General features: G+C 35.7%; 6 protein-coding genes across 11 annotated transcripts; 3 read left to right on the forward strand and 3 right to left on the reverse strand.

Moving 5' to 3' along the window:
* Positions 1-6,874: 6,874 nt before the first annotated feature.
* On the reverse strand, positions 6,875-23,364 carry LOC149801843 (uncharacterized). The gene is made up of 8 exons (XM_089956212.1): positions 23,214-23,364; positions 17,931-18,024; positions 17,455-17,593; positions 17,029-17,120; positions 15,049-15,117; positions 13,629-13,831; positions 9,595-9,673; positions 6,875-8,958 (listed from the first exon to the last, which is right to left on the reverse strand). Exons 1-8 carry the CDS (start codon positions 23,288-23,290, stop codon positions 8,911-8,913), a joined length of 801 nt encoding a protein of 266 aa, XP_089812338.1. The 5' UTR covers positions 23,291-23,364; the 3' UTR covers positions 6,875-8,910.
* A 51,528-nt stretch (positions 23,365-74,892) lies between these two features.
* Positions 74,893-190,645, reverse strand: LOC149801844 (uncharacterized). 3 transcript variants are annotated; one of them, XM_089956214.1, is made up of 42 exons: positions 190,579-190,645; positions 189,554-189,660; positions 183,997-184,079; positions 180,727-181,045; positions 179,033-179,065; positions 177,676-177,845; positions 176,963-177,094; positions 171,631-171,723; positions 169,173-169,200; positions 167,559-167,602; positions 166,769-166,910; positions 163,426-163,640; positions 159,174-159,326; positions 157,712-157,842; positions 150,847-151,021; positions 147,242-147,496; positions 145,706-145,811; positions 144,006-144,130; positions 141,029-141,112; positions 139,471-139,617; positions 137,264-137,442; positions 135,674-135,816; positions 133,605-133,726; positions 132,928-133,008; positions 130,015-130,239; positions 125,787-125,891; positions 124,933-125,070; positions 121,056-121,220; positions 120,065-120,076; positions 118,722-118,880; positions 114,161-114,292; positions 113,169-113,342; positions 111,929-112,027; positions 108,659-108,793; positions 104,916-105,079; positions 102,668-102,761; positions 100,217-100,352; positions 96,593-96,684; positions 92,922-92,990; positions 89,793-89,995; positions 85,138-85,216; positions 74,893-79,643 (listed from the first exon to the last, which is right to left on the reverse strand). In XM_089956214.1, the coding sequence occupies exons 2-42, from the start codon at positions 189,615-189,617 to the stop codon at positions 79,593-79,595; spliced, it is 5,256 nt and encodes a 1,751-aa protein (XP_089812340.1). In that variant the 5' UTR covers positions 189,618-189,660; positions 190,579-190,645; the 3' UTR covers positions 74,893-79,592. The 3 variants fall into 3 exon arrangements, with proteins under 3 accessions (XP_089812340.1, XP_089812341.1, XP_089812339.1); XM_089956215.1 differs by having other exon boundaries at positions 163,426-163,637; positions 167,559-167,605; XM_089956213.1 differs by having other exon boundaries at positions 167,559-167,605.
* A 91-nt stretch (positions 190,646-190,736) lies between these two features.
* Positions 190,737-221,565, forward strand: LOC149801845 (uncharacterized). 2 transcript variants are annotated; one of them, XM_089956218.1, is made up of 7 exons: positions 190,737-190,821; positions 208,077-208,223; positions 208,715-208,757; positions 213,082-213,197; positions 214,899-214,991; positions 216,633-216,711; positions 217,451-221,565. In XM_089956218.1, the coding sequence occupies exons 1-7, from the start codon at positions 190,754-190,756 to the stop codon at positions 217,628-217,630; spliced, it is 726 nt and encodes a 241-aa protein (XP_089812344.1). In that variant the 5' UTR covers positions 190,737-190,753; the 3' UTR covers positions 217,631-221,565. The 2 variants fall into 2 exon arrangements, with proteins under 2 accessions (XP_089812344.1, XP_089812345.1); XM_089956219.1 differs by lacking the exon at positions 208,077-208,223 and having other exon boundaries at positions 190,744-190,821.
* Positions 221,566-225,769: 4,204 nt separating this feature from the next.
* LOC149801846 (small ribosomal subunit protein mS29-like) lies at positions 225,770-291,915 on the reverse strand. Its single transcript, XM_089956216.1, has 13 exons — positions 291,756-291,915; positions 283,770-283,993; positions 281,737-281,838; positions 278,520-278,628; positions 274,471-274,563; positions 265,416-265,552; positions 255,569-255,643; positions 247,850-247,929; positions 241,389-241,467; positions 239,868-239,927; positions 233,086-233,178; positions 230,607-230,721; positions 225,770-226,224 (listed from the first exon to the last, which is right to left on the reverse strand). Exons 1-13 carry the CDS (start codon positions 291,781-291,783, stop codon positions 226,139-226,141), a joined length of 1,281 nt encoding a protein of 426 aa, XP_089812342.1. The 5' UTR covers positions 291,784-291,915; the 3' UTR covers positions 225,770-226,138.
* A 220-nt stretch (positions 291,916-292,135) lies between these two features.
* LOC149801847 (uncharacterized) lies at positions 292,136-465,545 on the forward strand. 3 transcript variants are annotated; one of them, XM_089956221.1, is made up of 25 exons: positions 292,136-292,153; positions 297,626-298,171; positions 306,784-312,628; positions 344,289-345,015; positions 355,965-356,078; positions 394,795-394,939; positions 397,062-397,107; positions 401,807-401,912; positions 405,153-405,307; positions 416,691-416,889; positions 421,464-421,572; positions 424,481-424,633; positions 427,188-427,473; positions 434,293-434,347; positions 438,330-438,427; positions 440,259-440,446; positions 441,231-441,402; positions 444,522-444,619; positions 446,204-446,290; positions 446,757-446,962; positions 451,971-452,055; positions 454,026-454,210; positions 454,563-454,635; positions 455,606-455,734; positions 456,628-465,545. In XM_089956221.1, exons 2-25 carry the CDS (start codon positions 297,680-297,682, stop codon positions 456,769-456,771), a joined length of 9,897 nt encoding a protein of 3,298 aa, XP_089812347.1. In that variant the 5' UTR covers positions 292,136-292,153; positions 297,626-297,679; the 3' UTR covers positions 456,772-465,545. The 3 variants fall into 3 exon arrangements, with proteins under 3 accessions (XP_089812347.1, XP_089812346.1, XP_089812349.1); XM_089956220.1 differs by lacking the exon at positions 292,136-292,153 and adding an exon at positions 292,353-292,468; XM_089956223.1 differs by lacking the exon at positions 292,136-292,153 and adding an exon at positions 292,353-292,468 and having other exon boundaries at positions 427,311-427,473.
* A 48,261-nt stretch (positions 465,546-513,806) lies between these two features.
* LOC149801848 (uncharacterized) lies at positions 513,807-545,138 on the forward strand. The gene is made up of 5 exons (XM_089956855.1): positions 513,807-514,218; positions 530,034-530,126; positions 540,820-540,933; positions 541,907-541,963; positions 544,839-545,138. Exons 1-5 carry the CDS (start codon positions 514,099-514,101, stop codon positions 545,136-545,138), a joined length of 684 nt encoding a protein of 227 aa, XP_089812981.1. The 5' UTR covers positions 513,807-514,098.
* The last annotated feature ends 7,034 nt before the right edge of the window (positions 545,139-552,172 follow it).

Genomic DNA, 552,172 nt, shown 5'->3' on the forward strand with positions numbered 1-552,172 from the left:
TCCCTAAATGTTAAGGACTTTATAATTTGATCGTGTTTTTTGCAAACACTGAAAACCTAATTGCAATCTTAATTACAGCAGTGGAATTTTGCTTGTACATGCATACAGAGGGATGTCAGCATCTTCACTGATTCTGATCTGTACATTTATGCAGCGAAAAACTTACTAATCAATTCAGTATGGATTAAGCTTATCTGCTTGAGAATGCAAGGAAGTGATTGTACATGTATTATTTTTATTAAGATTAGTATTTCATTCTTTTTTTAAGTAATGAATCCAATCACAAATTAAGAACCCACTAATATATATTTATATTTTGAAATAAACCACGAAATTTGATACTCCTGAACCTCATTTGATTCACAGTATTTGAGATCAGTTGACATAAAATATTAATCTTTCCACATTTTCAAGACCTATTTAATACATGTATAAATAGCCATGGTGAAATGCACTCTACTAATTAGATGGACAAAATTTTGGCATGGTAACACTTTACCTTTAAAAATGTTTGGGGAGAATACTGCTTGGACAAGCTTCTTTTCAGCTTTATGTCATGATTTTTCATACAGCTTTGTTGTCAAGCCATCCTTTATGGTATTTGGATATAACGATTGCTTTACTGTCTGTGTCCATCCACACCCATCCATTAAGCTCCATATTCAAGCATTTTACTCTCTAGCAAAATAAACTCGTGGACTTGACAGAAAGGGATGGGTTTTATGTTACATTGATATACAGAACTTAAATTTTTTGTTTTATGTCCCCATTAGCTCACCTGGCCATAAAACCAAATGATTTTATCATAATTATGATTGTATAGTATGGCCATGCATTCATCATATGTTGTGTGTTTGTCAACAGTCGCTTCTTACCCCCTCTGGAAGCTATTTCTGATCAGATTTGTTACTTAGAATTGGAACTTGTATCATCAAGATCTCAGACAAGTTCAGTAATGTTTGAGAACCATACTAAGCCTGTTACCACTCTGGAGATGATATTGCTGATCTAATTTGGATCAAATTGAGAATAGAGGTTAATAATATTAAGAGCATATGGACTTCAAAAATGACATGCGGTCGATATTTGTTGAGAAATTCATCCTAAAATCTTAATTTTGTATCATTTTTCTAAATAAAAATTGGGTTACTTAAATTTTGTGGATAAAAATTGAGCTACTGGTGCTTGCATGAAATCATACTTGGTGAGAAATGTTTTTAGTTGTCTGGGCTAGTTGGACCTCGGAATTGTCATCCCTGAAAGAGCGAGATTCATGCATATTAATGAGGCAGTCTTGCATCTGATTGACTGAGCTTGTTATTCCTGTTGCAACTCTGGATGTCATATTTATAATCATGTTTTGAATATGGGATTAAGTAAAAAAATCTTGGACAAGTTTGATGATAAACGAGATACATGCTTACAAATGAGATGATCTTGCATCTGATTGACAAAATTTGTTACCACATTGGATACCATGCTCTAATCTGACATTGATCAAATTGGAATATGGACTTATATTGTCAGCATCTTGATGAGTTTAGTAATGAGCAAAATTTATACATACTGTTGAGGTGATATTGTACTTGATTGTCTAAGCTTGTTATTGTTTTTGGAAGCCCTATTTCATGATTCAACTTTTATTAAACCTGGAATATGGGCTTATATCATTGAGATCTGTGATCTTCAATAATGAGCAAAATTCGAACTTATTAATGAGGTGATCTAACATCTGATTTGTTGAGCTTGATGTTCCTCTGAAGACGATATTTCTGGTTCTGTTTTGCACAGACTTGGCATTTAGCTTTAAATGATCAAGATCTCACATGAGCTCAATAATGAGCAAGATCCATGGATGTTAATGGGGTGGTCTTGCATCTGGTTGGTTTTCTACCACTGTAGAGACTCTGATCTGATTCTTGAAAAATGTATGTAGACTTAAATGACTGTTTCTTTCCTTTTTTTAAAAATTAATCTAAGTAAATAGACTTATATCGTCAGGATATCCAGCAAACTCTTTTGTGAGATTTGCACAATTTTTTGAGGTGGTCAAATTGGATGAACTTCTTACAAATCAAAAGATGGTATTTCTGACCCAGATATGCTAGATGTTGGATGATTAAGACATTATCTAGAACAAAATATTATCAATATTGAATATTACTCCCTTTTTTATACTTCTTTGTACTACTCTCTTCTGATGGCCACTTCAGTATCATTCAAATCTTTGATTATATCTTTAAGTTAATCTTCTTCAAGAGACCTGCAGATTTTCATACATATAAATACTGATACCATCCTTTGTGTTGTACTTGACAAAGGCATCGCACTTGACAAAGAGATGCAGTTTCTGTGGTTTCATTAGTCAAAAGGAAATGCAATTTCCGTGATTTCATTAGTCAATGGGAAATGCATATTCCATGATTTCATTAGTCAAAAGGAGATACAGTTTCTTGGACTTTATTAGACAGTGGGAATTGCCATTTCTGACTACTTTAGTTGAAGGGAATGTAATTTCTATGACTTCATTAGTCAAATGGAAATGAAGTTTGTGATTTCATTAATAAAAAGGAATTGCCATTTCAGTGATTTCGTTAGTAAAAAGGAAATGCATGATTTTGATAGATGCATGTTTACATGGGTAGATTGGTATGCATGATTTTGATAGATGCATGTTTACATGGGTAGATTGGTATGCATAATTTTGATAGATGTGTGTTTACATGGGTAAATTGGTATGCATGATTTTTGACAGATATGTGCTTACAGAGGTCAATATGTTATGTATCATTTTGACATATGCCAGCTTACAGTTAAATATGGTATGCATGATTTTGATCAATGCATGCCAAGACAGGTAAATGTGGTATGCAAGATTTTGATCAATGCATGCCAAGACAGGTAAATGTGGTATGCAAGATTTTGACAGTTAAGTGTATGTTTACATAGGTAAATATGGTATGCATGGTTTTGATCAATGCATGCCAAAACAGGTAAATGTGGTATGCAAGATTTTGACAGTTGGGTGAAGGAATGTTTGCACAGGTACAGGTAAATATGGTATGCATGACTTTGACAGTTTGGATACCTGTTTATACAGGTAAATATATACATTATTTTGCCATACAGGGTAAAACTCAATGCCTGATTGGAGAATATTTTTTTTAGACCTTATTACATCTTGCATATTTAATGTCTAAGATGCTGCAATCATTTAATTTTTAAAAAGTAATGTTTGAATAATGTTTTGGAATCTGCGATAATTTGTTTTTTTTATGATATACATATCTTTACACAAACTTATGAAAACATACGAATATAACATATTCTTGTGTTAAAACTGTACTCAGCATCAAAGTGAAGGACCACAAAAAATGAATATGAGGAAATTCACATATTTGAATGAACAGGTAAATCAAAATAATGGACTAGGGTTGACTTCAGATTGGGATGTGGTGATGAAATGATTGGTGCATGGCATATTTCACCATTACAAATACATTGAATGATTCATATGTAACCCATATTGTTACCCATTTGTAAGTACCACTGTATACATGTAAATGTTAGGAACTGTTTGTAGTGTATTATAACACTTGTGTGGTTTCTACACATTTCTCAAGTGGACATGCCTTTAAATGTTTTAATTTCTTCAGTCAAATATTACAATTTATAAAACATACTTTTTCAATTTTTCTTTTCTTATAATTGCATCTGCTGTATGAATTCTTTGGTTAAGATGAATTATGTGATTTATAATGTGGTTTATTTTTTTGCCATTAACCTTCTCCACAGTTGCGTCTGCTGTATGAGGGTAGCCCCATGGCATTCATTGTAGAGCAGGCGGGAGGCTTGGCTACTACAGGAACCATGCCCATCCTTGACGTTACTCCTGAGAGTGTCCATCAGCGAATTCCTGTCTTCCTTGGATCAAAGGACGATGTGCAGGATGTTATTGACCTTTATGCAAAGCACAAGAAGTAGAGCACTACCATAAAGATTCAGTGTGCCATTTTTTGCACAGTTAATATAATGGTGTCAGATACATATATATAACCAGAAGTTATCCCCAACTGCAAATTCCATTGACAATACTAGTCTGCAGTTTCAGTCAATCATTGGTCACGATTAAAACGATTGATCAACAGTTCGTTTCTATATATTACCAGTTGTATATGTGGGAGATGCATTACTTTGACTGGAATACCATTTTTAGGAAGTGCATTTAAGTATTAGTGGTTGTGAGTGTATGCAACATGAAGGTAGATGATTTTACTGATTACAAAAGATACCAAAGATCATATGAAATGTTATTTCTGTATGAAAATGATTTGTCAGTGATTTGTCTGTCCATTATAAACAGATTCATGCTTAATCTGCATGCCATTTATTTAAAGGCTTTCTGATCATTCTTGATAAATTGACTAAAAAAGAAAATGAGATAGTTCTGATCAAACAGAATTAACTTCTTAAGAAAAAATAATTAGAACCAAAATGGACAAAGTGAAACAATTGACAAACCTTACTGCAGTGTTCACTGTTTATAATAGTCTTATTCACTCAGACTCATCAATTTTTTTCACTATGGTAAGTGGATACCAAGATATGGTTTCTGTCTATAAAGTCGGGTTGTCATGAATCCTTTTATGTCTTCAGTGCTATCTCTATTTATTCAGAATTCTAAATACTGTTCTCTCAGCAATCTCTAGGCTCCAGAGTAATTTATATATACATCTCAACCAGCTGTCAGGATGTAAATTTTATTTGGATACTGTCTACAGTAATTTTTAATCCATTATAGTGTATGCTGAAAAACATAAAAGGGACTGTTTCATTGCATTTCCCCAGAAATGTCACAAAATAACAGGATTTATTTTTGTGACTTCAGCCTCATATTGCCAGATTTCTAAAACTTGGTGAACCCTCTGTTCAGCATTTTGTTGAACAGCTTTCATATGTATGGACAGACAAATGGACAGTCGGGACAAAAGTTAGTTTTCTTCTCATACTGTTGCAGTTAAACAAAATTTATTACCTTTCTCAGTTGAAATTAATGCTCCTTGCAGTTAGGGATTAACATAAAGTATTTTTTTTTTATCACAGGTTGTACACAAAACATTGTGTTTTGTTTAGAGACTTATTTATGAGTTGACAATCAACATGTAATTTTGTATAAAAAAAAGAAAAAAAACATTGCTTACAGTTTGACAATTGTTTTTAAGATTAAACCTGATCTTGATGATATTTGTTTTTCATTAATGTGTGAATTTGCCGTGTGACCTTGCTTAAGTCAAGTCCAACTGCAGATTGCATAGATGCAGATCTGCAATAACATAATGCACCTGCAGATCTGGGTCTGTGCCACTTTTTAGGAGTAATCAGTTACAGTCAGCATAGATCACAGATGTTAGATCAGGGTATATATGATTTGCCATTGGACTCTACTTACAAAAACTTACAAGTTGGACTTGATGATAGCATGTATACAAAATTATCTTCTTTTGTTTGATTCATTCTTACATTATGATATTTGATAAACATGTCATCTTTATGCTTTTGGAGTATTGCTTTCGTCAATATTCAGTACCCATGCACTCTTGTTTTACTTTACACTGTAATTTTATTAAATTTTAACATCTAAAATTAGTGGCTGTCTTTAAAAAAATGTAGTTCATAGCTTTATTTACAAGAGGTTTTTCTTCTTTTGATTTGTATATAATTGGGAAAGTATGCTGGTGCATGTTTGACATTAAATGTCATCTGTGAGAATAATAATGTCCTAGTTTTTGTGAGGGTGATACAGTTAGTACAACAACTGTTTTTCATTGTTACCCACTTTAGAAGGAGTTGGACAGTCATCTACACTGAAAACACATTTATTATTAATTCCTTTCTCATCAGAGTAATTAAACATTGTAATCAAAACATTTTTGGCTTTATTATTTTGTATATTTATGTTAGTATTTCATTTTAATCAGCCAGTGTGGGTATGTGAGAAAGCTTTCCAGTAGCTTCCCGTGGGTCAGTCGTTCTTCCTCAGGTTTTCTGGTGTTCTTCCTTCATTAGTTATACTGGCCACCATATATAGCCTATCGTTTGCTGAAAAATGGCATTAAACCCAAAACAACAACAATATATTTAATCCATTTTGTTTATATCCTTATTTGTACTAATTTGATTGCTGATGTATTTACATGTGCATGCTCACCTATCTGTTCACTCATTGATTGGAACCTGATCAAGTAAATGGATTTATGCAAGCTGAAGTTGAAATAACCTTACTATGCTCTACTTTTTTCCAGTGGTTCATAATAACACTTGACAGACATTGAAAAATGTTCGCACCTATATTGTTTTAAGATAAACTGTGGATCTAGAGCACTGAATAATTAAGTTAGAAACTAAGAGCCAAGTTTGAGAGTCCATATGAAAACTGTTCAGTTCATCCACTTAATTTTATTTAGAGTCAAAAGAGATTTATTTCCAGGGTGTACATCATCCTTTAAATGATGGAATGTGTGGGGCAGCTGCATTTGTGTTTGCAAGATTGGATTCTGTTGTGAACATTGAAATGAAATACCTTATATTCTTGCATAAAAGTCCAACTGCAAACTGCACAGATCCAGATCTGTCATTACTTAAGGCACCAGCAGATCTGGGACAATGCAGTTTGTTAGGAATACAAAGTAAAACAAACACAGACCCTGATCTACCAGCACATTGTGCGATGGTAGATCAGGGCTAATGTTTGAAGTTTGACCTATTATTGGCTGTACATGGTAGTATTTGTAACTTTTTTTGAATAGAAAGGAAATTTTTCTAGATGCTAAAATATTTAATAACATTGATGTATAATTTGAAGAAAAAAAGGCAATTGTCAATCATAAACCTTTTTATTCAGCCACAGATAACTCTGTTGAAACAAACATGAAATAGTCACATCTTGTATGTTGGACTTGTTAACATAAGAAAAACATACACTGAAAATACATCTCAACAGAAATCAACTTTAAAAAAGAGTCTCAGCACAAAACTAGCAAATTTTAAAAATGATCCTCGCTTCAGTGTCAAACAGAATAAGGGAGACCAAGGTTGTGTATTTTAAGTTTACTAAATTAAAGTAAACAGAATGTAATTGTAAACAAGTTTAGTTGAGATATGAGCAAAATGACCCAAAATATATTCAACTATTTTAATATATTCAATAAATACAGCAGAACAAAATAAACCTTAAAGGCAAAAATATTAGATTTCTTAATGATTTCAACTGTTTGGTATAATATATCCTTTATTCTGCTATATTTAAAAATCGGACATCAACATATTCAAATTTTTCAAATATATAAATATGTTAAATGTGATAAAATTACAAAATCCATGGATACAAATGCCCATCTACATTGCAAAATATCAACAGGTAGTAACATTTATGACAGATTACAAATGCATTGTAGCATTCACTTCCAAGACTCTCATCGGACAACAAAGAACTACAACTCTTATGAAAAAAGAGACTGGAGTTGCTCATAAATTCTATTGCTATCTCAGAACCATGTATGGATAAATCATACTTTTCAATAATAAATAAATAAATAAATAAATAAATAAATAATAAAACCATATAAAACAATTTCTGGGAGTACTACTATTTTGTACTTTTACAATACAGTAAATCATACTTTTTAATAATTCATCCATCAAGTACTAGACAGTTATAAACAATCAATGGCAGAAAGAAAAAATACCAGGAGATTCCTTTGTAATAATGAAAATAACAATCACAAATTATTTTACAGCCAAGCCTTATGTAATGATCACCTTTCTTCTGTCACTATCAGTCATATCCAGTTGGTATTAGATTTTCCCAGCCATTATTTTCCACTTAAGTTTCACCCAAAAGGCATCTACTTTGGACAGCCCAATTTTGTTTTTACTTCCACTTGGTAGCTGCTTACGATATATAACTTGCACTATGCTTCATAGGGTAATCATATTTTCTCTAATGCTATGCAAATATTCCTATACTTGAGAAGGATTTGTTTTTACAAGCACTCCAGTATATATATATAAAATTTTGTGCAAGACAAAGACAGAGTGCCAGGTTTTCAACCATATTCATGTCTTTTGAAGAAAGATGGCGATAACATAGTCATTAGTTGTTTACAAATTGAAATTGAGTCACGTTCAACTGACAAATTTCCAGTCTGACAGTTATCAACAGGTATTGTATATTTGAAATTTGAAGAGGCCATTTATAAGGTTTCGTTGTGGGGTGCATGTCCATAGGGTGAAGACAAGCAGACACTTTCCATCAACTTTTCATGTATTTTGTAACGTTATATCTAAACATTTAAATTTTTCAAGCTTTTATTTTAGAAAAAAAAAGTTTAACTGTATATAAAACTGAATGAGCAAGGACCAAAGTTTTTTATTTTCATGCCACATTAGCTATTTCCTAAACTTTGAGAACTGCAAGGATTATACAGTCAGTATTTGTTGCAACAGTATCTTTTCCAAAAAAATTAATCATTTTAAAATAAAGATGGTAATGTTGCACAAGCATCAAAGCTCATGAAAACAAAATGAGATGAAAACCATATAAAACAATTTCTGGGAGTACTACTATTTTGTACTATTACAATACAATTGAGATATCATTGTTTTTTATAGCAACACAATATTTTCTAACAATGGTCGGTTAATGTACAGACATCTATGAATGTTTACGTATAACAAAAACTAGTTTTACTGTTATTATTTCTAGACATCTCTGATCACATCTCTAATCTAGATAAATACTATTTGTGAATATCACAGACCAAATTTCTGACCAGGACAGAAATGCAACATTTTGGGGTTGTTTTTTTTTTTTATTGTTTAAACTACTGGCAGTTTCTTTGTCCAGTGACATTAGTCCTCTTCATCAATCTGCTCTCCCTTCTTGAGCTTCGCTATAATCTGGAAAATAATGCAGATGTAAACAAATTTCTTGACTCATGTTAACATATATACAGCTGCAAAAAGCACAGACCAAGATCTACTTTATGTTTTATGACCAATGGGACAAGTCTGCTTGCACATTATGTGATAGGTGCACAGTAGACAAAATTCAAAAAGTAATCTCATGATTTTAAAGGTTTCTTGCAAAGACCTGATTACCCTATATACTCAGTTATAAGTCTAGTCCAACTGTGAGCTATACAGACCCAGATCTGCCATTGCATAATGTGCTGGCAGATCTGGGACTATTCAGTTTGTTAGGAGTAATCAGTATAACAAACAACATGGACCCAGATCTGATGGCACATTATGTAATGGCAGATCAAGGTGTATGATGTTTGCAGTTTGATATGACATGTAAGCAAGTACAGATGGTACTGTTGTGATGAAAGCTCTCATTCTGCACTTCAAGAATACCTTTTCTAAAGGAAATGTGTAAAATTTGAAATAATAGAGTCCAAGTATACAAGTTGTATTTATAAGCTTATCAGCAGGTCAATCCAACAGTAAAAATAAAATAAACTTTCATGCAATTTCGTTAGACAACATTGTTCAGTTTGATATTTGAAAAAATTGATGCAGTACTGTACATACATTTTTAAGCTTCTGAACTTCTTTGGAGTCTGTTATTTTCGTCGCCTCATTGGCAATTTGCCTCACCCTTGATGCGTGTCTTAAAACAAAAAAAGAAAATTGTGTAAGTCAAAGAATAGCTTGAGATTTATGAGCAATGTTGTTGTATGGCCAGTAACAGTGGTGGAGGAAGAACCTGGGGAAAACCCCAGAAAGAACCACTGACCCATGAGAAGCTACTGGCAAGCTTTCTCACATACCCACAATGAGCAATGAAAACATTTCAACCAAAATCTTACTGAGACTCACATACCAGGGGACAAGTGCTCTCAGAGGTTGCAGAATTGCCATTTCACCTGACCTCAACCCCTAAGAGGCCTCAAAAAGTGTTTTTTTTAAATAAACAATTTTGAAAATAATAACATACTTCATTGTATACTTTGGTGTCTTTTAAATCTTTATATAGTAAATTATATGGGCTTGTTTTGGCATTCAAAAGGTCAACATAAGCAGGGCCTAGGGGCTTCAAACTCAGGAAGTGACTTGTATCTCTCTGCCTCAGAAGGTAACTGCAAGGGAATTGAAAATTCTCTTTCTGGCTCACCTACTATTACCCATTCTCATTTACCATACAGTGAGGTTCCCAGTGCAGTACTAGATCATAAAGTGGATTTGTTAATGAGGACAGAGAATACTATTAACTGTACAACTTTTTGTTCACCAGGCTGCATATATATTCATTAACAAAAGAAAGAACTGCACACAGAAGAATGGCTGATCTCAACAACCGACCATAGCTACAAAATTTTGCAATTTCATGTCAAGTGACCATGACCATTGATGGCAGACTCAGTATGGAGCTGCCTTCCTCAAATGTACAGAAACTGTGATGGTCATAAAAACTGAGTACAGGCAAACTTGAAGAAAGTATACATCATGTGGAACCCAAAGTGATAACTTTAGTTCCTGTTGCCATGACCTTTGACCTATGGGCTCAAGAATCAATAAGGAAGTGTCTCTGCCCAAGTGCATGCTATCTGCAAAGTTTTATGAAAATTGGGTCAGGCAACTTTATACATAGAACCATAGAATGAATATTATAATGTTGGCTCCTGTTACATTGATCTTTCACCTGTTGGCGTCAGAATTAATGGGAAGCTACCAAGGTCCAAGTGTAGTCTTCCACTGAAGTCTAGTGCAAAATAAGGCAAGGAAATATGACTTCTTATGCATAAATAAAACTAGCATTTTCAGCTTCAATGACCTTGATCTTGGCCACAGCAGTACAAAAGTTGACAAACTTATGACAAGACCTATGGTTGAGTTACATATGTGGTTTGAAGGAAAAATGACAACAATTCAAGTTGTGTTTAAAAAACCACTGTCTCCAGATTGCTATAGTTACCCATATCTTTGGTCAGGCAGGGTCCTTTTACTTCTCAAAGAAATGAGAGTGCACAGATGTAAATTATTTGCACAATTTAGACCCCACCTTCTCCACAAAAATGTTGTTGTTGTTGTTGTAGGGTTTAATGCCATTTTTCAGCACACGATAGGCCATACGTGGCGGCCAGTATTAATGGTGGAGGAAGAACCCGGGGAAAATCCCGGAAAGAACCACCGACCCACAAGAAGCTATTGGCAAGCTTTCTCACATACCCACATTGGCTGAATCCGAGACTAGAACCCACGCAGACAGAGGTGAGATGGCAGTGATCCGTAACGGAGAGCGCTTTCGGCCACTTGGGGCCCCTCCACAAAAATGAAGGAAAAATTAGAGGTAACAAAACTGCTATGTATAATTCACATCATAATATTTTTCTTGAATCACGTTTTTAAATTTTTTTATTTTGAATGCTCTTTGTACATTGAAAAAGACATTTGTACTAACGTTGACTATTTCATTTACCCTTTTTAATTCTTATAAGTACTAACTTAAGAGTAGCAAGGATCTTCTAGGACATTTTTAGATCAATATGTATCATAAATTACCTGCAATATATGTCAGAATGGATGCAAAAATGTTTGCTACTGATACTAACAGATATATAATCCTAAATTTAGGGTAGAAAATGCAGTAGATACTGTATGTTGCCTTCCATCAGAACACTGCTGCAGCTAACTTCAGCCTGTCAACTATGTAAGAGTAGCTAGGTTTCTAATCATCTAACTTCAACCTGTCAACTTTGTAAGAGTAGCTAGGTTTCTAGTCAACTAGCTTCATCCTTGTAAGGATAGCTACATTTCTAGTCAGATAACTTCAGCCTGTCAACTATGTAAGGGTAGTTAGGGTCTAGTCAGCTAACTTAACAACCTGTCAACTATGTAAGGGTAGCTAGGTTTCTAGTCAGCTAACTTCAGCCTGTCAACTATGTAAGGGTAGCTAGGTTTCTAGTCAGCTAACTTCATCCTGTCGACTATGTAAGGGTAGTTAGGTTTCTAGTCAGCTAACTTCAACCTGTCAACTATGTAAGGGTAGTTAGGTTTCTAGTCAACTAATTTCAACGTATCAACTATGTCTTTGTAGCTAGGTTTCTAGTCTGAGGAAGAATGTATGTCTTGCCGTATGACAGTCAACCCTGACATGTACCAACAACTACTGACCACCGACCAATACTAAAGCAAACAAAGGAGTGAGGGATCATGTGATTTGCAGAAGCTTGTCAGATATTCGCAAATAATTTCCATCACCTACCCAACTGACACCATATATTATACAAACTGAAATCGTTATAACTTTAAAATTTGTGAATAATTTTTTTATTCAATTTAGAGCAAACACTAAAATATTTGCACTATATCATGCTGCATATGTGTAAGGATAACAAACTCTAATTTTGTTAATAAGAAGACACAGTTATCTCTGCACTCGATGTTATGCCAATTCACACCCACTCCCTTTGATCTTCTCAACCAACCACATTAAACCTCATTGTCCAAACGGAATGTGTGAGCTCTCTCTTGAGTTCTGATCTCTGTATTATATAATTTCCCTGCTATTAGTATTCTGTCTGTGTGTGTGTGTGTGTGTGTATATATATATATATATATATATATATATATATATATATATATATATATATATATATATATATATATATAGTTACATCTCTGGTTTTAAAGTAAGTAACAGTAAAGAGAGCGAAAACCAACAAGTTTTGTAAAATTAAAGAAAAAGATTATTTCTCTAGAATGCAAAGTGAAAACATAAAAAGAACATACAGTATTGTGAATTGAATCCAAAATAGTCATAAAAGTTCTATCACAAGTTCAAATGTATGAAGTTCCAATTGAATTTCAGTGGTATTCCGAATAAGTTCCAATACTGAAAGTGCTTATATGCCTGTCTCTAATGTACTAATGTGCGAGTGTCTGGATTATGGTGATGTGTTAACAGACTCTGGATGTATCACAATAATATAATATAAAATGTTCTTGTCCGAATTCACTAAAATTCCAAATTAATGTTTTTGTCCAAGAATATTATTGAGCACTTTGTAATTCCAGTGGATAATAGTTTCAATAAATAAATCCACCGATATGAAAAACTGAACACAACAATAAGGCTGATTCGGCTTCAGATGTTAATGCAGGAATAAGTAATTTTTCAAGAAACATATTAGCTGTCAACTATGTTGTTTACAAGATAATGTTGCAGGTCAGGTACACTATGAACTTGAAGTTGGACAGGGTCAGGTACAAAATGGAGATGTACATTATATAAAATCATCAAGAAACCCAATAAACAATACAAATTATATATATATATATATATATATATATATATATATATATATATATATATATATATATATATATATATATATATAACACGTAGTCGTGAACGATCGTAGAAAATATACAACAATTCGGCAATCATTCTGATGTTCGCTGATGTGATTTTCTGCAGGTGTTATTTTTAAAAATAAGGAATTAATAAAGTATCTTTTAAGTGTGATGACTTACATTTTAAAATTTTGTTTTGCTCTTTATAGGCTATAATGCAACAGCACATATAAAGCGAACAGTCTTGGAAAGTAGATGCATGCACTTACGAAAGGGAAACTAACGCCTCCTCAACTGCAGTATCTGTTGGACTGACGCTGACCAACATGGCCGTTTTACAGTTCCCGCCCAAAATGTCCTGCATCAACATTGTAAGTTTATTGTTTCGATATGGTGCAAAAGACTGTCCGCTTGCCAACGCTGCCACCACGCTGCCGAAATCGGAGATAGACTTGTTAATGGCTAACGATTCCTGCAAAATCAAAATTACAGTTCTGTTGAAATGCATACCCTATGATATATTTTTCCAGTTAAATGTGGCTCATCCCCTGCAAAAACGTTCACACCCTTGAAGCTTCACCCCTTAGGAATAATAGAAAATAAAAATTCTTAAACTATTTTGCACATATACAGACAACAATATTTATATGTATCCCAGTCGCTTGAAGTCTCTCTGTTCGAGCAGTGTGGGAGAAATTGCACACACACGACATTACGTACACACGCCCTGATGTATGGTATCGTATATTCACACTTTGTTCTTTGACTAGCGTGGGGATTTTAAAAAAAAGAATCTTATTACGCCAGACATGGACATTAAATACCATGAAATCTGTCCCATTTTAGAACCTCTGATGCTTGCTTGGAAAACAGACAGTTAATTATGTCAGTCACAGAAACTGAAGAATATATATATGGAGAGAGATAGAATAATAAAATTGTATGGAGAGAGAGAGAGAGTACATTAACAAATTGTGATATATGAATAATACCATTCTAAAATTCATCTATATACCTTTAAATTTAAAGCAAGAATAACGCACACTATAGGTGTCACAATATCATTCAGTAATTGTGTGCATTTGTATTGACCTTCATTTATTTAAAAATAAAGAGCTAAAAAAATATATTTCATCATTCATGTTTTTTTTAAAATACAAACAGTTAACTAAACAAAGGAAAAGCACCTCATACAACTGTAGTGTGAAAAAGAACAAATATCTTTGTGTCATTTTATCATTCTCATTCTTTAAGTGGCCAAATAGTACAGACCTTAAATTAAAGAAGTCGTCAGAGTGCTTGTTTTACGGTAAGTCTGGTAGAATCATTCATATCGGTTTGGTAAGTTGTTTGACTTTATTAAATCTATGTAATTTATGGGTCTGGAAGCAAATCTGATTAGCTGGTGGCACAGTGTTTTATTTATCAAACTAGAAGCAGAAAGAAAAATTATCACTATGGGTCACTTTTCCATGCATGATTTCTTCTCAGCTGCAATGTATGAAAATAGGATTGTTTATGTCTTGGTCCTGAGATGAATTTTCACTTATCGATGTGCCAGCGATAATAAAATAAAGAAAAGATAATTAAACAAATAAAAAAAAGTACATTTAACTGTGCATTGCATACCCTGGCCCAGAGCAGGTGCCAGCGTGCTCCTACCCTGAATGTGTGCACGATGATACTCACTTTCACTTGCTCTGAGCCACCTTTAGTTTTCGGAACCCGCCTACCTCCAGCTAGATCCACTAAAGTCAACTAGAGAGAGAATGGTTGAAAGCTCTGTCATATATATATATATATATATATATATATATATATATATATATATATATATATATATATATATATATATATATATATACCCCCAAACAAAATAAAACAATAACAAAATTTAGTTTGTTTTAAATAAAATGGCCTGGAGAAGTTATCAATCGCTAGGTATCCACATATTTGCTAAAAAAGTAACTTGTAAAAGACTTTGGGTAAATGGGTAAATGTTTTCACGACTGACAGCAAATAGTGTAATTATCAGAGGCGCACGGTATTACCTGTATACTGGATTACCGCGATATTTTTTCCCCCGGTGGCAAAGCACTTTTGTCACTGTACCCGTACTTGGATAGTTTTCAGCAATAAGGGATGCATGGAAATTCCAGAGTAATCTTGTTAACAAATTGTCATTATTCATGACCAGTTAATTCAAACAAAATATCTTAATTTACGAATCAGTTGTACCTTCACAGATTAGTGGTGAATATTATAAATATGTTGTTGTTTCGGGGGTTTAACGCCATTTCTGAGCGCAAGATTGTTAGTACTTGGAGGCCAGTACAACTGGTGGAGGAGGAACTCAGAAAGCCTAGGTGAGAATCACCGACAAACGGGAAGCTACTAGCAAGCTTTCTCACATATCCACATTGGCCGAGCCCCAAGACTCGAACCCACACGGACAGAGGTGAAATGACACTGATCAGTAAAGACGAGCGCTTTAGTCCACTCGGCCACCCAGTGCCACATATTACAGATATAATTATGTTTATGAACCTTTAATCACATGTTTGACATGTATCACGTATGCCAACGCTGTGGTCAACTGGAATGATGTAAAAAATATTCGGGCCAAATCTAACTTTTGGAAAATTTTCGGATTTAGAAAAAAAAAAAAAAAAACACTTAAAGTCTTAGCTATTTACTAGCGCATGGGAATGTGCTATGTACACGTATTCCTTTGTAAGACTGCGAATCATCCACCGATATTTAGGAGCTCACTTGTTGACGTAATTAAGTCACCTCAATATTTTCCCTTTTGTTGAGTGTGTTTTATATTTACTGGCTCAGTTTGATACATATATTGACAGGTTGTTTCTCAAAGTTTCCCTGCCTGTTCCATCAATAGTGCTGCTAGTAAATTGTAGGCTTCACTATCAACACTTCCTATTTGTATCAATTGGCTCTTTAATGTTAAGCACGATGTCTTTCACAGTGTTAGTCCTACATGTCAGACTTCGACGCTGATATTTATATTTTGGTATAGCACTAAAACAAAATTAACATGTTCTATGCCTTACATTGTAGGACTATCACAGTGTTAGCGATGGTATAAGCTTAATCATCCCACTTTAGTTGAAGTTTTTAGATTCCAACTTATACAACATATAACATACACATAACAAATTCATCTTCTATAAGGTAGTGACTTTTGGGGGGTGGGGTGTTGTGTCTGTGAGTTTCTGTTGAGCTGAAATTTTTTCTTTTCTTTTATCTCGAGATAATTAATATTTTTCCCCAAATAATATCATGACTATATTATGGTGTTATTTTGCTATAAATCAGAGCAAAATATTTTTCCAGCTATTGACAGGTGGGTATTAAACCAAAAAGTGTCAGGTCCCTGCCCCATAATGAAATGTTGGTCCCTAAAATAATTGCGGTATACCGTGGTACATGTACGTATCGCTTGGTACGTTAAGGGATACCGCGGTACAAAATTTTTCGTGGTACCCAGCTCTTGTAATTATCATGTTTGACACAATGCTTTGGAGGGCATTGGTCAGCTGTCAACTTGAACTTCAAATATTCAGTCAGTGATTGAGGAAATAATAAATTATTTCCAAGAAATGAAAATGGTTTCAAATTTATTTATTTAAAAAAAAATTATAATCATACCTTTCCGAAGCACACTTTGTCATTCGTAATGTTTCGGCTCTTTATTTTGAGTCCGACAAACAAGTGAGACATGGATGAATCCTCAAAACCCTCTAAAAAGCAAAAAGATGCATATACTCTTGATGAATGAAAATAAACGAGTTTCAGTCTCCATACGATTAAACGACGAACTAAACAAAAGTACAATCCGCTGGGCATATTTAAGTACACAGAGTAAACGAGAACAGCGTGTCAGGAATATTATAAGAGAAATGTATATATTTAAATATAATTCTGAGAGAATATATATCTACTGTAGATCGAGTATGAGCATAATTAATTTATATAATTATATAAGTTGTAATAGACAATTAGTAGCAGAGTGTCCACTTCTTCTGCACACACACACACACACACACACACACACACACACACACACTACTTTACCTGCGGATATGGTGTGCCTAAGTTTTAGGCCGTCTTCAAATAGTTGTGCCAGTTTCTTCTGATTGGGTGCTTCCTTCTCTGTTATCCCACTTATGTTAACCACGCCCTTTCTATCCTTCCTTATATCCATTTTCACCTCCTATAAGCATAATACCAAATAGTCCAACTGACAAATTCTTTTTCTGTTAATATAGCCTGCACATTTTTCGTTCGATAATTTATCAAGTATATTTTAAAACAGTAACTGAGTAGAGTATATTTTGTGATATGATAGATAAATCTTTCATCTAAAGGGTTATAATGACTTGTTATCAGCAACTCCATTATCTCTGTCAATCTCTCTCCTGCTGTTCTGAAAACCGCGGAAATGTGTATTTTCCGCAAAATATTTCAGGGAATGTTCAACATTTCTAGATACATAAGAGGAAGAATAATACGGATGCGAAAAATGTATGAATTTGTTAAAGACGACTTACATCATCTGAAACTCCTTTTGTAGAAAATAAGTCGATCATCTTGTCGTTATACAACTCAAGCATATAGGCCGTCACCGTGCATTCAAGCTTACTCCTAAAAGAAAACGTTGTCCTTTTATCATTTCTTTTTTAATTACAAAGAAAAACAGAAACAGGTGCATGGTTCAGAATTTTAATCTCAACTATCCAACTACGTGGGCTATCAGAGCGGTATATTTAACAGACCAACCTGGACTGTCCAAGCGGTATGTTTAGCAGACCAACCTGGGCTGTCCAAGCGGTATGTTTAGCAGACCAACCTGGGCTGTCCAAGCGGTATGTTTAGCAGACCAACCTGGGCTATCCAAGCGGTATCTTTAACAGACCAACCTGGGCTGTCCAAGCGGTGTGTTTAACAGACCAACCTGGGCTATCCAAGCGGTATGTTTAGCAGGCCAACTTGGGCTGTCCAAGCGGTATGTTTAACAGACCAACCTGGGCTGTCCAAGCGGTATGTTTAGCAGAACCAACAAGTTCTCCTGCACTAATAATTGAACAGTCACCAGAATGGAGATAACCACGCCTCATCTGGGTGATCAATTTAATCCAAATCAAGCAATTATTTTTCTTTCTTCTTTCATTTCCTATGTTAATATTATCACAAAGTCAGAATAGAGATCAAGGGTATACGGTGAACATAAACTTTTCATGATAAACAGTTAGTTTATGGTAACGATAATTTGAATTTGTATATTTTACTTTGCAAAAACTGTCTACGCGTCATAAACTCGGCCAAACTTGACTGTCCCGGTGGGATTACGTCCTGATTCACACAAATCCCATGATAATATTTGTTATACATCAGTTAACATTTCGAACGTGTAATTTTAGCAGTTGATCAATTAGCGCACATAAAATACGTACCTTTGCAATTATTCAGTTTGCGTATACCAAACCAATTTACATCACAGGCATTTCTGAATTAGCTTTACATCTCTCCTGATTTAAACAATTGGTCGATATGTATGAAAAAAAGCAGAGCCTTCCAGACTAGAAAACCAGCTTACATAGATATCTGCTACATTAATGTCTTGATGCGCATTACTGCTTACAGCAAAATCAGAAGCAAAACACTTGAATAGTATTTTTCAAGTTGGACTAGGCTGATAAATCAGCCCTTCACCCGTGATGATATATCAGTACCAACACAGATTTATGGGGTTGATCTATCGGACTAGTTGGCGACGTTCAATTTCAAACAAGTTGTTGTCCGTAATTATACTATAATTAAGATCTCCCAGAAACGGTGTAATGCACAAAGACACAAAAGTAGCTATTACTTATCTCGGCTGGTCTTCTTCTTGTTGTTTAACGTTATTTCGCAGCGCAAAATACCTGGCGGTTATAGTCTGCCTATAAATTCCCGTTTGTTTGTACCCCCTATCGATTTCAATAACGAAAACGTTTAATGTGATAAAAAGTACAAAAAACAAAGTCCATTGAATCAATGATTTATAATTTCTCAAATGACTGTGGCCAGAATGGCACTAATACGGCATTCCCTGCACCTTTCATGCTTAACGGACTTTCCATACTAACACGGCGCCATATTGCGTACACTATGGGCTAGTAGCCAAGGGTTTTCATGCGGCCCGCCAAGGGTTTTCATGCAGCCTAGGAACAAGTCATCATTCGCACTGACTCTGTTTATGTTACTCTGTTTATCAAATAAATGTGCTTCCGTTGAAGTTTAAGTTTTCAAATATTAACAACATATTAACAACTGAAAATTAATTATGATGTTATTTAGAAAAACCTTTTGTTTCTGCTATTTTAAATATTAATTATTTTACTTAATGAACTATGCGGCCCGCGACAAGGTGTAAATTTGTGTATGCGGCACTTGCACTGGAAAGTTTGCCCACCTCTGGGCTAGTTTATTTCTATCAGATAACATAATGACGTAGTTCATCCTATTCGGTAACTGACGGATAATTCCGTAAATTACCATAACGTTGAGAGTTTGGAATCATATCCGTTTGCTCGCATGAGCATAGAAATTAATCCACTTGTTTAATCCACGTGAAAGGCAAATTTGTTTTTGTCATTCTTTTCCTTTGCTTGATTCGACGTTGTAAATATCGGAAGCAGACGACTTATATTATTAGACTTATTAGAGATAAGCTTGACACCACAGTTTCAATTGACTCGTCGTCACCATACAGTTGGGATACAGAATTTGAGCGGCAACCATTAGCAGCATTTGAACCTGTCTCTATGGATTTCGTACGTACAATCCTGATGAAGAGTGCACCAAAGTCATGTGAACTTGATCCAATTCCAACGTCACTGCTGCTTGAGTACTTAGATCCAGTATTGCCTTCACTAACTGGTGTTATGTTATTAATACCTCTCTCTCATCAGGGGAATTCCCATCATTTTTCAAAACTGCGATTGTAAAGCCTCTGCTGAAGAAACCAACACTAGACCATAACGATTTAAAGAACTACCGCCCAGTTTCTAATGTCCCATTCATATCAAAAATCTTAGAAAATGTTGTTCTATCCCAGCTTGTATCTCATCTGAATTCAAAGTCTTTTTAGCAATGTACAATCTGCATATTGCCCTAGCCACAGTACTGAAACTACTCTTCTAAAGTAGTTAATGACATTCTCTCTGCGTTGGATAGCGGAAAGATTACAGTCCTCACCCTCTTTGATTTGTCTGCAGCATTTGACACAATAGACCATGATATATTACTTCACCGTCTCCAGCATGTATTTGGCATTTATGATACAGCCTTACTGTGGTTCAAGTCCTACTTGGTCAGCAGGACAAAAAGTGTATCTGCAAATAGAATACACCCCAGCCCAGTTGATCTATGTTGGGGTGTTCCACAGGGGTCTGTTCTTGGATATGTTATCTTCATTGTATACACTCAGTCGCTCTCAAGTGTCATAGATCATCATCCAGTGTCTCACCAACTGTACGCTGATGACACCCAAATATACAAATCTAGCCACCCAAATGAAGTTGATGCTACCGTCCAAGGTGTAGAGAGGCGCATTTCTGATGTGAAATCATGGATGACATGTAACAAGCTGCAGATGAATGATGATAAAACTGAGGCCATTCTGATCACAATACAAAGACTTTCTCATTCACATCCTTTACCTCAAACAATAAATATCAGCAACACCAACATTAAATTCACACAATCAGTACAAAATCTAAGTGTTACTCTGGACAGTACTCTCACATTGCACCAACATGTCATGAACATATGCAAGGCTGCATATCTTGAGCTGAAACGCATCAGCTCCAGTCGCAAATATCTTTCAGTTGATGCCACTAAAACACTTGTGTGTTCATTAGTACTTTCAAAACTGGACTATTGTAACTCAATTCTGTCTGGTTCATCTCAATATCTGCTCCAGAAACTTCAAAAAGTTCAAAACACAGCTGCTCGGATCATACTTAGAGTACCAAGATCAGAGCACACCTCCCCGCTGCTCTGTACCCTACACTAGCTATCCATTCGATCCAGAATCAAACACAAAATTTGTTCTCTGTGCTACGTTTCACTGTCGGACTCCAGTCCAACATACCTATCCGACCTCACCAATGTGTAGACACCAGCAAGATACTTAACGCTCCTCTTCTGAAAATCGTATACTCATTATTCCCACTATGAAAACAAAGTCATATTGACAGCGTTCTTTTGCATACCAGGGCCCAGCAACGTGGAGTGAATTGCCCACTGAACTTAGACACAAAGATACAGTGATCCCATTCAAGACTGCTCTCAAAACTCACTTATTTCGGCTGCAAGAACAAACTTAAAGACCTAATAATATTTCCTACCTGAAATATTCTCAGCATGTTTTTTTTTTAATATTTTCTAATTTCATGGTGTTTGTTTTTGTAATCATATCATTATACGTTTTTTTATCTTATAGGTGTTGTATAATGTTGTAAAGCGCTTAGAGCTTCTAAAGATTAGGCTCTATACAAAGTCCTCATTATTATTATTATTATTATTATTTGCATCTGTAATCGTGCACTCTCCCCTCTGCTGAAAATGGACTTGTCCAGGAACTGGAAATGGATCTCGAGCATGTCCGTCTATTATATTGAAAACTGTCGTTAAGCATGAAACGCGCAGTTGACCACGGGTTAGGGCCTCTCTACTAAAGTCAGGTTCGAAATTATAAATCAGTGAATGAACTGACTAAGTTCCTGGCACTTTTTTTTAATCACATTAATGATTTCCATTATTGAAATTGGTAGGAGGGTTCAAACAAACGGGGAAGTATAGTCAGACTATAGTGTAACTGGTGGAGAAAAAACCCCGACTAGACACCACCAACCTAGGGTAAAGCTACTGGCAGATTTCTTACATACCCATATCTCATCGACTTTGATTTCTTCTACTGGGTTACTCATAAAGCCTTTACACAAAAACTAGATGTATTCCTCTTGCTCGCGACGTAGGATAGTGGGAGCGGTATAAAAACATTTCCTACAAAATCGTCTCAGATTATTCTAAAGATGGTCATATATCTTAATGAATCTGGAAAATAATATTCCACTGTATTTCTTTAACTATATATTAGATTCAAATAAAATGACACAGAGGTAGCGCAGCACATCTGCGGTGCTGGGTTCAATCCCTGACACTTTAAAGAGATGCAGTTTTTGTTCAGACCCACCCCCACCTCTTTAACTAAGCCGAGGCGTTTATTTGCCTAAATATTTTGTGCAACGTATTTATGTACTTTTGCAATTTTACCTTGGTACCATGTAGTAAAATGGTACTACATACATGAATATTTAGCTAAGTTAAATAACTTTAACATTGAGATACGACATTGTGATCACAGTGACTAGCTCTTGCTAATGCAGGCTCGATAAAAAGTAAATACAATTTCTTTATATATATAATCAACCAGTTGAATTATTTGATCGACGATGTCCTATATATATGATTACAACACAACTGACATCAGAATATTTAATTACATACAAACTTCAGTGTATCACTCAACATGATAATAATCAAATAGCATCATCCTAACTGGTAATACTTTTTCTCCATTGGTTGCAAACAACTCTCATATATATTCAGTCCTCTGTTACATTATTGATCCTGATAAAAGAAAATCGAATGCCTTATTGTGTCTTAGGTAAAACCTATATAAAACACACACACAAAAAAAAAACAAAGGAAGATAACATTTGTAGTTTCAGTTGTGAAGAGCATTCAACTTCATGGTTAATTTTTAAAATGCAATCAACACTCACTTATGCTCCGTAGTGTAGGCAAACACTTTTTTGAAAGCTTGTGGAATTAAACCGGGACCTTTCGCGTCCCCGATCATTGTGTAGGTCTTGCCAGCGCCTGCCTGACCGAACGAGAATATGCACGTGTTGTAACCTTCCACTGCCAGTGTCACATAATCCTGCAAATAAAGACTGACAAGGTAATAAAGGAAGTTCAGAGGATTCATTGATTTTAACGGCACATCAGTTATACAAGACTATTTGGTATCGAGCGATGGGAGTAAAAAGAAAGCTTTGCTCAATGCAACAAAGGTTGGTCTGATTAAGTTTCGATTTCGCAACACATTAATTAAAAGAGTCCGGCGCGCAAAACTACTAAGCCGTCACAGGTAGCAGCATGAAAGAGCCAACGTAGTCTGCTGGTTCGGCACGGTGGTCTCGGGATCCTAAGTTAGTGATTTTGAATTTTGAAGTTGCATTGCTAATTGGAAGATTACAGATTCGAATCATTGTTGATTAGAAGGTCGTCGGTTCGAATTCCACTCTAGTCATTGTTGTTCAGAAAGAAATTTGTTCGAATTATAGCATGGTCGGTACTACTAGAACTATCGTCGATTAGAATTCCAACGTGGTAATTGCTGATCGGCAGGCTGCAAGTTCTAACTCCAGTGTGGTCATTGTTGATTGAAGGTCGCGGGTTCGAATTCCAGTGTGGTTCATTTCTAATTGGAAGGCCATGTGTTCCAATTCCAAAAGAGTCATTTCTGGAAGGAAGACCATTAGTTCAAGTTCCAACGTGGTAATTGCCGGAAAGGTTGTGGATTCAGATCCTACTAGACCGTGTAACGGAAGGTATATAAAATATTGACTAATTTGGGCACGTAACAAAACATACATTAATACACACTAATTCACAAGTTTTAATTATGGTGTTGAAAATGTCGAAGAGAGAGAAAGAGTTGTTGTTGTTGTTGTTGTGGGGTTTAACGCCATTTTTCAGCACACGATAGGCTATACATGGCGGCCAGTATTAATGGTGGAGGAAGAACCCGGGAAAACCCCGGAAAGAACCACCAACCCACGAGAAGCTACTGGCAAGCTTTCTCACATACCCACATTGGCTGAATCCGAGACTCGAACCCACGCAGACAGAGGTGAGATGGCAGTGATCCGTAACGGAGAGCGCTTTAGACCACTCGGCCACTCGGGGCCCCGAGAGAGAGAGAGAGGGAGAGAGAGAGAGAGAACAATACCTAATAGATCATGTTTTGTTATTATCATTATATAACCATTGTTTTTCGTGTCTACTGCTTTGTAAACATACTTGAAATTCATCGAATACTTCGTTTTGAGAAGCGTTCTGTGGGAAAACACAGTAATACTGGAAGTCTCGAACACCACGGTCCGTTTCTAAGGTGATACTAAATCTATCCACCGTCTTTACGACTACTCTGTTGCCCTGCAAAAATAAAAGCAAATTAAATCCGTGATACCTACTCAGATACATACATATATACATAAGTTAACATTAAGTATTTCCAATAACACCTACAATCACACCAATTATCAGTACGCAATGCGCGCATAAATGCTTCCAAATAAACACGACTGAGTGAGTGAGCACAATTCCCACTCATCCCATCAAGTGATACAGATTATTATTTCTAAGACATGAGAGTGTGTTGGGTCCATTCCCACTCATGTCAGCCCTCATTCAGGCCGTTAGGGACCTAAATGGACCCACCGCCTGAGGCTAAATTAACAGTGCTCATTGGGCACATAAATGCCAGGGGATGAGGCACGGATTCCTTCCCCCGGGAACAATTAACAGGCCGCAGTGCGGTCATAAATCCGAGGTACATGCACTTAACGTGCGAACACCTCGTTAATTCAATAATAGATAGACCTACAATCTCATTGATATCAACATTGGGGAAGTATACATAAACAAGCAGTCCACGGACGATTTTTTATTGTTGTTGTTGTTATTGTTGCTTCATTTCAGTTTCCCTAGTATTCTATGCTTTTAAAAGGTAGAATATAATTTAATAATAATACTGCTGCTGATAATAATAATAATAATAATAATGTTGATGATAAATAATGTCGATGACGATGATGATAATGGCGAATAACAATAAGAAATGTACATGTTTGCCAAGTCCTGTGTGTCGATTGTTAGGAAGGTATTCAGTGGGATGATTGAAGTCATACGGACAACGTTCTTTTGCTTACCAAGGCCCACCTACGTGCAATGAATTGCCCGTCGACACAAGGACACTGTAATCTCATTAAAGAGTGATCTTAAAACTCACCTATTTCGACTACAAGAACAGACTTAAAGACTTAATAATGATTATTTAATTATTGTCAGCATGTTTTTGTTGTGTAATTTCATGTTGTTGTTTTTTTTTGTTTGTAATCTTGTCGTTGTATATGTTCTTATGTGTTAGCTAATATTGTAAAACTCTTAGGCGCTGTACTAAATCCATATTATTATTATTATTATTATTATTGCAAACACGATAATATAAAAATGTATAGATAGAACCGACCAACTTCAGGTAGAAGGATGCTGATGAAAGTAAAGAGGGATAAAATAAGTATGCAAGGCGGGAAAAAGGACGTGGTTAGAGTACAACTCAATTAAGTATCAGAAGGCTAGTTAAAACAACATCCCACTGTGGATCATGTAATATCTAGATCCGGTTGACAAAAGAAACACAACAAAAATATATTGTAATGGTGTCTTCCATGATGCAATTCATGTTTCAAAGTAAAGTGCAGTAAATGTCACGATCAGCTGTGGTATCTGCCCAAAAGATCAGCTGTCGTCATTGCTTCACGGTCGCGCTAACCAAAGAATAAAACAACCGTGGATGGTAAAGCCTGTAAACATCTAAGAATTCTTGAAGTAGACTGCGAGAAAGACGACGAGATTATGGGTAAGATCAGGAGAGAGCATATACAAGATACTGATGAAAAGTTAAAACCTAGACATTCTTAACTATTAGTGCACAGGCAGCAACAGACCAAACGAGTACGTGGACGAAACAACTAGAAAGTTATTGTCAATGTATGTTACATTTCAATCAAAGATTGCTTTAAAAAGATTTACTTTTCCAGGCATGTTGGAGTAAACGGCTTGATGGGCGTGGATGACTGCTTTGAGACAGAAAAAAATGATCCTGGGAAACTAAATTAGGGAGAGAGATGAAGAATTTAAGAAGGTCTTCTTAAAGAAGAGGAAGGAAGGCATGAGTGCCAGAAGAAAATGTTTAAGAGGGAGAGGAACAGTGGGTTTGCAGTTTATATGAGAAGAGGAAGAACGAGTCGGTAAGAGAACTTCTGGAAATGGCTTCAACTCGATGAGTGAATAAAAATAGATGAGTTAATGATGGAGCCTCAACATCAAGATCATGCACTCATGTTAAACAACAACAATATAAAAAAAAAATCACAGTCAAAATCAATAGTACAAAAGCTTGAATATCTTGTTTAAAGAAATATGCAAAAGTAAAGACGAGTTCAAGGGCCTGACCAGCGAGAGCAACAAGCTAGGCAAACGTATATAGAATAAATCAGCGTTACAAATTAAGTATAGCAATGCACTGTTCGATGCCACTTAAATATGAAATGAATTGCAAAGACGTTTAGTACATTCATAAAGCAGGGAAAGTCGCTGAGAACGGAAAGTAAAAAATCATGTGTGAGACTTCAACATCGTGACCAATAACATCATAGATCATAGTACTGTTAGATCAGGAGATGAACGTGACGTATATCATAGATATGTTGGTATCCAAAGACTGTAGCGTCTAAGCGGGAAAATAGAGAAAGTAACAAAGTACAATGACCTGACGAGATAACGTGGAAAGGTATGCAAAATACATAGACCGTAGGGGTGCAAGACAAAGCTCTAAAAAAACAAGACATCGAAACATTGTTTTACCTACTAAGCGAAGTCCATGAGATATATGGGACACAAACATTCCCCACACCGTTTTTAAACAATCGGCCTAATGGCATCAAATGGTCTGCACAATAATAATAGTAATGATAATACCAAATCTGTTTCAAATTTAGTCAGCGGACGAGGTCGACAATACACCCGAATCTTTCCTTGTAGTTCCTCTGTCTGGTTGAAATACTTTTGCCTCAGTTCCTGCAAAATATTCAAGATTTATTTCACTTCAGATCTGATAAAACATTTATATTACGATATGATGCATATACTGATTTGAACTGAATATACTTGTATATTTTCCTTTATAGTCTCATTTATGTCTTTCTCTCTGTCTTTCCCACGAATCCATCCGATTAGATGACAAGGATTCATGCGTACACATCCTTAAATTTGCTCTTTGGATCTTCGCCGTGAGCAAATGCAAGGAAATAATTTAAAACAACATAAAAGTGTAAAGCAACCAGGAAAGACAACAAGGAGAGCAGTCAAAAATATATATACCTTGAGTTGACGAAATAGATATATATAAAATTGCTTACTTTTGTTTCGGTGAATATAAAGTTGTATGAACTAGTAAACTTTCTATTGACCGACTCGAAGCAGAGGTCAATATAGTAGGTTTACTGATTCATACAACTTCATATTTACCGAAACAAAAGTCTATTATTGTTTATTGTATAATTTATTGCACAATTTGTCAATTGAACTTATTTGGTACGGATATATGACCTTTAATCTCTATGACGCAAAAAATAAAAAAAATAAAAAAAAAAAAATGCCATCGTGGCTTAGAATATGATAGGATTAAATAAAAATCAATGGGTATTTATCGTAGTGTACATTTTACGCGATTACTAAGAAAGAATTTTGTTACTTCTTGAGTCATTTTGTAAAATGTATACTTAAAAACCCTCAGCTGTGATCATTTAATCCTTATAATTCCAATTTTCATAATTTTTGTCGTCAAATCAGCGGATTCCATCAAGAAAAACATTTGATTTGGGGTTGTATATAGTTCCATCACCCTTCACATGAATGCCACCATATATATGTATGTATGTATATATGTATGTATGTATGTATGTATGTATGTATGTATGTATGTATGTATGTATGTGTGTGTGTGTGTGTGTGTGTGTGTGTGTATATGCATGCATGTATGTATGTATGTATAGTATAGTATAGTATAGTATGTACGCTGTATGAATGATATACCACGAGATGTACACATTTTTCATTAAAAGGAAACGATGCTTCCCGAGTTTCCTTTTAATAAAAAATTTATACAACGAGTGGTATATCATTGATATAGGGTACATACTCTACATATATTTTATTTATATCAGATACAAATACATATATTTGCCCTTTGAATGGAGTGAAAATGTACAAAAGGCAGCTGTGCATTGATCGACTGAATGAACTCCTCACATCACCCGAGTGTGTCCACTACAAAATGTAGTTCTATGCCTTTTGTGGCTATTCACAATCACCTTTGCATATTGCTAAGTTGATTGTTTTCTTTTTTAGTTTCTATTTTTCTTGACATTGTTTAAATCAATATAATTTATGATCTAAACATGAAAGATGGTTTTAATGATGAAAGTAGAACACTGCAAACACTTGGTTAGCTACGCCATTCGCATGAACGCTTAGCCATCACGTACCGGCGCATGGAAATTAATGTGGAATAGACACTAAGCGAAATGACGAACCAAGAAAAGGTAATAAAAATATTTTAATATATTTACAGTTGATCTAAGTCATTATTCTGAATTAGTAACAGTACCACTGACCATACCTCTCCCCCCCCCATCGATTTTAATTTAAAACTCTCTCTCTCTCTCTCTCTCTCTCTCTCTCTCTCTCTCTCTCTCATTCTTTGGTTGGTTTAACTTAACTTTTATCAACATTCATATGTCCAGAGACATCATGAAAGACAAACGAAAATCCTCTACGCCCGTCATTTATTTCATAGATTTTTTCCGGTATCTTGCTACGATGGTCCCGAGAGAGAGAGAGAGAGAGAGAGAGAGAGAGAGAGAGGGAGGGGCAGGGCAGGCTTTTGGACATTTTCATATTAAATTAATAATAATCGATTTTTAGAACATTATAATATGTTTAAGAAATAACAACAATAACAAAACATTAAATACATCACAGTATATGTACCACGTAACCGAGAAATTTACCGTATAAAGTCGACATGATTTGTATCTTTGTATCGTTGATAAACACTGTTGATAAATCCCAAGGAAAGTACACACATATCATTACGACGAACCATATTCTTGTAGGTTACCTGGTGTAATTTCTGTTTCAAGGTTTTAATCCAGTCCAAATTCATTTTCTCTCTCACTCCACATTTCTGCGTATTTGTCCGTTATGCATGCGAGGGGAGAGGGAACAGAATGCAGAAAGGATTGCGAAGTAAATGTGTAGTATATTAAATTCATTTAGAAAACGGGGATTATTAATACTTGTTATCGTTATTTTCATACGTGACTAATGATTAATGTGATTAATGTGTGGAAATTCATCACTGATCTAGAGCCAATCATCTAGAGTCAACTGCAGACGGTCGCGAGAATGTTTATATATGCGTATTATTACGCCATAGGCGGATCAGTTTGATATACCAATAGTGTGTGTGTGTGTGTGTGATTTGGATTTTTAACGTAGCTTTAAAAAAATTTCAGCCATATCGTTACGATGTCTGCAGTGTGACAGTTTATAGGATGTCTAGCACTGGGGCATCATGCCGCAGACATGTAGTATGATGTCCCACCCAGTCACATTATCCTGACACCAGGCCGACCAGTCCTAACACTAACATCTTAATGCTGAGCGCAAAGCGAGGTAGCTGTTAGTACCATTTTTGTAAGTCTTTGGCATGACTGGGCCGGGGATCGAACCCACGAACTCCCGCATCCGAGGCGGACGCTCTAACCACTAGGCCACCGAAGCGGTCGATATACCAATAGTATTGCTATATCAAATTTGCTTTATACCAACGCTTTAAAAGCTATGTATATATATATATATATATATATATATATATATATATATATATATATATATATATATATATATATATATATATATATATATATATATATATATATTTTATAACCTTCTCTGTATTATAATTCTTCTGAAGCGTTCTGTTTTCATCCGTTAATTTTCGTTTCTCCCTCTCAAGGGCACTGATTTGTACACTTGCTTGTCCCTCTCCTTCTTTGGCCGCAGTCTTTATACTTTTTAAGTGTTCTTCCGCTTTATTCAGCGCAAGGTGTTTATCCTCGAATTCCTACAATTAAAATAATTCATCAATAGGAAATAAGTAAATTACAAATATGTTTTGATCTTTGTAAAGAACAAAGAGCTGATATCTAAGTTCCCTGCTCCAAGTAAAGCATATATAATTTTTAATCAGGAAATTTCAATATGAGAGAGAGAGAGAGAGAGAGAGAGTAAGAGAGAGTAAGAGAGAGAGAGAGAGGTAACCATTTAAGATTGTTGAGGTCAAGTCGAATAACGGTAGCTCGATATTCGATTTACGTAGTAGATTTGACATTTTCTTGGTGATATGTTTGAGTTTTTGTATACTGAGCATTCATATTCATGGTAATATTCGGTAACATGTATAACAAAAGCTCAAAACAGAAGCATCAATGGATTAAATATCATAAAATGTTTTTCCTAATTGATCTGAAATGTATATTTCGGACAATGTTTGCGCTAAAAATTGTAAAAGCCATATCAAATTATTATTATATAGGATGAAAACCATATTAATTTAATTTCTACATATTGATTTTGTTATCTTTCTTGAAAATTTACTAATTTTCTCTTACTATCATTCACTTATGTTTCCTTTTTTAATTATGTCTATTTGTCTGTATTTAAAATTAGTTTCGTCGTCAAAGAGAAGAGAACCTTTCGAAATTAATGACTTTTCTAAGAGTTTTGTCCCTTGTTTTTCACTTTGGCGAGTCACAATTATTTTCCAACGTGTTTTTTTTTTATATAAAAAAAATCAATTTAATTTTGTTATTGCCAAACTATTTTGATCTAATGAGCATGTGCAATAAATCTTTAGTCCTGGTAGCATAAAAGACCACTTAACGAAATAAATTAATAAGCAAATGATATGTTTAGAATTTAAAATCACTCTAAAGTTAGGTATAAAAATCACCAAATGCCTTTGACATCATCTTGAGTGAAAATGGTCTTTGTACATCCATGTATGAATGAACGGTATATGATAACCAAAGAACACAATTTTAAATTATAATACCTTCTGTAATTTCCTAAGCTCATCTTTTGTCTGTCTCAAACCCTCCATTCCAACTGGTATTGGGATGACTTTCAGCTTTTTCCCTGGCTTGTTTTCACTTTGTGCAGCTTCAAGCTCTTTCACTTTCTCTCGCTCTGCCATTAGCAGTTTAATAAGCTCTTTCTTGTCCAATTTTTCTAGGTCTTTTGTTTGCTGGGCCTAGGTATAGAATCGTAAAGTATGTGTATGTCTTCTGTTCCTAGGATGAGTAGAATTAATTAGTAAATGGAACAGTTCCATGTGTATGCCCTGCCACAAAAATATTAGGGACCTACATGCCCATACATTTATCAGTTAAGGTTTCAATTAGGACATTTCAGGCAATGTGGTTGAGCGTCCTTGTTCCATTAACACAGCTATTGTTTAATGGACATACTCGATTGTCTCCACCCTTCCCAGGATATGGCATTAGTCTATCGCAGGTCTCTGGGATTTATCAACACATGCATTTGTTTGGATTTGGTATGTAATAAGACTGCAGTAGATGCATGATATGCGACAGCCGTTCCGAATGCGCGTTTTATTTTTTGATTGTTGATGTTACTGTTTTATGGATATTATGCATCTTTATAGTGACATCGATTCATAAAACATTCTTAGAATAATCTTTCATGTTTACTTCAGACATACAATATACATACAATATTTCTAAGTCGATCCATCCCACACCACGTTGTTTTTTTTTCTTCTTCTCTTTCAGAGTATTTATCTTCATTACACATAAACACAGCTTCACCTGCTGTTGCTTATTTGTTTTTCTTTTTAGCAGAACATCAACACATATTAAAGGTTATATCATGCGGAGGTTCCTGAGTAGGTTGCCTTACCTAGAGACACACATCCATGGCTTGCCCAACAAGGCCTGGGCAGGATTCAAACATGCACCTTTCTGGACGCGAATCTGTTGGATATATCTATTTACATCTGTGCATACTAATATAGTATAATCTAATATGAAATCATTAATCAATTTCTCCACAAAGATGCATTTTGATCCTCTTTATCCACGGAGATATTTCGAGTCTTTTACTGTATTAGAGTCTAATAGTTTCCGATATTGTCGTATCTATCAAAAGTGTATGAATGTATTTCTTTAACAAAACAGAACAAAACAATTGTTAAAAGATGATCCTGCGGCGATGAGGGCATACATTTTAAACCTATTGATTATTACTGTTGCACATTCATGGAATATGTACCTGTTTTCAGCTCTCTAAAAACTGGTAGGTAAAACATTATAAACCAAACTTGCGCTCTAAAAAATATATCGATATATTCTAGGTCGCAATCCAAATCATGGTCGCAAAGACGCTCTGAATGAGTGCCATGCCTTTTTTGAGGGTGGAAAAACTTAACAAAATGTAGAAACGGGAGGCTCAGAAAAAAATATTTGTTAGGGTCGCGGCCAGAATAGGTTGGGAACCACTGGCTTATTCATTTTACATATTTATTTTTATGGCTATTTCCCAGAATCACAATTTTCCAGTGGTACAGAGTCAATAGACAAAACGAAAATAAGCACTAAATGGGACAGTGAAAACTCTAAAATTTGAACACTCACCTCTAATTCATTCTTGCCAGAAGGTTTATTTACAAGGGGTTTTGTTTCTGACGTGGTCTTTGGCTTTACCACAAGTATGTTTCCTCCGTTAGCCGCATTTTCTTCTCCGGGCTTGCCCGATTTTTCTGCTGGCTTGCTACCTGTCATGGCACCAAGTGAGCTTATATTGTTGGCACTGACTGTTTTTCTCAAGCCATTAGATCCAGTGCCATTCTGAAGATTTTGCACGTTGCTTGTGCTTGTGGATTTTTTGATCGTTCCTTTGATACCCGACGAAGAATGTGTGCTATCAGTGTTTGATGTAACAGCCGCCTTTTTAGTCGTGTTTTCGCCACTTTTACCGTTTGTGGTTTTCAGACTTGCTTTCCTCGCTGCATCATTAAGCTTACCATTACTGGGCGATTCAGTTAATTTGGGGTTCCCTTTATTCGCTCTTTGTTCATTGGTAGATGCCTTAACTGGTACTTTTACAGGAACTTTCACAGGACCTTTACCAGGCTCGGGGTCCTTAATGTTCCCATTTACGGCCTTGCCACCCTTTCCAGGTGTCGTTGATGGAGTTTCCTTGTTGTTCGACTGTTTTTTATTGGCAGCCTGTTGGTCTTTTGCCCCGCCTACACTGCCATTCATTTTCAGAGACCCATTTACCGACGCCTGTTGTGAGCTGGGTTTCTGTGGTGCCTTTCTGGCTATGCCGTCGTTGCTCCTTTGCATTTCTTTTGCAGCCGGATTCCCAGTATCGCTGCTTCGTTTGGACCCTTTTCCATTCCCAGTTGGTGTTCCATTTTCTTTTTCTTTTGCGTCTTTGAGTTTCGCTTTTTCTGCGTCTTTATCTTTCATTTTGGTACTTATCATATTTAAAGGCCGACTCTTGGATGTTGTTTACATTGCCTGATATAAAAATACATGATTTTAACATTTTAGATACGATCGTTGTTGTCATTAATAATTCTGCATTATTATTACTTGTAAAATATTTGTGAAAAATACTTTTTGTCATTGATTTTGATAATTAATGTGATATGCTATTGTTGATGGCAAGTCAGTATCATACATAAAACGCATAAATTATTTGCTCTTAAAGAATTTGTAAAAAAGTAAATGAAATACACAAAACTCGTAATTATCTATCTTTTATTGTGGTTTTCCTAAATTATTTTGTTTCGGTGGTACATTGCAAGTGAGATAATTGAATACAAACTGAAATTTGCCATCTTCAGACTACACTGGACAACAAATTTTTACAAAAGTCATGTTACTGAAATAAAATTAGTGAATTCTTATCAATTTTTATGTGCTGAACACGAATATGACAGTCAAATTGCAAAATTGGCTCTAGTTTTTTTGTAATCTGCAAGAAATTAATGTTTACATAACGAAATGCATTCCAATAGTAAAAGGTCAACTGTAATAGCCTACCTATAAAAAATCAAGTCATTGACTACATCTTAGATTTCTTCGCCTGTCTCTTGTACAGCTGTTCGGGAGCATCTCTGAGGAGTGTCCAGCAGTAGTCAGCCAGCATTGTAGTGGACCATTTTCCCTGGTATCTTTGTTCCATTGTTGCGATATCTTGATGAAAACGTTCGCCGTGTTCATCACTAACAATACCACAGTTGCTAGGAAAGAAATCCAAATGGGAATGAAGGAAGTGAATCTTTAGAGACATATTGCAGCCAAGTTTCTTATACTTCATCAACATGTCTTCTACTAGTTCCTTATAGTTTTCTGCCCTAACATTTCCGAGGAAGTTTGTAGAAACTAGGCGAAAAGCATTCCATGCTTGTTTCGCGTCACCTTCCAGCAAGTTGTTGAACCGGTCATCTTTGAAAAGCTCTCGAATCTGAGGACCCACAAAAACTCCCTCTTTAATCTTTGCTTCGCTGAGTCGAGGGAATTTTTCATGCAGGTATCGGAATGCTGGCAAAGTCCGGTCAATGGCTTTCACGAAGTTCTTCATCAAACCTAGTTTGATGTGAAGGGGTGGTAGCAAGATTTTCTGAGCCTCAACCAGAGCTGGGTGTTGGATATTCTTCTCTCCAATGGCTACATTCTGCCTGTGAGTCCATTCCTTCCTCATGTAGTGCATTTCCCTTGCTCGGCTATCCCACTCGCATAAGAAACACATGTATTTTGTATATCCTTGCTGCAGTCCCATTAAAAGGGCAACTACCTTCAAATCACCACAGAGGTGCCAGCTGTACTTGTTATACTCAATGGAATTCAGTAGCTGCCTTAAGTTATCGTATGTCTCTTTCATGTGGACAGCATACGCTACTGGAATAGATGGAAGAATGTTTCCATTGTGCAAAAGCACAGCCTTGAGACTCAGTTTCGAAGAGTCCACAAATAGTCTCCATTCTTGTGGGTCATGAGTGATTTTTAAAGCATTCATGAGGCCCTCAATATCGGAACAGAATATCAGATTACTTTCCTTTCTGAAGAAAGGCTCCAATTGCTGGTGGCGCTTTCGATATGCAGTAATTGTGACATCTTCTTCTAGAAGATTCCATTGTTGGAGTCTTGATCCTAGCAATTCTGCCTTGTTCTTTGATAAGTCCAAATCACGAATCAGGTCATTTAGTTCTTCCTGTGTTATTCTGTGTGGGGTTGATGATGCACCACAGTGAAAATCTGGATCACTGCATGCTGATGGACCAGGAGAAGAACAGGTCGACTCACCTTTGTCTTCGTCAGATGAATCAAGAGAATATTCTGCTGGAGGTTCTGGAATAGGAAGTCCCTCACCATGTGGAACTGGTCTCAATGCAGACGGAATGTTTGGGTAGACTATTCTCGACTTCTTTTGCTTCGTTATTCTGCCGGAAAGAGGAGGAACCAAGCAGAAGTAACAGTCATTTAGGTGGTTGCTTGGCTCTCTCCACACCATTGGGACTGCAAACGGCATTGATGACCTTTTGCAATTCAACCACTGTGAAAGCTGTGTTGTACATGTAGCACAGCATATATGCGGAGCCCAAGGCTTGTCTTGGTCACCAACCTTGCATCCGAAGTAAAGATGATATGCCTTCTTCACTTGAGAATTGATACTTTTCTTCTGGTTGGCAAATGTCACTTCCCCACAAATATAGCAAAAATTGTCCGCGGTATTAACACACTTTCGAGGCATTACTGTTCTTTATTGTACGTAAATGGATAAAATAATAAGTTTTATGTAACAGTAGCTTGAACTGTCTCGCACAACGTCTAAAATATTTTAAATGCTGAACCTATCTGATTGGGCTTTATATAGTACACTGCTTACGTCAGCTTCAGCAGCCGCCTGGCATTAGTATAATAGGCCTACACATGTATAGTACACTGCTGACGTCAACTTACTTCAGCAGCCGCATGGCATTAGTATTGCATTGCATCAGAAAATGATGCAATCAACTGTGGATGATGTGAGCATGATGGTATTATGCAATGTTACATCATTATTCCGGATGTTGCTGCAGTCCTACTGGAGAAATTTACACAGTGAAACATAGAAAATGAGGTATATGAATATCTTCAAAACGAGAGCCAATACAAATTTTTCACGGTTATATTCGTGTTCGGCACACCAAAATACTACAGATTAGGGCCTTTTCAAGTCAGTAATGATTTCACTGTTGACCAGTGCTATCTATAGCACACTGTATAAAATTGATGAGAAGAAAGCAACGGTCGAAATGTCCCGCAGGAGTTGTGCAATCCTTCACTATGCGCTTAAACATTTTTTCCACATATTTATCACATTTATTAAACTAATCATTACGTAACGTGGCTCAACTCAAACGTCACATTCTGAATTAACAAACACCAACATCACAGAGTAACGCAAACACCTGGTGATTATGTGATAAATAGAAAACAAAAATTGTTTTAATTAGTTCTTAGCATTACCAATATTCGTGTTTTCCATCACCTTTGGAAAACAAACAAAACAAAACGAACCACGAAATCGTGTTACAGTTTTAAAAAAAGGGGAAGGGGGAAATTACGTTTAGATTTAATTTCTCATCCACATGCAAATTTTCTGAACACAAAAAAGGTAAAATCTTCGAGATGATGATAACGAGAAATATTGTAGTCATGTATATAAGACCTATATCTTTAATTCCTCTATCCATGGGCCTTGACCTCTGTAAAAAGGAGAATAATCTACATGCTGATAGTAGAACTATATCTTTAAACTTGTCTGGATTTTTGTTTCTGTTCTTAAATAGTGCTGAGAACTGTTAAGTATGCGGTGAAAATTTTATTCAAAATGGAGAAGAAAGTTTTAAGTGTGTGAGAGAGAGAGAGAGAGAGAGAGAGAGAGAGAGATTTGGATTTTTAACGTAGCTTTAACACTTTTTCAGTCATATCGCCACGATGTCTGCAGTATGGCAGTTTATAGTGATGTCTAGCACTGGGGCATCATGCCGCAGACATGTAGCATGATGTCCCACCCAGTTACATTATCCTGATACCAGGCCGACCAGTCCTAACACTAACCTCTTAATGCTGAGCGCCAAGCGAGGCAGCTGTTAGTACCATTTTTGTAAGTCTTTGGTATGACTCGGCCGGGGATCGAACCCACGAACTCCCGCATCCGAGGCGGACGCTCTAACCACAAAGCCACCGGAGCGGTATAAAGTTTGAAGTAAAAACTATATGAAATTTACATGTTATGAAGTAAAAGCAATATATTCTATCCGGTAAATAATCGCAGGGAACTGGCATGCCATCAGAATGTCTTTTTCTAATAGCTGATCTATGAGGCGCCGTAGCGGACAAAAGCTGGTCCAATGAGAAAGTTGCAGATGAAATTTCGATATCGTATGTCGATAAATCAAATATCACGTGCTCGATCAAATTACACGTCCTTGAAGTTCCATTTTCTAGATCGAGACTTTAGATTATTTATGTTTAATAATAATAATACTGTGATGGTTTAAAGTTCTGTTTGCTATGTCGACGTTTTACAGTGTATATTCTGAATTACACAGCGGCGGTTGAAATTTCAGTATATGTCGAGAAGCCGTCATTCACACGATGTATGTAACTGTTTGTGATGAAAGTTCGATTTCATATGGCAAGTAGTTAGATTTCACAGCAACGAGAAGCAGCCTCCTTGTTTAAAATATCGCTGTCCATTCACGAGAGCGACCTTTAGCGAGCTGTGAATGTTAACTTTCAAACTGTACATGCATGAAAGGTAATGGCGCCTGATAACTGAATACACGAATGATGTATCTTAATACTCGATATTATTTTGAATTTTTAAAGTGGACATTGTGTAATGTTACTTTTAACACCAACACATCATTTCACCATATAAAAATGAAAATTCTGACAAGCACAATAAAATATCCAACCAACGCTGTGTGATTCAACAGATACAATCTAACACCTCAACATATGTAATGGAACTTTCAACATAAACTCTTTGAACTAATGCGTAAATTAGGAAATCGCGACGTATGACAGTGAAATTTCAACCACCGCTGTGTAATTCAAAACGATACAGCTTTTGTCTGCTACCGTGCCTCATACTTATCGACAACTGCCACTCTCGGCTGATTGGTGAGTTCGGGCTAAATGTAGGCTGCGATCGTACTCGATAACTCTCCCCTCCCCTCTCACGACTAATTACATCATTGCTATGTCATGGGAGGGGGGAGGTTTGGCGTTCTAATCACAACATTCTCTTACCTGAGTGCCAAGGTGAGTCATACAAAAAATTGTAAAGTGCTTATTTGCAGCGCTACTTATGCTATGAAAATGCGCAATACTTTGTGCATATATTCTCGAACTCAATGGAAATAAATGTAATAACACTGTGCAAATATATACAATAGTATTGCAAAACTTTTGCGAATATTATTGCTTTTACGAATTTTCACAAAAGTATCGGAAATATTCTCAAACGTACTACGAATATTCGCAATATGTCTGCTAATATTTTCTATAGTTTTATGTTCACATATCTTTTGGGTGGAGTTTTAAGTTGGTAGCCGAGTAGATAGGTAGTCATATTAGAATGCATTTATTTATGCATTTCTGTAGCGATTTGTCTGTTGTGTGTGTGTATGTGTGTGTGTGTGTGTGTGCTTATATGTTTATATTGGCGATTAAAGCCAAACTATGCATCTGTTCACACGCGCCGACAACACAGCCCGTGCATTTGTAATGAAATCAATAGACTTAATCCACTGAACTGTAATGAAAAATTAAATTATTCGTATCAAAATAAGGGATTTGAACCCGCGCATTTCAATAGAAAGGGTCATCTGAAATTGATACATACGGTGCATTGTATTCATTAAAACAATACCATGTAATATTATATCAATTCTTTCGGCTCGCAGACCGCCGTTCTGTTATTTTCATGTCAGTTAAATGGCAATGTTCAGGGCGTACCTATCGAATTCGAAAACACGTCATTAGGACATACGTACATTTCATAGCAAACATGGAAGCAGCTGTAGTTTTCATCAACTGTATTAGATGTAGCAAAATTTAGCAGGTAAGAGAAAAGATAAATCACTGTGCCATTTTTGTTCATATGATAAATAATATGGATAGTCAATAGCCTAAAGTTAATAATTTAGCAGGAAGAATCACTACAATTCAACCGTTATGAACTCGGGGTAGTTATCAACATAACTAATAATCTGACAAGTGTTCGAGAGAGTTTAGTTATGTTTGGTTCCATTTTGTTATGCATATATCTGCCCTTTTCAATAAGTCTATGAAGAACGATTTCGCCAATGTGCGTGTGATTACCCTTTAAATGAAAGTATATGCTATTATAAATTTGTCTTTGCCTATGCACTTTCTGTACGAAGACTGGATGTCAGTGCAAATGTGTAGCATATCAACATGATGTCCATCAATATGTATTTGACAATACGGTCTTTACCAGCGCATAACCTATTCCATAATGCAATGAGCGTAGAGGACTCACGGTACTAATTCAGTTCCCACAGTAAACCTATGCAAACACCATGATATTAAAAATTCAATAACTTAAAATTTTTGAGTGCTCATGATCAAACCTATATTTATAAGTATATATGAAACCTGTATGTCAGCTTATGTTTAGAGGAAATTATATGAGCCGCGGCATTTTCTGGACCTGCATGTGTTTGAAACATGCGCTTTCAATTCCACACCAAAGAGTTAGGTGCTAAATTAAGTAATGAGTGTTCCAAACTCAAGACTGTTAAAGGACTGAAATTCCATCAATAAACAATGTCTCTATTTTTTTAACTTACAACTAGGATAAGCTCTCAATAGATTCTTTTTCATGCAACATAATTTACATTATTAACAAATCCTGGTCAGCTAAACCCATATATACTCTATTTTCACCCATTTCCAGGCTGGTTCTTATTTTTCCATACCATTAGTACCGTGTATCCTAGACCCAGATATCTCGTCGCATCATGCATTGGTAGAAAATAAGAGTCTACGGCCTTATTTCTGATTTCAATTAGATGCACAGAGCCAGATCTGCCAGAAGATTATACACCTGTAGATTTAGGTCATCGTGTTGGCATTTGGACATACCCAATCACACACAGTATTGTCTTCTTTTCTTATTCAATTTGCCAATATGGAAAAGAATATTCTTACTGATTTTGTTAAGATTCACACTTATCTTACCCCTCTTCGGGTGATTTGGGTTTCCGCATGTAGACAATCGTTGTAGTCATGTATGGCAGCACAGTGATATAAGTACTTGTTCAAAACGTTGTTTGTTTTTTTTCTTTGAAAAAAATATCAGGGATTGAAACAAGACTAGTAATTAGTTGTACAAAAATTATAAAAATTGGTTGAAAAATGTTCAGGTGTGAAGAGCTGAATTTATGCGTATATGGTTAATTCTTCGTGTATAAGATATTCAGCTGGAAAACCTAACCAAACTGCGTACAGACTCACACCTAGCTGGTTAGAGGTCCGCTGGAATCTCTATTAAGCTAAACAAAGAAGTGTTTCCGGTCGGCCGATCGTCCCTGTTTGTCGTGGCCGACCCAATCACTTCCCTTAGGTAATTTGAAAACATTGCATCAGGAAACACTTATTTTATTGCCTTTTTTGTCAATATCTCTGTAGAATGAAGAATGCCGTCCGCAGAGGTCTAAAAGGCCACATCGACTATCAGGCACAACCAGATTTAGAAGAATACTGGAATGGTTCTAGGTCGAGGTCAATGTAATTATGTGTGCCTGTACGTATGTCTGTCTGTGTGTGACTTTTAAATCAGGATTAAGTAAAACCTGAACATAGTTGCGGAAGGGATAATGTAGGCAGTTGTATTTCTTAAAGGGGCTTTCGTGCATAACTTTTCACAAAATTAACTTTGTTTTCATTTTCTCTGTTTGATTCGAAATGTAATTTTTTATTTAAAAAATTGAGGTCATTCTCAGTCTAATACAACTGAAGATCGCATTTGAAGACGGCCAAACTTCGACACACGTACGGGCATCCTCATCTAAAAATGGAGTTTGACAGTGACACTTCAAAATAGTAATCTACGGCGTGAGAGTGGCTGTTGATGCTTTCACATTCATTTGTGTGATAATGAAAGACCATGTACTGGTATCATGGATGAGATGTACTAGTTTTGTTGCATAGTAATGTGCTGTCCTTTAAGAATAACACTTTTAATACACAATTTTAGAGTAGTGGATACAACAAGTAGTTGTGTAATGGGATAATGGGGGTCATCTCAAAGTGTTACGGATTAAAAGTGTACGTTATAAAACAAATCTCTCTCTCTCTCTCAAATAATAACAGAACGAGCCCTCTATCTGTTTATTTATATGGCACACCAACATACTCATCCCAAATTCACTCACTGAGCAAGTTTAATGTTAGTAAGTGAAGTTTTAGAGGAGTTTTATAATGAATAAATAAGACAGACGGATCCACAGACATATATGGACAAAGTAAATCCCATATACTGCCAACATAATAGAATGATAGTATAAACAGAACTATTTTTAAGTCATAACTATTTGACTCGTTTCCAGAAAATAAAGAGAACTATCACGGAGTAAACGAAATATATTTTATACGAACTATGTATGACTGACTGGACTTAGCTTGAAATCATAGTAAAGGCATACAATTGTATATGAATATAATGATAAAACTAAAATCCACACACATTACTATAGGATCAAGACCGTTTTAAATTTTTTTTAAAATACTAAGTTTACTTAAATAAAAAAAATATAAATAATAGAAGTTCTAAGCAAAACTTTTTTTGAACTTGTACCCTCTTAATATGGTGCGCGAAGTTTCTTTCAAGTTTTCATAAAATATACATTTTCCATTCATTTGTCATGACTGTAGAAGGAATGACTTTGGGGGTACATACTAGAAGTGAATGGAAAAAGGTAAACGACAAATAACAACCCAAGCACATTGCAGTTTATTATTATTATTATTATTATTATTATTATTTCCTAAAGTTGTGTTACTGGACAAAAAAGAATGCTTTTAATGTTTGTGGTTTTTGTATGAAACTGTCTGTGTGTGACTTTTTCATGGTGCTTTCGATATTTGAGTTCCTTGGATTACTAGGTATTTTAAATATACAAGTGTTGGTCAACAATAACATTTGATTTCTTTCCTTCAAATGATAATTTTAAGATACTGAATTATAATATGTTTTATGGTACTGGACATAACACTGTTGTACATGCAAATATTCAAAGTAAACACCACTTTCCTCATTCCAAGAACACAAATTTAAATGTATTTTGTAAACAGAAACTTAACCTGTTCATTGAAAACATTATAGGTAAAGTATATATCTGATAATGGTAAAATATACAAAGAATCCTTCCCCATAACAGTTGCACTTCTAACAGTGTAATCTATGCTCCCAATGGGTCTAAACAGATAAAATGGTTTTGGATTCTAATATATGAGAACCACTGATAGGCCTCTGCTAATCTGGCTTAAGTTATTCTATTCAACAATGGTTTTAAAGGTCTGTTATTTGATGTGATGCCTGAAAAAAAGATAACGAATAAGGAATATAACTTAAAACAAATTCATAAAATATGATTATACCCTGTGAAAGCATCTGCTGTCCAAACAATGCACAGTAATGAAACGTCGAGTAAGGCAACTGAATTGTCCTTTAACAATAACAGTTCTTTGTAACGTCGAGTAAGGCAACTGAATTGTCCTTTAACAATAACAGTTCTTTGTAACGTCGAGTAAGGCAACTGAATTTTCCTTTAACAATAACAGTTCTTTGTAACGTCGAGTAAGGCAACTGAATTGTCCTTTAACAATAACAGTTCTTTGAAACGTCGAGTAAGGCAACTGAATTTTCCTTTAACAATAACAGTTCTTTGAAACGTCGAGTAAGGCAACTGAATTTTCCTTTAACAATAACAGTTCTTTGTAACGTCGAGTAAGGCAACTGAATTGTCCTTTAACAATAACAGTTCTTTGTAACGTCGAGTAAGGCAACTGAATTTTCCTTTAACAATAACAGTTCTTTGTAACGTCGAGTAAGGCAACTGAATTGTCCTTTAACAATAACAGTTCTTTGAGACATTGAGTAGGGCAACTGAATTGTCCTTTCACAATAACAGTTCTTTGAATTAAGAGGGGTCGAGAGCGTCGACAGTTTGGCAAATATTGGACATTTCTGACTATGTCACCTAAAAGCTTCCAACTGCAAATGATTCCTTGAACAAAGTGGAGTAGCAACTGCTGCAACTGCCGGAGGTTTTAATGAGTGTTCCAGCTACACAGAAGAGACGGGCACTCCCCCTTTACCCTCAGTGCCTTTCTAGTCCTTCTCATCTCTTTCCACATTTCTAAAACACCTGCTTTAAACAGTGTCGTTCTCTATTGATTCCTCTCAGTTCTAGTGTTTATCTGACGTAAGAAAAAGACATGAAAGTGCTTCTATCTGTTTGCATTTCAAAAAGATTAAATTTAAAACTGAATCACCATTTTTCAGTTCCTTTCATAGCAAAACGTGTATATTTGTTTTCAAAATAGTTCCCCCCTCCTTCAACAAAAGTATTCTCCTTTGTAAAAATTCATTACCGAACAATGATTAATCTTTGTCAAAATCTCAGTGTCATGTGGAACGATATATAAATATCAATGCAAAATTGATTTTTCAAAAGAAAACGATTGCAATTGAAACTTTTAGTTTATGCAGCCTCAAACCTCAACAATATCCTCCCCCAACAGCAATCATATAAGAAAAATGGTATTTTGGTCTTAATCTTAGGCAAATTAAGGCTGTCATCTATCAACTTACGTCAGTTTCCACGTAAAATATACCAATATACACTTTTGTTTTACATGACGCAGTCGGAGTGTGCAACATTTGACAAAAGTTGTCTCACTCACCCCCACGTGGAAGAGATGTAAATTTATCATCTCATATCAATTTCAACGTAATATGTATAAAGGAACCGACTGGAGAAATAATGTATGAGATGACACAGTGGTTCGTAGTGTATCACTAACAAACATAAAATTAAAGGAATAAATTGACACGATTTGGATAACCGAATCATGTCCATAAGCGGACATTTTGTTTTGATTACATGATACTATGGTGTCATCGTTCACCAGATTTCGTACAGCGGAGTGCAACGTAGGGAACCAGACTATTACATACGTCGCAAATGCAGTATCCTAATGACGCAGATAAACAAGTCACGTCAAGCAGCTATTTGCATCGAAATGTTTCGCCTTTTATCGAGATAAGACTTCCCTTTCTAGACATGCGGCTATTTCTTCTATTTATCTTTTCCTTTAGTCTAAGCCTCACAAATGAATTAAAATGTAAATATTTTTTGTTTAACGAGTGCTAACCTTTGTGTGCGTGTCGTGGTGTATGTTCTTCATTCTTCTCTAAAGAAGACATTGGTTTAGATAGAAACGTGAGGAACTTTATTTTTTCAGTACTGTGCTCCAACTTAGGTAAGATTAGGACATTCTCGTGTGTGGGAACTAATTTTATCTGAATAGAATTTTGACAGAAGTGAAGTCATAAGTTTGTTTTAAGAGAAATATCGTCCCCAAATCTTCAGATTTAGCCAGTTTTGTTTTCAGTTGCGAAATAAAACTTATTATAAGGTTGAACCATATTTTTAAATGTCAAAAATGCGATGCGTATAAACAGAAATCTTAATTGTCACACACACACACACACACTTTTTGCGACGTTTTGTTGCATTCCTGTGTTTAGAATATTGTTCATGTATATGTTTCTCAGTATAGTCACACATATTCATTCATGTTAATTGAGGACCACATGACAGATAGGTCAGTCATGATCAAATGTGTTATCCTCGTTAAAGAAAGTTTATTATTATTATTATTATTATTATTATTATTATTATTATACCTTGTAATATGGCTAGAGCGCTCTGAATACAATGAAAAATAGACCCCCCCCCCCCAACAAAAAAAAAAGCACCAAAAAAACCCCAAGATATTCTCATGGAATTTTAAATCATAAAAGTCTGAATTAACCTGGCTCGGTATCAGACTAATTCTATATCAAATTTGGCACAGATGTTGTAATATTGATGATGGAAACCTTTTTTTTTAATCGATCTTACTCGAGCCTACACTGAACTTAGCACCGTTAATTACAACAGAATGTCTCTTATTGTAAGTGAAACCGTTATGGTCGAAACAATGCACGTCGTCGTAAAGCGAAGAAAGAAAGAAAGAATTGATAAACAACCCTCACCTTGACTTGTTCGTACCAGAATTCGATTCCAAACCTGTAATCCTCAAGAATAATTAACATAAATTCCAAATTATCGTACACTGAATATTATAACCATTTCTATTATCACATAAAAAACTCTTATTTTTCATTCAGCTCTGAAAAATGTTTAACAAGGTGGATTCTGTCAGTTTCATTATTCATACTCGTATATGAATATGTAATTCGAAGTGGGAAATATCCAGTTCCTCGATAATGTACAAAGAACAAACTCATCATGTGACAACACTGTTGAGCATATTACCAACGAGATTAAAAAGTTCAAGTCACAGTTTAGAATTCATTTGCTCGTGTTTCTAATCAAGTCAAACCAGTCAAATTCGCTTGGATACCCAAACTAAAATGCCATGCATTACAAGCTTTCATTGCTTTTGTTTTGAGGCTCATGTATGACAACTTCATTGTTTTCTTACGTAGATTATGTTTCACTGGTTTTCTGCTTAAGAAAGAACCTAATAATGTTGGGTCACTACGTATAGCACAACAGTAACAATCAGATATTTTTACAACCTTTTCGAGAAGCTAGCGGAATATATGGTTCACTTAGACCGTGGGTAGCGGAATATATAGTTCACTTAGCCCGTGTGTGCGTCCCTCCGTTTAACTTATATTTCCATACAAATATCAGAACTAAACCACAAGAACTTGTGGAGTGGATAGTATTATTGTAACATATAATAATAAAAACTGCAGAAATTAAATACCATATAAGGTAGACCAATTCCCTAATTATTTTCCCCAAACTCTGCTACTATGTAAAGAAGCTCAAAGTGATTATCTCGTTATCTTATTATGAGGTAATCAAGTGACAGGTATAGATGCATTAATCTTTAATCAGTTATTACTATATAGCACAACAATATATTCCTCATCAAATGTTCATATCATACAAAACCTGGTCTATTTGTGTCTGGCGACGAAGGCACGTCGCACAATTACAACAGGTCACTTTCCAGAATGCATTAAAAACTACTGCGCCAAAGTTGCGATGTGGGTGTATCTTTAAATGAAAATGTGTCGCACACCAAAACTGGATTATAGTGACCTAATATAGGTATTGTCTTTAACATAAGAAAAAAATACTCACGTGCCACAGATGCGGTATGTATGTATGTATGTATGCATGACAATAAAATATAGTTTTCCTTTGACAAAACAGGTTCAACAAAGTGCACATTGTGTGTATTTATTAAACATCTTCCATACTAATATGTTAGAGCTTTAAAATACAGTAAACCTTCAAAAGCTCGATATGTTCTGAGACCGATAATAGTGTTCGAGTTTGAGGTTCTTTCGAGTTTTCGAGCTGATAGTAAGAAAAAGATTTTTGTGATGTACAAGTAATTCAAATGATAACGAGAGTTCAGGTAAGTGTCTTATCCATAACTACACCCACAAAGACCAAGCGGACCAATAAAGTAGGTCCATGTGCACTCAGCCTGACAATCAGCTTACAATTACAAGCCTGACATGTCAACACAGATCGCGATGCTGTTACTAGTATAACTATCATCAAGAGCATATACTTGAATGTGAATTATGTTGTGTTATAAGAATAAAAACAAATTAGTAAATGTTAGGGGCATGCACTATGAAAATTATTTGAAACTTCGCTCACTCATGATGACCAATAGGCTGTACAGTAATACAAATAAGATACAAGGATTATTATGTGGTATTTTTCCCCACATTCTTTTCACGAAGCTACTTTTTAAACTAAATAGAAAAAAAAAAATGATACTACAAAAGAAAGTGACGGTTTAATCATTCGGCTACTTTTACACTACTACTACTACTACTACTGCTACTACTACTACTACTACTAATAATAATAATAATAACAAGAAGGAATGTATAATTGTGAATTTTCTACCTTGCCTAAAATTTGTTCATTCAAGTTTTTCAAACAATCCTTAGAGCAATGATAAGATTAGTTTTCACTTAGTTGGTTGAAAGCAGAAGCCTGTAGAAAATTTGAACTCATTTCTTATCAATCACTGATTGCTTGGACGACGACTTGTGAAGATGTTTGAAAAAATTATCCTGCCGTAATTAAAGTATTATATTACACCGCCTTATTGGTATGTTATTGTGTTTCTTGGTGACAATCTTCTTTCATTGATGGATAGATGAATGGATGGACGGATTTGGTAAAAACAGGCAATAGAAAGAAGTAACCCATCCAGCCTCACGCTTAAAAGTGCATATAATAGGTTCCTTATTTTATACAAGTTTTCGTGTGGAGATTGTTTGGATGAACTGACATGCCGTGTCTAATTTCTCGGAAGGTTTACTTGCTATTTTTTGTTTAACTGAAAGTAAAGAGATAACGATGTCATAGATTTAATCATCGCCGTAATTTAAGTGCACGTTTAACTATGTGTTGAATGGGTAAAGGAGCATAGAAAAGTTGTAGCAAGATTTATATACTGTCGAACGTAAACCAAAATCGGCTTAATTTGCACATTTTGTGTCAAACGCTGATTAAATGAGAAGTCTTCGAATAAAAATCTGCAAAAAGGAACATACCTTCTCGTGGACAACAAAACGTATATTATATTATAACTGTTTATATACCAACTTGCTTGTCACTGTGGCTACGGTAGTTAAGTACCTAATACCTATGGGTATAACCGCTAAGTCTATGGCAAGGTATTTGGGCCATAACTTGGAAATTAATCCTGATCTCGAGGCTCGTGCACACAAACGTGAGACTGCCTGTCACAAGGTAGTTTTCAATCACGTGATCTCAGTAACTCGTGTAACTGAGCTCCCCATTACGCGGAATTTACTTCTACACTGCCTGCATGGCGCGATCTCGAGACAGCAAATCGAAAAGTTGGCTTTAATAATATGATCTTTCTCTTGATAGAGACTTTAAAACGTCAACCACTTCTTGAAAACGCGATCGGGACAGAAATCATGTCATAAAAATACATTTAATTGTCTTTTCTAACGTCGCGCATTTGATCTTGAACGCTGAGAACACGCATTAATATTGTTTCGACTGCGTGATCGTGTGAATGCAATGACTTTTTCGATTTAATCTTTCGAAACCGCTCATTCGAGCTTCTAATTTGCGCATAAAACAAATATGTGCAAAAAAGCTTTAAAAAATGCAAATCTTTACTCGTTATGACCCTGTTGTATTAAGGTTACGCTGAAACCACGTGTATAGAAAGCCCAAATATAGCGAAAATGCAGAGCAGGGCTCGTGGAATATGGAAACCTCAATCACAATTTCTCGCAAGGCAGGAAACCCTAGTTACTAAAACCCCGAGTACCTATTGCAAGGCACCAAAACCCCAGGTATGAAAACCCCTTATACACGTCGCAAGCCATGAAGCCGCGAGTATGGAATCCGACTGACGTCGATATCAAGAAATGCCCATGTTGACAGCGACTCTAGGCGCCAACTTGAACAAATCATTAATTTTCTATTAGTTTATATCAACAAGCTACCAGTTTTAGTTGTAACGTTCTTTTTTTTTTATTCAGAGCTTATTGGGATCGACAGACCACTCTGGTGGCCTAGTGGTTAGAGCGTCTCCCTCGGATGTGGAAGGTCACGGGTTCGAATACTGGCTGAGTCCTACCAAGACTTATAAAAATGGTACTAACAGCTGCCTGGCTAAACGCTCAGCATTAAGAGGTTAGTGTTAGGATTGGTCGGCCTGGTGTCAGGATAATATGACTGAGTGGGATATCATGCTACATATCTGCGGCATGATGCCCCAGTGCTAGACATTACTATAAACTGCCACGCTGCAGACATCGAAGCGATATGACTGACAAAATGTTAAAACATCGTTAAAAATCCAAATCACATGTACACGCTCAGGCACGACAAGGGACTCCAATAATGAACGCACCCTTGCCACATTAACAAAGACAATAATCTGAGCACACTTTGGTTTACTCGCTTTCCTCTACTTAGAGCTTCATCGACAATTACTGACGACCAGAGAAATCTACGTTGCGGGACGCGATTCCAATCGAAAGAACACACCAGAATGGATTTCCAGTGCGCCGGTAGCCATTGCGCGGACGGCGTTGCTGCAGATCTATTGAACCAGGACGACTCGGAAACCGACCTCTGCAGTGTTGACGACAGAGAGGTCGAGAGTGTCCACGACGACGAATCGGCTTCAGAAAGGAGGTTGAGGTTATCAGCGTTCATCTATGACGTTTGTCTGATTAATTTTCAAGATGACGTACCTTTATGTCCTGTAGCCATCCCCGCTTTTGTAGACATTGTGTGAACACACTGCTGGAACAGAATCTCAACTGTTCACCGTGTCTCATCGTTGCGATGTTTCAGCTATTCTCATAGGCTTTATACCTTTAGCAACACTACATATACAAACATTATAATCAACTCTTAGTAACAATTAATGGCTTACTACGATAACTATTTGAAATTGTTGACACTAAATCTGTTTTAGATCTATCTTGCTTTTTCCCCCTGATATAGTGACATGTATCTTGCTTTGCACTGTGTACTCAGGGTTTCTGTACTCACGGATTCCTGCCTTGCGAGGTATACTTGGACTTCTGTGCTCGTGGATTCATGCAATGCAATGGGAACTCAGCATTTCCGTACTCGCAGATTCCTTCCTTGCCAAAAGTTCCGATTAGTATTCGTGGTTCCTGTACTCACGGTTTCAGTCCACTAGCAAAAGTTAGATTGCGCGAAGTAGGAGTTTCGTTTTGGCGAAGTACAGGGCTCAGCTGGGCATAATGAAGGGGTAAGATAAACAATTCACAAAATATCATGTTCTGGAAAATTATTTTTGATTGGCTCCCGAAAGTTGATGTAAACGAGCCACGTGATCGCAAAGCGTTTGTATATTATGGCACTCATGGCTTCACATATAGGTCATTGATAGTGTCGGTAAAGAATGATTTACTGTATTGAAATGTCCATAAGCATAACCTGTTCTGTAAGTTTCGCAGCTTTGTGCAAAAACCAGCTGGACAAAGAGTAATTGCTGTTGTTATAGGGTTTAACGCCATTTGTCAGCACTAGATAGACTATACATGGCGGCCAGTATAAATGGTGGAGGAAGAACCCGGGAAAGAACCACCGACCTACGAGAAGCTACCAGCAAGTTTTTTCACGTATACACATTGGCCGAGCCTGAGACTCGAACCCACGCAGACAGGTGAGATGGCAATGATCCGTAACGGTGAGCACTTTAGACTACTCCCCCCCCCCCGACAAAGGGCAATGGAAAATCGAGTCTTTATCCCAAAACCAGCCGGACAAAGGGTAATGGAAATCATCCACACTATTTTATTATTTTGTTAGCCATCGCCCCGTTTCTGCTCTAAATAATTAGCATTAGTTGAAATATCGTGTAATGATCGTTAATTTTTTTTTTGTTCTTTTTTTGTGCAGAAACTAAAAAACAAGAAAAATAAACTCTTCCATGCCCAAGAAAAGATTGTCTTTTATGAACAGTCATATTTCTGACTAATTCTTGGCACTCTTCGATGGCGCTGCTTGTTGAACAGAGTGATTCCCCATACTGTACATAAACAATGTATTGTGTAGTCCAGTGGCTCCAAACATTTTGCCCCCCCCCCCCCGCCCCCCGGCTTGGTTATCCTCAGCGCTCCCCAACTTAACCCCGTAAAATGCATTATTCAGCTTCAGCCCCCCCCCCTTTCGGCAATCTCACCGCTTCCCAGGTGGCAGTAGCGCCCACTTTGGGAACCACTGGTGTAGTACATATTGTACCAAACATTCCAGCGTTGAATCACTGTTCCTACGACTCAGTTTGTTCTTATGAGTATAAGGTAAAGATTTTTAGGTGTAATATAAATCTAATAAACTTTTTTTTTACTGGGAGCAACCGATGGACAATTTTTTTTGTTCCTTTTTTTTTTGGGGGGGGGGGCCAGTCTGATCTTTGCAGACCATACGAGTCGTATCCCTATGTTATGGTTACCCGAAGGCTTATGTGTGTGATAAAAATGGTATAATTTTCCAGTTAGTATTTTTAAAAATATTCTTTCTAATAATAACTATTTTTAGGCATTTTTCATCATTTGCATTTAACCGCCAGTGCACGGGCCAAGTTTATTGCATATTTTTTTCCATGGTTTGTATGAGTAAGGTATAAAGTATATTTGTCCCTTTGGATCTTTTTTTTTTTGTTGTTGAACGATTTCAAAAATGAATGTCTTTTAGTTCGTATTCTGTTTCTTCGTGTCTTTTAGTTCGTATTCTGTTTCTTCGAGCTCCTCATCATATGTCAGTTTATATGCATCTCTGATTTTCCTTTTCCTTTCACTCTCTTCAGACGTTGTTTGTGATTGGTCCATCTGAAAATCATTATTTAAAGATCTTCGTAGTTTCTTCTTTCTCTTTTTCTTTTTGGTTGTCTCTCTTTTTCTTTTTGGTTGTCTGCTCTCTCTGTTGTGAATTATCTGTTTCTATCCGTGCAGCACGTTCAGTTTTTTGTTCTACAGAATGTTCTCCTTTCTCCTCTCGTTTCCTTTTCTGTCTATCTGTTTGTTGTTTTTCTTGTTCATTTACTTTTGTTCTCTGAATTTTGGGTTAGTTCCTCAGTTTTTGTATTTCTTTGTTTTGCTCACTTTGCTGTAGTTGTTGTTTCCTATTTCGTGGTTTTTGGTACTGGTACCTTCTCTTCTTCTTGTGTTTCTTGTGTGGCTTTCTGTTTGGAGTTTGTGATGGTTCCACTACTATGGGCTGTTTTCCCTGTGTTTTGTTTTTGTTGCCGGGCATTTCTGGGGTGTGTGTCCTACACTTCCACACTTCTTACATTCTCGATGAAATATGCAACCCTTATACCATGCTCTCACTAGGAATCCATGGAGAAAGAACACTTTCTTCATTGTCCTGATTTTTTCCTTTTCCATTTCTAGGATTTTAACTCCATTTTTAATGGGGAATCCAGGGTGCGTATCCATTCTTGCTTTTATAACTTTGAGTTTGAACTTTTTTCTTCAAATTTTTGCACTGTAACGTCTAATGGTATTTCTAAGGGGATGTCAGATAAGTGTAATTCAGCTATTCTTTTCTTTATTTTCCGTAGAAAGGGTGCTGGTTTCTTTATGTCAAGATTTAGCTCTCCAAAATCCAGTTTTCCATATGGAAGTATTGCTGTGTTCCCTTTAGGTCTTAAGATAAATGCGTCGTCTTCTTTCCTATTCAACGAATCCGCGAGGCCAATAAAGTTCTTGTTGAATAATCCCAAAGTTATCAGTACTTTTGACATGCTAGGTCTTTTCTCTACCTCTATCTCACTCATATTTATTTCTTGCGTTCCTGACTTATACGTACATTCTAAAAAAGAGCCCTCCTCTGTCTCTGTTCGCTTTGTATCGAAGTATTTTTCCAAGTTCGGTTACTTCTCTATGTCGTGACATTCTTGTTTGTGCACGTGTAGTCCGTGAGTACAGTTCACTCGTTATGAGTTCAGAATTTTGTATTTTCTATTGAATATTGTTATACTTTTACGTATAATATTCCATGATTCTAATCACTCTTGTCGTAGTAATCGTCCATTTCACATCACAGTGGTAGTGTTTGGTCTGATTTAATTTTATGCGGTTTGCTTTGCACGTGCCATTGCTGATTGATTAAGAAACACATCGCTTCTCAAGACAGTGTTGTATCACTGTTTCTATGACTTACCGTTTGTTTTCATGAGTATACGGTAAATTGTCTGAGCATAAAGACTTTTAGGTGTAATATAGAATCTAAGATTATTTTTTTTACTCGGAGCAACCGATTGACATTTTTTTCTTCTTTTGTTTTTTGTTCTTTAAATGTCTAAAACGTGGCAAAATTCGCTGGAGTAGAAATATTATGGTGCCTGATACGTTACAGGATCTTGTCCAACCTACTGAAAATACAGAATGTTCGCCGATTCGGACCAAAGTACAGGTTAATTATTTTAATTATCTTTGAAAACATTTTTAAACAAGGCTAATATGTCCGACATTCAGCACTATTCAACTATGATTTATATAAAATGACCCATGTGTTTTACAAAGTTTGATTGATTTCTTATGCATATCGTGTTTTCTTCTCAATATTATCAAACTAATATTTTATAAAGAGTCATTGATAATAACACAATTTCAAAACTTACATTACTTTTATTCTTTAATGCTTATCTTGAGAGTAAACTTCAAGCCAGTAAACCAACTTATTTCATTTTGATTCCAACCTTTGAGAATTTTACAAATATTCATGAACCTAAAGCATATATTAAATCCATTTGAAGCTTGATTTCTGAATTTTATTTTATTAACACAAAACTTGAATGTAACCAAAGATAACAAAATTATTTAAAAATCAGCCTTATATTCTGTAAATTGGAAAATGACAACAAATTGCTTTCATTTGAGCATCATTTGCATTTTAAAATAATCACATGATCTCATTATTACTGTTTGCAATTAAAACTAAATTAAGAGCATACTCGTGAAACAAAGTATTAAATCGACAAAGATAAAGTGACAAAAAAAGTATAGCGTATTGATGAAAAAGTAATGCATTTAAACACGGGGAAGACACATTTTCATCATCATTCTCAAAATCTGTCAACATTTCACTACCATATTCATTACATAATCGTTTTTCTTTATTATAATTAATTTGAGGTCCACAAGATCAGCACAATGTTGATGTATGAAACTGTATTGAAATAAATCATATATCTGACAGGCGCCATTTCATTTTTTAGTATTAGATTTGTATCATATGCATATTGCACAATATACACAATAAAGATAAATTCTGCATAAATTTAACACAAGCATTAACATACTCAGACCATTATATATTCATCAATATATATATATATATATATATATATATATATATATATATATATATATATATATATATATATATATATATATATATATATATATATATATATATATATATATATATATATATATATAGATGAATATAATGTTACATCAACACTTTTTTCACGAGTTTTTCCGGTGTTCGTAATTGTATAATTTCTCAATAAAATGCTGGATTCACATTTCCAGTACGAACTATATGTTCCTGGTTTTCTTTTTTAAAAAAGTGGTTTGTCCAAACATCCAAGTTGACCAGCAAGTTCTTATCTGTAACTTTTCGTACATTTTCTGCAATTTCTGGTCTCCAAACCAGAGTTGTAAATGGGGTCACTTTAGTGTCAAGGGGAATTAGCATTAAAAAACACCCTGGGTCACTTTGGCGTCAATGGGAAATTTAACATTACGAAAACCCCTGGGTCACTTTGGCGTCAAGGGAAATTTAACATGGGAATAGAGTTTGGGTCTGTTGAGCGACAAGGGAAATTAACATGGGGAATAAATCGTGGGTATGTTGAGCGACAAAATGGAACAGGGTCGGGACCCTATTTTAATAAGGTCCCGACCTGAGGGGTCTATGGAAAGGGAACAGGGGAGAGGGATAGAACACACACACACACACACCCACACATATATATATTAAATAAAAAAAGGGGTAGGCAATTGAAAGTCGATCTCTTTTCGAGAAATGTGGGTGGCCCTGAAAAGGGTCTTTGGGTTTATATATGCCCTTAACATGAAGGGCATCTGTGACTTCTTCTTGTCCTTAGGCTTCGTCTCACTGTAGGACCGTAAATCAGGACTCTTTTGAGGCATCCTTGCCTCTCCACGTAAATCCTACGTATCCATAGGTTGCTGGCGGTCCTATGGACAACTGTCCATTCGGATCGGACATACATCGGTATGTCCGTCCTGAACATCATTGTTGACACAAGGGTGGAAGATTCAACGTCAGTCCACATGCTGAGGCGACGAGAACAGGTAAATCAATGCAGTGAACTGCGCTTATTTATAGGTAGAGGAAGGATTGAAACGGATTGAGTTCATTGACCAATCCAAACACGTGTTACAAAATTCAGTCAGCTCGCATCCAATCCGAAGAGAACAGTCTGTGACGTCACGTGGTCTATATAGATTCGCTACCGCCTGTGTGCAGTCAGTCGATGCGAGACAGTGATTCAACATGACGGAAACTCAGAAAACGATCCATTGGGGTGCACCAGCAGTGGAGACTACACAAGGGAACCCGGACTTACTTTCAGAAGAGATACATTGGGATTTTGTGGATTTTCTTACCTCGCAAGAATTTGTTCCGGAACCTTCGTCACCTTCATTACCACGCGTGGAGAATTTTAGACAGAGACAGAATGAAGAATTGGAGAAATTTATACAACGACAAAAAGAAGCGGAACAAACGTTTCTTTTACAGCAACAACAGCAAGAAGAGGTAAGAAAAAAAAAACAACAACAACAAGAAGCAGCAGAAACAAGAGGGTGAAAATCAAACGGTCACGGTACTGTTAGACATTTTAGCGGAGTTAAGAAGTCTGAAACAAATGTATCAGACTTCTTTATCACGACCGAAGAGAATACGACCTTCCCGAGCTAAACACGTCAACCCTGTGACTAAGCCTACCGTACCATCCTTAGTGATTTCAACCCAATCATCATCATCAGAAGTAGGCCTCGGCCGTGGCAAAGGCTTAAGGCAGTTAAAGTTGATTGCTTAAACTCACCCCTACACCAAAAACCAAAGGCCCTTTTCAGGGCCACCCACTTCTCTCAAAAAGAGATCGACTTTCAATTGCCAATAACTCAAAAAAAACCCCAAAAAACCCATTTTACCCCTATAGTACGTTCATATGAGTGCGTGAGTGTAGCTTCTTATTTAAAATCAAAACTCAAAGACACTTACCTTTTTATAAATAGTTACAATCCAATTCACAATTCACAACAGAGCACTTTAAAAAGTACATTCACTTCTTCTGTCTCACTGTTTAGTCTCTCTGTTTTTTCAATTTCTTCACCGTCATAGTCTTTTCCTCCTCTTCCTCCTCACTTTCTTCCCTTCTTCTTTTCTTCTCCTGTTTCTTTTTCTTCACCTGTCTGCTATCTTCCTCCTCTTCTTCCTCTGAAGAATCCCTCTTTTCTTCTGACTCCTCTTGTTTCTTTTTTGGGCAATCTGGAGACCAATGTCCTTTTTCTTGACAATAATAACAGGTATCTTGACTTTTGTCTCTTTTAACCCCTGTTTTTCTTTTTTGACGGTCTGGACACTCTGAAGACCAATGCCCTTTCTTCTGACAGATATAGCAAGTATCTTCACTTTTATCTCGAAAGGAAGGAGAGTAGTCCGTCGGATGGTCTGAAGAAAATTTTCTAATGACCCCTCGCAACGCTCTGATGAAACGTTCCATCTGGGTAGTCTCTTCCATCGTTGTGCTCGGTTTGAGAGTGAAATGAATAGTGAAAGGACAAGACACATACCCTTTATACACGCTGGTCTGCTAGGACTATAAATTAGTCCATGGTGTTTAAACTTGAGTCATTTGACGTTTTGCACTCAAGATGAAACGATCCAATTCATTTGAGAAGAAAGAAGAAGAAAGTAAGAGGCAGAAACGTGATCTATCGCCTCGTACCAGAGCTGAAGTCTTGGCACAAATTCATGCCAGTGATTTTGAAGAGGACATGAGTGAACCAGAATCTGAACCCTCTAAACAAAGTTCACCACCCTTAGTTAACCCTGAAAAGTACTATTCCATTCGAGAGACAGAAAAGCGCTCCCCTAGAAAATTTAGAACCACGGCTTACAAATACACGGTGAAGTTTAAAGATTTCAAGTCCGAAGTACCGTTAGAGAAAGCAGAAGGGTTCATCACCGGGGTGTGGGATTCTTTGCTCACCACACTCAAGCGACAATGTCAACCCAAAGAAGACGATCGCTTGAGACTTTCCATACAACACGACGGTTTGAAATCCCCTGCTTGGATCGAGTTTAGCAGCCCTGCAGAATTGACTGCTTCCAAAGTCATGGACAAGATTCAACACGTACAACAATCCAATGACCAGTTTGACATCACCGATGGAAAAGCCACACTGTCAATGTTCACGTCTCTCCTCCTCAAGGGACTGGCCGCAAAAAAGTCTTATTGGTGAACGACCTTCGCAGCACCAAAAAGAGTCTCGTCCGAATTCACAACCCTCAAGACCAGATGTGTTTAGCCAGGGTCATCGTGGTGGGACGAACCTATGCGAACAAGAATGACACGGTAGAATGGAAAAGATTCTGGAAAACTATTCAACAATCCGACCGAGCCAAACAACGAAATGAAGCAGAACTACTGTTACAACAAGCCGGACTGTCCAAAGACAAACCCTGTGGCATTCTTGAGATGCAAAAATTGCAAGATGCCCTGCTCCACGATACACCTTGAAAGTGTACCCTCAAGAAGTGCGCGGACCTCTGTTGTTTCGAGGGAAAGACTTTAAGGACGGAAAATACATTCATGTCTATTATCACGATGACCATTTCGATACCATTACCAGTATCACCGGATTCATGGGATATGTTTATTACTGTGAGAAATGTGACCATGGTTATAACAATCGAGAGCAACACAAGCATTGCGAATTGAAATGCTCAGGATGTTTGGCCTCTCCATCCTGTCTGAGCGAAGGACCAGTGCATTGTTCAACTTGTCTGCGCACGTTTGTCAGCCCTACCTGTTACCAACAACATTTGAAGACGCAAGGTTCACAGCAGAAATGTGCTTGTCAACTCCTGAGATTGTGCCCTACGTGTGGACAAGGCATACGTACCAACAGTGCCAAGGCACACGTATGTTCAGGAAAGAAAAAATGTCACATTTGTCATCACATCGTGGACTTGGAACATCAATGCTACGTGCAAAAATACCACCCCCCACCAGAGAAAGAGGATGGTCACAAGAAGAAAGGCAATTTCATCTTTTTAGATTTCGAATGCATGCAAGAGACTGGCATTCACGTTCCTAATTTCTGCGTGGCTCATCGAGCGTGCGAGAAGTGCATTCAAGAACCTATCTTCAGTCATTGCCTTCACTGCAGCAAGATTCCTGGAGGACGCGAAAAAATCTTTCGGGGACCGAACACGTTAGCCGATTTTGCCCAATGGGTCTTAGACCCCATCGACAAGACGTGGAGCCAAGAGGACATCGAACGTTACGGAGATTGTCATCGTCATGCCACGGTGATGGCTCACAATTTCTCCGGATACGATGGACAGTTTCTTCTCAGATACTATACGGAACAAGGCACCGAGCGTCCTAAAGTGAATTTGAACGGAGCCAAAATCATTTTCATGCAAGTGGGACAAGTACAGTTTAAAGATTCGATGAGTTACTTGGCCATGCCATTGAGCCGAATGCCTAAAACGTTTGGAATGACAGAAATGGCTAAAGGGTACTTTCCACACTTTTTCAATACGGAAGCCAATCAACACGCCGTTCTACCCCATTTACCTGAGGCTCACTATTACGACCCCGACAACATGCGTACCGAACAACGAGAAGATTTCTACGCTTGGTACCAGGCTCACGCCTCCGACCCTTTCGACTTTCAGGAAGAAATGTTAAAGTATTGTCGTTCCGACGTGGACATTTTACGACGTTGCTGTGGAAAATTTCGAGAACTGTTCATGGAACACGGAGGGGTCGATCCTTTGAAAGAAGCTTGCACCATTGCCAAAGCGTGTTCCTTAGTGTACCGGCAACGATTCATGCCTGAAAACACCGTGGCTGTCACCAGTCCTCAAACGACCAACTATGTCAAACGTCAATACTCGGTCAAAGCCCTACGCTGGTTACGTTACTTGTGCGACAAGGAAGACAAATGGATTCAGCATGCCCGCAACGGAGGGGGCGAAAAGACCATCGGAACGCATTCGGTCGATGGCTGGGACTTAGAAAACCCCAAGATCGTGTACGAGTTTAACGGTTGCTTATTTCACGGATGTCCCGTCTGTTACCCTGACCGTGGCACTAAAATTCAGTTTTTACAACGAACCATGGAAGACTTGTACCAGGCCACTTGTCAGCGACGCCTAAAGTTAGAACAGGAAGGATACCAAGTGGTGGAAATGTGGGAACACGAGTACGATCACCGTTTGAAAACCGATCCCGAATTTAAACGCCTCGTGGAAAGTTACCAGTTCATGGACCCCCTGAACCCGAGGGATAGTTTGTACGGAGGAAGGACCAATGCCACCTGTTTGCTGTACCAAGCCGACGAAGAGAAAGGAGAAGAAATCAAATACTTGGACGTGTGTTCGCTGTATCCCTACGTGTGCAAATATTGTCGCTTTCCTGCAGAGCACCCGCAATTGTTCACGGAACACATCGACCTGAAAAACATTCGACAATACGAAGGCTTGATCAAGTGCAAAGTTTTGCCTCCTACGGACTTGTACCATCCCGTTTTACCTCACCATTGTCAAGGCAAAGTGATGTTTCCTTTGTGCCGTACTTGTGCCGAAACGTGCAACCAAGATCAACCTTGCCAGTACACCCAGGAAGAACGCGCCTTGACGGGGGCGTGGGTCAGCGTAGAATTGTTCAAAGCTCTGGACATGGGATATCAACTGTTAGAAGTGTACGAAATTTGTCACTTTCCCAAGACACAACAATACCACAACGGTGACCCCACGCAGAAAGGCATTTTCGCCGACTACGTGGATGCCTTTTTGAAACTGAAACAAGAAGCCAGTGGCTATCCTTCCTGGTGTCACACTCCCGAAGACCAAAAGACATTCAAAGAGAAATACTGGGCACAGGAAGGCATTACTTTAGATCACATCGAGAAAAACGAAGGCAGGCGATCGTTTGCCAAAGTGATGTTAAATTGCTTGTGGGGTAAAATGGCACAACGTCCGTGTTTACCCAAGACGGAGTATTTGACAGAACCTTTCCGCTACTTTCAGATGATTCACGACAAAACCAAATTCATGAAACACGTGGACGTCGTTCGCGAGGATTTGATCTTGGTCAATTACAAAGAAGATCTGGACTTTGTACAAGACGACCCTTTTGGAAATGTCATCATTGCGACTTACGTGACAGCTCATGCTCGCTTAAAATTGTACGAAGCTTTAGAACTGTTAGGGGAACGCGTCCTGTACTTTGACACGGACAGTTGTATTTACATCCATCACCCGAGTCAACAGCACCCTGACATCGAAGGAGACCGTTTAGGAACCTGGACAGACGAGCATCCCGACGACAAGATTCTAAGTTTCGTCAGTGGTGGTCCAAAAAATTACGGCTACGAATACCGGGACCCACAAGGAGAAGTGCACACGAAGTGTAAAGTGAAAGGATTGACTTTTAATTATCGTACCAGTCGTGTGGTCAACTTTGGGGTATTGAAAGAAGCCTTGCAATCTGGAGAGGATGAACACTTTAAAGTGACCACCTATCAACCGAACAAGATTGTACGTTTACCCACTCACAACATCGTCAGTCGACCCTTGGAAAAAGTCTATCAAATCGTGTACCAGAAGCGAGTGCGACTTCCCAATCATTTCACCTTACCGTATGGACACGTCGGTATTGGTCTGTATATAAAAAGGAACCCTAGGCAAGATCGATAGTTCATTGTGACTACCAAGACCAAGCGAACAAGATGAATACTTTCAGAGAAACACAAAACAAGTTTAGAAAGGCACAATTCAAGTTTGGGGCTTCTGAAGTGGAATGCGATTGTGAGCCTTGCGACTTTTCAACCTGTGTTAGTGACAGTACCAGAAGAACCCGTCACCCAGGACAGGACTGTCGTGGACATCCCCGAAAGACCCTTTCGGGAGGACACTTGTGTGACCTTACCCCCTATAGAACTGGTCAGAACATTACCCAAAACATGTTGTACAGACACTTGTGTTTATTCCACGTTGATGGTTATCATATGCCTTTTATCGTTGTACTTAAGCCTTTGGCTTTTATGTATTTTTGTCTTTCGTATTCATATTTAAAACATTCAATAAACGTGTCCTGAAAAAAGTATATAAACTCTCGTCTTGTTTGTTTTCGTGTCACAAGTGACATTCCTCACACTATGGCTACCCTGCTGTCTCTGCTCCCTCTTCCTCCACTGTCAAAGTCATCGACGAACACTTAGATCGTGCCAGTTGGGAGGCTTTGTATCTTCGCCATCCCTTTAACATGCTCATTGCTGGACCTAGCGGTTCAGGCAAAACCGAATTCGTCAAACGTTTGATCGAACATAAAAATCATTTGATTGATCGTCCACCTCAACGCATCGTGTGGTGTTACAAAGAGTGGCAATCGGCGTAGAGCCTCTTGCGAGAAAGTCAAGGCGATTCCATCGTGTTTGTGGAAGGCATTCCTAAAGAAGACGACGGCATCGTCTCTGACTCCCGTCAAACCCATTTGGTCATTTTTGTCGACATGTTAGGAGAAGACGAAGAAGAAATTAAACTGTGGTTCACGCGCAAAGGGCATCACCGTAATGCCAGTGTCGTTTACATCACCCAAAATTTGTTTCAACAAAGTAAAGCCCATCGCACCATCAGTCTCAATGCGCATTACGTGTTCTTGTTTAAAAGCCCTCGAGATAAATCTCAAGTGCAAGTCTTAGCCAAACAGTTAGGAACGCCTTGGCTGACTCAGGCGTACGACGATGCCACTCAAACTCCACGCGCCTATTTACTCGTCGATTTGAAACCTACGACCACCGATGATTTGCGATTTCGTACCCACTTGTTTCACCGCTGGTGCCAAGACGGAGGGCCTGTCCTGTACACGTCTCCGTCCTCGACTTAACTTCATTCTACAAAAAAAATCTATAAAAACCTCAGACCCTTTTCGTCTGTCTCACACACATTTTGAACATGACGTCCCTTCAGTCGCATCTTCCCGTCAAATTGATTCGTGCCTTGTATGGCATCAGTCTAGAAAAAAATCCACAAACACGAGCTCGTGTCTTAGAAGCTAGTCTCAAAGAAGTCTTACGATGGTTCACGGTGACGGCACGTCAATTACTACAAGGGATCATTCAGATTCCTCATCAAACCAAACACTTTTTTGATCGAAACAAAGTCGCTTTGACCCAACTGGCCGATCCCCGCATCGACACTCAAACCAAAAAACAAATCATTTTGAAACCTGGAGGGAGCGGTACTCTAGGAGGGGTCATCATTCGCTCTCTCTTAAGATGCGATCCTAATGCCCCCAAAGTTCTCCCCAAGAAAAAAGTCAAACGAAGCTCCAAGAAGAAGAAGAAAAAGACCAGGTCCCCAAGGAGAACTTCTCCAGTGGCGGGACCCTCCTCTTACCAGACACCACCCCGGAAAAAGAAAAGAAGCCCCCATTAAAAGAAACAGAGAAAAAGTCCCCAGGAAAAGAAAAGTCCACAGAAGAAAACTAGTCGCAAGAGAGGCATTTCGGCCAGGACGTAACCTTACACTCGCAAACCACGACCTTCCACGGCGGTGACCGTGTCTCCGGCAGCCTCAAGTTCATCCACGTCTCCGTTGATGACACCAAGAACTGAAGAGCACTTGGAGACGTTGATGACACCAAGAACTTCTCCGTTGATGACCCCAAGAACTTCCCCTGTGGCAGGACCCTCCAATTTAGCGGCAGTGGCTGCTGCTCACAAAGTACCTTCTCCCAAAATCAAAGTCCAAGAAAGATCGGGCATGTTACAAAGTTTACTGGATTTGTCCAAGCAAGAACTGGCTCGATTTAGTCCGTTACGTACCCCTGCACGACGTGTCATGCCTGTCCTGAAGTTGATACGACGTAAAGACAATCAGTGGCGACGCGTTCCAGTATAAAAAAGGTCTGTGACCGAGTAAGGGTATCAGTGTTTTGGTGCTCCTGAAGATGTCACCCTCCAGAAAACATCCCTCTTCTAAACAAAACCCCAAGGAAAGAAAAGAAAAGGACTGCCTCCTCGTTTAGTCAAACATGGGGACATGTTATCTGTCCTGTCCAAAGCTTCTCCACCCCTACGAAAAAAACTCATTCAATCAGCTTCCAAAGAGGTCATCGATACTGTGTGCGAATGTTGTTTGAACGTCTTGAAAGGCACGATCCCTTTGTCCAAACACCAGAAACAATGCTTAGGCAAACATCGTCACGTTCTTCGCCAAATGGTTCCAAAAAAAATTTCCCTTCGTCAAAAGAAGAAGATGTTGGTCCAACGTGGAGGCATTTTACCCCTCTTGTTAGGCCCATTGCTGAAAGGAGTCTTGGGAACCATGTTGGGAGGACTGATGTGAGCAAGATAAAAAGGCCCTCGGAAGTCCCAAGATCTCAGAATCGACCCTTGACAACCCCATGGAAGGACGAAAACTAGCTTTAGTGCCTTACAAACGATGGATGGAATACCATCGTTGGCAAGACCAACGCACCCCGCATTTACTTCCTAATCCCCATTTGAGCGAAATGTCCCAGTTACAACACGAATTGCAGTCCTTGATGGATCGCCAAGATTTGTCCGAAACAGAAAAATCGCAAAAGTACGGTCAACTCTTGCAACGACTACAACTCTTTCACCAGAAAGCTTTAGACAAAACAGCTCTACCCACTCTGAAAGATTTTAAGACCTTGATGAAAAGTCCAGCACCATCACCAGTACCACCACCACCACTACCAGTGACAAAGACAGAAAAAGAAGAAGAAGAAGAAGGGTTTCAAACTCCACCAGAAAAAGTACGCAAGTTAACAACACCACCTACCTCCAGAATTGGATGAATTAAAAAGATGATGACCACCCCTTCTTCATCACAAGAGAAAAAGAAAGTGAAGACAGAAGTGAAAACAGAAGTGAAACAAGAACCGATATCCCCTGTTCCGACATCCTCCTCTGCGACACCTATTGTTGGTCGCACACGCAAAGCATTGGAATCCAAGAAAGTACCCCAAGAGAAAAAGAGCAGCATCTTCCACGAGTGGGTGTCTTATTAACACACAAACACAAAATGGAAAAAGTCTAAGCCAGCATTTACTACGATCCCTCGCATCCTGCAGGTTACGCAGGAGTTCAAAAATTGTATCGTGCTGACAAAATGCGACTGAAAGGTCTCCGTTTACCTCAAGTGCAACGATGGTTACAAGAACAAGCTACCTACACTTTACACAAACGCATTCGACGCAAGTTTGCCAGAAGTCGCACCTGAGTGGAAGGCATCGATCATCAATGGCAAGCCGATTTAGCCGATGTCTCTCATTTGGCCAGCTACAATCGTGGCTACAAATATTTGTTTTGTGTCATCGACGTCTTTTCCAAATTTGCCTGGGTCGTGCCCTTGACTTCCAAATCGAGCAGCGAGTTAGTGCGAGCCCTGCAACGAGTGTTGAAACAAAGCGGTCGTCACCTTCTTCGATGGCAAACGGACAATGGCACCGAATTTCTGAACCAAGCTTTCCAAAAAGAATTAAAGAAACGTGACATTCATTTTTTTACCACCGAGAATCCCGAAACCAAAGCCAGCATCGTGGAACGTTTTCAACGCACTTTGAAAGAACGTATGTGGAAATATTTTACACATCACCACACTCTGAAGTACATCGACATCTTACCGCACCTGGTGCAAGCGTACAACCAATCTTACCATGAAAGCATCGGACGTGCCCCGCAAGAAGTGACTCCCGAGAACGAAGTGTTGGTGTTTGAGCGCCTGTTTGGTACGTCCCCGACGAGGGCTGCCCCCAAGAAAAGTGGAGTGTTTACCGTAGGAGATTGGGTACGCATTGGCAAATCCAAACGCACTTTCGACAAAGGTTACTTACCTAACTGGACGACCGAATTGTTTCGTGTCACTGAACGAGTGCATGGCCGTCATCCTGCCGTCTATAAATTGGAAGACATGAACGGAGAAGTTACTTACCCGAGTTACAACGTGTCACCAAAAGAGAAGACGACGTGTACGACATCGAAAGCATTCTCGAACGCAGAACCCGTAAAGTGGGCAAACGACATGTCAAAGAAGTCAAAGTACGTTGGAAAGGATATCCACCCAGTTTTGATTCTTGGATCGACGCTTCGCAAGTCATCGACTATAAAAAGAAGTGACCATCATGCCCTTTCACACAGACGCAGCTACGTCGACCACTCCTTCACCTAGTTCTTCTCTGCAAGATTTACAAAAACAACCCTTGTGGGTGTGGTGTGGAGAACGTGTACCTAAAACGCAAATCGTCTTTTTCTGCCAAATCTTCGTGGTGTATTGTGTCATCGGGGCAGCCATCGCCAATTTGAGTTTGCAACAAGGAGACAAACAATTGTGGACCATTTTATTGAGCAGTTGCATCGGTTACCTGCTTCCTAATCCCTCCCTGAAATTCTCTTCCAACGGGAACCAGGGGAACCTTGTGTCCAGTGCCAGTGTCAGTCACCACTCCAATAACAACAACAACCCTATTTTGGGCGGAGACACGCCTCTGACGTCCAGTAACCCCTCGGACAGCCACAGAACTCTGGAATTATGAGTCACCAAAACCAATTTTACTTAACCTTACCCAGTGACAGTTCCATGGAGGTATTTCCCAAGAACATGTTGTGCTGTTACACGGCCAAATTACCTCAGACCATCCCATTAGATCACGAAGCTCATTGGGAAGTGGCTTTAGTAGAAATCATTCACCCGACCCAAGTCCTCAATGTCCTTCCCAATCAAAACTTTTTTGATGTAGAAGTTTATGACGAACAATTGCAACAGTACTTGGATACCCATGGCAAATATGACAAGAAAACCCCTGGCACAAAAAATCAAAAGTACACCACCTATCACTTGTTCGTTCCCCCAGGCTATTATTTTAGTGGTCAACATTTGGTGAGCACCATAACCTCCAGGTTTAATGTCGTGTTTCTGAAAGCTTTGGAAAGTGTCAAAAAAAGTGTCACCATGGAATACCACAAAGCAGCTCGTTGCTTCTTGATGAAATTTGACGGGAGTAAAATCGTGTCCATTTTATTTTGTCCTGAATTGTTTGACATGTTGGGCGGAGACATGGACATGAGAAAGGCCATGCTCAAGAAAAACGAATTACCAATCATTTACGACAACGAGTCTTTTAGCAAGTTATTTCGTGCCCCGGTAGAACTGAACCAAGGACTGAATTTGATGTTTGTGTACTCCGATGTGGTGGAGTACAACGTGGTGGTACACACCTCTGTGCCGTTACTGCGTGTCATTCCTTTCAAAGTGGATTCTGCCACGGTCACTGACGAGGAAGGTGGAAACACTTACCACGTTCACCGTGAATTTGTACATCCTCACTATTTGTCTGTCAGCAAGTCGTATTTGGACACAGTCAACATTGCTATAAAAGGAGATCTGGGACAAAATATTCCATTCACCAAAGGAAAAGTCACGGTGAAACTCCATTTTCGAAAACGATTCTCTCACGATTCGTAAGTCATGTATCCAGTGTACTGAGGGGTTGCTCGACAGCGAGGACACGGTTTAGGAGATATGTTAAAATTGGCCTTTTGTTCGGTGGCCCCGGTGTTGAAACCGATGGTGACACGCGGATTGCACGCCTTGAAAGATGCGGCACTGACACAAGGCAAAGAATTTCTCCAAAATGTCATCATCGACAAACAAAATCCTAAAGAAGCCTTCATGAGGGCAGGCAAAAATGTCTTGCTGCAAACGGGCAAAGACCTTTTGGGCCGACGAGACACACCTATAAATGCCCTGCACGCTACCGAGTCAAGCATTCAGCAAGGACAAGGCAGAAAGAGACGACGAAGAAAACACCCTTTCACCAGACTTCACACGTCTAAAGCTGGAAAGGCAAAGAAAAGAAGAACCGTTCGAGACTTAGACGTTTTCGATTATTGAGAAAGAGAAAAAAATGATGCACCGAGGGTCTTGCGCCTGTTCCAAGTCGGAACTGGATCTGTTTGCCATGCCCCCCACCATGATGACCATGCAAGAATCCCAGTGGGTGGAATTTCATCCCGTCTCCTCTTTGACAGATTCCGCTCCCATCGAGTTTGAAATCAAAGGACAACCCGAAGATTACATCGATCTGAATAGCAGTTACCTGTATTTGAAGGTGAAAGTGATCAAAACGGACAACACCAATCCAGGAGGCGATGCTAGAGTAGCTCCTGTCAACAATTTCATGCATTCCTTGTTCAGCGAAGTGGACTTGTACTTGAATAACAAACTGGTCAGCAGCAGCATGGATACTTACCCATATCATGCCTACCTGGAAAATCTCTTGACGTACGGAAAAGAAGCCAAGAATACTCATCTGGATGCTTGCGTGGTATGGAAACCTGACATGGCAGGTGTAGGCACGTTTAGCGACACAGTCCTGACAGAAGATGACAATCCTCACAATGTGGGGTTTAACGACCGTCGTAAGAAAATTCTGCAAGGGCGAAGTTTAGAACTGATGGATCGTTTGCATTTGGACATGTGGTTACAAGAAAAGTATTTGCTAAACTGGGTGGATATCCGTCTGAGACTGAATCGTAGCAGTGCCACTTTCCATTTGATGGCCCATGCCAATATATACAAAACTATCATTCAAGAAGCCCGACTTTACGTGCGTCGTGTGGAAGTGTTACCTAAAGTGGGAAACGACGTCAGTCAGACGTTGAGCAGAAGGACCGCCAAGTATCCGATACGACGCGTAGAAGTGAAAACGTTCACCATTCCCGCTGGACAGCGATCCATGATCGAAGATCATCTGTTCCAAGGACAGTTACCCAAACGTTTGATTGTTGGTATCGTCAGGAATTCAGCCTTCAACGGAACTCACGATCAAAATCCTTTTGAGTTTCAACATTACAATGTGTCCAAGATCGAAGTCAGTCGCGACGGCAATACCTTGTGTACCCGACCCTTTGAGCCCAACTTTGGTGTCGCGAAGAATTATTTGAGATCGTACTTGTCCCTGTACGAAGCCACTGGACAGTTAGGAACCAACACCAGTCACGGTATTTCGTACGACGATTATGAAGGAGGCTATGCTTTGTGGGGTTTTGATTTCACTCCAGACCAAGGCAGCGACGAGGGACATTTCCACCCTATAAAATCGGGTCAGATTCGTGTGGAACTTCAGTTTGCAAATCCACCTCCAGATCACACAGTGAACGTCCTCCTGTATGCAGAATTTGACAATACCATAGAAATCAACAGTTTGAGAGAAGTCATTCTAGACTATTAGAAGCCATGGAAGACTGTTATCCCTCTTTGCCTAGTGGAGAAACTTTGAAGATGGAATGTGAGGAGACCGGGAAAGAAGAATCTCAAGACAAAGACGAAGAAGTTATCATGATGAAGTCAAGATGGCCAGAACAAGAAGCCCATTTAGTCTCCTGTTTTGCCAAACACTTGGTCGAAAAAATGACGGAATTGATCAAGAAAGATTGCTATCGATGTCAAAACAATCATCCCAGTCAAATTCAACATGATAAATGCCTAATGCTGAGTCAAGAAGAAAAATTGAACGAGTATCTGGACGAAGCTTGGAGTCTCATCTCAGACAAAGTCGTGTTGCATCAGTGGTATAAAGACTTGCGTGAACATTCTTGTCCACCATTAACCACTCAAGAGATCCATCGTATCGAAGCTCTCCTGAATCAGAGTGGGGAGATGAAGCGAAGAAACGGTTATTTGTCAGACATTTTCAAGCAAAAAGTCAGGATAGAATTGATGACTTATTATTACCTGTGAAGAAGAAAAAAAAAACACACAAAACATAGATACCTGGAAACTTTATTACCTTTTGAACCACAGTTCATACACGGCTTCTTGGAATCCTGTCGTCTGTGCTAAAGATGAACTCCCTCATCGCAAACCTCAAGACCATCTAGCTTATGTCATCAACACGGACGAAAGTCATCTCCCAGGAACCCACTGGATAGCCGTCTACTTTCCTCAAGAAGGATGTGTGGAATATTTTGATTCGTATGGATTGCCCCCTTTGGAAGACGATATCATTGACTGTATGATAAGAAATGCTCAGACCACCCGATTCAATAATGTGAAATTACAAGGCACAGATTCCTTGGTGTGTGGACAATATTGTGTGTATTTTCTGCATCATCGCAGCCTGGGCTATTCCTTAGAACATTTAGTGACTCATTTTGATCCTCGTCCTTCTTCTAGAAACGATGTGAAAGTAGATCAATGGTTTTGTGACCATTATGCTTATCTTTTGTCTCAAGCTAGGAAACGTAGTGTCCATCAATGGCCTAATGACTTCCAACAGTGGAAATCACAATTTCATTCACAACATTGTCAGCCTTGTCCAAAATAATGTGTGAGTTGGAAAAAAAAATGTTTGTCATTTGAAACAAAATGTTTGATGTTATATTGTTGGATTATTGTTAAAAATGTTAGAGTTGTTTGTTAGTGTTAAGTGATTTGGATAAAAAATGTTGTGTTTTGAAAAAAAATGCCTTTGTGGTTTGTTTGACTATAGAAATCTTGATTCATGCTCTTTGACTTCTTACTATCCCTCTCATGGCACTCATTGAACGTTCCGGCTCGAAAACTGTGGAGGGATATTTTCCTTCACGTCCGCGCTTTGACTTTAAAGCCGGAGTAGCCTCCAGTCTAACCATCCATTGTCGACTCATCCTCCTACGAAGATGTGCTCCAAACTAGCTAAGCTAAACGAAGCCTACGTGAATTTGCATAGGGTCAGACACAGTCTGATACCGAAGCCAGAAGAGATAGAGAATGTGAGAATGCTAAAAGTCACTGAAGACCTGATAGAAAAGCTCTTCAGAGAAGAAGTGAACAGGGAGAAAGAAGAATGGACAGAGAAGTACAGACTTCAGAAACAGTAGAGAGAGCAGCAACAGCAGCAACAGCAGCAGCAGCAACCTGAACCTGACAGAGGCTTTGTCGATTGTCGTATCGACACCAAAGAGTTCTTCTTCTCTTTCCGAAGAAGCAGACCTATCGTCAGAAAGTCTATCGTCAGAGGACATCGCATTCTTAGAAACTAAAAGATTGCCATAGCAAACAAAAAACCAGCCCTTTTCAGGGCTACCCAATACTCTAGAAAAGAAATAGTAATCCATTTGCCAATGTGTGTAGGTAGAGTAGTATGAATATAAACACTGACTCTTTTTTTATAGTGTGAGTGTATGTGTTTGTGTATATGATTGTGTGTTTGTAAGTGCTCACGTATGTTTGTGTGGATAGTAGATTATGATGATGTTTTTTTTGCTGTTTCACATGTGGGGAGAGTAGATTTGGGGTTTGATTGGATTGCTTTGCGTATGTGGATAGTATATTATTTGTTTAATAAAATATTTTAGAATAGTGATGGGTAGTATAAAAAGGTAGTGAGTGTTTCTTTTAGGTCTGCGCGTTGTTTGGTTATGATCTAGGTAAGATCAATTTTGTTTTAGGGGGATGTTTTCCATCACGTCCGCGCTTCCAGTATAAATTAAAAATCGTTCGGCAGTCTAGCTACCCTTCTTGATTCATCACCACCACCAGAATGAACACCAGACTAGCTAAACTGCTTGAACTTCATGTACACCTGGAATATACCAAGCGTATAGTGAATGAGCTGGCTGCAGAGGCCATCGTAGAAGAGGGAAGGATGAAAGAGGAGGAGAGAAGAAACGAAGAGGAGGAGAGAATAAACAAAGAAGAGGAGGAGAGAAGAAACAAAGAGGAAGAAAAGGAGAGAGGAAATTTCAGAATCCCAGAGACAGAAGATTGGGGTTCTGAAGCCACTTATCCCGCCTCTGCTCTCCCCCCAAAAAAGAGTGAAAAGAGACTGGGGAAGAAGATGTGTGTGTGGTGCCAGGCCTGGAAGGTGCCATCATTAACCAGGTGCCATGGAGTTCAAAAACAAACAGCCCTTTTCAGGGCTACCCAATACTCTAGAAAAGAAATAGTAATCGATTTGCCAATGTGTGTATGTAGAGTAGTGTGAATATAAACACCGACTCTTTTTTTTCTTGTGTGTGTGTGTGTGTGTGTTTGTTTGTAAGCGCTCATGTACGTTTGTGTGGATAGTAGATTTGGGTTTAATTTTAATGCTTTGCGTGTGTGAATAGTAGATTAGGGTTTTTTTTATTGATGCTTCACGTATGTGGATAGTAGATCATATGAAATGATAAAAGTAGGGGATGTTTTCCTTCACGTCCACGCTTTAACTATAAAACTAACAGTGTTTGCCATTGGAGCCCATTCCACTGAATAAGCAAACAAGAAGATGCCAGCAGCTTCAGCTTTGTATAACAACCTTATGGGAAGTTGGTACTGGATGGTGGATGGATTGAATGTAGCAGAAAGGCTTGAACAGGAATGGAGGCATGCAGTGACAAAAGACTTCGTCTCAAGACAAGTAACCAGCCTCCACTTTGCAATTGATATTGTGAAAGAAATGATAGAGGATGAGGAGAAGAGAATCAGAGGTTTCATTAACCCACCATATGTGAAAGTGGGCAAGTTGAAAGAAGCCATAGTTTATGTGACGAGTGTAAGGTGTTTTTTAGACGACATTGTAGAATGGACAGATTGGTCTTTTGTGAAGTGGGGCTTAGACAAGCTTAAGAAAGCGGAAGAAGTAATAAGGAAAGTGCTGACCGAAGAGGTCAAGAACATCAAAGAAAAGTGGTCAAAGGAAAGAAAAGAAGAAGAAAATAGAAAGAAAAAGGAAGAACAAGAGAAACTAGACGCTAACTGGATGAAAATCCAACAGAAGTTCCGAGCCATGGGTCACCCGGACTGGATACCGGAAACAGAAAAGAAGAAGAAGAAAGAAATGATGGAAAAAATAAGGGGATGGATAAAGAAGTTAAGGAGTTAGAAGAAAAAGAAGAAACCCAAAGGCCCTTTTCAGGGCCACTCCAATTTCTCGAAAAGAGATCGACTTTTAATTGCCTACCCCTTTTTTTTATATTTTTTATTTTTTAAAAAAAAAAAATAAAAAAATCCCATGTTCAATTCCCCTTGTCCCTAGAATTGCTTTTTTTCTCCCATGTTAAATTTCCCTTGTCGCTCAACAGACCCACGATTTATTCCCCATGTTAATTTCCCTTGTCGCTCAACAGACCCAAACTCTATTCCCATGTTAAATTTCCCTTGACGCCAAAGTGACCCAGGGGTTTTCGTAATGTTAAATTTCCCATTGACGCCAAAGTGACCCAGGGTGTTTTTTAATGCTAATTCCCCTTGATGCTAAAGTGACCCCATTTACTACTAACCAGTGATGACAGAAAATAATTTTAAAAAATGTGGCATTGAAGATGGACTGGATTTGATTTTATTTATCATAGCTTTAAACAATCCGAGTCTTATAGCTACGATGTCTGCAGTGTGGCAGTTTATAGTGATGTCTTGCACTGGGGCATCATGCCACAAACATATGGCATCATGTCTCACCCAGTCACATTTATCCTGACACCAGGCTGACCAGTCCTAAGACTAACCTCCTAATGTTGAGTGCCAAGCGAGGCAGCTGCTAGTACCATTTTTTATATTCTTTAGTATGACTCAACCGGGGTTCAAACCTGTGACCTCCTGCATCCAAGGAGGACACCCTAACCATTTAGTCCACCGGAGCAGCTTGTTTTGTTGGTCTAACAATATCTTAATCATTAATCATCAAGGTAAGGTATCTTTTTTAAATTGTGACAATGTGACATGTAATGGCAGCAATCCCCCCCGCCCCCCGCCATTTTCACTCAACACTATTTGTTTCCTTCTCATCTTACTATCTATCTGTTGGTAGCATAGATGTCTTTGGCATGTGATGCAAAGAAACATATACTATTGGTTATAGCCCCAGGCTTTAATTGCAATACCAGGAATCAATCCTGGCATCAACAGCCAATTTCCCTTTTTATGCCAAGTAAGTGTACCTAGTGGTTTTGTATTGTTTTTAAGTTGCAAATCTTCCTGTCCCCAGTAGGACAGGGAGAGACCCAGGGACAAATATTGGCTACATAAGTGACTGGGCCTTAATTGTATATATGGTTACTGGGTGGGTATCTCATTGGCGACCAAACAGGGATTCAAAGGCAAGGTCCCACGGTATAAGTGCAGACCAAGCACAAAATGCTGCCACACACACACACACACACACAATTTGCCCCCTTTAGTGCAAGGTTATTAACAGTCTCTCTCTAGGTTATAACCCTGAGAGTATGGAAACTCCCAGGGGCAATTTTGATTCAAACAAAGAAAATTAAATGGCGCTTGTACAACATTCTGAACATGAAAGCATTCTCAATTTTGCAAGAAGTTGTCCCACCTGTAAAAAATCATCTGCTACCCAACCGGACAACTCGCCACTAGCACAGGATTCTCAAGAAATTCTCTGGTGTATAGTCTGTTTCTAAATTCTTTAGTACTGTTTCCCCTAAACAAGATGTAAACACATTACATCCTGTTCATTATTGTTCCTCTTCTGCATAATAGCTTATTTTTCTATAAAATGTTGAATTTTACAAAAACATTTACAAGATCGGTTTAGTTTGCTTATTATCTCTTGCCATTTATTGTCATGTTGATTTTTGTAAAACTAGCTATAAACCTGACCTAATTTCTTGACTAAACTGCTGACAGAAACAGTCCAAAGTAATGCATTTCATTTCCATAGGGGGATGGATAAACATTACATTTTTTCAAATCTGTGCACAGAATAGGCCAACATATCGTGAGTCATGAAAACAACACAGGGTTGGTATCCGGTGTGTCCAAAATTAATATTATTTTGAACAGAATATTCTGGTGACAATTGCCTCTTTGCAAATGGTAAGCATTATGGTATTTTACTGTCATCAATCCGTCGAATTCGGTATGCATTTTGCTTCAGTATTGGAGACTGAAACCTTAGGTGCGCAGAAATGCCCAACAGCATTGTGTATGTATATACATGTATATATGTGTGTGTGTATGTATGCGTGTGTTTCAGTGGGCACGAGATCTACGCTGTCCATTAATTTCCTGTTGGAGCAATACTGGATCCACCACCGATTACATACTATTATGCTGTTATACTACTGCATAACAAGTGCTTATCTTATGTTACTGTGATTACAGCCAAATAATGCACTAACACTGGATTATCTTCAGGATGTACTGTAGAGCATAAAACAATGTAAACTGTGATAAAGTCTACACAACAACCCTAAAGATGTTACAGATGATCTGCCATTATTTCTTGAAAAAGATAATAATGCTGAAGTACACTAAATTCTTAACAAAAAAACCCACTCTACTGAGAGTTAATTGCACTTTATTTAACAGAGAAATGTTAGAATGTATTTGCTAAGTAGAAAGTGGTTTAAATTATTTTTCCACTGTCCCAGCAGTGGTAGTCTTATATCTGTATAACACAGGCAAGATCTTAACAAAATCTTAAAATATTTGTAACAAACTGTTATCAAACTGTTTACATGTACCAAATATTGAAGAATAAAAGAGAATGCATGTACTAAACAAAAAAGATGCAACCCAAAAGAGAGAATTAAGTGAAAGAAATTGTCTCAAGCTCATAATTTAAGTTCAAGCTACCAGGTTTATTATCAGTCAAGTTTTATAAATTCCAGGTAGGTTGCTACAAGATGAAGAAATCATTGTTGGTAAATCGTCACATACTGATTTTCAAATTATTGCTTCATTTAATCATTAATTAATATACTTTTTTTAAACTGACAACTGAACAATCTTGTCATCTTTAATGACTCTAATTGAAACCCAAAAACATTAAAAAATTCCTTTATACAAGTATATATACTTTAAAAAAATCCACACAACCATTTAAGAGACCTGCAGTTTGATATATTACTTTTTTAAAGCTTTTCTTCTCGGTGAAAGTAGTCCATCATTTTTGCATCATGGAGATCTAGCCATTTACACTGCAATTTGCACCATGGAGATCTAGCCATTCACACTGCAATTTGCACCATGGAGATCCAGCCATTCACACTGCAATTTGCACCATGGAGATCTAGCCAGTCACACTGCAATTTGCACCATAGAGATCTAGCCATTCACACTGCAATTTGCATCATGGAGATCTAGCCATTCACGCTGCAATTTGCACCATAGAGACCTAGCCATTCACATTGCAATTTGCACCATGGAGATCTAGCCATTCACACTGCAATTTGCACCATAGAGATCTAGCCATTCACACTGCAATTTGCACCATGGAGATCTAGCCATTCACACTGCAATTTGCATCATGGAGATCTAGCCATTCACACTGCAATTTGCACCATAGAGATCTAGCCATTCACACTGCAATTTGCAAGTATATACTGATGTAAATTTTTGGTGTTGGAAATAAAACTAGGCCTTAAGTCAACTTTTGATTCTAATTGTTAAAAATTTAATTTTCATAGTACATCATCAATCTATTATTTGTTTGTACTTTTTAACTGTTAATATTTCAAATTTGGTTTTTTACTCAATCTCTGCTATTGTTTTTACTTAAGAATAATCAGAAATTCATAATACACCAAAAAGAATTAAAAAGTTTTTGAAAAATTACAGATATTTTATACTGAATATGTCTTGTGAAAATATTGTTTCAAGAAGAAACAAGAGTCCTTCAAAGGGACTGATGCCGGGTGAAAATAAATTCCTGGAATTGAAGATATCTGATGAGTGTTGAAACTATCTCTGATATTCTTCACAGATTAAAAGGATTTTTAAATTAGCTGATGCAGTGGACATACTGGATTTTAGATTGCTACCAATTTACTTCAGAACATTAGCAGACATGCAAACCCTAAGACTTCCTCAGGAAGGCAATAAATATTTTTTGTAAGTTAGACAAATTTTCAGTAAGGTAAAACACAATATAATCTACTGCTCTTGCTGACTTGGAAAACATGCATTTAAACAGTTCAGAATTGTCATCTGAGGTTGATCAGTGCAGGCCAACATTATGTTCAACAAAAAAGTTAATAAAGTACACTTAGAACTTAATTACCTTCAGTACAATTTCAATAACAGCAGTTATGAAACATACAGAGCTCAAAGGTTTCTAACCTTGCTGTTTGTCTTGAATTTCACATATCACCAGCTATCCTGCCATGAGATGTACTCAAATCAATACAAAATGTCCAAGCAATTTAATTATTGACTTTCCTGCTATTTTGCCCTGAGAATCTTAATGTTCTTTTTTCTGTGCTGAGTCTTTAAACTTTTTAAGAGGCTTATCATCTTTTTCATATGCAACGTGTTTATGCCATTTTTAAAAATCCTATATCAGCTACACTTAGATAATGCAGGATTTTTTGTTTGAAAAATATAAGCAGTTTAAAGTGTCTGAGGTACTCCATTAGGATTAGACTGGTTCCCTAAAGAACTCCACAGAATCTAATATTATACCCATAGCCAGATCAAAAACATGGACAAGTAAGTAATCAGATTTGATCATGAAGACCATAATGTCATAATTATTGCTATGTTCTGGCAAGTCAATAACTTAAGGGTCATTTCAGTAAGGCTTAGGTTAAAATGAAAGGGTTGGAATGTCTGCAGTAGAAGTCTTTTGATGAAAACCCTAGGTCATAATGATCATCCATCCTGGGGGAGTAGTGACAACAAGATTTTCAAGACAGCCCTTGTGGCAGCCTTATTTGATGTATGTCTGGCACCATGTAACAAGATTTTGAAGATGGCCATTATACTGGATGTTAGATAACCATTTTAATTTATATCAACCAATTATTACATACAATAAATCTTTTAGTGATAACACTACTCTGATATGGCCATTCAATCAGGAGAATTAGTGATAACAATATTTCAAGCTGGCCACTGTGGAAGCCATATTAGACATCAGACTGACACCATTTTCATTTAGAAAGTCTTTGGTGAAAACACCATGTTAACATGACTTTCCGTTCAGAAGGATACTGATAACCATATTTTCAGGATGGGTGCCATGGTGGCCATAGTAGACATCAGATTGGCACCATTTTTACTTATGACCAACTACACATCACAAGATATGACCATCAATTCAGGACAGATAGAAGTAACAAGGTTTTCAAGATGATTGCCATGGCTGCCATATTGGAAATCAGATTGGCACCATTTTCATTTAGGACCAACTTGACCATGTGATAAGGTGTTTCATGGTAATCTTCAAGTAGTTTATGAGCAGTTATAACAAACTTGTACTAATGGATGGACAGACAATGGATGGCAGATGACGGACAATGGATGAAAGACCATTTCATAAGTTCTTCCTGTCCATGACCAGTAGAGCTAAAACTCTTGCCTATGTAAATATAGTACATACAGTAATTAGTAAAATCATTTATATGAAAATCTGGAAAAATCATTGCAAAATTATTTTTTTAAACACTGGAATGGCATATAAAGTAATTCAACTATGTACTGTATAAACTCACTTATAAGTTGAGTGTCTCTGCAAACATCATAGATCATCATCTGCAGTCACATAATATGCTCACTGATCAGTCTGTTTAAATGATTACTTCTGACAAATTGCATAGACTCAGATGTGCTGGAGCATTATGGAATAGCAGATGTGGGTCTGTGCAATTTAGTTATAAGTGATTATATACAGTAATAATGTATGTATAAAGATGGGAAAATAATCTGTCACACTATATGTTTATGGTATAATTTGTAATAAGTATTCTCACAATGAAATTACATCAAATATAAAACCATTCTTCTGTATATATTTGTGTATTTGAAACAATAACATGCACAAGCTAAAAAGGGCATATAGGCATAAAAATAAAAGAATTAAAAAATAAAAAATATTCACAGACATGTGTATGAAAACTCTCAGCAGAAATTTTTAAAAGTTCAAAAATATTAAAGGACCTGCCTTTTGGACGGAATTAGTTGTATATTAATATATCCCTGTGGACTTCTAAAACCCCAATGCCCATAAACTAACAGTTAGGGAAAACATTTCTGATTGCAAAGTTTGATTTTTCCTTTCTCTACTCTCCCTCGACTTGTACAGTTTCCACAAGATGCGGTTTTGTCATGTTGTTTTTCTAAGCATTAAAATATAAAACTGTGCCATCATTTGGAAATATTCACCTTGAAAATGAAACAAAATATTACCTTTCATCCTTATTCTAATAAAATCTCAACAGTGGACCTACTACGTTGATAACTGGTGCCAATTACTTATATTTCAGACAACTTTTCAAACACTGGAGTCTATTACTTGTATTTCAGATAAGTTTTCATACAACTGGTGTCAGATGTTATTTCAGACAAGTTTTCCAACAACTGGTGTCAATTACTTGTATTTCAGACAAGTTTTTCAGCGTGTTAGTAATATCTATATGATGTAAACACTTTTGTTGGGATAAATATATTAAATCCATCATAATAAAAGAAAACAAAGAGTGACAATAACAAGAATATACAACACTGAAGATAATATGTATAGAAAACCTGAACCACCTTACTCTTAGATATATTTGAAACAGAAGATGCTGAAAGGATAAAGTTGACAAGAAATCATTGGGTTATAACCTCGATTATATTGAAACATTTAGTAAAAACAATGAGTCTTTATCAACATGTTAAAATAAACAAAAGTTTCATTTTCAGTGCTATCGATGCATTTTGATAATGTTATATTAGTAAAAAAGGTTTATTTGATAAATTTTCCTTCCTCAAACAGTCTCTAAATTCTGATGATCTAACGTTCAATAAAAGATGTATTGGTACATTTATCACCTTCATTGCCCTCATTCCCTTAAAGTAAAATCTGGTGACTTGAGATGAAATGATCCTTAAAGTAACAACACAGAACCAAAAAGCAAAATATTCTATTTAGGATCTACATATATCACTAAATAAACATTATTGCAAAGCAATATGAAGAATATCTGATATTATATCTGTTGTCACGGTGATGATGTGAAAATTTTCCAGTATTTCACTTTGCCAAATATAATGATTTCTATATTTCTTCATCAGCGACATGTTCTCCTTGCTTTAGCTTGGCAATAATCTGAAAAATATAAATACGATCAGTCTAAATGAGTAAAATCATTTTAGATGTCAGTAAACTAACTGAACCAAGCAGCTGTCACTGCATCCAACTGATATCACGAAGAAAATCATTCTGTTTTCTCTGCCTTTATCTTGAGATATGCTGACCGATGGAGAATGTTATTTGTATTAAAACAGAAAGCATCATTAAAAACTAACAGAAAATAATTTTGTTTTTAGTTTGTGCTTCTGGCTTTTGTGTATATTGGCAAAGCAAGTAAGTGTGATTTAGTTGCAAATGCAACAAAACCTATACTGATCTTTTTATGCACACAGTAAAGCCCAACATAACTAAGATCATCTTGGTGCTTTTGAACTAATAAATAATGCACAGGATTTCATAAAAAATGAAGAAAAATGAAGAAATATACAAAGAACTTAATTAGTGTAGTGATATCTTCAATAATTTTTTTTATTTCTATCACAAAAAATTCAAATTATTACAACAAAGAAATAAAAATACATAAATCCATTCAGATTTAATACCAGGAACTAATTTATTTTTGTTGTTGTTGTTGTTGTTGTTGTAGGGTTTAACGCCATTTTTTAGCACACGATAGGCTATACATGGCGGCCAGTATTAATGGTGGAGGAAGAACACAGGAAAACCCTGGAAAGAACCACCGACCCACAATAAGTTACTGGCAAGCTTTCTCACATACCCACATTAGCCGAATCCTAGACTCGAACCCATGCAGACAGAGGTGAGATGGCAGTGATCCGTAACGGAGAGCGCTTTAGACCACTCGGCCACTCGGGGCCCCAATTTATTTTTGTGGGTATTACGTTTTAAGATTTGGGGAAAAAGTCATTTTTTATGTGTACATGTACTTAAATTTGTGTAATTTGGAAGGTGTCCTGTTGTTTCTACCAAAGAATCCTAGTTTGCATATAAATTTGTGGATTTGGGAAGGGGTCCTGTTGTTTTCACTAAAGAATCCTAGTTTGTATATTAATTTGTGGGTTAGGGAAGGGGTCCTGTTGTTTCCATGGAAGAATCCCAGTTTATGCATAAATTTGTGGATTAGGGAAGGGATCCTTTTTTCCACTGAAGAATCACAGTTCTATGTAAATTTGTAGATTAGAAATGGGGTACTGTTGTTTCCAAAGAAGAATCAATGCTTGTATATAAATTTGTGGATTAGGGAATGGGTCCTGTTGTTTCCACATAAGAATCAACGCTTGTATATAAATTCGTGAATTAGGGAAGGGGTCCTGTTGTTTCCATAGAAGTATCATAGTTTGTATTTAAATATGTCGATTAGGGAAGAAGTCCTGTTGTTTCCACAAAATAATCATAGTATTTAAATTTGTGGAATTTTAGTTTGCATGTATATAAATTTGTGGATTCGAGAAGGGGTCCTGTTGTTTCCACAGAAGAATCATAGTTTTTTGGACCTTTAAATTTGAGGTTTGTAGCAACCATGCAATAAATAAAAACTAGCATTGCACAAAAACCTAACTTACAGTATTTATTTTGTTTTAATGCTCCAGTCTTAATGCTCCAGTCTTATACATTTTCAGATATTAAGTCAGAGAAGGTATTATGGATACAGTACTGGAATTCTAGTGATGTGTATGAAAGATACAACTATAATGACACTAAGTACCATTAGACATATTCATTATAAACAAGGACTTCTCAACATTAGACACAGCATAAACAAGGACTTCTCAACAATAGACACATACAGCATAAACAAGGACTTCTCACCATTAGACACAAACAATATAAACAAGGACTTCTCACCATTAGGCACAGACAGTATAAACAAGGACTTCTCACTATTAAATATATACAGTATAAACAAGTACTTCTCACCATCAGACATATACAGTATAAACAAGGACTTCTCACCTTCAGACATGTACAGTATAAACAAGGACTTCTCACCATTAGACATATATGATATATAAAGTATAAAATAAGGACTTCTCAACCAAAGATCTGCTGCACCTCCTTTTCTTAAACATATTTAATGGATACACCAACTGTTGTCCCACTTCATAAAACTGATGTGCTCCAAGCATGAACCTCTCCAGTTTTTGGGACTTTGATCCTGAGTTTGAGTTTCTTGCTCAGAAGGCTTATATAATATAGGGTATGTAAACCATACAATTCAAAACCTGAGTTTGAGATATGTGTCACTCTCAACCAATCAAAAGTTGTGTGACAAAAGTAATATCCTTTCTGATTTACCGAGATAAAATCTCAAGCTCAAACTCAGCCTCAGATATGTAATTTTTTGGTGTGTCTGGGTTTATGCTGTTTACAACTAGGTGAGTCTGCATTTATGCTGTTTACAACTAGGTGTGCTTTACACAGGGATTTCTATCCCAATAGGAAGGGTGTAAGTGAATAACTGACTCAATCTAATTAAAAAATCTGCAGTCTCCACAAGCACCATCTGCCTGGAAATGATCTCGCTTTTGATGCACATGGTAAGCAACTATAACTACAAAACTCATTCCCCTGCCCCAGTGGCATGCCAGTCTATCAGTTTTCTACCCCTAGCAGAAGCTGGTACCTATTTACTTCTGGTCAACTAGAACAAGTAAGGATAAGTGCCTGGCAGATGGGAACAACAGACATGGCCAGGGCTCAACCCACAAACTTGCTCTTCTTAGTCCACAGTGCCAGGTTGTCTTGTATTCCTACACTTTAGACAACATTTATCTTTGTATCCTGTTTATATAGTAAAGATTGTTTATAACATTACACATGGGAATGTTTATACAGTAAAGATTGTTTATAACATTTCACATAGGACTGTTTTTATTTAATAATGTGATACCCAAGAAATATGATATCTAAAATTCATAGTTTAGTTTTAAAAATGTTTACGTACATGTTCATGTTGATTTTCATTCTGATGATATTGGACATACTTATAGCAAATAATGTATACTGGTGTTAGAAAAAGAAACCTATATGTACTTAACTAAATTTTCAAACAGGCCTGTATTTGTAAAACTAACATATTCAGTAATGTATTCAATAATAGTATATTTGTCCTTACTTATTTGGATGGAAAATAATTGTTAATAATCACATGTTAAACATTTTTCAATGATAAGCAAATGTTTATAAAGAATATCAGGTGTGTCACTCTGTGATGTATTCAATTATTAAACATATAGGAACAAAATGTTTTACCCAAGAATATAATAAGCAATCTTTACTGTATATGTTTAATAGGTAGAAGCATCAGTCTGATACAGAGGTTCCATTAAAGGCAAGTTTCAAAGTAAAGAAATTACAAAATTAGATAAATTCTTATATTCAGAACTCATTAAAATGCTGTTTTTGGAAGCAAAGAAGCTCATCTGGAAGTTAACTGAGACCTTGAAACCGCATTATTCAACAAGTAATTTAAAAGCTGATATCTCTACACTGCTGATTTCTTATGTTCTTTTCCCCATCACTTATCCAGATTACTGATCCATAAAAATAGCAATAAAATTATGATGACATGGTAATGTTTTCCCGATAAGGTGAAGAAGTTAAATTCAGGCTGATGGAAATGCATCAAATTATTAAAATCTTGCATAAAACAAACTGTATATTTCATTGTATTGTAGAAGATAAAGTGGTGTGAATACACAAAAGCTCCTCCTGTTCCTGTTTACTTTTCAATCTAAATTATTCCCTTTCATGTGTTAATATGTAGTGTTTTGACAGGGTATTTAAATAACACTCAATTCGTCAAGTAAAAGCTGAAATTAACAACAACTGTAATCCATGGTGTAGTGATGCTTCTGCACTACTTGCATCTAGTGACCATATCCATACATGATTCTGTTGGTGGTAGGACAGAAATAGCATTTTAGAGGCTGTCTATTGCACATACTATTTTATAGCTTAAGTCTACTTTCAAAAGTTAAAAGAAAAAAAGAAAAAAAACCTTCTACAAAGAAATGTTCTATCCACACATTACAGAAACAAGCCAGGACCAGTCTACTGAGTATTGGAATTGTTCCAATAGTGCAATGTAGCTAGATTAAGAATTGTGAAATAACAGCTAACATGTGTACACAACAAGCTATAAACTGATTACTTTACTGTTGTAATTTGGATAGTTTAAAATAAAGGCAATCTATTTTTTGAGGTGTTATGAGTAATAAAGTCTTTGATTAAAAATCAGTCAACCTTTGCTGCAGGTGAGATAAAAAGGAGAGACTACCCAAAGAATGATTTCAGCAGAAACATCTCGGTATGTAGTTAGATTATTTTAAACAGAAATATTTAAGGGCAGCTCTTATCTTTTTTTAGTTTAATTCATGTCAAAATGTGCATGTTCTTCCGATGATAAAATAAATTACAGTTAAGGTGTGTGCAGGTGAGTAACAAGGTCCTGAGTGGATTATAAAACTGTATTTTGAAGAAGAAATGACTTCACAAGGTATATGCAGACACTACTTCATAGGAGAAATAATTCTTCTCTAACAAACACAACCACATTGAAGGTACTTATCTGAGACTGATTGAAAGTGGATAAAGTGGTACTTGCTCACACTTTGCAAATTTTGTGGCAGAGCACTATTTATCATTCCTCACTGCAGATCATTTTACTAAACTGGTCAACATTATGTTTCCAGATTCTGTGATTGCACAGAAATTTTTATGCAAGATAATACAAATTGATATTTAGGTCCTATTCTCCCCACTAGGACTGAAAAGTTGAAAATGTGTAGAAGTCCAACATTTAGTGTCATCCTTGAGAATATATGCCATATATACTTATTTTGTTTTCAATTCCCTTAAAACACATACAATTTATGACAAGACAAACTTCTAATGGTTTAGAAGCCAACCTACTGATTAAAATTTTGAAATGTACTGATTTGATGTCCTGTTTCTGTCACATGTATGCATTATCTATGTCAATATAATGATCAATGAGGGAGCCATAGTTAATTTGGGCATTATTACTGAAGTCAAGGCTAAATTATTGTGACTGCATTTGCTGACTTTGATCACTTAATACTGATGTCATTTGCTTGATTAAAGTTGTGTCATAATCAGTGAAATCATTCAGCAGAACTGTTAAATAACCAAAAGAGCAGATGCCAAGCATGTTATGTGTATTCACTTTCATGGACATCAATTTTGAATACCTGTTTACATACCATATAATATAGGTGGTATAAAGAAGGTTAGAGGATAATGGGCAAAGGAACATGTCAAACTTGAACAGAGAAAAATGCTACCGTTTACCAAACACAGTGTCCATTTCAAATAACTTAAGCAAATTTTGAAAGTCATGTGTAGATGGCCTTATAATAAACATGCTTATATTGGATACAGGCTTATATTGGATACAGTGTTATATTGGATACAGTGTTATACTGGATACAGTGTTATAATGGACACCAAGTTTCAAAGAATCCTGAGCGTACTTATTTATAATTTCTAATGAAAGAATTTTTTTAATGTCAAATACAGTACTTACTGCTTTGAGTGTGGCAATTTCCTTGTTGTCTGCATTCTTGCTGGCATCATTTGTGATGAGTTTCACTCTTGAGGCATACCTGTGTGAGGTAAATAAGTATTCACAATAAGATCTACTTTGTTTTCACATTTATTAACATTATAATGTCTTTGACATAACAATATACAAATAAAGTAACACTGTAATGTAACGCAGTACCACAAAGTCTGTGTTGTCACAAAACATGCCAATCCTGTGTTCATCTGACAAGAAATATTTCCAGGCATATAAAAAAAAAGATAAAAAGGTAACAGAGGACCTATTCTCTCCTTATAATGCAGAAACAATGAGTATAATCAATTTTTTTGATAATACTATGCCAAATCATAGTAAATTAGAAGTACATCAACCACCACTGCTCTTCCAGGTATGAAACTGCAGGGAGGGCTTTAGAGTGCTCCTGTATTGTATGTGTTTGTGTGTGTGATTTGGATTTTTAATGTAGCTTTAAAAATTTCCAATCATATCACTATGATGTCTGCAGTGTGTCAGTTTATAGCGATGTCTAGCACTGGGGCATCATGCAGCAGACATGTAGCATGATGTCCCACCCAGTCACATTATCCTGACATCAGGCCGACCAAGTCCTAACACTAACCCCTTAATGCTGAGTGCCAAGCAAGGCAGCTGCTAGTATCATTTGAAAAAGTCTTTGGTATGACTTGGCTGGGGTTTGAACCCATCATATCCCACATTTAAGGCAGGCACTCTAACCACTTAGGCCACTGGAACAGTTGCCTGGATTATGATCAAACAAATATTATCAAAGAAATGGAGGGGGATCATTAGCAATGGTCTCATGAACAGGAGTCCTAGGCTTAGATCTGCTTCTGCACTAAGAAGACCCATGAGACAAAGAAACCCCATGGGTGAAAATCGATACTCTGAGACAATGGTTGACACTACTGAGATGGTTTTTACTACATGTTCCTGAGGAAGACAGACTTCATAATTAGGCAGTGACTGAGATTAGGTTTGTCCTGCTGTGCAGGAATCCATGACAAATCAAGAGCAAAACGAGGGATTTCAAGTCTTGATATAAAAGGTTGATTTTGTTGAAAGTTGTCCAAGTAATTTATGTAACTGGTTGAAGTGAGACACAACTCTGTCCATGATTCTGTTAATACCCAGGAATTGAAATTCAGTCTGAATGGAAGAAATGGGAATGGGAATATAAGGGTGTGAATCATGTAGGTTAAGGCTAGCTGCAAAATCTCCCTCCTGTCAATAGCTGATTTTGGCATCTTCATTCTGAAGAATGGTTCCAGAATGCATTGCTTGAGAGAACATCGATCTATGGCCCTCGGAAGCAGGTAAAGTCTGGAGTAAATCCATGTGAGTTGAATTTATTATTTAACTCTACTGCATGTTTCATAATGAGCATCTTTATTTCTTTCCACAGAATGTTTACGTTGTACAGATTTCAAAATGGATGGATGCAGTGAAGGAAGCCCTTGCTAATGGGGAGGGTGGCAGGCACTGAACATGATCCAGAGCCCATTTAGTATGATACACATAACTGATGGGTTGTCAAGACATAGTGTTTTCCATTTTGTGGTAAGGTGTAGTAGTCTACTACCCACCCACCCCACAATGGATGTCAGAATACACTATCAGTTGGCAGGGAGAGAACCTAGTTCAAACGTTTTTTCATCTTCCTGAGTTTGTTACTGGTGGCTCTTGATAACTGCATCCTTGATAAGGGAACTAGGCCAGAGGAGGGTTTACCTAGGGGTACTTCCTGTTTTCTGATCTCTCTTGGGTACCAATGCTGGGTTATTGACATGTTTGCATCTTTGGCTGGCTGTTTCCTCAATATAGCTGTATAAAATAAGGAGGTTCGAATATTGTGGTTTTGTTCTGAGAATAGCCTCTGAGTGTGAATGTTTGTAGGACCTGATCTGTTAATACAAGAGTCATGCAAGTGACTGACTCTAAAGGTCTGTTTGCAGGGTTCTCAATGGATGGTTCAAGGCTGTGTGTAGACTGCCAAAACATGGCCATCACGACAAATTCGAGCATGGATCCAATCACGAGGACATGTCAATCCTGTTAATGCTTATTAAAAAAGTATTTATAATTCATATGCCCTGAGGAAAGTTTCGACATTTCCAGGCCCACAATGTCATAAAGAAAGGTCTGTTGACATTTAGGTCAAGGAAATAGCTTTCAAAATAATGTGGATGTCAGTGACTTGACAAGACTGTAAAAGTTGTTTGAAAAGGTGCTGGTTTTTCTTAATTAAGAAATCAAGGAATTCCCTAAGGGTCCTTTCTGTAAGAGATGATTGGCAGAGGATGACAGAACTCTGAAGACAGAAGCTGGAAGACTTCATCTATCAATTCATCGAAAGCTGAGTCTTTCTGGTTATTGTCAGAGTGAGGAAGGATGATGGCACTTGAGAATGTGTCGTCTGACTTCAAACTTTGAATAATCAGGTGATAGCAAAGCCTACGGCAAATTTTGTGTTGAATGAGCTGGTTAGCATGTTGTCAGGGACTGTAAATGAAGCAAGCAGTCTATCTATGATGTGATATGGTCATCTCCAGGCAATCACTGTGTCACTGAATGTCCAAGACTGGAATCAGCATCTAGGAATATGGAGTCATCATACTAGACTGCAACAGAGCTGGAAATGGTGATGAGACTAACTCATGCATGGTACTGAATCAAATGGGATGGTTCACTGAATGAAGTGACAGTTATGCTGGTCATCCAGGGCAGGAATTGGCTTGACTGGGAGCCAGATGCTATTTGTATCTTGGTGTCTGGACTTGGTATACAAGGGTATTCCCAGCTACCTTGAACTGTTGCATCCAAACACATTTGAATCTCTGTGCACCGTCTGCACAGAAGCACACTATAATGCCTTGAGTAAACAATGGCTATTTTCAGCTGGTTTTCATGGAGCCACATTTGGGGAAGACCCACTATTAGAAACTATAGGCAATGAGGAAAAATGTCCTTGACACTAGATCACATGGTTGCTGTTTAAAATATAGTCATAATCTGGTACTTAACATGTAGGCACCAATGATTTTGATAATTTATCAAATCCGGATGATTGATTGATTGATACAGATGCAGACAAAAAACCAGTAGATTCAAAGGATGAGAAAGGTCAGATATGGTTGGTCACAGAACTTTACTGATTTGATGGTGAATGCATTCTCTTAGGATTTCAAAGTGCATACAAATTATATGGTGAAATATAATTATACAGTCATAATGGTCAGATTTTACTCTTAAACCTATCTACAGATAACAATATATGTAAAAAAAGTAAAGTAGTTAACATTTGTGTTGAACTTAATATATACTGCACTGCTACAAATTCTACAGGCAGGCCTATTCACATAAGGTCATTTAGGTAATATGTGTTCTGTTTAGAGCACACTGCATTCTGTGTTTCTGGCACATGTATACTGACGGCCATACATAGTAACAAACACCAAACACTATGAGGAAACATTTTTAAGATGGTACTGATTCACCTATCATATGATGAAGTTAGATGACTTAATCACAAAACATTCACTGACAATGAAGACAGAGTGAGATTGAGATGGTGATGATTTCATTACAAAACATTCACTAACAATGAAGACAGAGTGAGATTGAGATGATGATGACTTAATTAAAAAACATTCACTGACAATGAAGACAGAGTGAGATTGAGATGGTGATGACAATTACAAAACATTCACTGACAATAAAGACAGAGTGAGATTGAGATGGTGATGACAATTACAAAACATTCACTGACAATGAAGACAGTGAGATTGAGATGGTGATGACATAATTACAAAACATTCACTAACAATGAAGACAGTGAGATTGAGATGGTGATGACTTAATTACAAAACATTCACTGACAATGAAGACAGAGTGAGATTGAGATGGTGATGACTTTATCACAAAACATTCACTGACAATGAAGGCAGAGTGAGATTGAGATGGTGATGACTTAATTACAAAACATTCACTGACAATGAAGACAGAGTGAGATTGAGATGGTGATGACTTAATTACAAAACATTCACTGACAATGAAGACAGAGTGAGATTGAGATGGTGATGACAATTTCAAAACATTCACTGACAATGAAGACAGAGTGAGATTGAGATGGTGATGACAATTACAGAACATTCTTTGACAATGAAGACAGAGTGAGATTGAGATGGTAAAACTCATGAGGTACATACACTGAGGTAAGAAAAATTTTAAGAGTTGCTCAACGAATGAAAAAGCATAAAGTGCATTGGTATTTGCGAGGCTGTGATAAAAGCAGGCTAATCAGGCATGAGCAGAAGTAGTACTGTCTATTGATGGGATTTGGTGCCAATATCTCTATCCAAGAGGAGACCACCCTAGTCTTACTTCTGCCATTGCAAGCAGATGACCCTTTAACACTTTTGTTGCTAAAACACACCAAAAGATGTGATAAATGTCTTTTAGCTTGGGAAGTCAGCTTGTGAGGTTGTGCATGTATACTGAACTTTGAATGATTGGGTACAAACATCGTATGTTTGGGTGGAAAAATTTTATTGTTGGGTAGAAAAATTGTTGATTAAATAGAAACATCACATAAATAAGTATCTGCTAACTTGACTTACGTGAGGGATATAACTGTCTCGTCCATGTTGTAATCAGCAGGGGAAATATTCACAAACATAAGTGTCTTGGCATTGCCTCCAAGAGAGTCCTGCATCAGCATGGTTAGTTTGTTGTTTCTGTATGGGATAAATTGCTGCTCACTGCTCAGAGCTGAGATTACATCTCCCAGGGCTGACAGGGACTTGTTGATTGACATGGCTTCCTGAAATAATAATAATAATAATAATAATAATAATAATAACAAGGACTTTGTATAGCACCTAATCTTTAGAAGCTCTAAGCACTTTACAACATTAGACAACACCTATAACATAAAAAACCCATATATAATGATATGATTACAAAAACAAACACCATGAAATTAGAAAACATAAAAACATGCTGAAAATATTTAAGGTAGGAAACATTAGGTCTTTGTTTGTTCTTGCAGTTGAAATAGGGAAGTTTAAAGAGCACTCTTGAATGGGATCACTGTCTTTGTGCCTAAGTTCAGTGGGCAATTTTTTCCACATTACTGGGCCCTGGTATGCAAAAGAATGTTGTCCATATGACTTTGTTTTCATAGTGGGAATAATGAGTATGCGATTGTCAGAAGAGGAACGTAAGTATAATGCTGGTGTGTACACATGGGTGAGGTTGGATAGGTATGTTGGACTGGAGTCTGTCAGTGAAACGTAGCACAGAGAACAAATTTTGTGTTTGATTCTGGATTGAATGGATAGCCAGTGTAGGGTATAGAGCAGTGAGGAGGTGTGCTCTGATCATGGTACTCTAAGGATGGGAATATGAGAATTATGTGAAGATATCAAATAATGTGTTCTTGAAAGACCTCTATGTAAAATAATTTGTGACATGTTTAATTTATATATAGAGTAGCCATATTTGCTAGTCTATAAGGCATGCCCAAATCTAGACATTGAATAACTGTCACATACTGTGTTTTGCCTGATCCAAGTGTAGGCTGTTTGTTTCACTTATTGTTTAAAACAATCCTCGTTCATTTTGTGTTACTAAAACTATGCAATATCTTACTTTATTGTATACTTCATAAATAGTCCCATTAATTTAACATTGTTGCTACTGGTCAATATACAGCAGTACTGAATGTACTTAAATAAAAATATTCACCATTTCCTTATATGGTAAAAACATGCCTGTGTTCAATGAACTGCTTCTAGATACAGTTAAATAAGAATGGTAATGGAATCATGGAATGCTGACCATGTCATAAATCTGATGGTCACAATATGCCACCAAAGACTGTAACCCTTTCCACCTGACACCATTGCTACAGAAAGGTAGATCTAATTCTCATCCAATATAAATATATCTATTGTTCAAAATAAAGAAATCTATCATTCAAAATTAAATTCAGAAAATCTGAATACAACAAAGACTTAAATTGCAAGAAGAAAAAAAAATGAAAACAGCTGCTCTTAGTACATGAGAGAAAGAGTGTGTTATTCAAACTGACCTTTGATACAATGTATCAGTTAATCAACAAAACAACTTCCCTTTTCATATAAACAGTACACTTTTATTCACTCTGAATGGCATTTTTTAAAAATCCTTTACATGGAATTTAAAGAAACAATACCCCAGTGTAATAGCCAATTATTTTACCCTGCTGAAAGCTTCCTTGGCAACACTCATGATGCCCACTATACTTCTGAATTACCCACCACCATGCCAGAAGCATTGAGACAGTTGCAGTGACTAATGTAATCCAAGCCTGAATTTTTTTGGTTCCTTTTTTCATAATGGTATCTTCAATTTTCATTGATGTATTGCATCATTTTTTCCTAATTATCAGTATTTCATTGTGTTTCTTTGGCTACATGACATTCTTTTTGTCTTTAACATACACAACATTCTATCACCTTTAATATACTTTATCTTGTTCGGTTTTTAAAAAGGATCATCCCATGTACAACTGTACCTCCATTGCAGTAAAAGTAGCATGTATTACTGCATGGTGTTCAGGTTTCATTCATTAAATGAACAACATGTAATATGTACAATAAAATGTTGAAATATTTTATCTGTTTCATTTGTGTTATTCCTATAACATAACATAATGATTAATATGCTTGTTTTTAATTACATAATAAGAAGGAAACTGAATAAGAAATGAAAAATATTGGGCCCTTGATCATGTAGTATATAAAGCCTTCGCAACCTCACGCATCTTCTGCCACATGACCCCTGGGTCCAATATTTTTTAATAACCTATATGTATTTAATGTAGATAAGGTGCGGTTGTAGCCAAACTTTTGCACATACTTTTGCAAACCATGTGATGTGGGACTCCCTTTTTTGTACAAAAACATGACATCCACAGACTTATGGCAAGGTAATAGATTTTGTACAAAATGGAAGCCATATGAGACCACAGATCTGGGTCTACGCTGTTTGCATTATACCTGCATGGAAGCCATATGAGACCAAAAATCTGGGTCTATTCTTTTTGCATTACCTGCATGGAAGCCATATGAGACCAGAGATCTGGGTCTATTCTTTCTGCATTACTTGCATGGAAGCAATATGAGACCAAAAATCTGGGTCTATTCTTTTTGCATTACCTGCATGGAAGCCATATGAGACCAGAGATCTGGGTCTATTCTTTTTGCATTACTTGCATGGAAGCCATATGAGACCAAAAATCTGGGTCTGTTCTGTTTGCAGTATAACTGTATGGAAGCCTTGTGAGACCATATATCTCAGCATATGCTGTCTACAGTATACCTGTATGGAAGCCAGGGGAGTTCCACTGATTGATTTTATGATAATAATTCTTACAGAATGAGACCATTATCCATGTTGAAATAACCCCAATTTATAAGTTCAAGTTTTGAGTCCAGTTTAAAATATTTTGCATTTCATTTTCAGGTACTTTTGAGATACTTAAGTCTATTCCAGCTGACCTGACATGGGGATTTTATGAAGTGAGCAGCTTGGAAATATTAAAATTACTCAACACATTGAATAAATAGTTTTATGTTGTGTTCTGCTTTTAATTTTTGTGTTCTCACTCAAAATATGCAAACCCCAAACTTGGTTGGTGCCCACCTCAATGATCAACACTAGTGTAATGAAAACTGCAGTAACCTAATGTACTCCATACTGACCTTGAGCTGTTGGGCGGCAGCTCCAGTCTTCCCCACTCTCTCACTGCCTGCCAGATCCACCAAACTCAACTGAAGGAAAACAAATACAAACTGCATGAATTTTTTGTCATACATATTCCAAGTAAGCTGGTTTGAGCCATGCAATGTTATGACATCAGCCCATTCAAAAATTAGAATTTAATATACTGATGACTGCATAGTTCCTTATTTGAAATAAAGAAAAGAAGGTACTTTTGCATGTGATCTGTGAGTGTTGGAATCATTTGGTGACTTTTTTCTTCTTCAGAAAAACAATCAATGTATAAAGCTACCAAAAATATTTAAACTAAAATATGGCCATAAACTTTCTAAAGTTACAACTGAATGGTAAGAAATAAAATTTCTGAAATCTTCACTGTGCTATTATTTTATTACTAATGTCTTGATAAATTTTAAAGTATCAATCAACAGATTTCATGAAAGCATGTAATTTAACAACTTGCTAACACAGGTGCTATACAATACCCCCCCCCCCCCCATAAGTTTACTTCTTTTCACTTTCTTGCTACTTCATATTAAACACAAATCAGGTTTTAACAAATTTGATATGCACCCATACCCTGCTGACATGTTCAAGACCATACCTGTGTAAAAGGGCCTGTACTGACAAGGATAAAAGGTATTTATGGAGTAGCAAATTTGAAAAATGAATTTGAAATGGTTAGAAAGTAAAGAATACAGTTACCAATATTAGCTACCAAGACAGGAATGATTTATTTCTTGCATGGATTTAAACAGTGAACATTGTTGGGGTTGGGGTACTGTAGAAACATCCTACAGCTTTTAGAGCAGACCATTTTTAAACAAAACATTTTAATGATTGTGAGTTTACTTGTAGAGATTTGGTTCCTTATTTTTTTTAATATGAAGGTTTGGCCCTGGCAAGCTTGCAGTCAGGTTCAGTAACAGGTGCTGCACCCAAATTTTGATTGTCCCTAAATTGTCACTTTATTTTGGTTCTGCAACTCACCAATGCCAGATTTCTGCATCATTTTCAAGCAAGATTGTGGCAAGAGTTTAAATCATTTAATGTTATTCCTAACATCATTTTTAGATTCTTATTTATTCCCTTTATCTTAACTTTAATAGGGTTATATAGTGCTGCAGAACAAGATCCTGCAGGGCTAAATTGTTTTGAGAAAGGAAATAAAAATTGCATTCTTCTTTTTAATTGTCCTTGTTTAAATTAAATTTGTTATTATGCCTTTTCAACATTTAATTTCATAATACTCTTGTAAGGGAGGTTGGGCTGACCAGCATGCCATCTGTTTTAGTCCATCCAGCATGTATACAGATTCATATTAACACTACTTTCAGGTTCAAAATTACACACTGGTATCTCCATTAACACTTTGCAGCTCCTATAATCTAATATACTTCATACTAAAAGAAAAAGAATTGTCATCATAACTATCATCAGCCAGTATTTGCCACATGAAACTGTCATCTAAAGATAAACCACACTGAGAATCAGCCATTTTGGGTTTTCCAGGTGGCCCGTATTTAAACTTCCATGATGCAAGGTTCAAATGACAACATAATGCTTGTTACCAAATTAAATTTACTTTGATAACCATTCATGTAAAGCAAAGAACCAAGATGTCTAAACAGTTGCTTTCCTGAAAAGGAACAGATGTAGCAACAAGTGCTATGATACCTCTAACAGCAGCATGACTTGTGTTGCAAGAAGAACTTTAAGGGTGAATGGCTGAATAAAAATTGTATAAAGCACTAAGTACGTTTTCATATGTGTGCCTTTGAACTAATCTGCAGGAGTTCTTGTGCATCTCTGCTCACAGAGTACAATATTTGTAAAAAACCTTTTATAAATTCATACAATCACATGCCCAGACAGCATATCTGCAACATGACCATCCATTGGGGAGAAACAACAATAACAAGATTTCAAGACAGCCACCACAGCAACCATACTGGATGTTATATTTACACCATTTTCATTTAAGACCAACCAGACATGATAGGAAATCTTCTATGAAAATGCAATGTCACTGTCAACATGCTTCAAAGAAGTAGTCATATCAAGATTTTGTGGCCATGATGGAGGTCAGATCATCATTCTGTTTAGTACCAACAAGGCATACAAAAATCTGTAAGTCAATCTGTTCAGTAAGAGTAGCAGTAACAAGATTTTCAAAATGGCTGCCATTGTGGTGGCTATAGCTGATGTTTTATCAGCATTATTTTCATTTAGGACCACCTGAATATTATAATTAGTCTTTTAATGAAAAACCTCATGTTGGTATTACCACTGTGGCATCCAAAGTGAAAAAGTACATGTTAATATGACCATATGTTCAGCAGAAGAAGGAATAACAAAGTTTTCAGGATGGCCACTGTGGCATCCAAACCAAATGTCTGATTGGCATGATCTTCATCTTACAACTAGACATTCAGTGGCACCCCATTTTCTTTTAGGACCAACTAGACATTCAGTGGCACCCCATTTTCTTTTATGACTAACTAGACACTGTTGAAGGTCTTTATTTGAAAACCCCTTCATTACATGATCATCCATTCAGAAGAAGAAGCAATAACAAGATTTTCAAGAACATCACCATAGTGGTGGCCAGGCTGAAAGCTGCATTGGCACCATTATCATTTAGGAACAACCAGACATCATAAAAAGTATTTTAGTGAAAACTCCATGTTGATATGACCATCCATTCAGGAGGATTTGTGACAAGATTCTCAAGATAAATATCACGGTGTCAAGGTCATGGAAGTCCAGTCAGAACCATTTTTTGTCTAGGACCAAGAAGATATCAACCGAAGTCTTTTCCTGAAAACCCAAATGAAAATATCATTCAGGAGGAGCAGCAAACAGAATTTTCAGAATGGATGCTATGGTGACCAATTGAATATCAATGGGAATGTCTGATTGGCACCATTTAAATCTAGGACCAAAGAAAGTAATAAGACTTTGTGTGAAAATGCCATGTAAGTATGATCAGCTATTCAGATTTAGTAGCAATAATAAGACTGTCAACATGGCTGCTGTAGTGGCTACACTGGATGTTGGAGAGGCACCATTTAGGACCAATCAAACATCATAACAGGTTCTTGAGTGAAAACCCCATATCAATATGATCATCCATTCAGGAGCTGCAATATCAAGAATATCAAAATGGCTGCCATGGTGTCCATGTTTGATGTTAAATGGGCTCCATGTTCACTTAAGACCAACTAAATATCATTAGAAGTCTTTTTGTGACCCCCATGTCAATATGACCATCAATTGATGAGGAGTACTCACCGTAAGAATTTCAATGGTGGCCATAATGGCTGTCTGAGTGACAATATTTTTATTTAGGCCCAGCAAGATCTTGGAATGAAGGTATGTGTAAAGTTTCATTGTATTAGAGTAGCAATAGTAAACTTGTGCTAATGGATGGCAAGCCATTGTTTATGACAAGAAGAGTTAAACTCAATAAAAAATAATTAGAAATTCTCAACATTGCTGATTTGAGCATCATTCTGCAAATACATTAAAGTTTTAACTGTTTGTGGAAAAATCTGCCGATATGGTCAACTGAATAGCTAACAAACAAAAATACAATTCAGATATTGACAGAAATTAAATCACAGTTGGTTACCTATATGACAAAACTCACCTTGCCAGTAAGGACTTGCCCTGTGGTGTTGTTGGTACTCTCAATTAGAATCCCAATTATAAGATGTGATCGGGAGCTTTCAGCATTCATTTCTGAAGAGAAAAAAAATGGTGCTGAATATTTGCTTGCCAAACCTTCTATTCATGCTTGTAACAACTTTGTTATACAATATGAACACTGCAGATTAGCAACTGGGACATTTTCTTTATGGCAAATGCATTCTGAATTTACTGATTATGCAGAAACATACCTTTAAGAAAAATTGATGTATCTAAGTTAGCATAAAAGTCAACAGGGTTCAGGTTATTTTCAATTTTACTTGTCTCTAATTACATTTTTTTAATTCTATTTGTCACAGAAAACATTTATCTGATTAACCATTTTTAAGAACTAACAGCTCTAGACTTGAGCTTATGTTTGGTCTAAAGCTGTGGGGGATTTTACCCAGCTTTGTAAATGGTTTTAAAGCTATTCCAAATAGCAAAGTTTTCAGTAAATTATGAGATGACTCTGTTCTAGTGATATGAACCATGATGAGAGGGCTTGAGGGGTTATGTCCTTATTCCTATGTTTAACTGGGAGTAAGAAGCATCATTAAGTTCCACAAACTGGTTCAGTCTGGTTTAGATAAAGCCTGAGCTCATAAACCAGGTTACATCTGAAAGCCTCTTGGATTGTGTTGATACAGGAGAGACGACATATGATGACTTTTTGATTGTCCACTGATGGCAGCCAATTCCTGGAGATGAAATTGGACTGCCAAGCCATCTGATTGACACTTAAGATAGGCTCGGTCAACAGAAAGGGCATATAATTCACTGACTCTGCATGCCAAAGCAAATACTATCAGGAAACTGGTATTGTATGAAAGGAGCTTTAATGAGGTCCAAACTAAAGGCTCAAATTTGTTTGAATTCAGCCAAGTCAGAACCCAGGAAAAATTAAACTAAGGAAAGAATGTGAATGACTGAGGCCTATGCATGTCAAACCTAGACAACAGAACAGATGGGTCTATGTTATTACCAAGATCTTCCCTGCCTATTATGATGATGGAACAGGTCCAATGTCATAGAATGGTAGCCCTTAACAGTAATTGGAGCCAACCTTTTCTCCTCAAATAGGCAAATAAAAAGTCAGCTACTTGTGGGACAGAGTCACTCTGAGGGATGATGGTTTTGACTTTGCACCAGTCCTTGAAAATGTGCCACTTTCCTTCATAAACCTTGAAAGTATAGGGCCTTCTAGCTTGTGCAGTTCATTCCATGAAGGGTTGAATTGTTTCTGCTGCAATGTAAGCATGAAGAAGGAGGAGAAGACAGTCTGGGCAAGGATGGAACACATGGGTCCAAAGCTGATTGAGATGATTTGACCCGGCCGAGATCTTCCTGGGTAGACCTATCACTGCATATCATTAATCAAGGATTTGTCCCAGTTGAGAGTGGCAATCTGAATCATTTTACACTTCTGTTGCTCAATTTTGTATAAACTTTGGAACTAAGATTGTTCGGGAGTAGGCAAAGGCCTATAGACCCTTCCAACAGAGAGAAAGAGTAGCCTCAGGAAACAAAGGTGGACAGTTTGTGATTATACCTGATTGCAAAAGACTGATCATCAGGCATCCCCACAGCTAGCAAATCTAAAGAAGGACTGATGGATGGTGGGACTATTCTGCATGGAGAATCTGTCGCCCTCCTTGACAGAAAATCAGTCAATACACTGAATCTGCTTGGAATACATCTAAATGTGGAGTTGGGTTGGTTTGGTACTTCTCTGTTTGAGAAAAGTATGTCACTACTACCAAGTTGTCTGACATGATGAGCATGACCTTGATCTGAAGATGGTAATTCCAAAAACGGAAAGGTTTTTATGATGGCTTTCATCTCCAAGAGATGGATGTGGAGACCTGTATCCTCTGGACCTCACTGGGCACTGGCACTGTCAATGTCTAGTAACAGATGGACTACCACAGGTGCTAGCATGTGTAAAAAAAGGTCATATCCATTTAGAGATATTCCTATCATGAGCCAACCTTGTCTGCACCACTGGTTAAGGAATGATGCTATCTCGCTTTTGCTTTTCTGATCCTGTAATCAAGTGGCATGGAAGATTGGTGCCCTTGAGATAGCAAAGTCATCTGCAAAAGATGAGTATAGAGGAAACCCTGCCACCATAAAACAATCTAAGGAGTTCAAGAAACTTCCTAGCTGTGATACATTTTGTGTTGGAACTGGATTTTCCAAGGATGATGATTCAGACCACCTGAAGGTGGGGTAGACATACCAGGTTGAGGTGGGTGAGAAAATTCATACCCAGATGGATGGGATGGACAAAGACTGGACTTCCTAATCAATCAGAAAACTTAGATGATGTAATCATCAAATCAGAATGGATGGCTTGTTGAAATAAAACAATGCCCTTACCAGTGTGAGGCATATGTAGACGACTGTACTGCAAGAGTAATGGTAATGTTATCAATAAGATCCCTGATTATATTAATGTTCCATGACTCAACTTGATGAATCATAGGATGATATATAAAGGAAGTCATATGGCCACTGAATGGTATGGATTGAGAGACAGACAGCTAGATGCTATGAATGGCAGCTGATCTGGCACCAAAACTGGAGGTGTGGCTAGACAGTATTGATTGAGAGTTAAACACAGCAAGCAGACAGTACATGTCAATGCAGTAGTCAGGTGATACCAACAAAAATATGACTGAGATGTGCTCTTTGCTTCCGTCTTTCTCTAGGCTGCTGTGAGATCAACAGATTTCTGGTACATGTTCTCAGAGAAAATATGGTGAGAATTATATTTCCTTTCCTTTTGTTTGCAAGTATTACATGACTTTAATTTCATATTTTTATTATTATTTGTACAACAACATTGGAAAGGAGGTTTGGTTTTGTTGGTATCATGTGACTATTGGTCCTCTGATGTCATGGACAGGTAGGTAGCAAGACTTGGATTGTCACATGACTAGGAATGCAAATGGCAAGTAACAGGTCAAATTTCGTAAATGCTGCGGTTTTGTCTTGGCTGTCAGCAGGTTAACATGTAACAAATGCCATATTAACAATTTCTGAGAAAATAAATCATCTTCCATTCAATCTGATGCAGGTATGGATCAATGTAAGTCATATAAGTTTGCTAGGCCCAGTAGTAAGGAGCTACCCTATGCTGACACATTCCATTCACACATTCTAACTTTTCAATACACAATGCACTGTTCCCACCCCAAAATAAATGTCAAAATATCTAAACTTGGAGGCTCATACAAATTTGCTAGACTCAGGGAGTAAACAAACACTATATAATGAACATTTAATTTTAACAAATTCAAGTAAACAAGCCATCTTAGAGGCTACCATTTAATATGCATTCATGCTAGGATGAATTTCAAAAAAATATTTCATGCATGGTGGTGCTAGAAGAAATATACATTTCAATCAATGTGGGGGGTGATATTATATTTTATGCCTGGTGTTTGAAAACAAAAAGTGTCTTCCAACCCACCCCAACCAATAGCATGATTTATGGAATAACATTCAGCTAACTAAAGGTAATTTTATGATCAAACATCAGCAAATATAATTTTATTGAAGAATTTTTTTTTCTTCATACTTGTTGAAGCAGTATGTCTGTTCTTGCTTCCTTCATCAAACAGGGCATACAATTCCTTGGAATTCGATGCATCCTTGATCACAGATCCTTGGACATACACCATGCCTTTCTTGTCTTTCTTGATTTCCAACTTCTCCTAGAAAAGGAAATAATTCAACATTCAGCAGTGAAGTAAGGGCAACGAGTGGTGTTTCCATAATTCCTTATGGAATATTTCAGAACTGTATAGGATTATCATCTTTGAAATTCTGAACTTCCCATAATAAAGTATTGGCAGCCATAAAATGGAAGATGGTACAACAGCATTACTTTTGTAGGAGATCATCACATTGTAGAACCAATATTTAAATGAATAAAACACTAATGGATCAACAAAGAATACTAAAACCCAGGTCTCTTTATTCTCAAAACTTGAGATTAAAATATCAAAATCATATTTAATACTTACTGCACATAAAGTTTTAGGTCATTAAAATTTGGCATGCTAATAGAGGAACTAAAGAAAAGATGATTAGGAAATTTTGCAGGGGTGGGAAAATCCATTGCTAGAAGTATGGCACAACCAAACATTTGCTTAGGGCAACCAGTGTTTAAAAATCACAGCCCAGTCAGGCAACTATATTTTGATGACTATACCCTGTCAGGCAATTAGATTTTGATGACTATGGCCTGTCAGGCAATTAGATTATTATGACTATACCCTGTCAGGCAATTAGATTTTGATGGCTATGGCCTGTCAGGCAATTAGATTATTATGACTATACCCTGTCAGGCAATTAGATTTTGATGGCTATAGTTTATGATAAACCTGATTACTTTGATGTAAAATTAACTAAAGAAGCTGCCCACATGTCTGTTGCCAGGTGCTAATGTTTATAAATGATCTGATACCTACTTGGCAAGTCAACTATACATAATAATCTCCATTCCTGGTATAAACCTACCAGCAGTGGTTGATGACTGGCTAATGCCAGATGTTAGGCTCACTGCACAAGGCATGACACTAATTAGAGCAGGGGTCTCAAAAACGGCCAAGCTGTACCCTGTGGCCAGCAAAATGATTGGCATCACAAGGTGTCAAGCGATAACAAAGGTGGTGTGGCCCTTGGAACAATGAATATGGTCTCATGAGGCCCTTAAGGTGGTTTGAGTTTGAGACCCCAAGATTAGAGTATAGTAAATCAACAAGATCATATCTTTACTCACAAGAACCATGTTTTCTTTAGACATTATTGTTAGACCAAAACATCTTATGATTGTAGTTGTTTTCAAATCCATCCATATCATGCAGAGCACCTTAAAATTTTCTTCAAAAGGCCATTACTTTTTCACAATTATATGAAAATACATTATTATAATAAATGCATAGTTTGTGCTAATACTTCTTTTGCTGACTTATTTTAAAAATTTGCCAAAGTATGAGAGATAATACTGCAGATAATTTTGCTGATAACTTCCATGAGACATTCATAGTCAGCATGAAGAAAAACAAACTCAAAGAATAATTTTTGTAAAATAAAAAATGGGTTTTATTCAAAGCAAAACATTATGGAATGTGCTTAACATTTATATTAGAAAAAAATTTGAAGCTTAAAGTACTTCTGAACTTTATGTATAATATTAAATGTGTAAAATAAACAGAACTAGATTTTGATGTAATACTTAAGAAATGCAGCATAAACATCAGGCAATCAGAACCAACAGACATCCAGAATAATATTTACTTTATAACTCTGAAAAAGGTTCTTTTATATCAATGTTAGAATTTCTTTGTGCTTTAAAGCATATAAAGGAACTGAAAAATCATAAAGTTAAAAATTCTGGCGTTGATTAAGTCAACATTTATAAATATAATTTACTGCTGAAGAAATGAATAATTTGATTTGGCATATTGAACAACCTGACTATTTTGTTGGGCAACCAGATTTTTCAGTCTGGTTGTCTAGTAGGCATAAATAATAATAATAATAATGAGGACTTTGCATAGTGCCTAATTTTTAGAAGCTCTAAGCACTTTACAACATTAAAGTCCATGTTTTCTAAAAATATTTTCCACCCCAAATGTGTGAGACAAAATTTATTCTAACTCATGTTGCGGAATGACAAAATTTAAACTTTGAGTTTGAGCTCCAAAAGTTGCAAGAATATGAGACCTGGTCATGAAACATGCTTTTGTAGATTTTATGTTTGGCCTCAGTCTTTCTTTCATAACATTATCTTTCTTTTGGGGTTCCCAGATAGCTTAGCTCTGGATTATAAATTTGATATAAATATCCAAAGAATATCACAAAGATCTGCAGAGTTTAACTGTTCATAAAATTCCTTGCATTCCATTCATGTGTTTAATTCATCAGGACATGAATAAACTGACCTACAATGGGATGATCATTTCAAAAAGCAGTTTTCTTCCAAGTCTGAAGATCATCTGTAAACTCAAGAATAATAACTTACATCATCATAGTTTCCTGGCTGGGCAAACAAGTCTATCAGCTTCTCATTGTACAATTCCATCATATAGGCTGATACCTTGATCTGAAACTTTGACCTGAAAGGAGGATCATGGGAAAATATTGACTGTAACCTCAGTATTATATAATACAAGTACTATCCCTATCTATAGTGACAATTATCTCTTTAAAAGATCTTTCTAACTGAAGATGTACAGAAAACATTGACAAATCAAGTATTATTAACTTGTGGGAACACTAAAAGAACTAGCTGAGTCCTGATTAAAAAAACAACTTTGTGATCTGAAAAATACCCTAAACAACTAAAATCTTTAACCAAAATTTGGACCCAAAGCACTCTGAGTTTTCAAAGTTCTATTGAATATATTCTGGGGTAAATATAGCTCTCATTTGTTATGCATCCTTCATTATTATGTGATTCTAGATATATGCAGTCACTCAATGGACCCTGAGTAAAAAAAATAAAGAGAAAGAAACAAATATATATTTTTCAAAATTCACTGAATTGGTAAATTCGTGAAATGATTTTACTGAAGTATAGTACAGTCAAAGTGCATTAAGACAAGTCTGCATTTGTCTATAATTCACCACTATTTAACTGAGCTGCTGTAAGCTACTGTATTCTGTAAGCTATAGGAAATCTGATATCACTGTCAGACCAAATGTTATGTGCCAGACCAGCTTACTAAGCTGTGCATCCATACCATGCCAATCACATATCATTATTTCTAAGCATGCAATAATTAATCATGTAGCAAAAAACCTCTTGCTTTATGGATAAACAAATATTATACTTCATATTTGTACAATATCAAATCCATAAGTAAATCTAAAACAACAGGAACCATGCAGACCCGTAGATGTTCTATTTATAGTAACAATGCCTCTGCCTAGCTAGAACAATGCTGTTGCCACTGGGGCAAAACAGCGTGTGCAGAGTGTCTGCTGAGTTTAGTACCTCAGTAGGTGTGCAGAGTGTCTGCTTAGTTTAGTACCTCAGTAGGTGTGCAGAGTGCTTAGTTTAGTACCTCAGTAGGGTGCGCAGAGTGTCTGCTTAGTTTAGTACCTCAGTAGGGTGTGCAGAGTGTCTGCTTAGTTTAGTACCTCAGTAGGGTGTGCAGAGTGTCTGCTTAGTTTAGTACCTCAGCAGGTGTGCAGAGTGTCTGCTTAGTTTAGTACCTCAGTAGGATGTGCAGAGTGTCTGCTTAGTTTAGTACCTCAGTAGGGTGTGCAGAGTGTCTGCTTAGTTTAGTACCTCAGTAGGGTGTGCAGAGTGTCTGCTTAGTTTAGTACCTCAGCAGAACAAGGTTGCATTTCATGAATGTAATTTTTCACAAAGGTGATATTGGAAAAATCCAAGTTACTCATCCGGACTTTATAAGATGTAAACATTATATCTGGCTTGTGTCCTCCATAGAGTTAACATGATTTCTTGTTGCACAGGAACAGATAGAAACAGTGATGTTTTTAAGAGTGAATTTTGATCAAAAGTGGTAATCACTAACCAATGTCAGGATTAGATTAGAAATGAACAATGATCAAGGTATTTAAGAAGAAAGGTCCTCTATTTCATCATTATCTTCAGATCTGGACCAAATACATATTTATATATTTAAGAAATCCTAAGTTTTCAATATGATAATTTAATTTTTATAATTGTGATTGTCAATGTGATTGTCCATTCTGTTGCATAATTACCATTATGCAAGAATTAGGTATTTAATATACACTAATACAGGGATAGCTTTCCTTCAAATTTCAATCTTTGAAACTGACCTTACAGACAACTTTTTTCCCCTCTGAAATTTCATAGTCTTTTGATTATTCTTTTCAACATGTATGGATAATGAATTGAATATGCAGTATATGTGGAAAGAACAGAAATGATCAAAGCTGATCAAGATATTATTAAATACTTTCTGTCTTTTTGGAGAAGGTACATTTCAATTAAAGGCATCAAACTGGTACATAAAAACAAGAGATTTTTCAAAACAAAAAATATTTTAATAGGAGTACAATTTGTCAACTATTTCCGTTTTTTTTAAACAAAAAAATTAATTTTTAAATCAGCAATAATTGTAATGCCATAATGAGCAGGCAAACATTTGATTTGGATCTGTAATTTATTCCTGATAACAGTTTCAATCTGACAACTAATAACCATTCACAACTGAGGAAACAAAGAGTCCCAAGAAATATTGTTTGTCCAATCACAATTACAATTAACTTACCTGAGCTCATCTGCAAGCTCAAAGATCCTGTTGAAAGCTCTGGGAGCAATTCCTGGGTACTTCAGTTCCCTGTCTCCAATCATGGTGAATGTTTTACCAGAACCAGTCTGACCATAGGCAAATATACACACATTGTATCCATCAATTGCAGACTGGATCAAATTCTGAAAGACAAAATGTGCAAATCAACAGGTCATTCAACAGTATCCAACATATGGGTTATGGTGTTTCAGAGATGTCACCTGATGAGCATGTGTATCCGAATTTCTGGTCCGAATTAAGGCAGCCCATCTTGAATAGATAACAGGGTCATTAAAAGTAAAAAGCTTCTAAACAATCCTACTAATACTACTACAGTACATGCTAATAATACTACAGTACATGCTAATACTGCTACAGTACATGCTAATAATATTAGTACATAATACTACTACAGTACATGCTAATAATACTACAGTACATGCTAATAATATTAGTATATAATACTACTACAGCACATGCTAATAATATTAGTACATAATACTACTACAGTACATGCTAATAATACTACAGTACATGCTAATAATACTACAGTACATGCTAATAATATTAGTATATAATACTACTACAGCACATGCTAATAATATTAGTACATAATACTACTACAGTACATGCTAATAATACTACAGTACATGCTAATAATATTAGTATATAATACTACTACAGCACATGCTAATAATATTAGTACATACTACTACTACAGTACATGCTAATACTACTACTACAGTACATGCTAATAATATTAGTACATAATACTACTACAGTACATGCTAATAATACTACAGTACATGCTAATAATATTAGTACATAATACTACTACAGTACATGCTAATACTACTACTACAGTACATGCTAATAATAGTAGTACATAATACTACTACAGTACATGCTAATACTATTACTACAGTACATGCTAATAATATTAGTATATAATACTACTACAGTACATGCTAATAATATTAGTACAAAATACTACTACAGTACATGCTAATACTACTACTACAGTACATGCTAATAATATTAGTTCATAATACTACTACAGTACATGCTAATACTATTAGTACCTAATACTACTACAGTACATGCTAATACTACTACTACAGTACATGCTAATAATATTAGTACATAATACTACTAGAGTACATGCTAATACTATTAGTACCTAATACTACTAGAGTACATGCTAATAATATTAGTACATAATACTACTACAGTACATGCTAATAATATTAGTACATAGAGACACAGGTTTATATAACTTTATTAAGAGATTATAGTTATGTGATAAACAATAAATAGTTATCTATTGTTTATCACATAACTACTGTCCCCCAACCCACCAATGTAGATAAGAAATGGTTGTACAAAAAGAAATTTGGTGGCTATGGCAATGAATTTAAACACCTCATATTAATAATTATATCAAATATTTCTCAGCTTTTTAGAACTGCAATAAAGTTACTTTGGCATAAAGATGCAATATCTGTTGCAAGGATTTTGTGTTTATAAACTCAGTGACATTCAGCTTCCAAAGAGTGTTACCCTTGAATGAGGGTTCTAACTCGTTCAGTTACAACTGCATTCTCTTTTTCCCTCTCTCCACCAATTTATAAAGTTTATGATGATATTAGGGATAAACCTAACTCAACTCTTGATCATTTTTAGAAATCTTTGGTCCAGTGGTATCGATAGTCATTACTGATATAGCTAAACTCTTTTACATGACACATACATATGAGCTAAAAGTAACCAAGTCTACTAGCTGCATCTCTGGGGAAGAAATTGAATGAGAAAATGTGTGAGTTAGCCAAAAAGATAGTGTTTCTTTCAGTAGCTATGAAATTGGTGAAAAGAACAATGTTGATCATCCACTTGGAAAGATTGATTCATAGGTAAATCACTATCAGAACCGAGTAGTTTTAGAAAATTCAAGTACGATGCAATGATTCTAGGAACATCTATGGAATGTTCAAACCATTATTGTCATGAATCAACCTTTGACAAAAAGTCACATCTTTTAAATCAAAGCACTTCCTTTTCCATGCCAAGCATTCATTCACTTTCTTGATATAAAAATCTGATGCACAATGAAGTAAGCAAAATCAAAGTGGAAATAAGCCTTAAAAATGAAAACCTTTATTGAGCAATTTCCCATAAAGTTCAAACCATGTACTTTTTCTGGATCTAACTGATCATATGCCTGATGTAGTCAAATAGAATGGAACCACATGCCCTTGAGTTATGTACACGCCATGGACAACACGAACTCAACCTGGTTGCTGATGCAGTTCCCATATGTACCTGAGCATATCATCTTGGTGTGACTAATTTATATGTCCCCATTATTATGGCATTCAAAACACTACCTTAATTATTAAAGACAGACACTGACTGCTGCACTTACTAGTATATAGCTTGGATATTAGTTAAAAAAAGCAAACAAATGCAGAGCTCTGCCATACTACTGGAGAAAAAAGATGAAAGGTACTTCTAATAAATAAATAATTTAATAAACAAAAGTAAATGAGGCGATTATTATTTTAAAGTGTCTCTCTCTGTCTCTTTCATATTTCTGATCCAATGCTGTACTTGCTACAAACATAAAAATAAATGAACTTGCTTTTTTGCATCAATACAATTTAGATGCTGATTAGAAAATTGGAATTTGTAATGCTTTATTCACTGGCAAAGTGAAATGTGACACGTACCTGGTCTAAAACTAACCTGAGCCTACACAGACTTAGTGTAATGCTAGCTGGGGACAACCTGTCTGGGAAACTCACCAGGTTTTTTTCTAAAGGCAGTATAGGTTCTAGATTGGACTTTGCAAGATCAGGAAGTTAGCCTGACAACATGTGTCATTATTTCATGACTTTCATTATACTGGCAGTAAATGATCCATCATTATTTGTTTTAAATCAATGATAAATGATATTATGTTCCTAACATACACTGAACAGAACATAACAGAATCAACTTTATATATTCTCAGTGCATTTAACAAGTACAACTGAAAATTAAACCCCACACCAGCTCATTATAGTTATTACAACTGAGAAAGTATCCAAACTAAAACAGGTGACTAAGATTAGCATTATATAAATGAAAGGACATCACATCAATTTACATGATACATAGCATGGAAATGTGCATTTAATCGTACTTTTGTACAAAAATGTTGTGATTACAAAATTGAGCTGAAGAAAAATGTACGAAAAGAGGTAAATAATTTATGGAGCAATGCTATTAACATGACATGCTTGCAGTGGAGTTTGCTTTGTGTTTATCATTTCTCAGTGAAACAACTTAGCATACAATACAAATATTATTTTATACATATAATGTAATTTGTTAGCTTCTAAGTTGTATTAATCACCTCCTATTGTGTCAAAAAACTCCTAAATTTCTGTCATAGTGTTCCTGTGCTTTATATCTATGGAGATCTCTCAAAATGGTAACTACAAATTCTTTTTTCAGAAAATTATAAAGAAAATCTATACACAGAAATTTAAGTGAAAAGATGATCAAAGTGAAATTGGTTATAATACAAGCATACCATGTTAGAAAGGCAAAATGAAAATGTAGTTTTAGTTAAAATGGTACTTCATAAAAATAATTAAGTTTTGCAGGGTTCAATATTACATGACTTGAATGAAAGCATATTGGAAGTGAATGTAGACAAATGGATGTGAATGGTAACTTGCATTTGTATCTTCAAATATTTTCTCCTGTGATGAATCCTCCATGAAAACTTGGTCAAACTGGAAGTCCTTAGGTCCCCTTTCTGTCTCAACACAGATGCTGTATTCATCTGCTGATCTTACAACTGAGTGGTTTTTCTAAAATACAGTAATAAAACTGACATTATTATAATTCTCTTTCCGCTAAACATTCAATAAATCTTGTATTAATATAGAGAAAGACTGATGGACAGGGAAGGAGCAAACAAACAAGAGTGAATAAACCTATATATTACAACAGAGATTGGACCCATGATACAGAGGGTGATAGAGTGGAGAATACAAGTATACTATCATCCATTACCTGCAACATAGCCATTAAACACTCCTTCTAGTAATTAATTATATTATTTCAACAGTTGTTCTGTAAACTTCAGTGTTAACATGTCAGATTCAGCACATGCACATACTCAGTACATTCACATAGCAGACACATAAACACATGTACATATTCAGTACATTTACATAGCAGACACATATGCACATGCATATACTCAGTACATTCACATCGCAGACACATACACACATGCACATACTCAGTACATTCACACAGCAGACACATACACACATGCACATACTCAGTACATTCACATAGCAGACACATATGCACATAGTACATTCAGCTAGCAGACACATATGCACATGCACATACTCAGTACATTCACATCGCAGACACATACACACATGCACATACTCAGTACATTCACATCGCAGACACATACACACATGCACATACTCAGTACATTCACATAGCAGACACATACACACATGCACATACTCAGTACATTCAACTAGCAGACATACATGCATATACTCAGTACATTCACATACTCAGTACATTCACACAGCAGACACATACACACATTCACATACTCAGTACATTCACACAGCAGACACATACACACATTCACATACTCAGTACATTCAACTAGCAGACACATACACACATGCACATACTCAGTACATTCACACAGCAGACACATACACACATGCACATACTCAGTACATTCACACAGCAGACACATACACACATGCACATACTCAGTACATTCACATAGCAGACACACATGCACATACTCAGTACATTCACACAGCAGACACATACACACATGCACATACTCAGTACATTCACATAGCAGACACATACACACATGCACATACTCAGTACATTTACATAGCAGACACATACACACATGCACATACTCAGTACATTTACATAGCAGACACATACACACATGCACATACTCAGTACATTTACATAGCAGACACATACACACATGCACATACTCAGTACATTTACATAGCAGACACATACACACATGCACATACTCAGTACATTCACACAGCAGACACATACACACATTCACATACTCAGTACATTCACATAGCAGACACATATGCACATAGTACATTCAACTAGCAGACACATACACACATGCACATACTCAGTACATTCACATAGCAGACACATACACACATGCACATACTCAGTACATTTACATAGCAGACACATACACACATGCACATACTCAGTACATTCACACAGCAGACACATACACACATGCACATACTCAGTACATTCACACAGCAGACACATACACACATGCACATACTCAGTACATTCACACAGCAGACACATACACACATGCACATACTCAGTACATTCACACAGCAGACACATACACACATGCACATACCCAGTACATTCACATAGCAGACACATACACACATGCACATACTCAGTACATTCACATAGCAGACACATACACACATGCACATACTCAGTACATTCACATAGCAGACACATACACACATGCACATACTCAGCACATACACACACTCAGCACAGTGGCCTAGTGGTAAGAGCATTCACCTTGGATGCAGGAGGTCATGGGTTTGAACCCTGGCAGCGTCATTCCAAAGACTTATAAAAATAGTACTAACAGCTGCCTTGCTAGGCATTCAGTATTAAAAGGTTAGTGTTAGGACTGGATGGCCTGGTGTCAGGAAAAATGGACTGGGTGGGATATCATGCTACATGCCTGCGGCATGATGCCCCAGTGTTAGACATCACTATAAACTGCAACACTGCAGACATCAAAGTGATATGACTAAAAAATTGTTATAGCTATCTTAAAAATCCAAATCACATACACAAACTCAGCACATGCACATCCTCAGCACATACATATATTCAGCATACACATACATAGTACATACACATACTCAGCACATAAACATACTCAAGCATATAAACATGAACAGGACATACTCAGCACATACATATACTTGAGTACATGCACATTCTCAACACATACATATACTCAGCACATGCACATCCTCAACACATACATATATTCAGCATACACATACTCAGTACATGCACATACTCAGCACATAAACATACTCAAGCATATAAACATAAACAGGACATACTCAGCACATACACATACTTGAGTACATGCACATGTTCAGCACATACATATACTCAGCAAATGCACATACTCAGCACATATATTCAGCATACACATACTCAGTACATACACAAACTCAGCACATAAACATACTCAAGCATATAAACATAAACAGGACATACTCAGCACATACACATACTTGAGTACATGCACATACTCAGGACACAAAAATATCCCATATTTCTTGAATGATAAGCTGTTTTTCCCATATTCTTTAACCTTACTGAGCATGAAACTGAATCTAAAGTTCAATGTAAAAAAATATGATAGTCTCTGACTTTAATTAGAAGATACGTAAAATAAATAAAAAAAATCAGTATTTTCTTAAAACTTGGCTCCTATCCTTAATTGCTACATTTCAATGACAAATATGTACTGTATATACTTGCTTTCTAAGTCAGTTCCATCTGAAAACAACATAGACTCCAATCTACCATTGGATAATGCAGTGCTAGTCTGGTTCTATGTTGTTTTCTTTTTCTACAGATTACACCTTACAAAATCACATAAACCAAGATCTGTTGGTAAATTATGCAATGGTCTGGAAATCTGAGACTTAGCTGGAGTTTGTTTTCAAAATGTTTCAAGAATATAGAGTCATATCTGATAAAAAGAATATAACCAATGTGCAAAAATTGTTGTCAATTCTTATCTAAGCAAGTCTTGTTTGCTGATAAGTCTGCCCGACATTTTTCATTACATCAATAAAGTGGGCATTCTAGGGTTATCATGGAAGAAATTCTGCATACATATTACTAACCCTCTCAATCTCTGTCTTACTCAATGGACGAGCTCGACAGTATACTCGAATCTTGCCCTTCATGTCCTCAACCATGTTGTAATATTTCTTGCGTAGAACCTAAAAGATTACATGTAAAAATACTGAATACAAAATATTGCTAAACACGTGATATCTACACCCACTTTATGCAACTTTCCAACTGTAGTCCATATAATTATGAATTCCTTTCTTTTTATGCCACCAAAACACTGCAAAATGACTGTGGCTGGCTTTATATTCTATGTTTGGAACTAAAATATCCATAAATCCTAATTAAATTTTATCCCAGAACACTGATAAAAAGCATCATAAATACATAAAACCTTTATCCACAAACTCATCAAAGTTTCTGGAAATGTTCTTATTCTAATTCAATCTTAATATTGAGGTCTATTTTATGCTAAGACAAGAATTACTGGATTTCCAAATGAAATAATTCTGGTAATCAACTAGAGGAGAATGCCAGAAAATTTCTTCACCAGCCTTTCAACTGACATCAATAGCATTATGCTCAAGAAATCTGAGCTAATTTAAGTTGCTTGACTGGTCTAGTGGTAAGTCTGGAGGCATTCAGACAAACCAACTTCAAATCCCATGATGTATATATACTTTTTCTTCCTCAATTTTTTTTAATATATTTTTATTCATATTTTTTATGTGATAGTTTACCTTGAATTAAGAAGATGAATTACGTTACTACTGATATTTTCTGTGTGAATATACACAGCAGAACATAAATGGCAAACCGCTGACATTATTGTGCATGATATTGTAAGAAATCTGCATCTTTCAGTCTGTTATTCTTATTGCTAGCCAATAAGTTTGAGTATAAAATAAACAGAAAATAGGCTTGATTTGAGTGAATAATTGATTTATTTCTTCTCACGAATGAAAATTCAAGCATTTTCACCCACTAAATGAAGTATATCCATTATTCACTCATTTCAATCAGGTAACCTCCATATCTTAAAGATTAGTATATAAGAAAAATGACTCAGAACAATTAAATTGTTGATTTCTGGAACAAGTGATTTCTCCTTTTCTTGTCACAGTTGTAATCTGAGAGGAAAATTAATGAATCAAAGAGATCAATGGATTCTATGATGATTATATAAATATATAAATAATGAAAAAGTGGATGGCTGAATTTTTTTTAATGAAATGAAATTCAATAAATTTCTATTGTTCTGTCCAAATTAGCTTTAAGAATATTACATACTCTCTCACTCTCATAGTTCTTGGTAAGGGTTTTATTCTCCTCTACAAGTTTCTTATTATCTGTCTCCAGACTCTTGACTTTCATGGCAGCCTCCACTCCCTCCTTGGCTGCTATGCTTATCTCCTTCATTTCTGCCTGCAGCTTCTGTATTGTTTTCTCCTTCTCATCGAACTCCTGAAGCAAATAAAAAAAGAACTGAGTCAGTGAATGAATACATAAACAAACAAATTAGAGTTTCCAAATAACAGGAACTCATAAGTTGCAACTGTTTCTGTGGCTAAAGTCATTGTTTTCAAGCAATTTGAATTCTACAATTCATTTTTTCTGGGTACCATTTTTCATAGTTGTGATACAACAAACATTAAAAACATTGAAAGATCCAATGAAAAATTATGACATAACCCTTTCCTAAATCCATTTCCCTGAAATGAGTAGCAACTGAAATGCAATTGTTTTACAAAACCAAAGAAACTCGTAGATCAATGAAAATAACTGAACTCACAGTAAGCCCTGGTGAGCAGGTCACAGTGACTGAAATTTGAGTGCTGATTCTTCTCATCACATTCCTTATACCATAGAATAAATATAGCTTAGGTCTATACTAGCATGTGATACAAGATTTTATAGTGAAGTTTGTCAAAACTAAACTCTCCTGAGTCACTAAATCAGAGTAAACATCTCAGTTTCCATGATTGCTGGTAAGTTATTTTCAAAATAATCTTCCCTACTCAAATCACTGTCCATTCCCAAAACAGTTTCTGATAAAGATGCATCAAATAAGAAATTGTTTAGCCTATGATGAAGGCTGCAATATTTCATATAAATTTAAGACACTATGATACTATTTTGGTTACATTATTGTTTTTGTAATATCTTCCCAGGTTTGATATTCACAGTGGTAATTCATCCCAGCTAAGAGTAAAATGTTTTTTTTCTTATTGGTTGCTTTATACCATGTGACTACCCTATTATTATGCTGTTATGTTACTGACTTTTCTGAGTTTGTTAATCTCATCTTCTGCTGCCTTGAGGTCTTCCTGAAGCTTGTCCTTTCTCTGTGTGGTCATTTCAAGCTTCTTCTCAAGCTCTTTCAGTATCTTCTCTTGCCGCTTGTTCTGCGGACGCTGGAACATAATGTATGCATTAATTGATAATATTTAATATATTTTACTTACACGTAATATCAGAATACATGTAAATAATGATGGACATCATATTAAAAATTACAGACTTGATAGAGCTGCACCATGCTATTTTTTAAGCAGTTTGAAATCAAGAGAGGCAACGTACACTGTGCAAATTCGTTTACATTGGTGTTCAGGTACACAAAATAAATGCAAGAAAATGTATGTATTTGGAAAAGGTGTGACACAAAGATGCTAAATAATGTAACTAGTCCTTGGTAATTACTGAAACTAATGATTAATTTGTATCATGTGTGATTAATTGACGAGCAAAGACTTATCAGTGTTAAAAATAGGAAAAACCAAAGAGCACAATAGCTAGACAAATACAGTTTTTGAAGGTGGACAATAGAAAATAAGCATCAGGAATGAGAACACTGGTAAAATAAGCAATAATGAATGCTGGAATGTAAGACATTATAATAATAAACAGAAATGAACAACACTTGAAAGACACTTTCTCTGCAGCTTCTAAAATCTTTATGAGACATACTGTAGCACACTGGGACTAAGTCACAAAATGTACATGAAAATAAAAAGTTTTAATTTTAACAACAAGATGTATGTAATAAGTGCTGTATAATAGATTTGCTTTCATAATTACACATAACTACTTGTCAATGTAGGTCAGAGTAGGTCCTTAGTGGGTCAATACTCACTTGGGAAATGAATGACTGTTTTGCCACACAGCATTGGTAGCTTTAAATATTTAAATAAGCTTACTTTTTCAACACTAAAACAAACCATCCTCTGAGTCCAGTGATTATGGAAATGAATGACTATTTTCCCACACAGCATTGGTAGCTTTAAATATTTAAATAAGCTTACTTTTTCAACACTAAAACAAACCATCCTCTGAGTCCAGTGATTATGGAAATCAAGGTAGAAATATAAAATTTGGTTAATATGAAATGCAATCAATAAAAAAGAATCAATCAAATCTTTGTTTAAATTAACAAAATATTATAAAAATGCTATTCTTTTAGACATAGAAGTTTAGTTGTACAGATAGAAATATGAAAGAGAAACCAATTTTTGAAGTAAGGTGTTTCTTCAATAATACTTACCGATCATAATACCTTGGGAGTATGACCACTACTTCACAAATCCAGTCCTCACATGTTAAATATTTTGCTATTAAAAAGTTAAACATTGTTTGCCCACATAAGTAGGAGTCAGACAAGTGTAATCTCCCATTGATAGAGGGACTAGCACAAAATCCTGTCCATACTTCAGTTACTCTTGGAGCTGACTGCACCCTTTGCCAGTAGGATGCAACTGTGAGGAGGTTGTAGGATGTATCTGTATTATGATTGGGTAAGTATTATTGAAGAATCATATTTTATTCCAAAAATAAGTTTCTTCTTCAAATACATTACCCAATCATAATACCTTAGGAGAATAGGCATGAGGAGTAGGGAGGTACAATACTTTATACTGGAGAATACCAAAATCCAGTCCCCTAAGATATGTGAGGTAGTTTCAACTCTAGAGATATAACTGGACTGGAGTGGTGACTCCTATTTGTTGATGTGGCTGACAAGGAACATTTTCTCCCCCTGAAAATCCATCAGAAGTTGCAGAGAAGTCAGTGAGAAGCTACTGAATCACCTGGAAAAGTAGCCTGTAGTGAAGGTAAAGCAGGAGAAAGTCACTTCTGACCTCTGTCCTATGGCATGTATAATATCTTAGAGGGAGCAGTGGCAATTAAATGCAATGCTGGCTTTGACTGACCTAACCTCATGAAATGTGACCTAATTTAATTTGACCTTGGATTAATTTTCAACATGCAGAGTTAATAACCCATCATATCTTGGACAAAATCCATGGATCACCCATGAAACAGTGATGTATTGGCTCTTGTTACACTGGAAAAAGTTGAATTCCTCCGAAAGGGATGGTAGAAGAGAAGCATAAATATGGCCTTATGTCTGATCAAATCAACAGAACAGGAAGGAATGCCCCTCCAACAAAAGTCAAGGACTGCCTGAGAGGGTCCTTTCTATTCCTTATCTCCTCCAAGACAGAAAGAAAATGGGCATGGCTAAGGGTTTAAGATCCTATGAAGTTTCCCTCTGTTATACAAGAAAAGTGACATGATGATTGCCCAGTTAGTGGACACATAGAGAAATGCACCTCTGCTACTTCAGAATAAAGGATGCAGCTATAGTGCAAGGTAAGTCAGTATTGAACTGCACTGTTGTTACATGAGCCATATGAGTGTATGTGTGTGTGTGTGATTTCTATTTTTAACTTAGCTTTCACCATTTTTCAGTCATATCACTATAATGTCTGCAGTGTGGCAGTTATAGTGATATCTAGCACTGGGCATCATGCCACAGACATATAGCATCATGTCCCACCCAGACACATTATTCTGACACCAGGCTGACCAGTCCTTACACTAACCTCTTAATGCTGAGTGCCTAGTGAGGCAGCTGCTAGTACCATTTTTTTAATAAGTCTTTGGCACGACTCACCTGGGGTTCATATCTGTTACCTCCCGCATCTGAGGCGGATGCTCTAAGCACTAGGCCACCGGAGTGGTTGAGCCATATGAGAGACTGATTTTACAGCATGAGTGCCAAAGGGTTCTTGATAAAGGGTTTAGGCTATTTATTTAGACTGCTGAAAAGAGAAAGCCATCTAAAAAGTCTGCAATAAAAGCAGTCTGATTTACACATTGACATCATTGGGCTGAGAAATAATTATCAAGATTGTGAGCGTGAGTCATATACTGGTATGGTACCAGGCATCATGACTATAACACTGTCAGAGCTGGCATGGACTGGCATCTTGGACTGACTTGTTGCTGTGGCCACACTGTAAATAAGACAAGTTGGGTTGTCTTGGGGCTGTTTACAATTGATTGGTGATGGCATTGTACTGAGACAGATCCACAGGGTACCAGGCCTACAAGGATCTGTAATAGATATGGAGCATTTTATGATAAAAGACTGCCTTAGTTCCTTAATAGCAGCTAGGCACTAAACTGACCATAGCATGGGACAGTCATGACACTATGCTGGATGTTTCTACCCAATGGATGCCTGTGTTATGATGCTGGGACTGCATATGTGATATTAGGTTACCATAAGTAGTCCACTCAGGCTTATCTGTAGACTGGATCAGATTCTGTATTGACTGCTAAATCTAATGGCAGAGTCTGGTCCTGACAGAACAGGAAAATCATTTCCTTTTTATTGGTGCCAGGTTCGTGATGCTGGCATGGGCTAGTTGATTTTGTGTACCCATAATTGGTCCCTACCTGCATTCTATGAGGCCACATCTGAGTGGTGTTGACTATTGTTGCTTTGCCTGCCTGCATGTCATAGTAACAATAGATGGGCTGTCGTACTGAGGTAGAATCACAAACTTACTGTGAAGTGGACCCTAGTGAACAAACAAATGTCTACAGAAATTATCTGCATGATAATATCCAGCGAAGGACTGCACACCTATAATAGGTCAAGTGCACATTACTGAAAGAACATATATGATGAAGCTGAAGGTGCTAACAAAGTTAGAAAACATAGTCTCAGGTAGAAAAGAGCAAGAAACAGAAATATATATGGAGGATACTTTCTTCTTTTGAAAAATTCCTCCAGCTCACTCTGTAGTCTGGGAAATACTACTTGACACATGATTTTTGTTAAAAGTCTCTAAGACATCATACTTCCTAGCATGAGTGGAAGAAGCAAGTGATGTTTTTATGGGACTTGTCACAAAACCCTCTATCCAAAGGGAGATCACTCTTGTCTAACTCTCAAATATGTCTGGCAGAAAACATTTAAATTTATTATAGCTACAAATTCATTTGGGATAGCTGCATTTGCAAAGTAGTTTTCAAACTCCCAAGGTATTATGATAAGGTATTTGAAGAATTAATAAGATGACATGTACACAGAGGATGACTTACCCACCTGAAAATGTTTCATGGCCTTAATCGCTTTAAAGACAAAAGAGTCACCCAGGCTAAATATATCCAAATTTCACAAGTTATGCTGGTGCTATATCTCACATGGGACAACCTGATTGGCAATTATGCAGGGTAGTCAAGATGTATGCTGCACCAGCTTTGAAACTGCTTCAGTAGGTGGAACAATGATTGACAGGGTGTGCCAGTTTGAATTTTGAATAGTTATGAGAAACTTATGTATTAAGGAATGTCTTATATAGAAGGCATCATTGAAATGTTAAAGTTGTTATGGCCACTGGTCTATTTAGCTAAATTATGTAAACGTTTTACACTACAACTGTCAAACAACTTAATATATTTAACTGTACGTTGGTGTCTCTAGTATTATTTTCTTAAGTTTTGATTTAGTTATTGGTGCAATGGACAAAATTTATGACAAAAAATGCTTACATCAGCCCCTCCAGCTGCAGTACCAGGTCGACCTCCCCGAACATCAGCCTCCAGCTGTTTGATGCGGGTCTGCAACACAGAGTTCTCTTGCTTCAGGGTCATCACTTGATTCTTCAGGGCAGAGTCATCTTTTCCTCCTCCCCCTGCACCAATCCTGGCCTGTGTATGAAACAAAATTACATTATAGCTAGAAGAATATCCACTGGACTAAATGGATATGTTGTGTTCCAGTTGTAAAGTTCCACTGTTTCTCAGGAATGTACAGAAATTTAATAGTTTAATTATTTGTTTTAATTAAAATACTTTATTATTTGTTATATTATGTGCAATTATCTGCTGTACAAAATAATTACAAGTTGAAATTATTAATTATAATCTTCAGTCCACTTTACGTACAAAAATGTGCAACATCTGGTATCTCACCAATTACACACTGATGACACTCAAATATACAAATCTAGCTGCTCAACTGAAGTTGAGGCTAAGATCAAAGGCACAGAGAGGTGCATTCCGATGTGAAGTCATGAATGTCATATAACAAGCTGCAGCTGAATGATGATAAAACTGAAGCCAGGATGGTCACTGCACAAAGACTTTATAATTCATGTTCTTTATCTCAAACAAGAGTCAGTGTGAAACAGCTGTCACTCTCGACAGTTCTCTCTAATTATACCAATATGTCATGAACATATGCAAGGCTGCATATCTGGAGCTGAGACACATGAGATCCATTCACAATTTTCTTTCAGCTGATGCCACTAAAACACTTGCATGTTCCTTAGTACTTTCAAGACTGGACCGCAATAAAATTATTATTATTTTTATTATTATTATTATTATTATTATTATTATTCATCTTTTAAGTGGTCAATATTAATTTGGTTTGAACAATAGCTGAAAACATGCCTAGAAAAATTCTGAAACAAGAATAGATGTCTCTGTGGTTTCAGTTTTATCTGTAACAGAGATCAATGAATGATTTTATTACATTTAATTTGGCAAGCCTGGTCTGATTTGAACTACTCAGATGCTTTCTTTGATGTCTGCAGTAGATATCTTTAGATGGAGTAATTGGAACTTTTATAAAATTCGAGTTTGTTTTGAATTTTATAAATACAGCAAACCTTCAAATATTAAAAAGTGTTAAAAAGGGGGTATTAATATTAAACCACATTTGTGTTTGTATTGATTTGGGGGAAAGAACTCATTTGATACGGCTAATGAATATTTACAGGTCTGATGGCCTCGATGTATCTTTATACCATATTAAACTTGTTCTCTCCACTGACTCAGAACAAAACACATATAAAGATTTTTGTCCAAAAAGAATTTGTAATACTTACCACAGCTGCAACCTGCAAAATGAAAATTACATTGAGGTTCAGATGATGGATAAATGGAACAAAAATTACTCAAATATTGCTTGCTACTCAATTTCAAATCAAAATTATGACACCCAAAAGTATCATGTTAATTTTTAATTTAACACATTTTTTTTTGTTGCAACAAAATAAAATTGGTCTTTACTTGGTACTTTTTTTATTCCTAACAACCATATTTAATCAACTGCATCATTTTTTCTTAACTGCAAATGTATTCCCTTAAATTACTCTACATCAGTCCAAACTGGGCTCTCAACTGAAAGATTTTATTGTGTTCAATGTCTCTGTAACTGTGCACATATTATAGGTTTTCATAAAAATGAAACATTACATCTTTAAACAGCCTATGCAATTTCCGGGGTAGGCTGCCAAGAAACTATAGAGAATTTGTTATCATCCATGACATCTTTAAAGGCCTATGCAATCTTTATTGTAAGGCTGGTAGAAATTAGTAATTAAAAACAATGGTCTACTTGCATCATGTAATCATACCATAACAATTCACATGAAACTATTGATTTCATTACAGTCACTATAGCACTCAACAAAGAAAAAGCCAAACCAAAATAAGCAATAAACCTTTACATTAAAAAATATCTGTATTTATCCACTAATAAACACACAATTGATGATAAGCCTAGACCAAAATGTTATATTTTGACAAATGTTTACTAATAATGTCTTTGTTTAGCAATATGCCCACTCTTACTTGTTCTATAAATACATCAAAATGGCAAATGGTCTTATAATGGGAGAGGTACTGTACTTACTCATTCCTGTGTATTTAAACAATGATGTAAGTGTCGTTTGTTTTAGCAAATAACCAATCTATATTTTCATTTATGCAAAAAAGTTTTAGACAATTTTGGTAAATTTAAATATTTTGTTATCTGAAAAATTTTCAACCAAGTTTTTCCACAAGGTACTGAAGATAGTTTGAAGCACATCTCACCGTGACTCCTTTTCCAGCTGCAACCTCGAGATCTTTGATACGTTTGACCAGCATATTGATTCTTTGCTTGTCATCGCTGGCCCGCTTCTTCTCTGATTCCTCTAGATGGCGTGACATTTTCTTCACATCTGCATCTTTATCCTGACGCTGAGACTTCATCTTTGCCTATATGCAGCATGAAGAAATATAAGTAAAGACCTTGTTGTCTTAAAACCTTTTGAGCTCAAAACTTGAACCAAAGTTTAACAATGGATATTTGTCATTTCTGCAACTAGTTTCTAAATTGAAATTTGAAACCTAATGCTTGCAGGAATTTAAAACTTTGGTTTCTTTCATTGCTTGCTAAATATAGATGACTTAGATGAGCACCAAAAATCTATAATAATGTATCATGGTAGTTTTGAATCTGAGATCAAGTTTATGCTCAAAAGGAAGGAATTCTGCAGAGAACTTTGATTGATGGAATGCAATATTTCTAAGTTACTAAGAATTTATTGTTATTCAATGGGGAACTAATTCTCATGGACTTCAGGGTTGCTACGAACCACAAATTTAAAGACCTGACAAAAAATGTCATCGTCATGGATGCCAATTTTGAATTAGATGCAGAAAAACTACAAAAGAGTATTGTGAATGGTACATTGTAAACCTGACTCATGTCCAAATGTCTTCTGTATATAGCACCAGTAGGGTATGGTTCATCTGGAGATTATTGACCAATGGGACCCAATAACCTGGACCCATAACCAAGAAATGCATTTATGGCCTGATCTTACTGTGCAGAAACCATTATGTTTTTATTTAACTCACCATCAGCTTGACCTTTAGACTCATAAAATATATAGGTTCCTTTTTTGCCCTAAGTGCATGTTACCAAATTTGGTAAAGGAAGTTATTTTAGAAAATAATTAATTGCGCAAAACCCATTTTTGTCAGTCACACTGACCATGACTTGACATACTGATCTCCAAATTAGTAGGCTTCTTCTCTTTTTAGTACAAGCCCACTCTACAAACACTGGTCAAAGATATGTGGTCAAGAGCTAAGTTTTTTATGCAAAACCCATGTTTCATCTTTAAGTCACAGTGACAGTGACAATGACCTTTGACATTTTCAGTTCAAAATCAATAGGGTTCTTTCTTACCCAATGTTATCCAGTAAAGCTGTTTAGACATTTGTATATTTTAGTAATTCAGTCTTATATGATGGTTGACAGGCATCTACTTTTAGCAATAGCAGCCATATGTGATGGCAGATTGACTTCATTCATACAAACTTTATATATCCCAGAGTACTTTGTGTAAAATTTGGTCAAATTATGAGTGTCTTTGAAAAGAAATTGTTTAAAGGTTTTTCTATTATTTAATTACAGTGACCTTATGTGATGGCAGGTTGGCATCATTTGTAAAAAAAATGAAATCCCTTCATGCTAGAATATTTCATGTCAAATTTGGTCAAAGCCTGATGGATTGCTTTAAAAAGATGTCATGTAAAAAAAAAAAAATTTTAGTAATGGCAGCCATATATGATGGCAAATTTATATCATTTGTACATAATTTGAAGCCCTTCATATCACAATGCATTCTATTCAATTTGGTCAAATTTAAGTAAGCTGGTTTTTGAAAAACTCTTTAATGGTTTTACTATATGTAGCAATGGTGGCCACATTTGATGGCTGACTTGTACCATTTGTTGTTATTGTTGTTGTTGTGGGCCTCATACCATTTTTCAGCACATGATAAGCAATACATAACAGCCAGTATTACTGGCGGAGGAAGAACTCAGGAATACCCTGGTAAGAACCAACAAATAACAGGAATCTACTGGCAAGCTTTCTCACATACCCACATTGGCTGAGCCTGAGGCACAAAACCATGTGGACAGAGATGCAGTGATCAGTATAGGTGAGCACATTAGACCACTAAACCACCTGGGCCCCACAACTCACTTGTATCAAATTTAAAGCCCTTAAAGCTAGCATAATTTCTATCACATTCTGCAGTGCAGTTTTAAATCATCTAAGTCCATATTCCAAGTTTAATTAAAATCCAATCAGAAATATGGACACCAGAGTGGCAACAAGCCCAGTCAATGAGATGTAAGATCACCTCATTCATATGCATGGATCTCATTCATTATGGAATCTCTTGGAGGTTTTTGATGATATAACCATACATTGCAAGCTTGATCAAAATCAGATTAGAAACAAGGTCTCCAGACTGGTAACAAGCTAAGTCAATCACCTCAGCTATATGTGTACATATCAGTGATTACTGAACTCATCCAAGATCTTAATGACATATGCCCGTATTCTATGATTTTGATGATGAAAGCCCATATTCCATAATCTTGATGATGTAAGCCCATATTCCATTACCTTGATGATGAAAGCCCATATTCCATAATCTTGATGATGTAAGCCCATATTCCATTACCTTGATGATGTAAGCCCATATTCCATTACCTTGATGATGTAAGCTCATATTCCATGAACATGATGATACAAGCCCATATTCCAAGTCTAATCAAATTCATTTCAGAAATATTGCCTCCAGATGGTAAAAAAAAATTACTGGCAGACAGATGCTGCATGGATACAGAGTGTACAATGGACACGGACATACTATAACCTATCTGTGCTTTACAGCCAGGTAAACTAAACCCTACAGAAAATGGAGCATTAAGGAGTAGTACAATTTGGTCCTTGAATAAAATTTTGTCACAATCAGGAATTAACAGAAAGATTACATTATACTGGAACTTAGAGGGTCTTTTGTTTTATAGAGAAATTTGTGAAACTCTGTTCTTTTTAAAAGGCAGCACTGTATATCACAAAGATACAGATCACAATACCAAAATCTGAACTGCAATTTTAAACTCAAAACTCCCTTCTGAATTCTGTAAATATTAATGTAAAAAAGTATATATAAGCAGATATTTTATTAAATAGTTATAATAGTGGTATATATATCTAACAAGCCAAGGTGGAACTTAAAGTGTAATTTTCAAAATGGTAACCTTGCATTTATTAGTGAAAGCATACAACGACTTGCAACAGTAAATATCTCATCTCTGTCACAATGTTAAAATGCATATGCTTTATATTTCTCTAAAAATTAAGTATTTGATTGATTGACATAACTGAAAACTGGAACAAGCTTTTATCTTTATTTTTTTAATTAATAATGCATATTTTTAACACAAGAGACATCAAATCTATTATCATTATTGTTTTTCAAAACCTACACAGATGCATTTAGCTGGGATATCTGATCTTTTCTCTCGCTGTTTCATTATTGATTGAATGGACAGTAGTGTAATAAGTTAGGAAACCATTCTATTAACAGCTTAGGTATTGTCTTCTTTTCATGAAGTTCTGCTAATGAATTTACTTTGATACCTATGAGGTCAAAGTACATGACTGCAACCATTGTGAAATGTCACTGAGGAAGTTAATCTGGAACTCTACTTGAACTACAACACTGTTCCAATCAAAATTATTTTTACCAAGATAAGTTAAAATTCATTCGGTATCAGTGAAATTGTGCAAATATGTTGTACAAAAAATTTTAAACTAAGTGTGAACTTCGTGTAATTGTAACTGTACTCACTGGAGGTTATTTAGAAAACTTGTCCACTGTGACTGCAGTGAACTTGCCCATTTTTACTGTGGTGACTTGTCCACTGTTAAAACAATGAACTTGCCTACTGTTACTGCAGTGTCCTTGCCCACTATAACTGCAGTGAACTTGTCTACTGTTATAGTGGTGAACTTGACCAATGTCACCACAGTGAATATGCCCACTGTCACAGCAGTATTAATACTTTCTGATCTATGACTGGACCACTACTTCCCTTAGCTTAACTCATGACTGACCTCCAATTCTCTATTAACTGCCCTCTGTGACTCTAGATTCTTTGATGTAGATTCCAGCTTGGTGGTCAGTTCTGTGACCTTGGCTTGCAGGCCAACACTGGATGTAGTGGATGCATTCTTCTGCTGCTCAAGCTCTTTCTGTAATGAAAGAATACATCATTTAATTTCAGACATTTTTCATTTCAGATTACTGATCATGCACATAAGATCATACAATATGAATCATACATAAGATCATACAATATGAATCATTCATAAGATCATACAATATGAATCATACATAAGATCATACAACATGAATCATACATAAGATCATACAATATGATTCATTCATAAGATCATACAATATGAATCATACATAAGATCATACAATATGAATCATACATAAGATCATACAATATGAATCATTCAAAAGATCATACAATATGAATCATACAATATGAATCATACACAAGATCATACAATATGAATCATACATAAGATCATACAATATGAATCATACACAAGATCATACAATATGAATCATACATAAGATCATATAATATGAATCATTCACTGAAATGGTTTTTGCTGGAAGAAAATAATGGTGCTGAATTACAAATTATGGTTAAAATTACATTCTTTAGAGTTTAAAGAGTTTGTAAAAGCACATATTTATCTCTTTAGTTTGCAAATCAAGCAACAAAGAATACTAAAACTGTCAAGTGCATGATGCTGAGAAAGATAAGGGTCTATGCTATTCAGTTTACTTGTGATTTAAACTAAACTGCATTGACCCTGATATGCCAGCCATTATTATAACCCTGTGGTCAGGTACATGTGAAGTGATATAAAATACATTAAAATCCACATACAATTTTCTCTTGCAGCTGTCTGATCTCATTGGCAGTGTCTGGTGGCATTTTGGACAACCTCTCTGTCTCTAATGTCTCATTCCTCTTCTTCAATGTCTTCACCTCCTACAGATGGGAAGACAAAATTTGTTTCACAACTTCAGAAAAATCTGTCTCACCCACTCCAACCCCTAACCCAGCCCAGGCATGGCCAGGATCAAGAAATTTCACTTGAGAGGATAAGATTCATGTCAAGTATGTGGCTTGCCAATTCATGACACAATCAAATCTTCAAGGTAAAACATCTGAATCTAAATCAACAAAATGAATTAATTTTCAAATGTTTTCTTAAAAATAAAGAAAAGTCAAGGCAGAATCCAAGCTAAACAAGAAGCCCAAGTGGGTCTGATGGCATGCACCATAGCTTACATAACTTTTGACCATTTCAGTAAGCAGACTTGTGTAGTATTGTAAAAACACAATCTGTGTAAATTTTCTCCAACCATTACAATGTCAATCTGACCTATGGTTTATAAAATCCTTTCCAAAGATAAAGGCATAATTAATATTCAGTCTCTTGCTCATTTTCAAAGTGAACTGAGATCTTTAAAAGTTATGTTTATTCATGAAACTTCAAAATGCAGTCTACAGAGTCACATGACTATCCCAAAAATTGAAATGATAATTCACAGATCTAATGTTTTTTTGGCCATGTGTTTCTTTAGTCTTAGTATTTAAATTTGGAGGTATTTGTACAAAAAGCATATCAGGGTATATTTTTATTTGTTACAAGCAAAATATAAATTTAAAATAATTTGTGCATAATTGTAAAGAATATATGAACTGCTCTGAAATAATGTACAATACATGTGATATCTGTAACAAATGTTTCATACACTTTAACTCAAACTATTTCATCAAACATGGAAAACGTGCTTGCAAATATTTAAGAATTTCAAAATGTGGCAAAATTTATTAAAATAATTCACTGTAGATACAATTTTTTTAAATACAGACATGCTTTTTACAAAAAATATGTTCTAAATGGAGCAAAATCATTAATAGAAAACAAAAACATGGTTTACAATCAAAATTCTAAAATTGTGCTAAGAAATTCTGACTCATTATTACAAAATTGCCTATAGTTTATGCTTTTCTTCAATTGTACATCATCTCTAACATTAATGCATCTAATCCCATGTTTTCTCTGTTTCTATTTCTTCTTTACTGGTGTGCATCAGAGAGACACAACAATATTTTGCTTTGGTTGAATTAAGCCTACTTTAAAGTCTCTTGTCTAAAATGCTCATCATCAGTTACTATCTCAATGCATTATTATAATAGTGCCTCAAGATTATTATGAGTTTTACAAATGTCAATTTATAGAGTTTTTAAAATCTACTTTGCATGATACTTATGTTTTTATTTTATATGTTTACTTTATATATATATATATATATATATATATATATATATATATATATATATATATATATATATATATATATATATATATATATATATATATATATATATATATATATATATATTGCTATTTTCAATAACTCTTGCTTTGAAATGTATATATTTTATATTCTAAAAAAATCTGAATTGGATGCCTTTTTTGGCAAGAGGAAGAACTCTTTCTGTGGCCCAAAACAGATCATTTACGTTTATGCTTGAAAGGTAGGTTTCCAGAAAAGATACAGTGTGCTCTCTCTCTTTCTCTTTTCCAAATTATAATGTCTAGGCAGTTGTCAGCAGTAAATCTGATTTGAATCTTCTTTAAACAAATTTATAAGTATGTGGTAGAATGTAATCAATAGTCATTACTGAAACAAGTAAGTAGAGCAAGGTAATGTGACATGTCTACAAGGGATTAAATTATGCAAGTTCAGCACAAAACTGCCTAACCTGCCACATATCAATGAAAAATCATTTGTAGATATATCACAGTTATGGCTCATTCTGGCATTCTGCGCAGAAGGATGATTATAATAATAATAATAATAATAATGAGGACTTAGTATAGTGCTTATTCTCTATAAGTTTTAACTGCTAGACAATATTATTTAACACATAAGGACACCCCACCCTACACCCCACACAGAGGTTGCAAACACACACACTGTGAAATTATTAAAAAAACATACTGCAAACAACTGAGGTAAAGAAGCATTATCAAGTATTAAGTCTGTTCTTGCAGTCAAAATAACTGAGTTTTTATGAGCCCTCTTGAATGAGATCACAATGTCAGTATGTCTAAGTTCAACAGGCAATTCATGCCGAGTAGCTGGGCCCTGTTATGCAAAAGAATGCTGTCAGTAGAACTTGTGGAATACTGGAGGTTGTGATTGAAATGTAATAAAAAACCCAAATATTCTCTTTGATTCTGGAGTAAATGGGTAGCCAGTAGAGGGTACAGATCAGGGGAGAGAGTGCTTGGTTGTTGGTACTCTAAGGATGGTCCAAGTAGCTGTGTTTTGAACTGTTTGTAGCTTCTGTAGTAGATACCGAGATGAACAATCTAGAAGAAAATTACAATAGTCAACTCTGGAAAGTACTAGGGAACACACAAGTGTTTTAGTGGCAACATCACAAAGGAACTGAATGGATCTGATGTGTCCTTGCATATTTTCATGACCTGTTGGTGTATTGAGAAAATACTATCAAGACTGAAACTGAGGTTTCATACGAACTGTATGAACTTAATGTTGGTATTGCTGATACATGAAGTTTGAGGCAAAGGATGTGAATGGAAAAGTATTTGTGTGGTGATCAGGATGGCTTCAGTTTTATTACCACACATCTGCAGTCCGTTACATGTCATCCATGACTTCACATTGGAAATGCACCTCTCTTAGCCTTAGATGGTAGCATCACCTTCAGTTGGATGCTTAGATTTGTATATTTGGGTGTCATCAGTGTACAACTGGTGAGACACTGGATGATGATCTCTGACTTTTGAGGGGCTGAATATACAGAATGAATAGAAAGGGTCCAAGAACAGAACCCCAGTGGATCACCAGAATATGGATCAACTGGACTGGAATACTGTATTGTGAATACCATGCTAGAGAAGGTGAAGTAATATATCAGGGTCTATTGTGTCAGGTAACCATTGATGCCTTTCTTTCTCTCATTATTTTAAAGGTGATGTAAATATAACAATGAATGCAATCAAGAACAAAAGGACAGAACTAAACTGTATGCAATAGTAATAATAAAAATAATATTATCGGTAAGTAAAATAGCCAGTTTATTTATTTTATTTTATTCAAAGATTTGGCTTTTTCGTGGGTGCCATGGATGAAATAATTTAAAGGCTGTTGCAGATGGTACAGCTTGTATATGGCCAAAGCCATAGCAATTGTTGACTATAAAATGAAAACATTAAAACATTTTCAAATTTATTTAGCTCTAAAGCAGTGCAACTTGACATCTCCCACAAACAAAACAAGTAATTCTGTCCAGAAGTCAAAATTGTTATTTCTTTATTGTTTACCATGGAAACAGTTTCCTCCAGCCACCATTGTAGATAAGGAATGGTTGTACATACGAAAATTTTATGGTGATGACCATGAATTTTTAATATCTCATATTAATATTTTTCTATTTTTCTTCACTCGGTGAATTCCAATAAAGTTACATTAGCATAAACTTGCACTATACTCTCCCACTCTCAAGTTTATGCAGATATCAGAAGTAAATCTAAATGAACTCTTAATCAGTTTTGGAAATAGGTGGTATCAATATTTATTATAAATCAGCAAGGTTGATTGAGAGGGTATGCCAATCAGCGAGGTTGACTGAGAGGGTATGCCAGTCAGCAAGGCTGATTGAGAAGTTATGCCATTCAGCAAGGTTGATTGACAGGGTATGACAATATGAAGCATGAACAGTCATGGTTAATTTCAGTATGCAACAGCCTACATGAATATTATCATTGCTGGAATGTTTAAGCTTTTATGGCCATGTGTCTACCATACAGTGATGCAAATAATGTTCTCCATTTATTTCTCAGGATTCCTGCATCTTATAAACTGCCTAAACTAATAACTCTGCCTTCAAGTCTGAGTGGTATATTCTTCCAGAGCTTATTGTATGATTGATGTAAATTAATATTAAAAAAATTATAATTTCATCTAACATTACAAATAACCTAAACAACATAACGTACAACTTCTTTATAATACCCATAATTCCTATTGAATTCGGGTCTTTATGATACCATATTCTCTGCCCATACCTCTTCAATGATCTGGACCTCCACTTCGGTTATTTGTTGGCTGCTCAGTATAGTTGCTTGCATGGATTTCTTCTCATTCTCAAACTCCTGTTTCATGACCTCAATCTGTTTGCAAAGATTTTCAAGTTCTTCACGGGTGTTGATATGTGATATCTTTTCCTGCATAAGAGCTGCCTCAAGACCTGCATGTTTTTGCTCAAGCTCCCCTATTTGCTTGGTCAGTTCCTGTATCAAAATGAACATTTTAATGCACTAATTGCTTGCATATAAAACACACAATCAAAAGGAAAATGGAAACTGTTTGAACACAAAAACTGAACTCCCACTCAATTGTTAAATTCTTGTATCTGGCATCTTCACTTAGAGGAAGGTTAGAATCATGAATTAGGGGATCAACTTACTTTTTGTATTTCTACCAAAACCCAACACACCAACTTAGTTTTTGTATTTCTACCAAAACCCAACATGCCAACTTAGTTTTTATATTTCTACCAAAACCAAACATGCCAACCTAATTTTTGTATTTCTACCAAAACCCAACATGCCAAATTACTTTTGTATTTCTACCAAAACCCAACATGCCAACTTATTTTTTGTATTTCTACCAAAACCCAACATGAAAAATTACTTTTTGTATTTCTACCAAAACCCAACACACCAACTTAGTTTTTGTATTTCTACCAAAACCCAACATGCCAACTTAGTTTTTATATTTCTACCAAAACCAAACATGCCAACTTAATTTTTGTATTTCTACCAAAACCCAACATGCCAAATTACTTTTGTATTTCTACTAAAACCCAACATGCCAACTTATTTTTTGTATTTCTACCAAAACCCAACATGAAAAATTACTTTTTGTATTTCTACCAAAATCCAATGTGACCAATTTGAATGATATTGAGTGGCTAGAAGTATGATTTTTAATTTTGCAGTTTTGAGTCTGAGTTCAGTGCTTGTGCTCAGTTTCCTGACTATAAGGCCTGTACATATTAAGTCAAGATAGATACACTTATTTCCTCAATAATTTGTTGCAAACAAGGATGATAGAACTCTGCTGAAGCATGATGCTCCAGGCAATCTAGGTCTATGCTTTACATATAAGCGTGTTGCATTATGAATTGACAAATAAAGTAGTGTGGACCTCAATTATCAATTCAGAACAAACTGCATATTGGCACTGTAACGTAACCATATCTCATTTTAAAAGATAATTTATATACAAATGTACAGAGCTACTAGCATTGTACTTAAGGTTTTTATTTCATGATCAGTCGATTTTCATTTTTGTGCATATTCATACAAGCACATTTTCTAATATACTCTTCTTTTTATATGAAACAAAAAAGCAGTTCATCTGACTAAACATTTTCCCACAGCTAAAATAAAACAAAATTGGATTTAAACGTATAAATGAGAGAGAGTTTTGTGAAATCATTTATTTTGGGCAAGTTAACACATTTTGCAAACAGTAAAATTTTGATAAGTACTTAAATCTCTGGATTGAAGGTGTCCTATAATTTCTACAGAATAAAGTTCATTGGGTCTTTAAATTCCTGGTTGAATTAAGTGTCCTATAATTTCTACAGAATAAAGTTCATTGGGTCTTTAAATTCCTGGTTGAATTAGGTGTCCTATAGTTTCTACAAGGATTTTCAAAAAATTACAAAGCAACCTGACCCTTTGAAGCTGACTCTGAATTCATTTTAGTGTACAGATTTTTTTCTTACATACAAATGAAGTTGATATATGGAAGCTGACATTGGATTCTTTTTAAATGCATGGATATACCAGTATGCACAGCAATTTCAAAATGAATTGGAACGTCTTAAAAGAAAATTATCACACACTGTTACATTAAGTAATACTTCACATTCATTAATACGATATAACTTTAGGGGAAAAAAATAAAAGAAAAAAACCCACAATATTGATCACAGCCATAGAAAATATTGCTTGTGGGATACTGAAGTAGCAAAGATGATCTGCCTCTTTCATGTAAAGAAAATATTTTGCCTAAATCTTCACAGAGGTCAACCAAGAAAGTGTTCTTTAAAGGAAGTTGAGTTGGCAATCAAGAATTTGGATATCTTAAAGGATTTTCATTACACATAGTACTGGTATGTGTGTTTGTTAGGCAGTACTTGACTTATGTTCATTGCTTATTGCCGTGTACAAAGGAGGTTTTGGGCTTTGGAATAACATTTTAATTTATCACTTTGTACCTTCACTATCTAAGTAACCTCCATCCATAAATCTCTTATTTCATACAGACAAACATTCACACATATTTAACATATGAGCTATTTTGCTGAAACATATTTTAGGACAAAGGTTTAACTCATTCTCACGTTCAAAAACTATTCATTATTACTCAAACTCTTGTTATAAAAAATCTGCAGTCATATAACATGCAGTTTATACAAAATTACTTTAAAAATTAATATATGTTGTCCCAACATGTATGGTATGACATCCCAAAATATATGTTGTCTCAATACACAGTATACAAAATTTAACATCTTGCACAACAATCCACAACGATACCAATAAAAGACTCTATAACTTCTTTTAAGTCAAGTTCAACTGCAAATTGAACAGACTCAGATCTGTCACCACATAATGCACCAGCAGATCTGGGCCTACGCAGTTAGGAGTAACCAGTAGAACAAACAAAAGAGAGCTTGATCTGTTGGAACATTATGTGATGGCAAATCAGGGTTTGTATGCTTTTTTGTAGCTGGAAATAAGCTGATCCCAATATATACTAGAAGTCAATGAAAAACCTAAGCTTAGACCTTGTCCCACAGATAAACTGACTGCCCCTCTTCCAGGATTTTATTTCTTCCTTGATTATTTGGCTTGTGTGTGAAAATATAAGGTATATACAGTAACTAAACTTAAAGTACTTACAGCAGAACTCTCAGTTTCAGCATTCAAAGCAGTCTGTAGCTCCACCTGCATCTTCAACTCCTCATTGGTCTTTTCTAACTCCTGTCATTAAAAAGCTCAAATGTTACCATCATTCCCAGTACTTGAAGGAGAGAAAGTAGTGATTGATAAAAGTTCCCCTTTTTATGTGACAAGGTAAGGGCAACCTACCTAAGAGTACACAATTTGTGTCAAAAAGCAGATCTGCCATATTCTCTGATGTCTACCTTAGTTCTCATGGGTTTGATCCTGTCATATAATGTTATTAAGGGAAAAAATGTACAGCAAGACAATCACTCCAAATTCTAACTGGATGTTTTTTTATTTGAGAAGTTAGTTTATGCTACACATTCCCCATTCTTTTAGAGAGTCACATCCTGACATGTCCATAAATGTACCATGTAGACTGTGTGAGATTGTATCAGGGCTATGTCAAAATGTTGTCAAGGACAGGCACCAAAGGCCACAGCTGGGCAAAAAGGGCTATTCAATTACATATGCCATCCAAAACCCTGGTACCTAAGAAGTTTCTGTGACAGCTTTATCTTTTTTTGATAATTGTAAATTATCCATTCTTATGCTTGAAGAGCCATGAAAAAGCCTTTTTTTAAATAAAAAATTTAAGATTTTGAAAATTTCTCCATTTTAAGACATTGTACCTGGATCTTGGCATTTAGTCTGTCTTTTTCATCTTTAAGAGAGTTGTTTTCTGACTCTATGTCTATCACTTTGTTGTCAAGGCTGGCCAACTGTGTCTCTAAGTTCTTCACTTCGACATCCTCTGTAAAGAAAAAAGACTATAGTGATGGTCTGTGCATCAAACTTAGGTTTTCAACAAAATATATATACAGCAATATAAAATGTAAATAATTAGCAATCTATCACATTGGATAAGACAGTCTGAATGAACAGCATATAGTTAGAACCATTCATAACATTTGTCTAAAACTTTGATTTTAACACATCTACAAATGAAACACCTTTTGTTACTGGTCTACTGTCAACATTTTCATCAATGAAACTATAGATAATCCGTCAGAAAATTGGATACTACAGTGTACTCATGACTCTTCCTCAGAAGTTGTATCATGGAGAAATACAAGATCCAATGCAGTGCTGCAATATCCATGTACAATTTGCTGATTGCCACTTTGTTCTTGGTAGGTGTTGCTTGAGTGATTGTAAGCTATTAAGCAGAAGATGGCACCTCAAAAAAGATAACATGATAATTTAGGCTGTATTTAGGAATTAACAGTCGCAAAAGGCTTGAAAATTAAAATCTTGACAAGCTGTTTTGAATTTGATAGCATAATCCATAATACCTGAAAGATTGTTATGTACCATAAATGCATGGAATGGAGATCAGTGAAGGTCAATTTCAGTCCTGGATGACAATGGCATGATGTTAAATTAGTTAGTTTAAACTGGACAAAGTATGGTCATGACTCACAATCACAAAGTTTAGGTCAAAATATTGTCTGGTACAATTCAACATGAAAATATGAATATTGATACAAGAACCAATTATATATATTTGTTTTCAATGAAATGTTATAAGATTTTAATGAATAACAAAGTGAAGATGCAAAAAATAAAACAAATATACATAAAAAAGTAATAAATAAAAATGAGCAAAGTGTAAAAAAACCACCCTAATACTAGGAATGAAAGTTAAAATTATGACACCACCCTAATACTAGGAATGAAAGTTAAAATTATGACACCACCCTAATACTAGGAATGAAAGTTAAAATTATGACACCACCCTAATACTAGGAAAGAAAGTTAAAATTATGACAATTGTTTTTGGTAAAAAGAATCCATCAAGAAGGAAGAAGAATGGAACAGAATATATTGTGTATTTATCCATAATTTTTGGTGTTGGTGGTGGGGTAGTGGTGGATGTGGGTAATTAATATGGAATTATATGGTATGATATGTGCTCAGTTAAATCTGCCAGATTTGTGCATTTATCTCAAACTGTAGTTAATTATTTCATGATCACTGTCAGTAAACTGATGATCTGAATAGAGCAAAGGATTTGAGGGTTAATGGAAGACTAATTTTTTTGTCTTTATGTCAGACATAAGTGAAGTGAACAGTGCATGCCTTTATCTAGTACAAAGTGGACATTTCAGTAAAATGTGTTTATTATTCTTGAATGGATGACCACAGGCACAACTTGTTGTTACCCGCTGGTGGTCTTGGAAGAGGCAAATGGCATATGGCATATAATCTTATTGATTTTGTATTATAATTTGCTAGAAATTTAGGTTTCTTATTAAACTCCTCTAAAGGTGTCTTTAAAATGAGTGAATAAGAATGTAGCTTAAAGGGAGTCATCATCTTAAGCATTTAAAAGTTTATTTATTGATGAGACATAAATTGCTGTCAAACATAACATAGATTTTAAATTTGGTACAGGTATAAAAATACTATTTATCACTGAATGATAAAATTTACTTTTCTAGACACAAATACCACACAAATTGCATACGAGTATAAAACAATGTTAAGCAACATCATGTAACAACATTCAGTAAGGCAATCTGTGATTATTTATGAAACAGAATCCCAAACTCTGTGAATAATAAAGCATGCCAATTTCTGCAAGCAGCAATGTATTATTTATTATACCTCTCATTTAAAATCATCTGATCTCAAAATGTAAGATTTATCTTATCATATTGGTGTAATGCCTCTGATGCTGTAAAAAGAGAGCAAATACCTTTAACAGCTGATCTGGACTCAACCACTTTCTGTACATTTCCTGCCTTCATAAGCTCAAGAGCTGACACTCTCAGCATCTTCTCCTTGTATAGCTTTTTAATGGCCTCCTTAGCCTGGTACAACTGCTCAGCTTCTGCATCCCTGAAGTGACAGCCAGTATAGAATAGTACCAATATAGCAATATGGTCAACAACATAAACAAAGTTAAACATTCAGCATGACTGAATGATGACTATTTTATGAAGGATGAGGACTGAAATATTTATACGTGTTTCTGTTGACCTTCTTCATGGGATAAAAGGTTCAGTCTCTATATCCTAGACATGACTTCAATAATGAGCAAATTGGCTTAGACATTTTATCTCATGTAATGCTATTGTTTCACATCTGTTTATTTACCTCTATGCATACAGCTCAGTAGATCATATGCAGTGAAACAATGAAGACAAATAAAGTGAAATTACTCACTTCAAAGATTGGTATGTAATAATCAATTAGGAAAATAAGAAGTTAAATACAAATTTTAAAGGCAGCAAAGAGAAATTAGTACATTGTCACTGTACTTTATTTGAGACACAATGGTGACAGCCATGATAGATGATGGATAATTTATTTACCAAGATTAATATGAATGGCATATATAATTCTGCCTGTGTTTAATAGTCCTCTATTTAGATAACTGAAATTTTTTATTGCAAACACCACTTTTCTTCTTTCATGCATAGTGATCTTAACCTTTGACCCCTTCATCCTAAAAGTGATAGGCTTCAGAACTTTCCCTAGTGTACATCATTCAAGAGTTTGGTTTGTGTCTGTGGTGTGAAATTAATGTTACTGTGAGAAAACCATTTATTTTCTTTTGTTCATTGTGACCTGGGCCTTTGAACTTAATGCCCCCAAGTCATTAGACTCCTTCCTTACCCCAAGTGCAGCCCATTTAAAAAGTTTGATCAAGGTATGTGGTGGAAAACTAATGTTATTGTGCAGAAATTATATGTATTCTTTCATTCACAGTGATACTGACCTCTGAACCAAAAACTGATAGGCTTCTTCCATTTCACAAGCACAAGCCATTCACAAAGTTTGTTAACTATAAATCATGGAAAACTTATGATATTGCGCAGAACCACTTCTTCTTGTGGAGAAACAATATTTCTTCTTCAGTCAGTGACCATGACATTTTGACCTTGGAACTAATTGGATTCTTCATTATCCCTGAGTATAAGCCATCCACAAAGTCTGGTAACTATCTATTGTGTATAACACCAGTTATTGTGTGGGAATGAAATTTTTAACTGGCAAACTGACATACAGATATCACAACATAATAGGAGCCATGGGGGTGTTCTAAGATGTTTACCATTACAGATCACTGATATCTCACCTCTATCCACGTGGGTTTGAGTCTATGGCTTGGCCAAAGTTGAGTATGTAGGAAAGCTTGCCAGTAGTTTCACATAAATGTGGACATTGCTCATTAGTATGATGTAACAATTACTTAACATGTCTGTAAATGTGGATATTACTTGTTAATTAGTGGTGACAATTATTAGATGAGTCTATGTATATATACAGATATTCCTTGTACCTGTCTGACTTTTTAGGAGCATTTCCATTATTTGTTTGATATTTATCTTCCCAAGCATCATAGGCCTTTTGGGTTTGTTCCAGGTCTTGCTTAATGCTGGCCAAATCTGTATCTGCAGCCTTTAGTCTTGTGTTTACACTTTCTGCTGCATCAGGGACCTGGCTGTGAATCTCGTGGACCTGGAAAATGGATTAAATTGCTAAATTCTTTCCTTCTTTTCTAATGAGTATCTGAACATATGACACTGTTCCTGATCATTATTCCTAATTAGTCAATAATCAAAACAAGAAACAATTAACAAAATTTGTTAAAAGTAGAATTTTTTCCAAAGTTTTGATAACTGACAAATATTTATAAATGTCCGACTGGGTTTGCGCCTAGTGACATAATGAAGGGGACTTGTGGATGCTTGGACCATCTATGATCTAATACAGAAATGAAAATTAAAGGGGGAAATTCCAGCCTCCATCTGAAACAAAGGGGGGAATTTTTAAAAATAGGACGTATTTACTTAAGAAACAATGGTTGGACTTGAAAATATGTGTAATTTTCACACATTGGGTTAATTTTTCAGTGCAATTTTTGAGCGATTTGTGATTACAGAATATCCCCTGCAAGATATGAACTGTAAATACAATTTTCAAGAAATGGAGAGATAACTATAATTGAACTACTCTGACAAAGCCGAATCTCCTGACCTTAGAATCTTCCAGAATTTCCCATTAAGTTGACAAAGTATTTCCAGAAAATGGTAATTGTGAACTAGGTTAAGTAGAGGGGTATATAATCTTATTTACAATAGGATTATTCATTCGTTTTTTAACATCCAAAGCAGATTCTGTCTTATTGTTGTGTTTGGGTGGATTTATTTATTCAAATTATTATTCACTGGAAATACAAAGCATTGAACAATATTCTTAAACTAATACATTAATTTGGAATTATAGTAAATTCAGTCAAAAACATTGTGGATTATACTATTGTGATACATCAAATGAATGAAAGCACATCACCACATTCCAAGTCATGGGGACATTAGCATGTTCAATACTACAGGCACATTAATACATTCAATATCTGAATTTATCTGGAATAACCACTGGAATTCAATTGGAACTTCATAATTGACTTGTGACAGAAATTTTAGGATTATTTTAGATTTAATTCACAATACTGTAAGTTCTTTTAAAATTTTCACTTTGTATTCTAGGGAAATAAATTATTTGTTGAATGTTACAAAACTTGTTGATTTTCGGTCTTTCTGTTACTAAGTTTAAGACCATAGAGTTGCAACACATCCAACATTAAAAAGCTGTAAGGGCCAACTCAGCTGGAACTGGTTTGATTAACCCTTTACCTCATAGAGCATAGTGACAGAGTGCAGCGCGCTATGAATAGAACACCTGTTACCTAGCCGACCGCATACGCATAGGCCTGCCTGTGAACTGTTAAGCAATGTAGTGTATGCTACATTTAACAGCAATTTTAACTATTTTACATTTTTGGTACACATCTATTATATTTGGAAAAAATTAAGAGTAAAGTCCGATTTTTATAGCTGTGTAATTATTTTTCACTGAAGAATTTTTTATGTGCTTTAAAATCTTGAGAGAACTCATTCACTGTCATGTCCGTGAGAAAGCGTGACTAACTGTAGCTGCCATTTCCCATACTCGAAATTTACATGTTTTCGTCTGCGTCAACATCACTAAGTCATCTAAATTTGATAATTTATAAAAACTAATTGCTGCCTACATCAATATCAGAGCCTTTACCTAAGTTACTGAATCTTTCATAGTTATGATTCTAATTGTGAAAACTTTGTTAAGTACTGAATGAAATCCGCTACCGCCATTTTGGAGAGTGGAGATTACAACCCAGTTACTTTAAATAGCAGATATCGACCAGTGCATAAACAGTGACCACGTGATCTGATGTAATTGTCATTCGCAGAAGTGAATGTAGTATCTAATAGGTGGGTTTTCCCCGAAGGTGGTGCTACAAAAACCAGCTTAAAATGGCTGATGTTTACAGTTGGCGTGTAGAGGCATCAAAAGGCGCTTCCATGTGAATGGAGTAGAGGCGTCAAAAGGCGCTTCCATGCGAATGGAGTAGAGGCCTCCAAAGATGCATGAGGTAAAGGGTTAATATGTAAGAATGTAGCTATCTCGTGCATGCAATAGACAAAAATAAAATGCTCTACCTACCAGCTGTGCCACAACTTCAAGCAGATGCAGAGCTTTCTCACTGGCAGACATACTGTCCAGCTTTTTCTTCATCTTCTCATGTGTCTTGTACATCTTCTTGATGTCCTTATGCATCTCACGATTCTCCTCCTTCAGCTTAGCTAGTTCCTAGAAACATAATGATTGCAAATAATGCAGTACTGTACAACCCATACAGCCTCAAGTTACAAGAGACCAAAATAATAATAGATATCACAGTTGTAAAACCTGTAAAAGTTTGAACTTTTGTTACATTAAACCCTGACATTTGTAAAAATAACTTTACTTTTCTAAAAAATATTCTGCTGTTTTCCAAAATAGAAAGTTTAAAATTGTATTATTTCTTATAATATGCTGGATTTTTTGTCAGGTGAAAAACCAGGAAAATTATTTAATAAATATTGAATTCTGTTTAACAGATCTAGTATATCAAATGTGACTTTGCTGGTGCCACAAAAAGATTAAGTCAACGGAATAGTGTGTATCCCATTTGTAGAATGCAACAGTTTGATAAATACATTTTTGTTTTAAACTATATTATTAACCTTGAAATGTGTTTTTGTCATGATCATTTCATGAACTATATTTTATTAAGGGAAAAACCATTGTACATGTCCCTGTATTTCTAATCATCATTGTTGATCCCAAGAAAGTATACTAAATGATCCTGTTCATGGTTTTCAGACAAATAAAACATTTTTAACTGCAAATGAAAATTTCATTTCCTTTCATTTACAAAGTATAAAATAGATTTCCTGTTCATTTGATATTACCGTATCGTTTTGAAATATGAATATTAAGACGATTTGATTGATGTCATTTTTGGCAAGAGGTAGCATGACCTAGATCAGTGTAATAGTCTTCACTACTATTTAGTCTGACTGGAAAAACATATTTATATATGTAGTTGACTTGAAGTCTATCTGTACCCCTAGGGACCCAGACCCTGGGTCATAACTTTGAAATTATTAAGGTCCCTGCCTTATAATCATGTAATTTTACACATAATAAACAATAAAGACAAATTTATATGCAACTGATTTTGGCTCTCGAGTCAATATTGAATCCATGGGACATAGCTACCGGAATGTAGCTTCAGAACTATAAAAATCCCAAAAACCATGTACACACTTGTTGGAAATGAAAAGACAAGTGCACATGCCTAATGGACATTTGCCCCAGGGTCAGTCTATACCCACATGAATCTACCTAAATGGCTAAAACTTGAGTGTTACATCAAAATGGGGAATTGTGGGGATGCATGTTTTACAAACAGTCCACCTAATGTTAGATCTCATAACAAACATGGTTCAATCAATAAAGTTCTTCACAAGTTACTGAGTTATAATTAATATTTCAAATTGACAGGAAAAGTTGGGTTGGGATCAGATGGGATAGCATGGGATGGAATGGGACATGTTGGAATTGCATGGGATGGGACAGATTGACATGGGTAACAACATATACCTCATTCACAGTGATGCCCTTGACATAAAAAGGCAGAAACAATATCAATATTTAATCAATTTGTTGTTTCTACCTTCTCAAGGTCAGACACTTTATTTTCAGCTTCTGTCAGTTGATTGGATTTCTCTTCTAACTGGGTCAGCAGCAAAACTGCACCCTGGAAATCAAAATACAAATAGTTGATAAAACCTACTAATTTAAGACCTAAGTGTGAGAAAAGTTCCAGAGAAATGGATATAAATGTAATCTGTATCTATGCATTTGCATGTGTGCAGCCGCGTGTGTAAGAGATGAATAATGGCAACTGGAATTATAATATTTGTCAACTTTAAGCCTTTGATCTGGTTTCTCATGATATTCCCTTAAGTAAGCTACATAGTGACACACTTCATGACCATACAAAAAAATTATTCAATTATATTTATGTGATAGAAAGTAACAAGTCTGTATGGGAAATGTCCACTCTATCCCATGTTATACAAGGCACAGTGTTCCTCAAGACTTCATAATCAGTCCTCTTGTCTTTTTTGTATTTATCAATGATTTTCCACTCTGTAGTAACATAGAAATACTGACATGTTTGCAAATGATGCAACAATCTCTTCACCAAATAGCAGTGTACATAACCCGGAACAAAAGTAAGTTCAGACACTAAGTTTGCTTATGAGTGGTCAAAACAAAATAAGATGGTGATAAATAAATCTAAGATAAAATGCATGCTTATGGGAAAATCTAAAAAGTTGCAAAGTTTGTACAGAAATATATATCGTTGCACATTAATAATGCTGCAATTGAAAATTTGAAGGATAAAAATCTCTCGAGTAATCACTGACATAAATTTTATATGAGGAAACCATTTATACAGTGTTTGAAGGTTCCTCACACCTAAATTATCATTGCTTAGTAGAATTAGGAAGTACCTGCCAAAGGAATCCTGAATTCTTACTACATTGTTTATATACTTCCAGTAATTGACAACTATTTAACGAAATGGGAAAATTGTACTACTTTGACAAAATTCATAGGCTTCAAAAACAAGAGCTTGGTTAATTCTACATGCTCCTGTGATGCATTTTTATTCGACATGTTCACAGAACTAAAATGGTTACGAGTACATGACAGAATGGATTTTATGAAGCAATTATGGTTTTTTAAATGTATCAAAGGAGATGTTCCAGAGTATATGACTAAAATATTCAACAAAATGTTTTATACCTGTAATCTTGTAATCTAAGTTCGAATTTTAAAAACATGCAGAATTGGAAGCTTTGCATTAAGTAAATCAAAAACGAAGTCTGCAGTATTCAGGGGTTAAAATATAGAACTCTTTTCCTGCTCACATGCGATCCGCTGATTCAGCTAAATCCTTTAAAAAATGCATGTGCAGTATTTCAAACCTACATATTCATAAACGATAAAAACAAAATAAGTTTCAGACTGAGTTCTGGAATTTATTCTGTCACTACTCCTACCATTTTTGATCTGCTTATTTTGTGTCATGTTTTAAAAAGTATAAAATGTGTATAAACCTCTCTCTGTCTTTGTACCTAATAATGTTTTATGTCAAAGTATAATAATGATATAAACTTGAATACATGATGATATATATATGATCTTCCTTGTCAGAGAACTGAAGTAAAAATTTATACATGCATTTATATTGTCCTCCTTTAATAATCTATTTTAGTATGTATTTGTAGATGTGTTTTCTTGTAAATATTTATTTTCAACAGAGTAAGAGAAAACATGTATTTGTTTAGTTTAGAGTGCCTCAAGGTAGATTAGTTGTATTTAACTAACTGGCTTACCATCTTAAATTAAAGACATTAATATTATTCTTATTATTATTATTATTATTATTGTTGTTGTTGCTGTTGTTGTTAATGTTATTATTATTATTATTATGTTGTTGTATGGAAGAAAGCACTGTTGCAAGCAATGAAAGAAAGTCCATTATGCTTTCTTTTCACCCATGCTTGCCTGCAATAATTTCTTCATTTCTCATGAATGTGCATAAACAAAAAATACGTAATCAATGAGCCTTTGAAATAAACTCGTATATCAATGGATGTTGACTGTGGTTGGAAGAGAAAATATGGCTGACTCACACAATCTGAGTGAAAGGTCATGTTGGGTAAACTTTCCAAGAAAAGTTCCAAGACTCCTGCTTGCAATGATTGATTAAAGCAGGTTTGTGTATATTCATGAGAAATCATTAAACCTTGTCATGAGGAGATATGGGTGATAAAACAGCAAGCAGATCCTTGCCCAAAGCTTGCATCAATGGGGGAAAAATGACATGAAATAATACAAAAAAGTCAAAATATTTAAACAGCAACTCTAAACCAAATTCGAATATAAATCTTTATCACTTTTATTCACTACCAATCTCTGACTGTGGAAAACAGGGACATAAAAAAATATGTATGGGTTTCAGTACATGAAGATGATTATATTGTTACAAACATCCATTTTATTGCTTCAACCTCAAAACCCAGATAATTACTTTTTGAAGTTGAAACTGAGGTTGCCAACAGTGATATTTAATTGTCTCTTTGTGACAAGAAACATCATGACATCACAATGGAAAAAGAAATTTCAAACAATTTACAATAATTTATATTGCCACAAATTATGATCTTTTGTTACAGGTGTGATAAAGAATTAAAATAATCCATGACTGGTTGGAAAAAAGATTTCAATTATGATTTTCCATAAAGGAATAAAGATAATTAATGTTTTGTTTTAATAAACTGTTCAACTCCAGGGACTAAACAAGGGGAAAAGTAAAATATTTTAATAACAGTTACAAGTTAATATATTCTTCCATTGTTTAGTACAACCAAAGCACCAACATGTGGCATACAACAAACATGTGCCAGTAAACCAAATGATTTATCTGGATACAAGCAAGAAAACTAATAACAAGCATGGACCATTCATCAATTTTTAAATTTCAATTGATTCCAAACACTGTGTTAAACCAGTAAGCATGCATTTTGCTATTCAATCAATTATAAACTATTTCCTATAATATTTTTACTTCACACCTTGCTTTGTTCCAAGAGTTGTAGTTTTTCCTCTTTTAGGGCCTCACACTCGGAATCCAGATCTGTGACTTTGCTGTCAAGGACTGTTATCTGCTCTTGTAGCTCTGCTACATGTTCATCTGGGGCTGAAACAAGAAGTTTTAATTTCTGCAGATGTACAAATCAATTATCTTTTAACAGCTGGACAATAATAAAACACAAACATAATTAAACCGACTTCACCCTGTTTCTATAATCAAACATATTATGTTAATCCAGAATTTATTGTAAAATAGCAAAAAGTGCAAATATTGTGACCAAAAGAAAAGTTAAATTATCAAAAATTCACATTTTTCTCTTATTAAAATTCACAAGCACATTTAAATATATACTATGAGGTCAGGGTTCAATTTATAACAGTTCAAGACATGTTGATAAATGTGCAACAGAAATGTAAACCACTCTTAAATAATTCAGTTACTTCACATCAAAACACATTTCTCGTTAGTGGAGATATGTCAACTCTGCCAGCTCAGCTAACTGGAGGAAATGTAACCATATTTACATGATTGGGAGAGTTTTAAATGGTATGATACTTTCAAATTTTTTAGTCAATCATGCTTAACAAGAGTACTCTGACAGGGGACTCCTGCTCTATCAGCCAAAAAGAATATCCATGAATACAAAACAAGACTACTTCTTTCCTCATAAGATATCTTCTGGTGAAAACCACATATCAGTATGACCTACGTATTAGGAGGAGTGAAAATAAGATTTTCAAGATGGCAATCATGGTGGTCATATAGGATGTCAGACTGGCATCATTTTCATTAGGACCAACTAGATACCATAAGAAATTCTTCTGATGAAAACCCCATATCAACATGACTTTTCATTCCATTTCATATGAGCATCTTGCGCAGATTCTTTATGACCCAATTTTGATATGACCATCTACCCAGAAGAAGCAGTGATAACAAAATTTTCAAGATGGCTACCATGCTGGCTATACTGACATAAGATTGGATTCATTTAGAACCAACTATATATCATAATAAGTATGGACGGATGTGTAGGGAAATTTAGCCAGGTTCTGGGATTTAATTTTTATCTTAAAACCCAATGGTCTGGGTATTCCCAGGAAGTGCAAAATCCAGTTGTGTCCATGTTGCTGGGCCAGGTGTTTGTCCATCCCTAATAATAAGGTTTAAGTGAAAATCCCGTGTCAATATAACCATCTGTAGTAATAACAAGATTTTCAAGATGGCCATTTTAATGGACATATTGGATGTCTGAGCAGCAACCTTTTCATTTAGGACAAACTTGGCCTTGGGATGAATGTGTGGGTCAATTTCCATGGCATGCCATACTTTAGAAGGGATAACAGTAACAAATTCATACTAATGGATAGCTGGATGACAGACAACAGGCTGGTAGAACTAAAAATTGTTTTGCATGCTGTCTTTGAGTATAGGCAAGAATAGGTGGTATTGATTATTATAACATGTCTGACTGATATAACAAATCAAGTTTATCTTTTTAAAGAGATGTGGGGTATATCCACTTCACAACTTTTGACCCACAGCTGATGTCAGACTGATCATGGAAGGCCCCAGGTGATACTGTCTTAGATATGTCTCATAATTTCTTGTTGATTAGAAAAAAGAAATGAAAAATGCAGGAGAAACTGTGAATGATTAATTTAAAACAAGGTCTGATACCTATGCCTGCAAGTTCCTGGTTCTCCTTCATCCTCTCATATTGCTTCAGCATTTTCTTCATGTCCTTTTTCATTGAGCGATTCTCTTTCTTCAGAGCTTCCAATTCCTGATGGTAAACCAAATCAGCATGTTATGATGCAATTTATTCCCAAATTTGTCAAAAAATTCTTTTTAAAAATCCAGTGAAAAACTGACTGTGAGCTACTGTCTTTCAAATACTTAAATTTGTTTGAAAACACAAACACTCTGAAGACTATCTGATGCTGAATGACAGACATTCTGGTCAGAATTATTACAAATTCATTATCAATTCACTTTAAAACATAACATTTGAGAGAGAGAGAGAGAGAGAGAGAGAGAGAGAGACAAAGAGAGGGAGGGAGGGGAGAAGGGAGAGGGAGAGAGAGCAATGGAGAAGTGGTTTATAATTCTGTTAAGAAAATACCAGTTTATCTTCCTTCATCCCAAGAAATATATTAGCATGAGATCATCTTTTACTCCATTTACTCTAACGCCATTTACTACTAAAATGAGAATGTATGATTTGGGGTTACAAAGCAGAAACTTATGTATGACATATCCAATTAGGGTTCAGACTGATTCTTCTCAATAACTTACACATATTATTTATAATACTAATATTTCAGTCCTCTAGACAGCTCACCTTTTTGGTTCTTTCATGTCTTTATGATACTAACATTTCAAATCTCCTGACAGCTTACCTTATTTGGTACTCTCATGTCTTTATAATAGTAGAATTTTGACTCTCTAGACAGTTACCTTATTTGGTACTCTCATGTCTTTATGGTACTAACATTTTGACTCTCTAGACAGTCAGTTACCCTATTTGGTACTCTCATGTCTTTATGGTACTAACATTTTGACTCTCTAGACAGCTACCTTATTTGGCACTATCATGTTTTTATAATAGTAAAATTTTGACTCTCTAGACAGATATCTTATTTGGTACTCTCATTTCTTTATGATAGTAACATTTTGACTCGCTAGCCAGCTACCTTATTTAGTACTCTCATGTGTTTATGACACTAAAGTTTTGACTCTCTAGACAACTGCCTTTTCTGGTACTCTCATGTCTTTATGACACTAACATTTTAACTCTCTAGACAGCTACCTTTTCTGGTACTCTCATGTCTTTATGATTCTAACATTGTGACTCACTAGACCACTCAGCTTTTCTGGTACTCTCATTTCTTTCTCCATATAACTTGTGTGGTGATTCATATGAATTTATCTAGGTCATGTTTAAGTCCTAATGAATTATTTACTTCTTTTTGCTCAACAGTGGCAACAAATGAACTCAGAACTGACACAGTGTTTGTCCCTTTTATAAGCAAACCCCTTCTTTGATAAAAAGAAGCCTCATGAGTGGAAGGATCACAAAGGTAAAGGTAAATGGTTCTGATCTGATGTAAGAAGAGGTTGCTTTACATCAAATTGGTGGCTTCCATTTAGAGAAGCTTCATACAGTTAACAAAGTGGTATCCCGAAAGTGCATTTAAAGACTGCCATGTTTACCTCATTAGATCCTGCTGAAGAGGTGACAGCCCCTGCAAAAAGGGCTGCCTTGACGGGGGTTGAAATTTCCAGTTTGCTTCCTTCTGTTTCAGGCATCCTGGCTCTAAACGTCATGATCTCTGAATTCTTGCCACTGATCTCACTCTTAAGCCCTGATATTTCCTCCTTGAGATGGGCGCTTTCAGATTTCAACTTGGACATGTCATCTTGTGCTTGCTCCAACTTGGCAACTATAGCAGGATCTGGCACTTTCACCTGTAACAATTAGTTTTACATTAACTTGTTGGTTACAATAAATGGTACAGAATGAGTGTCTTATAAGGTACAGTAGGTTTAATAAATCAAACCAAAATAGTAGCTAGCAGTACATGATATGACCAATAATGTGCTGAAGGTGCCATTAAAACCAACGAAAGCAAAGCAAATACTGTTCGAAAGTTAATGTTTTAGAAACTGAAGCCATAGTTCCTGAAAAATTCTTAAAATATCTCCGCAAATCGAGATTTCATCATACCGTGTTTATGATACTTCAGACAATATTAACTTATTCAGCGCTGATCCCACCTGTAGGCATGATGAGTCTGTACCCCGCTTCCGATCTCTGTACCATCAAGGTCATTTAAGATACACCAAAGTGGGTGGTATTAAAGAAAAGCAGACAGATGTAGCTCTACAATGATACCAAATAATCTGGACTTTCTATGCACATTACAAACCTAGTTTTTGAGACCCAATTCTTTTACACCAAAAATTTGCCTGTTGTCATAATTAGATTTTGTGTCTGGATTTTAGACTTTTTGGCCTGTGATATAAGGCAGATTGGTCTGAACTGCACACAGACAGATGAACCTTTGCAAAAAGTAGGATAAGTTGGGAATTGGGAGTGGGATTGGGAGTAAGAAGTGGCCAGGAGATGAAAATGATGGGTCCAATAACCAAGAAAGAAAAACAAGAACTCCAACTTTTACCCTTCTGCACATGCACGAGCCAAAAAGCCAGTGAAAAACAACATTTCTTGCACAACTAGGCTCCAGGCTAAACAAAAACTCTTGGAACCAGATGGATTTGGACGTATTCAGAATTCACCTCCAAAATGTGTTTCCTACCACCATTTCATGCGAAAATGACAAAAATCTCTGGTGCCAAATGAGTTAATATTATCCTTAGGTAGAGATAGTAGAAAGGATGCAAAATCACATTTTAGTTTTAAAATTCAACAAATGGAAACATTTTTTCTTTAAAAGTTGAGGAAGTCCACAGATTTTAATAAATCTTCATGCTTTGTGCAGAAAAAAAGACACTCCTTCAAGGAAAGTTAAATGCTTTATGACAGCACTTGAATCCATGTCTGTTGAATGTTATGGGAAAAAACATTATGACCAACCAAACATTAAGTATTCAAAAATTTCAATTTGTTTAAGAAATTTTGGAATTATTAAGTGTAACTGGGACCTGATAAAGCCAAATAATACACTATACCACTGGTGTCATGGTGTCTGATGATGTAACAGTCAAAATGCATGATTATATCACAGCAAACAAGTCAAGGTGCTGAAATGGACCATGGCAGGCCATACCACTGGTGTCATGGTGTCTGATGATGTAACAGTCAACATGCATGAGTATGTCACAGCCAACAAGTCAACCAAGTCAAGTTACTGAAATGGACCATGGCAGGCCATACCACTAGTGTCATGGTGTCTGATGATGTAAAAGTCAACATGCATGATTATGTCACAGCAAACAAGTCAAGTTACTGAAATGGGATTTAAACATTTTAGGTCAGTTTCAATACAATAACCACTATTTAACCTGAAATAAAATTGACACAAATATTCAATCTTTATTTATTTCTCTTGTTTATAAGAAACAGAACAACTAGCTCATTACTGTTACTGCAAGGTAATCAAAAACAAAAAGCATAAGTATATGCCTGAACAGAGATTTGCAGCATGGTATTGATGTGAAACATGGCTATCATATCATAGTTCTTGCCTGCAACATTTTGCCAAGTGATCCATCAAAGTGACTGCAGAGATAGGTAATGTAACCAAGCAGTAGAGACAGAGAACATGAGTTAAACAGATTCTACAACATTTAGCATCTAAATTTGTCAGGAGAAAGGTTTTACATACACACAGTATCACAACCATCAATAACAGAAGGTTACCATTCCTGCTAAGACTGGCACCCATTTATTAATATTCAAATGGAAAGAATATTTAGAAAAGGTGCTAGGTCTTAACTAAAGACACGATGTGAAACCTATGTATGTACATATCTATGTAATAGCATTTTTGACTCCTTAACATAATAGTTGCTATTTGATGCCAACTATAGATAAAATTAAAAAAAATTAAAATGAAAAATTGCACAAAATCTTTTTGAAGATAAACTCTTCCAAATAAACGTAAACTTGACGTACAAAATAAAATATACAATGAAAATATGTTACATTTTTAAAAAAAAAATGCATTCAACATAAAAAATAATGGTGGCATATGCAAAATCCCTAAATAGAAGGGCAATTTTTTTAATATAAACTGCAACCCTAAAAAAAGATTTTCTTGTGTGCCACATCATCATACCATATCAAGTTTGCATTAAAATACTTCTGCCTCACTTGGTGGAAGTCAACAAGAATTGTTCCTACTATCAGTGGACACTGGCATGGCATGCACTCATCGAGGTTCACCCTTCAGGAGGTGTGCATGAGTCAGGTATGTGTGTCCAATATGTGAATTGGGACAATACCACCTTATTTATGTGATCTGTTCTATACAAGACATGCCAATCTCCAATAGTGTGTCTGATGTTTTGAAGTTTGTGGAGTTTTCATTCCACATATTTTGCCAAGTTGGATTAACATGCTGAGTTACATAGAATGTATGAAGTTAGTTTATGGAATCTTTCATTCAGAAATGGGTGACTTCAGGGCAAGATTGAATACATAAACTGGAAAGACAAATGGATGGATGGACATACACATGTCCACAATGAATGCATTCTGCATGAGATATAGCCTACCTGGACATATAGCCTACCTGATCATATAACCTACTTGAACATATAGCCTACCTGATCATATAGCCTACCTGATCATATAGCCTACTTGAACATATAGCCTACTTGAACATATAGCCTACCTGATCATATAGCCTACTTGAACATATAGCCTACTTGAACATATAGCCTACCTGATCATATAGCCTACCTGATCATATAGCCTACTTGAACATATAGCCTACTTGAACATATAGCCTACTTGAACATATAGCCTACCTGATCATATAGCCTACTTGAACATATAGCCTACTTGAACATATAGCCTACTTGAACATATAGCCTACCTGATCATATAGCCTACTTGAACATATAGACTACTTGAACATATAGCCTACCTGATCATATAGCCTACTTGAACATATAGCCTACCTGATCATATAGCCTACTTGAACATATAGCCTACTTGAACATATAGCCTACCTGATCATATAGCCTACTTGAACATATAGACTACTTGAACATATAGCCTACCTGATCATATAGCCTACTTGAACATATAGCCTACCTGATCATATAGCATACCTGAACATACAGCCTACCTGAATAGTCTGTACTTGTGGATCCTTGATAATTAAGGGTTCAGGAGATACCTCAGGGGGATCAGGGACCTTGCCACTAGCCATCTTTTGGTAGGTTTCTTCCTGGATCCCCAGCTTATTCACCATGTAACTGACTTCCTCCTTCTGTGTGTACATCTCCTTCACCTGGTCTGACCTGTCACCATGGCAATAAACATATAACATAAGGTTAAAAATTAGGTGTAACAATTAGTAAATGTTCAACCCCAAATTGTCAGTTTGTGATATGAACTAAATATTGAAGACAACAATTTGCTACCAAGATGCTGATGGTGTTATTAATGGCAAAAACATGGTGTTTAACAGTAGTGATGATAAAAAGTTTATGGTCAAAACATGCTTATTAACAGTAGTAACAATAAAAGGTTTATGGTGAAAACATGGTGGTTAACAGTAGTGATGATCAAAGTTTTATTGTGTAAACAGTAGTGACGATCCAAGGTTTATGGTGCCTAATTGTATTGATGATAAAACGTTGCAATCTTTGTCATACTGATAGTCTCATACAAAATAATCATCAATGTTGTGCAAGAAGGAAGAGTTGAAATTTGGCTTGCCTTTCCTATACGGATATCGGTAAGAGATTTTGCTTCCTGTGTTGAGCCCTGATAATATGTACAGATGGCAGTATATTATCAATGTATCAAGAAAATATTATGTACAGATGCATATCATCAATGCATCATTAAGATAGTATGTACAGATGGTGCTACGTCATCAATGGATCAATCAGAAAGCATGTATAGATGGTGGTACATCATCAATGCATCAATCAGACAGCATGTACAGATGGTGGTACATCATCGATGCATCAATAAGATAGTATGTATAGATGGTGGTACATCATCAATGGATCAATCAGAAAGCATGTATAGATGGTGGTACATCATCAATCCATCAATCAGATAGCATGTACAGAAGGTGGTACATCATCGATGCATCAATAAGATAGTATGTACAGTGTGGCACATCATCAATGCATCAATAAGATAGTTTGTACAGATCATGGTTCATCATCAATGCATCAATAAGATAGTATGCACAGAGTGTGGCACATCATCAATGCATCAGTAAGATAGTATGTACAGATCATGGTTCATCATCAATGCATCAATAAGATAGTATGTACAGATGGTGCTACATCATCAATGGATCAATCAGATAGCATGTACAGAGTGTGGCACATCATCAATGCATCAGTAAGATAGTATGTACAGATGGTGGTACATCATCAATGCATCATTAAGATAGAATGTACAGATGGTGGCACATCATCAATGCATCAATAAGATAGTATGTACAGATGGTGGTACATCATCAACGCATCAATAAGATAGTATGTACAGATGGTGGCACATCATCAATGCATCAATAAGATAGTATGTACAGATCATGGTACATCATCAATGCATCAGTAAGATAGTATGTACAGATGGTGGTATATCATCAATGCATCAATAAGATAGTATGTACAGATAGTGGTACATCATCAATGCATCAATAAGATAGTATGTACAGATGGTGCTACATCATCAATGGATCAATCAGATAGCATGTACAGAGTGTGGCACATCATCAATGTATCAATAAGATAGTATGTACAGATCATGGTACATCATCAATGCATCAATAAGTAGCATGTACAGATGGTGCTACATCATCAATAGATCAATCAGATAGCATGTACATATGGTGGTACATCGTCATTGCATCATTAAGATAGTATGTACAGATGGTGGTACATCATTGATACATCAATAAGATAGCATGTACAGATGGTGGTACATCATCAATGCATCATTAAGATAGTATGTACAGATGGTGGTACATCATCAATGCATCATTAAGATAGTATGTACAGAGTGTGGCACATCATCAATGCATCAATAAGATAGTATGTACAGATGGTGGTACATCATCAATGCATCATTAAGATAGTATGTACAGATGGTGGTACATCATCAATGCATCAATAAGATAGCATGTACAGATGGTGGTACATCATCAATGCATCAATAAGATAGTATGTACAGATGGTGGTACATCATCAATGCATCAATAAGATAGTATGTACAGATGGTGGTACATCATCAATGCATCTTTAAGATAGTATGTACAGATGGTGGTACATCATCAATACATCAATAAGATAGCATGTACAGATGGTGGTACATCATCAATGCATCATTAAAATAGTATGTACAGAGTGTGGCACATCATCAATGTATCATAAGATAGTATGTACAGAGTGTGGCACATCATCAATGCATCAATAAGATAGTATGTACAGATCATGGTACATCATCAATGCATCAATAAGATAGTACGTACAGATGGTGGTACATCATCAACGCATCAATAAGATAGTATGTACAGATGGTGGTACATCATCAATGCATCTTTAAGATAGTATGTACAGATGGTGGTACATCATCAATGCATCAATAAGATAGCATGTACAGATGGTGGTACATCATCAATGCATCATTAAGATAGTATGTACAGAGTGTGGCACATCATCAGTGTATCATTAAGATAGTATGTACAGAGTGTGGCACATCATCAATGCATCAATAAGATAGTATGTACAGATCATGGTACATCATCAATGCATCAATAAGATAGTATGTACAGATGGTGGTACATCATCAACGCATCAATAAGATAGTATGTACAGATGGTGGTACATCATCAATGCATCAATAAGATTTTATGTACAGATGGTGGCACATCATCAATGCATCAATAAGATAGCATGTACAGATGGTGGTACATCATCAATGCATCATTAAGATAGTATGTACAGAGTGTGGCACATCGTCAGTGTATCATTAAGATAGTATGTACAGAGTGTGGCACATCATCAATGCATCAATAAGATAGTATGTACAGATCATGGTACATCATCAATGCATCAATAAGATAGTATGTACAGATCATGGTACATCATCAATACATCAATAAGATAGCATGTACACATGGCTATATATCATCATAGTCTGTACAGATGACTGTATATCATCATAGTATGTACAGATGGCTGTATATCATCATAGTTTGTACAGATGGTTGTATATCATCATAGTATGTACAGATGGTTGTATATCATCATAGTATGTACAGATGGCTGTATATCATCACAGTATATACAGATGGCTGTATATCCATCATAGTCTGTACAGATGGCTGTATATCATCATAGCCTGTACAGATGGCTGTATGTCATCATATTATGTACAGATGGCTGTATATCATCATAGTCTGTACAGATGGCTGTATATCATCATAGTCTGTACAGATGGCAGCATATCATCAACGTGTCAATAAGATACAATATTTTCTCTGTTGATAGTGTATCACAATACAGACTCACACTATTCTACTGGATGATAGTAAACTGAAATATGAACTAAAAAATATAAACTGTTCTGAATTGAAAATTTTATTGTTGTCTTTGTTATGAATCCACTGAATGAAATGATAATTGTTATTAATATTTAGTTTTAGATTAACCCAGATTACACTCTTATGCAGAGATCAGCCTAGCATAGATTTAGTTAAGATGGGAACAGCTCAGAATATACTGATATGTTGGGATCAGCCTAGCACATAGTCTACTTAAGCTGGGATCAACCCAGAATACACTCAAACATTGGGATCAGCCTAGCACAGATTTTACTTGAGCTGGCATCAGTCTAGCACAGTCTATGGAAGCTGGGATCACCCTAGAATACTTTAATGCTGGGATAAGCCTAGCACTAATTATACTTGAGCTGGGATCATCTCAGAATACACTATAATGCTGGGATCAGCCTAGCATAATTTACTTGAGGATGGGATCAGCCCATCAGAGTATACTATTATGCTGGGAACAGCTTAGCAAATAGTGTACCTTAAACTGGGATCAGTCCAAAATGCACTCAAATGCTGGGATCAGCCTAGCACAGATTTTACTTGAGCTGGCATCAGTCTAGCACCAAATCTACTTGAGCTGGGATCAGCCCAGAATACACTGTAATGCTGGGATCAGCCAAGCACTGATTGGGAATCATAGTCTTGTACATTCAGATTCTAGCCCATGAGTAGCCTCCACAGAGAGAGAGACAAATATTTTAATTAAGTACTGATGTTATTTTAGTTATGATTTTGAAGCTGAAAACATTGGTAATAATGACTAGTGGCTTGTTTGAGAGAATGTGAGAGAGTGAGTGAGAGAGAATGAATGCATATGCTTCTGTATCCTATATTTTCTTACAATGCATGTATTAAATCTTTCCTCATACAATTCGGTATTTTTAGTTGTGCATAAAGTATAATACAAAGCTGCTTAAATGATGTATAAAAAGTGTCACTTTATAACTACTATATTTATATAAGTAACTCTTTTGAATACCAATTTACAAAGAATTGTAATTCATCACAAGATACTGTTATTAATTCCATTTAATGTCAAAAAGAATTTGTCAAATAATACTTCATGCATATTTTGATTTCTTCTGGATAACAGTTCTCCCCCCTCCCAATAATGATTGCACTTTAATGCTTACCCCATAGAGTTATTACTGATACTACTCCTCTTTAAGTGCATAAAAAAGTGTTTTAAAATTGTTTTAGTGTATCTAACATACAAGAATGATTTAAAAAAAAAGAAAAGCTTTGTTTTATTGCAGATACTCAGCTATTGTACAATATATTTCTCCAATGATAAGAGCAATGCTTGCATGATAAGCATCCAGAGGGATGGCACCTACCAAAAGTTTATATATATGTGATACTATCATGATACATTTACATATATATGTGATACTCTCATGATACATGTTCATATATATATGTGATATGATCATGATACATTTTCATATATATGTGATACTATCATCATAGATGTTCATATATATGTGATACTATCATCATACATTTTCATATATATATGTGATACTCTCATAATACATGTTCATATATGTGATACTCTCATAATACATGTTCATATATGTGATACTCTCATGATACATTTTCATATATATATATATGTGATACTAACATGATACATTTTCATATATATATATATATATATATATATATATATATATATATATATATATATATATATATATATATGTATATATGTGTGTGTGTGTGTGTGTGTGTGTGTGTGATATTATCATGATACGTTTTCATATATATGTGATACTATCATGATACATATCATACTGAATACAATTGTCCTCTTACATACTGTGATATAACATGGCTGTGCAATATGGTTGGCAATATGTATCTCTAAAGGTATGCCTTTAAAACTTGCAAGAAAATAATTCTGAACCCTATGATATCACAGATGCTAAACTAGCTAAAAAGTAAGAATTCAATTTTGTCCTTGGTGAAAAATGTTTACCTAGAATAAAAACAATTCAAATTTCCATTCAAAACAGTAATAGTTTTAAATGAAACGACTAAAGTGCTATAATGAACATCATATGAGATCCTATTCTTAGACTTATCAAACAACAACAACAACAAAAATCATGAGGCAAATATTTTCATTTTAACCCTTTACCTCATGCAAGCATCTTTGGACACCCCTACTCCATTCGCATGGGAGCGCCTTTTGATGCCTCTACAAGATTCGCATGGAAGCGCCTTTTGACACCCGCTGTAAACATCAGCCATTTTGAGCTAGTTTTCATAGCGCCACCTTCAGGGAAAACCCACCTATTAGATACATTCATTTCTGCGAATGACAATTACGTCAGATCACGTGGTCGCTATTTATGCACTGGTCGATTTCTGCTATTTAAAGTAACTGGGTCATAATCTCCACTCTCCAAAATGGCAGCCGCAGATTTCATTCAGTACGTACATAGTTTTCACGATCAGAATAACAACCATGAAAGATTCAATAAATTAGGTAAAGTCTCTGATATTGATGTAGGCAACAATTAGTTTTTATACATTATCAAATTCAGATGACTTAGTGATGTAGACGCACACGAAAACCTTGTAAATTTCGAGTATCGGAAATGGCAGTTACGGTTGGTCACGCGGCCTCACTGACATGACGGTGAATGAGTTCTCTCTCGATTTTGAATCACATAAAAAATTCTTCCATAAAAAATAATTACACAGCTATAACAATCGGACTTTACTCTTAAATTTTTCCACATATATGTGTACCAAAAATGTAAAATGGTTCAAATTGCTGTTAAACGTAACATACACTACATTGCTTAACAGTTCACAGGCAGGATTTCATTCAGTACTTACAAAGTTTTCACGATTAGAATCACAACCACAAAAGATTCAATAACTTTGGTAAAGGCTCTGATATTTATGTAGGCAGCAATTAGTTTTTATTGATTATCAAATTCAGATGACTTTGTGATGTAGACGCAGACGAAAAACATGTAAATTTCGAGTATGGGAAATGGCAGCTACGGTTGATCATGCGGCCTCACTGACATGATGGTGAACGAGTTCTCTCTCGATTTTAAAGCACATAAAATATTCTTCCATGAAAAATAATTACACAGCTATAACAATCAGACTTTACTCTTAAATTTTTCCACATATAATAGATGTGTACCAAAAACGTAAAATGGTTAAAACTGCTGTTAAACGTAACATCACTACATTGCTTAACAATTCACAGGCAGGCCTATGTGTATGCGGTCAGCTAGGTAACAGGTGTTCTATTTATAGCGTGCTGCACTTTGTCACTATGCTCTATGAGGTAAAGGGTTAATAAGACAATGTGAAAATTTGGCATTCTGAACATAGCTCAAGTTACTTGCTCCGAATGTTTAAAAAATACTGGCTCTGTACTTACTTGTCAGCCTCTGTAGGGGCTCTGCCATTTTTCTTTTTGAATGATGTCTCCCAAGTGATGATCTGTGTCTCAATAGTCTGTAGCTCATTTTCCATGTCAACCTTCTCTGTGTGAGTATGTTGTAATTTCTCCTACAAGAACAATGATTTCCTTTTTGTGTCAAGTTGTCCATCATAAAAATGCAAAACAAGACATTTGGAAAGACAATGCAGACATCTGAAAAAACTGAGGGAAAAAACCTAGATCTCTCAGGAAGAAAATGTTTGTGAAATATCATCCATTACAAAATTAATAATCTAACAAAGCCCATTTTTATATATGGATGGGCAGATGAATTTTTAATAAAACTCTATAAATACTAAGTGTACAAAACTAAATCTTATATGGGACACAAGCTCTTGTTATGATTCAAAATGGATACCAAATTTTAGGAAGATATCTCAAATGGTTCAGGAGAAATTAACTGGTGAAGTGAATGAGATCTTAATGAAGAGATACAAATTGTAATGAAAATGCAAATAATTCTGAAAATGTTGATCATACTAATTTTTTTACAGGATATTATATCCACCAAACCAAATTTCATGAATGGCATTTAGTAAACAAAAGTGTGATGCATGGACAAGATGACTCTAGTATACCCCCAAACTTCATTCTGTGCCGGATATGACTAGGCTACAGATTCTAATCTGTATAAAAAATATCATCATTTTAACTCGTGCAATATCACATACTGTGACAAATCATTCCAAGCTTGACAAGTCACCATGTAGAAAAACGTTCAATTTTAACTTCTTGATATTTAAGTAATAAAAATAATGAAGCAAACCTTATCTAGTTAGTAATGCTTAGCAACACAGTTTTGGTTTATAAGTCAGTTGCATTAAAGTTTATTTATAAAAAGAAGTGGACCACCCCACACCTCAAATATCCCTACTTGATTAAGTTCACTTTTGAAATGCCATCACTTTTCTTAAGACACAAATTTAAGGTATGTATTTAATGATCGCTCTTGCTTTTTAAAAGTACAGATGACACATATAGCATTTAAGACCTGAAGTGGAGGAGTTTTCAACCAGCCCCAGTTTCAGCAATATTCTTCAAACTTAATGTTGTAGTTTTCATAAAGTAGAGATGTAAAAAGGAACTAAACCTTAAAATTGCAAACTGGATTTAATGAAAATAAACATTTATTTCAAAAGGAAAACAAAATAATTTCTTTGTTAGATACAATCTTAAAATTTCCACCCCACTGACATTAAAAGGAGTCTTTCAGAAGAATTTAAGATGTAAGTAATACCCAGTTTAAAGTCTCAATGTTAGTTACATTACTTTTCTCCTCAGAATTTGTATTAATGTTAATCAAGCAATAGGAAGCTATTTTATGACTTTTATTCGCAGAAAAAAGTGCTTTGATTATTTTTAATGATCACTCAGAAGACAACATTAAATTTATGTGCACCTGAGCTGCTTGCTTGTAGTGTTCTGAAGCTGTGGCCACAGCTGCCAGAGCAGCATACTGGTTTTCCAGTATATGGTACTTGTCCTTGATCCCTGCTGCCTCTTTCAGCTGCTTCTTCATGCTTTCATACTTAACCTTCCACTCTGCTGACTCCTGCAATATATTACAGATGTAGCAATTATGCATTTATTATTACAGAATTGCCTACCATAGGCTGTCATGTCTGTATGTATTTTGCAATGAGATTATATTTCTGGATAGAATGCAAAGAAATGTTCAATAGAACACTGTTTCATCAGAGTCACTCCAAAATGGTTGACATATGGTGACATTAAGAATCATACTGTAGTAATGAGAGAATGACCTCACTATTGCCAGTTCTTACATTTAGTGGGCATCTTAAGATGGTACAAGACTGGTTCACAACCTGTAAGTGACCAGTTTAATACATATCCTGTTCAACCAATCTCAGCTAATGGTAGGGATCTGGTAAAGAGTGACATATAACTGAATAAGGAAAAATTAGTTGGGTAAAGATCAAAATGGCATTATCACATAGGTGACCTCTGAATGGAGGTTCAACTATCAACTTGGCGTTTGAAGATCTATGATATGCCAAATCCTGTTATTAATATTGCTATCACTGTTGTTACTATTGCTGTAAAAAACATTGTCATCAGATATAGCACATTAAGGTTTTAAGCAATATCTGACACTGCAGAAAAAGTGATTCCCATTTCTGACACAATGACAAAAGCTTTTTCCACCATCCAGATAACAAATTGTTCAACCATATCTATCTAATAATAAAAACTGCCTTGCTTTTGAATTGGGTATATTGATACTTTTGAATTGCGTATATTGACACTTTTGAATTGGGTATATTGATACTTTTGAATTGGGTATATTGATACTTTTGAATTTGGTATATTGACACTTTTGAATGGGTATATTGATACTTTTGAATTTGGTATATTGACACTTTTGAATTTGGTATATTGACACTTTTGAATTTGGTATATTGACACTTTTGAATTGGGTATGTTGACACTTTTGAATTTGGTATATTGACACTTTTGAATTGGGTATATTGATACTTTTGAATTGGGTATATTGAACTTCTGAATTGTGTATATTGACACTTTTGAATTGGGTATATTGACACTTTTGAATTGGGTATATTGATACTTTTGAATTGGGTATATTGAACTTCTGAATTGCGTATATTGACACTTTTGAATTGGCTATATTGACACTTTTGAATTGGGTATATTGATACTTTTGAATTGGGTATATTGAACTTCTGAATTGCGTATATTGACACTTTTGAATTGGGTATATTGATACTTTTGAATTGCGTATATTGACACTTTTGAATTGGGTATATTGATACTTTTGAATTTGGTATATTGACACTTTTGAATTTGGTATATTGACACTTTTGAATTGGGTATATTGACACTTTTGAATTGGGTATGTTGACACTTTTGAATTTCAAGGACAGTGAAGTATGGAAAGTACAGTGACAGTGTGACTGAAGTATGGAAAGTACATTGACGGTGTGACTGAAGTATGGAAAGTACACTGGCAGTGTTACTGAAGCATGGAAAGTACATTGACGGTGTGACTGAAGTACAGAAAGTACACTGGGAGTGTTTCTGAAGTATGCTTAGTACAAGCAAGATATGAAAAATTGACATATTAACTCATGTGTATTTCCTGATGCAACAATGGTTTCCTAATGACAGTTTACTTTATATGGATGGAGTACTCACTATTGGTACATTCCAGTGACCACATAAAGCAGACAGAAACAAGCATTTGGTTAGGAAACACCTGGCACTGACTGCAGAAAGCAGACGATGATTATATACATGACTTTTAAATAGGAAATTTGCTGGAGGGAGCTTAAAATGGTAATTGTGACAATGTGACAGCTATATAAGGTGACCATTAGAACAGCTTGGTCATGATCAAGCAGATGATATTGTATGCTTGGTCATGATATTGTAAGTTTTCAACCTCAGTTTTATGTTTCAGCAAAATTTAGTGCAGCAATTTTTGACAATTCTGAACCAAAATATGATTAAAATGTTGGTCCATTATCTATTCTTGAATTAAAACACCTAATTATGAACATTTAATAAACAGCTGCAATGGACATTATGACTATCTGCTGTTTTTCTTTTCTTCAGATCATTGTTGTTGTTGTTGTTGTGGGGTTTAACGCCATTTTTCAGCACACGATAGGCTATACATGGCGGCCAGTATTAATGGTGGAGGAAGAACCCGGGAAAACCTCGGAAAGAACCACCAACCCACGAGAAGCTACTGGCAAGCTTTCTCACATACCCACATTGGCTTAATCTGAGACTCGAACCTGCGCAGACAGAGGTGAGATGGCAGTGATCCGTAATGGAGAGCGCTTTAGACCACTCGGCCACTCAGGGCCCCTCAGATCATTGTAACTGTAGATAGTGGAGAACTCTTGTATGGAAACCATTTTTCTTCATTTAATCACAGTGACCTTAGCCTTTGACCTTTAGACCTAAAATCAATAGGATTCTTTCTTAACCCAAATACAAGCATCCATAAATTGGTCTAGGTATGTGATACAGAACTATGTGTTGAGGTCAAAAGGTCAATGCTCAAGATCATTTTGATCTTGAGCATTGACCTTCTGAGCCCAACACTGATAAGCTTCTTCTTTACATGAAGTTCAAACCATCCACAAAGTTTGGTAACAGACGTTGGTGGAGAATGTGAGTTATTGCGAATAAACCATTCTTCTTGTTTCAGTCACAATGACCTTGACCTTGGATGTTGTGACTCCAAAATCAATTGCTTTATCCTTACTCCAGTGTTGCTTCTAGGATTTTAAAATTAGGCCCTCCTTTCCCCATCCCTTTTCTTAAAGTGGGGCAATTCTAAATTCAATGGGACAGATTTTGTCCTCTTTAGTGTTACTTTGGAATATATAGGTATTGCAGAATACCACATATCAAGTGATTATGGTTTCTTCACAGGCAAGCAAAATTTTATAGTGCCACATCTTGTATCTAGGCATTTTTTGTTAGTTCCAACCAACCCATGATTTTAAAAATATTTATCAATTGCACATATTACTAATCTATGACAAGGTACCTAAGCAAGTTATTTTAAATTTTGAAATTGAAACTTTTTGAGCTTAACAGTTTTTTAAATCTATGCATGAAGAACAAATAAATGATATAAAACTCTTTGTACAGACTTTAGTGATACCATTACAGAATGCCATATGAAAAAAGCATGTTTTAGTTAGGCCAGTAAGTGCTTGCTTGATATACTTTTAATGGCTTTGTCCATAAAGTTGCCACATGACCTGCTGATTTATGTACCTCTCTATTGTACTAGTCCTATAATTTGTTCATTTTATAGTAAAACTGTTCTGTATTTCACACACAGTTACCTTGCATCCCCTGCTCTGGCTTTTCTAACTACAACCAATTTCCACTGCCAGTTTAAGTGGAAGTTATGCTATAATTTTTTTTGCTGGCACCTGCTGCTCCAGGGTTGATATGTTCAAATCATTTGATTCTATTTCAGCAAGAGATTTGCTTCTGCTGCTTTTCATACAAAATATTTCAGCAATGTTCTTTTTTTAACATTCCAAGAAAACTTGGGCATTTTCCTGTGGCCTTGGGTTGACTCTCTGTATCAGAAATGGTACACATATAAAACATTTCCCATTTCATTGCCACCTAGGTTATAGCTTCTTAGCACAAAATACATTAAACAAGGACTTGCATCATTTCATATCAGGCTTGAAAGTAAAAGTGAAGAAGGTGAGAACATAATTCTGGTCAAGATCATGGTTTCAGAGGGTCAAACATTTCATGGACAAAATAGATCCAGGAATGAAATCTCCTGAACACTGTTCCAATCATACCATGCCAATGACTGCAATAAAAACATTTGCTTCCTATACTTTGTTCAGCCTATACAAGTATAATAGGGGCATAAACTTATTTGGGGAAAGGTTTAGTTCCAAGTTCAAAAGGATTGCAAAATGTCTGAAAGGTTTTGGTAGATAAAGGACAGATGATCTTGTTGAAGGACTTCACAATGTGATGTGGTCTTCTTCTGTACACTACCCTGCCACAGCTTGGTCTCTTTCTTTTCATTAAGAAAAATATCACATTTAAAAACGAACTGGCAAGTTGGATTTAATCACCAATAACAGCTGTATACTTTCTAAAGCTGCTAGACATACCATTGTCACAGTTGTAATTTGAGTCTGTAGGTCACTGAATTGATTTATCCAGCTCTTTCTCTCATTTTCAAATGCTTGTCTCTCTGCTTCGAAGTTCAGCCTTTCTTCTTCTAATTTCTTTCTCTCCTCTTCCATCTGCTGTCTCTCTTTGATCATTGTTTGGCGGTCAGATGCACTTAGAGCTACTGCAGCACCCATAGCCCCTGCAACCACTGCTGTTCATACAATACAGTAATGCAGGAATGAAAGTGGACAGAGTGAAATATGGTAAGTTTTAAAATTTAAAACTAAGTAGCAATCTCATTGGTCACTTACCTTTCATTTTGAAAGGACCAAATACATGTCAGTTCAATTCAGTGGTCTATTACTGTAAGCATTTACAAGCTTAACATATTACAATTATTGCGTGACTATCAGACATCAGATACATAACTCAGAATGTGTACTCTGAATAGATAATGAAAATGTGAGGATGGACAAGTAAAGATGGACAGGTAAAGATAGACAGATATAAGAAATGTTAATAACTAATGTAATAAAAACCTATCACTTATTTCATATATGAATTTTGATAATTTAGATACAGTTGCTTATTAAAAGAAGTTAATAATTAAATTCACTTATGCATTAATGTTCTAAAAGTTAACATTTCATTTAGTATTTCCTAGACACATTAAAGGAAATTAATATTCATCTTCAATGCACTAATTATGACCAAGCATACAAAAACATGATGACCAAGCATACAATATCATTTACTTGATTATGACCAAGCATGCAATATCATTTACTTGTTTATGACCAAGCATGCAATATCATTTACTTGATTATGACCAAGCATACAATATCATTTACCTGATCATGACCAAGCATACAATATCATTTACTTGATCATGACCAAGCATACAATAACATTTACTTGATTATGACCAAGTATATAATATCATTTACTTGATTATGACCAAGCATACAATATAATTTACTTGATTATGACCAAGTATATAATATCATTTACTTGATCATGACCAAGCATACAATATCATTTACTTGATTATGACCAAGTATATAATATCATTTACTTGATTGTGACCAAGCATACAATATCATTTATTTGATCATGACCAAGCATATAATATCATTTACTTGATCATGACCAAGCATACAATATCATTTACTTGATTATGACCAAGTATATAATATCATTTACTTGATTGTGACCAAGCATACAATATCATTTATTTGATCATGACCAAGCATACAATATCATTTACTTGATCATGACCAAGCATACAATATAATTTACTTGATTATTTCCAAGCATACAATATCATTTACTTGATTATGACCAAGTATATAATATCATTTACTTGATCATGATGAAGAATACAATATCATTTACTTGATAATGACCAGGCATACAATATCATTTACTTGATTATGACCACGCATACAATATCATTTACTTGATTATGACCAGGCAAACAATATCATTTACTTGATCATGACCAGGCATACAATATCATTTACTTGATCATGACCAGGCATACAATATCATTTACTTGATTATGACCAAGCATACAATATCATTTACTTGATCATGACCAGGCATACAATATCATTTACTTGATTATGACCAAGCATACAATATCATTTACTTGATTATGACCAGGCAAACAATATCATTTACTTGATTATGACCAAGCATACAATATCATTTACTTGATTATGACCAAGCATACAATATCATTTACTTGATCATGACCAAGCATACAATATCATTTACTTGATCATGACCAAGCATACAATATCATTTACTTGATTATGACCAAGCATACAATATCATTTACTTGATCATGACCAAGCATACAATAACATTAACTTGATTATGACTAGGCAAACAATATCATTTCCTTGATTATGACCAAGTATATAATAACATTTACTTGATTATGACCAAGTATATAATATCATTTACTTGATTATGACCAAGTATATAATATCATTTACTTGATCATGACCAAGCATACAATATCATTTACTTGATCATGACCAAGCATACAATAACATTAACTTGATTATGACTAGGCAAACAATATCATTTGCTTGATCATGACCAAGCATACAATATCATTTACTTGATCATGACCAAGCATACAATATCATTTACTTGATCATGACCAAGCATACAATAACATTAACTTGATTATGACTAGGCAAACAATATCATTTACTTGATTATGACCAAGTATATAATAACATTTACTTGATTATGACCAAGTATATAATATCATTTACTTGATTATGACCAAGTATATAATATCATTTACTTGATCATGACCAAGCATACAATATCATTTACTTGATCATGACCAAGCATACAATAACATTCACTTGATTATGAACAAGCATACAATATCATTTACTTGATCATGACCAGGCAAACAATATCATTTACTTGATTATGACCAAGCAAACAATATCATTTACTTGATCATGACCAAGCATACAATATCATTTACTTGATCATGACCAAGCATACAATAACATTCACTTGATTATGAACAAGCATACAATATCATTTACTTGATCATGACCAAGCATACAATATCATTTACTTGATCATGACCAAGCATACAATATCATTTACTTGATCATGACCAAGCATACAATAACATTCACTTGATTATGACCAAGCATACAATATCATTTACTTGATCATGACCAGGCAAACAATATCATTTACTTGATTATGGCCAAGCAAACAATATCATTTACTTGATCATGACCAAGCAAACAATATCATTTACTTGATTATGACCAAGCAAACAATATCATTTACTTGATTATGACCAAGCATGCAATATCATTTACTTGATCATGACCAAGCATACAACATAATTTACTTGATCATGACCAAGCATACAATATCATTTACTTGATTATGACCAAACATAGTTTATCATTTATTTGTACTGCAAACCAACCTTTGTAGAACATAGCAGACTAACATCTGCTGTTGAACAATGTGCTAGTTCATCTGGGTCTACTCTATTTGTTATACTCTGAATTCACAGTTATTTAATGGGATAACAACTTTTGGGGATTTTGTGGTTCATACAAATTATGAGTTTAAAGACAACGACCTTTCTGTGGAGAAAAAAGGACATCTTCTCCAATACAAATGTAACAATGAAATATCATTTTTCACAAAATCAGTGAATTTGATACCTACAAAAATGCATGAATAGTATGCCAGCAAATTATGTCTCAACTCTGTTTGCACTTGTGTGAGTTTTATACAAGAGTAACTAAGGTAGCATGAAATAAAAGACATCTAACAGACCTAGTCCCACTCCTGGAGATGATGAAGTCGTGTGTACATTCACTTTGTTCTCAATGACAGGTGATGATGTTTTAGCTAAAGAGAGATTGTCTTTCAGCTTTCTAACCTCTGATTTCTCATTTTCAAGCTGATCTGCCAATATCTGAAGGTAAGAAAAATACTTAAAGTAGAAATAAGAATAAAGCAGGTCTGTTAATTTAAGAGGATACAAAGTACTTAAAGTAGCCAGTCATAAGAATACAACTGATATCCCAATGTTTGAAGGTAAGCAAAGCAATTAAAGTAGCCATAAGAAGACAGATGATCTATCAATATCTGAAGGATACAAAGTACTTAAAGTAGCCATAAGAAGACAGATGATCTGTCAATATCTGAAGGATACAAAGTACTTAATGAAGCCATAAGAAGACAGATGATCTGTCAATATCTGAAGGATACAAAATACTTAAAGTACCTAATGAAGCCATAAGAAGACAGATGATCTGTCAATATCTGAAGGATACAAAGTTTTTAATTAAGCCATAAGAAGACAGATGATCTGTCAATATTTGAAGGAAACAAAGTACTTAAAGTAGCCATAAGACAGATGATCTGTCAATATCTGAAGGATACAAAGTACTTAAAGTATTTAATGATTCAAAGAATGTGAAAGTGGGGATTCTAACAAACAGTGTCTTTGAAATTGGTTAAAACTAAGCTATTAGAAGCATAATATATATCACTGGCTTATATTGAAGAGACATAAATGTAAAGTTAGTTCTTAAACAGACACTTAATAACTTGGTCTCACCTTCTTTTCTTCTTCCAGTTTTAGAAGTACTTCAGGTTTAACTGCTGCTGAAGATTAATAGTGTACAGTTCAGAAATGGTGCAACAGTTATAATCTAGTGTGTATGGATAAAAAATAGTCTAAATGTGAAAAATGTATCAGACAATAATACAAATTTTCAATATACAAGTTTTCATTGATTTTCTAAAACTGAACAATGATCTGAAATGGTTGATTACAGTTTTCAAGCCTTTGGTATGTTAAAGTTCTTTTAATGCCTTTGCTCATAGTTTTGGATCAACTTGATTTGAATAAGTGTCATGTTTAACATTTAAAACTTAAAACATATCTATAAAGTTGATTATTACCAGAAAATCATTATTAGGCGGTCAATCCATCTGCTTCATGCACAATATGATTTCATTACCTTTACAAAATCAATAAAATATTCTTAACTTCACAAATAGGTAAATGCAACAATGTAAGTTTTGGGTTACAATGCTGTAATAATAGGTGGCAATATTGTTGCAATGTATAAAAGTTGAGGGTTATTAAGTCAGCAGGCTAGTTGATCATGAAAATGTTGTGCATATCTTTAACATAAAGGAATTTATTTCAGTGAATGCTATCCTACTTCTGTGTGTGTGTGTGTATATATATATATATATATATATATATATATATATATATATATATATATAGTAAAGAATGTTTATAATGTTTTATAGAAGACTTGGATTTTTAGAATGCTATAAATGAGAAACATTATTAACAATTAACAGTATGAATAATTTATACTGGTATGATTACTGTCAGAACTTATATGTAATAATAATATAAATGTTCAAACAACATAGATTTGCATAAATACATATTATCATGAGAGAAATAAATGATAAACCACTAAATTTTACCCTCTGATGTCAGCACAAGCTGGCAGATCACAAAAATCATTTTTGTGTGAAATGTCTGTTTAGTGACATAATGGCAAGTAAATTAGTCCTTTATTTATTGGGATGGAAAAACTTTGTCAATAGTCATGTTTTTTAAATTATTACGAGATTTTTGTTGCCATGTTTTTCAGTAATATGCAATTCCATGTCGCACTCAGAGTGTAGATACAGTCTAAGGTCTGATGAAGGTTGATTTTTTTATTCTAATACTGACAGTATTTTTGTATACCTACATGTGTATGATGCTTTATCCATTGATTCAGGAACTTACTTTTTCTAAAAAACTCAATTAATATAATTTTATTTCTTATGAAAACTGACCCATGATTGCTGGCTTTAGATATACCTTTTGTAAACCCGTGCTTTAGATCACTAGGCCATAGAAGTATACTGAGCTGTAGAGATATTCTGTAGACTAACTGTGACTATATATGCTGTTGAGGCATCTAAATGTAATAGTCTTTTATTCAAATAAATGGATAATTTTCCTGCTGAAATTGTGTATCATGTGGTGAAAAGATTCTGACATCTTCTTCATAGCTTATTTTATTATATCTTAAAAAATGTTGAGCTATTAATTTTGATCAGTAAATTTGAAGCTTTGATTAAAAGAGAACATTTATTTTTTCAAAAGGATAAAAGATATGCAAATGATATTTGACACAATGACATGTCTCTGAACCTGCAGCAACCGCTGTTTGTAGTTCAGCCTGAAATGGAAAGAGAAAAAACCCAATCACTAAACAATAATATAATTTTGCATCAAATAATTTCTATCTATAGTTGATCTGTCAAATACTTTCTTTCAAAGGAAACAGCACATCAGATGAAGCCATAAATCACTAGCAAAAATTGTAAAAATCATATAAAATGTTTCTTTTGATATACTGTCACAAAACTGAATTCATATAACATCAGTTTAGTTGTCTATAAGAACCAAGTTAGAGCTGACTCAAATAACTGGTTATAATTCATTTTCAACTGGTTGTTTACTTTATTTGATTTGAATTCAACCAGAATAAACCCAGAATGGTACACTGTGACTCTTATATCTCACCATCAGTCTATTTACTGAATGACAAATAATATCCATAACCTATATGACACTTCAGAAAGATGACTGTAAATGAATGTACTAAAAAGACCAAAATATAAGACTGTAACATGAAGACACAAAGAAACTGATCTGTTGTTAAATTTGTTTGTATCTTTTTTCAATAAAAATTTTATAATCATTTTTACTTTCTAAGGTAAGTAAAGTACATAATGTCCTCCAGGCTACTTTTATTTTTATCAAGACTTTGTGGTGTCAAAAAATTCAAAATTCATCCACCCCTCAACCATGCCCTTGCCCCTGACACCAGCCTAACATCATGCTTTCTTAATTTAATTTATTAATACAATTATTACTGACAAAACCTGATGAGTTTTATTCATAGTGAATTTTTTATACTAAATATCAATCTTATGGATACTTCAAAATTGATCCACATTACAAAAATGTATTTATGGCAGAAATAACTATTTAATTATTTAAACTCAGCACAATCATGTGACCCTATAGAGAGAATGTTCACCTATTAATTTTTGTACTCTAACCATTATTAGTATTCATTTATTTAATTTATGTCTCTGAATGTGTTCTTATATGTATGGACAATTACTGTCTTTGAATGCATGGAGACAATGTCTGTATTCTTGTATGTATGTACACAATGTCTATGTGTTCTTGTATGTATGGACACAATTACTATCTCTGAATGTGTTCCTGTATGTATGGATATAATTAATGTCTTTGAATGTGTTGTTGTATGTATGGACACAATTACTGTCTTTAAATGTGTTCTTGTATGTATGGACACAATTACTATCTGTTAATATGTTATTGTATGCATGGACACAATTGCTGTCTCTAAACAAATTTTTGTATGTATTGACACAATTATTGTCTCTTAATTTGTTACACTATGTATGGACACAAATACTCTCTCTCTCTATTTGTTCTTATATGTATGGAAACAATCACTTTCTTTTAATGTGTTATATTATGTATGGACAATATTACTGTCTCTTAATGTGTTTTTGTATTATCTCTGAGTTTTGTATGTATGGACACAATGTCTCTGAATGTGTGCTGGTATGTATGGATACAATTACTCTCTCTGACTGTGTTATGGTATGTACAGACATGATGTCTCTGAATGCACTTTTGTGTGCATGGACACATTTACTGTTTCTGAATGTGTTCCTGTACATACAGACACACTTACTATCTCTGAATGTGTTCCTGTATGCACAGACACACTTACTATCTCTGAATGTGTTCCTGTATGTACAGACACACTTACTATTTCTGAATGTGTCCCTGTATGCACAGACACACTTACTATTTCTGAATGTGTTATTGTATGCACAGACACACTATCTCTGAATGTGTTCCTGTATGCACAGACACACTTACTATCTGTGAATGTGTTCCTGTATGTACAGACACACTTACTATCTCTGAATTTGTTCATGAATGCACAGACACACTATTTTTGAATGTGTTCCTGTATGTACAGACACACTTACTATCTATGAATGTGTTCCTGTATGTACAGACACACTTACTATTTCTGAATGTGTTCCTGTATGTACAGACACACTTGCTATCTCTGAATGTGTTCCTGTATGTACAGACACACTTACTATCTCTGAATGTGTTCCTGTATGTACAGACACACTTACTATCTCTGAATGTGTTCCAGTATGTACAGACACACTTACTATTTCTGAATGTGTTCCTGTATGTACAGACACACTTACTATCAATGAATGTGTTCCTGCATGTACAGACACACTTACTATTTCTGAATGTGTTCCTGTATGTACAGACACACTTACTATTTCTGAATGTGTTCCTGTATGTACAGACACACTTACTATCTCTGAATGTGGTTAGACTCATACTTCACTTATTCACAAATAAGATCAATGAATGTCCACAAGATAGGACTGAGTCCAAAACTAAATAAATATTATATGTTTTATATGTCGTTTGTTTGATAGTCTACTGTACAATTACGAAGCCAAGCATAACATGTATAAGATATTATTAAGATGATTTGCCTGACATCCACGACAGTAGCTAAAATTACCTTTTCTTTTTCCAGTCTTTCTATTTCAGTCCTACTATGTATCAACAAAACTTTCTTCTCTTTCAGTAGTCTATTGTTTCTCTCTGCCAGACTCTGAAGTGAAAGCAAAGAAACATTACACCAGTGTCATAATAGGCTAAATCACATGACCAATATATTATTTCAGCATAAAATCCTAAGTATTTTCTCCATATTATATAGTATAATATGGGCAAGGTGCAATGTCTGAGACATCTAAATGCATTTCAAACTTCTTTCACCACACCTTATTGATCAAAAAATGTTTTTTTTTGTCATGTGAAAAAAACGATTATGTGCATAACTGAAATAAAATGAACAAAAATCATCAAGTAGTGTAAATTTTTAGCTTACCAAAGCTCACAAATGACAGAAGTTGTTTCACTCTTTACATAATTTTCATTTGAAATGAGCACTAATGTAAGATCTTCTACTTACTTAGAGTGAACCCGCTATCTACCAATTATACTATACATGAGGAGGAGAAATCTAACAGAAGTTTGGTCTACATCACAGTCTTACCTCTTGGGTTAAATTTCGAAGTCTACAAAAATTCCTTATACAAAGGGATTTTCTCTAAATTTTTAATATTTCTATTAAATTTATTGATTTATGGTACACAAATTTATATTAAGACCCTAACTTTCCAAGCATTTTCAGAATTAAGTTGCATTTGGAGCACACCAGTAGATGAAATGTAAATGGGAACATCTAAGTCATCATTCAATGGATATATCTTAGTCATCATTCAATGGATATATCTAAGTCATCATTCAATGGATATATCTTAGTCATCATTCAATGGATATATCTTAGTCATCATTTATTGGATATATCTTAGTCATCATTTATTGGATATATCTTAGTCATCATTCTATGGTCATTACTTAGTAACCGTTCTACTAATATATCTAAGTTATAATTTTATGGATATATCTTAGTCATCATTCTATGGATATATTTTAGTCATCATTCTATCGATAAATCTTAGTCATCATTCTACTCATATTATCCAAGTCATCATTCTATAGATATATCCAAGTCATCTTTCTACTAACATATCTAGGTCATCATATTATGGAAATATCTTAGTCCTCATTACATGATATATCCCAGTCATCATTCTAAAGATATATCTTAGTCATCATTCTATAGATATCATTCTACTGATGTATCTGAGTCATCATTTTATGGAGATATCTTAGTCATCATTACATGATAGATCTTAGTCATCATTCTATACATATCATTCTACTGACATATCTAAGTCATCATTTTATGGAGATATCTTAGTCATCATTACATGATATATCTTAGTCATCATTCTATAGATATCATTCTACTGACATATCTAAGTCATCATTTTATGGAGATATCTTAGTCATCATAACATGATAGATCTTAGTCATCATTTTACTGGTATTATCCAAGTCATCATTTTATAGATATATCCAAGTCATCATTCTACTGACTTGTCTTAGTCATCATTCTGTTGATATATCATACAACCTGCAACTTACTAACATATGGCAAAAGTAAACCAAAAGGATGGATTGTTTGTATGAATGACTCTGTACATCATTTACAAAATGTATTTAAATCTAACAACAAGATCTCACAAACTAGCATGCTGAAAATATCCTAGCTATGACCTTAGAAGACCAAACTGCTATTCTGTTGACTTTTTTTGTTCATATGATTTGAATATGTAGATATTTTTGACATATATTAATCCGATTAAAGATATATATTCTTATTAATTTCAATTAAGACAAATCTAACAAAGTTTGAAAATAACATTGTCACAACAAAGTAAAACTACATGATTTTATTCAGGTGACCAGTTCTGAATGAAATGACTGCAATTTCTAATGAAATGAGCTCTCCAGAATAAGCCAAACAACACGCCTACCATGTGTAAATATTATCTATGCATGTTTATTTTGTTATACTTCTGTCAGGAAGAAATGACAGCTGTCTTTACTTTCTAAAGTATCCTAATTTTTTTAAGTTTGTGATAAACATTAGTAACAAGAATACACAGTCAATTAAAAACAATGACTTACATATACCATAATTTCAGACATTGTATTTTAAGAAATCTTTTGCTTACACTGGTACAGTTTGTAGCATGATAATATTTCCACTTTAAGAAAAACTTTAATAAGTAATCATCAAAACAAACTGCTAGCTAACCATGTCACCCTGAATAAATAATGGATATTATTAAATAAGTGATATTATTAGGCAAATTCAGTACATTTTTGTTCCCTGCCTACTATGGTAAGGTCACAAAGGTCACAATAATAAAATCTCTAACCTTCAAGACAGAGCTGTAAAGTTAATGAGCAGAAATACGTTTTACAGCTTTATCTAAATGGGTATTAGAGGAAATGGCAAAAAATGGGTAAGAAATATCAGTGATCTTGACCTTGAAGAACCCTGACAGTTATATACAAGATATCATAAGTACCACCATGTTGGCTAATTCTGCACGTTGGGTAATTCTGCACAATGATACGTCATTTCTGAAAGCATTGGACCACGTGTTATTTTTGTTCAAATATCCATTTTGTATCAAGAAAGAAAGATCATACTTTAATTAAGGAAAGTGATATTCATAAAGTGTACAAAAATATCCTGCATTTCAACTCGAAATGCATATGAAAATGTGATTTCTAAATGTCAACATGAAGACCCACTACATGACCTTCTTGAACTGGTAACCCAGCAAATCTGATTTACTATGTATCTTTCAGAATCATACAAATAATACATTATATAAAAGATGGAAATGTATACCTTAAAACACTACTGCATATGAAACAAAGTTTCCAATTTTGTAAGAAGTTGTCCCACACGTACAAAATCGTCTGCTACCCAACGTGTCAACTTGCCGTTAGAACATAAACTCTCAAGAAATTCCCCGGCGTATAGTCTGTTTCTAAATTCTTTAGTAATTTTCCCCCTAAACAAGACATTGTAAACACATTAATCCTATTCTTTATTGTTTCTCTTCCACATAATAGCTTATTTTTTTATAAGATGTTGAACTTTACTAACTTTTTTACAAGATCGGTTTAGTTTGTTTAATATCTCTTGAAATTTATTGGCATTGTTACGTTGAATTTTGTAAAACTAGCTATAAACCTGACTAATTACTCAACTGAACTTCTGACAGAAATAGTCCAAAGTAATGTATTTCATTTATATAGCCCAGTGGATAAACATTACACCTTTATAAAGCTGTGCGCAGAATAGGCCGACATATCGTGAGTCAGGAAAACACACGGGTGGCATCCCCTGTGTCCAAAATTACTATTATTTTGAACAGAATATTCTGGTGACAATTGCCTCTTTTCAAATGGTAAGCATTGCTGTATTTTATTTTGGTCAATTGGTCGAATTCGGTATGTGTTTTGCTTCAATATAGGAGATGGAAACCTTAAGTGCGCAGAAATGCCCAACAGCATTGTATACCATGGTATGTCTCTATATCTCAAAAAGATTTTATAGTATAAAGCAGAAACTAAAGAAACCTTATAATACTGATCTGTGACCTTGACCTTCTGAACAAAACCTCAAACATGAAATGCAACACATCTTCTAGTGATAATATAAAAAGCTGTTTGAAAAATGAAGGGCAAATGTGACTGGTGACCTTAACATTGGTGGCATGTGACACATTTTAGTGATATACAGTTATAAAAATTGTCATCCCTTCATCTGAAATGGCTCTAAAAATGCATAGTGGAATTGAAAGCATAACTGAAAATCCATGACACACACAGATAAGATTCCCAATGTGGTAAAGAACACATGTACTAATGATGACATTTATGTTTAACAAGCTGCATCACTTAATTTTAAACAAACTATATCTAGCTGCAACCTTGACCTTTAAGATATGACCCCCAGAACATGGTAAACAACACCTTTTAGTGATGATATACAACTATACCAAGTTTCATCTGTTGATCTCAAAAGGCTTTATAATTACTGAGATGAAGGAAAAATATTATGAAATGCAAAAAATAATTAGTTATAACCTTTACCTATCTCAAAAGGCTTTAAAACTATACTGAAGAAGGAAAAGTGTAATGAAAATGTAAAAAAAGGAAGCAATAACTTTGATCTTAAAGATAGAAAACTCCAATGTGGTGTGTGACACACCTTCTGTCAAGTTCAAGTATACCAAGTTTCAACAATAAATTTCAAACAGCTTAAAAGTTATAGCACAGAAGGAAACGTGTGAAGGAGAATGTAAAATAGATTTGTGACCTTGACGCTGAAGACAGGATCCTACTTTTGGTAGTCACCACACCTTCTAGTGATGATGTATATATGTTCCAAGTGTCATCCTCTAATCATCTCAAATGGTTTTAAAGGTTCAGGAAGGAAGAGAAAGTGTGATGAAAAATTTTAATACTGAACTATGACATTGACCTTGAAGACAGTACCTCCAACTGGTAGGCAAGACACCTATTGATGATGGATGTAAACACTGTTACTTTATCTCTTTTCTTCAAAAAGGTATGGGACAGAAGCATTGAATAAAAAAAGTTTTGTAATAATCTGCATAACTTGTACCAATTATAGTGCCAGTAAGTACTGCATTTACCCATATATGACTCCACCCAACAGCATACAGCACTGGTTCAAACATGTGTTGGTCATTAAAAATCTGTACCCATTTTGTGGAACTTTTTAATGTTAGATATTTGTAATTCTAAGTCACTTTCTTTGGTTAAAACTGCTTTTAAATGGTATATTGACCAGGGTAAAACAATGTTGCAATCAAATATGTTATTATTATTGCAAATTAGTTACTGTTATTATACTACAGAGTAACTAAGGGCGTGTCTGTGATGCATGTACATGTGTGTATTTAATGTTCCTTTTTCTTTTACCCATCTAAATATTGGATTTATTTAAGAGAATGATTTTATCACTGTTGTATTTACTGTCAGTATATTGAGGCCTACAATTAAGAATGGTGAATTGTAAATGTATAACCTTATTAAATATTGGATAATAATAATAAAGTACTGCACAATGTGATGACAGATACTGTCATTCAGAACAGTGTATATGCCATTCCTCATTCTAATATGACTTCGCATGAGTAAACTATGAGCTAATGGTGCATTACATAACTTCTCAGCTGGTCAATGCAGTTCATACTTGAATACATCATATAAAAATCAGTTTGGTAAATAAAATATTCTTACAACAGAAATAGGATTGATGAGATCCTACTGTATTATATGGATTTCTTATTAATCATCACAGATTCCTAAATGATAATAAGTACCTCAAGCATCTCCTTCCAATAGTTCTCTTTTCTCTTCAGTTCTTCCCGATGAAGGTCAATCACCTGGCGGAAAGTGCCCACTTTTCCACTATACTCACCTCTCAGACACAACACAAACTTGTTGAATTGATTCTGAAAGATGACAGGGAGGAGGATTATTTCTTTCAGCTGCTTTTTTGTTTAAAAAATGCAGATATATTAAATGTCTTCTTTTTGTGACCTAGTTTGAATGGGTCATTTTAATGACAAAAAAAGTTATTTAGACAAGTAGGAAGTTGTGCCAGTATACTATATCTCAATACTTTGTATTAGTTTTGCATAAATGGCATAAAACAATGTATGTATGTGTATCCATTTATCTATCTATTCAATGCCATTTATCAATCCTCCAACCATCTATCTTCTATTTATTTAAATATCGACAGTATGTAGGCATCAAACAATTTAGATATACAGTAAACAAAATGGATTTTGGTTTAGTTTGCTGTTTTCTGGCACATCAACACAAGTAGGTTGTTTAGTGCTGAGGTAACTGAAGTAAAGTGCCTTCCCAAACACTAAGCCACTGTGGCTCTCCAGTAAACAAAGATGGACAAAAAAGTGATGAAATAAGAAAAGTAGCAGATGATAAAGAAGAATACAACAATGATGATGGGGATAATATGATGATAATGAAAAAGATGAACGTGAATTAGACATATTTTCCACAAGACCTGTGTCTCCTTTTCTATTTCTTTATACTGCAGCTGGATTTCATGGACAATAACTATGTGGTTGCTCTTCATGTTTTTCATGTCCTCCATAATTTTTGCTATGCACTTCTTGGCATATAGGTATGGAATGTAGGCATGCTTGACTGGGGAGTCTTCATCTTCATCCTCCTCTGTGGATAGAAAGCAAGCAGTACTGTAATTGCTGGCCTATAAGTCCATGTGGATCATAAGTTGAATACGCTAATTTTGTAAATTTTCCATCCTTCATCTATATACATAAATCAATGTAGAGTAAAATATTAGACTGGCTTCATCTTTTTCACTAGAACTTCTGGTTTCATGAATGTTAATAATATCACTGTATGCTATTCCAGATCACTGGCAATTAGGAAACTGTACCACTGATGCAAATATACATTTTCCACAATTTTGTTTTCAAGAGAGAGAAAGAGACAGAGAGAGAGAGACTGGGAGAGAGGCAGAGGCATAAGTATTCCACTGCATTTTTCTTTTTGCAACTTGTGATCAAAATAAAATATGGCCTGATATGAGAGAGATTGCAGCCCTTCCTCATGCTACTTTGTACCTTACTGCCCCTGTTTAGCTGAAGCTTTTGTCAAAGACCGACAACAATAATAAAATATTAAATGGAAACTATAAAAATAGATACCATACGCCTTTAGTTTCAAAGATATATAACTTATATTTAAATATTCAAACATATAGACTAAATATTAGGTTAAATCCCAATAATGACAATTTAGCATGGATTATTAGTTCATTTGCAAAAACAACAAACTCTCCATTCCCAACAAATAAGATTACCCATTATCAGCAATAGCACATACACTTCCTGTAGTCAGGCAGCATTTGGTTTGATTTTTGCAAGTAGTTGCTTTGAATTGCTGTGACACTTCTGTCGGTGAGAACAGAAGATGTCACTGGTTGAGAAACTTACACGAGTAAGCCCTTGGCATTTACTGTCATTACACATTACACATTACCATATTCACAATACACTAAGGGGAGCCTAATTTCCCTATTGGTAGCATCATTAATCTGATCTGGTCTGCTGAATCTTGCCCTCAAACAGGTGGAGAATTATACGCTTTAAGATCTGCATGGAGTTAGAATTATATGATGGTTATTTAAATGCATACCTTACACCCTTTACCTGTAATTTACACCAATGCAGCATGGTAACTTACATTTAATTAGATCTAAAATATAATATGGACTGGCATATACTATAATTACTATTGATAAATACTGATGCAAAGGAATGAAAAGTTGTGCTGTTTTCAATATTACATCTGGCTGCAGTGTTTTTAAGTTACAGAGTAACCGTGAAAAATACCTTTTTCATTTTGATTTCTCTCCACCCAAGCCTCTGCAAGTAAATAATAAAAACATTTAATTATTTTGCTACATTCAATGTTAAAGTATTCTTAATTTTCCTGTTTGTAAAAGACTATGTGGAACTGACTCATTGCACCTGATTTGTTTTGATGGAATAACATTTGAACTTGGTACAGATAGTTTTCAAATGACATTATAGGCTTTTAAAATTATTTCCCTTGAAATTAAATTCTGCAATCATGGGCTTTTATAATAACTTTCTGGGAAATCACTACCTGCAATCATAGGCTTTTAAATTATTGAAACTGAAATCACTGTCCATGATCATGAACTTTTATAATTTGTTCCCTTGAAATTACTTTCTGCCATCATGAGCTATTGTAATTACTTGTTTGGAAATCACTGCCTGCCATCATGTGCTTTTATAATTACTTGTTTGGAAATCACTGCCTGCTATCATGTGCTTTTATAATTATTTCCCTTGAAATCAACCCCTGCATTCATAGACTTTTATATTCATTTCCACTGAAATCACTATCCTCCATCATAAGCTTTCATAATTACTTTCTTTGAAATCACTGCCATCATAGGATTTTAATTCTTCCCTTGAAATCACTGTCTGCAATCATAGAATTGTGCAATTACTTCCCTTGAAATAATTACTCCCCTTGAAATTACTGTTATCTTTAGAGCCATTCTCTAGTAACAGACATGGAAAAAATTTAATCCACAAAAATTTAGATAATCTTAAGTAGCCATTAAGTTTTGGAAAAATATGAATTTATTTCAGTGTACAGAAAATAAATAATGGATGAAAAATCAAATTTCTTTGGCTTTTTAAAAAAATAAAATGTTACGATTACTATTCATATATATCAATAATAATGCTATGAAAGGTTGATCCAATAAATGGTGGACACCTGTTTCTAGGGGAGGTAAATCTGAACCCATTTTTGAGCTTCGAAATATCCTAAGTCTTTAGTGAAATTAATGCTACTTATACAATATATTTCAAGAACAAGCATCTTAATTCAATTTAAAACATTATATGAAAGAAATTTATTAACCCGCAAAAGTCATTGATTAATTTTTGACAGCTAAGATCTACTGGGTATCTAATATCTGTACATATCTATTGACTAAAAAATCTATATCAAGGATTGAATAATAGACTAAAAGCAGCAAGCACTGTAGAACATGGCATATTAATTATTTTACTATTACATGAAGGGACTGCTCCAGTGGCCAAGTGGTTAGAATGTCTGCCCTGAATGCAGAAGGTCATGGGTTCGAACCCCGGCCGAGTCACACCAAAGACTTCTAAAAATGGTACTAACAGCTGCCTCGCTAGGCACTCAGCATTAAAAGGTGAGTGTTAAGACTGGTCGGCCTGGTGTCAGGATAATGTGACTGGATGAGACATCATGCAACATGTCTGCGGCATGATGCCCCAGGCATCACTTTAAACTGCCACACTGCAGACATCACAGTGATATGACTGGAAAATTGTTAAAACTATGTTAAAAATCTAAATCACACACACACTATTACATTAAATTCTGAAGACATCATTTACAAATTGCAGACCTTGCTTTATTGACTAACTGTTGCACAAAAATCCAAACTTTGAAGTTTATAATGCTGCCAAAACTTCTTCCCAGCATAAATCATCTTATATATTTGCCAACATACCTTTTGTGGAACTAAATGACACATTTGATCTAAGGGAGACATCACTGCCCATATCCTCTTTGGCTCCATTCACTGGTTTCACTATATTCTTACGGAACAAGGCTGGAGTTCTGGGCCGATCTTCTTTGTCTGAATTATGAAGCATCTGTTCTACATGATCATTCTTCTTCTTAGACTTTGGAGTTTCAGGTTGTATCTGGGATGCAGTACTGCCATCTTTGGGCTGTGATTTGTTACTATCTTTGGATCTTTTATGTGTCTTATCTCTTTCTTTTGATGAATACTCATCTTTGGAAGGTGAACTTTCTCGAGTTTTATCCTAAAAGAAAATGTTAAAACACCATCGTGTTATTGTCTGTGATACATGTGAGTGTTTCCCGTGGAATTTACCTTTCGCCTTGTAGCCTTGGCTATGTTCAAAAGGCTAAGCCAAAATAATATTTTCACAAACTACACTCAAATCTATCTTCACAAGCCATGGATGATAATCTGTTATACTTTTTTATCACCCATGGCTACCTGTGTTGAGATATTCTCATTTCTCATGACTATGCATAAACCTGCTTAACCAATTACTGCAAGCATAAGGAAATTTTTCTTGACATTTGGAACCAATATCATCTATCATGTTGTTTAAATGAGCCAATCAAAGTTTCTCTTAGAAGCACAGTAACTTATTTATAAAATTTTTGTTTATGTGTACTCATAAAAATTAGAGAAGCTCAATACAGGTAGCCACGGGTGATAAAAAGGCATAGTGGATTATTGTCTGTAGCTTGTTTCAAAACCTGTCCTAATGGTCACTTTAATATAGCAGTCACCTGGCCACAATGCCCATTCCCATTTCCCTGTTGAAATTTCCTCTATAATAGTAACATCTCAAAGATCACCTGTTTTCTGCAGTCAATAGGCCAGGTATTACATACTTTCTTAATGTGATGCTTAAACATATCAATCATGCAAAATAAGCATTAAGGAAATGCCACATGAACTGATGTTGTTAGCATGCCTTATCTTCCTTATATTCACTGTATTCAAATCAACCTGTCTAATTTCTCCCATGCAATGTTATTTCAAGAATCTGAATAAATGCACTCTATTGTTCATAATTCATTGTTATGGTCAATACTAGATGTAGATTGTGGGGGTGGGGGTGGGGTGCACTGTCATACTCAAGTTTTCATCAGACAAGATTATTAGAAAACTAATTTTACCATGAATGTTCTTGAGTTCATCAAACTATTTTAATTCAGCAATTTCTATCATTATTCACTGTACAATAATAATTTTGGAGGGGTCCAAGCCTGTTACTGGCACTCCACCCTCCATGACAAGCATTTTGGAGGGGTCCAAGTCTGTTACTGGCACTCCACCCTCCATGACAAGCATTTTGTAGGGGTCCAAGTCTGTTACTGGCACTCCACCCTCCATGACAAGCATTTTGGAGGGGTCCAAGTCTGTTACTGGCACTCCACCCTCCATGACAAGCATTTTGGAGGGGTCCAAGCCTGTTACTGGCACTCCACCCTCCATGACAAGCATTTTGGAGGGGTCCAAGTCTGTTACTGGCACTCCACCCTTCATGACAAGCATTTTGGAGAGGTTCAAGCCTGTTACTGGCACTCCACCCTCCATGACAAGCATTTTGGAAGGGTCCAAGCCTGTTATTTGTGCTCCAACCTCCATGACAAGCATTGTTTAAATGACAACTTATAGGAGTAAATGAACTCATCTCTCCTCTGAAAATTATGTTAAAAATGCTGGTCTCCCAGCTAACAGAAGGTCAACCAACCACAGCAATCTTCCAAATCAAATAATACAAATATCTGGTCACAAAAACATCCACTCAGTTTAATAACTACAGTCAAATGAGTGCAAATCAGCACCTGCTTCTCATCTCAGTTCTCAACAGGACCATATAAAGTAACGTTTCTGCATCCAGTAATACTCCCTCAGAGAAATACTCAACAAGTGGAAGGCTATTTCTTCTGCCAAATCAGATACTGCATCTATGGTGAATGTCTGTGGTGGAATAAACACACTTATCAGTGGAAACGTTGTAAACAACTGCATATAAATTTATTCATATGCCATTTTAACTACTCCTAAATGGCCCAACCAAAAAAAAAACAACAACATGAATTTCAAGTGGGATCCAATTTTTGAAAATTTTATCCTGTTCATGACAAATGTTTTATTGATTAAGCTGCTCTCTTAAATTGTTATATATTAAAAATTAATACTTCTGAATGATATTTCTTATCAAACTGTTCAATACTGCTACAACTCTATTATGGGACTATTTTTTAATATGCAAAAATTTAAAGGAGCAGAATCTGAGCCATAATTAAATGCAGAAAATTTTGTTCCCCTTTTTCCTTCTTACACTCTTAATAAAACCTATATACATGTGATAAACAGAATCTTGAAAAGGTGATGATTTTAATATTGAATTTATGAAACTCGCTGAATAATTACAAGCTTTTGTTCACCTCATTTAATAAATTCAGTATTAAATCATTATCCATTTGATATCCTCTACATCAAGAGTGATGACTTAATTAAACAATAATACTCTGCTGATTGGAAAGTCTCAGTCAATACGAACAACCATCTCTGGAAACAGATTTTCTTAATTACTTTTTGTTGTGATTTTTAAATCTGGATTTCTTAGTAGTCTGCCAATAAGGCATGGCAAAAATTGTTTCTCTAAAAAATGTCATACTTCAAACTACAGTATCCTGAACTGACCCATTTGTGGTTTACCTTGGTTTGGTCGGATCTTTTATAACATAGTAAAACAGGTTGGTTATTTATTGGTATGGCAATTGGAATAAAGTGCTTTGCCCAAAGACACACCATTGTAGCCAAACCAGGCTGATTTCATGTTAGGATTTCAAACTGCACCCTAGCTGTGAGTCAAATATGCTAATCACTGAGCCACTGCAGCTACTGTTCTCATAAGAACATTTAATGACATCGCCTTTGTTCAGATGATTATTATCTAGTATATAATACCAAGGAACTTTATGTCTGGGTGCTAACCTTCTAGTCTGATTGAATAAAATATGCTTAGTCAAGTGTTTTGCAGGATCCAGTGCCTTACTCGCATCCATGTATCCCACCTGTATCTCACATCCAAAACAGTTAAAGCAAAACTTTAATGCCGACAATGCCACCATTGGCACTGCTGTGAAGTGATACTGATGTCCCCCCATTCATATGCAGGTGAAATAAAAACAGCAAGCTCCACAATCTAAATCATTTTACCTGTGTAGTATTGTCCTTCATGTTTTCATTAGTTGCTTCACGTACAGACACCTGAGAGCCCTCTCCTTCTGAATCAACCTTTTCTGTATTGATCAATGAAACAGTTTTTAATTAGCATTTCATTCCCACAATATTCCTGATAAGAGGAAACAAAATTTTGGTATTGTGAACTTATCTTACAAGATTTCTCTGGGTAGGGGATAAGGTGGATAGTCAAATAAATGTTTGACTAGGTAGGCACTGGATTATAATAAGGCAAATATATATTTATTAAATATGTGACATCTAATTCTTTACAAAAGACCAGGCCCTACATGTCAAGCTCACAATCAAAGCATATCCATTGTAAAAAAATTTGATGCAAAACTTATCATAAATTTTATGTAACTATGACTATGACCCCATGTTAAAAGGGGCAAGCATTCATGTAACCAAGTGCGTTTTCTTAGCTTCATAATAATTCATCTTATATGTAATTTATGAAGAAAATCCAACATGGGCCTAAGGAAATATAATTATTTTAACCAAAACCTTAGTGAAAATTTTCCATGAAGCCAAAGGTCAGGGAAGCATATGTACATATAACTCAATGAATTGTCTTAGCTTCATAATGATTTATCCCAAATTTGATGAAAATCCATTATTGGGCCTAGGAAATAAAAGCAACTGAAAAAAAACTTTAATCAGAACCTTAATGCAAATTTTCTATCACTGTGACCTTGAACACAAGAACAGTAAAGTCAGCAAGCATGTCATAGAATGAATTGTTTTAGCTTCATAACTATTAATGCCAGGAATGACGAGAATCTATGAGGAATATTAGCAAGTGAAAAAACCAAATCTTAACACAAAGTTTATATAACCCTCACTCAAAGTTAAAATTGGTGAGCAAACATCTGTAGAACAAATATTCTTAGCTTCATGAAGTTTCATGCCAAGATTGATGAAAATATATCTAGACTTTGGAAAATATATGCAAATGAAAACCTTGAAATAAAACCTTGATAATTTGTTGACACAACTGTCACTCTTGCTGCCATCATCAGAAAATTTATTGCTGTCTCACTCCCTACTAATGTGAGCATGGCGAAAGGTGGGTGTGGGTTTATCACCAAGGACTGCCTTATCAATGGATAAATATGTAAGTGGAACTTGACCTTACTGTACTTTTCATTTGGGGTGTAAAGTACCTAATCAATCATAGTCAAATAATTAAGTCTGAAATAATTTAAAATAAAAAAGAAGATGCATCTCATCCATGAATCAGCTTAACTCTCTCTCTCTCTCTCTCTCTGAGTTCTTGAAATTTATACTAGGTATGATGAATTCTTTAAACCTGTCATGTCATACAATCTAACAGATAAAATTCTGAATGGGTGTTTGGAACTGGTTTTCAAGTGCTGGATGGATGATGATGGTAAACAGGAATGCTCTTTCATGATTTCTTATATATATATATCTTTGAAGGGACTGACACTCAACTGTATTAACAGAATTTCCAGCAAGACATTTCTTCCTTTTCACTCCTGATTGTGGAAACCAATTCTGATATTCTTCTGCAATAACATTTTCAAATTCACCACTGTGGCAGCCATATTGTATGTATGATTAGCTCCATATTTGTCAACAAACTAGACACCACCACTGCAAGACTTCTGGTGAAAACCCTATCTTCATATGACCATATTTAATCTGGGGAATTTAAGATTTTCAATATGTTCATTGTGGCAGTCATATCTGAGGTCAGATTTGAACAGTTTTCATTCAGGACAAACTATTTACATATATGATTATTAGTATTTTGGTGAAATTCCATGTCAATATGACTTTCCATTTAGGAGGAGTAGCAATAACAAAATTTCCCAGGTAGCTGCATGGTGGTGACAGTAGATTTCAGATTGGCACCATTATCATTTAATACCAATTAGACATCATAAATCTTCTGGAAAAACAACAACATTGATATGACTTACCACCAAGAAGCAGTAGTACAAAGATTTTCAAGACTGCCACTGTAGTGGCCATATTGTATATTAGATTGCACAACTTCTATTTAAGACTATATGAAGTTTTCCAGTTAAAACCCCAAGCTGATATCCTTTCCATTCAGGAGGAGTAGCATTTTCAAGACACCTACTGTGGTGGCTATATTAGAAGTCTAAGCAGCACCAATGTCATTTAGGACCAACTAGACATCACAAGACATCTTCTGGTTAGAACAACATGCCAATACAACTTTCACTTCAAGAGGAATAGCAATAACAAGATTTTCAAGATGTATGCTGTGGCAGCCATATTGGACATGAGATTGGCAATATTTTTCTTTGAGACCAGCTAGGTTTTATAAAAAGAACTTTAGTGAAATCCCCATCCTAATATGACCATCAATTCTGGAATAGTAGTGATAAAAGTGATTTTTAAGATGGCCAATGTTGTAGCCATATTGGATATCAGCTTGTACAATTTTAATTTTAGACCAACTAGACACCATAAGAAGTCTTCTGGTGAAAATCACATGCTGGTATGACTTTTCATTCAGAAACAAAAGCAATATAAAAAAAGATCAAGATGGCTGCTGTGTTGGCCATGTTGGATGTGAGATTGGAACCAGTACTTCAATGAAAACTCTGTTGATATAACCATCCATTCAGATGGAGAAGCAATAACACAATTTTCAAGATGGCTGCTGTAGTGGTTATATTATAGATCTTGGTAGCAACATTTTCATTAAGGACCAACCTGACACCATAACAAATCTTCTGGTGAAAACCCCATGTCAATATGATGTTCCATTTAGGAAGAGTAGTAATAACAAGATTTTCAAGAGGGTTACTGTAAGGGCCATACTGGATGTCAGATTAGCACCATTTTCATTTACTGCCAACTAGACATCAGAAAATATCTTCTAGTAATAACCCAATAATGATATAACTTTCCATCTAGGAGTAGTGTTTCAACTTAAAAACTGACCACTGTGGTGGCCATATTGGATATCAGATTGGTAACATTTTTATTTAAGACAAACTACACACCAAAAGAAGTCTTATGGTGAAAATCAAATGCTTATATTGCCTTCTCTTGATATCAAAAGCCATTCAGGAGGAGTAATGCTAACAAGAATTTGAAGAATTTCAAGATGGACACTGTGGTGACCATATCAGATGTCTAAGCAGAACCATTTTCATTTAGGACCAACATAACATTATAAGAAGACTTCCAGTAAAAACCACATGTTAATGTGACTTTCCCTTTAGGAGAAGAAGCAATACAAAGATTTTCATGACTGCAACCATGGTGGCCATATTGGATGTCAGATTTGCACCATTTTCCTTTAGAACCAACTAGACATAAGAAGCCTTTTAGTAAACCCCCATGCTGATATCATCATTTTCTTTTAGGATGAACTGCACATCATAAAAACTCTTTTGGTGTAAACCCCTATGTCGATGTGACTTTCCTTTTAGAAAGAGTAACCATAACAAGATTTTCAAGATGGTTGCTGTGACTACTGTATTGGACAATAGACTGACACTATTTTCATTCAGGACCAACCGGACATCATAAATAAGTCTTGCAGTTAAAACCCCATGTTGATATCAATATCCATTCAGGAGAAGTAGAAAGATTTTCAAGGTGGTCATACTGTATGTACCTTAGGATAAGTCTGTGTGCATGTGCATGTGGGTGTGTAAGGTTTCATGGCAATCTGCCAAGCAGATTAGGAGAAGTAGCTATAACAAACGTGTGCTAAAAAATGACTGGATGCCAGATGTCAGAAAACAGGCCATCCTATAAGCTCTGCTGGCCTATGTATCATTAGAGCTGGTCTATGTATCATTAGAGCTAACAACCAAAAATAGACACAACTAAATTAAAAACTTGTATGCTATAAAGCACACAGTATTTTTGTATATTACAACTTTTTTCCTTTATATTGGAACTACTGTTAATTACAGTGAATCCCCATTATAACATGCTTCATTATAATATGAATTTGGCTATAACATAATAGTGGTGTTGCTCCCAAAATTTCACAATAATTTCACCAATTTCTTAAAGTATTGCAAAGTACTAGTGCCAAGATAAACAAGAAATAATAATTTGGCAAGACAATCTATATTCTTAAAGAAACAATGTCTTTTCACTGCATCTTTGTTTATATAAATTAAAAAAATATTAAAAAAGTTGTATTGTGAATTTTCATTTCAGCTGTGTAAATTGCTGAACTTTGATCTTAATTTACTTTATATAGTTGTGAGCTCTTTAAAAAAATTTATAGTTAATGTAATTACTATTCAACCATCAACAATAAAGCCATTATTTGTGCCTTTCTTCATTGCATCTTGTGTATAACTGTTCCTCAGTTCTGGGTAAACAATAGTCAACAGATGGTTGCTCAGTCAAATGGCATAAACAACCAAGCACCAAATAATGTAGTGGTAGGAAAAGGTTTCTCACCTGAAGTTTTAACAGTTACTAGTGATCTACCTACCTAATTATAATTATTGCTAATTATAAATGCCCATCTCATGGCATAAGAATGTTCAAATTATTGGGCTATCAAGCACATGTGGCTAGCCATGTTGATAATTATCATGCAATCAACCAACCAGTGAATCACATTATCAATTCCCAAAAATATTACTTCATTTGATTATTAACAGTTATTCATGTTGCAATTAAAAGAATTATTGGCAATATTAAATTCATATTTGTATGGAATCTAGCAGAGAAAATTCTAGCTGTTGGAAATTTGTATGGACACTGCCGAATGACCTTGAAATACACACATGAACACATATAGATAGAACTATAGATTGTTCTTTATCTTTGTTACATTACTGTTAGATTAATTTCGACATTGGATTTAGATACATCAATGTCTATGGTGAAATGGCCAACACATATACATCTTTGAAACTATTTTCGATGGAATTATTATGGAATAACTGTTATGAATGGATTTAATGAGATTGGCTGGTAATGATAGATACTTTAACTACTCTGCAGTACCAAAACAAACCTGAAAAGCCTGATGCTCAGACCTCTTTAAATCTAGATTGTGCCCCACATGTATAGTTATCAAACAAGCTTGTCAAAATTTTAAAAAAATTGTTATTAAAACCTTTAGAATGATAATAAAATGTGTCAGAGACCCAAGCATTGATAAATACGCTATGTGTTATGATGTGCTATACATGTATATAACAATGTATGAGTCTCTGCTTAAAATAAAATATTATATATGCAATCAATATGTTTTCACCATTTCCCATTCAATATGCATTGATCTAAAATTGTAACTGGTCATTAAAGCACAAGCTTTGCACCTGCTTCTATACCTCGTCCCCGCCCCCATGTGTAGAGCCTAAGGTATTACACATGAATCATTTTGACTTGAAATGACTTTTTGCAGTTTGCACATATGCTTCACAGTATAATGGCACTCTGTAAATCTTGACCATTGTGTTATAGCAGGGTTTCACTGTATATACATTTTCAAAGAAAACAAATAAAACTATTAAAATCACAACTAATATATATGATCATCAGTTACCTTGCTTTTCAACAACAGGCTGTTTCCTTGCCTTCCTCTTTCTTACTTTCTCTTGAGTTGCCATTATTCTGTCTGTATATATTCTAGATCCTGACCAGCAGGATTTTCTGAAGAAAATTAAAATAAATCTGTAACAAATAAAGTCCAATGAAGACAACCTCGTGCAAGGTTTGTTAACTCAGTCCATAAGTTTGTTAAAAGTTCACTCAAAGATAAAACTAATTATAATATTTGAAAGGTATTGAAGAAGAAAAAAAAAATATTAATTGCAAAATAAACGATTGTAAAGCACTGGTACTAAAATGGGGGGAGGGATATCCATTTTCAAAATTACATATTTTAGCATGAAAAAATACTAATGAAAAGTTTTGGGCAGGGCAAATAATACGGTATCCAGAAGGTGGGGTTGATCTGCTTACAGCCAGTAAAATGTGCTAAGGTATTGTTGCCAGTGCAAGCTTGTTTAAAATTATCCATTAGCAAATTTATTACTTCTGAAGAACAAAACTTTTTGAATGATGATTATAATATTATTAATATAGATATAGGTCTCATATTTATCACTTAATGCTAAGATGCATGTGCTGAAATTAATGAGATTTAATGAGGTTTTCACACTTACTTCAACAAAAAAAGGAAAGAAATAGGAAAAAAACAAGACAAGTGTTTGTATTTTATGACGAACAGAGAATACTGTAGTGACTTTAAGTTTCATTTCAGTAGGATATCTTTACTGTGCTGGCTGCGCTGTTAAAGCTCGGCACAAAGGCTCGTATTATTGGTTACAATTTACATATAAAAAACATGAAAACTTGTTGTATGATATACATGTAGTATGTATAGATAAAGTATAGGCAATGATACGAGCCTATATGGGTTGACAGTCACCAAAAAAGTTTTCTCGACATAAATATCTGTCCTAAATACGGTAAAATAGATTCTGTTTTTAATAAGAAGTCACTTGTGTTAACCGTGAGTATATAATTTTAAATACATATATTCATCCGTACGTGAAGAATGTTTACCTTCACAGATTTAAAAAAAAATGAAAATGCAGGTGCTTTAATTAGTCGCCATTTTGAAGCCGTCGTAAACAACTATGGCGACAATTACGTCATAGAATGGTTCGCAAACAGTAACTTTACAACATATGGGTCAAAACAATTATCACAGAATCCGACAACCTCGAGGAAAAGAAAAATGCTAGCAGACGAACAAACCTACGAAGAACCACACAAAATTCTGTATTACACCCTCCCATTTGGAAAGTATGACAAACCATTCTTGTTAGTCGATGCAACAGTAAAATAATAAACAAAACAACCAAAACTGCCAATCTTACTTGCGGGAAATATTTTAAAGTTGTTTAATGAACTAGTTTGTCATTTTTGAGATTAGGAATTTTTTGGTCAGTTTCTTGTGTCACTGATAGACCAACGCGTTATTTTTTTTTTCTTCTGACGTTATTGGTGGCAGGGCCAAATTCGGGGTGGGGGTGGAGTTTCCAGGGTATATGACCCCCCCTCCCCCGGCGGAAAACAGCAATACCCGCAACCTAGGCCGATAAAACAGCCCCTCCCTCGTGATATTGATTTCAATATTGATATTTTCTATACTGTAAGTGTTAACACAAATTTGGAGGGTTGATTTATCGCACTACCCTCAACCCACCCAAACCCCCCCCCAAAAAAAACCCCCCAAAAACGTACACACACATGCAATTTTCTTGGGTATTTTACACACTCTGAGTAAATAGACACATAGACTTTTGCTTTGGTTCCATTTTGAGGAAAGTTAGGACCTCCCCCCCCCCATCCCAAACATTTTAACTGATCTGGTCCTGGGTGGCACCACTGGAAGAATCATTGATAGCATAAAAAGGTCAGTATACTGTATCTCTGAAACGAAAAATTTACGCTATCTCTGAAACAAAAATTTACAACATAAAAGAATCATATGGAGAGAACTTGATGGTTCCATGTTTTTGCATGCCATTTTAATCTTCCCTTATGGTGTATAATTGCTTTCAAAATATGAAGACTTTCATTATGTCATTTTTTTTGTCTTAATTATATTTTTTTATAATCCCCCAATGTTTTTATGTGTATAGTATGTTTGTGTAAATGAAAGAACTTGTGAACCATGGTTTGGTTGGTTGGATGGATGGATGTTTTAAAAGTTAAAAAAAAAATACAAAAAATCAACCAAATGTACACAAATTCTGCATAACATTTTCAAGCCCTTCATTAACTCATCATTTCATTTCATAATCATGTAAACGAATAAATTGTTTGTGATAGCAAGTTTTGGGGTATAATAATAATAATAATAATAATAATAATAATGACCTTATTTAAAGAGGGTAACACAATTAACTAAGAACTAAGCTACCTTGAGGCACTCATACAAAGGAATTTATTTATTTTAGCTGCATCTCTGAAGCCACTGGATATATTGGGTTTGGAAGAAGGAAATAGAGGGGGCATTTCTAATCTCAACTGGAATACTATTCCAGAGCAAAGTTCCAGAGTATTAGAAACTTTTAAAAATAATTCCTTATTTGCTTTGGGAATTTTATACTGTTGGTAGACATAGATCACAGGTGGGGAGTATTACCAGGTTGCCTATACTGGAATAGTGATTGTAAATATTCAGGAGCACTATTATTGGATATCCTGTACATTAATTTGGCTTTTCTCAAATAGATTTGGTCTTTAATAGGTAATATTTGTAATTACCAGCTAAATTTTCCTTGCTTAAATTCTTTCTGGATTGATATTAGACCAAATGTTCTTTTTTGAAGATGTGCCAACTTTGCTATGTTTTTATCATTTGAATTACCCCATACTGTGTTACAGTAGTCTAAATTGGGTTATATGTAACTGTTATAAAATAGTTTTCTGTGCCTTTTAGGGAGAAAATGTATTATCCTACTGAGAAGCCATAAACTTGAATAGACTTTTTTTTTACTGATATGTTTGCTATGTTCAGTCCATGATAGGTTATTATCTACCAAAACACTAAGTAGTCTATCATGACAGACCATTTGCAAATTTAATCCTTCCATGTCAACATAGTTCATCTCTATCAAGATTTATCCTTTTTTGCCATGTTGAGATAAGTAATATTTTAGTTTTACCAGTATTGACCACCATGCCATTGCATGTGCACCAGTTTTCCAGTTTGTTTAGGGCATTCTGTAAAGAAATTTTGAGTTCATGCTTTGTATTTTGGATGTCTGACAATGTTGTGTCATCTGTATCATCTGTATTGCCATGATGAGTATTACAGCACTTGTGCTACACTAGCCAACCTGTTTTGGCTTTCATAACCAAACAATGGACATGCAAACCAGACAAACTAGAAAGTATTTAGTGAAATGATGGAGTTGATCTATATATTGGTAAATAATAACTTATTATTATTTAAATTACAGCATAATTATTAAAAACGAGTGATCTGTGCTGTAAGTCGAGCCCTGCATGCACAAATAGCAGTAGAGAGGGCGAACAACCTCTGATTGACTCACTCTCTATTTGCAAAAATAAGCCTTCCTGGAAATCGCAAAAAAAAGAGTTTGAATGGAAAATCGTAAAGAAAAAAAGGGATTGTGGTGACTGAGTGCCAAGTATGAGACTTCGCCCTCTCTGCTGCTATTAATTAAAAATTGTATTAAGACAACTCGGTATCGTGACCGTGGGTCATGCAAGTTTATCGTTATGAAACCATGCGGGGTTGACCGAGCCTGACTAAATAAATTTCTAAACTTAATTATGTCCATATCTCCGCTGCACCAAGTCCGATGAATATTTTGCAGTGTATGCGTGTCAACTCTATTGAACACAGCAAGAATATTACAATTATCCCTGATCACTTTAGGGATTGTGTATATCGCTGGGTTACATAAATCACGTCTGTGTTTTTATGCCTGCCTCGGGGAAAATATTCTAGATGGATTGGACTGTTGGTCCAGCATCACATCATCGTACACAACTAAATTGTTTATAAACCCATCAATATCATCAATACTTGGCGCTTCATTAATGTCAGTAATAAATTCAATAACATCCTCATCGTTTATCATCCTCGCGCTTTCGTTAAAATTTTTTAGCACTTTGTAACACCGCTGGTCATCAACCGACGGAGCTATCAAATACAACTTGTCCCAGGTCATCCACTTCATTATTAAATTAAGTAACAGTTGCGTTTTATAGCTTCCAGATGGACCTATGATAATCATTCGAACAGAATTTGGTAACACAGCATGATGTTTAACCGGTTCTCGTTTTCTTCCCGCCGAAAGTCAGTGACCTCCATGTTATAGAAATATAATAAATAATATGGATTTATATTGTGTGAAATGCAGGGCGCGTACTCCCACAAGTACACTGACAACTATTACAACATAAAATAACAGATCAGCAGTTACAGGTAAGTGTGAACAATGTGGTACAAAGAAATTTAAGTTTATTTCTGATCCAAACAATATTTAAAAAAAGGAGGAGGTGATATTGCCGCCCGGTTAGCCAAACTACCAGGAACTCAGTGGGCTAAGTACCCAGGAGAAAAACACTTCCCAGGATATAATTACTGTGGCCCTGGAACTCAACTTGATATCAGACTTGATAACCAAGACCAACCAAAATCAGGTGAGTATCCAATAAATGCTATTGATAAAGCGTGCTCATGATGTAGCTTATAAAAGTAAAGATCTACAGCACATGCACATCACAGATGTGAAATTAATTCACGCACTAAATTCCATAAAAAATAAATCTTTCAAAGAATCATTAGCTAATTGGTTGGTGAGATCTGCAATGAAGGGTAAGCATGTATTGGGAAACGGTAATTAATCAACCGATTAATGAAATAATGGAGTCGATTTATTATTCCCAAGAGGATACTGGAAATGTAGAGCAGCGATTAGTAAACTCGCTGAAGCAGCAGATTTTGAACATTCTACTGCTGAAAAATGGTTAGCCCGACAGGCAATGTGGCAAATTTAACTACCACCACCTAAAACAATTCAGTATGCGCATTTTGATGTCAGCATCCCTAATGAAGTTCATCAGGCTGATATTTTGTTTTTACCACATGATACTAGACGTTGAGTAACATACAAATGCGCGTTAACTGTCGTTGATGTTGCAAGTAGATATAAAGAAGCAGAGCCATTGCCGTTATCAACAAAGACAGCTGCTGAAGTAGCTTCTGCGTTTAAACGAATTTATCAAGGATTTGGACCACAAGGTGGTCTACGATGGCCACAGCTGTTACAGGTTGATCCTGGCAAAGAATTTCAGGGCACAGTATCATCGCTGATGAAGCAACATAATGTCAAAATACGACAAGGACATACTGCAATTCACCGCGATCAGGCGATCATTTAACAATTTAATCAAACACTTGCTGAGCGGTTATTTGGATATCAATATGTGAAGGAACTCATTCAAGATACAAGATCTCGCGAGTGGGTTGCAAGATTACCAAGTGTGATAGCTGTGTTAAATAATGAAATTACTCGAGCAACCAACATGAAACCTATTAGCGCGATCACAACAAAACATATACCAGTACGACGATGTGATTTTTCAGTGCAGCCAGTGCTGGGTACTGTTACTGTAAGATATTTATATGAACCTGGTGAACTTGAAGGTGGTAAAAAAAAGAGCAACTGATCCTATCTGGAGTATTACCACACACAAAATCACACACAAAATATCTAGCATGGTAAGATCCACGGGTAGACCTGCAATCTAAAGATTAGATTCAACTGCTCCTCAACGTGGATTTACACATGAACAATTACAAGTAATTCCAGAAGACATGCAATTACCACCACGATCACTTAACTAGCACCGTTATGTCAATTACACTTGGTACAGGTCAACATCACATTTTCACGTTTATGACCACAACTACTATCTTTTCTATCTACGGTAAATTGTCTTGGATTATTACTTGAGTACTGCCACAACATTACACAATTACAACTCGCACAATGATATTCTGCTGCTGCTTCAGCGCGTTGACAAATTCAACATCAATATCAAATTCTCTATTATTTTTTTGGTCACTTTGTTTATAACCGGCTAATTATTTTCTTACCATATCGCTGTCAGTAACATCAGTGATGGTTTCCGTAGCATCCATGACAATTCTCTGCAGCTGAGATATTTTTTTGACTCGAGACACTGCCAAATAAACCAAATTTGACCATTCAAAATGATCATCTACAATCCAAACTCGAGTATCAGAGATGGTTAACCCCTGAGATGAGTGAATTGTCATTGCGTATCCTAATGTCCACGGGGATTTATCTGCACTCAGCGCATCCTCAACAACACTGACATCAACTGCGACAACGTTATTTAATATGAGATTCTGTTTCCTTGACTGTCCTGGTATATTAACGTCGATATTCTGTCGTCATGTATCAGCTATAATACACATGTCTATAACACAATGGTACATGTAATGCTGAGAATTTTTCTTTATGCTTTTCAAATAACTGCTGTTGAAGTGTATTACAAACTATCTTTCTACTCGCCACTATCAAATTGTTCGGGGTCAACGTTTGCAGAAATTCGTTCATTGAAGTTTCTGAAATTATTTTACACATCATTTCACACTGGATTTTATTCGGTTGTACTCTGATTAATTTCTTGAACTCGTTTAATTCTGCATCAAGAGATCTGTGATCATCAGTTATCTCCGAGTAATAATCTACAGAATTCTTTAACCAATCGTGTGGAGATGGTTCGACAATTGGTGGTGGTTGACAGTGATCAGCGCGCTTTATCACAGCTGTATTTTTCAGTAACAACTAATCGAGAAACATTTTTAATAATTCTTTAGATACGGTGCACATTTCATCCCAAATAATAATTTTTGGAATATATTTCTCTCCCATTCGGTCAGGAGTCCATGTGTCACCCTTGTATCGAAAAAAGCTGTGATAAGTACATGATTGCACTCTCGTTGTTTCATTTCTCTTGCGAGTCTGTGCGTAGTGTTAGCACAATCATATCATCTGAATTCTGTCGAAACAATTTGATCACCTGAGTTGTCTTACCAGACCCCCCCCCCCCCGGTCCATTTAGATAAATAGTCTTGTGTCTGGATACTGGATCATACACAGATGCCGCAGACAATAATTCTGATATCTGATTGCTGCGATAAATATCTTTAATCATAACATCTGTGGATTCAGAATAATTACATAACATTTCTTGTCTTATTCTCCACGAACCCCATGATGCATCAGTGTTTGTAAAATGAGTTACCAATGATGTATATTTGCTATTGATATAAAATGAATCTGTGGCAACTCTAACTGCGGTGCGAGGAAATCTATTTATCATCGATAGCATATTTATTGAAACATAAGCGAGCATCGAGATCTTAAATGAGTATACTGAGGTGACTTGCCGCTGATATAACTTACAATTGTACCCAACCGTGTTCCGTCAGACAAGTAAGCGTTTTCTTGACTGACAAATATATTTCTCACGGTTGCATCAGTGATTATAAAATCATATTCAGCATCATCTAGAATTAATCGTGCATAATGTCATTTATGATATATGCTCCACCTTGAGTAATCTTGCCAATTATTCTTCTACCAAGATCCTTTACGTCGCTATCATCATCAGGTGATGGTAACCAAACTTCGGTCTGCTTTCGATATAATATAATTGCCTCACTTACAATCAATGATATTAATATTTTACTGTCAAGCATATATCATAACAGCACTATAGGTGCCCAGCGTTTTTCTGAAAAGTGTCTACCAAACCAAACATAACAGATTGGATGAAGACCCTTAGCTATTTCGAATGATACAATATGAGCCTATCCGGTTAGATCAAAATCAGGTAGTGGTCCATTAATCACCACTTTGGTCATCTCATTTGTGGGGTGTCCAAATCTTTTAAAATATCCAGAACACTCCCCCAATCCAAGAAAACTTCCCGGATAACACACTACCATATCCACGGAAATAATGGCACTGTAATTATACTTGGTATTCCACAATCCGCCGTGTCCATATTCACAGCAGCTAAGCTGCACGTCTTCGAGAAATTCAAATCGTGTTGGCTTCCACGAATTTTTCTCTCTGGCAGTGTGGGCAGTAACAATAATTGCTCAGTATTCTCTGTTGAAAATTTCTGCACAAGATTTTCATTGTTTCATGAAGAGATTCTTTATAATATGTTTCATCGTTAGGTTGTACAAATTGATCATATTTTTCATCATCCGAACTTTTAAATAACCATACTAACACAGGATCATTTTTACTTATTTCATGAATAAAATCAAACATGTTTCTCCCAGAGTTCTCTGAGGGGTAAAATCTTATAGATCGATCTCATGGAAATATTGTGACTGCTTTGGTCCACGCGTGAGCATTATGATCAACGATATTTATTGGAGCTCCCCCATTTTTATAATGTTTTGAATCGTGTAAAATCTCTTCTGTTATGGTTGCTACGATTATTGGTAATTTGAGTGTTTTCTCTAACCTAGTGACATCATTTATTGTAGCTCCGGTATCCTTAACCTATTCAGCCCACTCATTTATTTTTTTACGTCTTAAATCAGTTAACCCTTTTCCATGCATCACATTTGTAAAATGTTTGATTACTCGTTTGGCTACACAATTCAGCCTTGACTTTGAAAATTTCATTGGTGCAAGATCATCGACATTGGGTTTATCATTTAGCTGAAATCAGAGTCCGAGTAAAATCTTACAGTTCAATCTCGTGGAAATATTGTGACTGCGCTGGTACACACGTGTGCGTTATGATCAATAATTTCAATTGGTGTCCCCTTCCCCTTATTCTTTGATTCATATAAAATCTCTCCGGTTAACGTTTTTACTATTATTGGAAATTTAATTTACTTGATAACTCGGCAACATCATTTATTGTGGCTCTGGTATCCTTGACAGATTCAGCCCATTTGTTTATCCACGAACGTCGTAGATTCGTTAACCCATTTCCACGCATCACATTTGTAAAATGTTTGATTACTCGCTCGGCTACACAATTCAGCTTGGAAAATCTCATTGGTGCAAGATTATTAATGTTGGGTTTATCATTTAGCTGATAAATTCCATAACAATCGCTGTTATAGGACACACTCGTTTGTAGTATGGTCTGGCAATACCCGTTAGTAATCCTGGCTTGGAATCTTTACTTAACACAATGGTTTTTCCATTAGCAAGGACAGAGTCACGTTTGTCATGGATAATCCACTCAGCGGAATCTGTTTCTGCTAGTACAATAAACTTTATTCTGAAAAAATATTTCTGATCATTGAGATAATCAATTATCTTTTCTGCTCGCATATCGTTCATTGTAGCATCAATGACTTCGTCCTTGACAGAGTCATCGCGTACAATTTTGAATGTCGACCAGGTGTGAGATGCCCCATCATCACGAAATTCTTTTTTAGCATCCCTGGTAATATTAATCAGATTAACAGTTGGATCTGTCAGAGTTTGTCTCCGCAAGTCAAGGGTTCTTCTGTCAGGATCAAATCTGGAAGTTTTCTAAGGCTTGATTGTAGATAATCTCTCAAACTCAGACAAGTATTTAAATAAAAACTGTTATATATATGCAGGTGGTTGATGGTAGGGTCTTCAATTCCTTATAATAAATCCTGCATAAATGAATTCTGCGGTCAACATTTGCAAAGTGTAAGGAGGGGGAGTCTTGGTCCACAACTGTGTTTGCAGTGTGGTGTTGGAGTTAGAGGAAAAACACAGCTGTGTGCGTGTTGTTGTGGTAAATGATATATAGAGAGTTTAAATGATATGATTAAAAAAAATAACAAACCTGTCATTGATAAGGTTATAGATCTCCTGAAGACTATATAGCCAGATTTGAAGATAAGTTATAATTTAGACAAATAATATTATGTACAAATGGAGCAAAAAGAATTTGTTCAAAGTCCCACTATCCAGAATTATGAAGCATCTTGTGATGGTAGTAGTAAGACTGTCGGGTAAAAGTATATAAGATGTATCCTTGCTGTACCTGTGTGGATATTTCTGTGTTTGTCTGATAGCTTCCATCAATTACATCACAGATGAGGTTGATCGCAATCACCGAAGATATATTTACAATTTCCGCAGATACACGACGGCCTGTCCCATGTGGGTCATTGTTGTGTCGGAGAATAGTTGACGGCAGTAGTATTATTCTTTTTTTGCTCGGCGAGTATTTTAGGGAAAAACTCATCAATGATATCGTTGAGTGATTTTTTTTAACTCATCTGGGTTATACACGGGAAATTAAAAATGCGGCAGATCAGCTTCTGTTATCTTGTATTTGTTAAGAAATTGTTGCTTGAGGTTTTTTTCTGAGTTAATTATCGCTTGTAAGCAAATTTGATTTATATATTTAAGATCGACCATAATTTGATTTAGTGCTTCTATCTGTTCAATGATATCTTTGTTATCTGATCTTATATCAATGAGGTATTCTGTAAAATACTGGCGTAACCTTTTTAATGCTCTTTCATATGAATCTCTAACAGTCTCTTCGATGAATATTATAATCCTCCATTCATTAAGTTCTCCGCCAACAGGTTGAGAGTTCCAAATCATCTCATTATTGGAGGTGGGCAAAAGTAATATTCTTATCTTTTCGTATTATGGAATATGTTCCAAAAGCAAGGAAATTTAGGTAGGTTCTAAGAAAATCTGCTTTTTCGTCCTCAGGATATGAAGCATTATCCACTTTGAAATCAGACCGCGCTGGTTCAGGTGGTGGCGGCGGCGGTGCAACATCAGGCCATCCTAACACTGATCTGATCGATGATTGATAGATATCCACGGTGTAATTGGGAGAGTTTATCTCTATTGCAGATGATAATGTTGGTTCATGAACTGTTATTTTTATCTTGGATTCCTGGCCAGTGATATTTTTTATTCTGCATGCAAATTCATCATTGATCTGTTCGATTTTGGTAACTTCTGGTTGGTATCCCAACAACTGTCCAGTCAGGGGTTCCATCGGGTTTATTTTTATTTGCAAACACCAATGAATTATTTGGTTGTAATCTTCCAACTGATTTTGATCTGATATTTGGCCAACTGTGGTATACTTGCAACTGTGCAAGAGCGATTTCTTTTACTGAAATCGTAGTTGGAAAATTAATACCAAATTCAGGGTTTGTTGAGTTTGTCGATATCATTGTTGTTTTTATCGGCGCTGTGTTCGCGGCTATCTGCTTAAGTAGTTCAGTCATTATTTAAATTTTCATTTTTCAAATGGCGGTTTTCTAAATCAATTACTTCATTGTATATCTTCACCATGTTGGTAAATTCGGAATCTGATATCGTTGTGTCGTCGAGGCTGGATGATATCAGCGACGATAATTTCGAGTACGTGGCCGTGACTGTACTTAATCGCACAACATAGTTATTTAATTCTGTACTCGTGCACGTGGTTATCTTTTATGCGATAATATTAAAAACACGTGCAATTGCTGATGATGATGAAACATATATTGTTGTTACTGCTACTGTTATCGGAGTCGGCGCTGATAACACTAGACCGGTGGATGCAACTAATGTGGACACTGAATAAACTACAACATCAGTGGCAACTGCATGCCGCTTGTATTTTTTTACTTTCGTGGTGTACTTATCAATGATGGTTTTTAACGCTGATTGCCATTCATGTACTTGATCATATCTAAATTTTTGGACTCTTGATTCTGTCAATGACATTATTATTTTACGCAGTAACCAATTGAGACGTTTCAGCAACAAATTCCAGACACCACCAGTAAGATGTTGCGGTTAATTTCTTATCAGTTGCTTCCAGTATAAATGTTTCTTTGGTTGCACTATTTAACACAACAGGCACAACCCCAGAAAACTTATCGGTTGAATGCCGCCAGGGATACATTGTAAATATCTCAAATTTTGCAGCACTGCACACAGTCTATACACACCAGTGACTGTTGTGGTAATGTTTGAGAGTTTTATTTTGCTGTGACCATGTTGCGAATCCAGATGACACTGTGTATACATTATTGGTAATCTGTTTGTGAGGAATTTTAATCAGATTAATTTTGTTAATGATATTAGGAATTCCACTTACAATGTCTTTGAGTGTTTTCTTAGTTGTATCAATGTTCGTCTTGATATCAGAAAGTTTCATGTCAGCAGTCAATGGAGTACCAAAGAAGACATCTGCGATTTCTTAAGTTTTTCTAAAATTTCTACGAAGATTCGTGAACATACTCATATGAACATGATACTCGGCCTGTAACGTGGATAATTTATCTACGGTGCTGTAGTTAATGTCCACATATTTTTTTGTTGCTGCATCTTCATCGGATGTTGGGTCTCCAAAGGTTACTATTTTATTTCCATTCATGCTGAGTTCACCTGTCATTGTGTCACTGGTATTCTTCAAACAATTAGCGATTTCATCTCTGATGGTTGTAAACAATATACTTGAGTCTCTGATTCTACCCCCGTCAGTAAACACAAGGATGTTATCCATGACAGCACCGAGAACTCGTCAAACTATGTCATTCCATTTGATGTTGCTGGGTTTTAGCCTGCCATATCGGTCCTGAAAAACAATAACCTCATCTCGGTCAAATCCAGCCAGGCTCATGACATCATTAAGATCATCTTTTGTCACATATTTTGATAAATCTATGTTAGATTTTTTAAAACTAATATCACTACGAGATCTTCCGTAAATATCAACCTTTATTCTTTTCTTCATTTTCAAATTGTAGATTTCCAATGCTGATTTGTATAATTGTGCACAGCTTTGTGAGGCGGTAATGATGATTTTAATATAGACTCGAGCACAGCAATTGCTTCACGGCCGCATATTGGCAGATCGGTTAATTATTGTGTTGGTAGCATTGAGTACCAGATTGGCATGTTGTATGGCGTGACATATCTGATAAATTCCTGTGGCAGAGCTAAACCGTACGAGTCAAAATAAACAATCCCACGAGGATCAATCGTGTATGATACCCAGAGTTCCAGGTCCAGTGCTGTTATCGAGATTAATAATATCGGTTTCAGCGCTGTTTGGTTGTTGTGGTAATTGATTTTGCATAAAAACACCTCTGAATTTTTTTGTTTTGAGTTGTTTAGCAGCATCAATTAAATCAAAGTTTGACATTGGTGTAAAACCCCATTGTGGTTTCAACATAGATCAGTTCCCGGAAGTCTCAGACCTTTTCATAGATAAGTTCCTGGAAGTCTCAGACCTTTCCCCAGGTAAGTTCCTGGAAGTCTTAGAACTTTTCCTTGAATGGATTGTCCTAGATAAGTTCCCGGAAGTCTCAGACCTTTTCCTAGACAAGTTCCCGGAAGTCTTAATCCCATTCCCGTTGCTTTTTTTAATGCCATTCCAGCGGCGGTTCCAACAGCACCTAACGCAGCAGCTTTTGCAACAGCTGGAGCAGCAGCAGGTATCAATACTGGTATTGCTGCGAGAAGTGGGAATATTCCTCTGGTTTTAACCATGTCCTTGATAGCACCAGTGGAGAGTTTAAATCATATTCCAGTCTTGGATTGTTTAGTGTCATTGAGCTGTTTAAGTTGGCACGCTGTCAATGATAGTTAATTTTCACCACCAGTGATTTGATTGTGCTTTAGTGTTATTGTGATCCCACATTTTTTTGCTGATGTGGATTGTAGCTTCTTGATCTGGCCAGGAGTCAGACTGGCACTAACATGATGGTAAGACATTTTATAAAATACTCATGTTTCTAAATCACAATGATTGAAGATTTTCCACTGGTGCATCAATGACTCTCATTCGACCACTTCCACCTTCAAGTAACATTGCTTTGTCACTGAGTATAACTGCGATTGCTGTGTAATTAACACCACCACCTGTATTCATGCTGGCTCTGAAGTGTATAACAACGACAGGTTGTTTTGATAAATCAAGATGCTCCAGTGAAAAGTAATAGATTGGATATCGATTTATAAAATCATATTGTGAGATCTGTAAACCAGTATCTACGTTTTGATCACGTCCCATAAACATCATTAACCGATGGTATACACGCGCTATATGATTTTGTTCATAATTCATTAGTATGCTTTCTGTTGGTTCTTGTTGTCCATTTATTCGCAAAGAAACCTTGGTAACACCAAGTCAGTCAAATATCATATGAGAACGTTCTTGTGAGTGCAATCGCGCAGTCTCCTGAAGCACGACAAATATATATCATGGTGCAGAAACACTTTGCTGTGATGCTATGTGCCATGTAAATTGCCTGTTAATGTTAGATTCTATACTGTCTGTAGTTGTTGTCAGCCAGGACAACAGAGACTTGCCACCTGTGTCCATAAAAGATAATAGTCGCTGTTCTTCTGCGATCATTGGAGTCATTACCAGCATCCACAATGAAAGTTTTATTAGTACTATTTACTAGGATCACCAGCAGGTCTCCAGATAGCTTCAATGTCGGAACCCTTACTCACAAGAGCAACTGTGTGTTTAGCTCCAAAGATAACTTTTCTGACATTTTCTGCAAAATCCAAAGATATGTGATAGTGGAATTGCGCATGAAAAATTTCTACAATCCCCCTTCAGCATTGATCGTCGTGTTGCAAATCCTAAGTTGTGATTTGATTTAGCTTCAATAATTATTGACTCCACATCTGTGTCATTGGCAGCTGCAGTGTGTTGTTTTGGTCATCTTTTAGTATACGGATCGCTTCCAGGGGCATCAGAATTGTCTTTTGCAAACATCATTGTTGGACCGGCTGACCTTGTGTAATCATCAGAGTATCTTGCTAGTCCTATTATTGTTGTAGCAACATCAACATCTTTCTGAATTGTCTCAATATTTTTTCCATTGATCATATAGGTGGTGCTATCAAACAGTGCCATGATGCCGTTGTTGACAAAACCAACTTGTACTCCATCTGCATATGGAGTATCATCTGTTTTTATAATTTCACATCAATACAACAGTGACCACAGTATACATCATCACCTTCCATTTTGAATTTCATTGGAATTTGAACTCAGTTCCATTAGGACTTTTAATAATAGGACTTATATTTTTTAATTCTTGGATTATTTTTGGATATTATTTGTAGAACTAAGTTCTTTTTCTCATATTTGCCTTGTTTTTCTAGGGAATAAATTATGTTAAATTTTACAAAGCTTGTTGTCTTCACTTTTTTCTTGTTAGATTTTGTAAGAGCCTAAACACGTAAAATTATATATAAAAATATAAGCGGTGAAAATTTCAAGAACATTGTATGAAAAAAAGCTAGAATTACAAGAAGTTTAATTTTGTGTTTTAAAACTGCATTAAATATACCCCTATTGCCATTCAACAAACATTATATAGCCATGCCCTAGTTGATTTTAACACACAGTTGGATATTCACCTTTTGTGGGTCAGGTTGAATTCTAAAACTCAGGGTATAAATTACTCAGCTCCAGTTGAGGAAATAAGGGGTGGATTTTCTAAAAATACTAAATATTTAATAAAGAAATGATGGCAGGGCCTGCATAATATGATAATTTATGTGCTTTTGGTTGAATATTCTTGCATTTTTTTAGAAATTGATGTTAATCCTGCAATTATGTCTTTGAAGATTGATGCAAGACATGTACTGTTGCAAGTTCTTTCATATATGGGTAGTGAAAGGTACTGTTTGGTGAAAAATGTTTGGGCAAAATTGTTATTCAGAAACCATGGAGACTGGTTTATAGTTCTTTTTACAATAAATGTAAGCTTGCACACTTATGTAGATATTATTAAAGTTTATTAAGGTTCCTTAGGCTTATCAGTTAATTGACATTCATTTGTAACAGTGTTACCATGGATTCCTAATGCATTACAAACAGATGTTACTTGGATCTTGTATATATTCAAGAATGCCCAAAATACAACATAGGTTTGCAAACTTTGCTCATCAAACTTTAATTTGTATCATAGCGATGCTCATATTCTGAATAGAAAAAACAAATGATAAAGAAACATTTTAATTCTGTGTGTATTATGTGTGTTTCTGTGTATGTGCATGTTTATTTATTGCTGTATGTACCTTATTATTGTCCTCCGTCCCTTCAAAGAAAAGGCAAGGGACATAATATCCACTTTTCTCTCTCTGACTGTCCATCCTACTTCCCCTTCCACTCTATAATTTTAAAGTCCATGAGATTAATAAAAATAGGGGCCTCGAGTGGCCGAGTGGTCTAAAGCGCTCACCGTTCCGGATCACTGCCATCTCACCTCTGTCTGCGTGGGTTCGAGTCCAAGGCTCGGCTAGCGTGGGTACGTGGGAAAGCCTGCCAGTAGCTCCTCGTGGGTCGGTGGTTCTTCCTTGGGTTTTCCAGGGTTCTTCCTCCACCAGTTATACTGGCCGCCATGTATAGCCTATCTTGTGCTGAAAAATGGCGTTAAACCCTAGAACAACAAGAACAACATGAGATTAATAGATGAAAGTTTGTTTACTTGCACATCGTCACGAGAAATATAGTACATATCACATGGGAACCTGTCTGCAAGGTCAAGGTCACAGCTCAATATTTTATTATATATTTTCCATCACTCTTTCCCTTCTGCTCAATAACTTTAAAATTGTTTAAGGGATATTATGGGATGAAACTTAGATTTGTTATACATTATTACTATAAAGTGTTTACATAGCTGATTGGGGTTGCAATCTTCATGATCAAGATAACAGCGCAATATTTTGTTTTCCATCACTTTCTGTTTCTGCTCTTTAACTCTAAAGTCATTTGAGATCAAGTGATGAAATTTTATATACTTATGCATAATTGATAGAGGGTGTATTACCATATTTGGACTACTGTCTTTAAGGTTAAAGTCACCACTCAACATTATTTATTTTCATGGCACTTTCCATTCTGCTGTATGATTTTAAAGCTATTGTGATTATGGCATGAAACTAATGATATACTTATAGATGATCACTAGAAGGTTTTCTCATGTACCACATAGGGGTAATATCTTCTGGGTCGGAGTCAAGGCTCAGTATATAATGTTTCCATTACACTGTACCTTCTGCTGTATAACTTAAAAGCCAGTTGAGATTAAGGGATGAAACTTGGTATACATGTACATCATCACTAGAAGGGTAGTCATGCACCACATTAGAGGTCCTGTCTCTAAGATCAAAGTCACATCTCATTATTGTACATTTTCCATCATTCTTTTCTGGTCTATAACTTTAGGGTGGTTTGAAATTAGGTGATATAACTTGGTATACATAAATGACATGATCATCACAGGTTGGGTACCACATTTGTGGCCTTATTTTTAAGGTCAATGTCACAGTCTTATATATTAAATTTGTCTATTACAATTTTTTTCCACAATACAATTTTAGAACCATTTGTGATAAAGAGATGAAACTTGGTATAACTATATATCGTCATGAAAAGGTGTCATATGCTACTTTGGGGTTGTATCATCAGGTCAAGGTCACATGTCAAATGTTTAGGTTTCAATCATAGTTGCTCTTTTGCTTTCTAACTTAAAGAGCTGTTTTAGATAAATGGCCAAAGCTTGGTATGCTTATTATTTAGACAGTTGCTAGCATGATGGAGGGTTAGTTGCTTGATTATTTGACATCAGCACACCAATATGCCACATCTACAGTGATATACACCAATCCTGTGATTGGATTTGTCTGGAATTTGTATTTTATGATAGTTGATTGAGAGATGTTGCACATGGTGATGTCAATTGCTTCCTTATATTAAAGACATCTTACACGGAGAAGGTTATAGTGAGGAAATCAACCACTTAATTTCCTTAGCAATTATCTTTCTTTGTATTTGATGAGAGTTTGAAAAGTTTTTGTTTGGGTACTATTTTGAACAATTTGGTTACCATGGCAACTGCTTTTAACAGTTGAAGTCAAATGCATGACACTCACATTAAAATGCCAGCATTTGAGGTGGAAGAAACTGGTATCCCTTCAAAAAAGCAAAGACTATAATCAGAAAAACAATAACCCTTGCTTTGGATAGCAGAAGTATTGAACCCAGAGCCAGAGTAGTTTGAGTTAGTATCATTGAATAATGCTTGCAAGGAAAGCTACGAAAATCTCCATAAAACTACATCAGTTTTTGTGTTTTTTGTTTTTTTGCTTTTAATGGCACTTTCAATATATTATTGGCTATATTATGCCAATGAAATGGCAGCTAAGTGCTTTATGTAGGATACACTAAGATATCCCATATCCCATACTGACTGACCTGGGCAGGTACAGAACCTGCAACCCTTGAATTATGAGTTTAATATTCTACCACCTGAGCTGTCATTGTACATTGCACAAAAAAGTTTTAATGGTTGTCGTGCAAAAGGATTACACTTTATACAGTATGCTTTGTCTGGAATGAACACCTTTACTTTTGTGATGGGATACCCTTTAATTGAGATTGTAACTTGTTTATTTTGGAGGGGGTAAAGCTTTTTAAGTAGCCACAACAATTTCTACTGATACTTTGATCAGGAATATATCTTTCAGAGTGTCAAAAGCTGTAAAACGATATGGGAAACAGGTGATTGAAGAATGTGAAGAGAATCTTAATGAAAGTTTAGATGGAAAACATGACAACAGTAGTCATTTGCTTAAGGTAGACAGAGTACCAGGAGGACAAATGATACAGGGAAGGTAGATGCTTTGAAATTAGATAATTATTTATTGGAAGCACAAATCAGAAAACATTACTATTGCAAATATTCATTGTCAACAACAGGTTATGCTATTACAGGTCATTGGCATTTGAATAATTTACGTGTATTTCACAATTTGGGTATCTCTGTAATTAGATGTTGCATGTTTTGAGGATTTAAGTTGATACATTTGATGTTTTGTTTCATTCTATGTTCCTTTCACTTGTTATATATAGCTAGGTTTATTCTTTTGTTAACTGAAACATTTTATATTAAATGATACATTCTGGGAAATTGAAATACTAGTCAGATGCAACATAATAAGGTTCTGCTATTTGTAACTAAATATTACTTTTAAATGGGTTATTTATATAATAAGAGATAGCTTTACTCATTGTGTTCTTTAACTTCTGTTTCATTAATAAGAACAATTTAGGGTTCTCCGATGTGTAGAAAACCATTTTTAGTAAGCTTTACTTTCTGTTTAAGACAGACAGCTTGGGATGAAAGAACCACTGAAATTCTTGGCATGGTAAGTTCTTTTGTGCATATTTGCAATAGAACTTAAGGATCATTCACAATTGTCAAGGATTTTCCAATTGTACTTTTCAAAATAAATCATGCAGAATTACAAACATGAGCAATTTACTCGAGTTAATTAACTTCCAGATGATCATATTTACGTCAGAATGATGTGATCCACTCCCACTAGACAATTTTTGAAATACCTTCACTTCTATCTTCAACCGAACTCGTTAGTTTTGGTTAACCTGCATTGTATAAAAAACACAATCCCTCACTGCATTTAAATTTTCTGCTTTTAACAATTAGTCATATTCATACTCAGATCTTTCAAATTCATATAGCTGAGATAATTGCTCTTGTATTTTCACAACTCTCAGCTGGGTCTATTCCAGGATGTGCAATTGCAGGATTCAAGCTTATTGCTAAGAATTTTGCCAAAAAATTGACTGCATAAAAATCGCATTATTTTTTAAAAGTCCTTCTTTTATTTCTTCAATAATTTCCTCCACTATTCAGAACTTCACCCAATTCTTCAAATAGATGAGGAGAAGTTTCCCCATAATTTTCAGTTTTAGATAGTCCCTGCTCAAAGTTGATCAAAATAAGGTCTATTTAAGAACTAAATATTTAGGGTAGAAATTCTACCATTGAATTGAAAACAAGTACTGTGAAAGGTACATTATATGCCTGTCCCATGTTTGATAGTCCTATATGTGAACACTAGTAGGTTATTGTGGACTCTGGACATATTGATCAATGGGTCTCGTCATTTTTTTCTTCTTATTTACACTTATGATGACTTTGACCCATAACCAGTAGACCCTATAATCTAAAGGTTTGGACAAAGTTTAGACCAAGACTGTGATATAGAATTTAAGTTATTATGCACAAACTGTTTTTCTTTTTATCATAGTGGCCTTGACCTTTGACCATTTGATCCCAAAATGTATAGGCTAATTACAAAGACTGGTGCAGATCTGTGCTGTAGAACTTAGAATGTTATTGTGTAGAAGCCATTTTATTTTAGAATCAGTGACAAATGACTTTTGGCCCCCATATTCAATACACCTCTTCTTTATCCCAGATGCAATCCACCCACAATATTTGGTAAAATAAGATGGTATTTTTGTCAGAAATGAAAAAGGTAACATACAGATGGTTGTACAGATATATGTATATATATGGACGTTTAGATCAAGGGTCTCAAACACGTGGCCTGCCAAGCAGTATCATGTGGCCTGCAAAATGATTGGTGTCACAAGTTTTCATTAGAGATAAAAAAGGTGGTGCGGCCCTTAGGTCATTGAAAATGCCCTCATGTGGCCCTCAGAGTGGTTTGAGTTTGAGACCCCAGATCTTGATGGACAATATCATAAAGTTATATGCTCTCCCAAATCAGTGGGCATGAAAAAGAAGGTGAATTGTCTAAATATTGGGAAAGTTTTGAAGTAAACTGGATTTTTTTAAGTATCAAAAGGTAGAGCTTGCCAAGTTATGCTTGATTTTCAAAGATTCAGTTGAATGTTATGTGAAAAGTTTAGAAATTTGTACTATTACATTCATGCATGTTAGAATAGACCCTGCTAATATGATAGATGAAAAATTCAAAGTTTTATAATGGATTGTTAATATCCAAGTTCTAAATTTAAAAAAGAAAATGTACTACACACTGTCCTCATCTTATGTTGCCTGTTCAGATGACCCTCATATGAAGGCCATCTGTCTATAAATGTCATGGGTCGAGTGGTTGCATAATGAGTTAATTCACTATAACAATATGCTGAAAGGGAATTTGTGAAAATTGAAGTTAGAGACTCATCATAATTGCTCCAGTGTTGGGCTCAAATTTAACGCTTGCAGATTTGCAAAATATGAGGCAACTGGAAAATGCAAGTTGTTTACAGACTCTTGCAGTTTTCCAGTGATACACAGCAAATCATTAGTAAACTACATTAAGTATTGAATTGAGCTAAAAACATATGCATAATTCAGAAACACAAAACAAAGCTTGCCTTGGAATCAAGTCCTTTGCTGTGAGATAAGCTGTTTAGAATGAAGCCTAATGCTGTGGGGATACAAATACCTTCTGATAATACACATTGGACTATGGCATAACCATTCTGTTTTCAAGGGGAAGTATATCTCTTTTGCAAGCAATCATTTTATTGTTACAAATATGGAAGCATTTCTCTGATGTTAAATTCATTCAGGTAAACTCATTTACTATGGCCCTTCTGAAGCTTAATTTGCTAGTATTTTTGCTAGGATTGCCAGTTGCAGATATTTGTGCCACAGATTATCCTGACTATCCCTTAAAACAAAATGGGTTTTGTCCCTAATAGGTGCTTGTTCAGTCAGGTGAGGCTGTTTATGAAACTCATGGTCCAAACATGTGTCTGTATGTTTTTTTTTATATATAATATTTTTAATGTAGCTTTAACAGTTTTAGTCATATTGCTACAATACCTGCAGTGTGGTAGTTTATAGTGATGTCTAGTACTTGGGCATCATGTCACAGACATGTATTATCATGTCCCACTGGTCACATTATCCTAACGCCAGGCCAACCAGTCCTAACACTAACCTCTTAATGCTGAGCACCATGTGAGGCAGCCGCTAGTAACATTTGGTATGACTTGGCCTGGGTTTGAACCCGTGATCTGCATCTGAGGTGGATGCTCTAACTGCTTAGGCCACTGGAGCAGTCTCCAAAAATGCAAACCTGGACATCTGTGAGTTTCAGCATGAGATTAGTACACCATAGAAAATAAATAAAAAACAAGTTCTAGAACAAATTTGACTACTAATTTTGAAAATGAATTGGTTTGGTTTTATGAAGATTTAGCAGTTGTGAATAATAGTTGTGGTAAAGAATTCCAATCTTTGATGGTTCTTGTGGAAAAATATAAATTTGTTAACTATCTGTTTGAGCAATGAGTATCTCAACTATTTCTTTTTGATTTGGTCAAATTGTATCCAGGATTTTGAAACCTTTCTAGAAATTTATGAATCAGATTTCCCCTCTAAGCTGGTTTAAGTACTTCCAAAACAACGTATTTAATATTGAGATTATACTTTATGGTCTGTAGTCATAATTGGATGTGACAAATTGCTATTGGATATTTTTCAGGTTCATCCAGTGGGGATCCCAGATTGTACAATGAAGATCTAAATTAGTAAATTTTGTACAGCTCTTTCACATTTTATGGGCAGGATGATGTTAAGTCTTATAAGGTCCAAAGTACTATCTACCTTAGTGAATATTTCTTGAATTTGCAGTGTCATTTTCGATTGCTAGTACATTTGTAATTGTGATGCCTATATATTTACAATGTATTTGGCTAAGGATTTAAAAAAAAAAAGAAATTCCTTCCTAGGTATATGACATACTAATTTTATGTAATTTTGTTCCTGTCATTTATATTATATTGCATTTTTTTGGGTTGCAATCACATAACAGATTTTCATGCCCATTAGAAATTGGACATCAGTTATAAACAAGAAAAAAAAAATCAGCTGCAAATGTAATTAATAATTCAAATGATAATTTAAAAAATTACAGTTGAAACTGATAGAAAAGTTATGTAGCTTCTTACTCCAAAATCCATGGCGTAATATGTAGATTAATGAAAGCAACTGATAAATAAAACATTTGACAGCTGAAATTGGATTTTGCAAGTTGACAGTTTTTCTGCTCACTAAAAAGTGCAAGTCCTTATAGTTTGTTCCTCACAGCATCGTGAATGATATCCGAGTAGTTCTCAATAAATTTTCATTTCATCATCTTGAAATATAACTAAAATGACCAATTTTGTTTTATGCATGAATAATTGAAACATAATTCATATTGACATACAGCACAACACCATTCAGTACATGCTGATAATGACTGGTCTGTATGCATGTAATCCACCCTGTTTGTCAAGAGTTCTGAAAGATTCCATTTTTTATTCTGTAAAGAAATCAAAGCAGGCAACTATATTATGGCCAAATAAAGCAAAATAGGAAAGCTGATCACTCCATAATAAATACTCTTCCACAGGTTATGGCAGCATAGAAAAAAATGATAAACAGACTACCAATTTTTTTATAGCATGTATTTAATGAGATGTGTTACTCCTATGTCGATTCAAATGATTTTCAAATACATTAGTTACGTTTGGATACATTCACCGACACCAACCTGAAAATTCACTGAGCTACAGACACGAATATCATTTCTAATGCTGAGTGGAATGAACAATATAAAAAGATTAAATTGAACCCTGCAACACATTGGCCTTCATTATAATTTAGTCACTGGTTTTCACTGCAACTTTCTGCTTTGTCAGAAATGTAGCCACACTGTCAGCATAAAGAAATATCAAGATGGAGAAAAAGAAGTTAGTGTACTTGACTTACCACCTATGAGCAATGATCTACCACATCCAAAGAAGCTCTTTAGAAGGTATTAAAAATTCATGATTTTGTTTAAGCTAGCATTCATGGATTGCTTTTATCACCCATTTATTGGGTTGCAGACTTAGTTGTGCAAAGTATTCCATTTATAATTTTAATGTTAATGAAAGCATTGTGGACAACTTAAAATTTTATCAGTTATTTAATGTTTCTCTGGGAATGTACTTTATTTTCCTATCTGACCTTAAGTCTCTATGATAAAATGTTCACCTCGTGAAAAGGTTTATTGTGGTTGAGATCAAAATGGTTACCTAATTACTCTACTTTAGTGAGGACATATTGTGACTTCTAATGCACAGCAGACTCTGGACTCTTGTGAGGAAACTCTGAACTGTTTTGAGAGGAAACTTTGGACTATTGAGAGGGAATTCATACTAAAGAGAATACTAGTTTTAGATTAATACTAACATGGGGAAGTCACTGCAGAATATTTCCTAGTAAGGCAAATCCTGTACTTGGAATGCAAGATCAACAAACAGAATATTGGTCTGCTTGACCACTTTAAAAGTCTCTATAGTTTGAAATGCAGTGCCACCTTTCTTCTACTTTTAGTACAGCTCTCAGATATAATTAGAAAATGCTTACAAATTCAAAGAAAAGGATAACGTTTATACATACATGCACATGTAGCAGTATGAGGTTAGCAAAGTTTATATTAATATATCAACCATTTTAGAAGTTGCGGGTTTCAAACGCAGTATATTTGAATAAGATAATTTAATTAGCTGCTGTGTTATCTTGATTATCAGAATGCCAATAATAAACTAGAAGGCTGACATGAATAGAAATACCAATGTCTGAGGGGTACATGGAAAATATTTTTAGCAAATGGTACTTCTCACAAGATACGAATGATTACTTCCATCATTTAAGTTATTAACCTATTTTCTTCAACTGCTGTGGTATCAAGCATAATATATTCTGTTATTCAGATTTAGTTAGAAGATATAATGACAACCTTTAATATTATCAGTGATCACAACATGTACATGTTACTGTTTTTAATATTTTCTTTTTATTTGTGTTATTAATTAGATGAAAGTGACTTTAAACCATCAAAGAGCTTGTCAGGGCATGTAAAGTTAATACTTATTTTCATCAACAGACAGGAAACTGCTGGTTTAATTTCAATAATTTGATAGGGCAACAAGTTGGGCAGACAAGAAAAACTGCTTTCTTCTTGGCGAGCTCTTTTCGTCCTATCCACTTGTAAAAACGCTTAGTTGATCTCAGGGTGTTCAATTCTAAAGATTGATTTTTTTAAAAAAATATTTCAGAATGTCTATTTTTTGTTACTAGAATATGGGTATAGGCTATGTCAGAAATATGCCCAAAAAGCCATGTGAACAGTGGTATGAACTGATTAAAAATTTAGGCAACAGTATAAAATGTCAAGCGGGTCAGCTAACCTATGCCAGGTTTTTGCAGTAATTGTAAATTGTGATTTTAAACAGCAATATCAATCAATTCAAAATTTTAATATCTGTAATTTTCAAAAATGTTATCCTGTACAGCAAATCAGTGGAATGACAGGCTTCACTTAAATGACATTGAATTCTCAGTCCTGGAGTAGAGCTTTCACCATGAAAACTAGAAGCAACCAAAACATCAAACAAAACAATTTGGACTGCATCACTCAGAGTAATCAAAGTTAAAATGCATTTTATCTTTAATATTTATTTTTTGGTAGGAAGCGAGCTGCAAACAGACCTTACCAGAAAGAAAAAGAAAATCATGGAATAGAATCTCATCTTAGACAACTGAAGGGAAAGCAGGCAAGATGGTATCAGATGCATTATTGAAAATATTCAAAAGAATTTATGAAATGATGAAATATTGGCTATTCTGAGATTTTTTAAATCTTTGGTTTAAGTCATACCTTGTGTCTATTTTATGCACTGAATAAGCAAGTTTCAAATGATGTGCAAAAAAGAACCATTTACTGTAGAAGATTCCATCAGATTTTTGTGCATTTTTAAAAAATACTTTTCAAGTGTATTTTAAAAAAAAGTGTCGCTAGAGTTAAGAGCTACCATAAATTAGTGAATATAACACACATCCATGTATAAGACATGCCATTGTGTGTAAAAAGTAGATTACCCGCAGACATATATAACCTGCAGGTTTTCATAAAGAATAATAAATGACCAAATCCATGTTGGCTTCTTTTCATTATAAATGTAGTATAAAATATATAGGGTATGGTGAATCATCCTTTCTGTTTACCACTGAACTGCAGCAGAGCCGTTTCAACCAAGTTGGGCCATTTTATAGTTTCCTCACCTTGAGCCATCTCAAACATTCTATGATAATGCCACTTACTCTCTTTGTTAAATGCAGGACCAAAGATGCGCTATCTGTTACTGGTAAATTAAAATCAATAAAATAATCAACTACAGATACATAATTGTCAGATGACATGAACTACACACCTTCCAGTTTTATAATAAACAATAATAACACTGGCTACCATTCGGAATGGATTCCTAAAAATTCTTCTGGAAGTTGACTCATCTAAATCTGATGAAACAACAAAATTGCAACTCTTCATAAATTAGTAAGTCATTAAATTGAAGATGCTGATTTTTGTAATGTTGATCTTGTCATTTTAAAACTTTGAAAATTTAGCTGAAATGTCAAATATATCTACATAATCGACACAAAATTTGTTTACTATTTCAGATTTTGTGCGTTGTTTGAAATAGGAAACAAGTTTTTTATAACTTCAATGTGATAATATGAGTAACAATCAAATTGTATAACATACAGACATATATACCCCATGGGGGTGGGGGAAGGTGTGTGGTAGGGAAAAACTTGGATAACCTTTGTGTTATATTCGTAAATTTATGGTAATTTTATTGACAAACAAGATGTTATAGTAAGTCGATCAAATGACTGGATTGAAAATTAATTTTATTTGATACAAATGGTAGTGATGCATATTGTTAGTTCCTTCTTAGACCGTGCATTAACTTAAATTATTGTGGACTGTTTCTTTAATTGTTAAAAAGTACATTTAAAAAACATACCATTAATTGTAATAGAATCTGGCCCCAGGTTTCTCATAATATTCAAGTTAATACAATATCAAAGACGGAACTCTTAGAGGGAATTTATATTTCTGCTTAACCTATGATCTGGGAATTTTAAAAAAAATTTGTTTTAAAAAAAATGTATTTTATGTTGAACACACAATAAGTTGTACCAACTTCCATTCATATGTTGTCAGCAGCTCAGATGTTGGTGTGATATGGTCTTTTACAATGGACAACAACAGAGAATCCACAGGATGCCACCCACCTTTGATGAGTAACTACCAACCATAGTGCATGCATGTTCTAGGAATTAAACCTAGAACTGCATGCCAAGGTACATGTTTTTCAACAAAAAATACAAATCATTTTACTTTGTATTTCCTTAGTGCCAGAGAAGATGGCCCATTTGGTCCAAAGCAACACAATTTAGATGAGGAGTGGAAAGGATATTCTGATAAAACTGAGGTAGGATCCATGCCAGCATGGGTGTTTTCAAAATCTCATCAAACAAATGATTTCACAAGTTTTCATTTCAAATTCTTTCCTTCTTTTAGGAAAGCTGTCATATATGATTGTATCACAAAATTATTGGGGAGGTTTTATATCATGAAATTTGTCATCCAGGAGTGATTATGGTTTGCATGTAGAGGTTGTGGTTATCTACATGTCAGGGTATAAGAATAACAATTCACATAATTATGAGAGGTTTTATTTCCTTGTATTAATCTATTAATTTCAGATTTCTTGAATCAGACGATTTATGCAACAAAATTGACCAGGAGTTAATTTAGTAAAAAAACATAATATATTCTTTGACTTTTGCAATCACATACTATACATTCATTCATGATTTATTGGTGGCAGTAGCACATCGTTAAGGGGAGATAAAAATGTCTGTATGTGCACAGCTTGCATTGAAAATGTGTATTTAAAAAAAAAACCCTCAAATTAAATACTTTTTTGAGGCTCTATTTCAGTAATTCTCTATATAAGAAGCAGGAATCTGAATTCAAGATGAATTTCAGGGAAAATATTTGGCCAAGAATTTAGGTCAAACTTAATTCAAAACAATATGCCCATATAAGTCGAATATATATATAGATTAGTTGATGTTGACATGGAACAATTTTGGCATTTAGGCAATGTTTTATTTTTAGAACATAATGAAGGTAATTAAATGGGGAAAAACATGTTTAAATTGCAGAATGACAACAGTCGAGATGCATTTGGACAGAGCAGCCATTATGTGACAGGATTGATTAACAACAGCAGTGTGTGGATGGAAGGAAGGTCCTATATAGAGTCAAGGGATGAAATGACTTTTAGGTATAAGCCTCACAACCTCTGGAACAATCCAAGTGATTTTGGAGCAAAAGAGGAATAGATGACAGTGAACTTGTACACTTGAAGTATGAATTATGATTGATCCTGGAGACATGGTTAAAGTTGAAGACTTTACACACTGTTGATTTTGTCAATGCTATTATCAATTATATCCATTTGTTATACTACTGGAAAGACCAGAGTACTAAAGTGTATTTAGGAAATGTTCAAGCTGTGAACAACAGACTGTGATTAAATATAGAGGATGCAAAATATTTTTCAGTCTTTTGCTGGTGATATCACTCTTTTGTGTGTATGCATATTTGTAGACTAAATGGAAATTACTGATACATACATTTTCTTGCAATAGTTGGTCATAAGACTTGATTAATCAGTGATACTCTGCCTTCATTTTTCATTCATGTACAGGAATTCACTGATCCACAGTAAATCTTCTATATCAACCTGGTGTCTTTTGTTCATTTGAATTTATGAAGCATTGTTTGAAAACGAATTCAATTTTGCTTAAGTTCAAAAGCCAGTATGTTGTAAAAAAATACCAAAAAAATCCCCCTAAAATTCAATACAATCTTCTAGTGGTACCTGTCAAAAGAAAAGCTTGCTGGTTTTTAAAACATAGATATAAACATGCTGTAACCAAGAAACCACCTTGAACTTTATTGCAATAATGTTAGACTGAGCTTTATACCTAAGTGCATCCTGTGATGAAGTGTTTTATTACCACAACTTAAATGTGCCATCTTTATTGTACATATGTGGAAATGTATGTTTTAAAAAAAAATGTGTGTGCCATTTGGATTTTTTAATGTAGCTTTAACAATTTTTCAGTCATATTACTATGATGTTTGCAGTTTGGCAGTTTATAGTGATGTCTAGCACTGGGGCATCATGCCACAGACATGTAGCATGATGTCCTACCCAGTCACATTATCCTGACACCAGGCTGACCAGTCCTAACACTAACCTCTTAATGCTGAGTGCCTAGTGAGGCAGCTTAAGTACCATTTTTATGTCTGGTATGACTTGACTGGGGTTTGAACCTGCGATCTCCCACACCTGAAGTAGATGCTTTAACCACTAGGCTACCAGAGCAGTCCAAAAAAATATAATCTAATTATACAAGTTCTTAAGAGTATCATAAAAGTCCAATCCTTCTCCAACCAGAGTGACTTTCTATTAGATCAGGTATATGGACTTATCTTGCCAACATCCAACATGCTGTCTTATAACATAAATCATGTTGGCTCCAAAATGATGTAAATCTAAGACCTCGCTCTTATAAGACTCTGCTTGACTCCAAATCCTACTCAGAATTATTTTGATGAATCAAAAGATGTATATCTCAATTTTGAATAATACTTCAAAGTTTTATGATGGAGGGGTCTGGCACAGTATTCTTTAAACCAGGCACAGCAGTTCAGAAAGGTGTGCGATGCCTATTTTAAACTACTGAACACAAAACAAAAACTGTCTTGAAAATTTGAGTCAGTAACTTCAACTGGAATGAAGCAGTGCTAAAAATTAATGGCCAATCTACTATCCCATGATTAGTTATTTTGCTGATGGATCACTAAAATCCAGTTCTTTTGGATCAATAAAAGTTACTGCCAATCACTATCATAAGTGAAGAAGTGGTCATAAGCTGCCATTCCCTTTACTGGTTTAATTGATGTTTATTGTGTTAATGGGGTATCTACCAACATCCCACACTTGATGAGGTACAATGAACACGCTTTTCTGAAGATAAATTTCAAGGTCATTTCCAGGGTTTTTCCAGGAAGAAATTACGTTTTTCAAGGTTCACATATGACCATTACTGAATGAAATTATAGAACATTTTGATTATTAAAAAATGTATTTTCTAAATCTAAAGATGTTTCTATTTCAAGACTCAATAAAACATCTAAGTAAAAAAAGATGATCATGTACAAAACCACAAAATGTATCACACGAAACAAGTTTGATTATGTTCCTAGAAATGGGCACACAAGATCATTACAGTGTACATAATACAAATTCTAACTATGCTGACCTGCATTATGTTGCTACGTGGAAACAACATAATTGGTTTTGTTTCCTTTCAAACCTTTAATTCTAAATAATTATATAACACTGTATATGCATGTCATGCAATGTAACATTTACTATCACAGTATGAAAAGACAATAAAAGCAAAATATTAGAATCTTATCTTGTAAAGAAAAAAAGTTTAACCCTGAATTTATCTGTGCCAGTAAAATCCCATACAAGATTTTTTTTTAAATAACTTAAACTCTTAAGACAATTTGGTCCAAAATCCATCATTTCAGAAACATTTACAAAAGAGTTGATTTAAATTTTGACAGAAGACCTTCAGATTTATAATTGCTGTACTATAAAGTACTAAATTTTCTGTAATATCAACTGGTCTTCTTGTAACTGGATAAGCCAGTCCCCAAACTTGTATTGATACCAGCTCGTATCATCTTTTAGTTTAATACAAGGGACGACAATTTACCCATTTCTCCAGCGTTCCATTTAAGATCTGAAACCATAGCTTCCAGCCACATGTCACTGTGTAATAGTTTCTCACCAAATTTCAGCTCAGATTCAACATTTTGGACAACAAATTTGGCTTAAAACGAATAGCAGTCCAAATCTGGATTTCCTCCACACATTCCCACCCCATGCACAGTTAGGTTGGGATGTGAGTTGTCAGAGAAACTGCATATTGAAAATTTGGAATTTGCCGCAACTGTGCGGTAGGTCTAGCGGCATATGGTAGTCGCTTACTAGTGGACCTAGCAAATTTAAACGATATCGACTCATACCTGCATGAAATCGATAGGAAAATTATTTATTTTCTCAGAAATCGCAAGTATTATAATTGTTATGTCTTTAATCTGCTCACAGTCTAGACAAAACTACAGCATATATGAAACCTAATCCTGTACTCGCCATTTGCATTACTAGTCACATGATTTCACAAATCTCAATAGTCACGTGATATCAACAGCACAATCCTTTTTAATGTTGTTGTAAAAATTCAACTATATTAAATGAAAGTCAGATACCTTTTGCAAAAACCAGAAAGAACATATAATTCTCAACATATTTATTTCAAGAACAACGACAAGAAACCTGTCACTATTGCTGCACTCTGGCTAGTCAGATTCATCAAGCAGAGAGCACAAATTAATGTGGTAGTCATGTGATACATATAGAATCTATGTTGGGGTTTGGATCTAACAAAGAAATACCAGTCAAGGGGTTACATAATTTGTCTCCCCATGAGGCAAGATTATTTTTCTCACCCAATATTTTCCTGTAAAGTAAAAAGAACTCTTCACTAGTGTAATACAGTTCACGTCCAAATGTTTACATGTGGCTCATTAATACAAATATGTTATTGAAGGCTGTGATGTGACATTGCATCCGAAGTACACAGTTTATACATGTGAGCAAAGAAAAATAACAACATAAAACATTGCATAATAATGAGGTATTATCACTTTTAATATATTAATTTTGTACGAAATTAACAATAAATAATTAATATTTACTACAAGAAAATGTTTCATTTTCATCAGTTCCAATTTTGAAAAGTTATATTGTACATAATGAAACGATACTGGGTACACATCTCTACTGTAGTTTTACTTAGTACAAGCTGTAACAAAGAGTAACCTGTTGCATTAGATTATTTGTGGGTAATTAGAGATGTGTTGCTATCGTATATAACTCTCCTTTTATTTGGAGGAGGTGAAACTGTTTTGTGACATACTTGTGTTGTAATTAATATTGATTGTAAAATGACCCCCCCGTGTATGAAAGACCCTCCAAATATGTACCCTATTGAATAATGATTTGCTGAACATTCATGTTCACGGTTTATATGAAAATTATTTTTTCTGCCCTGGAAATATGGCAAGTGCTACTGTAAAATTTGCTTATGGATTAATAATGTGTGGACGGAAAAATGATTCCTTCTAACTGGTAAATGCATTATTTATCATTAAAGATTATAGGTATATGTTTGATTGAACTGGGGCACAATTTCAGATGCTTAACAAAATTAGAAGAAAGCATGTTGGACATAACACATTTCTGTCTGTTACTAAGTTTTCTGTAGTTGTTGAGAGAGTTGGGATTTTTGTGGCCAGTAATGTGTATAGCCTGAGTGTCCCTTGATGAATAGAGTCTTTGTTTGGATTTTAGACCAAGACAAGGAAATTCCATTCAAAGGATTATATTATTGTCTCTCCACGAGGCTATGAAGTATGTAGACCTAGTCTATGTGCATGGATCAGTGTTTTCTGTCATAGTTCATTCCACATAGCATTGAAAAGTTTATCCTATCTGTAGCACAGTCAGTTTTCTGGTGAGTGCTATTAAATGTAGCTAACAGTATATAATTTGTTTCACACAAAGTATTTATATTTAGTTAGTTGGCTTTGGCTACATTTAATGATGCTGACCTGAAAATGTACTGAATTAGGCCTGCATATAGGATAAAATTGACCATGCTGGTGAAACGAACAAAATACCAAATAACTCGACATCGTGTGCATGTGTGTGTCTCTCTTGAATTGTTTTGTATGTTCTCAAAGATGGATTGACCTTAAGTTACCATGTTTTTTTGTTATATATTTCTTGTTGTTGTTTGTTTTTAGATCAACTACGTAAAGGCAGAGTTGACAAGGTTTTCTTTTTTTTTAAAAAGTAGTTCTGAGCACGTGGACACCTTGACTGAGATGACTGGTCTGAGATGACTAGACTGAGATACGAAAAGTAAGGTTAGCAAAACAGCTATATTTCTGATCGCATGGGCGAGAAAACAAAACCCCCGCAGTTGTTCTAGGGATAAATATGTACAATTTTGGGTTCTTTCGATTTTGTATTTTTTACTACAACGAGCATGCGACTTTCATTTAATATTTTTTCTACAACATTTGAAATGGGATATTATAATATCAAGTTACTACTGTTTCTATGAGGTCATGAACATGTGGGTTGTGAAATTTGTGTACTCGTACGACTACCAATGCAAATTGCAAGTACCAGGTCAAATTTCATCAACGTTCTAGTTTTATTTTGTCTTTCAGCAGATTAAAGACATGATGATTTTAATACTCACAATTTATGAGAAAATAAATAACTTCTTTTATTGATTTAATGCAGGTCTGACTTGATTTAACAAAGTTTAAGTTTTCAAGGCCATCTGGTAAGCGGCTAGGCTTTGCCGACACCTAGATGGCCTCTTGTGATGCTAGACTGGTTTTCATATCTTCCATGTAAGAAAAAAAATGGATAATGAGCTGTCTGTTGGGAAAAAAGTCCACTAGACAAATCTAATCCACTGAGCATTTAGATTGACTCAACAAATGTGTTTATGGCAAGCACACAAGTGATATATACTGCAACTTCCAAATATTCTGGTCAGAACGCATTAAATTTAACTCGCGATCAATTCAGTTATTACTCAATTACGTAATTGTTTCAGGCATCAAGTGGTGGCGGAAAATTCCCTGATTTTTTTCCGACTTACATCAATATTTGCAAAATTCATGAACTTTTCACAGTTGGGAAAAAAATTATCATTTCTCCCGACTTTTTCCAGATTTCCTGGTAGTGTGGGAACCCTGAATGAATTCTTGTGGCACAGACAGATGTTAAACAACTCTTCCAGTAAATCAGTTATAATTACTTTTAAAAGTGTTCAAAATGCATAACTAGCCTGGTGTACTGCCCCAAACACTAATGTCATTACTCATGATAAGAAATGGTGTAGGGTCTTGGGTTAGTATTTACCAATCTGTGTTTGCTGACTCAATAAATAATCCGAAATTATAGCAAACAATGTGTTTTAATATTTATATTGTAGCTAAGATTTAATTCATTGTGTGGTGACAATTGAAATCATGTGGAAATATATGCAAGATGTGCAGCCACCACTAAAACATTAGAAATTGGATATGACAAGAAAGAGCAAGATTACAAAAATGAGTGAGGGAAGAGACTTGGAAAGTATGATTTAGGAGAGGCTGTGAGGCAAGTACGACTTGGGAGAGGCACTTTCTGCACTGAGTATTCAGAAAAATACACTGGTACTTCATTTGTGAGTCCTGGTGGTGAAACTGTTTTGACTGTTTTAAGTTGATGTTGATGAACAATAAATGTTGAATTACAAACTCAACTGGCTTCTGTTTGATTTTAGCAGGATTAGTGAACATTAGGTAGGATCCATAGCTGCCAACCTCTGAGTACAAAAATACTGTCGGACTGCTTATGACAAACATACCAATTTTCAGGAACAAATACTAATTTATAAAACTTGAATGCATACGTAACTATTTACAACATCTACAACTATCAGTATAGTAGGACAATAACTTAGTTAATTATTTAATGTCAAAGATGCATGTGTTGAACTCTTGCACCTTCTGAGCAAGTCATCAGACACAGGCTGTTTATCTGCACCTTGTTTTTTCAATCATTATCAATTCCATTCTACCATCTTTGATTGATAATCTGAATTCTGTGCAATTTTTTTACTGAACTAAAAATCCTCTTACAATCAGCATCAGGGCATGGTAAAGAAAACAATGCTAACATAAAATAACTCAATCATAAATAATGTCTCCACATAGACTCTTCAACTTTGATATCAGAATCCACGGTCAAATATAGCTATGGTTGTCAATGACAGCCACTGTTTTCATTCTAGTACACGAGTAATCTTTTGCAATTTTAATGTCTGGAAAGTGTACGAAATAAATTGCAGGTATCACTAGCTACTGAAAGAGAAGGTTCCTTTCTAAAAGAAATTTAATAAAACTAACTTCTGACTGAATTACATCAAGATTTTTTCTGGTGTTAAAAAACTTTTAGGTTTAGGCTGTACTGTTGATGATGTGACAGCAAGCTAATGTTTATAAACTTTTTGCATACTGTTTTATATCATGGGCACCTTCTTGTCTTACATTGTAAGACGTATCACATGTTATTTATATTTTAGTGCTATGTCTTACTGCCTAAATAATGCCCTCATGTAGAGTGTTCCCAAGTCTACTGACTTTCAGGAATATCTCAAACACTTGGCAGCCCATATCGACACAATTTCACAAATTTAAAACTAATTGGTTCTTCTTATTTTGCTGTCTTTATCCTGATGGAATCAAAATCTGACAGTAGCAAATGGGTGCATTTTCAAAAATATGTGATATGTCTTGTACTGTAGGACTAGGGTGCCTCCATGCACAATAGCGAAATCAGAATTACACAATTTGCAAAAAGCAAAGTTTTATCCTTTGCTATATGGTTTCACAAATTTAAACACGAGAGCATAATTACTCTTCCAGTTCTGTTTTCTTTTCTTTCTTTGAGAACATTCTGAATCTTCCACTTTTCTTTTCAACATGACTAGAAGTTGAATATTATGAAGATGAGATACAGTGATAGCAGCCAATGCTTTGTGCATTCAAATAGGGTGGTTAAAGACTGGCATGGTAGCCTAGATTTCAAATGAACCAATCATATTTTAGAACTCTATATCCCCATATACATGCTATACATTTACTGTAAGACTGGAACTGGGTACCCATTCTAAACTGAAAACTGCAAGGTAAGTTTTAATTTTTCTTGTTAAAATCATATTTTTAACATGGAAAACTTGCACTAATTTTCAGGTCCAAAACATGGAAAAAATGGTACACTTGGCAGCTTTGAGAATCAGTAAAAAAAATTTGGTGGCCCTGTGAAAAAGAATTCTAATTTCCAGTCCTGATAAGTTAAGAAAACATGTAACTTTGGGTCATCTTAACTTTGTTCCCTCTACTAGCATGCTAAACATGGATGATATAAACCGTTTTGCTATAGTAGGATAATTGATGTGTCAGTTGTCTGCTGGTTTGCATTTATAACAATTTAGACATGGAGAACAGAAAAACAAATTCACTGAATTTAAAGGAAATATAAGACAACAAAAGAATTGGTTATGGAATGAAGTTTTCTCCTTTTTGTTAACCCCACCTTGGTGGAAGATCAACATAGAGATCACTTTTCTGTCAGTAAATCAGCCACTGGAAGTAGTAATGACTGTAGTGAAGATAGCCACCTTTGAAATAATATTTTGGATCAAAGACAAGAAATGCAGACATCTGAATTCTGTCTTATAACTTAAAGAGAATTAGAAGACTGCTTTACAGTTTAGAAATCATTTATTTATTAATCTCTAAGGAAACTAAAAATCCTTGCGATGAAAGCATGAGATGGTATAGACATTTAAGTAATATTTTTAATTGATATAAAATAATCAATGGATCAGAAGACCATAAACTCAACTGTACTTTGTTATCTTATCTTTAAGAATCTGACAACTTCTATTTTCAATAAGCTTGGAATAAAAATACCTTACAACATAATGTAATTTGATGAATCCAGATTCATTATTAAGCATGATGCTCCTAGCATGTCTAATTATAGTATCATAACCCTATATCATCAGGGGAATGAATGTGTTGAGATCGCTGTTGCATATGACCAATCCTACTCATATCTCACAGGAATTTCACCAACTAGCACAAATTCTGGTTAGTTCATATGGATGCTTGTTGCTAAGAAATATTAACTCCTTCTTTCCATCATCTGAGTGTCCTGCAAAAAACATAACAGAAATTTGAGATGTAATTAAAAACAAGAAACCCACACACCTAAAATTGCTCACCTGGCAGACATCTGCATACTTGCCAAATGCCACAGTGGTTAGCCAGAAGTCTAAGTCAATAGGATGCATTCTATAAATATTTCTTGAGATCCTGTTACTTGACTGTGAAAACAATTGTTTAAAAGTTTCTGTTGTTTTTATTGTGAATCAAATTTGCTGGCAAATCAGAATGATTTACATAAAAGCAGATTTTAAAGTAAATTATGTATCTCAGAGAATATTTACCCAATCACATGTTAAGAATATATCTTAGCCTGCTGCCTCGCAAATCCAGCCCTACTAAAAGACAAAAATCATCTTTTCCTCTCCATTTCAAACAAAGTGCAAAAACTCGTGCCCATTATGTCCCCTTGACAACACCAGGTGTCAGTTTTTAGCTGAGCAAAATACTAATGAGGATGCTCACATGGTGGGAGGGTTGGAAGGGTTCTTAAGTAATGTGATAGGTAAGCATTCTCAGAGAAACATAAATTAGTAAAAAATTTGCTTTCTCTTTTGAATATGTTCTCCAATCACATTATGTTAGGAGAAAAAGTAATAGGAGGAAGGGATGCTGAGCATCCGACTTTTACCTCAAGTATCCTTCGAGGGAAGAAAAGCTGGATTCCCTTTGTGAATGATAACCCGTTTTGCTATTTACCTAAGCAACACAGCCGAGGGTCACTTCACCTGTGACCCTTATCTACAATTAAGAAGATGAAGATTGAAATCTTACCTACAGAATTTATCTGGTGAATCCAGCGAAGCTAACAGGCTGTATTGATTGATTTAGTTGGGTCTGGTGGCCGTCTGTGCTGCTGCCACCAGATCTGCCTGATTCAAGATATGCTTCTGCAATGCTAAATCTTAAATAAAAGCTCAAGAAGGTTGACTCTGCATGCCAGCCAACAGCTTCTATTATATCTCAGATTGAAACATTACATTTGAACATGAGGCTCACAGAGATGGATCTAATCTGGTGAACAGTAATCTTTATGAGGCAACTCTGATCTTGTTAGACGTCAGAGTATGCAGAGCGTATAGTCATGAAGCAAGGGCTTGAGGGGTGATATCCCATTTCTCAGCTTTCAATGGAAGGAAGAAGTTTGCACGTGCCACAACTGGTTTGTGTGTGTTTTAAGTAGTGCCTGAGAGCGCAAACAGGATCTTGGCTGCTACTCTTGCCCTGTCTATTAAAGAGAAGGAGTGAATCATGACTCTTTGGTTATGATGAATGGTAACCAGTTTTTGGCTACAAAGCTGGTTGTGTCAAGAGGACCACCGAACCATCTGATCAGAATTGACGATAGTTTCGGTCGATGGAAAGTGCACGTTGCTCAGTTGCCCTGCATGCAACTGCCTGTAAAGCTAGCAGGAAACACATCTTCAATGATAATAATTTTAGCCAAGTGTGGGCTAGAGGTTCAAATTTACTCAAACTGAGCCATATTAAAACCCAAGATAGGTTCCATTTTGGAAATGGAGTGAGGAATTTTGGTTTACTGAGATCAAAATTGGCTAATAGATCCAAAACGTCTTTATCATCCTCTTGTAAGAACGTTTGAACTGAAATGCATGTTCTGTTGGAAAAGGACTCAATGAGTTTGATGATTCTGATTATGTAAACATGAGTCAGCTGCACCAGATTCCCATTAGTTAAGAACTCCATACCCAGATGGACAAATTTCTGGGATGGATGGAGGTCTGACTTTTCCCAGTTCATTAGAAAGTCTAGATGATCAAAAGGAGAGAGGACATGTGGGGGGACTTATACTAGACTGCCTAAAATTGGATGAATACTCCTCTAACAAGTCAGAAAAAGGCAAGGGAAAAAATGGTAAAATTTGTCCTGATGTCATGAGTTGCATGGTCTCCTGTACCAGACAACACATCTGTTCAAAAGATGGCTGTACCCTTTCTGCATCTTCTTCCTCCCCTGCTGCTTATGTAACTGGCCACTGGTTACACCCAACAAACTTTTGGAGGCATAGAAATCCTTGTCCCCTACAAGACTTTCAACAGAAGTGGATTTAGAATGAAGGCTGAAGATGTCAATGCTTTCCTCCTCAATTCAGTCTATTGTTCCTTCCACTAATCTGCCTTTTGGATCACTACGGCCAAGGAGTCTTCTGACTATGTGTTACATATGTTGTATGGCAATGATAATGTACATTTTGTACAGACAATGCAGAAGTCATGGTTATCCTCCCTTGCCTTAAACTTTTAGCAATTTAAGCACTTGACTGACAGTCTACTGAAGTGATACAAGAAAATTAAAGTGGAAACTAGTAAAACATGTGAAATTACTAACTCACTAAATCAATTTTTCATAGCTAACAGAAAAGTGAGAAAGTACTGAATTAGAAACCCATGGCCATGCTATGAACTTATCATACTGCTTAGTTTAACAAGTCTAACAAAATTCAATCACAACAACATCAATTAAGAACTAGCTAATATAAGCTCCTTTATGAACGGAGTGAGTGAAAAGAGTCAAAGTTGCACTAATTTATAATGACCTTGTAGGAGGTCAACAATAGAAGGGAGAAATGGGGTCTTAAAAAGACGTCCCAAAAGTTGACAGAATCACTCAAATTTGGCAGAAATTGTAAAAATAATGTATACAGTTTACAGCAGATTGATATCCTCACACTATATCCAAAAAAGAATGTTGGATGGGCCAATTAGAACACAAAAACGTCTTGGATTCTTGGAGGATAAAATAAGACCAGTACAGCAGTAAAGCTATAAACAAGCGACATTTGGCAGTGCCAAGGGTAGGTGAGGGACAAGAGTTATTGCCCTTTGTCAATTGAAATAGACAGGAAAAGACAATTTTTATTGTTTAGTAGGGCTGGATTTTCAAGGTAGCATGCTAATATTCCTGACATAATGTGAATTGTGAACATATTTGAAGGAGAAACTGAAATATCATTATGCCAGTTGCTTTCTGTCCAATTAAACTAAATTTTGCTGAGTGGCATTTTCAGAAGACATTTAGTAACAGAAGGCCATATTTGATTAAAGATCAGCATCTGCTGTACAAATGTGAAGGGCCTAAATGCCAGGATGCATTCTATCAAATTTGTCAAACTCTGTTGAGAAGTTGTTTAAGATATTTCTGCTTTTAGTAATTGCAGTCATATTGGATGGTGGATTGGTATAAACTTTGAAGGTCTTCATGCTAGGTTACTAATGGCAAATTGGGTCAAATTCTATTAGGCGAGTTTTCAAGATAACCTGTTTTAAGTTTCTTGTTATTTCTAGTAAGTAGCCATATTTAGTGGTTGATGAGCATCATCTGTACATAACTGAAAGGACTTCATGCTAATATCCTCTATGCCAAATTTAAAAAGCATAAAAACAGCTATTATTTGATGATGCAAAACTGATGACACATGATGCACGCAACATCATACCATAAGCTCAGTCAACCATAATGTCAAGTAAGCTATCAAAAATCAAATGTGTCCAATGTTGCCATCCAATCATGATATCTGATTTTCCCATTCTAAAATTTCAATTTTTAAAGTTGACAGGTCAATACCTTTGCTAAACCTATGCCAATCCAATGGTGTGAACAGTTTTAAACAAAGTCACCTAGCTTTAATTGAAAACAGACATTCAACCATAAGACTGCAGAAATTTTTTTGCAAAAAAAAGTTACGAATATAATTATTGAGTGGTTTTGAGAAGTCATGTACATAATTTTTTTACTTTGACTAACTGTGGCTTGAATGGAAAATCATCTTTATTTGTAAACATTTTAAAGGCCTTCATGTTTTTCATTAAAATCTGACCAATTTCTGCTGAGTACTTTTGAGAAGTTATTTAAATGGTTTTTACTACTTTTAGTAATGGAAACCATATTTCAAGGTGGTTAGGCATGTTTTATATAAATCTGAAAGGTCTTTATGAAGGATGCTCTCTGCCAAATTTACTTAAAATTTGTACAGTGGTATTTGAGAAGCAAAAATAAATGTTGATGGACAACACAAAAACCATGGACAAGACACCATACTGACAGAATGCTGAACAATTACCATAAACCCACTGGAATGTATGGCTAGGTAAGCTAAAAACATAAATGTTCACAGAATACATATGATTTCCAACCAGGTATATCACCTGTAGAATTCTATATTTGTTTCAATGAAGTTAAAGGAATTAACTGACATTACTTTTAAATATGGTATAAGGTGAAGGCAGTAAAAGAAAAAAGGTGCTACTTTTTCAAGTTACATTTCAGTGGAAAGGTTCCAGATGTATTTATTAATTTGAGATATAATTTTTTTATATACTCCTAATTGTTTTTTTAACTCCTACTGTTTACCTCTAGGATTCTGTATCCACATTCTGTCAGTGTAATACTCTAGACAGCTAAGAACTTCCTTCTCAGTATAGTTGCTGACTTCAATTGGTATGAAGGGATCCATAAACTCAAAACCCTTTGAGGTGAAGAAAAAAAAAAATAAAACAATGAATTATCATATTTACTAAAAAGTGGTTTACAGTACCAACTTTGTATTTTTGACGTTATAAGACACATATTATGCTAATGACATATGGGATTTTATTCACAAGTCTAGAGTGATTATTTTGTCACTACACCAACATTAAGACATCATTCATACCATCAAAATAAATTAACTTTAACTTTGGAAAATATCAAGCTTTATTAATGGCCTAACTACAACTTGATTCTTCTGTAGAATTCCAATACCAACTAAACAAAATATTGCTACATACAGGCACACACAAAAATGAAAATCTAAGACACTTCAGGATTGAAATATCATAATTTATAACCATATTCAACTCAACTCTGGTACCTACTTGTTTCACATTTCTGTTGCAATCTTAATAAAAAATGTTCAAATGAAAAATTTCACAGTGAAACAAATTATTCAGTACACCAAGAAAGCTTGATATACTTTCTTTGATCATCAAAAATCGGACCTATTTCTGAGATGCTTATTTGACAAGTATTTTCAGGACAATCATTTACAGGATGTTATTTATTGCCTTTACTTTTATGATGTATAACTTCAGGACCAGCCTTAGAGCAAGGTGAACAACATGGTTCCCTTGTGCCTCATGTGTGTTTAGAACCCCATGCTACAATTAACAAATTTATTTAGGCATACTACAATAACTCCACCATCTGGGCCCCACTGCCAGTGTGGCATCTTGGGCCTCAAAAACTGTAAGGCTGGGCCTGCTTATTTTTGGATATACATCAGTGATGCATCCAGACTTTATTTCATATAAATGCTTTGGCACACATGGTTGTGAGGTGGAATTGGTATCTTTTGGGGTTTAAGTTAAAAAATATAAACAAAAGCTCACACTTGTAGACTTCAATCTGGCCATGTCACTGTATATTTAATCAAGCATAGCATACTAAAATGCAGTGATTGCTCATTTATTTTCTATCCACCAACTATAAAATCTCTTAAAAAATATAATTCTATCTTTTTGTAATGCAGTGATCTTTCACCAGATAAAAATTAGTGAATGCTATTATGATACTTGTCAAATAATGTGGGATATTAAAATGCATCTACCATATGGATTTTAAGGTAGAATAGGGAAGTAATGCTGTAAATTAAAGCCATTATATCTGATCCCCGTTCAAAAATATATAAAAGTTTACTTGATCCTGTTGTATCTTAATTTTAATAATTACAATGAATCATCCATCCAATGCATACAGGTGTTATGAACCAGGTTATGCTTTAAATACATAAATGTTTGTGAGAATTACAAAATGGTGAAAACAAAGAATGAAATAGAGCTTAAACCTTTAAAAAAATTGTACAAAACTAAATACACTGCAAGGTATATTAGAACAATCTCAGGAAACAAAATGTGATATTTTCATCAATAAGGGACTTGATGTTAGTGAAAGCTCAAATTACTTTGATTAATGCATCTGAAAGATACTCCAATTTTTGATCCAAACAGTGTCATATTCTTTAAAGTAAAGTGTCAATGCTTGTACAGAAACATAATCATGTCAATGCTTGTACAGAAATATATTCATGTCAAAACCTGTACAGAAATGTAATGTCAAAGCTTATAATAATAATAATAATAATAATAATAATACTTTATTTATAGATGGTGACTCATTAGTTAAGTACTATTCTCCCTTGAGGCCTGCTTAAGGAGAGTATAACAATGTTCATCATATGAAAGATAGCAATAATTACTGTTTATTTTAACATGTTAAGTACTAAAATACTAAATTCCATTATCTATAAGAAACACATACATGCTCATGATATCTCTTCTTAAATACAATGCCTGTACAGAAACATAATCATGTCAAAGTTTATACAGAAACATAATCATGTCAAAGCTTATACAGAAACATAATTGTGTAAATGCTTGTGCAGAAACATAATCATGTTATTGCTTGTACAGGAAAATAATAATTTCAAAGCTTGTACTAAAACATAATCATGTCTTTTATGATTATATGTCTGTGCGTAAGTTTTATTCACTGATTTTGGGGCACCGAGTGGCCAAGTGGTCTAAAGTGCTTTCCATTACGAATCAATGCCATCTCACCTCTGTCTGCGTGGGTTCGAGTCTCCAATTCGGCCAATGTGGGTATGTTAGAAAGCTTGCCAGTAGCTTCTCGTGGGTCGGTGGTTCTTTCTGGGATTTTCCCATGTTCTTCCTCCACCATTAATACTGGCCACCATGCACAGCCTATCGTGTGCTGAAAAATGGCGTTAAACCCTACAACATATTCACTGATTTCTTACAAGCTGTATTTGTATGAGAATGATTTGTTTGATTACCTCTTTTCCAAGGAGATACAGTGGTGTTAGTTTTTCCCTCTGACTAACACTATTGGCATTTGTATCAACTGTGCCAACAAAGATTCCATTGTTCTGTTAAAATATAGGAATATGTAAGAAAAAACATGCTATACATAAGTAGATGCAAAAGAACAATATACTAACAATAAATTTAGCAATGCATGAGCAAACTGTAAAACTCTAAATTTCAGACAAGACAAGTCTGGTCAGAAATTCAACCTTTCATTTTCACATCTAACACTAGATATATACAGCAAATTTTAAGTCTAAACATTTTATGTCTATTGCGTGAATTTTCCTTGTACAGGTTACATTTTATGCATCCAGTGTTGAATTCTCAAACACTGATGCCAGACTCCCTCAAGTGCTGCTTATCCTACTGTCTTAGTTTCAGCAGCAGAAGAATAAATTGAGTATGCAAAGGTATCTACTTTGTAAATATAAAGTTAATACAATTGCAGTTTTACAAAAGTACAAATGCAAAAGAATCTTTTCATCATATTTTTATGCCAGTAGAAAATGGTGGGGTTTGTGCTGTGTTCCTCTTTCCATCCATTCCCTGCATCCATCTGTATATCATGAATTTCATTTCAGCTAAATAACATTTAAACGATTCATAGACTGAAACCAAATGTAATGTTTTATATTAAAGAGTCCATGGGACAGATGCATTACTGACTTAAAAGAATTTGGAGGAATTCACACAATGTTTGTTTCTTCCATCCTTTTATTCATTACAATTGCAGAGTATTAAAGCATCCTAGATAAGGACAACACAACTGATGGCCATGTAACCTGTGATGACAACACATGAATAATAATAAGAAAAAAAGATGTTTCCTTACTGAGGAAACATTATAGGCAAATCCATTTAAAGTACTAAACCAACGCATGCGAGGAGGTTGTGCTGATATTAGTTTGGTCTGATTGTTATCTGGGCTGCAGCCACTGAACCCACAAAATTTAATTTTTGCCAACAGCTTCTATTGTGTCTCAGATTGAAACAGTACATCAAAATGTGAGGCTTGCAGAGATGAAACCTTCTCAAGGTGTATCTGATCTCTTCAGATCTCTGAGTAAACTAGACCACAATGCAAGAACTTGAGGAGTTATATCATCTTTCCCAGCCTCAACTGGAAGAAAGAAATGCCTGACTCCATAACCCTACTTCATGCACTCAGTTAGTGCTTGTGGACATGAACAGATTTTGCATTATGGCCTCTGTAAATCTATCAATCAGGGAGAGGTAGCAGATGATCTCTCTTTGATTGCCCAGTTGCATCTTCAGGACCATAAAGGCAACTGATCTGAACTAGAAACAGTTTAAGCCCACTGAAAGTGTATGCTCACTCTGCATGCTGAAGCTAGACCTATCAGAAAACTTGTTTTATACGATAGTAGCTTCAGGTTCTGGCTAAAGACCTGATCTGAGTCATGTCAAAATCAATGAAAGATACCTTTTAGAAAATAGGGTGAGAGATTTTGGTCTATCCAAGTCAAAATTGGCAAGCTGGTCTGAGAGATTCATATTGTGCCCAATACCCCTCTACCAATGATGCCTGAAAGCGATGGAGATCATGAAGCAGCAGCCTTTATGAGAATAAAATTTTCTCTAAAAAATCCTGAGAAAAAGTCGTGGAAGCACTCAAAGGGACAATACTGTTGACCTTGCATTAATCTGACCAAGGAACAAACTGTTGTTGGATATTACTTGACTTTTATCTCCTTGCAGGTGAACAATTCTCAAATGGCGCCGAGACTAATTGGCAAGTTGGTCAGGCAGTTTCTGTGCTGCCTATCTCAAATCGTAACATTGATCTGAAAAGAGTAGCCCAACCTATCTTTTGTTGGTAAGGTAAAAAATTATTAGAAATATTAGATTTAATATGGAAGACCCACTTTGTAAAAGAGTGGGGACATATATTCACACTCACAATGTTTTTATCTACTGTCAGAAAATGTCTCTAAATGTGTTGGATACCAGTGTGACAAAAACATTGTTGGTAGCTGGATGTAAGAAAATAAGGACTCAGAACTGCCTGGATCTTTTCTGACAAACTGTCTGATATTTTCATTTATCTTCAGAAACTGCAGAGCAGGCAGAATGATGGATGTTTGTTCTTGTCTTCCAAGTTTACTGAAGCCTTCACCTTATTGATCAGGTTGGCATTTAGTGGTGGTGGGCTTTAACACAATATGTTCCTTGACAGTCATTTTAAAGCTGAACTCATGCTACTTTTCCACTGTGGGAGCTGGATACACCAAGTCATTGAGGTTATCACTGTGGGAGCTGGATACACCAAGTCATTGAGGTTATCACTGTGGGGGTTGTCCTTATCAGGCACTACATCGATGCCATCATCTTTAAGTGTCTCATGGTATCTCTCTATTGATCAGCCATAAACAAATGACTTACTGGCTGAATCATTGACTGGGTAAATGTTACAACTTGTTTTGCTGGTATGGACAGCTGGAGCGTGTACTGGACAGCCACTTCGACAGTCAACTCAGGTGCTAGTTGGATGATATGCACAACTGTCAGCTGGATGGTCAATGTCTGAAAACCATGCGTGCAGAATGTGTGGTAAAATGGATGATTCTATGTACCACATAACTAATGGCCAGTATGCTGAAAGTCTGGATGGTTGTCTGGCAAAGTGCCTGGTTGGAATGTACAGCAAAACAGATGCCTTCAGAGATTCCTATATAACTATGCATGGCATGGAATGTCTGGGCAGGATGCAGTATGGACTTCTCGAGTCAAAGACCTTGGTTATCAGTTGACAGATATTGTCAGCCAGATGGCTGGTCAGCAGACATCAGCAGCATTCAGCATGGCAATATGGATCATCAAAATACAACAAATGCAGGGTGAATTATGTCCCCAATAAGAGAGGAATCATGCCTTTTGACTCCAAGCCACTACTGACGGTTTTGTTGTTTAAATATTTTTGTCAAAACCATGGTACAAATTCCTTCTCATCACATCAAACCAGCACTGCAGTCAAAAGTCAACGAACACTTTGTTCAAGTGAGACATGTAACAACTGTTTAAGACTATCCCCACACTCACTTTTGGGTCTGTCCTCCTTGCAATCTGATTAAAATCATATCTCCACAGTCCTATATACAGAAATGACAACGACCACTCAGGGGTAATGTTCTGGTGACCTTTGAATTAGCCAATGGAAATGCAGCTATCAAAAATCTTGAAGTGAATCAAACTGTTCTGTACACATTGATGCTCTTCAGTCATACTAATCAGTTTCCCAAACATAAAGATATAAGACTTTGTCTTATTGGCTGATTTTGGTACAAACATGGGTCACCAGAACATGACCACTAACCAATCACTGTCATATCTTCATGCAGGACAGTGAAGATCTGATTTTAATCAGATTGGTCCTCCTCAGGAATTGTTTCCATGTCGGTGCAGAACAGGGGTTGGCAACCTATTTTACGTAGGGTGCCACTTTTTTCCAGATTAATTACAAAATGAACGAGTGCGAGGCACCAGTAAGAGAGTAACACTGCTAAAATCAAGATTTTTGGCTTCCCTTCGCATGGTACACAAAACGTCTTGTCATGCCACCTTGTGGTACATGTGTAATAGATTGCCAACCCCTGGTGTAGAACATACCCAGCACCATGGATGAGTCAATGCTATTTGTGTGTGTGGCACCAGATCTACTCAATGGATACACCAAGAAAAATTGACCCCCTAGATACAGCTGGAAAGTGGGCTGGATGGTCGGTTCAGTTGTTGGCTGGATAGCTCTGAAGCCAAATGGATGGAATGTGCGGTAAAACAGGATCTCCATATGACTCTACATACTGTAGAACAGCCAAATGGTATGTGGCATGGCTCACCAATGTGATGTACTCCTGGTCACTAGCCAAAAGGTACAACCAGCTGGCGGTGTATGCCATGGAACAATGCCAGCACAGATAATATCCATAAAAAGCCCATGTACCTGGACATAAGTCTTCAAGACCATGCTTGGGTATGCAGAGGGACTTATGCCTACTGGGCTGCCAAAATAATGCAGAACACTCACCTGTTAACTCAAAGCCACTACTCTACTTGAGATCTGTGATGGATGTAAGGACATAAATTCTTCCAAGGCCAGAAACTGAATTGTCACTTTCTGCACAGTTTTTGCATCACTGACTCCTGCAGCATCTTTGAAGAACGTGTAGCCAGCATCTCAAAACCCTTTGTTCCTCCATTTGAGTTGGGCAGAAGTAGGTCACAGCAGACATCATACAGATAATTTCTGTGAGTATGTGGAGGGGGTCATCATTGTGTCCCTCGCCATAATGGAAACTGACAATGTCATTTGGTGAAGACTCAAGATCTCACATTCTTTTAAATGAGACTTTACCCATTTCTCTTTGCAAGATATTTTTGCACAACTGTGGACCACATCCCATTTTGACCACACTGCACAATAACTGCAGGTAGAACACTTTGTGCCAGAGAGACATGTATCATGCAGGTCCTCATGGGATTTACATTCTTAATTAAATTTCTTGCATTTTATTCATTTTTAAGTAATTGTTCAACTGAAATGATAACCAGTTACAAGTTACTTGGGGTCTATTCCAGGATCTATGATTGTGGGATTCACACATTTTTCAAAAATTACTCCCAAAAGAATGATTTAATATATAAAAATCACACATCAGATTTTCAAATGTTACCTTTATTACCTCATTAAATCACTCCTATATTCCGAATACATAGGCAGAGGAGGGCATATTTCATCATTAACTTTCAGTTCTAGAATAAAGGTTATTTTAAAAACAGAATATATTAACCTATGGATATTGGGTGTCTTTTTATTAGTGAAATATAACAATATAAATGAAATTATCACCAAATAAATGCTGGTGTTGGCTAATCTAGAGCTAACTATGATTTGTTTAAAATTTTCACCTTTTTACGACCAAAAATTTCAGTTATGGCACATCTAATACAGAATTTTGAACTTACATACTGAATATTTTTTTTCCAAATTAAATGAACTGTATTTATACAAATATTTACTGTGGATCATGCAAAGATATCAACACTCCTTTTGCAAGTCTTTAGTCATGGATTAAATTCCCCCATTTTATTATATGCAACAGTATGTGTAACCTTGATGATGTCATAGAAGATCATTATTTTATCCAGATTCTCTAGGTTTCTCCTTCTCAAAGAGCTAATAAAATATCTAAAACACTGACACTCTCAAATATAAGTTACTATAACTTAACATGCAATAAATGAACAAGAAATAATATTTTGGGGAAAAAAGGGTAAAATATCATCTGTTTGATGAATTCTGACTGCTCATTAACTGAAAATGTGTGAAAAGTACGGAACAAATCTTAAAAATTATAAAGTTCACTTATTTGAACTGAAATACAAGAAAAATGTATTTTTTCCCTTTTCTTAATTTTTTGTAAGCATCTAATGCAGTTGCTTGTCCATATCAAAGGAACAGCAGGTAACATCGATTACCCATGTCTAATAATCAAAACAATGTACTTTCTGTGAATGAATTAGTACAAAAGTTAGGGCCAGCACTACAATTTCATGCACATCATTATAGGTTAACCAATGGTGTAGCGTATTACATCTTGTCCATGTAATGTTAATGCTACTGAGTGATACTGCTAATTTCTCCGAATACTATCAAATAACTCTCTGTGCTAATTTTTCCAAAGTTCATGTTGATGAACTATTAATGAATATGGCAAAACTTTAAACAACACTTGTGTTACAACTCTATGGTCTTAAACTAAGTAACAGAAAAGAGCAAAAACCATCAAGTTTTGCAAAATTCAATTTATTTCCCTATAATACAAAGTGAAAATTAATCTTTTTAATTACAAAGTATTGTGAATTTAATCCCAAATAGTCCCATATGTTTTATCACAAGTCCAAATGTATAAAGTTCCAACTGAATTTCAGTGGTATTCCAAATAAGTTCCAAGATTGAATGTGTTGATGTGTCTGTAGTCTTAAACGTGGTGATATGCCAATGGCCTGAAGTGTGATGATATGATAACAGTCTTTTGATATATCACAATAATATTATCCAAAAATGTTCTTGTCTGAATTCACTATAATTCCAAATTAAGGTTTTGTTCCAGTCCAAGATTATTATTGACAAGCACTTTGTATTTCCAGTGAATAATAATATGCATAAATAATTCCACCCAAACAAAAATCTGAACATAACAATAAAGCTGATTCTGCTTCAAGAATAAGTAATTTTTTGATAAACAAGATTATATAACCTTCTACTTGACCTAGGTGGCAATTACAATTTTCTGAAAATATGCCATCACTTAATGGAATTTCCATTCTACAAGATTCTGTAGTCAGAATGAAGATCATATCTTTTAACTTAAATTCAGGTTAACATGTCTATATTAATAATGATCTGAATATTTAATCCACACTCATTGAGAAATATTAGCTATGTATTGTTTTTAACAAAATAAATGTCCCTAGTCAGGTACACAGTGAACTTGATTATGGACAAGGTCAAGTACAAAATACAGATTCATAGAACAGAATCATTAAGTAAAGCCAACAAATAATACAAAATAAATATACACATCTGAAAAAATTATTGATTTTTTTTTAGTAGTATGTCCAAGCATAAATTAAAAACCAATACAAAACATGATTGTCTGGAGATTCAAAATTAGGAGATAACTCAATTTTATGGGTAGCAAAGATACGTCAAATGGACTATACATACCCATGTAGGCAGGAACATCTTTTTAAAATTATGCACAATGGTTAGCTTTGCTGCTGGAATCTGGAATCACAATTGTACTGAATTATACAATCATATGGAGAAATACATAAAATTGTATGGTCTTATTTATTAGGCAACCCTTGCTGATTCCTAATAATGAACCATGACAATATTTTCCAATGAGGTGTTCAATAAATAAATAAAATAAAATAACAAGCAGTAGAAAATCTAAATCAATATTAAAACTAAATTTAATCTTGTTAGCTCGAACACCCAGGATTACTTATACTGGTTCTACAGACCCTGTAGAATCAATATAATTCTACAAGAATGTATGTTGACTATAACAATTGATTTCCCAAACTGACTGAACAGGCTCCTTACAAGTAGGAGGCAACTGAAGTTCTCAGCATTTCCATAGCCTGTTTTAGAAGGGTGCTGAACCTTGCACTCCCTAGGTTTGTGCCATTCCCTCTCTGGGGCTGCCCTTTCTTAAATCTCCCGAGCTTTAATACATGGCACATGGTAACCTTCAACACATGCATTCTGAGTATCAACTATCATCATTAACTTCAATTTTTCACTTACAGTGCAAATATTACATTAAATACACCAGTGGAGTGCATGATATTGACCGATCTTATAGAGATGGTAATGCCAGAAGGGCCTTTTTACTGCATTTTAAAATGTACAGACTGGCAACCAGCACCCTGTCCTTAATAGTGTCTTGGGACAACACTAGGTTTATGTTCACATAAATTTAGCATACAATGTAGCATATGTAATCCCTGTTGGCAAAAAAGTGATAAAGAAAAGGATAACATGTATAAAATAAACAATTCTAGTACTAAAAGAAACTAGAAAGATTTTTAGTTGTGGTGCTGATTCCACACAGATTGATGCATAAAAAACAATTGGGGACACATCCAGAAAAAGTGCTGTGACTAAAAGCATAGCAGTTAATCTTTAAATAGGTGACAAGACATTTCTGTATGTAAAAGGAGAATGGATTAAGTAAAGTAATGATTTAAAAAATTATCAGGACACTTTTCCTTTAAAAACATTAACATCAAAAGTTTGATGACTTGTTTTTACTTTTATATTTTAATCTGGAGGCAGGAATTTCTGCAAATTTTTAGATGGACATAATTATGTATAGATTCCTGTTTTTTCTTCTCTCAGGTTTCCGCTGTCTGACTGGCTTCTAACAGTGTAGACACAGTTCTGATCATTATGCACCCCCCAGCAGATCTGGGTCATTGCTGTTCAATATACTCTATTTTGCTTTCATATTATCTGTGCCAGCAGATCATGGTCCATGCTGTTTGATCTGCTCATTACAAACTCAGCTGTTTCTACAATGTACTCCAGGAGATTTGAGTCAATGCTCTTTGAATCAGGTTTATGCTGGTTGATCTGCTCATAACAGCATATAACCCGATCTGCTGATGCATTATGCAATGGCAAATCTAGGTCCAAACTGTCCATAATTGAAAACACTGAATAAATGATTATACTCACGAACTGCTTATCTGCTTCTCTGTGTGTTGTGTTCTGCCAAAAAGCATTCAATCCATTGATGGACACGAGGACCTTAATTCTTGGAGGAGAAAAATAAATTTATTACTGATTGATAATGTTACTGCTAGCTAAGAGTGGAAGATCTGTGTGGACTGAAGTAAACAAATATTTGGCCTTTTATTAATGCATGCAAGGTTTAGATTTCAACCTCTATTTCCTGTCTGTGAAGGAGGGTTAATTGAAATTGAAGAAGTTCCACACAAAAGTAAAGTCAACAAAAAATATTAATGAGAGTAACACAAGTAAGAAGCTGGAAAGCTGTCATCAGTACAAAATATTAACTTCAAGCAGACATACAAACTCTTGCATGGAAACACTCACTGCTTGCACTCTTGTATCATAACAATTTGATACTGAAATTAATTTTCAATGGCTTGTAACTGGATCATTTCAATAAAATGTCTCAGTACATAATTGTCTCTTTCAATGTGAAATATAATGATTGACCCCAACAGATGAGAGTTGAAGATTGACTTTGTATTCATTTTAACCTAGGTTACCAATGAAGTGGGAGATAACTGCATGACAATTTGGAAGATTAATTTACTTACTCAAGCATTTTCTATGTAATTCCCAAAATGCTTGCCCCTGCATATGGTTAAAAATATGGAAGTTCAAATATTCAAAATATTGCTTCTTTTACTAGCTTTCCACCTAAATAATGTCCAAATAATTGAGTATTATTATTACTTTGTCCTATATTATTATTATTATTATTATTATTATTATTATCATATTAATTCAAACATGTCATTACCTAAAAGGGGTGTTGGACTTCAAAATTCACTATGTTATTTACAGTTCTGAACCTGACTGCACTCTGCAGTTATCTGGCAAGTATGGTCTTTTACTCCGATATATAACCTACGGTTTCTAAGCATGTGACAGTACTGAACCAATTAGAATTGGCAGATGGAATCTGCCAACTAATCAGATGTGGCAAACTGATAAACCTCAGTCTAACACAATTCTTATGGTATCAACCACATATGAATAACGTTCTGTATATTTCATTATATAAACATTCTTGCAACTTATGTCTTACTCTGTACAAAACTCTGAGACAAAAAGTCTATATCCTCATTTGACTATATAGTTTTCAGCAGCAGAAAAACAGTTCTCTAATGGATAAGCTATGGCAAACCAATGACAGGGTATTATGGTACTAAAAGAATTGTGCTTGCTAGGGAGGTTGCCACTAAGCATAAAATAAATTGCATTACTTCATGATTTAACAGTTTTTATATCAAGTCAGCATGTTTCAAATATAACTGCTGATAATAAGTTCACTGTAACTTCATCTGAGTGTAAATTTATGTGAATCACATACCTGTAATTACTATCTGAGTGTAAATGTATATGAATCACATACCTGTAATTACTATTTGAGTGTAAATGTATATGAATCACATACCTGTAATTGCTGTCTGTGTAAATGTATATGAATCACATACTTGTAATTACTATCTGAGTCTAAATGTATATGAATCACATACCTGTAATTACTATCTGTGTAAATGTGTATGAATCACATACCTGTAATTACTATCTGAATGTAAATGTATATGAATCACATACCTGTAATTACTATCCAACCAATGACATCATAGATCACAAACAAACAAAAATGGCATCATAAGAACTTGATAAGATCAATAAAAAGTTCGCTTACCGTGAAAGACAAACAACAAGAAACTTCATAATAAATACACGTGTCATGATGTTCCCATCAAGCAGCCACATAATTCAGAAAACACATTTGGTATTAAATGGGGTAATACAGGCATGTAATTTGTGCAAGAAACAATGCTGAATGTAAAATGTCAAACCTTGGCAAGCCAAGGGTTATATAATGATCAACATGGTAACAGCTAAAACTCACTGACAAAGATTTCCTACAGTCATAATAAATATGGGATTAGTCAACTAGTAATTCAGTGTAATTTGACTCCATGGATCACAGGAAGTCTGAGAACATGTCAATGAAGTGGCACGTTATCGAAAATAGTGAGAAGCTCTATGTTAAAATTTATGCAACAAAAGAGCAACTAATTCACCACAACTACATGCGCTTGCACTGCCCATTGTTCAATGAGCTAAACATGCAACACTAATATCTTAAAAGAATCATCTCTGATAACATATGGAGATTTCACATGCTGTAGTAAATATCCACCCCAACCCTATTATGATGCACAGCTGGTTAATCTGGAGTCTATGACACTACCCCCATCTTAAAATTTCTTAATTCTTCTGAATTTGTCCATTGAGTCTTTCAAGGTTCTAACTGTAACCCTACATTTGCCTTTTCTATTACTAATATGACTTGGATCTCTGCATTTGGCACTTTCTTCAAGAATATCCATAAACCTGGAAGTTAGGGATGTCCTGTCCTACAGCAATGATACGAAGAACTTCATAGTTATAGTATCGGCACTTCCAGAACGGGTGGATAGTAAGAATGAAACCTGTCCCCAGAAGCACCAATGGATTGTAGCAGTCAATGAGATCCCCCCCGGTAGTAAATTCAACTACCTCTTCTTTGTCCCTATCCCTCCTTGCAGGTGGAAACAGAGGCATGCACCCAGCCTTCAGCAATTTCCTCATCCTTTTTTTAATTTTATTTTTGGTCATTGTAAACTTCCTGGGAGGAGATATAACATTTTTTGAGGAAGCAGTGGATAGATCAAGTGGGATCTCTGTGGCAACAACCTTAGGACCATTGGCTGACTGGTGATGGTATGCCTGTCCAGGCTGTAGGTCTGACTTGGACATCCGGTGGCTGGCTCTGGAAAACCCATCGTCATGTCCGGTGGAATATTTTCTGACCTTGTATTATGGTCTGATGGGCCTCATGAAGGCAACTCTACACACCTTGATGGGCCCTGGTCATGTCTGCACCCTGATATGCTGGCTTCAGATATTGGTGGCACAACCCACTCTGGCTTCTCTGATGTCAGGGAAGTGGCAAGTTGATCTTCAACGAAGTAATAGCTTGATATAGACATGGCAGGTTGAGAGTTCATGGCTGCATGTTTGACTCTGGTTCTTCAGCCTAGGCCTCTTCTGAGAGTTATCATGCTGGCTCGCATCCATTCTGTATGACACCCATCCATCAATCCATTTGTTCTTTGAACGGGTGGGACACCTGCACCAATTTGAAATGGCCCAATGTGCCATTTTAGCAGGCTGACTATGATACTCTGATGGTCGTACAATCCACATATAGTCCTTTGGATGGAGTGCTAGACAGAACCCATTGGGTTCACCAAAATAATCCTCAGGCAGCCCTTAAATGTCCAGTCTATGCTGCCTACTGGCATGCTTTTTTCAGATCGTTTATTTTTTTAAAACACTTCTCCTCCAGATGACACCATGGGCATATGACACACATTTGATCATACAGTCTTGAGATCTCTTTTAATGAAAATCCAGCCAGACATAGCCAGCACTTCATTCTGAAAGGACAATAGGATGAATCAGCTTAATAGCCCAGCCTTCTTGTTACGTGTGTGGTCTCTCACACCACATGGTGTTACATACCATGAATGAATTCTTGATGAATTTGTAAAGTATTCCCATTATAGAATAATCCTAGATGTTTAAGAGAATTTGCAAGAGGAATCCACCAAATCATGAGAATAACCTAGTTATTCCCAATCATAGGAAGCTCAACTCTGGTTGATCAGGCCAGAGCTTTACAAAACCCATTTGACTCGTGGTAGCTACCTATTAAAACTGAAAACAACCTCAAGGTAGGCGATCAAGAAAATAAGAAGGAAAGAACAGTACGTATAATGGAACGGAAACTTTCTACAACTCTTTCAGTCTTTTATCCCATTGGAAATCCATCGTGGTAGGTGCTGTCCTCGATAAAGCAACAGCCTATCAATATGGTATGCTTTAGCCAGTTGTGTTTGAAATTTCTTCACCATATATGTTATGTTATCAATTTTCTTCATAATAGGGTAGGGACCCTTCCCAGGTGATGTCATCTTTTGGCATATACCTACTTTACGCATAGGATCATGACGTCAAACAGGCTGACCCACTTTAGATCTTTCTTATGCCTTTAAATCATAATGTCTTTTCTGGTACAAAGCATTCTGTTTTAGGTATTTCCTGTGCAGTTTTGTGAGGTTGTTTCATTTTCTCCCACAATGTCATCATCGGCATGCATTCTCTTTGCAACATTTTCATGGACAGGTGCCCAACAAAAGCTAACATTGGCAGTGTCACTTCTCTACCCAACATCATCAACCTTGGGCTTGAGTGTATCGATGTTCTATATGCCATCATCACTTGAGGCAAATCACAGTCCCAGTTATTTTGATCTTTCTCAAACAATACACTGTAAGCATGGTAGCTACTGTATGATTGAATCTTTCCATATGGCCATTTGCTTGAGGTCTTAGTGGTGTTGTTCTTGCTTTGTTGATGGATAAGAAGTCACACATGCCGTGAAAAATCTTTGATTCAAAGCATCTACCCTGATTAAAGTGGAGCTGGAGTGGTGTGCCAAACCTGCAGACAAATTCGGTGACAATGGCTTTGGGTACCATTAGTGCTTCTTGGTCTGGTAGAGGTATGGCCTCTGTTCACTTTGTGAAAAAGTCACACAGTGTCATTTTGTACTTGTTACCATTCTCTGTACAGGGAAGTGGTTGTAAGATATCAAGGGCAACCTTTTCTATAGGTTCACAACTAAATATTGTCCCAAGGGTACACAATTCGGCTTATTGGAAGGTTTACGTGTGTCACATCTGTCACACCTCTTACAGTAATCTTCAACATACTTTTTCATTACAGGCCAGTAGAAGTCCTGTTTAATTATTCCTAATACCTTCTCAGCTGACCAGCAGTTGGAATGTTATGGAAGTATTTGAGAACATACATTTGAGTGCCTCTGGCACTATCAGATGAAGCTTGGAACAACCAATAGTGTCATCAAACCATCTTTTGTACAGCATTCCACCATGCAACTCAAGCCGGTCCCATTGTTGCCTTAAGGTTTTCAGTGAGGAAGACTTTTCTGATATATGTTGCCATTCCAGACGAGCGCACCCTTCATCCATTGGTGCCATTATTGATGCAATGTTTGGGTCTTCCCGTTGATGATTTCTATTTTCTGATGGTTCCCATCCACAGAGCAACTCTTGGTTTGCTGAGAAAGCAGACTCTTTATCAGCTGTTTGATTTCATGTAACAGCTCTGTATCTGAACAAACCAATTTCTTGTCAGTTTCTTCCTCATACCGGGTTGACACTGGTTTAAGTTTAATCAATTTATGTTCACTGTCTTCATCTGAATCCATGTCGCTTTCAACTTCAACCTGTCTTCTACAGGTGACACATGGATTTCTCGACATTGTGTCAGCATTGGAATGTTTATGGCCAGGGCGATGTGATACAGTGATATTATATGTGCCCAGTTCCTGAAGCCATTTTGTGATTTGTCCAGAAAGGTTATACAAGTTCTTAATCAAGCTAATAGCTGCATTATCAGTTCTCAACAATATTTGTTATCCATACAGATATGAATGAAAGCTTCTTACAGCAGTAATAACAGCAAGTAATTCTTTCCTTGTCACAGTATGATCTCTCATGAACGTTCATAGCCTTACTCATGTAAGTTATGACTCGTGACACGACTGCACCAACAGCAGTGTTGCTTGCATCAGTTTCCAATAAGCCTGCTTGAGACTGGGCAGCAACCCATAATGCTGTTTACAATCCCCTGGAGGACAAGAAATCCAATGCCATGATTGTGGTTGTCCCCACTTCCACTGAAGTAGAGATTATGCCCTTCATTTGTTGCTATTTCACCAAAGTTTTCCAGTGCACTTCACAGTGACCAATAATGGTCCAGTTGTTCCTTTCCATGTTGTGTGAGTTCTTTCAACTTTCCCATAGCCCTCAGTGATCTATCTTTCCATGTACCGATGATGATGTTGAATCTTCCATGGATCTTGATAGTGGGGGCACCAGTAGCATACCTGTCACCTCCATCCTGGTGTCCAGAGGAAGGCATGGTGGTTGACCTGGGCTGTGACCGATCCAGTGTGAAAGAATTGCTACTTGTCTTTACATGGTGCATCATGACACACAATATGAAGACAACGATAGGGACAAGAAAGATAAAAGTTTCATCTTTACAGAATGACTTGTTTTGAGTCATTAAGCTTATATTCCTAATGCTACCATGATCAGGGAATGTATTTGAGGGAGAAATGCAAGCGATGAAATACATCATGAAAAATGTATTAAAATATAAAATGTCTGAATCCAAAAAGCTAAAATCTATAAGTTTCAATCAAAATAAGTCACTTTTAATTATTTCAAAACATTTTCAGGTAACATGTCTCATATCCATCTAAATTATTTTACAATGAAAAAAGTTACCTTTTCTCACTTGCTCTAATTCTGATCTCCCTAAGCAAAGCTCCAATACAATCATCAGCAAATCTTTGTCTATTTAAACCCTGAAACACAATGTTGAAGAATTTACATAGAGATATTTCAATACAAGTCTCTCTAAAGAATACATAACTTTAACTATGCTCTTGTTTTGAACAGTGTTTCCATGTTATGAAGACACCTCTTCAGCAATGATATGAAGGCCTGGGCTGGCATGTCAAACTCCATGATGAAAGCTTTGCTGAATGACTAACCAAAATCTTATCAAACTGTTGAAGCCACCATCACCGCATGTGGACAGTAACTGCTATGCCATACATTGCAATAATGTGGGCACAGTAAAAATGTGGCCTTATAAATGAAGTGGCCTCTCATATTGGTGGAAAAAATGGTATAAATGCACTGTTTGCATCAAACAATGCGCCCTCTGCTTGGGAGATGGCCTCTCAAAAAAAGGTGGGATTTATGTCTCTGTTTTGACACTGTCAAAGCTTGTATTGAACTCAAGAATGAGACACATTTAACTTCATTCTAAAAGTGTAGGTGTAAAAATAAATATATGTAAGATCAAAACCTCTCTTTCTGGCCAAAAAGAAACAGCTCCAAAACAAATACTATATTTAACGTATATGTTGGGACACCATATTTGTTGGGAGACCATAAATTAATTTTAAAAGTAATTTTTTTGTACACCATATGTTCTGGGACACGTCATATTTTTTTTTTAGTCTTAAGCTGTGGGACACCTATAAATCATTTGCAAATTACATGTCGAAAAATGTACTCCAACTAAAATTTTATTTTAAAAAACAAAACTCTTTAATCTACTGCAGCAGCATCTCATCAATACAACCCTTCTCCTGTACATGTACAATCCATTCTTTCGGTGGTGCATGCATATTTCTTTTAGCTTTCTCATACTGTGAATAATAGTTAGAGGTAACACATCATCTGAAGAGGAAACTGCAAGGACTAAACAAAGTGAGATATTTTCAAATCTACACCGGTCTAGCTGATTCTTACACTTTTGACCCCCATCTTATCTTCAGTCCATCCAGGAATGTGATCAAAGTACACTAGAATTTCATTCATGGTAATGATCATTTTGTTGGTGAAATCATCTGCTTCTCTTCTGGTCTTCATGAATTCATCATATGATTTTATTTTCTCCAAGTCTTCTGGGCAACAATGGGTCATCGATGTCTGTGCACAAAGCACTAAAGTGTGTTCCATTGTTTCAATTTATTTTCAAAATTCCTGTGAATACCAGTGAAAAGGAATCAAAGTTAGCTTCCATATCTCAGCTGTTTTTGTATACTCAAAAAAATAATAAAAATTAAAATTTGGCACACTTAAAAGAATCCAGTCGGATTCCGAGGTCAGCTTGCTTTGTAATAAAATAATAACCTTTGTATTGAAATCCTTAAAAAACATACAAACGGCTTCAGAATGTCCAAAGTCGGCTTCCAAGGTTGGCTTTCTTTGTAACAAAAATAACCTTTGTCTTTGATGTCCTGTCAGTAAATTCAAAGAAGGAGTTTACTTCTTGCTGCCAGTAGTGCTTATTTACCACCCAGGTTCTATGTGCTTGACATCTATAGTTATAATTAATACAAAAGAGCACTGATGTCTGCAGGTAAATAGTAAATGTGAATGTGTTTTCAAATAATGATTTTTATTTGTGGGATACTGTCATATAGTAGACTTGGATATAATTCAATCTAATTTATTTTGCACCTAATACCGTGTCATGCGTGAATGGCACTTGTCTTCCATATATCGGTTGATTATTTCCTCTGTTTGCGAAATCATTTGCTTCTCTTTTGGCCTTCAGGAATTCATCACGTGATTTTATTTTCTCCAAATATTCTGGGCAACGCTGGGTCATTGATGTCTGTTTGTGAAACACTATATTGTGTCACTTTAAAATTTGTTCCATTGTTTCAATTTATTTTCAAAGTAGTGTTGATGTCTGTGGGTAAATAGAAAGGATACTTTTGCAACCCATGCTGGTGAAAAGATTGTCATTTACACTCAAGTGAATGTGTTTTCAAATAATGATTTTTATTTGCGAGATACTGTCATACAGTAGACCTGGATATAATTCAATCTTGATTATTTTAGCAATGTATAGTCTTTTTAGCAATGTACAATCTGCATATCGCCATTGCCATATTACTGAAACTACTCCTTCTAAAAGTAGTTAATGACCTTCCCTCTGCTTTGGGTAGTGGAAAGATTACAGTCCTCACCCTCCTTGATTTGTCTGCAGCATTTGACAAAATAGACCATGATAGATTACTTCACCATCTCCAGCATGTATTTGGCATTCATGATACATCCTTACTGTGGTTCAAGTCCTACTTGGTCAACAGGACACAAATTGTGTCCACAAATGGAATACACTCCAGCCCAGTTGATTTATATTGTGGTGTGCTACAGGGGTCTGTTCTTGGACCTGTTCTCTTCATTGTATACACTAGCCACTCTGAAGTGTCATAGATCATCATTCAGTGTCTCACCAATTGTATGCTGATGACACCAAAGTTTACAAATCTAGCCACCCAACTGAAGTTGATGCTACCATCCAAGGTGTAGAGAGGTGCATTTCTGATGTGAAATCATGGATGACATATAACAAGCTGCAGATGAATGATGATAAAATTGAGGCCATTCTGATCAGAACAAAAGTCTTTCTCATTCACACCCTTTACCTCAAACAATAAATATCAGCAACACCAACATTAAATTCACTCAATCAGTACAAAACCTAGGTGTTAATTTGGACAGTACTCTCAAATGCACCAACATGTCATGAACATATGCAAGGCTGCATATCTTGAACTGAGACGCATCAGCTCCATTTGCAAATATCTTTCAGTTGATGCCACTAAAACACTTGTGTATTCGTTAGTACTTTCAAAACTGGACTACTGTAATTCAATTCTGTCTGGTTCGTCTCAATATCTACTCCAGAAACTTCAAAAAGTTCAAAACATAGCTGCTCGGATCATACTTAGAGTACAACGATCAGAGCACACCTTCCCGCTGCTCTGTACCCTACACTAGCTATCCATTCAATCCGGAATCAAACACACAATTTGTTCTCTGTGCTACATTTCACTGACAGACTCCAGTCCAACATACCTATCTGACCTCACCTACGTGTAAACACCAGCAAGATACTTAAGTTCCTCTTCTGACAATTGTATACTCATTATTTCCACTATGAAAATGAAGTCATATAGACAATGTTCTTTTGCAAACCAGAGCCCAGCAATGTGGAATGAACTGCCCACTGAACTTAGACACAAAGACACAGTGATCCCATTCAAGAGTGCTCTTAAAACTCACCTATTTCGACTGCAAGAACAAACTTAAAGACCTAATAATGTTTCCTACCTTAAATGCTGTCAGCATGTTTTCATGTTTTCTAATTTCATGGTGTTTGTTTTTTGTAATCATATCATTATATGTTTTTTTATATTATAGGTGTTGTCTTATGTTGTAAAGCACTTTGAGCTTCTAAAGATTAGGCGCAATACAAAGTCCTCATTATTATTATTATTATTTTGCACCTAACACTGTGTCATGTGTGAATGACAGTTGTCTTCAAGTTATTGGTTGTTTATTTCCCTCGTTTCTGATTTTGTTGGATCCAGTTTTCAGTCAGATAACATATTCAAACTTTAAAGCACAGCCACACACAATTTGTTTCTCAATGTTCATGTCAATGTTCATGTCAATGAACAAAGTGGTGTGTGTTATTGGAGGTTAAGTGATACATGCTACAGTGGAAAAATGGAATAAATGATAACAATACAAGGTTTTTTTTATTAACAAATAGGCATTTTATTTATCTAGTTTAATGCAACGTGCAGTGGGGGTGGAGTACAAATGCAATACAAATTTATTTCATTTCTTAAGTCTTGGGACATATGACCTAGGTGAAAGTTGCTCCATAAGTTCTGGGACAGGAATAAAATAATTATTTTATAGTGTCCAAACATATACACTAAATACGGTAACTACATCATGCCAGGGGATCATGTCATTCTAATTTGAGTTTCTGCTATCAGCCATTCAGATATAAGCAGTCATAAGTAATGTCATTGTGACTGGTCGAAAGAAAATCTTAACAAACACAAGCTCAAGATTTGAATGATCTACTGTCCTGGTCATTTCTGCTCATTATTTGACAGATAAAAAATGTATCTATGAAATAAGACTACATCCCAATACAGAACACTTTCCAATATAGACCACATTTTCCAAGCATGATCAGCTATATTGACTAGGAGGTTTCAGAATGGCAAAATTTATGTATGAAATAAGACCACATCCCAATACATAACACATTTTTCACTGGGTGGAAAGTTTTCACTGCATACAAATTTAGTAGTTATGTAAAGTTGCTTGATGAAATAATAATGTAAAATTTTTGTCAAAATCTGCTGACAAATCGCAGCACATATGTCGAGTTAAAGTTTTTTGGGAAATTTGGATTAAACTGAACAAAAAAGGAACTGCTAGAATTCAAAAACCAGTTGGGCAACCATAATATGTAATTTAAAAGGGCCATAACTCTGTCAAATACAATCAAATGCTGACCATCATCAAACTCATCTGGTTGCATGTGAATCTGGTTAAACTCAAATTTAAAAAAAATGGACGAGACAATGCAAAGATGATGAAGAGCTTTATCTGTGTAAAATACGGTTAAAATTATTCATCTTAATCATCAAACTCATTTAAGACTTAGCAGATTAAGAGATTAGGTAGGTATCATCCCAAAAATGTGAATCCCTGGGTGTTTATTAGCAATCAGGGATCGTCCTGGGCTTCGCCAATGTCGCAAATTGCGATGTTTTTTCCTTACTGGCGACAAAAATATCCCATCTGGCGATTTTTTTGGCGACAGACTTTTTGGTTATTTAATTTGTACATACAATCATGGATTTGGACTGGATAAATTAAAAGGGAGAATGAAAGGAAGCCACAAACTTGACTAAGCAATGCATTGGAATCAATCTGTTATACAAACGATCCTTTGTTCGTATTGACAACCCCATCTTTACAGTGCATTGTTACATCATAATCTGCTTATGCTGACATCTGGGCTGAGTACTGTATGCTGTGATACTGTCAGTCATGCTACCGAACTATACCTACAACTGACCGACTTCTGAAGATGCAAATAGAACAGATACAATTAATTGAATGGCTGATCCTTCTGGTTTTTTTTTTTTTTACCAATACAATAGTTTTGCTGAACCTTCATAGAAAACTGATAACCTTTGAAGTACCGACTACTGTATATAAATACAAAGCAAATGGAAAAAAATCTCAATCACAATTATATCTGTCGCCAGTACAGCATTTTACTCATTGATCTTTTCCTTTTGCCATCAATCCGTGTTACCGCTGCAGAGACTTAAACTCCGCAACAAGAAATAGCACAAAAAAACCACTTTTGCATAATTAATAATTATTTATTTCGCAAAATACAGGAGTGAAAGAATCCCTAAATTGGGTGTGAATTTATGCTTATATATACGGTCCAATATTGCCAGGTGTTGACTTGTGTAAGTTTCATTCGTGGGAATGGAGATCCTATTTTGCTTGTCGAGAAAATTCATACAGCATTCAGTGATCATTCTTGGGATTTAGGAAGCAATTCACTACAAGCTTTGTGAAGCTAGCAGCTAGCCTTGGGGGGGGGGGGCTGCTGACAGACTACTGGTGTCACCTGTCAGCACTGTAGACTGTGAACGTGGATTCAGTAAGATGAACCTCATAAAAACTGACATCAGAAATAAACTCTGCATTTCATCTCTCGAGAATTTAATGAGAATCAGCATGTACAGATGTGAAAAATTTGACTTTGAAACTACACTCAACAAGTGGGCAGCCCTAAAATCGCGACGGATCTTCATGTAACACTTTGTAACATTTTGTTAATGCTTGTTGTAATTAGAGTATTAACTAACCCATCTTTTGTAATTTTCATTGCCTGTTACATTAATAGACTAAATTAACACTTGAAAAAATGTACACTACTTGTTCTGGTGACACGTTTTGAAAATTGGCGACAAAATATTGAGGTTGGCGATTTTTTTGGCGACAGCTTTTTAAAAGCCAGGACCATCCCTGAGCAATACAAATGCATATTCTAGGTTGAAAAAATGTCACAACTTTGTAAGAAATATTTTAAATCATCCCATCATCAAACTCAACTGAGACCTTGCTGTCAAGTTTCACATTAATTATGATTACAAATTAAATGAACAATATTATTGAAAGAATTGTCACAATCTAGCTACATTGCCATGTAAAATATGGTCAGAATCAAGTCATCATCAAACTCAAGAGAATTCCTGTAAAACTGAAGCTTCTCAAAAGTGAATTCGATTGAAATCAAAGAAAAAGTTAAATGCAAGAGTATGAAGCCAACTGGCATTAATTAAGAGCAATAACTTTTAGAAATGCGCTCTCCATCAAACTCATCCAAGATTTTGTTCAGCTAGTGCTTCATAGCAAATCTGGTACACTCCCATCTCTCGTGAAGCTTACCCCAAGACTGAGATGAATATATAGCATAAAAGAGGGCATAACTTTGTGAAACTTGTGCAAAGTACCATGACTGTTCAATGTACTGATCTTCTAATGATGACCGCAATATATACCAAGTTTTGCAGCAATTCATTACAAACTGCAAGAAAAGTTGCATTTACAAAATTCTGTCATACACAACATCCAGGTAAAAAATGCCAATAACTCTGATAAAAATCAAGGAAGCACAAAGATTTATCAATATGTGCATTTGTAAATGATGACCATAATATATACAAAGTTTTACAGCAACCCATAAAAAAAAATCTTTGATGTATTCACATGATTCTGTCTAACATTGCATTCAGCTACAAGGACAATAACTCTTAACAAACATTGTGGGGGCAAAGAGGATCTGTTGACATTTTCAGCTTCAGGTGATGACCATAACATTTACCAATTTTTATGACAATCTGTCCAAAACTGCAGGACTAGTTATGTTAAAGAGATTGTGTTGTACACAACATTAAGCTAGAAACAAAAAGACAATACCTCTAATAAAATGTGCAAGCACAAAATGATTCGTTAAAATGTGCATCTTAAGTGATGACAATAATATTGACCAGTTTCATGGCAATCCACTAAAAACTGCAGAACTAGCTGTGCTAACAGGACTGTCATACCCTGCATTAAGCTACAAGTGAAAAAGGTCAATAACCCTAATAAAAATAGGTGGAGCAAAGATATTTATTGACATATGAATTTTTAGGTGATGACCATAACACTTACCATGTTTCATGGCAGTCCGTCAAAAACTGCTGGACTAGTTGCACTAGCAAGATTGTACTGGACAGTATGCCAGATACATGGACACAATGATTACTGGATACACCTGATTCTGTTGAAAGTTGTATAAAATTATCTGAGTGCCAGAGTGTTCACAAGCTTGTGCATGGACAAACCGATAGATGGACCCAACTATTTCTATGTTTCTGCCTTAAACTTGGGTTCAAAAGCAGACATCAAAATCAAGTTCTGGTAATATTTGCAGTCTCCTGTTTAATGAATATTAGCTATGAAAATGTTGTAGAAATTATTTATCTAGTCTTAAGTAAAGCCAAGTAGCTTCAACTGAGATTTTATCCTACTTACAAAATCAATTAATTCCTGCAATGGTGTGCCTTCTTCAGTTGTCTCTCTTTTGGACCATACATATGTCTTTGTTGTCTGAAACAAAAGTAAAATTATTTAAACAAACAGAAGCTATTATGCTTTTATGCAAGGATTCATGTTGGTGATGTGTAAAATTTACCTTTCTGGAATCAAATACATAGCCTCACATATAAAGGTATAAACACATCTGAGAAACAAAAAGTAAATACAAGTTTGTACAATATATATCACTTCCTACTGAAATTTACTTTAATAAATAAATTAATAAACTTAGATATGAATGTACATCACTAAGAATTCCAAGTAAGTATATATCTTCACTGTTCCCCTGCAAGTTATCAACTTTTTCTAGTAAAATATATTTCTTCGATAATACTTACCCAATCATAAATACCTTACTACCTTGCAAATCCAGTGCTCCCAGATTAAGTCTTTTTAGCTAAAAAACTAAAAGTTATCTGCAATCCTAGGTGGCAATTAGAGTGATCTCTCTTGATACCAGGATTGGATCCAAAGCCAGTGAAATCATCAGTTACCACTGAAGTGGAAGGCATGCTCTCTATATGAATGTAACTGCTGGGCTGGGATGGCATATGTGTATTATGATGAGTATTATTGAAGAAACATATTTTAGTAGAAAAAATTAATTCCTTCCTCAAATATGTTACCCGATCATAATACCATAGGAGAATAGGTAAGAGATGGATACATCCCCTTACACTGATGACACCAGCTCCTGTTTCCTATGGTAAGGAAAACAAGATGGCCCCTATCGCTTAACCGGCTTGAAGCAGTTGTTCCGTTTTTTAGTGCCGTTTTCATGATATTTGTGCTTGTTGCCTGTTTTCATCTTCGTTGTTGTGTTCATTATGTATTGGCTGTTAAATTCATATGTGTTTCTTCATTTCCTTGTTTTGGAAATGAGAACAATTAAGAGTTTTTCTCAGCCGTCTTGCTCCACTGTTTTTTAAGCCGCCATCATGTGATACTCGCCAGTCAACCAGTTTATGCTACGATGGACCCTCGTTAATTGCTTTAAATGATCACTCCTTGGCTCTCCACTCTACATTGTGCTCTAGACTAAATGAACTGGGACTACATTCATCATTACCTAAATGTAAACAGAAGCGAAAAAAGAAATGTTGTTTCAAAGCTGGCCGGCGTAGAACAGGAAGAAGAATCCCAGTTACCTCCCTTATTTTGGCTCAACAATTTAAAAAAATTTCGACCATTAATTAAGATAACTTAATTCAAATCCCTATTAATTCATCAACCTTTGAGTCAACTATCCAAGAAATACCTCTACGCATTGCATTATTCAATGCCCAGTCAGTACGACCACCGGAAAAGCACACAGAAATATTTAATTTTATCAACGACCAAAATGTTGACATATTTTTCCTGACAGAAACATGGCTAAAAACATCAGGCAATGAACACAAGTGTGCAGATCTAACACCCACTGGTTACTCCATCAAGTCGTTCCCCCGTAATTCTCGCGCAGGTGGAATTGCTGTATTCTCAAAGAACTCCATGATAAAATGTCTTAACTACACCACAACATTCAATTTCGACCACACATCGTTTGAACTAGTCCAAACCACACTCACACTGGAGCAAAGGTCAGTCTATTTTTTCTGCCTATACCGCCGTCCGCCTAGTAGACAAAACAAGCTGTCTGATTCTCTCTTTTTGTAGTAGTTCCCCGAATCTCATGGAGTATGGAAATTCGATAGGTGGCAACCTGACTATTCTTGGAGATTTCAACTTTTACTTTGACTGTCCTGGAAACTCAAATACATAAAAACTCATAGATTCCATTAATGTTTTCAACCTCAGTCAGTTAACCAACCCACCCATAAATATGGTCACATTTTAAACTGGATTCTTCATAGACCTGATGATAACATTCTACGGTCCTCCCTGGTATCCCATGACCTTGCATCAGATCACCTCTGCATTATATGCCATCTGGACGTATCAGTCCCTAACCCTCCACCTTTATCTGCTACTAAGAGAAACCTCTGCATGATAAATACAACCAAACTAATGCATGACATCCAAGCTAACCTAACAACTTGTTTACCTCCTACCACAGAACAACTCGATAACTGTCTGCGTTCATAGCTTGACAAACATGCCCCAGCTACCAAGTGCAGAGTATCAGTTCAAAAGTGTTCTCCATGGTATAGCAGTGTTAGGGACCAGCTTCGCACTGCTAAAAGAGACTGCCGTAAAGCCGAGAGGCTCTGGCTTTCCACCAGACTCAATATTCATAAGCAAATCTATGAAGTCGCTAAGAAGAATGTCACAAATATAGTCCATGCAGCGAAATCAGCCCACTACACTACTGAGATCATGGAAAGTTCCAGCTGCAAAGAGCTCTTCGAGATTACTAACAAGCTAATATCAAGGAACAAATCAACACCACTTCCAGCTACCTTCTCTCCAGTCGACCTTCTGGACATGTTTGCAAATTTCTTCCGTGACAAAGTACAAACCATTAGAGATAAGCTTGACACCACAATTTCAATTGACTCATCATCACCATACAGTTGGGATACAGAATTTAAGCGGCAACCATTAGCAGCATTTAAACCTGTCTCTATGGATTTTGTACGTACAATCGAGATGAAGAGTGCACCAAAGTCATGTGAACTTGATCCAATTCCAACATCACTGCTGCTTGAGTGCTTACATCCAGTATTGCCTTCACTAACTGATGTTATTAATACCTCTCTCTCATCAGGGGAATTCCCATCATTTTTCAAAACTGCCATTGTAAAGCCTCTGCTGAAGAAACCAACACTAGACCATAATGATTTAAAGAACTACCGCCCAGTTTCTAATCTCCCATTCATATCAAAAATCTTAGAAAAGGTTGTTCTATCCCAGCTTGTATCTCATCTAAATTCAAACAGTCTTTTCAGCAATGTACAATCTGCATATTGCCCTTGCCACAGTACTGAAACTACTCTTCTAAAAGTAGTTAATGACATTCTCTCTGCGTTGGATAGCGGAAAGATTACAGTCCTCACCCTCCTTGATTTGTCTGCAGCATTTGACAAAATAGACCATGATAGATTACTTCACCATCTCCAGCATGTATTTGGCATTCATAATACATCCTTACTGTGGTTCAAGTCCTACTTGGTCAACAGGACACAAATTGTGTTCACAAATGGAATACACTCCATCCCAGTTGATTTATATTGTGGTGTGCTACAGGGGTCTGTTCTTGGACCTGTTCTCTTCATTGTATACACTAGCCACTCTGAAGTGTCATAGATCATCATTCAGTGTCTCACCATTTGTGTGCCGATGACACCAAAATTTACAAATCTAGCCACCCAACTGAAGTTGATGCTACCATCCAAGGTGTAGAGAGGTGCATTTCTGATGTGAAATCATGGATGACATGTAACAAGCTGCAGATAAATGATGATAAAACTGAGGCCATTCTGATCACAACACAAAGACATTCTCATTCACATCCTTTACCTCAAACAATAAATATCAGCAACGCCAACGTTAAATTCACACAATCAGTACAAAACCTAAGTGTTACTCTGGACAGTACTCTCACATTGCACCAACATGTCATGAACATATGCAAGGCTGCATATCTTGAGCTGAGACGCATCAGCTCAATTCGTAAATATCTTTCAGTTGATGCCACTAAAACACTTGTGTGTTCATTAGTACTTTCAAGACTGGGCTATTGTAACTCAATTCTGTCTGGTTCATCTCAATATCTACTCCAGAAACTTCAAAAAGTTCAAAACACAGCTACTCAGATCATACTTAGAGTACCACGATCAGAGCACACCTCCCCGCTGCTTTGTACCCTACAATGGTTATCCATTCAATCCAGAATCAAACAAAAAATTTGTTCTCTGTGCTACGTTTCACTGTCAGACTCTAGTCCAACATACCTATCCAATCTCACCCATGTGTACACACCAGCAAGATACTTACGCTCCTCTTCTGGCAATCGTATACTCATTATTCCCACTATGACGACAAAGTCATATGGACAGTGTTCTTTTGCATACCACGACCCAGCAATGTGGAATGAATTGCCCACTGAACTTAGACACAAAGACACTATGATCCCATTCAAGAGGGCTCTCAAAACTCACTTATTTTGACTGCAAGAACAAACGTAAAGACCTAAGAATGTTTCCTACCTGAAATATTCTCAGCATTTTATTTTTTTATTATAATGTTTTTCTAATTTCATGGTGTTTGTTTTTGTAATAATATTTTTATATGTTTTTTATCTTAAAGGTGTTGTCTAATGTTGTAAAGCGCTTACAGCTTCTAAAGCTTAGGCGCTATACAAAGTCCTCAGTATTATTATTATTACATGTATTATGTGAGACAACTTCTATAAAACTATAGAAAATATACTCCATATGTCATGGAGCAGATTCAAAAGGGAAACATTTTCCCTCCAGCAGAAGACATTAAGTCATGTCCTTATGACCCAGGAAGGTAACCTTTGCTCCATGTCTAAAGGTCACACCAGATCGAGTTGAACCTGTTAGGATGAAAGATCTCCAAGATAAAAACTGGAGAAGTGTAGTCAGATTTCCATCCCACAGCATCTGCAATGTTTGTGGCAACGGTCCTAACTTCATAAGCTGAGATGTGAAGCAAATTCAGTGCTGTGGGTTATTTTAAATATGGGGAACAAATAGCCCACTTTACCCAGGACTAAACTATTTGTTGCTATATTGTCCTTTCAATCTTTGAGGGCAAGAGGCACAATCTCCCTTGATACAATGGCTCAGTCTGCTTTAAGTCCAACCTCAGATCTTCTTGCACTGGGTCCTGCAGTTGTCCCTGCAATGAAGTGTCCAGAGTAGACAGGAATTATTACCAAAATTAGTTTACCCATAAACGGTAGCCTGTTCATGGCAATGAAAACTGGGGGAATCATTAGTGATGCTGACCCATCTTTTTGGAACTGCATAAACTGATCCATCAATAGGACATGCATTTGCTAATTCTACCTGCTATTCACCAAGGCAGTGAGGAGGCAAGATCTATATGAGAGGTGAAACAATGAAGCTCTTGAGAACAGTTCAATGTGTCTTGTTCAGCCAGGTTAATACCCATCACAAAATCCACTTAGGCAAGGATCAAATGTCACTGGGCATGTGTAATCCAAAATGAACAAAGAGTGGATGCATCTCTGTTTGTCCAATATCCTCTCTTCCAAGAAAATGCCATATACCTGTTATTGTGGAATGGAGGTTTTAATTGTGATTAGTGCTGTTTCTTGTCAAAGAGTCAAAGCAAGTTATATATTAAGGTATCGAAGCCTGCACTGATATAAAGTACTCTTGTTCACACCACTGAGAAATATTCCATTGCATTCATACGTCCTTAAGTAGGATGGCCATTTCAGTTGACGGATTCTCCACCATTTATTGTATGAGCTGTTTGTGCCTAACGGTGTATTTTAATAAGATCAAAACATGCATGTTCAGGAATTCTGGGCTGTGATGAAATATCTGCTGTCATGGTTGCTTAAAGCAGATGAGGAAATACCTCGTGATTCTGTGTGAAATTGATAAGGCTGATCCAAGATTTCCCATTTGAGTTGAGTAATCAGTATTAGGCAACATATGGACTCCTTAGTTTCCTGTATCATTTTGATAACCGGAAGTGTTAGAGGAGGAGTGTATACATTTGGATGTTACAATCTATAAAAAATCCAGGCCTTTTGGATCTGGACAGGTGAGACAAGGTTGGGATTTTGGCATTCCACCTTGTTGCAATAAGTCCATCACAGGTTGATCCATTCGGACACCTATTGAGTGAAAACCAAGGGATTTAGAGACCATTCTGCTTGTATTACTTGGTTCTTGTGGGATAATGAGACTGTCAAAACATTAGACAGCATAAATGTTGAACTTGGATTTGGATTCATTATTAATGAGAACACTTTCAAAAATCCTGTCCTACCATTTTAGACAAACCACTACAGAAGAGTTGTTGGACATAATGGGAGCGCCATTCCCATGTAGGTTCTGCAGTCATCAATGAAATGCTTTCAGAGTGGTTTTCATGTAGAGAAAATTGATATGTAAATAATGATCCTGAGTAGGCAACACTCCACTGGCATTCCAATATTGGTAGAAGACCTCCTTCCCCAATATTCGGTGCTTGCATCCATACAAATCATGATTGCTGGAGATTGTGCTTCAGGGTTCATGCAGGTAAGATATGACAAAATGCAAGGACTTTTCAAACACTTTTCAAGGACTTTATTTTGAATTTCAAGGTCTAATATCTGAACTCACCATAGATATATACATTTGTAGCACCTTCAGACTGACTAGTGGCTCATGTAACTGCATTTTCCACTCTAAATATAACTGCTCCGGTGGCCTAGTGGTTAGAGCGTCCGCCTCGGATGCAGGAGGTCATGGGTTTGATCCCCAGCCAAGTCATACACAAGACTTATAAAAATGGTACTAACAGCTGCCTCGCTTGGCACTCAGCATTAAGAGGTTAGTGTTAGGACTGGTCAGCCTGGTGTCAGGATAATGTGACTGGGTGGGACATCATGCTACATGTCTGCAACATGATGCCCCAGTGCTAGACATCACTATAAACTGAAACATTGCAGACATCAAAGCGATATAACTGAAAAATTGTTAAAGTTACATTAAAAATCCAAATCACAACCACATCTACTCTAAATAAAGTTTAATATGTTTCATTTGATTTGTAAGAGGCGTTCTTGGAAACAAAATATTTTCAGATGTTGACTGTGTAGTGAAGCTCCATCAGATGGGGGTGGGGGTAACATTAATCCAGCCATTAATATTTTGGAATGTGACTCTGGCTTAGATATAATGTCATTGTCTCTGGCAAATGTCTGGGTTTTGCCTTGGATTTTTTCCCCAAATAATCCAAACTCTTGTTGACACTGATGCTTTATTCTGTGCTGGGTCTCCTTAACCCATTTATGGCAGCCTATCCATTCATGATCAAAAACACACTTCCCAGGCAGCATTTCTATTAGGAATAATTCACCTTTCCATTTCATCATATGTCTTTCTTCAAAACAAGGCTACGAGATGCTTGGTAAGAAAGAAAATGCTGCCAAATTGCCATTCCCACAAAGCTGCTACATGGAAATACTGAGTAATCTCTCTTTCCTTAGTTACAGACCGAGTCACAGAAGTAAAAGGCATATAGTCAATCAGACATTTTCTGCAATTTTAATTTTTTTTCTGTTAATTTCTTAAAATTCAATCACATATATGCAATTCTTCATAATGACCTTAAAAATAAGAACTTTTCAAGAGAGTTTTCAAAAAATACATTTTTCCTGTGGCAGCTGAAAATTCAATTACTTTTCAAATATATGCAAACCCAGTATCTGCATAAGTATCCCACAAACAATTCCAGTGAGGCTTCCCCACCTTCAAGATGGAACCTCATATTGTACAGATTGTGAATATTAGTCCAATGGTCAAAGGTTCGGCCTTGATTTTGGACCACAGAATCATTGCAATGGGAGCCCACTAAGGTGACCTAGGACTATAACATCTGCTGCCACATTGAGCAAACAATGCAGGTAGAGGAATTCTCAGGTGGATCGTTCCATATAGGCAAAGAATCCACAATGGTACTAGTTCATCACCAGAATTTGATGACCAAAATCTTGAAATGGTACAAGGTCAAAGATGTCTTTGTTAGTCATATCGCTACAATGTCTGCAGTGTGACTCTTTATAGTAATGTCTAGTAATGTGCTCTAACCACTAGGCCACTGGAGCGGTTTGATCCATGCAGCAGTACCATTTTTATAAGTCTTTGGTATCACTCAATGGGATTCAAACCCACAACCTTCCGCACTTTGGGCAGATGCTCTAACCACTAGGCCACTGAAGTGGTTTCATCCATGCAGCAGGTCAGTAATCCTGTATGTATCTGACCTGACATAAGCTATACAGTAACATAAAAGAGTTTTCTATAGTGCACACAAAACCTGCACATAAAAAATAACTGAGATTTAATTATTGATATTTAAAAAGTCATGAATATAACTATGAAGTGGATGCCAAATGGTGTTCTATATAGGTAAAATCATCACATATATAACTCTGAAGTGGATGCCAAATGGTGTTCTATACTGTTAAAATCAGAAAAGCATCACATATATAACTATGAAGTAGATGCAAAGACAAGATAGAAAACTTGCCTGTACATATTCAGATGTAGTGGAAATTATACAGCAACATTAAAGGAGTTTTCTATATCATGCACCAGACCAGCACTTACTAATACAGTTATAGCAATATGAGGGGATGCCATCTCAACCCATGCAGGCATGTACCAACTGCACCTAAATGTGTGAAAATGGCAAAGTGACAACACTTAAAAGTTAGAAACTTTGTTGTCAAGGATAGAAAGAACAGATAAATTTATAGATGGAGTATACCTCCTGTTAAAGATAAAACTCGTCCAACTTGTTTTAAGTTAGAAAAAATTCCAAACTGCTTTTATGGATTTTGTTAGGTCTATCGGTCTGTAGAGAACATGCTACATGGCATAAGTGAAGTAGTAAATGACAATTTCACAGAATTTGGCACTAACCCAAATATCAAGGGAACATCACTCTATCTAGCTGCTCTTAGGTGAGCAGAAAACATTTAGCTTTTAACCTTAAAAGGTTTTAATCTGGGAAGGATGGATTTGCAATGTAGCAGTAGTTCTCGTAAGGTATTATGATTGGGAAACATATGTTGTGAAGAAACTTATGTTTTCATTTAAAACCACCTTGATCTTGATCAAGAGTAAGAAAGAGAGAAGGGACATACAGATTATATTTGTTGAACATTCCGATTCTACAATTCAAACACGATAACAATTCTTCTCATGTTTAGTACTGATGACTGTAGAGAAAACAATTTCTAAATAACTGTAACCAAGATTTTCTAATTATATTGATCTGACTCATGGTCAAGGGAGAGTAGTTGCATGGAATGGATATGAAATGGTATTACCAATGATTATGCATGCAGTACTAGTATGACAGCTATCACACCTTGGATATTTGACTTATGACCATTGTAAACATCTGAAATATTTTCAAACTACCTACCTTCCCGAAGATTCAGATGGATGGTAGGGGTAATCAAGATTTTTTTAAAAAACCAAACCTGTAACACTATTTTTCACCTATGCTAAACTCATTGAGACAAAAAGTATTCAGATTAAAGTGGATGATGTAAAAATGTACACGGTTCAACAGATTTGTTTTTATTCATACAAAATGCATATAAGGATGATTTCCTGAATAATTAACCACAAATGATTGTGACTGTTTTGACATCTATTTTGTAGCAAGGAAACACGTACTGTGCAATAGAAAGTCTTGAAACCTATTTTTATTGCATGGGAGTAGACACTGTGCAAAACAGGATCATTTAGAATCAAAGAAATTAAGTATAAATTTTGGAATCCCATTTTAATGTTAATTTAAATGTACAAAAATCATTCTGTTGTGTGAATTCTGAAACACTATGGAATAATTAAAGTTAGATTGTTTGTTTTTCACAAATAATACTGCCTTGCAGTCATAACATACGAATTCAACTACTAATACCAACATAACTTTAAGTATTACTACTGCTGATGATGATATTGCTATTACTCGTACAACCAAAGTGGATTTCTTTTCATTGTCTGTTATACACTTATTTACATATATTCTTCTCCCAAGGCAAGTTGCTGGCATTTATCACTAGTCTACATAAAAGGACTATAGTTACTGTAGTTAATCAGATAACTATACTTACTGTAAGGTCTTTGATGTACTGCATGTTTCTGGATTTGAACATTTGAAGCCATGCTGTTGCCACAGAAGGAAAGTTCATTCTGTCTGGGTTATGGGTTGACTGGGCAATTTCAACCTTTCGATTCAACCAATGTCCAGCTGGAAGAAATTCATGAAAAATATTCTTCAGTTCATCATGACAATGACAAGGAAAGATTATCATGAGGCATGGTAGGACTTATCAAAGGAAATAGCCAACAAGTTTGAAGTGTGTTTTCTTGCCCAAAAAAAGTTCTTTCCCTTTACCCAATGGACATAAATGCTACTTATGTACATGTGATAATGACACATCAGTACAATCATGGCCACATAAAACTTACACAGTAAATATAGTAAAAATGATTGTTAAAAATTTATTTTAAAAAATTCAAAACAGAGATGATAAAATACTCATGTATTGTTAAGTACTGAAGTCCCCCTCTTGAAAGGCCCCCCTGACCAGCAGCCACCCGCTTCTTACGGCTAGAATCCATTGGCACCGACGAATTTGTATTCAAAAGTACCCCTCAAGAACAGCCACCCCTCTAACACAACCATCATATTGGTACAAAAATGGAAAATGTTCCCCTCACAAGTGGACACTTTTTGTGTGAAATGTATCCAGAACCAATAATTAATTCATATCGTGAAGTAAGGTAAGTAATCAGATTATTTCTATCGTCAATACATGTCTCCCAATGTTAAGTTTCCATTACTGAAAGAAGTGTTGACTAAAGTACATGAAACACTAAGATTAATATTATATCATTGTCTACAAAAGCCGATGTTTACAGGAAATGGGCTCAACAGTGCTATGATAGAGTTTTAGGCTTCACTCATCTGTCGAGTTCTTCTCTTTGATGATTACAACCGGACATAATTGTCAAGATCAAAACAGGATCAGCATAGTCTAAAAATCAATTCTGTGCATTAACACACACACAGAGAAATTAACCTTGAACAGATCAGGGTACCAGACAAAGACCAAAAAATCATGTGACAATACATTTATTGCTTCCTGTAAAAAGATGGCATTTCGTCCACTCAACAAAAGTTTAAACTGCATAATTAAATTGCATACAGTTAAATCATTACCAAACATTAATATGTTGTCACATAAAGAGATGTGTTATTTTAGAAGAAACAACATTGGGTGAGGTGGGAGGGGTGAACAATTTTATGTAGAAAAGACTCGAATAAAACAATTTTATGTTGAAAAGACTCGAATAAACAACGTCATAACCGATAAGGAGGTTTTTCAGCAGCAGGGGGAAAATGGAGCAAATAGAAAGATAATTATGTAAGTACTAAGATTTAAATGATGTTTTTGAATGGTTTTGCAATGTGCATGACAACAATGCCCACTCGCATATCACACTTACGCCAAGAATAAGAACTACTAATGTACATTCAGTTGAAATAAGTCAACTGTTATAACAATAAGAACCTTCTACTAATTAATGTTACTTTTAAACAAAGATATCAAATGAAGATATTATGTGCTCTGAAGTATGTAGCTTTCTTACTATGTACATTACATATTCTCACAAAAAATTTAGTCCCCCTCTGGAAAGACCACCCGTCTTATAAGGCCACTCTCTTGGTACAGAAGGGGTGGCCATATAAGAGGGGGACCACTGTATGTGTATATTTCTTGCAACCTCTGGTATATGATTTTATTTTGTAATTTTTTATAATGGCTGCAAGTTGTACAGATTATCTTTAGTTAGATTTTGCCTATGTGATAGAGTCTGTTAAAAGCATAAAATTACACAGGATCTATAAATAGATGCTTATGTATGTGTTGACAATGACTAAAAATAGTAATAATAACACTGGACAACAAATTTTTACAAAAGTCATGTTACTGAAATAAAATTAGTCAATTCTTATCAATTTTTATGTGCTGAACACGAATATGACAGTCAAATTGCAAAATTGGCTCTAGTTTTTTTTGTAATCTGCAAGAAATTAATGTTTACATAACGAAATGCATTCCAATAGTAAAAGGTCAACTGTAATAGCCTACCTATAAAAAATCAAGTCATTGACTACATCTTAGATTTCTTCGCCTGTCTCTTGTACAGCTGTTCGGGAGCATCTCTGAGGAGTGTCCAGCAGTAGTCAGCCAGCATTGTAGTGGACCATTTTCCCTGGTATCTTTGTTCCATTGTTGCGATATCTTGATGAAAACGTTCGCCGTGTTCATCACTAACAATACCACAGTTGCTAGGAAAGAAATCCAAATGGGAATGAAGGAAGTGAATCTTTAGAGACATATTGCAGCCAAGTTTCTTATACTTCATCAACATGTCTTCTACTAGTTCCTTATAGTTTTCTGCCCTAACATTTCCGAGGAAGTTTGTAGAAACTAGGCGAAAAGCATTCCATGCTTGTTTCGCGTCACCTTCCAGCAAGTTGTTGAACCGGTCATCTTTGAAAAGCTCTCGAATCTGAGGACCCACAAAAACTCCCTCTTTAATCTTTGCTTCGCTGAGTCGAGGGAATTTTTCATGCAGGTATCGGAATGCTGGCAAAGTCCGGTCAATGGCTTTCACGAAGTTCTTCATCAAACCTAGTTTGATGTGAAGGGGTGGTAGCAAGATTTTCTGAGCCTCAACCAGAGCTGGGTGTTGGATATTCTTCTCTCCAATGGCTACATTCTGCCTGTGAGTCCATTCCTTCCTCATGTAGTGCATTTCCCTTGCTCGGCTATCCCACTCGCATAAGAAACACATGTATTTTGTATATCCTTGCTGCAGTCCCATTAAAAGGGCAACTACCTTCAAATCACCACAGAGGTGCCAGCTGTACTTGTTATACTCAATGGAATTCAGTAGCTGCCTTAAGTTATCGTATGTCTCTTTCATGTGGACAGCATACGCTACTGGAATAGATGGAAGAATGTTTCCATTGTGCAAAAGCACAGCCTTGAGACTCAGTTTCGAAGAGTCCACAAATAGTCTCCATTCTTGTGGGTCATGAGTGATTTTTAAAGCATTCATGAGGCCCTCAATATCGGAACAGAATATCAGATTACTTTCCTTTCTGAAGAAAGGCTCCAATTGCTGGTGGCGCTTTCGATATGCAGTAATTGTGACATCTTCTTCTAGAAGATTCCATTGTTGGAGTCTTGATCCTAGCAATTCTGCCTTGTTCTTTGATAAGTCCAAATCACGAATCAGGTCATTTAGTTCTTCCTGTGTTATTCTGTGTGGGGTTGATGATGCACCACAGTGAAAATCTGGATCACTGCATGCTGATGGACCAGGAGAAGAACAGGTCGACTCACCTTTGTCTTCGTCAGATGAATCAAGAGAATATTCTGCTGGAGGTTCTGGAATAGGAAGTCCCTCACCATGTGGAACTGGTCTCAATGCAGACGGAATGTTTGGGTAGACTATTCTCGACTTCTTTCGCTTCGTTATTCCGCCGGAAAGAGGAGGAACCAAGCAGAAGTAACAGTCATTTAGGTGGTTGCTTGGCTCTCTCCACACCATTGGGACTGCAAGCGGCATTGATGACCTTTTGCAATTCAACCACTGTGAAAGCTGTGTTGTACATGTAGCACAGCATATATGCGGAGCCCAAGGCTTGTCTTGGTCACCAACCTTGCATCCGAAGTAAAGATGATATGCCTTCTTCACTTGAGAATTGATACTTTTCTTCTGGTTGGCAAATGTCACTTCCCCACAAATATAGCAAAAATTGTCCGCGGTATTAACACACTTTCGAGGCATTACTGTTCTTTATTGTACGTAAATGGATTAAATAATAAGTTTTATGTAACAGGAGCTTGAACTGTCTCGCACAACGTCTAAAATATTTTAAATGCTGAACCTATCTGATTGGGCTTTATATAGTACACTGCTTACGTCAGCTTCAGCAGCCGCCTGGCATTAGTATAATAGGCCTACACATGTATAGTACACTGCTGACGTCAACTTACTTCAGCAGCCGCATGGCATTAGTATTGCATTGCATCAGAAAATAATGCAATCAACTGTGGATGATGTGAGCATGATGGTATTATGCAATGTTACATCATTATTCCGGATGTTGCTGCCGTCCTACTGGAGAAATTTACACAGTGAAACATAGAAAATGAGGTATATGAATATCTTCAAAACGAGAGCCAATACAAATTTTTCACGGTTATATTCGTGTTCGGCACACCAAAATACTACAGATTAGGGCCTTTTCAAGTCAGTAATGATTTCACTGTTGACCAGTGTAATAAGATTTAATGACAACTTTGGGTTAATTTCTCACTGGCTGATGGGGTTTGGATGGTTCTAGAGAATTCAGTAACTTCCGAAGCAGAGACTACAAGCAGACAGCCCATGTAACAAGCAGAGAGCACATGTAAACGTGGTAGTCATGTGATGTCAACAAAAAACATCGCTGACACTTGCTCAATACTTTGTGAATCTGGTTTTCTTCATCTTGCTGTGATGCCAACAGGCTTCTAGTTAATGTTCTCAGAATAAATATGTTGAGAATTAAGTATGCATTATTTTTTTTTACATACAAAATAAACCCCCCAAAACTTTCCAGTGGTTGGGCTAGGTCACATGAATCGGCAAGTTTGAGATAAATTTAGTAGAAGGACCAATCACATGGGTTATGTTGTGAAATATGGTTATAACAGAAGGTGTATATAAGGAGAGAACTGAGCAATCAGATTCATTCCTATTTTGGTGTCATTCTCATTTCATGTGTTCCTATTGTAAGTCTGCAGACATGTTTTATGTTGTATTTAGATATTATCCGAGAGGAAAAAACATTTGTTTGGACTGTTCATTGGAAATAGAACATACTCATTATTTTGACAATAATCCAGTTATGGAAGTTGCCATTTGGTAACATCATGATTCCTGGTGGACCAGTACATTTCCAGTTTTGAGATTTACATGGAACTTTTCATTCTTTAGGACTTTCATAGAATTTTATCAGGATTCTTTTGAATTCACTTCATAATACTATAAGTTCCCCACACATTTTCATTCATATCTTTGATAATTCAATTATTTGTTAAGTTTTACAAAACTTGTTGGTTTTCCTTCTTTCTATTACTTAGGTTATGAAAATAGAGTCATAACAGTATAAACTCAAATATTTCTATATATTATTAAAATATACTCTTTTAAAAAGTTCACAAACTGATGAATCCTATGTCAAAAGGATTGTCTCAATTAGTAACTTCTTACAACATGCAGGAAGCCTACTCTGAATATGTGTATAGTTAGAGTACATTAGGTCTACTCTGCATAATTGTACATTTAGGGTATATCAGGCCTACTCTGCATAAGTGTAAAGTTAGAGTACATTAGGCCTACTCTGCATAAGTGTACATTTAGGGTATATCAGGCCTACTCTGCATAAGTGTACATTTAGGGTATATCAGGCCTACTCTGCATAAGTGTATAGTTAGAGTACATTAGGCCTACTCTGCATAAGTGTACACTTAGGGTATATCAGGCCTACTCTGCATAAGTGTACATTTAGGGTATATCAGACCTACTCTGCATAAGTGTATAGTTAGAGTACATTAGGCCTACTCTGCATAAGTGTACACTTAGGGTATATCAGGCCTACTCTACATAAGTGTACATTTAGAAACCTACTCTTCATAAACGTATATTTGGAATTGGGAGTGAAATATGCCTGGGATAAATTTTATCTCCAATATCAGAATTCTGTGTTGAATTATAGCAAATACAGTTGATGGAGTGAAACATGAAGTACTGTCCACAAACAACTAGTCAGGGTCCCTTATGAGGGGAACATTCCTAAGAGATAGGGCAATGTTATTCAATCCAATGGTACACTTAAAGGTCGCTGGCCATACTCCAACATTTTCCTATTTATATCAGATTTGCATTATATGATTAAAAATAGTTTTACTTGCACACAAAAAAAATAAAAAAAATATCAAGTGTAAAGAAGAAATAATAATTTAATTACTCGAAATAGAAGTATACAACACTGTTACTTCCCCTTAGTTATGATTTCCCACCTATAGAGGATGCAACCGGAAATGACTTACATTTATCCCTACAAGATGAAGTACATGCTTCTTGTTGTCGAAAAATAAAACACTATAAACTATGGATAGGGAATATTTTAGATGAAACTAATGCAAAATAATTTACTGTTCAGCCTTATATCAGTATGCGTGCACGACACACTAGATTGTGTCACTTTCAAAACTGTTCCATTGTTTCAATTTATTTTGAAAATTCCCGTTAATACAGGTGAAAAGAATCAATGCTGGCTTCCCTGTGTCGTCAGACTTTATAAAAAAAAAAGAAGAAAGAAATCGGAACACTTAAAGAATCCAAAGGAACCAAACTTGACTTCCTTTTGTCGGCTGACTTCAAAAGAAACAATTGGCACAATAAAAAGATACCAAAGTCAAGTTTCTGGGGTTGGTTTGCATTGTAATAAAATAACCTATGTATTTGATATCCTGTCGGTAAGTTTAAAAAATGAGTTTATTACTCCATGCCAGTTGTGTTTATCACCCAGGCTTCTATTTGTTTGCCATATGTAGTCATAATTGCTGTTTGCAGGGCAAATAATATACACAATAATAACTTGCTTTAATAATACTTTTGTAACCCATGCTAGCAGAAAGATTATCATTTGCACTCACATTGAATGTATTTTAAAATAATGATTTTTTTTATTTGCGAGATACCGACTTATAGTTAACCTGGATACAATACAATCTGGGTCAGTTTGCAATAAGTAACTTATCATGCGTAAATGACAGGTGTCTTCAAGCAATCGGGTGATACTTTCATCTCATTTGCGATTTTTTTATTTGACATAAGCGATACACACTACACTAAGGATGCATACGCAAGCTGGTATCTGCTACATATACGAAGTTCGTGGATATATATTTTTAAAAATAATTTTCGCATGATGAAAAAAGAAGGAATATATAACAATGCAAGGTTAATTTCTTTCATTTTATTTTCAAACAAGTGTATGTTTATCAATTTATTTTGTACCGTGAGAGTGTGTGTGTGTGTGTGTGTGTGTGTGTGTGGGCACAAATTAAACATAAAATTATTTCCTTTCTAATTTGTACGGAATAATGGAGCAAATATAATTGACGATATTGACCAGTAATGACAAGCTTTCAATTTACGCGTGCAAACACTAAGACAACTTGAAAAATAAAAACAAACAATAAAATTAACTGGCAAGAGCTTCATATTGCAGCAACTAAATACTGACAAAATGCTCAACATTATACTCTCTCTCTCTCGCGTGTGTAATCTAGTATGTATTGTATGCAGCTGTGTTACAATGTGAAGCCTAAAATTAAGTATATTTGTTATGATATCTCATGTACACTACCATTAGCAAAATGTATACGTATTATGTAGAATATTATCTGTTACGTATTTTTGTTTTATAAGTGATTATTGATAATTTGACAAGAAGTCTTAAATTGAGAATGTTGTTGTGCAGATGCTAATATTTGTTAGCATAAAAAATGTATGTAAATATTTTAATTAGAACAAGCAAGATATGTCAGTTTGTGTTTTCTCTCATAAATATGTATGTTACAAAGTATGATTATTTTCTTTCAAAGAATATCAAAATAGCTTGTTTAAATTTTTTCTTTTTCTTTCTAAAACCTATCTTACATATTATCTACTTTTTTGTTGAAGAAAAAGAATGTACAAACTATTGTTAGGTTTGGTCGAATTGTATTTCGAGTTGGGCCGAATTGTCTTTGGGCCAAATTCACTATAATCCGGCATAAATGATACAACTTTCCCATCCATCCCCTATTCAATCCACAGATTAAATACACTTTTTTCTGGTAAACATGGTTTTTCGGAAAAAGAAAGAACGCTTTTCCCCATCATCACTCTCTTGGTTGCATCTGTATGCAACACTGTGCACCATATTTGCTGTACAAAAGCACGATCGTATGCTATATCAAATAGACATTTACACGGATAAATTAAGCACTTAAATGACTAGGTTGAATAGAAGGGATAAATGTAGGTCATATCCGGTTTTGGCACGTGGAAACTACCGATTGTTTATGGAGATTGCCGAATAATTTTTTCATTTTATAAAGCGAAGTTTAAAGTCTAATTAAACATTTTTATGGTGTGCATACATAACCAATGCGTTTTGTTTATAACTATAATAATATCACACGTTTGTACAATATAGGTGGCCGGTGACCTTTAAGATAACATTTGCACTGTATATTAAAAATTGGAGCAAATGATGCAAAACTGTTATCTAAAATGTGAAATGTTACTGTAAGCTTTGTATCAAACCTCTAAAGATTTAAAACAACAGCATCCGATCCCCTACTGAAGGTGTCGCCCTAGGAGGGCAGGGACAATACTGAGCTTCTGATACCCTTAATGTATATAAACACTCATATGTTGGGTTAAGGTGTGAACAACACAGACCCTGTCCTAATGTCTCATAATGTGCCAGCAGATCAAGATCTATGTTCTATATTCAACTGATTAGTCCTAACAAACTGCACAGACCCAGATGTGCTGGTGCATTATGCAGTGACAGATCTGGGTCTGTGAAGTTTTCATTTTTTTAATATGTTTTAAGTGAGTATAGATGGTATTTCACTAAGAAATGGACCTGGTAAAGTCATGGTAATTTGTAGCTCATTTTAAAGTACAATTATTAACAGAATCTTGATCTAAATACAAAGTTCTCTGTGTATAAGATAAAGGATAAAACTAATCAAATTTTGTATGGATTCATGCTGACCAAAACTGTAACAGTCCTATTGCAAAGAATAGGAAATTTTCTTCTTTTCATCAATTAATAGCCATATATCCACTAAATTAATTGAAGTTTATTGGAAGATATTTCAAAATGAAGAAAAAAAACCCACAAACAATCAGCTCAAGAAGCCTCAATGATCACAAGATTTTACTGCATGGACAGACAGAATGGTGGAAACTTTTATATTCCCCTCATCTTCACAGCTCAGAGAAAAGTGGAAATTAAGTTTGTAGTCAACTTACCCCAGGGTATATCTACAATCAGCCAGTTTTTCTGGTAGCAGTAGTGTACAACATGGGCCAAGGTGATAGATTTACCACACCCATCTTTGCCATCTATAGCATTAATGGTTATGGAAAAGATGTATACAAGAAAAGACATTAAAAATAAACAATAATTCTTGCTCCAACAAAATTAAATACAGTCTCTGTTTTGATTATTAGTTTTTACTCAGCTGATATATTTGTTGTGTCATTTGGTGGCCGTTTAGAAAGATATGCCACGATGTTATGAAATAAACTGTATCTGAGGCTATTATCTCAACAAGAGATTTTTTGACACTCGCTATTTGAACTATTAATCCTTCAGATTATACGATTCATGGTTACAGCCTTTCAATTAAGTTAACATTTCCTTTTCTTCATATTATAATTATGGATGGAAACAGCAGCATCCATTGCCAATTTGGATCAAACCCACATATCAGGGCCTCCTCTTGATCAGCCTTTAGAACCGAATACATAGTTTCAGAAAAATATTTGATCTGCATACAAGCAAGGTTAAAAATTCACTTGTTTGGCTTCAGTGAAAATGTAAACCTGTTTTAAAAACACTGATGCAAAAATACAGTATCAGACACAATAATGCACCGTGAACTTAAATATTATATAGGCCAATATGACAAGGTTACAATTCATTATAATAAGTGCACACCGATAATGCTACAGCCAATATCCATATCACATGTATGTACATAATGTATGCCTGCTCCCCCATGTCCATGCTGGAGCCTATCCAATTTGAAGGTGTATTCTGTCTTCAGACAAGGACATGATAAATTAAACACATGTGAGATGTGTTTTTGAGACTGATTTAACCTGCAAAAGTGGTAAGAACACATTAGGCATGCATGATGGTAACTTACAAGAAAATGAGTAGAGTTTTAGCAGCAGCTTCCCTACCAGTGGTTATGCTGGGATTTCCAAACATTCTTTTTTTATTGGATATTTCCAAGCAAAAACGTGATGTGCACTTATTGAGCATGTGTAGATACTACGTCAAATATGGTAATACTGATTACTATGCCTCCTTGGTTCAAATTTAAATATACCATATCAAAACAAGGCATACTGTGAATAAGTGCACCGAATTATTCTCAAACAATAGCTGACATGTATTTCTTCTTTAACTGCATACACAACCAAGCAGCAGACAATGTGGTGGTTGATAAAAGATTCTCACAATTTAATAAACATAAAAAAACGAAAGCCGCCAAGATATTTGCTGGGCTTGGTGGTGTTATTAGATGCAATCAGCTGACCAGTAAATAATGTCGTCTTTATTAGCTGGAAATTGAAAGGGTATAAAACTGTACATGCGTTCAGCTTAAATTTTTTTATAAACGTGACTCGTGATCATCGCAGGCCTACTGCACTAAGTTCTCGGGTTTTACAATGGTATGGTGTTTGTTTATAAATTCGTTATTAATTTCCAATTTTTTATAAAAATATTTTACCGTTATGGAAAAGCAAGTTCACAAATGCAAGTCGTTCTCTGCACTTTGCGCAGTGATTAGTACAGTAGTTTTCACACGTTTATTTTGATATTCACAAAACCTGAAGTAAAAGTTATATGCACGCTGAAAGCATGTGTTGATCGTTAATTATTCTTGCTGTAGTCATTCAAGCAAATAAGCGTACAAGCGTTAATTATTGGAAATTTGCAATGGATAAATGTACACGGAAACACATATGAGGAAATTTTAGCAGTATGAAATTTTTACAGACACCATTCATAGACCCAGGAACATAATGAACCATACACGTGCTTCATCTTTCTTAACCTAATTTTGCTGTTAATTTTTCACACTGAATTCAGACACATAATGATGTGTGACAAAATTATTGAGTAGTTTAAATATGTATGCAATTTTGGCAATGGAATTACATATATTAAGGATTAATGGCAAGCTCTGACGTTACAATATCAGACGGCAAGTAAACAGTGTTGATGCTCTGTTCATGCTGTATATTAGACGTTGAATTCAGACACAATGATCTGGGAAAAAATTATTAAATATTGTAAATATGTGTGCAATGTTTCAATGGAATTACATGCATTATAGATGAACTGAATGCCACAATGGCACGATAGTAAATGGTGTTGATACCCTATTCATCAACATATTAGACATGAATACACGTATTTGTGCCAATGAGTTGTTCTCTGAAAAAAGTAAAATACTGTAAAACCCCGCATTAACGCAACCCCGATATTAATGTGATCCAATTTTTGGGACCCCAATTATCGCGTTCCACTGTACCCTACTTATCCATCACAGACTTTATACAGTTTTTGACAACACCGTCATAATAGGATACTATACTGTATGATAAAACCAACTTAACTTTCCAAAAATTTATCAGGATAGGAGAAACATGGTAATATACTGCAATATCATTTATTTTTGTTGGGCTCAATTTTCATGGTTTTTTTTAATAAAAAAAGTCATTTTTGTGGGTACTTAAATTCATGGTTTTGCCTGTCAAAGTTTGCATATTAGTAGGTATTTAATTTCATCATTTAACCTCTACAAATACCCAAAATAAAGAATACAAAAGAATAAAACAATGCCAATGCAAATGGCGGTCAATTCAACGTTTAAAGCAATACTACCACCTGCATGAGACAAATAAAAAACCTAGCAAGTTCAATACTTACACCATGTTTTCAACCAAGTGAATAACATCAGTCAAAGCCAACAACATCAAAACAATACTTCCATCTCTATGAGCACAAATGAAACACCTGTCAAGATTAATCACTTTTGCCATGTTTTCGTTTGAGTGCTCAACATCAAAGAAAGCAGATGCAGCCAACAACACTAGGCTAATCGGTTAATGAAGTACATATGAATGATCTCTTACTTAAACCATTGTCAATCAAGTTGCACCATCAGTACTTTCTATCATGGCATTAACACAGTGGCTTAAGAGTGGTAAAATTCAACTTAGACCCCCCCCTCAGTTCCTGGACTTCCTAACCTGTCAAAAGCTGCGAACATGGCACAGGCGCTTGCTTACCAGGCAGCTAATGTTTGTGCCTGCCTCTTGTACAGACTGACTTCAACCACTAGACTTGAGAGTAAATAAAGAGTATAAAGAAGAATTAAAGTCGCACTTCCACGAGTGGTATGCTAAACAGGTCATGGATGCCATTAATGATTTATAATTTTTGTTTCAAAAGGTTAAAACAAAAACTAAAACAAACACATGTAAAAGCTAATATTTAATTACCAGATTACACTATTGACCTTGATTCATCAAATACTAGCAGCTGTGTTAACCTCTAGGAATGAAACACTCATTTTTCGTTGGGTATTTAAATTTGTGGTTTGAGGCAACAATGAAAACCACAAAATTTGGTCCCCCCACAAAAAGTGATGATACTACAGTAGCTGAAACTCATTAATGGTCTTTTTACAATTGTTTTTTTTCTCAAAACAGCAAAAATGTTTTAATGGAACATGAATACCACTTCACAGTGACATAAAGATATAACTTAACCATCATGGATATATCTATGAACATTTGAATGGGCAAAAGGATAGGTATCTATGGACAGTTGGATGGGCAAAAGGACAGGTATCTACAGACAGTTGGATGGGCAAAAGGACATGTATCTATGGGCAGCTGGATGGGCAAAACGACAGGTATCTATGGTCAGTTAGATGGGCAAATGGACAGGTATCTATGGATAGCTTGATGGGCAAAATGACAGGTATCTATGGACAGCTGGATGGGCAAAAGGACAGGTATATATGGACAGTTGGATGGGCAAAAGGATATGTATCTATGGACAGTTGGCTGTGCAAAAGGACAGGTATCTATGGGCAGTTGGATGGCCAAAAGGATAGGTATCTATGGACAGTTGGCTGTGCAAAAGGACATGTATCTATGGACAGTGCTGGGCAAAAGGACAGGTAGACAAAGATAAAACTATGTCTCTTAAACAGTAATGGATGGTGAAAAACAATGACACCAACATATGTTCTAATGTGCATCAAAGATACAGAGAATGATCTTGGCTGGAGGATGGTCATAATTCACATTCTCAAGGATGTCAAAAACTTCCAGAGCTGGTTTCCTGATCATGATGCAAACTTCTTGGAAAGCCTTCAACTGGAGGAAAAATGAAAATATATTAGAGGAGAAATCTGATGCATTGTTGTTTTTCTTGCTACAAAAAAGCAAAACCAAAAATAATAAAACCTGTTTCAGTTACAGTGGCCATTATTTACCAGGCCATTGTGTTTACATGATGCAAAGATGGAGGCAATTTAGCATAGGTCACTAAAATCACATCTTTTTATCTGACAAATTATTGAAACTATTTTACTGGATTGTGAAGACTTACACTTGTTACAACTTAAAGGGTGATCTTTTATTTAATAGATAAACATGAAATTCACGCTTTTTAGTAGCCTACGGGTACCATATATACTCACTTATAAAGCAGGAACAAATGCAAATGCTAAAAAAAAACAACAGGCCCTGATCTGCCATCTCATAATATGCCAGCAGAACAGGATCTATTTGTTCTGCTGATTAGTTCGAACAAAACTGCATGACCCAGATTTGCCAGCATTTTATGAGACTACAGATCTGGGTTTGTGCAATCTACAGTTGGATCAGACTTTAAAGTGTCTGCATAGAGTAGGTCTTTGTGAATAACATTTTAAGACTACTTTCAACCACTAATGAAGACTACACTTTTCTTTTTTGTCTGTATGTCTTTGCTTCTCTTTTTCTCTCTTTCTTTCTAGCATATACCACACTGGTGGCCTAAAGGTTAGAGCATCAGCCTTGGCTGCAGGAGGTAGCAGGTTTGAACCCCAGCTAAGTCATACCAAAGACTTTTAAAAATGGCACTAACAGCTGCCTCGCTAGGCACTCAGCAATAAGAGTTTGTGTTAGGACTGGTCGGCCTGGTGTCAGGATAATGTAACTGGGTGGGACATCATGCTACATGTCTGTGGCATAATATCCATTGCTAGACATCACTATAAACTACCACACTGCAGACATCATAGTGATTTGACTGAAAAATTGTTAAAGCTATATTAAACTCCAAATCACACACATTTCTTTCTATCATATTTAGTAAGTGTGTGTGTTTTGGGATTTTTAATGTAGCTTTAATAATTTGAGTAATATCGCTATGATGTCTGCAGTGTGGCAGTTTATTGTGATGTCTAGCACTGGGGTATCATGCTGCAGACATGTGGCTCCCACCTAGTCACATCATCCTGACACCAGACTGACTAGTCCTAACACTAACCTCTTAATGCTGAGCACCAATTGAGTATCATTTTTATTAGTCATGAGTATGACTTTGATGGGGTTCAAACCTGTGACCTGCCCCACCTGAGGCAGATGATCTAACTGCTTATACCACCACAGCTGTCTATCATAGTCTGTAAAAAAAATCCATAAATATTAGTGTTCTTCCTCAGCATAGCACATCTTCCTTACATTAAAGTATGCCACACCTTAAATAGAAGTTCTTTTTTCCTTATGATGATTCTGTTTTGAATGTTGTATTTTCAGTGCAGTTACAAAGTGGGTATGTGAGAAAGCTAGCTAGAAGCTTTCCATTGGTCAGTGGTTCTTACCAGGCTTTTCCATTGTTTTTCCATGAAAAGTTCTACTTGCCAACAAGTATATGCTACAAATTGTTGAAAAATAGCATTAAAATCACAAAACAACAACATGTACTCATAGTCTAATGATCTGTATAAATTTTTGTCATGCAGTATACTTTAGGGTCCTCTAAAATAAATGTACTAGATCAAATAAAGAACATCCATTTAAATAACTGTACTAGGTCAAACACAGAACATTCAATTAAATAACTGTACTAGGTTAAACACAGAACATTCAATTAAATAACTGTACTAGGTCAAACACAGAACATTCAATTAAATAACTGTACTAGGTCAAACACAGAACATTCAATTAAATAACTGTACCAGGTCAAACACAGAACATTCAATTAAATAACTGTACTAGGTCAAACACAGAACATCCATTTAAATAACTAAACTAGATCAAACACAGAATATCCATTTAAATAACTGTACTTGATCAAACAAAGAACATTCATTTAAATAACTGTACTAGATCAAACAAAGAACATCTATTTAAGTGATGAAGCAAACCTGTGCATTAGAAAGGCTTGAGAGAAGATTTTTCATGTTGATTGACATTAATCAGCACTGGAATCAAATGTGATTGCATCTAGGTGGTGAAACTATTCCAGAAGCATGCAATCCTAAGGAAGACATAGAATTTTATTTCATGTCAGCTGGATCTTTCCCACTGAAAAATGTACTTTTAGTATTTTGAATGAAAAAGAAATGGGGTAGAAAGGTAAAAAAAACCAGCAACAAACTCCCACTAGATGTGCCCTTGCAATCAACACACATGTAATGACCAAGCTAATACATATATATTGAAGCACTAAAGTAGAGTCCAAAGGATACGACATCTGTGATAGAATAGAAGCTGTCTGTAATAGAACAGAAGCTATCTGTAATAGGACAGCAGATGCCCTTAATAGGACAGTAATTGCCTGTGGCAGAACATAAACTTCCTGTAATATGGCAGCACAGAAGCTGCCTGTGATATACAAACAAAAGTCTGCAATAAAAAAGCAGCTACTTGTGATAGGTCAGCAGCTGTTAGATTGGATAGTAGCTGCCTGTGACAGAATTTGATCATAAATGGCAAACACCCAACAGTAAAATGCGCATATATAAATCTGCCAGTATATAACTGTCAACACTGTTCTATACAAGATTTTAAGTAACCAGGCCTAGACTCCGGCCTGTCACATTATGCAAAATCAGACCTGTGTCTAAGCTATTTTCAGTTGGGTGTGAGTTTTGGTGTAAATATAATTCTACAAAACCACTCTCAAATCACATCCAAATTAACAGTTGTTTTCAAAATTATATGTACAGTCATGCTTTCATTGGCTGGATCACAGAATCAAAAAAAAGGAATAGATACAGTTTTTCTCCCATGATAAGACTTGCGGTCCAACTTAATAAATTTGTCCCAAAAAGCATGACTGGGTTTATTATCAGATGAAAGGATCCTAAGTAAATATTTGCCCAAATTTTCTAAACATGTGGGATAGTTAGTTATTAAGGATGTGATTATCAGCCAAATATGTAGTTTCCTGTGATAACAATTTATACAGGTTCGGAAAATAGAAGAAATTACCATTTTCTGGAAATCTTTCCGTAGTCCTGCTGCCTGATGTGAATTGAAAACATTGTCTGGAACTCTGTAAAATAATCCTTCATGGACCAAAGTGTGCTTTGTCTGAAATAACACAGGTGAAATCTCCTTGAATGAAACCAATTTAAGATTTAAAATCATTTATTCTGTTGTTTCATCTGAATTATATTTGTACTAAAGGATATTACTAGAAAAGTTGCTAAACAACATAGCCACTATCATACAATTAAAGGGTAAAATTCTAAGAAAAAAGAGACCAGAGCTCCAAATGATTTTGCCAGAAAACAGTATATAATGATTAACATTTTCTTAATAAAAAGCCAATACCAAATTCTGTTTCAATCCATTATGTAATTCAAAAGTTATTTTGCAAAAACAGAAGATCAAAGTTCTAAGTCAAAATGGGTTCATAATTCTGTAAATTTCTGCTTCATAATGATGATGTTTAAACTTGACAAGTCTTTTATGCAAGGCTTTATACCAAATTTTATTCCAATCTTTGAAGTCCTTCAGACTTGATTGAGTGGAAATGAAAGGTGGGCACAAAGTTAAAATTCAAATAAAGGCCAATACTCTGTGAAGGTTTGCCCCCCCGCCATGATACAAATTTACTTGACTAGGTCTTTTTAATGTAAAGCCTCATACCATATTTGACTTCAATTTCATTATGCCTTTCAAACGTTACTGAGTTGTTGGTTTTAACAGTGATTTAACACTTTAATGACCATGCTGAGGAAATGGGAACTAAGTGTTTTTCCCAAGGATACACCAAGACAGCCCAACCAGGCTGACCTAAGTGGACATTTACTCCATAACTCTTGATTATGACTCCAATGTTCCATCAAATGACCTAACAAGCTTGCAAATGAAATGGAAGTGGAAAGTTCCAAGTCAAACAGGAGGGCATACATTTCAGCCAGAAAATGGTGAACACTGATAATGACCAATACATTCTTAACGTAAAGGATCATAACAAAATAAGATATCAATCCATTTAGTCATTCAAACGTTACTGATCAGAAACAAAAATGGAATGTCAATGTGCTATGACAAACAGGGGCAACAACTCCAGAAAATTATTCCACAAAAATGTGAAGATTAAATATGAGCTAACTGTTCATAATGTGAAGCGTTGTACAAATTTCAACTGATTAGGTCCTTCATAAGTTACATTTAAAATGTCAGACAGATAGGACAAGATGTTCAAAGACAAAGGTAACATAATATGACCAATCTAAAGATATGGCAGGAGTACAAAAAGAGGACATACTACTGTACCATATAATCTCCAAACAAAACATTTTCCTGTAATTCAAATTTGTTTCAAATTCTTACACAAAATGTAACATTTTCAGACCTGCATAAAATATGGCTCTGCCAATAAATTAAATGCATTATTAGTGTAAAAGGATAATAACTCATAAAAAAGTCATTTCAGATTGTATCCTATCAACAGACAAATGTCACTGATATGTAACAATGACATGATGGATACACTTCTTATTTATAAATTATATTCTTGTCACAAAACTTATGCCTTGAAGCTAAATTAATGAAAATATTCATTAGTCAATCACTATTTATAAAGTACTATTCACACTGGTTCACTTCTTTTAATTGCAAGTGAATTTGTGATGGGACAATTAGTTTTTTCAAAGATGCTTGTTATGAGGACCAGTGGCTTGAGCATCATTTCTTATCTAACTCAGTACACAACTAGGATAAAAAAATATTAGCAAAACGAAATGTTTTAATAAAAAAATAGTACAATGTTAGTTTTTGTTATGTTCAATTTAAACTGTAATAACTAAACCACACTATAAAGTTGTTTCTGGAGTACTCTGTAAAACTGACTTCTACATGGGACAAATGCCTTCTAAACTTGAATCTGAGTAAATATTTATGTAGCTTTAACATTCACAGCAAAGTTCTGTTTGTACAGAGCACACTGTATCAGTGTGTGAAAGTCAGGTGTCACTATATTCATAAAGTTCTTGGTGAGTTTTACTACATACTGGATCGCTTTCATCTGTGCGAAATATACTTCTAATGTTGATGTGTTCCCTCTGAGTTTCTGTTTTGTATTGCTCTGATACAGTACTCATATGGTTTGACTGCTGAAAGGCAGGAGAAGATATCACAGATGTTTCTGAAAATGCAGAACTGCAGTCTGGCTGGTGTGTTATGGAAGATGATAACCGAATGCTCTGACGCCATTGTGCTGCAAGAGCTTTACAATCTGAAATATTACAAAATAAAAATAAATATACACTACAAATCTTTTGTATCAATAATTTTCCATTATGGATCTATTCTGCAACATGCAATTGTAGAATTTAAACTAATTTCTACAAAATCATACCCCCACACACCAAATCAACCAAATGCTTGCATGCCTTACTTTTATTTCTTCATTAAATCCCTTCAATCAGTATCTTCAGATAATTCTTTTTTTTTCAAATGTAGTTTAAAATTACTGCCCTAAATTTTCAGTTGTGGAAAAGACCCAATTATAATTTATGGAGAAAACAATAAGTTAATTTTATGGAGAAAACAATAAGTTAATTTGGAAAGTAAAGACTTCTTAGACAACTCGTTATGTTGGACTAATTACAGTATTTTCTCTTACAATTAGTGGCAATACTGAAAATATATCTTTCTGATGTTTTGATCAGCCCTTAAAAGGGCAATTTTAAGGTCTGCTTTGCTGATGGCTTTCAGTCTAATGCATTCAATCCCTCAGATTCCTTTTAATTGTTGGCACTCTTGAAAAGTTGCTAAATGTCCTCAGTTGTCATTCTTCTCTAGTGCCCAGAGTGGCCGAGTGGTCTAAAGCACTCTCCGTTACGGATCACTGCCATCTCACCTCTGTCTGCATGGGTTCGAGTCTCTGGTTCGTATGTGGGTATGTGAGAAAGCTTGCCAGTAGCTTCTCATGGGTTGGTGGTTCTTTCTGGGGTTTTCCCGGGTTCTTCCTCCACCAATAATACTGGCCGCCATGTATAGCCTATCATGTGCTGAAAAATGGCATTAAACCCTACAACAGCAACAGCATTCTTCTCCACTCTCTAACATAAGATTCTCCTACAGTGAATTCCCTCCCACTGGCTTTTACTGTGTGCTTATGCAATTGGCAATTTATATTTAATCATTCACAATATTTCTATCCATATAAACGCCAATTAATTTAAGTCAAAAGAATGATCCAATCAATTTAAGTCAAAAGTCATTTAGAATACTGTGTTGTTTTGTCTGCAAGTAAAATAACGTCTCCATTCCCACCAAAAATTACCCTTTGTAAAAAAGTTGCATGTAAACTTCCTGTAGTTAGATGACATTTACTCTGATCTTTGCTCAAGATAAACAATGAAGTTACTTTAAATTCAAAGATATGACACTTCTATATATGAGTATAAATGCATCAACGGTAATTATATTTACATGAGTCAACATCTGGCATTACACTTACCATACATATAAATGTAAATTGAAATCATTAAATGAAACCAGAAAGATTGATAATATATACCAAGCAGCATGACCAATAGACCAATTCAAAATAAAAATGTTAATTAGAAAATAGTTTTAATTGCTTTGAGAGTTTGACCTAAAAAATAAAAGTGGTTTATCATGTGAGCTCCATGTACTAGATAAAGCTGAAGGGTTTAAGACTGCAGATATGAACTGCTGTCAAGATGAATTCAAACAAGCTTTAGGTAATGACATTCAAATATCACCACTCGAATGGAACATACAAAAATTAAACCAGTTCATTAAGGATAAAGGTGTCCCCTAAATGAGCCTCTGATTGAATTCTAAAAATTATATTTCAATTTAAGCATGAATAAAAAAAATTGATAAAGAAAGAAATTTTTGTGTGGATCAAGTCATCGAATATTGAACATTTATGGGTATGGTATTAATAATAATAATAATAATGCTTTATTTATAGAGGGTGACTCATTAGTCAAGGACTATTCTCCCTTGAGGCCCTCTTAAGGAGAGTATAACAATGCACATGATATGAAGATGGCAATAATTATTGTTTATTTTAACATGTTTAGTATTAAAATACTAAATTCCATTATCTGTTAGAAACACATACATGCTCATGATATCTTTTCTTAAATACTCTAATATTTTCAGCAGATTTTACATGTAGTGGAAGCTTATTCCACAGAACTGTACCAGAGTATTGAAAACTCTTTTTAAATTGTTCTGTTCTTGGTTTTGGTATTAGAAGGTTTCCATATGATATTGATCTCAACTGGTATTGTGTTGAAAAAGGCCTGAATAAGTCTTGAAGATACTCTGGTGCAGTTCCATGTAGACATTTATATAAAAGAACTGCCTTGTGAAAATCTATCCTGTCATATAGTGTGAACCATTTGAGTTCTGTAAATAATGCTTTTGAGGGATGATCAACAGATGCATCTAAAATTACACGTGCTGCTCGTTTCTGAAGTTTATAAATCCTGTCAAGCTCAGATTTGGCACAGTTTCCCCATACATTAGAACAATAATCCATTGTTGGAAGAATATATGACTTGTAGTATAGATTGCGAGTTTCCATAGGTAAATATTTCTTGATTCTGCAGAGAAGGGCAATTTTGGATGACAGTGTTTTACAAAGCTTATCAATATGGTCATTCCATAATAAATTATTATCTACAGACACACCTACAAGCCTTTCATGTTTGACATTTTCTAATGGATGATTATTTATTGCAAGAGACAGTTTTGGGTTCCCTGACTTGTGTAGCTTTTGTGATGTCCCCAAAATCATACATTTTGTTTTACCTTCATTAATTACCATCCTATTTTGTTGTGCCCAGTTTTGGACTCTGATAAGGTCTGAGTTTAATTTCTTTTGGATAACTTCAGTATCAGAACTTGATGTATACAAGGTTGCATCATCTGCAAACAAATCTGTGTTTTGTGGATTCATTATTTAATGGTAGATCATTGATATAGATAAGGAAGAGGAGAGGGCCCAAAACTGAGCCTTGAGGGACTCCTGAATGAACAGTGCGAGTTTGAGAGCTAATATTGCCAATGCTTACTTGTTGAGACCTTTGGTTTAGGTATGATCTAAACCAGTTTAAAGAAGGATTGTCAAACCTGTAACAGTTCAACTTTTGCAGCAGAATTTCATGATCAACAAGATCAAAGGCTTTCTTGAAGTCAAGGAAAACAATCCCAGTCAAATGTCCATTATCCATTTCCTTCAGCCAAAGATCAATTAATTTGGTAAGTTCTGTTTGGCATGAGTGGTACTTTCTAAATCCTGATTGAGCTTTATGAAATAGAGAGTATGTTTTGAAAAATTTATAGACCTGAATGGCTACATGCTTTTCAAATAGTTTTGACAATACAGGTAGAATTGATATTGGTCTGTAATTTCCTGGATCCTCCTTTTCTCCTTTCTTAAAGATGGGTGTAACCTTTGCACATTTCAATGTTTCTGGAAAATTACCACTCATTATACTTAAATTTATGATATGCGTTAGTGACTTTGTTATTACTGGTGCAGCAATTTTAAGAATTCGTGGACCAATACCATCCAATCCAGAGGATTTATTAATATTAACCTTAATTAGCATATCAAAAACATCAGCTTCACTAACATTAGCTATTGAAAAATAATTATCATCAGGAATTTTAGCTCTTATAAATAATAGAAGAGCATCAAGTTCAATTGGGGTGTTAGTCTGGTTCTGAATACTCTTACTGGAGATGCTTATGAAGAAATTGTTGAACATTTCCACAATGTCTTGTACAGATGTTGCTATATCATCATTTTGCTTAAGTCTAGGGGGAAGACAACTGTTCTTGCATGGGTTCAGCTCTTTTAGATGCTTCCACAATGTTTTGGTACTCTTACTTTCATTAATAACCTGTTTATAGTAGTTCTCTTTTGCCTTATCTATCAGATACTTAATTTGGTTTCTCCACTTTCTATAGCTTTTCATGTCTTTTTTCTTGTGGAAATTATCTCTTAGGTGCCTAGCCTCATTGATCTCAGGGGTAATCCACTTGGGTGTAATTTGGTGTTTAACCCTTTTTGTTTTAATTGGGGCATGCTTGTCTAAGGCTGCATTGAACATCTGATACCATTTGTCCAAGGCAATGTTGACATCATTTTTGATACAGTGTATCAAAAATATGTTTATTTTTGCTTCCAACCTGGCTCTGCAACTGGTCAAAATTCTTCTCACGAAGGGCAAAATCCATGCATATTTGAACCAAAATACAAACACAAAATATACTGACAAATTATTTATAATCAGCACTCACTTTAACTAATTTATATGTGTAACTTTCACTGAACGATCATGAACATGAAGTCGTGAATTCTGCAATGAGCATGGCATGCCCAGTCCAAGTGTTGAATTACATTACTCTTATATTCTTCTTTTCAAGTTTGTAATGTGATGTTGATTTTTCTTTTTTCCAATCTGACATGTATGAAGTTTGAAAATATCCATCTCCTCTAACATCTTCTGTCATACAACATCCACAACTCACACCGTACAGCATTTTGCTTAAAATCTGGTGCCATTTTGGTTAAAAAAGTACAGACTGGTACACTTAGTAAAACTAGCAAATCAATATAATGAATCTGCAAGGAAAAGTTCACATTTGAAGAAACCTGTTTTCTTGGAAATGGCTCATATATACTTGCTATAAATAGCAAATAAGGAAAGTATTATTTCTTATGCAGCAGTCATCTTTTTATGAATATTCTCAAACTCATATGAGAAGAATTAAAAAGAGGCTGATAAAAACGACAAAGACAACTTTTTATGGCCTTATTTTTACATTTAATATACCAATAAAGTGTATTCAGTATACACTCATCCTTAAGATGTAATTTGGTGAAAAAAGCATAATGATTACGCCAAAAGCAGAATGGTTGGCATGTATGTCTGCCATGTGTGGTATGTTTTAGCTTTTAGTTCTTTTGTCTTGCTTATAGCTTTAAGTTGCCTTTAGTTCTGTAGCTTCCTCTTCTGATTCACATGCTGTCCTCACATATTTTCCCTGTATGTATTCGATGCTTGTAACTGATTTATCTTGTGAAACATATGCTTCAATGCATCAACACTTAACATATATGTGCATATATTGTATGTTTTGCATAGTTTTGTATATTTAAAAAATGTTATGCACATAAAATATTATCTTAATTGTCCAGCAATTACAAATATATATTTTAACACATCATATAGTAACAGAGTAAACCCTTTTTATGTAAACTGATTTCTATGCATATTTTTTTTTAACAATAAAAATCATAAATATGGTGGGGTATCTTGGCCAGTCAATACACATATATATATGTTAACACTGCATTAAATTACAGAGTTGACTTCACCAGGGCTGAATTTCATGCTGAGGAGTCCTGTACTTTTAACTCCTGGAACTCAGGAGCCCACAGCATATTTCTCACAATCCCTGACATAAATTCAAGAGTCCCTCACATTCAGAAGTATAGAAAGGAAAATTAAACAACACATGCTCTTTTTTCTAATAATATCAAGACTGAAATACTAGCCACATGTAATATCACACTAAAAAGAAAATAAGTTTCAATAGCTGTTGTTTTGAGTGTAGAACCATTTATCAGCACAAGATAGGCAATAAATGGCTGCCAGTATAAGTGGTAAAGGAAGAACCATGGAAAAACCCGAGTAAGAACCACTGACCCATGGGACGCTACTTGCAGATTTCTCAGATACCCATATGGCACTTGTACTTAAATCTACCTTGTGCTAAAAATATACCATAACATCACTGTGCCCGGCTGCCCCCATATTGTTTTTGGACAAAGCATTGAGAGACGCTTAGTAACACATAGCAATTCATGATTTATAGGCAAAAATAAAGTTGGTTTTATTTGCACTTTCCTCACTATGTAATGTTTTGATATATTCAACTATAACTTATGAGTGTGTACAGTAATAATTTTGTACATTTTATTTCATTGTCATCATTTTGTATTGTTTTCAAATCTACATGAAGTAGCTCTCTTGTACGTGCACATTAAAGGAATGTGTGTGTGTGTGTCCCAAATGAATGTGTTGAAACCAATAATACTTCATTACATGAATGGAGAGATAAATAGAAACATGTAAAAAATTCCTACAAATATCACTAAAATTGAATTTTACTTTGCTTTTTTATCATTATTCAAACACATACAAATCATAATACATTCAGTTTATTGATTATTAGGATAAAATTAACTTGGAATGCTGTATTATCACAGTACTTAATATTCTTATCGGTACATATTAAAACCGCTTTGCTACTGCTGCCTGCTTATAAGTTGTAAAGTTTCAATGACTTTCCCTCTTTCTATTCCTATAAAAAAAATCCCTGTCAACTGAATCATGTAAATGTAAATAAAACAGCATATTTTGGCTGACCCATGGGGAACAACTCTATATTATCATGGTATTTGCCTAACTTACATATGGCAGCATGAAGGAATTATAATAAACATAAATTACAACTTACCTATTAGAAGGAATGTCCACGCTTGTACTGGCAAAATATTTGCACAATAAAGGAAATGATCCAATTATGAAATCAAACACATCAATGTAATTAAAGTGGTAATTCAAGAATAACAACATTACAAACTAAAATCAATTATTATTTAACTTTACATGACTTTTAAATGCAATGTGGGCAACAAAATAGAAATATATAAAAACTATTATTAATATTGTTATTATCATTAATGAAATATTACTTAAATATGAGAAGTATGATCAAAAGCAACATTTTGGCAATGGAATGATTGAATGCTTAATCTTGTAAGGACATGTTTACCATCAGTATATGACCTATAATCATCAAACATCAGACGATACATTGAATACATTTCATAATCAACGCCTATGCAGGTATAGCAAGTTTTTGTATATGATGATCAACGTAATTGCATACATTTGACAAAAAAGTGATAAAAGTGATGTTCATTCTTTTTCAGTGTAAACTTATAAAAACAGTTGACATTTTAGAGGAACTTGGGCTATAATCTAGTTGTGTCCTTACTGGCTACAGCTATACATCTGTAAACAACCACTAGATGGCACGTGTAAAAAATTAATCAGAAAATCTTGTTTGCTGTGATAATACAGCATTGGAGTATATGTGTATTTTGGTTTTTTAGTTTATTTTGGTGTTTCTAGTAACTTTCATTGTCTTATCATTGTCATATCCTTTTGTTGGATGAAAGACAATATATTATCTTAGCTTATCATATATAGTCAAGTGATACATAGCATATTAAGCATAAAAATGGTATAAAAGATTATAGTACAAGTCATATGGGTCAAACATGCATGTTTACTCATTTTAAATGAAATATAAATTGTCTTTTAAAATTTAACACTAATTTTCTGTAACCAAATTATATTCAATCCTGATTATTGAATGCTCTGCACCTTAACTGTCATTAAGAAACTGTCAGACAAAAATTATCTACTGCTATGGACTTTACAATGATGGCCATGTACTAAACTTGGGTCAACATAAGAGCGCGTCGAGTGGAATCATCACAATCGAGGGTGTTAAGAATTTGTTTATCAATATGCATTGCTGTCACTGTGACATAACAGCGTGCGACATTCAATCCGGATTGTACTGGATAAACCCTTTATGTTCCTTTCGTCCAAAAATGTATACGTACTTTAACATTGATTTTGCCGTATCGTGGGGTGAAATAATGCCCCCCCCCCCCCCCGGAATATGGATCGATACGACTCTAAATGAAGTGAATATTTGCCACTTTTAAAGGCATGTATAATCAAATTTTAAAAAATGACACCCATTACTGAAATAATCGGCGAAATGCATACATGACCCTTGTGACTTGTTCTATAGCAGAGCGCAAGAAGTATCGGTTAGACATTACAAAATTCGATCTATCAGTGTCTCGGAAAACCCTGCAAAATACGCTGGGTTCTGAAAATGTTTCTCCAACTCACATTTTACTAATACTCTTTCCGTAATCATGTTTAATAATGTAATAAAGTCACCACGGAAAGCCTCTAGTTTATTTTCTTTTTTATCCTCTTAAATCTTGCAATTTAGACAGCGCTGGAACTTCATACGGAGGCTGACATTTTGGAAATTGCATGATGGGAAAACGTTGGTATTATATTTTGATTTTGTACAGAAAAAAACAATTATATATAATTTTTTTAAATATCTTAATGCCAGGAAGTCACGGACAAATATTTTATCGATACAGCTATCATTATCAGGCCACTAGTCTGAATTTGATAAAATTCACAATTCGCGTCGTATATTTGCATATGAATCGTACAAAAACAACTATTATCGTTTGAATGGAGAACTGTTACATTTCCGACTTCCAACTTCGGTATGTACTGTCTTAGCAAAAATAGAATGTTTGAGGAAATAATGCAATTGCAGTTTAATTTTTAAAAATATTTTCAGTTATTATATATAAAATAGTATTATAAATTTGAAACTGGAGACTCTTTGTACGATTAAAACATATAATCATGTATTCGGAATTGAAACTAAATCAGATCTTATTTTCCTATCGACCCAACGCAACCACAGACTGCCATATTGTTGAACCTAGAATGGCGTAGTGTGGGATATTATGTTTTGAAGTTGCAGTCAACAATTACTGTGATTTTTAATCCCCGATTAGGTGCTTTTCTGGGAGGTAAGAAACAAATATGGCCGATCATGCAATCCAACTTGCAGTTAATTGGATATGCGAATCGGATTTCTTTCATTGTTATGTGTTTTGGCGGGTAAGGGAGAGGTCACAGGGTGACAAGAAAGCCAGGTTTGTTTGGAAAGAAACTGCTTTACCGTAATATTTCAGGTGAGCCAAAATGGATTCACGAGGCCACCCGTCGTCGCCAAAATAAGTAGTAGATGAGATTTCTTTCTTGATTCGCATTGCTTCAAATTTGGAACTGCTTTCTTTCAGACCATATACTGAAATTGAACAGATACAAGTGGTGACCGATGTGTATTTATTTCAATTTGTTGCGACGCTTTGCCTTTATTTTCCGTATAATTTACCTTGATAGTCACAAAGTGACTCAAGCCACTAACTGCAAGGATTTTATTAGAAGATAACAATCAGAATAAAAGATCCACACTAATAAAAACAATGTCAGGGATTTTACTGTCACACATTGTTGATGAAATTATTACATTTTTGAGAAGTATAGATTATAGTTCATTCCATATATCGTCGCGGATGTTTTTCTATATGTAATTTAACTCATGAAATGTTCAGGTCAGTATAATTAAATTTAGGTAAAGTACTAAATCGTAAATACTTTGTGTAAAATGAATTAGGAATGTTTAACTACATTTAAGGATAGTCCTGTGATGAATGATTTTTTTAAAATCTGGCTAATATTCTGTATGACCATTTGGAGGAAGCTGAGATTTTATAAAACAAAGAAATTGTATATGTCATGCAGCTTAAAAATTACTTTACACTGAAATGAAAATAAGTGGTAATGTGACCAGTCATTCTGAACAAAGTATGGGTGGTTTGGATAAGGGATATATTTGCTCAAACCTAGTAACATTTTAAAGTTCTCACATCCACTGGAATAAAGTTAAAAACATTGTAGTTACTAATTTAATTTTTTATTTTAAAATGGGTAAAATTTTGCACTTGTTTTGAAATTTAGGACTTTATTTATCATTGGTCCAATATCAATTGCCATCTGGTGTTATAATACAGTGGCATCATGAATAGTATATATAATGTACCAGTTACTTCAGTTATGGGTTAAATCAGCTGAGTTAGATGCACAAATCAATTTTTGGGAATATATATATAAAATGTACTTAGCACATAAAGTAATTGTCAGAACTGACTCAGGTAGACAAATCAGTTTCGGTGTAAAATCTTTTTAGAATTTTTTGCTTTTTTTACAGTTGGCTGAATGGAATAACATTTCATTGACCTTTTTCATTGAAGTTTTTTTATATATAAATAATATAAATGCCTTCTGAAATTTGGATCACCTTTGTTAATTTTTGTGATTACAGAGAATAGGTTTGTCTTGGAAAGTCACTTAGAATATGATGTTGAATGCAAATCCTTCAAGGATTGGGCCAAATTAAGACACAAGTTTCTGTCCTCATTGTTTAAAGGACATTGTCCAACAGCAAGGAAATGTACATTATCAGTGCTGAAGTAATGATAAGTCAGCTTTTGGCTGTGTTAAATTTGCCATTGAAAACTGCTGATTCATTAAACCAGGATTAAAGAAAATGTTTCTGGGCAGCAAATTAGCAGCAGGGAAGATGAGCTATTTAAGAATATAATTAGAAAACGTTAAGTGGTGCTGGTTTTATGAAAAGGTGTTTCATTTTGTGGTAAAACAATCATACTTACATATTTTACTGTTGTCTTAATGACATAAAATTAATTTCTCGATGAAGTTTTTTTAATTTATTTTTTAACTGTTAGCTTTATAGCTATACTACTGAGAGATACTGAAAACTAGGTACAGACTTCTTTTGGACTACAGTAGTCCCCCTCTTATAAGATCACCCCCAATGCAGCAGGGAAGTTGCCTTATAATGAGGGTGGCCTTTCTAGAGGGGGATGACAATTGTGAATAGTAAATACATATGAAGAAAGTCACAAGTACATTTAAGTCTAAAACATTTAATATTTTCATTAAAACAATCACATGCATGTTGTGAAATAAATGTAAAACAAACTGTGTCATCATTTTCAAAAGAATGCTGTGAATAACCATTGATATAGTTTGAAAACTCTCATTATAATTATGTTACAGATCACATCATCTGTCACTTTCTTGGTAACAGTCTAAAAAACAAACCAGTCTCGTCACAATTAAAAATATCCTTGCTGTCATTGCTTATATCGTTTAGTCTTTTGTTCCAATCTTCGACAACTTCATTATTAACATCAGCTGATTGTCCACTAAGGACAGAATACATAATATTGTGTTGCACTTGAAATCTGTGCAACCATCCATTACTTGCGGTAAAGTCGTCATATCCCAATTCAACTGACAAAATTGTTGCTTTTTCTTGTCATTCAAATCAGGATAGAAACGTCTCCTGGCTCAAACAATTTTTCTTTCTCCATCCATTTCACCTTCCCACTTCTGCAGAATTGTTTCATTATCTTTCACGATATTGTTTATCTGAGTCTTCTTGCCATTATAAAAAAATAGTTTTCTGCAAGGATCCTCAACCCCCCCCCCACCCCAATCAGTTGAATTACTTTCACTTTCTTTTCTAAACTGAGAATTTTTCTTTTCCTCGATGACATTTTGATCTTTTTGCAGTAAGTTATTCATGTTGCTAACTACAATACTGATAAAACAATTTTGTATGCATCTAAACAAATTGTCTTGTTTTTAAAGGAAGTGATCTTGTCACGTGATTCGTTAGTCGCAATCTGGTACACTATTGTTTTTATACATTTCTTTACACTAAGTGAGAGAAGCCAAAACAGCTTCGATATGTATCATTAACATCACGCAGATTTGACCTCGCGGCCGTTAGGATTCGTAATTTTGACAATTATTGTCAGTAGTAATAGCCACTAATTATCAAAGTGAACAAGCTCAACATTTTACTAAGGGAAGCCATAAAGGCTATCAAACCATTTTCCTGCTGACTTGGGTATTGTACATCGATACTGCCACTTCTCAGCTGTTACTACTGTTCAATAATTGTAATCTTAACAATTATCAGAGTGACTAAACTGGACATCTTATGATAACACAGCAGTAAGGCTAATTGGATTACATGTACTTACCCTTTTGTATTGATTAAAATTTGAGTCTTTCTCAGTTTTTATGGAACAAATTTGGCTTCTCATGAGGCATAAATGATATAATATTAACCTTAGTGGTACATGTACTTTACTCAACACTTCTTTCAATAAAGAAAACCTGACATCGGGAAACAGAAATCGGATTACTTAACACACGTTATGAATAAAATACTGGTTCTGGATACATATTCAAATAAAATGCGGCCGCTTGTGAGGGGTAAATTTTATATTATTGCACTAATATGCTGGTTGCGTTAGCCGGGTGGCCTATTTTTGAACACAAACTCGTTGGTGCCAATGGATTCTGGCTGTAAGGAGTGGGGGGCCGCTTGTCAGGGGGGTGCCATTCAAGAGGGGGACTACTGCATTGATCTAACTGGGAAAAAGTCAACAGGTCTTAGATTAAGATGGCCCAGGCTTGCACAGTTTTGAAATCCCTGGAAAGTACTTGACTTTATAAACAAACACTGACTTGGAATATATTACTGATATAAATAAAAAGAAAAATGAAGTTTTTTTTTTTTTTAAATGCCGGAAACTAAAAGTTTTAAAATTCTACTTCCATATTATATATCCAGTATGACTTCAAGTTGGGTCACTTTTGTGCTCCTTAACCCAGCCTTTTATTGGGTTTGTAGACCCCAGATAATATTGATAAGGATGTTGGTTCTCTGATGGAAAGCTTATTTTTAAAAGCAATTGCCATAAGCATTATATATGGGTAAATGGGTTTAGTGATAAATAAAGAGCTGTGTGTTGTGTTAGTTGAAAGAAAATATATATTGGATCAGTGGGTGAAACATCTTCACAAGCCAAGGTTCCTATATTCCTATCAACACCTTGGCATATCGAGCAGATATTTCTGTGCTTCTTGTCTGTGAATTTCATTGAATGTGGCAGCAAGCCACAGCATCCAATCAAAATTATGTTGTTCAAATTTAAACACTGTTCCTTTGTGATCGAGACAAGGGGCGCATAGTGCCGGTCCAAGTTTGCACAAATAACTTTCACTCACATAGACACATAATGGGTTCCCTCTGACACATAGTCATACTTTCAATGCTAAACTTATAAAATATCCTGTTTTGGTCAATTGCCACCAAGACTTACAAAAATGGTACTAACAGCTTCCTCGCTAGACACTGAGCATTAAGAGGTTAGTGTTTGGCCTGATGTCAGGATGATGTGACTGGGTGGGACATGATGCTGCATGTCTGCGGCATGATGCCCCCAGTGCTAGACATCACTATAAACTGCCACACTCAATACATCATAGCGATATGACTGAAAAATTGTTAAAGCTACGTTAAAAGTCCTATCATGCACACTCAATTGCTGCCACCATTTTCAGCCATTGTACAATGCACCATGCTATTTGTTTATTACATACTAAGGTAGGCAACACCTGAAATCCAATAGATGTCACTGACAAAGCACCATTATAGCTGTTCGATCAGCCAAGGTGTAGATGGGGATATCGGAACCTTGGCTTATGAAGATGTGAGTGAAAGTCCTCTGAAGTCCTATGCCTGGGCTTTGGTTAGAGGGAAAAGTACAAAAGAATGTAATTAGTTTTGAATTATATTACTTTTGTTTTTTAACTTGAGGAATGTGATAGCTGATTCCCAAACTGATGTATATGTGATGTTTGCACCCAACACCAAACATCCATTGTTATTGTCTTCACCAAAACTAGTTCAGTATAGATTTCAGATTTCTTGTCAACATTCTCAAGTTGACATGTGCTGAATTATAGTGGTTGAAAATGACAGTTCTTATATGAACCATAAAGGCTTTATGTCAAGCCAGCATTGGTGGAAAAATATTTTGGTTGCATTTTTTTGGCATCATTGATGTTGTTAAGGTGTTGGTTCAAGTTTTGTATGTTTCTGTGGACTAGACATGCAGACCCTAGACTCATTTTGTTATGTTTAACAGCAGAATATCATTTTCAGAAGAAACAGTCAAGTAAAACATTTTATTTATGTTGCTCATCATGAGTTTAATGAAAATGTTTTTCCCCTGCAGGTGATGCTGAACTGATGTTCTGGCTGGATGTGTGTAGGCTTGGATATGTAAGCAATGAGCGCAGAAGGTTCTGGTTTGTCTGAAGCTGTAGGCTTACCAGAGAAACATAATACCAAAGAGAGCCCTAGCTCTGCCAATACAACCACATCAGGTGACAAAGATATACATTGTGACAAACAGCTGCCAACTAAAAATTGTTTTACCAGTGAGCAGTGTAAGGATAGTGCTGTGGAATCGAAGACTCCCCTGGGTGACAGAATTCCACAATCTTGTAACACTGAATCAGATTGTGAACAGTCTGAGGAGGATACTATTAGTAGTTCACAAACTGAAATTTCCTTGGATGAGGAATTTCATTTTAGTGACATAGATGCATCTATTAAACATTGCAAAGAAGATAGTAAGACACAATCTAACATTTGCAGCTCAAGTGAAAATTCACTAAAAGAGATAACAAGGGAATCATCAGAGATTGAATTTGACAGCATTGAGGAAAAGAATCAGCAGCTTGTATTATCTGAAGATGAAACAGATTCAAATTCTTTGGTATGATATTGCTCTTTGTTATGATATTGCACAAAAGGATTTTTTTTATTTTAAATAATCACACTTCTTAAAATGTGTAATCAAAATCATTATTGCCTATTGCCTTGTCTGTCGATTTGTCCATATCTCTTTTCTTCTAAACCACTGTGTGAAAAGTCACCAAACTTATCAAATACGTTTCCCACCTGGTCACCATATGAGTTGAATAAGTTTGGGTTTTCTCCTGAGGTCCAGGTAGGTAAAGGGGGTGGGGTGAAGATCAAAACTACAATTCACATTAACATCTTTGAATATTTTTCAGCCAAATTTTAAAGATGAAAGTTTACCAGTTTTGGGTCAATTCCTGTGTCAGTATTGGGAGGGGGTTGGTTTTTGACACAAGTTTACAGCCATCATAAAGAAATGTCCCTCTCATTAACAAATGCCATAGTTTTGTGTTCCAATACACAGGTTCACATATTCATTTTCAAGGAGGAGGATGAAGTATGCCATAGAATGCAGACTGCAAGAAACTGAAATGGATTATAGTTGAATACCTACTTTTGGTTTTGCTCTGATAATGGGAATAAAGAATTTTGGCTGTCTGTGATTAACATTTTAAACTTTTCATCACAAGCAGCAGTGTTGAAAGGAACAGTTTTGGAATTAATAACCACAACTTGCCTCAGTTTGGTCTGATGTAAAAAGAAAAATCTTACAGAATGGGTGTTTTTTTGTTGTTTGTTATGGGGTAGGTGAGATTGGAAAAAGTGCGGTATCAAGTATTTAGTATTGTAGAAAGAGTGGATTTGCATTGGAAGTACTTATAAAATGTTTTGCCTGTGTACACATGGTGTACACTTTTCCATTGGCATTGGCATCATTGTTTAACAGGTTAAGATGATATGGTCAAGTTTTGTGCAAAAGTTTCTGCAAGTCAAATAAACCGTGGTTACATCATAGTAATGGGCACAGAACGTGCAATATTTTCCATGTGATCATTATTATGCGATGTGAAATAGAATAAAATTGACTGTGTGCCATAAAACATAGAAATATGTGCATTGCTGCAATGTTGCTAGTTATACTTAATTCAACATAATACCACAAAATACCTCTGTTTGGTTGAATGAAAAGAATAATTGCTTTTCTGAATGCATTTTTCTTGGTGTCTGCATGCCATGCAGAAGAGAAATGATTGCTCAAACCTGCCTAGAATGATTTTCTATGAACTAACTGCTCTATATATTTCCTTGCTGTCTCATCATCACTTAATTGTTTAGTTAGACCACCTGCAAAAACAGGTTTGTTAAGTGCAAGAGTTACATGTTTAAAAGAACATTTTGTTTGCACTACATATCCACTTTTGTGCGAATGTGCTGTAAAACAGTACTACAGACACTGGGAGAAAATGATACTACTGAGACTGAGAGAAAAATGCATGTCCAGTTCTCAGCATATACAAAGGGAGATAACTCTTCTTGTATGGATTAGACATAACATTTTATGGGGATATTCTTGTACTACTTTCAAAGGAGCAGAGGATATTCTGACACAGTCCATCTATCCACATAATGTATAATGTCCTTGAACACCTCCTATACTGTTAAAGCTATAAATGTGGTTATAACGTGTGCCAAATTTTTGCTATTTTTATCATGCATTAGGCATTGTGTCATTAATTTTAAATAACTCTGGCTCACATGCCTCACAATAATATGTCATGAGGCAGTTAATTAGTATAATTGAAGGTTGGCAAGTAAAGCCAGGCATTGAAGTATTTAATTCTAATTTTGATAATCAGGTGTAATTGTTTACAGTGTTACATTTCTTGGACAATTTAGACTACATTAATAAAGCAAACAGATGTGTGCTTGGTAATTTTCTATTAATAGAATCTCAAGTCAAGTTAACTGAATATAATTTGGTGCCAATAACACAGAATACCATAAGAATGCAGACTTTTCACTACAAAAGCAACATTCCTTAAAGTAATGGAAAAGTTGCGTTCTCCATGTAAAATGGAGGAAATAGCCATAACAAATTATAATTGAAGATCACTTGGTTCTAATGAATCACATCTTTGAATTTCAACAGATTTCCAACACTAGTATTTAGAACATTATATAATGTCTGTTGTGTCCAAGTTCTAGATGTCTTTTGAATGGTTCTACATTAATTGCCTAGGTTGAGTGATCTTTTATTGTAGGAATGAGTCAAAACTTGTAATCTTAAATTGTCCTTATCTAGTATCAATGCACAATATTAAACATGTAGAAAATTATGGTGGCCTTCTCCCTCACCCGTATAAGCAGTGTTCCCATGTCACAGAGAAATCGAGAAAAAGTAAACAGGAAGAATATTGCATGTTTTTATCAAAGTCAGGGGATAACCAGGAATTTTTCATTGGCCACTAGGTCGCACGCAAAAAATCTGTAAAGTCTGAACAGAACATGGGTTACATTTATTGACTTCTTTCCAGAAATTTTGGAGATTGCAGAACTTGTTAATCTTTTGAGATAAATTGCAGTATGGATCATTTGTATGTTTGCCGTAAACATATTTGTATAGCCATTGTAAGAAATCAGCTGATTGATTTGGTCTAGTAGACTCGTTACTTAACCTGTGCCATATCAGTAACATTTTGTTTGGTGTTTTAAAAAAAATACAAAGATGTTCTAGCATCACAATGTTTTAACAATTCTGCAATGTGTGATTGTCACAAGCGTTGGAGAAAAAAAACTTTTCTTCCTCGGTTCCCCTTTTTTATAGATATAGTTTTTTTAAAAAAATCTTTGTGTATTAAGCATTATCATAATCAGTTGTAGCCTTTAGCTTACCTTTGTGGTGAATTTTACTATCAGGCGTTTGTTCAATATTTTAGGCATGTTTCCAGCATTAGAATTTAGGGGAGTTTTATCGCATTACTATTATTTGGGTGGGGGGATATGATATTATAGAGTGAGGTAATTTTTAACAGTCTTATAGTTTATAACCTTACATCCCTTGTCAGTCTTCATTTTGTTAGTGTTTATTTTCAGCTGTACTATTATAGCAGATTATTAAATTAATATAAGGGTTTATTCATGGTGCAAACCAAAATTAGTTCTTGTTTTGTTGCCTTCTTAAAGAGCAGTGATAGTAGTTCTTGGCTTGAAAATACTTTTTTTTTAATAACAGTCCTTAATTAAGTGTTTTTCAATTGCCGGAATCTGATTTTGTGTTTGGATTTTAGACATTTTGGTCTCATTTCTAAGGCAGATCAGTCTGAACTGCATAGAGACAGGCGAATGATTTGCAAAAAGTCTGATAGATTTGGGATTTCAAGTAAAAAGTGGCTAGGACACGAAAATGATGGGTTCAATAAGCAAAATTAAAAAAGAAGAAAAAAGAACTCTTTCACTTTAACACACCTGCACATGCACAAGCAAAATAGCCAACGAAAAATGACATTTCTAACACAGCTAAACATCAGGCCGAACAGAAATCACGTCGCTGATTTATTTTGATGTATTCAGAAGTCACCCAAACTGCGTTTACTACTTGTATTTCAGGCAAAAATGAAACAAAATCTCCAGAGGTTAATGAGTTAACTTGTAAGAATGCACAAATTAGATATTTAACTGATGATTTCTTTTATTATCTGGATAATAATTAACATCAATCCATGACAACCTCATACTGAATAAAAGCTGCATCAACAGCAGTATGTGTATGGTTAAGATGTGTATAAAATGTGTCCATTTTTCATGTACTCGCTTTTTGAGATGTCATACCATTGTTTCGTGTTCCATTAAATTGATATTAAAACTTTATTAGAGTAGAAAATGTAACTCTTGTAACAAGGACAGACAATCAAAATCTTATTTCTTTATTTAAAATGCATAAAATAAGTGTCAGCAATTGACAAATTTGGTGCTGGAAATAGCTGCACCACATCTGCTGATACTATTTTGTATTCAGCTTCTTTTTGTCCCTTAATTTGTCAACTTGTAAATTCTATCAAAATATGATTTTAAGCAAAGCATTGTTCTAGACGAATGACATGAATCACATTACTGTGACTGCCAATTCTGTTGCATAAATGAAACAAGAGATGCTTGTATGTTAATTAGAAATAATTAAATTTACACAACCATTAATTGGAAATAAAGTATTTTAGTTTAATTAGGTGCATGTGAGTGCTATCCTCTTGAAATAATAGTACACAGAAACACTAAATGATAATCAGGTTTTATGACTGCCATTTTTGTTCTGTCACTGTCATGTAATTTGCACAGATTGGTCAGAAATAAAAATTTGATTGTACTTGCAAAAAGACCAAACTACTTAATTTACTGAAAGTATTATGACAGGACAAGTCGTTGATCGTCAAGTATATGGTCTGACCAATGCATCACAAGTGACAGTGGGATGATAAAAACATTTAACATTATTTGTACAGGTTATAAAATGGAATACAAAAGTTTTACCAACCATCACTAGTTCTTGTACTTTCATTAATTTAAAAATACTATTGGACTGTTTTATGTAGATGAGTAAGGTCCCATTTTGATCTATCTGGAATGTATTGTTTTCAGAAATGACAGGAAATTGATAATTAATAAATACATATTTTATGTTAAAACTGTCTTTATTATCACTGTAGCATAGAAACATATTTGATAAGTATATTTATAAGCAGTTAAAGTCGGAAATACTTTTCACAACCTATTTTCAACAAACACTAGCATTTGACAGTAGACTGTGGACAGCCAAATTTGTGTGTGCCATATGGTAGAGTTTATTATGCTTTGATGATATCCATCCATCTCTTTGTTAAAAATTTGGTTTATGCACAGTAACTCTACTTGTCTGCAATCTAATTCCCAAACTTCATGAATGGCTCCCACTTGAGGTAACAAATATGCTTTGAATTTTATGATAAAGGACTTAAAGGTCAGTGTCACTGACTGATACAAGGAAAATAAGTATGTAATTTGGATTTTAACATAGCTTTAGAAAAATTCATTCAGTTGCTACAATATCTGCATTATGGCAGCTTATAGTGATGTCGTAGACATGTAGCATCATGTCTCACCCAGTCACATTATCCTTACACCAGGCCAGCCAATCTTAACACAAACCTCAATGCTCTGCACCAAATGAGGCAACTTCTAGTACCATCTTTATACGTCTTTGATATGACGCTTCCAAGGTTCAAACCCACATCCAAGGCAGATGCTCTAACCTCTAGGTCTCGAGGAAAATGATTTTTGCATAATGACCCATTGCTTTTACATAGCTCACTCTCATTTGTGATCAAGAAACCTAATCTTTTATTGAGAGCCAATCAATTTCAGGGTCAAAGGTCAAGGTCTGTCAGAATGCTTTTACATAGCTCACTCTCATTTGTGATCAAGAAACCTAATCTTTTATTGAGAGCCAATCAATTTCAGGGTCAAAGGTCAAGGTCTGTCAGAATGATAGAAGAAAAATAGTTTCTGCTTAATTTTGAATTATCCACCATCTGCAAATACAAACTTTGTGGATAGCTTGCCTTTTAGGTAAGGAAGAAGCCTGATGATTTCAGGGTCAAAATGTCAAGACCATTTTGACTGATGAAAGAAAAAAGGTTTCTGCATAATAACCTGAATTCACCACTGTCTGTGATACCAAACTTTATGGATTACTTGGACTTACGATAAGGAAGAACCCTATGGATTTTATGCTGAGAAGGTCAAAGGTTAGGGTCACTCAGACTGAAATACGAAAATGATTTCCACTCAATAACTCAAACTCATCTATTGTTAACAAAATTTGTAGATGCAGTTGATATAAGGAAAGATCCTTGTTGATTTTTAACTGGAAGATAACTGGCTTAATTAAATAAAAATGGTTTCTGCATAATAATAATTCTAAATGAGATAACTAACTTTGAGCATGGTAAGGAAGAGGGATTTTGATTTAATGGTCAAAAGGTGAAAGGTTAAGGCCATTATGACTGAAAGAAGAAAAATGGTTTAAGCAAAGTAGCATTAGTAATGCATCAAAGATGTGGCCAGTACTGAATGGATGGCTTGCACCTAGGGTAATGACAAAGCATGTTTATTTTTTTAGTAAAAAAGGTAAAGATTGGAGTCACTCTGACTGAATGAAGGAAATTATGTAGTATGATCAATTTTTGTGGGGGACCCATTTTTGTTGTTACCCTGAACCACAAATTTAAATCCACAACAAAAAATGAGCTACGTAGGATGATGACCCGCCTGTTTTCTTAGTGTTTCATTCCTAGAGATAAACACAGCTACTAGTATTTGATAAATTGAGGTCAATACTGTAATCTGGTAATTAAATATTAGCTTTTACATGTTTTATTTTTTATTTTAACCTTTTCAAACAAGAATTATAAACTGTTTTATATTGTTTCAATGCACACATTTGATAAGGTATCTAGCTGTAGTATATGAAAATTAAATTTAATACTTATTCAAATCATTTGAGTACAACTGTTGTTGAAACATTTAAATCCTTCTGAAAGCACATTTCATTTTATCCATGCATTTTTAATCCAAAAGAAAAACAGTCCTGTAAAATACTATAACTTTTTGAAACACTATGTATATACACAAATTACAGCAAAGTATTAAAGCTCACACTTCACAGATTTTTGGACAAAGCCAGCTTTCTCAAAACCGATGATAATTAGGTCCAATTTTTCACTCATTGTTGCATGAGCTGCTATTATCCATTCAGTATGAATTGGTTTGATTAATGAGGTTGCAAGGTTTACTAATATTGTACACTCATCATTACGAGTAACATCTTTTTCCATAATGGCATTGATGACCTGTTTAGCATACCGCTCGTGGAAGTGTGACTTTAATTCTTCTTCAATATCCGATTGGCCTAGTGTTATTGGCTGCGTTGGCTTCCTTTGATGTTGAGCACTCAAAAACAAACATGGCAAAAGTGATTAATCTTGACAGATGTTTTGTTTGTGCTCATAGATGGAAATATTGTTTTAGTGTTGTTGGCTTTGACTGATGTTATTCACTTGGTCGAAAACACGGTATAAGTATTGAACTTGCCAGGTCTTTGATTTGTGCTCATACAGGCAGTAGTATTGCTTTAAACATTAAAGTGACCGCCATTTGCATCAGCATAATTTTATTCTTTTGTATTGTTTGTTTTGGGTATTTGTAAAGGTTAAACCATGATAATAAATACCTACTAATATGCAAACTTTGACACACAAAACCACAAATTTAAGTACCCATGATTGATGAAAATGCCTTTAAAAAAAATACAAAACAACGAAAATTGGGCCCAACGAAAATAAATGATACTAAAGTATGGCATCTGCAAATATATCAGTTATCAACATAGAGGATTATGGTACTATTGTCTTTGTGGATTTCAGATGTAGAACAAAAAGGTGTTCAGAATAGGGAAGTTCACAGTTCTGTATTCTTAGGTTATTTATACCACAAGCACATAACTTTCTGTAATGATAATCCCTGCTTCCAGGACATCAGTTTCTGGTCTTGGAGCTTTAGTTTCAGAATGTTTGCTAAAGTTTTCTATGCTTTGAAGGAAATGTTCTTTTGACTGCAGTTTTAAAAATTGTAAAGAAAGTTGTGCATACAGACAAGTAAACACGTAATGTTGTGATCCCTATCTTAATAAGTTGTAGTGTTGCACATAGAGTGCAGGCTCACAGATTTCCCAGAAATTTTTGTCCTATATCCCCGTCCCCGTGAATGCTTTTATGTCAGAAAACCCCCCACAAATTAACACCAACAGGTTTTCATTGGTGGATGGCCATCTGTGTCTGTATTGGCCATAGTAGTGTCCAAGGTCATGTAAGGTGATAAAACTATAAGATGGCCGTGAATATCTATTTTAAAACTACGTGTCTGGCAAGAAAAACATTCAAGGTTTGTAGTAGTCAGCCAAGTTGAAATGCAGAATGTTTGATGGCTTTTAGTGTAACATATTTTTGAAGATTAAAGTCACCCCTGTAGTGAGGAAGATTTAATTTATCTTGAGGTTCAAATAGTTACAAATGATGCTACATTTATGCAAATACACAGTTTGTCATTTAATTGGTGAATTTCTTAGTTTGAAAACAAAAGTAATGCAGAAAACATAGTTGCAGTATTGTAATAGATGCTGGTACAGAATGAGTTTACACTAACGTCAAAAGATAGCAAGAACCAGAATGAAAAATGTCATTGTGCAAGTCATTCCAGGTTAAACAGATATTCAAACATATTAATGTTTTTCATCAGTTGCTTGAGCACTTAATAAAACTTGTATTGCAATGATGTAAATGTCCATGGAAAATATATAGTACAGTGGAGACCATGATGTTAAGATTATAAAACTGGAAACAAACAAGGTCATCTCATTTTGTATTGTACCAATTATTATTTTGCTTGTCTCATTAAAATGTTGTGTACCCCCAAATTTGGATGGTGAATAAATGTGTCCATTGCTTTTGGGATACTATGTGCAACACTGCAGTAGTCATATATGGACCAAGATTAATTAATGTTCATACATGGAGTGCACTGTTCTCAACTAACATTTTTCATTTGTTATATATGGAATACATTGTGTTCAACTAAGAATCATTTTTATCTTTTCAGGCAGTAAACAGTGCAATACCAGAAGGATACATCCCCTTGAGTGAAAGTGTAGTGGTAAATCTACTGGGTAGAAAAGACGGTCCATCTAGTTCAGACAAGAAATCTACTACTGGTAATAATTTGTTGACACAAAGTGAGGAACAAAAATCAATAGACAACTTGAAATCACAATCTGTTTTCTTGTTTTCTGATCATTCAGAGACAGCATCGAATAGAAAGAAGCCTGCTTCCAAAGGAAAAAAATCAACTTTCAGTTCTGTGTCTGGGCTTGATGATTTGAAGTCTGCAGCATCACAGCCTCACGATTTGAATGTAAATTTGGAAAATTTTCAAGGCCCTGTGTTAAAGGACAATCATAAAGATCAACATAATGAGGAACAGATCATCACAAATAAACTTTCAAAGAAGGAGAATGAAGCTCATCATGATGCTGAAAAAACCAACAATAATCAGTCAAGAAAGAAGAAACAAGGTATGTCTCGGAATGTTTTTGAGTCAATTTCATCAAAACTGGAGTTATCTGACTCAGAGTTCTCTCATTCAAAGATTGCTGGTGATCTTAGTAGGGTAGAGTCAAACATTGGGAGTGATCACGCAACAAAATCATATTCCACAAAATCATGCAGTATTAGTCAAGATTTTTTGAGCTCTTTTGAACAATTTCTGAAATCTCAGCAAAACACTGTTAATTTTTCCAATCAGAAGGAAAAAGATAAGGGATCTAAAGTTGCTAATACAAAAGATAAATCTTCATCTCGGCCAAATACTTTGGCAGAAGAAGTACGAGATTGGCGAAGCAAAAGTGAAGAAAGAGTTATATTAATTGCTGAGGAATTTAAGGGCAGTAAAGGTTTTAAAGGCAAAAGTACCAAAGAATTATTTGAAAAAGCCAAAAGAAAATACCCAAGGCTGAAGGAACTGAGAGTTTCTTTGGATTCGGATGAAGTTAGGGAACACATTGTTGGAGTGAAGACCAAACTGTTGGAGGATCCTGAAGACAGTCCTCTAGAAGAAGAAAAAGAAACGAAAGAGCACGAAGGAATGGTCAACAAGGACTCTGAAGGAAAACTTCTCCCAGGGGCTAATGAAGAGAAGCTTTCTAAGACAGTGGATGATGCAAAGGTTGAGGTTGTTCTTGAGACAAAAGAGAATTACTCAAATTTGCTCAAAGAATCAATCAAGGTACAGCAGACACATGATTTTGATGAAAATATTGGCATGGATTCCAGTAAACCTTTTAAGAAGAGAGGCAGACCTGCAAAAACAAAGAAAGATTTGCTTGTTGCTGGAAAGTCCAAAGGACTCAGAGATGAGTCCAAAGAACAGAAGGAAGAAACCAAAGGATCAGAGCCGGATATTGCAGATAATCTTCCAGAGTCTAACACTGTAACAAATGAAGTTGTTGCTGATTTTGAGGAAACACAAAAAACTTCATCGTTTAAAAATTTGTGTGAGTCTGTGCTTAAAGATGTTTGTTTAGAGGAATTGGCAGTGCCTGAGCAAGACAACCAAGCACATGATGTGTCTGCACAAGAGCCAGGTCTTGTCAGTAATCTACCTTCTCAAAAGAAGGATAGAAAACGTAAAAAGAGCCGGCGTGGTGAACATTTGAAAAAAAAAGAAAAAGCAATTTCAAAGTTTCTTCAAGGAGCTAAATCCATGTCCACATCAGAAGATTTTGTTTCATCATATACGGATTTGGAGACACATTCGGATGAAATTTCCCCATTGTCCGCCAAGGAAACTTTAAAGATTGCTGACCCAGGTGAGAAGGAGACTGGCTCTTTTGAGATTGAAGAAGTAACCCTGCTAGAAAAAGTAAGTGAAAATGTTCCATCAGATTTTCAGACGGAAAAAGAGATTGTGCGATCTCAGATTCAGGAGGTTCTATCATCCGAGGTGCAAGAGATCAAGTATTCCGATAAGAATGAATCATTGTTTTTAGACACAAACTCTGCCTCGGTTTCTGAAGACAGTAAAAGGAGAGGTAGAAAAAGGGGAAGAGGAAGAATGCCCAAAATACTAAAGACTTATCCAAAAAGAACAAATTTTGTACTTAGCATTCATAATTCGTCAGTGTTAGCTGGATCTATCAGTCAGTCAAACATGGAAGATTCTATCAGTTCTGAGAATTTTACTGGTGACTCTGTACCTACAGAATCAAATCCTGATCTCTGCTCTGATGCTGAGAGCCATACAGTCTTAAAACTAGCTAAGGAAATTGTCAGTTCAGAAGTCCTTGAGAGTAATGAAAACCAAAGTAAGTTGAAAGTTGGTAAAAAGAGAGGCAGAAGAAAGTTGTCTATAAGCAGGAGTAGAATTCCTCACAAGGCTCAGAAGCTTTCAGACTCTGCAAGTGTGGGAGTAGCAGAAAGTGTGAGCAACAATCATTTCTCCATTGCAATACCCGAATCACAAGATGTTGCTAAAGATCAGAACTCAGAGCCTGTTTATCTTCAGTCTTTAACGATGCAGGAGGTGATCAAACCTTTAAAACGTAGAGGAAGGCCACCAAAAGCTTCAAAAAATAATTCTTTGTTAAATACAGAACCTTTACAGTCCAGAACTGATGTGAGTATAAGTGTTGAGACATCTGGCAGCACTGGAAATATTGATTCACTTGTGGAGATAGAATGCGATAGGGTTTGTCCAGTGGGTGTGAATTCTGATACTTTCTTGTCTAATAATATAGATAGAATTAAAAGTCACTCAGAGACAATGGATGAATATGTTCAGCCCAACTCTTCCAAAAAACCTGATGGTCATGCTGCCCAATCAAATCCACCCAAAGGTTCAAGAGGAAGAAAGAAGAAACATACTACAAGTGGGAAAAGGGGTCCTGGGAGGCCTCCCACAGTTAAGAATTTTTATATTGAATCTGAAAATAAGGAACAAGGAAACAAAAAAGATACTCATGTACTTCATTTGAACAATAGAAGTGATCTTGGAAATCCAAATAAAATTTCACTGGAAACACCAGTGGAGGGACCTGCTTCAATGAAAGAGATGTTAGCAGATTCTGTTATGGCAGGTTCCTCTTCAGACCAGTATTTAAGGCTGGACAGTTGTCCAAATGTTTCACCAGATAGTGGTATACAGTCTCTGGCTGGGTCTCCGGCAGGGAATGAGTCTCCATACTCTGCAAATTGTGTTGCAGGGGAAGGTCTTCCATGTGCTGACAAGGTGCTTCCATCAGCAGATGAATTACTTGTATCTGGTGGGGAGTCACATTCCTCCGATTCAGAGAAGACTAATCCAAACTCTGCAAAATCATCAGACTCCAATAAACTTTCTTCAACAAAAGGGTCTTCATCTACTGGAAGGACAAGTTCACAGTCATCAATGACAACATTTGATCAGTCTGTCTGCCAGTCTAGTGTCAATGTGTCTCCTTCTAAAGGAGTGCCTGTGTCTGTGATAACATCAACAGCCAGTTTAGCTAGCAAAGAAAAACAGAAATCACACTCACCAAACAAATCTAGTCCACAGCCCAACGACAAGGTAGTCCTTGATGGTCATCCACAAACAGTCAGTTTTCATTTAAATGAAAGTTTATCCTGCAAAGTCATAGACAAGCCAGGTGAACAAATAGTGCAGTCAACATCACCGAGTAAAAAAAAACATAGAGCCAAATTTTTACATGTCTACAAACGGAGCACACTGCTACAGCAAGGTAGATTACCAACAGAGGAGGAAAAGGAACAAAGACTAGAAGACAAGTTTGCTTATCTTGAAAGATCTACTGATACTCTTCAGTCAGAGAATGTCAGCAAAGATCTCATTGCTAGCTTTGGTTCTTTTGATGAAAAATCAAGTGAACAGGTTGATCAGCAGGATGAATCACTGAACAAAAAGTCAAATGCTGACACAGAGATTGTAGCTTTTTTGGAACAGAAGTGTGAACAGACAGATAAACCAAAGACTAAATCTGGAAAGAGGAGAGGTAGGCCACCAAAAAGGATTCAAGAAAAGAATTTGGATAATAGAGAGTCCACAAACTCAACAAGAAATGGAGACCTAGAGCAATCTGGTCTTGATGAAAATCAAATGTGTACAAGTGATCAAACAGGAAGTCCAGTTGAACTTGAACATACCAAAAATGAGCAAGAAAATAATGAACTTTCTGTGACCAGAGAACCATTTGTTAAACCACAGGGTGATTTACAAAAACCTCAGGATGATGCAGAGGTTGCATTTATACACGAGTCTACACAGACTTGCCACCAGGCAGCAGTAGATGCTGCTGAAACTGAAAATATATATATGCATGACATTACCAAAAGAAAGCCTGGCAGACCAAAGGGCTCAAAGAATAAATATCCAAGTCGTAGAGAATGGGTATTTATGATCAGTACCAGGAGGGAAGAAGAACCTGCATCAAGAGAAGAGACAGACCAAATCTTGAAGGAGGAAGAAAAAAATAAAAATTCTTATCAGAGTTCTGAAACTGTGGATAAGGAACTCCATGTAAATGAAGTAATGGTTCATAGGGGTCCAGGAAGACCTAAAGGCTCTGGAAAGAAGAATAAAGAGGATTTGCATGCCTTGGAGATTAAATTGTCTCCAGAGAACAGGTCCACTAAAGATAAAGATAATAGCCATGAAGATAAATCCCCTTCAGTTTCGTCCATGATGCAGTGGAGGGAAAGTCGTGAGCAGATTCGACTTGATCAGTTTGAAGAGAAAAAAAGGAAGCCAGGTCGACCAAGGAAACACCCAGTCACAGATGTTACAAAGACAAAAGTTGGGAGAAAGAAAGGGAGGCGTGGTTTACATTTGAAAAATCGAAAAGGCATTAAAGGCAATTTTACTGATGTGAACATTGAAGACTTTGCTGAATTTTCTTCACTTATTCAAAGCGTTAAAGATTCAATTGACTCTCAGTTCCATTCTAGCACCACCGAAGAGCCTGAGTTGAATTCTTTGAGAGCTTATAGTGTTGAAAATCTTGATCAAATGGGGGCTTCCCTTTCAACAATGTCACCCAAGAAACAGGATTACAGAGCTCCAAAACCCACTCTTAAAATACGAAAACCAAAACTGCATGTAATGATGAGAAGAGACAAAAGGAAAAAAAGAAAGAAGTCACGAACAAAACAATCTATGGATGTTTCAGATCAAAGAAATCATGAGGCAGCTTTTGACTTGTACATGCCAAGTCTCACTGAATCAAATTTGTACAGTGTTGAAGAATATCCCCCTACTTACAGTGCTGTTGATTCTGATACTAGTGGTGCAGGTAGCAGTTCAGCTTCACATAGACATGAATCATACAGACATCACAAGCAATCAAAAAAGAAAAAGAGGCTACTATACTTCCGATCAAAGCACAAAAATATAATTGATCCTGTCTTCCTTGCTGAGTTGGATTACTTTGTTAATCAATTCAAAGGTCTTTCAATATCTCCTCCAGGCGCAACATATCTCAAAGTACGTCCGGGCGAAGTCCCACTACCAAGCATATTTCGACTAACTCGAATCAATGTGAAAAAGAAAAAGAAGGAAAAAATAGTTGTTTTTGAGAAAGCACGGAGGTTTAAAACTAGCAAGGGTTATGAAATTTTTGAAGTGGCAAATCGTGAGAGAATGAAGGTATCACATCCTAAACATTACTCTGATGACGATGATGAGGACATGTCATTTTTATCCTCTGACAGTTTGTTTCCTGGTCAGCATTGCAATCTTCCACCCAAAAAGAGACATCGATTATTTGCTGTAGGCCCAGAAGATGGCTCTCCCTTGGGTTTTAGTCGGCTGGGATTGGAAATGTCCAAACCACCAGAGAAAAGAAAACCAGGTAGACCCAAGAAGAACACTGCCATGGAATTATTGCCATTTTCATCAGGTAATTCAGAGTTTTTGGATATTCCATGCTACTTAATTGAATTTTAACTATGTTCACTATAGACTAGGAGAAATGTATGGAATGACCCTGTTATCTATCCATTCAGCTGTTAGCACATGTTTGCTGTCACTGCTGTTTGTAAATTACTTGAAGGATTTCTATCAAGCTTTGTACATGTACATCCGGAGGTCTAGTTGATCCTGAATAATACCGGTACCACATGGATACCAAATTTACCTACAGCAGTGGCCGTCTCAAAACTAAAAGAAAACTGGCCCAATTCCTCCCAACTGAATGGTATATCAGTCTGGTGCTTTTCACTAAAACAAATACTTGAGATGTATAGTTGGTCCTATATAAAAATTGTGCTGGTCTAACATTGATCTTGTTGATACACCTCTTAAACAGAAGGCCTTGGGAACATGAAGTTTTCACCAGAAGACTAGTTATAAAAGAGAATGGTGCTGATGTGATGTCAGATATGGCCATCATGGCAGTGATCGTCAAAATCTAGTCACTACTCCTGAATTGAAAGTCATGTTGGTGGGGGTTTTCACCAGAACATTTGTTGTGTCTGGTTAGTCCTGAATGAAAATGATGCCAATCTTAGACCCAGTGGGGCCACCCATCATGTATGCCACCATGTAAATCTTGTTTTTATTATTCCTTCAGAATTTATGGTGATCACGACATAGGCTTTTCATCAAAGGACTTCTTATGATATCTAGATTTTCCTAAATAAAAATGGTGCCCTGCAGACATCCAGTATGGATTCCACTGTAAACACACACAAAGTCTTGTCAAAAATTCTTTGGATGATCATATTGGCATGGGTTATTCACCAAAAGTTTTCTGTTGGTGTCTAGTTTGTCCCAAATAAAAATGGTGCTGATCTTACTTCCAATATGGCCACCACAGTAGCTAATTTGAAAATATTGTTGCTCCGGAATCTCTTAGAGGGTCTGTACACTTCACAATCCCAAAAAAAGGAGAAAGAAATGGCCTCATTGTGAATTCCTGGACATATTTTGGCTAGAGGGACTCTTGTTTTTAATCATGGGATCCTTTGGTCAAGGTTGCACTCCCAGAAAATTTGCTTTATAGTTTTGGTTCATGTGTTTTTGTTGCTTTTATTTCCTAAACCACTTAGTGTTTCAGCTAAAAAGGAGAAAGAAATGGCCTCATTGTGAATTCCTGGACAGATATTTTGGCTAGAGGGACTCTTGTTTTTAATCATGGGATCCTTTGGTCAAGGTTGCACTCCCAGAAAATTTGCTTTATAGTTTTGGTTCATGTGTTTTTGTTGCTTTTATTTCCTAAACCACTTAGTGTTTCAGCTAGATTTAATGTGCCTGTGCAGTATTTGTGCAAAATATCCAGACCCAACAAAAAAAAAAACATTTAATGTGCCAGAAGAGACACATTAACCAGTCATTAACTGTTTGAATCACTCATTGATTTTTTTATATATAATGAAAATGAATAAAAGTCATCTTTTCCATCTGCACTGGTTGCTGTATGTTATTTTTAGGTCATTTCTAAGCAACTAGCTCCAGTAACTCAAACTAGCTATGTTGTATCTACATTCAACTAATTCATGTATAACAAAACTGGATCATAATATTTCTTGCTTGAAAGGTCAGGATTAAGTTCAGCATGCTACAGAATTATAATAGTCTTGATGGCAATACAAAATAATTTAGTAACATATTGTGGTAACAAGTTTCTCTTCTATTGACATTTATGAGTAAAAGAAAAATGTGTAGCCTGAGAGATTTTACAAAGTGCATCCTTCTAGTCACCTTAAATCAAGTACCTATTTTCATTTGTGAAGAGAACAAAATCTCAAGTGGGAGAGATGGAATGACAGATAACTGATTTCTTTACCCAAATATTATGCTGAAATTACACAGATGTCTCACTAGGATTTTAAAACTAGGAGTCCAGGACTATTTTGTTTGGTAAAAATAGGAGTCCCACTAGCTGAAGTTGCAGTCTCCTCCCAGAAGCATGTTGGGCATACTTGAAGTGACTAAATGTTCATTATAATGCCAGGAATAAAGAGACACAAAACCTTGTCAGTTTTTATATATTTGTAATTCTTTAAATATTTATGCATTAACATTGGTATAATGTATTATTATCATATTATTTAACTACAGTGTAGTTCACTTTCATCTGTTAATCATTTTGCAAACACTAAGCCAGGCACGTCACACTTTCTTACTCTTGGCTACTGTCCTATCTGAATTATCCGTTCTAACAACTTTAGCACTCTTCTGAATCTCAGTACAATCTTCGTCACTTTGCCGTTTAACTCCAAAATACCTATCCAAAATTGCACACAGCATTTTGTCTATGTAATGATGTGTCCTGATTTCATGGTCACATGCACTACTTGTTCACCTACACTCATAAAGGAACACAATAATGAAAGCTCTAGTTTTTCATTTGATGTACTCTTTATAATGACCGCATGAGCGTCTTTTTGCCTCTGAATTCAGTCACTGTACATATGGCACACTTTCCACACTCAGCAGCTAGTCCAGGTCTTTGAACATGCCACCCAGCTAATGTGTCATGATGTTTTGATGTACTCTTATAATAACATGTACATCTTGGAGTCTGTCAGCCACTGAATTCTGTCATTGTAAATATCAGCACAGCTAAAATGATCAAATTGATCCAGACATTTTCAAACTCATAAAGTGTTTGAAGCAGGACTGGCAAGTCTCTGAAATAGCTGCCCAGTTAATGCTTGCATATGGATAGTCCGAGTTTCCTCTGACCCTTGTCACCCCATTTTTGATATTTGGACATTTATTTTGGGGTGTAGGGTCAAAGTCCATTCCCTATCGAAAAGTTCGAATTTGCCAAGACCATTTGGTGTCGGCATGGGGTAGCCGCTTACTAGCCAGCCCACAAACTTGAATGACCTTTCATCGAGATATACCTGCATGAAATCAATAGGAATATGATTGTTATTCTCAGAAATTGCAATCATAGCATTCGTTATGTCTTTAATCTGCTGACAGATCAGGCTAAAGTACATCATTGCTGAAATTTGATCTGGATCTGGTCATTTGCATTCCTATTCCGCTCCGCCTACCTACCTGTCTACTAAACCTCTTGATGGGGAATATAGTAGCTTTTAGGATATAAGTGACTGTGTTGCACTTTTGATCCCAAGAGCAAGAGACATTATTTCCCCCCAACAAAATTTCAAAGGGACATGAAAAATACTGCTCTACAACATGGCATGAAATTAATGTAATTTGCTATCCAGCTGATTGTGATTTTGCTAATGGATCACTAAAACCCAGCTGTCTCAAGTCCTGTGGCTCAATAAAAATTACAAGCAATCACTATCATACCAGTTAGAAAGTGGTCAGAAGTCTATTGTGTGAAGTGAGTACATGCCAACATCATGCACTTGACAAGTTAAAATAAAGCTCATAGTACAAAATGGACAAGTGTTAAATGACTCATCAAGTCAGTGCTTTCCTTAGTGATTTACCTGGCTACTTTAACTTTACACCCTGACTACTTCAAAACAAAACCTGTATCCTAATTCTGGGTGGTCCCCCAAACCTCCCGCCAACCTTGGCAACTCGCCCTCTTAATTTAAATCAAATGGCAGCTCCTACAGATAAATTGCTGTGATTATTGTCAAAACAATATGGAAGTACTTGCAACATGTGCAGCTGCCACTGAAACAGCAGAAATTAAATGATGAATAAAACTAATTTTGCACCAACAAAGTCCATATAGCCTTGATTACTGAATGATCTGCACCTTAACCGTTGTCAAGAAACTTCCAGATGAAAATTGTTGTTCACTATGGACTTTTACAGTGGTGGCCCTGTATTCAGCTGAGTCTAGAAAGAGCAAGTTGTGTATAATCCTCGCAATATAGATTAGTATGAATTTGTTTATCATTGTGCCATCACAGCACTCAATATTCAATCTGGATTTTACTGGATCACACATATGTTGCTGTCATCTAAAAGATAGTTATAAGTTATACTTTGACATTGATTGTACCATGCATACTCAGGGTCTTCTAACCTCAGAAACCAATATAATAAAAAAAACTAAAATTTCATTTTGACCTTAGAAACCAAAAACAAAGGGCCTTGAATAGCTGAAAGAAACCTAAATCATTTTTTTTAATGATGAACAGCTCTTCCGTGACCCCACAAAAAAATAGGGGTTTTTGCACATGGTTTTTCATTATACTAGCCTAGTGGTCAAGAAAGTGTGTGAATTGTGCAAATTAAAGACAGCCATTTTATTCTACCATTTATTTGATAGACCTATAATGACATATTGCTGATGGATCATCAAGTGTTAGCATTGCATTTGCTTCAATCTTTGTGCAGTTTGAACTCCGTTTGCTTCAACATCATAGCATACTATATCAAGTTTGTAATAAATCTTGTGTTCACCAGGGAGACAATTTTCTAACTGCTTTGTGTCTTGAACCAAATTCTTTTTTAAAACCTTTAAAATCCAAAAGAAACCCCTCAAATTTTGAAAATTGCATTCACTTCTAACCCTTCCCAGGGTGTGTAAATATTGACTTTCTAAAGGAATATGGATGTTTGGGGATACAAATAAAGTGAATAATTGCCATTTAAAGGTATTTAGAATCAAATTCTAAAACATGACAGATGTTAATGAAATAATCAGTGTTGATTGCCTACATAGACTGTACGACTTTTACTATAGAGTGCAGTTACAGGTAAGATAAAGAGACAAAGAAACTATTAGAGAACTGCAATAGTGCACAGGATACTTTATGAGTATGATTTTTGAAGTACAGTTGTTTTTGTTTTGAGTTTATGCTAATTAAAAGTCTTGAATTGGAAACAAGCAGAATAATTGAAATTTCATCAGGATCAATACAATTTTATTTTGATGATCCTTCAGGTTAGTGGGAAAAAAATTCACAATTTCTAGTTCTGCATGCTACCTAATGTACTAACTAGTTAAGGTTTTAAAAAAAATCAAATATTCTTGTTTTGACAATATTGCTACCATAACTTTAATATGCTCTGCACTATCTTTTCTTTAAACAATTACTAATGTGAACATTTTATCAGGTGCACAAGTAACCTATAAAGACTATTATGTTTGAATATCTGATTCATCTGAAAAGAGCTGCACTTTGGAATTGTTCATTCTTGTTCTTGCACTCTTTTAACTTTAGTGTTTTATCTTTATTTGATGTCATCTCTTTTAATAGTTCCCTTCTTTTCCAAATTGTTTTAACCCTAAAATGTCCCTTTCATCAAAATATGTCAATAACTTTGCATTGCAACTCGGCCGACTACTACAAAAAATGTTGTGTTCAAATGAAAATCAACTGCCATTGTGAAGTTTTTATTGCCAATAGCATCTTTGAAATTTGATCAATAATATACTTAGTAAACAATACTTATACATTGGTCATTAGATATAAAAAGTGACCAATATATCTTAACCTTTTACAATGTAAACTTCTAGAAGCATTTAAATGTAATCTTCTTACTTCAAAATAGAAAACATCAAAATACAATTTAAAAAAGTAATACAAAGATTAAAAAAGCATTAAAACAGTTGCTTTTGTTTTATGTTATTATTGTTCTTTTTGATAACTCGTTATCCTCTAAGGCTATTGATCCATGTCTACCAAACAGTATAAAATTCCCAAACCAAATAAGGAGTTATTTAAAAAAAAGTTTCCAATACTCTGGAACTCTGCTCTGGAATAGTATTCCAGCTGAGATTAGAAATGCCCACTCTATTTCCTTCTTCCAAACCCAATATGTCCAGTGGCTTCAGAGATGCAGCTTAAATAAATAAATTCCTTTGTATGAGGTCCTCAGGGTAGATTAGTTTTTAGCTAATTGTGTTACCCTCTTTAAATAAGGTCATTATTATTATTATTGTTAGTGAATTGGCTGCATTATACATTTTGGGCAGTGATGTCCAGATTTTGGAGTTTTAGTATCGAGATCACATGAAGCATTTTTGAAAAGATTGTTTGTATGTATATAGTAGCATTTTATGACATCTTAAGATTGAGGTTATATAGTTCTAAAAAAAAAATCCACAGAAAGTTTTGAAAATAGACCCAACCAGTAAGTGTAAAAATAAAGAAAAAGAAAAAATATCAAATGTTAAAATCATATGCATGTATATGTGTGTCTTTGTGTAACAAATAGTTTTGAAAGAAGCAATGGAGTATCTTTCAGATTTTCAGAGGTAAGATAATACAAATAGATGTATATTATTTAGGTGATACATTCTAAAACAAAATTAATATTACAACAGAGTCAGCTTGTCCCACATGGTTTTTCTTGAGTCCTGCCATCTCCAGCAGTACATGCACACAATGAGCAGTGTCCCAGATTCAGGAACTTAATAGAAAAACAAACAAGAGAAATATATCCAGAATTCTTCATTTGTAAAATATATTTTTTTTTTACAGCATACAGGTGTTTTGTATATAATGCAACCTGATTTTACTATATAACATTGTATTTGTCAGATGCATTGATACAGTCATGATAATAAAGATATAATATTTCAGACAATATTCAGAAAAATTAATAATTTTCAAGAGTACATAAATAATCTGGACAGAGAAAAGTAATTGTTTTTTACTTTGTGGATATGATGACAATATAGCGTGGAACTTTGTCAGTTTTTGCTGATAAATAAGCTGGACTAATTGAAACAAAATGGTTTTACTTTTCAGTAGATCTGTGACCAGTGTGTAGCTTCATGCAGCAAGACTTAGATTTGTTCTGTGTAATTGCCGAACAGAACAATTTATATTTAGCACACTGCCAAATCTTGCTTGAAACTTTTGCTGTGGGTTTATGTTGGTGCACTTCCCATTTACATTAGTAAAGCACTTAACTTCCTCAGCATGCACTTTATGTTGTCTGGAATCAATTTAAACAATAGCTGCACCCAATAGTATGCGAGACTGATGACATGACTAGGAATAGCTTTACAGTGGCATTTTTCTAAGCTTTTGAAGATGAGCAGGGCTTATCTAATACTGTACTTTCTTCCCATCTCTGTACATCATGTGCAACATCATTGCAGGTCTGTTTCTGTATAGCTCCTTCATTGTTTGAAATAGTCATACACCTTGTGAATTCATTGGAGATGATTTTGATATTCATGTACAGAACATATCTAAAAAAATTCATTCCACTTCTTTGGGCTGGGGCAAGGGGACATTTGCTTGTGAACTAGGAGGTGAAATGACTTAAAAAGTTTGGGACTATGCATTGTCAGTGCCAGCCCATGCAGCATTCAGATCATTTTATTTTAGATGACCCTATGGTCTTTATGCAAATCGATCATAATATGATGTGATAAAATGCCCATAATTTCTAAAATTATAATATTATGATGTTTGTTGTCCATGCAATGTTCAGCTATTAGCACAATTTTGTTATGGTTACTCCTCCTAAACTACACGTACTTGAAGGACAGTCCTGAAACTTCACAAACACATTCATCCTCAGTCTGCTTGGTTGGAATAAACATGGTGCTGCTTATTTGGCCACCAAAGCAGCCATCTTGAAAATCTTACACTTTATGGATGGTCACATCAACATATGGTTTCACTGAACGACATGTTCTGATGCAGGGCTTAAAATTATGATTATTTGTCTACCCATTGGATCACCATAATAGTTTTTTCCTACCTAAACATGACTGATCTGCTGACGTCAAGCAGAAGCCGCCTCAGTTTTTAATTCAGCATTTATTATTCATGAACATCATCTCAAAAGAAAAACAATTGTATTTCACCCACAAGAGTCATTGAAACTGAAAGTTCATTTTCATTTTCTGCATGCAATTCATCTTCAGGTCCAGGTTTTGAAGGACTAGTATCAGTCCTTCATGTTCTTGGTTCAGCAGCATGCCACAGCTTGATGGCATCTCTTGGGTTACAGTCGTTCTTATCCAATGAGTTAAGGAGTACCAAATGACTGCAGGGATAATGTTGTTAGTATCATCAATGAATAAAGTACCCAATGCACTTCTGTTGTTTTGCAAATACTCTCTGCAGAAAGTGTGTGTGTTTCAGTGTGATTTAGATATTTTAGCATAGCTTTAACTATTTTATTCATATCGCTATAATGCCAGCAGTGTGTCAGTTTATAGTAATAGCACTGGGGTACTGTGCCACAGACATGTAGCATCATGTCCCACCCAGTCACATTATCCTGACACCAGGCTGACCAATCCTAATACTAACCTCTTAATGCTAAGTACCAAGTGTGGCATCTGCTAGTACCATTTTTACAAGTCTTTGGTATGATAGGCTAGGGTTCGAACTTGTTTCTGCCTGCATCCAAGGTGGATGTTCTAACCACTTAAGCCACTGGAGTGGTCCAACATTACAGCCTTTATTCTGTTATTTTTGAGCCATTCATCTGCATTTTCCCAGCATTTCTGGTACTTTCTTAGTTGCTTCTCTTGATCATATTTATTATCACCGTTTCTCTTGTTATCTAATTATGTTTCAGTGGCAGCTGTGTATCATGTGAAATCTTTCACATCTTTCCACTTTTCACCTTGCAGTGCACTGAATGCTTGCCAATGATACAATTATTAAAAACTTTATTGGGTATAATTCTAAATTATTTATTGATTTGGCCAATGCTACCATTTTTGTTTGCCCAGTGCTATAAATTATTTATTGATCTGGCCAATGCTACCATTTTTGATTGCCCAATGCTATAAATTATTTATTGATCTGGCCAATGCTACCATTTTTGATTGCCCAATGCTATAAATTATTTATTGATCTGGCCAATGCTACCATTTTTGATTGCCCAATGCTATAAATTATTTATTGATCTGGCCAATGCTACCATTTTTGATTGCCCAGTGCTATAAATTATTCATTGAGTTGGCCAATGCTACCATTTTTGATTGCCCAATACTAGCCTGATGCCCTCAGTCTTTTGTTTTCATCCATATTGAAATTAGTGTTCTGGTCAAGTACATGTACATCAGGCTAGTTCAACATGCGCAGACTGTTTCAACAATATCATCCTACAGTACTTTACTTGATGCCTTGAATAACACCATTTCTATTTCCACTGTGGGCTTTTATTGTATCTTGTCAAGTGCAGGATGTTAATAGGTATTCAGTTAAAACATGAAACAGATCAGTTAACCATTAAAGGAAATGGCATCTTATGTTTTGCTTTAAACATCTGACACAAGAGTCCTCTTGTTAAATTTTATGATAGCAACTTTTCAGAATTTTCACAGCGCATACAGTTCAGTGGTGGCTGGGGTTTTTGTGATTCATCAGCTTAATCGCTGATCTTGGTTTAGCAGATTAGTATTAATTTTTAGTCCTAATTATGTCTAGTTGAGAATTTTTAGCCACCTTGAGAATTTTGTTATATTTATTAAAGAATGGTTTGGTTTTATGGGTTTAATGCCATTTTTCACAACATGATGGGTTTCTGTATATATGATGGCTGGTTTATAATGTGGAGGCTGAACCTCAGAAAAATCCCAAGAAGAACCATTCACCCATGGGAAGCTATTGGCAAGCTTTCTCGCATATCGACTGAGCTGAGACTTGAACCTATGCAAATAGATATCAGTAATCTGCAAAATAGTGACCATCTATGTGCTAACAAGCAAAAGTAAAGTTCCTTGCTATTATAATTCTGTTAATGAGTCTGCAAATTGCAGTCTGACAAAAGCAAAAAACCAGTCTTATGCCCATGCTACCTTTGTTTTTGTATGATAGATGTTGTTTATGCTGTAAGGTCACAACTGCATGTGCTAGGGTCGTTATTTTTGTATTAGTACAGTGAACCTTTATATCGGTTGTTTTTGTGCAATTAGTGTATCACAAACGTGCTAGAAGTGGCCAGAACTGTCCATCTTGCATGTTTGCAAAGAAACAAAAAGTATATATTGCTGTACCTTTTGCATAGTGTTGTTGGTAATTAAGACCTCTTTGACGGTAAAGATGTAACACTTCATAATTTGAAGCTTATAAGTCTGATTGTTAAGTGCTGTTGCAGAAAGTGCACTACATTCATTTATTGACTTCATTCAATATTTACTATATGACAGAGTTTTCTGTTGTAAAATCCCATGCTCCATAAAATGAAATTGATCCCTCCCCCTCAATTTTTTTGTTGCCCTTTACTAATTGTTTATATACATCCTTCTTAATGAAATCCTGTCCTTAACACAGGGCCTTCTTTTCGTTGCAGTCATCTTTCTTCTGTTTCATTTTGCTTTTACTTAGCATTTGACCTTGACTTCAGCATACTGATACCATTTACACTTGTGAATAACACCAATCCAATGACAGGAAACACTGGGAATTGGGTGACTCTTAGTTGGTTCTGATTTTAGAGTTTTTATGTTCAGTTTCCCTCAGGGCCAGAATCTGCCATGACATAGTGAGATAATATTTTAGGATCTACACTGTTTGTTCCACTTACATTTTGAACCAAATAACAGATTCTGATCTTCTGATACACTATGCAATGGTAGATCTGTCAGTACCCCAATCTACACATTTCCCACAAATGACCAAATAGTTAACATCCCTTTGCAATAGGCCCTTGGCCATTGTGGCAAACTGTGCTGTGGTGTTGATTTAAATGCATCCAAAAAATTAGAAATATACAAAGTGTGCCAAAACTGTGTCCCATTTTAACAGAAGCTTTGACAAAACATATGCAAGATTCTACTTATTATAGCATGCATTTGTCAGAGTTGCTTTTAAATGTACATAGAATTTCCCCAGGTGACCTCTGACCTATTGCAGAGGGAGATAAATTGTGCTACTCATTGGGACAGTGTAGTTTGGTCTCTGTTGCTTACATTAGGGTGTACATTATAGACTGATAGATATGGTGTAGCTATAGACATGTAAACTACTTTCCTGGCAAGTAAACCATAGTTATAGTGTCACTGCCAGCAAGATGTTTAATGTGTTTCTGCTTCCAGTCTCAAAAGACAATTGTGGATGCATATTGGAGCTCACTTTATTTCATCTGTTGACATAAAATAAAAAATATACTGTTTTTTGTTTTCCCCTGCTGCTATGTGTTTAATCTTGAATAGGTGGGAGTGTGAAATCAACATTGTCAGTTTCATCGATATGCTTTGGAAGATTTGCTGCTATGCTTTCCCAGTTAGATAATGGCTCTTCATTGAATCCCAATACCACAATCAATATATTCGTTTAGATTTCTGCTGCATAATATCAATAAATACCAAGTTGCAAGTCCCCATAGAATTTAGAGCTGTATTATCTCTGACCGATTAATCTTTTCTGGATGAAAATTCACTGGTCCTTGCTGAAATAATTAGGCAATGTTTTGAGGTATTTAGATATTTAGATAAAGTACTAGTCTGGTAAAAACTAAACTCCTTTCATTTGGAATAGGCGAGGAAATTTCCACCATCTTGACTTTCCCATGATTTACTACTAGAATGGTCTCTAGTACAGGTAGCTAAGCAGGTCTTTTTAATCCAAGGTCATGGAATAGGTGCTTACTTTGGTTAGCTCTGGTCAGCTAACAAGGTGTCTTGAGAGTGGCATGTACATATAGCTCCATTTTCCTTTGCATAACAGCCAGTATTGTCCAGAAAGTGCTGCAAAAAAAAACAAAATCACACCAATCACTAATTTCTATAAATAGTCTTAGCACAAAAATTAATTATTGAAGCTTTATTTGCTCATATAAAGATGTGAACTATTTCATTGTTAAAATACTTATGGACATAAAATAATAAAATATTTGAAACATGTTTATTGTTTCTCTTTACACTCATTTTTGTGTCTGCCTCTCAAATTTTTAATTTGTCCCCCAGTTCTGAGATCAAGGTTTGTTTTTCACTCGTGAGGAACCCCAGTTCCGATCCAACAAGGGATATTTTTTACTCTCTCTTGCACCCTTACAGGAAAAACTGCATAATAAAATCACCACACATTATATCAGCAGTTATGCTCTACTATATCATGTATTTTATAACTGAAAATTGGGGTAGGGGGCTTTGCCTCTCCATTGGAAAAAATGGGTATTTTTCTGAACATAGGATGATAGGAGAGATGTAATAAACAATGAATCTACCAACTTGAAACTACAATGCTTAATTTTCACACTTCTATTGATTTTTGTTTCAGTTTAATTTTTAGAAATTAACATGAATGCCATAATCATTCATCCTGGAAAAGACTTAGCTACAGTAACGTTTATATTGTTATTGTATGAACATATTTAGTGATTACTCCAACATGCAAATTAGAATGATGGTAAGACTCTTGTCCACAGGTTGCATGGCGGTGCAAGATGTAAATTAAATAGTCCAACTGAACTTACACATTTCCTTCTTAGCGTCACTTATATCGTTATTTATTATGACCACATTTTAAATTTTTCATTCTGGTACCACATCCCATTCTTTCAGACTACATTGTAGCCATATTCACTTGCTATTTTATCCACTTCAATTGCACTGGACAACAAATTTTTACAAAAGTCATGTTACTGAAATAAAATTAGTCAATTCTTATCAATTTTTATGTGCTGAACACGAATATGACAGTCAAATTGCAAAATTGGCTCTAGTTTTTTTTGTAATCTGCAAGAAATTAATGTTTACATAACGAAATGCATTCCAATAGTAAAAGGTCAACTGTAATAGCCTACCTATAAAAAATCAAGTCATTGACTACATCTTAGATTTCTTCGCCTGTCTCTTGTACAGCTGTTCGGGAGCATCTCTGAGGAGTGTCCAGCAGTAGTCAGCCAGCATTGTAGTGGACCATTTTCCCTGGTATCTTTGTTCCATTGTTGCGATATCTTGATGAAAACGTTCGCCGTGTTCATCACTAACAATACCACAGTTGCTAGGAAAGAAATCCAAATGGGAATGAAGGAAGTGAATCTTTAGAGACATATTGCAGCCAAGTTTCTTATACTTCATCAACATGTCTTCTACTAGTTCCTTATAGTTTTCTGCCCTAACATTTCCGAGGAAGTTTGTAGAAACTAGGCGAAAAGCATTCCATGCTTGTTTCGCGTCACCTTCCAGCAAGTTGTTGAACCGGTCATCTTTGAAAAGCTCTCGAATCTGAGGACCCACAAAAACTCCCTCTTTAATCTTTGCTTCGCTGAGTCGAGGGAATTTTTCATGCAGGTATCGGAATGCTGGCAAAGTCCGGTCAATGGCTTTCACGAAGTTCTTCATCAAACCTAGTTTGATGTGAAGGGGTGGTAGCAAGATTTTCTGAGCCTCAACCAGAGCTGGGTGTTGGATATTCTTCTCTCCAATGGCTACATTCTGCCTGTGAGTCCATTCCTTCCTCATGTAGTGCATTTCCCTTGCTCGGCTATCCCACTCGCATAAGAAACACATGTATTTTGTATATCCTTGCTGCAGTCCCATTAAAAGGGCAACTACCTTCAAATCACCACAGAGGTGCCAGCTGTACTTGTTATACTCAATGGAATTCAGTAGCTGCCTTAAGTTATCGTATGTCTCTTTCATGTGGACAGCATACGCTACTGGAATAGATGGAAGAATGTTTCCATTGTGCAAAAGCACAGCCTTGAGACTCAGTTTCGAAGAGTCCACAAATAGTCTCCATTCTTGTGGGTCATGAGTGATTTTTAAAGCATTCATGAGGCCCTCAATATCGGAACAGAATATCAGATTACTTTCCTTTCTGAAGAAAGGCTCCAATTGCTGGTGGCGCTTTCGATATGCAGTAATTGTGACATCTTCTTCTAGAAGATTCCATTGTTGGAGTCTTGATCCTAGCAATTCTGCCTTGTTCTTTGATAAGTCCAAATCACGAATCAGGTCATTTAGTTCTTCCTGTGTTATTCTGTGTGGGGTTGATGATGCACCACAGTGAAAATCTGGATCACTGCATGCTGATGGACCAGGAGAAGAACAGGTCGACTCACCTTTGTCTTCGTCAGATGAATCAAGAGAATATTCTGCTGGAGGTTCTGGAATAGGAAGTCCCTCACCATGTGGAACTGGTCTCAATGCAGACGGAATGTTTGGGTAGACTATTCTCGACTTCTTTCGCTTCGTTATTCCGCCGGAAAGAGGAGGAACCAAGCAGAAGTAACAGTCATTTAGGTGGTTGCTTGGCTCTCTCCACACCATTGGGACTGCAAGCGGCATTGATGACCTTTTGCAATTCAACCACTGTGAAAGCTGTGTTGTACATGTAGCACAGCATATATGCGGAGCCCAAGGCTTGTCTTGGTCACCAACCTTGCATCCGAAGTAAAGATGATATGCCTTCTTCACTTGAGAATTGATACTTTTCTTCTGGTTGGCAAATGTCACTTCCCCACAAATATAGCAAAAATTGTCCGCGGTATTAACACACTTTCGAGGCATTACTGTTCTTTATTGTACGTAAATGGATTAAATAATAAGTTTTATGTAACAGGAGCTTGAACTGTCTCGCACAACGTCTAAAATATTTTAAATGCTGAACCTATCTGATTGGGCTTTATATAGTACACTGCTTACGTCAGCTTCAGCAGCCGCCTGGCATTAGTATAATAGGCCTACACATGTATAGTACACTGCTGACGTCAACTTACTTCAGCAGCCGCATGGCATTAGTATTGCATTGCATCAGAAAATAATGCAATCAACTGTGGATGATGTGAGCATGATGGTATTATGCAATGTTACATCATTATTCCGGATGTTGCTGCCGTCCTACTGGAGAAATTTACACAGTGAAACATAGAAAATGAGGTATATGAATATCTTCAAAACGAGAGCCAATACAAATTTTTCACGGTTATATTCGTGTTCGGCACACCAAAATACTACAGATTAGGGCCTTTTCAAGTCAGTAATGATTTCACTGTTGACCAGTGTTGTTTTAGATGGTTAAGAGGTGTCAGTTATTTTTATTGATTAAGCATTTATACAAGGTGATGCACTCTGTAAAAGACATGCATGCTGAATCAGTATTTATAACTGACACATATCCATTATATATTCAGTCCAGAATTGACTGGGGCTAAAATTCTGAATCACGATTCTACTTTTCTGTGGATCCATTTTTTGGAGGTTGGGTTGCTTTCTGGTTGACAATATAGGTTTCAACATGCTATTCATTCTGCTGTTAATTTTAGTTAAACTGGTTGCATAGGTTTCTTTCTTTAATTATTATTAATGGCTATGTCAGGTGGTAATATATTTTTTATCATGATAGCCATCCAAACCAATTAAATGTTTTGTTTACCTAGAATTGGTATATTTTTTTATTGTTTGTATTTTGGGGTTTGATGCCATTTTTCTGCTTAATAATAGGCTATACAAGGCAACAAGTAAATCAGGTGGAGGAAGACCTATGTAAGACCACTGATGCACTGGAAGCTACTGGCAAGCCTTCTCACATACAAACTTTGGTTGAAAAGAATCTGGTTCAGACAGAGGCGAGCTGTGTGACTTCCCAGTAGAGGCAAGTGCCTTATGCAACCCAACCACCTGGGGCTTCTGAAATTGATTAGAGAGAGGAAATAATTTTGTCAGATTGTAATAACTACTTTGTTCTAAGACATTAATTCTAACCAATTAACATTCTTTATGTCTAATCTGAAGGAGATTTTGAGGGACAATATACTATTATTATTGTGTTCTAATTGGTCCAAAAGATGGATATTTTCTTGACCAGGTGTAGACAGTTGAGAAAGGTATGGGCATGTAATCAGTCAGGTATATTTATTCTTATTTTGTGAGGTTTTGGGGTTGACTTTAATGTCCATTTAACACATTACTAGCTATATCATGCTGAGGAAATGGGAGCCAACCACCTTTCTCAAGGACACACTGAGACAGCTGAACTGGGCTGGGCTAAGCAGGTCTTGAATCCATGATCCTTGGATTACTATCCTGATGCTATACTAACAGAGCTACCACATTTTTCCAGTCAAGTAGAAATTAGCAAAATTACTGTAGTTGAGTATTCATGTAAATACTTCTGGTCACTTGTATCAAAACAAACAGCTGCTATGCTTTTTATTTGAAATATTTTCAAACCATTACTTCTGCAACTTGCCTCAGGCTTTTAAAGGTTGAATTAACATAATGGTGCACATTGAAACTAAGAGGTGTACTTCGTTCAGCACAAGTTAAATGTACATGTGGTGACAACATAATAAAAGCAAGGTTGCTGTATCTATTCTTTACTGTAATGCTACCACATAATAATGAGTTAGGTGTTAACATTTTCAAGGCAGTAGATGTAATTATTGGTGATTAGTGGCTGTTTTAATTTCTAAAAATGTGTTAAGCTACAAGAGTAAACTACTGCAGTAAAGGAGAAGCCATTGTTGATTTGGGTACAACAGTGTGGTAATGCTTCATGCCTATCACTGTCACATATTTGAAATAGAAATAAGAAGAAAACTGATTAAAATTAAATATCTTTATTGATCTTTCACACAGTTTATATTCAACGCGGGGTCAGTGCTGGGGAGTGATTTGGATGAAATTGTTGCCCATAAGTGTTATTTTGCAATGACGTACCCAAAAGTGAAGTTCATTTTCCTTTCACCTGCCACCCCTTGTGTCAGTTTTCATTCTAACAACTTGCTGCTAGTGTGAGGCATACTCTTTTTCTTTCAAAATGTGTCATGAGAATTCATCCTCCTGTAGAGAGATTCCACAAAAATCAGAAGTCCAACTCATAGTAACCTTGCTAAAATACACTTAATTGTCCTTTTGTTTGAGTATGCATGGTTCAGACGGAATTGAATGATGCTTCAACAAAGCTTTTTTGTAAATTTTTGTTTTCCATTTTTATTGCAGCAGTGTTGAGCAGGATTTGGGTGTAGGTGCTTGGGCACAGACAACCATCCCACCTGCCCAGCCTATACAAACTGCAAAATGACATAGTTGTCCCTTTTGCAGTCTATGATTGGATGAGGTATTTGACCTCACTGAATATGGGCTAAGTTACAAGGGAAGGAAGAAGGCACCTTTGTCTTCTTCCTCAGAAGTTTCAGGATTTTTCTTATCCAAGTCCCATGGGTCTAGGGGGAGAATTACTAAAGTTTCTTCAGAGATGCTTAGTGTTCATATGCGTCATTGCGAGGGATGCCGTTGGGTGAAGACTGAGTTGTGCCCTCTTGTGAGGGAGTAGCAATACCTTCTCTGTTTACTGGGCAGAGAGCGATTTGCACACACCTGCTAGGAGGGATCAGTACCCTCTCATTTCTGTTAGGACTGTGAATTGTGCCCACCTGTGAGGGCAGAGCTGCACCCTCTTCTTCCCCATTAGGGTGGAGCAGATGTGAATTGCCCCACCCCCTTTTTTTTTTGGGGTGTGTGTGTGTGTGAGCTGCACCCTTTCAGCCCCAAAGGGCCTATTGCTGGCAACAAGATCAAGCCACCTGGTATGGGGCAAGCTTCAATATAAATCTAACAAATCTTAGATATAGTCTTCCTTCAGATCAGTGTCGCTTGACTGGTCCTTTGACATCTGGTAATTCAGGAACTCAGTATTTGCCAGTCAGCAAGTTGGAGGAAAAGATGTCTCCCGAAACTTGTACAGTTATCCCCTTCTTATGAAGCCACTCCAGCAGCAAGATAGTGACCTTATAAGAGAGTTTCCTTTCTAGAAAGAAATCACACAGATGTATGTAGTAATTACTTATAATGGAAGAAATACATAATTTTGAAATATTTAATATTTTTCATATAAATTTCATAGTCATGGAATTCGTACGATAAAAGTTACATAATTTTTTTAATAATAATTATGAATAGTGAGCAGTTGTGGGGGTAAAACCACCCTGTCAATAAAATCAGGGTACAATATCTGGCTGTAACTGTTCTCCATTCAATTTTACCACTGCTACAGAATGTATAATTGGCAATGTTTCTTTAAATGTTTCTTACCAAAAAATTCTCTGCATGGATAGAAAAGGCTCCCTCATATTGTTAGTTGAATTGCTTTCACTTTTCCTTCTAAACTGTGAATGTCTGACATTTTGCACCTTTTGCAAAAACAGTTCTTCTTTGTAAGTTAGTTACTCTGTGAAATGCTCAGTGTTTTCAAAAGAAGTGAGCTTGTATATGATCAAATGGTATTAGTCTGGTACCCTTTCATATATATTTTGTATCAAATGGTATTAGTCTGGTACTCTTTCATATATATTATGTATCAAATTTTATTAGTCTGGTAGCCTTTCATATATATTTTGTATCAAATGGTATTAGCCTGGTATCCTTTCATATATATTTTGTATCAAATTTTATTAGTCTGGTACCCTTTCATATATATTTTGTAATCAGTGAGAGGGAGAAGCCAGCACAGCATACATAGCTCTACAGGTTCTAGTCCAGAAGAGCTTATGGGATGGCCTATTGTCTGTCAACCATCAGTCCATTAGCACAAATTTGTAATCACTACTCATAACTACTTGGAGCATTGGGATGAAACATTTCACACATTTATCCCAAGGTCTTCTTGGTCCTTTATGAAAATGGTGCAGTTCAGACGTCTAATATGATCATTGTAGCAGCTATCTTGAAAATCTTGTTATAGCTATTACTCCACAATGGGTTTTTATCTAAAATACTTTTTATACTGTGTAGCTTGTTCTAAATGAAAATGGTGCCAGTCTGAAGTCCAGTATAGCCATGATAGCAATATTCTTGAAAATCTTATATCTTCTAATCAGAAAGTCACATCAGCATGGCATTTTTACCAGCAAACTTCTTATGATGTGTAGTTGGTTGTATATGAAGATGATTCCATCCAGTCATTTAATATGATTGCCAATGTGGTGTTCTTGAAGATGTTCTTCATACTAGTCCAAAATGGTATTAACATGGGATTTCACTGAATGACATCTTATGATGTCTGGATTGGTACTAAATGAAAATGGTTTGTATCTTACATTCAGTATAACAACCATGGCAGCCATCTTAATAATATTGTTATCATTACCCTTCCAGAGTTGATGGTCATATCAACATAGGGCTTTTACGAAAAGATTAATTTTGATGTCTAGTTGATTAAAAATGAAAATGGTGCCTTGCAGACATCCAATGTGGCTGCAACAATGAACATGTTGGAAATTTAAATGTCATCAATTCTCTTTTTTGGACAGTAGAGCATCAGTACCTCAAGGACTCTTGCATGATGGTACAGTGCTTCATTTACAATGAGATATTATTATGTGTTTTGTTTGCTTTACACTTGAAGATCTCCTATTTATGTAGAAAACAATGATTCGAGTGGTATTGCAGGTCTGTGTAATCAGTATTCAGTTGATTCATCTTGTCTCGCAACTGTTCCTAGCGGGTGATTTCAGTTCAACAACCATTTTAGATTTTAATGCTTAAAGATTTCATTTTCAGAATTTGTTTTTGTTGATGTAATGCACATGTATGGAAGTGAGAACTTTTAAGCTCTCAGAGCAGATAATGATAGCCAAAGATGCAATAATTGTGGAGAAAGTTTGGTTGAGTCAGGTTGATTTTGAAATCCATATACTGATTTTGTAGAATTATTGATGATCTGGATAGAAACTTTACAAGTTTAGAAATCGAAGGTGCAGGTACTGTAGATTGTTAGCTTCAACCGATGTTTTTCAATATAAAACATACTTTGATATGGAAGAAGAATGAGATGAATCTGTACATTTCCATCCCTTGTTTCAAAAAGTGGGGTACCCTGCTTGATATTTGAGAACTCCTTTGGGTAATGTTTGATGCCATTCAGAACCTTTGACGTCCCAGACGTGCAGTAAATCCAGGGATTTCAGGATTTCTGAGGTGTTCATGCCTCAGAAAATGTCCTTGAACTGTCTTGAATTTGATTTAAGACATTGTACTGATAATGCATCGTCAGGTAATGTAGATGTAATGGGGGTGGGGAATTGTCCCTGGTGGGTGCCCCGCCTTATTTGGTTTTCGTTATCTAGGGGTTGACTGCCCTCGATGTTATTGCGCGGTTCGAGTAAATATAAATATAAGTGGTGAAACTTATATGTGAAATAGGTAGAGATCTGAGCAGGTAAATAGAACAAACCAACACGAGCCCCCATACATGTAAACAAACAATTTAATCAATTACATAAAAAACAGTGAAAATTCCTTACATCAGGAATATACTCTGCTTTTAGAAATTTAAACTTTCACCAAAATACAAAGAAAACGCAAATAGATTTAAATAAAATAGCCAATCTGTTTACTGATAGATTTAGTTCATCATAGGATCGAGTGAACAATCAAAGTCAACATCTTGTACGATTGCATAACCTGTTTGTCCTCATTTGTTCTGCTGCCACTTAAGCTGTTCAGACGCTTGGATCTCAGGATGATACTTTCCACCATCCGTCTCAGGATACTCTCAGAATACGTTTCAGAAATTAATACGTCGCAGGATTGCGTCACAGGATTATACGTCTCACTGCACTTCTCTCTATACTTCTCAGTATACGTCTCAGAATAACATCACATCATACGTCCCAGCATAATACATCTCAGGATTATACGTCTCAGGAGCTATTTTCTCCCTTTTAAATAAATATAAATAGAGACAACCTAAATTTCCCATTATTTATGAAACAGTTAATTCTTCATTATTCTCCCTCGTTATCAGATTCTATTATCAGTGCTAAACAGACGCTGAGGCTATCAATTGACTCCACATTTTCTATAATGACCCTAGTTAGTCAAATGGCTAATTCGTTACACCTTGACCTTACACCTTAACACATACGCGAGACCTGGGGTTCTTAGCCAGCCTCAATTTACACAGCGAATAAATAGGATACATCACATCAGTCAATTACTAGATCATTTCAGTCAATACACACTTATTCTTAATCATACGTGAAATCTTCTAAATTCGGCGAAGTCACATGGATTCTCGTAATCGTATTAACTAATGTAATGTATTAAATTTGGCGAACATAATTCTTATGTAAACAAGACGACAAATTCAAACAATTTGTCAAACTTGTCTAAAGAAGATTAATGTACGACTTCCTATGCATAAACTCAACACAGTTATACTTCATAAAACAAATTATTACACGAATGTAGAAAAGATTCATGCAACTACAAGTAGATAACTTCAGCAAAGCATTATATATGGCATCAACAAATTACATGGAATTGTCACACTACCTTTGCTTTCAACGTTCCTCCCTCTAATCAGCAAATTATTTCGTCGGTTCCTTTTGACAAAAGTCCCCTTTGGACAACAGTTCTTTTTTTACGAGGAATTTCTTGCAAATCCCCCGGAGCCTACTCTGGTTTCTCTCGTAGAAAAGCTTAGACTGATTAGAATTTCCGATGTGGCAATTTTAAAAACCGAGAAAATTTTGTGTGGGAAACACGCCCCTTATTTAACGTAACCAATCAGAATCAAATATCTCTGCCCTTTTTCCAGAGGTGCCAAAGTCAGGGTCAGCTTGACCTGGTAGTTTGAATAACAGAGTTTCTGCAGTTTCTCAACTGTGACAGCTTTGCCATGAAAAATGAAGTTTTCCTTGTCTCTAATAGTCCGCCTGGCTGCTGTATAAACAAATGCTTGATTAGGAACAAAATTCTCCCTCTAAAGGACATTACCGTACACGGTAGTATGGCGATATGATACGCGCTTGTCTCCATAAATCTAATTAATGGTTCTCTGGTCTCAACTAATGTATTCTTGTTAGATCACCAGAAATTTGTCACTTCACAATAGACAAGATCAATGTAATTGTCTTTTATAAATGAAGTACATTAGGAAATTATGAAAAGTGTTTTTTTAATGGAAAACAAATCAAATCAGTATCTTTTATAAATATTAGAAGTCTGCAGTATTACTGGCTTACTGTTGTATTTTGTGCTTTAGCACTAACCGCTCCGGTGGCCCAGTGGTTAGAGCATCTGCCTCAGATGCAGGAGGTCGCGGGTTCGATCCCCGGCCAAGTCATACCAAAGACTTATAAAAATGGTACTGGCAGATGCCTCACTTGGTACTCAGCATTAAGAGGTTAGTGTTAGGACTGGTTGACCTGGTGTCAGGATAATGTGACTGGGTGGGACATCATGCTACATGTCTGCAGCATGATGCCCCAGTGCTAGACATCACTGCAGACATTGTAGCAATATGACTGAAAAATTGTTAAAGCTACGTTAAAATAGAAATCACTCACACACATGTTTTAGCATTATACCAGTACTTTAGTAATTACCATTAGTAAGGAATATGCTGAAAGTAATTTTGTACAGATTCATTGGTATTAACAGCATGTTTTTATTTTTAATGAAAAAATAATATAAAAAAAATTATTAATTATTTTTGTCACAAATTAATTTTGAATATTGCAAATACTTTATATTTTTGCATCATTAATCACATATTTGCCAACATGGTGGCCAAATGGGATTTTGTTAATTATATCCAGACCAAAGTCAGTGTTTGGACAAATTATGCATCTAAAATAAAAATCAGTTTTTAGTTACTTTCTAGCATAGGTTTTTGTGTTAAGTACATATATTCCTTTGTAAGACAATGAATAATCCAAAGATTTTCAGGAGAGCATTTGTTTACATAATTTCTCAAGTTTGCTAAATAGAGAGAGAGGGAGGGGTGGCCTTTGGACATTTTCATATTTAATTAATAACAATTGATTTTTAGAACATTATACAGACATGATTTTTCTCCATTTTAAAGTGGAATTCCATTTTTCTCCTGACTTGAATCAGATTTTTCTTGATATAGTCCATTTTTGTATATCTCTGAGCCGGTTTTAAAAAAAACGGTCTGATTGGTCAAAGGTTTAGATTCAACCACTGAATCTTCGTGTAATGGAAACTGAGGGCAATGGAAAGAAGAAGCATGTTTACAAAACAAGGCATCCCAAGAGAGACCTCAACACAAAAAGTTTAGATAAAGGTTTAAAAAATGTACGGAAATGAGAATGGCTGGAGCGAAAAGTTGACAGAAATTTAGTTGGTCAGTTTATAAGAAAAGTGAACACTAGAGGACTGGCATTTTGTGACCTTTGCTCTACGGTTATCATGGTTGGAAGAGTTTGGAACAGCACCATAAAAAGAAGCTGCATACAGAAAAATCGAAGCTCAGAAAGCATCTGGAAAAAGTGCAATTAATTACTATAAGAAGAAAGATTTCTTGTATGAGAGAACAGATGTAGCCCTCTGTCAGAATATGCGCACTGCATGTTGAAAATACTAGCACCAGCTTGAAAGAAAAATGGCTCTCATTGAGAAGGAAAAGAAATGATTGCAGATAGAGCCAAAAAAGTCAGTGGTGAAAAAAAAAGAAGGCTAAAGAAATCTTAGCCAAAGCCACAAAAAGAGCTTGACTGGCATATCAACAGGTTGTGTCCATTGGAGAAAAAGACAAGTGAATGTATGGGATTATTTTTATAGTTGATGTACTTGGGTGTTTATTTTACAGATTTGTTATGAAAAGAGAGAAGTATAATATATTAGCTGCAAGAATTGAGAAATTGTGTCTTAATTATGATGTGAACACTGACATGGACATGAAATAACTTCAGCATCAATAGTATTGGAGAACAAATTCATGTGACTATAAATATTGTGAAATTATTAAGTCAAGTTGAACATTTTTGGTAAGTTTATTAGTTTTTCAAATGATTATTTTTTTTTTTTTAATGTTCATAAGTTGGACCAGAAGCAGTTTTTTAAGTGTAAAATGTGTTTTTTGGGGGGGTCCTTTGGACCCCCAGTTCAGAGGTGCTGCCCCTTGAGACCCTGTTGGGGGAAGACCCCAAATCCCCCTTAAACTTTTTTCAGCTTTTTTTTTATGGAAGACCAAAATCATGTCTGATTATAATAGGTTTAAGAAACAACAATGACAACAATAAAGCATTAAATACGTTACAGTATGTGTACCTTGTAACCATGAAATTTACTCTATATTGTCAACAGGCTATTGCAACTTTGTATCATTTATTGTATAAACACAGTAGATAAATCCCAAGGAATGTGTACACACACCATTACTGTGAACCATATTCTTGTAGGTTACTTGGTATAAGTTCAGTTTCAAGGTTTTCATCCAAACCAAAATCTTTTTCTCTTTCACTCCAGATTTCTGTGTAATGTGAGTTGAATAATGTTTGCATGCGCATAACAAAACTATTCAAAAACATTATTTAAATCTTGGTACATACATTGTTTCATATAATTCTCTTTCCATTTTCCCACTGCTACAGAGTATTCTCCTTATCTCTTATGATCTTGTTTATTTGAATCTTGCCAACATGCAGTCTTTTGTCAAGTGAACTCTCCCCATTGTCATCAAGTCGAATAACTTTTACTTTTACTTCTAAAGTATTATTTCTTCATTTACGTGATGACATGATAAAGTTTTGTAATGATTTATTCCTGTGTTGCTAATTGTACAGTATTGCAATTTAATTTGCAGATGAAACTCATAAACGAAAAACCTTGTTATAACGAAAGTGATACATGTACTGTCGCAGGATTTTTTGGTCTTTGTCTGGTACCTGTTTTGTTCAAGGTTAATTGTGTGTGTGTATGTCTGTGTGTGTGTGTGTGTTAATTCACAACATCTATTTTTAGCGTATCTGAATCATGTTATGATCTTGACAATTACATCTGTCGTAATCGTCAATTTAAAAAAACAAATCCGCTCTGTGAGGCCCAAAGCTCTAACAAAACAGTGCTTACCCCATTTCTACCTGACCAAGTTATATCTTGACAGTTATGTCCAGTTGTAATCGTCAGTTAAAACCAATAAAAAAACACTGTGAAGGCCAAAGCTCTATCAAAACATTGCTGACCCCATTTCTATCTTTCTGTCTGACCATGTTATGATCTTGACAGTTATATCTGGTCGTAATCGACAATTTGTATGAAAAAAAAACTACAAACAAACGCTGTGTGAAGGCCAAAGTTCTATCAAAACACTGCTGACCCCATTTCCTGCAAATGTCGGTGTTAATGATATAAAAATAACCTTAGTAGTACATGTACTTTAGCCAGCACTTCTTTCAGCAATGAAAACCTGAAATCGGGAAAGATAATTGGATTACTTACCTTACTGTATTTCAATATTGGGTTTGGGCACATATATTATGTAAAATGTGGCCGCTAGTGAGGGGTAAATTTGACATTTGTACACTAATATGTAGACCGCTGGTCATGTTATAGGGGTGGCCTTTCTTGAGGGGTACTTTTGAACACAAACTCATCAGTGCTAAGGAATTTTGGCCGCAAAGAGTGGGTGGCCACTGATCAGGGGCAGTTCATGAGAGGGACCACTATATATATATATATATATATATATATATATATATATATATAATCACTTAATGTCCAGACAAGAAGCTTCATTTCAAGGTCTGAATACTATCTTGCTTTATCTTCATATGTTATTATGTTATATTGCACTCCACTATTGCATTTTGTATATATTTACAAGGACAATTTCTGTCATTATCAACACAATGCATTATCAAACATAAATATTGATTGAAGCATCTTTTTAGATAATTCGCTGATGAGAAATTTTCATTATTTTCCCTGTTTTAATCAGTGCAGCTTGTTTTGGTCTATCAGTATGATGGCACTGTGTTGTCATTTGCTGGCAAACAGGGCTACTCTTTTGGAAGCACATAACACAGGTCTGCATCAGTTGTTTACAGTATTACTCCCATGATAAGACTATCAGGTTAGCCTAATAAATTTGTCTAAAAGTTGTGGGTGGGCATATTAGCAAGCAAATGTACTAAGTAAATAATACCAAAATTTGGTATTAAAAAAAGGTAGGGTGGGTTGATCATCATGAGTTATTATTAGATAAATATAGTAAGACACTGATGCCTTGCAGGGTCAATTAGCTGTTTGTGTTGCTGTGTGTAATGCATCACCCCTAAAATAACTGAAAAAATAAATTGGTCGAGAAAGTATATGGAGAAATATGGTAGATGGCAGAGTAGGGGGAAAATCAATAGCATAGGTTGGGCTTTTGCCAGAAAGAGGCTGCCTTAAAATGAAGGCTAAACCTGCACAAAATACACAGATCTTATTCTTTTAACAACTAAATGCAGATACACTGGAGGTCATCTGTGAAATAGATCCCCACTTTGCCAGATAAAATAGCTAATTGATTAGAAGCAGCTTGCAGTAACAAGATACTTATAGCTTGTAGGCAGTTAAGGATCACATAATTCTCACATAGCTGTGATATTCTCCCACAAAGCTAGGGTAATTAGATTGATATAGATTTGCATTTAAATTATTTTCCCCATGGCTTGGCAGATATGCCTAGTCAAAAAGTAAGCAACAAATATTAATAATTAAAGGTGGCTGTGTATAGAATGCATATTTTGTGTGTGTGTGTGTGTGTGTGTGTGTTCATGTACACATTGCAGGTTTGCCAGACACTTCATTACATGTGAGAATTACAATGAATAAAATTAGAAGTAACTATTTAGATTTTTCTAGAAGTTTGTATAAAACAATGGAGAGTTTTGTCATCTCCAGTCTGGTGCAAGATCCTCTGTGGCTCTTTTAGACGCCATATGTAGCCTTTTTCTTGATGCTAGCTTCTGTGCCAGTATTTTTTTTACGGAGAACTATTGCAGTACATCATTGGAATACTCATTGCTTAGTAGATAAACCCAGTAAATTGCTCAAGTGCAGGCTTTATATGCACTGTTTTAAATGTGGAAGGGGTATAACACATATTTTATCACAAATGACTGTATTTATGTTGTACGTTTATGTCATCGTGGGAGTGCATTCATGTTCCATGAATACATTTCGGGGACGTGTCATCGAGCCATGAGTCATGCACTATGCCAACAAAAAGTTTCGCAACCAAAAACAACAAATAGCCAGTTCATCAACCCCCAAAGTCCACCCCACAAACCAGACAGAATAAGTGGACAGGCAAGGGCAAGACAAAGAAGTATTTTTTTACCTCCCTTTTCCCTAAACTGTAGTGCATGCTTTTTTCTTTAATACTTGTAGGTGTTCGATTGGACCCTTATTCAGAGACCTGATTAAACATCATGAAATGATCAGAAGGTTCTTTCTGTAGTGGAGGACAGTTTACATCTATGCTTTACAGAGCTTTCCATTCTCGAGGGTACAACCTTGGATCAAACGTATTAAAATTAAAGGAAGAACACCACACCATTCTTCAGACAGTTGCAAATTCCTAACAAGCAAGTTCATAGTTAACTATGTGCAAATACACTGGGATACACAAATACAAACATATATGCAAGCAGATGAGTTTTATGTGTGACAATGTACATCTTGTTATTCATTATCCCCATTTAGAGAATGTGTATTTCAGAGAACAAAGTCTGGATGGGGCAAGGGGGATGTGGCCACAAGGCCCTTGGGACACTAACCCAGACTGCTTCACATGTTGACCCTGGATCCAGATTAGAGGCTATGCTGTGGGTCACATCTGACAATCACCTTGTCAGGTGGCAGCCAACAGGAAGTCTAGAAGCAGAACATCCGCCAGAAAAAACAAGTGGTCTCATCTTCCTACTGGAACTTACAGCACATGTAGAAACCCCAACTCACCATAATTATATTTTTGGAAATGCATAGTGTTCCTATGTCACATCAATGAAGGACAGTGCTACACAGCCACTTTCCTGATTGGAGTATACTAGTATATCCTCGTCGACTCCAATGGGCAACTCTTTTGATGCCTTCATTAGGTCTCTGTGATATATTCTTCCTTGGAGGATGTCTTGAAGGCAGCATTTTTGTGGGGATCCCATACTACTTTCTCTTTCCGCACATTAGCACATTAAAGCATCAGTATTTTTTTATATCTGGGATGTGTATTTGTGGCACAGCATATGGTCAAGAGGGACACAAACAAGCTGTAAAGTGGATCGCTTCCTTGAATGGAGAGTACACTACCTTTTTTGGTTCTGGTTGAATGCATCAACCTAATCACTCAGCTGAGAAATTCAGCTACACATTATTGATGGGTAAGTTATTGCTGCTATTAAAATGTAGTGGGGGGGATAGAACAATTTTTTAGTCTGCAATACTTATCAAATGCTGTTGCTGAATACCCTCCTCCCACCACACTGATGTCCATGTGTAATTGTTGTCTGTGAAAAAGATGACTGTTCTGTGCATGGCATGTGAAGTGCATCAGTGGACCTTTTCTTACTGGCAATCTATGGAAGGTTATTATCACATTGAATGGATAAGATTTTTTGACTTGATAAAGTGAAAGAGGCCCAAGGTGAATACTAGCTCTATGGTGGGGTCCCTGTGTAGCCAAGTGGTCTAAAGTGCTTGCCTTTTCCAATCACTGTTGTCTCACATGTGTTCATATGGGTTCAAGTCTTGGGTTCGGCCAGTGTGGGTATGTGAGAAAATTTGCCAGTAGCTTCCCATAGATCTGTGGTTCTTTTGGGGGAGGGGTGTACCCAGGTTCATTATACACCAGTTTGCTGCCATGTATCGCCTATCATCATGCACTGAAAATGGCATTTAACCCTTTACCTCATGCATTTGCCTTTGGAGGTTTTTACTCCATTCTTATAGAAGCACCTTTGAACACCTCTACCTGATTCATACGGAAGCGCATTTTGATGCCCCTACATCATTCAAATGGAAGCGCCTTTCAGTGCCTGCTGTAAACATCAGCCATTTTGAGCTGGTGTTCATTGTGCAACCTTCAGGGAAAACCCCATATTAGATACCACATCCATCAATGTGAATGACCATTACATCAGATAATGTGGTCGGTGTTTAAGAGCCAGTTGTAATCTGCTATTTAAAGTAACTGGGTTGTATTCTCCACTCTCTAAAATGGAGACTGCGGGTTTCATTCAATACTTTCTTGAGTTTGCACAATTCGAATCACTATGAAAGCTTCAATAACTTAGCTAAGGGCTCTGATATTTGATGTAGTCAACAATTAGTTTCTATAAATTATCAGATTCAGATGATTAGTGACATAGATGTAGACAAAGAACTTGTACATTTTGAATGTGAGAAATGGCAGCTATGGATGGTCACACGGCTTCAGTGGCTTGACGGTGAATGAGTTCTCTGAAGATTTTAAAGCACATAAAAATTTCTTCTATGAAAAATAATTATACAACTAAAACTATTGGATTATATTGTTAAATCTTTCTATACATTATAGATGTGTATCAAAATTGTAAAATGGTTCAAATTAATGTTAAACATAACATATACTATACTGCTTAACAGTTAACAGGCAAGCCTATGTGTATGGGGTCAAATAGGTAACAGGAGATCTATTTGTAATGCACTGCGCTGTGTAACTTTGGTACGTGTGTATCTACCGCCTAAAAAAACATACACTCTATGAGGTAAAGGGTTAACTTAAAACAACAACAACAATGAAAAAGTAAAAACATGTATTGCATAGTTTGGCTTAATCAAAGAGTTGCCATGTGGGAAAGTAAGTTAAGAGATTAAGGTCAAATGTTTACCGGAAGAGGCAAAATTTGACTTGGCACTGAGCAAGTACATATAAAGAATTTGTGGCTTGATTAAAAGGATTTTCAACTTGAAAACAAAGTGAGCGCTGCCCTTACAAGCCAAAGGCTGATGGTGACCCATGTGCTGGCAGGAAACGTTAATTGGCTTCTTGATGGCTCATTCTATTACCCAGGTTATTATCAGTGTGCAAGTACCTGAGTACCTGTTGACATCCCTATTTACATGTATTGTAGATGTTAAAAAGTTCTCTGCATTCTTAATTTAAGTTTAAACAATGTAGCCTAACAGTTTAAGATCACAATCAGTGGAAAGTCGATATCACTGACATCACTGACACACACAAGAATTTTACGCTTTTATTTATTTAAAAATATTGCGTCAAATTTTGTAGGTAGTTTGCATTAAGTCTCTGTTAATATTTAAGGGCACAAATGCCAGTAATTGTGTACTAGCTGAATTGATTAGTTCACACATTCTGTCATCGAGTTTTCTTTAACATGATTTAAAAATGGAGTTAATCTGTGGTTGTACAACAAGATTAAACAAAATGTTTAGTTAGTAAATGACAGCACAATGGCAAATAAAACAAACCATATGGAGAGCAGCTGTTGTTGTTCGATTGTCAGTTTGAATATGAAATGAACACATCATTTGCGAAGAAAACAATACCTATGGAGACCTGCTACTGTACAAAGTTATCGTAGAGAACATGTACAAATTCAGTCAGTTAATGAACTTCATTTTCATCATCATATTTCCCAAAAGTACATTATCACTTAGTTTTGTGTGTTTTAATTACCACTGTAATGCTGTGATTCTATGTCAAAAGAAAGCATACAGTGTTAACAAGAACTCATGCATGGGGTCACTTGAAGAGCTAGTGCAGTTTTGTTCCACATTCGGGTCTGTGAAACGTGACTTTTCTAATTTCATTGTTTGACATTGATCATTCTTTTCCCACCAATTAATACAACAAAGAAATTTAATAAACACAGACTTCAGTGGAAATACGGATATGAATGCAGATGTAGATTCTAATGACAGTATTTTTTTTAAATATTGACATTTATAGTCAGGATGCAAAATATAGTAATAATACAGTTTACATGACATTGGCATTATATTATCAAAAATTGTATCTGATATTTATCATATATCATCTGCATTAGAACTAGCAAGTGTTTATAATAAACTGAATAATCATGTTTTTTCCAAAATCAAATATTAAGCAAATGGCTTCTGAAAGAAAATATGTTAAACAAGTGTCAGAACATAATGTGATTTTGTTTTCTTTTCATTAAAGTGCTAATGCAATTTTTTAAAAAATTGAATTGGTGTCTTGTCAAATTGAACAAGCATCAGTGGAAACAATTGAATGAAAATGTGTGATTGAAGCCAGAAAGCATTGAAATTTAGATGCTTCGCTCAGTATCTAGCATTTGTAGTTAATGCATCGTTGCAATTATGTTAATGTTATCTGTAAGTTAATTTCGAAAAACGAAAATGTCTCTGTTAATATTTAAGGGCAATGGAGTAGGTCAGGCATGTGTAATGTACTTCCGATGGTCTGAATCTTGGACTGCCACATGGTTTTATCCATATGTGTGGCTTTAAAAATCCCTTACCTTGCCTGTGCCATGGAGGAAGTTGCACATACATAGAAGTCAACAGACATACATAAAAAAAAGATAAGTGTTGCATCATGTACTTTTATTTCTCAATTCAGCTTTTTAGTGCATGCATGCATTGGTCATAAACTATGCTAAATTTATCAAGACCAGAGCCACTCTGTGGTTTTCATTAAATGTGACTGCAACAGAGTGTTGTGTGCAAAGCAGTTAGATGTTGCAGTAACTCGATCAGGATATGGGGAGAGATGGTGGAGGGGCTTTCTCCAAATCCAGTCCATGTTCTCTCCACCCTCACTGCAATAAATGGAGAAATGAAAAAATCATGTGAGCTGTACTGTTTACTCAATAATAGTTGGTAAGTATTAAATAATTAAAATTATTCATCTCCCCAAAACTAATTTATTTGCTTTTACCGGACATCCCCTCCCCATGTCCATATCAAGAAAAGAGATTTTAATTTATTTTACAACTCAAATTGTCTTTGTTCTTTTCAGAAATCCATTCACAGAAAAATACAAAAGGGCGCGAGAAATCTCAGCCAAGTTTTGCATCCGTTGCCGCAAAACTACAATCATTGGACTCCCTTGCTAAGTTTGCTTTTCTGGACAATCAGAAATCAACAGGTGGTGATTCCAGGTTATTTGGATCAAATATATTTGATGGTGCTTTCAGCAAATTTACCCAACCTTCAGGTGCCAGATCTCAACCCTCTCAACTGTTCTCATCTCAAGAACTCGCTAATTCTCATTCAGCAGCTGTCCTAGCTTCAGGAGAGGCATCTGATTCCTGTAAAAAATGTGTTCAGAATCAAAATAATCAGAATTCCTCTCGGGAAGAAAAGATAAAGACATTCGACCATGTGCCAAAATCACCGGCAATAGCAACGGCAGGTAAAATAAAGAAACAGTATAGAAAATTGAAAAGGAGGAGTAGACGTAGAACAAAGTTCACACATTTGAAAAGGAAATCTTACGATGTTAATCTTAGGAAAACAAATCCTCAAACATGTGTTGTGACCGAAAGATCACATGATGATTCAAACAATGTGGAATTGGAAGGAAATGTAGATTCTGATAATTCTGTGATACGGTCTGTGTGCTCAGAGTCTGAACCCCTCCCAGTCAGTCAGAGGCTTAAGAGAAAGAGGGGTGATGGCAATAGTGATGATGATGATGTGGCAGCAACCACCATAGGACGAAAAAGGCTTCAAGATACATTAGAGTAAGTTAGAACTAAATTCCTTTTTGGTTTGAAAAATATCAAATTGTTTATTTTATGTCAGTTGCACAACAAAAGTTGTCAACTTATATTACAGCATTTTTCGGATTATAAGCCCATGAGGGCCAGACTTATAAGTTTGTTCAAAAGTTGGGGATGGGCTTTTCACTGAATAAATGTGTATTTTACATACACATATTTTCAATGAAAAAAGCCCATCCCCAACTTTTGAACAAAACCATGTTTTGGTATGAGGTTGGTCTGTGAATTTTCTTTTCTAGAACATGTGATTCTAAGATTAACATCCGTTTTTTTTTAAAAAATTCAGAAAATCAGCAAAATGCAAGGAAGATCCTGCATGGTTTTTCTAAGCTCTACTTTAATTTCTTGATTAAGTCCATCCTATATTCAGAAAATCATCTCCCATTTGGCAGGGGAAGGGGTGTTAATTTTCAGTTTAAGAAAAGACCCTGATGTGAAGTGGGGCAAAAGAAAAACAAAAGTTACATGGCTAGCATCTAGTGTTCCCGTGTGGTGGAATTGTGGATTCTGACCTGGGTTCACAGGGAAATAGCAAGTAGTTGACCAATTTGTTATCAAAAGAAAGCAGAATAGCCAGTTTTAATTGAGTGCAGAACTGTTGATGTTTTTCTGAGAAAAAAAAATAGGGACTGTTTCTGTTCAAGCACTTGTTAGATCACTGGTGAATTTAAATATCACAAATTAGATGATGATACCTAACTATATTTTTTATGCAGCAGTTTCATGCATCACCTTGGTGCATTTATTTTAAACATCTGTATTTATATACCTGATATTTATGGGACGAAGAAAATAGATTCTGTACTCCAGGGTCTATATAAATATTCAAGAATTTATTCAAGCTCCTTTAGTTCTGAAAGGGGAAAGGTGCTGTTACTTTGGTTGAAATTTATATTGATATGTGCATTGAATAAGTGCCATTTCTACCATTGGAGTGACAAATTCCAAGCTATACTGGTCAAAATCCAGAAGAACTAAGGTGATTGCCAGTCATCAGGCATGTTATGTTTCCATTCAAACACTGTTGTTATTACTGCTTATCCTTACTCCTGAAAGGATTGGCCTGACACTTGACATCGGCATTCATTGCATGGTCAAGTTGGTCTTGAATGAAGATAGTGACCACTGAATATCAAACATGGCTTCTGTCTTGAAAATAAATATTATCTGTACTCCTCCAGAACTGATGGTTATATCAATATGGAATTCTCACTGAACGACTTCTTGTGACATGGCCATATATGAAAATGGTGGTGTTCTGATACCCAACATGGCCACCATCTTGAAGATGTTAGCACTCCTCTTCAATGCATGATGATATCACCATAGGGTTTTCACTAAAAGACTTATTACAACTTGTATAGATGGTCCCCAGTAAAAATAGTTTCAATGTGATGTCATGCGTGACCATTATGGTATCCATCTTGAAACTCGAAAATTGCTACTCCTCTTGAATAGATAGCAATTTTTATGACATTGGGTTTTCAGGAAATGGTTTGAAATGAAAACAGTACCAATCTGGCATGGAATATTGCTGTTAAAAATACGCTGCATATGAAACAGAAGTCCATAAAAAAAATTTACCTGGTGTCAGACATTTGTTAAGAATTTTTTACTCAGTGCCACTTACCATCAGTTCTCCAGCTATACCCTACATACAGGTGGGTAGAACAATAAATAGGTAAATATCAGCTATTTTTAGCTGGGATTTTTAGCACCATCTTAGGGGGAAAAACCTTATATGAAACTGCAGGCATTGTGGTCAATGTCCATTATGTCACATTATGTGGCTGCTACTTTAGAGATAATCGTAATCTGCTACTTAAAGTAACTGGGTTGGGTTCTGTGCTATTTAGAATGGAGGCCACTTATTTATTTTTTTAGTGCTTTCTTGAGTTTAGATGATTTGAATTATAACTAGTTATAATTGAAATTCAGTGAGTTGAATATAGGCTTTAGTTATTGATGTAGGCAACACACTAATTACTAAATTTGATAGACTAATAATTGCATCCTTAATATACATGCATGTCTTTACTCAGCAGACAGTTGTTATTTTAGTTAGCCTTTAGTCCTTGAAATGCTTCCTGTTTGACTCTTCGTCATTGTGTACAACCATGAATTAAGAATCCAGAGTTTGGGTCAGTGTGGAAAATTCTCATAGTTGTTTGAAATTATTAAAACCCTATAATAGCTAAATTCTTTAAGTGTACATGTACAATCGAGATCGAACTTGTTTTGCATGTGATGTGTGGTGGTCAAACTAATTTCTGTAATATTAATTTAGTTTTAACACTGCTGAACAAGTGATGCAGGCTCAGCATTATTTTCCAAATTTCCCAGTGTATAAATTCATATTTTTTCTTCTCAAGCTGTCAGTTTGAAATTTATGAATTTTGGGCACATGTACTTCAGTATTATGCCAATTCTATCATCATTGGATTTAATGGATCTGTAGACACCGAATCTGCTTGCTTGCCATAAAACACCAAACAAAACAAAACCAGATCTGTAGTAAAGTCATTAGCCCTGCATGCCACATGTACACATCATGAAGCAGCTTTGTAACATCATCATCATTGATGGTACAACAAAGTGGATCATGTTACTGAAAAGGGGACAGATATAGTTGTATAATGATATCTAATAGTGCCAAAAACAATTTCTGAGACCCAGTTTTTTTCAGGCTCCAAATTTGACAATTTTGGAATGGGAGTTTGTGTTTGGATTTGATTTTCTTTTGGCTTTAGATCTAAATCAGATTGGTCTGAATGCATACTGACAGATGAACCTTTGCAAAACGGAGGATTGGTTTTGGATTTGGATTTAAATGAGGCCAGGGAACAAAAATCAAGGGTCCAGTGCAACAAAAAAAGTCACAATTTCACCCTTTCTGCAAATGCATGGCCAAAATAATCAAACAAAAACATCTTTTCTACACCTCTGCATCTGATTATATGTCATTCTCTTGGTAATAGGAGTGTTTGGATCCATTCAGAAGTAAACCCCAAAATGTGTTTGCAATCCTCCTTTTTGGGGTCAAAATGAAAATGATTTCCACGGGTAGAGCTGTGAATGAGTACCTCAGTAATAAAATGAGTTACCAGGTATCTATTTACCATATACAGGTTGTCTACCAGTGCACATCGCCCTATGAGACTTGGCTTGTGAAGGCAGCACTTTCTTTATTTTCTTTCAAGTTGACAATCCTTTCAATTGAGCCACCAATTAATTGTTTATTTTGTACGACAGGTGGAGCTAACATATGGAATATTGTGAGTTGGATCATTCTTAACTATTTTTATAAGGCTATGTGACCTATAATTGACTTCATGTATTTGGCATAAAGTGCTTTAAAATGTCAGGCATTGTGGATTTTAGTGGATATCATTGGAGCAAATTGTTGTTAATTTTCCTATCTTCCTATCATCTATCGATCAGGTTGGGCTGAATTGTTTTTCCAAATCACAAATCTCACTTATGACAAGTTGCCCCTTCAGATGAATCTAACTTGCAAAATACATCCTGACTTAAGAAAAGGGGCTCTGAAATAATATACTTTTGCATGGCATTATGAACCTTCAAATAAGCTGTTCAGGTTTGTACACATTTGATATTATTTCCCTTCAGTCCAGTATCCAGGTAACTGACCATTATGATCAACAGGTATTCATTAAATGTTTACTACAATTTTCGCGTTTCTACCAGGGGTCTATGAGTTAACCCTTTACCTCATAGATCATAGTGACAAAGTGCACAACACTATAAATAGAACACCTGTTACCTAGTCGACAGCATACGCATAGGCCTGTGAACTGTTAAGCAATGTAGTGTATGTTATGTTTAACAGCAGTTTTAACCATTTTACATTTTTGCTACACATCTATTATATGTGGAAACATTTAAGAGTAAAGTCCGATTGTTATAGCTGTGTAATTATTTTTCACTGAAGAATTTTTTATGTGCCTTAAAATCGAGAGAGAACTCGTTCACCGTCATGTCAGTGAGGCCGCGTGACCAACCGTAGCTGCCATTTCCCATACTCAAAATTTACATGTTTTTCATCTGCGTCTACATCACAAAGTCATCTGAATTTGATAATCAATAAAAACTAATTGCTGCCTACATAAATATCAGAGCCTTTACCTAAGTTATTGAATCTTTCATAGTTGTGATTCTGATCGTGAAAACTTCGTAAGTACTGAATGAAATCCTGCCTGTGAAATGTTATAGCTGTGTAATTATTTTTCACGGAAGAATTTTTTATGTGCTTCAAAATCGAGAGAGAACTCGTTCATCGTCATGCCATTGAAGCCGCGTCTACATCACTAAGTCATCTGAATTTGATAATTTATAAAAAATAATTGCTGCCTACATCAATATCAGAGCCTTTACCTAAGTTATTGAATCTTTTGTAGTTGTTATTCTAATCTTGAAAACTTCGTACGTACTGAATGAAATCCGCGACCACCATTTTGGAGAGTGGAGATTATGACCCAGTTACTTTAAATAGCAGATATTGACCAGTGTATACATAGCTACCATGTGATCTGATGTAATTGTCATTCGCAGAAATGAATGTAGTATCTAATGGGGGGTTTTCCCAGAAGGTGGCGCTACGAAAACCAGCTCAAAATGGCTGATGTTTACAGCAGGCGTCAAAAGGCGCTTCCATTCAAATCTTGTAGAGGCGTCAAAAGGCACTTCCATGCAAATGGAGTAGAGGCGTCCAAAGATGCTTGCATGAAGTAAAGGGTTAATTGCAAAGGCAGTGGCCAGATAGTACAATTTATGGTTACTGGAAGAGAAATGAAGAATATGAAATTACTGTAATGTGAAATGATCATTGGATTATTATTGATTCTAAGCTTCAAGTAATTGATTACTAGATTTCCATTTTGATCCCATCCCTGCTACTTGTCCCCCATCCCTGATTCATCTTACCTTTGAACTCCATATATTTACACATTTTTGTTTTTCATCAAAGTTTTGCAGTTGTTAACCTACCAATATGTTTAAAATCTGACACAATCAGTACCATGGATGATTGCAACAATAAATTTTGGGCCCCAACTCAAAACCTTGATAAACAGCCTATTTCACCCATTTTATTCGCTCATTATATCAATGTTTCAGTCTTTATCTTTGTGTAATCAGCAGATTTAGACTTTTGGGCTAATGTTTTTGTCTGGTTGACTGATAGGCAAGTTGCTGAATATTAAATGGTATTGTGTACAACTTTAAAAAGAGAATTCTATACTATGGGCAAGTTTTATGCTATGTAGGGGATGCCCACTATTACATTTAGAGGTGTTAAAAGTTTGGGAAATATCTTACTGGTAACCGTCAATCCTAACGATCGGTTACCTTGGTATCCGATCAAAGGGAAATTGTAGTAAATGTCAACCTGAACTGCTGCTTTGTTGATGGTTAACACATGCCAACCCCCCAAGAGAGATATAAGCATAATTTATTACTATTATAAGTGGCAAAAAAGTGTAATCTGAGCATAAAAAGAGCAATCTATATATTACATGACATAATTACAGTAAACTGTATGAAAAACATACATATTTATTGTATTTAATCTACATTTATTTTTGCTACTTTCCGGAATCTGTAGCTAAGATTTTTGTCACAAATCAGCTAATCCACATGGATTAGCAGTTACTACAAGAGTATAGACACAAAAGAAATTGAGAAATTATTTTTGTATGACGCTCAGTTTAACTAATCTGCATGTTTACAGTAACTTTTCGCGAATAGTCGCGAAGTCCACAAATGATGACTGTTGTAGTATCCTTGACCTGACATGGTTCGTTCCTTAACTCATTTGGCCCCAGCACTGGTATCAGTATCTCTGCTGCTATGCCCCAGAAGCACTAAGCTTTGTCTAGCTGCTTATGCCCCAGAGTTTTTACCTGTTTGAAAAATTTTGAAAACATCGTGCACATACATTCACTCTTACCTTAATTTCTCTTCTTATATCCAATTAAAATCCACGAAATTTTTCACCATTTGTTACAAATGAATTTGTCTACACATTGATGTATTTTTTTTCCCCTTTTGTCCAAGTCTTTCACAACTTATACACAATTTAGAATTCATCATGGTTGTCAGCATCCTCATCTTCTGACGTTTCAATCTCAGAAACTTCTATGTCCGAATCTAAATCTCACAAAATACCCAACTGCCGAACATATAACAATCCACGACTACAGGCGGGATTGGCCAACGAATGCAGAAACCAAATCATGTCTACAGACGGGATTAGGGCTGAATGAGTTAATGACTGTCTGGTGCAACATGTTTTTAAGTTTAAAAGAATCTCTCATAACATTTTTCAGTCATATAACATCCAACAGTCACATCGATACAGCCCGTTTTTTTAATGATATCTGGAGCCATTTATTTTCAGTTTAGAATGGTCCTCTACATGTATGGGGGCCCCAAGTGGCCGAGTGATCTAAAGCGCTCTCAGTTACGGATCACTGCCATCTCACCTCGTGGGTTGGTGGTTCTTTTCGGGGTTTTCCTGGGTTCTTCCTCCACCATTAATACTGGCCGCCATGTATAGCCTATCGTGTGCTGAAAAATGGCGTTAAGCCCTACAACAACAACAATCCTCTACATGTGTTTTATCAAAATTGAATGAATCTGACAAGTGGTTTCACATTCAAGAATCACGTCTGTTTTCTTAGTAGTTTTATGTAAAATTAATGCAAAAATTACAATATTTACACATATGGTAAACTTTTATTAGATTTTTTCAGTTATTAAATAAAAAAGATTTCCCTTATATTTAAATATTTCAGTGAAAAATTTCATTCTGTATAGTTGTTACTTAATTCATTTTTGTTTTCCTAACATGGTATAAGTGCATGTTATGGTAACAGTTTCTTTGTTGTCTTTGCCATAACAAAAATATTTGTCTTGGGTTTCCTGCTAATAAAAAAGTCTACTAAACAACATGTAAACAGTGGCCCTGACTTGAACAGCTAATACTCGCTCAACGGCCACAACCTTAAGGTAAAAATGGCACATGTTAAACTGGACATTTATATTGTGCTTTCTTTTATTTAGATTGTAGAATGAATTAAAAATTTATTTTGTTGAATATTTCTTAATCAGTACTTTGTGTCGCTATCAACGAAAGGTATTGACCTAGTTAACGTCATCAGGCTCTCAGAATAAGTGAGTTTTATGTCACGAGAAAAATAGCATGCGGACCATGGACAAGGACGAAGTTGGGACAGTCTAGCTTTAATTATCAGCACTGATTCTTAAATAGGTTGCACGAGAAAGGGAAGAAGTGTCCTCCATTGTATTATTATATAGTACATATGTGACAAATACATTTTAAGCAGCCATACAAGTCTCTGTGATGATGAATAAATGCGCACGCGACACAAGCCTTGAACTGTAATCATTATTCTGTCTTGATCTGAACTTGGAAATTTTTTTTTTCAACAGGTACCCAGTTGTTCATTGTATCACCCTGGGTTATTATTAATGAGAGGGTATCCGTTGGCATCTTCAATTACATTGGGCAATAAAACTTAATCCATCCACTTTGAACTTCAATGACAACCACTGTATCTGGTCTGTTAGACATGAGCATGGCTAGATTTATTCCCAACACGAATTCTCCATAATCCATGATGTGTGTGCTGTACATCCATGAAACGATTTTTATTTCCCATTAGACACTTCTGCAATCAGCCAAGGTCTGATTACATCATCTAATAGATGTAAAATCAATGTAAGATGGGTTGGGTTTTTTTCTTCTCCATTTTCTGTTATTCTTACAGACATGTCATTAAAATTCACATGCTTGTTTTTAATTAAAAAAGATATGTGGTTTTAAACCTCCAGATACTTCATATCTCGGGGGGGGGGCCAGTGGAGTACATTACATTGCATGTATCCAATATGATTTTAGAAAGACATTTTTACTCATATTGATTGCACATGACAACTCACTTTTTTTTCCTGAAAGAATTATTATGAAATAATCCTCAATGCAAAATCAAAAGTGTTATTTAAACTTGAAATCTAATGAGCTCCTAACAAATGAAACTTACTCAGCAGGAACAAGGTCTGAAAAACTAAGTTGTTATAGTGAGTGTGACATTTGATGTCATTTATGTAATAATTTAAAGAAAACATGTCAGTTGAACTCATTCATCTATTTATACCTATGATATTTTCCATCTTAAGGAGGAAAAATTACATAAAAGTTGATAGATAGATCTGTTTATACCTATGATATTTTCCATCTTAAAGAGGAAAAGTTACATACATAACAGTTGATACATAGATACATCTATTTATACCTATGATATTTTCCATCTTAAAGAGGAAAAATTACATAACAGTTGATATGTAGATACATACATCTGTTTATACCTATGATATTTTCCATCTTAACCCTTTACTTCATGCAAGCGTCTTTGGACGCCTTTACTCCATTCACATGGAAGTGCCTTTTGACGCCTTTACTCCATTCGCATGGAAGCGCCTTTTGACGCCTGCTGTAAACACCTGCTGTAAACATCAGCCATTTTTAGCTGGTTTTTGTAGCGCCACCTTCGGGGAAAACCCCCCTATTAGATACTACATTCATTTCTGCGAATGACAATTACATCAGATCACGTGGTAGCTATGTATGCACTGGTCGATATCTGCTATTTAAAGTAACTGGGTTGTAATCTCCACTCTCCAAAATGGCGGTTGCGGATTTCATTCAGTTCCTACGAAGTTTTCAAGATTAGAATAACAGCTATGAAAGATTCAATAACTTAGGTAAAGGCTCTGATATTGATGTAGGCAGCAGTTAGTTTTTATAAATTATGAAATTCAGATGACTTAGTGATGTAGACGCAGACAAAAACCTTGTAAATTTCGAGTATGGGAAATGGCAGCAACGGTTGGTCACGCAGCTTTAATGACATGACGGTGAATGAGTTCTCTCTTGATTCTGAAGCACATAAAAAATTCTTCTGTGAAAAATAATTACACAGCTATAACAATCGGACTTTACTCTTACATTTTTCCACATATAATAGATGTGTACCAAAAATGTAAAATGGTTAAAATTGCTGTTAAACGTTAACATACACTACATTGCTTAACAGTTCACAGGCAGGATTTCATTCAGTACTTACGAAGTTTTCACAATTAGAATCACAACTATGAAAGATTCAATAACTTAGGTAAAGGCTCTGATATTTATGTAGGCAGCAATTAGTTTTTATTGATTATCAAATTCAGATGACTTAGTGATGTAGACGCAGACGAAAAACCTGTAAATTTCGAGTATGGGAAATGACAGCTATGGGTGGTCACGCGGCCTCACTGACATGATGGTGAACAAGTTCTCTCTTGATTTTAAAGCACATAAAAAATTCTTCAGTGAAAAATAATTAACACAGCTATAACAATCGGACTTTACTCTTAAATTTTTCCACATATAATAGATGTGTACCAAAAATGTAAAATGGTTAAAATTGCTGTTAAACGTAACATACACTACATTGCTTAACAGTTCACAGGCAGGCCTATGCGTATGCTGTCGACTAGGTAACAGGTGTTCAATTTATAGCATGCTGCAGTTTGTAACTATGCTGTATGAGGTAAAGGGTTAAAGAGGAAAAATTACATACATAACAGTTGATACATAGATAAAACTGTAGCAAGAAAGTTTGCGTACTTCCTTTTCATCTGCTGGTCAACAAAAAAGCACAACATCTGACTATTCATAAATGGGTATCATATAAATACCATAAAATAATGTTTGATGTGGATATTATCAGTTATTTTTCCATTTGCTTCCAATATTTCAGGATTCCTTGATGTAACATTCTGACATCTAACCATGTACACAATTTGGAAACTGTTGGAAATCCTGTTGGTGCTAAACAAAAATTACAAAATGAATTATATATAGTTCAGCCAATGTACTTTCCTTGCAAGGTCAGAGTTGGAAAATTGTGAGATTGACATAAAATTTATCCAGTTTTGGAATGTTACACTTATAACATGAACATTATGATCAAACAAGGTGAAGAATAATTGGATAATTTCATTATTTATTTTGTTATGAGGATCTCAGCATGTTTTCGGATGTGTATAGTTATGCTTATTCAGTAAATGGAATGCAAATTCCACTCTCCTAATGAACAGTTGGGTATTGTAATGGCAATAATTAATGACACCCTCATTAAGAATGTGATAGAAATTATTCCTTAGCAGTTTTGCTTGAAAATTTTTGTTTTTCAACTTATTTTACTAAAAGATCAGTTAAATAGATGTGAATGTTATCTCTATTATTGATTGCCAATGTCATAAGCACCAGCTGTAAGTTTTGTTGACTGGATAATATTTTATGATATTAAAATCTTTACCATATATTGACTGTACTTGCATCTGAGATGAGATCATTGATCTTTTATCCATAATATCAGTATCAAGGATACAGTTCTTGGAATTCCTTGACATTTTACTTGAATATTTATGTTTTTAATTTTTTAATTAAAAAAAATCAACTAAATAGATAACAGTGTTAACTCTTCTTGTTGACTGCAAATGACAGTCACCAGCTTTCAAATAGAATTCTGAATCATGTATTGACAGCATCTGAAACAAGTTCATTGATATCCATGATATCTTTATCAAGGTCTAACATCACGATGACAAATATTTTTGTACTGCACCTATCTGGTCAACATGTAGCTCAAACATAGGAAATATTTTTGTGGTACGGTGTAGTTCCTCAAGAAACAGACAGTTTCAGTTCTCAGTATTTAACAGGAGTGAACAAGTGGATCTCATTTACTTTCCACCTTGGTGTACAATATCACTGTCTTTTTTAGAGACTCAGATTAAGTGGTCCTGTTTGCTTTTTTCAGAAGTGTGTCTGAAAGTGATGTAGAAGGCAGCACTAAGAGAAGGGAATTGCCACTGTTCCACAGGAAGAAGTTCCTTAAAGCTGGACTTTACTCTGATTTCTTCAAAGATGATTAGTAAGTTTCTTTGATCTTAAATTTTTGGGGCATTCTCTCATTTACAGGCCACAAAAAAAAACCTGACTTGTGTCAGGAAGTTGTTAGTTTATATATTTTCTGTGATAGTAAATGTTGTGGTCGTTTAGCATACTCTGTAAACAAAGTATGGGGAGGGGAGTTGTAATGTAGTGAGCTAGTTCATAACTTCATTATACTTCTGTTTACTCAGTGTATCCCCTAGGGGTACAAGACTAAGTAAAATAATCTCCTTGGTGTCAAAACTGGGGGTCAGACTGAGTAAAAGCAAACTTTGGTATCAAAACTGGTGGTCAGAATAAAACTTTGGGGGTCTCTGAAGCACAAATGGCAGTGAAGGGAAACCCTGCTGTTTACTTGTTATCTTCATAACACTTTGACATACATTCATGAAACCTGTCATGCTTTTGTTTCATGCTGGGTAATCTGAGATGAGATTTGTAATTTTCGATAACCATGTATTTTGCCTGGATGCAGTTTTTGCCTGTACACATGCAAAGATGGCAAGAAAAACAAAATTCCAACCATTGTGGCTCGAAAATCAAGTATATAAAGAATGGCCACAGAAAGGTGCAGACATTTATTCAGCTTGTGCAAATATGTCTTAAGACATTTGTTTTGATGTCTGGTGAAAGAGCTTTGAAATCTTGTGCAAACAGTGCTAAACATCAAGCAGTGGATGTTACATCATTTTTATATAGGTCCCATGCCCCAAAGCCAACTTGGATTCTCAAAAGCCTGTCAACATAACAAGCTCTTTGAACTTAAACCCTAAACAGTCTTCCTGTCAGGCTGAAGTTATTTGGACTCTGCACACATTTTCAAAGTATAACAGTTATTGTCTAACATGGGAATAACCAAAGTCTTTGGCAACATGTTCCCAGATAGGAACATCACTAAACATTTCTCATGTGGCAGTAGAAAAATTTGTACCATACCTTGTTAAAGGCTTGAATTTTGTCAGAAGATTCGGCTTTGGATCCAGGCCACAGCAGCCATTTGAAAATCATATTACAGAGGTCTCGCTAGGATTTTAAAACTAGGAGTTCAGGACTCCCATTTTGGTAAAAATAGGAGTCCCACCATCAAAAGTTGCAGTCCCTTCATTCCTACAGAATCAACACAGATGTGAGTGCATCTATTTTTAGATGGAGAGGTTTTCGTAATGTAATCACTAACTTTAATAGAGTTTCATTACAACAGTCCATTGACAGGATTGCAAATTTATGGTTTATTTATTTGTCTACATCCTTGTAGTAATTTTAGACAGTGGTTAAATAGTATCTGATTTGCTGTTTTTTCCCGTATTTTTGCAAATACGTGTCAAGTCGGAAAACAGCTTAGACCTTAAAGTGCATCTCGAGAATTCCACAACATAACATTGTCCCATACGTTTCTGACCTACATAATTTGCATTTTAAAGTTAAATCTTTAATAAAGTAATACCTTGTCTTTGCTTTCAGTGATTTGTATATTTTTCTGAAAATATTTGCCCGATGATTTACGAAAACAGACAATCTAATAAACTGGTACATCCCAAGCTTAGCAAAGTCCGCCATTATTTCACGTTAGGCCTACTGGTTCACTTACAATTTCAAACTAATTTTATGACGAAATAGTGTACAAGAGGCAGTTAATATATATCCAGATCACCGATTCTGATCTTAAAACACATGTTTGTATGTTTTATCATCAAAGGATATCATGCAGGAAATTGATAGTTGCTACCTTACTCGGAAAAGGGTTAATGGTAAATCAGCTATCAAAACATAATGCTTGTGAATGGGCAAGAGTTTGTTTGTTTGTTAACGTAATTGATATCAAAACTAGGCCTAGCTCCTGATGTCTTGATGAGTACATTTCACTACAACACTATAACTAACCGGGCTAAGGTGAGGGGCATTTTAAAAAAAGTATGGTCAGTCAGTGTACCTGTTAAATATCTATTGTTCGTCCATCAGACTGATACTGAATTTTGTCAATCCAAGTAAGGACTTATTCCAAACACTAAGCTAGGCATCACACACTTTCTTACACCTAGCTGCTGTCCTATCCGAACTACCATTTCTAGCAGTTTTAGCACTCTTCTGAATCTCATTACAATCTTCGTAAGTTTGCCGTTTAACCCAAAAATACTTATCCAGATTTACGAATGGCATTTTGTTTAAGTCTCAACATGTCTTGATTCTGAGGTCACATGCACTACTTACTCCGATATGTTCAGAAATGAACACAATAACGAAAGCTAAAGTTGTTTATTTGATGTACTTTTATAAATGACTGCATATACATCTCTGGGTCTTTCTGACTCTGAATTCAATTACTGTAAATATCAGTACATTTTCACATCCAGCCGCCAGATAAAAGCCTTTGAACTTGCCGCCCAGCTATTGCATTGTGTTATTTTTGATGTACTCTTATAATGGCAACATGTATGTACATCAAGGTGTCTTTCAGTCACTGAATGCTGTCATTGTAAATATCAGCACAGCTAATTGATCAACACATTTTCCCCACGAAGCAGGTGGCAGAAGCAGGACTGGCAAGTCTTTGAATTTTGACACACGCCTATTACGTGCTTACGGAGGACTCACACCTCTGTGATTTTCTGCGTCCCAGATAAAAAATTGGCGTCCAAATACACGTAATTAAGCGTTTCCAAGATCTCTGTATTATCTGTGCTATTGACAGATGATCATATCGACATGCTGTTTTACATTTTAACAATTTGTGATGTCTGTTTGATCCAGAATGAATTTGGTGACATCCAGTCTGGCTGCCATGGTGGCCATTTAAAAAATCTTGTTATCACTGCTCCAAAATAAATATTGTTCTGAGATGAAAAATGTAATTATTACTACTTCTCCTGAATAGATGGTTGTATTGAATTGGGTTTTCATTAAAAGATGTCTTAGGATGTCTAGTTGGTTCTAAATAAGAATTTTGCTGGTATCTATCTGACATCCAATATGGTCACTTCAGCAGCAATCTTGAAAATCTTGTTACTGTTACTTCCTCTAAAGGAAAAATATATCACCATGGGGTTTTGCCAGAAGACATTTGTATTGTGTCAAGTTAGTCCCAGATAAAAATGATGTTGATCTAACATTCAGTACAGCTTCATGGTGGCCATCTTGAAAATCTTAATATTACTACTTCTTCTGAATGGATGGTCCTGTCAGCATGGGTTTTTTGCCAGAAGACTTCTTAAGATACCTAGGTGGTCTATAATGGAAATGATAATGATCTTCATTCAAACATGGCCATCACAAAGGATAGCTTGAAAATCTTATTATTGCTATTCCTTCTCACTGGATGGTCATATCAGCAAAACATTTTCACTAAAAGATTTCTTCTTATGTCTAGAAGGTTATAAATGAAAATTGTGCCAATCTGATATTTGAATGTTGCCATCTCTGTGGCCTACTTGAAAATCTTGTTTTCATTACTCAGACTAAATGGATAGTGGTATTGACTTGGCATTTTCACTTAAACATTTGCAATTTCTATCTATGTGGCCATCATAGCAGTCGTCTTGAAAATCTAGTTATCACTACTCAGAGATCCAATATGGCCTCTACAGCTGGGGGTCTGACTATCTTACCACTGCTCCATCTAGATGGTAAGTCATTTTAACATTGGGTTATCACCAGAAGACTTCTTATGACATCTAGATGCTACTGCATGAAAATGGTGCCAATCTGACATCAAGTAAGGCCACCATGGCAGCCAGTTTGAAAACCTTGATAGTGCTGTTATTAAATGGAAAGACAACAGAATGAAAATGGATCATTGCCATCTCACCTCTGTCTGCATGGGTTCAAGTCTGGGATTCGGCCAATGTGGGTACGTGAGAAAGCTTGCCAGTAGCTTCTCGTGGGTCGGTGGTTCTTCCCAGGGGTTTTCCCGGGTTTTTCCTCCACCATTAATACTGGCCGCCATGCATAGCCTATCGTGTGCTGAGAAATGGCGTTAAACCCAACAACAACAACAAAATGAAAATGGTACTGATCTGACCTCAAATATTGATGCCACAAGATATTGAAAATCATATCACAAATTCTTCTTATTGGATGGATGGTCAAGTCAGCAGGTTGTTTTTTCATACAAGAAGTTTTTTAATGGTGTCCAGTTTGCCCCACATAAAAATGGTACCTATCTTACATCCAGTATGACAGCTATAATGGCTGATATGAAAATCTTAATGCTTAATCCTTTACCTCATAGAGCATAGTGACAAAGTGTAGCATGCTATAAATAGAACACCTGTTACCTAGCTGACCGCATATGCATAGGCCTGCCTGTGAATTATTAAGCACTGTAGTGATGTTACGCTTAACAGCAATTTTAACCATTTTACGTTTTTGGTAAACATCTATTATATGTGGAAAAATTTAAGAGTAAAGTCAGATTGTTATAGCTGTGTAATTATTTTTCACGGAAGAATATTTTATGTGCTTTAAAATCGAGAGAGAACTCGTTCACCATCATGTCAGTGAGGCCACGTGACCAACCGTAGCCGCCATTTCCCATACTCGAAATTTACATGTTTTTCGTCTGCATCTGCATCACTAAGTCATCTGAATTTGATAATCAATAAAAACTAATTGCTGCCTACATCGATATCAGAGACTTTACCTAATTTATTGAATCTTTTGTGGTTGTTATTCTGATCGTGAAAACTTCGTACGTACTGAATGAAATCCGCGGCTGCCATTTTGGAGAGTGGAGATTACGACCCAGTTACTTTAAATAGCAGATATCGACCAGTGCATGAATAGCGACCACGTGATCTGATGTAATTGTCATTCGCAGAAATCAATGTAGTATCTAATAGGGGGGTTTTCCCCGAAGGTGGTGCTACGAAAACTAGCTCAAAATGGCTGATGTTTACAGCGGGCGTCAAAAGGCGCTTCCATGCAAATGGAGTAGGGGCGTCCAAAGACGCTTGCATGAGGTAAAGGGTTAAGAATATCAGGGATGGTTCAGAACTACACTGTAAGCAATTGAAAAGAAGAAACACTTGGTGTTATATTTAATTCCTGGAAATTCTTTTTTTTTACTGTTATATCATTGGTTAACATCTTTTTGGGGGTCATTTCACAAGCACCAAATTACAACTCTAGTTTGAAGTTAACATGGTACTTTTAGTTATATTTTGTCACTTTAAGAAAAAAGACCATGCATCTCTATGCCAACATTTGCATACTATCACAATGAGATCTGTGTGGAGATTGTACCTATAGAAAACTTTGCAATAGTTATGATGACTCTTTTTCAGTCAGTAATGCAGTGAATGAAAAAGAAAGTGGAGAGTTATTTTATGCAGCTGTTACAGAGAATGCTTCAAGTATTTTCTTTTCTTTTTTTATGCTGTATGAATGCCATTACTCATCTCCTCCCCAGTTCCCATTGAAAGTAGAAAATGGGTGAATGGGAAAGAGGGTAGGGGGCCCCCTCATTTCTTATTCATTTTGCCCTCATCTATGTTATCAATTTCATTGTAATGTATGCATTACAGTGGTATCCTCCTTTTAAGGGTTCTCTTTCTTCCTATCCCCATTCCCTGCAAAGCAGGCCACCACAACCAGGATCAAAGTGGTGCATTTGTACTGCTTTGTCTCCTTATTTACGGTCATTGCTCTTATAAGACTACCTTATTATTGCCAAAGTGATGAACTCAGAAGATGGGAAGTACTGTATTTTCCGTGAATACCATAAATATTTTGGAGTCAGAGGCTGTAGTCTTGGTTGATGATGCTTAAAGAATGATTACTTCCTGATCCACTTCATTTGTATTAGAGAGCCTATTGTCACCATAAAGTGGTCCCCTGGATGTTATTCAGTGCTAATCTGTAAAGTAATTAGTCACATGAAATTCAGTCCCATAATAAATAGATACTATGTATACTCGCTTGTGAAGTCGAGTCAAACTGCAAACAACAAAGACCCTGATCTGCCATAGAATAAGGGTATGTATTGTTTGTTCTACTGATTATCCTAACAAACTGCACTGACCCAAATCTACTCATACATTATGCAACAGTAGATCTGGTTCTGTGCAGTTTGCAGTTGGACTAAACTTGTAAGCAAATATGTACGGTATTGGCAGCAATCTGTGCAAGTTGTAATTCAAATGCCTTATTGTGTGCTCATTTAGTCTCAAATATCTGGTGTGATTCATCTCTGAGATGAAAACTGTGCCCCAATTTCACCACCACAAGTCTTAAAGTAAAATCTAAACTTAAGATACCTCATTGGTCAGTTTTTAAGTAGGATTTTAATTTGATCACATTGTTGATTTGTAGACTTCAGTTCTATTGATGAAATCCAGGTATGATAGCATTAATGGGAATGGACATTTTTATGCATTTCAGGTATACATTTCTGGCAGTTTTATCATGCTTTGTTTTAATAGAAGATTAATTGATTCAAAAGGTTAGATTGACTGGATCGTCAAATAAATGAGTTTAAGCCTACATGTATGTGTTTGATTTATTGTGTCTTTTTAAAGATGTATACATGTAAAAGGAAGTTGGGATAATAAGAATACAGTAAAGCTCTAAAAAGTCTAAATGCTGCATACCCAGATTTTTGTTTTTAGAGTTCTCCATGGTTGCAGACATGAAGATATATTACACAGAAGGAGCAATTCATGTGAGTTGCGCCATTTTTTGGAGTTCTCCAACATTGCAGACATGCAGATATGTTACATAGGGGGTGGAAATATTGAGTTATGCCACATTAGAGTTCTTTGGAGTTGCAGACTTGAAGATATATATTACACAGAGGGAGCAAAGCATTCGCGTTCTGCCATATATTTTAGTAACTGATGTTGCAGATATCAAAGAATGTTCACCTTTATGGAGTAATGTTTTTTTTAAAGCTGTATGATTGGGCTATATCTTCTGTTTCCATACATGCAATATTTTCAGATGCAGATATTAATTTACTAAAGGAATAAGTTTGTTGAAAGTTCAGAGGTTCAAAATGTGGAAGGACACAAGTTGTCTCTTTAAATAAGCAGTTAATTATGGACACTTAAAACAAGCAGTTTATTATGGACACTTTAAACAAGTAGTTTATTATGGACACTTTAAACAAGAGTTTTTTATGGACATTTTAAACAAGCAGTTAATTATGGACACTTGAAACAAGCAGTTTATTAATGGACACTTTAAACAAGCAGTTTATTATGGACACTTTAAACAAGCAGTTTATCAGTTTATTATGGATATTTTAAATAGGCAGTTAATATGGACACTTGAAACAAGCAGTTTATTATGGACACTTTAAACAAGCAGTTTGTTATGGACACTTTAAACAAGCAGTTTATCATTTTATTATGGACATTTTAAATAAGCAGTTAATTATGGACACTTGAAACAAGCAGTTTATTATGGACACTTGAAACAAGCAGTTTACTATGGACACTTGAAGCAAGCAGTTTATTATGGACACTTTAAACAAGCAGTTTATTATGGACACTTTAAACAAGCAGTTTATCAGTTTATTATGGACATTTTAAATAAGCAGTTAATTATGGACACTTGAAACAAGCAGTTTCTTATGGACACTTTAAACAAGCAGTTGATTATGGATTATGGACACTTGAAACAAGCAGTTTATTATGGACACTTTAAACAAGCAGTTTATTATGGACACTTTAAACAAGCAGTTTATTATGGACATTTTACACAAGCAGTTTATTATGAACACTTTAAACAAGCAGTTTATTATGGACACTTTAAACAAGCAGTTTGATAAGCGTTTGTAGTTCTGTAACAAATAATAAACTAAAAATGACCCTTTCATAGGCACTGCCTGGAGTATCGGCTTTCTGTTAGAGGCATAACAATTTTCATTGGACTTCAAAATTTATGGTTTAGTGCAGACACAAAGTTAATACAAATTGCTACATAAGGAACAAAAGTGCAATATTGATGGCTTAGGCTTTGGTCAAGAAACGTCTTTCAGAATCCAGAATAACTTGAAATGCGGGTCCACAAGGTTTCAAATAAAATAAGTTACAGTGTGCTATCCAGGTTCATTTGTGGAGCTTACTTATTAGGGATAATTGTTTTCTTCATTTGTGTCTGGGGCACCAGATACAAAGCTGGTTTTAAATTGTGTTAACTCATTAACCCCTGGCGACAAGTTTATGTGGCAGGAGATAGTAGCCTACTGTTTAGTTCTGTAGCATCAAGGTCATGTATGATACACTAAAGTGGGTGGTATTATAGAAAGGTAGACAGATGTAGCTCTACAATGATGCCAAATAATCTGGAAGTTCTAGTTGCACTACAAAATAGAGGGTAAAAGCTCATTTATTGGACCAGATTTTTTTCCACCCAAAATTCTCCCGGAATCAGATTTTGTGTCCAGATTTTAGACTTTTTTGGTCTCAGATCTAAGGCAGACCGGCATGAACTGCAAGCAGACAAATGAATCTTTGCAAAAAGTTGGATAATATGGGCTTTTGGAATAAAGAGTGGTCTCAGTACAATAATAATGGGTCTGTTAACCCTTTACCTCAGAGAGCAAAGTTACCCAGTGCAGTGCGCTATAAATAGAACACCTGTTACCTATTCGACTCCATACGCATAGGCCTGCCTGTTAACTGTTAAGCAGTGCAGTGTATGTTACATTTAACAGCAATTTAACCATTTTACATTTTTGGTACACATCTATTATGTGTGAACAAATTTAAGAGTAAAGTCCGATTGTTATAGCTGTGTAATTGTTTATCATGGAAGAATTTTTTATGTGCTATAAAATCTTGAGAGAACTTGTTCACCGTCAAGTCAGTGAAGCCGTAGTTGCCATTTCTCATACTCGAAATTTACAAGTTTTTTGTCAGCGTCTGCATCACTAAGTCATCTGAATGTGATAATTTATAAAAACTAATTGCTGCCTACATCAATATCAGAGCCTTTACCTAAGTTATTGAAGCTTTCATAGTTGTGATTCTAATCATGAAAACTTTGTAAGTACTGAATGAAATCCGCGATCTCCATTTTGGACAGTGGAGATTACATCCCAGTTACTTTAAATAGCAGATTTTGAACAGAGCATAAACATTGACCTTGTGATCTGACGTAATTGTCATTTGCAGAAATGAATGTAGTACATTTATCTAATAGGGGTTTTCCTCAAAGGTGGCGATATGAAAACCCGCTTAAAATGGCTAATGTTTATAGCAGGCGTCAGAAGGCGCTTCCATGCAAATGGAGTAGAGGCATCAAAAGGTGCTTGCATGAGGTAAAGGGTTAAACAAACAAAAAAATATAGTACTCCAACTTTTACCCTTCTGCTCATGTGCGAGCCAAATCACCAATGAAAAACGCTGTTTCTAACACAACTAGGCTTTAGGTTATTGGAGAAGCATCTGGAAGTTGATGTATTAGGATGTATTCAGAAATAGCTTTCAAAATGTGTTTCCTACTAGAATTTCAGGCAAAAACAACAAAAACCTAAAAGATGAAGTTTGTTAAGTAGCATGTACTTGGCAGTTCATTTGGTAACATGTGAACTGGCCATGAATTATGTTTTCAAGATAACCACAGGTTGACATCTCAAGAAGTGGGGCCTTGTCTGTACAAATTTGCAGTGGGAATGTGAAATAGCCATTTCACAAGTAGGGATAATTAGCGCTGGCTGCATTATGTCCAGGTAAACGTGGCAGGTATGAGTACCTGTATGTCTCATCTTTTCTACCTGAATGTTCAGTACCTGTGATGTGTAATGGTTTTGCCCTGGTTGACACCAAAAATGTAAATTTTACTCTTTGAAGAGGATGTTGGATATTCATTCCATTGCCAAACAGGGTAACCTTTTTCATGGATAGTAAATTACATTTATACCTCATAATGATGAGACTTTACAGGTCACTGGTCAGGAACAGAAGAACGGAAGTTTAAATGCATTACTCTTGACACACCTGATGGATGATAATTTAAACAGAATACAAAAAGGGGTCTGTAATTGCCTTCTAAAAAATTGTATTTCTTGAAATAATTAAAATGAAGATAATAGATTCATTTTATGAAACAAATATGATAAAATTGTTTTAAAAATATATTAAATTCAGTATCACCTTAAAGGCCTTAATGAAGTACACATCTTAAAAAATAAATCTTTAACTTCTTTTTTGAAGTTAGCTTTTTTTCTTTACATTGACTAATGGCCAGTAAATGTGTTGAATATCCTTCATTCATGAACATTATATTTACAAGCTAAACATGCGCTTACATTAATTTACATAAAATAACAGATGTCATCATGGTTCATCAATTTCTAGGTCAGTACAAAAATTTTCCAGTATCAGCAACAAGCTGAAATAAACTAGTTGACACATAATAGAGTTAAACGGTTGAATTCCTGTAAAAACACCCATGTAAAGTTTTGCAAACATAACCGTTTTTGTTTTATATGTTGGTCTTGTCTGTGTTTTGTATTTGCCTTTGAAAAAGACTCATTAGGTGTTGAAAGCGTTCAGGCTAGCTAGATACTAGCTTAGCACTGTTCGTTTTCAGTTTATTGCATTTATCTTAATCAATCCCTGACACCCGTGATCCCTTGTTGGATCCAGTGCACTTGAAAGGATTGTTATTTGCCATATGATTTGTATCATATATATATATATATATATATATATATATATATATATATATATATATATATATATATATATATATATTGTGACCCTGCTATAGCGCACGCCATTATAACACGAATTCGGATATAACACGATCGTGATGTGGCTCCCGAAATTTCATGTACAATTATTTTTCTTGTGCACACAAAAAATCGTTCTTAAAAAGTACAGAACAAACCCATAAAAAGTTTATTATCATTTTGGGGAAGAGATTGCATATGAATAATACAAGATGATCGTGGCTTGGCTCCAGAAATTTTATATGTATTTTTCTCGTACATGAAAAAGTATTTTTTTTTCTTCTTAAATGTACGAAAAATAACAAATAAATTGTTTATTCTTAGATTGCGTAGGTCTTCACTAATGTCGCAAACTTGTATTGTTTTTCCTTATTGGCTGCAAAACATACCATGTGGCAATTTTTTTTTGCGACATTGTTGGCTGTTTAAACTTTTATATACAACAATTGGTTTGGAGTGGTGAAATTCAGAGGCCCCATGAAAGGAAGCCGCAAACTGGATATAAAATGCACTGAAATTTATCTATTGTTACATAAACAAATTCTTTGTCCATATTAACAAACCATCTAAACAATGCATTGTTATATCGTAATCCGCTTATCTTCACATCTAGCATGAGTTCTGTATGTTGTGAAATATCCACTTTTTTTGTTGTTTACATTTCTGGTAATGGCGATCAACCGGACGGGGCATTGTCTCGTAATTAATTTTTGGCCACTCATTAGTAATTATTATATTTACAAAGACTGACATTTGTATGTGGATGGTAAGTAAAATTCCTCTTCGTTTCACTCAGAATTAAATCCTTCAGAACACTCACATTTTCTGTAATGATCCCTCTCATCAGAACACATGTGTCTATCGTCCGTTGACTCTTTGTTAATTTTCAGACGCATGCATGGAAGGCACAAATGTAAAAATGTTTTTTATATAAATGCATCTTACTTATTGGTTTATTCAGTAGGCATGGAGGAACAGTAACTAGAATAGTCCAAATGACAGCCAATTCCTTTTTAAAAATGTACCCAGACAAAATAGTTTGCTGAAATTTCAAAGGAAACAGATTACCTTTGAAGCAAAAATTATGAAAACATACCCAGCAATTGGAAAAAATACCAGTCTCAATCATGCAAATACAAAAAGAAATGGGCATTTGTTTGGTTCTCCAAAGCTGTCCTTTAGCGGTGACTTCTATAGCACATGCACCCTTCATCAAGGAAAGCTGACTACAATCTTTAAATAACACCAAAGAACTTTTCTTCAAAGGAAGTCAGTACCAAACTTAAATAAAGTGATGGAATCTGATGGATTTTTTGCATTTTCCAATGTGACTGGAACATGTTAACTGTGCTGTGAAAGTTTCCTTTTTGTAGGGAAAAAGTTTATGCTTACAAACGCTACCAACGGCGGCTTAAAACGCAAACTTAACTTTTACTGACTTGGAACATACTGAAAAGTAAATGTGCTTCGTCATTCGTTAAATGATTGTGCTTTGTTTTTCCACTGAATTCAAACCAATATGACCTCTTACAAAATTACTGAATATTTTAAAGCTGTGTGTGTCCATAATGTCGATGGAATCACTTGTATTGTGGATTCAATGTATATGATGAGGTTCGCGGGTGAGTACACGCTGTTGATACTCTATTCATGCTATACATTCTACATTTATATATAAACAGGATTCACATATATGTATCAATTCATGGTTCTCTAAATAAAATAAACTATTATATGTCTTCTCTGTTTTCACTATAGGTGTATTTCTCATTTAATATGCATCAGTTTAAGATGGTAACTTTGCCGATGAAGCACGTATTTTATCGCCCACATATATTACGTATCCCCCACCCCCAATTTTTTTGGGGTACATTTTCTTCAACTGACCTCGTTGCTTATAACATGGTTCAGTCTATAACACGGTTGGGTTCTATGGCTTCCAACTAGCATATTATAGCTGGGTCACACTATATATATATATTGTATGTGTCACAAATGTGGGAAAGTTGTTTTCAGAATACCCATCAAATTGTTCTCCCATGCATTCTTCATTTTCATTATCTGTCACTAATTATTAAGATACAACAGTGGTGACTTTAGTGATAATGAGTGGGTCCACATCTCGGCAAATGGGATCTCTTTTAAAGTGCGTTTTCTGTTTAATGGTATCCATTTTCATTTTATCATGATAGGGTTACATATCTTAGTAATTCAGTCTATATTCAAGTCAGCTAGGTTGCAGTTGTTTACAAAATCTCTTGTGGCTTCTGATTCAACCACTGTCAGCATTAAAGATGGTAGATATTTCATGACATCACAATGAATATTTGGATACGAGCTGAATACAGGCCATGAATATTCAAATGGTAAAACCAGGTATTCATTTCAGCACTAAATATATAAGTTAGAAAAAGAAAGTTAAGAATTGTCTCATCTTTGTTGCAACTCTGAATACTGAATTCTAAATGATGCAGTCTCATTTCAGGAAGAGCATGTTTATAGGGTACCCACATTATTCTTAATTTGTATATCTCGTTTAAATAACTTTTGCATCTCTTATACTAATTTCTGAAAAATCTTCTTTTCTTGATTGATATGTATCTTTTTAACTTAAGTGGACATGTCCCCATTATGTCATTTGTTTTTTTAAAAATGCTTTTGAAATTCACATCTGCTTGAAGATTTGTCTTTCTTCCCCACTCCTATTTTATGTATAAGTCAACTTCATTGCATTTGACAGACTTCACTTTTGTTAGCGTTTTAACTATTAGCTATAGGAAGCAACAAACAAAGGAGACCATATGGGCTGTAAAATGGCATTCCTTCCAAACACCTCACCTCTGCACTTTTTGTCACCTCATTTTAAAATCCATGTAGTTTTAAAATTACAGGCCTCACCAGTGAGTGACAGCCGATTAGGTACTATTTACAGTCCGCATGATCATTGTGGCTCACTTGTTTTTCATAAAGAAGAAGCCTCCAATTGCAAATTAACGGCATCCAGTGTCAGTTCATTAGAAAGAAAAGACTTCCTCTTGAAGTCTAAACTTTTTCATCTTTTTTTCAATACCACTTTATGGTGTGCTGTTAAGATGTCAATAAACACAGCATGCATTGAATTCAGGGGTAAAGGATCTCTAGTTCTCATAAGTGGGCCTTTGTTGAACTCTGAAAAGGCATTGGAAAGAGTGTGATTTTGATTACTGATAATACTGATAACAGTATTTAGAATATGGTTGAAATTTAAAGATTGTAACCAATCCACCATCTATTTTATTCAGCTGCAGATATTTTTGTATTTTTTTTTAATGGACAATGTCATTTTTTGTATTCTTAGTAATTTCTAAGCTGCCTAAATCCAGTAAAGTCTGCTGGTTTACCAGCATATTTGTCAGCTACCATGTTGCTTGTACTTGGGTTATGATAAATAATGGATGGCTATGTTAACCTGAAATATTCTGATATACCTTTTAGAAAAGGTTTTGTTGTGAACAAGGAGTTTTAAAAAATGTTAATTGTTAATATTAGATCATGGAAATCAGTATTGGACTGGGTATTAATAAAGAGAGGATGTGATGCAAGATGTAACTACCACAGGGTTCACACGCTACCAGGAAGTCAAGAAAATATTGGAAGAAATGCTAGATTTTTTCTTGACCGTGAAAAGCCCTTTTATTTCGCAAACATTGATGACAGTAAGGAAAATACCAAGGAAATTTACACCACCACATGAAGACAGAACAATTAGTCATATCTAAACTGATTGGGAAATAAATATATTGAGTTTTGATCAGATTATTCAGAGGATGCATTCTGGATCATTTAGGTACTTGCCATAAACATATTTGTATAGTCAGTCCAAACACTCAGTCAATTAGATTCATCCAGTTAACTGGCCAGTCCATCTGAGTATCTTTTCTTGCATAGAAGGTATGAAGACCAGTCTAGCTTCACAACAAGACATGTCTTCCACACATGAGGCACATGCCAGCCATTATGATTTTGGCATAATCATTACACTTTCATAGATTAGAAAACAAAATTAAAGTAATAAAAAGGTTTGTATTTTTATCATCATATCTTTGGCCCCACACATCATAGAAATTTGAGAATATTTTTAAAAAGAAGACTGTTTCGTGTACAAGAGTAGCATAGTAATTTATCCATTCTAGACCTCCAAATACTTTCCTTATTTCCTGTTTAAACAGTTGTATATGACATTTCCAAGAAAACAGGCGGGTTTCTTCAACCTGAAAACTTGTTTCACAAATTCATTATATTTTGATACACAGTTAAGTAGTGAACCAGTCTATACTTAAAAAAAACTGGTGCCAAATGTTAAGCAGAAACAGACTTTATTGTTGTGGCTTGTTTATATTTTATGACTGACAAATGTTATTAAAGAGGAATTTTTTAAGCTCATTCAGCCCCAGCGTTGTTATCAGCATTACTGCTATCCACCAGTACTACCAAGCTGTGTCTAGCTGCTTGTACCCCAGAGAGTTTTTAGCTAATTGAAAATTCTGTAGACATCATGCACATGCATTCATTCTTATATTAATTTCTCTTCTATCCAGTTAAAATCCATCTTTTCACCAATTATTCTAAATAAATTTGTCTACACATTCTTTATTTTTTTGTGTTATTTGTCCAAATCTTTCACAAGTTATTTATACCCTATTTTCATCACTTTCATCATCATATGACAATTCAGTCTCAGAAATTTTGATGTTCAGTTCTAATTCTTGTAAAATGCCCATCTTCTGAACATATCTTTCCTCTGCTTCTTTATTTTTCAAGATCTAACCTTAGAAACTTTGTTTTCACTCTCATATATCACTATGAACTCTGCCGTTGTTTACTCATTTTCATGAATGAAACATTTGTAGTAAAAGTGCTCTTGATTCCTAACCATGGGTTATGAATAGTTTAAATTTATACAAAGAGAAGTAAACTCATTTCTGATTGGTTTAAAATGGTTAGATTCTTGGAAAATCCCAGTCTGTAACTAATCAGAGACATTACAATTACACATTCAGCTTTACTATAGCTATCATCAGCCATTGAATGCATAAAACATATTACAAGTATAGGCGGGATTGGGGCATAATGTATTAAACTTCAAAACATGTTGGATCAGAAGATTAACAAATCAGTAGCGCTTGATAAATTTAGAAAGAAAAATTCAGGAATGATGTAATATAGCATTCAGTTTGAGTATGTCATCTTGCTCATTGCAGAATTTGTAGACTTGACTTTCTGATCATGGGGGCACCATCGATCCACAAAGACGATGACATAATCATCCAGTTACAGTTATTAACCAATTACCAAGTAACATTCCACTAACCAGGGTTTTGCATTCATCTGTGAGAAATAAAAATAAGTTGAAAAAGACGGCAAATGAAGAAATTTTCATGATTTAAAGACACTGAAAAATGAGTATTTTAAGAGCAAAATATGGAATCTAGAGTTATGGAAATTGACAAATACATAAAGAGTAAATTTTCCTTCAAATGATTTGAATGCTTTGTATAATTTCGAAGATGGGTTTAAATAAACGGGTATCGGTTAAACCAGGCAACACATTTGTCAAGTGTGACTTTCAGGGACAGGTGTTATGCAATTTGTGTACAAAGTAAATAAATTACAGCAATTCATGTCAGATCAACAAAACATATATCACTTTTAAAAGAGAAACACTTACATTGCAGTGTTAACAAGTTCATTGATGTAGCCGAAACATTTGGAGAATTTATTGGTACCAGTACCACTGACTGCAGCAGCAACTGTCACATTCATACATATTGTTCCATTGAGAGCAAATACCGAGTTACATAATTCTGGGTCAGTTTTAGCAGTTTTAAATAAATAAATTGCAAGAACTTTGGGGGTGTTGCCCCCTGGCCTCTTACCAGGGAATTGTCTTCAACCTACAAGGGGGCCTATATGGTCCTCTTGACCCACTGCATATATTTGCCTTTTTTTTTCTCTTAATAACTGCTATTCACAGTCAAGGTTTTTATCATCAATGTCATGGTCAGTAATCAATTTTTTTAAATAAAAAACAAATTTTCTACACTTTTCCTCTAATTCTACACTTTTCCTCTAATACCCTTTGATATAGAGCTGTGAAACTTGGTTACTTTCATTACCTGCCCGGTAACTTCACAGCTCAGATTGTAGGTGGGAATTTACTTAATTTGCATGAATAATATTTGAAGTTGCAACATGTATGTAGAATCTTCCAAATTGTTGATAAATAGCTCGAGAAACACCAAGTATTTTCAGAAAGTTGTTCTGTCATTAGATAGAAAATAACAAGTTTACCAAACATGTTCTTGGTTGTAAACAAGATTGACAAACTGTGTTGTTTATAGGAAAAAAGAGATACCGGTATTCGTTTATCACGTTTTCAGGGGCAACAGTCTCATTATCGTCAATGCTAAGATTTTGTACAAGTTTAGTAAATATGAAACTGGATATATAATATGATAGTTTTGAGGCAGGATACTGCATTTTATGTACCCTTTTAATGGAAGTCTGTGAATCTATGGATAGTCACTAATGAAACATCAGTTTACATTTTTAGGTACATGTATCATGGTTTTTTTAATAACAACCGTCCATGTTTGCATTGGGTACATATTTGCACTGAGCAAACAGTTGATTATTTTTACTTGTTACAGGATTAAATAAATATTTCATTTTTTATAGATCTGCAAAAGGAGGGGCAGTTCTTCACCAAAAAATAACATGTACGTGTCAGTGTTTGATTACTTGAGTAGCAAATGCAATTCTGATGTACTTCTGACTTAACAAATTACCTGCCTCCAAGCAACAGAAATATGCCTGATTATGTAAGAATACCATTTTCTTTTTATTCCATCTCTTAAGAAAAGTAGGTTGGTTACATGTACACGCACTTAGAGCTGCTTCATTTAGAACTTTGTTTTTTCATGAGCTGTCTGTCAGATGTTACCAAAGCTGTGATTAATGGAAGACCAAGCCTGTTTGCTGCACAGACAACTTCATCAAGTTGCAGTAATGTGGGAATTGTTAAGGGGCTGTCATTTTCTCTTTTGTATTTAGCACAGAAACAAGGTGGGTTTTTTCCCCTACCCCATACATAGAATACTGAATATGCTTATATCATATCTCAGACAAGTTAAACAAGGAAAACAATTTCATTTGGGATTGTCTGGCTGATATGTGACCCATGTATACTGAATGAACCATCCTCCTTAACAATGTTATTAGAGCATGTCATCAGATGAGATACTCAGTAAAGATTGTGTAACATCGCCCTCTTAGTAAGAGGGGTGGTTAATTGGATTTGGCTGGCATTATCTAGAGGATGACCTCCCTCGATATTACAGCCCAGTGGGAGTGGAATGATATAATTTCAACAGAGAACTGAGCAAGAATATTGGGAAGAAATAATGCAATTTGAGCCCCTTTAGACAAAAAAAATAACAAATTTAATCAAAACATATTAATAGTGGCAATTCCAATTCAATCTAAATTATGTCAACAGAATTTAATAGCAGCATCTAATTTGGATTTATTTCATCATAATAACGAGTGGTGAAAGAGTGCAATGTCCATGACTGATTGCATCACCTTCCTCCCATGACATTGTAACAACCTCTTCCTGTTTCTTCAAGCCTTCCTATTCTCTATGCTTCACCCTTTCCAGGACTTCCTAGTCCTTTATTCTGACCTCATCACTTCTTTCTTTTGGACTTCCATCTTTGGACCGTCCCATCTCTCCCCAGAAATCTGTTCCTTAACCCTTTACCTCATGCAGGCGCCTTTGGACACCTCTACTCCATTTGAACGGAAGCGCCTTTTGATGCTTTTGCTCCATTTGCATGGAAGCGCCTTTTGATGCCTGCTGTAAACTTCGGCCATTTTTAGCGGGTTTTTGTACTGCCATCTTCGGTGGAAAAACCCTATTAGATACCTCATTCATTGCTGTGAGTGACCACTACATCAGATCACATGGTCGCTATTTATGCTCAGGTCGAAATTGCTATTTAAAGTAACTGGGTCGTATTCTCCACTCTCCAAAATGGAAGTTGTAGATTTCGTTCAGTACTTTTCATGATTAGAATCACAACTATGAAAGCTTCACTAACTTAGGTAAAGGCTCTGATATTGATGTAGGTAGCAATTAGTGATGTAGATGCAGACAAAGAACTTGTAAATTTCAAGTATGAGAAATGGCAGCAATGGTTGGTCATGCGGCTTCACTGACTTGACAATGAACAAGTTCTCTCAAGATTTTAAAGCACATAAAAAATTCTTGTGAAAAAATAATTACACAGCTATAATGATTGGACTTTACTCTTAAATTTTTCCATACATAATTGACACGTAGCTAAAATGTAAAATAGTTCAAATTGCTGTTATACATAACATACACTACACTGCATAACAGTTAACAGGAAGACCTATGTGTATGGAGTTGAATGGGTAACATGTGTTCTATTTATAGCGCACTGCACTGGGTAACTTTGCTTCATGTGTATCGGAGGGCTTAAAAGCCATACACTCTATGAGGTAAAGGGTTAAAGGACAAAATTACCCCTAAATCTCTGTATGTACCACTTTCTACATGTACATAAAATTCCCTCATTTTACGTCACTCAGAAGCCTACTAGCTATCCTCACTGCATAAATTCTGAACTGATCTGATAGAACAGCACCCTCACTTCACAGCAACAGGCCATCACACATTAGAGGTATATCTAACATTACCATATCTCTTTACCTACGCTACCACATGCTCGGGGCCCCGAGTGGCCGAGTGGTCTAAAGCGCTCTTCGTTACAGATCACTGCCATCTCACCTCTGTCTGCGGCGGTTCGAGTCAAAGATTCAGCCAATGTGGGCATGTGAGAAAGCTTGCCAGTAGCTTCTCGTGGGTCGGTGGTTCTTTCCGGGGTTTTCCGGGTTCTTCCTCCACCATTAATACTGGCCGCCATGTATAGTCTATCGTGCTGAAAAATGGCGTTAAACCCCACAACAACAACAACAACCACATGCTCGTTTACTATTGCAAAAATTTAACAGCAATCATTTACTTACAAGATTATTTAAACATCACAAAATCAGATATAAATATGCGATTATCGTTAACTCATGATAATCAAAATCATCCTAACAGACCAAGAAAATTATTTTATATAACTATGAAATCCTACACATATGAAAACTTGGATAACATGCAATCGTCAATACTATCAATGAACTAGTAACTGTAAAATTAAAGACATAAATTGCATAACAACTCTAGCTTCAACAGATTTCCATGAAATTGAATAAATGGTACATAATATGAATCCTAGTCATATCAAACACGTTTGCATAAAACAAATGATCAAAAATAGAAAATTGTGGAAAATTTAAATTGTGTACCCTAACCGATTCGGCCCCGATCCTGTCTGTAGGCATGATGAGGCTGTGCCTTACTTCCGAGCTCTGCAGCATCAAGGTCATTTAAGATACACCAACGTGGGTGGTGTTAAAAAAAAAGCAGACAGATATAGCTCTAAAATGATACCAAATAATTTGGAAGTTCTAGTTGCACTAAAAAATACAGAGGGGAAAACCTCATTTTTTGGACCCGTTTTTTTTTTTTTCCACCCAAAATTCGCTCGAGATCGGAATGCAATTTTGTGTCCGGATTTTAGACCTTTTGGCATCAGATCTAAGGCATACCGGTCTTAACTGCACACAGACAGGTGATTCTTTGCAAAAACTATGATACAGTTGGCATTTGGAATAAATTGCGGTCTCCATACGAAAATGATGGGTCGATTAAGCAACAAAAAAAAAATCCAACTTTTACCCTTCTGCTCATGCGCAAGCAAAATAACCAATGAAAAATGATGTTTCTAATACAATAAAGCATTAGTTGCATGGAAAATCTGTTGAAAGCCAATGTATTCAGAAATAGCCCCCCAAATGTCTTTCTTATGCACATTTCAGGCAAAAACGACAAAATCCTCTGGGGCCGAACAAGTTAATGCTGTTCTTTTTTCAGAATTTGTGCTGCCTAGCACTAAACCCTTTCTTTACTTACAAGACAGTCACTTGGTCCCCTTTTCTTGTTCAACGAAAGCACTATTCTTTTTTAGGTGTCCTTGGAGGCAAACTTCTCCTCAGGAATTTTAAGACTAAAGAATTTCAACTAAGGTCATCACTTGAAAGTCACATTATTTTCAAAGTGTATGCCTTGATATACTCTGGCCAATCATAAGCAGCGGTTCCTAAATTTTTCCCAAGATAACCATTTCTTTCGTCAGATCTCAGACAGCATAGAATCTGTGAAGTGTGGGCATATCAATTTCCTTTTGAAAATGATAATTTGACACGAGTTCCTATCAAGCAGTGATGGTTGGTAGCTCAAATGTTTACTTTCTCCACACAGCGTAGCAGTGCCCTGGTCAATCTTACTGAGTCATAAATTCAAGCCTTTCAAGTTTTATCACTGACATGGGGGAGAAAAAAGAACGGTCTAAGTGGCCCTTAACGAAGACTTTTCTGGCTTAAATGTCATAAAATTTTAATGCTCAGTTCATTCAACTTTAAGGTTCAATACAATTCAAAATTTGACACTTTACAGATTGTTTATAATGTTTCATAAGGACGGATTTTTTAACAGTTTCATGAAGAATGTTCTATCAAAATTAATTTTGTATTTTTCACACCGTTTATGTACATGTCGATGTTGAACATACATGTAGTAAACTATTTGTACCGGTATGATTCATATTTCATGTCAGAATTAATGTAATAATATTTTAAAACAATTTACATTTATGTAAAAAAAAATGCAGGTGTGAAGAAATTTTTTTAAACCATTAAGTTTTACCATCTGATGAGAGTGTCAACATATATTTACGTGTACCAGCTGGTGCATGATAAAAATTGCTTTGATGTGAAGGCATCATTATTCATTAACTTAATAACTTGAAATAAGTCCTGTATTTATTTGGATGGAAGTTAATTGTCAGTAGTCATCTATTTTTTTTATTAATCAGATTTTTTTGTTGATATGTTTTTCAAAATCATGTAAATGCTCATAAAGAAAATTGTGTATGTCACACTGCTTTATAGGTACATGTACAGTCTAATGTTAAACATGCCAAATAGAACCTGACTGGCTCCAGGTACAATGGCTGGTGCAAAATTGCTGTCTTATTTATTCCATTAGCAGTAACATCAGTTGCATCCTGGCCATCACTAATTTCAGAAACATTAACCTCAACTGTAGGTATTACAGATGTGACAATGTCACTGTCAGAATTAAGATAATTCAAGAAATCAACATCCTGCTTACCAGACTCAAGTAAAGCATAATGTGTCATCGCAAGGGCAGCATCATCATCATCAGCATCACTCACTGGTAATGACATCTATTTGCTGTCTTAACCCTGCCTTGACAAAACAGTTTGCAACACAATCTCTGGAAACATTACACCATGCTTAATAAATGATATTGATTTTGAACAATATATATATTTCACATTAAATTTTCATGAATACCCTGCTTCTGTTCATCATAAGCTTTGTGTCTTCAGAGACCTTATTTCTTTTTCAGCCAGTTTTACAATAGTCCAAATTTAAAATGAATCATGAAAGAGATTTAATTGTGCTTTATTCGATTAGTCAACATGCTGATTAAAGAACATTAGCTTAATGATATTTCCAAATTGTTTTGTCAAAAAGTACAAAACAAAAATTGCATTGAACCAGAACCTGTGATTCTACTGAATATTAATGGGGTGTATTTGTCATGTCTTACCTGGCATCTTTCTTTGACCTTTGTTATTTAATGATTATGAATGAAGTGTGATTTTCAAGCTTTTGTTACCTGGCATCTTTGTTGTTGCACCTGTCTTATTTAATTGACTGTCATTGTTTATCTGGCTTCTGTGTATTAGTGGTAGAAATATAAATAATTTAACCAAGTCCATTAGGTGAATGATACAAATCAAATGCTGTAACCAATTAAATGTTGTAACCAAAGAACCTCATAACAATGCCGCCTTTGGAATACCTATTTATTATGAATTTGACCTGGAAAATTAAACTCAAACCTTCGAACAGAAAAGAACATTATCAACATTCTTTAATGCCTTAACATATTTTACCTAACTAGGTGTAGAAATGCAGTAACAGATTTTACCTAACTAGGTGTAGAAATACAGTAACAGATTTTACCTAACTAGGTGTAGGGGTGCAGTAACAAATTTTACCTAACTAGGTGTAGAAATGCAGTAACAGATTTTACCTAACTAGGTGTAGGGGTGCAGTAACAGATTTTACCTAACTAGGTGTAGAAATGCAGCAACAGATTTTACCTAACTAGGTGTAGAAATGCAGTAACAGATTTCACCTAACTAGGTGTAGAAATGCAGTAACAGATTTTACCTAACTAGGTGTAGAAATGCAGTAACATATTTTACCTAACTAGGTGTAGAAATGCAATAACAGATTTTACCTAACTAGGTGTAGGGGTGCAGGCAATAGCTCAGATGATGGAGGATCAGACTTGTATGGCCCCACTCCAAGTGTGTTTCTTTTTGTACTGCTTTTAAAATTAGGGATATATAGTAGGTTTTTTAAAAAAGATTTGGATTTTTTTTATCACAGCTTTAACAATTTTTCAGTCATATCGCTGTGTGGCAGTTTATAGTGATGTCTAGCATAGGGGCATCATGCTGCAGACATGTAACATGATGTCCCACCCAGTCACATTATCCTGACACCAGGCTGATCAGTCCTAACACTAACCCCTCAATGCTTAGTGCCAAGCGAGGCAGCAGTTAATACCATTTTTGTAAGTCTTTGGTACGACTCAGCCAGGGATTGAGCCCCTGACCTCCTGCAACCAAGGCTGACTCTCTAAGCACTAGACCACCTGAGTGTTTTTTTTTTGTTTTGAAAAAGAAGCATATATACACACACACACACACACACTGCACTTCAAGTACTGAGCAAAACAAGTTCATCTTGGTGCACCAATCAATTTCAGGAACTTTTTTTTAAAGTGAATTTTTTTTCTTTGGAAATTTATTTTTTCCCAGGGGTAAAGAAGGTGGTGCTAGGGTTAGTGATGAAAGACAGAGACAGTCAGCTGACCGGGAAACATTTTTTTATGGTCTAATCCAAGGTTTGTTGGGTTCCATCCTTGCCTAGGCCAGCCCAGATTGGCTTCCTCAGTGTGTACTTGGGAAAGGCACTTAGCTTCTAATTCCACTACAAGATGGGGCCTTTCCACCTCAAGGTGGGGCCAGTCATATTTAAAAGTGCCATTAAAACTAATCAAACAAACAAACAAATTACCTAAACTGGGCTAGTGCTAGACTATTTGATTTTGTTGGGCAGAGTGTTTTTTCTTTTCTCTCCTGACTAGGGTGAAGTGGTGAAAAAAAATCGGGAGAAGCCTGTGTATTCAAAATTTTGAATGTTTACAGCAGTTGCTTACAACAGGCATTTTACTTAACCATTGAGTCATATCAAAAGAAAGTTGTTGTTGTTGTTCTAGGGTTTAACGCCATTTTTCAGCACAAGATAGGCTATTCATGGCGGCCAGTATAACTGGTGGAGGAAGAACCCTGGAAAACCTAGGGAAGAACCACTGACCCACGAGAAGCTACTGGCAGGCTTTCCCATGTACCCACGCTAGCCAAGCCTTGGACTCGAACCCATGAAGAAAGAGGTGAGATGGCAGTAATCCGGAACAGTGAGCGCTTTAGACCACTCGGCCACTCGGGGCCCCCTCAAAAGAAAGGAAACGTTCATTAAACTTTAAGAAACTACTGAAATTGTTGTTAGTTTTAGTAAAGAAGCTAACATAAAAAAACGTTTAAAATTGCCATGACAGGTATTGAGGTAATGGTATTTTCTTGCTATTGGTATAGGTTGAGCTGTGAAATGAAATTGTTTAATTTTACTAGCAACCAACCTGTAAACCTCCAGAGGGTAATATTTGCTATAAACCTCCACAGAGTAGTATTGGCTATAAAACTCCACAGTGATATTTGCTATAAACCTCCACAGTGATATTTGCCAGAAACTCACATAGTAATACAGTAAAAACTGTTATGAGCGACCACCTGTCATTTCCGACCACAATCGTAATGCATGGATCAATTTTATTATATAAATGCTCTGTTGTGAGCAACCACCTTCTGACTGCAAGCAGCGACCACAATGTCTTGGCAAAATATACATTTCAACACTGCTATAAACGACCGCATCACACCAAAAAAAAAAAATCGACATCACTAACCTTGACTTAATCCTTTGTAAACACGAGAGCTCATACATTTATTATGCAAACAAAGAGCACATTAAATTACACTGCAGTTGAACAACCATATAGCGAGATAAACACCACTAACCACCATTTAATCCTTTGTAACTATGACTGTATAAATAGTAAAGATTGTTCTAATAAGGTATTTAACCCTTTACCTCATAGAGCATAGTGACAAAGTGCAGCACACTATAAATAGAACACCTGTTACCTAGCAGACCGCATCCGCATAGGCATGCCTGTGAATTGTTAAGCAATGTAGTGGTGTTACGTTTAACAGCAGTTTTAAACATTTTACGTTTTAGGTAGACATCTATTATATATGGAAAAATTGAAGAGTAAAGTCCGATTGTTATAGCTGTGTACTTATTTTTCACGGAAGAATATTCTATGTGCTTCAAAATCTTGAGAGATCTCGTTCACCGTTATGTCCGTGAGGCAGTGTGACCGACCATAGCTGCCATTTTCCATACTCGAAATTTACATGTTTTTCGTCTGCGTCTACATCACTAAGTCATCTGAATTTGATAATCAATAAAAACTAATTGCTGCTTACATAAATATCAGAGCCTTTACCTTAGTTACTGAATCTTTCGTGGTTGTGATTCTACTCGTGAAAACTTCGTAAGTACTGAATGAAATCCTGCCTGTGAACTGTTAAGCAATTTAGTGTATGTTACGTTTAACAACAATTTTAACCATTTTACATTTTTGGTACACATATATTATATGTGGACAAATTTAAGAGTAATGTCTGATTGTTATAGCTGTGTAATTATTTTCCACAGAAGAATTTTTTATATGCTTCAAAATCTTGAGAGAACTCGTTCACCGTCATGTCCGTGAGGCCGCATGACCAACCGTAGCTGCCATTTCCGATACTCGAAATTTACAAGGTTTTCATGTGCGTCTTTATCACTAAGTCATCTGAATTTGATAATTTATAAAAACTAATTGCTGCCTACATTAATATCAGAGCCTTTACCTAATTTATTGAATCTTTCGTGGTTGTTATACTAATCGTGAAAACTTCGTACGTACTGAATGAAATCCGCGGCTGCCATTTTGGAGAGTGGAGATTACGACCCAGTTACTTTAAATAGCAGATATCGATCAGTGCATGAATGGCGACCACGTGATCTGACGTAATTGTCATTCACAGAAATGAATGTAGTATGTAATAGGGGGGTTTTCCCCGAAGGTGGCGCTACGAAAACTAGCTCAAAATGGCTGATGTTTACAGCAGGCGTCAAAAGGCGCTTCTGTGGGAATCTTGCAGAGGCGTCAAAAGGCGCTTCCATGCGAATGGAGTAGAGGCGTCCAAAGACGCTTGTATGAGGTAAAGGGTTAAAAAAGAAATTGGCTAGCTACCAGTTTTGTGAAATTTACAAGTCCAGCGTAAGGTGTCATTTGTAAACTGCAGTAAACCAGACTAAAGTACATGTCACTAACCGCCATTGTAGTGCCGAAGTCATGGGAATAGCTAGCAAGATTAACCATTATTTCATCAAAAGGAATAATGATCGACATACGCAATCAATTTAGAGGTTTGTATTTTTTCTCTATATTTTTGAAAACCCACACAACGCCGGTAGTCCTAATGCCCCAGTGAGAAATCTTTTGAAAGGGCGTCATTGCAGGGTTGAGTACATTGTTTGTCATTCCAGTTAATCTGTAATGCTGGGGTTGGGGGGTGGGGGGTGAATGAGCTCTTTGTCTTTAACACTAGTAAGTAGGAACCATTTCCATATTCTTTCTTTAAAAAATTCCTTTTGTTATAGTGTTTCACTAAGCTACCATCTGTTTACCTGCGTGCAGATGGTCCTAAACCTTTGTTTATCAAGCTATAATGCTGGTGATTTAACTTTCATCTCAAAATAAATGTGACAAGTTAATTATGTCTTTTGGTTTCATTCATTGGTACATAATATATATTTATTCCACATTTCCCCAAAACCTGATCAAAACCAAAATACATCTAGTTGTTATTATGTCAACACTAAGAACAATGGCAGAACCTCCATTGAAAAAAAAGGAAAAATTCTAACACTTGAAAGAATAAATGTAATTAATGAAGTGAAAAACGGGAGACTGCTCGCAAAATAGCAGCAAGGTAAATCAGGTACTACTCCAACTGCAGACAGTGATAGTGACAATGAGTCATCTGTTGGTGAAATTCTGGCTCAGATTATTTCACATTCTACAGTCATAGAACATTTAAAGGAGATTAAAGAATATGCTTTATAGCATGGCAATCCCAAACCTTTGCTTCTTTGCTCAGAAATGGAGATACATGTTCAGACGAAATAACTGAGTAAAAAATGTCAACAAAGTAGTTGTTATTGTTCTAGGGTTTAACGCCGTTTTTCAGCACAAGATAGGCTATACATGGCGGCCAGTATAACTGGTGGAGGAAAAACACTGGAATACCCAGGAAAGAACCACTGACCCACGAGAAGCTACTGGCTGGCTTTCCCACGTACCCACGCTAGCCGAGCCTTGGACTCGAACCCACTCAGACAGAGGTGAGATGGCAGTGATCCGTAACGGTGAGCGCTTTAGACCACTCGGCCACTCGGGGCCCCATCAACAAAGTATAACAGCTTTCTAAAAGAAAAGTGATTAAGTGCATAGAAGAGGATACGTCATAGCTAACCGTGCAGTTTTTGTAACATTTGATACACCTCTGAAATGTATGGCCATGTGAAATTACTTTATGAATATGATAAATATTACCTTTGTTTATTTTACAAATCATATACATGTACATGTACTAATATATGTACATATTCATGTGATGTTCAAATATAAATTGAAAATGTATATCTTTATTATATAAAGTTATTTTGAGAGGAATGCATGCAATATTTAGCAAGATTATGAATAAAGGATATGATACATGTACAGGGAGTATGGCTATTTTTTCTTCTTCAACAATGCTAAATATTGACCCAGGAAACCAATCCATTTTCACACACCTCTTACGAGAGACCACCTGTACTGAGAGACTGCTTTTGGTTGGCAGAAGGGGCGGTCTCTCATAACAGGTTTTACTGTATTTTCTGTTAACATCATCTGAGTAATCATTGCTTTAAACCTCCAAAATAATATTTGCACTAAACTTCTGCAGAATAATATTTGTTCTAAACCTCCACAGAGTAGTATTTGCTATGAACCTCCACAGAGTAATATTTGCTATGAACCTCCACAGAGTAATATTTGCTATGAACCTCCACAGATTAATATTTGTTTAGAAGTTCATTAATTTCTTCAATCTTACATGTTTAAATTTGGGCATTAATCTAGTAGATTAAGATATAATTGCAAAATATAAACAATTATTTCATTGACAAAAAAGTTGATAAAAAAATTATCCAGTGTTCATACTGTTTTACCTTGTTCATTGAGAAAAAGACGTACTTATAATTCAAAAGCATAATGTGGACTGGGGTAAAAAAGTGGGAAGCTGATGGGTTAGCTTGGTGTAAAGGTGTGTGATTGACATAATTGGGTGCCAAAGAGATATCCTTTCCCTTGAAAATAGAATGGTTATGTCTTTGTCCACTGTATTATCAGTAGGAAATTGTATGGACACAGTATTAGGCCACTCGCTGAACAGCACATCTCTGTAAATTAATCATTGCCCCAAAAAGCTTTGTATTTTCGAATTATGCACCTGATTTTATATAATTGACTTATTTTTCCTGAAGACTTTTTGTATATCTGGAAAATTTAGCACTCAGAAAAAGGTACAAGAGCTTGAAATATCAATTCAAGTTTTCATTATTTGTCTCCCATTTAGCATGTATGTAAGTATTAAATTTTTGCCTTGATGCTTTATGCTCCCACTGTGATAGCAGATAGGGGCATATTACTTTGCTGCTGTCTGTCCATATATATGCCTCTACATTTTTGTGGTACAAAAGAAACTATTTAACATAGAGCTGTTCAGTTGTAAACACTTTATCATGGTTGTGAGTAGATGACCTTATTACTTGTAGTTTTTCAGACCATTACAGCAATTTTCCATTGGGGGTACATATGTTTGAATTTTTTGAACAAATCCTCATTAGCAAAATAACAAAGACCACTTGAGGTAGACCAATGAAATTTGGTTGGATATATGTACTCGTGTGCAGATGAGTAGATTAAATTTTCTGGTCTTAATAGCCATTTTAAATTTTTTTGAACACATTTCTTTTTTTTAAATTTGCAAAATTTAGCTCTGGATGTTGTATGCATAAATAGATGACAAGATTACATTTTCATAATGAATGCTCCGATGGCCTAATGGTAAGTGCGTCCACCTTGGATGTGGAAGGTCAAAGGTTCAAACATTGGCTGAGTCATACCAGACATTTTCAAAAATGGTACTAACAGCTGCCTCGCTACCTCGCTAGGTGCTCGTCATTAAAAGGTTAGTGTTAGGACTGGTCAGCCTGGTGTCAAGATAACGTGACTGGGTGGGACATGATGCTACATATCTGCGGCATGATGCCCCAGTGCAAGACATCACTAAAAACTGCCACACTGTAGACATCATAGCGATATAACTGAAAAATAGTTAAAGCTACGTTTAAAATCCAAATCACACACACACACACACAGAGATTTTCATAACATTATGTTAGTTCGTCAGATTTCATGTTTTCACTTTATAGAATTTGATTTTTTTGCAGTTGGGGCACAGATGTTTTACAAATGCTAATTTATTTCTCCTTTAAAATGAGAAGTTGCACTTATCTTTGTCATAAAAAAGTAATAAATACATTCAACTTAAAGAGCTTTATGTACACTCTGTCATCAACATTAGGGCATATACTATAATGGAAACTCCAGGGATTAGGAGATTCACTTTAATTAGCTAATTATCTCAGATTTGAAGTTGCAGTGGTAATCAGATTAATAAATTTATGGGATGCAAGTAGATCAAGACAGAATCTCAGCTTACCTGTTCAGTTTCACACATGCACACCAATAAGTTCAAAAGATGGATGCACAAGAAAAGATTTATTTAAGGTAGATACAGTTTACTGCAGTTAAAAAAAGGTACAATAAACAGTTTCAGGTCTACATATTTGAGATCCTGTAACCCAATACTGTAGTTATCCATGTTGACATTTATTATAAGGTCACTCATGGCCCCATAGTACCCACTCTTAGTTTACTATTCATTTATTTCAAAGGTGTAATTTAACTGTATCCAACCATGGTAAACCACCACTCGTATATCCAGTTTAATGTTTATATTATTTTGAAATTTATAATGGAAGGTAAGATAATTAGAGACTAATATGATGGTAGTACCTTGTACGGTGATAAGAAAGACGGTCTTCAGCGCAAGAAACCATTATGTTAAATATTTACTGCACCAGTTGGGATGTTCAACTAACATCTGATGTTACCAACAATGTTGTAAATAGGAGACTTAAATGCAGCTTTAAAAAAACTTTCAGTCTTGGGGAATTTGTGTGGGTTTGCAACTGTTCTTGATAATTTATTCACCACAGAAACAGGATGTGTTGCATTTTTTTTTTCCCATTTGAAAACTAAAGTTGCACCATTTTGGTCGCAGTGAAGCCATATATGCTACCCAATGTGTACCTTCAGCTGTACTTGTCTTGGTTCCCATTTGTATTCTTTACTGCCTCAATTCAGACCATACTGAGCAGCATCTATAGAAATCATCTTGCAGCCAGTTCAGTATTACTGGTTTATTGTGTACACTACTGGATAATTCAGTTATCCAGTACTGTACACAGTAAACCAGTAAATGTTGTTGAATTGGCTACAATCAAATTATCATTTTGTGTACAGAATTCATCGGGGCATATTCATAAAAGTATTGATTACAAGACCTTGAAAGACTTAACTCAAAATGTGAATGACACAAATCCTGGTTCATTTTTAAAAATTATCCTGGTTCTAGTGTTAAAAAGTATTTCATATTATCTTTGCATATTGAAATACTAGAAATCTAGATTATAATGCAATGCACATTTAGGGGAAATTAATAGAAGCCAGGGACAGCTCAGCAGCCATATATAATATAATGAAATTGTAAATATGTACCTAAGATGTTTACCTAACATAATTTGAAACAGTGTTCATATTTCATGTCTGTAATAACCAACTTTGCCACCCTTTGATATGAGTTTATCTATTTCCTTATACAAAGTGGAGTTGTTTTTAAAAGTCACCAGGATGGGGTGAAAGCAAATTAGAATTGTAAAACGGGTGGTTTCTTGCTAAGATTCTCTGGTATTGTAATATGGTCTCTAAACCATAGGTAAAGGAATCTATTATGGAGATGTAATTGATTATATCATCGGTCATTCAGAGTTGGTGCAGCAAACTCTAAGAAGTGGAAGTTGGCCTTATAAGACAGGTGGTTGCTTAAAATACGTTCATTATGTTTGATAATTAATTTCTGAGTTCTTTATAAAGAAAAAAATGGGCTTTTTAAGGAAAACGACTGCTTAGTTGAAGTGACTTTCAACACAGGTTTGGTTATATAGATCATCCAAAATCTAAAAGGGTATTTTCATCAGCAGATCTGATTGCATATCTTATTGTGTAAACTCTGATAGAAGGTTTGAATTTTTTAATTGGGGGTTGTGATGTTGAAGGTAATAAGTACAAGATAATAAGGGTTTCAAATAATTTTTAATAGATACAGATGGATTAGATAAAACAATAATAATATTGCGCTATGTAAAATGGTGCCTGCTTTAAAATAGATCTAGTAGAAACTAATGGATAGCATGCCAAGGCCATCTTCTTATCAATATTTTGATAAAACTTTTTTTCCCCCTATATCCATATGTCAAAGATGTGAAAAGAAGAGATGAAGGATTTGCGTTTTTGGTCTCTCCAAGTAGTTCACATGCTGGATTTGTTACTGGAAGGGTGCTGGTTTGAATCCTATCATTAGATGAACCTGGGTCAGTAAGTGTAGTGCATACCTGGGCAAGGCACTTAACTCCCACTGCTGCCTCATTAAGTAACTTTTCCTGCTGTACAACTGTGTAAAACACCAAACCAAACCCTTCAGAATCACATCATTTAACCACATCCTTGTTCAGATTCCTAAAAAGTCTTGGCCCGAATGTTTAGCTACTGACATTTTCTACAGGTAGATATTGAACATATTTGCTGCAGCAAAATTTGAAGTCGCTTAATTCTGGTATGGAGTACTTCGTATGCTTGTCTTGTTGACGTAACATGTAGATGGGGAGATACAGTTTATGTGATTCACCATATCTTACAGGTTGGTGTGTGGGCTGTCAGTTATGTAATGACACACACCTCTATTAATGCAGCTAATTCTAAGGAGTCATACATTTTTTACTGCATTTGTATGGAGCAGAGAATGGCATACATTAGCAGAAGATTTTTTTTATTAATAGCTGTAGTGTCGGGTTAATGGATTAAATCTACTAATTTATGAATTCCTTCCTATGTTCAAATGATATTCAGGATCAGTAAGCTGTGGTTGTATTTGATCTTAAGAATTTATGGACGGACAATAAATCTTCTACTATAATCCCTGCATTGCATGAAGAATGGTTCATTTGATCTGTACAACCAGCATAGACCCAGAGCTGTCACTGTATAATTTACCAGTTTATCTGAGTCACTTGCATTTAATTCCACCAATGATTTGATTTGCTGATGCATTATTCAAAGCAGATATGGGTTTCCACTGTCCACATTAGGTCACAACATGGATAAATAATAGTTAACTGTAAACATCCTGATAAGAACTGCAAGAGTGATGGTGATTATACGTGGATAAATATGGTAGAAATGCTGATAAGAACTTCACAAGAGTGATGGTGATCATACATGGATAACTATGGTAACAATAAACATTCTGAGGATGAACTACAAGAGAATAATAGTGATTGATCAATAGTGTCCTTGTACCTCTTTGTAGATATCAGGGAAATCAATTTCAGTAGGAAATAGGATAATGATTGAGATATTCATTTTACAGCGCTTGAAATTTATTTTAATTTGCTGTTCATCCTTCTGGGTAAGAGACCATGATGTGACTTGAGCTTTTTGCCAGCCATAACCCACCTACCATGTGCCACAATGAGTCACAGTGAATTTTGTGAGAACTGAGTTTTTATTTTTGTTTTGAAAGAAACCATTTGTTTGAAAATTAATGCAGTATTAATAATGCTCCTTAATAAATTTAGAAGAAATGGGTTAAGTTTCCCTTTCCTTTGCATCCTTTAGTATGAATAGTTTGTGTTTAGATCTTAGTGGAAATGATCCATAATCAGTGGGGTATTATTTTGGTAATAATTATGTTCATTATTATGCCAAGTGAGTCTATAGTATGGTCCTGCTTCTTTCCATCAACACTTGTTTATTACCACTCTGGAGTCCACATTTCTGATCCAGTTTTAATCAGATTTTACATCATAAAATTCTTGGATGAGTTCAATACAGTGACCCCACCCCCCTTCTGCAACAGGAAAGTGGCTGTATAAGACAAGTGGCATATATGTTTATGCAGGAAGAAAGCTCTGTGTAACTTCAAACCATTTAATATCTTCATTTAAAAGTAACATTAATTATTAAATGATTCTTCTCGTCTTAAGAATTTACTTATTTCAGGTGCACGTACATTAATAGTTCGTGATTCAATAAGCATGGAATGCAGGTGGGGTAGTGTTGGCACACAATTGCAAAATTATTTTAAAAAATGTCATTTAAATCTTGGCACAAACATCGCTTGGCATTAGAATCATTACATTTACTACATTTTCCCACTGCTGCAGAATATTCTCCTTATCAGCTATAATGTTGTTTATTTGAGTCTTTCCAGCATCAAATTTTTTGGCAGGAATTCTTGAACTCTCCCCATTTTTGTTGTCAAATAACTTTTACTAATAATTTTTCATTTATATGCTGACATGTTAAAGATTTATGGTGATTTATTTCCATGTTTGCTAATTATACTGTACTGCGGTTTAATCATGTAGACTAAGCTTTTGTAGAGTAGATAAATGCCTTGTTGATAAAGGAAGTGATACACATTCTGTTATGTGATTTTTTGGTCTTTGTCTGAAACCCTATTTTGTTCAAGGTTTATTTCACTTGTTAATCCATAAGAGTTAAATTTAGCCTATGTTGACCATGTTACGATTTTGACAGTTATGTCCATCTTTAATCAACCAAGAGAAGAACTCTGCCACTGTGTGAAGGCCAAAGGTCATCTTAAAATCATTTTAATATCAGTAATCCATCACCTGTTGCTGTTGCGTAGGTCCCGACCACATGATGAAAATTCAGGCTCTAGAAGGCAAAAAAATCTTGGTTCAACACACAGATACTTTGCCCATGCATAGTGTTTTCATTCTTTTTCTAATTGTTGACATTGCAGCTGCTTTAAGTTATATCAAGAGAAGAATTGCCTTTGTTTCATTATTATTTTTATTTGAGCTTATTTGTCATGTGAATGTTTTTGTCCTGTGGAATTAACCCAGATCAAGCAATTTTTCGTTTTGAATTGATTTCTCTTGAGAATTCTTTGCATTTTTTTTTCTGTTTATGTTTTTGTATAACCTTGTATATACATTCTTACCCACATTGATGTTAGCATAACTATTACTGTTGAGGATCATTTTAACTCTAAGATGACTAATTCTTCAGTTTTGGAAGATCATTTCAGGGTCCCAGGAGATCATGGGATCAATCACTTTTGAGCCAGTTCAGACCCTTTCTGTTGGAGGGAATGAACATTTGAGGAGTAGATCACCCTCTGTAAAGAGAAGTAAAAAAAAACTTGTAACATTCACAATAGCATGTTGCTCCCTTCCGTGAGGAAAGAGCTGCACTGCACCATGATGAGTGATGATGATAAACTAGACTGAGACATACCTATGTTACCTATATGGTCACTGACCGGTTGCCAGTCAATTCATCCCATTGACTAGTCACTGTACAACAGTCAATCTTATTCAAGTCGCTTACTTTCCACCAGTCATTCCTTGGTGTCCGTATGGTATGGGGATATGGATCAGACCATGTTAACCTCTTTCCCCACTCTTCCATCACACTCCGTACATAATTGGGAGTCTGCCCAGGGGGTCCAGATGCCTTGTCATCACCTCCTCATCAGTTGGCAGCTGCCAGGAAAGCTGGATGAATAGCATCATCTAAGTAATATCAGCAGTTTTGCCTGACTCCTGGAATTTTTAACACCCTACCATAATGAGATATGGGAAATGGCACAGAGTGCTCCTTTGTCACTTCACCAAAGGACATAGTGATGCTAAGCCACTCTCGTGCTTTGAGAATATGGATGATGATGTCCTAACTATCCTTGTTGACTCCAATGAATTTGAGGTAGATACAGTTAAATTGACAACTGTCAGGCCCACCATCTCCTCTTTGTTTGAAGAGGATGAGGAGATCAGGTCCTTTGATACCACAATAAATGAAGTTTAGTGCACCTTACCAGCAGATTTATTGTGCCTGAAACCATTTAGCACACTTTACTGAAAACTGCTTTAACGTGAAGAAAAAATTGGCTGCCTTAGTGAGCTTATTGTTGGGTTGGCAGGTCTGCCATATGCACCTTCTACTGTTTCTCCTAACAAGTCAGAAACAACACAGAGATTCTCTATCAGCTTTGATTCCTCCAAGTCCAGATTTTCATCACCATTTGTGTTGGAGGATGGAAATGGGACAGATTCCTGATGGAGTTCCCCATGCATACACCCAATCCCAACTCCTATCTCTTTGCCATCATGTCAAATTATGATGGTGTGCTCGTTGGAGGGGGGGGGGCATAATTTTCCAGGGTGATCGGACAAATTGTCCCTCTACATCAACAATATAGAAATTAAATCTCTTATTTCTGGCTTTGGAAGGGTGCATCGACAGAGTAAGTGGTTGATGTATTTTGGTCTACTTGGACAACACGTCCATCACAGCATATATTTAATTTCAAGGAGGCACACATGTCCCTTCACACTAAATGGAGGTTTGGAACCTCCTTTGCTGGCCTTCACACTGCATGGAGGTTTGGAACCTCCTTTGCTGGACGACCTCAGAGAACATCTTCCACATTCTGGGGAAGAAGAATGTATTAGAGGACATTTGATCCAGGACATGGAAGAATCTCAAAGAATTGTCTCTTTACAGCTCCGTAACATAGTCCCATTTCACACTGAGGGAAAAGCCTTTGGTGGACTTGTTTGCAACCAGACTCAACAACAGACTTATCTGCTCTTTTCAATTCTCTTCTCTTTTCTTCTCTACTCTACTCTTCTCTTCTCTTCTCTTCTCTTCTCTTCTCCTCTCCCTTCCCTCCCCTCTCCTCTCCTTTCCTCTTCCCCCACCTTCCCTTCTCTCTCTGCCCTCCTCTTACCCCCCCCCCCCCCCAAGATCACACCAGACCAGAGACTATGGGCAGTGGATGCATTCAGCTCCCAGCGGGATTGTCTGTTTGCATATACCTTCCAACCATTCTCATTACTACCTCACGTTCTACAAAAAAAACATTGGAACTTCAACTGCTCACATCATTCTCATAGCTCCACTGCGACCACAACAATTGTAATTAAATGATCTTCTAGACCTTTTGATCATCTGAGGCGTCTACCTCACCTCTTCTGTTGCAACTGAGTGGCTCCTTACTCCACAACAACCCACACATTCTCAACCTTCACATTTGGCTCATCTCTGACAATCTATCCACCAGAAAAGTTTTTTGCTGGATTGCCAGTTACATCATTCAGGCCAGGAGAGCTTGAACAACTTAAGTCTGTGATGCCAGATGGAGAATCATCTGTGATTGGTGCAGTAGGAAACCTTGTGATCTTAGTTCTGTTGTCGATTTCCTTTTGTTACTTTTTGAGAACAAAAGATGTTCAGTATCAGCTTTAGATCTGGAGCTACCATTTCCAACACTCAAATTCTCTAAGGGCTCTGATTCACACATTGCCTTTCTTATTAAGTATTTTGAGCTGCAGAGACCTGTCTCACACTATTATGCCCACAAAATCTTTCTTTTATTTTGTGGTCTTTGACCAAACTCTGTATGAACCAATGATTGAGGCTTCTCTCCATGACTTGGCATTCAGTCTCAGTGCTTCCAAGGGAAAAGGAAGGGTCGAAAATGTCTGTTTCCTGTGAAGGTATTCATTGATATTCAGCTTCCATCACTGCAGTGGATTGTCATTAACATCAAGAGCTTATCATGAGGGTTTCTTTATGAAATTAAAAAGTCCATGAGGTACAAGATATTGCTGCCTCATGGGCCTGTTTAAATTATACTTCTTTGGTGGATGTGATGATGGCACAATTTTGGCAATCACATACTGCTCCTCGTACCTCTGCTGTTTAGCACAACAGGGTATTTTTTCTCTGGGACCTATAGTCACTATTGTCAAATTCCCTCCTCCTAGCTCGCTCTGATCTCATCAAAAAGATGACTGTTCTGTGCATACTCTGCAAGGTACACAAATGGACCCTGTCTTATGGGCAACTCTCAATATTACTATATGGTGTGCAAAGTTTGAAAGTTGTCATGACAGCTGATGAATAAGTTACCAGACTCCTGTGTATTTCCAGTTGAGTTGTAGAAAAAGAACTACAAATCTGTATGAAATGAGTGAGGTTATTAACATAAGGAATCTAAGAACAGGACTATTGAGACATTCAAGTTTTCTTTATTTCTTTTAAATAAATAATAATAATAATGAGGACTTTGTATAGCGCCTAATCTGTAGAAGCTCTAAGCGCTTTACAACATTAGACAACACCTATAAGATAAAAAAACATATAATAATATTATTACAAAAACAAACACCATGAAATCAGAAAAAAAACATTTTTTTAAAAAATATTTAAAAAATGCTGAGAATATTTCAGGTAGGAAACATTATTAGATCTTTAAGTTTGTTCTTGCAGTCAAAATAAGTGAGTTTTGAGAGCCCTCTTGAATGTGATCACTGTGTCTTTGTGTCTAAGTTCAGTGGGAAATTCATTCCACGTTACTGGGCCCTGGTATGCAAAAGAACGCTGTCCATATGACTTTGTTTTCATAGTGGGAGACCGCTTCGGTGGCCCAGTGGTTAGAGCGTCTGCCTCGGATGCGGGAAGTCGTGGGTTCGATCCCCGGACAAGTCATACCAGAGACTTAAAAAATGGTACTAACAGCTGCCTTGTTTGGCATTCAGCATTAAGAGGTTAGTGTTTGGACTGGTCGGTCTGGTGTCAGGATAATGTGACTGGGTGGGACATCATGCTACATGTCTGCGGCATGATGCCCCTGTGCTAGACATCACTATAAACTGCCACATTGCAGACATCGTAGCGATATGACTGAAAAATTGTTAAAGCTACGTTAAAAATCAAAATCAAATCACATCACTTCATAGTGGGAATAATGAGTATGATTGTCAGAAGAGGAGCATAAGTATCTTGCTGGTATGTACACATGGCTTATATACAGTGTAGTTGCAATGCAACAGATTTAATATTTCAGGAGTGAGTGTGTTTTGTTGGCAGCTTTAGTGCCATGGTCCTTTTGTCAGATTTACATGTACCATTCTTCAAAGTAAAATGAAAGATATGTATGAAATGTGTACGTTATACCATAATATGTTAGATAATACATTTTTGAAGTGCATTTAAGACTATGTTATCTGTTATTTTCAGCCCAAGAGAGTCAAGTCTGCGCCACCATGACAAGTCAAATCAGAGTCTTTTACCACCACCGATACATTTTGGAAAATTCTTGAGGCTTATTGAAGAGGATTTCAGACTTCCATATGATGTATGGGGACTTCATATAAATGGTCAGGTAAGCTGTTCAGTTTTCACTTGTATGGACATTTATTGTTTCAACTGTTTTTTTATTGCATAGTTTGTCTTGTCAAATTCTGTTTAATTATACATACCTTATGCAAATCATATTCACAAATATATGAATAAAACCATAACAGATATTAAAAGACCCAGTTCAGTTCAATAATAGGGAACAAGAAAACTTCACATTTCTCAGAAGTGAGGATACATACCATAGATGCATTGATCTTAGATGCAGTGATACAGCACACCTATATGACAAAACAGAAAAAAAAAAAGTTTTAATAACCAGATTTTAATTTGGCCAGATTTGACAGAAAGAGTCCAGGCATAAAGGCCTTTCAGATTTATTGAAATACCATCGGACAGAATTTGGCCAGATTTGACAAAAAGAATCCAGTCTTTTTAAAACGTTTAAATGTCAGCAAACATCATACAAACCCAGAGTTTGGGACCAACTGCCCTTACAGGCCCACCTGAACTTCTTTTTCACTCTAGGACAAAAGCAGATGGTTAAAAAACCACGCAGTTTTTCTCCGTTTTAAAGCGGAAATCTGATCCAGTTTTTTAAAAACAGTCTGTTTGGTCCCATTCCACAACGACCCTTGTAACATATTCGTTCCATATATTAGTTAGCCCACAACTTGTAAAGATTATTCTGATTGGTCAAAAGTTTAAATTCATCCAATGACTCTTCGTGTAATGGAAACTGATGGCAATGGAAAAAAGAAACATGCTTGCAAAAAATGGCAGCCCAAGTTTTTTTAGATAGATCATGACACGAGAAGTTTAGATAAAGGTTAAAAAAAACGAATGGAAATAGGAATGGCTGGAGCAAAAAGTTGACAGAAATTTAGTTGGTCAGTTTATAAGTAAGCTAGAGGACTGGCATTTTGTGACCTCTGCTCTACATTAATCCCTGTTGGAAGAGTTCGGAGAGGCACCTACAAAAGAAGCTGTGTACAGAAAAATTGAAGCTATGAAGGCATCTGGAAAAAGTGTAGTTAATTACTACAAGAAGAAAGATTTCTCGCATGAGAGAACAGACGTAGCTCTATCAGAATACGCATACTGCATGTTGCCAATACAAGCACCAGCTTGAAAGGAAAAAAGGCTCTCATTGAGAAGGAAAAGAAATGATTGCACATTGAGCAAAAAGTCTGTCAAAAAGGAAGGCTAAACAAATCTTTGCCAAAGCCGCAAAAGAGCTCAACTGTGTCCATTGGAGAAAAAGACAAGTGAATGTATGGGATTATTTGTATATAGTTGATGTGCTTGAGTGTTTATTTTACAGATTTGTTATGAAAAGAGAGAGGTATAATAATTTTGCTGCAAAAATTGAGAAATTATTTTGGCTTAATTACGATGTGAACACTGACATGCACATGAAATAACTTAAGCATCAATAGTATTGGAGAACAAATTAATGTGACAATAAATATTGTGAAATTATTCAAGTTGAAATTTTTTTGTATGTTTATTAGTTTTTCAAATGATTATTCTGTTATATATCATGATCATAAGTTTCCCCAGGAGCAATTTTTTATGATTGTAAAATGACGGGGGACTTTGGCTTCCTGGACCCCCCCGATCGGAGGCGCTGACCCTCAAGACACCGTTGGGGGAGGACCCCCAAACCAACCTTTAAAATTTTCCACTTTTTTGTGGAATACCAAAATCATGTCTGCAAGAAAGTATAATGGCTATATTTCATTGAGTGGGTGAAAAATTCTGGAAAACCACACATTTTTTTATATTTTATGCTCAGATGTATTGGTTGCATACAGTGTATAGCAGATATTATATGGCATTGTCAACTGTTTACTGTTTATGATCTGCTGTATGTTGTGTACATTCATACAGAAAACATGAGTAGTAACATGATTCTCTTTCCTAATTCAAGGTTAAAAAAAAGTATGCAACTGGAGAAAAGTTCATAGTGAGATTTAGATCACAGGTTGATTTGTGTTTCCACTGAATCGACAACTTGATGGATGAAATTCTTTGATCATAATATTATCAATGTCTGTTGACTTTGGTGAAAAAATAAAATTGATAATTCACTCCAGCATAAAATAAAATCATATATTTTACCATTTACCATTTTACCATTTCAGTTACGGAAGAAAGAAGGAGGACAGCTGTATAGAAGAATACGAAATAGTAAGTTTTCATTTAATTTTGTCTCCATGTAAATACAAGTTTTATACAACAAAAATGGCATTGAGTTTCTTCTTTAAATATGTTACCCAATCATAATACCTTAGGAGAATTACTACTACCTCGCAAATCCAGCTTTCCCAGATAAAACTTTTTAGCTAAGAGAGCTTAACATTATCTGCCTACGTCAGTGGCGATCAGGCAGAGTGATCTCTCCATGATATAGGGATTAGCAGCAAAACCCATGAATATCTCGGTTACTACTTCCGCTTGTGCCAAGAAGCACACGCAGCATGAGACCTCACAAAAGCCAGAATCAACAGTGAAACAAGTTGGAGTTCTCACTTCACAAGGAAAATATACTCCATATATATATTTCCATCTTGTCTCTCTTTTCATCTCAGCAAATTTCTGCCTTTACAAATTTATCCACACTTTGTCTTTTTACACATTAATTTTACTTATGCAATTTCACAAACAAGTTTGGGCTGTACTTCTATTATACTAACTAGCAAGTCCCTGAGACCCTTAGAAAACTCTCAGAATAGTTATTATTCCACAATTACTGGCTACATACAGATGAGTTTTCTCTGCCAATACATTTAGTGTCCAGACATCACACTTCATTGTATTTACCAGTACCTGTCATCTCATTCTCATTGCACCATTCAGATGGGAGAAGTCATGGATGAATGACCTTAATCTCACAAGGGAAATTCCATAGAAAACGAATTTCCATCATCATCTGAAAACAACCATGTCAGTAGTTGTTTCACCCTGACCCAGAGCTACTGAACCTGCATGTCTGGATTATATTTTAAACAGGCCCTTGGAAATAACCAGTTCTCACAACCATTCATGGAGAGAATTGCTCAAGCAAGAAGGCCCTTGACTCTTAAAGTGTACGAAGGCAAATAGATAATATTTACACAGTGGTGTTTACAAGAACACATTCTTCCTCTACGGGCATCTATACCTGAAACAGCTGTTTTCCTCCTCTGGCTCTTTGATGAGACAAAATCAGCATGAAGCACAATTGAAGGTTATCGCTTCATGATCGCTGACACCTTCTGTCATGGAAGAGATGATATCAGACAAAACAAAGACTAATCTGACCTCCTCTCCAACTTTGGTTATACACAGCCAAAAATGTTGGCTCTGTGCCAGAATTGGAACCTATAATGGGTACTGAACTGCTTTCAAGGCCACCTTGACTCACTTTCATACAAGACCTACTTCCTTATCACATTAATGATGGCAGGCTTAATCGGCAAAATATATGCCCTATCAGGGGACCTGAATAACATTTAGTTCTGAAAAGATGGGTCAGTTTCACTGATGGCAGTTCCTCTTTCATCACCAAGAACAGGCTTCCATCCATGGGCTACCAAACCAAATGAAGCAGTTTCTTGAAAAGACGGAGCTGCTGCATCAAGGGAGATAATACCAATTTTTATCTATCAGATAGGAAACAGGATGATACAGCTGCACAGACACTTTCATCCTGGATAAAGTTGGGTTATTTACTCTGCATACCAGGGAAATTACCCTAACTCAGATGAATCTGTTACACATTTCGGCTCATGAGGTTAAAGCAGTTGCCACAAGCATCAACTTTGACCATAACTGTTCTTTAACTGATGTTATCCATGCCGTGGGATGGAGATCTGAGTCCACATTCTCCAGTTTTTACCTCTCAGATCTTTCATCCCAAAGGCCTCAAATCAATCTGATGGATCCGATAGCCATGGCGCAACAGGTCACCTTTCCAGGTCATTCAACAGCTTCATAACATGCAGCTTCATGACTTCTGCTGGATTTGTGGGAGGGAAAATGTTCCCTTTCTGAAGCTGCTTCTTGACAGATGGAGTCTTCTCCAGTCAGGTTGCCTAGTAGCTATCTAACATACCTTAGGAGACCAGAGATGGCATCTTCGGGGTATGAGGATGTACTTCCCACCACCTCTTCCCTGTTCTCATAAGGTTTTATGATTGGGTAACGCACTTAAAAAAGAAACCAATCTTTTCTAGTAAAATGTTTCTTCGTGAATACAAATGCAGTCACATTACACATACCACATCCCAGCCTCCCTGCAATCACATCTATATAGAGAGCATGCTTTAGGCTCCAGTAGTGACTGGGATAATCATGGATTTTGTTGCCAAGCCCTATATCAAGAGAAGATCACTCTGCCTGACCACCTCCTGGGTGGGCAGATTAACTTTTATGCTTTTTGCTAAGAGTTTTTTCTGTTTGTCCTGGATTTGTGAGGTATTAGTTGTTCGCTTAAGGTATTATGATTGGGTAAGTATTCACATAGGAACATGTTATACTAGGAAAAATTAGTTTTCACCTAAAGACTTCAGATATTTAGTTGGTCCTGTACAAAAGTAGTGCTGATCTGACATCCTGTATAGCTGCCACATTGTTATTCCTACTCCTACATGGATGGTCATATTGAGATGGGATTTTCACTGTGAGACATTGTATGATATTTAGTTGGTCTTATTGAAAGTGGTCCTGAACTGACATCCATTATAACAGCATCTTGAAAATCTTGCAGCCATTTCTGAATGGACAGTCATGTCAGCATGGGGTTTTCACTAGAAGACTTTATTTCTAGTTGGTCCTAACTGAAAATGGTGTAGATCTGATGTCCAATATGGCTGCCACTGCTGCCATCTTGAAAATCTTATTAATATTACTCTTCCTGAATGGCTGGTTGCATCAACTTGGGGTTTCAATAAAATGCCAAAGCTCTATATGTACAGATTGTCATGTTAATGTGGGATTTTCTCCAGATGATCTTAGATATTATCCAGTTGGTCATAACTGATAATGGGGCCAATCTGATGTCCAATATGGCCACTACAGCAGCCATCTTTAAAATTATGTTATTGCAACAACTCATAAATGAAAAGTCATATCTTTAAAAGTTATCTCATCTCCTGTCCAAAAGGATGGCTATATGAACTTAGGGTTTCAGTAATGGACTTATTATGATTTCTAGTTGGTCCTAAATGAAAAAATGGTGCCAGCCATTGGTCCAACATGGCTGCCATGACAACTCTCTTAAAATTCTTCTTATCACTAAACCCCATGAATGGATGATGTTGATGACAGGATTTCACAAAGTCCTAAATGAAAATTGTGCTTATCATGTATCCATTTTGGCTGCCACATCAACTTCAGAAAAATCATGTCATTACTCTCCCGTAATGGATGATCAGTATAACAAGAAGTATTCACCAAAAGACTTCTACTGATGTCTCCTTTGTCCTAAATGAAAATGGTGCCAAGCTGACATCCATTGTGTGTACCACAGCAGCTTATTAAAAAATCTTGTTATTGTTGAAAAATATCAGAGATGGTTTCAACACTTGACAGTCAATAGGAAGAAATGGTCTTATCCTGAATTTCTGGAAATTCTTTTTGCCCAGTAGGGTGTCAGTCCCTCAAGGGACTCTTGTTTTGAGTGTCTTTCTGCTTTTTCCATGTATATTTCACACTTCCCATCTGCACATGACTGGAAATGGTGCTGCATCCAATATAATATTACAGCAGCCACCTTAAAAATCATGTTATCACAACTCCTCATAAAATTGATGGTCGTGTCAACGTGGTTTTTTTTTGCTGAAAGACTTTTATCATGTCTAGTTAGCTGTGAATGAAAATGGTACTGGTCTGACATCTGTTATGGCCAACAAAGCAACTCTCTTCAGAATTTTGTTATTGCTACTCACCTGAACAGCGAATCATATCAACATGTGGTTTTCACCAGAAGATTTCTTACGGCGTCTAGTTGCTATTTTATAAACTTGTGCTGATCTTTTATCCAAGATGGTTCTCACAGTACCCATCTTGAAAATTTCATCATAACTCCTGTTTCAAAATAGGGTTTTCACAAGATGACTTCTTATGATGTCTACTTGGTATTAAATGAAAATGGTGCCAGTCTGACATTTGCTAATGCCGCCTTCTTGAAAATCTTGTCATTGTTTACTCTTCATAAATGTAAAGTCATATAGATATGGGGGTTTTACCAGCATACAAATTGTGATATATTGTTGGTCTTGAATGAAAATGGTTCCAATCTGACCTCAAATATGACTGCTACAAAGAACATATTGAAAATCTTGTCTCTAATTATCTGTATGGAGTTTTCCCCAAAAATCATCTGATGGTATTTATTTCATTCTAAATTGAAATGTTGTCCTGATTCTGCATCCAGTTTGCTGCCACTGAGCTAATTTGAAAATGTTGTTGCTCAAGAATGTCAGAGATGGTTTAAACACTCCACATTAGAAAAAAAAAGGAATGGTCTCATGTTGAATTCTTGGAAATTCATATTTGACAGGAGAGCCTCAATTCATTCAAAGGACTCTTGTCATTAATCAAGGAAAAAAAATTTCTGCCTTGTGTTACAAAAGAGCTCAGGTGTTCAATATTTTCACTGTCCTCTATTTGTGTTGACCTGTTCTTTATGTAGTCAGAATGTTCTGCCAGAATGCTCAGATTTTTTAAGTCTCAATGCAGTTAGCTTTAGCCTCAGTGAGATGAGTATATTGATCTCTTATTGAAGAAAAAAAAAGTATGTTTTGAATATTTTTTTTGCCATGGTTTGCGTAATGACTGAAGTGAAAAAGCTTATACTAATTGGACTAATAGCCTTTTTAGTAATCAGACCATTGTTATGTTTCAGATTATTATGTGGATGTAAAACAGCAGTCCTATGAACCACATCCATGTAATTGTAAGAGGCCATCCACCAAAGATGAAGCAGGATGTGGGGAAGATTGTCTTAACAGGTAATGCTAAACCAGTGTATCACCATTTGTCTTACTGCTCCAGAAAATCAAAATACACCAGAATTTTAATTTAGAAACATGCCATGTATATTTCATAAAAATGTATTGCAACTTGTTGTCTCTAAAGTAAAGCACCCTGATGTACATAATTTGGCACTGTTATACCTGCCAACCATTATGCTTTTGGCATGATCATGATGTTATTTTTAACTGTATGGATTATGCTTATTTTGGTACACCCTCACTCCCAAAAGAAAAGCAGTAGTTTATGTACCCATGCAGCATGCCTCAAATAAAAAGACTTTTCCGAATTGATGCACAAAAATAGTTGTCAGTATGTAAAATTGATGCACCCCAATGTTACATTTTACTCATTAACAAAAAACAAAGGTTCAGTCTAAAAATCGTCGCCGGTAGGTTAATTGAAGCACCCCAATATTATGTTTTGCTGATTAAAACAAGAGCAAAGTTTAGTCTAACTATTTTAATGACTAGATTACAACTCTCCCAAACGGAAAACACATGCACATCAGTTTCTTATGCTAATGTTATCATAACACATAGGGTTAAAACTGAGTGTGGAGCCTGGAGCTGACCTTATGTGACCTATAACTGTCACATCATTTGTAGAACTGTATAATCATGATACCCAAGAAAGAGGCAGAAAATAAACATGTGATTTTAAAGTGATTCTAACGAGAAACTATTATTTTATGTACCTTTGTCATGCAATGAAGCAATAATTTCCATTCGTTCATTTGAAAATGGCGTCCAAGGCAAAAAAATTAAAATAGATTCGAAACAAAATTATCTTTTGGACAGCATTTATGACCTTCTGATGATAATAGTATTGTTGTCAAACCAGTGGAGCCTTCGTCATCCAAAGATGAGGTAATGGTTACTCGTAAGATAAAACACAGTTTGTGCAGCAATGGTTGAAAACACAGCTGACTACGTTTTCAAAAAGAAGTTAAGTCGAGTTAAGACTGTGACAGTTAAGACATCTTTATATTTTGCCATATATGTACAGAGGCTTAAGAAAAACCACCATGACCAAATGTGCAAATAACAATAACTTGCAGATTGAAGGTCCATAACACCAGGCAGATTTGAATACAGGGTTACAAAAATATTCTTCCAACAAGGCATAGCAGTGAAAGTGCATCTTAAATGTGTAGATTGGCTGAGCGTAGAAGACATCCCTTGTTTTAAAATACAAATCTCTTTTTAATTTAATACACGACTTAGCGGCTTAAGAATTTTATGCCATTTTCAATTTAAAGAATTCTGACAATCAGTATGACTAAGCTACTACATTTTCAGAGTTACTGGAGCACCTATCAAATGTTGTTGAGGATAGTCTTAGATGTGACATGCAAAACTCGTCATTTGTGACAGCAATGGCAGATGAAATCACCAACAATAAAGGCAGCATGATTGATCTGTGGAATGCATTTTATGATTTCTCATGTTGGTAGATACAAAGAAGCACATAAAATTAACTCACTAATTCGAAAATTAAGGGAGCTGGGTTTTTTTGCAGCAAAATTCAAGTGTAGACACCAGTATGAGAAATGCAGAGGTATTATGTACCAATTTCTTAATAGAACAGGAATGTACACTAGCAGTAGCAGAAATGTTGGTCTTTTGCTTAAATGGATGTTCCCAGACTACAAAATTGCAGAAGAGTATGCTTGTAAAAGAACAAAAACATCTAATATTGTTCAATGTTTCTCCAAAGAAAATAGCAAAGACTAAAAATTGAACCTTGCAGTGTTCTTACAGCTTGCATTTTATAACTAATGTGATTATGACAGGAAAAGGTTCTACTACTTTGATAATCATGAGAGTTCCTTCATTACCAAAATCGACATTAGATAAGTAGTTTTGGCTTGCATTATAATGCTTTGAAAAAAACTTGATACAAGTTGGCAGAACTGCATGGGGTTTTCAGATGTAAACCATCAATGATCAGGAATTCATAAAGGAGTTGTGTCCTATATCGTCAAAAACATCTTGCCAAGTTTATGCAACCAATTGTCCCTGTCATTTGATGCACCTTGCTGCAGGAAATGCTGCTGAAGAATTTAAATTAGATATTGGCATTCTTGTGAAAGGAAAAGGGTATTCAGGCCTTTTTGGAAGCAAGTTTGAAGAGCATACCGTTCTAAAGTGTGTGTAAAAGAATTGGTTGTCCCTTGGCAAATGTATTGGCAGTCTGTTTAAGCTTCAAGCTTGGCTAGCTTTTGTTTAAAATGAAATGAGTCTGCAGAGAGAAATGGGGGAAACAAAAAGTGTAGAAGAGTCACACTAAAACAAAGGCTGTTTTTAGAAGTCAAGATATCATGAAAAAGAAAGAAATCTAAATCTGTGTAATTCTTACTTGATAAGCTTATATCCATTTAGAGCAAGAGCCTCCAAGCTCAGTCTGACATGGTCATATATAAATGTGACCATATTCCAGTCAGTTGTTAGTTAATGAAAGCAGTGGGCTGGATCTTCAAAGGATAATTGTATTACAAATGAAGTTTGTAAGAAGCATACTGAATCTCATTCTTCTATGTGATAAACTATAACAGTGGATGTTAAGAAGTCACAAAAACAGACAAAGTTAAGAAATTGACAGCACAAGTGTTTTCTAACTGAGCATCCATCTTTGTTTACAGTGAAAAAGTAGCTGTGAACACTCAACATAACATTATCAGACACACACACACACATCATTCACTTTGAAACTATGTAGTATGGAGAAATACTGCATAGTTATGTCAGTGATAAAGCAATAGAAAAAAATTGAGCATATAACAATTTACTTGACTGGTTCCTCCATATAATACTGTTCATTGGAGCTATCAAAGTGACTTGTATTAAAAGTGGGGGAATATGTTGCTAAGTGGTGTTCTAATAAAGGCAGCCATAATAGTGAATAATAATAATAATAATAATAATAATAATAATCAATTGGTTTTTAATTATGTCTGATCACATTATAATTGGTTCTTGTGAGTAAAGAACTAATGCAAAGTTAAATGATTCAAGTAGAAATGATCAAAATTCAAACAATTTAATGGGACCCATGACCATACCCTAGTTATTCTGGTATGTCTGAACATTGTAATATTACATATATTGTAACATATAAGCGGTGTATGTGTGTGTGTGTGTGTGTGTGTGTGTGTATATATATATATATATATATATATATATATATATTGCTAAAATAACTTTTTTTCACCTCAGAATGATCTACACAGAATGTCATCCTGAGTACTGCCCCTGTGAAAATCAGTGTTCCAACCAGAGAATACAGCATCATCAGTGGGCCCCAGGGCTTCATAAATTCATCACTAAGGATAGAGGCTTTGGTGTCAAGTCTACCAAACTTATCAAAGCAGGTAAACATCAAACTAATGATAACAATTTATAATTTCTTATTTGAAGTTGCAGTATGTTCAAAATGGATCTTGTTTCTTATGTGTTAGATTTGTCTACAGATGTAGCTGTATTGCTGTCATTTGGAAAGGCATAGTACCTTAGAATTTCTTCAGTATGTTTAAGCTGCAATGATTTGACTATGGCATGTAAATATAACTTAAACTGCAGTGTGTGAATGCATATATATTTTTGTCCCCCCAGCATTAGCAAATGATGAGACATGGGTATCACTCTCACAATGATGGTATAGAGTTGAAGCAACTCTTTTTTTTAATAGCTGCAATTACTTACCTATTGCGTATTGTGCAGCTTTTTGCTTTTTCATGCTAGAAAACCACAGTCTGATGTGAATACATCCTCCTGCTGAGTGGACAATCATCAGTATGGTGCAATCCACTCATGCACCTGGCTTGGTGCATGCATAGAACTGTCATCTTATTCAAAGACGCCATGCTGTATGAATGTTATGCATAGATTGTCACCTGATAAAATTTACTTGAGGCAAGTGTTTACCACATTAGCAGTCTCCCTTCAACAGTTAATTTGATTCTCAGTGTTAAACTATCCATTCTGTAATTTATATTATGTGCTGGTAACATTTTCTCCCTTTTGGAATTCAGTTCTTTAAGGGATGTATTGAGTTCCCTTGTGTAATCCACCCTTTACGGGTTTGGGTACACCATAATACTTTTAAACATACAACTAAGGTTGTGGTAAGTCCTTGTGTTAAGGAATAACATTACAAGCTGCCTAACATTAAAGGGAGCAAGAGGCTTGTGGATTCCGCTCTCTCTCTCTCTCTCTCTCTCTCTCTCTGGGGTCCCAAGTGGTCTATAGTGCTCACCGTTCTGGATCACTGCTATCTCACCTCTGTCTGGTTCATGGGTTCAAGTCTGAGATTTGGCTAACTTGGGTATGTGAGAATGCTTGCCGGTAGTTTTCATCATCGGTGGTTCTTCCTGGGGTTTTCCCGGGTTCTTCCTCCACCATTTATACTAGCCGCCATGTATAGTCTATCTTGTGCTGAAAAATGGCATTAAAACCCCACTACATCTCTCTCTCTCTCTCTTCATCTCTCTCTCTCTCTCAAAAGATACTTGTTATTGTCATTGTTTTCTTCAATATGTATAAAAAGAATGCATTCTCACAAGAGAGAGAGGAAAACATCATCTGTTATTGCATGTGTGTCTGCATCTTTTATTTTTCCTCAGTAAAGGATGCAGTGAGAAATACAAAAGGAAAAAGGTTAAACAGGTCATCAATTGTTTACCTAGTGCATACAAAGTAGTTTCCTTAGTATGCATTGCATAAAACTGGGTGAGTGTACATGTGACATTTAAATATATTGTCATTATTTCTTTTTAGAAAATCACAATAATGTCAGGATAGACCGTCCATAGGGCACTGTTTCCATAAGAAGGACTATTGGAACACTCGCCTAGATATATTTATTACAGTGCAACCCTGGCATAGCATGCCTCGTGATAACACTAATTTGGATATAACATTGTTGTAGCATGGCTCCTGAAATTTCGTATAATCATTTGCTTTCGCACATGAAAAAATATTTTTTGTTCAAAGTACGTGAAATAGTGTATAAAAAATTAAAAATTTTTGGGGGAAGAGATCGCATATGAATTTGAATAGAATACAATCGTGGCGTGGTTCCTGAAATTTTAAATACATGTATGTGTATTTTTCTCATGCCGAGAAAAATGTTTTGTTCAAAGTATGTGAAATAATGTATAAAAAATGTATTATCGTTTTGGGGAAGAGATTGCATATGAAGTCGAATATAATATGATCATGGCTTGGTTCCTGAAATTTTAAATACATGTACATGTATTTTTCTTGTACTGGTAAAAAAAAAATTAAAAATTTTAAGTACGACAAATAGTGTGTAAAATGTTTATTATCATTTTGGGAACAGTTCGCTTATGAATTGTAATACATGCGATCATTTCATAGCTTCTGAAATTTAACAATTTCACCAGGTTCTTGAAATGTTATGCCAAAATAAACATTATCGGAAATGTTACTTACTACTGATCCATGAGTAAGCCAGTAAGTCGTCTTTGTGATTGTCTGCAGTTAATTCTGTATGCAACCATTGCTCAAACAATAGCCAACATGTGTTTCTTCTTTAACTGCATACACAACCAAGCAGCAGACAGTGCAGTGGTTGATAAAGATTCTCACAATTTAATAAACATCAAAATAACGAAAGCCGCCAACATGTTTGCTGGGCTTGGTGGTGTTATTAGACGCAATCAGTTGACCAGTAAATAATTTCTGCTGTATTAGCTGGAAATTGAAAGGGTATGAAATTGTACATTCGTTCAGCTTAAAAATTTTTTATAAAAGTGACTCGTGACCATTGCAGGCCTACTTCACTTAGTTCTTGGGTTTTACATGTGTATGGTGTTTGCGTATGAACTCATTATTAATTTCCTATTTCTCCTTCAAATACATTCCCTGATCACATTAACGTTAGGAATATAAGCCTGCTACCTCTCAAATCCAGCCCTACTAAATGACGAAAATTTGTCTTTTCGGTCTATCTTATATAGACCAAAGGGCAATAACTCTTGCCCCTTACCTCCCCTTGCCACCGTCAGGTGTCGCTAGTTTTTAAGCTTCGCTTGTACTGATAACACGTACATTATACCTCCAAACAATCCAAGCCATCTTAATGTTAAATTGGACCATCCGAAGTTACATTTGGATTTATTGCGTTGGACAATCATTCTTCTACAGGTTGTATACATTATTTTAACAATTTTTCTCAAAATTGAGTGACTTTGTCACCCTTACAGATTTCGTTTACTGAAGACCATGTTACACATGCTATCGCAGAACTCGTGTTGTTAATTAAGAATTAATGTGACACTGACTAATTTCGCTTACTCCGTTAGTAACGGTTGTGGTATTAGTGAATTAATAACATGCTGAATTGCTAATTTGTGCTTTGTTTTCTTTTCTTGTGTCGTTTCAGTAGAAATGTCAACCAAATGCATGAAATGCAAAAAGTTCAAAGCAAAAGAAGACAACCATGACTCTTGTATTGTATGTACCAAGTGTACATCATCTATACCATGCAGCGTGTGTAATACTTGGACAGAGCAAATGTGGGCTGATGTAGTCCAGAAGGCAGCAAAAGGGAGGGATAGACGGAATAAGTCAAAGAAAGATAGCATTGATGTCCTCAGTATACATCCGAAGACAGCCTCCATTGCGAGCCTTGTGGGGGACGTTGGGGTCCCCTCTCCACCTAAAGTTCGTCGTTTGCAACCGTCAGCCACAGTAACATCAGCGGCAATGGAGGGAAATAATGCTGACAGGGTACAACAGTCCAACTTTGAACAGATGCGTTGTTTGGTCCAGGAAACGACAATGCAGCTATTGACATCAGGCCAGATATTACCCTTATTTCCCTCGCTCGCTAACACAGCTTTGTCTGACTCTTTGGGGGAATGTTCCCCCAATTTTAGGCTGCCCAGTGGGCGTAAGTCCCCCCGCATGTCCGAGCATGGCCTTCGGGCCTGTAAGTCAGGACGCATGGGGTTTTTACCGGATCCATCAGATCCATTTCTTTAAACAACCTCTACGTCACTGGCCGTCCAACCGTCCCAGCATCGGGACCCTATTGGTAAAACGATCCAAATATGACTTACGGGGATTTTAGTGGTAAATCCATCCGTCAAGCTGTACCGCCGGCAACATACCAATACTATGGCAGAGATTTTAGTGAGAAATCTGTCCGTCCAGCCAGGCCATTGGAGCAGCCGGTATCGGTGATAGCAGGACCGTCGCCAACATTCAGACCGACCACAAGCCAGACAAACCAGCCGGCAGGGCCGTCCGTCCATATGTTCACAGCTTATCCACAAGGGAGAGTTAGTGACAGTGTTAAGGATGACGGAATCGCGTCATCTATGCCACCTGGTATGCCCTATCCAGAAATGCAAGCTATTACAGAACACAACTCGGCACACAGTGAGGGTGACGAAACTCCTGCAAATCAGCCGTACACAGATCCAACCATGGAACGGACTGAGTTTGGCTTCAAGGTGGCAGTGGAAGAAATTTATAGGGTGTTGGCAATTTCAGAATGCCCTCCACCTCCTACCGCCACTCAAGACTACACTACAAAGTTAAGGCGTCTGTAGATCTTGACAGGGAGGAAGAGACGCCGTCCTTCCGGCTCCTTCCCCAGTCGGCAAAAATTAAGGAGATCAATGATCGTCTATCAGGACAAATAGGTGATCAGGGGAATACTAAGGCGTTCTTTTCAGAAAGCCAAATACCAGCGACGTTTTCGGGTCGCTGGTACAAAACTCATTCAGACGCCTTCAGTACGGATCTTCTGGCCCTGGACAAAAATATGGCAGCAGTTCACCTGTCCGCTCCACTGTTTTACAAAGCAGACAAAAATGTGTTCCATGCCACGTCAAAGTTAGTCAGGAACGTAGTCGCTACGTCTTCAATGTTAGACTTGGCTTCATTAGCCATTTTCCGACTCGCAGAAAAATCCGACAATGACCACGCTTGGGAAGCAATGGCCTGGATTGCTAGAGTTATTAACAGGGCAGCTCACCATTCCATGGCTAATGTGTTGACTGCTTCTGCCAACTTAGACCTGATACGACGTGACGCATGTCTGAAGTCCACGTCGCTCAAGCCCCATCATGCTCTGGCATTACGGATGACTCTGTTTGGTCACCATTACTCTTTGGAGGAAAAATTGAAGAAGTTCGGAAGCAGGCAGGTCAGGAACTGCCCCTCCAACTCGCCTCTCAGCCCTCGCAGGCGTTTAGAAAAAATCAGCCCCTACCACAGCGGAGCGATGATTGGCGGACCAGGGACAAGGGATCCTTACAATCAAATGTGCAGTATAGATCCCAACCCAATGCCAGGAGACAACAGTCTAATCAAGCTAGGAGGCAACCATACAGAGGAGGTAAGAAACAAAGTTTCTCCGTCTTCAAGCCTCCTAACTCTAAAAATTGACATACCCTCTCCACCACCCGCGGGCAGCCTACCTGTGGGCGGCCGCCTCCTGCAATTTCAGGACCACTGGACCACCTTTTTTCCTCAGAACGATTGGGTGATCCAGATCATTTCGGAGGGACTTCAGATTTCATTTATCCAACCCCCTCCCCTGTCCTCCTCTCCCCTCTTCACGGACGTACCGTCCGATAGGGAGAAGGATATATTTCTACAACAGGAGATACGGTCGCTCATAGAAAAATGGGCGGTGGAGATTGTGAAAAACCCGCAATCGCCGGGGTTTTATTCCAGGCTGTTTCTTATCAGAAGGCAAACGGCAAGTTGAGGCCAATCATCGACCTGAGTCGCCTCAACCAATACATTTTACCACCGAAATTCAAGATGGAAACAGCGAGATCAATCTGTCTTTCCATCCTTTGGGACGAGTATGCCATCAGTCTAGATATGACTGACACATATTTTCACGTCCCTATCCACCTCGCTTCATGGAAATTTCTCCGATTCGCTTACCGCGACGTGGTTTATCAGTTCCAGGTCCTACCCTTTGGCCTCAACATCAGCCCTTGGGCATTTACCAAGGTTATGGATTGCGTTGTCACCCTGTTCCGCTCGACTTCATCTACAGGGATTTCAGTGTACTTGGACAACATCCTCCAGAAACATGGTAAGTTCTATTCTGCTCAAAGGCAGAAACGATCTTTTAGCACTTTTAGATCATCTAGGCTTTCTCGTGAACTGGAAAAAGTCCGATCTCCGTCCATCTCAGCGTTTTGTCCATCTGGGTATGGAGTTTCTCACTGATCTGAATCTGGTACGACTTCCTCGCGCTTGCGTAATCCGGATTGTCAAACTCGTCAAGTCTGTTTCCAACAGGACATGGATTTCAGCGAGAGAATTCTTGCAACTCCTCGGATTATTCAATACGGCAGCGGACTTGATCCCGCTTGGCCGTCTTTTTATGCGTCCCTTACAAATGACATTAATGGCACAATGGCGCCCCTTTTCAAGTCCCCCCAATCAAACAGTAATGATCACGCCCGAGATATGATCATTCCTGAGTCAGTGGCACAACCCAAGTTGGCTGTCCACGGGGATTCCTCTGGAGATGCCCCAAGCAGAGATAACGGTATGTACCGACGCCAGTACCTATGGTTGGGGTGCCCACCTGTTGCCGGACATCGCTATAGTCAGCGGCACGTGGGAGCCAGGGGAGAGGTCTCTCCACATCAACCTTTTAGAAATGAGGGCTGTCATCAATGCCTTTCATTTCTGGACGGATCAACTCTCAGGAAGAACTGTCCTCATTATGTCAGACAACTCTGGGGTGGTGACTTACCTCCTCAAACAAGGGGGCACCAAATCACCAGACCTGTGCATTCTGTTCTGGCAGTTTCTACGTTGGTGCGACAACCTCCACATCAATGTACAAATCAGACACATTCCCAGCAGACTCAATGTCTTGGCCGACACTGTATCCAGGAAAGGTCAAATCATTCACACGGAATGGTCACTCCATCAATCAGTCTTTCTTCGGATTTGCACACTTTGGGGGCGTCCGATGATCGATCTTTTTGCGACAAGGTGGAATTGCAAGTTGCCCACCTTTGTCTCTCCGGTTCCAGACCCAGAGGCTTGGGCTGTGGACGCTTTGTCAATCAGCTGGGAGGGGTTGTGGGCATTCGCCTACCCTCCCACGGTTTTGGTACCAAAAATAATCAAGAAGTTAAGGGGTCAGAACTGTCGGATGATTCTGATTGCCCCTCTCAGATGGAACAAGTCCTGGGTTACCGATCTACTCGATCTAGCGATAGATCTACCCAGGAAGATTCCAACCAGCCCAAATCTTCTCAAACAACCACGGTCATGGGTGTTCCACTCCTGCCCGGATCGTCGTCTTCTTCACGCTTGGCTCTTGTCCGGGCAGCCTTGCGAGACAAACAGTTTAAACCTTCGATTGTGGAGAGAATCTCAAGAGCAAGAAGGCCCTCCACTCTGAAGGCTTACGAGGGAAAGTGGCGTGTTTTCAGGGACTGGTGCCATATCAATAACATCGTCCCTTTGAGTGTCTCAATCCCTCAACTGGCCGACTTTTTTCTCAATTCTCAAGAAACAGTTGGCCCCAATTACTATCAAAGGCTACCGCTCCATGATATCAGACACATTCCACCATCATGGTAGATGTGACATTGGGCATAACAAAGATCTATCTGATCTTTTAGCCAATTTTGATTTCAATCGACCAAAATCCCTCACCCTGTTTCCAAAATGGAATCTGTCCTGGGTTTTAACATGGCTCAATTCAGACAAATTTGAACCTTTAGGCCACACTTCGTTAAAGCTACTATCATACAAAACATGTTTCTTGATAGCCTTAGCTTCAGCATGCAGGGTGAGCGAGTTACATGCCCTTTCCAGTGACCCGAACTTTCTTCAGTTCAGATCAGATGGTTCGGTGGTCCTCCTGACACAGCCAGGCTTTGTAGCCAAAAATAGGTTCCATCCATTGGCAATCAAAGAATTGTCATTCGCTCGCTCTCTTCCATAGATAAATCAAGAGCAGCAGCCATGCAAGATCCTGTTCGTGCACTCAAGCACTATTTAAAATGCACAGAGGCGTGTCGGGACACACGTAAGTGCCTCTTTCTTCCAGTCAAAGCTGGTAAACGGGATATCACCCCTCAAGCCCTTGCTTCATGGTTGAAGTTGGTTATACGCTCAGCGTACTCTGAGGTCTCACAAGATCAGAGTCGCCTCATGAAGATTACGGCTCATGAGATTAGAGCAATCTCGGCGAGCCTGGCATTCGAACGCAATGTTTCGATCCGAGATATAATAGAAGCTGTTGGCTGGCATGCAGAGTCAACCTTCTCCAGCTTTTATCTCAGAGATTTGGCTTCTCAGAGGCAAACCTTGAATCTGGTAGGCCCGGTGTCGGCAGCCCAGATGACCACCAGACCCATTTAAAACAATCAGCACAGCCTATCAGCTTCGCTGGATTCGCCAGTGAAATTTCATAGGTAAGAAGATTTCAATAACTATCTTCTTAACCGTACATAGGGGTCACATATCACGTGACCCTAGGCTGTGTTGCTGATGAAATTAGGAGAACGGGTTATCGTTCAAATGGGGAATCCAGCCATCATTCCCTAGAAGGTACCCGGGGTGGAGGTAGGATGCTCAGCATTCCCTCCTCCTATTACTTATTCTCCTAACGTTAATGTGATCGGGGAACGTATTTGAAGGAGAAAGCAAATACTTACCCGATCACATTACTTAAAAACTCTCCCAACCACCCCGCTATGCGAGCATCCTCATATAATATATATCGCTCAGCTTAAAAAATCTAGCGACACCTGGCGGTGGCAAGGGGAGGTAAGGGGCAAGAGTTATTGCCCTTTGGTCTATATAAGATAGACCGAAAAGACGAATTTTCGTCTTTTAGTAGGGCTGGATTCGAGAGGTAGCAGGCTTATATTCCTAACGTTAATGTGATCGGGTAAGTATTCTCAGAGAAACATAATTTACTAAAAATTTGCCTTTTTATAAAAATGTTTTACTGTTATGGAAAAGCAAGTTCACAAATGCAAGTCGTTCTCAGCACTTTGGTCAATGATTAGTATAGTAGTTTTCACACCTTTCTTTCGATATTCACAAAATCTGAAGTAAAAGTTATATGAAAGCATATTTTAATTGTTAATTATTCTTGATGTAGTCTTTCAAACAAATAGGCGTAGAAGCATTAATTATTGGAAATTTACAATGGATAAATATACATGGAAATGCATATGAGGAAAATTAAGCAGCATTGTACAGACACTGTTCATAGACCCTGGAACGTAATGAACCATACACATGCTTTGTGTTTCTTAACCTAATTTTCCTGTTAATTTTTTTCATTGAATTCAGACACATAATGATCTGTGACAAAATTATTGAATAGTTTAAATATGAATGACATTTTTGCAATGGAATTACATATATTATGGATTAATTGCAAGCCCCGATGGTACGATATCAGACGGCAAGTAAATGGTGTTAATACTCTGTTCATGCTATATATTAGACGTTGAATTCAGACAATGATTTGGGACAAAATCACTGAATATTGTAAATCTGTGTGCAATTTTTCATTGGAATTAAATGCATTATGGATGAACTGCATGCCACGATGGCACGATAGTAAACAGTGTTGATACCCTATTCATCATATACATTAGACATGAATACACATATATGTGCCAACAAGTTCTCTGAAAAAAGTAAAATACTGTAAAACCCTGCATTAACGCAATCTAATTTTTTGGACCCCAATTATCGCATTGTAGTGGGGTTCCACTGTACTCAAAGTAACGAGACAGAAAAATCATTGTGCACATTGCAAATTATGGCCTTCTGAAACCTGTAATCAAGCTGATTCCAGCCATACCTAAGGGCAGTGTAGGTAGTAAAAAGTCCCCTCCCCCTCACTGTATTAAGTTTTAGGTTTTTCTCTCACAGACCCCACCCCTGCTTGGAGAGGTTTGAAAAAACAAAACAAAAGCAACAGCTCTGTTATGAAAGAATGTCTTGGGTGATAATGTGTTCTCCAGATATCTTGTGGCAAACATGGGCAGATTTCTTAAAATTCTTAAGCCCTGTCATGAAAGCGGAGTGCAACACGGTGCATATGAAGCAGGGAACCAGACTCTGCCTATGCTCGAAGTATACATGATGCCATCCCTCATTTTAAGCTTTGGCTATTAAATAAATCCTGATCGATTTATGCAAATTGTTTGTGTTAAAAAAAACATACGGCAACAAAGCATGTGTGTCGGTTTTCTCCAGCATGCATCCCTGATGCACAAATGTGCGTAAAGGAAAACACTGATTTTCTCTCTCTTTGATTAGTTACAATGAGAGCATCAGCCTACTCACCTGACAAATTCAGCTTCACAGTAGCAGAAGATAAGAAATTGCTGCCATTAAACTGTAGTTGAGATGGTGGGTGAACCTAATTTTAATTGTACAATACTTACCCATTTGTTACTATTGTCAATTGCCCTCCTCCCACCCTGCTCTGATTTTTTGGCAGAATTATTGTCTTTGAAAAGATGACAGTTCTGCATATGTCCCAAGCCAGGTGCATGAGTGGATTGCATCATACTGACAGTTCTTCACTCAGGGGAATGATGTATTCATATTGAACTGATGGGGTGGGGGGTTGGCACACAAAAAATCATCAAGTTGCACAATAGCGTCCATTTAAACAAAATGCATTGGGGTAATTTGTGAACACTGCATAACATGACAGATGCAAGCTTAAACTTCCAGACCAAGCCTTAATTATCAAATGTTAATTCTGCCTATCTGAACACATGATGATGATCAGGATTAATTCAGGGACTTTATTTGGCTGTTTGAGTGTTCTCACTCTGTGTCAGTACTGTCACTTATTGAATATCTGGAACTTAAACCAGTTGCATAGTTTATATTGATTGAACATGCCATTATGCAGCATGAACGATTTTAACAGCAGGACAGTATGCTGACAACTTTAAACTTAAAGCTAAAAATAAAATGTGACATTAATTTGGACACATTAAAAAATATCTTCATGAATTTTAGTAGATTTTTCTGCATAAAATACACTGCTTATCTCAATCTCTCCATTATCAGAATTAGGATTCTGTGTGAAGGTGTTGTTGAAATACAGTAGTTGTATTTCATAGCACAGAAGACACAAGATGGCACAGTTTCATAGAACTCTTGTTTGTTGAATGCACAATTTTACCACAGATAGTCTGAAAGCATCTTATTTGCACATTATCTGGCAAGAATATCCTGTACTTAAAATTTTTTTTATATTTACTTTGTAATTTACAAATTCCCACAAAAATTTGAAAGTTGAGGTTGATAAATTTGATTTTATGGATGTAATATAGTGGAAACTGCCAAGGTGTCAAACAACTCTGACTCAAGATTAGAAAGTTAATATTCCAGGTGCAGGTGCTTGGTTAATATACATATAGCCACAAATAAAATTGCTCAGCTGTCCATTGGAATTTACTCAGAAGGAACAGAATTTATTTAAAAAAAGTGGAGAAGGATACAATACTGAACGGAAATACTTTAATTTGCTTACTTTTACAATTGCATGCTTTTTTTTAAATCCATCTTATTATATAAATTGAAGAATGGGTGAGGTATTTAGTGACCTCGTGGAGAGAAAAGTGACTTTCTCTTCAAATATGACCTGGTCTAACCTCTCAAAAAGAATATCCACGTGATCATAAACCTTCAATTTGAGATGGTGTTGTAAATATTACACTTCTTAGATATTAACTACATTTTCAGGTGAGTTAATAGTGGAGTATCTGGGTGAGGTGGTGAGTGAGCAAGAGTTCAGGCGGCGGATGACTGAAGAATACTCTACAGAGTGTCATCACTACTGCCTCAACCTGGACAAGGGGACTGTGATAGACAGTTACAGAATGGGGAATGTAGCTCGGTTTGTCAACCACTCCTGTGAACCCAACTGTGAAATGCAAAAATGGTATGTTTTGCTTTGTTTCAGTAGTTTTTCACAATAAGATTATGAAATGAATGATATACCAGTAATAATTGGCTCATTGTAACCACAATGAAGCAACACAAGAGATGAAGTTGATTTTTTTATACTGTGCTTATACTTAAGTGTGGCGAGTTTTGAATGGTGTCTTTCAAAAACCCATGGTCAGCACTTTCAATTATTTACATTTATTTTACATCTTTAAAATAAATGATTGTGTGTGTGCTTTGGATTTTTAACATAGCATTTAAAAAAGATTCAGTTGTATTGCTATGATGTTTGCAGTGTGGCCGTTTATAGTGATGTGTAGCACTGGGGCGTCAGACGGCAGACATGTAACATGATGTCCAACTGAGTCACATTATCCTGACACCAGGCCAACTAGTCATAACACTAACTTCTTAGTGCTGAGTGCCAAGCAAGGCAGCTGTAGTACCATTATTATAAGTCTTTGTTAGGACTCGGGGGTGAGTGGGTGTGTGTGTGTGTGTGTGTTTCAAACGCATGACCATCTGCATCCAAGATGGACGATAAAACCACTATGCCACTGTAGTGGTTAAAATAAATGATTGGTTCTCAAATTCTGTATAGCTTATTTCTTATAGTTACAAACCTCACATAGTATCTTTGTCTTCTATTTTGCAAGTGTAGATTATCATTGAAGCAGAATTGGACCTGCCGACCCAAAAACCTTTTCAGGGAGGCAGTCTAAATTTTTCTGAAATTTAAACCCAATTTTCAGTCAGGTTTAACAAAACATCATGTACTGCTGTTATTTTGAATTAAACATGCATTTGAAAAGATGAGAAGTGTGGTCTGATGCAGAGAAAACAGCATTATGTTCAACCTCCAAGTTTGTAAAGTATGCTTCAGCCTTAGTGATCTCTTCAGTTTCAGAAACTGCATTTACAAACCCTGTGGAGGTCATGACTTCTTACTAGATCACCCAACTCAAGATAATTTTGAATTGTTATAATTCATCAGCAGTCATTTCTCTCACTACGAGCAATACTCAAAATCAACACAATACTGTCAAAAATGGAATTGTAACCCTTCCTGCTTTTTTTCTCCCCAGGTACAACATTGTATATGAATATTGTTTTCAATATTTTTATTCCATTAGTTTTGAACTTTTTTTAAAAGGCTGTCATTCAAGACATTTCCAGACAATGTTAAAACATTTATCATGAACATGAGTCAAATTAAAGCATCTGAAGTACCCCTTGTCAAGTTAGTCTGGTTTTCTAACTCTACTGAATCTAAAACTTGGATCCAGACCAAACTCTGACAAATTAATATCCAGATTTGACCACAATGATCATATTTTTGTATATTTTGCTGTTGTTCTGTAAGTGTGTAAAATATGAGTCGCTTCCTTTCAGCCTTGTGGTAATATGGTTAGGGTTGGCAGATCTGTTTACTTTGTTCAATTTTGAAGGGTACCACTGTAATAAACAACTTTGTGACATAGTTAAATAAGTCAGCTACAGTCTGGTAACCATTGATACAACACAATGACATCAAAAATATCATACAGGCATACATGTTGGGATAAATGGGTCAACTTTAGAGGGGCGTGAAATGCATCTTGTGAAAGTATGGGACACATGGAGTAGGATAAACATGTTTCTCTCTTTGAATACTTCTGTAATGTTTTTTGACTTGGAGGAGGGATTTCATGCTTCCAGAGCCTGTGCTGCTGACTCTATGACAAAGAACAGTTTGTGTTTCTAACAATAAGGCACTTGCTGTGTTTAACTCTATGCAGGGTTCCCACGCTACCGGGAAATCTGGAAAAAGTCAGGAGAAATGATAATTTTTTTCCCGACTCTGAAAAGTCCTTGAATTTTGCAAATATTGACGAAAGTCATGAAAAATCCCAGGAATTTTCCCCCACAACGTGACGCACGAAACAATTATGTAATTGAGTCGTAACTGAACTGATCGTGAGTTTAATTTATCAATTTCTAACCAGAATATTAGGAGATTGCAGTATTGGATCATTTGGGTGCCATAAATATATTTTTTGAGACAATCCAAATGTTCAGTGGATTAGATTCATCTAGTAGACTTTTTGTTTCACAGACAGCTCGATATCTGTAATTTTTTATTATTATGGAAGGTATGAAAACCAGTCTAGCATCACAAGTGGCCAACATGGTGGTGTTAAAGCATATCCCGTTAGCGGATGGAATAGCAAACTAAAACGTTAAATCGAGTTATACCTGCATGAAATCGATATGAAAATTATTTATTTTCTCAGAAATTGTGAGAGTATTAAAATCGTTATGTCTCTAATCTGCTGAAAGACGAAACTAATGCGTTAATGAAATGTGAGCTGGTACTAGCAATTTTGATAGCATGTTGCACGAGCACACAGAATCTCACAACCGTCATTTTGAAATATTATAGAAAAAATATGAAAACCATATACTGGTTGTAATAAAAATACAAAGACGAAAAAGCACAAAATTATCTATATATATTCCGAGACCAACTTCAGAGTTTTGTTGTATCAGGTGATTACCACGTTGACATGTGCTCTCTCACGTAGGGAGCATGCGAAGCATGGAACCAGACTACTCTCCTTGACGAATCAGACTGGCCAAGTTTCTTGTAGTTCTCGAAATAAATATGTTGAGAATTATATGTTCTTTCTGGTTTTTACAAAAGGTATCAGACTTTCATTTAATATAATTGAAATTTTATACAACTACATTAAAAAGGAGTTTGTTGTTGATATCACATGCCTATTGGACTTCCGATGTCGCTGTTTGAGATTTGTGAAGTAATGTGATTATTAATGCAAATGGCAAGTACCGGGTCAGGTTTCATCTATGCCGAGTTTTGTCTAGTCTATCAGCGGGTTAAAGACATAACGGTTATAATACTTGCCATTTTTGAGAAAAAAAATAATTTTCCAATTGATTTCATGCAGGTATGAATCGATATAATCCCGTCTGTAGGCATGATCCGGTTTCTGCATTCAATGGCCGATCCCGCCTGTAGTCGTGATTTGTTTACTGCATTCAATGGCCGATCCCGTCTCCAAGCGTGATGAATGTGTGTTAGATTCAACGTCTCTGATTGGTTAGAAATCGGTTTATCCCAAGAACTAACAACTATTAAACCAATCAGAAATGATTTTACTTTCATTTGCGGAAATTTGAATTGTTCAGAAGCTAAGGGCTCCTGTTTTGAAAGCGGTTTAACTACACGTGTTCTGGTCATGAAAAATCGTAAATGATGGCGGATGTAAGAGTGATTTTTGATGAGAGCAAAAATGAGGAGTTTCTCGGGTTTGATCTTGAAAATACTGAGCAAGCTGAGGAAAGATATGTTTGGCAGTTGGATATTTTGTGAGATTTCGATTCGGACATAGAAGTTTCTGAGATTGAATCGTCCAAAGATGAGGATGCTGACAGCGATGATGATCGAGTTCTTGCGGATAAACGTTGCACATAATTTTGTAAATTCTGTATAAATAAGCCGTGAAAGACTTGGACAAATAGGGAAAAAAAATACATCACTGTGTAGACAAATTCATTTGCAATAAATGGTGAAACTTTCTTGGATTTTAATTGGATATAAGCAGAGAAATTAAGGTAAGAGTGAATGCATGTGCATGATGTTTACAAAATTTTTGAAACAGGTAAAAACTCTGGGGCACACGCAGCTAGACACAGCTTAGCGCTGCTGGGGCATAGCAGCAGTGATACTGATAACGGGTATGGGGCTGAATGAGTTAAATTTGCTTGGCCCGCTGGTAAGCTATCTTACGGTGCTGGCAGATTCCAAATTTGATATGTAATTGCTCTGAACCACACTCCATCCAAAATGTCCAAATGTGAAAAATGGGGTTGAAATATTCTGCAGAAACCTGGATTAGAACTTTGGTACAAAACTATTACACAGTGACATGTAGCTTGAAGCATTGGTTTCACATCTTAAATGGAATGCTGGAAAAATGAAAAATTGTCATCCCTTGTATTATATATTTAGAAACGATAATAGCCCATGTATCATTACAGGTTTGGGGACTGGTTTATTGAACTACAAGAAGACAAGTAGATTTTACAGAAAATTCAGTCCTTACAACAATATATAATTTTGAAGATCTTTTGTCAAAATTTAAATCAACCCTTTGTAAATGTCTTCAAATGATGGAAGTTTTAACCAAATCATCTTAAGAAGTTTAGGTTGGTTGAAAAATCTTGTTTGAGATTTTATTGGCACACATGATCATCATTTCTGACATATATGTTTTGGAGAGTCTTGAAAGAGAAACATCTTCGGATTTGGAAAATGCATATTTTATCATCCACAATGTTCTTTAATTGCATTCAGTAATGGTCATATGTAAACCTTGAAAAGATTAATTTCATCCTGGAAAAGACCTGGAAATTTATATTTAGAAAAGCGTGGGAACCTTGTCTTATGGCTTTTGACTTATAAAGGCCAATCATGATATGTAAAGAGATGTGACTTGAATTCTAACCCTGAAATGCAATGATTATGCATTGTTATTGCAGACTGATTCTACTTTTAACATGTTACAGGAATGTGAATGGACAGTATCATATGTGTCTCTTCGCCTTGAAGGAAATATCTGCAAACACAGAGCTGACTTATGACTACAACTTCCACTCATTCAATGTGGATTCTCAGGTAAGCTGCATTCCATATGTAAATGCAAATATACAAAGAGTTAATAGTTGCAGAGCAACTTAAACTGTCATTTAAATAGTCACACCAAGCTGTAAATTTGATTCATTTGGTCTTTCTGTTTGTATTGTATGAACTTGTTCTGTTTAGTATCCACTGCTAAATATAGGTCATCATCTCTTAACAGTCTTTGCTGTTTAAATTATTTTTGTCTCATGTGCAATAGCAAATATGTGATGTAGCAGTCTGTTCTTGGCAGTAGTGATTTTTTTCATTGTCAAGATAATGATTTGGTGCTGAATTGTTTTGCAGATGTACACCATGATTTCATCTCATCCATCCAACTGTTAACAGTTTCATTTCTTCACAGTAACAGCAGTTTTCCACCAGCTACAGTTGGTAGAGTTGGTGGATGGCTTTCATTTGGAGTAGGAAAGAACCCAGTTGATTTTGTGCTTAATAGGTCTAGGTCATTATGACTGAAAGAAGAAAAATGACTTCTGCAGAATTATTTCAGTTCATGGTTGTTAAAATGTAAGGAAGTTTTGAGGTCAAAGATTAAGGTTACTATACATAAAATGTTACTATACATAAAATGTTTGTATGCCTGGACCAAACTTTGTGCGGGGCTGGTACTTGTGGTACTTGGGGCACAGAAGAAGTCTGTTTATTTGGAGGTAAATGGTCAGAGTCACTGTGCCTGAAAGAAGAAAAATTGTCGTCAAAAATGTAAATATTACTAGAGTAGATGCCATAGAAATTAGTAGTAATGTGTTCCATGCAGGTTGACCGAGTTTCAGCCTGTTGGCTTACCAATATATGAACTTAAGGTATTTAAAAGGGGTGCTAATATATATATATATATATATATATATATATATATATATATATATATATATATATATGAACAAGTATTATTATTTACCTCAGGTTTTCTCCACAACTGTAAATGATAGGGGTTACGTCTAAGCTCGCTATGTTTAAAATTTACTGAATCTATCACCAGTCTGCCATCTCTACTTGTGGCACAAGTTGTGGTTTCCATTGGATACATCATTGATTTTCATGATTCATTGTATTTGTATAAAGACTGCCTATAAAAACAGTCAGATTGGGATCAAGTTGGTGATGAATATGGAAACCATTTTCAAATCTACTGCTATTCATTGTTTGTTTTTAGTTTTTTTGTCAAGGTTACAGCTAAACATTGCAAGTTCCAGTAACATTTTCCATTCTACTTTGTGGCTTGGTAGTTGTTTGAGATGAATGAATCAAATTTGATATCCCTTTATATTTTCACAAGATGTGTTACAATCCATATCTGGGGCTGTATACTCAGAATCACAGTCACAGGTATATCTTTCTTTTATTTTTTCTGCTTTATCTCTTCAAAGCTGTTTGAGGTTATTCATGGACTTTAAATATACTTTTATTTCTCATCTTGATGGCTTCTTGTGTATCATATCACAGTACTCCAAAACAGCTTATTGATCAATTTCCTATCCTTTTCTGTACTTGAACTCTAATGCCCTTAAAGACAGGAATGAAACTTTAAACTTTCCATGTCCTCCTAGTAACTGTACAACTCTGACAGAAGGGTCACATCCATATGTCATCACTAAATACTCTTTGTGACCTCACCATAAAAGACACACACACACAGTTCACTAGGAATGACGACTCTGTTTTCACTTGTATCAGTCAGGTTTTCTTGCACACGAAAACCCAACCTCCTTCAGTAATGCCATCCCTGATGGAGATCCCCTGTCTCATTTGTGCTGGGGACAATCAAACTAGACTCCTTTGCCCATTTAGGTCATTTGGGTTCTAGTTGGTATCTTCAAACGAAGAGAGAAGGGTTGGAAATGGCTTTACTTTCCCTTAAAATGCTTAGCTGATAATTCAGCATTCACAATCTCTTAATGGATTTCACTCACTGTCAAGAGAACTTGCCACTTGCTCACTGAGGGAGACCTTTGATTTATGAGAAGTAAAGCCAACAAAGTAAAAGCTGTTGATACTTCTTGGGCATGTTACAGCATGCGACACAATGAAGGACATTATGAAGGCTTTTTTTTTTGTCAACATTTGCATAAAACCTTCTTTCACCTTAAGTTATTATCAAACCAGAGCCATGATATAGTCATGGCACAGTGACGCAACATACTGCGAATCAACAGTAATGGATACTGCTACATAACGTGCAAATTTTTGTTCCCATGGAGGCCATCTGTCTTCCTACTAACTGACCAATTCAGCTGAACTTTAATTACATGTTGCTGATATTGTTGGGGGTGGGGACAAATTTAAATTATACAATACTTACCTGTCATTGTTAGCTGTCCTACTCCCAAATTGCTCTGAAGTCCTTCAGTAGTCACAGTACAAGAAAAGAATGAGGATGTGCAGTCGGACTGGTTGATGCACGTATTCTAAGAACTTCTAGAACAGATGTATGGTGCATCTAGCAGTTACAAGGGTTTTTCCATTGCAGAAAGGGTAAGCTCAACGCTAGTGACAGTTATGTGTCACATAATTAAAATTAATTTGATCCCCTCAAGAAACTAAAATTTTTGGTTTATTGTACCTTTATCCCCCACTAAAGGACCCAAGGGGATAAGTTCAAAAATCACATTCTTGTTTTAGATGGCTACCACATGGACAGCCTGTGAACCAAGTTTGGTGAATTTTCATCTGGCAGTTTAGGTGATCAATGAACAGATGGATGGACAGACAGGGTATCGCAATTATATCCCCACTAAAACTATGGGGATAAAAAGTAGTAATTTGAACTGGATTAAATTCCATTTGATTTGTTTTTATCCTGGTGAATGAAATTTAGTCATCCTGCTTTCAGGATTATGGTAGAGTCTAGCTTTAAAACAGAAGTATGTTGATTTAAATTTTTCAGCAAATGTGCAAGTGTGGCAGTACCTTCTGCAGAGGAGTCATTGGTGGAAAGACACAAAGGCAGAATGGTCAGATGAAAGAAAAAATCAAGACCAGGGGAAGACCACCCAAGGATAAAAGAAAATCAGAAGAAATTGCTAAGGAACCATTAAAGGTATTTGTGAGTTGATTAAAGAAATTGTTTTTAGTTTAATGTGCTTCTTAAATATTAGGACGAAGTTTATGTCTCCAGTTGTTACTTCCTAGGAAATGAAAAGTTCATTTTATATCACTTTCACAACTTAATGCATATTGGATCACTTGGGAATGTTTTGAATGCACTTTAAGCTGGGGGAAACATAAAAGACCTGAGGCAACCACCGAACTGGACAGAGAATCACATGTCTTGACCATGCTGAAACCAGGATTCTAACTTGGTATTGGACAGGTGCCAAGCAAACACAAAAATGCTGTGCTATTGCAGACCACATGAAGTAGGATAGCATCATTTAACTTTTTTAATTTACTCACCAATGAAGTTTCATGAGGATATAATATTGTGTCCATTTGTTCATGTGTTTGTTAATTCATTCATGCATTTGTTTGTTCATGTTTTCAATCATTTGTTAATGCCCTCATTATCTTGGAACAATTTTTTTACATACATTCATGAAAACTGGTGTGTATATGCAACATAAATAGAGCAACTCAGCTTTACCAATTGACCTAAATTTCATAGCTAAGTGACTTTTGTATTTGTAGCTATCTGTTCATTACTCCCTTAATATCTTGCACCTATTTCACTGACACCCAGTAAAATTTGTGGATGCATCTCAGGAAGAGTAAGTCAACTATATCAAAACTAGGTCACTGACATAAGTTTCATACTTGAATATTTAGTGTATTTTTTGCTGTTGTGCCCACAAGATCTTGCACTATATGTTACCAAGTATGTGGATACAAGGAGAGTAATTCAGACATGCTCAGATTAAGTCACTGTGATTCAGGTGTCATGCTTGAGTAGCTTCTGTATTTTGACTATTTATGTAAGTCACTGTCTTGGGTTTCATTTGACCAAAAGTCGTAAAAGAAAATTGGACATTGATGCATCTCAAGAAGAATATCTAGGTCATTTACAGTTTTCTTGCTTGAATAATGTCTGTATTTACACCATCAATATCTTGAACTCTGTTTAATGAACGCTTGGTGTGTGGTTACATCTCAAGGAGAGTAACTCCTCCAAACCAAAACTTGGTCACTGTGACTGATTTTTATGCTTGAAATATCTTAGATCCTGTTTCACTTATGGTCTGTTTGCAGCACCTTGACTGCTGTAAAACTGAAAATGTGAAAAGTACAGGAGAAATAACTATGTTAAAGCTTAATTAGTTATAAGCACCTTTGGATGTGGATTTGACAGTTTTTTTAATTTCAAGTTTAACAATTCTTTATCATCATTTTTAGCTCTTCTGGCAATAAAATGAAGTGAGCATATCATGTGGTTCTTCAGACATTGTGCATTGCCTGTTGCACATCTTGTGTTGTCCATTTGCTATTTACATCTTCTCAAAAACCGCTAACTAGAATTTGACCAAATTTGACAGAAAGCATCTCGATAATAATGCTGATCCTCTATCAAATATGGCTGCTATTACTAAAAATAGAATTTAAAAATTCAATTTGACTGAAAGCCTCCTGGCAGACAAATCTGTTCAAATGGAACTGATTTGCCATTTCTAAAAAATCCTTTCTTTTATCAAGAGCCTCTCTACAGTATTTGACCAAATTTGACGAAATAGAAAAATGTTAAGATGATGTCTTCTGAAGAACCACTCAGCAGAGTTTGACCAAATTTGACAAAATACAAAAATGTTAAGATGGTGTCTTCTGAAGAACCACTCAGCAGAATTTGACCATAGCATAGATGGCTGTCAGGGCATTTAACTCCATTGCTTCAGAATCAACCTCTGTACCAATCTGTATATTGTATGCTACTCCTCTTGGCAATGGGATTCATGTTTACAAGAAAATGCCTTGTTCAAATAACACGATGTTTTATTCTTGCTAACAAATAAAAGAAAGAATTTTATTTCTGACATTTAAAAAGTTTTGTCATACAAAAATCATCTTATTTGAGGTAAAGTAGTTTTAGAAACTCTTAAGCTTATGTGATAATTGGCACATTTGCAGAAAAGCATTTATTTAGAGGTTAGGTAATTAACCAATTCATCGCAGTCTAATTCTATATCGTGTGAGCTTGTTTATTTTTGTTGTCATGTTTTTTAAGATAAAATTTTGTGTATAATGCAGTTTCCTTTATATATATTGAATACATTTTCAACATGAAAATATCAGGGATATTGTGCTGGTGATGAAGGGATAGATGAAAATTCTCTATCGGTCATAACAGATTGCCTTATAGATGGGTTTATGCTCTTAAATTGAACGATACAAATTGAGATATTGGGATTTGTACTTAAACATTTAAATTTATGTAACCAAATCTTAGGAACAGGACATTTAGTTTTGGCGCTAGGCATAACAGTTCTAAAGATCCATAATAAATTAGTTTGGGCACTAGACTTCAATGAATAACTCAAGATATAATCTGTATGAAACTGCACTGTACAGTCAGATGTAACAAGAAGTTCCAGCTTAGCATAAGTTTGCACATGCGTTCACAGTGTTCACTGTGTGAGTACATAACGTGCTCATTATAATTGGAACAGCAAATGAAGCGTCAAAGTCAAGCCAGTGCCACCACAGGCGCCTCTTCTGGTAGTGTCCACAATAATGTCTCTAACAACAACAACCACCCTATTCCACGATACTTTACACCGTCGTCTTTTAAGCCTTTGACCAAGAAAGAGAGAAACTTTGCCCGCAGTCACAGCATATTTTTGGTTCGCAATCTGGAGAGAGTGAAGACTCAAAACAAGAAGAAGGAAAGAGAAGATCAGAACAGACAGGAAGAGAGGGAGGATCTCATCAAAGGAACCAGCTTCACTAAAAGAGGTACTATATATAACAAAGTTTCTAATAAGTATTTTAATTTGAAGTCAGTTATATACTAAATTTACCAAAATCATGTATTAATGATATGAAAAATTTGATTTACAATTATTTATTGAGTCATCATTAGCAGGTATAAAAACCTGTACTGAAACAAGTCTTACAAAGCTACTACTATGAAAGACAGTCTGTGTAATCAATGTACTGGTTGATGAATTGTATAGCATTCTGACTGTTACACCTGCCTTGTGAGACCACATTTTATTTTACAGAAGGGTTGGTCTCAAGACTAATTCTGCTGTTCAAGTTTTGTTAAGTCAGATATAGCCGATTCATATCATAGCATGTTTCATAGATAAGAGACCTCAATGTATGAACCTTTTTTTTGTTGAGGACTTCTAATTTACATCTTCAATTAACATCATGATAATTGACATCATGAATTGACATCAAGATAACTAACCTCAAGAATTCATGTTAATTGACCTCATGAATTAAGGTCATGATAATTGACCCCATAAATTGAATTAATCAGCATGATAATTAATATCATGAATGGATCTGATCATTGTCTCATGAATTGACATGACAATTTGAATTGACATCATGAATCAGTATGATACTTTACATACTGAATTAACATCATGAATCAGCATGATAATTGACATCATGAATGATATGATGATTTAGATCATGAATCAGCATGATAATTGACATACTTGATGTGATAATTGACCTCATTAATTGTTCAGTTCATGCCTTTAGAATTAATATGGTTGAAATCAGAAATGTCAAAGAACATCAGGGTTTATTAATTATCTCTCAACAGAAATCTTGTGGTGATGTTTTTTGTTAGATAGTGTAATAGTGTCTTTTATTTCCTCACTAATGTGGAGATGGTCCCAAGGTGCATGATTCACACAAAATTTGTATGAATTTGCATACTTGGAAAGCAGTGATGCTCAAGAACTCCATCAATTTAGTTTTGGGTTGTGCATACGATAATGTGCTCAGCGCAGTATAGTTTTATTCGGCCATTTTCTCTTAATGTGTTTATCATGACAATATTCAAACCACTGGAAATATTGTAGCTTTTGTCGCTATGTGTATTTTTTTATATCTGTTTACACAGCTGGTTTCTTCAGCTTGAATAGTCGTTAAACTAAGTTTGATTATCACATTGGGCCCTGTAACAAGCATTCTGTCAGAGTTTGAACCTTGCATCTGGAAGTTTTACAAATGTGCATTTATAATACGGGCTATCTAGAAGGCCCAAATGTCCCAGAGTGGTTCATATTTAAAATAAAAGTCCTGCAGGTAATGTAGGCAGTCAGATCTGGCTGTTTCATTAATGACTGTCATTTTTTAGAATTTGATTCCGCATACCTTTAAATGGCAATTATTCACTTTATTTGGATACTTTATCTCCATATTCCTTTGAAAGCTCATTGTTTACGTGTGTGGAGAAGTACATACTGCAGAATCAATGTTAGATTATGTGAACATTTTTGGACAAATTGAACCTAAAGGTGTGATCCAGTACAAACTGGATTGACTGTTGCATGCTGTGATGTCACAATGAAAATAGCTCATGTTGACTTAAGGTTCATACTCCCCTGTTATCTGTTATGATTGGTCTGACATTATCTTTAATTGACCCAGTTTAGTACCTAGCTACCATTGTAAATGTCCATAGTGATCAATAATTTTTGTTCAAAACTTTGTCATGACATTGCAGAGAATTCAACAGTCTGGATTGAATAGACATTGGTTCAACTATTTCAGTATTAAAATTTAGAATAATTATGTTTAATTTAATTTGAATAATTGTGCTTATATGAACACATTGACATTTTAGATGATGATTTCTTTCAGCAAATAAAGATTGATCATAGTGATGAAGCAATTTATTTTTAAAGTTGGGAAGTATATCAAATTATTGGAACTAGGAAAGTGCCAGTGGAAAGACCAACAAGTGATTTTGAACCCAAAATGGTGTTAAGTACAAGTCAGATGTACTTTCTTGATGGACAAAAGCATATGGCATAACTGTCAGTCCCTCATTTCAGTGATATTTTGAAATGTAGAAAAGGCAGACAAACAAACCAAATTAAAATAATGACAATTTAAAAGTAGAATGCACTGCACTTTTCTTATCACATTGTACTACAAAACCATATAGCCCTAGCATAAAGGTTATGATAAATCTAATAAATAAGAATCTAAGAATGAAATTAAGAAGAAAAGATATTTATTTGATCAAAATACTGATTTGAACAAGTAGACCATGGACTTAAAATCCTAATACAGCATTATGGAAATGTAAATCTGGCATTGTAGTTAGTAGAGTGCTAATTCAGGAAAGCTAAACTTTGGCAAAGCTTATGTTGATGAAAAAATCTTATTTTAGAGCAGACATATCCAAAGGACTATACCTGTGAGCTGTGGAAAATTGTACATAACAACCATAAAGAACAATTTTTCAAACCTGTTTAGCTAGCTAAGCTAGCTCTATATATTCCCCCTCAGACTGCAGACTGAAAGGGGTTTTTCAATACAGCAACATTTATGCACAAATAAAGAATGGATTTAGTTCAGAAACAATCAACAGTTTAATGCTTGTACAACTAGAGGCAGCATCTTTTCAAGATTTTGATTTCAGTAGGGGTCTTACAGAGTAAAACAGGAAGAAAGATAAACATTGAAGTGTAAAGTAAATATTGAACTAGGGCCATTTTCTTCCCCTCATTTTTTGTTCTGCTATGCCCTTATATTTGAGTCTAGAGGGGAAATCGCCCCTTATGATACAATTCTGGGAGCATCTATGCCAATGAATTGTCATCGTCTAATGACAAAACCATGTTTGATGATATGCCAACCTCCTAATTTAGGCAAATATTTACTAAGGCCATCCTTGATTATTCAATATTCTATATGTTGATCTTACTTGAGCATATTATGTTATGACTTGGTGCTGTCCGTGTGTTCATGGACATTTGCCTGTCCTGCCAATAACTTTTTAATGGTTTGAAAGACTAGACAGCATGTTGTGTATCATACCCATGCAACCAGGCTCACTCACAACCTGGCTAAAAGTCAAGGTCACGGCAAACTGTAATTATGTGACTTGTATTCCTGTAAAGACTATAATATTTGAACCAATGACACTATTTTTAATGAACTATATATAGAGAGAGAGAGAGAGAGTATGTACACTGTATCAATGATATACCATGAAATATATAAATTTTTGATTAAAAGCAAACAAGGCTTGCAGAGAACGGGAAAAAAGCAAGGATTGCAATGATTTGTGTACCATTTTAACTTCATTTAGAAAATGTGGACTATTAATATATTTCATCATTATTTTCATACATCATTAAATCATTAACCCCTGGAGGTTTTTGTCATTTTTGCCTGAAATGCGAGTAGGAAACACATGTGGGCTATTTCTAAATACATCCTAATACATCAACTTCCAGGTGATTTGCCATTAACCTAATACCTAGTTGTGTTAGAAACATCGTTTTTCATTGGCTATTTTGCTTGCGCATGAGCAAAAGGGTAAAAGTTGGAGATTTTTTTTTTTTGTTTTTATTTTTGCGTAATCATTTTCGTATCAGGACCACTCTTTATTCCAAATGCCCATCTTATCCTACTTTTTGCAAAGGTTCATCTGTCTGTGTGCAGTTCAGACCGGTCTGCCATAGATCTGAGACCAGAAAGTCTAAAATCCAGACACAAAATCGGATTCTGACCATGGGATAATTTTGTGTGGAAAAGAATCAGGTCCAAAAAATGAGGTTTTTCTCTCTGTGTTTTGTAGTGCAACTAGAACTTCCAGATTATTTGGTATCATTGTAGAACTACATCTGTCTACCTTTCTACAATACCACCCACTTTAGTGTATCATACATGACCTTGATGCTACAGAGCTCGGCAGTAGGCTACTACCTTCTGCCACGTAAACGCGGCACCAGGGGTTAATGAGTTAATGATTAATGAGTAGAAATTCATTATTGATATTAAGGCATGCAGTTGAAAGAATGTTTATATATTTGTATTATTGCGCCATGGGCAGATCACAATTTGATATACCAATAGTATTGGTATATCAATTTGCTTGATACCAACACTTTAAATGCCATGTTATTTTTAATGTATGTGGTATATCATATGACAGCCATGCCTTTTCTACCTTAAGGTAAAAGTCATAGCATGAGATAATGGATAATGTAATTCTGGAATATAATATTTGGATCATTAATGATATTTTAATGAAACTTTTTCCAGCAGTATATCATGAATATATGGTGTATTACGTACCTTAAACTTTTCCCATGCCTCAAGGGGAAGGACACAGCAAGGGAAAAATATCTGGATCTTTGTCAGAAGTATAACTTACAAGCCACTGATATCCTGACTATAAAGTGTCATATACCAGAACTAATCACCATGCAACAGGGTGAAGGTGACAGCAAGGGAAAAATAATTATGGCATGTATCAGTGTTTGGAGTCTTACTTTTCGACCACTGATGATATTTTTAAGGAAATTTGAAACATATATATTATGACTAGAGAGTGTCACAATCAAAAGAAATATATATGTGATCTCAAGCTATTGACTGGCATCACTTACACTAATATAGCTAATTTAATGAGATTTTAGCCTTTATATATGTTCACTTGTTAATGTCTCACATTTTCTAGTCATACCCCTTAACATAAGATGAGGTCACAACAAGGGAAAATGCAAGTCACTGCCCAGTTTCCTTGTCCACACTGTCACTCTTTAACCCCCCATAGATATTATAATGAAGTTGAACCTAAGTCTACACCTTATTATACATTTGTTGAGTCACTAGATCAAAGGTCAAGTTCACAAGAGTGGTCTGTTGTGTGCTGTTACTAATACTACTGTCAGCAGATTTATTATGTTTTATGGCAGAAAGACTGTAAGCATGGTGAGACATGGGTATAACTTTAATGATGATAGCAGCAGAACCGATGTTGAAGCTTTGTATAAAAGGTTTAGCACTTTATAGGTTCAGGGGTTGGAGTGATATGTCAGTGCATGCATGCATGAAAGACTTGGTTCCATTGAATGCTTTTATTCATTTTCTGGACATTTATGTTGAGCTTGTGTCAGCAGTGGAAAATTGTTGTTGCTCTGTTCTTTTAGCTACACTTATCAGAGACCATGAGAGTTTTAGGGATGGCTTTTTGTCTGTCATCCATCCTTCCATTAGGACAATTTTGTTATTGCTACTTCTAAAAAAATACTTGCCATCAGACTTCATACATACATTCATCTGATTGAAAATGCTGCTGCTTGGACATCCAATATGGCTGTTAGTTCGGAATGGATGGTTATATCAAAATGGGGTGTTCACTAAAAGGCTTATAATGTCTGGTTGGTCTGAGTGATGTTGATCTGACAGTCACAGACTATATAGCCAATATGGCAGTCAGCTTGAAAACAGACATGATACCTAGGGAAGGCAGATTTTTAAAAATATATGCCAGGGTACTCTGATTACTCAATGATTTCCTTTGAAAATTTTACAATTATAAATTGCAACCATGGATGACTACTCCAAAATGAAAGTGCCTTCCTTGGGTCCCAGGTATATTTTACAGGAACAGTCATGACTTCATTACAGCAAAGCCAGGTAAAAGAACAGTTAACTAAAACAAGGTATGCATGAATACGGATTACTGTCACCCACTCTCAATGAAATACTGTTGAATTTTTGTATGCACCACAAAAGAATATTTGAGCACTGAACAGAAATCACTTATCTGTTAATAAAATAAGACTTCACAAAGAAAGAAAAAAATCCCACAAGAGCTGATTTTGTGCAGAAGCTCAGAAGATACCCCTGCTTCTGCTGCATGAGCCAGTCTAGGAAAGAAATTATCTATGTCCTGGGATATGGATGACCCTAACCAGGTGTTGGGTTACACCACGCATCATCTCAAGATAAATGACCACAATGAAAGTTTGGTGGCAACTGATGTCCCCTACAATATGTACCCTACAACATGTTTAAAGCAATGTTGAATTGACCCTGGAGAGAAGGTTACAGCTAGTTTATGTTACTCTTCATGAAAGGAAAGTCCTATCTTGATGGGTTTTTTACCAGGACACTTTATATGATGTGTTGATGGTCTTAAATGAAAATGGTTCCACCATGATATTCAGTAGCATCATTGAAAATCTTTTTTTTTCTACTCCACCATCCAGTATATCTGCCACAGTGGCTAATTTGAAAAATTTTCACTCAAGAATATAGGGATAGTTTCAACACTTAGCAATGAAAAAGAACAAATAGTCTTATCTGGAATTAATTCAATGTAGATATTTTGCATTAGAATTGTTTAGAAGTCATCTATAGATAGAGTATATAGTATATTTGTGCATATTTAAAGAAAGAGTTTATAATATATGTTTGTATATTTTGGTGAAAAGAAGAAGAATAGCAATAAATCTTGTTCATATTGTTGTAAATTTTAAACATGATAGATTTTTTTCAGTTGAATACTGTTTTGTATGCCAATCCTAAATTAGTCCACACCATGCTGGGCAAGAAACAAAAATATTTGATTAATCCAACTCAGTTCGATTTTCTTCAGTAATATTTTCTTTTTTTCGTTTTGTGTTTTGTATGACATATTCCATATTCCTTTCTTATTCCTCCATACTTGCACATTTGAGGGAGATTTTACTTTAAAAATCAAGACCCTCTTGAAGGGTGAGTTAGGGCAAGAGGCTTCAGAATACATTATGGATATTTTCACATTTAGTTTTCTTCTTTCAGATGTATTTATTACACAGCTGACCGCACTGAACACTGCCAGATCTGTGAAAACCAGGTAAAATAAATATAGAACTTAATTTTACTGTTGAATATTTGGAGTCAACTTGGAATGACTTAGGTGGTTGGATTGTTGGATTCTTCTAGAAACATTTCCTTGTTTCTTTCCAAACCAGTGGATTTTTTATCAGCATAAATTGTACATTCTTTTTGGGGACAGAAAACAAAACATGCATTTTTTACCATAATATGTATTCTTTTCATAGTATTATAAAACAGCAAGTTTTGAAAATAAATCAGATTCAGATTCTGAGGGCAATTTTGCAATAATAATTGAGTAGGCATCTTGTCAATTGATGAAAGTATGTGAGTTGTTTATTTTATATTTCACTGCAAAGGTAATTTTTTTTAATAACATCCAACAGCATTTTTTTCATCATAAAATTACTGTCTAGTGTGTTCATTAATTTACAAGTACTAGAATTTTCTACAAAAATAGTTTTTTTTTGTTGTCCTCAAAAACATTTATTGACTTACTGAATATAGATATGCAGGTGCTAGTGGCAGATTTGCCAAGCACTTAATGAAACCACTGATGTCAAGTGACCACTGATGACATCCACTGTGATTATTAAGCTTCATACTTAACAAGCACTGAATAGTTTTCTGGTCCACATTTCCCCTGGAATCATTTTGTATTTTGCAAAGAATGGAAGATGTCCTATTTGTATCAGCATTAGAATGTTGTATCGACATGACATCTATGCTCATCCTGCGGTGAAGTTCTAAAATTCAGTGTTCCTGTTGCTGGGTTTGTAAGGTTGCTGACTGCTTTCCAATACTCATCCACATTATGTTCACTCTACAGAGGAAGTTCCTGACTTGGAGTTTAGATGTATACCAGAGTCTCATTTCAAGGGCTTCTTTGCCTTCATGGCTCAGATCCAAAAATGTGCTGGCCACTGTAAATAAAAAAATAATAATAATAAAGATTGATTTAGAACTGAAATAAACAATGAGAAAATATGTATTGTATTTATGCTTTTATGAATAATTTATCCCAAAATGAATTCTCTTGTAATATGTTGTTAACTGGCTTATTTATCTAGGGATTGAACTTAATTTGTATGCATGAAAACTTCAAAAAAAGTTTATGAAATACAAAAGATGCATACTATTGAAATGCTTAGTGCAAGCTCAGGACCTTTACTACTTGCCTGCACACACTTAAATTATGATATACAAGCATTCTTCAACTTATATTTGTTAACCTATGGTTTCTTAGCATTTAGAGAAAGAACATGTTTCATCATTTTGAAATGAATTGAACAAAATACACAAGAGCTGTCCTTAGGGCTGTTCCATTCAAACATACATGGCACCCAGGGATCATCATCATCAGTCTCTTGGCCTAATGTGGTCGTTGAGGCGCTGTGCTGCTGAACATCTGACCAGTTTCCTCCACTTGTCTCGATCATGTGCCAATGCCTGCCTCCGCAAAACTTTTCCTGGTCCATTCTGTGATGTTGTCAGTCCAGTTTTTTCTTTCTCTACCTCTCCTTTTGCCACCCTGGACGCTGCCCTGCAGGACTGTTGTGGATAGACTGTTGGCTGTAGTGACATGGCCATACCATTTCAGCTTTCTCTTTTTGACGGTGGTGAGGAGGTCTTCATATTGGCCTACTTTGCGCCTGATGGTGTTATGCACGTCTTCATTTGTGATGTGGTCCATGTAAGAGATGCCAAGGATGGTTCTGTAGCATCAAATTTCAAGTGCCTGGATTTTTCGTTGTAATTCTGCTGTCAGGGTCAAGGCCTCACATGAATACAAAAAGATTGAGATGACTAGTGCTCGCAATAGTCTGATTTTAGTTTTCAGACATATTCTTGTCTCTCCAGATGGGTCTTAGCTTTGACATAGCTGCCATTGTTATGGGTTTCTCGTGATAAAATTTCTGCTCTCTATCCCTCTTCGGTCATTATGGAACCAAGATATTTGAACTTGCTCACTGTTTCCCATTCGTCTGACTTTAATCTTGGCTGAGATTTGCTTGCCACTATTTGTCATCAGCCTTGTCTTCTCAACGCTTAACTCCATGTCAGATCTGGAAGATGTTTCATCCAGGTTCTTCACTAAGGTGGCAAGCACCCAGGGAAGGCAGTTTAAAAAAAAATATATATGCCAGGGTACTTTGAATTCACCGAGTTCATATTAAAATGATAAGAAAATTCTAAATTGCATCTATGGATGAGTACCCCACATTAAAAGTGCCTTCCCTGGGTCCTGTGTATGTTTTGCTGGAACAGCCCTAAATGTTCCTCTTTGAACATCTTGAACAATACAGTAATGGTTAAAAATGACAATAAAAATAAAAATACTTACTCTAGAATGTCTACCGAAATCATTTAGTATTTTTGGTCTCCATCTTTTCTCTCTCTGCCGAAGGTCTGCTGATTTTCATCTGATGATCAGAAGACATTGTGATCACCTTTTATTTCTTTAATTACTTGTAGCACCTCCAATAAACATACCGCATTTGGCCTTAAACTCTCCAAAATCCAGCATTAAGGTAATCAATTAACAGCTTGTTGTGTACACATCATGTTATTTAACAATTCTAATCCTTTCTGATCTGCAAAGAAAAAATAGTGGATATGGAGTTTTGCATGAGTACTGTTGTTCTCTGTGTATCTTCATGTACTTAATTGGAACAGCTCAGACCTTTTTCCTATGAGAATTTATCATTCGCCAGAGCATAGATAGTTCCACTGCCTCATTTGCATATCAGTTTATATATTTTCTTTTTAAAAATTGTTCATTATGACAGAACTTCCATCAAAAGTACAATGAAATCTTCTTATACAGTGGACAGTTTACGAAAATTAGATGTAATATTTTTGAAGGGTCTAAAGGTCAAGGTCACAAAGAATACAAGTGGTTTTTACACAAAATTTACTTATCAATACATAGGGCTGGTCACATAAGGTGGGCATGTTATGTGCCATTTATGGTGTTCTTGTTTGAACTTGATAACATTGTTTTGACATCTTTTGTGAGCAGAGATAGTATTCATATGGGATGGGGAAGAGCGTGATGAAAAAAATCTGGAATTTTCCTGGCACGGTTTAGTCCCATTTTTCATTTGATGGGGGGAGGGTAAATTTGGCCTTTTCTTTCATTCATCTGCCCATCATTCTATCAGTCTTACTTTGAATTCTGCACAATAACTCCATAAATTATTATTGGATTTTAACCAAATATTGTATGCTGCTAGATACTGATGAGATCTTGGCTGAGTTCAAATGTCAGCATTCTAGTTCACCATTTAATATATTATTTGACCTATCCACAATAGTTCTTGTTCTTAATTATTAAATTTCAACCATATTTGGTATGCAGCATGATATTGATGGTACCTTGGTCTAGTTTTATTGAGCACTGGTGTGGACCCTGATTGTCAAACCCACCCTCTTCTGTTTGTGAAGCAATGACTTTGTTATTACTATTGGATTTGAACAAATTTGGTTTGCAGCTTGATTTTCATGAGACCTTAGCAGTGTTTGATTGTCTGTGTTCAGCGCTGTTTAGCAGAGTTATTGCCCCAGGTTGTCAGTTCCATCTTTTCAATGTTTCCACACAATAGTCACTATTATTATTACTCGGTTTGAGCCACATTTTATAGGCAGCTTGATATTGATATGGCCAGTGCATAGTGGGGGACATCAGTTCACAGAATTTGCCTGTTCCACATTGATTCACATCTCATTGTTCCACGTTGAGTCACATCTCATTGTTCCACATTGATTCACATCTCATTGTTCCACGTTGAGTCACATCTCATTGTTCCACATTGATTCACATCTCATAATAATTGTATAATGCATGTTTCTGAAATCTAAGTGAAGCTGGTAGTTAGGTGGGAATGCATGTTCTGTAGTGCACACTAGGTATTGCATCATTCCTGGATATATTTTTCATATATTTAAAATTCATACCAAATAGTGTTTATCTATGTAACACATTATTCTCCATCATTTAGACGCTTGACGCTAGCAGAAGAAGATACTGAAATGGCCAAGATAGCTCGGCTGGCACAGATTTTTAAGGAAATTTTTTCAGCTGTAGCATCATGCAAAGGTGAGTTACCTTTCATATTTTCTTGAGGGTTATTTTAACTTTATGTATGATCTTGTTCTACTGCTTTTTTATGTCTCAGCATGAATGTGGATGGGTAATACAGTGCTATCCGTGTTTTGTACGTTCCATGCATCTTTCAAGATTTTGCCTTGAGATTACTGGTTGGGCATTAAAGTCCATGAAGATCATTCTAGTTTGCTTGATACCTGCAATAAAGTTTGGATTATTTCATTTCAAACTTTCCCAATATTAGCCTCAAATTTGAAATTGTTTTCTTTACAGTCTCTTGTACTGTCCCATTAATGATTAGTATATCAGAGGATTCGTTTAACCTTTGAAATTCCTGAATAGTATGGAAAATATTATGATCAACAACAAAAACGTCAGATATTCAAGGTTAAAAATGCATTTTGACCTTTGAAACCAATTGAAATAAGCATTTTAAAAAAAAAAAATTTGAAAAAATGATGCAGGCTTTACCATGACCCCCCCCCCCCCCCCGAAATGTTCTTTTGCACTTGGCTTTTAGTAAGGCTAGCCAAGCAATTGAAAAGGTGTACACATTTTTATAGCACTTGCAGGTGTTTGCTGTTTTAATTATTTAATTTCACTTTATTTTCATTTTATTTAGAATCAGACTCTAAGCATGCTTGATCAGACTGTTAATAAATGTTATGCTCACTGTGGAGTCTTGTAACTGCTTGTGTCTTGAACCTCAATTTTTTTAATAAAAAAACCAATAAATAAAAAAAAAATTAAATGTTCAGTTTTAATTTAGAAAGGCACAATAATTAGTTACAGTATTTTGACTCAAGTCTGAGAAAGGCTGAGTGATAGTCCCACACTGCCTGGAAATCATGAGGAAAAATGAATAGGTTTGTTGTTGACTGAGATAAGCCCTTTAATTTTGCAAACTCAGAATCGGGGAGGGGGGGCATGCACATTTTGAGCCACCACTTCATGACAGAAAGAAATACATAATTGAGTAATTGAATTGACCTCGATTCTTACTGGAATTTTCTGAGCTTGTGGATGTCTCAGCAGAGATAAAGTTGATGTATGGATTTTTGCAAGCTTGCCCTTACATATAGTCAATACAAGTGCTCATTTGGACAGATTGGCAGTATAGACTGGTTACCCTTTAATCCACTCCATATTGATATCAGAAGGTATTTTAAAAAAAAAAAAAACAGTTTTGTATTACACTGACAAGATGCTTTTTTTATATACAATGTGATCTTGATAAATGTTAGAAAAAAATAATAATAAAGCTTATGTTCCCCAGTTCCCCATAGGATGTACAAAGTTAATGAAAATATGTTTTTTGGATTTGCTTATTATTGTGTATTCCTCACAGGGAACATGATGTTAAGCATTGTTGTCTGCAGCAACCTTTGACACAACCCAACTCACCTTTGCAGCAGATTTTACTATCAGACCATGCTAGTAGAAAACTACTCACTATTGGGACAATTTTATGCAATGAAACAACTAAATGTATCAAATGGGTGATTTTGGTCTTTCTTTTTTGCAGATATGTCTTCAAAATTTAAAATTTCTCTCCAATTAAAATTTCCTGACTTTAAAAAAAAATGAAATTTCTTGTTCCATTTAAATAAATGGACTCTAATTGCACAGGTTTCCTGCATGGTAATTTTTCATAAGGACCTTCCTTTTGCGAAAATAAGTGTCTTAATTTATGTGTAGTTTTGTGCTTCAAAAGTTTAAAGAATACAGGACCTCGGCTGATAGCAAAAAAGATTCTTCAAGTCTTGCTTTTGTGATTTAGGAGTTTAGCCAATTTAGTTTCGGTTGAAATGTTTTTCTGCAGATAATGATGGAAATCTACTGGCATCAGATCTGTTCCATCTGCCATCCCGTAAAAACCATCCGTGGTACTATGAGGTTATTGAAGAGCCAATTGATCTGAAGATCATTGAGAGGAAGATTCTGTCAGGACAGTATGCAGATCTGGAGAGCTTTGAGAAGGACTTCATGTTACTCTTCAACAATGTAGAGGTACACAATTTTGTTTAGCTCCAGGGGATTTTAATGATACGTTTGAATTTTTTTGTAATTCAAGTCTCTTTCACAAAGAAAATAAGAACACATGCATATAAATAAATATCACATGACTTGCATCATTTATAAATTAAATTCCTGGTCTGTGTAACTCACATATAAAAATGTTTTATGAACAGTTCTCAGTGCATGCAATCCAAGCACTGTACATGACTTTGTGAATTGGAAAATGCAACAAGCAGTGTTTTGTTGTGCTCGTATATTGCAAAATTCTTTTTTTATTTGTATCTTATGGGAGTCTGTATGGTGAGACACTTTCAGTGATAACAGCCAGAGCAGCATAAATAATGTTAAAACGATGCCAAGTCTCTACAAGTCCATCAGTGGAATACTTCAGTACACACATGCATATGAGACACCAGTCCCCTCCATCATAGTAATAAATGTTATTCTAGACTTTAAAATATTACTCAGAATGTTTAAATGCGGTGTTTTGATTGGTCATACAATTTTAGAGCAAGATTTGAGTCTAGTAAAGTTTTATGATAGAGGAGCCATGTTTCCACTAACAATTTATTTTAAAACAATTTCAGGTTTCATCCACTTTCAATCAATGGAATCTTTATCTTACTGAGATTTATGTGTTATCATGCATTTTGTTTCATACAGTTAATACTGAATGAATGCTCATGAAAGATTTTGTAAATATCTTTATTTGATGCAAATTTACCTGTCCATCAACTTTTCTAGCTCTGCTAGATAAATTACACTTGCCTTACAGACATACAATGGGAAGAAGTACCCCTTTGCCCAGAAATTGAAGCATGTGAAGATGGTATACAACATGGCCAAACATGAAGGAATAAAACAACTAGAAGAAATACTGGGGGAGGACAATGTAGCTTTCTCTTCCTCTTCAGAGGCGGACAGCTCAGAACTGGGAGATAACAAAGGCATGTAGAGAAACCTTTAACGATATTGATGTTCTAGTACAGTAAAACCTTATTTGAACAACATCCTCTCATTCGGTACTGAAACCTTCTCAAGCTTTTATCTTGGGGATTTATCTTTGCAGAGACGAAACCCAAATTGAATGGGTCCCATGGCTGCAGCCAAGACAACCACCAGACCCAGTTAAATCAATGCATCCTCTTAGCTGGATTTGCTTGTGAATTTTGACAGAAGATTTCATTAATCATGTACTTAATCTGATAGAGTGGTCATGGTTCATATGATCATATATTGCTTTCCTTTAAGTAGGAGAATAGGCTACCATACACATAGGGAATCCAATCTTTCTGCCCTAGAAGGATACCTGAGGTATATGTAGGGTGCTTAGCATTCCCTCCTCCTATTACCTATCCTTCTAACATTAATATGATCAGAGAACGTGTTTTGTAGGAAAAAGCAAACTAAGTAAATTATGTTTCTCTGGTAATACTTACCTGATACTTAAAAACACTTCAAACTACCCTGTCATGGGGGCATTCTCGTTGGTGTATCACTCAGCTTAAAAACTAGTGACACCTGGTGGAGGCATGGGGAGGTAATGGGCAAGAGGTATTACCCTTTGTCTATACAAGATAGAGAAGACAAATATTTGTCTTTTTAGTAGGGGTGGATTCGAGATGTGGCATTTTTATATCCTGCCATTATAATGTGATAAAGTAAGTATTATCGTAGAAACATACTTTACTTAAAAATTTGCATTCTTGCTTTATCACAGTTACTGCTATGAATCAGAGATCTTATAACCTTATTGTTAACTTAGTCTATATGTTATAATGTCATCAGACTGTATAAAATTCAGATCAAAATTATAAAGTTTATGATAGATGTATTATTAGTGTTAATAATTTTTATAAAGGAATGGATGTAATTTGAATGAAGAACAAAACACATGCACAGTAATTATTTGTATTTCTCTCTTAAACTCGCAACTTTATGCCTATCTGAGGATTCTTTTTGTGAGCAGAAGAGTCATGTTGTTTTGCCACAGTCCATCAGTATGTCTTAAAATCCACACATCTGTACATTCGTCCTAAATCTGCTTAGTACACTAATACAAATCCTATTAGTCTTAGAGCCGTGAAAATATTTCACAATTTATCAGAGGTGTATGTAGATTCAGACCTGCCAACCCTTGCGATTTTTCTGCAAGTCTTACAGAAATTGCCTTCAAATGGGGGCTTATGGAATAAAAACACAAATATGGAAATGATATTGTTTGCAATAAAATCCTGATACTGGCTTGATTTTGGATCTGGGTTTCTTATTAGATTCCGTGGAATTGATCAGTGAACCAGACTAACTTTACTGGAGTACCTCTGATGCTTTAAATTGCACATATTTTGTGATGCACAATTTCTGCATGAACAAGCTTTTCTTTTTTAATTAAATGTCATCCAACAGGCAAGCAGTTGGGATGAAAGGGACAATAAACATCTTAAGTTTTAATACTAAAAAGAATAAAAAGGAATATTCAGATTCTTGAGGGGAAAACAACCAGGGCAATACTTATGTTTAATGGACATCATGTGTTGATTTGAGTACATCACATGGCTGGAAAGATAATTGCCATCACTGTGGCTTTTCTTAAAAAGGATTTCGTTTAGTTGAGAGATATCAAGAAGTCATTGAGCTCCGTAGCGTTTGGAACTGCAGTTTGTGAAACTATTGGATTAAGGTTAAAGTAACTATACGAATTTTGAGTTGGACATGATGTTTACGATTGGTACATCAGTCTTGAAACTTGACAATAGTAATACATTATGTTTTGTTACACCTTACTGAAAACTGGCCCAACTTGCTGAAAAACAGTTTACTTGCTGGGAAGGTCTTACTAGGGTTGGCAGGTCTGCAGGTGACCTAGTTATATTTTCGGGCCATTAAAGCTGGCTTAAAAAGATTTATACACATTTTCTAATATTAATCATGTTAGCAAATGAAGCATTAACTGTTTCAGGTACACAGAAGAAATCTGAAAGGCCAACTGTTACATGTTTAGGCTGTTTAAACAGTAACTAGAAAAGAGTGAAGACAACAAGCTTTGTAAAATTTAACAAATAATTTATTTCCCTAGAAAAACAAGTTAAAAATGAGAAAAAGACCTTACAGTTCTACGAATCAAATAAAAAAACAATCCAAGAATTAAAAAATAGAAGTCCTAGTAATAAAAAGTCCTAATAAAACTGAGTTTGAATCCCGATGAAATCCAAAATGGAAGGTGATGACATATGCTGTAGTCAGCATCGTTCTGATGTGTCAACGGTTCTTTGTTGAATCACAGAAAATAATATTCAGTGTTTGAATTGTGTGTAAATTTTGATAACTCTCCTTGTCATAGAATTAATTTAGAGCAAAAGTATTTCCAAGGGAAAATAATCTCTTGAAATTCAAATATTTAAGAAAACAAAATAATTAACCCAAAAACTGGTCACGACATAAAACACCTAGATGTCTCCAGTGTTAAGGCAAGTAATGACTATTCTTTCTCAAAACATCAATAATAAATCCAGCTACGGCACAAAACAGATGCCCAGATGTGGGTCAATCCACAGGAAAAACCTAATTGATACATGTTATGTGTCACATACTCCAAGTATGGCCTCGATTTCACTTTATGAATCTTACTCGAAGAAAGAATATAAATTTTTGCTAAAACAAAGTTGTTTGCTTCAACTCTTACTCATTAGGAATCAAGGTCAGGAACTAGGTCAGCATTAGATACAAAGTTTGTATTATTAGTTGTTTACGAAAAACAGGTTAAATGGAACTGAACTGAATTTCTGGAAAATGTCAAATCCAGCAAATAAAGTTAATTACAAAAGCATGTAATGTAATAAATATTTTTTTATATAAAACTAACAGACAAAAAATTAATTCAAATATAAATTAAATCCAATATACATAACACCAACCTTTTGGATGTGGACTTTCTTTATTAAAAAAAACCTTCCTAGTATGATTAAACAAAAAGCACTCAAGGTAGACAGATGAAATTTGGTATCTATATATAGATGACATGTTTAGATTTTCATGCAGTTATTAATTTTTGTATATCTTTGCACAGATCCTGCAGAAGGAGAAGATGAGGAAGAGGAAGTCATCCGCTGTATATGTAACATCTTCAAAGATGAGGGCCTTATGATCCAGTGTGAGAAATGCCTAGTGAGTATGCACAGTCATTTATGTATGTGCAGTGTAAACTAGTAAAGCATCATGCATGAATATTGTGAAGCAGTGTTAATGAGGCTGAGGAAAATTTATTCTCTGTTCCCACCGCTCTAGTTGTTAGTGTCCACCTCGGATGAGAGAGGTTCAGGGTTCAAATGCCAGCTGAGCAATACAAAAGACTTTTAAGAAATGGTACTAACAGCTACCTTGCTTGGTGCTCAACATTAAGAGGTTAGTGTTAGGACCAGTCAGCCTGGTATCAGGATGATGTGACTGGGTGGGACATCATGCTACATGTCTGCGGCCTATGCCCCAGTGTTAGACATCACTACAAACTGCCACACTGCAGACATTATAACAGTATGACTGAAAAATTGTTAAAGCTACATTAAAAATCAAAATCACAAACATACACACACACACATTCTCTGTTCCAAAAGAAAAGTTAAGTTCTGATTTTAGCTCAAATGGCCATGAGGCCATGTGAGTTTATGGCATGGTTTTGTATCCATTGTGCATGTTATGTATCATCTGTCAATCAACAGTTGCATGTTACCTCTCAGGAGTCTATATTTCTAATTTCAATCAAACTTGGATTATTGGTTTATAGCCAGATATTTTGATAAACAAGCCCAATAATGTGCAAATGAAGTGATCTTGGATCGGATTAGTTAAATTTGTTACAATTCTGGAGGCCATATTTCTGATTTGATTTTGATTAAACTTGGAATGAGTAAGTGTATAATTAAGATTTCAGATGAATTTGATAATGTGCCAGATCCATGCGTACTTAATGAGGTGATCTTGCATCTCATAGGCTGACCTTGTTACCCCTCTGGAAGCCTTATTTCTGATCCCATTTTGCTAAAGCTTGAAATACGGGTGTATATAAACAAGTTCTTTGATGGGTTTCACTATTAGCAATAATTAATGACATGCTCTTGCATCTGATTAGCTAAACTTTTTACTGTTGTGGATGGCATATTTTGTATTCAGTTTTGAGCAGATTTGGAATAGAATTCCATGTCTTGAAGATCTTGGGCAAGTTTGATAACGAGTGAGATCTTACATCTGATTGGCTGAACTTGGTACAACTCTGAAGGCATATTTCTGATTTGATTGTAATCAGACTTGGAATATATTCTTGTATCATCAAGAGCAAGAGACTGCATAATAAATATGCCTTTAGAAAGAATATTCATCAAGATATGTCTTGTGGGTCAGTGGTTCTTTCCAGGGTTTTCCCGGGTTCTTCCTCCCACTAATACTGACCGCCATGTAGAGCCTATCATGTACTGAAAAATGGCATTAAACTCTACAACAACAACAACATCAAGATATGGTACAATAGGTAAAATCAATGTGATAATAAAGCTTGGGAAAGTTTGCACAGGGTGTGTTCTTATGTGTTTACATAAGCCTGTTTAGTAAAATGTTCAGCTGCTATGTTCTTTAAGCCAGGTAAACAGTCTTGGGTCTACCTGCGTTTCTGGTTTATATTAGTAGCACACATAGATTCTTCCTTAATGGCAAGGAAAACAATTGGGGTTATTTTGAAATGGAACCATTTTGTTTCAGATATGGCAGCATGCAGACTGTGTAGGAGCATCAAAAGATACAGAGCATTATCTGTGTGAGCTGTGTGAACTTAGGCCATATGACAAGGTCAGTATATAAATCTGAGTATCTTCTGTGTGAGTTCAGTGAACCTAGGTTATATGATGAGTTAGTATGTATGATTTAGCATTATCTGTGCGAGTTCTGTAAACATAGGCCATATAACAATCATCAGTATCAATATATAGAAGTCCATTTGTATTCTTTTTGCAGAATGTTTGAGAAAATCCTTAATTTGCACTTATTTACACATAAATGTTTTTATGTGAAGAACAGCATATTTTGGGTAAAATTACAAATTATGGATTATCAACTGCAGTAGAAAGAATTATTTTTATGAATAAATAGACACCATCTACAAGCAAAGATAACTGTCGTGAATTTTTAAATTTCATCTTTCCAGTTCTGTTAGTGAGAGTAACAGGCTTAACTTCAAAAGAAAAATGTCAAAAATATTTTCTTACATATCCTGTTGATGTTAGTTTTTTTACACTTAAAATTGTATCTATTACAGGAGATAAAGATCCCTAATCAGCCTGAGGAAGATGAGCAAACCTACTACATGACCCTTATGAAGGATGACATGCAGATTCGAGTCGGGGAATGTGTCTATGTCATGAGGGAAAATCAGGCCAGGCGCTACTCCTACAAGAAATCGGGCACATTTAACAGGGACAAGATGGATATCTTCAGAATTGAAAGATTATGGAAGAATGAAAAGTGAGTATCATATAAGGCAAAAGATATTTAAATTTCTTAATGTTTTAGTAATTTTTCTGTGACATTAAGAGTTCTATGTTGCTTGTCAGTCAGTTGCTATTTGATGTTTGTTACAAATGACATGATAATATCTGTCATTCGTAGCTTGCCTGTACAGAGTATTGGAGAACTTGTACTATAAACCTGTCCTCTCTGCATGAACATCAGCAGATATATACAGGAGGTTGAAGTTCTGTTAGAGGTTTTGATTATAGATTAAAGTTCATGTTAAGGGTTTTGTTTAGTGCTTGTGAAAAGAACTAAGCATTAAATTCCACTTCTGTACATTAAGTCGCGTATACATATCATTATTAAATACTTCTTATATGTTTGCTTTTAGTGTATTGTGTTGACTGGCTGCTATCGGTTTGGTATAGACACAACAAGTTGCCCACAATCGACAGTTTTCAAACTTTGTGGATGGCTTGCACTTGAGCTAATTATGAACCTTATCAGTTTGGGGATTAAATGGTCAAATGCCCAGCTCACTTTAACTGGCCCTTTCATGTTTTTGTTCATCAACAATTGCTATTTTAAACTACTTAAAACCCACTAGACCAATTTGTACCAAATTTGGCACAGATCATCTTGGCATAAAGGACTTGAAAATTTACACAAATAATTAAAGTCCACTGTCAGACATGGTCATCATTACTAAAATTAGTAAAGTCCCTTTAAACGACTTCTCAAAAAACATGGAACAAAATTTTACCCAAATTAACAGAAAGCATCCAGGCAGAAATACCTTTTTCATTTCCTCAAATGATTTTGATCTCCCTTCTAATATGGCCATTATTTAAAAAACACAGATCAGTCACTTTTAGTGAAATAGAGAATAAATTTCTGAATAGAATTTGATTAAACATTGCAGAAAACATCCTGGTATGAAAACCATTACAGATGAAGGCACTGTTAAATAAATGTAGGAAAACCTTTACACAACACTTTCTTCAAAACTGCTGAATAACCTTTGCCAGATTTGACAGGTATGAACCTGACATGTAAATCTTCCAAGTTTGAACAATGATGCCAGTCAGGCACCAAATATGGCCACCATTACTAAAAATAGAAAACCTTTAAATGACCTAATCTCCCAAACCGCTGGTAGAATTAGAGTTGGGAAAATGCCATCAGAGATATGGATGAAGATAGAAAAATTATAAAAACCTTGGAACATTTCTTGTCATAACATACACAATCAATAGCATTGAAAGAAATTTCAAAAGAAAGCATCCTGATTGATTGGCCAACTGTTGTTTAATTTGGATAATATGCAGATATCTTTGGCCTCTTGTTCATCCCCTTCTTGTGCTCTCTTTCCCCCTCCTGATCAGGATGAACTGATAATAAATATTGATAAAATATGCCAGCAATATACAAAAATATTACCAAAAATAAATGCAAGATTGACAAAACAAGATTTAGATTTCACGTACTTGCTTTTAAAAAAAATAGCTTTCCTCATGAATAGTGCAAATTATTGTTTACTTGCTGATCTGTTCATATTCCATATTCGTTGTCATCTGTTCCTTTCATACACTGTTGCAGTCATTTTAGGGCAAAACCCTTGATTAAAGACGATACTAAAACTTTTTTAATTGGCAGTTTTAACTCTCATCCCAATAATAACATTCTTTGAAAACCATGGAAAAATTGGAGATAGGTGAATGTTGATCAAAATTACATAATTTTCCAAATTTGAGTGAAGCTGCAACCTTGTCAGGCCACAGAATTCACATTTAAATGCAGAAATAGCAAAATGATAATAATAACAATTCAGATCTTTACTTCAAAAATGTTATGCTTTGAAGGCTGTTGTATCCAAATGTTCTGTGAGGGGCACCCCCTTTGTGACACTCTCAATCCATGAAGGAACATGTTTGAAAGAATATGTTTCATTTTTCATGTGAAAAGTCATTCAGTAAAATCAAGCATTAGTTTTGGGAGGAAACATTCTAGGAAAAATTACTGTCCTAAATTGTAAATTCAGAACTTTTAAATCGATGCAGTGATATTATTGCCCAGCATTGTTAACCATATTGGGACAGAATTGATACAGATCAGCATTTTGTGCCTTAAATATGTACAAGGTAAAGAAAATGGGGGGAGGGATTATACATAATAAACGTTTCACTCATGACAATACAGTAATATCACTTAAGAAGTGTTTCCCTATTTTCCTTAAAGTATGTTCCCTGATGACATTAACACATTAACCCATAGCGACGACTTAACGGGCCGAAGGTAGTAGCCTACTGCTGAGCTCTGTAGTGTCATGATCATGCATGATACACTAAAGTGGGTGGTATTATAGAAAGGTAGACAGATCTAGCTCTACAATGATACCAAATAATCTAGAATATCTGGTTGCACTACAAAATACAGATTTAAAAAAAACATTTTTTGGACCCGACTTTTTTAAACCCAAAATTCGCCCATGGTCGGAATCCGATTTTGTGTCCGGACTTTAGACTTTTTGGTCTCAGATCCAAGGTAAACCGGTATGAACTGCAAACATACAGATGAGCCTTTTGCAAAAAGTAGGATAAGATGGCATTTGGAATAAAGAGTGGTCTCCATGCAAAAGTAATGGCTCCGTTTAGCAAAAAAAAATAATAAAAAAATTCAACTTTTACCCTTCTGCTCATGTGCGAGTCAAATAGCCAATGAAAAATGATGTTTCTAACACAACTAGGCAGTATATTATTGAAAGATGACCGGTGATTTGGTGTTTTCGAGTCTATTCAGAAATAGCTTTCAAAATGGGTTTCCTACTCGATTTTCAGGCGAAAATGACAAAAAGCTCAAGGGGTTAATGTGTTAACATTATGATATATACCTGCTACCTCCTGAATCCAGTGGCCTAGTGGTTAGAGCGTCCAACTCGGATGCGGGAGGTCATGGGTTTGATCCCCGGCCCGAGTCATACCAAAGACTTACAAAAATGGTACTAACAGCTGCTTCGCTTGGCGCTCAGCATTAAGAGGTTAGTGTTAGGACTGGTCAGCCTGGTGTCAGGATAATGTGAGTGGGTGGGACATCATGCTACATGTCTGCAGCATGATGCCCCAGTGTAGACATCACTATAAACTGCCACATTGCAGACATTGTAGCGATATGACTGGAAAATTGTTAAAGCTACGTTAAAATTCCAAATCACATCCTGAATCCAGCCTACTTAAAAGATGAAAATTCCTCTTTCTCATGAAAAAAGGGCAATAACTCCAGGCCATTACCTCCCCTGGCCTACACCACCAGGTGTTGCCAGTCACCAGTTTTTACTTTTGCTTCCATGTTTCCAAAAAGGCATCTGTCCTGTTTTTTATATATATGGCTCTATTCAGATAAATTTGAACCTTTATCCCACACATTGCTCAAGCTGTTATCCTGAAAAACATGCGTCCTGCTGGCATTAGCTTTTGCATGCAGGATGAGCAAGTTATATGCCCATTCCATTGACCCAAACTATCTAAATTTAATGTTTGATAGTTTGATGGTTCTCTTGATGTGACCAAGCTTTATAGGCAAAAATAGGTTACCTTAAATCGGTAATTGGAGAGTTGTCATATATTCCTTCTTGTCAGTAGACACCTCGAGAGCAGAAGCTGTGCAAGACCCTTTTTATACCCTCAAGCACTATTTGAAGTGCTCAGAGGCAAGTCATGGCACACGCAAGCAGTTCTTTCTCACTTTGAAAACCGGGAAGCAGGATATCATCCCTCATGCCCTATCTTCATGGCTGGAGTGGGTTATGCTCTGATGTCTCAAAACGTTAGAGTTGCCTCAAGAAGATTTCAGCTCATGAAATTAGAGCGATCTGAGTGAGCCTTGAATTTGAAAATAATATTTCATTCTGAGACATAATAGAAGCTGGTGATTGGCATTGTCAACCTTCTCTTGTTTATATCTTGGAGATTTAGCCTCACAGAGACAAACTTTGAATACGTTGGGTCTAGTGTCACAGCCCAAATGACTGCCAGACCCAATTAAAAATTCAGCATAGCCAATTCACTGGATTCACAAGGGAAAATTTATCAGTAAGAAGGTTTCAATAATCATCTTCATAACTGGATATAGGTATCATAGATCATGTGACCCTCGGCTGTGTTGTTTGTCAGATTCTGTGAATGGGTTATCATTTGCTTGGGGAATCCAGTCATTATTCCCTAAAGGGATACCTGAGGTATAGGTCTGATGCTCAACATTGGCTCCGATTACCTATTATAATGTTAATGTGATCGTGGAACATACTTTGAAGGAGAAAGCAAATTTGTAAGTAAATTATATTTCTCCAAGAATATTTACTTGACATTACTTAAAAACCTCTGAACCACCCCACCATGTAAGCATCCTTGTTGGTATATTGCTTATCTTGAAAACTGCAAGAAATGGTGACAAGGGTAGGTAGTGGGCAAAAGTTATTGTCCCTTGTGTGTGTACACATACACACACACACACACATATGAGACAAAATAGGAGAATTTTGGTTTTTGTAGTAGGGCTGGATGCAGGAGGTAGCAGGCTTATATCCTAATGTTCATGTAATCCAGTAAGTATTCTTGAAGAAACATAATTTACTTGAAAATTTGCTGTTTCTACTTTTTTTTTAAAATCATAGATTTCTTACATTTTTCCTGTGTATGGCAAAACCAAGATATCACTTTTGTGATAACAGCACCAGAAATGTTAAGATTTCCTGTTAAAGCTTTTAAAAGTTATATCTCTTCTACATCAGTAGCTGTATTCAACAAATTTTGCTTGTATATTAATATATTCTTGATCTTTATCCCTAGATATACCAAGATTTCCTCGCCTGCATGAGCTAAAATTTACATTATCATAATGCCGATCACAAATTCACAAGACAGATGCTTTTTTCCATGAAACCCCTTGGGTTTTTTTGTGTGTACAACCTTCATATTTCGTCAGATGCATTCATATTTCATCCATTAAACATTATCTATTGCAGTGGAGAAAAATTTGCATTTGGGCACCTGTATGTCAGACCCCATGAAACATTCCATGAACCAACACGCAAATTCTTTCCAAATGAGGTAAGAAAAAGTTATTGTATTACCTGTTATAAGACCTAAAAACTAAGTATGTACTAGCTGAGACTTGCTTTCCATTGAAGGAGGAAATGAACTTTTGTGTGAAAATTTAAGGAAAACAGTAATATCAAGGTTATGATGGAACTGATTGGCTTGTGTTTATAGCAGTATGTATGTATCACCACAATAATGGTATGGTATATATCATTATCCTTGTCTGTCCTTCCATCAATCACATCATGGTTATATTTTGTGTTTAATCAAGTTTTCAGGCACTGTTGTGGCAACCATGTGATTTTCTGCTAGTAATTGGTGTTATAAAACATGAATATACCTCAGTTGATGAAATATTTTGAGCCCTGCATTGAGATACAAGAGCCTTATTGTAATCACATTTTCCCTCTGTCCATCTCTTTGTCCATTTACACATGTAATCAACTTAACTCTAGAACCTTTGGATACCATATGGTAGGTGAATTTTCTGTTTATGTTATGTACCTTAAAAAGGTTATTTTTTTTAGTTAAATTTTTGATGGAGTTAATATAACTTTCCATCAGTATTACATATCTACCACAGCACATCCATTGTGACCATCAGACTTAGATGTACCTTTTGTCGCATTGGCTCCATTTTGAATAGAGTTATGGCCTTGACAATAAACTCAATATTTTCACATGGGATGTTGCTTGTAACCTGCATATCTCTGCAAGCCTTACACATATTTCCATGCCATTTGGTTTCATACTTTAGGCCCAGTTTCAACAAACTTTTTGATTTTTTCCATCAATATTACATTCCAGTATATCATGTCTTTGTAAACAGCATAGCCCAGTAACCATTCAACCTGTTCTATTACAATTTGGTATGTACTTTTGCTTATAGTCCTAGATGTACCTTTTATGGATTTTATCTTGTGATCTCCATTTTGAATATTTTTTGTCCTTGACATTTAACTTAATATCATCACATGGGATGTTGTTGCTTGTTAGCAACACAATAATTTGATGTCATTTGGTTGTTGAATTGCCTTTTACATGCAGACATGCCTTTGAAAGGTTTTGTTCTTTAGGATCCAACTTTTGATGGAATTATTTCATTGCCAATTTTTCATCACTATTAAATATCCACCACAGAAAATCCACATGACCAGCATGGTTCAGGAACCATTCAACTTATTCTAATTCAGTATTTGTAGCAACAATATGCAAGATAATTTTAGTAATAGTAGTAAAAAATCCTAGTTTGTCTTTAATGTGTCTTCTTTTGTCAACTCCATTTTTGATAGAGTTATGGCCCTTGATAGTTATCTTAATGTTTTCACATGGCTGGGGGGTGTGTGTGTATGTGTGTGATTTGGATTTTTAACATAGTTTTAACAATTTTTCAGTCATATCACTATGATGTCTGCAGTGTGACTGTTTATAGTGAAGTCGAGCACTGGGGCATCATGCCGCAGACATGTAGCATGATGTCCTACCCAGTCACATTATCCTGACACCAGGCCAACCAGTCCTAACACTAACCTCTTGATGCTGAGCGCCAAGCGAGGCAGCTGTTGGTACCATTTTTTCAAGTCTTTGGTATGACTCGGGCCGGGAATCAAACCCATGACCTCCCGCATCCAAGGCGGACGCTTTAACCACTAGGCCACTGGGACGTATTTATATAATTTGTATGAACACTGTCTCGCATATTTACATATATCTTTTATGGTTTTAGTCTCATTTAGAAGAGCTGTGTCATGCTGATTGCTCACCTGCCTGACTTTGGTTTCCACAAGTTAACTTTACCAAAATTGGTTAGATTTCAGCCAGATTTGGCATGAGTTTAAGAATTGATGAGACCTTGAGCGAGTTTAATTTCCAGCATTCCATGACAACATTTACAGAAGCTATGACTCCAGAGCTCTAGTCCTGAATTTGCTTTCTGCAGCATAACATGACTAAATTTTGTTGCATATTTTGTTCTCCAGGTATTCCGAACACCCCTTTATGAACTTGTTCCTTTGGAGGCCATCATGGGATACTGCTGTGTAATGGATCTTCTGACCTACTGTAAGGGGCGCCCCAAGGGTTGCAAAGAACAGGACATTTATATATGTGAACACAGGCTTGACAAGACTCTCCATCTATTCTACAAAATATCACCCAGACAGAGGTGAGTATGGTGCATTTGCTGTTTCTGACAAGCTAAAGTTACAGGCAGTTATATAAAATTATTGTTGTTATATGTTTAAATGCTTATGTAAGAATTTGTGGAATTGTACATAGACATTCATGTCATGTAAGTTGTGTGCAGGTATGTACATGTTAGTATATATGTATGCATCATGAGCACCATTAAAACTGAAAGGTTTTAAATAATTAAAAAGTGATTTGAAGACAACTTTTAGAATTGGTTATTATCTAGAAATTTTCAAATCTGAATTTATTTTTTAATTCTTACTTTGAATTGGTCATGCTTGTGTAATATTTTGGACATGTGACAATGGATTTAATATTTGTTTCAGGTATCCTATTAACACCAAGTCATATTGTTTTGACAAATTTGAGAAGAGGCTGAACCCCAAAAGAACCTATTCTGTAAGTTTACATTGTTGTTAATACCAACTTACTGTATAATGCACTATTAGAACTGGATCTTTGGATTAATTGGAAGAACAAAAAACAGAGACCCTGATCTACTGGTGCATTGTTGTATGCATTGTTTCCAGTAACAATTCCAGTGAGATATGTTAGACATTATAGTTCAGTCAAGATTCATTAACCAGACTGAAATTCTGTAAATATCATCAACCCATTGATTAATTAATGTGTGTAATATCTGTCAGTAGCTGAGTGGTCTAAGGTACACGTTTTTAAAGAATACTCACACATCTGACTCTGTATGCATGAATTTGAGTATTGGCTCAAGTTTGAAAACAAGTGTTCAATCACACAAAACCAACAGAATTATACATATACCGTTATCTCTATAACAATCTTTCTATCCATCTCCCTAACTATGTTCCTACCCACAGTACTATTAAAACCCCTTCTGGGTATTTACATTTGCTTCTTAAAAGCAATGTTGTCATTAATAAAAGTTACTTGACAGTGTTTGAATGTTGTAACAACGTATGAATCATGTGAGTCAAAAGTTGATGCAATAACCCAGAAGTAATGTGAAACCTAAATAAGCATTACATCTGTGTTGGAAGTTTTTGCAGAAACAAGGAGAGGAAAATAAATTTTACCAAAACTTGAAGACAGTAATATGTATTTTTTATAAATGATACAAAATGTTTTTTTTTTTAATTTCTTGTTTTCATTCCCCTCTGTGACATTTTTAGGGCATATAGTATATCCCTGTCTCTTTGTCACATCTTGGTTAAGTTTTTCGTTTAGGTCAGTTTCTGACATATTAGAGGTGGGTTTTTCGAGGTGGTTGCATCCATGTTATGTGAACACTTTTCTAGTTTCTGTTTAAAATCACCTGGAAAGAAGTAATTTTGTGGGTTATTTTGCTATTCTTGAGATAGGAATCTTTAAAGTCTCTGTTTTTCTATTTTAGCCACACGAAGTGCCAGAGGCATACAAGAAACACTGCCGGGAGAAACAGTTGGAGTATGGGGAGAAAGAAAATAACAGTAGTAGTGATACTGATGAAGATTTACCTTTAGTTCGAGTGCAGGAGGAGAAAGTAAGATATTTTATCTCCACATCCATTATGGGCAAGACATAGATATCAATTTCTAGTAACATAATTGATGGTGGTGTGGTTCTGGTTTCAGCCATTAAGTTCTTGCATTAAAATCTCTCTCTTTCTCTAAAAGCTGCATAAACGAAGACGTCTGCAGAGCCCTGTTGAAAGTATGTCACTCCATTTGGCTTTTTATTGGTTAGCTCAGTAGTTTTCACACAATAGTTTTAGTAGGAAATGTTGCATTTTAAGAGAATTTAATTTTCAGCTTGATATTGTTGAGACCTTGAAGGATTTATTATTTCCAGCTTTCCATTGCCTCATTTAGTGGAGTTATGGCCCCAGAATGTCCAATCTTCTTTGTTCCCAATACATCTCTCTCTGTTCAGGGGCCCCGAGTGGTCTAAAGCGCTCACTGTTCCGGATCACTGCCATCTCACCTCTGTCTGCGTGGGTTCGAGCCCAAGGCTCGGATAGCGTGGGTAAGTGGGAAAGCCTGTCAGTTGCTTCTCGTGGGTCGGTGGTTCTTCCCTGGGTTTTACGTGGTTCTTCCTCCACCTGTTATTCTGGCCGCCATGTATAGCCTATCTTGTGCTGAAAAATGGCGTTAAACCCTAGAACAACAACAACTCTCTGTTCAGGCCTTTCCTAATGTATTATAGCGAACTAATAGCTCATGTGAATTTTCCTCAAAATTTCCTGACTTACAAGTGCATTACCATAATCAAAGGAAATCTTTTTAGCCTATTCATCCTTCCTCGTTTACTTTGAAGATCAAAGATAGTAACTTATCTTATGTACAATTTGAAGTACATCAAGAGGTTAGTTTTGCATAGTGTTCTGATAAATTCAGGTTTCTGTGTAAATTACTCATTTTTTGTTGTCGATTTCAGAGGAAGCAGAAGCGAGAACGTGTGAACCAGATCGTGGAAAGTTTAACCCCTTCTACCAGCCCGTCCAAGCGTATAGATCTGTCCTACTTGCTGGATGAAGTAACCAGTAAACGTGCTAGGAAGAAAGCTCAGTCACACCATTAAAAGTTGAAGGATGATTGGAAATACTTTTTAGTTACTGCAGCATTGGAAAAGAGAAGATAGCTTATGAATATAGCTTGTATAGTGTAAAAGAATGAGGAAAGCGGTCCATATGCCATGCAAAAAAATAAGAAATCTGAATATATTCTAGTCACGTCAGCTCAGGGAAGAGAGTAAGAATGCTTGCAGAATGACAGTAAGAGGAGATAGTAATAGCCTTGGAGTAGAGCATTGGCCCAGGGTGTGAAGTCTCTTTTTTTAATTATTGTAGAAACAATCAATGAAAGTGAATAACTCAGTCTTGTCATCATCTTGACCTTTTGACTTACAGGTACTCCAGCTAACTCGGAGGAAAGGTTAGTCATATTTGTGTTGCAAAAAAACGTTTCCTCTCACACTAACCCATTCCAGCTTTGTTACTATTGTGGATTTATAGCACTATTTGCACTGATGAGACATGACCTATATGATAGGCATGCCAGGATTTGAAAATAACACTGGACCCCTGTAAGTATTTTGGCAGTTCCAGAAAAAGTGCAGGAACAGTATTAAAAAAGAAACCAGTTTTTCAGAGCCAAAATAAATGCTATTACTGCAGAAAACCACTTGCTAGTTAGCAAATGAAAAAATATTCTTCTCTCAAAATAGGAGTATTGCTCTGAATCTTGAAACAGCATCAAAGAGTTGTAGTTCACATAGTTAATGTGATGCAACTCTTAGAGATAAGGCACTATGAGTGAAAAAACAATAACATGGAGCACATTGTTGGATCCATGCTTATCTTTCTTGACCACTCCAAAAGTGAACAAGTATCAATTTCACAACCTAAATCTGTTTAATTTCTACATAAAAGACTTGTAGTTGAACAGAAAGTTGACAGAAATGAGAGGATTTGGTTCCAGGGTGCAGGTTTCATGCCTGATATCACTTGATCAGGAACTAGTACTTGATCAAAAGGATAGTGTTTATCTGAGAAGTTCCAGAACATGTGCAATAGTGTTGATACAGCATACAAATGACATTTAGCCAGATTTTCCATGAGGTAATAGTCTAATCACTCTAATCTGATCCAAACAATTTCCATTAAAAAAAAAGCTGCATAAACCATTTAATCAGATGAACAGATTCAACTTCTAACAGTATATAGTTTATGAAAGCAGTTGTAACCCAGATAAAGAAGTCTTTGTTTTAAATCAATGTTAAAGGCAAGCTAGATATAATAATGTGTTATTAAAACTGGAATCAATTACCATATTTACAGTTTACAATTTTTCCATAACAGTCCTTGAGCAGCAAAACAGTAATCCACCTCACTATTTTACCACAGCTGTTTTATTTTTTATTGTTAATTTTTGGTCTTTTGTGTGATTCATAACTGAGACATGTATCACTTTTACAGGAATGCTACTATTCCTGGTGGCCATATTCATCATGGAGGGTACTGCTCATCACGGGCAAAAGTAGGTCAGAATAACCTACTTTTCATGATCCAATAACTGTTGGATATTTGTAATATACCTCGGTGGATCAAGCAAGACACAGCATTCAGCAAAATTATTGTTACTGTCATTTACTATTAGTTGTCATGTTTATGGAACAAAATCACCTGTTGTAGATAATTACTCAATGAGAGGGTGAGTTGGGATGGAGAACATTGTATTAACCTTCTTGCAGCATGGACACGTATTATGGTACTTGTTATGCTGGCTGATTTAGTTCTTTGCTGGTTGCTTAGACTCATACCATGGTATAACTGAGTAAACTGTTTGCAGTCATTCACATCATGCTTAAGACAATGTAAGAGTTTAATTTTCAAGAAAATGCAAACTTGTCTTTGCTCATTTTGCTGCCATAGTCACGATAAAGTCACTTTTAGTTAAAGAGAATGGTTATATTTCATATTTTCATGCAATTCTTTTTATTTGAAGGAAATCCACCATTGCTTGGTGCTAAAACCAAGAGGGCTTTTGTTAAATATTTGAAGTATTATTGATTGTTCATCAATCACTTTATTTTTTGCTTTTGAATATTGGTTGTTTATTTTTGTTATCATTGTTAGGCGGCTATTTTCTGATCATTCTGACGTCAAACAGAATGGAATGCTAATATTTGTGTATTTTCTGCAAAACAATACAGTTAAACCAGAAGGAAACAAATGAACTGTTAGTCATAGGAAACTGTACATGAAGGAAGACTTCAGATGTACATTTTCCCATTCCTGCTTTAGGAGTACCATTATAAGAAAGTAGTTCAGCCATGACAAAATTTGTGTACCATCAGAAACTTTTTAAAGTTTAAAATTGTGTACACATCATGAGGCATATAGTAAATTTGCAGAGTTTTCATGTTATTTTATGTTTGGCCATACCATTTTTATGCAAAGTCTGTGTAAATTAATTCGAGTTAATATCTTGGAGATGTTTTTATTTCTTTCCTGCCTGTAATGTTGGAAGGATTTTTTGTACTTTTATCGAACAGTGAGTACATTCTGGAGCCTGTAGTTATTTATTTTATGTTCTGGGCAGTGTACATCTACTAGTTTGATATCAATAATTTGCAGTGAAAGAGGAAAATGAATTGTGGAGAGGAAAAATTTCTGGTCGAGCTGTCCAAGACAGTTAAAAAAAATTAATTTGCTCAGAATAGTATATAAAATCTACATAAAAATTCTGACATTTGTGCTGTTTTATGGGGGGGAAAAGTTTGTTGGTATTGGTCTATTTTAGGATTTTTCTAGCTCAAGCCTTCTATGAAAATGACAATTGTACTAAAAATGGTCTGTCTCATTGTGGTCTTAAAAACTTGTGCAGAAAACTTGTATCCTCTAGATATTTCTTTTAGATTTGAGTTTACATTTCCACCAGCATTTTTACAGTTCTTTCTTTGATGATTTTTGAAAATTGTAATTATTTTATTGTGGAATTTTATTTGAACAGACTCCTAGAAATAGATACCCAATATTTACAATGAATTTTATGAGTTATTTTTAATTATCTAATAAACGGAGCTTTTATTTCTTTTTTTTATTATTTTTACTTTTGCAAAATGTTCCTATCTATAATTCTTCTTGTTATACAAGACCTAAAGGTATAAAATGAAATGGGTTTTCTCTAAGGTTTCATATCCAGTCAGCTATTATAAACTCTTTTATTAATTTTTCCTTGTGTTAGTGTTTTTGTAGCCAGTTGGGTTACCATAGAAGTATATGAAGTTGTATGTCGGAGACCGTTATTTAGTTACATGATGAGGCTTGTAAGGCAAAGGATTGGGGTTCATTTCAACAACATTTACCATATACATCTAGTTATAAGTCTAGTCCAACTGCAAACTGCACAGACCCAGATCTGTTGTTGCATAATGGGTGGCAGATCTGGGTCTGTGCAGTTTGATAGGAGGAATTAGTTGAACAAACAACATTAGACTGTAATCTGCTGGTGCATTATGCTAGAACAGTTAATAATCTTTGTTGTTTGCAGTTGGACTCTATTTATTAGCAAGTAAAATGTGGTACAATTTCCTCTGTTTGGATTAAATGCATTATTAATTACAGATGAATGTTTATTCTGTTTAACCAAGTATGCCAAAATAATTCATATCATTGGACACACACACATACATATTTATAGGTGTGTGTGTGTGTGTTTTCAGCAATACACATTTATCTGTGTCACTTATTACATAGTTAATGATAGCGAGATCATGAACCGCCATTTGCTTGTCAAATTTTGAAACATAATTCTCTTCAGTCTGAACAGAAAATTAAAGAGAAACATTTCTATGCAATCTTGTTAGAAGTTTAATGTGTGATGTGTACATATATAGTTAATTTGTATATGAAATTTCCCAATGTGTTCACTATATATAGTAGTTTTACCAAACAGATTTGTGGCCTTTTTCTTGTAAATAAGAACCGATTTGTATAATCCTGCATACACAGATTACTTCCTTGACCATCCCATAATGGATTATTCTTTTCTTATGCTTGCCAGGCTGGCATCACCTTCTCCTTTCTAGCACAGGCTGTTGATATTTTGATCATTGATCATTGATCACTAAAGCACAACATCATTAAGTCAGTATCATTTTGTCTTTTGAGTGTATGTATATATTTTTTTTATGTGATAGAGTCGAATTCTATCCTTTGTGCTATTTTAGATTACAGAACTCTGTATAGAAAGCATAAAGAAGAATAATGTTATGTTTTGTGCTAGCAGAAATTTTAGTCTTCATTTTTCATGGAAAATCATGAATTTGCATATTGTTTCTTATCTTCTAGCTTTTGGGATCATCAAAAATACTTGACTATTCAAGTATGCTTGTATTTAGTAATTTTGTATCCATGCTAGTATTTTGGATTGATCTCTTGTGCACATGATCAAGTTTGACATTGATACGACATGAGAAGTTTTGATAACTAATAGTTGCAAATAATTTTGTCCAGGGGATACACAATGGTTTAAGAATAGGGCATGTAGAACCATACAAGAATAAAATGTTCCTGTTTATATGTAAATATGTAAATAGGTGATCAATTTTGAAAAAATGTGCACATGAATAGGTATATGTATATATCCTAGTAGTAGCATACAGAGTATCAAATACTCTTATTATTTGGCCATTTCAGTAAATATATATATATATATATTTTACCAAGCTTTGATCGTAGTTAATCACAAACTATAAATATCAGAATAAAGTTTCTGAGATTTCTTCAATTGTGAATTGAGTTTTAAAGCAGCAAAGCAGTTTTAAAATATCGTTATTTTTAATCCTTATTTTGAAATACCAGTTTTAGTTCAATGTGTATATTAAGCTTTTTTGTTTTTAAGCTTTGGTTCTAGCAAGTCCAAAAATGATGATGAACAATTTCTTTTTCTTGGCAAGCATCTCAAAGATTTTTAGATTTACATACTTTCTTTGATATATATTTTTTTTAATTTATCTTGTTGTGACTCTATAACTTTATTAATGCTATCCAGTACACAGTTTATTGATTTTACATGGTCATTGCCAGCATTCATCCAGATCATCTGATGGATAATGCTTTTGGGGGTCAGGTTTAACCAGACTCTGTTTCGGGTACATATCTAGGCCTCATTATAAACACTGATCTGTTACTCTGATTGAAAATCACACATCTAGGCCTCATAAACTGATCTGTTAATTTGATTGAAATCACACATCTAGGCCTCATAAACTGATCTGTTAATTTGATTGAAATCACACATCTAGGCCTCATAAACTGATCTGTTAATCTGATTGAAAATCACACATCTAGGCCTCATAAACTGATCTGTTAATTTGATTGAAATCACACATCTAGGGCTCATTATAAACACTGATCTGTTACTCTGATTGAAAATCACACATCTAGGCCTCATAAACTGATCTGTTAATTTGATTGAAATCACACATCTAGGCCTCATAAACTGATCTGTTAATCTGATTGAAAATCACACATCTAGGCCTCATAAACTGATCTGTTAATTTGATTGAAATCACACATCTAGGGCTCATTATAAACACTGATCTGTTACTCTGATTGAAAATCACACATCTAGGCCTCATAAACTGATCTGTTAATTTGATTGAAATCACACATCTAGGCCTCATTATAAACACTGCTCTGTTAATCTGATTGAAAATCACATATAGGCCTCATTATAAACTGATCTGTTAAACTGATTGAAAATCAAACATCAAAATGAAAAACTGGGTTTTTGCTGGTTGAAATAGATTCAGTTCAGTATGCAAAAATTTATCCGAAGTGCTTATGTAGCATACACACCTCTAACTTATGGAATCATATTGCTTCATTGGTTCCAGAGTTTAGTTTCTTAATTTGCATGTGATCTCAAATATTAAATGTCTAATTTCAGTGTTTTCCATATTGTGTATATTTTATAATCTGACCATGGGCCAGAAAACCTTTATAATTGTTCATCATTATCTATCAAAAATATATAAAGGAAAAAAAATCTGTGGAAATGCTTTAGAACTGCAAATTGAAGCCATATATTACCTTAATGTTGCTTTGCATTACTTTTAGATTTTATGTATCTTTTTCTTTTTGCACTGCCTTACAAGTTACCAAATTGGGGGAAAAAAAGCTATGCTCGAGTCCTTAATAATAGATAGGAGTATGTGCTTAGTGACAAGAATCTGATAATTTCATCTACCATATGTACTCGCTTATAAGCTGAGACAAACTGTGAACATGACAAAGATCCTGATTGCTGTTGCATAATGCACCTGCAGACTCCTAACAAACTGCATAGACCCAGATCTGCCAGTGCATTATGTGATAGCAGATCTGGGTCTGCAGTTTGCATGTGGGCTCATAAGCGAGCATAAATAGAATATGCCAAAAACCCATGTTGCAGCTGAAACTAGATCTGGAGTCACATAACATCAACATATCAATTTTGACAGCATGCACAATGTTATCATCTCAGTGATGTCAACAAAAGATAGGAATCAGAATGTTTCCACTTAGTATAAACAATCTGCATGGGGACAACTTCAAACCGATTTGCAATTCTCTATGCAGATATAGGCTGGACAGACTGAGGCTAATTTTATCATAAAGTGTGTTGAATTTCATTTTGGACCTGTACAATACATACACCTTGAAATGATAGCAGTTTTGTTATCGATATGTATTTCATATTTAAATGGAAAGAAATGTGAATTGACATAAAGTGTATTCTTGTCCGGAAGCACCTGCTATAAATGATTTTTGTACCATAGTAAATCCTAGTCTGTGCTCAGCATAGACGTACCATTGTTATGTCATTCCATATTGTAGTGTTTCAGTTGATTATATAATTATTAAGGTTCACCTCACAGTTTTAGCATGGAGCTCCAGATGGAAAATCCTCATTTATCTTGTGTGAATTCTATACTTTCTCAGTAGTCACAGACTTGTCTCCTTCTTGTTGGAAAATCCTTTGGTTCACTAGTTTGACTTTAATAAAGATTCATGAATGCTTTTAAGATAATGTAATTTTTGTTCAAGACAACAATAAAAAATGTTTGAAAAACTATGCAGGACAGTACTACATTCTATTAATCAAACTTATTACATTAGATTATAGTTTCCCATGCAGTGCTTTTCTCTAGGGTAATTATACCTCACATTCAAATTTCAGAACATTGATATAGGAGTAGAATTGACCCAATTGTCCAGTCAGCTTGGATTATGCTAGAGTCATGTGATTTTATAGTCTATTTTAAATAATCCCTTGTGACTGATGTTTAAATGGAATTTAAATCTGCCAATACATCTGGTGGCCCACAATCATGGCAACCCTCCCTCTATAATATTACCTAAAAACCTGTGTGAAACTGACTATGACATATTCTATCTAGTAGATGGAATAATGTCAGGATTGTGGTAGAAGAATGCAATTTTTTTTTCTTCAGAACTGATTTAGGAACCTCTCATTGTTTCTTTTGTCCAGAAATACTTGAGAACAGAATCCAACTAGATTTATTTTGGGAAATGCCATCTTTAAATGACATTACTTAGGTAGGAAGACCAAGACTAGTTTTAATTTACACGTATCTAACTATATATAACTATAAACCTCTTTGTTTCCTAGTCAAGGAGGATGCAAACTTAATTCCAAAAGAATTTTTTGGGGTCCAATTTTAAATTTAGATACAACCGGAAAAGTTTGCTTGCTGTTTTTTAATCTTTTACATCTATAGTATCCCTTTCGTAATCAAGTTCTAACAAGCATCATAATATACACTGTTTTAGTGAATTTCAGTAGTTTATAATATAAAGTTTAATGAAAGTAACATCCATAAATTTCTGCACTTTTGAGCAGATAGCTGTAATGAGTTTCATTTGTTAAGATGAATGAAAACATATTGGAGATAACACATGAACACAAGCATGATAGATTTGTTTCAGATAGTTTTTTGAACACAATACAAGTCCATGATAACACCAACAAATGTTATTTACACACATTGTATGGTGAAAATATTGATTGGTCCTCCTCAGATCAACCAAAAGTTTTCATGTCAAATATTTTGTTATTTTATAGGTGCTCTTAATGTGTTAATTACTGTTAACCTTAATATGCTTCAGTACACTGCCAGACAATATACATTTGGGTTATGTACATTAAATTGATAAGTTTATGTGTATTGCAGAAGCTGCTCGTCACATCTTCTAGTGGGATTGGTTACTTAAATACCTTTCCCAACCCAAATATGAAAGACCTTGGTACAAAAGCATGCTTTTGTAATGGTTAGTAAAGCAGAAAATAATAATAAAGTAGAGCACAAAGCCTTTATATTCACCTCATTGGGATAGCCGCTAGGAAATGATTGTAGTTATCTCCCATTTGCCAAAGATCGGTTGTCTGATGTTCATACATTATGCGTTTAAATTTGTATGTCTTGGAATTTCATGCAACATTTGTTTTAGGAAATACTTAATGCCTCATTTAGTTTTATTAATTTCTCGATAGCACTTTAGCACTGTATAAAAATGTATTAGCTTATTGGCAAATTATAGCAAAGGTGGGTGACAGACTAATAATAACCCCACTTGCTCATCCACCACACATAACCCTTTATGCAGTTTATACACCAAAAAACTCACTAAAGATATTGTGTTCAGTTGCTTTTCTTTTGCTGGGTCTGTGCTGAACTCAGACTTAGTTTTGCTTTTGTATAGGTACATAGGGTACAATGCATTTCATCGAGTCCAAAACTTTTTACAATCTTGATCTTGTACTATTAAATTGCCTGAAAAAATTCATTTGTCTTTAGTTGTCTGTTAGCCATGATGATCAGTTTATCTTTGGATACCATCAATTCTCTTCATCTGTTATTAGATTTATAATGAGAACTACTGAATAAAACTCAGTATCACTCTTCTGTTTGCATGAGTTTTAAATCATTTGCTGCTACACATGTGAAATTAATATTTAAAAAAACTAGGAGTGACTTCATAGAACATGATAGCTCCTCTGCCTCTTCTTTTCATGACCCTTTTGCCAATAGTCTATTGTTACGACTCTGTGGTCACTAACAAAAGTAACAGAAAGGGAGCAAAACCAACAAGTTTGTAAAACTCTACAGACAATTTAATTATTAAAGTGATAAATGAAAAATGTGAGAGGAACTTACAGTATAATGAAGTAAATCCAAATTAGTCCTTATAAAGGTCTATGAAAGTCCTCAATGAATGAAAAGTCCCTTATAATTTACAATACCAGAAATGTACTGGTCCTCCAAGAACCATGACATCAAGATGGCTTTGCCCAGAATTCCTTCAAATAATTTACAACAGAACCAGAATAATATTATTGTCCAAATAATAAGCACTTTCTATTGATCAGTCCAAACAAATGTTTTTCCTCTCAAAAATTTATAAGCACAAAATAAAATACATCTGCAGACTTGCAACAGGAACACGATAAGTGTGAATGACTCAGAAATCAGAATAAATCTAAATGCTGAATTTTCTCCTTATATTGCGACCTTACTTCGCAATAGACCCAACATGACATCAGACACGACTGATTTTTGACAAACTAGGCATATTCATGTGACCTTGCACAACCAATGGAGAAACCACAGAATTATTCTCAAAACTTCCATATCCCATCAGTCACCATAGGCGCCGTTTTAAGTCATTTCATCATGATTTTATACTAATTGTCAGATCCTATGCAATTGAGTTCTTAACAGTTTGAAATTATGCAAACAATTTATAAAAAAAATTATATTCTATACAGTTTACAGCCATGAATAAAAATAATGGAAATTAAATAAAATCATGTACTGTGAGTTACAAAAAAATATAGATATACATTACGGTATGAGAAACTGATATTAGCATTAAACTATACTGAACGGTCTGATTGACTTGGATGGACAAACAAACAAGGGTAACATTATATGTCCCTTCTACATTGATGATGAGGAAGAAAAAGCGTTTGAATATTACCTTTTGAACACTTGCATGTTGGTTTGTACATTGTTATTATGATTTATCTATTACAAGAAAACCATGTATCCAAGGGAATACTGTTTTGTAATAAGACTTTGAAGTTGGTTACACATTATTAGTGATTTTGCTAATTCTTGACACAAATGTTCAATCAGAAAAATGGTGATTGGATTTCAATATTTGATTGTTGTTCATATTTTGAGTTTAAAGATGACCATGACATCACTGATGGTTTTGCTTACATAAATGGCTGATAAGGCCAGTTCATGCTCTGAACTGTCTGCAGCTTGCTTAACACGAGATGCCACTAGGATTTGCTTAATCAATAGAGGATGTGTTTCATTTCTGAGATTTATTCTGTTTGTGCTTCTGCACTGCCTGTGCAGTTCTCTTCCATTCAGAGTCAGCAGCTCCAGTGTGGATTAAACAGCCAGGCATAGTACAAGATCTTCCTAAGATGCAGGTTCAATCTTGAAGTGTTTCAGGGATGACTTGAGGGGGTCTTTGAAGTATTTCTTCTGACGACTCCGAAATTACTTTCCCTTCTTTAGCTTGCCGTAGAAGATCGTCTTTGGTAGTCATCTCCTGACATCCTGGTGAGCTGGACCTCCCATCTTGACCAGTTTCATGAGTAGAGTGTGGATGCTTGGAAGGTCTGCCCATATGAGAACCTTAGTGTCTGGTACCTTGTCCTGCCATCTCATCCTCATCAGTTTCACTAACTGATTCAGCTTTGTGGCATGGTATCTGTTTACCATCCAGGTTTTGCAAGCATATTGCTAGATTGGCTGCACAATGGTTTTGTAAACCTGAAGTTTCGTTAGTGGACTGATTCCTTTGCACTCACACTTGCATGTAGTCTGCCAAAAGCCGCACATGAGTTAGTAATTTTGGCATTAGTTTCACCATTGATGTGGACTGCGTGCAACAGTGTGCTACCGAAATGTCTGTGGTCTTAAACTAAGCAATAAAAAAGAACAAAAACAAACAAGTTTTGTCAAATTTAATACATAATTTTTTTCCCTAGAATACAAAGTAAGTATTTAAAAAGAACTTAAGTAATGCAATTAAATTCCAAAAAGTTTTATCACCAGTCCTAATTAATAAAGCTCTTAATTAAATTCTAGTGATGTTTGAAATAAAATTTAGTGCTGAAGGTGTTTTTATGCCTGTGATGTGGCGATGTGATAAGTCTTTTGCTGAATCAGAATAATATGATCAGAGATGTCCTTGTTTGAATTCACTATAATTCCCAGTTGATGCCTCTGTCCAAGAATAATATTGATGAGCAATTTGTATTTCCAGTGAACAAATAATTTGAATAAATAAATTCCAGCCCAAATCAAATGCGAAACACAACTATATCGAATATGACAGGTTTCTGCTTAAGATGTTATGGTGGGAATGAATCGTTTTTCCAGTAAACAAGACTATAAAACCCTCTACTTGACCTAGGTAACAATTAGCATTTTCCACCAAAAAAATAACTATTACTGAAATGGAACTTCCATTCTATAAGATTCTGTTGCTAACATTATAGAATGTGGTAAACATGAGGAAGGCTAGATATTTGTATGGGGGAATTACAATAACCATGACCCAGGCCCTAATAAATATGTTGCTTATATTGATAATGATCCTAATATTTAACCCACACTTCTAGGGAAAATATTACAAAATTAACTTATGGATCAGGTGCATGAACTGCATTTGGACAAGGTCATGTACAAAATACAATTATATCTTATTATCGTGGAGAAAAGCAAATGCTGTTTAAATATACATAACACATCCCCTCATAAAGAAAAGAAAGATTTATATAATAACGCTTTTCTTTTAAATATTAAATATAATTGTGACTAAACTTTACACAAAATGAAGTCTCATGAATAACACTTAATATGCTTGAAGCAATAAAATATTTTTATAGACATGTAAGTGTGCATCTGCAATTAAATTATCTTTCCCTTAATATGCCTGATGTCAATATTGTATTCTGACAATATAAAACTCTACCTTAATAATCTCTGGTTTTTGTTTTAAATTTTGCAAGTGAAAGTAAGGGGTTTGTGATTGCTGAATACAATAATTGGAGGACTTAACTAATATACACTTCAAAGTGTTGCAAAGCCAAACATTCCTTCTCGATTGTGGAATAATTTCTCTGGTGCTTGTTTAATTTCTTAGAAACTTAACACACTTGATGATCTACGCCATTTTTTAATCAAAACTCCACCAACCCAACATCACTTGCATGAACAGACAATTTAAATGATTGAAATTTGGAGCTGATAAAACTGGTACACTCTTATGTATAGCCTTTAGCTTTCACAAAAGCCTACTGACATTTTTCAGACCAATGAAAGTTGAGTAAGTTTTCTTACTCAACAAACTGGTCAGGGGTTCAGCAGTGGAGAATAATTTCCGATAATATCCAGCCATACTTAAAATTAACATCAGCTGATAGGCACGGTGAATTCTAAGATAGCCTTGACCTTAGCTTCTCTTGGCTTAACTTGTCCATGTCACTGGAGTTGTCCTAGAAATTTAGCACCAGCACGTCAAAACTAACTTTTTGATAAATTCATTGCCAAATTTGTATCAGTGAGCGTGTCCAAGAATTTCTGAATTGTCTCTGGGTGATTTTTCAGGTGTCATTGTTGATGATGACATCATTGATGTAAGCATCAAAATTATCCAGACCTGACGTAATCATGTTCACTAAACGTTTGAAAATACAAGGCGAACATTGCGTTCCAAATGGAGTTATAAATGCCGTAATTTCCTTTGCTCTTTCTGTCACTGGAATTTGCCAGTATCATTTCAAAGGTAAAACTTGCTGACATATTTTGCATTTCCAAATTTTTTTCAATGAAGAAATCCATTCATGGCAATGGAAATGAATCTATTGTGGTCACACTATTCACTTTTCTAGAGTCTGAGCATATGCGGAAAGTATTATATGGTTTCGTTACAGGAATACATGGTAAACTCGTCACTTTTACTTGGTTTTATGAAATCATTCTCCAGCAAATACCGAATTCCTTTTTTCAAAAATTCCTGTTCGAATGGGTTCATGCTGAACTGATGTTGTTTCACATGTGTGGAATCTACAATTTCAACGTCATGTTAAATTTTATTTCGTGTTGGAACATCTTGAAACAAGTGCTCATATAATTACTATCCTAGTTCATGTGGCTGTAGATGTGAACGTTAATGGTCCAGATTATTCAGTATTTCTGAATTCAGAAAGTTGGTTACTCCAAAGTCACTAAAGTCTAATTTCATTCCATCCCTGTTTGAGACAGGTAGAACTAAATTGAAAGATTAATAGAACTATCTCTATCAAGATACTCCTTCAACATATTGTAATGGCAAAGTTGCATTTGTTTTCTCCTCCCAGGCGTATTAATGATATAATTTAAATCACTTTCATTCAGCTGTGTAAGGATCATAGTACTTAGCCTTAACAGGACTTGGAGATAAGGGCAAGAGATCCAGAACTCTATCACTAACCTGAAATCTCCTTTCCTTTGTATTTTTGTTGTACCTTAATTTCATTTTTGACTGGGTAGAGTGCAGTTTAGTTTTTGCAACTTCACAAGCCTTTGACAATTTATAGTTAGAAACATAGTCGAGAAGTTTAACTCCTGTATCTTCATTTGAAAGAAGTTTCACTTTTAACAACATCAATAGTCCAGGAAAAGTATGTCCCAAAATTAGTTCAAAGTAACTAAATCCTAAAGACTCTTGAACAGTTTCCCAGACAGCAAACTACAGTAAATGAATACCTTCATCCCAATAATTTCCGGTATCAGAACAATATGACCGAATCATATTTTTCATAGTTTGATGAAATCTTTTTAAAAACCAATTTCAGGGCGATAGACATGAGATTTTTATTTCTGGATGCCTAATTCATGCATAACATGCTGAAAAATTCCCGCCATAAAATTTGACGCTTGATCAGATTGGGTAGATTTGGGAACTCCAAATTGTGTAACAAACTTTATCATCGTTTTACAATAATTTTAGTTGTAATATTCTTCAAAGAAATTGCCTCTAGGAATCTTGTGGATGAACACATTATGGTCAACAAGCATTGGTTACCTGACTTGGTCTTACCTGACTTGGTCTTAGATAAGGGACTGACACAGTTTACCATTATTCTGCTATATGGTTCTTCAGATGCAAGAATACATTGCAGATGCGCCTTGGGTATCTTCATAATGGGTTTCCTCACCATTTGACAAGCGTGACAAGATATACAGTATTTGAAAACATCACTTTTAATTCTTGGCCGATAAAAATTATTCAAGATCTTGTGATAAATCTTATTGATCTCTAAATAACCAGCCAAATTAGTTTCATTATCTAGACTAAGAATTTCTCTCTATATACGATTTAGGAACTAGATTTTGATATCTCACTGACGAATCGTCGCCAGCAGGTACCCCGGGTGGTTTACATTTTCTGATAATGATTCCATTTTTAATAAAATAACAAACATGTGCTTCTGTGGCTTCAGTTTTGCTAATATCCATCTGAAACAAACAGGAGATCTCATTATTTTTTCCTATTCGACGATAAGTGAACAAGGAGAATGAGTAGTAAATACCTTTTGATCCACACGAGGAGCGAAATTAACCTTACCAAAAGCCTGGCCATTATATGCATCAGAAAAGGAATACTTTCCAGCTCAACGTCATTCTCAATAACTGTATATAGTAACTGCAAAATATGCTTATAAATCAGGGGTTTCTTTCTCAAAAGGATCGATTTTTTTATTCAAACAAGGCTTGTCAGTTGCATGTGCATTAACTACAACCTTTTCTCCAGCTGGGCTATTGCTTAGTGATAAATGAATACCTTCAATGGGCAAAGAACCATTGTCCCAACTGTCATGGGTTCTGATTCACAGTTTATAAGTGCATTTGTCGTTCTTCTTTCTGAAGCTCACGCTTTCTTAACTCTATTTCCGTCTTGTGTTTTGATTTAAATTTGACTGCCTTTAATTTAGAGCCAGATCGAGACTTATTAATCAAACCTAAAGGACATTTATCAAAAATACTCTTTTTCACCATATATATATATATATATATATATATATATATATATATATATATATATATATATATATATATATATATATATATATATATATGGGACTTCGAAAATTCTGCAACAATGTGAATTTAAATTTCACAAACAAAGTTTTCTGAAATATTTTAGAAAAAGGAAATTCATATCTCTTAAATGAGCCTCCGGTTACTTATTGAGACCCTATGGTCTTAAACTAATAGACGAAAGAGAAAACCAACAAGTTTTTTAAATTTCAACAAATTATTTATTTCCCTAAAATACAAAGTGAACATTAAAGAGAAATTACAGTAATGTGAATTAAATTCCAAAAGGTCCAAAAGGTTTTATCATCTGTCCTAATGAATAATTTTCTAATTAAGTTCGAGTGATATTCGAAATAAGATCCAACGCTGAAGGTATTGATTTGCTTGTAGTGGCCTGTGTCGAGGTGATGTGACACCAGTCTTTTAATGAATCAGAATAATATAATCCAATGTGTCTTTGTTTTTATCGTAGTATTTAACCCACACTCCTAGGGAAAATATTAACAATGTACTATTTGCTTACAAAACTAAAAGTTATTGATCAGGTACAGCATGAACTTTATTTTAAATAAGATCTCAGTACAACATACAAATGTAACTTATAATCATGGAGAAAACTAAAAAAATACAACTTAAATATGCATACCAACAGGTGAACGTGTCCATTACTGGATAGTTTGGTCATTTACAGTGAAAGTAGGCTCTACGTAAGGCTTTCCTCTTGCAGCTTGATGAATCATATCTGTCTTACTGATGCGACTGAGACCGAAGAAAAAAGTTGAAGAGAAATGGTATATACTTTTGCTGCCTGTCAGGCTCGGATTTGAGGGAAGAATTTTCAGATAATAGATCATAGTCACTTCCTGTAATTTAATATTTGCCTATAACCTCTTCATATTTAATTAGATCGTATCACCCGTTGCATCTCCACAAAGCCAAGACATGGCAGTTATAGATTTGAATGCATTCATTTACATGTTTAGTTGCCCCTCCTGCTAAGAATTCCTTGTTTGGGAATCTTTGTTGCTGAACACTGGCAGTACTAAAGTATAAACATTAATGAACATCTACAATATTCTCCAAATTAACTGCATAACATTACAGCCCAGTGGAATATTTCTACACAATTACATTTCAACTTTGTTGACAAATTCTGCGATGCAATTTGACTCGGTCAGTGTCTCTGTATATGATAATGGTTTATTTTAAAGTAATATAATTATTTTCATATCATAAACTTCTTCAAAAATGTTATATTTTGCAAGATGAAAAACTACAAGTTATAGACTCAGGTTCATCCTTCTTGGTCGATGTTGTGCAACAACACGTGTTCTTTCCAACTTCTCTAGTTGCTTGCTTAGGAGCATAGCAAAAACAAAACCACTGCTTGAGTTGTCTACAATCTATAGTTACCAACCGTTGCAGATGGCTTACTCTTGGGATAAGAAATAACCCTAATTTTGGGGTGGGGGAAGAGGTCAAGTTCAATATGGCTGAAAAAAGAACAATGGTTTTTGCACGATAATTTTAGTTCTCTAACATCGACAGTTACGAAAATGTTGATGGCTTGCGCTTGATGTAAGGAAGAACCATATTTATTTTAGGGTTCAAAGTCAAGATAACTATGACTGAAGAAAAATGCGTTTTTTATTCAATAATATTAGTTCTACCTGGACCAAAACATTAATAGTTTGGAAACTGGGATATTGACAAAGTTGGATAATTAAGTGGTCAAAATATCAAGGTCATTGTGCTTGAAAGAGGAGAAACTGTTTTGGCACAACAACATTTGTTATACACTGCTGACCTGGATCACACTTAGTGAATGGCTGGTACTTGGGGTAGTGGTGGGATGGGGGTAAGGTTATTAAGACCAAATAAAGAAGAATGGTTCTGCACACTCACAAAATTAATTCTTGACCAGGTACTTTCACCAAAGTGTGCAGATAACTTGTACGTTTGATTAAAAGAAATCTATTGACTTTGAGGCCAAAAGGTAAAGGTCATTTTGACGTGAAATATTTTTTGGCATAATAGCTTTACCAGAGTTTGTGGATGGCTTGCATTTGCAGAAAAGGTGTATCAGTTTTGGGTAGAAAAAGTCAAATATCGTGATAGATGTGGCTCAAAGAGAAATGAGTTTAGTGGAGTAACTTTAGTTCTAGAGCAAGTTTCTTGATCAAACTATATAGATGGTTTGTACTTCCGGTTATAAAGAACCTGTTGTGTCTATAGGTCAAAGATCATGGTTTAGATAAGTATAATAAGAAAATAAGGGTTTCATTCAAGACCATATTCTTTCACTAATGATCGAGGTCAGAGAGATCCCTGGTGGATAACTTCTTAAGTCAACCAAACTGTGCTAGTGCCTACACAAAGGGCTATTTCACATGGGACTAGTGTATAATGCACCATTTGATGATATTCTTGTTCCAGTTGTTTAAGCATACATAGTTCACACTCTAAAGCTATAAGCTGTGCAGACGGTGTGATCACTTACAATGTTCATAATTTTAACACTGTGAGAGGTCTAAGTACCAATACCTGTAGTACACACGGTTATTAGCCAGAATCGGACCGAGAAAAGGTTGAGCCAGCGAGTACTAAGATGATCGTTGATACCTAGCCAAGTTTGGAAACTACTAGAAAACAAAAATAGGACCGTCAAATGAAAAAGAGAAAGCAAGAGAATCCTTTTTTTAAAATCGAACTATTGTAGCTCAGTATAAAACTATTGAACACCAAATGAATAGAGGCACGTGATAACAGCAAGAGAGAGAGAAATGAAAACGAACGGGGAAAAACATGATATCAAATACAAACGATGTCTATTGACATAGAAGCTATGATCTGATTGTCAATTTCCTATGTAAACAAAATTACACCAAAGGTATGTCGAAGAAAACATTCAAGCTGAAGAAAAGAAAATCGAGAATCACAAGAATGAAGATATAAAATGGAGAAATAGAGGCAAAAGAGGAAGTACACAATTAGAAGAGTTAAAAATCAGCAAGCAAACAGTAAGCAAACAACAAGCAAACAGTAAGCACGAGTAAATGTGCTATAGTTTATGATTTAGTTGAAGTATGAATATCCCTAGTAAATATTTTATTGCATGTATTTATACAAATAAGTTATTGTAAACGAATACATCTATGATGCACATGGAGATAATGAAGTGACATGTAAATATCCTTTGATTGATATACAGGATATGGAATAAATTATTTTGTTATAGAAATTGTCGGAATTTTTGTTTTGTTAATGTATGTTTGATAGTGTCATTTAGTGACAGATTTGCCATTATGGAATGAATAATGTAAGCATTTCAGTAATATTATTCAAATTCTGAGAAAGACTCTATTTAATGATAGTTTGGGTTGCCTTTATATGTGGTAAAGAATATTAAAACTTTATTTATATTATAGTTGTTTGTTGGTTGTAGAAAGTGAAGGGTAATTATATTTCATCACTTTTTCAATGGCGATTATTGTACCATGGGTTAATACTTTTTAAAATATCCAGAAATCAGTCTTTTAATGAGTTCTTGCACATCATTTGAGAGGACAATGTCTTGCTAATTCTTGGATACTGCTTTAAAAGTGCTCCACCACCATCCCCAAAACTGGATAATAAAATTTCAAAAAAAAAGTATTTACGTTTTTCTGTTGTACCAAAATCTTGAAAAGGGATTGCGCATTATGTATTTTAAATATGTGACACAACACATATAATGATCTCATCACACACCATCAAAGAAACTGTGTAAAAGGAAAGTTATAGAAGAAAATTAAAATCTTTAGCAACTGAGCACATCTTTCACTCTCGTAGATTTGTTATCGGTATGACTTCATTGTGTTAGTTTAAGGTGTTGACTAGTATGACATCAAAAAAGTTCCAACGGAACTGACTAGATATTGTTTCAGATTGTTAGTCATACAAAACTACTGGTACAACATAATCATTTGAGTGGGTAGTGTTACCCTGACTAATGCATTCGTTACTTTTAAAGCTCCTAACCTTTCCATTTGACCTAAGGGATGCAGTTGGAGTTAAATATTTTATTGTGTAATTAAATAAAACAAAGTGACATCCCAGCTGATTTTATATAAGAAATCTGAGGAAACAACCTTCCCAATTCATCATAAGAAAACGAATCCTATCCCCAGCGACTGACAGACCAAGGAGAAAAACCAGGCCTTTGCAAAAGTGTTATATAAAGAGGAAATATCATAGAGGCAACATGAATTATATAATTGATGTGCAAAAATTAATATTCAGTTGACCAGAATAAATAAATGACATGAATAAATAGATGAAATGAACATTTTCATATCAGTATATGCAACATCAATCTCTAATGCATTGTTTTACCTGTCCAGGACCAAATTATCCTCGATCGTATAAAATATTACATCCTCCCATTTGATTGAAAGTTCTAGAACTTCAAAAGTATACAGACCCAGTCGTCTGTCCCATGTACACAGTATCCGCCCTCTCTCTTACGGAAACCATTTGTGCTGAGTTGAATTTAATCACGCTCTTGTATAAACTTTCTCTTTCTCATCTTCAAGATGTATTCAGGTATAAAAGTCTGTTTTTAGTTCGCTATCAATCCTCCTCCCAAACTACTTGGAGGATTGCCATGAAACTTTGCATACACGTTCATGCTATCGTCTAGTTGGACCTAAATGAAAATGGTGTTCGAGCAACCACAGCGGGCTTCTTAAAAATCTTATTCTTAAAGTATATTGAATATATGAAAATATCTATATGGGGCATGCACATAAAGAATTCTTATCAAGCCTAGTTTGTCCTAAATGAAAATTGTGCCAATCTGACCACCTGTATCTTACACATGTTTGTTATTGATACTCTTCCTACAAGGATGGATATATCAACATGGGTTTTCACTAAAAGATTTCTTATGATATCTAGTTGGTATTAAAAGAAAATGGTGCTGATCTGTCGTACAAGATGATAAATGTAATGGCCGACTTGCACGTTAGATCGGCACCATTTTAACCACAATGTGACTATATTGAAAGTCTTATTGCTATTCCTCCTACATTGATGGTCATATCAACATAGAGTTTTTATTCTAAAAGATTTCCTAGATGTCTAGCTGGTACTACGTGAAAATGGTGCTAATCTGAGAACCAATATGGTCGCCATTTCAGCGATCTTAAACATCTTATCACAAATCCACCTGAAAAGAAAGTCATGTTAAAGTGGGATTTAACCAAAATGGATTCTTATGATGTCCAGTTAGTCTTAAAAAAAATGGAGCCGATCTGAAATTCAATATCGCTGCCACTCCTGAATGGAGGGTTGCATCAACATGAGAGTTCACTAAGGAATATTTATGATGTCGAGTTGGTCCTGTATGAAAATGGTGCAGATCTGTAATCCAGTATGGCTGCCAAAGCAGTCATCTTGGAAATCTTTTTTGACACTATTCCTCCTTAATGTGGAGTTTTCACCAAATGGCTTATTATAATAACCAGGTGGTCTTAAAACTATATGGTAAATAGTGTTAACCACATTGTTTATGTCACTTGGCATTTATTAATGTGAACTATTTCTTTCTAGAATTCGATTTGGTTATTCTTGCGTCACAATAACTACTATAATTGTATGTTCTTTGACAAGCACTGAAGCATAATCTCCTTTGTTACACCTGAACGCAACACCCAAAAGAACTATTCTATCATCTGGCCCAGGGATGGGCAATATTTTGCCCAGTATAGACACTCCACGAATTTTGGTAAGTCGTCATGGGCCGCACATTTCTACTAAATTGATTAAATTACATCACAATCTATTGAATAAAGATCCAATTATGTTCTTTCCAAAATAACGTAAATAAACTTCATAATAGTTAGCTGAAGACACGTATGCCCAAAGGTTATCTTAGGAGGCAATTCATATTATTAACTGGTTTGTGGGCCGGATAGAAATGTTAGACATGCTGGAATCATCCCGCGTGTATTATGAACATTGTATTATCATAAAGGAAGGCAAAAACACACATTTCTAAAAAGGATACCCACTTTAAGACGTTAGCACTTAACTTTACTAAGATTTCCATTATTATCTGGACTGGAAAAAGAGCATATTCAGCCAAATAGTAAGCCTCTAGGTGAATGTTTGCAAGAACCGTTTGAACCTTAGGTCGAAAACAAGACAGTGAGCGTTCCTGAGGAAAGAAAGATGCAAAGTATTAATACAACTGAATCATTTGAACAGCAAGCTAGCGGATACCAGAAAGCTCACAGAAAAACATCCGACGATCGAATATCATTTACTAAGCCAGAAGAATGCGAATTAAGAAATCATGCAAATATTTTAGCAGTTGCTCATTCGGTTGTAAATCCTATCAAATCAGACGTTGACATGGATGACTAACAGACAGAGGGAAAAAAGAAAAAGCACTGAAAGAACTGTTAGAAAGTATTGAAAGCAAAATAACATAGCTAATTGAATATTTAACAGATGTGGAGGAAAGAGAATGGTGTAAAACTCATCAGTATTATTACAGTTATGTGCATGATTGTGGCAACCCTTGCTCTATCCGTGGCCAGTTTACAAGTGTGGAGAAACAATTACTGTCGGAAATGATGCTTGAAAAGCTAGCAGAGAGATATTCGTAGAAAACATCAACAAGACTTTTAAAAAACATTGGAGCATATTTATTTGAACTCTCCAGAAAGTCGGTAGTTGATTTGCCTATTATAAATAGCACAAATAACCGGCTTGTAAAAAGAGCTGGATAGACTGTTTCTTCTGGCAGATTATGCTTCTATTCTAAGATTGATTTGCTTGTTGTAAGTACCTTTAATCATTGCGTAAGTACAACATCAAAACATATTTTTTCGAAAACCAACAAAAAATTAAGAATCTGTTTCAAAACGTAACTAGCACCTGTAACAATATATGTTTGCTTGTTTGTTTCGTGATCTTTATCTTTTATATTATGTGAAGTTGCGATTACAAAACTGTCACACGCTTTGTCTTTCTCTCTATATATAAATTTAAGCCACGTTCTTCTGTTCTGTTGTCTAGCTTTTAACTAATTGTTTTAGACCGCTCATCAACTGTTTGAACAATTTTATGGCATTCTTCAGTCCCAGCCACATTTTCATCACCATATCATGCAGTGATAAAAACAAATACCATTACAATCACCAGAATTTCTAACCTCACCTCTAGATCTGAAACAGATTGCTGAAATATTGTATTGATTTTTATAGAGTTGTAGCCTTGTTCAACTACAAGTAATTTTCAAATAACTGTTTTATGTTGCCTTGAACAGTTGAGAGATACTGTGTAATAGATGTCATGTTTTAAATATGAGTACCTAAATATGTCGCATAAGACCAGACACTTCCTTCAGACAATTATTATCCTAAAGATAGAAACCAGAAAAGGATGCTGAAAAGTCCATCCTATTTTGTCATCACTTGTTACCATTAAGTTAATTTCAACAGCCAACAGTTTATTCCAGTATCGAACATTACTGCTCCGTAGTTCTAGTCACGTTGTAAGCTTTAAAACATCAGCAGTTATAAGTTTTCCAAAATGATGACGTTTAATTTAAAGTTCGTTTTGTTCATTGTCAATCAATTTATTTTTCCACTACTGTATCTCCATTAATGACTAAAATGGGATTTTAATGTTACAGCAGATTTTGTCGAATTGTTTCAGGTCTATATTGTTGTTAAATTACATTAATAGCGGTTTCCATATTTGAAAGTAAGCATGAAGCATGTATTCCGATTTTACTGCCCTGGTAAACATTGATCTGTAAAACACTAGTAAGACATTACGTATGCAGATGACGCTATTCAAACTGCTCAAGTCAAGTGTGATAATTTCGTATCAGAATGTATTCTGTATCTGTCAACAGAGTCATCACTTTCCAATCTTAAAGAATGGTTATGAAAAATGGTTAGAGGTTTCTATGTGAAATAGATGTTTTGCATGCGGTAGATTTCAAATCTTTAAAATTCTGTCTAATGTCTGTGTTGACTCGAGCTTTAATCTGAGTTGCAGGACTACGCTAAGGTGTACAATTTCTTATGTTTAGTTCATCATTTAATTGCCACAAATTTTCAGGCTTCAATTGAATCATAAACTATAGACCTCTCTCTCTCTCTCTATCTCTGTCTCTCTCTTCCTTGCTTATTTAGTTATTTTCCTCTTCTAATCGTTTGTGTTGTTTCCTTTGAAACTTTTTATTTCTCTGTTTGATATATTCATTCGTGCGATTCTCGATATTCTTTTCTATACTTCTTCCACATGCCTTTAGTGTAATACTGATTTCCAATGTGAATAAACTGTCCTTCACCATTAGCATTTAAATGTATCGCTGTCGATGATTTCTACTATGTGTTAAAATTTCATAGATAATCAGCGATCACTTGTATTTTGTACCAAGTTTTCTTTTCTCGTTTTTTTATGTTGCAGCTTTTAGCTTATTTTTATTTTTTTACAGGTCAAGTTTTCAATAGTTAGTAATTGAACTACTATAGTTAAATTTAAAATTAATGTTTCGTTTTTCTTCTGGCAAACTCTCTTATTTTTATGCGCCCTTTTTCCCCAATAGGATAGAAATTTGGTTCAAGTTCTTTTTCAAACAAACTTTATTTCTTGCTTACTCTCCAACTTTTATGTGCCCCGTTTATAGTTTCCAGTAGTATATAGGAATTTTGCATATCTATTATCAATCATTCTCTCTCTCTCTCTCTCTCTCTCTCTCTCTCTCTCTCTCTCTCTCTCAACAATGCCTACTTGAAACATTTAGTTATCATATTATAATCAACAACAAAGGACAACAACAATTCATGGTTGCATGGTTGTCTGTCATATATTTAAGTGTCCTCGGGTATTTAAAGCCCACATTATATGATGCTTACTGTTTCTATCTTTAAAACATTAACTCCAGTTCTTTTCAGCTGACGTCATTAGTTTAGTATGCCTATTTAACTACAAGATATATTTTTATATTTGCTGCTTGTTGAACTCGTCACACAACCACAATAAAGTTTATTATGTCATTTAAACTTCATCATACCTGTCAAACGTGATAAACAGCAGATCCATTTCTTTTGTATAAAGCGTGGTATGTTATGAAAACGGACCTGTTTTGAATATATTAATTAGTTATTCATGTCATGATGATAACTGACAGACTGTCTATTTTATCATGTAATATATTTTCTCAAACCCACGAGAATCCGGTACGTATGGAGGGTAATATGAAAATACGTCTTTGTGTAAAGATAACAGATTATTTATATTTATGATATTATGGTAATTTTTGTAGGTATCAATCATCCATAGCAGCGTGTCGCGTGTTTTATACTGTGCCATGATAAAATTTCTTCAAAACATGTTGCCATTAGTCTGCATAGAAGCAACAAAAGCAATATCAAGTTATTCAGGTTGTGACTTAGTAGCGAAGCAAAATTATATTTGATTGAATAAAGCTATATATTGCTTGACGAAAATCTGGAAAAGGCGTCTTTGTCTCATATTTTAATATAACTTTCATTTCAGCTATGTATATTGGTAACTTTGATTTTGAATGTAAAGATATCCGAAGTAAGTTTCAATTATTCGTCCATCATCTTTAGCCCATCCAAGTCTCAACAGTGTACTAAAACCTCATCAAAGCCTCGCAACCCTAACCGCCCACCCACCCCACCCAGCAAAACTTAATTCTTGGATACTCTTCCAATTAAAAAATGTTGTTGGATGTGAAATTTGGACCCATATTGTAGTAATAGCCATGGTAGTCCGATTAAATAGCGGTTTTATTATGCCAAGATATTTCCCGCGGACAAAATGTCTTATTTGTAAATGTGCCGAAATACATCCGAGACATAAATTTGTTTATCAGAAATAGCTGAGGTTGTCCTAATGATAAACAGCCCCACTTATTTTATCAATGCCAGCAAATCGGAACATCGCTGAATCATTTCAGTCAAGTCTCGACCGAAAAGACTGATGATGTTCCGATTGAATGTCAGCAGTTACCTTGTTTCCAGCAGCAGACATAATGCAGATTTTATCCTCTGATTACTTGACAACAAATCCAAAACTCGGACATGTAAAATAGGTTCCAGATCTTTTTCATTTGATATATCTCCATATAGATGGTGTGTGTGTGTGTGTGTGTGTGTGTGTGTATTTTGGATTTTTAACGTAGCTTTAACAATTTTTCAGTCATATTGCAACGATGTCTGCAGTTTGGCAGTTTATGGTGACATCTAGCACAGGGCTAGACATGTGACATCGTGTCCCACCCAGTCACATTATCCTGACACCAGCCAGCCATTCCTAACACTAATGTCTAAGTCATGAGCGCCAAGCCAGACAACTGTTAGAACCTTTTTTTTAATAAGTCTTTGGTATGTCTCGGCAGGGGTTTCAGTCCGAGATCTTCCGCATCCGAGGTGGACGCTCTAACAACTTAGTACACTGGAACGATCTCAAACAGATGGCTAATACTTATTTCATTTAAATTTAAAATTAATGGAAGAAACTATCGTGAAATGTTACAAATGTCATTTACAAAAACTTAAGGAGGAAATGGGAAAAAAAATACAACAGATGCAGCGAAAACAAACTAGGTTAATCTGGTATTACAGTGGATTTAATGACCACCTTATAGCGCAAAATCGAAAAAAAATTACATGGAAATGTTGAAAATAGTAAACAGAGGATCAATGTTTTTGGACAAGATAAGCCAATCTTTAAATAAATGACTTCAGATTTTTTAGAATATAATATCCAGTACAGCACTTTACCATTGCCCCGCAACTAAATATATTGTATTATTGCAATGGTTAACTCATATTCCTCATGCCCTGCGACTCAATATATTGCATTTCAATAGTCAACTCGCCCTATTCATGTCCTTCAACTCAGTATATTGCATTACAATGATTAGCTTCTCCCTAATGTGATGCAACTCAATATATTACATTTCGATGATTAACTCACCTTACCCATGTCCTGCAACTCAATATATTGAATGACACACTGAAAATCTGTTTTTCACAGAGAAACATTTAAACATTTTTGAAAGTTACAATTTACACATTGTTAGTGGTGCCTCTATGAAAAGATATCGATCACAATGTCACAAGATATTTTAGCAGTATTACGACTCTATGGTCTTACACAAAGTAATAGAAAAGAGTGAAAACCAACAAGTTTTCTAAAATTGAACAAAGAGTTTATTTCAAAGTGAAAATGTAAATATAACTTACGGTATTGCTAATTAAGTCCCAAATAATCATCGACTCATTAATACTAACACATGTCCGAATGAATAAAGTTCTGAATAAACTTCACTGGTATTTACAATCATTTTTAGTATTGAAAGTATTGACGTGTCTGTAGTGGCAGGTAGTCTCTAATGTACTAATGTACCAATGGCCTGAATTGCAATGATGTACCAACTGTCTTCTGCTGAATCACAGTAATATAATCCAAGGTTTTTTTTTTTTAATTTTTTATTTTACTACAATTGACGGTTAATGTCTCTTTCCAATAATATTATAAAGCACTTTGTGTTTCCAGGGAATAATAAATAATTTAACTCACATCAAAATTTTAATACAACAATATAAATGATTTCTCCCCAGATGTTATCTCAGGAATAAATAATTTTTCCAGTAAATAAGATTAGATGAAATAAACTGACACAAAAGAGGATCCAGTGTGTAGGACGAAACTTCATTTCCAGAACAATCCAAGCAATAATTAGACAAGGTCTGTTACAAAAGGTATACTAAAGAACATGATAAGCATGATGTCCTTGACACAGACTAAGATAAGGATCCTAATATTTTACCTACACTCACAAAGAAATATGAACTATGCATTAGTTGTTTACAGAATTATAATTTTTTTTAAAAACACAATGATTCTGGGCAGGTAGACAATGAACTTGATTTTGGACCAGGTCAGCTACAAAATACAATTTTACATAAGCCAAGGCATATAATGAATAAAAAAAAACTATCAAACAATGCAGATTAAATATAAATAACAGACTAATCAAGTAAACTATGCAGTGTAGATGGCAACATCTCGTTCCGGGGTTTCCCCATATATTTGATAAACAAAATATGTCAAATCAGCATTAAAATTTCACGTTTATTTCCTTATGTCTGAATGCAAAATAGCTTTACCAGATGATGATGTATTTAAATCAAATAAACACAACATAGATTTCAGACACTTTATAACAACTGTAGAATTCCACCAAATCATGACATCAGATACTAAAAAGGGAAGAAAGAAGAACTTCATAAATAATTGGCCAGATGAATACCAAAAAATGCACACTAAGGTTTTGGAGAGCCTATAGCTGATGTTATGTTAGCTGCTTGCAAGCGTACATTTAAATACAGATCTGAAATTTAATGACACTTTTAAAGTCGGGTTAACCACTACTATCACTACCAAAGTAGAGACACGAAGTATTTGAAAAAATCTGATAAACAGTCAGTGCAAGTAAGACAAGAAGCTATTGAAAATAAGAAAGAAGACCAAGTGGGCAAAAATTACGCAGAGAAATGGGTTATGATCACAACAATACTGTCAGGTTTGTTAATTCTATCAGATTCTTGGAGTTTAAAACTGCACCTTTGGTACGGGTTGCCTCGTGCACATGGCAGTCACGATGTTGTGAACAAGGATGCAAATAAAAAATAAAAGAATATTTAACAGCGAAGCGCATACAAAATCTGCACGAATTAAAGAAACAGTCATCTGGAGGCTGATGGTTGTGTGAGCTGCTATGGTTTACTTGTGAAGATATCTACGATCCTTCCAAGAAAGACATAGACTACGTTGATAAACCTCTAGCTCTGGTAATTGCTTAGGCTACATCTCTGACCAAAACTGACCCCACTAATGCCAGGACAAGTAACACAACGTTTTCAGCAAGGAAAGAAACAAGTTGTCCAATACTTCTACGCAACCAACCTATTAAACTACCAATGATACTACGTAACGCTCTTGATGCTTGTTTGGCTAAGCAAGACAAATATTATCATGTTCATCTGGACAAGGTGGAGTTGGGGGGTCAAGGTGGAGTTGGGGGGAGTAGGTGGAGTTAAATAGGATCAACAGTAGTTCTTAACACATTTGTTATGGACAAAACAACTTTGATAACGTCATTGCAATCACTTTAAAAATTGTTCCTATTTTTGAACCATTTTCTTTGAAAATTTGTTTCAACATTTCACTTAATTACTAGATTCCTCTAACAGTTCAATTGATTTTTCCAACATTTCTCTGAACTTGCTACCAGCTTTATTAGATGTTAAACTACGTGAGCATTTACGATATCAACCCTTTCCAACCGTTCTTGAAAACAGCCTTTTTTTTTTTTTGCAGACATCCAGTCCAAGCTCTTCAATATGTTTTTCACACATCTCAGCCTCAAGTCTCATGAAATCTATTCTGATTTGATTATGTCAAGAGCAATTATATTTCCCCTTCATTGTATTTACTTCAAAGTGGTGAATTGTCTACTCACTGCAGCTGGAAGTTCTCTACTTTAAATCTTTACCAATCTCTATTATTTTCTGTCTCTGTTTCTTGGTTTCCAATCGTCTCGTTTATATTTTTCCTTCTGGTTTTATTTTTGTTCTTGTTACAATTTCGCAGTTATAAGTTATTTGTATTGGCTGTCTGATAGTGTTTCAAAGTTTTCGTATCCCTGAATACAGCTATGGATATATTGTGATTCAAGCGTATGTTTTGACTGAATTATGCTCGATGATGGATCGCAACTGTTAAACGATTCATCGATCTGCTTCAATTTGACTAGTGCATACTGTTTGACCTTATTCGCACGGTCTTAAAGACCATTTCAGCTTTGCAAACGTCATTCGATTTGTCAAACATAAAGCTCTTGGTCGCAGATCATGTTCTTAATATTCACACCCTTCCAATCTCCTAGTTTTAAAACAACGGGTTCAGCTAGTATTACTTGCCTGACTTTTAATATTTCCCCGCTAAAATATTGTTTTGGGATTTCAAATGTTAACGTTTTCCACTGCATAATCTGTAGTTACGGTATCCATTAATTGGTTTTGTTACGCATTAACCCGTTATCTTGTTTCATTTTGAATGAATTACGTCTACATTCAAACCTTTAGAATTCTGTCTAAACTTTCAGCTGGAGATGCTGATGTGTCTGAGTAGAGAAAAAATTCAGTCTATTCCTTTTCCAGGAGATTCTTTACTTTATATTGTATCACTGTTTTCTTTCATCTTTTCGCGATTTCTTTCTTAGAAGATTTATCTGAAGCATCGTTTACAACAATTCAACATATTTTGCTTTCTTTTTGTCCTGTTTAATTTGTTCTCAGAACTGATTGATATTTGTGCAGGCAATTGTATTTTCAGGATGATAGTAAAAGTATGTGAATTTGTTTTATCGGTCTTTTAAAACAACATCCATATATACTTTACACTTGATAAATTGTCTTTGTGTTATAATTTTTAAAAAAGTGTATTTTTATGTATATTTAAATTAATTGCTTGTTTGTTAGTTTCAATTTTTTTATTTCATTACATGCTATTGTAATGTAACATTTTCTGCTGGACTTGACCATGTCCAAAACTGAGTTCATTTCTGTTCGACCTGATTGACTTTTTTATTTCATTTTATGTAAGCAACTTATACATAGCGAAATTATTCTCTGTGTATGGGCTTGATATCGGGATCTTTATTAATAGAAGTAAATATGTTTATTTGGGTCAGGGTTTTGGACTTTCCTAAGTGAATTTTACAGTTTATGGTTTTGATTTTGTAAACACCAGGATCATTCTAGAAGGTTATTTTCCATTAGGTAATTTTAAAAAAATAGAAAATACTAATTGTGACCTGAGGTCAAGTAGAGAACCATATAATCTTGTGATTGTGAAGAATTGGTCATTCGTGCTTTAACATCTAGCACTTTCAAGTTGTATATTATATGTTGTGACCAGCAGTTTTGGGCTGGATTATCATGTGTTCAAAGTATTGAATTCAAGTGATTATCTTCTCTGGAAATACAAAGGTGCGTTGATAAAATTCTTGGATAGAGACATTCACTGGAATTTATAGTATATTCAAACCTGGAACTATATTTCTGTGATGCAACAAAAGACTGTTGACACATCAATAATTTAATAGCTACCACAGACTCGTCATCGACTTCAGGTTTGGGATTTTGTCTGGACTTCTACTGAATTTTAATTCAGTAGAAGTCCAGACAAAATCCCAAACCTGAAGTCGATGACGTGTCTGTGGTAGCTATTAAAGTCATTTAATTACTAGGACTTATGTCTGCAATTCTTTGATTACTTTGAGATTTAATTTGCAATACCGTAAGTTCTTTTTTTATCATTTTCATTTTGTATTCTAGGGAAATAAATATATTTGTTAAATTTTACAAAGATTATTGTCTTTCACTCTTTTCTGTTACTTATTTTAAGAGCAAATACTCGTAACAATATCAATCTAGAACCGGAACTTTTATTTTCATGCATTGCCAATATTTCTTCAATTATTTCAGACGTATGAATGATTTCAAATTGATGTCAAATTTTGACATTTCTGTTATTTAAACAAACCTAGTCACCTTATATACCATCATGTCCTGTTTTAAATCGAATTTTGTTTTCCAGAAATTCTTTCTCAAATTTTGTCGAATTGTTGTTGAATGACATAGTATAGATTATGAGATCGTCCAATTATGCTATAATTTTTTTTGAATAAAAATCTGAGTATTTATCCATATTAAATACATAATTAAGTCCTTCTGTAGAGTATTGGTAACCTTGCTATCCGAGTTTATCTACTAATCTCAAAGCCTCTGATCACTTGAACACAATCTGTAAATCTGCATCTATTCTCAGACATTGCAGAATATGTATTCGAATGTTTGAATCGACAAGTAAAAACAATGCAATCTTTAGAATGTTGTTTTGGATCAAAACCAGCTGTTACCATACTTTTACCCCATCCGAACCTGCTAACAAAACACATTTATTTCTTACCTAGATGGTTGTTGCATGTTAAATTAATTAAATATTTCGATCGCCTCATTAAAAACTGTTCAACTTACCACATTATAGTTTTGTGCCATGATGTTTTGTTTCAAGCATTTCAAATTAGTGATATATTTCATTAGTAAGCTTTCATTCGCACGATACTAGCTTGCCTCATGCTCTCATATTCATGGAGGGATGGAAGTAGGCAATAGAATAGATATGGAGAAATGGTGTATTTTTACATTGACATTTTTACAAATGTTCTATTATGTCACCTTACATTTTTACTCACTCTTTACTATGGTGAAAATAAATCCAACCCACGATAGCCACGCATTCCAAAATTGTATCCACTGTTGAGATCTTATACTTTTTATAGACTAAAGTTTGCAAAGAAAATTTTAGTCCTTGTATTTTAAGGCTGTTGCCCTTTCTGCCTTTAACTACGTTTAGTTTGCCTTTTAGGGAAATTTTGTTACATCTTTACCTTGTATCGTTTGTCTCATGGTGCAGACGTACTTCAAGTTGAAGAAGTTTATCTTCCATGGGATTTTGTCATATTATTTACCTTTACCATTTTGGCTCTTTGGATTTTGTCAAGCACTATACAGTTATGATTATGCTTATGTGCCGTTAAAGCCCAGTCAGAAACGCGGACAGGGAAGGACGGCACAGATAAAATTACGGGGGGCCCACAACGGTCATGTGACCCACGGGAGACACAATTTGTAATCTATTTTTGGGAACATATACTAGGTATCTAAACTAACATAAAACCCAGAAAGTTATATGTGAGCGTATTCCCTGCGTAGCCACTGGAACATATTACTCACCGTAATAATTAAAAAATGTAATTAAATAATAACAATTTCGTTAGTAAACAGAAACTAAATTACTATGCAGCTAGAAACGAATTACTTTCATGTCTGCTATCCTTTTAGAAAGCCATGGCAGTCATTTATTTATTTAAATTAAGGGAGAATTTTGATGCAATGCTGAAATAGAGGCACGTTCTCGCATACTCATGTCACAAAGTGTGGAAATTATTGTGGAACCCACGATGTAAATTAACTTTTCTGAGACCAAACTGACTGCAGTGTTTCGTGATTTGTAATATATCTTGAATGTATGAATTGACTGGGAAAAAATGTGCAAAACTTATCATTGACATTCAACGACGCATTTTCACCATATTCCGTGTGTACATGCTCGCAAAATCTAAACATTGCAACGTTGCGCGTTACGAATGCTTTAGCATTTCACTAAATGTATAGTATGTTATACATAAATCAGAGTGCAATACTAGTTAAATATAGTTCATTTGAAGTACAAATCAGAGTGTAAGTCAAAACGTTGAGCATGAGATGTGTTATGCACTTTGTATAAGGTTTGGTTTAGGTGCATCTGTAATTTAGGCGTATTCATCGCGCATTTATCCCATTCTCAATATAATGCTTAGTTGTTGGTCTGACAATCTAACCTTAAACCTACCACGGTTATCCGTTGTTTTGTTCCATTTAAAATGTATGTATGAACATAGGGGTTAAGGGTCTTAATAGTTTCAATGCCTGACTACCCCCGGAAACAAGGCTTGATCTTAAAACCATTTTGCTATTATTTCACTTATATTATTCACTTAAAATTGTTAATTCGAAGGTAAAATATGACGGTCGTCATAACGCACCGGCGGACATAACCACGGTCATTGCACAGGAATTCGAAATAATGTTTAGTCAAAGACGCACGAGTTTCCATCACACAAGCTTGCGAAAGCCCTGCGAAGCCATACAACGACTAGGACGATAAATCAGCCCTTCACCCGTGATGATACTGATGTTGGGCACCCCAACATCAATATCATCACGGGTGAAGGGCTGATTTATCCGACTACACAACGGCACTGTAAGCTTACCTAACAAATGTATTCATTTTACTATATGCTAACCGAGCACTTCACATTGGGTGGAGAAACAGCCATAAAATGTAATTTATCCATATGCATACTCTAATGTCTAGGGCTTGTGTGTACACAGAACCACTTTAGTCCTAACATGTAAGACGTATTTATGTTTTGGTGCTAAGTCAGTAGTATAGTGGGACACATTACGGACAAACGGAAAATACATTACAGACACACACACCCGGGGCACGATAAACGACATGGTTTTTCAGATCATCATGGGCACCTTTACGCACAAGATTTATATGGGGCTGTTTACGAACAAGGGAAAGTTGGTTGAATAGGAATGGAACAGGCAAGGTGACGTCACGGTACTGAAGATTGGTAACAATGTAGCAAGGGGCTGGCCTCAATCGGGACCAAAGAGTGTGGAAAAAAAACCTAGATCGCTTGGCGAGACATAAGGAATCTATGTTGGGGTTTGGACCGAGACAAGGAAATCCCAGTCAAGGGGTTATATCGTGGGGAGACATATAATGTAACCCCGCGACTGGGATTTCCTTGTCTCGGTCCAAACCGAACGTATATTATTTTTCTCGCCCAATAGTTTCCTTTAAAGTAAAAAGAATTCTTCACTAGTGTTCAGGTCCAATGTTTACATGCGGCGCATGAATATAAATATGTTAATGAGGGCTGTGTTGTGACAGTTGCGTCCGAAATACACAGTTTATTCACGTGAGCAAAGAAAAATAACAACATAAAACTCGTATAGTAGTGAGGTATTATCACATTTAATAAATGGATGTTATATGAAATTGACAATAAATAATTAATATTTATTACAAAAAACTGTTTTATTTTCATCAGTTTCAATTTTGAAAAGTTATATTGTAAATAATAAATCGATATTGGCTACTCAGGTCTACTGTAGTTATACTTAGTACAAGCTGTAACGAAGAGTAACATCGCATGCGTTTGTGTCTTTGTCTCTCTCGAAATGTTTTTTTTATTATGGTGTGTTCTCAAAGATGGATTTACCTTCAGTTAACACATACAACATACAACATACAGACATAGATGAATGAAAATTAATCTATAAGACAACAACTATATACAACCGACGAGTAAACCTTTTAGGTAAGAAAGCAAATCTTTCGAGGCATATGAGTGGCCCTGAAAAGGGCCTTTAGGTTTCTTCTTCTAGTTTATTTTTTCTCCACCAGCGTCTTATTTTCTGCCCTACACTCGTTGTCTTCTTCTTCTCATTTTTCCTCCTCCTGTTTTTCCTTCTCCTCTTCCTCTTTCTTCCTTTCATTTTCTTCTTCCTTTTCTATTTTGTTATTCCACTCTTTCATCCTTTGAATTTCCTCTTCATCCCCCTTCTACCTATTCTCTCCTTTAATCACCTGTCTCCGTTGCTCCTTAGCCTTTTTTAAATTGTTTTGTTCCATTTGTAAAATATGTGAACTATAGGCCCCATTTTAATTTTTTTTTTCTAGTAGTACTTCCGCCATGCCAATCGTATTCACCACTTCCTGTAGTTTCACCATTTTATTCATAAGGTTGCTTACCATCTTCTTCGTTGGTTATTCCGTATAATGGCGCGAATGACGGACGCTTGACTTTAATTTTGTCAAGCACGGTCGTGAAGGAAAACATCCCTTACACTTACTTCACATATTATCTACTATCCACATAGTGGAAGAGGAAAAGACAAAACCCCAAATATAATATCCAAACAAACGTACACGAAAGCTTACAAACCCAAAATATACTATCAAAAACCCCAATATGTACTATCCACACACGGGAAGGAGAAACAAACCACAATGTCTACCATCCACACAAACGTACGCGAACGCTTACAAACCCAAAATAAACTATCAAAAACCCCAAAATTTACTATCCACAATCGGGAAGAACAAAAAACCAACAAACCCAAAATCTACTATTCACACACAGTAAGAAGAAAAACTACTATATACTATCTACAAACCCCACAATTTACTATCCACACACGGGAAGAAGAAAAAACCACAATATCTACTACCCAACGTACGTGAACGCATACAAACACGCACTCTACTATTCGCACAAACGTGCATGAACTCACACAAACCCAAAATCTACTATCCACACAAACGTATGTCCACTCATACAAACACACACACACACAGAGACAAACACACACACATTAGGAAAGAAGTGAGTGTTTATAATCACACAACTCCACATTCACACAAATTGGCAACTTGAAGTCTCTTTTGTAGAGTTTTGGAATAGCACTGAAAAGAGCTAACATCTCCCATGCCGGTCACCACAGATACAGCGACGGCTCCAATCTTGCTCCCAATTCACAATTGTGGTTTGGAGCGCAGAGGGGGCTGACTGGCTTTACTCTCCCAGTCTTCACTTTGATGGATAGTGAAGACTTTCCTCTTTCTCCTGTTCTGCACACGTGGATGCTGCCTCCTTACCTCCTGAGGACGTTGAGACTCCCGCTCTTACCTCTTCAATTCTTGGCCCCAGTTCTATCTTTGTGGGACCACGGGTCTCTGTGCTGGTTGTGGCTGTGGTGCTTGTCTCTGTGGACGTGTCCTCACCATCGACTTAACTTCACAGCTCTGTCTTAGCATCAGGTGAGGCGAGATAATTTCTTTCCTCTTCTTTCTTTTTCTTCTCCTCCTCTTCCTTAAGCGTGGCACTTTCCTGGATTGCCTCCATGGCCAGTTCATCCAGGAGGCGCCTGGCATACTCCAGGTGCATCTGAAGTTCAAAGGGTATTGTAATTCTGTTAATCATTCTTCGTAGTTCACAAATCAACGATGGGTAGCCAGAATGACGAGCGTTCCCTTTATGTGTAAGCACGGACGTGAAGGAAAAGATCCCCATACACCAAAACGTTCGAGACCCATATCATCACCCAAAAACAAACATGGAACGCGCGGACATAAAAGAAATGCTCACTTACTTTTTACCAACAATTGCTAACAAACAAACAAAATTACACAGACTATATTTTGACAAGCCACGGAAACGAAGTGCTTATAGACACTTCTATTTATTTTGGACATAAAAAAATTAATGAAGTGCTTATAGACGGGGCAAAATTTTATCATCTACGATTGAGTCCCCGTCTGGTGACATGCTTTCCCACAGAATAAGGTCTGCTTCTTCGGAAAGAGAAGGATAACTCTTTCGTGAATACATGACAGTCCACAAATCCTCTGTCTTGTTCCTGATATTGATGTTGTTCCTGTTGTACTCTCTGCTTCTGAAGTCTGTACTTCTCCGTCCACTCTTCTTGCTCTTTCTTGATTTCCTCTCCCAAAGACTATCAGGTCTTCGACCACTTTCAGCATTCTGATATTCTCTGTCTCTTTTGGCGTGGATATCAGGCTTTGCCTGACACGATGCAAATGCACGTAGGCTTCGTTTAGTTTAGCTAAATTAGAAGGCATCTTAATAGGTTGACGCGTCAACAATGGATGGTCGGACTGGAGACTACCTCGCTTTATATGGTTCAAGCGCGGATGCGATATAAAACATCCCTGCGATGTTTTCTTGGGTCGGAACGCTATGATAGATTGATTTGAGGGCGAGGGATAGAGAGAAGTCAAAGAGCATGTATCATGAAAAAAAATGAAAGCAAACGACATATACAATTTTTTCAAAACACAACATTTTTATTCAAATAACTAACAAGCGGCAATTAACAATAGCACATTTTTCAAACAATCAAACAATCTAACAATTGTTTAAACAACAAACTATTTTTTTACAAGGTTGACAAAGTTTTGAAGTGAAGGTAGACATCCATTGGGCCATTGATGTACACTACGTTTCCAAACTAAGGACAAAAGATAACCATATTGTTAATTAAATTTTCTAATGAATATCAAAGACTACGTTGATGAAGAAAATACACACAATATTGTCCACACACCATGGAATCAGTGCCTTGTAATTTCACGTTATTGAATCGTGTCGTCTTGGCATTTCTTCTCATAAGGTCAATGATATCGTCTTCGAAAAGTGGCGATCCATACGAAACAAAATACTACACACAACCTTCTTTAGGAAAGTAGACGGCTACCCAATGGGTTCCTGGGAGATGAATGTCGTCCGTGTTTTGAGGTTTGCGATAGGTATTCATCTTTAGCACACACGGCAGCATCGAAAAAAGCTGTGTAAACATTTTCTGTCTTGTTGTGTTGCTTTTGCTGGGTTTGTTTTCTTTACAGTTAATGATAAGTCATCAATTCAGTCCGAACTTTTTGCTTCAAAATCTCTGACAAGTAACCGTTTCTTCGCTTCGTCTCCGAACTCTGAGCCAAGAGAGCTTCGATGTGATGGATCTCTAGTGCCATCAGTGGAGGAGAGGAATGATCATGCAAATCTTTATTCCACTGATGCAGTACGCCTTCCTCCGAGATGAGACTCCTAGCTTCGTCCAGATACTCGTCCAATTTTTCTTCTTGATTCATCATTAACCATTTATCTTTTTGAATTTGACTGGGATGGTAGTTTTGACTTCCATATTATCTTTCTTGATCAATTCCGTAATATTTCTACCAGGTATTTGGCAAAACTGGCTACTAAATGCAGTTCTTGTTCTGGTCATCTGGACTTCGTCACTTTGTCCTCTTCGTCTTTGTCTTGGGGTTCTGCTTCCACGGTATCATCCCATTCCAGATCCAGGATGACGTTCACTCTCTCAGTCAGCTCTTTTGCAAACTGAATTTCCACATGAATCTGGCCCGATTTTATAGGTGGAAATGTCCCTCGTCGCTGCCTTGGTTTGGAGTTAGATCAAAAGCCCATAAAGCATAGCCTCCTGCACAATCGTTGTACGTAATTCCATGACTGGTGTTGGTTCAAAATTCCACGAATGATGTTGGTTACTAAACTGTCTAATGGCTTCGTACAGGGACAAGTACGACCTCAAATAATTCATCTTATTGGGAGAAAAGTCAGGTTCGAAAGGTCTGGTACACAAGACTTCGATTTTCTTCACGTGGAAGTGCTGAAAGTTGAAAGGATTTTTATTGAAGACTCCGTTGAATGCTTCATTCTCGAAGATAGCAACGATTAAACGTTTGGGTAACCGTCTTTGGAACAGATGATCTTCGATCATGGGATGATGTCCAGCGGGAATGGTGAAGGTTTTCACTTCCACGCGTCCTATCAGATACTTGGCGGTCGTTCTGCTCAAAGTGTGACTGATGTCGTTTCGCACTTTAGATAACACTTCCACGCGACGCACGTAGAGTTTGACGTCCTTGATTTTGGTTTTGTTTTTGTTAGTATCATCACCCAACAAATCGGTACTGCTTAGATTCAGTCTCAGGCGGACATCCACGCCGTTAAGCAAATACTACCCTTGCAACATGTCCAAATACAAGCGATCCATTAGTTATAAATTCTTGCCATCTTTGAATTTGCTTTTTCTTTCTACAAATCCATCATTGTCATCCGATATTATGTCGAACTTTCGCTTCATCAGGTTCCCATAGCACGTAGGCATCTAGATGGGGTGTTCTTGGCGTCTATTCCGTACGTCAAGAGATTTTCCAGGTAGGCACGACAGGGTAAGTATCCATGCTGCTATGACCAGTTTGTTATTAAAATACTTCACTGAACAACGAATGCATGAAGTTGTTGACGGGGGCTACTTTATCGTCGTCTTTTAGTTTGGGACCGTCATCCCATGTGTCGATCACATTCACTTCCAAGTACAAGTAACTGCTACTCAGATCGATGTAACCTTCGGGCTGTCCTTTGATTTCAAACTCGATGGAAGCTGAATTTGTCAAAGAGGAGACGGGAAGGCTGTGTGGAAGGGCATGATGGTCACTTCTTTTTATAATCGATGCCTTGCGAGCGTCGATCCAAGAAATAAAACTGGGAGGATATCCTTTTAAACGTACTTGACTTCTTTGACACATCGTTTTCTCACTTTACGGGTTCTTCGTTCGAAAATGCTTTCGATGTCGCACAATTCAATTTATAGACGGCAGGATGATGTCCATGCACTCGTCCAGTGACACGAAACAATTCAGTGGTCCAGTTGGATAAGTAACCTTTGTCTAAAGTGCGTTTGATTTTGCCAATGCGCACCCAATCTCCTCCTGCAAACACTTCACTTTTCTTGGGGACAGCCACCGCAGGGGATGTACCAAACAAGCGCTCAAAAAACGGTCACTTCGTCGTCGGGAGTCTATTCTGAGGGGGTAAGTACTTGAGAGTGTGTTGATGCGTAAAATAATTCCACAAGCGTTCTTTCAAGGTGCGTTGAAAAATTTCCACGATGCTGACTTTGGGTTCGGGATTCTCGGTGGAGAAAAGATGAATGTCACATTTCTTTAATTCTTTTTGGAAACCTTATTTTATAAACTCAATGTCTTTGTCGGTTTGCCATCGAAGAGGGTGACGACCGCTTTGTTTCAACACCAGTTTGAGGGCTCGCACTAATTCACTGCTCGATTTGGAAGTCAATGGCACGACCCAGGCAAAGTTAGAAAATAAGTCGATCACACAAAACAAATATTTGTAGCCACAATTGTAGGTGGCCAAATGAGAGGCATCGGCTAAATCGGCTTGCAATTGCTGATCGATACCCTCCACTCTTGTGACTTCTGGAAACCTTTAGTTGAATGGGTTTGTGTAAAGAGTACGTGGTTTGTTCTTGTAACCATCGTTGCACTTGAAGTAAACGGAGACTTTTTATTCAAGTTTTTATTCGAGTTTTGACAGCACGATACAATTTCTGAACTCTTCCGTAACCTGCAGGAAGGGATGAGTCGTAGTAAATTCTGGAAGACACCATTCTACTTTGGATGGGGCGAAATTTTGGTTTGGAAACGGCTTTACGTATCCGATGTGCCACGGGAGTAGAAGTCGAGGGTAGTGGTGGTGGTGGTGGTGGTGGTAATGGAATGGCTTTTGTCTTCTTTTCTTTTTTCACTCCTGGTTTCCCTTCTTTCTTTTTCACTTCTGTCGACGGAGGATGGATATCACATTTTTAACCCAAGCTTTAAGTTCTTCTCGTTGGGGAGTGGAGGAAGAGGTCAACAAGGACGCTTTAATTTTACTAGGAATGGGAGCTGCTGACGGTGTTTGAAAGACTTCTCGTACCACTTCTTCCTCAGGCATTCGTGGTGCAGCGTCTGTCTTGGCCTCTAGAGGTGCTGGTGGTGGTGATGGTGATGGACTTTTCATCAGAGTTTTGAAATCATTCGTTGTGGGTAGAGCTGTTTCGTCTACAGATTGCTGGTGAAAGAGCTGCAGTCGTTGCAATAGTTGACCGTACTTTTGCGATTGTTCTGTTTCGGACAATGAGGATTAGTAGGCACATGCGGGGTCCGTTGTTCTTGCCAACGAGGCTATTCCATCCATCGTTTGTAAGGCACTAAAGCCAGTTTTCTATCTCTACTTTGTTTCTCTCATAAAAGCGTTTGGTTTGATGAAGAATGTGAATGACGCGTTGCAGTAATTGACGTGCAGTCACCGTAATCCATCGCAAGACTTCTTTGAGACTGGCTTCTAAGACACGGGTACGTATTTGTGGATTTTTTTCGCGACTGATGCCGTACAAGGCACGAATTAATATGACGGGAAGATGAGACTGAAGGGACGTCATATTGACGCTCTATGAGATAGACCCAAAGTGTCCAAGGTTTTAATTGATTATTTTGTTAAGTCGACGACGGGAACATGTACACCACAGGCCCTTCGTCTTGGCACCAGTGGTGAAAAAGAAGGTTACGAAATCGCAAATAATTGGGTGGGTGGGTTTTAAATCCACGAGTGAATAGGCGTGTGGGGTTTGAGTGACATCGTCGTACGCATGACTCAGCCAAGGCGTTCCTAACTGTTTGGATAAAACTAACACTTGCGATTTATCTCTAGGGCTTTTAAACAAGACCATGTAATGAGCATTGATACTGATGGTGCGATGGGCTTTACTTTGTTGAAACAAATTTTGGGTAATGTAAATGACACTGGCATTACGATGATTCCATTTGCGCGTAAACCACAGTTTAATTTCTTCTTCGTCTTCTCCTAACATGTCGTCGAAAATGACCAGATGGGGTTGACTGGGGTCAGACACGATTCCATCTTCTTCGCCATGAATGCCTTCCACAAACACGATGGAAACGCTTTAAAATCTTGCAGGCGGCTGTACGCCAATTGCCACTCTTTGTAACACCACAGGATTCGTTGAAGTTAACGGTCGATCAAATGATGTTTATGTTCGATCAATCATTTGACAAATTAGGTTTTGCCTGAACCACTAGGTCCGGTAATTAAAATGTTAAAGGGATGACGAAGATACAAGGCCTCCCAACTGGCATGATCTAAGTGTTCGTCGATGACTTTGAAAGTGGAGGAAGAGGGACCAGAGACAGCAGGGGTATCCATAGTGTAAGGAATGTCACTTTTGAGACGAAAACAGACAAGAAAAGAGTTTTTATACTTTATTCAGGACACGTTTATGTTTTTAAAAGTGAACAATACGAAAGACAAAAATACATAAAAGTCAAATGGTTAAGTACAGCGAAAAAATACACATCCAAACGATAAAAGTGGAATATAAACAAGTGTCCGTACATCATGCTTTTTGTAACAAAGGTGTCCTAGGTACAGTGTATAATGTTCTTACAGTCTCTACATTGGATACAGCCACACAGGTGTCCTCCCGGAATGGTCTTCCGGGAATGTCCATGACATTTCTGTCCAGAAGGGAGCGGTTGTCCTCGGTGACGGGTTCTTCTTCTGACACTGTCACTAACACAGGTTTAAGAGTTACTTTTTTCACAGGATTTTTTTAATTGAGGATCACAACTATTGGGAACATTTGGCCACTTCTTTGGTCCATACCTCGAAACCCCAACTTTTCCAGTCACGTACATCTGTCCAGTGAGGGTGTAAGTCAAAAGCTAAACACACATCTTCGTACACATCTTCAGTACCTAAAAGTTGACGAATTTTTTTTTCCGTGGAGGTCGAGAAGTATCCAGATGAAAACGCAAGGCTTTTAACAAAATAAGTTTCTCGTACTCATTTAAAGGGTCCACTTTCATGCCTTATTTGGTGGTAAGTGCTGTTTGTAAAAAGTCCTCAAGGAATCGGCTAGTAAACGAAATCCCAGAAAGGAAGTCAATAAGACACACACCACACGTCGATCCCAGTTCATGGGACACAGTTCTCGTTATCCTCCACCGTTTAAATAACCTCATCGATTTCCTTCCACGGAATATGTTGTATCACCACTGAAAAAGGTCGTGGAATGATAGCCCGTTTTTGTAACTCTTTTTGTCTGAGGCAATAAATGTACTTTCTGCACAGATATGCTCGTATTCCAGTGGCGAATCTAAATCGTTTAGTCACTAACCTGCACATCACAAGACACCGTCCAGAAGTTTCCTCTTGAACTAAGTTGACGTTGTGTAAATGATTTTGGTAACCCTCTAAATCTTCCTCTGGAATTCGTTGCAGTATGTCTACCTTGTAGTAAAAAGATCCAATCACAACAAACCAATCATTAACACCCACAACCAGTTTAATAATGTCTAACCACTGGAACACTTTCATCTGAATCAGTCCTCTTATCGCATTCAGGTGCCAGCGGTTTAAACATTGGTGACGTGACGGATTCAATTGGTATTTGAGTTTCACTTATATTTTGACCAGCTCTCGGTAAATGCGTCTCTCAATTCCACAGGCAAACCACGAATGTTCTCTTGTAAAGTATCCATGCTTATGCCAGTCAGTATTATTTTTTAAAAAATCTTCTCCTAGAGCGAAAATAATGGACATAGTGAGTAATTTCTGACCACTGCCATTCAGTGTAACGGTCAATAATGTCAATAAGATTTTGCTCTGGCAAGTCCCTGCCAAACAGCCTTGTAGATCTTCTCTTGCAGTTCGTTTGGTAATCCTTGAATATTATTTTTAAATGGAGTTTAAATACTTATCTCGGTGTTGTCTAACTTTTGACTCCTTGCCAAGCTGGTATCTTAAACGACATGATATGGCATTTCAATGACTAGGGTCCCACTAAAGGTAGGTAGTGACAGTACGAAGACCATCGAGCATGTTCCAGGCAAGCCGAATCTTTCTGCTCCCACTCGTGAAGTGACACACCGCAACTGAAACATTTGACTTTATCCCCTTTACCCAAGTAGATAAATCCGGCTCTGGCTAATTCTTCGGGGGTAGGTCCTCCCAGATATTCAGGCAAACGAACAGGGAACGAATAATCGTATTTCACGGGCTCATTTCGATGAAGGTATGGTGAAATCTGCAGGAGTTCACTTAGGGTTACATGACATCCGTAGGGCGGTAGCGCCATGGTGTCACGTAGAGAATGACATCCACCATGAAAACCAGTTAAGTGAAAAGGTGTTCTGTAACGAGTGGCATCGCTTTTGCATCCGTCAGGTTGGACACGCACAGCACCACTTTTCATGGTAGGCGTATTGGTAGTAGTAGTCACAGCAAAGTTCACATGATACTTTACTGCATCGCTGAGGTCACAGTGTACGGCATCGCTCTCATCACAAGGCACAGCATCGCACTCCACTTGAGAATCCCCGAGCTTGAATGATGTCTGTTTAAAAGTATTCATCTTTCTCGCGTGGTCTTGATAGTTACAATGAACTATCGGTCTTGGACGTTGTCCATTTTTATATGCTGACCAATATCGACATGTCCGTTCGGTAATGTGAAGTGATTGGGAAGTCGCACTCACTTCTGGTACACGATTTGATACACTTTTTCCAAAGGTCGACCGAAAATTTGGTGAGTGGGTAAACATACAATCTTGTGCAGTTCTTAGGTGGTCACTTTAAAGTTTCCATCCTGTCCAGACTGCAAAGCTTCTTTCAGCACCCCAAAGTTTACCACTTGACTGATGCTATAATTGAGAGTCAATCCTTTCACTTTACACTCGGCGTGCCTTTCTCCTTGTTTGTCCCGCTATTCGTAGCCGTAATTTTTAGGACCGCCACTAGCAAAACTTAGAATCTTTTTAGTAGGGGTGCTCGTTTGTCCACGTTCCTAAACGGTCTCCTTCGACTTTAGGGTAATAGTGACCCAGGCGATCGATGTAGATGCAACTGTCCGTGTCAAAGTACAGGACGCTATCTCCTAACAGTTCTAAAGCTTCGTACAATTTTAAGCGAGCATGGGCTGTCACGTAATTCACGTGTTTCATATATTTCGTTTTTGTCATGAATCATCTGGAAGTAGCGGGAAGATTCTGTCAAACATTCCCTTTTGGTAAACACAGTCGCTGTGCCATTTTACCCCACAATCAATTCAACATCACTTTGACAAAAGATCGCCTTTCTTCGTTTTTCTCCACGTTGTCTAAAGCGATGCCTTTCTGCTCCCAGTATTTCTCTTTGAATGTCTTTTGAATTTCGGGTGTGTGACACCAGGAAGGATAGCCGATGACTTCTTGTTTCAGTTTTAAAAAGGCATCCACGTAGTCTGCAAAAATGCCTTTCTGAGTCTCGTAGCCCTTGTGGTATTTTTTGTGTCTTTGGAAAGTGGTAAATTTCGTACACGTCTAATAATTGGTATCCCAGGTCCAGAGCTTTAAATAATTACACACTGACCCACGTTCCCGTTTAAGCGCGTTCTTCCTGGGTGTGCTGACAAGGTCGATCTTGGTTGCGCGTTTCGGCACAAGTACGGCACAAGGGAAACTTCAGTTTTGTTTGGCAATGGTGAGGTAAAACGGGATGGTACAAGTCCGTGGGAGGCAAGACTTTGCACTTGATCAATCCTTCATATTATCGAATGTTGTCCAGGTCGATGTATTCCGTCATCAATGGTGGATGCCCTGCTGGAAAGTGACAATATTTGCACACGTAAGGATTAGGCGAACACACGTCAAAGTATTTGATTTATTCTCCTTTCTCCTCGTCGGCTTGGTGTAGCAAACAGGTGGCATTTGTCCATCCTCGGTACAAACTGTCCCTCGGATTCAGTGTGTCCACCAGCTTCTCACTTTCCACGATGCGTTTAAACTCGGAATCGGTTTTCAAACGACGATTGTGCCCGTGTTCCCACATGTCCAACACTTGGTATCCTTGCTGTTCTAACTTCAAGCGCCGTTGACAAGTGTCCTCGTAAAAATTTTCCATGTTCATTGTAAAAACTGATTTTTAGTGTCACATGGAGGGTAGAAGAGGGGACACTCGTGAAATAAGTAACCGTTAAACGATCTTGGGGTTTTCTAAGTCCCAACCATCCACCTAATACGTCGCGATTGTCTTTTCGCCTCCTTCGTTGTGGGCATGTTGAATTCATTTGTCTTCCTTGTCGCACAAGTAATGTAGCCAGCGTCGTTCTTTGACCGACTATTGACGTTTTACAATGTTCTTGGTTTGAGGGATAATGACAGCCAGGGTGTTTATACTAAGGTATACTAAGGAACACGCTTTGGCGATGGTGCAGGCCTCTATCAAAGGATCGATCCATGATTAATTCTCGAAATTTTCCACAGCAACGCCGTATAATACCTACATCAGAACGACAATACTTTAACATTTCTTACTGAAAGTCGAAAGCGTGAACCTGCTACCAAGCATAGAAAGCTTGTTGTTCTGTAAGCATGTTGTCGGGGTCGTAGTAGTGAGCCTCAAGCAAATGGGGTAGAACGGCGTGTTGATTGGCTTCGGTATTGAAAAGGTGTGGGAAATAGCCTTTGGCCATTTCTGGCATTTCAAACGTTTTAGGCTTTCGGCTCAAAGGCATGGACAAGTAACTCATCAAATGTTTAAACGGTACTTGTCCCACTTGCATGGAAAAGATTTTTTCTCCGTTCAAAGTCACTTTCGGACGTTCGGTACTTAGTTCCGTATAGTATATCAAAAGAAACTGTCCATCGTATCCCGAGAAACTGTGAGCCATCACCGTGGCATGGCGCTGACAGTCTCCTTAACTTTCGATGTCCTCTTGGCTCCACGTCTCGTCGGTGGGGTCTAAGATCCATTGGGCGAAATCGGTTAGCGTGTTGGGTCCCGAAAGATATTTTTCACGACCTATATGAATCTTGCTGCAGTGAGGGCAATGACTAAATATAGGCTCTTGGATGTACTTCTCGCACGCTTGATGAGCCACATAGAAATTAGGAATGTGAATGCCGGTCTCTTGCATGCATTCGAAATCGAAAAAGATGAAATTCAATTTCTTCTGGTTATCTTTTTTCTCTTGATGCTTGGAATGGTATTTTTAAATGTAGCATTAGTGTTCCAAGTCCATGATTTGGTAACAAATAGGTTACCTTTCCTGAACATAGGTGTGCCTTGACATTATTGGTACGTATGCTTTGTCCACAAGTAGGGCACAATCTCAGCAGTTGACAAGCACTTTTTTTGCTGTCAACCTTGCGTCTTCAGATGCTGTTGATAACAGGTTAGACTGACAAAGTGCGCTGACAAGCAAGACAATGCACTCGTTCTTGTCTTTCGTCAAGACAGGGTTGAGAGGCCAAACATCCTGAGCATTTCGATCCACAATGTCTGTGTTGCTCTCGATTGTTATAGCCATAGTCACGTTTCTCATCATAATTACCGTATTCCAGGAATCCAGTGATACTGGTAATGGCATCGAAATGTTCATCGTGATAATATACGTGAATGTATTTTCCGTCTTTGAAATCTTTTCCTCAAAACAACAGAAATCCGCGCACGTTCTTGAGGGTGTACTTTCAAGGTGTAGCGTAGAGCTAAGACGTCTTGCAATTTTTGCATTTCAGGAATGCCACAGGGTGTGTCTTTGGATAGCCCCGCTTACTGTAACAAGATTTCTGCTTATCTTTGTTATTTGGCTCTGTTCGATTTTTGAATTGTTTGCCAAGCTCTTTTTCATCCTACCGTGTCGTTCTTGTCGGCATACGTTTATCCCACCACGATAGCACGGGATAAGCACATCTGGTATTGAGGTTTGTTAATATGGACTAGGCTCTTTTTGATGCTGTTAGGGTCGTCAAGCAAAAACACCTTTTTGCGTCCTGTCCCTTGGGGAAGAGAAATGTGGGTCAGGAACGGTGTCGCTTTTCCATCGGTGATGTGAAACTTGTCGTTGGATTGTTGCACGCGTTGAATCTTATCGATGACTTTGGAAGGTGTCAGTTTTGATGGGCTGCTAAACTCGATTCAAAAGGGGGACTTTAAACTATCGTGATGAATGGAAAGTCTCAAGCGATCATCTTCTCTGGCGTGATATTGCCGTTTCAGTGTGGTTAACAAAGAATCCTACATATCGAGAAAGAACCCCTCTGCTTTCTCCAACGGTACGTCGGACTTCAAATCTTTAAACTTCACCATGTATGTGTAAGCAGTAGTTCTAAATTTTCTAGAGAAGCTCTTTTCCGTCTCTCGAATGTGGTAGTAGTTTTGAGGGGTTAATGGTTGTCGTCTTTGGTTGGGTGTAGACTCTCTGGGTCTGGATTCTGGCTCGATCATTTCATCTTTTAAAATCACTGGTATGAATCTGAGCCAAGACTTCAACTTCTGTGCGTCGCGATAAATCACGTTTCTGCCTCTTACTTTCTTCTCCTTTCTCCATGAAATAATGCGATCGTTTCATCTTGACTGCAAAAGGTCAAATGGCTACATTTTAAACGCTATGGGTCCCCTTTCAATGTCAGACTAGTGTCTTCCCTATTTAAAGGGTCAGTGTCTTCCCTCCCAGTATTGATTTCACTCTCAAGCTGAGCAGAACGATGGAAGAACCATACACAGATTGAACTTCTAATCAGAGCTTTGTGATGTGTCATGCGAATGTTTTCTTCAGACAAGCCGACGGACTACTACCCCTCCTTTCGAGATAAAAGTCAAGATCCTTGCTATCTCTGTCAGAAGAAATGACATTGGGCTACAGAGTGTCCAGACCATCAAAAAGCAAGACGGGTATCAGAAGAAACAAAAGTCAAGATACATGTTATCATTGTCAAGAGAACGGACATTGGTCTTCAGCGTGCCCTAAAAAACAACAGGAGCAAGAGGAATAGAGAGGTTCAGAACTGGAAGAAGAGTATCCTCCGAAAAGGAAGAACCCAGACCCGTCCAAAATGAGAAAAAAGAGAATAAAAGAAGACGACGAGAACGTGAGGAAGAAAAGGAGGAAAAACCTGTGAAAGTGAAGAAATTCAAGAAACAGAGATAGTGAACACAGAAGAAGACTTTGAACTTTTGTCTGTGTTATATATGTCCCGCAAAGCGTTCTAGGTCCCCCCGCTGTTTGGTCCAAGTGAGGTCAGCGCCTTGCTACATTGTTACCAATCTTCAGTACCGTGACGTCACCATACCTGTTCCATTCCAATCATCCCAACTTTCCCTTGTCCGTGAAAAGCCCCATATAAATCTTCTCCGTAAACGTGCTCAGGGTGATCTGAATTACCTTGTCCGTAATCGTGCCCAAGGTACGTTTGCAATGTATTTTCCTATTATCCGTAAAATGCCCCACTATACTACGTACGTCTTACTGCTTTTATAACGACCTTGTGTAGCGTGTTCCGATGTTAACTGACATCAGAATGAGCGTCCAAATTTTCAAGAATATCAGCACATATTGAAGCTTTTCCACAAATTAAAGTCATGTCGATTTAGGCTGACTTTACATATTCTGATGTCTTTCTTTTCTAATAAATTCAAATTCTCTCGCAAGCCAAAAGGACATGTTTTCAAATTCAGTTGATACACATTTAAGTTTTTTGGAAGGCGATGGAAGCCGGGAATCCCGAAATTGCTTAAAAGGATGATACATATATTGAACGAAACGCAGCTATCTAAACATTATCTTCAATAGTAATATATTTTTATTTGTTTCGTTAAAGAAACATTCTTCATCCTAATCCGATTTCGGCACTCCCGGCTTCCATCGCAGTTTAACCAGCTGAAAGGAACATAAAAATGCGTCCATTTGCTACTGTCAGATTTTATTCCATCAGGATAAAGACAGCAAATTAAGTATAATCAATTAGATTTAAATTTGTGGAAGAGTGTCGCTATGGGTTGCCAAGTGTCTGAGATATTCTTGAAAATGTTACCTCTCGTTCTCCTGTCAGTAGACATGGGGACATTCTACGCAAGACCGTTATTAGGCAGTAAGACATATCACCAAATCAAAAAAGTTTATAATACGTATTAAGTTGTAAGACTAAGAACCACCTACGTAAATGGACTACATAAACGTGTAATCACTGTTAGATTCCGTACAGTTTTATGAGCCAGGTAAATGATATAACGTTTGAGTCAATATTCCACTGATATACACACAGATAAAATACATTTTAATTCCTTGAGATTTGGTAAGATGTATTATCGATGATATATAATTTATTTATCGTTATTTCATCTTCATCCTTTGTAAATTAGGTACGCGAATCTAGGTTAACTTCTCTTAAATATGGTAAGACTTCCATACGTCCCAAGTACAGTCTTGCTTCGTCGATGATGGTTTTGGAATCGTTAGCGTTGGCCATCAAATGGAACACGGCGCTACTTCGATGCAGTCTCACAAGCACATTTAAACCGTTCAGAAACAATTGTCTTGCAGTTACAGGTCCATGTGCAAAAACGTTCCATCATTTCCAAATTACAATTTTGTTTGATTTTCTGTTGACTGTCGCTAAATCTTACATTATGCTTGACATCCCTCCTGTCAAGACCGTATTGTTGAACGCTTTGAACGTGTTGAATTCCCTGACAACACAAGCATCTCGTGTGTGTTCTTGGCTTGTTTTTCTGTAATTGAATAGATTATCTTGGTAGGTTCTGTGAGAGTACTACTGAATAGTGAGTTGTTCAGGGACGACTCCACTTCGATGAGCAGAGAATGCATTAAATTATTGACGGAGACAACCCTAATGTTGTATTCGCATAAGCCCCATAGTAACATGCTTAATTTTAAATTCCCACAGGTTCTAAAGACCATTAATGTTAATTTTTCATAGAGTGCCATAAACCGTAACGCTAAATTTTCGTTGCTGGCGATAGTGACACACAGGGGAAAATGGCCGTCATCGCTTGACATGCTTAACAGCTGTTATTTCTCATCCTCCACTGTGCACTAAACGAACTTTGACTATATTCATCTTCACTTGAATATAAACAGAAGCCAAAATATAGACGTTGTTTCAAAGATGGTCAGTCTAGAAAAGGGAAAAAAAAAAACACCTAGGTATCCATTGTTCCACGGCGAATCGAAAACTCGACCGTCTATTTTCAACAATTTGTAAAATTTCCTTAAGTCTGTGTATTCACTGCCCATGACATTTTTCAACGCCAAATTAGGTGGATAAAGCTCAAAGAAATATTAAACTTTATCAATGTTCAGGATATCGATATCTTTTTCCTTACGAAAACATAGCTAAAAATATCAGGCGTCGAACCAAAGTGCGCGGACCGAGCACTCACCGATTGCTCAGTTAAGTACTTCCCGAGTCACTCCAGCAGAGGTGGAATTGCTTTCATCACAAAGGATTATATATTACACAACCCGTCCTAACTACAATAAACCTTCATTATTGTGTTTACATTGTTTGAACTGGTCCAAGCCACCCTCACAATGGAACAACAGTCAGTCTATTTATTCTGCCTCTACCGCCCTCCTAAAGAAACAAGCTCACTGAACCTTTTTTCTGGAACAGTTTCCTAACCTCCTGGAATATGGAAATTCGATACGTGGCAGCTTGATCATTCTTGTCGATTTCATCTTTCATTTTGGCTGCCTGGAAGCCCATACAATCAAATCTCTTAGATTTCAATCCCGTTTTCAACCTAAAACAGTCAGTCAGCCAGTCTACCCAAAAGCATGGTTGCATTTTAGAATTAATTCTCTTTAGACCTGACGATATTACAAAGTCTTCATTGCTGTCTCTGTGACGTGATGGGTTGTTATGCCGTCACCGTGGTAGGTGTGGGGTGGGGTGCTTCAATTATTTATTTAAATTATTATAAAAATCCCACACAGGCTCGATTTTGGTTGGAAGTTAATTTAGTGAAAGATAGATGTAAAGCTCCGAGACCCCAGCCAACAATGCCGACGGTTAAATGATTGAATATACAAAACGGTGAAATTCAACTCATAAACATTTAATGACAATTCAGTAATCAAATGATTAAAATTTCCCAAGTACTCTCCCTCCACTCGACCCTGTGATAGCCTATAACATCATGTGATTTGTAGTACGAGATAGCTTTCCACCTGTCTTTGTATTCTACTCATCTGTGTATTCTTCTCTCCTATCCATCCAATTCCTTCTCCTCTTCCTCCCGACTTTCTCCAGATTCCTTCTCTCCACCGACTCTTCGTTACTCCTCCTCCTCCTTTTCCATTTCCTTCTCCTTGGCTCCTTTTCCTCCTCCTGGACTCTATTCCAACTAGACTTGTCGACTCCGACTGCTCTGCTGGTCTTACTTCAGTCTCACATCTTAGAGACTCGGGACTTACTGAACCGGATGTTCTGTCCCCAAAAAGCTTTCTATGAAACCACAAGGATGGTACAATCTATTCCTAAGCCTTCTCATATCACACTACAATCAGCCTATCATCAGATAACGGTTATTAAATTTCTTCGGTCACGCATTCATTCACATCGAAATACTCATACGTTCTTGTGTGGTAAAACAACTTCGTAATAAAAACACGGTAACAATTACTTCTCATACATACATCAATAAATTGCGTCACATCAGTGCATATTCCTAATCCCATTATACTAAACAATATCACAGCAATCAAACGCATTTCTTTACATTACAACTCATGCAAAGTACACAAATATTCAAATAGCCATGCTCTGATATATCCATATCCATATTAACTAATCTTACACACTTCAACCATTTTCCAAATTCACAATTCAGGCATGTGTAAATTCTAACATATCACATGAATAAATGCACTAGTTTACAACTAAGTAACCTAATAGCGAATTACAAAATTAATTCTGATCACAAACCAACAATCTACATAATTCTCTAAATAATACTCAAACTCATTTGTCAAATACGCATGTAAATTAAACACTACACGGGTAATTCTACGTACTAAACAATCCTAGTAATTAAGTATACATACTACACATAAGTACAATTACAATGCCATAATATTCTGCAAAAATCAAGCAAATAATTTACTGACCTTGACGAAGCTTTGTCTGTCCTCAGACTCTATTTCTAAGTTTTCCCGCCAAATTAAGAGTGGCTTTCTCGGAGTAACCCTATAATGCTCATTTATCATCTTAGGCGAAACTACATTTTCGCTTGCTAGTTAGAAGTTATAATTCGGATCGAACTTGTTACCACACTCTCCGATTGGATGTCTCTTTGATTCGATCCAATCAAACTTAGCGGACAATGTCATTCTCGCTGTCTGTCCACGTGGACACTGATTTAGAACTATCCCCAGTCCCTTGTTGTTCCTCTGATCTTAAGACAAAGCTGTAACACATAGGTGGGGATGTTGCGCTATCTAACGCCTGTGCTGATTCAAGATGCCGGATCTTCTCTCTGGTCACGGTAATCTTGCGTAAGAGATTAACTCTAGCCTGTGGCTATGTTCAAACATCAAACATGGCTTGTACTAATACCTTAGTTTATACACGACTTACGGACTGGGCTGAGCAAACGTGACAGTCTCATGAACTTACATCAGATCACCGCCGCGTTATATGCCATCTTGACATACCCGTTACTATTTTCATCCATGCGGCAGAGAAACCTACGTTTTGCTAACCTTAGTCTTACTATCTCAGTGTAGTCATCTCAGACCTGTCTTCTCAGCCATAGTGTCTCCGCGTTAGGAACTACATAAAAAACAACGCGATGTCTTCTTCTATACCTGACGGAGTTGTTGTAAAATCCAACAACATGAGATATATAACAAAAAGAAATTCACTCATAAAGCAAATTAAAGTCTCTCCAACTCTGATAACACCATAAAAATATTTTCACACACACACACACACACACAGAGTCGAGCTTTTTGATAAAGCTCCAGACATGATATATTGGTGTCAGGGACCAACTTTGCACATCTAAAAGAGAACGCAGTAAGGCTGAGAAGCTTTGGCATTCATCAGGTCTTGCTCTTCATAAACAGATCTATGAAACCACCAAGAAGAATGAACACAAACATAGTTCAGGTAGCGAAACCAACCTACTTCAGTACTAGCTTACAAAGATTACCGAAAGTTCCAGCTTCAAAAAGCTCTTCCATATTACTAAAAAGCTAAAGTTACGGAACAAATTTACATTACTTTCAGCGACAATCTCTCATTTCAACCCTCTATACCTGTTTGCAAATTTCTTCATGGACATTAGAGATGAACTTCACTACAGATTTTTTAGCGACTCATCGTCACCACATAGTTGTGATACAGAATTTCAAAGCAACCTTAAACATCATTTGAGCCTGTTTCAACGGATTTTGAACAGAGCCCCAAAATCATGTGAACTTGATCCAATTCAGATATCATTCCTGATCGAGTGATAAGATTCATTATTACCTCGCTAAACCGATTTTGTTAATATTTCTTTCTTATCTGGCCATTTCCTATCATTTTTCAAAATTCTTATAGTAAAACCACTGTTGAAGAAATTATTGCTTGATCCTAGTGATTTAAAAACTGCCCCCCCCCCCCCGTTTCTGTTAACAAAAATCCTAGAAAAAGTTGTTCTATCCAAACCTAAATGTACATATATTTTTTTTAGCTTCTTGCAGTCTGCATATCGCCCTTGCCACAGCAACGGAAATCTCCTTCAGAACGTAGTTAATGACATTCTCTCTGCTTTAGATATTGGGATGATTACAGTCCTCACTCTCCTTGACTTACCTGCAGCATTTGACTCAATAGAATAAGATATATTACTTCACTGTCTCCAGCATGTATTTGGTACTCACGACAGTCTTGCTGTCGTTCAAGTCATAATCAACAAGACACAAATTGTGTCCGTAAATGGAAACTTATTTCAGCCCCGCTGGTCTATGTTTTAGTGTTACACAGAGTTTTGTTCTGGGGCTCCTTTTTTCATTGTGTACACTCAGTCTCTTTCAAGTGTCATAAATTTCCATTTTGTGTCTCACCATATGCAAGCTGATGAGACCCAAACATACAAATCAAGTCACCCAACTGGATGTGACTGTAAAACACAAGGCGTAGAAGGTGCCTTTCCGATGTAAAATTATGGATGAATGCAATAAGCTGCAGATGGATTATGATAAAATTTAAGCGATTCTGATCACCACACAGAGTTTTTATTCTTATCACTTGCCTCAAACGATCCGTATCAGCATCTATCTGAAGTATCTGAAATAAAAGTTGCTGCTATAATAATCTGGATCCAATCACGTCAGCAAACAGCTTGGGATTTTGCCTCTTGTAAGTTTCAGAGAGATTGTTGTCGAGGATTCTTCTTTGCAAAAGTGTGTAAGTTCATCATGATTACATGAAGTAATTGGTTCTCTATTGTCAATTAACTGTTATGTATATTTGATTTAATTTATATTTGATTTAATTTGTTTGACTGTTTGTAACTTTTAATTTTGTTAAAAATTTCATTACATGTCAAAGTAATGTAACCTTGTTTACTTGATTTGACATTTATTTCAGAAAATTCAGTTGATCTGACTCTTTTCATAAACACCTAAAATGGAAATACTGTTTCTATTTTTGACTTAATTTCCGACCTTGATTCAGAAATCACTGAGACAAGTAAACAACTTTCTATTTCTATTTTATTCTCGGAGTAAAATGATTGGTTTTTATCAAGGTCATACTGGGAGAATGTGATTTTATATATGTAAGCAGCCTCTATTTCGCAATTCTGGGTTTTCCGAAATTGCATAGTAGTTAGATTTAATGGTGATCTTTAGATAGATATTTCTCAGTCGGGGTTCTAAACATTGGGACGTAAGGTGGCTTTTATTTTCTGTTGTGACCAGTTGAATTATATTTTTCATTTTCTTCAAACTATTTGGATTCTAAAAGATTAATTCTTTTTCCTGGAAATATTTGAGTGTTCATACAGAATTCTTGGACAAAGACTTTTCTTTAAATTTTATTCGAAAATTCAAACACCGGAATATTATTGCCTGTGGAATAGCAAAGAACTGTAGACACTACAGCGCTATACTGACTACGGTATACGTCATCGCCTTCCATTTTGAAATTTTCGTCGGGACTCGAACTTGAATTCATTAGAACATTTCATTACTAGGACTTCGAAAATTTAATTCGTGGATTATTCTTGGATTAATTTTTAATTTGATTCTTAAAACCGTAAGTTCTTATTTTTTTTTATTTTTACATTGTTTTCTTTTCCAGGGAAATAAATTATTTGTTAAATTTTTCAAAGCTTGTTGTTTTCACTCTTTCTTTGTTACTGTTTATTAGAGCCTAAACACGTAACACAAGATAACAAAACTGTTATTGAACTCATTGACAAATGTATTCCTTTTATTGATACACATACCATCTTTTTCTGAAGGTGCAACCATTATTAATTATGAATTACGAAAATACCTTTAATAGCTCCTGGTTCTTTATAAACTACAAATGTTTCCTGATTTCTTTTTATTGGAATAATATGGTCAGTTAGAGTTTGACTTTTTCAAGGGCACACCTTGATGGGTCATTTACATGTTGAATCATTCCAAATGAAGCTATGTAACTGAGCCAGTAATTTTTAACTGCAGATATTGTATGTTCCTGTTAAGAACACCAAAGCGGAATATTTCATTTTCTGTATTCCGAACTTCTTTGATGCGCTCTTATCACAAACATCTAATCACACGCTTTCAGAATTATTAACTTCCAAATCTTCTCTATGTTTACGTAAAATAACATTACGCAAACAGACTATCATACTTCCTAATCCATCATTTTTATATTTCCTGTAAAATTGAAATTTTATCTGTTTGAACAGCATTGTCTGACTAATCAGTACCAATGTTGCTTTCACTAAGTCGAAACATTGAGATATTATTTTTTTAGAGAGTAAACATAAGTTTAATTTTGATCAAATTTACGCGCTGTTCTTCTTCTTCTAATGTTGTGGTGACCAATATATGCACCTTACCTCCTGATGCTAGGTATAGAACACTACGAACAAGTATTTTGGGTCAGCATTTTGGGTCAGCAAGGGAAACGAATATGAATACAAGTGAGATGAATGTGAATCGGATACACACGATTCAAGTAACTCATCGTTTCGAGTTTGTTTTTGCTGAGAATGCGTAACTTTTAGTGGAACACTAAAATATATCATAATTTTGCGATTGAGTTCAACACCCTTGTGGGACAATTTTTTCAATAACTCTATGTTTCTTGAATAATATACTTCAACATTTCATACTAACAATTATATGTTTTGCTAAAAATTATCAAGGTATTCGCTCTCCGTAAAAGAGAGAACGCAAGAATCAACGTATCGAAACGTATGATTCTTTGTCATTTCTTCCGTTGTCCGTGCGTCTTCCAGTAATCTTCGAGGCCGATTTTGCCCCTTTTTTTGGTATATTGTGAGGCTCGTTTGTTCTATTGACGTTAATTTTGTGCGATTCTGGGTCGTGTCTGTTCCTTATGGTCTTTATTACCAACCAGAAAAGAAGTGGCACGGATAATCCAGGCAATTACATTCCGATACTGTGAATTGGCAAAGTGCCTTTTAGTAAAACAGTTTGGCTGCGACATTTACCTGACGAAAGCCCATTACATTCCGAAGAAAACCTTTTTATGCGTATAAGTTTACAGTCAACCATCTAGGGTCAACAAAAGTATACGTTATTCCAATCTTACGTATTATCAACGAAGCGTAACTATATGACGTATAGATCTATATGCTTGTGTAAATACTTATTCCAAAACCTTTATTTAGTCGTCTGCTAAGGTAACTCTAACTGCGTTATATCAGTTTTACAAAAACGTGCGTAAGCGGCCGCTTAATCATTTGATCACACACTGTATCAAACTAGTTTGATATCTTCCACAATAGGCCAGAACAGTTGAATATATGCTACCTTGACAAAACTACTGCTTTAGTATACGTGGGTCTGTGTATTTGCGATTTACATGTCACAAAGAGCGCGACCGTATTTTTACTTCCTCTTAGACAGGAATAAAGAAATCACCCCGAGTTAGAATATTCATACATGAATTGCCTCCTTAACACATGACAGCTGACGGGTAAAGGACTTGCCTGGTGTTGGGATGTCTTGACTTGCTAAGCTAGTTGATGGTGTTTGGATTACATAAAAAAGAAGAAAAAAAAACGATGTCGAATATGGAAACTCTTAGACCTGAACTGAGAGGGCGAAAATTCCACGAAGGATGGATAGAACATAAGGATTCACAGGTACTATTTTGTATACCTCACTCCACACAATACCATTCTGGGACTGACATTAAAACATTCAAAACACACGTCAAATAATTATGCAGTATACTGACTTTTGGTGTTATTATTATTGTTCCGATACAGACAGATAATTCAAAAGTGCGTTGTTTTTCACGATCAAAAATTTACATTGTTAAATATGCTATTTATTTTGAAATCCTTTATCTTTTTGGAAGTTTTCTTTTCAAAGTGTCCCTGGTTTTAAAACGGTTGGAATCTGGAAAAATAAAAATTTACAAATATACTGAAAATCAGAGATGTACCTAGCAATGCTTTTCTATGCCACTTTTATACATTCATTTAGTGAATTACTTGAAATGCCGGTTTTACTCCTTTAGATGCGAGTAAAATTACAGATTCATCGCGTGCAAAATCAAAGGGGTAGTCATGGTAACATATGAAAATATAACATCAGTTTTCGTCATTACTATAATTTTTTTTGTACACTTCACACAATTAAATGCAATGTAATAACCTGTTTGGTGGGGGGGGGTCTTCCTTTTTAATTTTTATTTTATTTATTTTTTTAACCTGAACTTCATTCCCGTTATCACTACATATCGGGCCGAAATGAGATGTCGAATTTCAGGTCAAGTAAAATAATTGGCTGAATTTTTGTCAGCCGGCATTAAATGTTACACAGATTTTATTGAAGATTTGAATTGGTTTGGTGTTTTACGTCAGATAAACACACGTAGGTCGTTTGGTGCCAGGCTGATGGAGTCAAATACCGTACACATGGCCGCAAAAGGATGTTGACATGGGCTGATCCAATAGTAGGATTCACCCATTTGGTCACGAGCCCCGGCACGCCAGCCACAGTGACACCGGATCCCATTAGTCGCTTCGCGCTGGGTCTATTATATATCACCAGTCAAGAGGCTGTGTTATGTATACAGGGACGTCATTTCAACTTTTTTCGGGGTGGGGGTGGGCGCAAAACTTCATTCATGCAAATATCAACGCGCTGGCTCAGACTGAATAACATATTAGAGAGATAGTAACAGCAGGGACGTCAATATCAATTTTTTTCCGGGGGTGGGGTGGCTTGACGGGCTTGTTAATTATCGTATACAGGCTACAGCAATTTTACAGCACATGCAAATTCCCCCTGCCCCCCCCCCCCCATGACGTCCCTGTATGTATGGTCAAGAACACCTGTTTATGTCCACTGTTTTAATATGTTTAGTAAATCCAGCTAAGGTGTGTGTGTGTGTGTGATTTGGATTTTTAACGTAGCTTTAACACTTTTTAAGTCATATCAAGTAAGGTATGATATATACACACTATTCAACACACCGCCAATACACACGTTTTGCGACTAGGTAATGTTTTATTGACCATAATGTTTGCATACGAAACTCAGATCCATTATCGTAGACTTAAAAAAGGCTGCTTGTAAAATGCTGGGTATTTATATATGTTTTCATGAATTGTATATGATATTTTTTATACAGCTAGGGTCCAAATAATTTACCCTCATATATATATATATATATATATATATATATATATATATATATATATATATATATATATATATATTGTGTGTGTGTGTGTGTGTGTTGGTATTTTAGAGCTACTCTTGTTTTAATATCTGACCCAAAGTCATGACATAATACAGCTTGGGAAAGAGAACCCTGTCACTAAAATAATAGGGCAATGAGGATTTACAAACGTATCATATTTGTACATGTTGAATATCAAAGATTCGTCTTATCAAAAACAGTTAGTATCAATATAACACATTTGCTGAGATCGACTTTATCGACTTTATCAGTTTCTGTTACAGTTTATTAAGATTGTAAAAAGAGATCCTCTTTTTCATTAGTAACAGGACACATAAGCGTCAGCCACGTGTTTTCATATCCAGTCTCTCTTAGAGTTCAAAGCGCTGCGAGGCACCGAGCCTGACACCGAAATCTTGCTTTCTTGTAATGATCACGCCATTTTGATTTTCGCAGTAAAAGTTAGTTTGGCAAAAGTAGATTACCTTTCATGGCGTTATTTCACTTCAGACTTAATTAAAGTTTAGTACACATCAGATTCCATTACAACCGAGCTCTGTTCACGTTGTTTGTACCGGAACATAAACGAGAACCGGTTGTGCATACTAAGTTGGTTGAGTCTAATAGCCTGTATAAATAAATAGCTGCTTTGTGCAACGTTTATAGGCAGTTTGACGTTCTTGTAATGCCTTGTCACCCTTGCTGAATGAAATCGGCACTACTGACAAAGCTACATGAATCAATCTCATTATTTACAACAAAAAAATGGATCGGTACCATGATCATGAAATGTGTACTCTGCCTAGCATCGAAATTTTAAAACCACTTTTATGCTAAAGACTGTCTTACAGCAGCAGAGAGGGTGAACAGCCTCTAATTGACTTATACGATTAGCAACACTTCTTGCAATTTCATTTCTGATAGCTGCGATTGATATACTTGAATCTGATCTTGGCGCAGTTGCGAGTATACTACAGCTGGCCAATATCCGGTCAAGATCATTCGGTACGCCGCAATCAAATAATTCACTGGTAAACACAGGGATGTTATCCGTGGTAGTACCAAGAACTCTACGAACTATATACACAAATACCACAAGTGATCAGAGATAACTGCAATATTTTAGCTGTATTTAATGGTCGTTAAAAATGCTGGTAGTCCGAAGACCGACACCAGTGAAAATCACGCCGGTCTTGTGAAATACTGAGGTTTTTAGACAAACCAGTCGTGTATATAATATTGTGAGAAAAAAAGACCGTAATCTCATGGATCAGTCAGATTTGGACCAGTCTAGTCGATTTTAAAATCTTTTAATGGTTCCTTTTTCATGTGAAGAGTTGTGTGTGTGTGTGTGTGTGTGATTTGGATTTTTAACGTAGCTTTAACAATTTTTCAGTCATATCGCTACGATGTCTGCACTGTGGCAGTTTATAGTGATGTCTAGCACTGGGGCATCATGCCGCAGACATGTAGCATGATGTCCCACCCGGTCACATTATCCTGACACCATGCTGACCAGTCCTAACACCAACCTCATAATTCTGAGCGCCAAGCGAGGCAGCTGTTAGTACCATTTTTTGTAAGTCATGGGTATGACTCGGCCGGCGATTGAGCCGACGATCTCCCGCTTCCGAGGCGGATGCTCTAACCACTAGGCCACCGGAGCGGTCGTATATATGTATGTATGCATGAATGTATGTAGTTCCGTGTTACGGCATCTCATCACAATAGGTAACAAAAGGTAAAGCGAGAAACATGTAAAACTCAGTTACATAAGAATTTAAGAAATAAATCCTTCCGAATTAAGTACATGATTAATGTACAACGTAAAGATGTTAAAAATGCAAATGTATCTATAGTTCAAGGTAACGGTACTAAGAATAGACTCGAAAAGTTCTCGAATGTGTCCAGAGCTAATTTAAATACAGCAGACAATACTTCGGGGCCATCTGTTTATATTCGAATTGTCGTATATTCGAGTTATCAAACTATTTGTCAATAGTACGCTGAGACTAAGCACGCCACTCATGACTCAAATTATGCCATGTATTGAAGTCGTAGTCATCGAGGTCTTACTATAATTTCTTGATGTATGCCAGTATTCTTTTGAGTTTCTAGGTTAATAGGACAAAGATTGATTGGAAGTGTGATGATATATAACACCGATACTATCTGGTACACAAAATGTTTTGGGATTTGGTTGCATGACACATACTATTGTCGCACAGGCAATATTCGAGGATTCTAGGAATGGAAGAGGAGCTCGGGGAGAACCAGGATGTGGCGTCTTGTCTCTCTTTATCTTTACAATTATAAAATATATACGGACGTGTTTTGTTGGTTGAAACACATAATCCACAGTAACTAATGCTCAACCTCTGGGATAATAATATTTATACTAATTTTTTAACATCTGTTATTCGAACTACTGTGGCACACAACTCTAGAAATATAAGAATGAATATGTGAATTGCATATAAATCATTATAGGTCAACTTGAACTGAAATATGGATTTATTACTTCCTCATTTTATACTCTTTGCTACTTGAAGCTTTCAAATATTTTGTTGTTTAAGTAACACTAATATTTATAAAGTAATCCGGACTGGATGATGATCATGTTTTATTCTTGGCATTTTTAATGATGCATGTTGACTACATTCAGATGCAAGTTTTTTTTTCTTCTTCCATTTATCTAAAACATCATATTTGTCTTCAAATACTGTCATAGTATCCTATGGACTGTGCTCCAAGTCCATCAGAAAGTTGGTGTCGTAAAATGTTTAAAAAGAAATTGATTTACAGACATGCCTTTCCCTGCTTGTGTTGCTTGTTTTTCATGTAAGAGGGCTGGTCATTCACTCTTATTTTATGAATATAAATGAGCATAAACGTTAGAAACATTTACTGGAGTGTTGGTATAGTGTTATGTATTTCCGTATTATGTGCATAACCTTTTGTCCATGATTGTAAGTTGCAAATAGACCGCTCCGGTGGCCTTGTGGTTAGAGCTTCCGGCTCGAATGCGAGAGGTAGTGGTTTCGATCCCCGGCTGAGTCATGCCTAAGACTTGCAAAAATGGTACTAACAGCTGCCTCGCTTGGCGCTCAGCATTAATAGGTTAGTGTTAGGACTGGTCGGCCTGGTGTCAGGATAATATAACTTTTTACTAACTGGGTGGGACATCATGCTACATATCTGCGGCCTGATGCCCCAGTGCTAGACATCACTATAAACTTCCACACTGCAGACATCGTAGCGATATGACTGAAAAATTGTTAATGCTACGTTAAAAATCCAAATCATATCACATCACAAGTTGCAGATAGCATGTTGACACAACATATTACTTCAGAACATTCTAGAAACAGGTCTGTTTACAATTTGATTCGAATTTTCCACTGGAATTATACATAGGTCAGGTGAAAAGGGACTATAAATAGGGACATGATAAATAAATAATTCATTCCTATCTTTGATCAGTCTCTGAAATCCATTTCTTACCAGAATCAACAGTTCAGATATATTTGGAGAGGAATTGTGTATCTTATCTTTAATTGGGATTACTATGTGCTCATTAACGTTCAACTAGCACATTAATCTGGAATTGTTGAGAACTCATTCAAAAATGTCATGGAATGCAGTCTTGTGGTATATCAGGACATCAAGACTATTAGAGTTCATTCTGAACATCCTATATTGTTTAACTTGTGATAGGACATTTAGGATTATTTGGGATTTAATTCACAATACTGTAAGTATCTCTGAAATTTCATTCTGTATTGTGGAGAAACAAATAACTTCTTGATTTTACTTAAATTGTTGGTTTTACTTCTTCTGTTACAAATATTAGGACCTAAAGTCGTAACAATAGATACAATCAAAAGAGTTTTGAAATTTGCTGTTATTTTAGTGTGTTCCTTAATTAATTGGGCATTGCAAAATGTTAATAAAATCAGTCCAGTTTTGACGTGTCTGTTAATTTAGTAAATCCTTGTAGTCCTAAAATGTAAATTTCTTTGTCAGAAGAGCTTCTATTTGCAATTAAAAATATCCATTCCAATTTGCAACGGATGTAGGTGAATTGTATATGGAGACAATAAAAAGAATTTAGTATTTTTGGGAGAAATTCAAACACACTCGGTTGCATTCATTTCTAGATCTTCGCTTCGTTTTACTATAATACCATTTCTGATACAAACTAAGCTCCTACGACCTCATGTTTCCCTGTCTTTACAGAAAGGTAGAACATAATTATTTACTAACAAAATGTCGTGTAAATGTTTCTCCTTTAACAATGTTTCAGACGTTCCAAAGATATGTACACTATTTTCTGGTGATGTAAACACAAGTTTGTCTATTTATCCCCTAATTCCTTGTATATTTATATGCCCTATATTCAGTGTAGGATTACCCATTAAGCACAATAAGCACGTACTGCTTAGGGCACCAGCCCAACAGGAGCACCAGGAAAATATTCAATTTATGTGTTGATGGTGAAACTGGATAAATAATATATGACCATTTCGATCTGCATGTACGTGTATTTGATTTGGAACGATGGCAATACTGGCATTTTCAGACTTTTTTGCTTTTAATAATGTTTTTTTTAGTTTCACAATTTGTAAGGGGGGGGGGTCTGTGCTTAGTGCCCTGAAAGGCCTTAAACCGGCACTGCCAATATTTATACCTTTTTTTTTTATCAATCCCTAAAGTCAAGTCAGTTATTGGCAGGACATCTAAGGACTTATCAATCCCTAAAGTCAAGTCAGTTATTGACAGGACATCTAAGGACATATGAATACTTAAAAGTACATGAACGAGAACTGTATCTGTATTATTGTTATCTTCATTCATGTTGTGACAGAAGTTTGCAAGATATTTCCTGATTACTGTTGTCACATTTATAAACATGCGTATTATTGTCATTTATAGGGCCATTTTCATCATTCATTAATATCTGCACTTGAAAAACATTCATATTTATTAATTATAAATTAGAGTCTATATCAAAGGGAACTTCCCTATGGTTTGTAATTATGCCCATGTTAGTATGTACAATAATTATAGAAAAATTGGTATTCCAGTCAAATGATTTTGAAAATAATATTATTACAGTGAGAACAAATGACAAAGTCTAGTAATTTTAATTAACAATACACTTTATACTGAGACTTTTTGAAAGTTGCTAAAAAGCTTCAGTAAAAAATGGCAACAAAACTCACATGTTTTGTCATTTTTTATTGTTTTTTTTTTAAATTTGCAACGACACTACGATCTCAAAGTGTGGTGAAAAATATAGAACGTTGTAGGTTGACGGAGGCATTTTCGTCTTTTTTTATTTTATAGAAATATAGGTGAGTCGAACTGAAAGAAATAGGAGACACGTTGCTTGAAAAATGAATAGAATAAAGGTCAAATCTATAAAATGCCAAAGTGACAGTACTGTTAACTTTGTACAGTTAATTGCTATACAGTTGAAACATACCATTTGTTCCTATATGCTTCAAAGAGCTGTGACAAGAACACACTGTATATATTTAGGACTAATGTACCGAGTGATCGATCGTCGATTCTCGGATGTGCCGATATAACTGTGCCTGTTTACATAATATTAAGCATTTAGTATCTACAGGTGAATGTACGTTCCCGACCTCAGCTCTCATGGTTTTTCCTAACGTCCCATTTGTTCGTGTACAACGTGCATCCAACTACACGAACACTGTAGTCTCGGATTTACCAATGCATGCACGAAGAAGAGGCAGATCTGCTGGTGCTAATTTGTTTATTTTATTAATGATTTTAATCAAACTATGTAGACCCCGAACTGACGGTGAATTATGCTAAGGTAGATCTAGATCTGCTCCATTTCCACATGTGTGGGTTTTATACACGGATAAAGGAGGATACTGGTTTTTGAAGTTGTTTGATGTATCCACAGCCTTACATTGACCAAAAATATCGCCAAATAGGACAATACTTAGGTAATCTTCGAAATTGTAAAGTAGCAAGTTCTTGAAATACATAGAGAGTAGATACGCTGCTCCTTAATTTCGAATTCTTAATAGCTTACATAATACACTTGCAGTAACTTACCTGCCGTACTCTTTTTGTACAGAAACCCTAATCTATTCGGACCACCTTGGTTATATCTACGATTTGATTGGCTCATGGATTCACCGAGAAGTTACGAATTTTAATAAAAATATTTCGATGCATTCTCGATCAATCCTTGTTTCGTAAAAAAGCCGAGATGGTTCTCTTAGCAACTATTAGCATTCATTTGAGGTATGGTCCAAAGAATTGACCTTGAAGTTGCAAATGTGTAGGAAGGGTCGGACTATACTCTGACTAGAACAGAATGATTGATATTCGTTTTCTGCCAACCTATCAGAGATCCATTAACCTCTTCACACATTGTCTTGAAAAAGACATGGCTATTTTCCCAGTACACCGATGTCCAAAACAGCATAAATTGTTCAGAACAGAATTTTCGATTGAAGTAGATCAAATAGATCTTAATCTATTCACTGAAACCAGGGTCGTAAATAACGCTCCCGCGTCCCCGGCAATGCAGGGTTGGGGTTTTGATGCATTGAAGAAGGGGCCCGAAATTCCACGTTTTTTGACATTGGGGAGGGGACATTTCTGAATTGAGGGGAGCAAAAATTACTGAAACTGACCAACATTCAGTAAAGAAAGGGAACAGACGACATTTAACTTTATATGCAACATTCAAATAACTTATGTGATTTTAGTGCATGTTTGGTAAAATTCGTGTTAAAATTCAGCAATATAAAAAAAAAAATTTTATCCCCAAAGCAATGGCAATGACTTCAGATGGTTGTGAACTCAAAGAAAACTCGAGCACCAGGATGGTTGACCACTTATATCTGAGTCGGAGTAGCACCAGAAACCTCCTCGGTGCCAAAATAAGCGTTATAGCTACGACAGAAAATAAATTACCTTATTGTTGCTAAACTGTGAATGAGGATCGAGAATTCTGAACGCTTTGTGAGCATAATGTTTAAGCTGTATAAAAGTCGATGACAAATTAAGCTTGATGTCATTCTACAAGTATGATTTGTGGTAATTTACAGTAGACAAATATCGAAAATTAGAACAGCCGGTCTCTCGTATTACCGTCGGGGTATTCTAGGATCAATAATGAAATGAAACCTTACACGCTATTAGAACGCAATGCAAACTGTTTCCACTCTCCTCTCAGCCACTGATGCTCCCTTCAACGACTTCACTATTCCAACTCCCACTCAGAGGCATCCTCATCCCAGAGGAAAATGTATTGACCATGTGTACATTTAAAGATTTACATTCAATCATAGCACATCCTTAATTACAGGCTGTCTTAACGTACTTACAGGATTGATCGATGCCACACATGCATACACCAAAGACATGCATGGACGGGCGATCTCACCCATTGTCCACCTGTTTTTTCTGTGTTTTTTTTTTCTTCTTTTCTTTTCTTTCTTCTTTTGTTGCTTTTGTTTTGTTTTGTTGCTGTTGTTTTTGGCGGTGTTTTGTGTTTTTCTAACGTGGAAATATAAAAATGGTGTCCGGTTTTAGTTACGCTGATGTCCATGTCGGTATACCAAATATTACAGATATTGGTCATATTTACACGACCTGAAACACTTGTCATATTCTCACGTTCCGCCGTTAATATCATTTTACCTGCTGGTTTAACTGGCATGGGGTGACGATGTGATCGGTCTCCATCACGTGGCCGCTGACACTATACAAATCACAGTTAGATGTTATACGATAGGTAAGAAAACAGAGTTCCTTGAAGACGTGATGCATTCCTCGTGTGCATCGTAAAACCTGTCGTAAACAGTCACCTCTGTGAAGCTGGCATACTCAGACAAGTGGCTAATTGATACAGATTTATTTCAACATTAGGATCTCGAACAAGTGTTTATTACGCCTTTAACGCAAGTAGAACGTGACTCCATTGAAGCTTGTCCAGCTCAGCACCCAAGGAGTGTCATTTGATTCATTTGTACTGCTACTAGAGATGTAGGAGCGAAACCAACTCTACAAGTTCAGACCAGATTTAATTTCAGAGTATATACCAGTATTTCAACTATTTTGCCATAATTGCTGCACGAGATGATACTTCTAGGCTTCATATAAATGTTGAACGTTTGTCAACAGAGGTCATGAACTAACTTCTTTTACGAAATTCTTGAAGACGGACCTAATTTTTATAGGTGACCCGTTCTTGTGATAGAGGGCGATCTTATGTGGGAAATAAACTACACTAAACTGGATATTGAAATTTCACCTTGAGCTTTAAGTTTTTCTTTTTTACTTTTCTTTTTCTTCCCATGTTATATAAATGCTGCGGTAAAATCGCAAAAAAAAATTATTTTAGTCACCTACTTAGTATTTATATTGTTAGTTTTTAAATATATTTTTTAAATATATTTTAGGACGACGATTCAAGCATACTACATAAATGAACTGAACTTCTACCCGAAACATGAATATTACATTGTTTTCAGAATACGCTGTCTAAATTACCTTATAAGGTGCGGATTTTTCCCACGATCAAAATGTACAGTCCCATACAAAGAATACGTTTAAATAATGCGGAACTTTTCTCTTTTTTTTTTTGAAAAGCTACTGCATGTTGTACACTATATTTACCTGTACAGATAAAGTAGGGTACTACTATATTCTTTATGTTGGGGAACCATATTCATAAATATACAGACTATTCAAATCTCTTTCTATCAGACTGAACGAGATTATTATAGCTTGTCCGCAATATTCTACAGAATTCAGTGTAACTTCTTAGTCTGGTACCCTGCCGATGTCTATGTTCGTAACATTACGTGTGCGTTGAGCATCAGAATCTGCCCAGTTGCCTGAATATGGTACAAGTCCAAAGATACACTTTGTATATTGTTGCTTATCAGTTCCCCAGCTGCGTACCACCTTTTAAACGGGTAGAAAGTACATACGACTTATCTAATAATAATATCTGAACAGGAAAACGTGTTCGCACTCGTCAATCATAACGTACCGTAACGCGTTGGTAACGATGTTTGGACGCGCTGGCAACGATAATATTGGCGAAATTAAGAGTCATGGAGTATAGAACGCCAGAGCTGTCTTAAGATGACAATTGTTATTATTTGATGTGCAAACTTCTTTATATGCTGTGCAACTCTGGTGTTCCATAATGGAGATTTCGTGATCAAGTTCTCCATTGGATACATATAAATAGAATAGTGTTTCCGTTAGTAATGGTCATTTAAATTGTCTAAAAGATTAATTAAATATATTACTTGACCTACTTCTTCTGCCCCTCCCCTATATATAGTAATTAAATTATGTGATTTTGTTTTAATCCCTTTAAAGTTGTTTTTTCTTCTTCAAAGTAGACATGAAACAAATTACATAGAAGATTATTATGCTTACTTTTATCACATTCAGGTACAAAATACGATCTATGAAGTTATTAAATTAGTTGCAGAAGATAGTAACAAAGCAACACCGTATATTTTTAAAAAAATCGGGTAAAAAAGTATAATTTACGATCTGGATAAATTGGAACGGGTTTTAAAATACGTCTGCTACAGAACAATTGCTTATAAGTGCGATTTCCATATTATACAAAAACAATTGATCGGATAATGAACCAGGCGCAGAACTATATATATGTTGCGTTCTGTGGCTGTCTGTTTGTCTGTCTCTCGGCTATGTTGAAAACAAAATATGTTGTATAGACATACAGTTTCCCGTAAACAATATTTTTTATTCTAATAGTCACTGAGATAAAAAAAAAATCTATCGGTATCGGGATATATTTATCGGTCTACACGCTGTACAGATACAGCTCAAACTGTATTATACGATTTTTTTAAAAGCCCCAGTGCCACCGTTTTTCATAAATGTCACCATTCTTCCAACTAAAATGACGTGCTGAGCCCTCTGATACGCTCATTGTGTCTCCTAATTTACAACTAAATAATTGCAGTCGACCACGTGCAGGTCCTTAAAGGTTCTGAACCATTTATTAAGATTTCGGAACACCGTTTAATACGAACTTATGATGACAAAACCATAACTTCACGCTCGTTTTTTTTTTTTAAGGTGTTTGAGACGCAGAAATAGGTACTGATTTTTGTGGGCGTAATTACCGAGGAAATATTTTAAATAGAAAATGTCTTGCTTTAGAACTTACGTTCCCTTTACTCGTTAACCTAAGACTTAAAAGTTCATACATTATGAAGGCGTCTTAAAATTAAATCAAGTCTGCTTTTTCAAAGACATCTTGACAGTACAGATTTTTCGTCCTCAGCTCCGGTGGCCTAGTGGTTAGAGCGTCCACATCAGATGCAGAATGTCGGTGGTTCAAATCCCGGCCGAGTTACTTGTAAAAATGGTACTAAAGGTACTAACAGCTGCCTCGCTAGGCACTCTGCATTAAGAGGTTAGTGATGGGACAGGTCGGCCTGGTGTCCGGATAATGTAATTGGGTGGGGCATGATGCCCCAGTGCAAGACATCACTATAAACTGTCACACTGCAGATATTGTAGCGATATGACTGATTTTTTTTTTTTTAAAGCTACGATAAAATCCAAATCAGACAGAGAGAGAGAGAGAGAGAGAGAGCTGTATTAAATATAACTTGCTGACTCAGCAGGGTCAAAAGATCGTGGATAACTCAGTACCCACAAACGCTGTCAGGTCACTTGTTTATACATCAACATTGAAAGGTTTTACTGAATAACTTGTCTATACAATGCCTGCATCGGGAGGCAAATCCCATGTATTATATCCATGTTAGGATGACGTCTAATATGACGTATTTCTTACTATTCTAAAGATTTACGAGAATTGATTTAAAAATGAGAGCATACACGGCTATTTACTACCGTCATATCAGCTTTAAAGCTGCGGCATGTGCGATGTCGTGTACACATAGACCCGGTCACACACAGAAACAGGAACCGCTTAAAAATGAAATTTTCGTTCAGTGAACTTCTCAAACATAAAAATGCATTTATTTATATTCCTCACTCTTTCTTTATTTATGCCTTCATCTCTCGCTTCACCCCCACCCACACACACATTCAAGCATGCACACATGAAACTATATACACATTACTTATTTATATTTTGTCTACGAATGATAACTCGACGATGCGGCATCACATGAAATAATAATAATAATAATAATAATAATCGCGTTCTGAAAATGCCACTTCAAAACTGGGAATATTTTCCATGTACTGTCATTATCATCCAAGGATGATGATTTAGTGTGTTTGTCTCGGTCGCAGCTTTGTGATTTTTGTTAAATACTGGGATTAAGCTTAACTGTATCATTTTCTATTCTCTCACATAACTCGGTATGAATTTAAAGTGTCACACATTTTGATCCTTCGGATAGATTTTCTTATGCTAATCAGCATGCATTTAGGTAGTAGGCAAATTTCTGGAATTTAAGCACACCGCCATATTTTATTAATTTTAATTGTATGAGCACGGATAAAAGAGGCAATACATTCAAAATATTTTTGTCGTAAATAAGAGTTGAATGTATGAGAATTTAGATTGATCACATTGTAATATGCATTCACTTTCTATTGCCTGGTCTGACTCAGTAAATGCAGAAATTTACAAATAATTTTCTAAGGTTTAAAGGGGTACACCATGACCACGAAGTAAGTACTGGTTAGTCATTTTGCAACTCTATTAGCCAGAGGAAACACACCCACCATATTTACTCATTGTTAAATGGGTGAACCTTTCTAATGAAACACCGCTCCGGTGGCCTAGTGTTTAGAGCGTCCGCCTTGGTCGGAAGGTCGTGGGTTTGATCCCCGGCCGAGTCATACCAAAGACTTACAAAAAATGGTACTAACAGCTGCCTCGCTTGGCGCTCAGAATTAAGAGGTTAGTGTTAGGACTGGTCGGCCTGGTGTCAGGATAATGTAACTGGGTGGGACATCATGCTACATGTCTGCGTTGTGATGCCCCAGTACTAGACATCACTATAAACTGTCACACTGCATACATCGTAGCGATATGACTTAAAAATTGTTAAAGCTACGTTAAAAATCCAAATCACACACACACACACACACTATCCTTCCACCTCTTTTTCATACTTAATTGAAGAGTACGTGTGAGTCATTTATGACTTATCTCCATGATAACCAGTCTGTTTTAGGAAAAATCATTTCTGTGAAATGGAAATAATATCAATGGTTGACACATGGCTGCTGGCTTCAGACGAAGGAGAGTTAGTTGTTAGTGTTATTGCTGATTTTCGAAAATAATTCGATCTTGTTTATCATGAATTCTCCTAGAATAATTAACGGTTTCTAAATTAAATAGCACATCAAGAAGTCAATGGCGTGAGGTTGGAAACCATAGAAAACACATCTTCTGTTGTAGTGATGACCAATACATTGGATGGCATGTGATAATGTCAAATTGTAAATATAATGAAGTGCAATATAAGCACAAATATTCTATTACTGTCATCACTAACGATAAGTAGAAACATGTGGCTGAAAAAGGCAACTATTGTGTTTTAAAATTAAATCCTTTATTTTCTTCCATCTCTCGTTAAATCCTTTATTTTCTTCCATCTCTCGTTGATATCTTTGCAGCCTCAGAGTAAATGGTGGACGTTAAAATCGCCAAGTATCAAAAAAGGGTGTTGGTTTCTGTTCGATAATATGGTCTTAGAATTCGTTGCAATTGATTTAGCTGTGAGGAATTGTGTTATTGATGAGGATGGACACTCTTACATCAGCCTTATTAGTATATTTTGTAAAGTAGCTAAAGTCATTATTAGATTCACTTTATTGTTTTTTTTTTAGAACGGTCTCCAAAAGGTATAAAAAAAATCTGTTACTTCGTTGTTGTTTAATTTAAAGATTTCCTTGGAAATTTGTATCCAACCAAAAGTAAGTAAGTACGTATGTATGTACGTACGCATGCATGCATGTATGTATGTATGTATGTACACTTGCCTTTCCTCTAAGCACGTCATTACTTTATGTCTATACTTTCCAGTGTTTTTGTTTTCTTCTTGTTTTTTTCTTTTTGTATAACACTGTATTACTAGACACAGACGCACTTGACTACAAAAATACAGAAAGACTGAACTGAAGACGTCTCCAATTAATGCTGTACTTTCCACTAGACAATTACTGTTTTAGCAATTGCACGTGTGTGGCTGTATCAGGAATTCAAGATTTTGTTTCCTTGTTAAACGAACTTCTTTGTATTTAGTTTATGTACTAAGTGACAGATCATGAACACGCGAGCTCAGTGTATACCTCTTGCAAACAACTTATGTCCTCTATACTTTATATATATATATATATATATATATATATATATATATATATATATATATATATATATATATATATATATATATATATATATATATGCCCTTTTAACGCACGGGTTATGCGATTATATCACGTGAGCCGCACTCGAACATGGAGGTTGCGAATGTTCCTTTGTAGAGTTTCTTCAAATTAAACAAAAACGTTTATTAGTTATATAAAATACAACTTGGTTTATCACTGCATCATGTGAAAATATCGAAAATATCGATAGCACACAGTTTGCTTTGTGCTAACGACTGCCAGGGTATTTGGGAAAAACCCATCAGTTCAAACCCTTTCCATCATGCCTTGGGAAAAATGTTCAATACAGCAAGAACGCGTACGATCTCAACATATCTGAGACACATATGTGGTGACGTTGAAAACACGTGACCTGCCTCATATCTGGAAAATATTTGAAGATCGGGGTTGGTGTGATGATGGTTAGGATGTCTCAAACATCTTGAAACTACCTCACACAGCGATATTTAACAATAATTTCTAAGGCGTTGTCTTTTCGAAAATGATAATTTTGTCTTGAATTTATAGTCGTCTAGTTACAAAAAAAACTCCTGTGACACAGTCTTGTCATGGATGCGATTAAATTAGCTAAAGATTGTCCTGCCATTGTTAATCATTTTAGTTCACTTGATTTTAGTTATTGTCAGAAAATCACCCAGTTGAATTATTACGTGTTTGTCAGATATACAAATATCTTTATCTGTATCTTTTTTTTAAATTTACTATATATTTAACTGTTTATTGTAGAGGGTTATAGCGAGGTACACGTTATGAATCCCGTGTTAACTTTATTATGAATGACTACTTTTGCTGCACACCCAGGTTAACATATGATATTTCTCTCTTTTTTTTCAGAGAAATGGTTGGAATAAATATTGGATAGTCTTAAAACGTTTCGAGAAATTGATTCTCTTCATATTTGAAGATGAACGTACTTCACCTGAATCTGTAAGTATCGATTTTCACAAAGTTAAAAATCCACAAATTCATCACACACACACACACACACACACACACACACACACACACACGTACGCACGCACGCACGCAGTGGTCAATTGTTGCTAAATCCCAATGGATCGCTGGCCAACCTTGTCCAGGCAACATATGATCATGTACCTAACGACACCTGTTGTGTTGAGGTTGTACAAGTTCATTGTGTAATAACATCATTATATTTCACCTAGCTTACTCGAAAAGTTAATGATGAACCGAAAATTAGCCTATAATATAGTGTCAGCATTTTTAAAAAGAAAAATGTCGGTTTCATAAACAGTGTTATGATACCGGGTAATTGTGGTTAGGCGTGGTTATCTTGACTGGGTCGATTCGCCCCGCGTGGTTATCTCTGTTTTGGTGATTAGTCATGCGTGGATGCCTCCCTTTTATTTTTATTGCAGTTGTATGAAAATTTCGATTGCAGCATAAAAAGTGTGATCAGTTATGGTTTAAATTTTAAACATCATCAGTGACGATAGAGGCCAGATATTTTGTGCTGTCAGATAAATCGCTTGAGTGAATTTCTCTCAGAATCACGCATACTCACTCGAATGTTGGTCCCTTTCATTCAGAGCTACACAAATATATTCAGATAAGAAAAGAAAGGAATTATTTGGTCAAAAAACCTTTAGAAAAATAAATTGATCAAAGCTAGGGTACTTTATGCAATGTCGTTGTTGTCATCGTCATTGTTTCTGTCATAGTTATCATCATTTGTTATATCCCACTCATTATCATCATCGAACTATTCTTCTTTATCACATCATCCTAGTCGTCATCAAAGTATTCGTCTGTGGCGGCATTATCATCAAAATCTTTGTCTTCTTTAACCGTTCCATCGGCGCAAAAAGTCGGGACGACTGTCAAATCAAGGCTATTCGCTTCGTTTCTCCATGTTATCTCCATACTTCATTGGATCATAGTTTCCAATACGCTATTAAGCTAGCTGTGGTGTCCGAAGATGAACGATCGGTTGTATTTTGGTTTGTTGCTCGTTTGCAACCGATTGTGTATTTCCCCAGAATTTATTGAAATTAGACTTGTTAGGTTCGAGTAGTGTTTACTTTAAAATATTTAACAAAATAATAAATCGCTGGTATCTTAACAGTCGATAACTTTTATTTCTGCTGAGCGATAGGGGGAGACCAGGCTGGTTGTAACAAATTCCTGTCACTCTCGTCTCTAGTCAGATAATAAGGCACAAGTTTAGAAATTAGCTACAACGTCGAGTGTCACTGTAACACAGGCTAGGGTTGAGGATAATATAACAGCATCAATATACATCTATCTGTACGTTAGATTCATACTAGATTTGCAAACTCGGAGCTTATTATTTGTTTGAAAACGTCTCTTCTTTCGATTCTTTAGTTTCCTATACCTTTCCAATGAGAATTCAAATTTAGTTTGAAACAGCAATCTTTCTCCCTATCTTTATTATTTCTTTCTTTCAACAAATAAAAGTTGTCAGCATGAAAATAGTTTCATTAAATGAAGAAAATTCAAGCAATTATGAACAGTGAACAGTATATATGGTCAAAATTAAAATCACATATAATAGAAAATGAACGATCGGGGTAGAAAAACTATGCAAAATAAAGTAAACTTAAAACTGTAGATGAAAGACAAATAAATAATAATGCGATTAATATCCTCAGTCATTTAGATTTTCAGGTGTAAAGAGATCCAATACAGCAATCTGAGTCATCAGTCACAATTTTTAGACACATATACTGCCTTACCAGGGGCAGCAAAATCTTCATGTGCCCATATTTTGCAACCACACACTGGATCCACTTTTCGCCTGAATAGCTTGACAAAGGCTTTATGCTATTAGGACAGAATTTTCTAGTAAAAGTAATAAGATTGAAATTTTCTCTAAATTGTATTAAAAGTAATTTTTCATTAAATTATATTGAAAGTAATTTTCTATTATAATATAATGAGATTAAATTCATTTATTTCGGTATTACAATTATATACTATTTAATAAAGATTGCGCCCTTATGAGCAAAAAGGCAAAACTCTCATGCACTATACATTTCGCTTGTATCGTAAGTCAGCAAAAAAATACACTCAGTAAGTTGTGTAGGTAGGTGAACTTACGAATTCCAAAAATTCCCTCTGATTGGGTAAAACAGCTGATGTGGCAGAATTGTCTGTCTAATGATGTACATAGACCCAGACAGTAGTCTGTAAGAAACTATGAAGCCTCACTTTGAGATTCTGGCTGAACTCAAGAACTAGATGTATGACCATATTTAGCTGCGCCCTAAGAAACTGGATATAAAAAAGCGAGGAGATCTGTTTGACGAATTAGTTCGTTCTTCGGAATCTCAAAGGGGCTTGTATCGTTACAGGTAAGATACCGTCTGTGTATAATTTTTATATAGTATAGGGATTTTTTTAGGTTAAGATGTTAATTTAACATCTGTACATTGCAACATTGGATTATTTTATTATTTCTTTACTATTCTTTAATATAATGTATTGGAAAGTTTAATTGTTTGAAGAACTTGTATTTACTTGTAGTTATATTATTGATTATATTATTTAAAAAAATATTTTGACATTTTAGATTAAATTCAGTACAATATATTTATATTAAATGATTGCGGTATTAGTTTGAAATATTGAATGTTTTATTCTATAGCTATCGTGAATTTATTCAATATTTAATTATCTGCATTAGATTCTAAAAGGCAGAAATTATACAACTGTGTGATGTTGGTAAGTGAAGGAATGTCGTATTTTTATATGTATCTCTTATATCCGCTATTTAAGTTTATGTAGATTGATATTGGAATGTAATTTTATATGTTGATTATTTCAAAAAAAACAGTCCGTTCGTCGGAATCTCAAAGAGGCGTGTATCGTTACAGAATCCCGTACTTTCGCATCGCAATTTCCCCCAAGATGTAGCCATATCTACGCCGTCATAAGTGACACCTCTTTTCAGAGAGCTTGAACTTCTTCTTCTCTCTCTTTCCTTCAGGTCATGGAAAACTGTATTGCTAAGAGTTTATGAGAAAACTATTTTCATAAAAGTTGGTGAAGACTTATCATAACAATATTTTCATAAAAATGCAAACGACACAAAGGGATTCTTCATCTTCTAATGTCCCACCATCGTCTACTCTTTTCTTTGTCTGTAGATTTTTTGTGTGGAGTTTTTGAGTTTGTTTGAAGAAGTTCCTTTCTTGCCAAAGGTTTCCCTTCATGTTCTCTTTTTTCTCCACTTCATATTTTTTATTCTTCCTCAATTACTATTTTCTCAGGCATTATCAGTTATTAATGTTTTTCGATGAAGTGAATACTTGTTTCTGTTCTTGGTGCTCGTATAACATAGTATCGAAATTCATAATTAACGGATGTTCTCGTTGATGCACAATACGAATTTAGAATATAATTCAGTTATCGTCGACTGTGCTCCATCGAAACAAGCACAGTTTTGTTTTGGCACCTCTGGCGAACGAAACCGGCCAGAAAATACCCGGACCAGAGACATATATAACAGGCACATGTGTGCTATATATGTGTCGACCATAATGATAGGAAAGGTCAATTGTCACTATTTCAACTCAGAAATGAAACACAGGGAAGCCTCTCTGACAGTGAATTCAAACCATTTGTTATTAGAAAAACAAATAATCCCCGTGCGATGGGAACTGACACTTGCAATCAAGTGTCTGACTTATCAACAGCAGAATCATATTGTTATTGTTACTCATTGTATCTTTCTGAACCTATTTCTGACATCATGAGTGTTCGGATAAGAGTGATTTAATTTTAATTTAATTTAATTTAGGTATATCGGAATGGAAATCAGTTTAATTTACATACAGGGAGATGATAATTAGTTTCTGATAATTTAACTAGTGCTTCAAGTAAGAACCTAGGTCAGGCTGTGTCTATAAAGATGAATTTCTTCTGATCACAAGATCACCTTCATGTCGAGTAAGAACGTGTTCCTTTTTCTCTTATTACAGTGACACTTCCCCGCGGTACTATTCTGCACAAAGTATACCCGTTTATAAAGGGTATCATATAGGAGTTTCTTTTCATATTTCCATTATTACAGGCGGAGTGTATCATGTTGTGACTTCTGTCCACCCGTCTGTCAGTTTTTTCTTATTGTGTGTGTGTGTGTGTGTGTGTGTGTGTGTCCCGCCCATTGACTTCTAGACGTTGAACCTTGAATTAAAGCTATGGCTCTCTATGTACATAGATTGAGTACCATCACCAAAGTTTGTATAAGGCTTGCACTTCGATTAAGAAGGATACGTATACAATTTGGAATCATAAGTCCAAATGTGATGGTCAAAGTTACTCGACAAAGAAAACGTTTGCACCATAACTTTAGTCCCTCACCAGACATTGTGGATGTTTTTACAGATAGACGCCTATCGATTTTGGGATCAATAGGTCAAAAGCCAAATGAGAAACAAATGGTTTCTGCAGGATAAACTTTGTTTTAGACCCCGCACCTTGGACAACGTTTTGGGATGGCCTACAACTAAAAGAGACAAATAAAGCAAAACACACTAATTGATTTAGGGGTAAAAAGGTCACTGTAAATAAAAGTTTTAAAAAAGTTTCTGCACAGTGTGTTTAGTTCTAGACCTAAATGTTACAAGTTCTGTCGAGGGCCCAATTCTGTGAGTCAAGGTGGTCATTCTGGTGCTTGGACAATTTGGTAGAAACCACTGACCTTTGGCGGAGTAACACAAACCAGATTGTGTTCCATTGCTGGGTTTCAAATCCAGGATCAGAGAAGTTACAAAATAATCTAGTTCCCCATTCCACTCAGCTCAGTTTTTAACAAGTAGATTGTCTTTCTATCAGAGAGACTGCGTCTGTAATCGCCATAACAAGAAATTTAAAGTTGAGACTCGGAAGCAAAAATAAGTCAATTAAATTTGCTTTTCTTTTGCGTATTACGAATGCGTAGCAACATTTACCTGTTTTACGAATGCATAGCAACGGCGTTACTTATTTACTTCAACATCCCATAAAACAAAATCATGTGTTCAATGACTCTGCTACCATTCTTCTTATTTTATCTTTTTTTTTTTTTGTTGTTGTCGGGTGCAAATAAGGTCAGAGTTTTCGCACGTTTATTCTTTCTAATCGACCACACAACGCCTTTAGAAAACTTGATAGGTTAATAACCGGGCGACATTAATCCGTGCCGCTGTCTGAAATAACATTGTGGTTCAAAAATCGGGTTTCTCATATTACACCATCTAGTGAATTTTTTTTATACAACTGTTGTGTTATGACTGTTAAAAATGTATATGACTATTTTGGGTCAACAGCCATTAGCTTATTGTACAATTTGCTTTGGTCAGGGAAATGCACATAACTCTTAGAAGTAATATTTCTATAAAAAAAAAAAACTATTTAGTTAGCATGGTGACATGGCCAGAAAGAATGAATGAAGCCTATTCTAATCATAGACCTAATCTAAAATATAAATGTTCGCCTTGACGCACAGATTCAGGGTATAACTACATTATGCCTTAACAACCAAAACATATAAAACAGGCTTTAAATACAATTAGTCAGAGTCAATACAAAATTATAAATAGGCGTTAAAACCAAGCAGTCAGAGTCAATACAAGTTTAGTATGTAAAATTTATTTCATGCATCAAAAAACAACCCGATTGCCGCAGTAGTTCAGGTGTCAGTGTCTCATGCTCGATAACTGCCCATAATCGGACCAGCCTCGATCGGCTAATTCCGGCGTGTCCTTGGGCAAGGCACTTTACTCCAGTTGTCTAGGCATACTAACCTACTTGTGTAGCTGCGACGTAAAACACCAAACCAAACCAAACTAGTTTATATAAAATCTGGCAAAAATAAAATAAGTAAAAAATATACCTTAGATGTCAAATTTTTCATACCTTATTATGATGGACGTACGATTATAGATGGCAAATAAGCAGATACATTTTCTTGCAGTTGAGCTCTCTTTTCCCATTTTTTTCCCCATTCTCCTCTGTCTCGCCAATCCCATCCATCATTCATCTGCCATTTCATCTCAACAGGACCAAAGGCGAAGTTCACTTGATTTAATGACAATACCCCACCCACCCACATTTCCATACAATGTATTACTGATCAAATTAAAACATCAACTCTTGTGTTTAATTTCCCATCAAAGAAGAGTGTGGAAATACAGTCTAAGGTGACAGTTTAGCTAAAGTCACCTCCTAGCATGGATCCTATGGGTATTCAGAATCTCCAGCATATGGGCACTGTCGAAAAGCGGACGAGAGAAGACAGCTTTCCATTTTCATAGCAACATATATGCAATCCTTCCTTGATTAGAATAATTAGTTTAGGACTCTTTGTTTGGATAGTTGATAGTGCATATTGTAATCGTTGATCTACACAGTTTGAGCTTTGAATTGCTTAAATTCAACACATTGAGGTTGTTGTTGTTGTAGGGTTTAACGCCATTTTTCAGCACAAGATAGGCTATACATGGCGGCCAGTATTAATGATAGAGGAAGAATCCGGGAAAACCCCGGAAAGAACCACCGACCCACGAGAAGTTACTGGCAAGCTTTCTCACATACCTACATTGGCCGAACCCGCGGTGAGATTGGCAGTGATCCATAACGGTGAGCGCTTTAGACCACTCGGGGCCCCACAATGGTAGGTAATAGTGACTTTCTATTTTAGTGCTCCAGTGAGTGTGTTAATATTTTATATTTAGTTTAGTTTATTTGACAATGTTGTGTATACACTCGTGAAACTTACTGGGTATACTTATCTCGGGGTGGGGTACTATTTGTTAGGGTGAAAATAAGTCGCTGATTCATGGTTCATTTTGGCGCATTTAGCTCGCTTAATCTGATACCAGTGTATATACAGTCTTGAAACTTAATGGTGTATTGGTCGCAGAATGTTATTGCTCAACCTCATAGAAGTAGGTCATAGTTATCAACTTTTCACTCGTCAGTAGTTGCTACATTTAGGTTAGTATGGACTCGTGTGTACAAGTCACTAAATTTCATGGGTGTATTTACATTAGGAATATTGATCCCCTCAGTTTCTTATTGTTAAGGTCATAGTGATCTACTTCTCTTGCTCTAGCTACAATGATTTGGGAATATACTATGGCAAAGCATGTGAGATGAGATATACTGCAGTATTCTAGTTTCTTTTTTGTTTTATTAAGAACATTATGGAGAATAATTACCTCATTCTAATTTATTTGTTCAAGATAAAAGTCTCAAAGGTTGCAGTTTTTAATTGTCTGTAGAATTTTAACGATCATCTGAGATTACTAATGTGATCGGTGAAATAACATTTTTTTTTTTTTTTTTTTTTTACAAGCAAAGAATTTAATTTGTCAAAAGAACTGAATCTTCATATATTTTATTCAACACAGTTATACAATCTGTCCATTGCCAAAGAATAAATCAGACATGTTTCCCCACCAGTGTAGTAATTGAATTAACTTAAGGAACAAACAATTAGTGATATAATCAGGGGTAGGTTTAGCTGCTGGCCGGTCAATACAGACAATCACAGTCGAGTTATATTTTCCAACATTGTTTTTAAAAAAATAAACTATATTATGTCATGACATTCCTATGAAAGTATTTTTCGATGCCAAACATGTTTTCAGAAAACTGCAGTTTCGCATAATTATGAAATTATTTTTATTTGTTATGAGGGTCAGTTCATTCCCACGTATGTTGATACTACTGGCCAATGAAAAAAAACTACTGCTGACTGCAGGTGTCTGTAACTTCTTAATACTTTGCTCATTAAGCATATATATACTTTATTTGTAATTAAACCATTTATTCTAATCATAGATAGAAACACAAACATACCAGTGTGCGACTTAATTTTCTAATGCATATACATGTACATTAATATGTATAATACACTGCAACATGTTTATAACAAACATAGAATGAATAAAACGCAATCCTGAATAAAGTAAAACTTCAGGCTCAGATCGATGCATTTTATAAATGTTCCTAATGAAATTCTAATTACAGCAAACTTGTTTATCCTATACCGTGGACATTAGAATTAGGTTAAACTGTTCAATAGCTTTAGCTATTTTGACTTGAAATGAGCAGTAGCTATAGCTATTTTGACTTTAAATGAGTTACTAAATAATGTTGAGATATGTTCCTGTAAGATAAGATATTTAGATTTAAAAGAAGATATTTAGTTCTTAAACAAGACATATATCTGGAAAATGTGATATTTGGCTGTAAATAACTATATTTAGCCTGTAAAACAAGACATTTATCTGTATTCTGTAAATAAAATATTTATCTGTAAAACAAGATATGTATATGATAAACAAGATATTTAAATATAAAACAGGATATTTAGCTAACAAGATATGTAGCTGTTAAACAATATATATATATATATATATATATATATATATATATATATATATATATATATATATATATATATATATTCAAAAGACTGAATGATGAAGATAAAGTGTATGTTTTCATAAATGTATACTTTCAATTTTAAGTTGGTTTGTCACAGAAGACATCTACATATAAAGACCACTTGTGTATAAAGGTCTAGTTATTGAAACGCTTTAGTGGTATGTGTATTCAGTAAGTTAATAGTATTTACCTGGATATAAAAACCACATATTCTTAATGACCACTTTTTCATTTGGTTTTCTGGGGGATTGTTATACCCAGGTTTGATTGTGTAAATATCCTGATAATTAATTACATGGATTATTTATGCATGGTAAACATATGACTGTTTAAATAAAGTGAGTGCAAAGCCAAATGGTGATACGTGTAAGGATTTTTACTGCACAATGATAGTAGATTCTTTTCCATAGAAAAAATGTATACATTATTTTTCAGTATTTGATTTCCATTAAAGCTGCATTTTGGCAGTAAGTTTTTATTATTCACTTCATTAGTAACAAGGTATCAGACAACATGGTGTATTAGACAAAATTGCATATCAGACAACTGTGTGTATTGGACAACATTGTATATCAAACAATATTGTGTTTTAAACAACACTGTGTATTGGATAACACTACATCTGATACAGCCAGATTTGAATGGTATACAAATATGAATGCTTGTTACACTTTCTGTAATTTTTATTTTGATATCAACAGAAATAAATTATGCACTTGTGGTCATTTTGCATGGATTACATGAATGAGATACAGATTTTCAAGATACTGAAGAAATAACAATACTTAGATTACATACATGATACATCCTTCAGGACAAGAATACCAAATGTAAGAGATTTTCACATGGTTACTTTGTATGCAGGTGTCAATATGTACACCACACAATTACCTTGTATGCAGGTGTCACTATGCACACCACATGGTTACCTTGTTAGAGCTATCATTATGTACACCACATGGTTACCTTGTATGCAGGTGTCGCTATGCACACCACATGGTTACCTTGTAAGAGCTGTCATTATGTACACCACATGGTTACCTTGTTAGAGCTGTCATTATATACACCACATGGTTACCTTTTATGCAGGTGTCACTATGCACATCACATGGTTACCTTATATGTAGATGTCACCCTGTACATAACATGGTTACCTTACATGGAAGTGTCTTCATGTACATCACATGGTTACCTTGTATGGTGGTGTCTCTATGTACAATCACATGATTACCTTATATGGAGGTGTCTCTATGTACATCACATGGTTACCTTATATGTAGATGTCATTCTGTATATCACATGGTTACCTTATATGGAGGTGTCTCTATGTACATCACATGGTTACCTTATATAGTGGTGTCATTATGTACACCACATGGTTACCTTGTATGGAGGTGGCACAAAGATACACCACATGGTTACCTGGTATAGAAGTGGCACAATGGCACATCACTTGGTTATCTTGTAGGCTAACTGTCAAAAAAATAAATCAAAATATCAAATAGATGTTATTAGCTGCACAATATCTTGTAGAAAAACCCATATAATCAAATTCTTTACATCTAATTGATTTAAGTAATTTTGCATAATTTATTTTACTTTTTCACATTTATTTCCCCACCCCAACCAATCGCAATGGGCATTACATATTGCTTGGGTCGACACCTAGTACAATCAATAACGGACTGAAATCAACTCTTCGTTAACATGAGTGTGTGTTGGGCCCATTCCCACTCATGAAAGCCCTTCATTCAGGTCGTTAGAGACATGTAGTCCTATGACCTGATGTCTAAATTAGCAGTGCTTCTTGAGCACATAAACGCCTGGGGGATGTGGCACTAATTCCTTCCCCAAGGAACATTTAGCATCCTGCTGCGCTGGAATAAACCTGTTGCACATGCCTTTTTAGGTGCACGCGACATAAATCCAAGTAATCAATCAAAAAACCCACGCCAACCCTTCTCTCTGAATATCAAGAATTGTTATGATTATCACCATTTGGAGTTTAGTAACTGTACGAACACTGCAAATTTTTGTAAAAAGAGTTTACAAGCAAAATGATTTTGAGAATTCAGTTTAGACTTATCTACGAATGATATTAAAACATTTAATGACCTTTGTTAAACTGCATAAAGAAAATATGTCTGTCCTTTAATGTGCACGTGCTGAAATCTGTTGATATCTCTATTTATATTTACAGCAAGTGGGGCTCTTAACCCTTGACAGCAATACAGACTTCCGAGTCCGAGAAGGAGATGCAAAGAATGGTTACAAGTTTGATATTTACACAACAAACAGAAGAAACAGATTCAAGGTAACTTAGTATAAAAAATCAATATTAGTCATATAATCATCTCAGCATTAGTAATGTTTCATGTCCATATGTAGTGGCCCAATATTGTTTCCTGAAAGCCTTATAAATTCACAGAATTCTGATTTTTGTTGTGAAATATTTAAGTTATAAATTTCAGTACTATAAACCATTGTTAATTTGGTCTCCTTTTATGAGAATGTCTTAGAATCTGAATGTAACTATTAGAAACGTTATTTGCTCAATGATTTTTGGAGCCACTAATTACAGTATTTCTCCCATGAAGAGATCAGGGGACTTGCCTTAAACATTCAAAAGTGAATGCTGGGTTCTCAATTAGAAACAACATCCTGAAATATATATGTGACAATGTTGGTTAAAAGTGGTAATGGACTTTTCATGAAGCATAGACTGCATGATGGACTTTTCTTGAAGCATAGACCGTATGATGGACTTTTTATGACACATAGACCGTATGATGGACTTTTCATGAAGCATAGACCGTATGATGGACTTTTCATGAAGCATAGACCGTATGATGGACTTTTCATAAAGCATAGACCGTATGATGAAGCATAGACTTATTATCAGAGAGCGATGGTAATTTTAATTTGTCATTGATGTAAATGAAGGGGATCAGAATTGTTGGGATTAGAGAAGCTGTATTCATTGTAGTTGCCAAATGATTTTGAAAATGATTTTTATAACTTTTGATCAGTTTTAATTATTTTAATAGTGTTACAGCTGGCGTGCAGGTTTTTTTTTTTTACCATTGATTAACAGTCCCATTACTTTGTACTCAGCCAAATTTTAGAAGAATGTGAGGAAAAAGCAATCTTTGGCCAACTTGGTTCCACTTGTTTTAGATGAGTTAAATGAGAACAGATGGGAAAATTCAACAGACAAATTTCAATTTTGGTTTCCATTCCTCCTCAGTGATGAAGTCATTAAAGTCTCTTTCTTTTTTCAATTCCAGAGCAGGATGTTTCATGAGAGAGAAATATGGCGTGCATACATTGTTGGACTGGTCAAGGTAAGCTGTACGAACCATGACTAAAACCTGTTGTTTTTCAAAAATTGCTCTAGTGCTTTCCTGACAGAATTTTGTTTGAAAATATTGACATTTCATTAGGCTACTCTACTCCCATCCTGCCTGCACACACAATTTTTTGTTGTTATTAATGTCAAAATGATTTATTACATGCCATATAATTTGGATAGAAATCTATATAACAAACATAAAGTTATTAACGCAGGTTTTTTTTGTAACTAATAGTCAATAAAGATACTTTTTTGATGACACACTCAAGGATTTGAAGAAAGTAACAATTTAAAATGACATGGCAAACATGATATGGAAATATTAGCATGAATTTGTAACATTATTATATTTGATATTTTTGTCAAAGGATGCTAACTATCCAACAAAAGGTATTGTAATGTTTCAAACAGACAGTGACGTATGCTCTTTGTTTATCAGTGAAATTTAAATGTGTCATTCAAAGGAGTTGTTGGAATTCTATCTGTTGTCTGCTGCTCAGGGTCTGTGTTGTTTGTTCCACTGTTTATGTGTAACAAAATGCACAGATCTACCATGAAATATGCAGTTGGCTTTGACTTATTAGTGAATATATACACTATTTGAACTAACCTGTCTACCTGTAATTTAAAATGATTTGATGAAAATACACACAAAATTCACTATCAACATGATTTTTTTTCTCCATTAGCTTTGCATTATTGGAAGAGTTAAATATTTCTATATACTGTATTGAAACATATGGCACAACATAAGACAAAGTTTGTGGAACCACTCGAGTGAAGTTTTCTCGTTGTAACTTATTTGCATACAGTTCTGTATTTTCCCAGAATGAATAAAATAAAAATAGTTTGTTTCAGATGGTTTTTCCTTCTTCCTAAATTAAGATAAATAGTTAATTAAGATGAGACATTGTTTAATTTTGAATATTCCCTTGGTGCATGATTAATAATTCCAGAATGTTACATCATAGTGTTACAGTTGGCGAAACATGCAGGCTTAACATTTGTTGTGAAAGATAAATCTTTTTCTTCATGTGCTGTATTGGGGGATGAAATGTATTCATGTTGGGATCAGTCCTGGAGAAAAGGAAATTAGTATAGAATAAATATATTCCTTCATTTGTATGGGACATTAGGAACTTATTTTATTGCAGCAATATTACAGTACACTCATATTTTCCCTTGTCATGTCAAAACCTTCAGGTATTACCACTATATGCATGCATGAAATATCACCTTTTGTTCTTGGACAGAAATACACATGAACATTTTCAGACATATGTCACTTTAAAAATGTAAATTTTGTTTCTTTGTTCCTTGACAAATATGAGTACGATATTATACATTATGATAAATTACACTGATAAATCATCAAAATATGTTTCAAACTTAGTCTTGTTTAAACATGCCTCTGCCTGAAATTATCCTTAATCAAGGATTTTTATTAATTATATTCAACAAAAAATTTATTTTAAAAAAATATTTACTTGATGTCATTTAGAGTTCAAGAACATTGGACTGACATATTTTCTTTGTTCAATAGAACCGGAACTGAGATGATGCATTGTTAGCAATGTATCAAGTAAATGACACAGTGATGTAGAGTTACATTCAGTGATAAAAACAAATGGTGATTAATTATTTTAGAAGTTTCATTTTCTTTGAAATTTCTTCAAGGAATCACAGGTATATTGCTTTTTCTATAACTTGCATTCTTTGATGTCTTATTGTATTTCTTCAATGACACTCCTACCACCAACTTTTACAAAAATAACTGCAACTTTCATACAAGAAAGCCTTGTCTAATGTAAATACCACCCCCAACATTTTCATGGCACTTACAAGGCAGGTCCATTGACCTTGTCATGGGAGAAACACTATGATACAATATCAGGAACAATTCATAGTCATACCAGGAGTTGACATGTCAGAGACAGCATACATTCTTAATGGCTGTGCTTATAAACTATAAACAGTTTTCCATTTAAAAATATTTTTTTCTCATTAAAATTTTGAAAGGTTTAGGTACCAAAGTATAATTACTGTACACTTGAAAATATTGTTAATAAACAGTAATCAAATAGCAGTCTGAAGAAAGTGATACTGCAGGTAATTACCACTATAAGATACCACAGGTAATTACCACCACATGATACTGTTGGTAGTTACCACTATATGATACCACATGTAATTACCACTATATGATACTGCAGGTAGTGTAGTTACTGCTATATGATATCACATGTAATTACCACTATATGATACTGCAGGTAGTTACCACTACATGATACTGCTGGTAGTTACCACTATATGATATTGCAGATAGTTACCAGTATATGATATTGCAGGTAATTACCACTATAAGATACCACAGGTAATTACCACTATGTGATACTGTATGTAGTTACTACTATATGATACTGCAGGTAGTTACCACTGTATGATACCACTAGGTAATTAGTACTATATGATACAAACCAGCTACAAACCGGGTACCACATTTGCACACTATAAGTCAAGTCAAATTGCAAATAACAAAGATCCTGATCTGTCATAGCATAATGTGCCTGCTTATCAGGGTCTATGTTGTTTGTTCTACTGATTACTCCTAACAAACTACACAGACCCAGATCAGTCCTTCATGTTTATATCTTTGTGTTCTAAATGACCTTGAAAATTTTGACCCAAAAGAGGCTTTATCACAAAACTAACCTTTTGAAATTCATGATAATTTTAACCTGTTTACCTCTCTATGGGGTCTCCCACCACTCTCCAATGATGATAATAAGACAAAAGGTTAAATTCAACTGATTCTGTACCAGTTTTTATAGATCTACCTTTTGATTGACCCCATGAACCCATTGCAGGGTACATTACCTGGTGATCTTGACCTGGCAGAAGCTCAGATACAAATGATTCAGTCAGATATAGACTACCACAAGATGGGCCACAGAGAATCAAATATATCGATGACAGACTCTGGATTTGGAATGGATGAGGGTTCTGGTAGATTCTCCATGTTTTATACTGGTAGCATTGGTTCTGGTGGAAGCTCAACTATAAGTGGAGGACCTACCATGGTAAGATTTCTTAATTTTAAAAATTTAAAAAAACTTGACCCTCATCACAAGATAATGAAAATGATGTACTGGATGTGCTGTACCTAATTTCATTATGTAATGAAAATGATGTACTGGATGTGCTGTACCTAGTTTCATTATATAATGAAAATGATGTACTGGATGTGCTGTACCAAGTTTCATTATGCAATGAAAATGATGTACTGGATGTGATGTACCTATTTTCATTATGTAATGAAAATGATGTACTGGATCTGCTGTACCAAGTTTCATTATGCAATGAAAATGATGTACTGGATGTGCTGTACCAAGTTTCATTATGTAATGAAAATGATGTCCTGGATGTGCTGTACCTAGTGCAATGAAAATGATGTACTGGATGTGATGTACCAAGTTTCATTATGTAATGAAAATGATGTCCTGGATGTGCTGTACCTAGTTTCATTATATAATGAAAATGATGTACTGGATGTGCTGTACCAAGTTTCATTATGCAATGAAAATGATGTACTGGATGTGATGTACCTATTTTCATTATGTTATGAAAATGATGTACTGGATGTGCTGTACCTAGTTTCATTATGTAATGAAAATGATGTACTGGATGTGATGTACCAAGTTTCATTATGTAATGAAAATGATGTACTGGATGTGATGTACCAAGTTTCATTATGTAATGAAAATGATGTCCTGGATGTGCTGTACCTAGTTTCATTATATAATGAAAATGATGTACTGGATGTGCTGTACCTAGTTTCATTATGTAATGAAAATGATGTACTGGATGTGCTGTACCAAGTTTCATTATGTAATGAAAATGATGTACTGGATGTGATGTACCTAGTTGCATTATGTAATGAAAATGATGTACTGGATGTGATGTACCTAGTTTCATTATATAATGAAAATGATGTACTGGATGTGCTGTACCTAGTTTCATTATGTAATGAAAATGATGTACTGGATGTGCTGTACCAAGTTTCATTATGTAATGAAAATGATGTACTGGATGTGATGTACCTAGTTGCATTATGTAATGAAAATGATGTACTGGATGCGCTGTACCTAGTTTCATTAAGTCCTTCAAAGTTTTTTCTCAGAATAAGGATTGTGATAGAGTAACATAAGAGGATGTAAAATAGTTCTTGATTCCAGAGTTAAGGCATTAAATGGATTATGGATGTGCTATATTGATTAAAATTATATACAAATCAATACTCCCTGGTCAGTTATACAAAAGATCTCATAATGTCTTCTTCATATTGAGATTCTTTTGAATATATTTTTTATTGCTTTGATGGAAACAACAATATTTATGAATATTCAGCATCAGGGATTCCAATATTATTGTCAAAAGTTCTTAATTTTCTTCAAGGATTGAAGAAATTGTGAGGATTTCATGAAGGGGTCCTTTTGATATCATGATTTATTATTTTAATAAATTGATCTTGGGATCTTTCAATTCCTGGTTTGTAGCAACCACAAAATGCACAAAAATGTTAATGCATCAATAAATATGAATTCACAGTACATTCTAGTGTTTTAAAAAGCAACTCAAGGATTGACAAGAAAGAATTAATCTTCTGAAATGTTGTTTGTCATTGATGTATGTTGTCCTGAAAAAAAATCTTTGAAAACAATCAGTCTTTACTTATCCCAAGGTATACGTTTAAAATAATTTACTTATGCACAGCGGAAGTATGTAACCCATGTTGATAGTGACCATGTGCTCTTAGAGATAGTATTTGCAGCAATAAAACTGCTTTAACAATTTATTAAGAATTTTACTTTATATCAGTACATAAAATTGAGTACAATAATAAATTATTTAAACAGTTACACTACTGATCTCTTTCATAATGAATGAAGACTAATTAATACACTTGATGATTAATTAATAATAATAATAATAATGAGGACTTTGTATAGCACCTAATCTTTAGAAGCTCTAAGTGCTTTACAACATTAGACAACACCTATAAGATAATAAACATAATAATATTATTACAAAAACAAACAACATGAAATTAGAAAAACATTAAAAAATAAAACACATGCTGAGAATATTTCAGGTAGGAAACATTATTAGGTCTTTAAGTTTGTTCTTGCAGTCGAAATAAGTGAGTTTTTAGAGCCCTCTTGAATGTGATCACTATGTCTTTGTGTTCAGTGGGCAATTCATTCCACGTTCCTGGGCCCTGGTATGCAAAAGAACGCTGTCCATATGACTTTGTTTTCATAGTAAAGAACGCTGTCCATATGACTTTGTTTTCATAGTGGGAATAATGAGTATATGATTGTCAGAAGAGGAGCGTAAGTATCTTGCTGGTATGTACACATGGGTGAGGTTAGATAGGTATGTTGGACTAGAGTCTGACAGTGAAATGTAGCACAGAGAACAAATTTTGTGTTTGATTCTGGATTGAATGGATAGCTAGTGTAGGGTACAGAGCAGCGGGGAGGTGTGCTCTGATCTTGGTACTCTAAGTATGATCCGAGCAGCTGTGTTTTGAACTTTTTGAAGTTTCTGGAGTAGATATTGAGATGAACCAGACAGAACTGAGTTACAATAGTCCAGTCTTGAAAATACTAATGAACACACAAGTGTTTTAGTGGCATCAGCTGAAAGATATTTGTGAATTGAGCTGATGCGTTTCAGCTCAAGATATGCAGCCTTGCATATGCTCATGACATGTTGGTGCAGTATGAGAGTACTGTCCAGAGTAACACTTAGGTTTTATACTGATTGTGTGAATTTAATGTTGGCATTGCTGATATTTATTGTTTGAGGTAAAGGATGTGAATGAGAAAGTCTTTATGTTGTGATCAGAATGGCCTCAGTTTTATCATCATTCATCTGCAGCTTGTTACAAGTCATCCATGATTTCACATCAGAAATGTACCTCTCTACACCTTGGATGGTAGCATCAACTTCACTTGGGTGGCTAGATTTGTATATTTGGGTGTCATCAGCGTACAATTGGTGAGACACTGGATGATGATCTATGACACTTGAGAGCGAAAGAGTGTACAGAATGAAGAGAACAGGACCAAGAACAGACCCATGTGGAACACCACAATATAGATCAACTGGGCTGGAGTGTATTCCATTTGCAGATACAATTTGTGTCCTGTTCACCAAGTAGGACTTGAACCACAGTAAGGCTGTATCATGAATGCCAAATACATGCTGGAGACGGTGAAGTAATATATCATGGTCTATTGTGTCAAATGCTGCAGACAAATCAAGGAGGGTGAGGACTGTAATCTTTCCACTATCCAACGCAGAGATAATATCATTAACTACTTTTAGAAGAGTAATTTCAGTACTGTGGCAAGGGCGATATGCAGATTGTACATTGCTAAAAGGACTGTTTGAATTTAGATGAGATACAAGCTGGGATAGAACAACCTTTTTTAAGATTTTTGAAATGAATGGGAGATTAGAAACTGGGCGGTAGTTCTTTAAATCGTTATGGTCTAGTGTTGGTTTCTTCAGCAGAGGCTTTACAATGGCAGATACACAATGATCATATAGTACCATTCAGTGATAATTATTTTTTATTTACTCCATTATTTATTCTTGCATACAAATTGTAAGTCATAATCAGTCCCAGTTAATTTTTATTGCCAAAATTCAAAGTAAACATAGCATAACATAGAACAGAATAGCATGCCATGCCTTGTCTTACCATATCATATCATATCATATCATATCATACCATACCATACCATAACGTACCATACCATACCATACCATAACATATCCATACATGCCATGCCATGTCATGCCATGCCATGCCTTGCCTTGTCATACTATACCATACCATATCATATCATATACCATATCATACCATGCCATACCATACCATACCATACCATAGCATACCATACCACACCATAACATACCATACATAGCAAGAGCCTGAGAGAGATGAAAATAAGATATATTGAAATTGCTAAATGCTAATTTAAATATATCTTTCCAAAAGTATTGGTATTATTGAAAGAAATAGTTTTCTACTAATGGACATTGAGGATGCCATGTGCTAGGGTGAGGATGATTACCAATAGGCATGATAAAAGCATTCAGTATTTATAGCAATGAACCCAAGAATATAAAATTTCAATGCAATTATTGTTAGGGCCTCATTCATTTGAAAAATAATGTATATACTCACTTATAAGTCAAATCCACTGCAAATATGCACAGACCCAGATCTGTCATCACATAATGTGCCAGCAGATCTGGGTCTGTGCAATTTGTTAAGAGTACTTAGTAGAACAAACACCTGGTCTGCATGTGCATTATACTACAACAGATCAGGACACATGTAGTTGTTGTTTGCAGTTTGACTTATAAGCGAGTATAGATGGTAGTTGTTCAGGTTGATGTACATATACATGATGTTGATAAGATACACTATTGGTATAAACCTTAAAAGCTGATAATTGGTACAAATATCAACCTTAGTATGATAAAGAAAGACAATATTACGCAATCTTATTTCCTTGTATGTATTATGAGATTCAGAAAACCAGTGTTCCCTTATGAAGGGCCAGTGGCCCACTTTCCAGTATAAATCAGTGTACAGTTTAGAACACCAATGTTCCCTTGTCAAGGGCCAGTGACCCACTTTCCAGTATAAAACAGTGTAAAATTTAGAAAACCACTGGGTCATTTCAAAATTTAAGGGTCCACCAAAAATATGATGAATCATTTGACAATTTAAGGGGCTGCCAAAAATGTAATGGGTCATTTGAACATTTAAGGGGCCACCCAAAATGATGCGGCTGGAGTATCTCAGTGTGCTCTTCGAGAAAAAATAAATGCTATGTTCAAATTGGTGACATAGAGGACCCATATTGGTTATACAAAGGATGCATTTGAATTTAGTTTAACTGGATATGTTATACATGCAAATTGATACTGACCTGTTCCAGGGAGATTCCTGTGACAAGCATTAAAACATCAGGTGATTACCACATTTTTGGTTAATAATGAAGAAGCATTTTATGGGACACATGGTATTAATGATATGGAAAAATGGGACCAGCCTAGAAAGGGGTGAACATAAAATAGAGTATATATGGGTTTGGCTGGCCAGGATTGGTTAATAATGTAAGTTATGTTTTAGGAAAAAGAATCTTTTGAGAGCTTATCCTAGTTGTAAGTGAAAAAAAGTAGAGACATTGTTTTATTGATGGAATTTCAGTCCATTAACAGTCTTGAGTTTGGAACACTCATTACTAAAATTAGCACCTGACTCTTTGGTGTGGAATTGAAAGCACATGTTTCAAACACATGCAGGTCAGAAAATGCTGCCTCTCACATCCTTTCCTCTACATGGAAGCTGACATGGTGTTTGCATAGGTTTACTATGGGAACTGAATTAGCACCATGAGTCCTATAACACAGTAAAAGCTGAGCCTTTAAGAACATGGGAGTCATTTTGGGAGTGAAAATACTGACCTACAAGAATCAGACTATTCACAGAGTACATCATGCATCTAGAGAGATCGGCTCTTCCTCATAGATATATGGCAGGCTCTGTTGGACTTAAAGCAATTTTGCTGAGGTCATCATAAAATAAATTTATATTTTTTGGGGAAAAAAGTCTTTGTTCAGCTGCATAATGGTATTCAACTTCTTGGATCATTAAGACTTAGACAGATTGGTTAGATTCATAGCAAGACATGCAATGCTGAATTTGCCATGCATTTAGTCCCCTGTTCCTTAAGAATCATTGCTAGAGTTGTAACAGTGAAGTTTGCCATGCATTTAGTCCCCTGTTCTTTGAGAATCATTGCTAGACTTGTAACAGTGAATTTGCCATGCATTTAGTCCCCTGTTCCTTGAGAATCATTGCTAGACTTGTAACAGTGAAGTTGCCATGCATTTAGTCCCCTGTTCCTTGAGAATCATTGCTAGACATGTAACAGTGAATTTGCCATGCATTTAGTCCCTTCTCATCAATAGATAGGTAATAATGAATTTTCCACACATTTGGTTCCCTGTTCTCAGAATTACAAAGTTGTATAATTCTAAGTATTTTACAAGGTAAGTACAGTGTACCAGTATTAGAACATCAGAATCATTGGACTTTAAGCTTGATCTTAGATAATAGGTGTCCTGGTCTTAGTGCGGCATTTAATGCCGAATTGGAAGAGATTTTTTGATAGTTTAATATGCAAGTCATCCTGAATCCTTTTTTCCTCTTAGATTCAGAGAGATGATAAGATAGTTTTAAGGACATTGTAAGTAGAATGTAAAATATTCAATGGACACTTCTGATTGAGATGAATACCATATCTATTCCCTTAGCTGATCACTCTACAGACTGCATAGACCCAGATCTGACATTGCATTATCTGCTTGCAGATCTGGGTCAATGCAGTTTTGTTAGGTGTAGTCAGCAGAACAAACAGCACAGACTTTGATCTGCTGGCACATTATTTGATGGCAGAACAAGGTCTGTGTTGTTGCAGATGGACCCAACTTCAAAGCAAGTAAAATAGTAATATTATTATAGAAGCTTGCTTGATACTCTGTATCACTCACACAGCCACAGACCTTCAGTTAGGTTGATCAGAATTATGGGAATAGTTGAATGCTTTTTTAATATCAAAGGACTGCTCAGGTGGCCTATGGTTAGAGTGTCCACCTCAGATGTGGGAGGTCACGAGTTCAAACCCTGGCTGAGGCATACAAAAGACATAAAAATGGTACTAACAGCTGGCTCACTAGGTGCTTAGCATTAAGAGATTAGGGTTAGGACTGGTCAGCTTGGTGTCAAGATAATCTGATTGGGTGGGGCATCATGCTACATGTCTGTGGCATGATGCCCCAGTGCTACACATCACTATAAACTGCCATACTGCAGGCATCCTAGTGATATCACTAAAAAATTGTTAAAACTACATGAAAAATCCAAATATACATATATACAAATAGATAAATGGATTGGAAGATAAGAGTTTTGGAAATGGATACATTTTAAGAGAGAGAGAGAGAGACAGACAGACAGACTGAATAAAAATTAAACAGCCAAGAAGAGATCCATCTTAACTTAAATTTAATCATCTTTCAATATATATATATATATATATATATATATATA

This window comes from Sinohyriopsis cumingii, chromosome 4, assembly GCF_028554795.1.
Source record: "Sinohyriopsis cumingii isolate HCF-2022 chromosome 4, ASM2855479v2, whole genome shotgun sequence".
Classification (NCBI taxonomy): Eukaryota; Metazoa; Mollusca; class Bivalvia; order Unionida; family Unionidae; genus Sinohyriopsis; species Sinohyriopsis cumingii.

Excerpts from the sequence above, each read along its gene's own strand:
- LOC149801845 (XM_089956218.1), top strand. The coding sequence starts at position 190,754 with ATGCTAGCAGACGAACAAACCTACGAAGAACCACACAAAATTCTGTAT. Across the intron at positions 208,758-213,081 it reads CCACTGAAATTCTTGGCATG|AAATGTAGCCACACTGTCAG; the intron begins GTAAGTTCTTTT and ends CTGCTTTGTCAG. Across the intron at positions 216,712-217,450 it reads GATATTCTGATAAAACTGAG|AATGACAACAGTCGAGATGC; the intron begins GTAGGATCCATG and ends TTTAAATTGCAG.
- LOC149801846 (XM_089956216.1), bottom strand. The coding sequence starts at position 291,783 with ATGATTACGGAAAGAGTATTAGTAAAAT. Across the intron at positions 255,644-265,415 it reads AGTACATCAAAGACCTTACA|ACAACAAAGACATATGTATG; the intron begins GTAAGTATAGTT and ends CTTTTGTTTCAG. Across the intron at positions 241,468-247,849 it reads ATTAGAGCAAGTGAGAAAAG|AATTAAGGTCCTCGTGTCCA; the intron begins GTAACTTTTTTC and ends TTCTCCTCCAAG.
- LOC149801848 (XM_089956855.1), top strand. The coding sequence starts at position 514,099 with ATGGTGTTTGGATTACATAAAAAAGAAGAAAAAAAAACGATGTCGAAT. Across the intron at positions 530,127-540,819 it reads AACGTACTTCACCTGAATCT|CAAGTGGGGCTCTTAACCCT; the intron begins GTAAGTATCGAT and ends TTATATTTACAG. Across the intron at positions 540,934-541,906 it reads ACAGAAGAAACAGATTCAAG|AGCAGGATGTTTCATGAGAG; the intron begins GTAACTTAGTAT and ends TTTCAATTCCAG.
- LOC149801843 (XM_089956212.1), bottom strand. The coding sequence starts at position 23,290 with ATGATCGGGGACGCGAAAGGTCCCGGTTTAATTCCACAAGCTTTCAAA. Across the intron at positions 17,594-17,930 it reads CAAAAGGAGTTTCAGATGAT|GAGGTGAAAATGGATATAAG; the intron begins GTAAGTCGTCTT and ends TTATGCTTATAG. Across the intron at positions 15,118-17,028 it reads ACAAAGTGTGCTTCGGAAAG|TTGACTTTAGTGGATCTAGC; the intron begins GTATGATTATAA and ends TTCTCTCTCTAG.
- LOC149801844 (XM_089956213.1), bottom strand. The coding sequence starts at position 189,617 with ATGGCAACTCAAGAGAAAGTAAGAAAGAGGAAGGCAAGGAAACAGCCT. Across the intron at positions 179,066-180,726 it reads GTCATTTAGTTCCACAAAAG|AGGCTTGGGTGGAGAGAAAT; the intron begins GTATGTTGGCAA and ends ATTTACTTGCAG. Across the intron at positions 133,009-133,604 it reads GACTAAATGCCAAGATCCAG|GAGTTAGAAAAGACCAATGA; the intron begins GTACAATGTCTT and ends TTTTAATGACAG.
- LOC149801847 (XM_089956221.1), top strand. The coding sequence starts at position 297,680 with ATGAGCGCAGAAGGTTCTGGTTTGTCTGAAGCTGTAGGCTTACCAGAG. Across the intron at positions 345,016-355,964 it reads AGGCTTCAAGATACATTAGA|AAGTGTGTCTGAAAGTGATG; the intron begins GTAAGTTAGAAC and ends TGCTTTTTTCAG. Across the intron at positions 444,620-446,203 it reads TCCAGTGTGAGAAATGCCTA|ATATGGCAGCATGCAGACTG; the intron begins GTGAGTATGCAC and ends ATTTTGTTTCAG.